The following is a 576,716-nucleotide window of genomic DNA, read 5'->3' as shown; positions in this document are numbered from 1 at the left end:
GAGCGGGACAAAGGTCAATAGGATGAACTCCCAGTATTGTTTTGGGCTTCTTCCTCAAGGGGAATAAGCCTGCCCTCATCTTCAGGGGCGTGCTCGGGCTTGAGTCTGGTTAAAGGTCTAGAAGCAAAGAGATGTAGTTGGGTGAATGCTATGGCAATTTGCCTCAAGGGAAGTCTTTACAGTTTCCTTAGACAATGCAGGTTAATCTCTTCAGACTGAGATGGAAAGACTGCTTTTACTTGCAAAGTAATGCTACTGAAAATTCATCCCACCAACCTCCATCCCACTCCCCAGAAAGAGACCCAGGGACGACCCCCCCCCACCCCCACCCCCAGGAAGACCGTTCATCAGGGAAAAGGAAACAATCAGGTCCTTCAGGAGCCACCGGACACCGGCCCCGAAGCGGCGCCGACCCCAGGAGACCAAACATGTGAACATTTTCGTTTTCTTGTTTTCTTTTTTATTAAGGTGATCTTTGATATACACTGCCCTGAAGGTTTACAAGAGAAACAGTGTGGGTACTACATTCACCCGTACTATCGAGTCCCACAACCCCCTACCCCATTGCCGCCGCTGTCCGTCAGCGTAGCACGATGCCACGGAGTCCCTACTTGACTTCCCTGAGCTACACTGTTTCCCCGTGACCGCACACACACCACGTGCACCAATCATAATACCCCCGAATCCTCTTCTCCCTGCCGTACGCCTCCCCTTTGGGAACCGCTGGTCGCTTCTTGGAGTCTGTGAGTCCGCTGCTGTTGTGTTCCTTCAGATTTGCTGTGATTTGATACTCCACAAATGAGGGAAATCATTGGCTACTTGTCTTTCTCCGCCCGGCTTATTTCGCTGAGCATAATCCCCTCTAGGTCCACCCATATGGTTGCAAATGGTAGGATCTGTGTTCTTCTTATGGCTGAAGAGTGTAACATTTTGTATATGTGCCACCTCTTCTCTATCCGTTCATCTACTGATGGACACTTAGGTCGCTTCCACATCTTGGCTGTTGTAAAGAGTGCTGCAATAAACACACAGATGGTATTCTCACCTGAAGCAGGGATATTTTAAGTGATTTACCAAGTTTCCTGCTAAACCCATTCTGTGCTGAAGTTCAGGGCTTTAAGAACTGAAAGAAGGATTCGCAACAACGTGGATGGGGCTACAGGGTATTATGCTCAGCGAAATATGCCAGGCAGAGAAATACAGGTATCCAGCGATCTCACTCATCTGTGGAGCGTGAGAACAAAGCCAAACCTGAAGGCACAAAAGAGCAGCAGCCTCACAGAACCCGAGAGGGGACTAACAGATCCCAAAGGGAAAAGGACTGGGAGGGGTGGGCCGGAAGGGAGGGAGAAGGGGAATAAGGGGCATTAGGATCGGCCTACATCATGATGATGTAGGGGGGTGGGCACGGGGAGGGCAGTAGAGAACACAGAAAAGACAAGTAGTGACTCTACAGCATCTCACTACGCTGATGGACAGTGACTGCAATGGGGCATGAGGGGGTGACTTGATAATGGGGGGAGTCTAGTAACCACAATGTTGCTCATGTAACTGTACACTAATGATCCCTCCCAAAAAAATAAAAGTAAAAATAGGAGGAATAGAAAAATGACCCCAAAAAACAGAACTGAAAGAAGGGAGCAGTTGTGGCAGCACATCTCATAGCGGAGGCTAAAGGGAGACAGGACACGGTGGACGCGCACCAAGGTGTTTGAAGAGGTGAAAACGGCACAGAACCCCCTGAGGACTGAAGAAAAAAAAAACCTTTCAAAGTCAAGTCCTCCGTCTGGGGAGGGTCAGCGTGTCTTACCGGCGGGAAGGCCTCCGAGGGGACCCGAGGAAACGAGTGGGGACCGTTGGCTGAATGGGATCACGGCGGGCCGAGGGGGCCGGTGGGGCGGGGCTTGTGGGGCGCGCGCGGCTTGCGAGGAAGGCCGGGCGCGCGGGTGGGCGCCGGCTCCTGGCCTCCGGATCGGGGGCGGGCTGCGGGGGGCGGGGCTTGCTCAAAACTCCTCCCGTTTGAAGCGACGAGCGGGCTCTGTCCCGCGGGCGAGAGGCTTCCGCGGGGCTCTCTCCGCCAGGCTGCCTGCCTTCGCTAGCGCGCCGGGGCTAGAGGCGGGCGTGCATTGTGCGCTGGCGGGCATTGTGCGCTGGCGGGCGTTGTGCGCCGGTGGGCATTGTGCGCTGGCGGCGCGCGCTCCCGTTGCCGGGAGACGGCGCGCGAATGGCAGGCAGCTCGGGGCTCGCGGCTCGGCCCCCCCACGCACACACGCTGCGGCGGCCCCCCAGCCAGCTCGACCAGCGCGGCCGCCGCGGCCACCAGGTAGCACGAGACCCGTTGGCGAGACGGCGAAAAAGAAACAGGAAAAGGAAAAGAAAAGCATTTAAGTCTTTCATAAAATGAGTCAATTGGTATAACGTGAACTTGTTTTTTTCTTTCTTTTTTTTTCTTTTTGTCAAGTAATGTCTTTTCATTTCATGTGCATGTTGACCATATATTTATTTCTCAAAAGACTGTAGAGGAAAAATAGGAAACAACAACAACAACAAAAGCCATACAACTTAAGAAGCAAAACAGTGAAACACAAGAATTATCAACCACAATCATCTGGTTATTCTTCCCATGACTGTATAATTTCAGATTAGGCTAAACTGTTCCTTTGGAGAAGAGGTAAAAATCAGACGTAGGGAGTTATTGTTCTCAAAAGGAAGGTCTGATCATCCCGGCCGCCCCAAGACTACCCCAGCGGACCACAGCGACACGTCGGGGCCTCCCGAAACCAGTGCCAGCCCAGAGCCAGTGTCCAGCAGCTCCCGGAAGACCCGACCACCTCCCCTTCCCCAATGAACAGTCCTCCCGGCGAAAGGCTCCAGGCCTCCCCGCGAAGAGCGAGACAAAGGTCAATAGGATGAACCCCCAGTATTGTTTTGGGCTCCTTCCTCAAGGGGAATCAGCCTGCCCTCATCTTCAGGGGCGTGCTCGGGCTTGAGTCTGCTTAAAGGTCTAGAAGCAAAGAGATGTAGTTGGGTGAATGCTATGGCAATTTGCCTCAAGGGAAGTCTTTACAGTTTCCTTAGACAATGCAGGTTAATCTCTTCAGACTGAGATGGAAAGACTGCTTTTACTTGCAAAGCAATGCTACTGAAAATTCATCCCACCAACCTCCATCCCACTCCCCAGAAAGAGACCCAGGGACGACCCCACCCCACCCCCCCCCAACCCCCAGGAAGACCGTTCATCAGGGAAAAGGAAACAATCAGGTCCTTCAGGAGCCACCGGACACCGGCCCCGAAGCGGCGCCGACCCCAGGAGACCAAACATGTGAACATTTTCGTTTTCTTGTTTTCTTTTTTATTAAGGTGATCTTTGATATACACTGCCCTGAAGGTTTACAAGAGAAACAGTGTGGGTACTACATTCACCCGTACTATCGAGTCCCACAACCCCCTACCCCATTGCCGCCGCTGTCCGTCAGCGTAGCACGATGCCACGGAGTCCCTACTTGACTTCTCTGAGCTACACTGTTTCCCCGTGACCGCACACACACCACGTGCACCAATCATAATACCCCCGAATCCTCTTCTCCCTGCCGTACGCCTCCCCTTTGGGAACCGCTGGTCGCTTCTTGGAGTCTGTGAGTCCGCTGCTGTTGTGTTCCTTCAGATTTGCTGTGATTTGATACTCCACAAATGAGGGAAATCATTGGCTACTTGTCTTTCTCCGCCCGGCTTATTTCGCTGAGCATAATCCCCTCTAGGTCCACCCATATGGTTGCAAATGGTAGGATCTGTGTTCTTCTTATGGCTGAAGAGTGTAACATTTTGTATATGTGCCACCTCCTCTCTATCCGTTCATCTACTGATGGACACTTAGGTCGCTTCCACATCTTGGCTGTTGTAAAGAGTGCTGCAATAAACACACAGATGGTATTCTCACCTGAAGCAGGGACATTTTAAGTGATTTACCAAGTTTCCTGCTAAACCCATTCTGTGCTGAAGTTCAGGGCTTTAAGAACTGAAAGAAGGATTCGCAACAACGTGGATGGGGCTACAGGGTATTATGCTCAGCGAAATATGCCAGGCAGAGAAATACAGGTATCCAGCGATCTCACTCATCTGTGGAGCGTGAGAACAAAGCCAAACCTGAAGGCACAAAAGAGCAGCAGCCTCACAGAACCCGAGAGGGGACTAACAGATCCCAAAGGGAAAAGGACTGGGAGGGGTGGGCCGGAAGGGAGGGAGAAGGGGAATAAGGGGCATTAGGATCGGCCTACATCATGATGATGTAGGGGGGTGGGCACGGGGAGGGCAGTAGAGAACACAGAAAAGACAAGTAGTGACTCTACAGCATCTCACTACGCTGATGGACAGTGACTGCAATGGGGCATGAGGGGGGGACTTGATAATGGGGGGAGTCTAGTAACCACAATGTTGCTCATGTAACTGTACACTAATGATCCCCCCCAAAAAAATAAAAGTAAAAATAGGAGGAATAGAAAAATGACCCCAAAAAACAGAACTGAAAGAAGGGAGCAGTTGTGGCAGCACATCTCATAGCGGAGGCTAAAGGGAGACAGGACACGGTGGACGCGCACCAAGGTGTTTGAAGAGGTGAAAACGGCACAGAACCCCCTGAGGACTGAAGAAAAAAAAAACCTTTCAAAGTCAAGTCCTCCGTCTGGGGAGGGTCAGCGTGTCTTACCGGCGGGAAGGCCTCCGAGGGGACCCGAGGAAACGAGTGGGGACCGTTGGCTGAATGGGATCACGGCGGGCCGAGGGGGCCGGTGGGGCGGGGCTTGTGGGGCGCGCGCGGCTTGCGAGGAAGGCCGGGCGCGCGGGTGGGCGCCGGCTCCTGGCCTCCGGATCGGGGGCGGGCTGCGGGGGGCGGGGCTTGCTCAAAACTCCTCCCGTTTGAAGCGACGAGCGGGCTCTGTCCCGCGGGCGAGAGGCTTCCGCGGGGCTCTCTCCGCCAGGCTGCCTGCCTTCGCTAGCGCGCCGGGGCTAGAGGCGGGCGTGCATTGTGCGCTGGCGGGCATTGTGCGCTGGCGGGCGTTGTGCGCCGGTGGGCATTGTGCGCTGGCGGCGCGCGCTCCCGTTGCCGGGAGACGGCGCGCGAATGGCAGGCAGCTCGGGGCTCGCGGCTCGGCCCCCCCACGCACACACGCTGCGGCGGCCCCCCAGGCAGCTCGACCAGCGCGGCCGCCGCGGCCACCAGGTAGCACGAGACCCGTTGGCGAGACGGCGAAAAAGAAACAGGAAAAGGAAAAGAAAAGCATTTAAGTCTTTCATAAAATGAGTCAATTGGTATAACGTGAACTTGTTTTTTTCTTTCTTTTTTTTTCTTTTTGTCAAGTAATGTCTTTTCATTTCATGTGCATGTTGACCATATATTTATTTCTCAAAAGACTGTAGAGGAAAAATAGGAAACAACAACAACAACAAAAGCCATACAACTTAAGAAGCAAAACAGTGAAACACAAGAATTATCAACCACAATCATCTGGTTATTCTTCCCATGACTGTATAATTTCAGATTAGGCTAAACTGTTCCTTTGGAGAAGAGGTAAAAATCAGACGTAGGGAGTTATTGTTCTCAAAAGGAAGGTCTGATCATCCCGGCCGCCCCAAGACTACCCCAGCGGACCACAGCGACACGTCGGGGCCTCCCGAAACCAGTGCCAGCCCAGAGCCAGTGTCCAGCAGCTCCCGGAAGACCCGACCACCTCCCCTTCCCCAATGAACAGTCCTCCCGGCGAAAGGCTCCAGGCCTCCCCGCGAAGAGCGGGACAAAGGTCAATAGGATGAACCCCCAGTATTGTTTTGGGCTCCTTCCTCAAGGGGAAAAAGCCTGCCCTCATCTTCAGGGGCGTGCTCGGGCTTGAGTCTGGTTAAAGGTCTAGAAGCAAAGAGATGTAGTTGGGTGAATGCTATGGCAATTTGCCTCAAGGGAAGTCTTTACAGTTTCCTTAGACAATGCAGGTTAATCTCTTCAGACTGAGATGGAAAGACTGCTTTTACTTGCAAAGCAATGCTACTGAAAATTCATCCCACCAACCTCCATCCCACTCCCCAGAAAGAGACCCAGGGACGACCCCACCCCCACCCCCACCCCCACCCCCAGGAAGACCGTTCATCAGGGAAAAGGAAACAATCAGGTCCTTCAGGAGCCACCGGACACCGGCCCCGAACCGGCGCCGACCCCAGGAGACCAAACATGTGAACATTTTCGTTTTCTTGTTTTCTTTTTTATTAAGGTGATCTTTGATATACACTGCCCTGAAGGTTTACAAGAGAAACAGTGTGGGTACTACATTCACCCGTACTATCGAGTCCCACAACCCCCTACCCCATTGCCGCCGCTGTCCGTCAGCGTAGCACGATGCCACGGAGTCCCTACTTGACTTCTCTGAGCTACACTGTTTCCCCGTGACCGCACACACACCACGTGCACCAATCATAATACCCCCGAATCCTCTTCTCCCTGCCGTACGCCTCCCCTTTGGGAACCGCTGGTCGCTTCTTGGAGTCTGTGAGTCCGCTGCTGTTGTGTTCCTTCAGATTTGCTGTGATTTGATACTCCACAAATGAGGGAAATCATTGGCTACTTGTCTTTCTCCGCCCGGCTTATTTCGCTGAGCATAATCCCCTCTAGGTCCACCCATATGGTTGCAAATGGTAGGATCTGTGTTCTTCTTATGGCTGAAGAGTGTAACATTTTGTATATGTGCCACCTCCTCTCTATCCGTTCATCTACTGATGGACACTTAGGTCGCTTCCACATCTTGGCTGTTGTAAAGAGTGCTGCAATAAACACACAGATGGTATTCTCACCTGAAGCAGGGACATTTTAAGTGATTTACCAAGTTTCCTGCTAAACCCATTCTGTGCTGAAGTTCAGGGCTTTAAGAACTGAAAGAAGGATTCGCAACAACGTGGATGGGGCTACAGGGTATTATGCTCAGCGAAATATGCCAGGCAGAGAAATACAGGTATCCAGCGATCTCACTCATCTGTGGAGCGTGAGAACAAAGCCAAACCTGAAGGCACAAAAGAGCAGCAGCCTCACAGAACCCGAGAGGGGACTAACAGATCCCAAAGGGAAAAGGACTGGGAGGGGTGGGCCGGAAGGGAGGGAGAAGGGGAATAAGGGGCATTAGGATCGGCCTACATCATGATGATGTAGGGGGGTGGGCACGGGGAGGGCAGTAGAGAACACAGAAAAGACAAGTAGTGACTCTACAGCATCTCACTACGCTGATGGACAGTGACTGCAATGGGGCATGAGGGGGGGACTTGATAATGGGGGGAGTCTAGTAACCACAATGTTGCTCATGTAACTGTACACTAATGATCCCCCCCAAAAAAATAAAAGTAAAAATAGGAGGAATAGAAAAATGACCCCAAAAAACAGAACTGAAAGAAGGGAGCAGTTGTGGCAGCACATCTCATAGCGGAGGCTAAAGGGAGACAGGACACGGTGGACGCGCACCAAGGTGTTTGAAGAGGTGAAAACGGCACAGAACCCCCTGAGGACTGAAGAAAAAAAAAACCTTTCAAAGTCAAGTCCTCCGTCTGGGGAGGGTCAGCGTGTCTTACCGGCGGGAAGGCCTCCGAGGGGACCCGAGGAAACGAGTGGGGACCGTTGGCTGAATGGGATCACGGCGGGCCGAGGGGGCCGGTGGGGCGGGGCTTGTGGGGCGCGCGCGGCTTGCGAGGAAGGCCGGGCGCGCGGGTGGGCGCCGGCTCCTGGCCTCCGGATCGGGGGCGGGCTGCGGGGGGCGGGGCTTGCTCAAAACTCCTCCCGTTTGAAGCGACGAGCGGGCTCTGTCCCGCGGGCGAGAGGCTTCCGCGGGGCTCTCTCCGCCAGGCTGCCTGCCTTCGCTAGCGCGCCGGGGCTAGAGGCGGGCGTGCATTGTGCGCTGGCGGGCATTGTGCGCTGGCGGGCGTTGTGCGCCGGTGGGCATTGTGCGCTGGCGGCGCGCGCTCCCGTTGCCGGGAGACGGCGCGCGAATGGCAGGCAGCTCGGGGCTCGCGGCTCGGCCCCCCCCACGCACACACGCTGCGGCGGCCCCCCAGGCAGCTCGACCAGCGCGGCCGCCGCGGCCACCAGGTAGCACGAGACCCGTTGGCGAGACGGCGAAAAAGAAACAGGAAAAGGAAAAGAAAAGCATTTAAGTCTTTCATAAAATGAGTCAATTGGTATAACGTGAACTTGTTTTTTTCTTTCTTTTTTTTTCTTTTTGTCAAGTAATGTCTTTTCATTTCATGTGCATGTTGACCATATATTTATTTCTCAAAAGACTGTAGAGGAAAAATAGGAAACAACAACAACAACAAAAGCCATACAACTTAAGAAGCAAAACAGTGAAACACAAGAATTATCAACCACAATCATCTGGTTATTCTTCCCATGACTGTATAATTTCAGATTAGGCTAAACTGTTCCTTTGGAGAAGAGGTAAAAATCAGACGTAGGGAGTTATTGTTCTCAAAAGGAAGGTCTGATCATCCCGGCCGCCCCAAGACTACCCCAGCGGACCACAGCGACACGTCGGGGCCTCCCGAAACCAGTGCCAGCCCAGAGCCAGTGTCCAGCAGCTCCCGGAAGACCCGACCACCTCCCCTTCCCCAATGAACAGTCCTCCCGGCGAAAGGCTCCAGGCCTCCCCGCGAAGAGCGGGACAAAGGTCAATAGGATGAACCCCCAGTATTGTTTTGGGCTCCTTCCTCAAGGGGAATAAGCCTGCCCTCATCTTCAGGGGCGTGCTCGGGCTTGAGTCTGGTTAAAGGTCTAGAAGCAAAGAGATGTAGTTGGGTGAATGCTATGGCAATTTGCCTCAAGGGAAGTCTTTACAGTTTCCTTAGACAATGCAGGTTAATCTCTTCAGACTGAGATGGAAAGACTGCTTTTACTTGCAAAGCAATGCTACTGAAAATTCATCCCACCAACCTCCATCCCACTCCCCAGAAAGAGACCCAGGGACGACCCCACCCCCACCCCCACCCCCACCCCCAGGAAGACCGTTCATCAGGGAAAAGGAAACAATCAGGTCCTTCAGGAGCCACCGGACACCGGCCCCGAACCGGCGCCGACCCCAGGAGACCAAACATGTGAACATTTTCGTTTTCTTGTTTTCTTTTTTATTAAGGTGATCTTTGATATACACTGCCCTGAAGGTTTACAAGAGAAACAGTGTGGGTACTACATTCACCCGTACTATCGAGTCCCACAACCCCCTACCCAATTGCCGCCGCTGTCCGTCAGCGTAGCACGATGCCACGGAGTCCCTACTTGACTTCTCTGAGCTACACTGTTTCCCCGTGACCGCACACACACCACGTGCACCAATCATAATACCCCCGAATCCTCTTCTCCCTGCCGTACGCCTCCCCTTTGGGAACCGCTGGTCGCTTCTTGGAGTCTGTGAGTCCGCTGCTGTTGTGTTCCTTCAGATTTGCTGTGATTTGATACTCCACAAATGAGGGAAATCATTGGCTACTTGTCTTTCTCCGCCCGGCTTATTTCGCTGAGCATAATCCCCTCTAGGTCCACCCATATGGTTGCAAATGGTAGGATCTGTGTTCTTCTTATGGCTGAATAGTGTAACATTTTGTATATGTGCCACCTCTTCTCTATCCGTTCATCTACTGATGGACACTTAGGTCGCTTCCACATCTTGGCTGTTGTAAAGAGTGCTGCAATAAACACACAGATGGTATTCTCACCTGAAGCAGGGATATTTTAAGTGATTTACCAAGTTTCCTGCTAAACCCATTCTGTGCTGAAGTTCAGGGCTTTAAGAACTGAAAGAAGGATTCGCAACAACGTGGATGGGGCTACAGGGTATTATGCTCAGCGAAATATGCCAGGCAGAGAAATACAGGTATCCAGCGATCTCACTCATCTGTGGAGCGTGAGAACAAAGCCAAACCTGAAGGCACAAAAGAGCAGCAGCCTCACAGAACCCGAGAGGGGACTAACAGATCCCAAAGGGAAAAGGACTGGGAGGGGTGGGCCGGAAGGGAGGGAGAAGGGGAATAAGGGGCATTAGGATCGGCCTACATCATGATGATGTAGGGGGGTGGGCACGGGGAGGGCAGTAGAGAACACAGAAAAGACAAGTAGTGACTCTACAGCATCTCACTACGCTGATGGACAGTGACTGCAATGGGGCATGAGGGGGTGACTTGATAATGGGGGGAGTCTAGTAACCACAATGTTGCTCATGTAACTGTACACTAATGATCCCCCCCAAAAAAATAAAAGTAAAAATAGGAGGAATAGAAAAATGACCCCAAAAAACAGAACTGAAAGAAGGGAGCAGTTGTGGCAGCACATCTCATAGCGGAGGCTAAAGGGAGACAGGACACGGTGGACGCGCACCAAGGTGTTTGAAGAGGTGAAAACGGCACAGAACCCCCTGAGGACTGAAGAAAAAAAAACCTTTCAAAGTCAAGTCCTCCGTCTGGGGAGGGTCAGCGTGTCTTACCGGCGGGAAGGCCTCCGAGGGGACCCGAGGAAACGAGTGGGGACCGTTGGCTGAATGGGATCACGGCGGGCCGAGGGGGCCGGTGGGGCGGGGCTTGTGGGGCGCGCGCGGCTTGCGAGGAAGGCCGGGCGCGCGGGTGGGCGCCGGCTCCTGGCCTCCGGATCGGGGGCGGGCTGCGGGGGGCGGGGCTTGCTCAAAACTCCTCCCGTTTGAAGCGACGAGCGGGCTCTGTCCCGCGGGCGAGAGGCTTCCGCGGGGCTCTCTCCGCCAGGCTGCCTGCCTTCGCTAGCGCGCCGGGGCTAGAGGCGGGCGTGCATTGTGCGCTGGCGGGCATTGTGCGCTGGCGGGCGTTGTGCGCCGGTGGGCATTGTGCGCTGGCGGCGCGCGCTCCCGTTGCCGGGAGACGGCGCGCGAATGGCAGGCAGCTCGGGGCTCGCGGCTCGGCCCCCCCACGCACACACGCTGCGGCGGCCCCCCAGGCAGCTCGACCAGCGCGGCCGCCGCGGCCACCAGGTAGCACGAGACCCGTTGGCGAGACGGCGAAAAAGAAACAGGAAAAGGAAAAGAAAAGCATTTAAGTCTTTCATAAAATGAGTCAATTGGTATAACGTGAACTTGTTTTTTTCTTTCTTTTTTTTTCTTTTTTTCAAGTAATGTCTTTTCATTTCATGTGCATGTTGACCATATATTTATTTCTCAAAAGACTGTAGAGGAAAAATAGGAAACAACAACAACAACAACAAAAGCCATACAACTTAAGAAGCAAAACAGTGAAACACAAGAATTATCAACCACAATCATCTGGTTATTCTTCCCATGACTGTATAATTTCAGATTAGGCTAAACTGTTCCTTTGGAGAAGAGGTAAAAATCAGACGTAGGGAGTTATTGTTCTCAAAAGGAAGGTCTGATCATCCCGGCCGCCCCAAGACTACCCCAGCGGACCACAGCGACACGTCGGGGCCTCCCGAAACCAGTGCCAGCCCAGAGCCAGTGTCCAGCAGCTCCCGGAAGACCCGACCACCTCCCCTTCCCCAATGAACAGTCCTCCCGGCGAAAGGCTCCAGGCCTCCCCGCGAAGAGCGGGACAAAGGTCAATAGGATGAACCCCCAGTATTGTTTTGGGCTCCTTCCTCAAGGGGAATAAGCCTGCCCTCATCTTCAGGGGCGTGCTCGGGCTTGAGTCTGGTTAAAGGTCTAGAAGCAAAGAGATGTAGTTGGGTGAATGCTATGGCAATTTGCCTCAAGGGAAGTCTTTACAGTTTCCTTAGACAATGCAGGTTAATCTCTTCAGACTGAGATGGAAAGACTGCTTTTACTTGCAAAGCAATGCTACTGAAAATTCATCCCACCAACCTCCATCCCACTCCCCAGAAAGAGACCCAGGGACGACCCCCCACCCCCACCCCCACCACCAGGAAGACCGTTCATCAGGGAAAAGGAAACAATCAGGTCCTTCAGGAGCCACCGGACACCGGCCCCGAACCGGCGCCGACCCCAGGAGACCAAACATGTGAACATTTCCGTTTTCTTGTTTTCTTTTTTATTAAGGTGATCTTTGATATACACTGCCCTGAAGGTTTCACAAGAGAAACAGTGTGGGTACTACATTCACCCGTACTATCGAGTCCCACAACCCCCTACCCCATTGCCGCCGCTGTCCGTCAGCGTAGCACGATGCCACGGAGTCCCTACTTGACTTCTCTGAGCTACACTGTTTCCCCGTGACCGCACACACACCACGTGCACCAATCATAATACCCCTGAATCCTCTTCTCCTTGCCGTACGCCTCCCCTTTGGGAACCGCTGGTCGCTTCTTGGAGTCTGTGAGTCCGCTGCTGTTGTGCTCCTTCAGATCTGCTGTGATTTGATACTCCACAAATGAGGGAAATCATTGGCTACTTGTCTTTCTCCGCCCGGCTTATTTCGCTGAGCATAATCCCCTCTAGGTCCACCCATATGGTTGCAAACGGTAGGATCTGTGTTCTTCTTATGGCTGAAGAGTGTAACATTTTGTATATGTGCCACCTCCTCTCTATCCGTTCATCTACTGATGGACACTTAGGTCGCTTCCACATCTTGGCTGTTGTAAAGAGTGCTGCAATAAACACACAGATGGTATTCTCACCTGAAGCAGGGACATTTTAAGTGATTTACCAAGTTTCCTGCTAAACCCATTCTGTGCTGAAGTTCAGGGCTTTAAGAACTGAAAGAAGGATTCGCAACAACGTGGATGGGGCTACAGGGTATTATGCTCAGCGAAATATGCCAGGCAGAGAAATACAGGTATCCAGCGATCTCACTCATCTGTGGAGCGTGAGAACAAAGCCAAACCTGAAGGCACAGAAGAGCAGCAGCCTCACAGAACCCGAGAGGGGACTAACAGATCCCAAAGGGAAAAGGACTGGGAGGGGTGGGCCGGAAGGGAGGGAGAAGGGGAATAAGGGGCATTAGGATCGGCCTACATCATGATGATGTAGGGGGGTGGGCACGGGGAGGGCAGTAGAGAACACAGAAAAGACAAGTAGTGACTCTACAGCATCTCACTACGCTGATGGACAGTGACTGCAATGGGGCATGAGGGGGGGACTTGATAATGGGGGGAGTCTAGTAACCACAATGTTGCTCATGTAACTGTACACTAATGATCCCCCCAAAAAATAAAAGTAAAAATAGGAGGAATAGAAAAATGACGCCAAAAAACAGAACTGAAAGAAGGGAGCAGTTGTGGCAGCACATCTCATAGCAGAGGCTAAAGGGAGACAGGACACGGTGGACGCGCACCAAGGTGTTTGAAGAGGTGAAAACGGCACAGAACCCCCTGAGGACTGAAGAAAAAAAAACCTTTCAAAGTCAAGTCCTCCGTCTGGGGAGGGTCAGCGTGTCTTACCGGCGGGAAGGCCTCCGAGGGGACCCGAGGAAACGAGTGGGGACCGTTGGCTGAATGGGATCACGGCGGGCCGAGGGGGCCGGTGGGGCGGGGCTTGTGGGGCGCGCGCGGCTTGCGAGGAAGGCCGGGCGCGCGGGTGGGCGCCGGCTCCTGGCCTCCGGATCGGGGGCGGGCTGCGGGGGGCGGGGCTTGCTCAAAACTCCTCCCGTTTGAAGCGACGAGCGGGCTCTGTCCCGCGGGCGAGAGGCTTCCGCGGGGCTCTCTCCGCCAGGCTGCCTGCCTTCGCTAGCGCGCCGGGGCTAGAGGCGGGCGTGCATTGTGCGCTGGCGGGCATTGTGCGCTGGCGGGCGTTGTGCGCCGGTGGGCATTGTGCGCTGGCGGCGCGCGCTCCCGTTGCCGGGAGACGGCGCGCGAATGGCAGGCAGCTCGGGGCTCGCGGCTCGGCCCCCCCACGCACACACGCTGCGGCGGCCCCCCAGGCAGCTCGACCAGCGCGGCCGCCGCGGCCACCAGGTAGCACGAGACCCGTTGGCGAGACGGCGAAAAAGAAACAGGAAAAGGAAAAGAAAAGCATTTAAGTCTTTCATAAAATGAGTCAATTGGTATAACGTGAACTTGTTTTTTTCTTTCTTTTTTTTTCTTTTTTTCAAGTAATGTCTTTTCATTTCATGTGCATGTTGACCATATATTTATTTCTCAAAAGACTGTAGAGGAAAAATAGGAAACAACAACAACAACAACAAAAGCCATACAACTTAAGAAGCAAAACAGTGAAACACAAGAATTATCAACCACAATCATCTGGTTATTCTTCCCATGACTGTATAATTTCAGATTAGGCTAAACTGTTCCTTTGGAGAAGAGGTAAAAATCAGACGTAGGGAGTTATTGTTCTCAAAAGGAAGGTCTGATCATCCCGGCCGCCCCAAGACTACCCCAGCGGACCACAGCGACACGTCGGGGCCTCCCGAAACCAGTGCCAGCCCAGAGCCAGTGTCCAGCAGCTCCCGGAAGACCCGACCACCTCCCCTTCCCCAATGAACAGTCCTCCCGGCGAAAGGCTCCAGGCCTCCCCGCGAAGAGCGGGACAAAGGTCAATAGGATGAACCCCCAGTATTGTTTTGGGCTCCTTCCTCAAGGGGAATCAGCCTGCCCTCATCTTCAGGGGCGTGCTCGGGCTTGAGTCTGGTTAAAGGTCTAGAAGCAAAGAGATGCAGTTGGGTGAATGCTATGGCAATTTGCCTCAAGGGAAGTCTTTACAGTTTCCTTAGACAATGCAGGTTAATCTCTTCAGACTGAGATGGAATGCTACTGAATGCTACTGAAAATTCATCCCACCAACCTCCATCCCACTCCCCAGAAAGAGACCCAGGGACGACCCCTCACCCCCCACCCCCACCCCCAGGAAGACCGTTCATCAGGGAAAAGGAAACAATCAGGTCCTTCAGGAGCCACCGGACACCGGCCCCGAACCGGCGCCGACCCCAGGAGACCAAACATGTGAACATTTTCGTTTTCTTGTTTTCTTTTTTATTAAGGTGATCTTTGATATACACTGCCCTGAAGGTTTCACAAGAGAAACAGTGTGGGTACTGCATTCACCCGTACTATCGAGTCCCACAACCCCCTACCCCATTGCCGCTGCTGTCCGTCAGCATAGCACGATGCCACGGAGTCCCTACTTGACTTCTCTGAGCTACACTGTTTCCCCGTGACCGGACACACACCACGTGCACCAATCATAATACCCCTGAATCCTCTTCTCCCTGCCGTACGCCTCCCCTTTGGGAACCGCTGGTCGCTTCTTGGAGTCTGTGAGTCCGCTGCTGTTGTGTTCCTTCAGATTTGCTGTGATTTGATACTCCACAAATGAGGGAAATCATTGGCTACTTGTCTTTCTCCGCCCGGCTTATTTCGCTGAGCATAATCCCCTCTAGGTCCACCCATATGGTTGCAAATGGTAGGATCTGTGTTCTTCTTATGGCTGAAGAGTGTAACATTTTGTATATGTGCCACCTCTTCTCTATCCGTTCATCTACTGATGGACACTTAGGTCGCTTCCACATCTTGGCTGTTGTAAAGAGTGCTGCAATAAACACACAGATGGTATTCTCACCTGAAGCAGGGATATTTTAAGTGATTTACCAAGTTTCCTGCTAAACCCATTCTGTGCTGAAGTTCAGGGCTTTAAGAACTGAAAGAAGGATTCGCAACAACGTGGATGGGGCTACAGGGTATTATGCTCAGCGAAATATGCCAGGCAGAGAAATACAGGTATCCAGCGATTTCACTCATCTGTGGAGCGTGAGAACAAAGCCAAACCTGAAGGCACAGAAGAGCAGCAGCCTCACAGAACCCGAGAGGGGACTAACAGATCCCAAAGGGAAAAGGACTGGGAGGGGTGGGCCGGAAGGGAGGGAGAAGGGGAATAAGGGGCATTAGGATCGGCCTACATCATGATGATGTAGGGGGGTGGGCACGGGGAGGGCAGTAGAGAACACAGAAAAGACAAGTAGTGACTCTACAGCATCTCACTACGCTGATGGACAGTGACTGCAATGGGGCATGAGGGGGGGACTTGATAATGGGGGGAGTCTAGTAACCACAATGTTGCTCATGTAACTGTACACTAATGATCCGCCCCCAAAAAAAAAAAGTAAAAATAGGAGGAATAGAAAAATGACGCCAAAAATCAGAACTGAAAGAAGGGAGCAGTTGTGGCAGCACATCTCATAGCAGAGGCTAAAGGGAGACAGGACACGGTGGACGCGCACCAAGGTGTTTGAAGAGGTGAAAACGGCACAGAACCCCCTGAGGACTGAAGAAAAAAAAACCTTTCAAAGTCAAGTCCTCCGTCTGGGGAGGGTCAGCGTGTCTTACCGGCGGGAAGGCCTCCGAGGGGACCCGAGGAAACGAGTGGGGACCGTTGGCTGAATGGGATCACGGCGGGCCGAGGGGGCCGGTGGGGCGGGGCTTGTGGGGCGCGCGCGGCTTGCGAGGAAGGCCGGGCGCGCGGGTGGGCGCCGGCTCCTGGCCTCCGGATCGGGGGCGGGCTGCGGGGGGCGGGGCTTGCTCAAAACTCCTCCCGTTTGAAGCGACGAGCGGGCTCTGTCCCGCGGGCGAGAGGCTTCCGCGGGGCTCTCTCCGCCAGGCTGCCTGCCTTCGCTAGCGCGCCGGGGCTAGAGGTGGGCGTGCATTGTGCGCTGGCGGGCATTGTGCGCTGGCGGGCGTTGTGCGCCGGTGGGCATTGTGCGCTGGCGGCGCGCGCTCCCGTTGCCGGGAGACGGCGCGCGAATGGCAGGCAGCTCGGGGCTCGCGGCTCGGCCCCCCCACGCACACACGCTGCGGCGGCCCCCCAGCCAGCTCGACCAGCGCGGCCGCCGCGGCCACCAGGTAGCACGAGACCCGTTGGCGAGACGGCGAAAAAGAAACAGGAAAAGGAAAAGAAAAGCATTTAAGTCTTTCATAAAATGAGTCAATTGGTATAACGTGAACTTGTTTTTTTCTTTCTTTTTTTTCTTTTTTTCAAGTAATATCTTTTCATTTCATGTGCATGTTGACCATATATTTATTTCTCAAAAGACTGTAGAGGAAAAATAGGAAACAACAACAACAACAAAAGCCATACAACTTAAGAAGCAAAACAGTGAAACACAAGAATTATCAACCACAATCATCTGGTTATTCTTCCCATGACTGTATAATTTCAGATTAAGCTAAACTGTTCCTTTGGAGAAGAGGTAAAAATCAGACGTAGGGAGTTATTGTTCTCAAAAGGAAGGTCTGATCATCCCGGCCGCCCCAAGACTACCCCAGCGGACCACAGCGACACGTCGGGGCCTCCCGAAACCAGTGCCAGACCAGAGCCAGTGTCCAGCAGCTCCCGGAAGACCCGACCACCTCCCCTTCCCCAATGAACAGTCCTCCCGGCGAAAGGCTCCAGGCCTCCCCGCGAAGAGCGGGACAAAGGTCAATAGGATGAACTCCCAGTATTGTTTTGGGCTTCTTCCTCAAGGGGAATAAGCCTGCCCTCATCTTCAGGGGCGTGCTCGGGCTTGAGTCTGGTTAAAGGTCTAGAAGCAAAGAGATGTAGTTGGGTGAATGCTATGGCAATTTGCCTCAAGGGAAGTCTTTACAGTTTCCTTAGACAATGCAGGTTAATCTCTTCAGACTGAGATGGAAAGACTGCTTTTACTTGCAAAGTAATGCTACTGAAAATTCATCCCACCAACCTCCATCCCACTCCCCAGAAAGAGACCCAGGGACGACCCCCCCCCACCCCCACCCCCAGGAAGACCGTTCATCAGGGAAAAGGAAACAATCAGGTCCTTCAGGAGCCACCGGACACCGGCCCCGAAGCGGCGCCGACCCCAGGAGACCAAACATGTGAACATTTTCGTTTTCTTGTTTTCTTTTTTATTAAGGTGATCTTTGATATACACTGCCCTGAAGGTTTACAAGAGAAACAGTGTGGGTACTACATTCACCCGTACTATCGAGTCCAACAACCCCCTACCCCATTGCCGCCGCTGTCCGTCAGCGTAGCACGATGCCACGGAGTCCCTACTTGACTTCCCTGAGCTACACTGTTTCCCCGTGACCGCACACACACCACGTGCACCAATCATAATACCCCCGAATCCTCTTCTCCCTGCCGTACGCCTCCCCTTTGGGAACCGCTGGTCGCTTCTTGGAGTCTGTGAGTCCGCTGCTGTTGTGTTCCTTCAGATTTGCTGTGATTTGATACTCCACAAATGAGGGAAATCATTGGCTACTTGTCTTTCTCCGCCCGGCTTATTTCGCTGAGCATAATCCCCTCTAGGTCCACCCATATGGTTGCAAATGGTAGGATCTGTGTTCTTCTTATGGCTGAAGAGTGTAACATTTTGTATATGTGCCACCTCTTCTCTATCCGTTCATCTACTGATGGACACTTAGGTCGCTTCCACATCTTGGCTGTTGTAAAGAGTGCTGCAATAAACACACAGATGGTATTCTCACCTGAAGCAGGGATATTTTAAGTGATTTACCAAGTTTCCTGCTAAACCCATTCTGTGCTGAAGTTCAGGGCTTTAAGAACTGAAAGAAGGATTCGCAACAACGTGGATGGGGCTACAGGGTATTATGCTCAGCGAAATATGCCAGGCAGAGAAATACAGGTATCCAGCGATCTCACTCATCTGTGGAGCGTGAGAACAAAGCCAAACCTGAAGGCACAAAAGAGCAGCAGCCTCACAGAACCCGAGAGGGGACTAACAGATCCCAAAGGGAAAAGGACTGGGAGGGGTGGGCCGGAAGGGAGGGAGAAGGGGAATAAGGGGCATTAGGATCGGCCTACATCATGATGATGTAGGGGGGTGGGCACGGGGAGGGCAGTAGAGAACACAGAAAAGACAAGTAGTGACTCTACAGCATCTCACTACGCTGATGGACAGTGACTGCAATGGGGCATGAGGGGGGGACTTGATAATGGGGGGAGTCTAGTAACCACAATGTTGCTCATGTAACTGTACACTAATGATCCCCCCCAAAAAAATAAAAGTAAAAATAGGAGGAATAGAAAAATGACCCCAAAAAACAGAACTGAAAGAAGGGAGCAGTTGTGGCAGCACATCTCATAGCGGAGGCTAAAGGGAGACAGGACACGGTGGACGCGCACCAAGGTGTTTGAAGAGGTGAAAACGGCACAGAACCCCCTGAGGACTGAAGAAAAAAAAAACCTTTCAAAGTCAAGTCCTCCGTCTGGGGAGGGTCAGCGTGTCTTACCGGCGGGAAGGCCTCCGAGGGGACCCGAGGAAACGAGTGGGGACCGTTGGCTGAATGGGATCACGGCGGGCCGAGGGGGCCGGTGGGGCGGGGCTTGTGGGGCGCGCGCGGCTTGCGAGGAAGGCCGGGCGCGCGGGTGGGCGCCGGCTCCTGGCCTCCGGATCGGGGGCGGGCTGCGGGGGGCGGGGCTTGCTCAAAACTCCTCCCGTTTGAAGCGACGAGCGGGCTCTGTCCCGCGGGCGAGAGGCTTCCGCGGGGCTCTCTCCGCCAGGCTGCCTGCCTTCGCTAGCGCGCCGGGGCTAGAGGCGGGCGTGCATTGTGCGCTGGCGGGCATTGTGCGCTGGCGGGCGTTGTGCGCCGGTGGGCATTGTGCGCTGGCGGCGCGCGCTCCCGTTGCCGGGAGACGGCGCGCGAATGGCAGGCAGCTCGGGGCTCGCGGCTCGGCCCCCCCACGCACACACGCTGCGGCGGCCCCCCAGCCAGCTCGACCAGCGCGGCCGCCGCGGCCACCAGGTAGCACGAGACCCGTTGGCGAGACGGCGAAAAAGAAACAGGAAAAGGAAAAGAAAAGCATTTAAGTCTTTCATAAAATGAGTCAATTGGTATAACGTGAACTTGTTTTTTTCTTTCTTTTTTTTTCTTTTTGTCAAGTAATGTCTTTTCATTTCATGTGCATGTTGACCATATATTTATTTCTCAAAAGACTGTAGAGGAAAAATAGGAAACAACAACAACAACAAAAGCCATACAACTTAAGAAGCAAAACAGTGAAACACAAGAATTATCAACCACAATCATCTGGTTATTCTTCCCATGACTGTATAATTTCAGATTAGGCTAAACTGTTCCTTTGGAGAAGAGGTAAAAATCAGACGTAGGGAGTTATTGTTCTCAAAAGGAAGGTCTGATCATCCCGGCCGCCCCAAGACTACCCCAGCGGACCACAGCGACACGTCGGGGCCTCCCGAAACCAGTGCCAGCCCAGAGCCAGTGTCCAGCAGCTCCCGGAAGACCCGACCACCTCCCCTTCCCCAATGAACAGTCCTCCCGGCGAAAGGCTCCAGGCCTCCCCGCGAAGAGCGGGACAAAGGTCAATAGGATGAACCCCCAGTATTGTTTTGGGCTCCTTCCTCAAGGGGAATCAGCCTGCCCTCATCTTCAGGGGCGTGCTCGGGCTTGAGTCTGCTTAAAGGTCTAGAAGCAAAGAGATGTAGTTGGGTGAATGCTATGGCAATTTGCCTCAAGGGAAGTCTTTACAGTTTCCTTAGACAATGCAGGTTAATCTCTTCAGACTGAGATGGAAAGACTGCTTTTACTTGCAAAGCAATGCTACTGAAAATTCATCCCACCAACCTCCATCCCACTCCCCAGAAAGAGACCCAGGGACGACCCCACCCCACCCCCCCCCCAACCCCCAGGAAGACCGTTCATCAGGGAAAAGGAAACAATCAGGTCCTTCAGGAGCCACCGGACACCGGCCCCGAACCGGCGCCGACCCCAGGAGACCAAACATGTGAACATTTTCGTTTTCTTGTTTTCTTTTTTATTAAGGTGATCTTTGATATACACTGCCCTGAAGGTTTACAAGAGAAACAGTGTGGGTACTACATTCACCCGTACTATCGAGTCCCACAACCCCCTACCCCATTGCCGCCGCTGTCCGTCAGCGTAGCACGATGCCACGGAGTCCCTACTTGACTTCTCTGAGCTACACTGTTTCCCCGTGACCGCACACACACCACGTGCACCAATCATAATACCCCCGAATCCTCTTCTCCCTGCCGTACGCCTCCCCTTTGGGAACCGCTGGTCGCTTCTTGGAGTCTGTGAGTCCGCTGCTGTTGTGTTCCTTCAGATTTGCTGTGATTTGATACTCCACAAATGAGGGAAATCATTGGCTACTTGTCTTTCTCCGCCCGGCTTATTTCGCTGAGCATAATCCCCTCTAGGTCCACCCATATGGTTGCAAATGGTAGGATCTGTGTTCTTCTTATGGCTGAAGAGTGTAACATTTTGTATATGTGCCACCTCTTCTCTATCCGTTCATCTACTGATGGACACTTAGGTCGCTTCCACATCTTGGCTGTTGTAAAGAGTGCTGCAATAAACACACAGATGGTATTCTCACCTGAAGCAGGGATATTTTAAGTGATTTACCAAGTTTCCTGCTAAACCCATTCTGTGCTGAAGTTCAGGGCTTTAAGAACTGAAAGAAGGATTCGCAACAACGTGGATGGGGCTACAGGGTATTATGCTCAGCGAAATATGCCAGGCAGAGAAATACAGGTATCCAGCGATCTCACTCATCTGTGGAGCGTGAGAACAAAGCCAAACCTGAAGGCACAAAAGAGCAGCAGCCTCACAGAACCCGAGAGGGGACTAACAGATCCCAAAGGGAAAAGGACTGGGAGGGGTGGGCCGGAAGGGAGGGAGAAGGGGAATAAGGGGCATTAGGATCGGCCTACATCATGATGATGTAGGGGGGTGGGCACGGGGAGGGCAGTAGAGAACACAGAAAAGACAAGTAGTGACTCTACAGCATCTCACTACGCTGATGGACAGTGACTGCAATGGGGCATGAGGGGGGGACTTGATAATGGGGGGAGTCTAGTAACCACAATGTTGCTCATGTAACTGTACACTAATGATCCCCCCCAAAAAAATAAAAGTAAAAATAGGAGGAATAGAAAAATGACCCCAAAAAACAGAACTGAAAGAAGGGAGCAGTTGTGGCAGCACATCTCATAGCGGAGGCTAAAGGGAGACAGGACACGGTGGACGCGCACCAAGGTGTTTGAAGAGGTGAAAACGGCACAGAACCCCCTGAGGACTGAAGAAAAAAAAACCTTTCAAAGTCAAGTCCTCCGTCTGGGGAGGGTCAGCGTGTCTTACCGGCGGGAAGGCCTCCGAGGGGACCCGAGGAAACGAGTGGGGACCGTTGGCTGAATGGGATCACGGCGGGCCGAGGGGGCCGGTGGGGCGGGGCTTGTGGGGCGCGCGCGGCTTGCGAGGAAGGCCGGGCGCGCGGGTGGGCGCCGGCTCCTGGCCTCCGGATCGGGGGCGGGCTGCGGGGGGCGGGGCTTGCTCAAAACTCCTCCCGTTTGAAGCGACGAGCGGGCTCTGTCCCGCGGGCGAGAGGCTTCCGCGGGGCTCTCTCCGCCAGGCTGCCTGCCTTCGCTAGCGCGCCGGGGCTAGAGGCGGGCGTGCATTGTGCGCTGGCGGGCATTGTGCGCTGGCGGGCGTTGTGCGCCGGTGGGCATTGTGCGCTGGCGGCGCGCGCTCCCGTTGCCGGGAGACGGCGCGCGAATGGCAGGCAGCTCGGGGCTCGCGGCTCGGCCCCCCCACGCACACACGCTGCGGCGGCCCCCCAGCCAGCTCGACCAGCGCGGCCGCCGCGGCCACCAGGTAGCACGAGACCCGTTGGCGAGACGGCGAAAAAGAAACAGGAAAAGGAAAAGAAAAGCATTTAAGTCTTTCATAAAATGAGTCAATTGGTATAACGTGAACTTGTTTTTTTCTTTCTTTTTTTTCTTTTTTTCAAGTAATGTCTTTTCATTTCATGTGCATGTTGACCATATATTTATTTCTCAAAAGACTGTAGAGGAAAAATAGGAAACAACAACAACAACAAAAGCCATACAACTTAAGAAGCAAAACAGTGAAACACAAGAATTATCAACCACAATCATCTGGTTATTCTTCCCATGACTGTATAATTTCAGATCAGGCTAAACTGTTCCTTTGGAGAAGAAGTAAAAATCAGACGTAGGGTGTTATTGTTCTCAAAAGGAAGGTCTGATCATCCCGGCCGCCCCAAGACTACCCCAGCGGACCACAGCGACACGTCGGGGCCTCCCGAAACCAGTGCCAGCCCAGAGCCAGTGTCCAGCAGCTCCCGGAAGACCCGACCACCTCCCCTTCCCCAATGAACAGTCCTCCCGGCGAAAGGCTCCAGGCCTCCCCGCGAAGAGCGGAACAAAGGTCAATAGGATGAACCCCCAGTATTGTTTTGGGATTCTTCCTCAAGGGGAATAAGCCTGCCCTCATCTACAGGGGCGTGCTCGGGCTTGAGTCTGGTTAAAGGTCTAGAAGCAAAGAGATGTAGTTGGGTGAATGCTATGGCAATTTGCCTCAAGGGAAGTCTTTACAGTTTCCTTAGACAATGCAGGTTAATCTCTTCAGACTGAGATGGAAAGACTGCTTTTACTTGCAAAGCAATGCTACTGAAAATTCATCCCACCAACCTCCATCCCACTCCCCAGAAAGAGACCCAGGGACGACCCCACCCCCACCCCCACCCCCACCCCCAGGAAGACCGTTCATCAGGGAAAAGGAAACAATCAGGTCCTTCAGGAGCCACCGGACACCGGCCCCGAAGCGGCGCCGACCCCAGGAGACCAAACATGTGAACATTTTCGTTTTCTTGTTTTCTTTTTTATTAAGGTGATCTTTGATATACACTGCCCTGAAGGTTTACAAGAGAAACAGTGTGGGTACTACATTCACCCGTACTATCGAGTCCCACAACCCCCTACCCCATTGCCGCCGCTGTCCGTCAGCGTAGCACGATGCCACGGAGTCCCTACTTGACTTCTCTGAGCTACACTGTTTCCCCGTGACCGCACACACACCACGTGCACCAATCATAATACCCCCGAATCCTCTTCTCCCTGCCGTACGCCTCCCCTTTGGGAACCGCTGGTCGCTTCTTGGAGTCTGTGAGTCCGCTGCTGTTGTGTTCCTTCAGATTTGCTGTGATTTGATACTCCACAAATGAGGGAAATCATTGGCTACTTGTCTTTCTCCGCCCGGCTTATTTCGCTGAGCATAATCCCCTCTAGGTCCACCCATATGGTTGCAAATGGTAGGATCTGTGTTCTTCTTATGGCTGAAGAGTGTAACATTTTGTATATGTGCCACCTCTTCTCTATCCGTTCATCTACTGATGGACACTTAGGTCGCTTCCACATCTTGGCTGCTGTAAAGAGTGCTGCAATAAACACACAGATGGTATTCTCACCTGAAGCAGGGATATTTTAAGTGATTTACCAAGTTTCCTGCTAAACCCATTCTGTGCTGAAGTTCAGGGCTTTAAGAACTGAAAGAAGGATTCGCAACAACGTGGATGGGGCTACAGGGTATTATGCTCAGCGAAATATGCCAGGCAGAGAAATACAGGTATCCAGCGATCTCACTCATCTGTGGAGCGTGAGAACAAAGCCAAACCTGAAGGCACAAAAGAGCAGCAGCCTCACAGAACCCGAGAGGGGACTAACAGATCCCAAAGGGAAAAGGACTGGGAGGGGTGGGCCGGAAGGGAGGGAGAAGGGGAATAAGGGGCATTAGGATCGGCCTACATCATGATGATGTAGGGGGGTGGGCACGGGGAGGGCAGTAGAGAACACAGAAAAGACAAGTAGTGACTCTACAGCATCTCACTACGCTGATGGACAGTGACTGCAATGGGGCATGAGGGGGGGACTTGATAATGGGGGGAGTCTAGTAACCACAATGTTGCTCATGTAACTGTACACTAATGATCCCCCCCCAAAAAATAAAAGTAAAAATAGGAGGAATAGAAAAATGACCCCAAAAAACAGAACTGAAAGAAGGGAGCAGTTGTGGCAGCACATCTCATAGCAGAGGCTAAAGGGAGACAGGACACGGTGGACGCGCACCAAGGTGTTTGAAGAGGTGAAAACGGCACAGAACCCCCTGAGGACTGAAGAAAAAAAAACCTTTCAAAGTCAAGTCCTCCGTCTGGGGAGGGTCAGCGTGTCTTACCGGCGGGAAGGCCTCCGAGGGGACCCGAGGAAACGAGTGGGGACCGTTGGCTGAATGGGATCACGGCGGGCCGAGGGGGCCGGTGGGGCGGGGCTTGTGGGGCGCGCGCGGCTTGCGAGGAAGGCCGGGCGCGCGGGTGGGCGCCGGCTCCTGGCCTCCGGATCGGGGGCGGGGGGCGGGGGGCGGGGCTTGCTCAAAACTCCTCCCGTTTGAAGCGACGAGCGGGCTCTGTCCCGCGGGCGAGAGGCTTCCGCGGGGCTCTCTCCGCCAGGCTGCCTGCCTTCGCTAGCGCGCCGGGGCTAGAGGCGGGCGTGCATTGTGCGCTGGCGGGCATTGTGCGCTGGCGGGCGTTGTGCGCCGGTGGGCATTGTGCGCTGGCGGCGCGCGCTCCCGTTGCCGGGAGACGGCGCGCGAATGGCAGGCAGCTCGGGGCTCGCGGCTCGGCCCCCCCACGCACACACGCTGCGGCGGCCCCCCAGCCAGCTCGACCAGCGCGGCCGCCGCGGCCACCAGGTAGCACGAGACCCGTTGGCGAGACGGCGAAAAAGAAACAGGAAAAGGAAAAGAAAAGCATTTAAGTCTTTCATAAAATGAGTCAATTGGTATAACGTGAACTTGTTTTTTTCTTTCTTTTTTTTCTTTTTTTCAAGTAATGTCTTTTCATTTCATGTGCATGTTGACCATATATTTATTTCTCAAAAGACTGTAGAGGAAAAATAGGAAACAACAACAACAACAAAAGCCATACAACTTAAGAAGCAAAACAGTGAAACACAAGAATTATCAACCACAATCATCTGGTTATTCTTCCCATGACTGTATAATTTCAGATTAAGCTAAACTGTTCCTTTGGAGAAGAGGTAAAAATCAGACGTAGGGAGTTATTGTTCTCAAAAGGAAGGTCTGATCATCCCGGCCGCCCCAAGACTACCCCAGCGGACCACAGCGACACGTCGGGGCCTCCCGAAACCAGTGCCAGCCCAGAGCCAGTGTCCAGCAGCTCCCGGAAGACCCGACCACCTCCCCTTCCCCAATGAACAGTCCTCCCGGCGAAAGGCTCCAGGCCTCCCCGCGAAGAGCGGGACAAAGGTCAATAGGTTGAACCCCCAGTATTGTTTTGGGCTTCTTCCTCAAGGGGAATAAGCCTGCCCTCATCTTCAGGGGCGTGCTCGGGCTTGAGTCTGGTTAAAGGTCTAGAAGCAAAGAGATGCAGTTGGGTGAATGCTATGGCAATTTGCCTCAAGGGAAGTCTTTACAGTTTCCTTAGACAATGCAGGTTAATCTCTTCAGACTGAGATGGAAAGACTGCTTTTACTTGCAAAGTAATGCTACTGAAAATTCATCCCACCAATCTCCATCCCACTCCCCAGAAAGAGACCCAGGGACGACCCCACCCCCACCCCCACCCCCACCCCCAGGAAGACCGTTCATCAGGGAAAAGGAAACAATCAGGTCCTTCAGGAGCCACCGGACACCGGCCCCGAAGCGGCGCCGACCTCAGGAGACCAAACATGTGAACATTTTCGTTTTCTTGTTTTCTTTTTTATTAAGGTGATCTTTGATATACACTGCCCTGAAGGTTTCACAAGAGAAACAGTGTGGGTACTACATTCACCCGTACTATCGAGTCCCACAACCCCTTACCCCATGGCCGCCGCTGTCCGTCAGCGTAGCACGATGCCACGGAGTGCCTACTTGACTTCTCTGAGCTACACTGTTTCCCCGTGACCGCACACACACCACGTGCACCAATCATAATACCCCTGAATCCTCTTCTCCCTGCCGTACGCCTCCCCTTTGGGAACCGCTGGTCGCTTCTTGGAGTCTGTGAGTCCGCTGCTGTTGTGTTCCTTCAGATTTGCTGTGATTTGATACTCCACAAATGAGGGAAATCATTGGCTACTTGTCTTTCTCCGCCCGGCTTATTTCGCTGAGCATAATCCCCTCTAGGTCCACCCATATGGTTGCAAATGGTAGGATCTGTGTTCTTCTTATGGCTGAAGAGTGTAACATTTTGTATATGTGCCACCTCTTCTCTATCCGTTCATCTACTGATGGACACTTAGGTCGCTTCCACATCTTGGCTGCTGTAAAGAGTGCTGCAATAAACACACAGATGGTATTCTCACCTGAAGCAGGGATATTTTAAGTGATTTACCAAGTTTCCTGCTAAACCCATTCTGTGCTGAAGTTCAGGGCTTTAAGAACTGAAAGAAGGATTCGCAACAACGTGGATGGGGCTACAGGGTATTATGCTCAGCGAAATATGCCAGGCAGAGAAATACAGGTATCCAGCGATCTCACTCATCTGTGGAGCGTGAGAACAAAGCCAAACCTGAAGGCACAAAAGAGCAGCAGCCTCACAGAACCCGAGAGGGGACTAACAGATCCCAAAGGGAAAAGGACTGGGAGGGGTGGGCCGGAAGGGAGGGAGAAGGGGAATAAGGGGCATTAGGATCGGCCTACATCATGATGATGTAGGGGGGTGGGCACGGGGAGGGCAGTAGAGAACACAGAAAAGACAAGTAGTGACTCTACAGCATCTCACTACGCTGATGGACAGTGACTGCAATGGGGCATGAGGGGGGGACTTGATAATGGGGGGAGTCTAGTAACCACAATGTTGCTCATGTAACTGTACACTAATGATCCCCCAACAAAAAATAAAAGTAAAAATAGGAGGAATAGAAAAATGACCCCAAAAAACAGAACTGAAAGAAGGGAGCAGTTGTGGCAGCACATCTCATAGCGGAGGCTAAAGGGAGACAGGACACGGTGGACGCGCACCAAGGTGTTTGAAGAGGTGAAAACGGCACAGAACCCCCTGAGGACTGAAGAAAAAAAAACCTTTCAAAGTCAAGTCCTCCGTCTGGGGAGGGTCAGCGTGTCTTACCGGCGGGAAGGCCTCCGAGGGGACCCGAGGAAACGAGTGGGGACCGTTGGCTGAATGGGATCACGGCGGGCCGAGGGGGCCGGTGGGGCGGGGCTTGTGGGGCGCGCGCGGCTTGCGAGGAAGGCCGGGCGCGCGGGTGGGCGCCGGCTCCTGGCCTCCGGATCGGGGGCGGGCTGCGGGGGGCGGGGCTTGCTCAAAACTCCTCCCGTTTGAAGCGACGAGCGGGCTCTGTCCCGCGGGCGAGAGGCTTCCGCGGGGCTCTCTCCGCCAGGCTGCCTGCCTTCGCTAGCGCGCCGGGGCTAGAGGCGGGCGTGCATTGTGCGCTGGCGGGCATTGTGCGCTGGCGGGCGTTGTGCGCCGGTGGGCATTGTGCGCTGGCGGCGCGCGCTCCCGTTGCCGGGAGACGGCGCGCGAATGGCAGGCAGCTCGGGGCTCGCGGCTCGGCCCCCCCACGCACACACGCTGCGGCGGCCCCCCAGCCAGCTCGACCAGCGCGGCCGCCGCGGCCACCAGGTAGCACGAGACCCGTTGGCGAGACGGCGAAAAAGAAACAGGAAAAGGAAAAGAAAAGCATTTAAGTCTTTCATAAAATGAGTCAATTGGTATAACGTGAACTTGTTTTTTTCTTTCTTTTTTTTTCTTTTTGTCAAGTAATGTCTTTTCATTTCATGTGCATGTTGACCATATATTTATTTCTCAAAAGACTGTAGAGGAAAAATAGGAAACAACAACAACAACAAAAGCCATACAACTTAAGAAGCAAAACAGTGAAACACAAGAATTATCAACCACAATCATCTGGTTATTCTTCCCATGACTGTATAATTTCAGATTAGGCTAAACTGTTCCTTTGGAGAAGAGGTAAAAATCAGACGTAGGGAGTTATTGTTCTCAAAAGGAAGGTCTGATCATCCCGGCCGCCCCAAGACTACCCCAGCGGACCACAGTGACACGTCGGGGCCTCCCGAAACCAGTGCCAGCCCAGAGCCAGTGTCCAGCAGCTCCCGGAAGACCCGACCACCTCCCCTTCCCCAATGAACAGTCCTCCCGGCGAAAGGCTCCAGGCCTCCCCGCGAAGAGCGGGACAAAGGTCAATAGGATGAACCCCCAGTATTGTTTTGGGCTCCTTCCTCAAGGGGAATAAGCCTGCCCTCATCTTCAGGGGCGTGCTCGGGCTTGAGTCTGGTTAAAGGTCTAGAAGCAAAGAGATGTAGTTGGGTGAATGCTATGGCAATTTGCCTCAAGGGAAGTCTTTACAGTTTCCTTAGACAATGCAGGTTAATCTCTTCAGACTGAGATGGAAAGACTGCTTTTACTTGCCAAGCAATGCTACTGAAAATTCATCCCACCAACCTCCATCCCACTCCCCAGAAAGAGACCCAGGGACGACCCCACCCCCACCCCCACCCCCACCCCCAGGAAGACCGTTCATCAGGGAAAAGGAAACAATCAGGTCCTTCAGGAGCCACCGGACACCGGCCCCGAACCGGCGCCGACCCCAGGAGACCAAACATGTGAACATTTTCGTTTTCTTGTTTTCTTTTTTATTAAGGTGATCTTTGATATACACTGCCCTGAAGGTTTCACAAGAGAAACAGTGTGGGTACTACATTCACCCGTACTATCGAGTCCCACAACCCCCTACCCCATTGCCGCCGCTGTCCGTCAGCGTAGCACGATGCCACGGAGTCCCTACTTGACTTCTCTGAGCTACACTGTTTCCCCGTGACCGCACACACACCACGTGCACCAATCATAATACCCCCGAATCCTCTTCTCCCTGCCGTACGCCTCCCCTTTGGGAACCGCTGGTCGCTTCTTGGAGTCTGTGAGTCCGCTGCTGTTGTGTTCCTTCAGATTTGCTGTGATTTGATACTCCACAAATGAGGGAAATCATTGGCTACTTGTCTTTCTCCGCCCGGCTTATTTCGCTGAGCATAATCCCCTCTAGGTCCACCCATATGGTTGCAAATGGTAGGATCTGTGTTCTTCTTATGGCTGAAGAGTGTAACATTTTGTATATGTGCCACCTCTTCTCTATCCGTTCATCTACTGATGGACACTTAGGTCGCTTCCACATCTTGGCTGTTGTAAAGAGTGCTGCAATAAACACACAGATGGTATTCTCACCTGAAGCAGGGATATTTTAAGTGATTTACCAAGTTTCCTGCTAAACCCATTCTGTGCTGAAGTTCAGGGCTTTAAGAACTGAAAGAAGGATTCGCAACAACGTGGATGGGGCTACAGGGTATTATGCTCAGCGAAATATGCCAGGCAGAGAAATACAGGTATCCAGCGATTTCACTCATCTGTGGAGCGTGAGATCAAAGCCAAACCTGAAGGCACAAAAGAGCAGCAGCCTCACAGAACCCGAGAGGGGACTAACAGATCCCAAAGGGAAAAGGACTGGGAGGGGTGGGCCGGAAGGGAGGGAGAAGGGGAATAAGGGGCATTAGGATCGGCCTACATCATGATGATGTAGGGGGGTGGGCACGGGGAGGGCAGTAGAGAACACAGAAAAGACAAGTAGTGACTCTACAGCATCTCACTACGCTGATGGACAGTGACTGCAATGGGGCATGAGGGGGGGACTTGATAATGGGGGGAGTCTAGTAACCACAATGTTGCTCATGTAACTGTACACTAATGATCCCCCCCAAAAAAATAAAAGTAAAAATAGGAGGAATAGAAAAATGACCCCAAAAAACAGAACTGAAAGAAGGGAGCAGTTGTGGCAGCACATCTCATAGCGGAGGCTAAAGGGAGACAGGACACGGTGGACGCGCACCAAGGTGTTTGAAGAGGTGAAAACGGCACAGAACCCCCTGAGGACTGAAGAAAAAAAAAACCTTTCAAAGTCAAGTCCTCCGTCTGGGGAGGGTCAGCGTGTCTTACCGGCGGGAAGGCCTCCGAGGGGACCCGAGGAAACGAGTGGGGACCGTTGGCTGAATGGGATCACGGCGGGCCGAGGGGGCCGGTGGGGCGGGGCTTGTGGGGCGCGCGCGGCTTGCGAGGAAGGCCGGGCGCGCGGGTGGGCGCCGGCTCCTGGCCTCCGGATCGGGGGCGGGCTGCGGGGGGCGGGGCTTGCTCAAAACTCCTCCCGTTTGAAGCGACGAGCGGGCTCTGTCCCGCGGGCGAGAGGCTTCCGCGGGGCTCTCTCCGCCAGGCTGCCTGCCTTCGCTAGCGCGCCGGGGCTAGAGGCGGGCGTGCATTGTGCGCTGGCGGGCATTGTGCGCTGGCGGGCGTTGTGCGCCGGTGGGCATTGTGCGCTGGCGGCGCGCGCTCCCGTTGCCGGGAGACGGCGCGCGAATGGCAGGCAGCTCGGGGCTCGCGGCTCGGCCCCCCCACGCACACACGCTGCGGCGGCCCCCCAGCCAGCTCGACCAGCGCGGCCGCCGCGGCCACCAGGTAGCACGAGACCCGTTGGCGAGACGGCGAAAAAGAAACAGGAAAAGGAAAAGAAAAGCATTTAAGTCTTTCATAAAATGAGTCAATTGGTATAACGTGAACTTGTTTTTTTCTTTCTTTTTTTTTCTTTTTGTCAAGTAATGTCTTTTCATTTCATGTGCATGTTGACCATATATTTATTTCTCAAAAGACTGTAGAGGAAAAATAGGAAACAACAACAACAACAAAAGCCATACAACTTAAGAAGCAAAACAGTGAAACACAAGAATTATCAACCACAATCATCTGGTTATTCTTCCCATGACTGTATAATTTCAGATTAGGCTAAACTGTTCCTTTGGAGAAGAGGTAAAAATCAGACGTAGGGAGTTATTGTTCTCAAAAGGAAGGTCTGATCATCCCGGCCGCCCCAAGACTACCCCAGCGGACCACAGCGACACGTCGGGGCCTCCCGAAACCAGTGCCAGCCCAGAGCCAGTGTCCAGCAGCTCCCGGAAGACCCGACCACCTCCCCTTCCCCAATGAACAGTCCTCCCGGCGAAAGGCTCCAGGCCTCCCCGCGAAGAGCGGGACAAAGGTCAATAGGATGAACCCCCAGTATTGTTTTGGGCTCCTTCCTCAAGGGGAATAAGCCTGCCCTCATCTTCAGGGGCGTGCTCGGGCTTGAGTCTGGTTAAAGGTCTAGAAGCAAAGAGATGTAGTTGGGTGAATGCTATGGCAATTTGCCTCAAGGGAAGTCTTTACAGTTTCCTTAGACAATGCAGGTTAATCTCTTCAGACTGAGATGGAAAGACTGCTTTTACTTGCCAAGCAATGCTACTGAAAATTCATCCCACCAACCTCCATCCCACTCCCCAGAAAGAGACCCAGGGACGACCCCACCCCCACCCCCACCCCCACCCCCAGGAAGACCGTTCATCAGGGAAAAGGAAACAATCAGGTCCTTCAGGAGCCACCGGACACCGGCCCCGAACCGGCGCCGACCCCAGGAGACCAAACATGTGAACATTTTCGTTTTCTTGTTTTCTTTTTTATTAAGGTGATCTTTGATATACACTGCCCTGAAGGTTTCACAAGAGAAACAGTGTGGGTACTACATTCACCCGTACTATCGAGTCCCACAACCCCCTACCCCATTGCCGCCGCTGTCCGTCAGCGTAGCACGATGCCACGGAGTCCCTACTTGACTTCTCTGAGCTACACTGTTTCCCCGTGACCGCACACACACCACGTGCACCAATCATAATACCCCCGAATCCTCTTCTCCCTGCCGTACGCCTCCCCTTTGGGAACCGCTGGTCGCTTCTTGGAGTCTGTGAGTCCGCTGCTGTTGTGTTCCTTCAGATTTGCTGTGATTTGATACTCCACAAATGAGGGAAATCATTGGCTACTTGTCTTTCTCCGCCCGGCTTATTTCGCTGAGCATAATCCCCTCTAGGTCCACCCATATGGTTGCAAATGGTAGGATCTGTGTTCTTCTTATGGCTGAAGAGTGTAACATTTTGTATATGTGCCACCTCTTCTCTATCCGTTCATCTACTGATGGACACTTAGGTCGCTTCCACATCTTGGCTGTTGTAAAGAGTGCTGCAATAAACACACAGATGGTATTCTCACCTGAAGCAGGGATATTTTAAGTGATTTACCAAGTTTCCTGCTAAACCCATTCTGTGTTGAAGTTCAGGGCTTTAAGAACTGAAAGAAGGATTCGCAACAACGTGGATGGGGCTACAGGGTATTATGCTCAGCGAAATATGCCAGGCAGAGAAATACAGGTATCCAGCGATCTCACTCATCTGTGGAGCGTGAGAACAAAGCCAAACCTGAAGGCACAAAAGAGCAGCAGCCTCACAGAACCCGAGAGGGGACTAACAGATCCCAAAGGGAAAAGGACTGGGAGGGGTGGGCCGGAAGGGAGGGAGAAGGGGAATAAGGGGCATTAGGATCGGCCTACATCATGATGATGTAGGGGGGTGGGCACGGGGAGGGCAGTAGAGAACACAGAAAAGACAAGTAGTGACTCTACAGCATCTCACTACGCTGATGGACAGTGACTGCAATGGGGCATGAGGGGGGGACTTGATAATGGGGGGAGTCTAGTAACCACAATGTTGCTCATGTAACTGTACACTAATGATCCCCCCCAAAAAAATAAAAGTAAAAATAGGAGGAATAGAAAAATGACCCCAAAAAACAGAACTGAAAGAAGGGAGCAGTTGTGGCAGCACATCTCATAGCAGAGGCTAAAGGGAGACAGGACACGGTGGACGCGCACCAAGGTGTTTGAAGAGGTGAAAACGGCACAGAACCCCCTGAGGACTGAAGAAAAAAAAACCTTTCAAAGTCAAGTCCTCCGTCTGGGGAGGGTCAGCGTGTCTTACTGGCGGGAAGGCCTCCGAGGGGACCCGAGGAAACGAGTGGGGACCGTTGGCTGAATGGGATCACGGCGGGCCGAGGGGGCCGGTGGGGCGGGGCTTGTGGGGCGCGCGCGGCTTGCGAGGAAGGCCGGGCGCGCGGGTGGGCGCCGGCTCCTGGCCTCCGGATCGGGGGCGGGCTGCGGGGGGCGGGGCTTGCTCAAAACTCCTCCCGTTTGAAGCGACGAGCGGGCTCTGTCCCGCGGGCGAGAGGCTTCCGCGGGGCTCTCTCCGCCAGGCTGCCTGCCTTCGCTAGCGCGCCGGGGCTAGAGGCGGGCGTGCATTGTGCGCTGGCGGGCATTGTGCGCTGGCGGGCGTTGTGCGCCGGTGGGCATTGTGCGCTGGCGGCGCGCGCTCCCGTTGCCGGGAGACGGCGCGCGAATGGCAGGCAGCTCGGGGCTCGCGGCTCGGCCCCCCCACGCACACACGCTGCGGCGGCCCCCCAGCCAGCTCGACCAGCGCGGCCGCCGCGGCCACCAGGTAGCACGAGACCCGTTGGCGAGACGGCGAAAAAGAAACAGGAAAAGGAAAAGAAAAGCATTTAAGTCTTTCATAAAATGAGTCAATTGGTATAACGTGAACTTGTTTTTTTCTTTCTTTTTTTTTCTTTTTGTCAAGTAATGTCTTTTCATTTCATGTGCATGTTGACCATATATTTATTTCTCAAAAGACTGTAGAGGAAAAATAGGAAACAACAACAACAACAAAAGCCATACAACTTAAGAAGCAAAACAGTGAAACACAAGAATTATCAACCACAATCATCTGGTTATTCTTCCCATGACTGTATAATTTCAGATTAGGCTAAACTGTTCCTTTGGAGAAGAGGTAAAAATCAGACGTAGGGAGTTATTGTTCTCAAAAGGAAGGTCTGATCATCCCGGCCGCCCCAAGACTACCCCAGCGGACCACAGCGACACGTCGGGGCCTCCCGAAACCAGTGCCAGCCCAGAGCCAGTGTCCAGCAGCTCCCGGAAGACCCGACCACCTCCCCTTCCCCAATGAACAGTCCTCCCGGCGAAAGGCTCCAGGCCTCCCCGCGAAGAGCGGGACAAAGGTCAATAGGATGAACCCCCAGTATTGTTTTGGGCTCCTTCCTCAAGGGGAATAAGCCTGCCCTCATCTTCAGGGGCGTGCTCGGGCTTGAGTCTGGTTAAAGGTCTAGAAGCAAAGAGATGTAGTTGGGTGAATGCTATGGCAATTTGCCTCAAGGGAAGTCTTTACAGTTTCCTTAGACAATGCAGGTTAATCTCTTCAGACTGAGATGGAATGCTACTGAATGCTACTGAAAATTCATCCCACCAACCTCCATCCCACTCCCCAGAAAGAGACCCAGGGACGACCCCTCACCCCCCACCCCCACCCCCAGGAAGACCGTTCATCAGGGAAAAGGAAACAATCAGGTCCTTCAGGAGCCACCGGACACCGGCCCCGAAGCGGCGCCGACCCCAGGAGACCAAACATGTGAACATTTTCGTTTTCTTGTTTTCTTTTTTATTAAGGTGATCTTTGATATACACTGCCCTGAAGGTTTCACAAGAGAAACAGTGTGGGTACTGCATTCACCCGTACTATCGAGTCCCACAACCCCCTACCCCATTGCCGCTGCTGTCCGTCAGCATAGCACGATGCCACGGAGTCCCTACTTGACTTCTCTGAGCTACACTGTTTCCCCGTGACCGGACACACACCACGTGCACCAATCATAATACCCCTGAATCCTCTTCTCCCTGCCGTACGCCTCCCCTTTGGGAACCGCTGGTCGCTTCTTGGAGTCTGTGAGTCCGCTGCTGTTGTGTTCCTTCAGATTTGCTGTGATTTGATACTCCACAAATGAGGGAAATCATTGGCTACTTGTCTTTCTCTGCCCGGCTTATTTCGCTGAGCATAATCCCCTCTAGGTCCACCCATATGGTTGCAAATGGTAGGATCTGTGTTCTTCTTATGGCTGAAGAGTGTAACATTTTGTATATGTGCCACCTCTTCTCTATCCGTTCATCTACTGATGGACACTTAGGTCGTTTCCACATCTTGGCTGTTGTAAAGAGTGCTGCAATAAACACACAGATGGTATTCTCACCTGAAGCAGGGATATTTTAAGTGATTTACCAAGTTTCCTGCTAAACCCATTCTGTGCTGAAGTTCAGGGCTTTAAGAACTGAAAGAAGGATTCGCAACAACGTGGATGGGGCTACAGGGTATTATGCTCAGCGAAATATGCCAGGCAGAGAAATACAGGTATCCAGCGATTTCACTCATCTGTGGAGCGTGAGAACAAAGCCAAACCTGAAGGCACAGAAGAGCAGCAGCCTCACAGAACCCGAGAGGGGACTAACAGATCCCAAAGGGAAAAGGACTGGGAGGGGTGGGCCGGAAGGGAGGGAGAAGGGGAATAAGGGGCATTAGGATCGGCCTACATCATGATGATGTAGGGGGGTGGGCACGGGGAGGGCAGTAGAGAACACAGAAAAGACAAGTAGTGACTCTACAGCATCTCACTACGCTGATGGACAGTGACTGCAATGGGGCATGAGGGGGGGACTTGATAATGGGGGGAGTCTAGTAACCACAATGTTGCTCATGTAACTGTACACTAATGATCCCCCCCCAAAAAAAAAAAGTAAAAATAGGAGGAATAGAAAAATGACGCCAAAAATCAGAACTGAAAGAAGGGAGCAGTTGTGGCAGCACATCTCATAGCAGAGGCTAAAGGGAGACAGGACACGGTGGACGCGCACCAAGGTGTTTGAAGAGGTGAAAACGGCACAGAACCCCCTGAGGACTGAAGAAAAAAAAACCTTTCAAAGTCAAGTCCTCCGTCTGGGGAGGGTCAGCGTGTCTTACTGGCGGGAAGGCCTCCGAGGGGACCCGAGGAAACGAGTGGGGACCGTTGGCTGAATGGGATCACGGCGGGCCGAGGGGGCCGGTGGGGCGGGGCTTGTGGGGCGCGCGCGGCTTGCGAGGAAGGCCGGGCGCGCGGGTGGGCGCCGGCTCCTGGCCTCCGGATCGGGGGCGGGCTGCGGGGGGCGGGGCTTGCTCAAAACTCCTCCCGTTTGAAGCGACGAGCGGGCTCTGTCCCGCGGGCGAGAGGCTTCCGCGGGGCTCTCTCCGCCAGGCTGCCTGCCTTCGCTAGCGCGCCGGGGCTAGAGGCGGGCGTGCATTGTGCGCTGGCGGGCATTGTGCGCTGGCGGGCGTTGTGCGCCGGTGGGCATTGTGCGCTGGCGGCGCGCGCTCCCGTTGCCGGGAGACGGCGCGCGAATGGCAGGCAGCTCGGGGCTCGCGGCTCGGCCCCCCCACGCACACACGCTGCGGCGGCCCCCCAGCCAGCTCGACCAGCGCGGCCGCCGCGGCCACCAGGTAGCACGAGACCCGTTGGCGAGACGGCGAAAAAGAAACAGGAAAAGGAAAAGAAAAGCATTTAAGTCTTTCATAAAATGAGTCAATTGGTATAACGTGAACTTGTTTTTTTCTTTCTTTTTTTTTCTTTTTGTCAAGTAATGTCTTTTCATTTCATGTGCATGTTGACCATATATTTATTTCTCAAAAGACTGTAGAGGAAAAATAGGAAACAACAACAACAACAAAAGCCATACAACTTAAGAAGCAAAACAGTGAAACACAAGAATTATCAACCACAATCATCTGGTTATTCTTCCCATGACTGTATAATTTCAGATTAGGCTAAACTGTTCCTTTGGAGAAGAGGTAAAAATCAGACGTAGGGAGTTATTGTTCTCAAAAGGAAGGTCTGATCATCCCGGCCGCCCCAAGACTACCCCAGCGGACCACAGCGACACGTCGGGGCCTCCCGAAACCAGTGCCAGCCCAGAGCCAGTGTCCAGCAGCTCCCGGAAGACCCGACCACCTCCCCTTCCCCAATGAACAGTCCTCCCGGCGAAAGGCTCCAGGCCTCCCCGCGAAGAGCGGGACAAAGGTCAATAGGATGAACCCCCAGTATTGTTTTGGGCTCCTTCCTCAAGGGGAATAAGCCTGCCCTCATCTTCAGGGGCGTGCTCGGGCTTGAGTCTGGTTAAAGGTCTAGAAGCAAAGAGATGTAGTTGGGTGAATGCTATGGCAATTTGCCTCAAGGGAAGTCTTTACAGTTTCCTTAGACAATGCAGGTTAATCTCTTCAGACTGAGATGGAATGCTACTGAATGCTACTGAAAATTCATCCCACCAACCTCCATCCCACTCCCCAGAAAGAGACCCAGGGACGACCCCTCACCCCCCACCCCCACCCCCAGGAAGACCGTTCATCAGGGAAAAGGAAACAATCAGGTCCTTCAGGAGCCACCGGACACCGGCCCCGAAGCGGCGCCGACCCCAGGAGACCAAACATGTGAACATTTTCGTTTTCTTGTTTTCTTTTTTATTAAGGTGATCTTTGATATACACTGCCCTGAAGGTTTCACAAGAGAAACAGTGTGGGTACTGCATTCACCCGTACTATCGAGTCCCACAACCCCCTACCCCATTGCCGCTGCTGTCCGTCAGCATAGCACGATGCCACGGAGTCCCTACTTGACTTCTCTGAGCTACACTGTTTCCCCGTGACCGGACACACACCACGTGCACCAATCATAATACCCCTGAATCCTCTTCTCCCTGCCGTACGCCTCCCCTTTGGGAACCGCTGGTCGCTTCTTGGAGTCTGTGAGTCCGCTGCTGTTGTGTTCCTTCAGATTTGCTGTGATTTGATACTCCACAAATGAGGGAAATCATTGGCTACTTGTCTTTCTCTGCCCGGCTTATTTCGCTGAGCATAATCCCCTCTAGGTCCACCCATATGGTTGCAAATGGTAGGATCTGTGTTCTTCTTATGGCTGAAGAGTGTAACATTTTGTATATGTGCCACCTCTTCTCTATCCGTTCATCTACTGATGGACACTTAGGTCGCTTCCACATCTTGGCTGTTGTAAAGAGTGCTGCAATAAACACACAGATGGTATTCTCACCTGAAGCAGGGATATTTTAAGTGATTTACCAAGTTTCCTGCTAAACCCATTCTGTGCTGAAGTTCAGGGCTTTAAGAACTGAAAGAAGGATTCGCAACAACGTGGATGGGGCTACAGGGTATTATGCTCAGCGAAATATGCCAGGCAGAGAAATACAGGTATCCAGCGATTTCACTCATCTGTGGAGCGTGAGAACAAAGCCAAACCTGAAGGCACAGAAGAGCAGCAGCCTCACAGAACCCGAGAGGGGACTAACAGATCCCAAAGGGAAAAGGACTGGGAGGGGTGGGCCGGAAGGGAGGGAGAAGGGGAATAAGGGGCATTAGGATCGGCCTACATCATGATGATGTAGGGGGGTGGGCACGGGGAGGGCAGTAGAGAACACAGAAAAGACAAGTAGTGACTCTACAGCATCTCACTACGCTGATGGACAGTGACTGCAATGGGGCATGAGGGGGGGACTTGATAATGGGGGGAGTCTAGTAACCACAATGTTGCTCATGTAACTGTACACTAATGATCCCCCCCCAAAAAAAAAAAGTAAAAATAGGAGGAATAGAAAAATGACGCCAAAAATCAGAACTGAAAGAAGGGAGCAGTTGTGGCAGCACATCTCATAGCAGAGGCTAAAGGGAGACAGGACACGGTGGACGCGCACCAAGGTGTTTGAAGAGGTGAAAACGGCACAGAACCCCCTGAGGACTGAAGAAAAAAAAACCTTTCAAAGTCAAGTCCTCCGTCTGGGGAGGGTCAGCGTGTCTTACCGGCGGGAAGGCCTCCGAGGGGACCCGAGGAAACGAGTGGGGACCGTTGGCTGAATGGGATCACGGCGGGCCGAGGGGGCCGGTGGGGCGGGGCTTGTGGGGCGCGCGCGGCTTGCGAGGAAGGCCGGGCGCGCGGGTGGGCGCCGGCTCCTGGCCTCCGGATCGGGGGCGGGCTGCGGGGGGCGGGGCTTGCTCAAAACTCCTCCCGTTTGAAGCGACGAGCGGGCTCTGTCCCGCGGGCGAGAGGCTTCCGCGGGGCTCTCTCCGCCAGGCTGCCTGCCTTCGCTAGCGCGCCGGGGCTAGAGGTGGGCGTGCATTGTGCGCTGGCGGGCATTGTGCGCTGGCGGGCGTTGTGCGCCGGTGGGCATTGTGCGCTGGCGGCGCGCGCTCCCGTTGCCGGGAGACGGCGCGCGAATGGCAGGCAGCTCGGGGCTCGCGGCTCGGCCCCCCCACGCACACACGCTGCGGCGGCCCCCCAGCCAGCTCGACCAGCGCGGCCGCCGCGGCCACCAGGTAGCACGAGACCCGTTGGCGAGACGGCGAAAAAGAAACAGGAAAAGGAAAAGAAAAGCATTTAAGTCTTTCATAAAATGAGTCAATTGGTATAACGTGAACTTGTTTTTTTCTTTCTTTTTTTTCTTTTTTTCAAGTAATATCTTTTCATTTCATGTGCATGTTGACCATATATTTATTTCTCAAAAGACTGTAGAGGAAAAATAGGAAACAACAACAACAACAAAAGCCATACAACTTAAGAAGCAAAACAGTGAAACACAAGAATTATCAACCACAATCATCTGGTTATTCTTCCCATGACTGTATAATTTCAGATTAAGCTAAACTGTTCCTTTGGAGAAGAGGTAAAAATCAGACGTAGGGAGTTATTGTTCTCAAAAGGAAGGTCTGATCATCCCGGCCGCACCAAGACTACCCCAGCGGACCACAGCGACACGTCGGGGCCTCCCGAAACCAGTGCCAGCCCAGAGCCAGTGTCCAGCAGCTCCCGGAAGACCCGACCACCTCCCCTTCCCCAATGAACAGTCCTCCCGGCGAAAGGCTCCAGGCCTCCCCGCGAAGAGCGGGACAAAGGTCAATAGGATGAACTCCCAGTATTGTTTTGGGCTTCTTCCTCAAGGGGAATAAGCCTGCCCTCATCTTCAGGGGCGTGCTCGGGCTTGAGTCTGGTTAAAGGTCTAGAAGCAAAGAGATGTAGTTGGGTGAATGCTATGGCAATTTGCCTCAAGGGAAGTCTTTACAGTTTCCTTAGACAATGCAGGTTAATCTCTTCAGACTGAGATGGAAAGACTGCTTTTACTTGCAAAGTAATGCTACTGAAAATTCATCCCACCAACCTCCATCCCACTCCCCAGAAAGAGACCCAGGGACGACCCCCCCCCACCCCCACCCCCAGGAAGACCGTTCATCAGGGAAAAGGAAACAATCAGGTCCTTCAGGAGCCACCGGACACCGGCCCCGAAGCGGCGCCGACCCCAGGAGACCAAACATGTGAACATTTTCGTTTTCTTGTTTTCTTTTTTATTAAGGTGATCTTTGATATACACTGCCCTGAAGGTTTACAAGAGAAACAGTGTGGGTACTACATTCACCCGTACTATCGAGTCCCACAACCCCCTACCCCATTGCCGCCGCTGTCCGTCAGCGTAGCACGATGCCACGGAGTCCCTACTTGACTTCCCTGAGCTACACTGTTTCCCCGTGACCGCACACACACCACGTGCACCAATCATAATACCCCCGAATCCTCTTCTCCCTGCCGTACGCCTCCCCTTTGGGAACCGCTGGTCGCTTCTTGGAGTCTGTGAGTCCGCTGCTGTTGTGTTCCTTCAGATTTGCTGTGATTTGATACTCCACAAATGAGGGAAATCATTGGCTACTTGTCTTTCTCCGCCCGGCTTATTTCGCTGAGCATAATCCCCTCTAGGTCCACCCATATGGTTGCAAATGGTAGGATCTGTGTTCTTCTTATGGCTGAAGAGTGTAACATTTTGTATATGTGCCACCTCTTCTCTATCCGTTCATCTACTGATGGACACTTAGGTCGCTTCCACATCTTGGCTGTTGTAAAGAGTGCTGCAATAAACACACAGATGGTATTCTCACCTGAAGCAGGGATATTTTAAGTGATTTACCAAGTTTCCTGCTAAACCCATTCTGTGCTGAAGTTCAGGGCTTTAAGAACTGAAAGAAGGATTCGCAACAACGTGGATGGGGCTACAGGGTATTATGCTCAGCGAAATATGCCAGGCAGAGAAATACAGGTATCCAGCGATCTCACTCATCTGTGGAGCGTGAGAACAAAGCCAAACCTGAAGGCACAAAAGAGCAGCAGCCTCACAGAACCCGAGAGGGGACTAACAGATCCCAAAGGGAAAAGGACTGGGAGGGGTGGGCCGGAAGGGAGGGAGAAGGGGAATAAGGGGCATTAGGATCGGCCTACATCATGATGATGTAGGGGGGTGGGCACGGGGAGGGCAGTAGAGAACACAGAAAAGACAAGTAGTGACTCTACAGCATCTCACTACGCTGATGGACAGTGACTGCAATGGGGCATGAGGGGGTGACTTGATAATGGGGGGAGTCTAGTAACCACAATGTTGCTCATGTAACTGTACACTAATGATCCCTCCCAAAAAAATAAAAGTAAAAATAGGAGGAATAGAAAAATGACCCCAAAAAACAGAACTGAAAGAAGGGAGCAGTTGTGGCAGCACATCTCATAGCGGAGGCTAAAGGGAGACAGGACACGGTGGACGCGCACCAAGGTGTTTGAAGAGGTGAAAACGGCACAGAACCCCCTGAGGACTGAAGAAAAAAAAAACCTTTCAAAGTCAAGTCCTCCGTCTGGGGAGGGTCAGCGTGTCTTACCGGCGGGAAGGCCTCCGAGGGGACCCGAGGAAACGAGTGGGGACCGTTGGCTGAATGGGATCACGGCGGGCCGAGGGGGCCGGTGGGGCGGGGCTTGTGGGGCGCGCGCGGCTTGCGAGGAAGGCCGGGCGCGCGGGTGGGCGCCGGCTCCTGGCCTCCGGATCGGGGGCGGGCTGCGGGGGGCGGGGCTTGCTCAAAACTCCTCCCGTTTGAAGCGACGAGCGGGCTCTGTCCCGCGGGCGAGAGGCTTCCGCGGGGCTCTCTCCGCCAGGCTGCCTGCCTTCGCTAGCGCGCCGGGGCTAGAGGCGGGCGTGCATTGTGCGCTGGCGGGCATTGTGCGCTGGCGGGCGTTGTGCGCCGGTGGGCATTGTGCGCTGGCGGCGCGCGCTCCCGTTGCCGGGAGACGGCGCGCGAATGGCAGGCAGCTCGGGGCTCGCGGCTCGGCCCCCCCACGCACACACGCTGCGGCGGCCCCCCAGCCAGCTCGACCAGCGCGGCCGCCGCGGCCACCAGGTAGCACGAGACCCGTTGGCGAGACGGCGAAAAAGAAACAGGAAAAGGAAAAGAAAAGCATTTAAGTCTTTCATAAAATGAGTCAATTGGTATAACGTGAACTTGTTTTTTTCTTTCTTTTTTTTTCTTTTTGTCAAGTAATGTCTTTTCATTTCATGTGCATGTTGACCATATATTTATTTCTCAAAAGACTGTAGAGGAAAAATAGGAAACAACAACAACAACAAAAGCCATACAACTTAAGAAGCAAAACAGTGAAACACAAGAATTATCAACCACAATCATCTGGTTATTCTTCCCATGACTGTATAATTTCAGATTAGGCTAAACTGTTCCTTTGGAGAAGAGGTAAAAATCAGACGTAGGGAGTTATTGTTCTCAAAAGGAAGGTCTGATCATCCCGGCCGCCCCAAGACTACCCCAGCGGACCACAGCGACACGTCGGGGCCTCCCGAAACCAGTGCCAGCCCAGAGCCAGTGTCCAGCAGCTCCCGGAAGACCCGACCACCTCCCCTTCCCCAATGAACAGTCCTCCCGGCGAAAGGCTCCAGGCCTCCCCGCGAAGAGCGAGACAAAGGTCAATAGGATGAACCCCCAGTATTGTTTTGGGCTCCTTCCTCAAGGGGAATCAGCCTGCCCTCATCTTCAGGGGCGTGCTCGGGCTTGAGTCTGCTTAAAGGTCTAGAAGCAAAGAGATGTAGTTGGGTGAATGCTATGGCAATTTGCCTCAAGGGAAGTCTTTACAGTTTCCTTAGACAATGCAGGTTAATCTCTTCAGACTGAGATGGAAAGACTGCTTTTACTTGCAAAGCAATGCTACTGAAAATTCATCCCACCAACCTCCATCCCACTCCCCAGAAAGAGACCCAGGGACGACCCCACCCCACCCCCCCCCCAACCCCCAGGAAGACCGTTCATCAGGGAAAAGGAAACAATCAGGTCCTTCAGGAGCCACCGGACACCGGCCCCGAACCGGCGCCGACCCCAGGAGACCAAACATGTGAACATTTTCGTTTTCTTGTTTTCTTTTTTATTAAGGTGATCTTTGATATACACTGCCCTGAAGGTTTACAAGAGAAACAGTGTGGGTACTACATTCACCCGTACTATCGAGTCCCACAACCCCCTACCCCATTGCCGCCGCTGTCCGTCAGCGTAGCACGATGCCACGGAGTCCCTACTTGACTTCTCTGAGCTACACTGTTTCCCCGTGACCGCACACACACCACGTGCACCAATCATAATACCCCCGAATCCTCTTCTCCCTGCCGTACGCCTCCCCTTTGGGAACCGCTGGTCGCTTCTTGGAGTCTGTGAGTCCGCTGCTGTTGTGTTCCTTCAGATTTGCTGTGATTTGATACTCCACAAATGAGGGAAATCATTGGCTACTTGTCTTTCTCCGCCCGGCTTATTTCGCTGAGCATAATCCCCTCTAGGTCCACCCATATGGTTGCAAATGGTAGGATCTGTGTTCTTCTTATGGCTGAAGAGTGTAACATTTTGTATATGTGCCACCTCTTCTCTATCCGTTCATCTACTGATGGACACTTAGGTCGCTTCCACATCTTGGCTGTTGTAAAGAGTGCTGCAATAAACACACAGATGGTATTCTCACCTGAAGCAGGGATATTTTAAGTGATTTACCAAGTTTCCTGCTAAACCCATTCTGTGCTGAAGTTCAGGGCTTTAAGAACTGAAAGAAGGATTCGCAACAACGTGGATGGGGCTACAGGGTATTATGCTCAGCGAAATATGCCAGGCAGAGAAATACAGGTATCCAGCGATCTCACTCATCTGTGGAGCGTGAGAACAAAGCCAAACCTGAAGGCACAAAAGAGCAGCAGCCTCACAGAACCCGAGAGGGGACTAACAGATCCCAAAGGGAAAAGGACTGGGAGGGGTGGGCCGGAAGGGAGGGAGAAGGGGAATAAGGGGCATTAGGATCGGCCTACATCATGATGATGTAGGGGGGTGGGCACGGGGAGGGCAGTAGAGAACACAGAAAAGACAAGTAGTGACTCTACAGCATCTCACTACGCTGATGGACAGTGACTGCAATGGGGCATGAGGGGGGGACTTGATAATGGGGGGAGTCTAGTAACCACAATGTTGCTCATGTAACTGTACACTAATGATCCCCCCCAAAAAAATAAAAGTAAAAATAGGAGGAATAGAAAAATGACCCCAAAAAACAGAACTGAAAGAAGGGAGCAGTTGTGGCAGCACATCTCATAGCGGAGGCTAAAGGGAGACAGGACACGGTGGACGCGCACCAAGGTGTTTGAAGAGGTGAAAACGGCACAGAACCCCCTGAGGACTGAAGAAAAAAAAAACCTTTCAAAGTCAAGTCCTCCGTCTGGGGAGGGTCAGCGTGTCTTACCGGCGGGAAGGCCTCCGAGGGGACCCGAGGAAACGAGTGGGGACCGTTGGCTGAATGGGATCACGGCGGGCCGAGGGGGCCGGTGGGGCGGGGCTTGTGGGGCGCGCGCGGCTTGCGAGGAAGGCCGGGCGCGCGGGTGGGCGCCGGCTCCTGGCCTCCGGATCGGGGGCGGGCTGCGGGGGGCGGGGCTTGCTCAAAACTCCTCCCGTTTGAAGCGACGAGCGGGCTCTGTCCCGCGGGCGAGAGGCTTCCGCGGGGCTCTCTCCGCCAGGCTGCCTGCCTTCGCTAGCGCGCCGGGGCTAGAGGCGGGCGTGCATTGTGCGCTGGCGGGCATTGTGCGCTGGCGGGCGTTGTGCGCCGGTGGGCATTGTGCGCTGGCGGCGCGCGCTCCCGTTGCCGGGAGACGGCGCGCGAATGGCAGGCAGCTCGGGGCTCGCGGCTCGGCCCCCCCACGCACACACGCTGCGGCGGCCCCCCAGCCAGCTCGACCAGCGCGGCCGCCGCGGCCACCAGGTAGCACGAGACCCGTTGGCGAGACGGCGAAAAAGAAACAGGAAAAGGAAAAGAAAAGCATTTAAGTCTTTCATAAAATGAGTCAATTGGTATAACGTGAACTTGTTTCTTTCTTTCTTTTTTTTCTTTTTTTCAAGTAATGTCTTTTCATTTCATGTGCATGTTGACCATATATTTATTTCTCAAAAGACTGTAGAGGAAAAATAGGAAACAACAACAACAACAAAAGCCATACAACTTAAGAAGCAAAACAGTGAAACACAAGAATTATCAACCACAATCATCTGGTTATTCTTCCCATGACTGTATAATTTCAGATCAGGCTAAACTGTTCCTTTGGAGAAGAAGTAAAAATCAGACGTAGGGTGTTATTGTTCTCAAAAGGAAGGTCTGATCATCCCGGCCGCCCCAAGACTACCCCAGCGGACCACAGCGACACGTCGGGGCCTCCCGAAACCAGTGCCAGCCCAGAGCCAGTGTCCAGCAGCTCCCGGAAGACCCGACCACCTCCCCTTCCCCAATGAACAGTCCTCCCGGCGAAAGGCTCCAGGCCTCCCCGCGAAGAGCGGAACAAAGGTCAATAGGATGAACCCCCAGTATTGTTTTGGGATTCTTCCTCAAGGGGAATAAGCCTGCCCTCATCTACAGGGGCGTGCTCGGGCTTGAGTCTGGTTAAAGGTCTAGAAGCAAAGAGATGTAGTTGGGTGAATGCTATGGCAATTTGCCTCAAGGGAAGTCTTTACAGTTTCCTTAGACAATGCAGGTTAATCTCTTCAGACTGAGATGGAAAGACTGCTTTTACTTGCAAAGCAATGCTACTGAAAATTCATCCCACCAACCTCCATCCCACTCCCCAGAAAGAGACCCAGGGACGACCCCACCCCCACCCCCACCCCCACCCCCAGGAAGACCGTTCATCAGGGAAAAGGAAACAATCAGGTCCTTCAGGAGCCACCGGACACCGGCCCCGAACCGGCGCCGACCCCAGGAGACCAAACATGTGAACATTTTCGTTTTCTTGTTTTCTTTTTTATTAAGGTGATCTTTGATATACACTGCCCTGAAGGTTTACAAGAGAAACAGTGTGGGTACTACATTCACCCGTACTATCGAGTCCCACAACCCCCTACCCCATTGCCGCCGCTGTCCGTCAGCGTAGCACGATGCCACGGAGTCCCTACTTGACTTCTCTGAGCTACACTGTTTCCCCGTGACCGCACACACACCACGTGCACCAATCATAATACCCCCGAATCCTCTTCTCCCTGCCGTACGCCTCCCCTTTGGGAACCGCTGGTCGCTTCTTGGAGTCTGTGAGTCCGCTGCTGTTGTGTTCCTTCAGATTTGCTGTGATTTGATACTCCACAAATGAGGGAAATCATTGGCTACTTGTCTTTCTCCGCCCGGCTTATTTCGCTGAGCATAATCCCCTCTAGGTCCACCCATATGGTTGCAAATGGTAGGATCTGTGTTCTTCTTATGGCTGAAGAGTGTAACATTTTGTATATGTGCCACCTCTTCTCTATCCGTTCATCTACTGATGGACACTTAGGTCGCTTCCACATCTTGGCTGCTGTAAAGAGTGCTGCAATAAACACACAGATGGTATTCTCACCTGAAGCAGGGATATTTTAAGTGATTTACCAAGTTTCCTGCTAAACCCATTCTGTGCTGAAGTTCAGGGCTTTAAGAACTGAAAGAAGGATTCGCAACAACGTGGATGGGGCTACAGGGTATTATGCTCAGCGAAATATGCCAGGCAGAGAAATACAGGTATCCAGCGATCTCACTCATCTGTGGAGCGTGAGAACAAAGCCAAACCTGAAGGCACAAAAGAGCAGCAGCCTCACAGAACCCGAGAGGGGACTAACAGATCCCAAAGGGAAAAGGACTGGGAGGGGTGGGCCGGAAGGGAGGGAGAAGGGGAATAAGGGGCATTAGGATCGGCCTACATCATGATGATGTAGGGGGGTGGGCACGGGGAGGGCAGTAGAGAACACAGAAAAGACAAGTAGTGACTCTACAGCATCTCACTACGCTGATGGACAGTGACTGCAATGGGGCATGAGGGGGGGACTTGATAATGGGGGGAGTCTAGTAACCACAATGTTGCTCATGTAACTGTACACTAATGATCCCCCCCCAAAAAATAAAAGTAAAAATAGGAGGAATAGAAAAATGACCCCAAAAAACAGAACTGAAAGAAGGGAGCAGTTGTGGCAGCACATCTCATAGCAGAGGCTAAAGGGAGACAGGACACGGTGGACGCGCACCAAGGTGTTTGAAGAGGTGAAAACGGCACAGAACCCCCTGAGGACTGAAGAAAAAAAAACCTTTCAAAGTCAAGTCCTCCGTCTGGGGAGGGTCAGCGTGTCTTACCGGCGGGAAGGCCTCCGAGGGGACCCGAGGAAACGAGTGGGGACCGTTGGCTGAATGGGATCACGGCGGGCCGAGGGGGCCGGTGGGGCGGGGCTTGTGGGGCGCGCGCGGCTTGCGAGGAAGGCCGGGCGCGCGGGTGGGCGCCGGCTCCTGGCCTCCGGATCCCGGGCGGGGGGCGGGGGGCGGGGCTTGCTCAAAACTCCTCCCGTTTGAAGCGACGAGCGGGCTCTGTCCCGCGGGCGAGAGGCTTCCGCGGGGCTCTCTCCGCCAGGCTGCCTGCCTTCGCTAGCGCGCCGGGGCTAGAGGCGGGCGTGCATTGTGCGCTGGCGGGCATTGTGCGCTGGCGGGCGTTGTGCGCCGGTGGGCATTGTGCGCTGGCGGCGCGCGCTCCCGTTGCCGGGAGACGGCGCGCGAATGGCAGGCAGCTCGGGGCTCGCGGCTCGGCCCCCCCACGCACACACGCTGCGGCGGCCCCCCAGCCAGCTCGACCAGCGCGGCCGCCGCGGCCACCAGGTAGCACGAGACCCGTTGGCGAGACGGCGAAAAAGAAACAGGAAAAGGAAAAGAAAAGCATTTAAGTCTTTCATAAAATGAGTCAATTGGTATAACGTGAACTTGTTTTTTTCTTTCTTTTTTTTCTTTTTTTCAAGTAATGTCTTTTCATTTCATGTGCATGTTGACCATATATTTATTTCTCAAAAGACTGTAGAGGAAAAATAGGAAACAACAACAACAACAAAAGCCATACAACTTAAGAAGCAAAACAGTGAAACACAAGAATTATCAACCACAATCATCTGGTTATTCTTCCCATGACTGTATAATTTCAGATTAAGCTAAACTGTTCCTTTGGAGAAGAGGTAAAAATCAGACGTAGGGAGTTATTGTTCTCAAAAGGAAGGTCTGATCATCCCGGCCGCCCCAAGACTACCCCAGCGGACCACAGCGACACGTCGGGGCCTCCCGAAACCAGTGCCAGCCCAGAGCCAGTGTCCAGCAGCTCCCGGAAGACCCGACCACCTCCCCTTCCCCAATGAACAGTCCTCCCGGCGAAAGGCTCCAGGCCTCCCCGCGAAGAGCGGGACAAAGGTCAATAGGTTGAACCCCCAGTATTGTTTTGGGCTTCTTCCTCAAGGGGAATAAGCCTGCCCTCATCTTCAGGGGCGTGCTCGGGCTTGAGTCTGGTTAAAGGTCTAGAAGCAAAGAGATGCAGTTGGGTGAATGCTATGGCAATTTGCCTCAAGGGAAGTCTTTACAGTTTCCTTAGACAATGCAGGTTAATCTCTTCAGACTGAGATGGAAAGACTGCTTTTACTTGCAAAGTAATGCTACTGAAAATTCATCCCACCAATCTCCATCCCACTCCCCAGAAAGAGACCCAGGGACGACCCCACCCCCACCCCCACCCCCACCCCCAGGAAGACCGTTCATCAGGGAAAAGGAAACAATCAGGTCCTTCAGGAGCCACCGGACACCGGCCCCGAAGCGGCGCCGACCTCAGGAGACCAAACATGTGAACATTTTCGTTTTCTTGTTTTCTTTTTTATTAAGGTGATCTTTGATATACACTGCCCTGAAGGTTTCACAAGAGAAACAGTGTGGGTACTACATTCACCCGTACTATCGAGTCCCACAACCCCTTACCCCATGGCCGCCGCTGTCCGTCAGCGTAGCACGATGCCACGGAGTGCCTACTTGACTTCTCTGAGCTACACTGTTTCCCCGTGACCGCACACACACCACGTGCACCAATCATAATACCCCTGAATCCTCTTCTCCCTGCCGTACGCCTCCCCTTTGGGAACCGCTGGTCGCTTCTTGGAGTCTGTGAGTCCGCTGCTGTTGTGTTCCTTCAGATTTGCTGTGATTTGATACTCCACAAATGAGGGAAATCATTGGCTACTTGTCTTTCTCCGCCCGGCTTATTTCGCTGAGCATAATCCCCTCTAGGTCCACCCATATGGTTGCAAATGGTAGGATCTGTGTTCTTCTTATGGCTGAAGAGTGTAACATTTTGTATATGTGCCACCTCTTCTCTATCCGTTCATCTACTGATGGACACTTAGGTCGCTTCCACATCTTGGCTGTTGTAAAGAGTGCTGCAATAAACACACAGATGGTATTCTCACCTGAAGCAGGGATAGTTTAAGTGATTTACCAAGTTTCCTGCTAAACCCATTCTGTGCTGAAGTTCAGGGCTTTAAGAACTGAAAGAAGGATTCGCAACAACGTGGATGGGGCTACAGGGTATTATGCTCAGCGAAATATGCCAGGCAGAGAAATACAGGTATCCAGCGATTTCACTCATCTGTGGAGCGTGAGAACAAAGCCAAACCTGAAGGCACAAAAGAGCAGCAGCCTCACAGAACCCGAGAGGGGACTAACAGATCCCAAAGGGAAAAGGACTGGGAGGGGTGGGCCGGAAGGGAGGGAGAAGGGGAATAAGGGGCATTAGGATCGGCCTACATCATGATGATGTAGGGGGGTGGGCACGGGGAGGGCAGTAGAGAACACAGAAAAGACAAGTAGTGACTCTACAGCATCTCACTACGCTGATGGACAGTGACTGCAATGGGGCATGAGGGGGGGACTTGATAATGGGGGGAGTCTAGTAACCACAATGTTGCTCATGTAACTGTACACTAATGATCCCCCCCAAAAAAATAAAAGTAAAAATAGGAGGAATAGAAAAATGACCCCAAAAAACAGAACTGAAAGAAGGGAGCAGTTGTGGCAGCACATCTCATAGCGGAGGCTAAAGGGAGACAGGACACGGTGGACGCGCACCAAGGTGTTTGAAGAGGTGAAAACGGCACAGAACCCCCTGAGGACTGAAGAAAAAAAAAACCTTTCAAAGTCAAGTCCTCCGTCTGGGGAGGGTCAGCGTGTCTTACCGGCGGGAAGGCCTCCGAGGGGACCCGAGGAAACGAGTGGGGACCGTTGGCTGAATGGGATCACGGCGGGCCGAGGGGGCCGGTGGGGCGGGGCTTGTGGGGCGCGCGCGGCTTGCGAGGAAGGCCGGGCGCGCGGGTGGGCGCCGGCTCCTGGCCTCCGGATCGGGGGCGGGCTGCGGGGGGCGGGGCTTGCTCAAAACTCCTCCCGTTTGAAGCGACGAGCGGGCTCTGTCCCGCGGGCGAGAGGCTTCCGCGGGGCTCTCTCCGCCAGGCTGCCTGCCTTCGCTAGCGCGCCGGGGCTAGAGGCGGGCGTGCATTGTGCGCTGGCGGGCATTGTGCGCTGGCGGGCGTTGTGCGCCGGTGGGCATTGTGCGCTGGCGGCGCGCGCTCCCGTTGCCGGGAGACGGCGCGCGAATGGCAGGCAGCTCGGGGCTCGCGGCTCGGCCCCCCCACGCACACACGCTGCGGCGGCCCCCCAGCCAGCTCGACCAGCGCGGCCGCCGCGGCCACCAGGTAGCACGAGACCCGTTGGCGAGACGGCGAAAAAGAAACAGGAAAAGGAAAAGAAAAGCATTTAAGTCTTTCATAAAATGAGTCAATTGGTATAACGTGAACTTGTTTTTTTCTTTCTTTTTTTTTCTTTTTGTCAAGTAATGTCTTTTCATTTCATGTGCATGTTGACCATATATTTATTTCTCAAAAGACTGTAGAGGAAAAATAGGAAACAACAACAACAACAAAAGCCATACAACTTAAGAAGCAAAACAGTGAAACACAAGAATTATCAACCACAATCATCTGGTTATTCTTCCCATGACTGTATAATTTCAGATTAGGCTAAACTGTTCCTTTGGAGAAGAGGTAAAAATCAGACGTAGGGAGTTATTGTTCTCAAAAGGAAGGTCTGATCATCCCGGCCGCCCCAAGACTACCCCAGCGGACCACAGCGACACGTCGGGGCCTCCCGAAACCAGTGCCAGCCCAGAGCCAGTGTCCAGCAGCTCCCGGAAGACCCGACCACCTCCCCTTCCCCAATGAACAGTCCTCCCGGCGAAAGGCTCCAGGCCTCCCCGCGAAGAGCGGGACAAAGGTCAATAGGATGAACCCCCAGTATTGTTTTGGGCTCCTTCCTCAAGGGGAATAAGCCTGCCCTCATCTTCAGGGGCGTGCTCGGGCTTGAGTCTGGTTAAAGGTCTAGAAGCAAAGAGATGTAGTTGGGTGAATGCTATGGCAATTTGCCTCAAGGGAAGTCTTTACAGTTTCCTTAGACAATGCAGGTTAATCTCTTCAGACTGAGATGGAAAGACTGCTTTTACTTGCCAAGCAATGCTACTGAAAATTCATCCCACCAACCTCCATCCCACTCCCCAGAAAGAGACCCAGGGACGACCCCACCCCCACCCCCACGCCCACCCCCAGGAAGACCGTTCATCAGGGAAAAGGAAACAATCAGGTCCTTCAGGAGCCACCGGACACCGGCCCCGAACCGGCGCCGACCCCAGGAGACCAAACATGTGAACATTTTCGTTTTCTTGTTTTCTTTTTTATTAAGGTGATCTTTGATATACACTGCCCTGAAGGTTTCACAAGAGAAACAGTGTGGGTACTACATTCACCCGTACTATCGAGTCCCACAACCCCCTACCCCATTGCCGCCGCTGTCCGTCAGCGTAGCACGATGCCACGGAGTCCCTACTTGACTTCTCTGAGCTACACTGTTTCCCCGTGACCGCACACACACCACGTGCACCAATCATAATACCCCCGAATCCTCTTCTCCCTGCCGTACGCCTCCCCTTTGGGAACCGCTGGTCGCTTCTTGGAGTCTGTGAGTCCGCTGCTGTTGTGTTCCTTCAGATTTGCTGTGATTTGATACTCCACAAATGAGGGAAATCATTGGCTACTTGTCTTTCTCCGCCCGGCTTATTTCGCTGAGCATAATCCCCTCTAGGTCCACCCATATGGTTGCAAATGGTAGGATCTGTGTTCTTCTTATGGCTGAAGAGTGTAACATTTTGTATATGTGCCACCTCTTCTCTATCCGTTCATCTACTGATGGACACTTAGGTCGCTTCCACATCTTGGCTGTTGTAAAGAGTGCTGCAATAAACACACAGATGGTATTCTCACCTGAAGCAGGGATATTTTAAGTGATTTACCAAGTTTCCTGCTAAACCCATTCTGTGCTGAAGTTCAGGGCTTTAAGAACTGAAAGAAGGATTCGCAACAACGTGGATGGGGCTACAGGGTATTATGCTCAGCGAAATATGCCAGGCAGAGAAATACAGGTATCCAGCGATCTCACTCATCTGTGGAGCGTGAGAACAAAGCCAAACCTGAAGGCACAAAAGAGCAGCAGCCTCACAGAACCCGAGAGGGGACTAACAGATCCCAAAGGGAAAAGGACTGGGAGGGGTGGGCCGGAAGGGAGGGAGAAGGGGAATAAGGGGCATTAGGATCGGCCTACATCATGATGATGTAGGGGGGTGGGCACGGGGAGGGCAGTAGAGAACACAGAAAAGACAAGTAGTGACTCTACAGCATCTCACTACGCTGATGGACAGTGACTGCAATGGGGCATGAGGGGGGGACTTGATAATGGGGGGAGTCTAGTAACCACAATGTTGCTCATGTAACTGTACACTAATGATCCCCCCCAAAAAAATAAAAGTAAAAATAGGAGGAATAGAAAAATGACCCCAAAAAACAGAACTGAAAGAAGGGAGCAGTTGTGGCAGCACATCTCATAGCGGAGGCTAAAGGGAGACAGGACACGGTGGACGCGCACCAAGGTGTTTGAAGAGGTGAAAACGGCACAGAACCCCCTGAGGACTGAAGAAAAAAAAAACCTTTCAAAGTCAAGTCCTCCGTCTGGGGAGGGTCAGCGTGTCTTACCGGCGGGAAGGCCTCCGAGGGGACCCGAGGAAACGAGTGGGGACCGTTGGCTGAATGGGATCACGGCGGGCCGAGGGGGCCGGTGGGGCGGGGCTTGTGGGGCGCGCGCGGCTTGCGAGGAAGGCCGGGCGCGCGGGTGGGCGCCGGCTCCTGGCCTCCGGATCGGGGGCGGGCTGCGGGGGGCGGGGCTTGCTCAAAACTCCTCCCGTTTGAAGCGACGAGCGGGCTCTGTCCCGCGGGCGAGAGGCTTCCGCGGGGCTCTCTCCGCCAGGCTGCCTGCCTTCGCTAGCGCGCCGGGGCTAGAGGCGGGCGTGCATTGTGCGCTGGCGGGCATTGTGCGCTGGCGGGCGTTGTGCGCCGGTGGGCATTGTGCGCTGGCGGCGCGCGCTCCCGTTGCCGGGAGACGGCGCGCGAATGGCAGGCAGCTCGGGGCTCGCGGCTCGGCCCCCCCACGCACACACGCTGCGGCGGCCCCCCAGCCAGCTCGACCAGCGCGGCCGCCGCGGCCACCAGGTAGCACGAGACCCGTTGGCGAGACGGCGAAAAAGAAACAGGAAAAGGAAAAGAAAAGCATTTAAGTCTTTCATAAAATGAGTCAATTGGTATAACGTGAACTTGTTTTTTTCTTTCTTTTTTTTTCTTTTTGTCAAGTAATGTCTTTTCATTTCATGTGCATGTTGACCATATATTTATTTCTCAAAAGACTGTAGAGGAAAAATAGGAAACAACAACAACAACAAAAGCCATACAACTTAAGAAGCAAAACAGTGAAACACAAGAATTATCAACCACAATCATCTGGTTATTCTTCCCATGACTGTATAATTTCAGATTAGGCTAAACTGTTCCTTTGGAGAAGAGGTAAAAATCAGACGTAGGGAGTTATTGTTCTCAAAAGGAAGGTCTGATCATCCCGGCCGCCCCAAGACTACCCCAGCGGACCACAGCGACACGTCGGGGCCTCCCGAAACCAGTGCCAGCCCAGAGCCAGTGTCCAGCAGCTCCCGGAAGACCCGACCACCTCCCCTTCCCCAATGAACAGTCCTCCCGGCGAAAGGCTCCAGGCCTCCCCGCGAAGAGCGGGACAAAGGTCAATAGGATGAACCCCCAGTATTGTTTTGGGCTCCTTCCTCAAGGGGAATAAGCCTGCCCTCATCTTCAGGGGCGTGCTCGGGCTTGAGTCTGGTTAAAGGTCTAGAAGCAAAGAGATGTAGTTGGGTGAATGCTATGGCAATTTGCCTCAAGGGAAGTCTTTACAGTTTCCTTAGACAATGCAGGTTAATCTCTTCAGACTGAGATGGAAAGACTGCTTTTACTTGCCAAGCAATGCTACTGAAAATTCATCCCACCAACCTCCATCCCACTCCCCAGAAAGAGACCCAGGGACGACCCCACCCCCACCCCCACCCCCACCCCCAGGAAGACCGTTCATCAGGGAAAAGGAAACAATCAGGTCCTTCAGGAGCCACCGGACACCGGCCCCGAACCGGCGCCGACCCCAGGAGACCAAACATGTGAACATTTTCGTTTTCTTGTTTTCTTTTTTATTAAGGTGATCTTTGATATACACTGCCCTGAAGGTTTCACAAGAGAAACAGTGTGGGTACTACATTCACCCGTACTATCGAGTCCCACAACCCCCTACCCCATTGCCGCCGCTGTCCGTCAGCGTAGCACGATGCCACGGAGTCCCTACTTGACTTCTCTGAGCTACACTGTTTCCCCGTGACCGCACACACACCACGTGCACCAATCATAATACCCCCGAATCCTCTTCTCCCTGCCGTACGCCTCCCCTTTGGGAACCGCTGGTCGCTTCTTGGAGTCTGTGAGTCCGCTGCTGTTGTGTTCCTTCAGATTTGCTGTGATTTGATACTCCACAAATGAGGGAAATCATTGGCTACTTGTCTTTCTCCGCCCGGCTTATTTCGCTGAGCATAATCCCCTCTAGGTCCACCCATATGGTTGCAAATGGTAGGATCTGTGTTCTTCTTATGGCTGAAGAGTGTAACATTTTGTATATGTGCCACCTCTTCTCTATCCGTTCATCTACTGATGGACACTTAGGTCGCTTCCACATCTTGGCTGTTGTAAAGAGTGCTGCAATAAACACACAGATGGTATTCTCACCTGAAGCAGGGATATTTTAAGTGATTTACCAAGTTTCCTGCTAAACCCATTCTGTGCTGAAGTTCAGGGCTTTAAGAACTGAAAGAAGGATTCGCAACAACGTGGATGGGGCTACAGGGTATTATGCTCAGCGAAATATGCCAGGCAGAGAAATACAGGTATCCAGCGATCTCACTCATCTGTGGAGCGTGAGAACAAAGCCAAACCTGAAGGCACAAAAGAGCAGCAGCCTCACAGAACCCGAGAGGGGACTAACAGATCCCAAAGGGAAAAGGACTGGGAGGGGTGGGCCGGAAGGGAGGGAGAAGGGGAATAAGGGGCATTAGGATCGGCCTACATCATGATGATGTAGGGGGGTGGGCACGGGGAGGGCAGTAGAGAACACAGAAAAGACAAGTAGTGACTCTACAGCATCTCACTACGCTGATGGACAGTGACTGCAATGGGGCATGAGGGGGGGACTTGATAATGGGGGGAGTCTAGTAACCACAATGTTGCTCATGTAACTGTACACTAATGATCCCCCCCAAAAAAATAAAAGTAAAAATAGGAGGAATAGAAAAATGACCCCAAAAAACAGAACTGAAAGAAGGGAGCAGTTGTGGCAGCACATCTCATAGCGGAGGCTAAAGGGAGACAGGACACGGTGGACGCGCACCAAGGTGTTTGAAGAGGTGAAAACGGCACAGAACCCCCTGAGGACTGAAGAAAAAAAAAACCTTTCAAAGTCAAGTCCTCCGTCTGGGGAGGGTCAGCGTGTCTTACCGGCGGGAAGGCCTCCGAGGGGACCCGAGGAAACGAGTGGGGACCGTTGGCTGAATGGGATCACGGCGGGCCGAGGGGGCCGGTGGGGCGGGGCTTGTGGGGCGCGCGCGGCTTGCGAGGAAGGCCGGGCGCGCGGGTGGGCGCCGGCTCCTGGCCTCCGGATCGGGGGCGGGCTGCGGGGGGCGGGGCTTGCTCAAAACTCCTCCCGTTTGAAGCGACGAGCGGGCTCTGTCCCGCGGGCGAGAGGCTTCCGCGGGGCTCTCTCCGCCAGGCTGCCTGCCTTCGCTAGCGCGCCGGGGCTAGAGGCGGGCGTGCATTGTGCGCTGGCGGGCATTGTGCGCTGGCGGGCGTTGTGCGCCGGTGGGCATTGTGCGCTGGCGGCGCGCGCTCCCGTTGCCGGGAGACGGCGCGCGAATGGCAGGCAGCTCGGGGCTCGCGGCTCGGCCCCCCCACGCACACACGCTGCGGCGGCCCCCCAGCCAGCTCGACCAGCGCGGCCGCCGCGGCCACCAGGTAGCACGAGACCCGTTGGCGAGACGGCGAAAAAGAAACAGGAAAAGGAAAAGAAAAGCATTTAAGTCTTTCATAAAATGAGTCAATTGGTATAACGTGAACTTGTTTTTTTCTTTCTTTTTTTTTCTTTTTGTCAAGTAATGTCTTTTCATTTCATGTGCATGTTGACCATATATTTATTTCTCAAAAGACTGTAGAGGAAAAATAGGAAACAACAACAACAACAAAAGCCATACAACTTAAGAAGCAAAACAGTGAAACACAAGAATTATCAACCACAATCATCTGGTTATTCTTCCCATGACTGTATAATTTCAGATTAGGCTAAACTGTTCCTTTGGAGAAGAGGTAAAAATCAGACGTAGGGAGTTATTGTTCTCAAAAGGAAGGTCTGATCATCCCGGCCGCCCCAAGACTACCCCAGCGGACCACAGCGACACGTCGGGGCCTCCCGAAACCAGTGCCAGCCCAGAGCCAGTGTCCAGCAGCTCCCGGAAGACCCGACCACCTCCCCTTCCCCAATGAACAGTCCTCCCGGCGAAAGGCTCCAGGCCTCCCCGCGAAGAGCGGGACAAAGGTCAATAGGATGAACCCCCAGTATTGTTTTGGGCTCCTTCCTCAAGGGGAATAAGCCTGCCCTCATCTTCAGGGGCGTGCTCGGGCTTGAGTCTGGTTAAAGGTCTAGAAGCAAAGAGATGTAGTTGGGTGAATGCTATGGCAATTTGCCTCAAGGGAAGTCTTTACAGTTTCCTTAGACAATGCAGGTTAATCTCTTCAGACTGAGATGGAAAGACTGCTTTTACTTGCCAAGCAATGCTACTGAAAATTCATCCCACCAACCTCCATCCCACTCCCCAGAAAGAGACCCAGGGACGACCCCACCCCCACCCCCACCCCCACCCCCAGGAAGACCGTTCATCAGGGAAAAGGAAACAATCAGGTCCTTCAGGAGCCACCGGACACCGGCCCCGAACCGGCGCCGACCCCAGGAGACCAAACATGTGAACATTTTCGTTTTCTTGTTTTCTTTTTTATTAAGGTGATCTTTGATATACACTGCCCTGAAGGTTTCACAAGAGAAACAGTGTGGGTACTACATTCACCCGTACTATCGAGTCCCACAACCCCCTACCCCATTGCCGCCGCTGTCCGTCAGCGTAGCACGATGCCACGGAGTCCCTACTTGACTTCTCTGAGCTACACTGTTTCCCCGTGACCGCACACACACCACGTGCACCAATCATAATACCCCCGAATCCTCTTCTCCCTGCCGTACGCCTCCCCTTTGGGAACCGCTGGTCGCTTCTTGGAGTCTGTGAGTCCGCTGCTGTTGTGTTCCTTCAGATTTGCTGTGATTTGATACTCCACAAATGAGGGAAATCATTGGCTACTTGTCTTTCTCCGCCCGGCTTATTTCGCTGAGCATAATCCCCTCTAGGTCCACCCATATGGTTGCAAATGGTAGGATCTGTGTTCTTCTTATGGCTGAAGAGTGTAACATTTTGTATATGTGCCACCTCTTCTCTATCCGTTCATCTACTGATGGACACTTAGGTCGCTTCCACATCTTGGCTGTTGTAAAGAGTGCTGCAATAAACACACAGATGGTATTCTCACCTGAAGCAGGGATATTTTAAGTGATTTACCAAGTTTCCTGCTAAACCCATTCTGTGCTGAAGTTCAGGGCTTTAAGAACTGAAAGAAGGATTCGCAACAACGTGGATGGGGCTACAGGGTATTATGCTCAGCGAAATATGCCAGGCAGAGAAATACAGGTATCCAGCGATCTCACTCATCTGTGGAGCGTGAGAACAAAGCCAAACCTGAAGGCACAAAAGAGCAGCAGCCTCACAGAACCCGAGAGGGGACTAACAGATCCCAAAGGGAAAAGGACTGGGAGGGGTGGGCCGGAAGGGAGGGAGAAGGGGAATAAGGGGCATTAGGATCGGCCTACATCATGATGATGTAGGGGGGTGGGCACGGGGAGGGCAGTAGAGAACACAGAAAAGACAAGTAGTGACTCTACAGCATCTCACTACGCTGATGGACAGTGACTGCAATGGGGCATGAGGGGGGGACTTGATAATGGGGGGAGTCTAGTAACCACAATGTTGCTCATGTAACTGTACACTAATGATCCCCCCCCAAAAAATAAAAGTAAAAATAGGAGGAATAGAAAAATGACCCCAAAAAACAGAACTGAAAGAAGGGAGCAGTTGTGGCAGCACATCTCATAGCGGAGGCTAAAGGGAGACAGGACACGGTGGACGCGCACCAAGGTGTTTGAAGAGGTGAAAACGGCACAGAACCCCCTGAGGACTGAAGAAAAAAAAACCTTTCAAAGTCAAGTCCTCCGTCTGGGGAGGGTCAGCGTGTCTTACCGGCGGGAAGGCCTCCGAGGGGACCCGAGGAAACGAGTGGGGACCGTTGGCTGAATGGGATCACGGCGGGCCGAGGGGGCCGGTGGGGCGGGGCTTGTGGGGCGCGCGCGGCTTGCGAGGAAGGCCGGGCGCGCGGGTGGGCGCCGGCTCCTGGCCTCCGGATCGGGGGCGGGCTGCGGGGGGCGGGGCTTGCTCAAAACTCCTCCCGTTTGAAGCGACGAGCGGGCTCTGTCCCGCGGGCGAGAGGCTTCCGCGGGGCTCTCTCCGCCAGGCTGCCTGCCTTCGCTAGCGCGCCGGGGCTAGAGGCGGGCGTGCATTGTGCGCTGGCGGGCATTGTGCGCTGGCGGGCGTTGTGCGCCGGTGGGCATTGTGCGCTGGCGGCGCGCGCTCCCGTTGCCGGGAGACGGCGCGCGAATGGCAGGCAGCTCGGGGCTCGCGGCTCGGCCCCCCCACGCACACACGCTGCGGCGGCCCCCCAGCCAGCTCGACCAGCGCGGCCGCCGCGGCCACCAGGTAGCACGAGACCCGTTGGCGAGACGGCGAAAAAGAAACAGGAAAAGGAAAAGAAAAGCATTTAAGTCTTTCATAAAATGAGTCAATTGGTATAACGTGAACTTGTTTTTTTCTTTCTTTTTTTTTCTTTTTGTCAAGTAATGTCTTTTCATTTCATGTGCATGTTGACCATATATTTATTTCTCAAAAGACTGTAGAGGAAAAATAGGAAACAACAACAACAACAAAAGCCATACAACTTAAGAAGCAAAACAGTGAAACACAAGAATTATCAACCACAATCATCTGGTTATTCTTCCCATGACTGTATAATTTCAGATTAGGCTAAACTGTTCCTTTGGAGAAGAGGTAAAAATCAGACGTAGGGAGTTATTGTTCTCAAAAGGAAGGTCTGATCATCCCGGCCGCCCCAAGACTACCCCAGCGGACCACAGCGACACGTCGGGGCCTCCCGAAACCAGTGCCAGCCCAGAGCCAGTGTCCAGCAGCTCCCGGAAGACCCGACCACCTCCCCTTCCCCAATGAACAGTCCTCCCGGCGAAAGGCTCCAGGCCTCCCCGCGAAGAGCGGGACAAAGGTCAATAGGATGAACCCCCAGTATTGTTTTGGGCTCCTTCCTCAAGGGGAATAAGCCTGCCCTCATCTTCAGGGGCGTGCTCGGGCTTGAGTCTGGTTAAAGGTCTAGAAGCAAAGAGATGTAGTTGGGTGAATGCTATGGCAATTTGCCTCAAGGGAAGTCTTTACAGTTTCCTTAGACAATGCAGGTTAATCTCTTCAGACTGAGATGGAAAGACTGCTTTTACTTGCCAAGCAATGCTACTGAAAATTCATCCCACCAACCTCCATCCCACTCCCCAGAAAGAGACCCAGGGACGACCCCACCCCCACCCCCACCCCCACCCCCAGGAAGACCGTTCATCAGGGAAAAGGAAACAATCAGGTCCTTCAGGAGCCACCGGACACCGGCCCCGAACCGGCGCCGACCCCAGGAGACCAAACATGTGAACATTTTCGTTTTCTTGTTTTCTTTTTTATTAAGGTGATCTTTGATATACACTGCCCTGAAGGTTTCACAAGAGAAACAGTGTGGGTACTACATTCACCCGTACTATCGAGTCCCACAACCCCCTACCCCATTGCCGCCGCTGTCCGTCAGCGTAGCACGATGCCACGGAGTCCCTACTTGACTTCTCTGAGCTACACTGTTTCCCCGTGACCGCACACACACCACGTGCACCAATCATAATACCCCCGAATCCTCTTCTCCCTGCCGTACGCCTCCCCTTTGGGAACCGCTGGTCGCTTCTTGGAGTCTGTGAGTCCGCTGCTGTTGTGTTCCTTCAGATTTGCTGTGATTTGATACTCCACAAATGAGGGAAATCATTGGCTACTTGTCTTTCTCCGCCCGGCTTATTTCGCTGAGCATAATCCCCTCTAGGTCCACCCATATGGTTGCAAATGGTAGGATCTGTGTTCTTCTTATGGCTGAAGAGTGTAACATTTTGTATATGTGCCACCTCTTCTCTATCCGTTCATCTACTGATGGACACTTAGGTCGCTTCCACATCTTGGCTGTTGTAAAGAGTGCTGCAATAAACACACAGATGGTATTCTCACCTGAAGCAGGGATATTTTAAGTGATTTACCAAGTTTCCTGCTAAACCCATTCTGTGCTGAAGTTCAGGGCTTTAAGAACTGAAAGAAGGATTCGCAACAACGTGGATGGGGCTACAGGGTATTATGCTCAGCGAAATATGCCAGGCAGAGAAATACAGGTATCCAGCGATCTCACTCATCTGTGGAGCGTGAGAACAAAGCCAAACCTGAAGGCACAAAAGAGCAGCAGCCTCACAGAACCCGAGAGGGGACTAACAGATCCCAAAGGGAAAAGGACTGGGAGGGGTGGGCCGGAAGGGAGGGAGAAGGGGAATAAGGGGCATTAGGATCGGCCTACATCATGATGATGTAGGGGGGTGGGCACGGGGAGGGCAGTAGAGAACACAGAAAAGACAAGTAGTGACTCTACAGCATCTCACTACGCTGATGGACAGTGACTGCAATGGGGCATGAGGGGGGGACTTGATAATGGGGGGAGTCTAGTAAACACAATGTTGCTCATGTAACTGTACACTAATGATACCCCCCAAAAAATAAAAGTAAAAATAGGAGGAATAGAAAAATGACCCCAAAAAACAGAACTGAAAGAAGGGAGCAGTTGTGGCAGCACATCTCATAGCAGAGGCTAAAGGGAGACAGGACACGGTGGACGCGCACCAAGGTGTTTGAAGAGGTGAAAACGGCACAGAACCCCCTGAGGACTGAAGAAAAAAAAACCTTTCAAAGTCAAGTCCTCCGTCTGGGGAGGGTCAGCGTGTCTTACTGGCGGGAAGGCCTCCGAGGGGACCCGAGGAAACGAGTGGGGACCGTTGGCTGAATGGGATCACGGCGGGCCGAGGGGGCCGGTGGGGCGGGGCTTGTGGGGCGCGCGCGGCTTGCGAGGAAGGCCGGGCGCGCGGGTGGGCGCCGGCTCCTGGCCTCCGGATCGGGGGCGGGCTGCGGGGGGCGGGGCTTGCTCAAAACTCCTCCCGTTTGAAGCGACGAGCGGGCTCTGTCCCGCGGGCGAGAGGCTTCCGCGGGGCTCTCTCCGCCAGGCTGCCTGCCTTCGCTAGCGCGCCGGGGCTAGAGGCGGGCGTGCATTGTGCGCTGGCGGGCATTGTGCGCTGGCGGGCGTTGTGCGCCGGTGGGCATTGTGCGCTGGCGGCGCGCGCTCCCGTTGCCGGGAGACGGCGCGCGAATGGCAGGCAGCTCGGGGCTCGCGGCTCGGCCCCCCCACGCACACACGCTGCGGCGGCCCCCCAGCCAGCTCGACCAGCGCGGCCGCCGCGGCCACCAGGTAGCACGAGACCCGTTGGCGAGACGGCGAAAAAGAAACAGGAAAAGGAAAAGAAAAGCATTTAAGTCTTTCATAAAATGAGTCAATTGGTATAACGTGAACTTGTTTTTTTCTTTCTTTTTTTTTCTTTTTGTCAAGTAATGTCTTTTCATTTCATGTGCATGTTGACCATATATTTATTTCTCAAAAGACTGTAGAGGAAAAATAGGAAACAACAACAACAACAAAGCCATACAACTTAAGAAGCAAAACAGTGAAACACAAGAATTATCAACCACAATCATCTGGTTATTCTTCCCATGACTGTATAATTTCAGATTAGGCTAAACTGTTCCTTTGGAGAAGAGGTAAAAATCAGACGTAGGGAGTTATTGTTCTCAAAAGGAAGGTCTGATCATCCCGGCCGCCCCAAGACTACCCCAGCGGACCACAGCGACACGTCGGGGCCTCCCGAAACCAGTGCCAGCCCAGAGCCAGTGTCCAGCAGCTCCCGGAAGACCCGACCACCTCCCCTTCCCCAATGAACAGTCCTCCCGGCGAAAGGCTCCAGGCCTCCCCGCGAAGAGCGGGACAAAGGTCAATAGGATGAACCCCCAGTATTGTTTTGGGCTCCTTCCTCAAGGGGAATAAGCCTGCCCTCATCTTCAGGGGCGTGCTCGGGCTTGAGTCTGGTTAAAGGTCTAGAAGCAAAGAGATGTAGTTGGGTGAATGCTATGGCAATTTGCCTCAAGGGAAGTCTTTACAGTTTCCTTAGACAATGCAGGTTAATCTCTTCAGACTGAGATGGAAAGACTGCTTTTACTTGCAAAGCAATGCTACTGAAAATTCATCCCACCAACCTCCATCCCACTCCCCAGAAAGAGACCCAGGGACGACCCCACCACACCCCCCCCCCAACCCCCAGGAAGACCGTTCATCAGGGAAAAGGAAACAATCAGGTCCTTCAGGAGCCACCGGACACCGGCCCCGAAGCGGCGCCGACCCCAGGAGACCAAACATGTGAACATTTTCGTTTTCTTGTTTTCTTTTTTATTAAGGTGATCTTTGATATACACTGCCCTGAAGGTTTCACAAGAGAAACAGTGTGGGTACTACATTCACCCGTACTATCGAGTCCCACAACCCCCTACCCCATTGCCGCCGCTGTCCGTCAGCGTAGCACGATGCCACGGAGTCCCTACTTGACTTCTCTGAGCTACACTGTTTCCCCGTGACCGCACACACACCACGTGCACCAATCATAATACCCCTGAATCCTCTTCTCCCTGCCGTACGCCTCCCCTTTGGGAACCGCTGGTCGCTTCTTGGAGTCTGTGAGTCCGCTGCTGTTGTGTTCCTTCAGATTTGCTGTGATTTGATACTCCACAAATGAGGGAAATCATTGGCTACTTGTCTTTCTCCGCCCGGCTTATTTCGCTGAGCATAATCCCCTCTAGGTCCACCCATATGGTTGCAAATGGTAGGATCTGTGTTCTTCTTATGGCTGAAGAGTGTAACATTTTGTATATGTGCCACCTCTTCTCTATCCGTTCATCTACTGATGGACACTTAGGTCGCTTCCACATCTTGGCTGTTGTAAAGAGTGCTGCAATAAACACACAGATGGTATTCTCACCTGAAGCAGGGATATTTTAAGTGATTTACCAAGTTTCCTGCTAAACCCATTCTGTGCTGAAGTTCAGGGCTTTAAGAACTGAAAGAAGGATTCGCAACAACGTGGATGGGGCTACAGGGTATTATGCTCAGCGAAATATGCCAGGCAGAGAAATACAGGTATCCAGCGATTTCACTCATCTGTGGAGCGTGAGAACAAAGCCAAACCTGAAGGCACAAAAGAGCAGCAGCCTCACAGAACCCGAGAGGGGACTAACAGATCCCAAAGGGAAAAGGACTGGGAGGGGTGGGCCGGAAGGGAGGGAGAAGGGGAATAAGGGGCATTAGGATCGGCCTACATCATGATGATGTAGGGGGGTGGGCACGGGGAGGGCAGTAGAGAACACAGAAAAGACAAGTAGTGACTCTACAGCATCTCACTACGCTGATGGACAGTGACTGCAATGGGGCATGAGGGGGAGACTTGATAATGGGGGGAGTCTAGTAACCACAATGTTGCTCATGTAACTGTACACTAATGATCCCCCCCAAAAAAATAAAAGTAAAAATAGGAGGAATAGAAAAATGACCCCAAAAAACAGAACTGAAAGAAGGGAGCAGTTGTGGCAGCACATCTCATAGCGGAGGCTAAAGGGAGACAGGACACGGTGGACGCGCACCAAGGTGTTTGAAGAGGTGAAAACGGCACAGAACCCCCTGAGGACTGAAGAAAAAAAAAACCTTTCAAAGTCAAGTCCTCCGTCTGGGGAGGGTCAGCGTGTCTTACCGGCGGGAAGGCCTCCGAGGGGACCCGAGGAAACGAGTGGGGACCGTTGGCTGAATGGGATCACGGCGGGCCGAGGGGGCCGGTGGGGCGGGGCTTGTGGGGCGCGCGCGGCTTGCGAGGAAGGCCGGGCGCGCGGGTGGGCGCCGGCTCCTGGCCTCCGGATCGGGGGCGGGCTGCGGGGGGCGGGGCTTGCTCAAAACTCCTCCCGTTTGAAGCGACGAGCGGGCTCTGTCCCGCGGGCGAGAGGCTTCCGCGGGGCTCTCTCCGCCAGGCTGCCTGCCTTCGCTAGCGCGCCGGGGCTAGAGGCGGGCGTGCATTGTGCGCTGGCGGGCATTGTGCGCTGGCGGGCGTTGTGCGCCGGTGGGCATTGTGCGCTGGCGGCGCGCGCTCCCGTTGCCGGGAGACGGCGCGCGAATGGCAGGCAGCTCGGGGCTCGCGGCTCGGCCCCCCCACGCACACACGCTGCGGCGGCCCCCCAGCCAGCTCGACCAGCGCGGCCGCCGCGGCCACCAGGTAGCACGAGACCCGTTGGCGAGACGGCGAAAAAGAAACAGGAAAAGGAAAAGAAAAGCATTTAAGTCTTTCATAAAATGAGTCAATTGGTATAACGTGAACTTGTTTTTTTCTTTCTTTTTTTTTCTTTTTGTCAAGTAATGTCTTTTCATTTCATGTGCATGTTGACCATATATTTATTTCTCAAAAGACTGTAGAGGAAAAATAGGAAACAACAACAACAACAAAGCCATACAACTTAAGAAGCAAAACAGTGAAACACAAGAATTATCAACCACAATCATCTGGTTATTCTTCCCATGACTGTATAATTTCAGATTAGGCTAAACTGTTCCTTTGGAGAAGAGGTAAAAATCAGACGTAGGGAGTTATTGTTCTCAAAAGGAAGGTCTGATCATCCCGGCCGCCCCAAGACTACCCCAGCGGACCACAGCGACACGTCGGGGCCTCCCGAAACCAGTGCCAGCCCAGAGCCAGTGTCCAGCAGCTCCCGGAAGACCCGACCACCTCCCCTTCCCCAATGAACAGTCCTCCCGGCGAAAGGCTCCAGGCCTCCCCGCGAAGAGCGGGACAAAGGTCAATAGGATGAACCCCCAGTATTGTTTTGGGCTCCTTCCTCAAGGGGAATAAGCCTGCCCTCATCTTCAGGGGCGTGCTCGGGCTTGAGTCTGGTTAAAGGTCTAGAAGCAAAGAGATGTAGTTGGGTGAATGCTATGGCAATTTGCCTCAAGGGAAGTCTTTACAGTTTCCTTAGACAATGCAGGTTAATCTCTTCAGACTGAGATGGAAAGACTGCTTTTACTTGCAAAGCAATGCTACTGAAAATTCATCCCACCAACCTCCATCCCACTCCCCAGAAAGAGACCCAGGGACGACCCCACCACACCCCCCCCCCAACCCCCAGGAAGACCGTTCATCAGGGAAAAGGAAACAATCAGGTCCTTCAGGAGCCACCGGACACCGGCCCCGAACCGGCGCCGACCCCAGGAGACCAAACATGTGAACATTTTCGTTTTCTTGTTTTCTTTTTTATTAAGGTGATCTTTGATATACACTGCCCTGAAGGTTTCACAAGAGAAACAGTGTGGGTACTACATTCACCCGTACTATCGAGTCCCACAACCCCCTACCCCATTGCCGCCGCTGTCCGTCAGCGTAGCACGATGCCACGGAGTCCCTACTTGACTTCTCTGAGCTACACTGTTTCCCCGTGACCGCACACACACCACGTGCACCAATCATAATACCCCTGAATCCTCTTCTCCCTGCCGTACGCCTCCCCTTTGGGAACCGCTGGTCGCTTCTTGGAGTCTGTGAGTCCGCTGCTGTTGTGTTCCTTCAGATTTGCTGTGATTTGATACTCCACAAATGAGGGAAATCATTGGCTACTTGTCTTTCTCCGCCCGGCTTATTTCGCTGAGCATAATCCCCTCTAGGTCCACCCATATGGTTGCAAATGGTAGGATCTGTGTTCTTCTTATGGCTGAAGAGTGTAACATTTTGTATATGTGCCACCTCTTCTCTATCCGTTCATCTACTGATGGACACTTAGGTCGCTTCCACATCTTGGCTGTTGTAAAGAGTGCTGCAATAAACACACAGATGGTATTCTCACCTGAAGCAGGGATATTTTAAGTGATTTACCAAGTTTCCTGCTAAACCCATTCTGTGCTGAAGTTCAGGGCTTTAAGAACTGAAAGAAGGATTCGCAACAACGTGGATGGGGCTACAGGGTATTATGCTCAGCGAAATATGCCAGGCAGAGAAATACAGGTATCCAGCGATTTCACTCATCTGTGGAGCGTGAGAACAAAGCCAAACCTGAAGGCACAAAAGAGCAGCAGCCTCACAGAACCCGAGAGGGGACTAACAGATCCCAAAGGGAAAAGGACTGGGAGGGGTGGGCCGGAAGGGAGGGAGAAGGGGAATAAGGGGCATTAGGATCGGCCTACATCATGATGATGTAGGGGGGTGGGCACGGGGAGGGCAGTAGAGAACACAGAAAAGACAAGTAGTGACTCTACAGCATCTCACTACGCTGATGGACAGTGACTGCAATGGGGCATGAGGGGGAGACTTGATAATGGGGGGAGTCTAGTAACCACAATGTTGCTCATGTAACTGTACACTAATGATCCCCCCCAAAAAAATAAAAGTAAAAATAGGAGGAATAGAAAAATGACCCCAAAAAACAGAACTGAAAGAAGGGAGCAGTTGTGGCAGCACATCTCATAGCGGAGGCTAAAGGGAGACAGGACACGGTGGACGCGCACCAAGGTGTTTGAAGAGGTGAAAACGGCACAGAACCCCCTGAGGACTGAAGAAAAAAAAAACCTTTCAAAGTCAAGTCCTCCGTCTGGGGAGGGTCAGCGTGTCTTACCGGCGGGAAGGCCTCCGAGGGGACCCGAAGAAACGAGTGGGGACCGTTGGCTGAATGGGATCACGGCGGGCCGAGGGGGCCGGTGGGGCGGGGCTTGTGGGGCGCGCGCGGCTTGCGAGGAAGGCCGGGCGCGCGGGTGGGCGCCGGCTCCTGGCCTCCGGATCGGGGGCGGGCTGCGGGGGGCGGGGCTTGCTCAAAACTCCTCCCGTTTGAAGCGACGAGCGGGCTCTGTCCCGCGGGCGAGAGGCTTCCGCGGGGCTCTCTCCGCCAGGCTGCCTGCCTTCGCTAGCGCGCCGGGGCTAGAGGCGGGCGTGCATTGTGCGCTGGCGGGCATTGTGCGCTGGCGGGCGTTGTGCGCCGGTGGGCATTGTGCGCTGGCGGCGCGCGCTCCCGTTGCCGGGAGACGGCGCGCGAATGGCAGGCAGCTCGGGGCTCGCGGCTCGGCCCCCCCACGCACACACGCTGCGGCGGTCCCCCAGCCAGCTCGACCAGCGCGGCCGCCGCGGCCACCAGGTAGCACGAGACCCGTTGGCGAGACGGCGAAAAAGAAACAGGAAAAGGAAAAGAAAAGCATTTAAGTCTTTCATAAAATGAGTCAATTGGTATAACGTGAACTTGTTTTTTACTTTCTTTTTTTTTCTTTTTGTCAAGTAATGTCTTTTCATTTCATGTGCATGTTGACCATATATTTATTTCTCAAAAGACTGTAGAGGAAAAATAGGAAACAACAACAACAACAAAAGCCATACAACTTAAGAAGCAAAACAGTGAAACACAAGAATTATCAACCACAATCATCTGGTTATTCTTCCCATGACTGTATAATTTCAGATTAGGCTAAACTGTTCCTTTGGAGAAGAGGTAAAAATCAGACGTAGGGAGTTATTGTTCTCAAAAGGAAGGTCTGATCATCCCGGCCGCCCCAAGACTACCCCAGCGGACCACAGCGACACGTCGGGGCCTCCCGAAACCAGTGCCAGCCCAGAGCCAGTGTCCAGCAGCTCCCGGAAGACCCGACCACCTCCCCTTCCCCAATGAACAGTCCTCCCGGCGAAAGGCTCCAGGCCTCCCCGCGAAGAGCGGGACAAAGGTCAATAGGATGAACCCCCAGTATTGTTTTGGGCTCCTTCCTCAAGGGGAATAAGCCTGCCCTCATCTTCAGGGGCGTGCTCGGGCTTGAGTCTGGTTAAAGGTCTAGAAGCAAAGAGATGTAGTTGGGTGAATGCTATGGCAATTTGCCTCAAGGGAAGTCTTTACAGTTTCCTTAGACAATGCAGGTTAATCTCTTCAGACTGAGATGGAAAGACTGCTTTTACTTGCAAAGCAATGCTACTGAAAATTCATCCCACCAACCTCCATCCCACTCCCCAGAAAGAGACCCAGGGACGACCCCACCACACCCCCCCCCCCAACCCCCAGGAAGACCGTTCATCAGGGAAAAGGAAACAATCAGGTCCTTCAGGAGCCACCGGACACCGGCCCCGAAGCGGCGCCGACCCCAGGAGACCAAACATGTGAACATTTTCGTTTTCTTGTTTTCTTTTTTATTAAGGTGATCTTTGATATACACTGCCCTGAAGGTTTACAAGAGAAACAGTGTGGGTACTACATTCACCCGTACTATCGAGTCCCACAACCCCCTACCCCATTGCCGCCGCTGTCCGTCAGCGTAGCACGATGCCACGGAGTCCCTACTTGACTTCTCTGAGCTACACTGTTTCCCCGTGACCGCACACACACCACGTGCACCAATCATAATACCCCTGAATCCTCTTCTCCCTGCCGTACGCCTCCCCTTTGGGAACCGCTCGTCGCTTCTTGGAGTCTGTGAGTCCGCTGCTGTTGTGCTCCTTCAGATCTGCTGTGATTTGATACTCCACAAATGAGGGAAATCATTGGCTACTTGTCTTTCTCCGCCCGGCTTATTTCGCTGAGCATAATCCCCTCTAGGTCCACCCATATGGTTGCAAATGGTAGGATCTGTGTTCTTCTTATGGCTGAAGAGTGTAACATTTTGTATATGTGCCACCTCTTCTCTATCCGTTCATCTACTGATGGACACTTAGGTCGCTTCCACATCTTGGCTGTTGTAAAGAGTGCTGCAATAAACACACAGATGGTATTCTCACCTGAAGCAGGGATATTTTAAGTGATTTACCAAGTTTCCTGCTAAACCCATTCTGTGCTGAAGTTCAGGGCTTTAAGAACTGAAAGAAGGATTCGCAACAACGTGGATGGGGCTACAGGGTATTATGCTCAGCGAAATATGCCAGGCAGAGAAATACAGGTATCCAGCGATTTCACTCATCTGTGGAGCGTGAGAACAAAGCCAAACCTGAAGGCACAAAAGAGCAGCAGCCTCACAGAACCCGAGAGGGGACTAACAGATCCCAAAGGGAAAAGGACTGGGAGGGGTGGGCCGGAAGGGAGGGAGAAGGGGAATAAGGGGCATTAGGATCGGCCTACATCATGATGATGTAGGGGGGTGGGCACGGGGAGGGCAGTAGAGAACACAGAAAAGACAAGTAGTGACTCTACAGCATCTCACTACGCTGATGGACAGTGACTGCAATGGGGCATGAGGGGGGGACTTGATAATGGGGGGAGTCTAGTAACCACAATGTTGCTCATGTAACTGTACACTAATGATCCCCCCCCAAAAAAATAAAAGTAAAAATAGGAGGAATAGAAAAATGACCCCAAAAAACAGAACTGAAAGAAGGGAGCAGTTGTGGCAGCACATCTCATAGCGGAGGCTAAACGGAGACAGGACACGGTGGACGCGCACCAAGGTGTTTGAAGAGGTGAAAACGGCACAGAACCCCCTGAGGACTGAAGAAAAAAAAACCTTTCAAAGTCAAGTCCTCCGTCTGGGGAGGGTCAGCGTGTCTTACCGGCGGGAAGGCCTCCGAGGGGACCCGAGGAAACGAGTGGGGACCGTTGGCTGAATGGGATCACGGCGGGCCGAGGGGGCCGGTGGGGCGGGGCTTGTGGGGCGCGCGCGGCTTGCGAGGAAGGCCGGGCGCGCGGGTGGGCGCCGGCTCCTGGCCTCCGGATCGGGGGCGGGCTGCGGGGGGCGGGGCTTGCTCAAAACTCCTCCCGTTTGAAGCGACGAGCGGGCTCTGTCCCGCGGGCGAGAGGCTTCCGCGGGGCTCTCTCCGCCAGGCTGCCTGCCTTCGCTAGCGCGCCGGGGCTAGAGGCGGGCGTGCATTGTGCGCTGGCGGGCATTGTGCGCTGGCGGGCGTTGTGCGCCGGTGGGCATTGTGCGCTGGCGGCGCGCGCTCCCGTTGCCGGGAGACGGCGCGCGAATGGCAGGCAGCTCGGGGCTCGCGGCTCGGCCCCCCCACGCACACACGCTGCGGCGGCCCCCCAGCCAGCTCGACCAGCGCGGCCGCCGCGGCCACCAGGTAGCACGAGACCCGTTGGCGAGACGGCGAAAAAGAAACAGGAAAAGGAAAAGAAAAGCATTTAAGTCTTTCATAAAATGAGTCAATTGGTATAACGTGAACTTGTTTTTTTCTTTCTTTTTTTTTCTTTTTGTCAAGTAATGTCTTTTCATTTCATGTGCATGTTGACCATATATTTATTTCTCAAAAGACTGTAGAGGAAAAATAGGAAACAACAACAACAACAAAGCCATACAACTTAAGAAGCAAAACAGTGAAACACAAGAATTATCAACCACAATCATCTGGTTATTCTTCCCATGACTGTATAATTTCAGATTAAGCTAAACTGTTCCTTTGGAGAAGAGGTAAAAATCAGACGTAGGGAGTTATTGTTCTCAAAAGGAAGGTCTGATCATCCCGGCCGCCCCAAGACTACCCCAGCGGACCACAGCGACACGTCGGGGCCTCCCGAAACCAGTGCCAGCCCAGAGCCAGTGTCCAGCAGCTCCCGGAAGACCCGACCACCTCCCCTTCCCCAATGAACAGTCCTCCCGGCGAAAGGCTCCAGGCCTCCCCGCGAAGAGCGGGACAAAGGTCAATAGGATGAACCCCCAGTATTGTTTTGGGCTCCTTCCTCAAGGGGAATAAGCCTGCCCTCATCTTCAGGGGCGTGCTCGGGCTTGAGTCTGGTTAAAGGTCTAGAAGCAAAGAGATGTAGTTGGGTGAATGCTATGGCAATTTGCCTCAAGGGAAGTCTTTACAGTTTCCTTAGACAATGCAGGTTAATCTCTTCAGACTGAGATGGAAAGACTGCTTTTACTTGCAAAGCAATGCTACTGAAAATTCATCCCACCAACCTCCATCCCACTCCCCAGAAAGAGACCCAGGGACGACCCCACACCCACCCCCACCCCCACCCCCAGGAAGACCGTTCATCAGGGAAAAGGAAACAATCAGGTCCTTCAGGAGCCACCGGACACCGGCCCCGAACCGGCGCCGACCCCAGGAGACCAAACATGTGAACATTTTCGTTTTCTTGTTTTCTTTTTTATTAAGGTGATCTTTGATATACACTGCCCTGAAGGTTTACAAGAGAAACAGTGTGGGTACTACATTCACCCGTACTATCGAGTCCCACAACCCCCTACCCCATTGCCGCCGCTGTCCGTCAGCGTAGCACGATGCCACGGAGTCCCTACTTGACTTCTCTGAGCTACACTGTTTCCCCGTGACCGCACACACACCACGTGCACCAATCATAATACCCCCGAATCCTCTTCTCCCTGCCGTACGCCTCCCCTTTGGGAACCGCTGGTCGCTTCTTGGAGTCTGTGAGTCCGCTGCTGTTGTGTTCCTTCAGATTTGCTGTGATTTGATACTCCACAAATGAGGGAAATCATTGGCTACTTGTCTTTCTCCGCCCGGCTTATTTCGCTGAGCATAATCCCCTCTAGGTCCACCCATATGGTTGCAAATGGTAGGATCTGTGTTCTTCTTATGGCTGAAGAGTGTAACATTTTGTATATGTGCCACCTCTTCTCTATCCGTTCATCTACTGATGGACACTTAGGTCGCTTCCACATCTTGGCTGCTGTAAAGAGTGCTGCAATAAACACACAGATGGTATTCTCACCTGAAGCAGGGATATTTTAAGTGATTTACCAAGTTTCCTGCTAAACCCATTCTGTGCTGAAGTTCAGGGCTTTAAGAACTGAAAGAAGGATTCGCAACAACGTGGATGGGGCTACAGGGTATTATGCTCAGCGAAATATGCCAGGCAGAGAAATACAGGTATCCAGCGATCTCACTCATCTGTGGAGCGTGAGAACAAAGCCAAACCTGAAGGCACAAAAGAGCAGCAGCCTCACAGAACCCGAGAGGGGACTAACAGATCCCAAAGGGAAAAGGACTGGGAGGGGTGGGCCGGAAGGGAGGGAGAAGGGGAATAAGGGGCATTAGGATCGGCCTACATCATGATGATGTAGGGGGGTGGGCACGGGGAGGGCAGTAGAGAACACAGAAAAGACAAGTAGTGACTCTACAGCATCTCACTACGCTGATGGACAGTGACTGCAATGGGGCATGAGGGGGGGACTTGATAATGGGGGGAGTCTAGTAACCACAATGTTGCTCATGTAACTGTACACTAATGATCCCCCCCCAAAAAATAAAAGTAAAAATAGGAGGAATAGAAAAATGACCCCAAAAAACAGAACTGAAAGAAGGGAGCAGTTGTGGCAGCACATCTCATAGCAGAGGCTAAAGGGAGACAGGACACGGTGGACGCGCACCAAGGTGTTTGAAGAGGTGAAAACGGCACAGAACCCCCTGAGGACTGAAGAAAAAAAAACCTTTCAAAGTCAAGTCCTCCGTCTGGGGAGGGTCAGCGTGTCTTACCGGCGGGAAGGCCTCCGAGGGGACCCGAGGAAACGAGTGGGGACCGTTGGCTGAATGGGATCACGGCGGGCCGAGGGGGCCGGTGGGGCGGGGCTTGTGGGGCGCGCGCGGCTTGCGAGGAAGGCCGGGCGCGCGGGTGGGCGCCGGCTCCTGGCCTCCGGATCGGGGGCGGGGGGCGGGGGGCGGGGCTTGCTCAAAACTCCTCCCGTTTGAAGCGACGAGCGGGCTCTGTCCCGCGGGCGAGAGGCTTCCGCGGGGCTCTCTCCGCCAGGCTGCCTGCCTTCGCTAGCGCGCCGGGGCTAGAGGCGGGCGTGCATTGTGCGCTGGCGGGCATTGTGCGCTGGCGGGCGTTGTGCGCCGGTGGGCATTGTGCGCTGGCGGCGCGCGCTCCCGTTGCCGGGAGACGGCGCGCGAATGGCAGGCAGCTCGGGGCTCGCGGCTCGGCCCCCCCACGCACACACGCTGCGGCGGCCCCCCAGCCAGCTCGACCAGCGCGGCCGCCGCGGCCACCAGGTAGCACGAGACCCGTTGGCGAGACGGCGAAAAAGAAACAGGAAAAGGAAAAGAAAAGCATTTAAGTCTTTCATAAAATGAGTCAATTGGTATAACGTGAACTTGTGTTTTTCTTTCTTTTTTTTCTTTTTTTCAAGTAATGTCTTTTCATTTCATGTGCATGTTGACCATATATTTATTTCTCAAAAGACTGTAGAGGAAAAATAGGAAACAACAACAACAACAAAAGCCATACAACTTAAGAAGCAAAACAGTGAAACACAAGAATTATCAACCACAATCATCTGGTTATTCTTCCCATGACTGTATAATTTCAGATTAGGCTAAACTGTTCCTTTGGAGAAGAGGTAAAAATCAGACGTAGGGAGTTATTGTTCTCAAAAGGAAGGTCTGATCATCCCGGCCGCCCCAAGACTACCCCAGCGGACCACAGCGACACGTCGGGGCCTCCCGAAACCAGTGCCAGCCCAGAGCCAGTGTCCAGCAGCTCCCGGAAGACCCGACCACCTCCCCTTCCCCAATGAACAGTCCTCCCGGCGAAAGGCTCCAGGCCTCCCCGCGAAGAGCGGGACAAAGGTCAATAGGATGAACCCCCAGTATTGTTTTGGGCTCCTTCCTCAAGGGGAATAAGCCTGCCCTCATCTTCAGGGGCGTGCTCGGGCTTGAGTCTGGTTAAAGGTCTAGAAGCAAAGAGATGTAGTTGGGTGAATGCTATGGCAATTTGCCTCAAGGGAAGTCTTTACAGTTTCCTTAGACAATGCAGGTTAATCTCTTCAGACTGAGATGGAAAGACTGCTTTTACTTGCCAAGCAATGCTACTGAAAATTCATCCCACCAACCTCCATCCCACTCCCCAGAAAGAGACCCAGGGACGACCCCACCCCCACCCCCACCCCCACCCCCAGGAAGACCGTTCATCAGGGAAAAGGAAACAATCAGGTCCTTCAGGAGCCACCGGACACCGGCCCCGAAGCGGCGCCGACCCCAGGAGACCAAACATGTGAACATTTTCGTTTTCTTGTTTTCTTTTTTATTAAGGTGATCTTTGATATACACTGCCCTGAAGGTTTCACAAGAGAAACAGTGTGGGTACTACATTCACCCGTACTATCGAGTCCCACAACCCCCTACCCCATTGCCGCCGCTGTCCGTCAGCGTAGCACGATGCCACGGAGTCCCTACTTGACTTCTCTGAGCTACACTGTTTCCCCGTGACCGCACACACACCACGTGCACCAATCATAATACCCCCGAATCCTCTTCTCCCTGCCGTACGCCTCCCCTTTGGGAACCGCTGGTCGCTTCTTGGAGTCTGTGAGTCCGCTGCTGTTGTGTTCCTTCAGATTTGCTGTGATTTGATACTCCACAAATGAGGGAAATCATTGGCTACTTGTCTTTCTCCGCCCGGCTTATTTCGCTGAGCATAATCCCCTCTAGGTCCACCCATATGGTTGCAAATGGTAGGATCTGTGTTCTTCTTATGGCTGAAGAGTGTAACATTTTGTATATGTGCCACCTCTTCTCTATCCGTTCATCTACTGATGGACACTTAGGTCGCTTCCACATCTTGGCTGTTGTAAAGAGTGCTGCAATAAACACACAGATGGTATTCTCACCTGAAGCAGGGATATTTTAAGTGATTTACCAAGTTTCCTGCTAAACCCATTCTGTGCTGAAGTTCAGGGCTTTAAGAACTGAAAGAAGGATTCGCAACAACGTGGATGGGGCTACAGGGTATTATGCTCAGCGAAATATGCCAGGCAGAGAAATACAGGTATCCAGCGATCTCACTCATCTGTGGAGCGTGAGAACAAAGCCAAACCTGAAGGCACAAAAGAGCAGCAGCCTCACAGAACCCGAGAGGGGACTAACAGATCCCAAAGGGAAAAGGACTGGGAGGGGTGGGCCGGAAGGGAGGGAGAAGGGGAATAAGGGGCATTAGGATCGGCCTACATCATGATGATGTAGGGGGGTGGGCACGGGGAGGGCAGTAGAGAACACAGAAAAGACAAGTAGTGACTCTACAGCATCTCACTACGCTGATGGACAGTGACTGCAATGGGGCATGAGGGGGGGACTTGATAATGGGGGGAGTCTAGTAAACACAATGTTGCTCATGTAACTGTACACTAATGATACCCCCCAAAAAATAAAAGTAAAAATAGGAGGAATAGAAAAATGACCCCAAAAAACAGAACTGAAAGAAGGGAGCAGTTGTGGCAGCACATCTCATAGCAGAGGCTAAAGGGAGACAGGACACGGTGGACGCGCACCAAGGTGTTTGAAGAGGTGAAAACGGCACAGAACCCCCTGAGGACTGAAGAAAAAAAAACCTTTCAAAGTCAAGTCCTCCGTCTGGGGAGGGTCAGCGTGTCTTACTGGCGGGAAGGCCTCCGAGGGGACCCGAGGAAACGAGTGGGGACCGTTGGCTGAATGGGATCACGGCGGGCCGAGGGGGCCGGTGGGGCGGGGCTTGTGGGGCGCGCGCGGCTTGCGAGGAAGGCCGGGCGCGCGGGTGGGCGCCGGCTCCTGGCCTCCGGATCGGGGGCGGGCTGCGGGGGGCGGGGCTTGCTCAAAACTCCTCCCGTTTGAAGCGACGAGCGGGCTCTGTCCCGCGGGCGAGAGGCTTCCGCGGGGCTCTCTCCGCCAGGCTGCCTGCCTTCGCTAGCGCGCCGGGGCTAGAGGCGGGCGTGCATTGTGCGCTGGCGGGCATTGTGCGCTGGCGGGCGTTGTGCGCCGGTGGGCATTGTGCGCTGGCGGCGCGCGCTCCCGTTGCCGGGAGACGGCGCGCGAATGGCAGGCAGCTCGGGGCTCGCGGCTCGGCCCCCCCACGCACACACGCTGCGGCGGCCCCCCAGCCAGCTCGACCAGCGCGGCCGCCGCGGCCACCAGGTAGCACGAGACCCGTTGGCGAGACGGCGAAAAAGAAACAGGAAAAGGAAAAGAAAAGCATTTAAGTCTTTCATAAAATGAGTCAATTGGTATAACGTGAACTTGTTTTTTTCTTTCTTTTTTTTTCTTTTTGTCAAGTAATGTCTTTTCATTTCATGTGCATGTTGACCATATATTTATTTCTCAAAAGACTGTAGAGGAAAAATAGGAAACAACAACAACAACAAAGCCATACAACTTAAGAAGCAAAACAGTGAAACACAAGAATTATCAACCACAATCATCTGGTTATTCTTCCCATGACTGTATAATTTCAGATTAGGCTAAACTGTTCCTTTGGAGAAGAGGTAAAAATCAGACGTAGGGAGTTATTGTTCTCAAAAGGAAGGTCTGATCATCCCGGCCGCCCCAAGACTACCCCAGCGGACCACAGCGACACGTCGGGGCCTCCCGAAACCAGTGCCAGCCCAGAGCCAGTGTCCAGCAGCTCCCGGAAGACCCGACCACCTCCCCTTCCCCAATGAACAGTCCTCCCGGCGAAAGGCTCCAGGCCTCCCCGCGAAGAGCGGGACAAAGGTCAATAGGATGAACCCCCAGTATTGTTTTGGGCTCCTTCCTCAAGGGGAATAAGCCTGCCCTCATCTTCAGGGGCGTGCTCGGGCTTGAGTCTGGTTAAAGGTCTAGAAGCAAAGAGATGTAGTTGGGTGAATGCTATGGCAATTTGCCTCAAGGGAAGTCTTTACAGTTTCCTTAGACAATGCAGGTTAATCTCTTCAGACTGAGATGGAAAGACTGCTTTTACTTGCAAAGCAATGCTACTGAAAATTCATCCCACCAACCTCCATCCCACTCCCCAGAAAGAGACCCAGGGACGACCCCACCACACCCCCCCCCAACCCCCAGGAAGACCGTTCATCAGGGAAAAGGAAACAATCAGGTCCTTCAGGAGCCACCGGACACCGGCCCCGAACCGGCGCCGACCCCAGGAGACCAAACATGTGAACATTTTCGTTTTCTTGTTTTCTTTTTTATTAAGGTGATCTTTGATATACACTGCCCTGAAGGTTTCACAAGAGAAACAGTGTGGGTACTACATTCACCCGTACTATCGAGTCCCACAACCCCCTACCCCATTGCCGCCGCTGTCCGTCAGCGTAGCACGATGCCACGGAGTCCCTACTTGACTTCTCTGAGCTACACTGTTTCCCCGTGACCGCACACACACCACGTGCACCAATCATAATACCCCTGAATCCTCTTCTCCCTGCCGTACGCCTCCCCTTTGGGAACCGCTGGTCGCTTCTTGGAGTCTGTGAGTCCGCTGCTGTTGTGTTCCTTCAGATTTGCTGTGATTTGATACTCCACAAATGAGGGAAATCATTGGCTACTTGTCTTTCTCCGCCCGGCTTATTTCGCTGAGCATAATCCCCTCTAGGTCCACCCATATGGTTGCAAATGGTAGGATCTGTGTTCTTCTTATGGCTGAAGAGTGTAACATTTTGTATATGTGCCACCTCTTCTCTATCCGTTCATCTACTGATGGACACTTAGGTCGCTTCCACATCTTGGCTGTTGTAAAGAGTGCTGCAATAAACACACAGATGGTATTCTCACCTGAAGCAGGGATATTTTAAGTGATTTACCAAGTTTCCTGCTAAACCCATTCTGTGCTGAAGTTCAGGGCTTTAAGAACTGAAAGAAGGATTCGCAACAACGTGGATGGGGCTACAGGGTATTATGCTCAGCGAAATATGCCAGGCAGAGAAATACAGGTATCCAGCGATTTCACTCATCTGTGGAGCGTGAGAACAAAGCCAAACCTGAAGGCACAAAAGAGCAGCAGCCTCACAGAACCCGAGAGGGGACTAACAGATCCCAAAGGGAAAAGGACTGGGAGGGGTGGGCCGGAAGGGAGGGAGAAGGGGAATAAGGGGCATTAGGATCGGCCTACATCATGATGATGTAGGGGGGTGGGCACGGGGAGGGCAGTAGAGAACACAGAAAAGACAAGTAGTGACTCTACAGCATCTCACTACGCTGATGGACAGTGACTGCAATGGGGCATGAGGGGGAGACTTGATAATGGGGGGAGTCTAGTAACCACAATGTTGCTCATGTAACTGTACACTAATGATCCCCCCCAAAAAAATAAAAGTAAAAATAGGAGGAATAGAAAAATGACCCCAAAAAACAGAACTGAAAGAAGGGAGCAGTTGTGGCAGCACATCTCATAGCGGAGGCTAAAGGGAGACAGGACACGGTGGACGCGCACCAAGGTGTTTGAAGAGGTGAAAACGGCACAGAACCCCCTGAGGACTGAAGAAAAAAAAAACCTTTCAAAGTCAAGTCCTCCGTCTGGGGAGGGTCAGCGTGTCTTACCGGCGGGAAGGCCTCCGAGGGGACCCGAGGAAACGAGTGGGGACCGTTGGCTGAATGGGATCACGGCGGGCCGAGGGGGCCGGTGGGGCGGGGCTTGTGGGGCGCGCGCGGCTTGCGAGGAAGGCCGGGCGCGCGGGTGGGCGCCGGCTCCTGGCCTCCGGATCGGGGGCGGGCTGCGGGGGGCGGGGCTTGCTCAAAACTCCTCCCGTTTGAAGCGACGAGCGGGCTCTGTCCCGCGGGCGAGAGGCTTCCGCGGGGCTCTCTCCGCCAGGCTGCCTGCCTTCGCTAGCGCGCCGGGGCTAGAGGCGGGCGTGCATTGTGCGCTGGCGGGCATTGTGCGCTGGCGGGCGTTGTGCGCCGGTGGGCATTGTGCGCTGGCGGCGCGCGCTCCCGTTGCCGGGAGACGGCGCGCGAATGGCAGGCAGCTCGGGGCTCGCGGCTCGGCCCCCCCACGCACACACGCTGCGGCGGCCCCCCAGCCAGCTCGACCAGCGCGGCCGCCGCGGCCACCAGGTAGCACGAGACCCGTTGGCGAGACGGCGAAAAAGAAACAGGAAAAGGAAAAGAAAAGCATTTAAGTCTTTCATAAAATGAGTCAATTGGTATAACGTGAACTTGTTTTTTTCTTTCTTTTTTTTTCTTTTTGTCAAGTAATGTCTTTTCATTTCATGTGCATGTTGACCATATATTTATTTCTCAAAAGACTGTAGAGGAAAAATAGGAAACAACAACAACAACAAAGCCATACAACTTAAGAAGCAAAACAGTGAAACACAAGAATTATCAACCACAATCATCTGGTTATTCTTCCCATGACTGTATAATTTCAGATTAGGCTAAACTGTTCCTTTGGAGAAGAGGTAAAAATCAGACGTAGGGAGTTATTGTTCTCAAAAGGAAGGTCTGATCATCCCGGCCGCCCCAAGACTACCCCAGCGGACCACAGCGACACGTCGGGGCCTCCCGAAACCAGTGCCAGCCCAGAGCCAGTGTCCAGCAGCTCCCGGAAGACCCGACCACCTCCCCTTCCCCAATGAACAGTCCTCCCGGCGAAAGGCTCCAGGCCTCCCCGCGAAGAGCGGGACAAAGGTCAATAGGATGAACCCCCAGTATTGTTTTGGGCTCCTTCCTCAAGGGGAATAAGCCTGCCCTCATCTTCAGGGGCGTGCTCGGGCTTGAGTCTGGTTAAAGGTCTAGAAGCAAAGAGATGTAGTTGGGTGAATGCTATGGCAATTTGCCTCAAGGGAAGTCTTTACAGTTTCCTTAGACAATGCAGGTTAATCTCTTCAGACTGAGATGGAAAGACTGCTTTTACTTGCAAAGCAATGCTACTGAAAATTCATCCCACCAACCTCCATCCCACTCCCCAGAAAGAGACCCAGGGACGACCCCACCACACCCCCCCCCCCAACCCCCAGGAAGACCGTTCATCAGGGAAAAGGAAACAATCAGGTCCTTCAGGAGCCACCGGACACCGGCCCCGAACCGGCGCCGACCCCAGGAGACCAAACATGTGAACATTTTCGTTTTCTTGTTTTCTTTTTTATTAAGGTGATCTTTGATATACACTGCCCTGAAGGTTTCACAAGAGAAACAGTGTGGGTACTACATTCACCCGTACTATCGAGTCCCACAACCCCCTACCCCATTGCCGCCGCTGTCCGTCAGCGTAGCACGATGCCACGGAGTCCCTACTTGACTTCTCTGAGCTACACTGTTTCCCCGTGACCGCACACACACCACGTGCACCAATCATAATACCCCTGAATCCTCTTCTCCCTGCCGTACGCCTCCCCTTTGGGAACCGCTGGTCGCTTCTTGGAGTCTGTGAGTCCGCTGCTGTTGTGTTCCTTCAGATTTGCTGTGATTTGATACTCCACAAATGAGGGAAATCATTGGCTACTTGTCTTTCTCCGCCCGGCTTATTTCGCTGAGCATAATCCCCTCTAGGTCCACCCATATGGTTGCAAATGGTAGGATCTGTGTTCTTCTTATGGCTGAAGAGTGTAACATTTTGTATATGTGCCACCTCTTCTCTATCCGTTCATCTACTGATGGACACTTAGGTCGCTTCCACATCTTGGCTGTTGTAAAGAGTGCTGCAATAAACACACAGATGGTATTCTCACCTGAAGCAGGGATATTTTAAGTGATTTACCAAGTTTCCTGCTAAACCCATTCTGTGCTGAAGTTCAGGGCTTTAAGAACTGAAAGAAGGATTCGCAACAACGTGGATGGGGCTACAGGGTATTATGCTCAGCGAAATATGCCAGGCAGAGAAATACAGGTATCCAGCGATTTCACTCATCTGTGGAGCGTGAGAACAAAGCCAAACCTGAAGGCACAAAAGAGCAGCAGCCTCACAGAACCCGAGAGGGGACTAACAGATCCCAAAGGGAAAAGGACTGGGAGGGGTGGGCCGGAAGGGAGGGAGAAGGGGAATAAGGGGCATTAGGATCGGCCTACATCATGATGATGTAGGGGGGTGGGCACGGGGAGGGCAGTAGAGAACACAGAAAAGACAAGTAGTGACTCTACAGCATCTCACTACGCTGATGGACAGTGACTGCAATGGGGCATGAGGGGGAGACTTGATAATGGGGGGAGTCTAGTAACCACAATGTTGCTCATGTAACTGTACACTAATGATCCCCCCCAAAAAAATAAAAGTAAAAATAGGAGGAATAGAAAAATGACCCCAAAAAACAGAACTGAAAGAAGGGAGCAGTTGTGGCAGCACATCTCATAGCGGAGGCTAAAGGGAGACAGGACACGGTGGACGCGCACCAAGGTGTTTGAAGAGGTGAAAACGGCACAGAACCCCCTGAGGACTGAAGAAAAAAAAAACCTTTCAAAGTCAAGTCCTCCGTCTGGGGAGGGTCAGCGTGTCTTACCGGCGGGAAGGCCTCCGAGGGGACCCGAGGAAACGAGTGGGGACCGTTGGCTGAATGGGATCACGGCGGGCCGAGGGGGCCGGTGGGGCGGGGCTTGTGGGGCGCGCGCGGCTTGCGAGGAAGGCCGGGCGCGCGGGTGGGCGCCGGCTCCTGGCCTCCGGATCGGGGGCGGGCTGCGGGGGGCGGGGCTTGCTCAAAACTCCTCCCGTTTGAAGCGACGAGCGGGCTCTGTCCCGCGGGCGAGAGGCTTCCGCGGGGCTCTCTCCGCCAGGCTGCCTGCCTTCGCTAGCGCGCCGGGGCTAGAGGCGGGCGTGCATTGTGCGCTGGCGGGCATTGTGCGCTGGCGGGCGTTGTGCGCCGGTGGGCATTGTGCGCTGGCGGCGCGCGCTCCCGTTGCCGGGAGACGGCGCGCGAATGGCAGGCAGCTCGGGGCTCGCGGCTCGGCCCCCCCACGCACACACGCTGCGGCGGCCCCCCAGCCAGCTCGACCAGCGCGGCCGCCGCGGCCACCAGGTAGCACGAGACCCGTTGGCGAGACGGCGAAAAAGAAACAGGAAAAGGAAAAGAAAAGCATTTAAGTCTTTCATAAAATGAGTCAATTGGTATAACGTGAACTTGTTTTTTACTTTCTTTTTTTTTCTTTTTGTCAAGTAATGTCTTTTCATTTCATGTGCATGTTGACCATATATTTATTTCTCAAAAGACTGTAGAGGAAAAATAGGAAACAACAACAACAACAAAAGCCATACAACTTAAGAAGCAAAACAGTGAAACACAAGAATTATCAACCACAATCATCTGGTTATTCTTCCCATGACTGTATAATTTCAGATTAGGCTAAACTGTTCCTTTGGAGAAGAGGTAAAAATCAGACGTAGGGAGTTATTGTTCTCAAAAGGAAGGTCTGATCATCCCGGCCGCCCCAAGACTACCCCAGCGGACCACAGCGACACGTCGGGGCCTCCCGAAACCAGTGCCAGCCCAGAGCCAGTGTCCAGCAGCTCCCGGAAGACCCGACCACCTCCCCTTCCCCAATGAACAGTCCTCCCGGCGAAAGGCTCCAGGCCTCCCCGCGAAGAGCGGGACAAAGGTCAATAGGATGAACCCCCAGTATTGTTTTGGGCTCCTTCCTCAAGGGGAATAAGCCTGCCCTCATCTTCAGGGGCATGCTCGGGCTTGAGTCTGGTTAAAGGTCTAGAAGCAAAGAGATGTAGTTGGGTGAATGCTATGGCAATTTGCCTCAAGGGAAGTCTTTACAGTTTCCTTAGACAATGCAGGTTAATCTCTTCAGACTGAGATGGAAAGACTGCTTTTACTTGCAAAGCAATGCTACTGAAAATTCATCCCACCAACCTCCATCCCACTCCCCAGAAAGAGACCCAGGGACGACCCCACCCCCACGCACACCCCCACCCCCAGGAAGACCGTTCATCAGGGAAAAGGAAACAATCAGGTCCTTCAGGAGCCACCGGACACCGGCCCCGAAGCGGCGCCGACCCCAGGAGACCAAACATGTGAACATTTTCGTTTTCTTGTTTTCTTTTTTATTAAGGTGATCTTTGATATACACTGCCCTGAAGGTTTACAAGAGAAACAGTGTGGGTACTACATTCACCCGTACTATCGAGTCCCACAACCCCCTACCCCATTGCCGCCGCTGTCCGTCAGCGTAGCACGATGCCACGGAGTCCCTACTTGACTTCTCTGAGCTACACTGTTTCCCCGTGACCGCACACACACCACGTGCACCAATCATAATACCCCTGAATCCTCTTCTCCCTGCCGTACGCCTCCCCTTTGGGAACCGCTCGTCGCTTCTTGGAGTCTGTGAGTCCGCTGCTGTTGTGCTCCTTCAGATCTGCTGTGATTTGATACTCCACAAATGAGGGAAATCATTGGCTACTTGTCTTTCTCCGCCCGGCTTATTTCGCTGAGCATAATCCCCTCTAGGTCCACCCATATGGTTGCAAATGGTAGGATCTGTGTTCTTCTTATGGCTGAAGAGTGTAACATTTTGTATATGTGCCACCTCTTCTCTATCCGTTCATCTACTGATGGACACTTAGGTCGCTTCCACATCTTGGCTGTTGTAAAGAGTGCTGCAATAAACACACAGATGGTATTCTCACCTGAAGCAGGGATATTTTAAGTGATTTACCAAGTTTCCTGCTAAACCCATTCTGTGCTGAAGTTCAGGGCTTTAAGAACTGAAAGAAGGATTCGCAACAACGTGGATGGGGCTACAGGGTATTATGCTCAGCGAAATATGCCAGGCAGAGAAATACAGGTATCCAGCGATTTCACTCATCTGTGGAGCGTGAGAACAAAGCCAAACCTGAAGGCACAAAAGAGCAGCAGCCTCACAGAACCCGAGAGGGGACTAACAGATCCCAAAGGGAAAAGGACTGGGAGGGGTGGGCCGGAAGGGAGGGAGAAGGGGAATAAGGGGCATTAGGATCGGCCTACATCATGATGATGTAGGGGGGTGGGCACGGGGAGGGCAGTAGAGAACACAGAAAAGACAAGTAGTGACTCTACAGCATCTCACTACGCTGATGGACAGTGACTGCAATGGGGCATGAGGGGGGGACTTGATAATGGGGGGAGTCTAGTAACCACAATGTTGCTCATGTAACTGTACACTAATGATCCCCCCCCAAAAAAATAAAAGTAAAAATAGGAGGAATAGAAAAATGACCCCAAAAAACAGAACTGAAAGAAGGGAGCAGTTGTGGCAGCACATCTCATAGCGGAGGCTAAACGGAGACAGGACACGGTGGACGCGCACCAAGGTGTTTGAAGAGGTGAAAACGGCACAGAACCCCCTGAGGACTGAAGAAAAAAAAACCTTTCAAAGTCAAGTCCTCCGTCTGGGGAGGGTCAGCGTGTCTTACCGGCGGGAAGGCCTCCGAGGGGACCCGAGGAAACGAGTGGGGACCGTTGGCTGAATGGGATCACGGCGGGCCGAGGGGGCCGGTGGGGCGGGGCTTGTGGGGCGCGCGCGGCTTGCGAGGAAGGCCGGGCGCGCGGGTGGGCGCCGGCTCCTGGCCTCCGGATCGGGGGCGGGCTGCGGGGGGCGGGGCTTGCTCAAAACTCCTCCCGTTTGAAGCGACGAGCGGGCTCTGTCCCGCGGGCGAGAGGCTTCCGCGGGGCTCTCTCCGCCAGGCTGCCTGCCTTCGCTAGCGCGCCGGGGCTAGAGGCGGGCGTGCATTGTGCGCTGGCGGGCATTGTGCGCTGGCGGGCGTTGTGCGCCGGTGGGCATTGTGCGCTGGCGGCGCGCGCTCCCGTTGCCGGGAGACGGCGCGCGAATGGCAGGCAGCTCGGGGCTCGCGGCTCGGCCCCCCCACGCACACACGCTGCGGCGGCCCCCCAGCCAGCTCGACCAGCGCGGCCGCCGCGGCCACCAGGTAGCACGAGACCCGTTGGCGAGACGGCGAAAAAGAAACAGGAAAAGGAAAAGAAAAGCATTTAAGTCTTTCATAAAATGAGTCAATTGGTATAACGTGAACTTGTTTTTTTCTTTCTTTTTTTTTCTTTTTGTCAAGTAATGTCTTTTCATTTCATGTGCATGTTGACCATATATTTATTTCTCAAAAGACTGTAGAGGAAAAATAGGAAACAACAACAACAACAAAGCCATACAACTTAAGAAGCAAAACAGTGAAACACAAGAATTATCAACCACAATCATCTGGTTATTCTTCCCATGACTGTATAATTTCAGATTAAGCTAAACTGTTCCTTTGGAGAAGAGGTAAAAATCAGACGTAGGGAGTTATTGTTCTCAAAAGGAAGGTCTGATCATCCCGGCCGCCCCAAGACTACCCCAGCGGACCACAGCGACACGTCGGGGCCTCCCGAAACCAGTGCCAGCCCAGAGCCAGTGTCCAGCAGCTCCCGGAAGACCCGACCACCTCCCCTTCCCCAATGAACAGTCCTCCCGGCGAAAGGCTCCAGGCCTCCCCGCGAAGAGCGGGACAAAGGTCAATAGGATGAACCCCCAGTATTGTTTTGGGCTCCTTCCTCAAGGGGAATAAGCCTGCCCTCATCTTCAGGGGCGTGCTCGGGCTTGAGTCTGGTTAAAGGTCTAGAAGCAAAGAGATGTAGTTGGGTGAATGCTATGGCAATTTGCCTCAAGGGAAGTCTTTACAGTTTCCTTAGACAATGCAGGTTAATCTCTTCAGACTGAGATGGAAAGACTGCTTTTACTTGCAAAGCAATGCTACTGAAAATTCATCCCACCAACCTCCATCCCACTCCCCAGAAAGAGACCCAGGGACGACCCCACACCCACCCCCACCCCCACCCCCAGGAAGACCGTTCATCAGGGAAAAGGAAACAATCAGGTCCTTCAGGAGCCACCGGACACCGGCCCCGAACCGGCGCCGACCCCAGGAGACCAAACATGTGAACATTTTCGTTTTCTTGTTTTCTTTTTTATTAAGGTGATCTTTGATATACACTGCCCTGAAGGTTTACAAGAGAAACAGTGTGGGTACTACATTCACCCGTACTATCGAGTCCCACAACCCCCTACCCCATTGCCGCCGCTGTCCGTCAGCGTAGCACGATGCCACGGAGTCCCTACTTGACTTCTCTGAGCTACACTGTTTCCCCGTGACCGCACACACACCACGTGCACCAATCATAATACCCCCGAATCCTCTTCTCCCTGCCGTACGCCTCCCCTTTGGGAACCGCTGGTCGCTTCTTGGAGTCTGTGAGTCCGCTGCTGTTGTGTTCCTTCAGATTTGCTGTGATTTGATACTCCACAAATGAGGGAAATCATTGGCTACTTGTCTTTCTCCGCCCGGCTTATTTCGCTGAGCATAATCCCCTCTAGGTCCACCCATATGGTTGCAAATGGTAGGATCTGTGTTCTTCTTATGGCTGAAGAGTGTAACATTTTGTATATGTGCCACCTCTTCTCTATCCGTTCATCTACTGATGGACACTTAGGTCGCTTCCACATCTTGGCTGCTGTAAAGAGTGCTGCAATAAACACACAGATGGTATTCTCACCTGAAGCAGGGATATTTTAAGTGATTTACCAAGTTTCCTGCTAAACCCATTCTGTGCTGAAGTTCAGGGCTTTAAGAACTGAAAGAAGGATTCGCAACAACGTGGATGGGGCTACAGGGTATTATGCTCAGCGAAATATGCCAGGCAGAGAAATACAGGTATCCAGCGATCTCACTCATCTGTGGAGCGTGAGAACAAAGCCAAACCTGAAGGCACAAAAGAGCAGCAGCTTCACAGAACCCGAGAGGGGACTAACAGATCCCAAAGGGAAAAGGACTGGGAGGGGTGGGCCGGAAGGGAGGGAGAAGGGGAATAAGGGGCATTAGGATCGGCCTACATCATGATGATGTAGGGGGGTGGGCACGGGGAGGGCAGTAGAGAACACAGAAAAGACAAGTAGTGACTCTACAGCATCTCACTACGCTGATGGACAGTGACTGCAATGGGGCATGAGGGGGGGACTTGATAATGGGGGGAGTCTAGTAACCACAATGTTGCTCATGTAACTGTACACTAATGATCCCCCCCCAAAAAATAAAAGTAAAAATAGGAGGAATAGAAAAATGACCCCAAAAAACAGAACTGAAAGAAGGGAGCAGTTGTGGCAGCACATCTCATAGCAGAGGCTAAAGGGAGACAGGACACGGTGGACGCGCACCAAGGTGTTTGAAGAGGTGAAAACGGCACAGAACCCCCTGAGGACTGAAGAAAAAAAAACCTTTCAAAGTCAAGTCCTCCGTCTGGGGAGGGTCAGCGTGTCTTACCGGCGGGAAGGCCTCCGAGGGGACCCGAGGAAACGAGTGGGGACCGTTGGCTGAATGGGATCACGGCGGGCCGAGGGGGCCGGTGGGGCGGGGCTTGTGGGGCGCGCGCGGCTTGCGAGGAAGGCCGGGCGCGCGGGTGGGCGCCGGCTCCTGGCCTCCGGATCGGGGGCGGGGGGCGGGGGGCGGGGCTTGCTCAAAACTCCTCCCGTTTGAAGCGACGAGCGGGCTCTGTCCCGCGGGCGAGAGGCTTCCGCGGGGCTCTCTCCGCCAGGCTGCCTGCCTTCGCTAGCGCGCCGGGGCTAGAGGCGGGCGTGCATTGTGCGCTGGCGGGCATTGTGCGCTGGCGGGCGTTGTGCGCCGGTGGGCATTGTGCGCTGGCGGCGCGCGCTCCCGTTGCCGGGAGACGGCGCGCGAATGGCAGGCAGCTCGGGGCTCGCGGCTCGGCCCCCCCACGCACACACGCTGCGGCGGCCCCCCAGCCAGCTCGACCAGCGCGGCCGCCGCGGCCACCAGGTAGCACGAGACCCGTTGGCGAGACGGCGAAAAAGAAACAGGAAAAGGAAAAGAAAAGCATTTAAGTCTTTCATAAAATGAGTCAATTGGTATAACGTGAACTTGTGTTTTTCTTTCTTTTTTTTCTTTTTTTCAAGTAATGTCTTTTCATTTCATGTGCATGTTGACCATATATTTATTTCTCAAAAGACTGTAGAGGAAAAATAGGAAACAACAACAACAACAAAAGCCATACAACTTAAGAAGCAAAACAGTGAAACACAAGAATTATCAACCACAATCATCTGGTTATTCTTCCCATGACTGTATAATTTCAGATTAAGCTAAACTGTTCCTTTGGAGAAGAGGTAAAAATCAGACGTAGGGAGTTATTGTTCTCAAAAGGAAGGTCTGATCATCCCGGCCGCCCCAAGACTACCCCAGCGGACCACAGCGACACGTCGGGGCCTCCCGAAACCAGTGCCAGCCCAGAGCCAGTGTCCAGCAGCTCCCGGAAGACCCGACCACCTCCCCTTCCCCAATGAACAGTCCTCCCGGCGAAAGGCTCCAGGCCTCCCCGCGAAGAGCGGGACAAAGGTCAATAGGATGAACCCCCAGTATTGTTTTGGGCTCCTTCCTCAAGGGGAATAAGCCTGCCCTCATCTTCAGGGGCGTGCTCGGGCTTGAGTCTGGTTAAAGGTCTAGAAGCAAAGAGATGTAGTTGGGTGAATGCTATGGCAATTTGCCTCAAGGGAAGTCTTTACAGTTTCCTTAGACAATGCAGGTTAATCTCTTCAGACTGAGATGGAAAGACTGCTTTTACTTGCAAAGCAATGCTACTGAAAATTCATCCCACCAACCTCCATCCCACTCCCCAGAAAGAGACCCAGGGACGACCCCACCACACCCCCCCCCCAACCCCCAGGAAGACCGTTCATCAGGGAAAAGGAAACAATCAGGTCCTTCAGGAGCCACCGGACACCGGCCCCGAACCGGCGCCGACCCCAGGAGACCAAACATGTGAACATTTTCGTTTTCTTGTTTTCTTTTTTATTAAGGTGATCTTTGATATACACTGCCCTGAAGGTTTCACAAGAGAAACAGTGTGGGTACTACATTCACCCGTACTATCGAGTCCCACAACCCCCTACCCCATTGCCGCCGCTGTCCGTCAGCGTAGCACGATGCCACGGAGTCCCTACTTGACTTCTCTGAGCTACACTGTTTCCCCGTGACCGCACACACACCACGTGCACCAATCATAATACCCCTGAATCCTCTTCTCCCTGCCGTACGCCTCCCCTTTGGGAACCGCTGGTCGCTTCTTGGAGTCTGTGAGTCCGCTGCTGTTGTGTTCCTTCAGATTTGCTGTGATTTGATACTCCACAAATGAGGGAAATCATTGGCTACTTGTCTTTCTCCGCCCGGCTTATTTCGCTGAGCATAATCCCCTCTAGGTCCACCCATATGGTTGCAAATGGTAGGATCTGTGTTCTTCTTATGGCTGAAGAGTGTAACATTTTGTATATGTGCCACCTCTTCTCTATCCGTTCATCTACTGATGGACACTTAGGTCGCTTCCACATCTTGGCTGTTGTAAAGAGTGCTGCAATAAACACACAGATGGTATTCTCACCTGAAGCAGGGATATTTTAAGTGATTTACCAAGTTTCCTGCTAAACCCATTCTGTGCTGAAGTTCAGGGCTTTAAGAACTGAAAGAAGGATTCGCAACAACGTGGATGGGGCTACAGGGTATTATGCTCAGCGAAATATGCCAGGCAGAGAAATACAGGTATCCAGCGATTTCACTCATCTGTGGAGCGTGAGAACAAAGCCAAACCTGAAGGCACAAAAGAGCAGCAGCCTCACAGAACCCGAGAGGGGACTAACAGATCCCAAAGGGAAAAGGACTGGGAGGGGTGGGCCGGAAGGGAGGGAGAAGGGGAATAAGGGGCATTAGGATCGGCCTACATCATGATGATGTAGGGGGGTGGGCACGGGGAGGGCAGTAGAGAACACAGAAAAGACAAGTAGTGACTCTACAGCATCTCACTACGCTGATGGACAGTGACTGCAATGGGGCATGAGGGGGAGACTTGATAATGGGGGGAGTCTAGTAACCACAATGTTGCTCATGTAACTGTACACTAATGATCCCCCCCAAAAAAATAAAAGTAAAAATAGGAGGAATAGAAAAATGACCCCAAAAAACAGAACTGAAAGAAGGGAGCAGTTGTGGCAGCACATCTCATAGCGGAGGCTAAAGGGAGACAGGACACGGTGGACGCGCACCAAGGTGTTTGAAGAGGTGAAAACGGCACAGAACCCCCTGAGGACTGAAGAAAAAAAAAACCTTTCAAAGTCAAGTCCTCCGTCTGGGGAGGGTCAGCGTGTCTTACCGGCGGGAAGGCCTCCGAGGGGACCCGAGGAAACGAGTGGGGACCGTTGGCTGAATGGGATCACGGCGGGCCGAGGGGGCCGGTGGGGCGGGGCTTGTGGGGCGCGCGCGGCTTGCGAGGAAGGCCGGGCGCGCGGGTGGGCGCCGGCTCCTGGCCTCCGGATCGGGGGCGGGCTGCGGGGGGCGGGGCTTGCTCAAAACTCCTCCCGTTTGAAGCGACGAGCGGGCTCTGTCCCGCGGGCGAGAGGCTTCCGCGGGGCTCTCTCCGCCAGGCTGCCTGCCTTCGCTAGCGCGCCGGGGCTAGAGGCGGGCGTGCATTGTGCGCTGGCGGGCATTGTGCGCTGGCGGGCGTTGTGCGCCGGTGGGCATTGTGCGCTGGCGGCGCGCGCTCCCGTTGCCGGGAGACGGCGCGCGAATGGCAGGCAGCTCGGGGCTCGCGGCTCGGCCCCCCCACGCACACACGCTGCGGCGGCCCCCCAGCCAGCTCGACCAGCGCGGCCGCCGCGGCCACCAGGTAGCACGAGACCCGTTGGCGAGACGGCGAAAAAGAAACAGGAAAAGGAAAAGAAAAGCATTTAAGTCTTTCATAAAATGAGTCAATTGGTATAACGTGAACTTGTTTTTTACTTTCTTTTTTTTTCTTTTTGTCAAGTAATGTCTTTTCATTTCATGTGCATGTTGACCATATATTTATTTCTCAAAAGACTGTAGAGGAAAAATAGGAAACAACAACAACAACAAAAGCCATACAACTTAAGAAGCAAAACAGTGAAACACAAGAATTATCAACCACAATCATCTGGTTATTCTTCCCATGACTGTATAATTTCAGATTAGGCTAAACTGTTCCTTTGGAGAAGAGGTAAAAATCAGACGTAGGGAGTTATTGTTCTCAAAAGGAAGGTCTGATCATCCCGGCCGCCCCAAGACTACCCCAGCGGACCACAGCGACACGTCGGGGCCTCCCGAAACCAGTGCCAGCCCAGAGCCAGTGTCCAGCAGCTCCCGGAAGACCCGACCACCTCCCCTTCCCCAATGAACAGTCCTCCCGGCGAAAGGCTCCAGGCCTCCCCGCGAAGAGCGGGACAAAGGTCAATAGGATGAACCCCCAGTATTGTTTTGGGCTCCTTCCTCAAGGGGAATAAGCCTGCCCTCATCTTCAGGGGCATGCTCGGGCTTGAGTCTGGTTAAAGGTCTAGAAGCAAAGAGATGTAGTTGGGTGAATGCTATGGCAATTTGCCTCAAGGGAAGTCTTTACAGTTTCCTTAGACAATGCAGGTTAATCTCTTCAGACTGAGATGGAAAGACTGCTTTTACTTGCAAAGCAATGCTACTGAAAATTCATCCCACCAACCTCCATCCCACTCCCCAGAAAGAGACCCAGGGACGACCCCACCCCCACGCACACCCCCACCCCCAGGAAGACCGTTCATCAGGGAAAAGGAAACAATCAGGTCCTTCAGGAGCCACCGGACACCGGCCCCGAAGCGGCGCCGACCCCAGGAGACCAAACATGTGAACATTTTCGTTTTCTTGTTTTCTTTTTTATTAAGGTGATCTTTGATATACACTGCCCTGAAGGTTTACAAGAGAAACAGTGTGGGTACTACATTCACCCGTACTATCGAGTCCCACAACCCCCTACCCCATTGCCGCCGCTGTCCGTCAGCGTAGCACGATGCCACGGAGTCCCTACTTGACTTCTCTGAGCTACACTGTTTCCCCGTGACCGCACACACACCACGTGCACCAATCATAATACCCCTGAATCCTCTTCTCCCTGCCGTACGCCTCCCCTTTGGGAACCGCTCGTCGCTTCTTGGAGTCTGTGAGTCCGCTGCTGTTGTGCTCCTTCAGATCTGCTGTGATTTGATACTCCACAAATGAGGGAAATCATTGGCTACTTGTCTTTCTCCGCCCGGCTTATTTCGCTGAGCATAATCCCCTCTAGGTCCACCCATATGGTTGCAAATGGTAGGATCTGTGTTCTTCTTATGGCTGAAGAGTGTAACATTTTGTATATGTGCCACCTCTTCTCTATCCGTTCATCTACTGATGGACACTTAGGTCGCTTCCACATCTTGGCTGTTGTAAAGAGTGCTGCAATAAACACACAGATGGTATTCTCACCTGAAGCAGGGATATTTTAAGTGATTTACCAAGTTTCCTGCTAAACCCATTCTGTGCTGAAGTTCAGGGCTTTAAGAACTGAAAGAAGGATTCGCAACAACGTGGATGGGGCTACAGGGTATTATGCTCAGCGAAATATGCCAGGCAGAGAAATACAGGTATCCAGCGATTTCACTCATCTGTGGAGCGTGAGAACAAAGCCAAACCTGAAGGCACAAAAGAGCAGCAGCCTCACAGAACCCGAGAGGGGACTAACAGATCCCAAAGGGAAAAGGACTGGGAGGGGTGGGCCGGAAGGGAGGGAGAAGGGGAATAAGGGGCATTAGGATCGGCCTACATCATGATGATGTAGGGGGGTGGGCACGGGGAGGGCAGTAGAGAACACAGAAAAGACAAGTAGTGACTCTACAGCATCTCACTACGCTGATGGACAGTGACTGCAATGGGGCATGAGGGGGGGACTTGATAATGGGGGGAGTCTAGTAACCACAATGTTGCTCATGTAACTGTACACTAATGATCCCCCCCCAAAAAAATAAAAGTAAAAATAGGAGGAATAGAAAAATGACCCCAAAAAACAGAACTGAAAGAAGGGAGCAGTTGTGGCAGCACATCTCATAGCGGAGGCTAAACGGAGACAGGACACGGTGGACGCGCACCAAGGTGTTTGAAGAGGTGAAAACGGCACAGAACCCCCTGAGGACTGAAGAAAAAAAAACCTTTCAAAGTCAAGTCCTCCGTCTGGGGAGGGTCAGCGTGTCTTACCGGCGGGAAGGCCTCCGAGGGGACCCGAGGAAACGAGTGGGGACCGTTGGCTGAATGGGATCACGGCGGGCCGAGGGGGCCGGTGGGGCGGGGCTTGTGGGGCGCGCGCGGCTTGCGAGGAAGGCCGGGCGCGCGGGTGGGCGCCGGCTCCTGGCCTCCGGATCGGGGGCGGGCTGCGGGGGGCGGGGCTTGCTCAAAACTCCTCCCGTTTGAAGCGACGAGCGGGCTCTGTCCCGCGGGCGAGAGGCTTCCGCGGGGCTCTCTCCGCCAGGCTGCCTGCCTTCGCTAGCGCGCCGGGGCTAGAGGCGGGCGTGCATTGTGCGCTGGCGGGCATTGTGCGCTGGCGGGCGTTGTGCGCCGGTGGGCATTGTGCGCTGGCGGCGCGCGCTCCCGTTGCCGGGAGACGGCGCGCGAATGGCAGGCAGCTCGGGGCTCGCGGCTCGGCCCCCCCACGCACACACGCTGCGGCGGCCCCCCAGCCAGCTCGACCAGCGCGGCCGCCGCGGCCACCAGGTAGCACGAGACCCGTTGGCGAGACGGCGAAAAAGAAACAGGAAAAGGAAAAGAAAAGCATTTAAGTCTTTCATAAAATGAGTCAATTGGTATAACGTGAACTTGTTTTTTTCTTTCTTTTTTTTTCTTTTTGTCAAGTAATGTCTTTTCATTTCATGTGCATGTTGACCATATATTTATTTCTCAAAAGACTGTAGAGGAAAAATAGGAAACAACAACAACAACAAAGCCATACAACTTAAGAAGCAAAACAGTGAAACACAAGAATTATCAACCACAATCATCTGGTTATTCTTCCCATGACTGTATAATTTCAGATTAAGCTAAACTGTTCCTTTGGAGAAGAGGTAAAAATCAGACGTAGGGAGTTATTGTTCTCAAAAGGAAGGTCTGATCATCCCGGCCGCCCCAAGACTACCCCAGCGGACCACAGCGACACGTCGGGGCCTCCCGAAACCAGTGCCAGCCCAGAGCCAGTGTCCAGCAGCTCCCGGAAGACCCGACCACCTCCCCTTCCCCAATGAACAGTCCTCCCGGCGAAAGGCTCCAGGCCTCCCCGCGAAGAGCGGGACAAAGGTCAATAGGATGAACCCCCAGTATTGTTTTGGGCTCCTTCCTCAAGGGGAATAAGCCTGCCCTCATCTTCAGGGGCGTGCTCGGGCTTGAGTCTGGTTAAAGGTCTAGAAGCAAAGAGATGTAGTTGGGTGAATGCTATGGCAATTTGCCTCAAGGGAAGTCTTTACAGTTTCCTTAGACAATGCAGGTTAATCTCTTCAGACTGAGATGGAAAGACTGCTTTTACTTGCAAAGCAATGCTACTGAAAATTCATCCCACCAACCTCCATCCCACTCCCCAGAAAGAGACCCAGGGACGACCCCACACCCACCCCCACCCCCACCCCCAGGAAGACCGTTCATCAGGGAAAAGGAAACAATCAGGTCCTTCAGGAGCCACCGGACACCGGCCCCGAACCGGCGCCGACCCCAGGAGACCAAACATGTGAACATTTTCGTTTTCTTGTTTTCTTTTTTATTAAGGTGATCTTTGATATACACTGCCCTGAAGGTTTACAAGAGAAACAGTGTGGGTACTACATTCACCCGTACTATCGAGTCCCACAACCCCCTACCCCATTGCCGCCGCTGTCCGTCAGCGTAGCACGATGCCACGGAGTCCCTACTTGACTTCTCTGAGCTACACTGTTTCCCCGTGACCGCACACACACCACGTGCACCAATCATAATACCCCCGAATCCTCTTCTCCCTGCCGTACGCCTCCCCTTTGGGAACCGCTGGTCGCTTCTTGGAGTCTGTGAGTCCGCTGCTGTTGTGTTCCTTCAGATTTGCTGTGATTTGATACTCCACAAATGAGGGAAATCATTGGCTACTTGTCTTTCTCCGCCCGGCTTATTTCGCTGAGCATAATCCCCTCTAGGTCCACCCATATGGTTGCAAATGGTAGGATCTGTGTTCTTCTTATGGCTGAAGAGTGTAACATTTTGTATATGTGCCACCTCTTCTCTATCCGTTCATCTACTGATGGACACTTAGGTCGCTTCCACATCTTGGCTGCTGTAAAGAGTGCTGCAATAAACACACAGATGGTATTCTCACCTGAAGCAGGGATATTTTAAGTGATTTACCAAGTTTCCTGCTAAACCCATTCTGTGCTGAAGTTCAGGGCTTTAAGAACTGAAAGAAGGATTCGCAACAACGTGGATGGGGCTACAGGGTATTATGCTCAGCGAAATATGCCAGGCAGAGAAATACAGGTATCCAGCGATCTCACTCATCTGTGGAGCGTGAGAACAAAGCCAAACCTGAAGGCACAAAAGAGCAGCAGCCTCACAGAACCCGAGAGGGGACTAACAGATCCCAAAGGGAAAAGGACTGGGAGGGGTGGGCCGGAAGGGAGGGAGAAGGGGAATAAGGGGCATTAGGATCGGCCTACATCATGATGATGTAGGGGGGTGGGCACGGGGAGGGCAGTAGAGAACACAGAAAAGACAAGTAGTGACTCTACAGCATCTCACTACGCTGATGGACAGTGACTGCAATGGGGCATGAGGGGGGGACTTGATAATGGGGGGAGTCTAGTAACCACAATGTTGCTCATGTAACTGTACACTAATGATCCCCCCCCAAAAAATAAAAGTAAAAATAGGAGGAATAGAAAAATGACCCCAAAAAACAGAACTGAAAGAAGGGAGCAGTTGTGGCAGCACATCTCATAGCAGAGGCTAAAGGGAGACAGGACACGGTGGACGCGCACCAAGGTGTTTGAAGAGGTGAAAACGGCACAGAACCCCCTGAGGACTGAAGAAAAAAAAACCTTTCAAAGTCAAGTCCTCCGTCTGGGGAGGGTCAGCGTGTCTTACCGGCGGGAAGGCCTCCGAGGGGACCCGAGGAAACGAGTGGGGACCGTTGGCTGAATGGGATCACGGCGGGCCGAGGGGGCCGGTGGGGCGGGGCTTGTGGGGCGCGCGCGGCTTGCGAGGAAGGCCGGGCGCGCGGGTGGGCGCCGGCTCCTGGCCTCCGGATCGGGGGCGGGGGGCGGGGGGCGGGGCTTGCTCAAAACTCCTCCCGTTTGAAGCGACGAGCGGGCTCTGTCCCGCGGGCGAGAGGCTTCCGCGGGGCTCTCTCCGCCAGGCTGCCTGCCTTCGCTAGCGCGCCGGGGCTAGAGGCGGGCGTGCATTGTGCGCTGGCGGGCATTGTGCGCTGGCGGGCGTTGTGCGCCGGTGGGCATTGTGCGCTGGCGGCGCGCGCTCCCGTTGCCGGGAGACGGCGCGCGAATGGCAGGCAGCTCGGGGCTCGCGGCTCGGCCCCCCCACGCACACACGCTGCGGCGGCCCCCCAGCCAGCTCGACCAGCGCGGCCGCCGCGGCCACCAGGTAGCACGAGACCCGTTGGCGAGACGGCGAAAAAGAAACAGGAAAAGGAAAAGAAAAGCATTTAAGTCTTTCATAAAATGAGTCAATTGGTATAACGTGAACTTGTTTTTTACTTTCTTTTTTTTTCTTTTTGTCAAGTAATGTCTTTTCATTTCATGTGCATGTTGACCATATATTTATTTCTCAAAAGACTGTAGAGGAAAAATAGGAAACAACAACAACAACAAAAGCCATACAACTTAAGAAGCAAAACAGTGAAACACAAGAATTATCAACCACAATCATCTGGTTATTCTTCCCATGACTGTATAATTTCAGATTAGGCTAAACTGTTCCTTTGGAGAAGAGGTAAAAATCAGACGTAGGGAGTTATTGTTCTCAAAAGGAAGGTCTGATCATCCCGGCCGCCCCAAGACTACCCCAGCGGACCACAGCGACACGTCGGGGCCTCCCGAAACCAGTGCCAGCCCAGAGCCAGTGTCCAGCAGCTCCCGGAAGACCCGACCACCTCCCCTTCCCCAATGAACAGTCCTCCCGGCGAAAGGCTCCAGGCCTCCCCGCGAAGAGCGGGACAAAGGTCAATAGGATGAACCCCCAGTATTGTTTTGGGCTCCTTCCTCAAGGGGAATAAGCCTGCCCTCATCTTCAGGGGCATGCTCGGGCTTGAGTCTGGTTAAAGGTCTAGAAGCAAAGAGATGTAGTTGGGTGAATGCTATGGCAATTTGCCTCAAGGGAAGTCTTTACAGTTTCCTTAGACAATGCAGGTTAATCTCTTCAGACTGAGATGGAAAGACTGCTTTTACTTGCAAAGCAATGCTACTGAAAATTCATCCCACCAACCTCCATCCCACTCCCCAGAAAGAGACCCAGGGACGACCCCACCCCCACGCACACCCCCACCCCCAGGAAGACCGTTCATCAGGGAAAAGGAAACAATCAGGTCCTTCAGGAGCCACCGGACACCGGCCCCGAAGCGGCGCCGACCCCAGGAGACCAAACATGTGAACATTTTCGTTTTCTTGTTTTCTTTTTTATTAAGGTGATCTTTGATATACACTGCCCTGAAGGTTTACAAGAGAAACAGTGTGGGTACTACATTCACCCGTACTATCGAGTCCCACAACCCCCTACCCCATTGCCGCCGCTGTCCGTCAGCGTAGCACGATGCCACGGAGTCCCTACTTGACTTCTCTGAGCTACACTGTTTCCCCGTGACCGCACACACACCACGTGCACCAATCATAATACCCCTGAATCCTCTTCTCCCTGCCGTACGCCTCCCCTTTGGGAACCGCTCGTCGCTTCTTGGAGTCTGTGAGTCCGCTGCTGTTGTGCTCCTTCAGATCTGCTGTGATTTGATACTCCACAAATGAGGGAAATCATTGGCTACTTGTCTTTCTCCGCCCGGCTTATTTCGCTGAGCATAATCCCCTCTAGGTCCACCCATATGGTTGCAAATGGTAGGATCTGTGTTCTTCTTATGGCTGAAGAGTGTAACATTTTGTATATGTGCCACCTCTTCTCTATCCGTTCATCTACTGATGGACACTTAGGTCGCTTCCACATCTTGGCTGTTGTAAAGAGTGCTGCAATAAACACACAGATGGTATTCTCACCTGAAGCAGGGATATTTTAAGTGATTTACCAAGTTTCCTGCTAAACCCATTCTGTGCTGAAGTTCAGGGCTTTAAGAACTGAAAGAAGGATTCGCAACAACGTGGATGGGGCTACAGGGTATTATGCTCAGCGAAATATGCCAGGCAGAGAAATACAGGTATCCAGCGATTTCACTCATCTGTGGAGCGTGAGAACAAAGCCAAACCTGAAGGCACAAAAGAGCAGCAGCCTCACAGAACCCGAGAGGGGACTAACAGATCCCAAAGGGAAAAGGACTGGGAGGGGTGGGCCGGAAGGGAGGGAGAAGGGGAATAAGGGGCATTAGGATCGGCCTACATCATGATGATGTAGGGGGGTGGGCACGGGGAGGGCAGTAGAGAACACAGAAAAGACAAGTAGTGACTCTACAGCATCTCACTACGCTGATGGACAGTGACTGCAATGGGGCATGAGGGGGGGACTTGATAATGGGGGGAGTCTAGTAACCACAATGTTGCTCATGTAACTGTACACTAATGATCCCCCCCCAAAAAAATAAAAGTAAAAATAGGAGGAATAGAAAAATGACCCCAAAAAACAGAACTGAAAGAAGGGAGCAGTTGTGGCAGCACATCTCATAGCGGAGGCTAAACGGAGACAGGACACGGTGGACGCGCACCAAGGTGTTTGAAGAGGTGAAAACGGCACAGAACCCCCTGAGGACTGAAGAAAAAAAAACCTTTCAAAGTCAAGTCCTCCGTCTGGGGAGGGTCAGCGTGTCTTACCGGCGGGAAGGCCTCCGAGGGGACCCGAGGAAACGAGTGGGGACCGTTGGCTGAATGGGATCACGGCGGGCCGAGGGGGCCGGTGGGGCGGGGCTTGTGGGGCGCGCGCGGCTTGCGAGGAAGGCCGGGCGCGCGGGTGGGCGCCGGCTCCTGGCCTCCGGATCGGGGGCGGGCTGCGGGGGGCGGGGCTTGCTCAAAACTCCTCCCGTTTGAAGCGACGAGCGGGCTCTGTCCCGCGGGCGAGAGGCTTCCGCGGGGCTCTCTCCGCCAGGCTGCCTGCCTTCGCTAGCGCGCCGGGGCTAGAGGCGGGCGTGCATTGTGCGCTGGCGGGCATTGTGCGCTGGCGGGCGTTGTGCGCCGGTGGGCATTGTGCGCTGGCGGCGCGCGCTCCCGTTGCCGGGAGACGGCGCGCGAATGGCAGGCAGCTCGGGGCTCGCGGCTCGGCCCCCCCACGCACACACGCTGCGGCGGCCCCCCAGCCAGCTCGACCAGCGCGGCCGCCGCGGCCACCAGGTAGCACGAGACCCGTTGGCGAGACGGCGAAAAAGAAACAGGAAAAGGAAAAGAAAAGCATTTAAGTCTTTCATAAAATGAGTCAATTGGTATAACGTGAACTTGTTTTTTTCTTTCTTTTTTTTTCTTTTTGTCAAGTAATGTCTTTTCATTTCATGTGCATGTTGACCATATATTTATTTCTCAAAAGACTGTAGAGGAAAAATAGGAAACAACAACAACAACAAAGCCATACAACTTAAGAAGCAAAACAGTGAAACACAAGAATTATCAACCACAATCATCTGGTTATTCTTCCCATGACTGTATAATTTCAGATTAAGCTAAACTGTTCCTTTGGAGAAGAGGTAAAAATCAGACGTAGGGAGTTATTGTTCTCAAAAGGAAGGTCTGATCATCCCGGCCGCCCCAAGACTACCCCAGCGGACCACAGCGACACGTCGGGGCCTCCCGAAACCAGTGCCAGCCCAGAGCCAGTGTCCAGCAGCTCCCGGAAGACCCGACCACCTCCCCTTCCCCAATGAACAGTCCTCCCGGCGAAAGGCTCCAGGCCTCCCCGCGAAGAGCGGGACAAAGGTCAATAGGATGAACCCCCAGTATTGTTTTGGGCTCCTTCCTCAAGGGGAATAAGCCTGCCCTCATCTTCAGGGGCGTGCTCGGGCTTGAGTCTGGTTAAAGGTCTAGAAGCAAAGAGATGTAGTTGGGTGAATGCTATGGCAATTTGCCTCAAGGGAAGTCTTTACAGTTTCCTTAGACAATGCAGGTTAATCTCTTCAGACTGAGATGGAAAGACTGCTTTTACTTGCAAAGCAATGCTACTGAAAATTCATCCCACCAACCTCCATCCCACTCCCCAGAAAGAGACCCAGGGACGACCCCACACCCACCCCCACCCCCACCCCCAGGAAGACCGTTCATCAGGGAAAAGGAAACAATCAGGTCCTTCAGGAGCCACCGGACACCGGCCCCGAACCGGCGCCGACCCCAGGAGACCAAACATGTGAACATTTTCGTTTTCTTGTTTTCTTTTTTATTAAGGTGATCTTTGATATACACTGCCCTGAAGGTTTACAAGAGAAACAGTGTGGGTACTACATTCACCCGTACTATCGAGTCCCACAACCCCCTACCCCATTGCCGCCGCTGTCCGTCAGCGTAGCACGATGCCACGGAGTCCCTACTTGACTTCTCTGAGCTACACTGTTTCCCCGTGACCGCACACACACCACGTGCACCAATCATAATACCCCCGAATCCTCTTCTCCCTGCCGTACGCCTCCCCTTTGGGAACCGCTGGTCGCTTCTTGGAGTCTGTGAGTCCGCTGCTGTTGTGTTCCTTCAGATTTGCTGTGATTTGATACTCCACAAATGAGGGAAATCATTGGCTACTTGTCTTTCTCCGCCCGGCTTATTTCGCTGAGCATAATCCCCTCTAGGTCCACCCATATGGTTGCAAATGGTAGGATCTGTGTTCTTCTTATGGCTGAAGAGTGTAACATTTTGTATATGTGCCACCTCTTCTCTATCCGTTCATCTACTGATGGACACTTAGGTCGCTTCCACATCTTGGCTGCTGTAAAGAGTGCTGCAATAAACACACAGATGGTATTCTCACCTGAAGCAGGGATATTTTAAGTGATTTACCAAGTTTCCTGCTAAACCCATTCTGTGCTGAAGTTCAGGGCTTTAAGAACTGAAAGAAGGATTCGCAACAACGTGGATGGGGCTACAGGGTATTATGCTCAGCGAAATATGCCAGGCAGAGAAATACAGGTATCCAGCGATCTCACTCATCTGTGGAGCGTGAGAACAAAGCCAAACCTGAAGGCACAAAAGAGCAGCAGCCTCACAGAACCCGAGAGGGGACTAACAGATCCCAAAGGGAAAAGGACTGGGAGGGGTGGGCCGGAAGGGAGGGAGAAGGGGAATAAGGGGCATTAGGATCGGCCTACATCATGATGATGTAGGGGGGTGGGCACGGGGAGGGCAGTAGAGAACACAGAAAAGACAAGTAGTGACTCTACAGCATCTCACTACGCTGATGGACAGTGACTGCAATGGGGCATGAGGGGGGGACTTGATAATGGGGGGAGTCTAGTAACCACAATGTTGCTCATGTAACTGTACACTAATGATCCCCCCCCAAAAAATAAAAGTAAAAATAGGAGGAATAGAAAAATGACCCCAAAAAACAGAACTGAAAGAAGGGAGCAGTTGTGGCAGCACATCTCATAGCAGAGGCTAAAGGGAGACAGGACACGGTGGACGCGCACCAAGGTGTTTGAAGAGGTGAAAACGGCACAGAACCCCCTGAGGACTGAAGAAAAAAAAACCTTTCAAAGTCAAGTCCTCCGTCTGGGGAGGGTCAGCGTGTCTTACCGGCGGGAAGGCCTCCGAGGGGACCCGAGGAAACGAGTGGGGACCGTTGGCTGAATGGGATCACGGCGGGCCGAGGGGGCCGGTGGGGCGGGGCTTGTGGGGCGCGCGCGGCTTGCGAGGAAGGCCGGGCGCGCGGGTGGGCGCCGGCTCCTGGCCTCCGGATCGGGGGCGGGGGGCGGGGGGCGGGGCTTGCTCAAAACTCCTCCCGTTTGAAGCGACGAGCGGGCTCTGTCCCGCGGGCGAGAGGCTTCCGCGGGGCTCTCTCCGCCAGGCTGCCTGCCTTCGCTAGCGCGCCGGGGCTAGAGGCGGGCGTGCATTGTGCGCTGGCGGGCATTGTGCGCTGGCGGGCGTTGTGCGCCGGTGGGCATTGTGCGCTGGCGGCGCGCGCTCCCGTTGCCGGGAGACGGCGCGCGAATGGCAGGCAGCTCGGGGCTCGCGGCTCGGCCCCCCCACGCACACACGCTGCGGCGGCCCCCCAGCCAGCTCGACCAGCGCGGCCGCCGCGGCCACCAGGTAGCACGAGACCCGTTGGCGAGACGGCGAAAAAGAAACAGGAAAAGGAAAAGAAAAGCATTTAAGTCTTTCATAAAATGAGTCAATTGGTATAACGTGAACTTGTGTTTTTCTTTCTTTTTTTTCTTTTTTTCAAGTAATGTCTTTTCATTTCATGTGCATGTTGACCATATATTTATTTCTCAAAAGACTGTAGAGGAAAAATAGGAAACAACAACAACAACAAAAGCCATACAACTTAAGAAGCAAAACAGTGAAACACAAGAATTATCAACCACAATCATCTGGTTATTCTTCCCATGACTGTATAATTTCAGATTAAGCTAAACTGTTCCTTTGGAGAAGAGGTAAAAATCAGACGTAGGGAGTTATTGTTCTCAAAAGGAAGGTCTGATCATCCCGGCCGCCCCAAGACTACCCCAGCGGACCACAGCGACACGTCGGGGCCTCCCGAAACCAGTGCCAGCCCAGAGCCAGTGTCCAGCAGCTCCCGGAAGACCCGACCACCTCCCCTTCCCCAATGAACAGTCCTCCCGGCGAAAGGCTCCAGGCCTCCCCGCGAAGAGCGGGACAAAGGTCAATAGGTTGAACCAACAGTATTGTTTTGGGCTTCTTCCTCAAGGGGAATAAGCCTGCCCTCATCTTCAGGGGCGTGCTCGGGCTTGAGTCTGGTTAAAGGTCTAGAAGCAAAGAGATGCAGTTGGGTGAATGCTATGGCAATTTGCCTCAAGGGAAGTCTTTACAGTTTCCTTAGACAATGCAGGTTAATCTCTTCAGACTGAGATGGAAAGACTGCTTTTACTTGCAAAGTAATGCTACTGAAAATTCATCCCACCAATCTCCATCCCACTCCCCAGAAATAGACCCAGGGACGACCCCACCCCCACCCCCACCCCCACCCCCAGGAAGACCGTTCATCAGGGAAAAGGAAACAATCAGGTCCTTCAGGAGCCACCGGACACCGGCCCCGAAGCGGCGCCGACCCCAGGAGACCAAACATGTGAACATTTTCGTTTTCTTGTTTTCTTTTTTATTAAGGTGATCTTTGATATACACTGCCCTGAAGGTTTCACAAGAGAAACAGTGTGGGTACTACATTCACCCGTACTATCGAGTCCCACAACCCCCTACCCCATTGCCGCCGCTGTCCGTCAGCGTAGCACGATGCCACGGAGTCCCTACTTGACTTCTCTGAGCTACACTGTTTCCCCGTGACCGCAAACACACCACGTGCACCAATCATAATACCCCCGAATCCTCTTCTCCCTGCCGTACGCCTCCCCTTTGGGAACCGCTGGTCGCTTCTTGGAGTCTGTGAGTCCGCTGCTGTTGTGTTCCTTCAGATTTGCTGTGATTTGATACTCCACAAATGAGGGAAATCATTGGCTACTTGTCTTTCTCCGCCCGGCTTATTTCGCTGAGCATAATCTCCTCTAGGTCCACCCATATGGTTTCAAATGGTAGGATCTGTGTTCTTCTTATGGCTGAAGAGTGTAACATTTTGTATATGTGCCACCTCTTCTCTATCCGTTCATCTACTGATGGACACTTAGGTCGCTTCCACATCTTGGCTGTTGTAAAGAGTGCTGCAATAAACACACAGATGGTATTCTCACCTGAAGCAGGGATATTTTAAGTGATTTACCAAGTTTCCTGCTAAACCCATTCTGTGCTGAAGTTCAGGGCTTTAAGAACTGAAAGAAGGATTCGCAACAACGTGGATGGGGCTACAGGGTATTATGCTCAGCGAAATATGCCAGGCAGAGAAATACAGGTATCCAGCGATTTCACTCATCTGTGGAGCGTGAGAACAAAGCCAAACCTGAAGGCACAAAAGAGCAGCAGCCTCACAGAACCCGAGAGGGGACTAACAGATCCCAAAGGGAAAAGGACTGGGAGGGGTGGGCCGGAAGGGAGGGAGAAGGGGAATAAGGGGCATTAGGATCGGCCTACATCATGATGATGTAGGGGGGTGGGCACGGGGAGGGCAGTAGAGAACACAGAAAAGACAAGTAGTGACTCTACAGCATCTCACTACGCTGATGGACAGTGACTGCAATGGGGCATGAGGGGGGGACTTGATAATGGGGGGAGTCTAGTAACCACAATGTTGCTCATGTAACTGTACACTAATGATCCCCCCCAAAAAAATAAAAGTAAAAATAGGAGGAATAGAAAAATGACCCCAAAAAACAGAACTGAAAGAAGGGAGCAGTTGTGGCAGCACATCTCATAGCAGAGGCTAAACGGAGACAGGACACGGTGGACGCGCACCAAGGTGTTTGAAGAGGTGAAAACGGCACAGAACCCCCTGAGGACTGAAGAAAAAAAAAACCTTTCAAAGTCAAGTCCTCCGTCTGGGGAGGGTCAGCGTGTCTTACCGGCGGGAAGGCCTCCGAGGGGACCCGAGGAAACGAGTGGGGACCGTTGGCTGAATGGGATCGCGGCGGGCCGAGGGGGCCGGTGGGGCGGGGCTTGTGGGGCGCGCGCGGCTTGCGAGGAAGGCCGGGCGCGCGGGTGGGCGCCGGCTCCTGGCCTCCGGATCGGGGGCGGGCTGCGGGGGGCGGGGCTTGCTCAAAACTCCTCCCGTTTGAAGCGACGAGCGGGCTCTGTCCCGCGGGCGAGAGGCTTCCGCGGGGCTCTCTCCGCCAGGCTGCCTGCCTTCGCTAGCGCGCCGGGGCTAGAGGCGGGCGTGCATTGTGCGCTGGCGGGCATTGTGCGCTGGCGGGCGTTGTGCGCCGGTGGGCATTGTGCGCTGGCGGCGCGCGCTCCCGTTGCCGGGAGACGGCGCGCGAATGGCAGGCAGCTCGGGGCTCGCGGCTCGGCCCCCCCACGCACACACGCTGCGGCGGCCCCCCAGCCAGCTCGACCAGCGCGGCCGCCGCGGCCACCAGGTAGCACGAGACCCGTTGGCGAGACGGCGAAAAAGAAACAGGAAAAGGAAAAGAAAAGCATTTAAGTCTTTCATAAAATGAGTCAATTGGTATAACGTCAACTTGTTTTTTTCTTTCTTTTTTTTTCTTTTTGTCAAGTAATGTCTTTTCATTTCATGTGCATGTTGACCATATATTTATTTCTCAAAAGACTGTAGAGGAAAAATAGGAAACAACAACAACAACAAAAGCCATACAACTTAAGAAGCAAAACAGTGAAACACAAGAATTATCAACCACAATCATCTGGTTATTCTTCCCATGACTGTATAATTTCAGATTAGGCTAAACTGTTCCTTTGGAGAAGAGGTAAAAATCAGACGTAGGGAGTTATTGTTCTCAAAAGGAAGGTCTGATCATCCCGGCCGCCCCAAGACTACCCCAGCGGACCACAGCGACACGTCGGGGCCTCCCGAAACCAGTGCCAGCCCAGAGCCAGTGTCCAGCAGCTCCCGGAAGACCCGACCACCTCCCCTTCCCCAATGAACAGTCCTCCCGGCGAAAGGCTCCAGGCCTCCCCGCGAAGAGCGGGACAAAGGTCAATAGGATGAACCCCCAGTATTGTTTTGGGCTCCTTCCTCAAGGGGAATAAGCCTGCCCTCATCTTCAGGGGCATGCTCGGGCTTGAGTCTGGTTAAAGGTCTAGAAGCAAAGAGATGTAGTTGGGTGAATGCTATGGCAATTTGCCTCAAGGGAAGTCTTTACAGTTTCCTTAGACAATGCAGGTTAATCTCTTCAGACTGAGATGGAAAGACTGCTTTTACTTGCAAAGCAATGCTACTGAAAATTCATCCCACGAACCTCCATCCCACTCCCCAGAAAGAGACCCAGGGACGACCCCCCCCCACCCCCACCCCCAGGAAGACCGTTCATCAGGGAAAAGGAAACAATCAGGTCCTTCAGGAGCCACCGGACACCGGCCCCGAAGCGGCGCCGACCCCAGGAGACCAAACATGTGAACATTTTCGTTTTCTTGTTTTCTTTTTTATTAAGGTGATCTTTGATATACACTGCCCTGAAGGTTTCACAAGAGAAACAGTGTGGGTACTACATTCACCCGTACTATCGAGTCCCACAACCCCCTACCCCATTGCCGCCGCTGTCCGTCAGCGTAGCACGATGCCACGGAGTCCCTACTTGACTTCTCTGAGCTACACTGTTTCCCCGTGACCGCAAACACACCACGTGCACCAATCATAATACCCCCGAATCCTCTTCTCCCTGCCGTACGCCTCCCCTTTGGGAACCGCTGGTCGCTTCTTGGAGTCTGTGAGTCCGCTGCTGTTGTGTTCCTTCAGATTTGCTGTGATTTGATACTCCACAAATGAGGGAAATCATTGGCTACTTGTCTTTCTCCGCCCGGCTTATTTCGCTGAGCATAATCTCCTCTAGGTCCACCCATATGGTTTCAAATGGTAGGATCTGTGTTCTTCTTATGGCTGAAGAGTGTAACATTTTGTATATGTGCCACCTCTTCTCTATCCGTTCATCTACTGATGGACACTTAGGTCGCTTCCACATCTTGGCTGTTGTAAAGAGTGCTGCAATAAACACACAGATGGTATTCTCACCTGAAGCAGGGATATTTTAAGTGATTTACCAAGTTTCCTGCTAAACCCATTCTGTGCTGAAGTTCAGGGCTTTAAGAACTGAAAGAAGGATTCGCAACAACGTGGATGGGGCTACAGGGTATTATGCTCAGCGAAATATGCCAGGCAGAGAAATACAGGTATCCAGCGATCTCACTCATCTGTGGAGCGTGAGAACAAAGCCAAACCTGAAGGCACAAAAGAGCAGCAGCCTCACAGAACCCGAGAGGGGACTAACAGATAACAAAGGGAAAAGGACTGGGAGGGGTGGGCCGGAAGGGAGGGAGAAGGGGAATAAGGGGCATTAGGATCGGCCTACATCATGATGATGTAGGGGGGTGGGCACGGGGAGGGCAGTAGAGAACACAGAAAAGACAAGTAGTGACTCTACAGCATCTCACTACGCTGATGGACAGTGACTGCAATGGGGCATGAGGGGGGGACTTGATAATGGGGGGAGTCTAGTAACCACAATGTTGCTCATGTAACTGTACACTAATGATCCCCCCCAAAAAAATAAAAGTAAAAATAGGAGGAATAGAAAAATGACCCCAAAAAACAGAACTGAAAGAAGGGAGCAGTTGTGGCAGCACATCTCATAGCGGAGGCTAAAGGGAGACAGGACACGGTGGACGCGCACCAAGGTGTTTGAAGAGGTGAAAACGGCACAGAACCCCCTGAGGACTGAAGAAAAAAAAAACCTTTCAAAGTCAAGTCCTCCGTCTGGGGAGGGTCAGCGTGTCTTACCGGCGGGAAGGCCTCCGAGGGGACCCGAGGAAACGAGTGGGGACCGTTGGCTGAATGGGATCACGGCGGGCCGAGGGGGCCGGTGGGGCGGGGCTTGTGGGGCGCGCGCGGCTTGCGAGGAAGGCCGGGCGCGCGGGTGGGCGCCGGCTCCTGGCCTCCGGATCGGGGGCGGGCTGCGGGGGGCGGGGCTTGCTCAAAACTCCTCCCGTTTGAAGCGACGAGCGGGCTCTGTCCCGCGGGCGAGAGGCTTCCGCGGGGCTCTCTCCGCCAGGCTGCCTGCCTTCGCTAGCGCGCCGGGGCTAGAGGCGGGCGTGCATTGTGCGCTGGCGGGCATTGTGCGCTGGCGGGCGTTGTGCGCCGGTGGGCATTGTGCGCTGGCGGCGCGCGCTCCCGTTGCCGGGAGACGGCGCGCGAATGGCAGGCAGCTCGGGGCTCGCGGCTCGGCCCCCCCACGCACACACGCTGCGGCGGCCCCCCAGCCAGCTCGACCAGCGCGGCCGCCGCGGCCACCAGGTAGCACGAGACCCGTTGGCGAGACGGCGAAAAAGAAACAGGAAAAGGAAAAGAAAAGCATTTAAGTCTTTCATAAAATGAGTCAATTGGTATAACGTGAACTTGTTTTTTTCTTTCTTTTTTTTTCTTTTTGTCAAGTAATGTCTTTTCATTTCATGTGCATGTTGACCATATATTTATTTCTCAAAAGACTGTAGAGGAAAAATAGGAAACAACAACAACAACAAAAGCCATACAACTTAAGAAGCAAAACAGTGAAACACAAGAATTATCAACCACAATCATCTGGTTATTCTTCCCATGACTGTATAATTTCAGATTAGGCTAAACTGTTCCTTTGGAGAAGAGGTAAAAATCAGACGTAGGGAGTTATTGTTCTCAAAAGGAAGGTCTGATCATCCCGGCCGCCCCAAGACTACCCCAGCGGACCACAGCGACACGTCGGGGCCTCCCGAAACCAGTGCCAGCCCAGAGCCAGTGTCCAGCAGCTCCCGGAAGACCCGACCACCTCCCCTTCCCCAATGAACAGTCCTCCCGGCGAAAGGCTCCAGGCCTCCCCGCGAAGAGCGGGACAAAGGTCAATAGGATGAACCCCCAGTATTGTTTTGGGCTTCTTCCTCAAGGGGAATAAGCCTGCCCTCATCTTCAGGGGCGTGCTCGGGCTTGAGTCTGGTTAAAGGTCTAGAAGCAAAGAGATGTAGTTGGGTGAATGCTATGGCAATTTGCCTCAAGGGAAGTCTTTACAGTTTCCTTAGACAATGCAGGTTAATCTCTTCAGACTGAGATGGAAAGACTGCTTTTACTTGCAAAGCAATGCTACTGAAAATTCATCCCACGAACCTCCATCCCACTCCCCAGAAAGAGACCCAGGGACGACCCCCCCCCCACCCCCACCCCCAGGAAGACCGTTCATCAGGGAAAAGGAAACAATCAGGTCCTTCAGGAGCCACCGGACACCGGCCCCGAAGCGGCGCCGACCCCAGGAGACCAAACATGTGAACATTTTCGTTTTCTTGTTTTCTTTTTTATTAAGGTGATCTTTGATATACACTGCCCTGAAGGTTTACAAGAGAAACAGTGTGGGTACTACATTCACCCGTACTATCGAGTCCCACAACCCCCTACCCCATTGCCGCCGCTGTCCGTCAGCGTAGCACGATGCCACGGAGTCCCTACTTGACTTCCCTGAGCTACACTGTTTCCCCGTGACCGCACACACACCACGTGCACCAATCATAATACCCCCGAATCCTCTTCTCCCTGCCGTACGCCTCCCCTTTGGGAACCGCTGGTCGCTTCTTGGAGTCTGTGAGTCCGCTGCTGTTGTGTTCCTTCAGATTTGCTGTGATTTGATACTCCACAAATGAGGGAAATCATTGGCTACTTGTCTTTCTCCGCCCGGCTTATTTCGCTGAGCATAATCCCCTCTAGGTCCACCCATATGGTTGCAAATGGTAGGATCTGTGTTCTTCTTATGGCTGAAGAGTGTAACATTTTGTATATGTGCCACCTCTTCTCTATCCGTTCATCTACTGATGGACACTTAGGTCGCTTCCACATCTTGGCTGTTGTAAAGAGTGCTGCAATAAACACACAGATGGTATTCTCACCTGAAGCAGGGATATTTTAAGTGATTTACCAAGTTTCCTGCTAAACCCATTCTGTGCTGAAGTTCAGGGCTTTAAGAACTGAAAGAAGGATTCGCAACAACGTGGATGGGGCTACAGGGTATTATGCTCAGCGAAATATGCCAGGCAGAGAAATACAGGTATCCAGCGATCTCACTCATCTGTGGAGCGTGAGAACAAAGCCAAACCTGAAGGCACAAAAGAGCAGCAGCCTCACAGAACCCGAGAGGGGACTAACAGATAACAAAGGGAAAAGGACTGGGAGGGGTGGGCCGGAAGGGAGGGAGAAGGGGAATAAGGGGCATTAGGATCGGCCTACATCATGATGATGTAGGGGGGTGGGCACGGGGAGGGCAGTAGAGAACACAGAAAAGACAAGTAGTGACTCTACAGCATCTCACTACGCTGATGGACAGTGACTGCAATGGGGCATGAGGGGGGGACTTGATAATGGGGGGAGTCTAGTAACCACAATGTTGCTCATGTAACTGTACACTAATGATCCCCCCCAAAAAAATAAAAGTAAAAATAGGAGGAATAGAAAAATGACCCCAAAAAACAGAACTGAAAGAAGGGAGCAGTTGTGGCAGCACATCTCATAGCGGAGGCTAAAGGGAGACAGGACACGGTGGACGCGCACCAAGGTGTTTGAAGAGGTGAAAACGGCACAGAACCCCCTGAGGACTGAAGAAAAAAAAAACCTTTCAAAGTCAAGTCCTCCGTCTGGGGAGGGTCAGCGTGTCTTACCGGCGGGAAGGCCTCCGAGGGGACCCGAGGAAACGAGTGGGGACCGTTGGCTGAATGGGATCACGGCGGGCCGAGGGGGCCGGTGGGGCGGGGCTTGTGGGGCGCGCGCGGCTTGCGAGGAAGGCCGGGCGCGCGGGTGGGCGCCGGCTCCTGGCCTCCGGATCGGGGGCGGGCTGCGGGGGGCGGGGCTTGCTCAAAACTCCTCCCGTTTGAAGCGACGAGCGGGCTCTGTCCCGCGGGCGAGAGGCTTCCGCGGGGCTCTCTCCGCCAGGCTGCCTGCCTTCGCTAGCGCGCCGGGGCTAGAGGCGGGCGTGCATTGTGCGCTGGCGGGCATTGTGCGCTGGCGGGCGTTGTGCGCCGGTGGGCATTGTGCGCTGGCGGCGCGCGCTCCCGTTGCCGGGAGACGGCGCGCGAATGGCAGGCAGCTCGGGGCTCGCGGCTCGGCCCCCCCACGCACACACGCTGCGGCGGCCCCCCAGCCAGCTCGACCAGCGCGGCCGCCGCGGCCACCAGGTAGCACGAGACCCGTTGGCGAGACGGCGAAAAAGAAACAGGAAAAGGAAAAGAAAAGCATTTAAGTCTTTCATAAAATGAGTCAATTGGTATAACGTGAACTTGTTTTTTTCTTTCTTTTTTTTTCTTTTTGTCAAGTAATGTCTTTTCATTTCATGTGCATGTTGACCATATATTTATTTCTCAAAAGACTGTAGAGGAAAAATAGGAAACAACAACAACAACAAAAGCCATACAACTTAAGAAGCAAAACAGTGAAACACAAGAATTATCAACCACAATCATCTGGTTATTCTTCCCATGACTGTATAATTTCAGATTAGGCTAAACTGTTCCTTTGGAGAAGAGGTAAAAATCAGACGTAGGGAGTTATTGTTCTCAAAAGGAAGGTCTGATCATCCCGGCCGCCCCAAGACTACCCCAGCGGACCACAGCGACACGTCGGGGCCTCCCGAAACCAGTGCCAGCCCAGAGCCAGTGTCCAGCAGCTCCCGGAAGACCCGACCACCTCCCCTTCCCCAATGAACAGTCCTCCCGGCGAAAGGCTCCAGGCCTCCCCGCGAAGAGCGGGACAAAGGTCAATAGGATGAACCCCCAGTATTGTTTTGGGCTTCTTCCTCAAGGGGAATAAGCCTGCCCTCATCTTCAGGGGCGTGCTCGGGCTTGAGTCTGGTTAAAGGTCTAGAAGCAAAGAGATGTAGTTGGGTGAATGCTATGGCAATTTGCCTCAAGGGAAGTCTTTACAGTTTCCTTAGACAATGCAGGTTAATCTCTTCAGACTGAGATGGAAAGACTGCTTTTACTTGCAAAGCAATGCTACTGAAAATTCATCCCACGAACCTCCATCCCACTCCCCAGAAAGAGACCCAGGGACGACCCCACCCCACCCCACCCCCCACCCCCAGGAAGACCGTTCATCAGGGAAAAGGAAACAATCAGGTCCTTCAGGAGCCACCGGACACCGGCCCCGAAGCGGCGCCGACCCCAGGAGACCAAACATGTGAACATTTTCGTTTTCTTGTTTTCTTTTTTATTAAGGTGATCTTTGATATACACTGCCCTGAAGGTTTCACAAGAGAAACAGTGTGGGTACTACATTCACCCGTACTATCGAGTCCCACAACCCCCTACCCCATTGCCGCCGCTGTCCGTCAGCGTAGCACGATGCCACGGAGTCCCTACTTGACTTCTCTGAGCTACACTGTTTCCCCGTGACCGCACACACACCACGTGCACCAATCATAATACCCCCGAATCCTCTTCTCCCTGCCGTACGCCTCCCCTTTGGGAACCGCTGGTCGCTTCTTGGAGTCTGTGAGTCCGCTGCTGTTGTGTTCCTTCAGATTTGCTGTGATTTGATACTCCACAAATGAGGGAAATCATTGGCTACTTGTCTTTCTCCGCCCGGCTTATTTCGCTGAGCATAATCCCCTCTAGGTCCACCCATATGGTTGCAAATGGTAGGATCTGTGTTCTTCTTATGGCTGAAGAGTGTAACATTTTGTATATGTGCCACCTCTTCTCTATCCGTTCATCTACTGATGGACACTTAGGTCGCTTCCACATCTTGGCTGTTGTAAAGAGTGCTGCAATAAACACACAGATGGTATTCTCACCTGAAGCAGGGATATTTTAAGTGATTTACCAAGTTTCCTGCTAAACCCATTCTGTGCTGAAGTTCAGGGCTTTAAGAACTGAAAGAAGGATTCGCAACAACGTGGATGGGGCTACAGGGTATTATGCTCAGCGAAATATGCCAGGCAGAGAAATACAGGTATCCAGCGATTTCACTCATCTGTGGAGCGTGAGAACAAAGCCAAACCTGAAGGCACAAAAGAGCAGCAGCCTCACAGAACCCGAGAGGGGACTAACAGATCCCAAAGGGAAAAGGACTGGGAGGGGTGGGCCGGAAGGGAGGGAGAAGGGGAATAAGGGGCATTAGGATCGGCCTACATCATGATGATGTAGGGGGGTGGGCACGGGGAGGGCAGTAGAGAACACAGAAAAGACAAGTAGTGACTCTACAGCATCTCACTACGCTGATGGACAGTGACTGCAATGGGGCATGAGGGGGGGACTTGATAATGGGGGGAGTCTAGTAACCACAATGTTGCTCATGTAACTGTACACTAATGATCCCCCCCAAAAAATAAAAGTAAAAATAGGAGGAATAGAAAAATGACCCCAAAAATCAGAACTGAAAGAAGGGAACAGTTCTGGCAGCACATCTCAAAGCAAAGGGTAAAGGGTCGCAGGTGGACGCGCACCATGGTGTTTGAAGAGGTGAAAAGGGCACAGAACCCGCTTAAGACTTAAAAAAATTTTTTTTTCAAAGTTAAGTGTTCACGGTCTGGGGAGGGTCAGCGTCTCTTACCGGCGATGAGGCCCTCCGAGGGGAGCCGAGGAAACGAGTGGAGACTGACGGGGAAATGCGATCGCCTTGGTCCGATGGAGCTGACGGGGCGAGTCTTGCCGGTCTTCCGTGGCTTCTGATCATGGCTGGGCGCCGGCTCCTGGCCACCGCAACGTGGGCGCGCTGCGGGGAACGGAGCTTGCTCAGATAATTTCCCATTTGGAAAGATTAGCGAGCTCTGTCCGGCGGGCGAGCGGCTTCCGCGTCTCTCTCTGCCAGACTGACTCCCTTCGCCAGCGCGCCTGGGCTAGAGGCGGGCGCGCATTGTGCGCTGGCGGCGCGCGCTCCCAAGTTGCCGGGAGAGGGTGCGCGAATGGCAGGCAGCTCGGGGCTGCCGGCTCAGGCCCCCCCCAGGCTGCGGCGGCCCCCCAGCCAGCTCGACCAGCGCTGTCGCCGCGGGCACCAGGTACTCAGCACGAGACCCGTCGGCGAGACAGCAAAAAAGAAACAGGAAAAGGGGAAGAAAAGCATGGAGGTCTTTCATAACTGTCAATTGGTATAATGAGAACTTTTTTTTCTTTTTTTCTTTTTCATTAAGGTATCATTGATATACACTGCTCTGAAGGTTTCACAAGAGAAACAATGCGGGTACTCTATTCACTCATATTATCGAGTCCCCCCATACTCCATTGCCCCCGGCTGTACATCAGCGAAGCACGATGCCACGGAGTCCCTACTTGACTTGTCTGAGCTGCATTGTCTTCCCCGTGTCCCCCCACACACCATGTGCACCAATCAGAATTCCCGTGAATCCTCTTCTCCCTTCCACGCCCCTCCCCTTTGGTAACCGCTAGTTGCTTCTTGGTGTCTGTGAGTCCGCGCTGTTTGGTGTCTTCAGATTTGCTTTGATTTGATATTCCACAAATGAGGGAAATCATTTGGTACTTGTCTTTCTCCGCCTGGCTTATTTCACTGAGCATAATACCCTCTAGCACCATCCATGTGGTTGCAAATGGTAGGATTTGTTTCCTTCTTATGGCCGAATAGTGTAACATTCTGTGTATGTGCCACCTCTTCTCTATCCATTCATCTACTGATGGACACTTAGGTTGCTTCCATATCTTGGCTGTTGTAAATAGTGCTGCAGTAAACATAGGTTTGCATATGTCTTTTTGAACCTGGGATCTTGTTTTCTTTTGGTAAATTCCTAGGAGACGAATTCCAAGGGTCAATGGTAGTTCTATTTTAAGTTCTTTGAGGAACCTCCATACTTCTTTCCACAATGGTTGAACTAGTTTACATTCCCACTACCAGTGTAGGAGGGTTCCCCTTTCTCCACATCCTTGCCAGCATGTGTTGTTGTTTGTCTTTTGGATGGTGGCAATCCTTACTGGTCTGAAGTGATATCTCATTGTGGTTTTAATTTGCATTTCTCTGATGGCTAGCGATGTGGAGCATCTTTTCCATGGGCCTGCTGGCCATCTGAGTTTCTTCTTTGGAAAAGTGTTCAGACCCTCTGCCCATTTTTTAATTGGATTATTTGCTTTTTGTTTATTGAGGTGCATGAGCTCTTAATGTATTGTGGATGTCAACCCCTTGTTGGATATGTCATTTATGAATATATCCTCCCATACTCTAGGATGCTTTTTTGTTCTATTGATGGTGTCCTTTGCTGTACTGTTGCTTTTCAGCTTGATACAGTTCCATTTGTTCATTTTTGCTTTTCTTTCCCCTGCCCAGAGTGATATGTTCATGAAGAAGTTGCTCATGTTTATGTCCAAGAGGTTTTGCCTGTGTTTTTTTCTAAAGTTTTATGGTTTCATGACTTACATTCAGGTCTTTGATCCATTTCAAGTTTTCTTTTGTGTGTGGGGTTATACGATGATTCAGTTTCATTCCCTTACATGTAGCTCTCCAGTTTTGCCAACACCATCTTGCTCTCTTCTTTTGTGGTTTGATGAGTTTCTTTAGTTGTACGCTTATATTCCTTTATCTTTCTGTTTTATGTCTTTACTATAGTTTTTTGCTTCGTGGTTACCATGAGGCTTACATGTAACAACTTACCTCTATAACTACCTATCTTAAGTTGATAACAACTCGAGTTTGGTCCCATTCTAAAATATTTTTACTCTCCTTCCCCCAACATTTTGTATTTTTCATGTCACAGTTTCCATCTTTGTATCTTGTGTATCCTTTAATTATTGTTATAATTATTTTTACTTTTGTCTTTTAACCTTCATAGTAGCTTTATAAGTAATTAATTCACTATCTCTATTATATATTTGCTTTTCCAGTGAAATGTATTTTTCATATGCATTCTTGTTAGTAATTATTGCCCGTTCTTTTCAGTTTAAAGAGAAATCCTTTAGTATTTCTTGTAAGGCAGTTTAGCATGATAAACTCCATTAGTTTTTGCTTGTCTGGAAAAAATCTTTCTCTCTCCTTCAATTCTGAATAACTTTATTGAGCAGAATATCCTTGCTTGAATTTTTTTTTCTTTCAGCACTTTGAATATATCATGTCACTTCCACCTGGCCAACAAAATTGCACTGAAAAATCTTGATAGTCTTTTGAGGGTTCCCTTGTATATAACCAGTTGCTCTTCTCCTGATGCTTTTAATATTCTCTTCTTGTCTTTAAATTTTGACATTTTAATTAATGTGTCCTGGTGTGGATCTCTTTAGGTTCACTTTTTTGTAACTCTTTTGGATTCCTGGATCTTGATGTCCGTTTCCTTCACCATGTTAGGGAAGCTTTCAACCATTATTTCATCAAATAAGATTTCTGCCCCTTTCTTCCTCTTTCTCCTTCTAGGAGCCCTATAATGCAAATATTAGTCTGTTTGATGTTATCCTATATGTCCCTGAAGCTATCTTACCCTTTTTTCATTCTTCTGCTCTGACTGAATTCCACTGTTGTGACTTGCTTTTGATCAAGGAAATGTTTGTTTACAGAAGGGACATGTGCCTCTTGAAGGCAGAGGCCAGTGCTTAGCTTAAAACATTCTCTTTCCCTCTGCTCTGCTGAATGGCAATGTCCCAGATGGTTATGGCTCTATGGGCCTGGGTTGCAATGGGAGAATGATTGGAGCATAGCCCCAAGTGACCAAGGAGGGGCACTGTTACAGGTTGAATGTCTGTGTCCCCTCAAAATGCATTGTGATGATATTTGGAGGTGAGGCCTTTGGGATGTGATTAAGTTTATGCTGGTTCATGAAGAATTTGTGTGCTTATAAGAAAAGACACCCAAGAACTTCTTCTCTTGAATGTTATCATGCCATGGGAAGGACGCATTAAAAAGTTGGCCACTGAAAGCTAGGAAGAGAGTTCTCAGCAGCCACCAAATCTGCTGGTCCCTTGATCTTGGACTTCCTAGCCTCCAAAACTGTCAGAAATAAGTTTCTGTTGTTTAAACCACTCAGCCTCTGATATTTTGTTCTAGCAGCATGAGCAGCCTACGACCACCAAATTGCATGAATGGAATTTGGGTGGTGTTTGTTACTGCACTATGACCTCATCTATCTTGACCAATATAGCATCCAAAACCATGGATTAATGACTGTGCATACTGCCTCTTCACTGCCACCAGAAACTTCTTTATGAGACTTAATATTACCGAGCAAGACCTTTATAGTGTATTGCAGTCCAAAATGAAAGAAACCTAAAAGAACACAAAATTAACAACACAAAGGAAGAGCAAACACCAAGCCAGTACATGGACCCTTTAGCTCACCCATAAGCTGCAGACAGTTTCATTTCTTCTTTCACTTAGACCAGAGCATGGGAAGTTGGCCTTGTGCTAAAGGTGTTGGAGGAGGTAAAACAGCTCAGAGCCAGGATCTAAAGAAGTACAGAGCTAGGAAACCCTGCTGAGTGAGTCCTGCAATGGTAGATTCCAAGGCAAAGATGTTCTTCCTCTCTTCTCTACCTCTAACTTAGATTTCTGAATGTCCCTCAGAAGCCTTGTTTGCTTGTAGGCATGAAAAGGCTAATTTGATTGGAGCCAGGTCTCAGGGTCCTCTGCTAGTTTCCCATGAAATTCCCTTTGAAGATCAGCTCCTCTGAACTCCTGCTTTCTCTCAGTGAAGCCGGGGTTGTTGTTTGCAAAGTCAAAGAATGAACTTAGCAAACACCCAAGGTAGGAGAGCCAGGGAGAGGTTTTATTGAGAAATAAAGTGAGAGGGAAGAGCTCCTGCATTACACCAGGATGGGACAAAAGAGCCCAGGGTGATGCATTGTCTAGGGGATTTATAGTTCATTGAGGATTTTCAGGAATGTGGGTAAAGGGCTAGGGGTGCAGACTTGTACCACGTGCCCTGCCCCCAAAGTGGGCTGGGTTATTGTCTGTTTGCTAGGGCTGTTTACAGTTGAGATACAGTGAAGTCACGAGTTATGCTGAGGTACCCTTGCAGAACACTCAGACATTCCAGGCCAAGTTGCTCCTGGCCTTTTGACCTTTAACTGATCTCACTGAAGATGTCTGTATTCCTAGTCTGCTATCCTTTATATTGTTACACTGCTTTGACTGTAAATATCCTGCCTTACTTTTTCCGGAGGCTCTCACCTTACTCTGACTACACCCAAGGCCTCTGTGTCATCAGCACTGTCCAAAGTGTCACATTCTGTCAGGTCTTAAGAATTTTTCAAAGTAGCTTCACTCTGATTTCCAGGGTGTCCTGATTATTTGCGATTTTAAGGCTCACCATGTCTTTTCAGGGAAGTTTGATTTCTTGCTTTCAAATCATTGGCTTTCACCAATAATCACAAGACACAAAGCATGCTGACAGTGGTATCTGCATCATTAGATGATTTGAGAGGCAGAAAAATATCCTCCCATTCAATAAATATTGGTCACATGCCCTCTCCATACTAGGCACTATGCCAGGCATCAAGGCATAACAGTGAATTCATTTTATACGTGGTTCTTACCCTAATGCAGTTTTCCATCAGGTAGGGGAAACAGAACAAAAAATGTAATAAATTAAGTACATACAAATGTGGTTTTGGGGGAAGAGAGTCTGATGCTAGTTTGGGGTCTTCCAAGAAGCAGTCACCAAGGAAGATGTGAGGTAATGCAAATAATGAGTATTGTGGGCTGAGTTGTTCCCCATCCCACCCGAGATTCATATATTCAAGCCCTAACCCCAGACCCCATACATCAGATTGTGACGGTATTTGGAGGTGGGGTCATTAAAAAGGTGGTTCAGTTAAAATGAGGGCATTAGGGTGGGCCTAATCCAACCTGAATGGTGTCCATATAAGAAGAGATGCCATGTAAGGGATGGGCATGCCCAAAGGAAAGGCCCTATGAGGAGGCAGTGAGAAGGCAGCCATCTGCAAGCCAAGGAGAGAGGCCTCAGGAGACCCAAACCTGGGACCCCTTAGGCTTGAGCTTGCAGCCTACAGAACTGTGAGAAACAAATGTCTGTTGTCTAGGCACCCCGGTCTATGGTCTTTGATTACGGCAGCCCTAGAACACTAATGCAGTGCGTTACCTCAACAGCTACTGATGCAGGATGAGCTGGGAAGGGACAAAGCAGGTGCTGCCTGTTCCCCATGCATGCAGCACTTGTCCAGGTGGGTTGTATAACTGATTGAACAGTGTCCCCTAGAATTCTTGTCCATCTGGAAATAGGGTCCTTGCAATGTATTAGTGGATGATCTCAAGCTAAAAATCATCCTGTATTTAGAGCAGGCCAAAAATTTAATGACTGGTGTCTTTCTAAGAGAAAGAAGAGGACAATTTGGACAGACACACAGAGAAGAGGCCACGTCAAGATAGAGGCAGAGATTGGAGGGATGCAGTCACAAGCTGAAGAATGTCTGGGACCACCAGAAGCTGGAAGAGGCAAGGAAGATTTCTCACCTAGAGCCTTCAGAGGGAGTACAGCCCTAGCAGCACCTTGATTTAAGACTGAAGACCCCCAGAAAAATGAGAGGGTAAGTTCCTCTTGTTTTACGCAACTCCATCCATGCTAATTTGTTACAGCAGCCACAGGAAACTAATACAGGGGAAGATGTGCCTCTGAACAGCCCATAGGACCATGAGGGAGGAAAGATAGGGACTTTGCCCAGCTTCCTCCTATGTCCTGTTTTCCCCTAGGAGATTGCTGCCCTGAATCCATTTGCCTCCTGTTGCCACTTTGGCAACTATATGTGAAACGTGTTGTGTGTTTGAGATGTGTGTGTATTTTTGCACAGAGAAGCAAAGATCACAGTCTGATAACACATGCTATGGGGAATGAAAGATGTGCAACCTCCATGGGGAGAATCTAGCAATATAGGTATCTTTACCTATAGCAACTATTGCTGAATTGACACACCACAACCACCTAGCAATTTATTCAATACACATAAAACAAAAGGTGAACTTAGCTTTTTCACTGCAGCACTGTCTGTGTGAGCAAAATACTGGAAACAACCTAAATGTCCCTCAGTAGGGGACCAGTTAAATAAACAGGGATGAGATAAATTCAGCAGAAATATGAACAGGACCAGAGGTAACCAGAAGAACATGAGCACCTTAGCTTATTCCCAACCCTAACCTGACCCTGAGAACCTACAGGGAATGGACCTGGGGCTCAAGTCAGTCTTTTCTACATTCTAATGGGCAGAGAGAGACCCCAAATAGTATTCTGGAACATGTGAACACTGAAGTCAATTTTTATGTTCTAACATGGAAAGATGGCCATAATATACTATTAAGTGGGGAAAAAAAGTCCCCGGATAGGCATGATCTCATTTCCAAGTAAAATTTAAATACCATGTATATGTGTTAGTATATGTATAGAAAAAAAAACTGGAAGAGAAGAATACACACCAAGCCATTAAAGCAGTTTGTCATTCCTACCACTTGCTTGGTGCTGAGAACTTCCAGATAAATAAGAAATTTGAATTTCAGTTCCATGGAGGAAGACAACTTTGCTGTTCTGCCAAGTGTCTGGCACATAGTACATATTCATTAAATATGTATGGAAAGGAAGGGAAAGAGGGAGGGAGGGATGCTCAGCCTAGCCTGGATACAGATGTGTGAGCAGATGATGTCTGAGAAGGGACAGTGCCGAGAACTCTGGGAGAAAAGACCGCAGAGCTGGAGGGGTTTTGCATAAACCATCTCTCCTCCTTAGGTCACCAGCCCACTTAGAAGAGAAGAGAAATCAGTTACAAAGCCATAGCTGTGCAGCCCATTTTCAAACTCAGGTGTACCGAGCTCCAGGGAGCTCTCTCCTTTCAGGACGCTGCTTGGCCCGGTAAATGAGAACCAGATGACCCAGGCCGAATCGGGGGACAGGAGTGCTGGTAATGAATACTTCCAAACTGGATCTTAGAGAGCCCAGCAACTCTTAGAAAACAACGCACTTTGTCAATTTCCAGGAAAGCTTGGCTTCAAACAACTCAAAGGTGACACCCAATGTCACTATGGGGAACTACACAGAAATCCTAAATAGTGGTTCTGGAAGCGGGAGCAATGAGGACTCTTGCCTTTCACTGTCTTCCATTTCCTCTGCTATTTCTCAGAAAGGCTGTGCTAAACAGGGAGAGCCTGCCAGGACTTCGTGAGAAGATCCTCTGGCTCAGCCAGGAGAGATTTGAGCACATTCTTGGGGTGACTATATCTTTCCTCGAATAAGCTGTTAGCGATTTCATTACTGGGTTCTTCTCTATTCCTTTCCAATAGCATTTGCTTAATTTCCATTGCATTTAAACAGCAGAAGCCACAGGAGCGGATGCTGATTCAGACTAAAAACTTTCCTGAGACCAACAGTTGTGGGGGCCCCAGACACGTGCCTTCATGTCCCTGAGCTTCAGTTTTCTCACTTTTGTGGAGATGATGATTACCTATTTTGCAATGCTACCGTGTAGATTAAACGAGTTCACCTTTTGAGATTAAATGTACCAATTACAAAATGGGCAATGGATCTGAACAGACATCTCTCAAAGGAAGATGTGTGAATGGTCAATGAGCACGTGAAAAGATGTCCCACAACACTTGCCATCAGAGAACTGCAAATCAAAACCACAAAGAGATACCACTTCAGATCTACTAGGATGGCCATAAAAAATAAAGAAACAAACAACAATAAAATAAAACAGCAAGCGACATGGCCAAGGCTAGGGAATAGGCATTGGGAGGAAATGGGGAGTGACTGCTCATGAGTAAGAGGTCTTTTGGAGATGAAGAAAATGTTCTAAAATTGATTGCAGTGATGGTTACCCAACTCTGAAAAATGGTTTACTTTAAATGGGTGAACTGTATGGAATGTGAATTATATCTCAAAAGAGCTGCTTTTAAACAGTGTACAAATAAATCTTATGATCTTTTTATCTTGTATTTGTCACATAGCTTACACACATTAAGTAATTCTTATGAAGACACACATCACAGTTTTCAGTCTGGGAAAGCAGAATGGCGTGGACCAGGTTCCAGGGCAGACACCAGTGGAAAAATTAAGGCCCCACCAATGAATGACCCAGCTCATTCCAGCTTCGTGCCACCCCACAGTGAGTTACTTGAGAGCTGGGGGGCATGGGCAGAGCCTATCTGGACACATAGTGGTAGGTCTCCTTCTAGATACTTCAGTTAAATTGCTCACAGCCTGACTTTATTGTTGTCGGCAGTGGTGTTTTCCTGTCATGATGAATGATCTGCACGGTTCCTGCTTTCAAGGAACAGCTGACACAGTGTGTGATGTAGTAGCTGATTTCTTGTTCTTTGGACCATCCAGCTGTTTTTCTAACAGATACAGTTTCTCCAGGGCTCTGGGAAATTGGAGGAGGGGGACCTGCCTTCACCCCCACCTCCATTCCTCTAAACCATCAATTTTCCTTCCAGACCCTAACCTAAGCTAAATATTCTGTACCTTCTCCAGAGTCCAAATGAAACTTAGCAACGCATCAGCATCTTTGTCTGCTCAGGTTACTGTAACAAAATACCACACACTGGGTGTCTTATAAACAACAGAAATTCATTGCTCACCATTCTGAAAGCTGGGAGTCCAAGATCAGGGTGCCAGCATGTTCAAGTGATGGCCCTCTTTGGGGTTGCAAACTTTGCTGTGTCCTCACATAGAAAGAGAAGGGATCCCTGTGGAGCCTCTTTTATCTTCATCTTCTCAATACATCCTCTCTGCCTCCCACAGCAGCACTGACCTCACTGCCTGGGTCCTTGTGTACTATGTAAATATTATATTATCTCCCCACCAAAATGACAAGCAATATGAAGGCAGAAGAGTGTTTATTTTTCTTGGACTCTTCTGCATCAATGTTACAAACCAAAAATCTGGGCACATGGAATGGTAGGCTCAATGATGGCCCTCCAAAGATGTCCACATTTTAATCCCTGGAAATCTGTGAATATCACCTTACATGGCAAACAGGACTTTGCCAGTGAGTTTGCACATTGAATTAAAGATCTGGAGATGAAGAGATTATCAAGGGCTATCCAGATGGGTCTGGTGCAATCACAAGGGTATGTATAAGAGGGAGGCAAGAGGAGAGGTGACAACCTGAGCAGAGGTTGGAGTGCTGTGGGGCCATAAGCCAAGGAATGTGGGCAGCCTTTAGAAGCTAGAAAAGGCAAATAAACAGATTCTCATTTAAAGCCTCCAGAAGGAATGCATCCCTGCTGACTCATTTTGGGATTCTGACCCCCAGAGCTGTAAGAGAATAAAGATGATTGTTTTAAACCACTTTGTGGTAATTCCTCACAGCTGCATTGGGAAGTGTATATGGTACCACTGTCCTCTTCCTCCTCCTCCTCCTCATGGTGAGGGGTGATTGAGTTTACTGATGTAAGTCATAAAACAATGGAAGGTACTGTTATTGCCCCCATTTTATAGATGAGGAAACTGAGGTTCAGAGAGGTGACAGAATGAAAGGGGTTTTTCTGGTTGCAAACAGCAAAAATTGACTCTGGCTAAGGCAAGTAAGGGAGATAATGAATCATTGACAAGTACCATCCAGGCAAATGAGAATTTTCCTCCTGTGACATTTTGATCTCCCAATACACTTCTCTTATGAAATTCCAGTCTTTCATTCATGAAATATTTGTTCACAGCCTACTATGTGCCAGGCCCTGGATTAAGTGCTGGGTATAGAAAGTTGAACCAAAAACCAGGCACAATTCCTGCTCGTGTGATGCTCACAGCCAAGAGAGGAAGCACATTAATGATACCATCACCGTGAAAGCTGATATGGTGCAATTTTGCTGAGCCCTCTGGATGCAAAATTCAGGCAGTGAGAAGGACAGGGGAGGGGCAGGGGAGCTGACGTGAGATCCACGTAGAGTTACTAAGTGTTGAGAGTTAGAGGGGCAGGGCCTGCCTTCCCCTACTGGTGTCTTAGATGACAACAGAATTTTCCTTTTAAATTCGGTGTCCTTTTCTCCATATTTAGTACCCCTACTAGAGGACAGAGGTGCAGCCATACCACCCAGAACTTCCTGCTGCTGAAACATATTTTTCAATTATTTCTTTTATCGTAGTTAAACGTGTAACATAAAATGTACCATTTTAGCCATTTTTAAGTGTACAGATCAACAGCTTGAATTTCATTCACAATGTTGTGCAGCCCTCATCACTATTTCCAAAAGTTTTAATCACCCCCAACAGAAACCATATGCTCATTAAATAATAACTCTCCATCCCCTCCTCCCAGCCCCTGGTTTACCTCTATTCTGCTTTCTGTCTCCATGAACTCGCCTCTTCTAGGTGCCTCACATAAGTCAGTCCATACAAAATGTGTCCTTTTTTGACTGGTTTCTTTCACTCGGCATAATGCTTTCAAGGTTCATTCACATGGTGGCAGGTATCACAACTTTATTCCTTTTTATGGTCGAATAATATTCCATTGTATAGAGATACTGCCCTAAGCCCACATCTACTCAGACACACAATGCTAGGCCTTCAGATGAGTCTCTTTTTTGGACATACCCCTATGCTTGTTTCTCCTGTGGTTTCCATACCTATAAAACAGGAACATTTCTTAAAGGCAAGACACCCCAGAGAAACAAGTTCTGCAGCCAAAGCCAGCCTGTGGAATCTTGGGGCTAAAGCATAGGTGCAGCAGAAAAAGCGGAGATACCCAGAGATCCAGGTGTGTGTAATGCACCATGTGTCTGTCCTTCACCCAGCAGCTGAAATGCCACTTAGGAAAGACATTCAGAGATGCACAGTTCTCCAGCTTAGGGCTAAAGCAGGGGTGCTACTCCTCATGCTTCCTCAGGGAAGGAGGCCATAGAAAAGACTAAAGCAACCTGAACATTAGAAAAACAACATAGGCCTGAGGATAAATGGGAGGGAGTGGGGAGTGGTGGGGACTGTGGAGAACAGAGAGAACATACCCCCTCAGTTCCCACCTCCACCATATGGGAATGTGGCCCTCATGCTGCCAAAGCTCTCTGTTTGTTAAACAGTGTTGGAAATCTGGATTTTTATGTGAAGTTGCCCAATTATAAATGCTGACAATTAATTTTAGAATAACCACAGTGCAACCTAACATTACGTGTCATGTCTGGTGGCTGCATGTGATCTGAGGATAGCCAGAACCAAGAGCCCATTCTGTGAAAAGAGACAAGGCCAACACCTCTCCCTCCTTAAGTCCAAAAGCTCATGGGAGGGTGAAATTGGACAGATGGAATCCAGCCCCACCTCTGCATAATTTGCTGTGTGACCCTGAGCACATCAGTTCCCCAGGATGGACCTCAGGACCCTCATCTGTGAAACGATGGGTGGACCAGATGTAATCTAAGATCTCTTTCATGCCTGATATGCTAATATTTGACCTCCTTGAAGACTCCTCCCCTGGGGATAGTGTATTTTGTTTAACTGTGGCAAAACAACATAGCACCTAATTCACCACTAGTGGCATTTGGAACATTCATAACATTGTGCAACCATCACCACTATCTAGTTCCCACACGTCTTTGTCACCCCAAGCGATCTTTCATATCCCTGAGTTTCAAGGGAAAGGGGGTTCATATATGATCCTGGAGTATGTGGCCCTGAGGGAAAAAAAAACACTTGGGAGGTGGGTTGCAGGATGAAGGGAGGGACAGAGGGGCAATTCATGCTGTATGAGAGAGATGTTAGCTTCGGGTCTCCAAGGCACACGGCCAGTTGATGCCAAAGCAAACTGGCTCAGCCCTCTGGTGGTCTCTGAGGGGCCCCCAGTATTAGCCAAGGACACACACAATGCTCCTGTGGCCTTGGGCCCAGCTGTTATTTTCCACTCAAGGTGAAAGCATTTCATTCTAATATCCCACCTGCAGAGCTTCCAGCAGGAAAGCCCTCCCAGAATTTGCAACTCCTTCCCTTGCAGACAAGAAGCTAGGATCGGAGGAAAGTACGTCCATGAGTGCCAGGGGACCAAGTTTGGAGACCCATCACCTGCACCCCTGAGCAGCTACAGTTTGAAGGCCCTGGATGGTGGAACAACAGTGGCATCTGAGTCCTTCTCTCCTTATCAGGAAGGAAAGTGAGAGTGTCCAGCCATCAATCTTTCTTCCTCTTCCCAGGGCTTTTGGGTCACCAGTTCCAGGCTGAACTGAGAAAATATGGACACCCGAACAAGTCTGTCCACAAGGTAAACTGTGCCCAGATGAAAGGCCGGCTCTTGTCTGAGATGATGTTATTGGTGTCTGTATGCTCTTCCTTCTGTGACATGATGCTGAGAGGAAGCTGGAGTTTTTTTGTTTGGTGTGCGGAAGTTGGGCCTCCTATGGCCAGGATCCTCACTGAACTTGCACCACCGGATGGTGTAACTGGCCTGTTGCTAGGCTGCCGCTTCCACAGCTTTAGGCAATAAGGTATTATTGCGCTATATAGAGAGCTCGGCCCCATGCTCTGGGCGGAGGCAGAGATGCTAGTGCTCGACCTACTGCCTGGAGAACAAGCCAAGTAATAAACCCTTTCATCCCAAAGAAACGTTCTATCGTTTTTCTCTTTGGTCACACTGAATCCATAGCGAACTTGCTGGGGGCTGAAACCCACTGGCAAGGCATTTGATTTCGTTGTAATTTGGCAAAATAAAAAGTTGACTTTGTCCTTCACCCAAAGGTTTGGAAAATTCACAGATCTGTGAAATTCTAAATTCTGCTGAGACACTGGCTTGCTTGTGATGAAGAGCCAGCACCCTGGGCAGGCAGGGAGGTTCTATAGGAAGGATGAGAAGCCCCTGCTGCTGTGTTTAATTGTTCTGATTAGGGATCACGTCAGCATTTCAGAAAGTAAAGAGGATAGTATGACAAGCCCTCATACACCTCACCAGCACCTGGGTTAAAACATTACCAAGTAAATGTCAAGTTTGCTTCCTCTTTGCCCCTACCTTCCTCCCCCGAAACAAAACCAAGATATCATGTCATTCCAACTGTAAATATTTCAGTATGCATCTCTGGAAGGTAAGGACTCTTACTGAAAAAACATAATTGTCATATATTATACCAATAATTTCTTAATATCATCAAATACCTGTTAGGGTTCAAATTCCCCCACCTCTCTCTTGGTTTGTTCACATCAGGATCCAAATGAGATCAGTACACTGTAACTGGTTGATATGTTTTTTAAGTGTCTTTTGATCTACAGATTCTCCCTTCATCCCTGGTGGGTTTTTTTCTTTCCCAGTTTATCTGTTGAAGAACTAGGTCATTTGTCATTTGTCCTAGACAGCATCCTGTGTAAAGTCATTTTACATACACCACAGTCCTCCATATTTCATATTCATTTGTACTTAGGTCTACAGGCTTCTTCTTTACATTAGGTTCAATTTTTCAGCCAAAAATATTTCAAAAGTGGTGCTGAGTGTGCTTTCATCAGAGGCACGCAATGACCAACTGTCTTTCTGTGGTGTCAGCAGCAGTTGATGCCAAGATTCACCAGTTCATGAGGAGTGCTTCTATATTTCTGTTTGGTGAGGTCATTGGGTGACCAGCTCCTCCCGGTTTTCCTGGGACTTGCCCACTGTTAGCACATTAAGTCCTGTGTCCCAAGAAACCACTCCAACCCAGGCAAATCAGGATGACTGGTAGCCCTAGTTGAGGTTCCATATTTTCAAGAAGTGATTCTTCCCATAACTTCTCCTTCCCTGGGCAGAAAACACAGAGACAAGATCAGAGAATGCAGGGGGGTGAGAGCTGCAGTATCAAGCAGCCAGTCTTGGGTGCAGCTGACACCTTAGTGGTCTGCTCAGCTTCCATTTCCACCTTCTTTGCATACCCTGATTTTTGATTAGGTAGTAAACCCTATTCACAGCCCATGTGCTACCTGGGAGCTGACCACAGCCCACCTCTAAGGATGAGCTTTCCATTCCCAGAACTGAGGTCCCAAGCAGTTAGTATACAGCTTGGGCCAATGAAATCACAAAGGGTAGTTTGCCAGTGGCGTTGGGAAAACATTTTCACATTCTTTTATTTATTTTTTCTTTAACATACTGTGAACCATTTAAAGCATACAATTCAATGGTTTTTAGTAAATTTACTTAGTTGTACAACCATCCCCATAATACAGTTTAGAACATTTCTGTCACCCAGATAAGATCACTCATGTCCATTTATAGTCCTGTCCATTCCCACCCCAAACCCCCAAGCAACTGCTCACCTGCTTTCTGTCTCTATGGAGTTGCCTTTTCTAAATATTTCATATAGATGGAATCATAAAATGCATGATTGTTGGTGACTGGCTTCCTTTTACTTAGCAGGTTTTCAAGGCTCATCCTTGTTCATGTGTCTGTACTTCATCCCTTTTATATGGTCATTAGTATTCCTTTGCATGGATAGATTACATTTTGTTCATTCCTTGGTTGGTGGACACTTGTGTTGTTTCTACTTTCTTGGCTATTATAAATAATGCTGCTGTGAACATTCCTATACAATCTTTGTGTGGACATATGTTTTCATCTCTTTCAGTTATAAACACCTAGGAAATTGATGCATCATATGGTACATTTCTGTTTACATTTTTAACAAACTAACCATCTGCTTTATAAAGCAGCTGTGCCATTTCACATTCCTATCATAAGTCTATGAGGTTACCATTCGTTATTCTGTCTTTTTGATTAGAGTCATCCTGATGGATATGAAGTGGTATCTCATTGTGGCTTTATTTGCATTTCTGTAATGATGACTGTTGTTTAGCATCTCTTCATGAAACATTGCCTCACTCTTAAGAGCAAAGCATGAAGCAACAGCAGTTTTGCTTTTAGTATACAGATGTGAGGTCCAGGACCCTTCCACTATCCTAGGATGAGGTGACTCACAGGAGAGCAGAGCTCAGACAGCTGCAAAGGATGAAGATATTATATATTATCCTAACTCCACTGATTAGAAGAATAAAGGAAGCCATAAAGTTGAAGAATATAAAATGAATATCCAAACTTGCTGAACTTCTGTATACTAATAATGAAGTATCAGAAAAAGAAATTAAGAAAGCAATCTCATTTATAATTAAATCAAAAAATAAAATTAAAACACCTGGGAATAAACTTAACCAAGGATGTGAAAGACCTGTACTCTGAAAACTGTAAAACACTGAAAGAAGATATTAAAGAAGACACAAATAAATGAAAAGATATTCCATGCTCATGTATTAGAAAAACTAAATGTCTATACTATCCAAAGGAATCTACATGCAATCCCTATCCAATGGCATTCTTCACAGAAATAGAACAAACAACCGTAAAATTTGTATGGAACCACACACACAAAAAACCAAATAGCCAAGACAATTTTGAGAAAGAACAAAGCTGGAAGCATCACACTTCCTAATTTCAAACTATATTACCAAGCTACAGTAATCCAAACAGCATTGTATTGCCATAAAAACAGACACAATAGCTCAATGGAACACACAGAGGGCCCAGAAATAAACTGCACATATATGGTGAATTAAATTCTGACAAAGGAGGCAAGACAATGGGGAAAGGACAGTCTCTTTAGTTCCTGGTGGGGGTGAAACTGGACAGCCACTTGCAAAAGAATGAAACTGGACTACTACCTTATACCATACAAAAAAATTAACTCAAAATGGATTAAAGACTTGAAAGTAAGACCTGAAAACATAGGACGCCTAGAAGAAAACATAAAGGTAAGCTCCTTGACAATGGTATTAGCGATGATTTTTTTGGATTCAACATCAAAGCAAAAGCAACAAAAGCAAAATTAAGTAAGTAGGACTATACCAAACTAAAAACCTTCTGCACAACAAAGAAAATTGGCAAAATGAAAAGGCAACCTACCACATGGAAGAAAATATTTGCAAATCATATATCTGATAAGGGGTTATTATCCAAATTATATAAAGAGCTCTGAAAACTCAATAGTGAAAAAAAAATCTAACTTAAAAATTGGCAGAGGATCTGAATAGGCATTTCTCCAAATAAGACATAAATATGGCCAAAAGGTCTATGAAACGGTGCTCCATATAATTAATCATCAGAGAAATACAAAACAAAACCACAATGAGATATAACCTCATACCTGTTAGAGTAACTATTATCAAAAAGACAATAACAAGTGTGTAGAGAAAAGGGAAGCCTTGTGCACTGTTGGTGGAAGTAAATTGGTGTAGCTACAATGGAAAACAGAATGGAGCTTCCTCAAAAAATTAAAAATAAACTATCATACGATGCAGCAATCCCACTTCTAGGTATTCATTCAAAGGAAACAAAAACACTAACTTGAAAAAATATATGCACTCTCATGTTCATTGCATTATGTACAATAGCCAAGATATGGAAGCAAACTATGTGTCCATCAGTGGTGACTGGGTAAAGAAAATACACATTCATACACACACACACACACACACACACAAATATTCAGTCATAAAAACAGAAATCTTGTCATTTTACAGCAATCGATCTTGAGGGCATTATTCTACATGAAATAAGTCAGAGAAAGGCAAATGATCTGACTTAAATATGGAACCAGAGGGGGGAAAAAAGTAGATACAGAAAAGACTGGTGGTGACGAGAGGCAGAGGTGGAGGGTGGGCAAAATGGCTGTTAAGAGAATGAAAAGATAAGCCATACACTAGGAAAAAATATTTGCAAATCACATATTTGATAAATGGCCTATATTCAGAATGTACAAAGAATTCTCAGTACTAAGAAACCAAAAAAATCCAATTTAAAAATATGCAAAAGATTTAAACAGACACTTTACCAAATAAGATACACAGATGGCAAATAAGTCCATTAAAAGATGTTCAGCATCATTAGAAGTCATGGAAATGCAAATTAAAACTACAATGAGAGACCACTACACACTTTCTAGAATGGCTAAAATTAAGAAGATAACCATACCAAGTGCTGGTAAAGATGTGGAGCAACTAAATCTCTGATACACTGCTGGTGGGAATATAAAATTGGAAAACAGTTTGGCAGTTTCTCAAAAAATTACATTTACCTACTATGTGATTCATATATTCTACTAGAGTTTATCCAGAAGAAATGGAAAGTCTGTGTCCATACAAAGACTTGTACATTAATGTTCCCAGGAGCTTAATTTGTAATACCCCAAACTGGAAACAACCTAATGTCCATCAACAGGTGAATGGATAAACAGTTATATATCCACACTGTGAAATAAGTCAAAACCAAATTATTCTGCCTCCCCCAAAATCCAGCTATGCTAGAAAATCAGATGGATTCCATCAGGCTAACTGAAGCCCAGAACTAAACATGGTCAGAAGACCATGTATTGAAAGGAGGCTGCACACATACTCTATGTCCTCAGAAGAACCACAATCTGACATTTGCTCCCAGAAGCAGAAGCAACCCAAAACAGGCAATGGCTGGGAAGTCAACCAGTCGGATGTGACTTACATCAGCCAATCAGAACTAAGCAGGCTTACATCCCTCACTTGCATAAGTGTACACATATGAGAAGATGGGCCAAAATTTATGCTATAAAAATAACCCTCTCCCTTTGTTTCCTTATAGTGCGCTTCTGGTTCATAGCTCAGGGCAATGCCTCCCTGCTTGTGCAAACTGTTTTTTAGCAATAAAAAGGTGCTCCTTCGTAGATGCAAAAATACTAAACAAAATATTAGCAAACCGAATTCAAAAATATATCAAAAGGATCATACACCATGACCAAGTGGGATTCATCCCAGGAATGCAAGGATGGTACATTTGAAAATCCATCAACATCATCCACCACATAAACAAAAAAAGGACAAAAACCACATGATCATCTCCATAGATGCTGAAAAAGCATTTGACAAAATTCAACATCCATTCATGATAAAAACTCTCAACAAAATGGGAATAGAGGGCAAGTACCTCAACATAATAAAGGCCATATATGATAAACCCACAGCTAACATCATACTGAACAGCAAGAAGCTGAAAGCTTTTCCTCTGAGATCGGGAACAAGACAGGGATGCCCACTCTCCCCACTGCTATTTAACATAGTACTGGAGGTCCTAGCCATGGCAATTAGACAAAACAAAGAAATACAAGGAATCCAGATTGGTAAAAAAAGAAGTTAAACTGTCACTATTTGCAGATGACATAATATTGTACATAAAAAACCCTAAAGACGGGGGTGGAGCCAACATGGCGGCGTGAGTAGAACAGTGGGAATCTCCTCCCCAAAACATATATATACATTTGAAAATACAACAAATACAACTAATCCTAAAAGAGAGACCAGAAAACACAGGACAACAGCCAAACTACATCCACACCTGCGAGAACCCAGCGCCTGGTGAAAGGGGTAATTTACAAGCCACAGCCCAGCGGGACCCAAGGCCCCTCACCCAAGCTCCCAGCAGGAGGAGAGGAGTCAGAGCGTGGAGGGACAGGGAGCCCAGGACTGCTAAACACCCAGTGATAGCCATCCGCAATAGAGCACAGACACAGTGCACGCTTGGGCTGCTGGATACTAGGGAAACAGGACACTAAGACCTTTGAGCGAGTCCCGAAGCCGGCGCCCCTGTGACAAAGAAAACCAAGTGCTTTCTGAAAGTCTTAAAGGGACAGGGACCCCACAACGGGACAGAAGCACCTCGGGTCACAGTCCAGCAGCTGGAAATTCCAGGGAACCCCAGGCACACTAACCCTCTGGGCAACAGCTCTGAGACCCCTCATGGAGGTAAACAGCCAAACAGCCCCACGTCCATTACCCTCCAGGACCCCGCCATAGCAGAGCAGCTGCCTGAGGCTGGGCACGCCCACAGCAAGGGAGCTTCCTCCATACTGGCTGGGGAGGATACAAAGACCCAGTCTACACGCAATTGCCCAACACAAGCCACTAGGGGTTGCAGTTGTCCCAGTAAAGAAAGGCCAGGAGCAAGTGGAAAGACTGGGCTCTCCCAGCTGACAGACGAGTCAATAGCTCACCTTTGCACCTATCAACATGAAAAGGCAAAAAAATTTAATCCAGACAAGACTCACCCAGACAGCTTCGACATCTTCTACATATTCCACTGAAAAGGAACCTGGAGAGATAGATTTAAGCAGTCTTCCTGAAAAAGAACTCAAAACAAAAGTCATAACCATGCTGATGGACTTGCAGAGAAATACGCAAGAACTAAGGAGGGACAATACAGAAATAAAACAAGCTCTGGAAGGACTTCAAAACAGAATGGACGAGATACAAGAGACCATTAATAGACTAGAAAACAGAGAACATGAATGGGAGAAGCTTTTGCAGAGAGAGATAAAAGGATCTCCAGGAATGAAAGAATTTTAAGACAACTGTGTGACCAATCGAAATGGAACAATAGCTGCATTATAGGGGTACCAGAAGAAGAAGAGAGGGAAAAAGGGATAGAAAATGTCTTTGAAGAAATAATTGCTGAAAACTTCCCCAATGTAGGGGAGGAAATGGCCTCTCAGACCACAGAGGTACACAGAACTCCCATGACAAGGGATCCAAGGAGGGCAACAACAAGAGACATAATTAAAATGGCAAAGATCAAAGACAAGGACAGAGTATTAAAGGCAGTGAGAGAGGGAAAAAGGTCACCTACAAAGGAAAACCCATCAGGCTATCATCAGACTTCTCAACAGAAACCCTACAGGCCAGAAGAGAATGGCATGATATACTTAATGCAATGAAACAGAAGGGCCTTGAACCAAGAACACTGTATCCAGCACGAATATCATTTAAATATGAAGGAAGGATTAAACAATTCCCAGACAAGAAAAAGTTGACAGAATTTCCCTCCCACAAACCACCTCTACAGGGCATCTTACAGGGACTGCTCTAGATGGGAGCACTCCTAAAAAGAGCACAGAACAAAACACCCAACATATGAAAAGGGAGGAGGAGGAATAAGAAGGGAGAGAAATAAAGAATCATCAGACCATGTTTATAATAGCTAAACAAGTGAGTTAAGTTAGACAGTAAGATAGTAAAGAAGCTAACCTTGAACCTTTGTTAACCACAAACTTAAAGCCTGCAATAGCAATGAGTACATACCTTTCAATAACCACCCTAAATGTAAATGGACTGAATGCACCAATCAAAAGACACTGAGTAACAGAATGGATAAAAAAGCAAGACCCATCCATTGCTGCTTACAAGAGACTCCCCTCAAACCCAAAGACATGCACAGACTTAACGTCAAGGAACGGAAAAAGATATTTCATGCAAACAACAGAAAAAAGCAGGTGTTGCAATACTAGGATCAGAAAAAATAGAATTCAAAATAAAGAAAGTAACAAAAGATAAAGAAGGACATTACATAATGATAAAGGGCTCACTCCAACAAGAGAATATAACCATTATAAATATATATGCACCCAATACAGAAGCACCAACATATGTGAAACAAATACTAACAGAATTAAAGGAGGAAATAGAATGCAATGCATTCATTCTAGGAGACTTCAACACACCACTCACTCCAAAGGACAGATCCACCAGACAGAAAATACATAAGGACACAGAGGCACTGAACAACACACTAGAACAGATGGGCCTAATAGACATCACAGAACTCTACATCCAAAAGCAACAGGATACACATTCTTCTCAAGTGCACATGGAACATTCTCCAGAATAGACCACATACTAGGTCACAAAAAGAGCCTCAATAAACTCCAAAAGATTGAAATTCTACCAACCAACTTTTCAGACCACAAAGGCATAAAACTAGAAATAAACTGTACAAAGAAAGCAAAGAGGCTCACAAACACATGGAGGCTTAACAACATGCTCCTAAATAATCAATGGATCAATGACCAAATCAAAATGGAGATCCAGCAATATATGGAAACAAATGACAACAACAACACTAAGCCCCAACTACTGTGGGATACAGCAAAAGCAGTCTTAAGAGGAAAGTATATAGCAATCCAGGCATAATTAAAGAAGGAAGAACAATCCCAAATGAATAGTCTAATGTCACAATTATTGAAATTGGAAAAAGAAGAACAAATGAGGCCTAAGGTCAGCAGAAGGAGGGACATAATAAAGATCAGAGAAGAAATAAATAAAATTGAGAAGAATAAAACAATAGCACAAATCAATGAAACCAAGAGCTGGTTCTTCGAGAAAATAAAGAAAATAGGTAAGTGTCTAGCCAGACTTATTAAGAGGAAAGAGAGTCAACACAAATCAACAGAATCAGAAATGAGAAAGGAAAAATCACAACGGATCCCACAGAAATACAAAGAATTATTAGAGAATACTATGGAAACCTATATGCTAACAAGCTGTGAAACCTAGGAGAAATGGACAACTTCCTAGAAAAATACAACCTTCCAAGACTGACCTAGAAAGAAACAGAAAATCTAAACAGACTAATTACCAGCAACGAATTTGAAGAGGTAATCAAAAAACTACCAAAGAACAAAACCTCCGGGCCAGATGGATTTACCTCAGAATTTTATCAGACATACAGGGAAGACATAATACCCATTCTCCTTACAGTTTTCCAAAAAATAGAGGAGGAGGGGATACTCCCAAACTCATTCTATGAAGCTAACATCACCCTAGAACCAAAGCCAGGCAAAGACCCCATCAAAAAAGAAAACTACAGACCAATATCCCTGATGAACGTAGATGCAAAAATACTCAACAAAATATTAGCAAACTGAATTCAAAAATACATCAAAAGGATCATACAGCATGACCAAGTGGGATTCATCCCAGGGATGCAAGGATGGTACAACATTCGAAAGTCCATCAACATCATCCACCACATCAACAAAAAGAAAGACAAAAACCACATGATCATCTCCATAGATGCTGAAAAAGCATTTGACAAAGTTCAACATCCATTCATGATAAAAACTCTCAGCAAAATGGGAATAGAGGGCAAGTACCTCAACATAATAAAGGTCATCTATGATAAACCCACAGCCAACATTATATTGAACAGCGAGAAGCTGAAAGCATTTCCTCTGAGATCGGGAACTAGACAGGGATGCCCACTCTCCCCACTGTTATTTAACATAGTACTGGAGGTCCTAGCCACGGCAATCAGACAAAACAAAGAAATACAAGGAATCCAGATTGGTAAAGAAGAAGGTAAACGGTCACTATTTGCAGATGACATGATATTGTACATAAAAAACCCTAAAGACTCCACTCTGAAACTACTAGAGCTAATATCGGAATTCAGCAAAGTTGCACGATACAAAATTAACACACAGAAATCTGTGGCTTTCCTATACACTAACAATAAACTAATAGAAATAGAAATCAGGAAGACAATTCCATTCACAATAGCATCAAAAAGAATAAAATACCTAGGAATAAACCGAACCAAGGAAGTGAAAGACCTGTACCCTGAAAACTACAAGACACTCTTAACAGAAATTAAAGAGGTCACTAACAAATGGAAACTCATCCTATGCTCCAGGCTAGGAAAAATTAATATCGTCAAAATGGCCATCCTGCCCAAAGCAATATACAGATTTGATGCAATCCCTATCAAACTACCAACAGCATTCTTCAATGAACTGGAACAAATAGTTCAAAAATTCATATGGAAACACCAAAGAACCCAAATAGCTAAAGGAATCCTGAGAAGGAAGAATAAAGTTGGGGGGATCTCACTCCCCAACTCCAAGCTCTACTACAAAGCCACAGTAATCAAGACAATTTGATACTGGCACAAGAACAGAGCCACAGACCAATGGAACAGAATAGAGACTCCAAACATTAACCCAAACATATATGGTCAACTAATATTCGATAAAGGGGCCATGGACATACAATGGGGAAATGACAGTCTCTTCAAGAGATAGTGCTGGCAAAACTGGAGAGCTACATGTAAGAGAATGAAACTGGATCACTGTCTAACCCCATACACAAAAGTAAATTCGAAATGGATCAAAGACTTGAATGTAAGTCATGAAACCATAAAACTCTTAGAAAAAAACATAGGCAAAAATCTCTTAGACATAAACATGAGTGACCTCTTCTTGAACATATCTCCCAGGGCAAGGGAAACAAAGGCAAAAATGAACAAATGGAACTATATAAAGCTGAAAAGCTTCTGTACAGCAAAGGACACCATCAATAGAACAAAAAGGTATCCTGCAGTATGGGAGAATATATTCGTAAATGACAGATCTGATAAAGGGTTGACATCCAAAATATATAAAGAGCTCATTCACCTCAACAAACAAAAAGCAAATAATCCAATTAAAAAATGTGCAGAGGAGCTGAATAGACAGTTCTCTAAAGAAGAAATTCAGATGGCCAACAGACACATGAAAAGATGCTCCACATCACTTGTCATCAGAGAAATGCAGATTAAAACCACAATGAGATATCATCTCACACCAGTAAGGATGGCTACCATCCAAAAGACAAACAACAATAAATGTTGTCGAAGTTGTGGAGAAAGGGGAACCTTCCTTCACTGCTGGTGGGAATGTAAATTAGTTCAACCATTGTGGAAAGCAGTATAGAGGTTCCTCAAAATGCTCAAAATAGAAATACCATTTGACCCAGGAATTCCACTTCTAGGAATTTACCCCAAGAATGCAGCACTCCAGTTTGAAAAAGACAGATGCATCCCTGTTTATCGCTGCACTATTTACAATAGCCAAGATATGGAAACAACCTAAATGTCTATCAGTAGATGAATGGATAAAGAAGATGTGGCACATATACACAATGGAATATTACTCAGTCATAAGAGAAAAACAAATCCTACCATTCGCAACAACATGGATGGAGCTAGAGCGTATTATGCTCAGTGAAATAAGCCAGGTGGAGAAAGACAAGTACCAAATGATTTCACTCATATGTGGAGTATAAGAACAAAAAAAACTGAAGGAACAAAACAGCAGCAGAATCACAGAACCCAAGAATGGACTAATAGTTACCAAAGGGAAAGGGACTGGGGAGGATGGATGGGAAGGGAGGGATAAGGGTGGGAAAAAAGAAAGGGGGCATTATGATTAGCATGTATAGTGTGTGGGGGCCACAGGGAGGGCTGTGCAACACAGAGAAGACTAGTAGTGATTTTATAGCATCTTACTATGTTGATGGACAGTGACTGTGAACAGGGATGTGGGGGGGACTTGGTGAAGGGGGGAGCCTAGTAAACATAATGTCCTTCATGTAACTGTAGATTTATGATACCAAAGTACAATTTTAAAAAAAACCCTAAACACTCCACTCCAAAACTACTAGAACTGATATTGGAATACAGCAAAGTTGCATGATACAAAATTAACACACAGAAATCTGTGGCTTTCCTATATACTAACAATGAACCAATAGAAAGGGAAATCAGGAAAACAATCCCATTCACAATTGCATCAAACAGAATAAAGTGCCTAGGAATAAACCTAACCAAGGAAGTGACAGAGCTATACCCTGAAAACTACAAGACACTCTTAAGAGAAATTAAAGAGGACACTAACAAATGGAAACTCATCCCATGCTTCTGGCTAGGAAGAATTAACATTGTCAAAATGGCCATCCTGCCCAAAGCAATATACAGATTTGATACAATTCCTATCAAATTACCAATAGTATTCTTCAACGAACTGGATTTCATATGGAAACACCAAAGACCCCGAATAGCCAAAGCAATCCTGAGAAGGAAGAATAAAGTGGGGGGAATCTCACTCCCCAACTTCAAGCTCTACTACAAAGCCATAGTTATCAAGATAATTTGGTACTGGCACAAGAACAGAGCCACAGACCAATGGAACAGAACAGAGATTCCAGACATTAACCCAAACATATATGGTCAATTAATATTTGATAAAGGAGCCATGGACATACAATGGGGAAATGACAGTCTCTTCAACAGATGGTGCTGGCAAAACTGGACAGCTACATGTAAGAGAATGAAACTGGATCATTGTCTAATCCCATACACAAAAGTAAATTCGAAATGGATCAAAGACCTGAATGTAAGTCATGAAACCATAAATATCTTAGAAAAACACATAGGCAAAAATCTCATGGACATAAACATGAGCAACTTCTTCATGAACATATCTCCCTCGGCAAGGGAAACAAAAGCAAAAATGAACAAGTGGGATTATATCAAGCTGAAATGCTTCTGTACAGCAAAGGACACCATCAATAGAACAAAAAGGGAGCCTACAGTATAGGGAAAATATATTCACAAATGACATTTCCGATAAGGGCTTGACATCCAAAATATATAAAGAGCTCAGGCACCTCAACAAACAAATAGCAAATAATCCAATTAAAAATTGGGCAGAGATGCTGAACAGACACTTCTCCAAAGAAGAAATTCAGATGGCCAACAGACACATGAAAAGATGCTCCACATCGCTTGTCATCAGAGAAATGCAAATTAAAACTACAATGACATATCATCTCACAACAGTTAGGGTGGCTATCATCCAAAAGACAAACAAAAACCAATGTTGGTGAGGTTGTGGAGAAAGGGGAACCCTCCTACACTGCTGGTGGGAATGTAAATTAGTTCAACCATTGTGGAAAGCAGTATGGAGGTTTCTCAAAATGCTCAAAATAGACATACCATTTGACCCAGGAATCCCACTTTTAGGAATTTACCCTAAGAATGCAGTAGTCCCGTTTGAAAAAGACAGATGCACCCCTATGTTTATCGCAGCGCTATTTACAATAGCCAAGAAATGGAAGCAACCTAAGTGTCCATCATTACATGAATGGATAAAGAAGATGTGGTACATATACACAATGGAATATTATTCAGCCATAAGAAGAAAACAAATCTTACCATTTGAAACAACATAGATGGAGCTAGAGGGTATTATGCTCAGTGAAATAAGCCAAGCAGAGAAAGACAAATACCAAGTGATTTCACTCATATGTGGAGTATAAGAAGAAAGAAAAACTGAAGGGAACAAAACAGCAGCAGACTCACATAACCCAAGAATGGACTAACAGTTACCAAAGGGAAAGGGACTAGGGAGGATGGGTGGGAAGGGAGGGATAAGGGAGGGGAAAAAGAAAGGAGGTATTACAATTAGCATGTATAATGTGGGGTGGGGCATGGGGAGGGCTGTGCAACACAGAGAAGACAAGTAGTGATTCTACAACATCTTACTACGCTGATGGACAGTGAGTAATAGGGTTTGTTGGGGGGACTTGGTGAAGGGGGGAGCCCAGTAAACATAATGTTCTTCATGTAATTGTACATTAATGATAACAAAAAAGAAAGAAAAAAAGGTTCTCCTTGATTAAATTTCTTGTTTTACACAGACTTGTTAACAATAAAATAGAATACTACTCAGAAATAAAATCAATAGATACATGCAACAATATGAATGACTCTCAATTATGTTAAAGTGAAAGAAGCTAGACAAAGTATATAATGCATCATTTATATAAAATTCTAGTAAAAGCAAACTGATCTCCAGTGACAGAAAACAGATCAGTGGCTGCCTTGGAATGCAGAAGGCAGGAGGGAGGGATCACAGGGGGGCATGAGGAAACTTGTGGGTGATGAATATGTTCATTATCTTGATTAAAGTGATGGCTTCACAGGTATGTACATATGTCAAAACTTATACTGTACACTTTAAATGTGTAGTTTATTGATGTCAATTCCACTTCAAAAAGCTATTAAAAATGGAATATAGTCTTTATAAAATATGTGTAGAGTATAACCAATAATGGAAGAGAACACTCCCTGTATCCACCACCCAGTTTGATAAAATGTTACCATTATTTATTTTAATAAAATATTTTTTAAAATAATTTCTGTGTTCCCCGACCACCCTAAAGTCCAGGCTTTCTTGCTAAAAGCAGGTGAATGTTTGAAATGATTTCCTGAATATTTTAGGTTCCTAAACAATAGTCTGGGGATTATTTTTATCTAAATCACCTGAGTAATGTAGTAATTGGGACAACTTGAAGTTGAAACGTGCCCTTTAAAAGATGGACAGCCCAAAAGAGTGACTGAAAAATAATCTTAGTGTTGAGTTAGGAAAATCTGAGAGCCTCAGCCCAGAATGCAAAAGGGGGAATTCTTGTTAACTGTGGCCAAACAGGCATGCCCTTTCACCTCCTTTTTTAAAAAAATGGGGCGAGAGGAGGGAGAGTGGGAGGAGAGCACCTTACAATAAAAGGAACTTGGCGGCAGCAGTCTCCTGGTATGGCTTAACCAGGCTCCACCCACAGATTCGATTTTCCTTTCAAAGGTCATTGGAGCATCCCAACAGGGTGTGAGTGCACCATGTGTATAAACCTCCAGCAGCCAACTGGCAACTGGTCTCTGAGCCTACAGAAGGGAAAGCAGGAATCGCCTTGGAATAAGGGATTGCAATTAAATTTCCTTCTAAGGAAATATCGGGACCTTCTCATTTTGCTTCATGAAAATTATGCTATGAGTTAGCTTTTGCCAAATGTCTATTAAATGGGTGAAATGAGCCTCTTCACCCATGATTTGACTTCAGCTGCATCTTTCCTGTACAGCCAGTTTTCCCCTGAGGCTGACTGACCTTGTAGTGTGGCCAGAAACCTACCGCCTGCAATTAGAGTCAGACCTCTAACCACTGTTTTTTTTTCTCTTCTGAATGATGACGTTTACCATCTTTATCCTCCGGCTGGCTGTCTGCATCCTGGCATCTCCCATGTACCTGCTGAACTTTCTGGGTTTGTGGAGCTGGATATGCCAACAATGGTTCCCCTACTTCTTGATGAGGTTCTCTGTGATATACAATGAACAGATGGCGAGCAAGAAGCGGGAGCTCTTCAGTAACCTGAAGGACTTTGTGGGCCCCTATGGGGAGCTCTCCCTGCTGGAGGTAGGCTGTGGCACCAGGACCAACTTCAAGGTCTATCCTCCTGGAAGCAGGGTGACCTGTATTGACCCAAATCCCAACTTTGAGAAGTTCTTGATCAAGAGCGTTGCTGAGAACCAACACCTGCAGTTTGAGCGCTTCGTTGTGGCTGATGGCTCCGTGGATGTGGCGGTCTGCACCCTGGTCCTGTGCTCCGTGAAGAACCAGGAGCAGATCCTCCAGGAGGTGTACAGAGTGCTGAGGCCGGTGAGTGAGGGGGTGTCAGGAGGACTGTTTAGGAGCAACCACAATCCCCAAGGGCAGTCCTGTCAATTTCAAGTGAATCAAACACTTTAACATAAAAAGTGAAACTACTAGAGAAGACACTGCTGAATTTTTTAAACTCTTAGAGTGGGAAAGAAGCTATAAAGGGAAAGATTGATAAATCTGAATACATAAAACTGTAAAACTTCTGCAGAAAAAAGAGGTGCTATAAGAAAGTTAAAATACAAAACAAACTTGGTAAAAGTATTTGTCAGGGATGATAGACAAAGGGTTAGCTTCCTTCATATTAAAAGACATTACAGATCAATAAGGTTTTTAAAATCAATAAGAAATAAGGATTGTTTAAGTCAGTAGGATTATTTAAATCAATGAGAAAAATGGGCAAAGAGCCGCAACATAAATATAAATAAATAGCTTATTATAAAAATGCTCAACCTTACTTGCAATTAAAGAACCAAGTAAAGCAATATAACATTTTTACCTATTACATTATTAGAGACTTTTAAGGAAAACATGGTATTAGGGTGGGCCTGGGAGAATGAAAACCTCCACATTCACTGGAGGAAGCGCCCTCTTGGGAGGGCAATTTGATAACATCAAAATTTTAAGTGCATATACTCTCTTATCCAGGTTAGGAATATATCCTATAACAAGTGTGCACAAATTCATCCATATACAAAGATATTCATTATAATATTTATAAGAGCACAAATTGGAAATAAGTAAACATCCATCAAAAGGAGGCTGTTCAAGTAAATTGTTACATTACATAAAGGAATTCTGTTAATAAGAATAAGGAAGTTATATACCTTGATATGAAAATATCTCCAAGAGATAAGGTTAAATTTAAAAAAGCAATTGAAGAATAGAATATTACGTAGAGTAACAGCCCATTTGTATGAGGGGGGCTTAAGAGGATACCTATGTATGTATATACGTTAATGGAAATGGCAGACAAGAAACTATTAACTGTGGTTACCTCCTGGGAATGGGATTGAATGTGAGGCAAGAATTATTTTTCATTTTATACCTTGTATAGTTCTGTGATTGTTTTTCTTCTTACAATTTTCTGTATTTTCTAAATTTTCTAAAGTAAATATATTGGTGGGGCAGTACTACCAGCCTCTGGAGCCAGACCACCCAAGTTCAAAACCTGATTCTGACATTTTTCAGGCTGTGTAACCTTGGACAAGTTGTTTATTTTCTATGTGATTTAGTTTCCTCATCTGTAAACACAGGAATGATAATAAAACTTACCAAATAAATTTAGTGTGAGTATTCAGTGAATTAGTGGATAGCAGCTTGCATGCAGTAACTACTTTAAGTATTCACTATTCCTTATATTACTTCTACCATCAGATAATACATTTACTTGCTTTAGAATGTCAGCTTTGTATAACATTTGACAGAAGATGAAACTATGGATTAAAATGGTGTCTCAGTAAAGTTTTAGTTTATGTCTTCTCATAAAGTTAGCCTCTGGGACCAATGATATCTGACACTAATCATCTTATAAATTTGTTTTTCCAAAGCTAAAATCCTTGAAATGTTTTTTTTTTCTTTCTCGGGGAGGGGCTTTTTATTTCATGGAGCATGTAGCAGCCGAGTGTTCAACCTGGAATTCCTTCTGGCAGCAGGTCCTGGATCCTGCCTGGAACCTTCTGTTTGATGGGTGCAGCCTGACCAGAGAGAGCCGGAAGGCCCTGGAGCGGGCGGGCTCCCCCAAGCTGCAGCTGCGGCACCTACAGGCCCCTCTGTCCTGGCAGCTGATAGGCCCTCACATCTGCAGATATGCTGTGAGATAGTGTGAGTGGGGAGCAGAGAGCTGAATGAGTTGAATATTTTAAGGCTTCAGTTTTACACTTAAAATAATAGTTGGAGAAGGGAGACTTTTTTTAGTTCATCCCTAAAAGTTTATGTTGTTCTATTTAGCCTTTTTTATTGTCTCCCAAAGAATCTCAAACAAAATGAAAAAACAGCTTTGAACTCCCCCTTAAAAGGAAACAGTGGGCTTTCATAATTGAAGTCTACCATTATCCCCAAACCTTAGTTTATTCAGTGACTTCAAAATTTTTCCAACTCTCTTATCTAAATTGTTATTCACAGATTTTAATCTCACCCCCTCTTTGAGAGCTTGGCATTAACAAGCAGTTAAATCACTTGAAAGAAAACTTTGAAAATGGAGATGTAAAAAGACCTTAATACTTCAGAACTGAGTAAGGGAATCTAATTAGTTGAAAATCCAAATCTAAATAGCACAGATTTTCTGAAAAAGAAATCTGAATCTATCTGCTGTCTTAGTATCACTGGGCTGGCTTTCAAAGTAACATAGGAGAATGCCACACCTGGACCTGCCCAGCTTTGCTGTGTCTTTTATTACATATTCCACCAAAGTTTGTTTTCCTGCATTCTGGTTTTCAGTTTTTAAGATGAAGATTGTACTTGGCACTTTAGCATATCCTAATATATCTGAGGCAGTTAAAGTTCTTGGGTTCATTCCCCTCATTATCTAGCATATACTTTGCTGACTAGTAAATTGCAGGCAAAGAAAGGTCCACTGTAATTAAGAAAGCCTTGCATATTAGGTATGCTAGGTAAGAGCCCCTAAACACCAGGCAGACTGTGAGTCTGTAAAGAAGTAGACAAATAATTTTTGGTTTATTCTGATCAAATTTCCATTCCTGTTCCAAGATGATTTCTTTGTTCCTTGCAATCATGGGAAACTCTGAAAATCACCACAAGTACTTTGAGAATGAGGTTTAGGTTGGTCAGTCAGAGGGTTCCAGAATATTTTCAGCAGCAGTTTGTAGTATTTTAATAAGTTTAGTATATTTTCTAAGATGAATTTTCAAAGAGACTATTTTAAACATGAAATCAATAGTCATATGCATTTTAGGAATGAAAAAAATGGTTTTTATATCTTTGCTATCTTGGTTTCATTTTTCTTATTGTCCCTGGGAGGGCTTTCCTTCATAGTGGAAAATTAAGCTTTTTGAACACAAAGATTTTTCTTTCTACAGTCAGGTAACTAAACACAGCTAGTAGATTTTGGAAAACACAATTTTGGAAGGATCAGAAAGGGTTTTGAAAAGTTCAAGTCCAAAGACCCCATTTGTGAAATCCATAGAGCAAAAAGGAAACTTACTATTCTCTCTTGAACATGAAAATAGTAACTGTTATGGTGAGTTAGGATCTTTATCTAAGGCCTTCTGAGCTATGGAACATGAATCCCCTCCCTATACAGCCTCCCCAAAGTAGGAACCTCTTCCATCTACCTCCTCCATCTATCCACCTTGCTACTGGGTAGGTCAGTCTAGCGATGGAGAAATATGAAAAGCCTCAGGTTAACCTGGTGAAATGTCTGGGCATGTTGGAAATAAATACCAAAGCACAAAGCACATTCCTGTCAATTCCGTCTCATCTAAGTGGTGTGGGAAATATCATCCTCACGTCCTATAGACAAAACTGAGGTGCAGAGAAGTAAATAAATGAACTTTCTTAACGTCACATAAGTTACTAAGAAAGTCTTAGGAGCGAGCCCTAATTCCCCAAACCACAAACTTGGCTTGACAATCATTGCTGCCGCATCACCTTCTCACTGCTTTCTCCCCCCCACCCAGAAAATACAGTTTTATGCTCATTCCAAGAGCCTGTGAAAGTGACCTAAGCCTATGCAAAATGGAAACTGAAAAAGGGCGAAATATGTCCAATGTGTTTAAGGTCCTGTGTTGGTTAGCATCCTTTGATTGCAAATGACAGAACTCCCAACCCAAAAAGGCTTAAGCAGGAAAAGGACTTAACTGACTCAAATTAGTGAGAAGCATAGGGGCAGAAATCCTTGGGCACACATCTTGGGCAGGACTCGGATAATGTTATCGGGAGCCAGAAAGTGTCTAGGGACACATCTGCCTTCCTCTCTGTTCTCGGCATCCAGTGGTGAGTCTCCGGAAATTGTGCCCATCTTCATGCTTCCAGGGCCCAAAGCCCGTTGGAAAGATCAAATCCTCTCTTGCACTGAAGTTCTGGATTGAATCTCAGTTGGCTCTTATTGGCAATACTGGGTCACAAGCCCATCCCTGAACCAATTACAATGTTCCGATGGAACTGATTATGCTGCTTGGCTCAAGTACAGGTCACAGTGCTTCATCCCTGGGGTCGAGCACACCCTGACCACAGGTACTGCGACAAGGAAAGCTGCATGACCTCCAAACAAAAACAGCCTGTGACTGGGGAACGCAGGGGTGGACGCTGGGAAGTCACACAACAAATGACAATTATAAGTACCCTGCCGCACTGTGATCACACCCTTTCTGCCTGCCTTTGGTAGATCGCATAGCACCGGGCTTTGAACTCTGGCTTCCCAGGGAATAGCTGCACACAGTGGGGAAACTCAGAGACAGAACCATGGTGGCTTGGGTGTCAATGTGACCTAGGTCAAGTCCTGGCTGTGTCATTCACCCACCGTGTGACCTTGGGCAAGTTACTTCTGAATGAATCAGTTTCCTCAGCTCTTAAGGGGGATAATATCTATCTAAAGGGTTACTGTGAGGAGTCAATAAATGAAGAACTTGGTAACTTAGTAAGTGTGGGACTTCATTCAACAGATATGTGTTGAGTGACTCCTGCATACTCTGCTCTTGGTGCTTGGCTGAGAGCCCTGAATAAGCCAGCCTTGGTCCCTGCCCTCACGTGAAAAATGCTATCTGTGAGGGGGAGGAGCAGGGAGCCAGGAGAAGGGAGTCTCACCTAGGGGAGGAGGGCCAGAGGCTTCCTTGAGGAAGTGACATCTGAGCTGAATTCCAGAGAATGAATGTATTATTTCAGCCTAATGAAACAGCTTGTGCCACAGACAAGTAAAAGCAAGAAATACAGTATGTGTACATAACTGCAGGCAAGCAAACAAAGCAGAGAGGGCTGGCCAAGAGCCTGAGGGGCCGATCTGGGGATGGCTATTACCATCAGCTTTATCCTAATTTTATTAAGACCCTGAGCCCATGAGCCCAACACTTATTTTAATGGCTAACAAAAAATCTCACTAAGATTTCTTATATCTATGTTATAAAAGATTCTGTTTCTAAATTCTAATATTCGAATTGTTTTTCCTGAATGCCTACATATTTCATGCTTGAATAGAAAGTGAAGCAAACATTGCATAATAGTACCTTTTGTACTCTTGACCCTCACATAAGTCTTTTCCTTTGGTATTGCTTTAGGAAACAGAATCAACATAACTAAAAATCCAGTTCCTGTTAATCTAAGGCAATTGAGAGTATAATGAATCAAGCAGACTAATGTCAACAAAAGCAAAAAATATAACTGCTCAGTAAATGTCACTTTACTTATTTCAATATTTAAAACTAAGAGCCTTCAGGCTACATTAAGAATAATTAGAATTCTCTAAGCCTGGGAATGGCCAGAGAATTGAGGCAGAGGTCATGTTATACTAAAGGCACATGAAATGAACACAGAATAGCCAATGTTCCCATTTTCTACCTTAGTTTTAAAAAGAAGGTAATATACTGACCAAGCAAGGTATTTTTTTTTTAAGAGACTATTTGGAACCTGTAGAGAACTACATGGGAACAGGAAAAATTACCCTTCAAAACTCACCATTCCAAAAGTAAACATCTGTCACGTGCACTCAGGCTCAGCCTCCTCAATCTTTAAAACTAACATCTGTCACGTGCACTCAGGCTCAGCCTCCTCAATCTTTAAAACGTGTCTGGCACTGATGACACCCTTCTCCTGCAGAGATCCTTACACTCCATGACTCTGAGCCAGTGACTGCTGGTTTAGACAGAGTAGGGTGAGGGCCTCCAGGAGAAGCAAAACAGGATAATTATGGTCAATGTAACAATGTGCAGAGAAGCTCCTACCGAAACTCTCTGTGTTAAACATTAAGCAAAGTCAGAATCCCACAAATTCTTTAGGAGAGAAATACCAAATTAGGAAAACAGGCAATTTTCAGTGGGATTGGTTAAAACAAAAAAGGCAGCATTCAGGCTGGGACCAATAATAACTAAACACTCAGTTAAACCTAAAGATATGAACCCCTAGACAACACCCAACCACGAACTCTCTTGTCCCCTCCTGGTGTGCACCAGGAGCTCTGTCCTCTCACTTTTTCTCTAAATAAAAGCCTCTCCCTTGCTTTCCTACCTTGAGTGCTTCCAAAGTTCATTCTTTGACTCCACGAACAAGAACCCCGGCATCAACTCGGTAGTTAATAATAAAGATTTATTACATGCCTTCCTTACACCAGCCACTACTTTACACAGTTCATATAGCATACAAACCTCTAGAAGGCAGGTAGAAGTGTCTGTAAATGACAATGAGAAAGCAGACCAATGGATATTCAGTCACGTGCCAAAAGCCACACAGTGAGTGGCCACACTGGTGTTCCCAGTGTTTATCTGACTCTGAAGCCCATGCCTCCCCACAACACTGTTACACTTCTCAAGGTCTTCTGGATCCAAGTCCCTGTAATTCTTTCTCCTCCTTCCTCAACTGCTTCACTGTGAATGGTCCCTTAAGACTCATTTGGCCCATGTTCAATCCCTTGAGCCTTTCTTAGACTCTAAGTTCGTGAACCATCGCTTGTGTGCAATAGATTCCTAAAACTCACACTCTTGCCATCTCTTTGATATTTAGAATTTAGCATATCAAAACCAGAATTCACTGTGTCCTTCCCTAAATAAACAACACTTTCCAACTTCCTCAATACCTATGAGTACTTCCCAAGGACCAGATAAAGTGATGCCCTTCTAGAAAGCATTCACTGGCTGTCTCAAGCTTCATCTCTGAGAAATCTTGTAGCACTCACTAATAGCCACTGGTGTAATTTTACATCACCAGTCTCTTCTTCCTTTCTTCAACATGGCAAACACAGTGCTTACTGCATAGCAGGTGCACAAAAAGTATTTACTGATTAATTCTTCAAGTCTCAACTGGTGCCTTCTACTGCACTTCCATGGCCAACATGTTAGTCTGAGAACTAATGCCTGGATGACATATATAGATGGAGTTAGGATGGCTGGAATGACACACCATTCATGTAGAAACTTGCATTACTGCACAATTCAAGGGTATGAAAGAAAAGTAGCTCTAAGGTGGGTACGGATATTACATCTGGATATAGTCAACTCTCCTTTTGCAACTGATTTAACCTTCTTTGCCCTCCTTCATCCAATTCACCCCACTAACAAAGCATGGAAAAATAAAAGCTGAACTTTTGGTACAACAATATCAACTTTTGATATTGGTACAAAGAAGTGGCTTTCTAGGCAGCACCAGTATCAGATCCAATCATAGGAGAAAATGCTTCAAACTGGTCTCCATGTTTTACCACCCCTGTTTCATGCTCATAATTTTCAGAACAGTCAAATCTGGCTATTCCCACAACTCAACCTTATGAAGGAACCAACTCAGCATAAGACTGAATTTATCCTCAGCTCGGCATTTAGGGCCATCTGTCAGCTGACACCTCATCACTTTTCCCAGCTTTGTGGTCCAGTAGAAAAATCATGAAGTTTGGAGTCAGAATGTTTGAATCCAGATCTCATCATTGCATCGTAATAATATTTTATCCACTTCATATAAAGGATAGTACCACCTTATCTCCCAGGAATCTTGTGAGGATGAAATGAGATCAATGCAAAGGGCACTCTGTAAATTATAAAATTCTCTTTAAAAAAGCTGCAACATTAAAATAAATCTATATTTATTTATAAATATAAATGATGCCATATACCAAATTATTTGCCAAATGCCTTGCCCATCTGTCCAAACTTAGTGGAAGGAAACAAAGGAGAAAGTGAACACTATTAATCAATAGTTAACCTGCCAGCCCAAAGCTTTACTATTGTGCTTTTATTTTCTTCCTTGCATACTTTGGGTAGGAGCGCTTCTGCCATCCTGAGTAAAATTTTGTAAGGAACATTTGCCTTCTGCTTACACAGCATTTGGATGACAGGTATTTATGAAAATGTGAGAATTAGATGAAAATGCTACTACCCAATCCGTTCCTACTTCTTAAGTTTTATGGGGGTCCTAAGTGACTCTTCAGAATCTGATGAAAGGAATAGATCTTCTCCCTAGAAAAAATGCTCCTACATATAAACACCATTTCTGGAGGAAAGCAGATATGCCATGCGCCTGTCTAAGCATACTGTCATACCTCCAAAGCACCACACATGAAATTTTAAACTATTAAGTCTCATTCTTGAAACACAGCCTGCTAGCCTTTTCCTCTTCCACAAAACCGGTTCTTCCACCTCCACAGCCTCCACCCCGCCTTGGTCTGTCTCTGGTTACCAAAGACACTGACTCCCTTCTCCAACCAGGCTCCCGCGACGGAGTGAATCAACCCACCATCACTCCCCTATCCATGCCTCCTTTTCCTATTTTTGAAGACAGTATTTTGTCTGTATTCTTTCTGACAAAAAAAATTATTAAAAAATATTTAATAGGCTTATTTTTCACAGAGGTATGGTTAGAAATTCTGAAACTACTTTTGTGTACTCTAGAATTAAGTAAATAAATAAATATCCTGAGGATAGTGGGAGCTAGGTCTCTCACAGAGAAAGGAATCACAACTATGAAAAGGTAAGACTAGAACTGAGTTGAAATTGGAGATGCTACTGTGAATTCACAGTCTTAACAGAGATAGGAATATAAATAGATATAGACTTAGAATAAAAATCTTAACTGTCTGCCCAGAGGGCCTAGAATTAAAAAATACTCCAGTAAGAATGAGCATCTCTAGTGCCCAGAACTTGGTTTCTAAATACTGCTCTCCACCGAAATGAATCAGAACTCCTTGGAGAAATGGCTGATTTCACAGCTGGAGGAGAAAAAGTACAAGTTCAACCTGAACAACTTGTTATGCCAGGACATGAAGTAGTGTTTGAAGCACGATGGGGTCAAGAGGACACTGGAACCAGCTCGAAGGGGGCTCCCACTAACTAAATCTGGGACAATCTGACCATCAAAATAAATAATTATAGTAATGGATTATAAGCCACTGAATAGAAATTCATGAGTGCAAAATAATATAAATAAGTGATTAAATAGGGAAGAAGGGAAAACAATTCCTTCTAGTACAGTGCCAACTGAAAAACATAAAAGGAATGGTGGATTTACAAAACTACCATCTGGCAAACATAATATTGATTCAGGCAAGGATCATCAATGGATGCTAAAATTGATGGATTAAAGTCTGATAAATAACAGCTTATTTGTATAATATTACAGTATCTCCTCATAAAATGCTCATTAATTATAAAAGGAAAAAACAGTAACTTTACAATGGAGAAATTAACAGACACCACCTAATCCAAGTGATCAAAGCAGCAGGGTGCAAAAGCCAACTCACACCAACTCAGACAAGTCACATCTCTTCCCAGTTTTATGTTCAGCTTGAAACCTACCAGGGTGGAAGTACTCACACCATGGAAATCAGCAAATTTTATAAATCAGGATTTTTTTTGCCCCAGGAGAACTAATTGTTAGATTGTTACTATTGGATCAAAGTTACTACCACCAAACCAGCTGACTTAACATGCCTACTGATATTACACACCAAGAAAAATACAACATCACTTTTATGGTATTCTGCCCAAAATGCATAACCTCAGTCTAATGTTGAGAATGCACCAGAAAAACACTAAATTGAGAGACATCCTACAAGTAATTGGCCTTGCATTAGCAAACATCAGAGTCATGAAAGACAGAAGATGATTGTGATAGTTTATTTTACATGTCAGTTGGGCTAAGGGATGCCCAGGTAGCTGGTGAAACATTATTTCTGGGTGTGTCTGTACAGGTGTTTCTGAAAGAGATTAGCATTTGAATTGGCAGACTAAATAAAGAGCGCCCTCACCAACACAGGTGTGCATCATCCAATCTATTTACGGCCTAAACAGCACAAAAACGTAGAGGAAAGGTAAATTTGCTCTCTGCCTGAGCTGGGATATTCATTTTCTCCTGCCCACAGACTTCAACTACCCTGATTGTCAGGACTTTGGGACAGAAATTTACACCATTGCCAGCTTGCAGATCACAGGACTTCTTGGCCCCAATAATAGCGTGAGCCAATTCCTATAATAAATCTCATACATATGTTATGGGTGTATGCATATGTCTGATTAGATATGCTTATATGTACATATATCTTTAGGCTCAGTTTCTCTTGATAACCTTAACTAATGCAACCCTTAAGGAAATGTTCCAAATTAAAGACGATTAAAGAGATTTGTGAACCAAATGTAATATGTAACCCTGATTGGATCCTAGACCAGAGAAAAAGGTGTTGTTTTCTTTGCTATTAAGAACATTATAGGGAAGACTGGTGAAAGATGAATAAAATATTTAGATTATGGTAATATAGGCATGTTAATTTCCTGATTTTAATCACTGTACTATGGTTATGTAAGAGAGTGCCCCAAATGAATACAAAAATATATAGGAGTAAAGTCCCATTAGTATGTAACTTTCTCTCAGATAGTTCACATGGAGGAAAAGAATCATATCTAGAGAGAAACAGTAAAACAAATGAGGCTAAACGTTAACAAAGGGGAATCCAGGTGTCAGACATACAGTTCTTTGTGTTATTTCGGGAACTTTTCTGTAAATCCTAAATTATTTAAAAATTAAAAGTTATAAAGAAAAAACCGCAAACGCTACCTGGTCCTCTGCCCTCATGCTCTGGCCTTTGTGGCTGCAGGTGGAAGGAGGCAGTGAGCCAAGACTTCTCAAGGGGCCCAAGGCTGCGTCTGCTTCCCACCCGCCCTGGGACCCACAGTAGCGTCAAGGTGCACGCAGGCATCTGTAAGCAGCTCGCTCAGCACGGGCCCTTCCTGTCCTCAGATTGGCCCAGGGCGCAGTTACTTCATGACTTCCTTGCAGAGCGCACGTGCAGTTCAAGGATCTGTATGAGCTGCCGGTGCCGAGGCCTCACGGCCCCGTGATCCCCAGCAGGCTCCTCACTTGACCAGGCTCGCAGTAGCTCAGCCCAAGATCCGTACTGCAGTTGGTGCCCCTTGGCAAGCACATATTCCTACAAGACAAGAATCTTGGCCTCAGATGGCCAACCATCACTCACAAATCCAGTGTGTAACTCTGAGCCCACTTCCTTCTCAATCTGGAGCCCTGGAGTCGGATAGCAGGATTCCCAGCCACAGAGGGGAGTTGGGAGCTCCCCTGTGAAGGCAGAATTAAGTAAAGGCTTCTTCAAGTGCTTTAATGTTGCCTTAATGTCTCCGAAAGCAAAATGTATGTGGTCCAGGTGCTACCAGTGAGTTTCCAGCAGGGCTGTGGAAACCTTGGCCAATACTAGCTGGTCACTCCCCCTAGGGTGTGTGTTTCTGGGCTTTCCCATTATCAATTAGTTGGTAATTGCATGTAGATGTGTCCTGACCTTACAGAGCCTGTTCTGATCTACAGCTTCCTGCTCAAGGGACACCAGGAGACAGACTAACAGGGGATGGGATACACCAAAGGTACTGTGCTTCTGCGACTTACTGGGTTACGTTTTCTGACCAAAGTTGATTCATAGGATGAAACCATCATATTTGAATTTTGAGGTGCAAATAGTGGGTTGCACAGATACAGACTGAGGTGCTGCTAAAATGCATTGATTGTGATTAAAGTTGCTCTTGCCAGTTTCTTCATTCATCCTGTGTAAACAAGGAGGATTATTTCCATTGTCTAATACAGCACCTGGTCCATGGTAGGTGCTTGGTAACTAACTGAATGCCTTTATAATGCCCTGCACATTCTGCAGAATTGGAGTGATTTTTCTCCCATCACCTGTAAATCTGAAAGTATTTTTGTCATTGTTGGCACTTCCATCACTCTTTAAAATTAAATTGTGTAGAAGAAACTGTGTTCTTAACTGCTTATGGATGGAGTTCTGAGGTTCACAAAGATCTCAAATGCTGAGCAGTGAAAGGAAACTGAATAATATAATTATGATCTGTGTTTTTACTCTGTATTCATGGATATCATTACCTCTATTTATATTTTTTTTCTTTTACATCTCTCCAAACAAATTGAAAGGGTTCCATAATGAAAAGGGTGAAGGAAAGATGACTGTTTATTTCAGCTGAGCAGACAGGTATGTCAAGGAAATGAAGACAGAAGACATAATCAAGAGTATATTGGGAGATGGTAAACAGATTATTTTTAATGATTTACAGCAACCACATTTATCTCCTACTCAGAGTAGAGAAAAAAATGTCTTCAGATAACCAGTGGTCAGCAAATGAGGATGAAGGCCAATTATCCTGACTCATCAGGAAGTCTAGGGACTCCCCCTTTGTCCCTGTAGGTAAGTACAAGCCTTGACTGGATACTGGAAAACTGTAGTAACATGATGCCCATATCCAGTGTGAATGGACTGAAATGTTTTATATAATTTCGTATTTTCAGATAATTGAAGTTAACCCCCTCTAAGCATGAGTTAAACTTTCAGAATAGTTTCTAGTATGTGGTAAATCGCCAATAAATGGTAGCTATTATTATTATGAAGCATCAAATTTTATTCTACTTAATCCACTTTCATTAAAGGCCTATCAAAAATTATTAGTTCCCAGTCAATCTAAATGCAACTGTCTGGACTTCAACTTCCCTGTGACTACTCAGCACCATCAGTTTATTGTACTGAAAGTCTGTTAGGGACTATTGAGATGTATATGTCTCTTTGTCCTTTAAGTAACTCCAACCTTTAACTTCTTGTGTCTGATGTTAGATTTTTCTGTTTCTTCAATTACTGTTGGGCACCATTAAAAACTTCTGCTTCTAGAGTTCTGTGTTAACAAAAGCTAGACAAACAAGCTTAAAAGCACTGTGAATCAACTCAGGGTAAAGAAGCTCTGAGTGAAGGCCTAGGCCTACCTACCTGCCATTGAGAGCATGAGCTTTGTGGTGCTCATACCCAGTGGCCCTGTTTGCAGGCTTCCTCATGTGTTCCAGATGTCAAGGTTGATGGTTAAGTAAACTAGATTAAGAAAGTGGTATTATAATTAGACTTAGAGTCTTAGCCTCATTATTCTTTCCTAACATGAATTTACTAAGTTTACATTCAAATAAATACCATATGTATGTGGATTTAAAAAAACCCATAAAATCCAAAAAGGAAAGGAAAAAACAACAAAATCCAATATTGTATTTCAAAAACTAAGCTTTCTTGTTCTCTTTTGCATGGTCAAGCTGCCCTAATCATTATTAATCATTATTACTGTGTACTGCAGCCAGGCCTCTTTCTTGTGTTTATTTTGTTTGGAAACTATTAAAATAACTTATTTAAATGAGACTTACATATGTTTGTGATTAATTCCATAAAACCTTCTAAACAGGTATAAGTCATATGTTTCCATTAAGTGTCATTGCAACTTCATAAGCATCATTATTGATATATCAAAAAGAATCAAAATTTAACTTAATAGTTACTAGTAACTAACTAGTTACTCCAATGGTTAGAAGTTTCACCTAATGTGATTAAAACTTATAAAGGCACCCACAGAAAATGAAAGCAAATAATTTTATAGTGATTTATTCATCTTCCTTAATATTTTTAACTAGGAAAACAATTCAAGAACTCAATGCCACCTGAACAGATCACTCTCAGAGATTAATCCTGTGCCTGTTGTAAGTTAAATTATTTTGCCAGAGACATTTAGGTTGATTAAAGGAGAAAGATAAAAAGTGTTTCCAGCTAATTGAATAAATTCAATTATATACAAACTGCAAAGACACTATATGGAAAACAGTAAAGGTTCAGACTTTAATCTCAAAAAGAAACAAAACCAATTTAAGTAATAAGAGAGCCTTGATTTGAAAGGGGAAGAGAGCCAAGTTTCTGTTAGAAAGATAAACAATAAAATTTGTATATATGTTATTGAATACTTTGTGTAGCTATTGTTATTTTAAGAATACTATATTTCCTGCTGCAGGATGCAGTATCCTATGCAGATAAATTACAAAACATTTTTGTCATCTTAAATGACTTACATCATTATAACCTATTTCTCTTGTTTAAAATTACCTTATGGTTACTGTTAAGGTCTGTTCTGTATTTTATACATACAGATGACCCCGGAACTACACAGCATCTAGGGAGTCAATCCCCCATGCAGTTGAAAATCCACATACAACTTGTGATCCCCAAATTTTGTTTTTAAATAACTATGGCAATTTTTCCTCTGTTTGGACCATTTAGATTGTTAAGTTTTTCCACATACGTAGTGTAGCCATAAACATTTTTGTGTGAACTCGACTTTTGTTTTGCTTGTTTCTGGAGTATAAATTTCCAGGGCAGGAAGCATGTTCAGTTTTATACCATTAATATATGGCCAGAGCTCTTTCCAGAACGATTTGGCTAAACTTTAAGAGAGTTCAGCATTATACCTATTTCTCAATGTGCCTATCATCACTTTATTGTTACTTGTTTTTTGCTGTTTTTATGTTTGTTGTTTTTATTTCAATTTCATTTATTGCTAATCAGTTCATAAGACATACATATAAATGTGATTATTTACTGATTCTTATTTCCATTTATTAAATGGATCCTGTGAGAATATATCATCACCCACCCAGAGACACACATGTGTCAAGTTAATCAAAACTTACTATCCTATATAAATATCAATTGCACTTCTATATGCTAACAAACATATAGACACTGAAATCAAAAACATAGTACCATTTACAATCACTCCAAAGAAAATGAAATGCTTAGGCGTATGCTTAACATGTACAGAATCTGTATGCCAAAAATTACAAAGTGCTAATTGAAGAACTCAAAGACCTAAGTAAATGTAGACACTACTGTGTTCATGGATTAGAAGATTCAGTATATAGTAAAGATGTCGGTTCTCCCCAAATTGGTCTATAGATTTAGTGTAATTCCTCCCAAAATCCCAGCAAGGTTTTTTGTAGACATAGACAAGCTTATTCTAAAATGTATAAGGAAAAGCACAAGTCTTAGCATGACTAAAACAATCTTTTTTTTTAAAGGATAAAGTGGGAAGAATCATCCACCTGATAGTAAATCATAATACATATACATAGCTACAGTAATTAAGACACTGCTGTACTGATGGAGGGTTAGAAGCACCGATCAATAGGCTAGAAGAGAGAACCCAAAAAATAGACCCACACTTTTATTATGCAAAAGTTTTCTTTATTCTTATGTCAAACATACCATTCTGTCCTTGTCATGTTCTCTTAAAGAATACCTTACCCTCTTGTTAGATATTATAAATATGCTATTCTATATTCTCATTTTTGTTATTTTTGCTCTGTTTTACATTTATTCTCACTTGTCTATAATTTTTTTTTATCAGTTCTGGTGTGAGATACAAATCCAAGTTAGTTCTGTATACCAGTAAATTATACTAATAGTATTTATTAAATAATTACTCCTTTATCTGTTATTTTGATTATTTTGATTTGTAATGGATTAAGTTCTCTGTGTTTTAAATCTCTTCCCAGAATCTTTCCTATTAAATTTGATCAGCTTTGTTTTAGAGACAATTACATAGGATCTTGATCATCACAGCAGTACATTCACCCCTTGACATTTGCAGGGAATACAGAAATATGTATGTGGCCTTCTGGAGTTTTCTAAAATCACAGTTCTCCCCAGTGTCACATACTTCTTGTGCAAAATATTCATACCTTTTCATCTCTCATTAAAGTTTAATGTCTCATTTTTACAGATGATTGAAGTTTTATCACTTTACCAGATTTGTTCCTTATTTCACAACAAGTAGAGAGGAGTAAAGCCAAACAAACACTCAAAAGCTATAGCTGCTGGGTTGTTTGGTTGGTTTGCTAACTGGTTAATGACTTACTCTAGATAAAAGCCCGGCAGCATGCCCAATTTGAAATCACGCCTCAAATAAATTAACATTTGCTAGACAAGTGACTACACTATAGGGTTCAGGTTTTCCTGGGAAGAGCCAAAACTGAAAATATTGAATCCATGAATGTGAAGGGTCCATTTTTAAATTTGGTGGATCAAAACCAGCACGGTTCTCTTTAAAGTATTCTTCAGTATCTTTCCTACTTATCTTCCAAGTACTGGTCCTTTGAACAGTCTTTTATTCAGTTCTCTCAGTTCTTGGAATTCTCACTTATTACTTATATAACCCCTGCTCTTTTAATTCACAGGGATAGCAGGCTTTATGACTGTGGTATCCTATGGGCTTTACAAGTTAAAGTACAAAAAAGATAAGAATTCATGTTATCCACATAAGAGTTGCTGCCCAAGGATTTGTTGTAGGAGCTGTGACTCTAGGTAACCTGCTTGATTTGTATCTTGTGTTCAGCTTTGAGAGTACTTTTATTTATTTTATTCATTCATATTAGAAGATGAATATTGTATCAAGATGATATAATGGAGGAGGAATGCTAAGAAAGACAGTGATCTTCACTTGGTTGAGTCTGCTGCTATATAGGCTTAATTTCTTGATATTTTAAACAGTAAACAAAAGGTACAAACTTCCAGTTAAAAAATAAATAAGTCTGAGGATATAATAACAGCATGGTGACTAGTTAATAATTCTGTATATAGTATTGCATATTTTAAAGTTGCTAAGAAAGTAGATTTTAAAAGTTCTCAACACAAGAAAAAAAAATTCTGTAATTATGTATGATGGTGAATGTAAACTAGACTTAGTGTGGTCATCATCCCACAATATGTACAAATACTAAATCATTATGTTGTATACCTGAAATGAATATAATGTTGTATCTCAATTATACCTCATTAAAAAAAAACCAACTAGGTTATGGGTTCTGTTATCCTCTATAGTGAGAGGAGTAGGGAATAGTTCATACCCCATGTAACTCAGCTGGCATACAGGAAGTTATATGGTAATTATCACATTACTATGGGTTGTGGTACATGAGTCTTGAACAAAATACAACACGAAACTTTACTACAAAGTTACTGTGCTCATTTTAAAATCATTCAGCAAACATTTATTGAGCACTTGCTATGTGCAAGGTACTGTGCTGATCTAGAGATAAGAGATAAGACTCAGTCCCTGCCCTCAAATACTTTAGTGTTCTTAGGGAGAGAGACCAAGAACAGAAGAAGACAATATAAAACCTCAGGTACTATGACAGAAGTAGCCCAGGTTGGTATGGAAGCACAGGCCCAAATAGAGGCTGTGAACGACAGGGCTGAGGGTCCAGATGAGGCTTCTCTAGGGATGAAACCATGTGGTGAGCCAAGAATGTGGAGGATTTCACTAGGCAGAGAAGCAGGACTCTAGACATAGGAAAAAACAGGCAGAGATAAATGGAGTGTTAGTGGAACTCTACATAGCTTGGTATGGGAAGTGCATCAATCAGTGTTTGATGAAAGAAGCAGAACTACTAGTACTAACAGAAAATAAAAGGTTTACTATAGGCATTTGGACTTATATAATTATGAGGCTTTTGTTTATATATCAGGAGATGGGGCCCAAAGAAGGCAGGGCATGCAATTAGAAAGAAGACAGATGTAAAGTGGTAGAAGCAAGAAAAATCTAGAACCTGCAAGGATGAACTAGAACACAGGATGGACTGGAACCCTTGTGGATTTCTTTCCATCTCTAAGACTCCAAATTCAATAATGGCAGTGACATAGAAAAAGCGGATACCCTTCATCCTGGAGCTAAACATGGACCTGGCCAAGAAGTCAGCGAAGGGGAAGGAGGAAATTCAGCAGGACCCACAGTAGTTGTACTCCTGAATGCTTCCCATGCTGACAAGGTGGGTGAGCAGATGAGTACAAAAATGCTCCAAGCATAAAGAGAATTTGGTTACTGCTTCACTTCTGCCTTCAATAATTTGGAATAGAAGGAAAAGTATTATGGAAAACATAATTACACTTTAGCTAAGTTGACACAAATCCATCACTGTCCACCCTTTGTCAACTTGGCATCCATATACACCTCTTTTAATATACTTAACTTTAAAGTAGAGACAATGGCAAAATCAACCACCCCTTGCATAACCAGAAACATGCTAATTCTCTTCTAACAGAGGATACAAAACCCCTTTATCCATCTTTGGGTGATGTTGATTTATCCTTGAGCTGAGTCACTTTCTCCTTTGGCATCCTGTGACTTAAATTTGGAGGAATAAGGTTAACTACTATTAACACTTCTTATTTTAGATCATAGGTAAATGAAAGTGGCAAATATAAAAGAAATTGGTTAATGTCTACACAAGTGTATTCATATCAAAATAAGGAAGAAATATTCAGAACTATCAGTCCATCTTTCTGCAACTGGTCAAATGGTCATGACTGGTATTATAACTATGCTCTTGTATATTCCTATTCCAGTTGCCTTTAGCAAGCACCTTGGTTACTTGCCTGGTGAGGTAACCCAAACCTTCAATCCGAGATGGTCTGGGTCATTAGTCAGCCTGCCTGTACTAAGTGTAGTTTTCCACTGTGTTTAATCACAGGACATGGGGGTACTAAGGAATCCCCCAAAAGGCATTATTTGTTGTGGGCTTTTCTGTGCATTAGAGGATGTTCAGCAGCATCCCTGGTGTCTACCCGTGAGATGCCAGTAGTACCCACCCACTCCCACCATAACTAAAAATGTCTCCAGATACTGTCAGATTTCCCTCGGAAACAAAACTGCCCCAGTAAAGAAGAATCACTGCTCTGTCACAGAATACACTGAGGAGGTTCTGCAACTTCAACTTCATTTAGTGGAGATTACCTTTGGTCCAAGTTTTAGTCATTCTCAGACAGTGATGGAAGGACTGTTTCTACTGGCAAAGGAGTCTCAGTAAAATATTGAGGGCCAAGGAGCCAGTTTCACTGAAATCTGCCCATATGTTCCCATCCCAGTTTTCAGGGTCCACTACTTCCAAAGCAATGCCCTAACTTTAAGATAAGGAACTTTGTGTGGTTGGGAATTCGGGGTTGTGATTAGCTACTCACAGGATTAGTTCCCATATATGTTTTTTAAAAATATCAGCCTCATGGCTAAGGAGTTAAGACTGTCTTTTGGAAAATTATAAAGCTTTCAGTTCCCTCACAGGACCTTGAGCCATAGACTGCGAGCATCATTTTGCCTGTGAAAAAAGTGGCCATTAATATCTTTAATCAGACCAGGGAATCAATTCCAGATAACCTAGGACCAATTCAGAGAACCACACGGTTATGCTCCTCCAGAAGCTTCCAATACCAAATTCTGTATCAGTCAGGGTTTAACTAGAGAAGAAAACTACTAGTAGTGATATGCAAAAAGGGATTTATTACAGAGATATGACCGTAAGCAATTTTGGGAGCTGTTTAACAGTCCACGTTGGGCTCTTGCTTATGTTTCCAATGCTGAGGCTTGAAATTAGCAAGGCAGCAGCTGCGGAGGAAAAATAACCTGGAACCTGCAAGGATGGGCAGGAAATCACAAAGACAAGTAGGTGGAGACTTGAGTCAGTCTCTTACTGATTCCAGCTTTGATCACAGCGTGACCTACAGGAGAAGCTGGCACCCTTTATCAGGAGCCACAGGAGCTAAAGGAGACGTTTCAGAAAGAGCTGAAGGATTTACAGGCTGGGCTACTGCCCCAAAAACAGTGAGGTGGGAGCAGATAAACACCACCATATGCAAGCTGTAACAGCCCCTGCTCCCCTGCCCCAAGCCTTCCAAATGCACGGAAAATATGGCAGCTGCTGCTTCAACTTGGACCTTCAAATCTCAAGCAAAATGTCTCTTAGGAGCCAAGAACAATGCAGACAATGGAATTCTGGAAAACATAGTTACAACTTAGTTAAAATGATATAAACAAATCCACAATATATGTATATGGCTGTAAACTGAGGAGTAACTAGATTAACTGAGCCAGTGAGGGTTTTAAACAGGGAAGTAACATAGAATGGCAGTTTAGAATTATGCCTGCTTTATAAAAGGATCAAAAACAGGCAATATGAAACTGTTTGCTGTGGTATACAGATGGTCACACTATAAAGACAAGAAAACTAATGTCTTAAAACTCAGTGCCAGAAAGGGAAACCTGAATGCCTGCAGGTATTCTATTTCTTGACCCATAATTACATGTGTTTGCTTTACAACTCTTTATTAATCTGGTCATTTATGTTTTATGTACTATTTTCCATGCATATCATATTTCCCCATGAAAAAAATGTTGAGAGGAAAAAGAAAATGATTAGAGATGATTTGCAAAGGAGGGGAGAAAATTAAGACCGAGAAGCCAATTAGATGAGGAATTGGATCTAAAGGCAGGGACAGTGGAAATAGGAGATATATTCTAGAAATATTAAAAACTCAGCAACTATGTGATTGGGAAAAGTAAAGAAGGAGGAATCAAGGATGATTCCTAGGTTGGCTTGGGCAAACAGGTGAGAGGTGTGTCTTTCACTAACATAAAGAACAAAGAAAAAAGAACAGGTATGTTGGAACAATGAGTGCAAAGGATAGAATAATAGCTGACAATTTAATGAGCGCTTATGATGTGGAACGGACTCTGCTTTATATATTGTTTCTTTAAATAAATACCTGTTTTGACACCACCTGGTATACTGCAATACAGTTCAACACTGATGCTGACCACCTGGAGCTCACATCAGATGTCACAAGTTTTAAGGACATGGTTCCTGAACAGACTGCCCTTACTTCAGACACTAGCTATTTGGGATTCCCAGGTCACCCACTTCTAACCAACTGGCTACAAATTCAGGGGTTCCCATTTGATATTTCACTAGAACCACTTACAGAACTCAGGAAAGTGCTATACTTACAAGTTTTGTTATTAAGTATACAAATCAGGATCAGCCAAGTAGACACATAGGGTAGGTCTGGGAGGGTCCCAAACTCAAAGCTTCTATGGCCTCTCACGGGAATCAGGGCATGTCACCCTCCCAGCACATCAGTGTGTTTACGAACCAAGAAACTTCACTGAGCTTCAGTGTCCCGAGTTTTTACTGGGGCTTCATAGGTAGGTATGATGAATGAATTGGATTATTGGCCATGTGACTGAACTGAATCTCTAGTACTACTCTCCTAGCTAAAGGTCTAGGAAGCCTCTAATCACATGGCTGGTCTTTCTGACATGACTAACCACATTCTGAAACTAGGTAGGAGCCCACCAAAGTCCACCTCTTAAGCTTACATTCAGGTATGAGCCAAGGGGCTCATGAGAAAAAAGACACTCCTCTTAGTTGGGAAATTTCAAGCATTTTAGAAGCTCTTAGCCAGGAACTTCAGATAAAAACCGAAGTCTTTATTAAACAACAATACCCTATGAGGATAGGTACTGTTATTATCTCATTTTACAAATAAGTAAACGGAGGCATAGAGAAGTTACTTGTTCACAGTCACATGGACAATCTACTCCAGAGCCTGAACTCTTAATTTTAAATTATACTAAGATGCCTATAGCAGTCATCTCTAAATTAAAGTATTCATACCCTAGGAGATATATAAGGAGATCTATGGGGAAAGAAAATATTTTTATCTTAAAAAACAGAAAAAGGTTTCTAATATGTACATAGACTGAACATCATACATTTACCTTGTTTATAAATAAATGTACATTTTGAGGGGCACAGTCAATGTATTTACTTACGCACAATTTAAAAGTTTGGAGACCACCTACCTATAGTCCCTACCAATAGGATGTGGAAATGTCACATTCTAATTCATAGTATAATGAATATATGGGTCTCATACTCAGAAGAGAGATCTAAATTGCTTACCAGTGAAGTAACAGGTGTGAATTAGGTGAGAAAGAATTGAGATCAGAACTCCAGGAAACACCAACATTTAAGAGGTAGGCAAGAGGTGAGAATTTTGTGTCTGTTAAGCACAGGAGGTGAGTCCTATGATTCTAAATCTGAGAATGTTATTTCCATAGATACCACAATGATTCAAATTAAAAATTTTTTGCCTTGAATGCATCTATTAGTTTAGTACTATTTCATTGGAAAATCATACAGACATCTGTTAAACTTTGCTGTCATTAGCTGAGATAACTTACTGATCCTTTATCCTCTGTGCACATTAACAAGAAAAGCAGAAGCAGAAAGTCAGAAAGCAGATGAAGTAAAGGATTTAGTTTAAAAGATCTACTAGATAGTTGACGCCTTGATAATTGATATGAATAGGTATATGAACACTTTGGGTTTGAACAGCTTTGGATATGAACATTTACTGACATCCCTGGAATTCACTGAAAGAGCTCCTCTACTCCCCAGACTACTTCCTCCTTTCTGCATGGCCCTAGGACCTCATACTTGAGGGGAGATATACATCTGTCTCCACTGCCTAAACTCATAGCTAATTCATCCACTAGACTGTAAATCCCAAAAAACAGGGATTAAATCCATTCACCTTTTCCTTGGATACTGAGCACAAGTAAGCATTGAATAGATATTTGCTAAATTGAGGTGCCTGTTATTTTTATCTTAATATTAGCCAAATCTTCCCACTTTCCTTTTTCACCAATTTTTTTTAATCCAAATTTTAGGGTGTCATGGTAATATCATAAATTCAGATTTATACTGATCTTAAATGGCTCTCACTGTTTTGTTTTTTTCTGGAGCCATTTGTATGATCCAAGCCCAAAATTGGTGAGATGGAAGGAGTTTGTTTGCTTGTTTTTACATTATGGGCTGTAGTTTTGGAAAAATGTAAGTGGAAGAAATTCAGTGTTTGTTTCCTATGGATACTCTATTGATATACATCTGTTTGTTCCTAGGTGTTCTCTGTTCTATGTATAAGGACTACGTTAGGCCTCGATTCTTCGATGTGTTCAGAAAATGAAGCTGCATACAAGAAAAACAAGAAGGCTTCTGAAAACATTTATTATAAAGAATGAATTTTCAGTATGTAGCAAATTATACTGCAGAAGTATCAGACAGAATTCCCATAGCCTTGTATAGTCTGTTGTTTAAGAAGTTGATTTCTAAATCAACAATCATAAATAGTCAAATCAAAAAATATCCTTATCAATATCTTTCATAATCTAGGACACGACTGTTTGACTTTTAAAATGTTTATTTTCTAGTTAGTGGTAGAAAATAATCCATATTATGCCAAACCACAACGAAAATTAGGAGTTATATAGTGGCTACGGAAAATTTTTCTATATCCATATTAAATATGATATTATAGGTCATTGCCTAATTCTGCCAAAATAAGACCTTCATAAACTTCTTTTTAGAAGGGGCAACAATTACATCAGAGAATGGTCATATTACTTAAGTTTGGTTCACCGTTGTGTACCTCACTCATACAGAAATTTGACTATTTTACCACAAACATAAATGTCTAAACATTTGAATATGTTTGTATTTATTTTTATACTTCTTGAAACCATTTCTAGAAGTACAAGGTAAATTGCTTTAAAAAAATCAATCCCTTTTTCCACAGATGACAGTGGGTGGAAGGATTTGGTCCAGACATGCTACTGCTAATCTGGAATGACACTGTAGAAAACAAAAGAAACCAAAATAACATTAAATGTTAAGTATGCCTGTGGCTTCCAACTCCTCTGTAGCTGCCCAAGGTTCAAAAAATTAGTTTTGTTGTAGTCCTAACTGTTGCGACTCAGATTTACCACCTAAAACTCTGAGCCTGGGAAAGAAAACAAAAACAAAGTATTCACTAAGATAAAATGAAGAATGCACTGCAAGATGATTTGTGATGGTTTTTCCCTTGATGTTTTCTGTAGTGAAGGGTTACTCTGACAAGGAGGTGAGGTCTAATACTTAGGGAAGGAAAGATGTAGAAATATCTGAAAATATGTCTGCAATCTAGATACTTACCCACTGTTCTGTGCATTGCATACACTTTTCTCCATTGGCCCATGTAATTATTTTGAAAGTTATCATTTGTACCTATTATGAGGCTCTTCCAGTGCCACCAACAAGTACACATATTTTGATCAACACTGTCATTTTTGGAAAATGGGCCAGAAGAGAATACAACTACTTTATTCCCGTAGACTAAATATTCCAGCAGCTGGATCTAACATGTTCCATATAGGTCAGGAAAACTGAGAACAGCTGGCCTAGGAATGGCATCCTAATGATGATTACACAATGAAAAGATATTTCTAATAAGGCCACCGGGAAGATTCCAGTCTCTCAATATGTGCTCATCATTAGAAGTAAATTAACTCAAGTGTTTAATTAGAAATGGGCTGTTCTCACAAAACCCAATAGGTTCCAGGTTTTTCTAATCTTACTCTAAGAGAACTAAAGTAATATATTCATTGTTTGAAAAAAACCACAAAGTATTTATTTACTAAGAGTAGCTATGCATGAGAACTCACAAACTGTGTTTAAATTAAAATGTAAAATCATATATAGAGAAAAGTTAGGTAAGCAGGACATTCATTCACCCAAAACCACCTTGGGTAAAGCAGAAGGGTCACTGCAGAAGGACCTATAGATAATATATGGTACCTGAATTTGCCCAATACAAAAGAAGTCAAACTGTCACTATTTGCAGATGACATGATATTGTGCATAAAAATCCCTAAAGAATCCACTCCAAAACTACTAGAACTGATATCGGAATTCGGCAAAGTTGCAGGATACAAAATTAATACACAGAAATCTGTGGCTATCCTATACACTAACAATGAACTAATAGAAAGAGAAATCAGGAAAACAAACCCATTCACAATTACAGCAAAAAGAATAAAATACCTAGGAATAAACCTAACCAAGGAAGTGAAAAACCTATACCCTGAAAACTACAAGAAACTCTTAAGGGAGATTAAAGAGGACACTAACAAATGGAAACTCATCCCATGTTCTTGGCTAGGAAGATTTAATGTTGTCAAAATGGCCATCCTGCCTAAAGCAAACTACAGATTTGATGCAATCCCTATCAAATTACCAACAGCATTCTTCAATGAACTGGAACAAATAGTTCAAAAATTCATATGGAAACACCAAAGACCCTGAATAGCCAAAGCAATCCTGAGAAGGAAAAATAAACTAGGGGGGGTTCTTGCTCCCCAACTTCAAGCTCTACTACAAAGCCACAGTAATCAAGACAATTTGGTACTGGCACAAGAACAGAGACACAGACCAGTGGAACAGAATAGAGACTCCAAACATTAACCCAAACATATACGGTCAATTAATATACGATAAAGGAGCCATGGACATACAATGGGGAAATGACAGCCTCTTCAACAGCTGATGTTGGCACAACTGGACAGCTATAAGCAACAGAATGAAACTAGATCACTGTCTAACCCCATACACAAAAGTAAATTCGAAATGGATCAATTACCTGAATGTAAGTCATGAAACCATAAAACTCTTAGAAAAAAACATAGGCAAAAATCTCTTGGACATAAACATGAGCAACTTCTTCATGAGCATATCTCCACAGGCAAGGGAAACAAAAGCAAAAATGAACAAGTGGGACTATATCAAGCTGAAAAGCTTCTGTACAGCAAAGGACACCATCAATAGAACAAAAAGGTATCCTGCAGTATGGGAGAATATATTCATAAATGACAGATATTATAAAGGGTTGACATCCAAAATATATAAAGAGCTCATGCAATTCAACAAAGCAAAAGCAAATAATCCAATTAAAAAATGAGCAGAGCAGCTGAACAGACAGTTCTTCAAAGAAGAAATTCAGATAGCCAACAGACACATGAAAAGATGCTCCACATCGCTTGTCATCAGAGAAATGCAAATCAAAAGCACAATGAAATATTTCCTCACACCAGTAAGGATGGCCACCATCCAAAAGACAAACAACAACAAATGTTGGCGAGGTTGTGGAGAAAGGGAAACTCTCCTGCACTGCTGGTGGGAATGTAAATTAGTTCAACCATTGTGGAAAGCAGTATGGAGGTTCCTCAAAATGCTCAAAATAGAAATACCATTTGACCCAGGAATTCCACTTCTAGGAATTTACCCTAAGAATGCAGCAGCCCAGTTTGAAAAAGACAGATGCACCCCTATGTTAATCACAGCACTATTTACAATAGGCAAGAAATGGAACCAACCTAAGTGTCCATCAGTAGATGAATGGATAAAGAGGATGTGGTACATATACACAATGGAATATTATTCAGCCATAAGAAGAATACAAATCCTACCATTTGGAACAACATGGATGGAGCTAGAGGGTATTATGCTCAGTGAAATAAGCCAGGTGGAGAAAGACAGGTACCAAATGATTTCACTCATATGTGGAGTATAAGAACGAAGAAAAAACTGAAGGAACAAAACAGCAGCAGAATCACAGAACCCGAGAATGGACTAACAGTTACAAAAGGAAAAGGGACTGGGGAGGATGGGTGAGAAGGGAGGGATAAGGAGGGGGGGAAAAGAAAGGGAGCATTATGATTAACATTTATAATGTGGGGGGAGGCATGGGGAGGGCTGTACAACACAGAGAAGACATGTAGTGATTCTACAGCATCTTACTACGCTGATGAACAGTGACTGTAATGGGGTGTGTGTGGGGGGGTGGAATTGATGAAGGGGGGAGCCTCATAAACATAATGTTCCTCATGTAATTGTAGATTCATGATACCAAAAGAAAAAAAAAAAGCACTGGTGAAAGAGGACATCTTTGCCTTCTTCCTGACCTTAATGGGAAAGCTTTGAGTTTGTCATCATTAAATATAATGTTAGCTGTAGGGTTTTTTGTAGGTAATTCTTTATCAAGTTGAGGAAGTTCCCCTCTATTCCTAGTTTACTGAATGTTTTTTTCATGAGTATTTTTATAGGATTTTGTCAAATGCCTTTTCTGTATCTATTGATATGATCATCTGATTTTCTTTTTTTCTTCTTTAGCCTGTTGCTGATGGATTACATTAACTAATTTTCAAATGTTGAACCAGATTTATATACCTGAGGGCCAACTTGTTAAGAACAAAATGCTCTGGCTTATTTTAAAATGGTTTCTTTTCCCCTCACCCCTCCAGAAGCATGAGGGGATTTTTCCTCTGATATTCCCTGTCAGAAACAGGTCAAACTTCTGGAAGTAAAACTCACAAAAATGTGGGATCTCCCTTATGACTGGGTCTCCTTTGAGCTGTTAATTCCCAGAGTTTTTATCACATGAAACTGCCTTAGGCAATTCATCAATTATAGTTCAGGATTTCCCACCCTGGCACTTATTCCCTCAGAGTTTTTTGTTTGTGGGTGTCTGCTCTGGTAAATCGTGATTCTCTGTATTTACATGTGTGTCCCTTCAATTTTGGAGTCAGTGGTTTGCCCTGTGACCTTACTTTTCTTATGGGGTCTAAGAAAAGTTGTTGCTTTTTCAGCTTGTTCAGGCTTTTACTTGTTAGGATGAAGTGGCAACATCTAAGCTTCTCACCTACTGGATCAGAAACCAGGAGTCCTAAACATTCATATACTATCTTTTTATTCCCACAACTAGATTGAATCATATGAAATATCCAGTATGTGCTGGGTTTTGACCTACCAAAATGGCAATTTCATATGATTCAACTGCATACATATTACTATTATTATACAGATATTACATCTTAGAGGATGATTAACTGCACATGTTACATAGAATATGGAAAAGCTAGGATGGAACTCACAACTGTGTGATTCCAAAGTCCTGATATTAATCACCACCAGTTTATGTTATTATATTAGAGTTGTTACATTTATATATATATATATATATTTTGTAGATAATTATTTTTTTATTGAAGGGTAGTTGACACACGGTATTACATTACATTAGTTTCAGGTGTACAACAGAGTGATTCAACATTTATATACATGACAATTCTAGGTACCAGCTATCACCATACCAAGCTGTTACAATATCTTGACTATATTAATTACGTCCTGGTTACTTATTATTTTACCATTGGAAGTGTATACTTTTTTTTTTTCTGAGGGCATTTCTCATATTTATTGATCAAATGGTTGTTAACAACAATAAAATTCTGTATAGGGGAGTCAAAGCTCAATGCACAATCATTAATCCACCCCAAGCCTAATTTTCGTCAGTCTCCAATCTTCCGCGGTATAACAAACAAGTTCTTACATGGAGAACAAATTCTTACATAGTGAATAAGTTCTTACATGGTGAACAGTACAAGGGCAGCCATCACAGAAACCTTTGGTTTTGCTCAAGCATTATGAACTATAAACAGTCAGTTCAAATATGAATACTCATTTGATTTTTATACTTGATTTATATGTGGATACCACATTTCTCTCTTTATTATTATTATTTTTAATAAAATGCTGAAGTGGTAGGTAGATACAAGATAAAGGTAGAAAACATAGTTTAGTGTTATAAGAGAGCAAATGTAGATGATCAGGTGTGTGCCTGTAGACTATGTGTTAAACCAAGCTAGACAAGGGCAATAAAACATCCACGTATGCAGAAGATTTCTCTCAGAACGGGGGGGGGTGAGGTTCTAAGCCTCACCTCTGTTGATCCCCAATTTCTCACCTGATGACCCCCCTGCGACTGTGCCTGTCTTAGGTTGTTCCTCCCTTGAGGAATCTTACCCGTCTCTGGCTAACCAGTCATCTTGTGGGGCCATACAGGGAAATGTAAAGTTGGTAAGTGAGAGAGAAGCCTTATTGTTTGAAATGGTTAGCTTTTTATTTCTTTGCATATTTATGCCCTGTAGCTTCTATGCCCAGCATTTGTCTTGAGGTATCTTTACCACTTGGAAGAATTATGATACTCGGAAAATTTGATGTGAGGCACAAATTCTATTTAAGGGTTGTAATTAGGAAGGAAGAAGAAAAGCTAAAGAAGTAGCAGGCGGCTAAAAACATGGGAAGATTGATTATTTCGTTGACATATCTTCTTGTAGAGTAACTTCAGCATGTATAGGTTTTAAGCTACTACTTAAATTGCGCACACACATTAACATAATAGGAATATAGTTACATAACCAAAGCATACCTGTAATTACCAGCCATCTCCAGTGAAACCAAGAAAACCAGTTAGGCACCTTAGGCATTTGTGAAAACTTATCTATGATATGGTGGATATTGTCCAACTGAACTTGAACAGTCTGAGAGAAGTCAGACAAATTAAAATAACCCATTCCTGGGGAATGTTCACATCCCTTATGTTCTTTTAACAGTAAATAGTCTGTAGTTGTAAGATTTTGGAACGCTACAATTTTCACTTCTAATTCTTGATTGAGTTCCAACAGTATAGATCCTGTAAAATTTGTTGTTTTACTGTATGCACAGGCCAGCTTAGATATCTCCTTCCTCATTCCCATGGCAAGTCCAGGAACTGGTGGGATGAGTGCATCTACAGCTGTAGCAGTGCGTGGATCTTTGTTGGGGTTTTCTGATGATCATCTTCTGGCATGAGTCTTCCAGAGAGTGCTGATGTTGGAAGTTCTTTTTCATATCGTATCTTAGTTCATTTTCGGGGTAGCCAAATTAGGCTTTGATCCTCTGTATAAACACAAATAGACCCTTTGCCTACACTTTTATATGTCCTTTATACCCTTGTGTAGAACACATTGGAAGTTACCACACAGGAACTGCCTTTTTTTTTCTTGGTATCACTAATCTACACTTACATGGCGAATATTATGTTTACTAGGCTCTCCCATATACCAGGTCCCCCCTATAAACTCCTTTACAGTCACTGTCCATCAGCATAGCAAAATGTTGTAGAATCCCTACTTGCCTTCTCTATGTTGTACAGCTCTCCCTTTTCTCCTACCCCCCCATGCATGCTAATCTTAATACCCCCCTACTTCTCCCCCGCCTTATCCCTCCCTACCCACCCATCCTCCCCAGTCCCTTTCCCTTTGGTACCTGTAAGTCCATTCTTGAGTTCTGTGATTCTGTTGCTGTTTTGTTCCTTCAGTTTTTCCTTTGTTCTTATATTCCACAGATAAGTGAAATCATTTGGTATTTCTCTTTCTCTGCTTGGCTTCTTTCACTGAGCATAATACCCTCCAGCTCCATCCATGTTGCTGCATGTGGTTGGATTTGCCCTTTTCTTATGGCTGAGTAGTATTCCATTGTGTATATGTACCACATCTTCTTTAGCCATTCATCTATCGATGGACATTTAGGTTGCTTCCAATTCTTGGCTATTCTAAATAGTGCTGCAATAAACATAGGGGTGCACTGATCTTTCTCATACTTGACTGCAGCATTCTTAGGGTAAATTCCTAGGAGTGCAATTCCTGGGTCAAACGGTAGGTCTGTTTTGAGCATTTACATATACCTCCATACTGCTTTCCACAATTGTTGAACTAACTTACATTCCCACCAGCAGTGTAGGAGGGTTCCCCTTTCTCCACAACCTCGCCAACATTTGTTGTTGTTTGTCTTTTGGATGACAGCCATCCTTACTGGTGTGAGGTGATACCTCATTGTAGTTTTAATTTGCATTTATCTGATAATTAGCGATGTGGAACATCTTCTCATGTGTCTGTTGGCCATCTGTATTTCTTTTTTGGAGAACTGTCTGTTCAGTTCCTCTGCCCATTTTTTAATTGGGTTATTTGTTTTTTGTTTGTTGAGGCGTGTGTGCTCTTTATATATTCTGGACGTCAAGCCTTTATCAAATGTGTCATTTTCAAATATATTCTCCCATACTGTAGGGTTCCTTTTTGTTCTATTAATGGTGTCTTTTGCTGCACAGAAGCTTTTCAGCTTAATATAGTCCCACTTATTCATTTTTGCTGTTGTTTTCCTTGCCCGGGGAGATATGTTCAAGAAGAGGTCACTCATGTTTATGTCTAAGAGGTTTTTGCCTATGTTTTCTTCCAAGAGTTTAACGGTTTCATGACTTACATTCATGTCTTTGATCCATTTTGAGTTTACTTTTGTATATGGGGTTAGACAATGGTCCAGTTTCATTCTCCTACATGTAGCTGTCCAGTTTTGCCAGCACCATCTCTTGAAGAGACTGTCATTTCACCATTGTATGTCCATGGCTCCTTTATCAAATATTAATTGACCACATATGTCTGGGTTAAAGTCTGGATTCTCTAGTCTGTTCCATTGGTCTGTGGCTCTGCTCTTGTGCCAGTACCAAATTCTCTTGATTACTATGGCTTTATAGTAGAGCTTGAAGTTGGGGAGTGAGATCCCCCCTGCTTTATTCTTCTTTCTCAGGCTTGCTTTGGCTATTCGGGGTCTTTGGTGTTTCCATATGAATTTTTGAATTATTTGTTCCAGTTCATTGAAAAATGTTGCTGGTAGTTTCATAGGGATTGCATCAAATCTGTATATTGCTTTGGGCTTGATGGCCATTTTGACAGTATTAATTCTTCCTAGCCAGGAGCATGGGATGAGTTTCCGTCTGTTAGTGTCCCCTTTAATTTCTCTTAAGAGTGACTTGTAGTTTTCAGTGTATAAGTCTTTCACTTCTTTGGTTAGGTTTATTCCTAGGTATTTAATTTTTTTTGATAAAATTGTGAATGGAGTTGCTTTCCTGATTTCTCTTTCTGTTGGTTCATTGTTGGTATATAGGAAAGCCACAGATTTCTGTGTGTTGATTTTGTATCCTGCAACTTTGCTGTATTCCGATATCAGTTCTAGTAGTTTTGGGGTGGAGTCTTTAGGGTTTTTATGTACAGTATCATGTCATCTGCAAATAGTGACAGTTTAACTTCTTCTTTAACAATCTGGGTTCATTGTATTTCTTTGTTTTGTCTGATTGCCATGGCTAGGACCTCCAGTACTATGTTAAGTATCAGTGGAGAGAGTGGGCATCCCTGTCTAGTTCCCGATCTCAGAGGAAATGCTTTCAGCTTCTCGCTGTTCAATATAATGTTGGCTGTGGGTTTATCATAGATGGCCTTTATTATGTTGAGGTACTTGCCCTCTATTCCCATTTTGCTGAGAGTTTTCATCATGAATGGATGTTGAACTTTGTCAAATGCTTTTTCAGCATCTATGGAGATGATCATGTGGTTTTTGTCTTTCTTTTTGTTGATGTGGTGGATGATGTTGATGAACTTTCGAATGTTCTACCATCCTTGCATCCCTGGGATGAATCCCACTTGGTCATGGTGTATGATCCTTTTGATGTATTTTTGAATTCGGTTTGCTAATATTTTGTTGAGTATTTTTGCATCTACGTTCATCAGGGATATTGGTCTGTAGTTTTCTTTTTTGGTGGTGTCTTTGCCTGGTTTTGGTATTAGGGTGATGTTAGCTTCATAGAATGAGTTTGGGAGTATCCCCTTCTCCTCTATTTTTTGGAAAACTCTAAGGAGAATTGGTATTATGTCTTCCCTGTATGTCTGATAAAATTCTGAGGTAAATCCATCTGGCCCGGGGGTTTTGTTCTTTGGTAGTTTTTTGATTACCGCTTCAATTTCGTTGCTGGTAATTGGTCTGTTTAGATTTTCTGTTTCTTTCTGGGTCAGTCTTGGAAGGTTGTATTTTTCTTGGAAGTTGTCCATTTCTCCTAGGTTTTCCAGCTTGTTAGCATGTAGGTTTTCACAGTAATCTCTAATAATTCTTTGTATTTCTGTGGGGTCCATCATGATTTTTCCTTTCTCGTTTCTGATACTGTTGTTTGTGTTGACTCTCTTTTCTTCTTAATAAGTCTGGCTAGAGGCTTATCTATTTTGTTTATTTTCTCGAAGAACCAGCTCTTGGTTTCATTGATTTTTGCTATTGTTTTATTCTTCTCAATTTTATTTATTTCTTCTCTGATCTTTATTATGTCCCTCCTTCTGCTCACCTTAGGCCTCATCTGTTCTTCTTTTTCCAATTTCGATAATTGTGACATTAGACCATTCATTTGGGATTGTTCTTCATTCTTTAAATATGCCTGGATTGCTATATACTTTCCTCTTAAGACTGCTTTTGCTGTGTCCCACAGAAGTTGGGGCTTAGTGTTTTTGTTGTCATTTGTTTCCATATATTGCTGGATCTCCATTTTGATTTGGTCATTGATCCATTGATTATTTAGGAGCGTGTTGTTAAGCCTCCATGTGTTTGTGAGCCTCTTTGCTTTCTTTGTACAGTTCATTTCTAGTTTTATGCCATTGTGGTCTGAAAAGTTGGTTGGTAGGATTTCAATCTTTTGGAATTTACTGAGGCTCTTTTTGTGGCCTAGTATGTGGTCTATTCTGGAGAATGTTCCATGTGCACTTGAGAAGAATGTGTATCCTGTTACTTTTGGATGTAGAGTTCTGTAGATGTCTATTAGGTCCATCTGCTCTACTGTGTTTTACAGTGCTTCCATGTCCTTACTTATTTTCTGCCCAGTGGATCTATCCTTTGGGGTGAGTGGTGTGTTGAAGTCTCCTAGAATGAATGCATTGCAGTCTATTTCCCCCTTTAGTTCTGTTAGTGTTTGTTTCACATATGCTGGTGCTCCTGTGTTGGGTGCATATATATTTAGAATGGTTATATCCTCTTATTGGACTGAGCCCTTTATCATTATGTAGTGTCCTTCTTTATCTCTTGTTACTTTCTTTGTTTTGAAGTCTATTTTGTCTGATATTAGTACTGCAACCCCTGCTTTCTTCTCGCTGTTATTTGCTTGAAATGTTTTTCCATCCCTTGACTTTTAGTCTGTACATGTCTTTGAGTTTGAGGTGAGTTTCTTGTAAGCAGCATATAGATGGATCTTGCATTTTTATCCATTCTATTACTCTATGTCTTTTGATTGGTGCATTCAGCCCATTAACATTTAGGGTGACTATTGAAAGATATGTATTTATTGCCATTGCATGCTTTAAATTTGTGGTTATCAAAGGTTCATGGTTACCCTCTTTAGTATTTCACTGTCTAACTTAGCTCGCTTATTGAGCTGTTATATACACTGTCTGGAGATTCTTTTCTTCTCTCCCTTCTTATTCCTCCTCCTCCATTCTTCATATGTTGGGTGTTTTGTGCTGTGCTCTTTCTAGGAGTGCTCCCATCTAGAGCAGTCCCTGTAAGATGTCCTGTAGAGGTGGTTTGTGTGAAGCAAATTCCCTCAGCTTTTGTTTGTCTGGGAATTGTTTAATCCCACCGTAATATTTGAATGATAGTCATGCTGGATACAGTATCCTTGGTTCAAGGCCCTTCTCTTTCATTGTATTAAATATATCATGCCATTCTCTTCTGGCCTGTAGGGTTTCTGTAGAGAAGTCTGATGTTAGCCTGATGGGTTTCCCTTTATAGATGACCTTTTTCTCTCTAGCTGCCTTTAAAACTCTTTCTTTGTCCTTGATCTTTGCCATTTTAATTATTATGTGTCTTGGTGTTTTCCTCCTTGGATCCTTTCTGTTGGGGGTTCTGTGTATTTCCGTGGTCTGTTCGATTATTTCCTCCCCCAGTTTGGGGAAGTTTTCAGCAATTATTTCTTCTAAGATACTTTCTAACTCTTTTCCTCTCTCTTCTTCTTCTGGAACCCCTATAATACGGATATTATTCCTTTTGGATTGGTCGCACAGTTCTCTTAACATTGTTTCATTCCTGGAGATCCTTTTATCTCTCTCTATGTCAGCTTCTATGCGTTCCTGTTCTCTGGTTTCAATTCCATCAATGGCCTCTTGCATGCTATCCATTCTGCTTATAAACCCTTCCAGAGTTTGTTTCATTTCTGGGATCTCCTTTCTGGCATCTGTGATGCCCCTCCGGACTTCATCCCATTTCTCTTGGGTGTTTCTCTGCATCTCTGTCAGCATGTTTATGATTCTTATTTTGAATTCTTTTTCAGGAAGACTGGTTAGGTCTGTCTCCTTCTCTTGTGTTGTCTCTGTGATCTTTGTCTTCCTGTAGCTTTGCCTTTTCATGGTGATAGGAATAGTTTGCAGAGCTGGGTTGAGTGACGGCTGGAAGAACTTCCCTTCTTATTGGTTTGTGGCCCTCCTCTCCTGGGAGAACAGCAACCTTTAGTGGCTTGTGTTGGGCAGCTGCGCGCAGACAGGGTTTCTGCTTTCTGCTGGGCTGCTATGGAGTTTTGTCTCCACTGTTGCTGTGGGTGTGGCCTGGTTTGGGCCTCTGCTCCAAAGTGGTGGAGTCGCATTGGAGGGGGAGCGGCCTGGAGGCTATTTATCTCCGTAAGGGGCCTCCCTGCTCCCTGCAGCCCAGGTGTTAGGGTGCCCAGAGATCCCCGGTTTCCCTACCTCTGGATTAAGTGTCCCACCCTGCCCCTTTAAGACTTCCAAAAAGCACCCGCCAAAACAAAACAATGACCATGAAAAAAAAAATTTAAATTAATAATAAATAAATAAATAATTTAAAAAAAAAATAAAAAAAAAAGTGGCCACTCGTTTTTCTTTATTCTCCGGCGCCAGCCTCAGGCATCTGCTCACAAGTCTTGCTGCCCTGTTTCCCTAGTATTGGGGGCCCTATCCCTTTAAGACTTCCAAAAAGCGCTTGCCAGAACAAAACAGCAAGAAAAAAAAAAAAATGGTCGCGCGCTTTTGTGGTGTCCTCCGGCGCCAGGCCACCAGTTCCCGCTCACTGTTCTTGCTGCCCTGTTTCCCTAGTATCGGGGCCCCTATCCCTTTAAGACTTCCAAAAAGCGCTCGCCAAAACAAAACAGCAAAATAAATAAATGAAAAAAAAAAAAAGGTCACGCGCTTTTCTTATGTCCTCCAGCACCCGGCCTCCGGTGCCCGCTCACTGTTCTTGGTGCCCTGTTTCCCTAGCATCCAGGGCCCCCTGGGCACGTACTGTGTCTGCGCTCTGGCCCGGATGGCTGGGGCTGGGTGTTCGGCAGTCCTGTGCTCTGTCTCCCTTCCGCTCTGCCAATTCTTCTCCTGCCGCGAGGTGGGGGGATGGGCGCTCGGCTCCCGCCGTGCCAGGGCTTGTATCTTACCCCCTTCGCGAGGCGCTGGGTTCTCTCAGGTGCAGATGTGGTCTGGATATTGTCCTGTGTCCTCTGGTCTTTATTCTAGGAAGGGTTGTCTTTGTTATATTTTCATAGCTATATGTTGTTTTGGGAGGGGATTTCCGCTGCTCTACTCACGCCGCCATCTTCCGCCCCTCCGACATTTATATTTTTAAACAAATCCTCTGCCTTCTATTTTTATTAACACTCCTCCTTCTAATTAAAATAATGTTGCTTTTACTTCTTTATATTGTATAATACCCTGAAGATTAGAAAGATTCATTATTTTCCTATTCATTTACGTAACCTCTTACTTTTATTGGAAATCTACCCTAGTTAAACAAATTAAACCGCTTCAAAGACTAGCCACAGAAACACTCACAGAACACTTCACTTACCCTGGGTTCGAGATATTTTCCCTTTATTCGTTTATTCTCTGACCTAACATTTCAGATTACCTTCTTTAGGTAAGTCATTTTTATTATAATAATGGTATAGAACTGGGTATATTTCCACACAATCTTCCTATGTAATGTAAGACCAGATGAAGAAAACTTATGAATCACATACAATGTGCCACTCATAATGGAAAAACTTCACACATTGTTATATTTCATTCTCATTGTAATCCTATGCAATAAACTTTGGAAAACAGTATTGAGGTTCCTCAAGAATTTAAGAGTAGAATTGACATACAATCCAGAAACCCTACTTCTGGGTATACATCCAAAGTAAATGAAAGTGTTTACTCAGGAAGAGAGCTATACTTGCATGTTCATAGCAGCATTAATCACAATCGCTAAGGAATGGAGACAACCTAAATATCTGTTGGTGGATGAGTAAAGAAGATGTGGTATATACACACAACCTAACATTATTCAGCCATAAAAAGAAACAAATCCCACCAGTTGCAACAAAATGGATAAATCTGCAGGAAAGTATACTAAGTGAAATAAGCCAGGCAGAAAAAGGGAAATACTGAATGGAATCATTTATATGTGAAATATAAAGAAAAAAATCATTGACCTCATAGAAACAGAGTAGAATGGTGGTTTCCAGGGGCTGAGGAATGGGAGAAAGGGGAGATGTTGATCAAAGGCTACAGACTTCCATTTTTAAAATGAATGAAATCAGAGGATCTAGTATATAATGTGGTGACTATAGTTAATAACACTGTATTGTGTAATTGCCATTTTCTAAGACAGTAGAACTTAAGCATCCCATCAGAAGAAAGGGGGGAAAAAGGTAACTGAGGTGATGAATGTGTTAATTAAATTTATTGTGGGAATCCTTTCATGATGTATACATATATCAATCATCACATTTTACATTTTAAATGTAATTTTATTCATGAATTATACCTCAAACTGAAAAATGTATGTATTTTTAAAAACCTGTAGTTCTCTTTTAATTAAACCACTTACTTATTTGATAATTAAGGAATAATACAATTTTATAGGCACAACATTACAAAGAAGTGCCTAATTTCTATCTCTCTCTAAAATAACAAAACACTGTGGATATACAAGAAAATAATCTTCCCATCACTAAAAAGGAAGGGAGGGGAGTAAGAGCCTCCTTTTGAAAGAGCGTACAGCTAACTCCAATATCAGCTGCTTTTTTTTTCTTTTCTTTTTATTAATTTTATTCTGGTATCATTAATCTATAATTACATGAAGGACATTATGTTTACTAGGCTCTCCCATTCACCAAGTCCCCCCACATCCCCGTTAACAGTCACTGTCCATCAACATAGTAAGATGCTGTAAAATCACTACTTGTCTTCTCTGTGTTGCACAGCCCTCCCCGTACCCCCCCGCACACTACACATGCTAATCGTAATGCCCCCTTTCTTTTTTTCCCCGCCCTTACCCTCCCTTCCCACCCATCCTCCCCAGTCCCTTTCCCTTTGGTAACTTTTAGTCCATTCTTGGGTTCTGCGCTGCTGCTGCTGTTTTGTTCCTTCAGTTTTCTTTTGTTCTTATACTCCACATATGAGTGAAATCATTTGGTAATTGTCTTTCTCCACCTGACTTATTTCACTGAGCATAATACCCCTTAGCTCCATCCATGTTGTTGCAAATGGTAGGATTTGTTTTTTTCTTATGGCTGAATAATATCCATTGTGTATATGTACCACATCCTCTTTATGCATTCATCTACTGATGGACATTTAGGTTGCTTCCATATCTTGGCTATTGTAAATAGTGCAGCGATAAACATAGAGGTGCATCTGTCTTTTTCAAACTGGAGTGCTGCATTCTTGGGGTAAATTCCTAAAAGTGGAATTCCTGGGTCAAATGGTATTTCTATTTTGAGCATTTTGAGGAACCTCCATACTGCTTTCCACAATGGTTGAACTAATTTACATTCCCACCAGCAGTGTAGGAGGGTTCCCCTTTCTCCACAACCTCGCCAACATTTGTTGTTGTTTGTCTTTTGGATGGTAGCCATCCTTACTGGTGTGAGATGATATCTCATTGTGCTTTTAATTTGCATTTCTCTGATGACAAGCGATGTGCAACATCTTTTCATGCGTCTGTTGGATATCTGAATTTCTTCTTTAGAGAACTGTCTATTCATCTCCTCTGCCCATTTTTTAATTGGGTTATTTGCTTTTTGTTTGTTGAGGTGAGTGAGCTCTTTATATATTTTGGATGTCAACCCTTTATCGGATCTGTCATTTACGAATATATTCTCCCACACTGTACGATACCTTTTTGTTCTATTGATGGTGTCCTTTGCTGTACAGAAGCTTTTCAGCTTGATATAGTCCCATTTGTTCATTTTTGCATTTGTTTTCCTTGCCGGGGGAGATATGTTCAAAAAGAGGTCACTCATGTTTATGTCTAAGAGGTTTTTGCCTATGTTTTTTTCTAAGAGTTTTATGGTTTCATGACTTACATTCAAGTCTTTGATCCATTTCGAATTTACTTTTGTGTATGGGGTTAGACAGTGATCCAGTTTCATTCTCTTACATGTAGCTGTCCAGTTTTGCCAGCACCATCTGTTGAAGAGACTGTCATTTCACCATTGTATGTCCATGGCCCCTTTATCAAATATTAGTTGACCATATATGTTTGGGTTAACGTTTGGAGTCTCTATTCTGTTCCATTGGTCTGTGGCTCTGTTCTTGTGCCAGTACCAAATTGTCTTGATTACTGTGGCTTTGTAGTAGAGCTTGAAGTTGGGGAGTGAGATCCCCCCCACTTTATTCTTCCTTCTCAGGATTGCTTTAGCTATTCGGTGTCTATGGTCTTTCCATATGAATTTTTGAACTATTTGTTCCAGTTCATTGAAGAATGCTGTTGGTAGTTTGATAGGGATTGCATCAGATCTGTATATTGCTTTGGGTAGGATAGCCATTTTGGCGATATTAATTCTTCCTAGCCAGGAGCATGGGATGAGTTTTGATTTGTTAGTGACCTCTTTAATTTCTCTTAAGAGTGTCTTATAGTTTTCAGGGTACAGGTCTTTCACTTCCTTGGTTCGGTTTATTCCTAGGTATTTTATTCTTTTTGATGCTATTGTGAATGGAATTGTCTTCCTGATTTCTCTTTCTATTAGTTAATTGTTAGTGTATAGGAAAGCCACAGATTTCTGAGTATCAATTTTGTATCCTGCAACTTTGCTGAATTCCGATATTAGTTCTAGCAGTTTTGCAGTGGAGTCGCTAGGGTTTTTTATGTACAGTATCATGTCATCTGCAAACAGTGACAGTTTGACTTCTTCTTTACCAATCTGGATTCCTTATATTTCTTTGTTTTGTCTAATTACCATGGCTAGGACCTCCAGTACCACATTGAATAACAGTGGGGAGAGCGGGCATCCCTGTCTTGTTACCAATTGCAGAGGAAAGGCTTTTAGCTTCTCGCTGTGCAGTATGATGTTGGCTGTGGGTTTGTCATATATGGCCTTTATTATGTTGAGGTGCTTGCCCTCTATACCCATTTTATTGAGAGTTTTTATCATAAATGGATATTGAATTTTATCGAATGCTTTTTCAGCATCTATGGAGATGATCATGTGGTTTTTGTCTTTCTTTTTGTTGATGTGCTGGATGATGTTGATGGATTTTCGAATGTTGTACCATCCTTGCATCCCTGGGATGAATCCCACTCGGTCATGGTGTATGATCCTTTTTATGTAGTTTGAATTTGGTTTGCTAATATTTTGTTGAGTATTTTTGCACCTACGTTCATCAGGGATATTGATCTGTAGTTTTCTTTTTTGGTGGGGTTTTTGCCTGGTTTTGGTATTAGGGTAATGTTGGCTTCATAGAATGTGTTTGGGAGTATTCCCTCCTCTTCTATTTTATGGAAAACTTTAAGGAGTATGGGTACTATGTCTTCTCTGTATGTCTGATGAAATTCTGAGGTAAATCCATCTGGCCCAGGGGTTTTGTTCTTGGGTAGTTTTTTGATTACCGCTTCAATTTCGTTGCTGGTAATTGGTCTGTTTAGATTTTCTGTTTCTTTCTGGGTCAGTCTTGGAAGGTTGTAATTTTCTAGGAAGTTGTCCATTTCTCCTAGGTTTCCCAGCTTGTTCGCATATATTTTTCCATAGTACTCTCTAATAATTCTTTGTATTTCTGTGGGATCCGTTGTTATTTTTCCTTTCTCATTTCTGATTCTGTTGATTTGTGTTGACTCTCTTTCCTCTTAATAAGTCTGGCTAGACACTTACCTATTTTGTTTATTTTCTCGAAGAACCAGCTCTTGGTTTCATTGATTTGTGCTATTGATTTATTCTTCTCAATTTTATTTATTGCTTCTCTGATCTTTATTATGTCCCTCCTTCTGCTGACCTTAGGCCTCATTTGTTCTTCTTTTTCCAATTTCGATAATTGTGACATTAGACTATTCATTTGGAATTGTTCTTCCTTCTTTAAATATGCCTGGATTGCTATATACTTTCCTCTTAAGACTGCTTTTGCTGTATCCCACAGTAGTTGGGGCTTTGTGTTGTTGTTGTCATTTGTTTCCATATATTGCTGGATCTCCATTTTGATTTGGTCATTGATCCATTGATTATTTAGGAGCGTGTTGTTAAGCCTCCATGTGTTTGTGAGCCTTTTTGCTTTCTTTGTACAATTCATTTCTAGTTTTATGCCTTTGTGGTCTGAAAAGTTGGTTGGTAGAATTTCAATCTTTTGGAGTTTATTGAGGCTCTTTTTGTGACCTAGTATGTGGTCTATTCTGGAGAATGTTCCATGTGCACTTGAGAAGAATGTGTATCCTGTTGCTTTTGGATGTAGAGTTCTGTGATGTCTATTAGGCCCATCTGTTCTAGTGTGTTGTTCAGTGCCTCTGTGTCCTTATGTATTTTCTGTCTGGTGGATCTGTCCTTTGGAGTGAGTGGTGTGTTGAAGTCTCCTAGAATGAATGCATTGCATTCTATTTCCTCCTTTAATTCTGTTAGTATTTGTTTCACATATGTTGGTGCTTCTGTATTGGGTACATATATATTTATAATGGTTATATTCTCTTGTTGGACTGAGCCCTTTATCATTATGTAATGTCCTTCTTTATCTTTTGTTACTTTCTTTATTTTGAAGTCTATTTTTTCTGATCCTAGTATTGCAACACCTGCTTTTTTCTCTCTGTTGTTTGCATGAAATATCTTTTTCCATCCCTTGATGTTAAGTCTGTGCATGCCTTTGGGTTTGAGTTGAGTCTCTTGTAAGCAGCATATGGATGGGTCTTGCTTTTTTATCCATTCTGTTACTCTATGTCTTTTGATTGGTGCATTCAGTTCATTCACATTTAGGGTGATTATTGAAAGGTATGTACTTATTGCCATTGCAGGCTTTAAGTGTGGTTACCAAAGGTTCGAGGTTAACTTTTTTACTATCTTACTGTCTAACTTAACTTGCTTATTGAGCTATTATAAACACGGTCTGATGATTCTTTATTTCTCTCCCTTCTGATTCCTCCTCCTCCCTTCTTCATATGTTGGGTGTTTTTTTCTGTGCTCTTTTCAGGAGTGCTCCCATCTAGAGCAGTCCCTTTAAGATGCCCTGTGGAGGTGGTTTGTGGGAGGCAAATTCCCTCAACTTTTGCTTGTCTGGGAATTGTTTAATCCCTCCTTCATATTTAAATGATAATCGTGCTGGATACAGTATTCTTGGTTAGAGGCCCTTCTGTTTCATTGCATTAAATATAGCATGCCATTCTCTTCTGGCCTGTAGGGTTTCTGTTGAGAAGTCTGATGATAGCCTGATGGGTTTTCCTTTGTAGGTGACCTTTTTTTTCTCTCTGGCTGCCGTTAATACTTTGTCCTTGTCTTTGACCTTTGCCATTTTAATTATTATGTGTCTTGGTGTTGCCCTCCTTGTATCCCTTGTCATGGGAGTTCTGTGTACCTCTGTGGTCTGAGAGGTCATTTCCTCCCCCAGTTTGGGGAAGTTTTCAGCAGTTATTTCTTCAAAGACACTTTCTATCCCTTTTTCTCTCCCTTCTTCTTCTGGTACCCCTATAATGCGGCTATTGTTCTGTTTCAATTGGTCACACAGTTGTCTTAAAATTCTTTCATTCCTGGAGATCCTTTTATCTCTCTCTGCAAAAGCTTCTCTGCGTTCCTGTTCTGTTTTCTAGTCCATTAACGGTCTCTTGCATCTCGTCCATTCTGTTTTGAAGTCCTTCCAGAGCTTGTTTTATTTCTGTATTGTCCCTCCTTTGTTCTTGCATATTTCTCTGCAGGTCGATCAGCATGGTTGACTTTTGTTTTGAATTCTTTTTCAGGAAGACTGGTTAATTCTATCTCCCCAGGTTCCTTCTCAGTGGAATATGTAGAAGATGTCAAAGCTGTCTTGGTTAATCTCGTCTGGAACAAATTTTTTTGCCTTTTCATGTTGATAGTTGCAGTGGAGTGCTGTTAACGTGTCTATCAGCTGGGAGAGTCAAGCCTCTTTCCACTTGGCTCCTGGCCTTTCTTTACTGGGACAACTGCGACCCCTAGTGGCTTGTGTTGGACAATTGCATGTAGACTGGGTCTTTGTATCTTGCCCGGCTGGTATGGAGGAAGCTCCCTTCCTGAGGGCGTGACCAGCCTCAGGCGGCTGCTCTGCTATGGCGGAGCCCTGGAGGGGTAATGGACAGGGGGCTGTTTGGCTGTTTACTTCCATGAGGGGTCTCAGAGCTATTGCCCAGGGGTTTAGGGTGCCCGGAGTTCCCTGGAATTTCCAGCTGCTTAACTGTGACCCGGGATTCTTCTGTCCTGTTGTGGTGTCCCTGTCCCTTTAAGACTTTCAAAAAGCACTCGCTTTACTTTGTTACAGGGGCGCCAGCTTCGGGACCCGCTCACGGGTCTTACTGTCCTGCTTCCCTAGTTTCCAGCATCCCACGCATGCACTGTGTCTGTGCTCTGGTGCGGATGGCTAGGGCTGGGTGTTTAGCAGTCCTGGGCTCCCTCTCCCTCCCGGCTCCGACTCCTCTCCTCCCGCCGGGATCTGGGGGAAGGGGCGCTCGGGTCCCGCCGTGCTGGGGCTTGTATCTTACCCCTTTCGTGAGGTGCTGGGTTCTCGCAGGTGTGGATGTAGTCTGGCTGTTGTCCTGTGTCTTCTGGTCTCTCTTTTAGGATTAGTTGTATTTGTTGTATTTTCAAAAATATGTATGTTTTTGGGAGGAGATTCCCACTGTCCTATTCATGCCGCCATTTTGGCCCCACCCCTCACAATTCAGCTCAGTTGCTTTTTAAACATGACAGAAGTGAAGCCACTCTAACCTAAAAATTAATGGGAAAGAGGATTGAAGAAAATGGAAAATACAGCCTGCTTTCATCTCCAGATTTCCAGAATATTGCCTCTTGAATAAGAGAGTACCTGTTACAAAAGATGTGTAGCTCTCAAGTGCCTGATCCCTTAACCTGCTGACATTTCATACTGGAAAAATAAAATTGATGCCACAAGTGTGAGGCTCAGCTATCTCAGAGTAGTAATGATGTAGAGCGAAATGAAAACTGTGGAGTATTTATCAGAGGAGAGTAACAGAATAAAAGAGAAGCCGAATATGGCAGTATTTCAAAGGAGCAGTTCTGAAAAGAATATGATGAAACAGCCCCATATCATGGTGGGATTATGTTAAATCTCCCCACACAGTCATTCCATCAAGCTGCGATAAAAAAACTGACTTTCTTTCTTGTTGAATGAGGGTATTCATGTTCAGTCTGTGTTTCATCAATGTAACCAGAAATATAACCAAGAAATACACATATGACTTTCAGAAAGAAATTTGTAGAGAAGGATCATTTGAAAACCACTGTGGCAGAGAAAGACATGTTAACATATTTCCAAATGGCACCTGGTGGTTTAAAAGGAAACAAATGACTTATGGTCTGTAATGGCTGCCCATCTACAATGCAGGGCAACCAGGAAATTACCATCTACCAATTGTTTAGTAAATGAAGTTACCTAATTCTAATATACAGGCCATTCTTGGGGAGAGTTAAGTACCTTCATTTATGATCTTAAGTCTATCCCATAAAAGGTAAGTAATAATGAAAAGTCTTATTAACTTCAGACATTTGCATTTGAGCCATTTGAGTTATATGACTAACAAAGCACCTAAAGGGCCCCAGGGGTCAAAATGGCAGCAAAACCAAAAAGCTTCTGAAAGTACTCAAAGCTGGCTTTCCAGGGACCCTTCACCTGAATTGCTCTCTTCTTGAGGAGCAGGATGGGAAAGGGCATTGTCAGAACCACGCAGACCTGGTTTCACATTCTGGTTCTGCCACCAATTACTGCTTACCTTTGAACTTTCATGTCCTCTTCTGTAAAATGGGGACAGTCTATCTCTTCTACAGGGTGATTATATTAACTGAGGTTGTAACCACGGATGAACTACCTAAGATATAGCCCATGCCCAATTAAGCTTAGTATTATTAGTAGAGGCAAGAAATTGACACGTGAAATGTTTGAATTGGAGGCATCCACAACAGTCACTGTGCAACATCATTCTTTTCTAGAGAAAGCTGAGATGCAGGTTTGGAGACTTGACCCAACTGCTGTCTGGAGCTTCAGCAGTGTTCAACCAGTTCCTCAAAGCCCCAGGTGTTCCACAAGGGCTGCTCAGGAATTGCCCAGAGGGGAGGAAGAGGAAATACTGTGGACTTCCTAACCCATTCCAACACAGCCACTCCACTTTTCTCCTGTTCATATTTTGGACTTTCATGGTCATTTAAAGAAAGAGTATTATGGCTGAAAAGATGTTAGAAGAACTGAACGGGGATGCCAGCCCATTTGAGGGACGTAAGTGAACTCTTGATATTAGAGAGGAGCAGGTGCTCTGTTGCAGAGCATTGGGGCCTGGCAAAGCTTGTGTCACCGTGTAGAGATTCAGCATATGTCCCAGCAGAGTTCATGAGGGGCCTTTCCATGCCGACCATGATGTGTGTGCGCGCACACACACACACACACACACACACACACACACATTTATATGCAAACACCCCTTTAAGTCTGTTTCAGCACCACAATCATTCAGGAACATGCCTGCCTCCACTGACACTGTTCAGGGACACAAGAGCCAAGGACTTATCTGCCAGAGCAGAGACAACACTAACTTTGCGGGAGGGCCTCAGATACCTGCAAGGGATAGAAGTAAAGAGCAGAGACTAAACCATGTCCTCACTGACTCTGGGCATCAGATCCTCTCCATGAAACAGCACAGTGGGGGAGATCTCAGGAAAAACTTGGTACTTGGATTCTACCAGCTAGTATGGCCCAAGTCAGGTTTTGAACAAAGCAAATGGCCTGAGAATTAAATAACATTCTCATTCTTATTATATTAGTCAGAGTTCTCCAGAGAAACAGGACCAATAGGATGCACAGAGAGAGAGATTTATTTTAAGGAACTGGTTCATGCAATTGTGGGTGCTGGCAAGTCCAAAATTTGCAGGGCTGCCCAGCAGGCTGGAATTTCCAAAAAGAGCTGATGCTGCATCTTGAGTCCAAAGGCAATCTGGAGACAGAATCTTCCCCTCATGGGGGACCTCAGCCTGTTCTATGGCCTTCAACTAACTGGATGACCCCACCCACCTTATAGTAGGTAATCTGCTTTGCTCCAAGTCTCCTGCTTAATGTTAATCACATTTTTTAGAAATACCTTAACAGCAGCATCTGTTTTTATTGACCAAAGAACAGGGCACTACAACCTAGCCACGTTGACAGGCAAAGTTAACCATCACATTTACCATGTGAGGAGAGGTGACATCCACTTTTTTGTAGGTTTTTGTGTTCTTTAATATTATTTACCTGTGCTTCTGGGTTTTTTGTTTGTTTGGAGGTGGTCCTTGCCCACACCTGTCAATGCAACATTTGAATTGTCCTATGAATTAGCTGTTGCCACATAAACAAATCACCCCAAAAGTTAGTGGATGAAAGCACCAACTATTTATTTAGTTCATGGTTCTGCATGTCAACAATTTAGGCTGGGCTCAATTGGGCAGCTCTTTACTCAGGTGGACTTACTACTGTGTCTGTGGTCCAATGCTGGGTCAGTTAAATGCTAGTTGATCTAGGATGGCCTCAGCTGGGATGTCCTATCTCTGCTCCAATCTCTCATCCTCCATCAGGCTAACTCAGGCTTCTTCACACCGTGCAAGCAGAGATCCCTAAAGGGAGCAAAAGCGTGCAATGGGCCTCTTGAGGCCTCCACTTGCAAGGGTGAGAGACAGGGTTTTCCCTTGATTGGATTCACCACAAAGTGCCACTGCAGAGGGCACAGCTGTAGGAATAACTGTAGTCATGTTTGCAAACAATCTTTCAGAGTTACCCTCTAGTGCAGACTATCAGCCAGCCTGTCGAATGCCTGACACATAATACAAGGGTGATGACTATGAGCTCCCTTCCCAAACCTTTTGGTCAGCATTTTGAAGCAATTCAAGTTTTGCAAGCAGTTTAAGTTTTCACAGATGTAAGCAGGCTATCATTTCTGATTTAGACCTGTATCCTGTGCTGTTCTCTGCACTGAGAATCCCAGAAAGGTGGGAGTAGAAAAGAAATTGAGAGAACCTTAGTCTGTAATCACCACCCCAAAGCACAATCTCTGGATCCTATAAAGGTGAGCATTTCTTTTTTAAGAGCAGGGGTTCTTACATTTCATCATTCCTAGGAGGCTGAGTGCCTTGTAAAGAACTACTGCTATTCCTGTAAGTCACTATTTCTCAACCTTTTTGCATTACTGTCCCTCCCCCTGAGGCTTTTGAGACATTTTTCTCCTAATCATCACCCACCTGAAATTTACTATATATCTGTGCTTTACACATAAAGTGAGTAAGGATTTTTTGGTCCCAGGTTTCACCATGCAGGTTCCACCCCATGGGAGACGGGAGCACTCTCATTGGGAATATATGTTCTGAGTTCCTTTCCAGGTCCCAACCACCATTGCCTTCCCTACCGTGACCCAGAATCAGGCCAGGATTGGCCTATATTCAGCTTTAATCATAAGTCAGGAGCTGCTGATGCCAGTGAATCTGCCTTCACGTGACAAACCATAAAAAGAGGAAGACAGGAGAAAAAGTCAAGTGGAATTTCATAAATAAGGTCTTACTGAGAGGGACTAGACAAAGGGGAAAAAATCACCACTTATGACTAAAGACTGAATCACTGTCCAGAACTATCAAACCCCAGAACAAATCCATTCCCATCCTTGCGGAAATACAACATACCGATTGCAAAGGAAATGACTTCCAAACCAATATTGTTCCACATTTTCCTGATCTTTCTTTGCACATGTGTGTGTGTGTTCATGCACACACACATGCCAGGATATGTGTATTATTAAGCGATTAAGCATGATTTAGGTATTAATTGGCATTTCTTCCTGATGCACGTTTAGAATCCTAGTATCTTTTGCTTTGTTAAGTTCACTCAATAATATGCTCCAGTCAATCAAATTTCCAGAAGCAATGTTTTGTTTGTTGATCTTCAAGCTTATTAATTTTTTTTACCTTGCTAAATCTCTAAACCTGATTCTTAAGGAAATGACATAATGAGCAAACCCTCCAAGGATGTACTAAATCTCTACTTGACATTTAATCAAGAAAATTTAGTACCTGTATGTACATATTTGAAACTATAATTATACCATTACTTAATAAAAAAATTTAAGCATAGGTAATTAATGTACCCACACTCTGATTTTCTTAATGAAGTGATGAAGCACCCACCCAGATCAAATTTTGAGGAGATTATTTGTATATTGGTTCTTTTTGACAGGTGTCTCCTGTGGAGATAGACATTGCTTCCTCTTATTCTGGTATTTTAACTCGAATCAAATTCTTTGCTGAGTTTTCCCAACAACAGGTGTTGTTCGGAATAAAACTTAAATCTGTACCTTCAAAGACTGAGAGAATCCTACACCAGGAGCCTGAGATTTCATAGTTAAGCAGAATTAGGTTAACTGCCTTGAACTTCTTGAAGCATAAAGCCCCCAGTTTGATTCCCTGGCTCTTTGGGCTAGAGAAGTGAGGTGTTTGGAATATCCACTGCAAAGTCTGTGCTCCACTGGGCTTTAAGCAACGATTGATGAAGTTTAAACTGTAGAAAAAAAGGAAAGTGAAAAAGACAAGGAAACCAGCACTCTCACCACTGATAGGGATAGAAATTGCGACCACATTTCTAGAGGGCAGATGGCAGTATTTATCAAAAACCCAATGGTGCATATCCTATGACCCAGCATATAGACTTAAAATTTTTATTCTAAAGAACTAACACTGAATGTGTCTAAATATTTACTATAAGGAAAATAATTGCAGTGTCAATTGTGCTTTATTTTATTATAAGCCCTTAACTATCCTACCACAGGGAAAGAACTAAATAAATGATGGTGGATCCAAACATTTCCACATAAAAATAGATAAATCTGTAGTAAAATACCAATTATAAGTGAAATAATCCAGTCACAAAAAGACAAATGATGTATGATTCCACTTACGTGAGGTGCCTAGAGTAGACAAATTCAGAGAAAGAACAAGTAGAACAGTGGGTGCCAGGGCCTGGGGGGAGGGAGGAATGGGGAGCTAGTATTTAATAATAGTAACTGGTACAGAGCTTCAGCCAGGAAAAATGAAGAGAGTTCTGGAGACTGTTTGCACAACAATGTGAACATACTTAACACAACTGAACCATGCACTTTAAAGATGCTGAAGATTCTATATATTTTACTATTTTACATTTTAATTTTATAAAATTAAAAATTGTATACCTGAAGATATAAGTAGTTTAATTTTCTTGTTTTATTTCTCTGCATTTTCTAAATATTTTCTATGAATGTCTTTTGCTTGTGATAAAGATGGGGCTTCATTATATGAGAAAAAAAATCCCATCACATCTTTAGTTAATATTTTTAGGGGCTAATAATTTTGTGTGACAATGAAGAGGGATTTTAGCCATTGTCCCTGCTGAACATATTTCTTTTTACCCAGAACGTGCTCCCTGCCTCACACCCCCATATTTGTCTACAGAAGATGTACACACTCGAGACCCAAAGTGAGTCCACCTTCCCTAGGAAATCTTATATGAGCTCGGTGAGAATTCATTCTTATTTGCACAGCATCTGTAATAATAGTGATAATACTTCATGTTATTAGGTGCTTACTACATAACTAGTGCTAAGATTAACATAAATGCCTCCTAATAATAGCATGAAAGTGTTAACATCTCTATTATACAGATGAGGAAACTGAGAAAGAGACACAAAATAATTTGAATTGTAATAAAAATCCAGGTGTAACTGCAGAACCACAGCCCTACCCTGTCTCTCACATCTTGCAAGGCTATGAAGGTTATGCTCTGCTGGCTTCACTTATTTTCTGAAACAGAATCTTCAACCAATATTTGGCAGGACAATATCTTTGAAATGTTATTTTCTTCCCTTCTCCCAGTATTTCTCATTCCATTTGCAGAAATACTAGGCTACTGGGGAGAGTCAAGAGACCCAAAAGTAGAACACTGGAGAAGAGACTCTTCTCAGTTGTGATTTTTGGGGGAAGCTGGGATAAACTGGATGTTTGCAACAGACTCACGAAAAGGAACAGATCTTCCCTCCCTCAGCACCTCCATCCTCCAGCTCGCCCACTCTTTAAAAAGGCGATCAGGAAGGGACCCAACAGGAGAGAAGCAGGGAGAGCTGTGACCTAGGGGCACATCTGCAAGAGGAGCCTTACATCACAGTTAAGGTTGAAGTGAGGGTAAGCGGATTTGGTTCCCAAGTAGATGTGGATCGCAGGGAATTTTGAAAAACCCTCCCAGGGGATTCTGCAAACTTCAAATACAGCACTGAGGGAGACAGAGACTCAGACCCTGAAGGGGGCGGGACTTCTCTGGTGACCAAGCTGTTCCAGGCCCGTCCCCTGGGTTCGACAATGAGGAGGGAGTCAGAGCACATTGTTCCTCACCCCTGTTTTCTGAACATCATTAAAATTCAGTGCTATTGTATATTGTTTTGGATTTCCTTCAAAATAATCTAGTGTAGTGAGGATATAGGTGGAGCAATATTTTATGACTGCTGTAGTTGGGTGACAAATAGGAGCTCATGGCTGTCTATTTTTGTATATGTTTAAAGTTTTTCACAATTTAAACTTCAACATGTCTGTCCTTAATAATATCCCAAAAGTCTTAGAAGATGCCAGCTATGTAGTTTATTTCCATCTGCAATTACAAATGGCCCACCATTTACGATGGTTTGACTTACAATGTTTCAATTTTACAACGGGGCAAAGGAAAGTGCATTCAGTAGAAACCATACCTTGAATATGGGTATTTTCCTGGGTTAGCAATGTAGGCAGCACAACACTCTTACATGGTGCCGGGTAGCTCCCTGTCAACCATGTGGTCACAAAGATAAACAGCTGATACATTTATAGCCGTCCTGCAGCCATGCAAGCCATTATATTTTTCACTTTCAGTATAGTAGTCAATAAATTGCACACAACAGTCAACACCTGATTATGTAATAGGCTTTGTGTTAGATGATTTCACCCAACTGCAGGCTAATGTCACTAATATGAACCCATTCAAGGTGGACTAGGCTCAGCTGCGGTGTTCAGTAGCTTAGGTGCATCAAATGAATTTTTGACTTCTGATATTTTCAACTTGCAATGGGTTGATTAGAACATAACCCCATCATAAGTCAAGGAAATTCTGCATCTTGGGCTTGTCTGCCCCACACTAGTTGAGTTGCCCCAGGCCTTATACACAGGAAGGCCCTGTCAGCACACATCAATTCAAGGACAGATGGGAGAGTGGATGACTCATTGATACCTGCATGATACTGAGAATCCATTTCTTCTGCCTTACCTCCTTCCACTGCCTCAGACCTTATTGCTTAAGCCCCCCTGGAACTTATTGGAAACAATTCCAGGAGGAAGGTCGGAACCACAAAATGACTGAGATTGTTGTTTTCACATAATAAAAGCAAAGTTAAAGAAGAACTTGAAGATGGCAGCATGAGTAGAGCAGTGGAAATCTCCTCCCAAAACCACGTATATTTTTGAAAATACAACAAATACAACTCTCCCTAAAAGAGAGACCAGAAGACACAGGACAACAGCCAGACTACATCCACACCTGCGAGAACCCAGCACCTCATGAAGGGGGTAAGATACAAGCCGCGGCCTGGCGGGACCCGAGCGCCTCTCACCCCAGCTCCTGGTGGGAGGAGAGGAGTCAGAGCGGGGAGGGAGAGGGAGCCCAGGACTGCTAAACACCCAGCCCTAGCCATCCACACCAGAGCGCAGACACACAGTGCGTGCATGGGGTTCTGGAAACTAGGGAAACAGGACAGTAAGACCTGTGAGCAGCTCGCTGCAGCCAGAGCCCCAGGGACAAAGAAAAGTGAGTGCTTTTTGAAAGTCTTAAAGGAACATGGACCACAGAGTTGGAAGGAAGTGTCCAGGGACACTTAGCCCAGCAGCTGGAAATCCTGGGGAACTCTGGGCACCCTAACCCCCTGTGCAGCAGGGCAGCTTGGAAGTCCCTCACAGAGATAAACAGCCTCCCAGCCATTTCCCCTCCTATGCAGCTCCGCCATATCGGACCAGGGGCCCGAGGCAGGCCATGCCCACAGCAACTGCGGAGCTAAACTATATAGCGGCTGGGCAGGAATCAGAGACCCCGTCTGCATGCAGCTGCCCAGCACAAGCCACTAAAGGTTGCTGTTCTCCCAGCCGTCACTCGCCCCAGCTCCGCAAACTATCTCTATCGCCATGAAAAGGCAGACTCTAAGACAGACAAAAATCACAGAGACAACATCTGAGAAGGAGATAGACCTAACCAGTCTTCCTGAAAAAGAATTAAAAATAAAAATCATAAACATGCTGATGGAGATGCAGAGAAATATACAAGAGCAAAGGGATGACGTCTGGAGGGAGATTACAGAAGTGAAACAATCTCTGTAAGCATTTATAAGCAGAATGGATAAGATGCAAGAGGCCATTGATGGAATAGAAACCAGAGAACAGGAACGCATAGAAGCTGATACAGAGAGAGATAAAAGGATCTCAAGGAATGAAACAATATTAAGAGAACTGTGTGACCAATCCAAAAGGAACAATATCCACATTATAGGGGTACCAGAAGAAGAAGAGAGAGAAAAAGGGATAGAAAGTGTCTTTGAAGAAATAATTGCTGAGAACTTCCCCAAACCAGGGGAGGAAAGAGTTGCTCAGACTACGGAAGCACACAGAACTTCCAACAGAAAGGACCCAAAGAGGATAACACCAAGACACATAATAATTAAAATGGCAAACATCAAGGACAAGGACAGAGTATTAAAGGCAGTGAGAGAGAAAAAAAGGTCACCTACAAAGGAAAACCCATCAGGCTATCATCAGACTTCTCAACAGAAACCCTACAGGCAAGAAGAGAATGGCATGATATATTTAATGCAATGAAACAGAAGGGCCTTGAACCAAGGATACTGTATCCAGCACGATTATCATTTAAATATGAAGGAGGAATTAAACAATTCCCAGACAAGGAAAAGTTGAGGGAATTTGCCTCCCACAAACCACCTCTACAGGATATTTTAGAGGGACTGCTCTAGATGGGAGCACTCCTGAAAAGAGCACAGAACAAAACACCCAACATATGAAGAATGGAAGAGAAGGAATAAAAAGGGAGAGAAATAATTACCAGGCTGCGTCTATAATAGCTCAATAAGTGAGTTAACTTAGACAATAAGGTAGTAAAGAAGCTAACCTTGAACCTTTGGTAACCAGGAATCTAAAGCCTGCAATGGCAATAAGTACATATATTTCAATAATCACCCTAAATGTAAATGGACTGAATGCACCAATCAAAAGACACAGAGAAATAGAATGGATAAGAAAGCAAGACCCGTCTATATGCGGCTTACAGGAGACTCACTACAAACCCAAAGACATGCACAGATTAAAAGTCAAGGGATAGAAAAAGATATTTCATGCAAACAATAGGGAGAAAAAAGAAGGTGTTGCAATACTAGTAGCAGACAAAACAGACGTCAAAACAAAGAAAGTAACAAGAGATAAAGGACACTACATAATGATAAAGGGCTCAGTCCAAGAAGAGGATATAACCATTATAAACATATATGCACCCAATACAGGAGCACCAATATATGTGAAACAAATACTTACAGAATTAAAGGAGGAAATAGAATGCAATGCATTTTGGGAAACTTTAACACACTACTCACTCCAAAGGACAGATCCACCAGAAAGAAAATAAGTAAGGACACAGAGGCACTGAACAACACAGTAGAACACATGGACCTCATAGACATCTATAGAACTCTACATCCAAAAGCAACAGGATACACATTCTTCTCAAGTGCACTTGGAACATTCTCCAGAATACATCACATACTAGGCCACAAAAAGAGCCTCAGTAAATTCAAAAAGATTGAAATCCTACCAACGAGCTTTTCAGACGACAAAGGAATAAAACTAGAAATAAATTGTACAAAGAAAGCAAAAAGGCCCACAAACACATGGAGGCTTAACAAAATGCTCCTAAATAATCAATGGATCAAGGACAAAATTAAAATGGGAGATCCAGCAATATATGGAAACAAATGACAACAACAACACTAAGCCCCAACTACTGTGGGATGCAGCAAAAGCAGTCTTAAGAGGAAAGTATATAGCAATCCAGTCATATATAAAGAAGGAAGAGCAATCCCAAATGAATAGCCTAATGTCACAATTATTGAAATTGGAAAAAGAAGAACAAATGAGGCCTAAGGTCAGCAGAAGAAGGGACATAATAAACATCAGAGAAGAAATAAATAAAATTGAGAAGAATAAATCAATGAAACCAAGAGCTGGTTCTTTGAGAAAATAAACAAAATTGATAAGCCTCTATCCAGACTTATTAAAAGAAAAAGAGAGTCAACACACATCAACAGAATCAGAAATGAGACAGGAAAAATCACGATGGACCCCACAGAAATACAAAGAATTATTAGAGAATACTATGAAAACCTATATGCTAACAAGCTGGGAAACCTAGGAGAGATGGACAACTTCCTAGAAAAATACAACCTTCCAAGACTGACCCAGAAAGAAACAGAAAATCTAAACAGACCAATTACCAGCAATGAAATTGAAGTGGTAATCAAAAAACTACCCAAGAACAAAACCCCCGGGCCAGATGGATTTACTTCGGAATTTTATCAGACATACAGAGAAGACATAATACCAATTCTCCTTAAAGTTTTCCAAAAAATAGAAGAGGAGGCAATACTCCCAAACTCATTCTATGAAGCTAACATCACCCTAATACCAAAACCAGGCAAAGATCCCACCAAAAAAGAAAACTACAGACCAATATCCCTGATGAATGTAGATGCAAAAATACTCAACAAAATATTAGCAAACCGAATTCAAAAATACATCAAAAGGATCATACACCATGACCAAGTGGGATTCATCCCAGGGATGCAAGGATGGTACAACATTCGAAAGTTCATCAACATCATCCACCACATCAACAAAAAGAAGGACAAAAACCATATGATCATTTCCATAGATGCTGAAAAAGCATTTGACAAAATTCAACATCCATTCATGATAAAAACTCTCAACAAAATGGGCATAGAGGGCAAGTGCCTCAACATAATAAAGGCCATATATGATAAACCCACAGCTAACATCATACTGAAAAGCTGAAAGCTTTTCCTCTGAGATCGGGAACAAGACAGGGATGCCCACTCTCTCCACTGCTATTCAACAAAGTACTAGAGGTGCTAGCCATGGCAATTAGACAAAACAAAGAAATACAAGGAATCCAGACTGGTAAAGAAGAAGTCAAACTGTCACTATTTGCAGATGACATGATGTTGTACATAAAAAACCCTAAAGACTCCACTCCAAAACTACTAGAACTAATATCAGAATTCAGCAACGTTGCAGGATACAAAATTAACACACAGAAATCTGTGGCTTTCCTATATACTAACAATGGACTAATAGAAAGAGAAATCAGGGAAATAATTCCATTCACAATAGCATCAGAAAGAATAAAATACCTAGGAATAAACCTAACCAAAGTAGTGAAAGACCTATACCCTGAAAACTACAAGTCACTCTTAAGAGAAATTAAAGAGGACACTAACAAATGGAAACTCATCCCATGCTCCTGGCTAGGAAGAATTAATATCGTCAAAATGGCCATTCTGCCCAAAGCAATATATAGATTTGATGCAATCCCTATCAAATTACCAACAGCATTCTTCAGTGAACTGGAACAAATAGTTCAAAAATTCATATGGAAACACTAAAGACCCTGACTAGCCAAAGCAATCCTGAGAAGGAAGAATAAAGTAGGGGAGGATCTCGCTCCCCAACTTCAAGCTCTACTACAAAGCCACAATAATCAAGAAAACCTGGTATTGGCACAAGAACAGAGCCACAGACCAGTGGAACAGAATAGAGCCTCCAAACATTAACCCAAACACATCTGGGCAATTAATATATGATAAAGGAGCCATGGACATACAATGGGGAAATGACAGTCTCTTCAAGAGATGGTGCTGGCAAAACTGGACAGCTACATGTAAGAGAATGAAACTGGATCACTGTCTAACCCCATACACAAAAGTAAATTCAAAATGGATCAAAGACCTGAATGTAAGTCATGAAACCATAAAACTGTTAGAAAAAAACATAGGCAAAAATCTCATGGACATAAACATGAGTGACTTCTTCATGAACATATCTCCCTGGGCAAGGGAAACAAAAGCAAAAATGAACAAGTGGGACTATATCAAGCTAAAAATCTTCTGTACAGAAAAGAACACCATCAACAGAACAAAAAGGTATCCTACAGTATGGGAGAATATATTCATAAATGACAGATCCAATAAAGGGTTGACATCCAAAATATATAAAGAGCTCACTCACCTCAACAAACAAAAAGCATATAATCCAATTAAAAAATGGGCAGAGGAGCTGAACAGACAGTTCTCCAAAGAAGAAATTCAGATGGCCAACAGACACATGAAAAGATGCTCCACATTGCTTGTCATCAGAGAAATGCAAATTAAAACCACAATGAGATATCATCTCACACCAGTAAGGACCGCCATCATTGAAAAGACAAACAACAACAAATGTTGGTGAAGTTGTGGAGAAAGGGGAACTCTCCTACACTGCTGGTGGGAATGTAAATTAGTTCAACCATTGTGGAAAGCAGTATGGAAGTTCCTCAAAATGCTCAAAATAGAAATACCATTTGACCCAGGAATTCCACTTCTAGAAATTTACCCTAAGAATGCAGCATTCCAGTTTGAAAAAGACAGATGCACCTCTATGTTTATCGCTGCACTATTTACAATAGCCAAGATATGGAAGCAACCTAAATGTCTATCAGTAGATGAATGGATAAAGAAGATGTGGTACATACACACAATGGAATATTACTCAGCCATAAGAAAAGAACAGATATTACTATTTGCAACAACATGAATGGAGCTACAGGGTATTGTGCTTAGTGAAATAAGCCAGGTGGATAAAGACAAGTACCAAATGATTTCACTAGTATGTGGAGTATAACAACAAAGGAAAACTGAAGGAACTAAACAGCAGCAGAATCACAGAACCCAAGAATGGACTAATGGTTACCAAAGGGAAAGGGACTGGGGAGGATGGGTGGGAAGGGAGGGACAAGGGTAGGGAAAAAGAAAGGGGGCATTACAATTAGCATGTATAGTGTGTGGGGGGCACAGGGAGGGCTGTATAACACAGAGAAGACAAGCAGTGATTTTACAGCATCTTATTATGCTGATGAACAGTGACTGTGAAGGGGTATGTTGGGGAGACTTGGAGAAGGGGGGAGCCTAGTTAATATAATGTTTTTCATGTAATTGTAGATTAATGATTCCAAAAAAAAAAAGCATGAAGGCAAATCACAAACATTTTCATGCAGGCCATGGTTGATGGAACCCACCTCCCGCCTATCTCATAAGAGCTAAAGGGAGTCACTGAGTCTGAAGGAACAAGAACCAGCCAGGAGTCAGGATGCATACAGAGGGGCCAGAGGGCAGGTCAGTGTAACAACAAGTATAAAATATTTGGATCTACATATTTATAAATTACATATTTGCTCATTTTTCATTTACTTAAAAGATAATTGTTTAAAGCAAAAACAAGAATGGAGTTGATACTCAGAAGTGAAAAGTGTGACAGTAACGGAAGAGGGGAGTACAAACGGAACTTAATGTGACACTGTCACCACCCGGTGTAGAGATGTAACAGGACTTGAAGGAAGACTGAAGTCTGCATATTGACAACAGTAGGAAACCACCAAACAAAACAAAAAAGGCTCACCTGAGGGGCCAGTAAAGAAGACAATTTAAATCCCTAGAAATACAAAAATAATACTAACAAAAAGAGGGCAGAAAAAATAGGAAAAAGAGGAGAGAACGGATGGGACAAAGAGAAAGCCAGGCTGATAGTCACCGTAGCTGTAAATGGGCAGCACCTGCACCAAACAGCAGAGGCGGCCCCAGAATAACAGGAAGAAGTGACTCCAAACTGACTAGAAGGAGCACATCTTAGGCAGAGACACAGAGTGGTTACAAGGAAAATAACAGAAAAGGATTTGCCAGGGAAACACTGTGAAAAGCTGGAGTAGTTATATTCCTAGGGGACACAGTAGACTTCACAACAAAGATGACCACCAAGGGTAATGGACAGCTCCTAAGCACCAAGGGGCAACTCAGCAAGAGGACCTGATAGTCCTGACTGGGTGCAGACATGATCATGGACGTGAAGGGAAGAATACAAAAAGCACTCATCATAACAAGGTGATCAGATTGGATATCATGATTTCACATTTTTGCTCTTTGAAAGCATCATTATTAAGATGTGAAAAGACAGCAATACATTGGGAGAAACAGTCACAACACACGCATGTAACAAAGTATTCATATCTAGAATATACAGTGGACTCTTTGAACCTAATGAGAGTGTGCAACCCAGTTTTTAAAAGGGGCAAAAGACTTGAGAGAAACTTCATGAAAGATTTGTGAAAGACTAAAAAGCACATTGAAATGCTCATCATCATCAGGAATCAGAAAAATGCAAATTGAAACTCAGTGGGTCATCGCAGTATACCTGCTTCAAGGAAAACATTTTAAAAGACCGGAAGTACCAAGTGTTGGTTTAAAGCCACTGGAACTCACAAAAGTTGCTGGCAGCAATGTAAAGTGATACAACCACATTGGAGAATTGTTTGGCAGTTTCTTAAGATGGTAAACACATACTGACTGTATGACCCAGAAACTTCATCACTAGGTATTTAGGCAAGAGAAATAAAAAGACATGCCCCCTAAAAAAAGAAAAAGCAGAGTTAAAGAGAAAAACATTACATATATATATTTTTAGGGCATCTCTCATGTTTATTGATCAAATGGTTGTTAACAACAATAAAATTCTGTATACGGGAGTCAATGGTCAATGCACAATCATTAATCCACCCCAAGCCTAATTTTCATCAGTCTCCAATCTTCTGAGGCATAACAAACAAGTTCTTACATGGAGAACAAATTCTTACATAGTGAATAAGTTACATGGTGAACAAACAGTACACGGGCTGTTCATCAGAGAAACTTTCGGTTTTGCTCATGCATTATGAACTATAAACAGTCAGTTCAAATATGAATACTCATTTGATTTTTTTTTTTTTTTAAATAATTATTTTTTATTGAAGGGTAGTTGACACACAGTATTACATTACATGAGTTTCAAGTGTACAACACAGTGGTAGAACATTTATATACATAATTCTAGGTTCCAGCTATCACCCTACCAGGCTGTTACAATATCTTGACTATATTCCTTTTGCTATACATTACATCCCGGTTACTAATTTATTTTACCATTGGAAGTCTGTCCTTTTTTTTTTTTTTTTTTTTTTTTTTTTTGTGAGGGCATCTCTCATATTTATTGATCAAATGGTTGTTAACGACAATAAAATTCTGTATAGGGTAGTCAGTGCTCAATGCACAATCATTAATCCACCCCAAGCCTAATTTTTGTCAGTCTCCAATCTTCTGAGGCATAACAAACAAGTTTTTACATGTAGAACAAATTCTTACATAATGAATAAGTTACATAGTGAACAGTACAAGGGCAGTCATCACAGAAACTTTCGGTTTTGCTCATGCATTATGAACTCTAAACAGTCAGTTCAAATATGAATATTCATTTGGTTTTTATACTTGATTTATATGTGGATACCACATTTCTCACTTTATTATTATTATTTTTAATAAAATGCTGAAGTGGTAGGTAGATACAAGATAAAGATAGAAAACATATTTAGTGTTGTAAGAGAGCAAATGTAGATGATCAGGTGTGTGCCTGTAGACTATGTGTTAATCCAAGCTAGACAAGGGCAATAAAACATCCACGTATGCAGAAGATTTCTCTCAGAACAGGGGGGGTTGAGTTTCTAAGCCTCACCTCTGTTGATCCCTAATTTCTCACCTGATGAGCCCCCTGTGACTGTGCCTGTCTTAGGTTGTTCCTCCCTTGAGGAATCTTACCCGTCTCTGGCTAACCAGTCATCTTGTGGGGCCATACAGGGAAATGTAAAGTTGGTAAGTGAGAGAGAAGCCTTATTGTTTGAAATGGTTAGCTTTTTATTTCTTTGCATATTTATGCCCTGTGGCTTCTATGCTCAGCATTTGTCTTGAGGTATCTTTACCACTTGGAAGAATTATGATACTTGGTAAATTTGATATGAGGTGCGAATTCTGTTCAAGGGTTGTAATTAGGAAGGAAGAAGAAAAGCTATAGAAGTAGCAGGCGGAAGAAAACATGGGAAGATTGATTATTTCTTTGACATATTTTCTTGTAGAGTAACTTCAGCATGTATAGGTTTTAAGCTACTACTTAAATTGCGCACACACATTAACATAATAGGAGTATAGTTACATAACCAAAGCATACCTGTAATTACCAGCCATCTCCAGTGAAACCAAGAAAACCAGTTAGGCACCTTAGGCATTTGTGAAAACTTATCTATGATATGGTGGATATTGTCCAACTGAACTTGAACAGTCTGAGAGAAATCAGACAAATTAAAACAACCCATTCCTGGGGAATGTTCACATCCCTTATGTTCTTTTAACAGTAAATAGTCTGTAGTTGTAAGATTTTGGAGCGCTACAATTTGCACTTCTCCTAATTCTTGTTTGAGTTCCAACAGTATAGATCCAGTCAAATTTGTTGTTTTACTGTATGCACAGGCCAGCTTAGATATCTCCTTCCTCATTCCCATGGCAAGTCCAGGAACTGGTGGGATAAGTGCATCTACAGCTGTAGCAGTGCGTGGATCTTTGTTGGGGTATTTTGATGATCATCTTCTGGCATGAATCTTCCAGAGAGTGCTGATGTTGGAAGTTCTTTTTCATATCGTATCTTAGTTCATTTTCGGGGTAGCCCAATTAGGCTTTGATCCTCTGTATAAACACAAATAGACCCTTTGCATACACTTTTATATGTCCTTTATACCCTTGTGTAGAACACATTGGAGGTTACCACACAGGAACTGCCTTTTTTTTTCTTGGTATCACTAATCTACACTTACATGGCGAATATTATGTTTACTAGGCTCTCCCATATACCAGGTCCCCCCTATAAACTCCTTTACAGTCACTGTCCATCAGCATAGCAAAATGTTGTAGAATCACTACTTGCCTACTCTGTGTTGTACAGCTCTCCCTTTTCTCCCACCCCCTCATGAATGCTAATCTTAATACCCTCATTCTTCTTCCCCACCCCTTATCCCTCCCTACCCACCCATCCTCCCCAGTCCCTTTCCCTTTGGTACCTGTTAGTCCATTCTTGAGTTCTGTGATTCTGCTGCTGTTTTGTTCCTTCAGTTTTTCCTTTGTTCTTATATTCCACAGATAAGTGAAATCATTTGGTATTTCTCTTTCTCCGCTTGGCTTGTTTCACTGAGCATAATACCCTCCAGCTCCATCCATGTTGCTGCATGTGGTTGGATTTGCCCTTTTCTTATGGCTGAGTAGTATTCCATTGTGTATATGTACCACATCTTCTTTAGCCATTCATCTATCGATGGACATTTAGGTTGCTTCCAATTCTTGGCTATTGTAAATAGTGCTGCAATAAACATAGGGGTGCACTGATCTTTCTCATACTTGATTGCTGCATTCTTAGGGTAAATTCCTAGGAGTGCAATTCCTGGGTCAAATGGTAAGTCTGTTTTGAGCATTTTGATGTACATCCATAATGCTTTCTACAATGTTGAACTAACTTACGTTCCCACCAGCAGTGTAGGAGGGTTCCCCTTTCTCTACAGCCTCGCCAACATTTGTTGTTGTTTGTCTTTTGGATGGCAGCCATCCTTACTGGTGTGAGGTGATACCTCATTGTAGTTTTAATTTGCATTTCTCTGATAATTACCGATGTGGAGCATCTTTTCATGTGTCTGTTGGCCATCTATATTTCTTTTTTGGAGAACTGTCTGTTCAGTTCCTCTGCCCATTTTTTAATTGGGTTATTTGTTTTTTGTTTGTTGAGGTGTGTGAGTTCTTTATATATTCTGGACGTCAAGCCTTTATCGGATGTGTCATTTTCAAATATATTCTCCCATAATGTAGGGCTCCTATTTGTTCTATTGATGGTGTCTTTTGCTGTACAGAAGATTTTCAGCTTAATATAGTCCCACCTATTCATTTTTGCTATTGTTTTCCTTGCCCAGGGAGATATGTTCAAGAAGATGTCACTCATGTTTATGTCTAAGAGGTTTTTGCCTATGTTTTCTTCCAAGAGTTTAATGGTTTCATGACTTACATTCAGGTCTTTGATCCATTTTGAATTTACTTTTGTATATGGGGTTAGACAATGGTCCAGTTTTATTCTCCTACATGTAGCTGTCCAGTTTTGCCAGCACCATCTGTTGAAGAGATTGTCATTTCACCATTGTATGTCCATGGCTCCTTTATCAAATATTAATTGACCATATATGTCTGGGTCAATGTCTGGATTGTCTAGTCTGTTCCATTGGTCTGCGGCTCTGTTCTTGCGCCAGTACCAAACTGTCTTGATTACTATGGCTTTATAGTAGAGCTTGAAGTTGGGGAGTGAGTTCCCCCCTACTTTATTCTTCTTTCTCAGGATTGCTTTGGCTATTCGGGGTCTTTGGTGTTTCCATATGAATTTTTGAATTATTTGTTCCAGTTCATTGAAGAATGTTGCTGGTAGTTTCATAGGGATTGCATCAAATCTGTATATTGCTTTGGGCTTGATGGCCATTTTGACAGTATTAATTCTTCCTAGCCACGAGCATGGGATGAGTTTCCATCTGTTAGTGTCCCCTTTAATTTCTCTTAAGAGTGACTTGTAGTTTTCAGAGTATAAGTCTTTCACTTCTTTGGTTAGGTTTATTCCTAGGTATTTTTTTTTTGATGCAATTGTGAATGAAGTTGTTTTCCTGATTTCTCTTTCTGTTGTTTCATTGTTAGTGTATAGGAAAGCCACAGATTTCTGTGTATTGATTTTGTATCCTGCAACTTTGCTGTATTCCAATATCAGTTCTAGTAGATTTGGAGTGGAGTCTTTAGGGTTTTTCATGTACAGTATCATGTCATCTGCAAATAGTGACAGTTTAACTTCTTCTTTACCAATCTGGATTCCTTGTATTTCTTTGTTTTGTCTGATTGCCATGGCTAGAACCTCCAGTACTATGTTAAATAACAGTGGGGAGAGTGGGCATCCCTGTCTAGTTCCCGATCTCAGAGGAAATGCTTTCAGCTTCTCACTGTTCAATATAATGTTGGCTAAGGGTTTATCATAGATTGCCTTTATTATGTTGAGGTACTTGCCCTCTATTCCCATTTTGCTGAGAGTTTTCATCATGCATGGATGTTGAATTTGTCAAATGTTTTTTCAGCATCTATGGAGATGATCATGTGATTTTTGTCTTTCTTTTTGTTGATGTGGTGGATGATGTTGATGGACTTTTGAATGTTGTACCATCCTTGCATCCCTGGGATGAATCACACTTGGTCATGGTGTATGTCCTTTTGATGTATTTTTGAATTCGGTTTGCAAATATTTTGTTGAGTATTTTTGCATCTACGTTCATCAGGGATATTGGTCTGTAGTTTTCTTTTTTGGTGGTGTCTTTGCCTGGTTTTGGTATTAGGGTGATTTTAGCTTCATAGAATGAGTTTGGGAGTATCCCCTCCTCCTTTATTTTTTGGAAAACTTTAAGGAGAATGGGTATTATGTCTTCCCTGTATGTCTGGTAAAATTTCGAGGTAAATCCATCTGGCCTGGGGGTTTTGTTCTTTGGTAGATTTTTGATTACTGCTTCAATTTCTTTGCTGGTAATTGGTCTGTTTAGATTTTCTGTTTCTTTCTGGGTCAGTCTTGGAAGGTTGTATTTTCCTAGGAAGTTGTCCATTTCTCCTAGGTTTTCCAGCTTGTTAGCATATAGGTTTTCACAGTAATCTCTAATAATTCTTTGTATTTCTGTGGGGTCCATCATTATTTTTCCTTTCTCGTTTCTGATACTGTTGATTTGTGTTGACTCTCTTTTCCTCTTAATAAGTCTGGCTAGAGGCTTATCTATTTTGTTTATTTTCTCGAAGAACCAGCTTTGGTTTAATTGATTTTTGCTATTGTTTTATTCTTCTCAATTTTATTTATTTCTTCTCTGATGTTTATTATGTCCCTTCTTCTGCTGACCTTAGGCCTCATGTGTTCTTCTTTTTCCAATTTTGATAATTGTGACATTAGACCATTCATTTGGGATTGTTCTTCCTTTTTTAAATATGCTTGGATTGCTATATACTTTTCTCTTAAGACTGCTTTTGCTGTGTCCCACAGAAGCTGGGGCTTAGTGTTGTTGTTGTCATTTGTTTCCATATATTGATGGATCTACATTTTGATTTGGTCATTGATCCATTGATTATTTTGGAGCATGTTGTTAAGCCTCCATGTGTTTGTGAGACTCTTTGCTTTCTTTGTACAGTTTATTTCTAGTTTTATGCCTTTGTGGTCTGAAAAGTTGGTTGGTAGGATTTCAATCTTTTGGAATTTTCTGAGGCTCTTTTTGTGAGCTAGAATGTATTCTATTCTGGAGAATGTTCCATGTGCACTTGAGAAGAATGTATATCCTGTTGCTTTTGGATGTAGAGTTCTATAGATGTCTATTAGGTCCATCTGCTCTACTGTGTTGTTCAGTGCCTCCGTGTCCTTACTTATTTTCTGCCCAGTGGATCTATCCTTTGGGGTGAGTGGTGTGTTGAAGTCTCCTAAAATGAATGTATTGCAGTCTATTTCCCCCTTTAGTTCTGTTAGTATTTATTTCACATATGCTGGTGCTCCTGTATTGGGTGCATATATATTTAGAATGGTTATATCCTCTTGTTGGACTGAGCCCTTTATCATTATGTAGTGTCCTTCTTTATCTCTTTTTACTTTCCTTGTTTTGAAGTCTATTTTATCTGATATTAGTACTGCAACCCCTGCTTTCTTCTCGCTGTTTTTTGCCTGAAATATGTTTTTCCATCCCTTGACTTTTAGTCTGTGCATGTCTTTGGGTTTGAGGTGAGTTTCTTGTAAGCAGCATATAGATGGGTCTTGCTTTTTTATCCATTCTATTACTCTGTGTCTTTTGATTGGTGCATTCAGTCCATTAACATTTAGGGTGACTATTGAAAGATATGTACTTATTGCCATTGCAGGCTTTAAATTCGTGGTTACCAAAGGTTCATGGTTACCCTCTTTAGCATCTTACTGCCTAACTTAGCTCGCTTATTGAGCTGTTATATACACTGTCTGGAGATTCTTTTCTTCTCTCCCTTCTTATTCCTCCTCCTCGATTCTTCATATGTTGGGTGTTTTGTGCTGTGCTCTTTCTAGGAGTGCTCCCATCTAGAGCAGTCCCTGTAAGATGTTCTGTAGAGCTGGTTTGTGGGAAGCAAATTCCCTCAGCTTTTGTTTGTCTGGGAATTGTTTAATCCCACCATCATATTTGAATGATAGTCGTGCTGGGTACAGTAACCTTGGTTCAAGGCCCTTCTGTTTCATTGCATTAAATATATCATGCCATTCTCTTCTTGCCTGTAGGGTTTCTGTCGAGAAGTCTGGTGTTAGCCTGATGGGTTTTCCTTTATAGGTGACCTTTTTCTCTCTAGCTGCCTTTAAAAGTCTTTCCTTGTCCTTGATCTTTGCCATTTTAATTATTATGTGTCTTGGTGTTATCCTCCTTGGATCCTTTCTGTTGGGGGTTCTGTGTATTTCCGTGGTCTGTTCAATTATTTCTTCCCCTAGTTTGGGGAAGTTTTCAGCAATTATTTCTTCTAAGATACTTTCCATCTCTTCCTCTCTCTTCTTCTTCTGGAACCCCTATAATACAGATATTGTTCCCTTTGGATTGGTCACACAGTACTCTTAATATTGTTTCATTCCTGGAGATCCTTTTATCTCTCTCTATGTCAGCTTCTATGCGTTCCTGTTCTCTGGTTTCAATTCCATCAATGGCCTCTTGCATCCTATCCATTCTGCTTATAAACCCTTCCAGAGTTTGTTTCATTTCTGTAATCTCCTTTCTGGCATCTGTGATGTCCCTCCGGACTTCATCCCATTTCTCTTGCGTATTTCTCTGCATCTCTGTCAGCATGTTTATGATTCTTATTTTGAATTCTTTGTCAGGAATACTGGTTAGGTCTGTCTCCTTCTCTGGTGTTGTCTCTTTGATCTTTGTCTGCCTGTAGCTTTGCCTTTTCATGGTGATAGGAATAGTTTGCAGAGCTGGGACGAGCGATGGCTGGAAGAACTTCCCTTCTTGTTGGTTTGTAGCCCTCCTCTCCTGGGAAAACAGCGACCTCTTGTGGCTTGTGCTGGGCAGCTGCGGGCATAAAGGGCTTCTGCTTCCTGCCTGGCTGCTATGGAGTTTATCTCCGCTGTTGCTGTGGGTGTGGTCTGGCTCAGGCCGCTGCTCCAAAGTGGTGGAGTCGCATTGGAGGGGGAGTGGCTGGGAGGCTTTTTATCTCTGTAAGTGGCCTCCCTGCTCCCTGCAGCCCAGGGGATTAGGGTGCCCAGAGATCCCTGGATTCCCTACCTCTGGATTAAGTGTCCCGCCCTGCCCCTTTAAGACTTCCGAAAAGCACCCACCAAAACAAAACGAGCACAAAAAAAAAAAAATTTTTTTTAATTAAAAAATAAATAATGGGTGGCCGCTAGTTTTTCTTTCTTCTCCAGCGCCAGCCTAAGGCATCTGCTCACTGGTCTTGCTGCCCTGTTTTCCTAGTATTGGGGTCCCTATACCTTTAAGACTTTCAAAAAACGCTCGCCAAAACAAAACAGAAAAAAAAATTGGTCGCTCGCTTTTCTGGTGTCCTCCGGTGCCAGGCCTCCGGTGCCCGCTCAATGTTCTTGCTGCCCTGTTTCCCTAGTATTGGGGTCCCTATCCCTTTAAGACTTCCAAAAAGCGCTCGCCCAAACAAAATAGCAAAAAAAAAAAAAATGGTCGCTCACTTTTCTTATGTCCTACGGCGCCCGGCCTCCGGTGCCTGCTCACTGTTCTTGCTGCTCTGTTTCCCTAGTATCCAGGGCACCCTGCACATGCACTATGTCTGCACTCTGGCCAGGATGGCCGGGGCTGGGTGTTCAGCAGTCCAGGGCTCCATCTCCCTCCCACTCTGCCTGTTCTTCTCCCGCCGGGAGTTGGGGGGATGGGCACTCGGCTCCCGCGGGCCGAGGCTTGTATCTTACCCCCTTTGCGAGGCGCTGGGTTCTCTCAGGTGCGGATGTGGTCTGGATATTGTCCTGTGTCCTCTGGTCTTTATTCTAGGAAGAGTTGTCTTTTTTATATTTTCATAGATATATGTGGTTTTGGGAGAGATTTCCGCTGCTCTACTCATGCCGCCATCTTCCGCCCCTCCTCTGGAAGCCAAAACATTATATTTCTTACACCTGAGCCTATGCTTTCAAATTCCTACTTGCTATAAATATTTTCAGGGTACACACTGTAGACTGCCATTCACAGCAAGCTAGCCAATGTTTGATTCTATTGGTTCCAATCAAATATATGTAAAAGCATGTATACCATACTTCATACACAAAGATTCCTGGCTCACAGTAATCAAGAAAATTTGGTACTGGCACAAGAACAGAGACACAGACCAATGGAACAGAATAGAGACTCCAAACGTTAACCCAAACATATATGGTCAACTAATATTCGATAAAGGGGCCATGGACATACAATGGGGAAATGACAGTCTCTTCAAGAGATGGTGCTGGCAAAACTGGACAGCTACATGTAAGAGAATGAAACTGAATCACTGTCTAACCCCATACACAAAAGTAAATTCGAAATGGATCAAAGACTTGAATGTAAGTCATGAAACCATAAAACTCTTAGAAAAAAACATAGGCAAAAACCTCTTAGACATAAACATGAGTGACCTCTTTTTGAACATATCTCTCCCGGCAAGGGAAACAAATGCAAAAGTGAACAAATGGGACTATATCAAGCTGAAAAGCTTCTGTACAGCAAAAGACACCATCAATAGAACAAAAAGGTATCGTACAGTGTGGGAGAATATATTCGTAAATGACAGATCCGATAAAGGGTTGACATCCAAAATATATAAAGAGCTCACTCACCTCAACAAAAAAAAAGCAAATAACCCAATTAAAAAATGGGCAGAGGAGATGAATAGACAGTTCTCTAAAGAAGAAATTCAGATGGCCAACAGACACATGAAAAGATGCTGCACATCGCTTGTCATCAGAGAAATGCAAATTAAAACCACAATGAGATATCTCCTCACACCAGTAAGGATCGCCATAATTGAAAAGACAATCAACATAAATGTTGGTGAAGTTGTGGAGAAAGGGGAACCCTCCTACACTGCTGGTGGGAATGTAAATTAGTTCACCCATTGTGGAAAGCAGTATGGAGGTTCCTCAGAATTCTCAAAATAGAAATACCATTTGACCCAGGAATTCCACTTCTAGAAATTTACCCTAAGAATGCAGCACTCCAGTTTGTAAAAGACAGATGCACCCCTATGTTTATTGCTGCACTATTTACAATAGCCAAGATATGGAAGCAACCTAATGTCCATCAGTAGATGAATTTATAAAGAAGATGTGGTACATATACACAATGGAATATTACGCAGCCATAAGAAAAAACAGATCCTACCATTGGCAACAACATGGATGGAGCTAGAGGGTATTATGCTCAATGAAATAAGCCAAGTTGAGAAGGACAAGCACCAAATGATTTCACTCATATGTGGAGTATAAGAACAAAGGAAACTGAAGGAACAAAACAGCAACAGAATCACAGAACCCAAGAATGGACTAATAGTTACCAAAGGGAAAGGGACTGGGGAGGATGGATGGGGAGGGATAAGGGGCAGGGAAAAAGAAAGGGGGCATTATGATTAGCATGTATAGTGTGGGGGGGCATGGAGAGGATTGTGCAACAGAGAAGACAAGTAGTGATTTTACAGCATCTTACCATGCTGATGGACAATGACTGTGAAGGGGTAAGTGGGGGGAACTTGGTGAAGGGGGCAGCGGAGTGAACATAATGTCCTTCATGCAATTGTAGATTAATGATACCAAAATAAAAATAATAATAAATAATTTTTAAAAAGATTCCTGGCTCTTGGGAAAGTTATTTTTAGGGCTTAGGTGCCACCAAACAAAAACCATTTTGTAATGATGTTTGTCTTACCTTTATTATCAGACTGTTTTATAAATCAGCTTAAATTTTGAAGCTTTATGTACAAAGCTGTCCAATACCATCTGATAATAACAAAACAATTTGAATTCAAGCACCGATTAAATTTCAAAATGCAAGAATAAGATTGGTGTTTAGCTCTGTACTTTGAAAGTCATTTTTACCGAGACTTCTCAGATTCAAAACACCTGGCTAGTCTTGATATTAGTCAGGTAACACCAGCTACCCCATAATAGAGGTCTTTCCTGAGAGGGAGGCCTGAGACACAGGGCACATATTCAGGGCCTCCGTGGCTGTTGTACTGGTTCAGACCTGCTGAAGAAGAGCTGCTCTTCCTGACAGTGAGGACAGTCTTCCCAGTTTTCTTGGATGCCCACCAGGAACCAAGACAAAATTTCCGTCTCTGCTGCACACAGGTGCTGGTATCCGGGCTTAAGAAAGCACAGCCCTTTACTCTCACTGCTAAATCTTTCCCCTTTCCTGACCAGTAAGCCTAGAGAGGCTGGGAGGCAGCACTACAGCTTGCCTTTGTTTCCCACATAACGTGCCAATGTGTGCTCTAAGGCATACTCCTTTACCAGGAGATGACCTCCTGGCCTCACTCCTGAGCTTGGACTAAAGAGAAGTGGGCTCTGGTCTGTGTCTCTAGTTGTGGTCATAGGCTACACCCATCCAGGAGCATGTTTGTTTATTTTGTTCTCCTTGTGTGCCATAGTTTGTATTTATAAGACTGCCAGCTTAGGCTGGGGCTTCCATCCTTTGCCCATGAACAAAACAAATCTGATTGGTAAGACAGTTCTGTGGCTAAGAGTATAGGGCTTGGAGTCATGGCAACCCAAATTCGAACTCCTGTTCTACCATTTTTCAGTTCTTCCTAGGTTTTTATTAAGTCTGGGCCATGGCTTCTCCTTAGGTAAAGTGGACATAATACTATTCACATTATTTTTTTTTATTAAGGTATCATTGATATACAATCTTATGAAGGTTTCACATGAGCAACATTGTGGTTACTGCATTCACCCATATTATCAAGACCCCCCCACCCCATTGCAATCACTGTCTATCAGTATAGTAAGATGCTACAGAGTCACTACTTGTCTTCTCTGTGCTACACTGTCTTCCCTGTGACTCCCCACACACACCAGGTGTGCCAATCATAATGTCACTCCATCCCCTTCTCCCTCCCTCCCTCCCCACACCCTCCCCTTTGGCAACCACTAGTCCCTTCTTGGAGTCTGAGTCTGCTGCTGTTTGGTTCCTTCAGTTTTGCTTTGTTGTTATACTCCACAATGAGGAAAATCACATGGTATTTGTCTTTCTCTGCCTGACTTATTTTACTGAGCATAATACCCTCTAGCTCCATCTATGTTATTGCAAATGGTAGGATTCGTTTTCTTCTTATGGCAGAATAGTATTCCATTGTGTATATGTACCACATCTTCTTTATCCATTCATCTACTGATGGACATTTAGGTTGCTTCCATATCTTGGCTATTGTAAATAGTGCTGTGAACAACATAGGGGTGCATACATCTTTTTGAATCTGGCAGCTTCTTTCTCTGGATAAATTCCTAGGAGTTTAATCCTTGGGTCAAATGGTATTTCTATTTTCAGTTTTTTGAGGAACCTCCATTGCTTTCCACAATGGCTGAACTGATTTACATTCCCACCAACAGTGTGCAAGGGTTCTCCTTTCTCCACATACTTGCCAGCATTTGTTGTTGTTTGTCTTTTGGATGTTGGCCATCCTGACTGGTGTGACATGATATCTCATTGTGCTTTTAATTTGCATTTCCTTGATAATTAACGATGTGGAACATCTTTTCATGTGTCTGTTGGCCATCTGAATTTCTTTTTTGGAGATTGTCTGTTCAGATCCTCTGCCCTTTTTATAATCAGGTTATTTGCTTTTTGGCTGTTGAGGTGTGTGAGGTCTTTATATATTTGGATGTTAACCCCTTATCAGATATGCTGTTTATGAATATATTCTCCCATACTGTGGGATGTCTTTTTGTTCTGCTGATGGTGTCCTTTGCTTTTTAGCTTGATATAGTCCCACTTGTTCATTTTTGTTTTTGTTTCCCTTGCCCAAGGAGATGTGTTTAGGAAAAAATTGCTCATGTTTATATTCAAGAGACTTTTGCCTATGTTATTCACATTACTAATAATGTCTGCAGAGCACTTAACACAGTATCAAACATATAGCAGGTATGAGCTGAATAAATTCTAGTTCTAATAAAACAAATGTACCTAGAAAGCTAAAGGCACCAAACCAAGATAAAAGTCCCACATCTAAGGACAGGGTAAAAAAAAAAAAAACTCTTAGGTGGAAAAATATATGTTCTTTGTATTGTTCCTAATGACACAGAATGGGGACAGAAGGCAGAGCCACGGCAGGCAGGAGAGTTGCAGGTCAGGGTGAGTTAAGCCCTTACAAAGGGCCTATCATAAAAGAAACACTTCTTTAGAGGCGGAGCCAAGATGATGGCATGAGTAGAGCAGCAGAAATCTCCTCCCAAAACCACATATATCTATGAAAATATAACAAAGACAACTCTTCCTAGAATAGAGACCAGAGGACACAGGACAACATCTAGACCACATCCACACCTGCAAGAACCCAGCGCCTTGCGAAGGGGGTAAGATACAAGCCCCAGCCTCGTGGGACCCATGCGCCCCTCCCCCCAGCTCCCAGCAGGAGGAGGGGAGTCAGAGTGGGGAAGGAGAGGGAGCCCAGGACTGCTGAACACCCAGACCTAGCCATCCGGACCAGAGCGCAGACACAGTGCATGCGTGGGGTCCTGGATACTAGGGAAACAGGCCAGCAAGACCGGTGAGCGGATGCCTGAGGCCGGCGCCAGAGAACAAACAAAAGCGAGCGGCCATTTTTTTTTTTTTGGGCGAGTGCTTTCTGGAAGTCTTAAAGGGACAGGGACCCCAATATAAGGGAAACAGGGCAGCAAGACTGGTGAGCAGGTGCCTTAGGCCGGCGCTGGAGAACAAAGAAACACGAGCGGCCATTTTTTTTTTTTTTTTTTTTGCGAGTGCTTTTTGGAAGTCTTAAAGGGACAAGGAACCCAATAAAAGGGAAAAAGGGCAACGAGACCAATGAGCGGGTGCCTGAGGCCGGCGCCTGAGGACAAAGAAAAGCGAGTGGTTTTTTGTATTTTTTGTGGGTTTTTTTTTTTTGTTGTTGTTGTTTTGTGTTGACGAGTGCTTTTTGGAAGTCTTAAAGGGGGAGGGCGGGACACTTAGTCCAGAGGTAGGGAATCTGGGGATCTCTGGGCACTCTAACACCCTGGGCAGCAGGGAGCACAGATAAATGGAGATAAATAGTGTCCCGGCGGCACCCCCTCCAACGGGGCTCCACCATTTTGGAGCAGCAGCCTGAGCCAGGCCAAGCCCACAGCAACAGCGGAGATAAACTCCATAGCAGCAGGGCAGGAAGCAGAAGCCCTATCTGCATGCAGCTTTCCAGCACAAGCCTCTAGAGGTCGCTGTTCTCGCAGGAGAGGAGGGCTACAAACAAACAAGAAGGGAAGTTCTTCCAGCCGTCACTCATTCGAGCTCTGCAAACTATTTCTATCACCATGAAAAGGCAAAATTACAGGTAAACCGAGATGACAGAGGCAACACCAGAGAAGGAGATAGACCTAACCAGTCTTCCTGAAAAAGAATTCAAAATAAGAATCATAAACATGCTGACAGAGATGCAGAGAAAAATGTAAGAGCAGTGGGATGAAGTCCAGAGGGAGATCACAGATGCCAGGAAGGAGATTACAGAAGTGAAACAAACCCTGGAAGGATTTGTAAGCAGAATGGATAACATGCAAGAGGCCATTGAAGGAATAGAAACCAGAGAACAGGAAAGCATAGAAGCTGACATAGAGAGAGATAAAAGGATCTCCAGGAATGAAACAATATTAAGAGAACTGTGTGACCAATCCAAAAGAAACAATATCCATGTTATAGGGGTACCAGAAGGAGAAGAGAGAGGAAAAGGGATAGAAAGTCTCTTTGAAGAAATAATTGCTGAAAACTTCCCCAAACTGGGAGAGGAAATAATCAAACAGACCATGGAAATACACAGAACCCACAACAGAAAGGATCCAAGGAGGACAACACCAAGACACATAATAATTAAAACTGCAAAGATCAAGGACAAGGAAAGAGTTTTAAAGGCAGCTAGAGAGTAAAATGTCACCTATAAAGGAAAACCCATGAGGCTTTCATCAGACTTCTCGACAGAAACCCTACAGGCCATAAGAAAATGGCATGATATATTTAATGCAATGAAACAGAAGGGCCTTGAACCAAGGATACTGTATCCAGCATGACTATCATTTAAATATGATGGCAGGATTAAACAATTCCCAGACAAGCAAAAGCTGAGGGAATTCGCTTCCCACAAACCACCTCTACAGGGCATCTTACAGGGACTGCTCTAGAAGGGAGCACTCCTAAAAAGAGCACAGAACAAAACACCCAACATATGAAGAATGGAGGAGGAGGAATAAGAAGGGAGAGAAGAAAAGAATCTCCAGGCAGTGTATATAACAGCTCAATAAGCGAGCTAAGTTAGACAGTAAGATACTAAAGAGTCTAATCTTGAACCTTTAAAGCCTGCAATGGCAATAAGTACATATCTTTCAATAGTCACCCTAAATGTTAATGGACTGAATGCACCAATCAAAAGACACAGAGTAATAGAATGGATAAAAAAGCAACACCCATCTATATGCTGCTTACAAGAAACTCACCTCAAACCCAAAGACATGCACAGACTAAAAGTCAAGGGATGGAAAAACATATTTCAGGCAAAAAACAGCGAGAAGAAAGCAGGGGTTGCAGTACTAATATCAGACAAAATAGACTTCAAAACAAGGAAAGTAACAAGAGATAAAGAAGGACACTACATAATGATAAAGGGCTCAGTCCAACAAGAGGATATAACCATTCTAAATATATATGCACCCAATACAGGAGCACCAGCATATGTGAAACAAATACTAACAGAACTAAAGGGGGAAATAGACTGCAATGCATTCATTTTAGGAGACTTCAACACACCACTCACCCCAAAGGATAGATCTACCGGGCAGAAAATAAGTAAGGACACAGAGGCACTGAACAACACAGTAGAACAGATGGACCTAATAGACATCTATAGAACTCTACATCCAAAAGCAACAGGATATACATTCTTCTCAAGTGCACATGGAACATTCTCCAGAATAGAATACATTCTAGCTCACAAAAAGAGCCTCAGTAAATTCCAAAATATTGAAATTCTACCAACCAATTTTTCAGACCACAAAGCTATAAAACTAGAAATAAATTCTACAAAGAAAACAAAAAGGCTCACAAACACATGGAGGCTTAACAACATGCTCCTAAATAATCAATGGCTCAATGAACAAATTAAAATAGACATCAAGGAATATATGGAAACAAATGACAACAGCAACACAAAGCCCCAACTTCTGTGGGATGCAGCGAAAGCAGTCTTAAGAGGAAAGTATATAGCAATCCAGGCACACTTGAAGGAAGAACAATCTCAAATGAATAGTCTAACATCACAATTATTGAAATTGGAAAAAGAAGAACAAATGAGACCTAAAGTCAGCAGAAGGAGGGACATAATAAAGATCAGAGAAGAAATTTAAAAATTGAGAAAAATAAAAAATCAATGAAACCAAGAGCTGGTTCTTTGAGAAAATAAACAAAATAGGTAAGCCTCTAGCCAAAATTATGAAGAGAAAAAGAGAATCAACACAAATCAATAGAATCAGAAATGAGAATGGAAAAATCATGACAGGCTCCAGAGAAATACAAAGAATTATTAAAGACTACTATGAAAACCTATATGCCAACAAGCTGGAAAACCTAGAAGAAATGGACAACTTCCTAGAAAAATACAACCTTCCAAGACTGACCAAGGAAGAAACACAAAAGTTAAACAAAGCAATTACGAGCAAAGAAATTGAAACAGTAATCAAAAAACTACCAAAGAACAAATCCCTGGGCCGGACGGATTTACCTCAGAATTTTATCAGGCACACAGAGAAGACATAATACCCATTCTCCTTAAAGTTTTCCAAAAAATAGAAGAGGAGGGAATACTCCCAAACTCATTCTATGAAGACAACATCACCCTAATACCAAAACCAGGCAAAGACCATACCAAAAAAGAAAATTACAGACCAATATCACTGATGAATGTAGATGCAAAAATACTCAATAAAATATTTGCAAACCGAATTCAAAAATACATCAAGAGGATCATACACCATGACCAAGTGGGATTCATCCTAGGGATGCAAGGATGGTACAACATTCGAAAATCCATCAACATCATCCACCACATCAACAAAAAGAAAGACAAAAACCACATGATCATCTCCAGAGATGCTGAAAAAGCATTTAACAAAATTCAGCATCCACTCATGGTAAAAACTCTCAGCAAAATGGGTATAGAGGGCAAGTACCTCAACATAATAAAGGCCATATATGATAAATCCACAGCCAACATATACTGAACAGCAAGAAGTTTCCTCTGAGATTGGGAACTAGACAGGGATGCCCACTCTCACCACTGTTATTTAACATAGTACTGGAGGTCCTAGCCACGGCAATCAGAGAAAACAAAGAAATACAAGGAATCCAGATTGGTAAAGAAGAAGTTAAACTGTCACTATTTGCAGATGACATGATATTGTACATAAAAAACCCTAAAGACTCCACTCCAAAACTACTAGGACTGATATCGGAATACAGGAAAGTTGCAGCATACAAAAATAACACACAGAAATCCATAGCTTTCCTATACAGTAACAATGAACTAATAGAAATAGAAATCAGGAAGACAATTCCATTCACAATAGCATCAAAAAGAATAAAATACCTAGGAACAAACCTAACCAAGGAAGTGAAAGACCTATACCCTGAAAACTAGAGGACACTCTTAAGAGAAATTAAAGAGGTCACTAACAAATTGAAACTCATCCCATGCTCCTGGCTAGGAAGAATTAATATCGTCAAAATGGCCATCCTGCCCAAAGCAAGATACAGATTTGATGCAATCCCTATCAAATTACCAACAGCATTCTTCAGTGAACTGGAACAAATAGTTCAAAAATTCATATGGAACCATCAAAGACCCCGAATAGCCAAAGCAATCCTGAGAAGGAAGAATAAAGTGGGGGATCTTGCTCCCCAACTTCAAGCTCTACTACAAAGCCACAATAATCAAGACAACCTGGCATTGGGACAAGAACAGAGCCACAGACCAGTGGAACAGAATAGAGCCTCCAAACATTAACCCAAATGCATCTGGGCAATTAATATACGATAGAGAAGCCATGGACATACAATGGGGAAATGACAGTCCCTTCAACAGATGGTGCTGGCAAAACTGGACAGCTACATGTAAGAGAATGAAACTGGATCACTGTCTAACCCCATACACAAAAGTAAATTCAAAATGGATCAAAGACCTTGTATGTAAGTCATGAAACCACAAAATTGTTAGAAAAAAACATAGGCAAAAATCTCATGGACATAAACATGAGTGACTTCTTCATGAACATATCTCCCTGGGCAAGGGAAACAAAAGCAAAAATGAACAAATGGGACTATATCAAGCTGAAAAGCTTCTGTACAGTAAAGGACACCATCAATAGAAGAAAAAGGTATCCTACAGTATGGGAGAATATATTTATAAATGACAGATCCGATAAAGGATTGACATCCAAAATATATAAAGAGCTCACACACCTCAACAAACAAAAAGCAAATAATCCAATTAAAAAATGGGCAGAGCAGCTGAACAGACAGTTCTCCAAAGAAGAAATTCAGATGGCCAACAGACACATGAAAAGATGCTCCACATCACTAGTCATCAGAGAAATGCAAATTCAAACCACAATGAGATATCACCTCACACAAGTAAGGATCGCCATCATCGAAAAGACAAACAACAACAAATGTTGGCGAGGTTGTGGAGAAAGGGGAACCCTCCTACACTGCTGGTGGGAATGTAAACTAGTTCAACCATTGTGGAAAGCAGTATGGAGGTTCCTCAGAATTCTCAAAATAGAAATACCATTTGACCCAGGAATTCCACTTCTAGAAATTTACCCTAAGAATGCAGCACTCCAGTTTGTAAAAGACAGATGCACCCCTATGTTTATTGCTGCACTATTTACAATAGCCAAGATATGGAAGCAACCTAATGACCATCAGTAGATGAATTTATAAAGAAGATGTGGTACATATACACAATGGAATATTACGCAGCCATAAGAAAAAACAGATCCTACCATTGGCAACAACATGGATGGAGCTAGAGGGTATTATGCTCAATGAAATAAGCCAAGTGGAGAAGGACAAGCACCAAATGATTTCACTCATATGTGGAGTATAAGAACAAAGGAAACTGAAGGAACAAAACAGCAGCAGAATCACAGAACCCAAGAATGGACTAATAGTTACCAAAGGGAAAGGGACTGGGGAGGATGGATGGGGAGGGATAAGGGGCAGGGAAAAAGAAAGGGGGCATTATGATTAGCATGTATAGTGTGGGGGGGCATGGAGAGGGTTGTGCAACAGAGAAGACAAGTAGTGATTTTACAGCATCTTACCATGCTGATGGACAATGACTGTGAAGGGGTAAGTGGGGGGAACTTGGTGAAGGGGGCAGCGGAGTGAACATAATGTCCTTCATGCAATTGTAGATTAATGATACCAAAATAAAAAATACACAAGTTGACTCTACAACCTTCTCTAACCTGATTTTCCTCCAGCTTTATCCATTCCAGCAAAAAGCACAACTATCTATCTAGGTTCTCCAACCAAAAGCCTAAAACTTAAATTTTATTCCTTTCTCTGCAATCTATCTGGTAGTCTGTCCTGTGGTTAAAATTGCAATACTTCCAGAATCTCTCGCCTGGCCTTAGGGCATCTCTGAATCAATTGCTGTTTCCAAGGGGTGCAGAGAAGTAGTCCATCTCCATATCAATAGGTTATTACAAAGGGGGTGGAAAGTGAGCTTGCACCTGGACCAGAGAGGTATTTTGGGGGTTCTTTTGCATCTGGGTACTGAGAGACCCAGGAGAGCAGAAGCAGATGACTGTTTGTAAGGAGTAAATGGACTTCTCCCACTATTTCTCCCTTTGGCTGATTTCAGCTTCAAAGGTTATTTGCCTGGGCTGGAAAAATATATTCCCCCCAGAGTTACACCTGGCAGTAGTTGGGAGAACCTCTGAACCTGAAATCTGTCTTCATGGGTGTGACACTTGGGCAAGCTGTCCCTAGAGATGGTGGGGAGATATGCAGAACCCCCTGTGGATGGTGGGGAGCCTCCAGTGGCTGCTGCAGTGGGGGGTGATGACTCACTCTTTCCTCCGGCAGTGATGGATGGTGCAGCTTCACCTGGGATCCCCCTATCTGTGGGACTTCCAACAGGGGAGCCCCTGGTAGGAAATTGATGTAGGGTAAAGCACCTCCTAGACAGGTGGGCCCTTCCCCAGAATTGGGGGAGGGTGGAGACACCAGAAGCTGAGGAATTAGGCTTCTGTGACATAGAAGACTTCTTAGAGGCCCTGAGTGGCCATAAAGCAGATGGGGTTGTGGGATGTTTCTTCTTTGAGATACTGGAAAGGTTTATCAAGGAGAGAGGAGAGAGACACACTTTGGCATCACTTGGAGAGCTGGGCAATGACCTATATCATGCCCTTAAGAAAGGGAGACAGTTACTGAGAAGATGGGTCATGCTCCTGGAAGGTACGTTAGCAGCAAGGGAGGAGGCAGCAGGAGAATCTGCATTTCAGGAGGCCACGAGGAAGGAGAAGGAAAGAGACGTGCCTTCAGTCCTGGAATTGGTAGAGGACATATCAGGGGAGGATAAGGGGGTGGGGCCAAGGGCCAAACTGTTGCGGAGGCCACTCACCAAGGCACCAGTCCCTCCCATGTTAAAGGCCTGCCTATTGTAATTAAGAAAAATAAAAACACAATAACTGCAGGCTCCTCTCCAGGTTGTGGAGCACTCCATGCTCCAACCCTATACCCAGGATGAGCTAGTGGACATGAGCATCTGGTTATGGCAGAAGCCTTTGGAACCTCTGTCTACCTGGGTTTGCATCTTTGGGATATGGGGGTGGAAAACATTGCTAAGTTGGGTTCTGAAATGGGTAGACTGGCTTCCCTGATGACTCACCCTTCTCTCCAGCAGCACTTGCAAAGTGCCTGTCACACCGCAGGGAATCAGGTGTTTCTGGATTGGCTGACAACTGTCATCAGGGCAGTTTGGCCTTATCAGGGTGATTTGCCATACTTACCCACTAGCTGGAAAACATATGCAGAGTTCTAGCAGGTGTTACAGGAGCTGGGCATGAAAAATATCATCTATAATATGGACCCTCAGGGCACCGATGAGGAGTTGTTCACCATAGGAATGAGAAATTTGGTGCTCCATACAGCTCCCCCATCTCTCTTTGGGTCCCTAGTGACTATTCTTGCCCCCTGCATAGGGCAACTCATAAGTGAGGCTACTCGTACTTTAGCAGATGTGGGGGAGGTTGAAACAGTAAGAGCATGGTTACAAGTACAGGCTATGACTGAAAGGAGAGGTGCAAAGGGCCCCATGAAGGTCTCGAGGATTCAGATGTGGGTTGAGTTGATAAAGGCCGGGGTAGTGAAAGAAAAATTTGACACACAGCACAATAGGATCTTGTTAGAACTGTGGCACAAATTAAAGCCAGAACAGCAGTTGTAGTCTCTGAGGTTCAGGACACAGAAGCCAGAGCAAAGCTCCATGTCCAGCCTTTGTCCCTGCAATACTTCCTGGGGACAGTACTCCTCCTGGGCCCTTGCCCCACAGGAAGAAGATTGGGTGTTGTGGTCTGACTGGACGCTTGGGATACAGATGGCTCCAGTCATGGTTAGTCCCAGAAGTGGAGGGCTGTGGCTTTCCAACCTAGGACAGAGGCAATATTGATGGAGGATGGAGAAGAGAAGAGCAGTCAATGGGCTGAGTTGCAGGCAGTATGACTTATGATCAGGCAGAAGCCTTCCCCCATAGTTGTCTGCACTGACAGCTGGGCCATCTATTGGGGCTTGACCTTTGGCTACTGACATGGTACCATGCCAACTGATGGTTGGTCACCAGCCCCTTTGGAGGCAAGAGTTGTGGCAAGACCTATGGGCCTCTGGTCAGACTAAGACAGTTACCATATACTATGTGACTGGCCATTTGCCTTTGGCATCCCCAAGGAATGGTGATGCAAACACATTGGCCCAGGTGTGTTGGCTAGAAGGAAAGCCTGCCTCTGATGTAGTCCAATGGTTACATCAGCATTTGTTGCATTCAGAGCAAAAGACAATGTGCACTGTAGCCCATCAATGGGGTTTGACCCTTGAAGAAGTCAGCAGAGCCCAGAAGGGGTGTCTGTGTGCTCTAAGAGGGACTTACATTGAGTCCTGCAGCAACATGGGACAATAGTAAAGGGGCTGATGGCCCTTGTCAGGTGGCAGACAGACTATACTGAGCCTCTGCCCATATCAAAATATCAGTAGGTAAGCCATGACTTGTGTGGACATGGCTACGGGACTCTTGGTTGCTTTTCCTGCATGTTGTGCAGATCATCAAACCACTAAGAGGGGCCTAGAGCATCTCTTTGCAGCCTATGGCAAACCACAGGTGATTGAGAGTGATCAAGGCACCCACTTTACTGGACATGCACCGCAAGAATGGGTGCAGCAATTAGGAATAAAGTGGAAGTTTCATGTACCATATAACTCTACTAGGGCAGGCATGACAGAGAGGTACAAATAGTTTGTTGAAATCTGGCCCAAAGTCAGACACCAATAGTCTATGGGGCTGGTCAGTTTGCTTATGCACAGTGCTATGGCATCTGAATGAGAAGCCTCAAAAAGGAGTCTTGAGTCCTGTTGATAAGCTAACACACATTGCTGCCTCTGCTATACAACTGTATGTGCAAACCAAAGAGGAGCTATTGAAGCCAGGACACAGCCAGCAGAGCAACATCCTGCTGCCAGCCCCAACTGCATTAAACCCTGGAGATTCTGTTGAGTGGACGTGGCCCTCGACATTCCGACACATGGACCAATGATGGCTGGCCCTTCTGACACCTTGGGGAAAAGGCCTGGAAGCTGGCTTCCTGTGTGTTCCTGGAGTAACAGCAGAGTGGCCCCCAAAGGTCATGGTACTGTACTCAAAATGACCAGGAGGTAAGAGTATCTTACAGAGAAGTTTTGTTTTCTTTTTATGGCCAGTACATGTACATGTACCTCCTGTAGCTCTATATATATACATATATTGACCTATCTGTAACTCCTGCAAGGAGAGGGAGTGAATGTCTGGTATACTAGACCAGTATAAGATCTCGTTCCTTCCACTGTCCTATCACAGGACCACTCTCTTGCATGTATCCCACCTGATGGACAAGATTTGCCTATGCTGGTATCATTAAAACATGTGTCTTATTGCCCTAAAGGTTATTTTCTTCTATAGTCCCTGTGGCCTGGACCAGCCCCCTGGCTACTGCCATGTGATGAGTGCACTGAACTCCTTACCTGTTCAGTTACTGGTGTCCTGTGGAATGGGTGAGCTATGGACTTGATCTGCATAGGACTTTGAACCTAGCTGAATCCTCCACCTTGAGGATTATCATGATTTTATTCCTGTTACTGTATGTTATTGGTCTGGTTACAGTGCTCGTTTTCTCACAAGGACCACTGTGGAAGATGGGGAATGAGTAGATTGTGAGATGAGATCTCTGGGGGGATGGGCTGTGGGTAAAGTTGCAATAGTTCCACAACCTCTCACCTGGCCTTAGTGCATCTCCATATCAATAGGTGTTTCTAAGGGGTGGAGAGAAGTAGACCAAATCCATATCAATAGGTGATCACAAGGGGGAGTGAGGGCATATCTGGTCCATAGAGGAGTGGGTGGGTCCTTCTGCAGCTGGGTCATGAGAGACACAGGCAAGCAGAAGTAGATGGCTGTTTGTAAGCAATAAATGGGTTTCTCCCACTTTATTTCTCCCTTTGAATGATTTCAGCTTCAAAGGTTATTTGCCCCAGGGTGGGAACATATTTTCCCTATGGAGTTACAGTCCTCTCTATCATTAAATCATATCTGGAATCATCCATTTCTCTGCTTCTCCCCTAATCACAATTTTGAGATGTTGGTATGAGTCCACCACCACCTGGACTCATACCAACAGCTTCCTGAATGGTCTTCCTGCCTGCATTCTTGTAGCTTGCTCTCCTGCAAAATATTCTCCATAATGTTTTTAAATGTGTGATTTCTTAAAAAATGTATGTCAGGGTGTGATCTTTTAAAAATGAATATAAGATCAAACCCTCTCCACCTTTATTCTAACTGAAAAGTCTTGGATGGCTTCCAGTCACATTTAGAATAGAACCTGAACTTCACCTAACAAAGCCCTCTCCACAGTTTAGCACCACTGACCTCTTACCACTCTCCTCTGACCCACTACAGTCCAGCTGTAGAAATATTCCTGGAACACACTGAGATTATTCCAACCCAAGAGACTTTGTATTAGCTTTTCTGTCTGTTTGGAATGTTCTTCCAATTGTTCTTTGCATAATTGCATATTTATGTCATTTGACTCTCAACTTGAGTTTTGCCTCCCTCCAGGCATCTTTCCTGACCACCCAATCTACAGTAGCCCCTGCCCACTAATAGCTTTCCACCCATCACCTTGGCACCTATCACATCCAATCTTTCTCTTCTTTGCCTTCCTTCCTCCCTTTCCTTCCCTCCCTCCCTTTCCTTCCTTTCTCCCTCCCCCTCCCTTCTTCCCCCCTTCCTTCCCTCCCTCTCTCCCTTCCTCCCTTCCTCTTCCTTTCTTCTTTCTCCTCCTCTCTATTCTTTTTTATACTTTCACCCAAATCTTGTCTCAGAAATTAAGCTCCATGTGAGTTAGGTCCTTGTCTCTCTTGATCACTACTACATATATGGCCCATAACTGTACCTGACACACAGCAGAAGTATACTATTTGTTTATTCCCCTTCACTCTCTCTCTCTCTCCCTCCCTCTCTCTCTCTCTCACATACACACACATACACACACCCTAGTGGACTAGTAGGGTACACATGATTCATGATTCACTGCTACGGAGCAGACAAGCAACAAAAACATTTCAGAATTCAGGCCAGTAGCTGCCAGCCTGACAGGCAACCACTCTGAGTCCAAGTCTAAGAAGAACCCAGCAAAGGAAAGGAATAAATGATCACAGTCTTCAGGAATGTAGTCAGATACTTCTTTCCTGAACAGCCTTCCAAGAAAAGCAGGAAATATCACAGAGCGGCACTCCACTCGCTGCTGGTAAGGAAGTGCCTGAATCTCTCTCCCACCCCACCTGGCACTGACCCAAGTCCTAGGCCATTTCATGTATTAAAGTCAATGGCCCCACCCTTTACCATCTGCTTTGCATTTTTTATCCTCCTCTAGACTTTATTTTCAACAGAACGTCAATAGAGTAGCTTAAAAGAAAAGAGATTTATGCAGTCCAGCAATGACTGGAAAGAATTCAGAAACACCGAGAGTCAAGCAGGTAGGCAATATCAGAAAACACAAAAGCAGGAAAAATGATGTATGAAAATATATTTACATCAGTATAGGATTTCTTTTTTTATACATTTCAAAAACATTAACTCTTATATCTTTAAAAATATTCTCTTAGACTTCACCAATATTTGAGGAGCATCAATCGATTCTCTTCTTTAACTTCTGAAGCAGAGCAACACAACACTCATATTGAAAGGATCATTCTGCATATGGATTAAAATCTTTTAGAGAATATGAGGGTAAATCCCAAATAAACTCTTCTTTTATTCCGATAACTTGGGGGAAATTTTCTGAAACGTTTAACTTATATAACCAGATGCTCCAGGAAAAAAAAAGACCACTTTTAAACAATATTAAATATTTGGAAACTAATAAAGTAAAGTTGCCACTTTCCTTCTTTTCTTTTTGCAAGAAAACTAATGCATCTTTAATGATGGACCACTAGGCTTCAAGGGGCTCTGAGGCATCTTAGAGTGAATGCCCAGTGGAGAAAACTCTGGATTATATATGACCTGAGGCCACTACTCCTCACCTGTGTTTATATTGTTATTTCTTAGTATTTTTAAAAAGTTGATAAATAGTAAATAAGGGCAACTACTGAGTGTGAAAATATGATTTCCTAAAATTTTGCTTGCTTTTTACAAAATTCATATGCTCTAACATTTTGCTTGTACTTTCCCCATAAATTCATTAACTTAAAATATACTTCAAGAAAAAGGCAGCATTCTAGTAAAATTAGCAATAATAAAACAGAATGTAGAATATTTATAGATACACATACATTTCCATCCTTTTCGTGTCATTAAAATTAGTTAAAATAAGCACCCTAAATGAAAGAAATGATGTTTGAGTGTTTAATCAAGAACACAAAGGAATTTCAATAAATGATATTGAACATCTAGTCTGACAAAAATGAGATTTTTTTCAGCATCTGTTTGCTATGTTATACTGTTCTCCTCTTCCACTTTTATCTGTATTTCCATCTTCTCTAATTAAATTAAAATACCTATTCTAGAAATTAAGGCCAACTGTTTATGTGGTACTATTAATACAAATCATTTTTCCCAGAATCCCCAATATTTAAAATATTAATTAGCATAGTTACATTCACCAAAGGGCAGGGATAAATATTTGTTCTGGATAGCCTTTTTTTTTTTACTTTTTTCATTTGTTTTTGCTTTTATGACAGATGGTTCTAACACATATGGAATAAAAACAGGGTTATTGTTTGTTAAGGGCTCATCTGTCCCTGGTGGTTATTCCTCACCTGTACAGAATAATCCTGCAGCATCATGCTTGTTAGTTTGAAAATAAGAGTTCTGAGGTGTCTTCCTGATATAGAAAACTATACTTTATGCTGTACTGGGTCGTATTTTTTTTAAAGGTGGGAGGCATTATAGTTTTGAAAGGAGCATTGTAGATGGAGAAATATAATACTTACAAGACAGGCTGTGTAAATCATATGGAAAAGATAGTAAATTGTCCTAGACAGGAACTATGGAATAATAGAACCAACATGTAAGAGGAGCATTAGGGTTAACCTGTGGAGAATTACACTAACTGCAGAGGATTTCAAACTTTAACTTCATTTTGAAAATAACTCCAGGGGTAGGTTTCTAAAAAGGAAGAGCTAAGGAATAAAGGATTCTTCAAGATGAGAATGTCTAGGGCTATGAAGTCATGGACTGCAGAACTGGAAGAAGACAGAGACTGTCCTGTTGGACACTGCCCAGCACGTGGTTATGGGTCCAGGCTCCGGACTAGTAAGAGAGCCCACATTTGAATCACGATTCCACAGTTTCAGCTCTGTGAACTTGCCCAAACTATCAATCTGTCCCTTATTACTCTTCAGTATAAAAGATTAAATTAGACATATGACATATGTATAGGGTGTCAAGAGGGTTAATTAAGCAATTATATGTAATGTTTTTAACAATGCTTTCCACAGAGTAATAGTCCATAAATGTTAACTATTATAATCTAGCCATAAACGAAGTATATGAGAAACAGAGAGTTCATGCGATTTACCCTAGCAATGAGTTAAAATCTGTGTCTCTGGACTTAAGGAGCTAGAGAATGAGTATGGTGAGCTGGAAAGAGTTAAAGACTTTTATTACAGGAACTAGGTTAAAATTCCAGGACTTCTCCTTATTGTTAAATGACCTGAGCCAGATATCTAGATTTTTTCATAGTTTCAGTTCCTTTATTTCTAAATGCTTTGAAATGGGTCACTGTATCTCTCATGTACATACAGTTCAGGCATGCAGCAGGTCTTCAATGGACAATTTCTATGGTCCAGAAGGAAAAATAAAATTGAGCTCACATCATGATGGTCTTCTTTCATTCTTCCCCATCCCCAAGTGGGGAGGGAACACTATAAACCCTAGGGCCTGCCTACCAAATAAGGTTAATTTAAATCTCATTTTGAGACCATCTTACAGGATCACGTAATCCCCTGAAGTAACAGGAAGTACTCTCAGGTATCACAGAACAGTGGCTGAGACACACCAACTGCATTTAAGGAAGCCCTTCTCAGGGAACTGCAGGACATCCCAGCGTGTGGACAAGCAATTCCTGGAATGAAGTCACAGTTTGACACCCTCATCTCCCGGGGCCTCTTGGCATGGCTCCACAGCAGTGCCAACAGCTCTCTTATAAGGAAGCATGCAGCAGGAAGATTCTAGACAAAGACACCCAAATATTAAACCTAAAAGGATTCCTTAATGGTGCTCCACTAGTTTGCAATTATTCATGGTAACTGGGAAATACACTGACAAACGATATTCAGATATAATTAGAAAATCTGTATTGTGGTTGTCATTATCGCCTACTCCCCTCAAACATTTACAAGTGTTGCTAATGGGGAAAAAACTACTGATGTTGACTTTCACCTTCACTGTCATGGACAAAAAGAAAACAAGAGACCAGGAGTAGAGAAGAGGAATAGCCAGAACAGATACGTAGACCTGGAACAATGTAACACTGGCAGTACTGTGGCATAATTGGCCAGCTCATTAACCAAGAAAAGAGACAATGACACTAGAAGGTCAATGATGCTCTCATTTTCGGGAGCAGCTGCTTTTACTCTACCCTTTACATTTTGGTCCAGGGAACACTATGGATCCTTTATGGTCATTCATATTTTAGTTCATTCATTCTCATTCCCTACCTCTCTCTCTCTTCTTCCCTCTTCCTACTTCCCTGTCCCTCTTCCTCTCTCTTTCTTTCTCTCTCTCTCTCTCCCTTGGCTTCTGGAGAGTTTCCTGGAAACCACACATCACATTAATGGTTCTTATTTTTCATAATAGTAACCCAGACGAGCTAGAAAAAAATCCAACCACAGCTGCTTTTCCAGAAATTCTAACGGGCTCAACCGTGCTCCCACAAACCAATGAATTAAACCAATACTTGTGGTACTTGATCCATTTCTCTTTCTGGTTTGAGGAAAGTTTGCAATCACTCCTTCGTTTCACTAACACAACCTTTATCTTTTTTTTTTTATTAAGGTATCATTGATATACAATCTTATGAAGGTTTCATATGAGGAACATTGTGGTTACTACATTCACCCATATTATCAAGTCCCCACACACACAACCCACCACAGTCACTGTCCATCAGCAGAGTAAGATGCTGTAGAGTCATTATTTGTCTTCTCTGTGCTGTACTGCCTTCCCCGTGACCCCTCTACATTATATGCACTAATCATAATTCCCCTTAATCCCCTTCTCCCTCCCTACCCACCCTCTTCCCTTTAGTAACCACTAGTTCCTTCTTGGAGTCTGTAAGTCTGCTTCTGTTTTGATCCTTCAGTTTTGCTTTCACAACCTGTATCTCTTGCATAGATAGTTTGCCTGGCCAGAGAGTGGTAAGCATTTGTTAGCCTGGATTTTAATCTGTACTATACTTATTCCCACAATTATTTTCAATTTGCAAAGAGAAATTTCAATTTCCAAATATCCAGTGAAAAGAGGAAGATCATCTATTAAAGGGAACTCACAAATCACGAGACAGGTCACAAGGGCATCCTGGGCCTTTTAGGGCCCCAGGTCATTTCTGTTTCTAAGGCTGATGAAGGAGATGCACAGAAAAAATAAGGGTGAACTTGTGGTCATCTAATGAAAGAAACTAAACTGCACAACTAGTGAACCATGTCATGTGGTACATACTTCCCAAATAAATGAACCTCAGAGACCCTTTTAGTCAGAAATATGTGATAGGACATTACTTCTAGGTGCTTTGGTGGATTTTAGAATTCTGAAATTGTGTGTGTGTGTGTGTGCTAGAGGCCTTAAACTTTATGTGTCTTCTTTGTGATGGATTATACTAAAAAAGCAGGGTCTTCATGTTTGACTGATAAGTAAGTACAGCCAGAGGCTTAAAAGGCAAAGGCCTTTAATTTACAGGACTTTTTTTTTTTAAAGAAGTGCATATGAAGTAGGTTATTTTGGGAATACAGCCTGAGCAATCTTAATGACTAAGTTGTGACAATGAAAAAACTATATAAGAAGTTTTTGAAGTTAGCATTTTCTATTAAATATACTTTTGCATTTAAACTTCAATATTACTAGTACTACATAAGTAATATTACTCTGCCTACTAAGAAAACCACTAAGTTTAAGAAGATAAATGATGTTTACAGTGCTCCAAGTTATGTCTAAGTGATCACACTGTTTTGTTTTTCAAACACAACAAAGTGTGTGTGTGTGTACTGATATGGTACCCTCAGCCCTCCCTACACTGAACAGGAATTTGTGTCTCTAAGTATCACATGAACATAGGATTCTGAAAGACACGCACGGCCCTCAGTTGTCTCTCTTTGATGATCCTCCTGTCAAGCATCAGTTATGTCTGTGGGATAAATGTTCGCTAAACAGTGAAACTGAAGCCCGCACTGCCTAGCAGTGGATGTCTGTGCCTTTGGAGATACTGACTTCACTTAAAGAGAGCAATTTTGCTTCTAGCTCATAAAAAGGGGACTTAGCTCGCCACAGCTCTTTTCCAGTTACAGTCAGGTAGGCTAAGTATCATGCATAATTGCATGCCTTGAATTTAAGGGCTGAAATAAATACACAATTTCAAAGGGAATATGGACAAAGAGGGAAGGTAAGGGGAAGTAAACAAGTGAATGAAGGGCATAGGGGAATACGGGTGGCCCATGGCTCCTAAGATGGAGCTAGCATGCTGAATCTAACCCCCAAAAAAGTTCACAAAACTCTTTTACATACAATATTTCACAGCAACTGAATGAAGTACAGACTGTTTTGATCTCGAGATAAGAAAAGGAGACCAGAGAGGTTGAATGATCTGTTCAAGATCACACAGTTAGTACACAAGTAGTAGAGCTGGTCTATGACCTCTGATACCAATAGCAGATGCACAATTTATATCTGAGTACACAGCCAAACTCTATACTATTCCTTTGCCCAAGTGTTTGTAGACACCACCATTGAATATACTCAAGTACTACTTAATAAAGGGTGAATATAATCATGGGAGAAGGAGCAATTTTCTAGGTAACAGGTAAATTATCATTACTTATTTTTCTCAACTATGAATTGCATGTATGTTCAATAAGCCCTGATCTGATAGGTAAAGAGAGCATTAATATTTTGAAATCTCTCACACTGCTTATGCAGATTATTTGAAATATAAAATAACAGTAAGAGCAGCCACAATAGTAATGTGTAGGTCACTGTGTGTGAGGTCTTTTCTAAGTGCTTTATGCTCTGTCAGAGCTATGACTATCTTTGTCTTACAGATGAGGACACTGAGGCACATGAACTTCACTGCCTTGTTAGTCATATAGCTGGTAAGCAGTCGTGTCCTGGAGCACTCCTTCTCTGAGGCCACCTTGGACCAGAATACTATATAATTTTATGTATCATTTTCAAAATAAAACAATTCTAGGTGATTTCATTACCAGCTCAATAATTTTAACTCTGTATATATTTTGTTATACACCCACCTTATTTTACATTGTGCTTCTGAACCTTCTTTAATTTGGCAAATTCTTGAAAATGACTTACAGGTATTATTTTCCTTATGACACTTCAAGATATGTGTTGCAGATCTTCCTTTTAAATACTGAAGTAAACATAACCCTAGTGTAAAAAAAGAAACTAAAGCATTACAGAAATATATAAAAAGGCTGTTATAATCCCGTGTAAATTCAGCCCCTCTTCCCATCGTCAATAATCACTATCAACACCACTAACTCACTTTAAACCATCTCAGTTATAATTAACTCACTTAAAACTTGAGTCCTAAACTCAGCAATACATGCTTGCAGTGTCCAACTAATTGCTCCTATTTCAGATTTTCACAGCAGTGACAGCAGGTCAGCCCAGATGAATTTTGTCAGTGCGGTAAGAGTTTCATCAAAGGCTTTCTTTTACCTCCATCCCTCCACCTGCCCCAGGGTCCCCTTAGCGGAGTCCAGGTCAGCTGTGCCACATAACTTCGGGCGCTGGCTCTAACTGCACTGAGAGGAGAAGGAGAGGAGGTCAACTGAGAGGAGCTAAGAGGAGGAAAGAAAAGAGGGAGAGAAAAGAGAACAGCAGGCAGAGCGAGATGCTCTGCTGCGCTTCAAAGGAACTCAAGAAAGCCATTCTCTTGTTGCTGATAAACCGGCTCTGAAGACCATTCCAGAGGAGAAACTTCCAAAATATTTGGGAAAAGTTAAATTCATTCAGCCCATAGTCATTATCACTAGGGGCCAGGCACTGTGTCAGGTGCTAGGAAATAAGGATGAACCATCTGCATATGCTTCCCAATACATGATGCTTGCAAAAGCAAAGAATGTTAATTAAATAATCACACAAATATAATGCAAAATTAAAACTGTGATGATTGTTAACAAGAAAAGTTGTATGGTGATATTTCAAAAAGGATCTCATTGAGATGACTAACTTGCCATATGCTCAGTGTAGGGGGGAAAAGTTGCTCATTATTATAAAGAGAAAGCTCACATGCAATCCTTTACATGACTCAGTAAATAGAGTGGAAAGCACGGCTCTTGTTCTGTGTGCAGCCTGGATAGAGAAAATAAGGCAGACCTGTGACTGATCTGATTTTATGGATCCTGGGCCAAAAGCAATGCTGGGCATCTTTGAATTTGCCAGCCCTTCAACTACAGCTTTTTGATTCTGATAAATAGTAATGCAGAACAGGATCAAAGAGTGGAAAATGCATATAGCAAGGAAGGTTTGAATCAGGCAAGATAAAAGGCAGATGCATTTTGCATAACATCAGAGAACAAGATGAAGCTGCTGGTACCAAAATGACAGTTTAGGAAAGCAGTCACTGCTATCAAAAACAGAAGACTAACAATTTGATTTCCAGGGCTTAGATCTGACACAGGGAAACTAATGGAAAGGGGGTTTGGCAAAACAACCAGTAATATATCAACTTCTCAAAATCGAGTGAGAGAAATCTTTCCCACAATAACTATAGAAGTCTGTCAATGACTGCTCACCCGATTTGCTACAGGAAAAAATGAGTTATATGTGCTGGTTTATAAAAGTTATGACATGATATTTAAATATTACCTGTGAATAATTAGTTCATTTGGCCGTTTACATTCATTTGACTTCATTACAGAGAACTTTAAACTGTGCAGGGTTAAGGTGTTCCATGTGTATTTTAATAGGGATTTGAGGGCATTTTAATTTTAAGAGCTGACATCAAGCTGTTAGGACAATACCTTGAAATTTCAAATTTTTCTATTGTATGGTCTGCTTTTGCCTAGGTCTGAGGCTTTCAACTTAGGATACAAAGATGGACTTCAAGGTGTCCAAAAATTCACATCTGGGAACTTTCTTAGGAGAGGTCCCATAGCTTTCATCAGATCTGCAAAGAGGGCATGAGCTAGAATATGTAGAATCATGAATAACATAATTTATACATTTCAGAACTTTTCTCAGCAATGTAACCTCTCATAAGTTTAAAGATTTTCTTTTTGTGTAGTATGTATAAATGTTTGTGAATATACACAAATTTTTTCACTATGCTTATATATATGTGCATGCATGTTTACACTTAGAATGTTATCAGTGTGTGAATATATGTCTGTGAGTGTGGGAATATACTTATGAAGAAATTAAAATAAATGTAGATATGTATGTTATGTACAGTGTTGTGGATAAAGTGAAGATTCCTATGGCCAGGATTCTCACCTTGCCCCGGTCGGCTAGCTCGCTACACAGGTGTGGGCAATATGTCATTACTCTCTATAAAGAACTTCTCCCAGTACTCTGGGTGACACGGTGGCACGGCTGCATGGCTGCAAGAGAGCAAAGACTGTACTGGTGGCAGCGCCGAGGACAGAGACTGTGACAGCTGTTGGGGCAGAGAGGCCAGACCAGAGGCAGAGACCAGCTTGCTGCCTGCAGACATGCTCTGAATGGACAGGATTCTAGTGATTGAACTGCCACCATGGGAATAAAGTTGGGTATAACCCTTTTACCCCAAGAACATTCTACTCTCATTTCTTTGGTCTCATTGAATCCTTAGTGAACTTGTCTGGGGCTGAAACCCATTGGTAAGACTAGTTATGCCCAGTGACTGTAAACACCTCGCAAATAGAAACTACATTTAATTTATCAGTTATATAAACATACTGTCTAGCATATAGTAGGTGCATGCTCTTTAGGAGAACTACACATAGACCAACCTAGAACAGAGTTTGATTAAAAGAGCAGGCAGACCTAAGTTGGAAAAATGTGTGCCTTTCCTCTGCATTTTAAGAGCATCCTTGGTTTACTTCTACAACTTTACCACACTGCGCTGTGAATGATGTTTTGCTTGCCTGTCTCTCCCTCTAAAAGGTGAACAATTTGCTTTGAGGACAAGGACCATAATCTCCATCAGTATGCTCAAAGTTTAACAGAGGGAATGGACCAGCAAGATGTCAACAAGCCTATACTGAGTAAGTGAAATAATGAATCAATTTATGTTATCTCATATAATGTTCACAATATCGGTGCACTTGATGTCAGACTAAGCAGTCAGGGTTTCATCTTGAGGACAACAGGTAATCAATTAATGTGTTTGGGTGGGAACACAGTATGACCTAAATGGCGAAGATTAAGAGGGTAATGTCATCACATTGGTAATAGCTGGTGGGCTGGGATGATGGCAGCAGATGTGGACAGGAATGGGCCTATGAATGCAAAAACATTACATCTAACCCCAAATATGCATTGAAATGAATACTGTGCTCCAAAAACCACTAACAGTCTTGTTCTGCTTTGTTTCCAGCTATTACCTATGTTATAAAAAATCCCTGTCCATTCGGAGTTCAGAATATTCTTGGCTCTTATCTTTTATTGTCTAGACCTTTTACTTTCCATAATATAATAACATAGGGCATATTTATACCATATTCCTTCATATCTTTGAAGTATGATAAGTACACTACGATTTTATTTACAGGAAACAAAAGGAAGCCCTACTATTTAACCTGATAATATCCATTGATGCTGTCAACAAAAGCTTCAACAGACAATGGGAAAACAGATTAAATCAGATCAACAGACATGATTTTAGGATGTTCCAGCCTTAACTCACCTTCCCATTTTGATAAGAAAATGAAAGAATGCTATTTTAAGAGAGTATATACCCACAGATCACAAATGTCTGAATTTTCTTTAAGAACCTTAATGGGAATGGGTTCTTAAGAGTTTACACAATCACTTTTTTGCCCTTGACAAGAAGTAGTTTCATGACACAACAATCATCTCGATGTAAAGCCAGCCAACCCGAAATATAATTACCAAGGCTTAGGGAACAGAAATTTCATAAAACCATCTATTTTGTTTTATGTACATTGTACTTCACAGAGTTAACATTTTCTTAGTAAATCCTGTCTTACCAAGCATTGAGAATAAAGAGCTTTTCTTGGGAATCCATCTATTAACAGTGTCAAAATTTATTAAGCATTTATCATATGTTTAATTATCTTGTATAATTGACTTTTTTTAATCCTCAGGACACCTTTGTGAAATAAGCATTATTATCCCCATTTTATAGGTGGAAAATGAGGCTCTATAAAATCAAAGGTCATTTATGTCCAAGGTTATACCTTGTAACTGATGAAGCTGGAATAGAGAAAAAGGATATGAACCTTAAACCAAAAAACCTGAGTTAGAATAGAGGTTCCACTCATAAACAACTGTGGGTCCCTGAGCAATTCACTTACTTCCTGAACCTTTAAAACTCACAGACTGTGTAATAGCGGTTAGAGCACAAACTGTGGAGCCAGACCACCTGGATTTGAGTCCAAGTGCTACTGTGTATTTGTTGGGTGACCTTGGATAATCTGACTCCATACTTAACTTTCCTTACCTGTAAAATGTGGGTAATGATATTAGTAAGAACTATCTCACAGGGGGGTTGTATGATAAATAAGTTAATAAAATGCATAGAATTGAGCCTGGCATATAGTATGAGCTTTTAAATATAATATATATATATTAACTATTAAAATAATTATCACCTGTACCTCCCAGGATTGTTACAAAATACATAAAAGAAACATGAGAAAGAACCACATCCATAGCAATAAAGAGTCATTGACTATGAATCACAAAAGTCAACATTAGTTTAAAATACAATGGGACAAGACCAAGAGGTAATAAAAGGCTTGAGGAAAAGCTGCTGCCAATTCTTTCTAGAAATTGTCAAATGTCTGCAAATGTTTCATGATGCCCAAATAAGCTAGCCTGAGTTTCTCCAGGCCAAGTTAAATATTTGATTTTTATTTGTGGTACTGGCTCTTTGATTCTGAAGCCAGAGGTCAGGTCACTCTGACATTGGGTGAGTTCGCACACGGTGCACAGATGATCAAGGTTCTATGAAGGTATGGTAGACTGCGACAGAGCACCTGGGTCCTTCTGAGTCTTCAGAATCTACATGTTGCCTTGATTGCAAAGACACTCCTCCCACATGGGAGAATTTGGCCCCAGAATGTTGCTACTGGAGAATTTAGAATCCCAGCAGTATGTAGCTTGTACGTGAGATTTGTGTGCAGTGGCTAGTAACATGGGTTCAGAAAACAGTGGCTTACCAATTCCTGGCAATAAGTCGAGGTAGCTCTTACAGTGTCATTAAGTTCTCAGGGACTCATCTGCTTAACCGTGCCAGATGTGGGAGAAATACTATAATCATGGTTGAGATACGTCCCAGATTTAAACACCTTCAATCCTTAGGCTTTGGTGTATTAGGTCAGGTGAGATCCTGAGAGTTCAGGTCAAAATGAATCCCTCCTGGATTTGTTCTACTAGGGCAGTTTATTCTAGTCCAAACCCTGAGCATTCAACAAAAACAAGCTTTCACAATCAAGAGACCTGCTGGAACTAATAGTTGACAGCATCCTCTTGCTGTGACTGTTTGAAGTATGCTTAAATTTAGCTAATGAAGTTTCAGTAGTTGCCAGGCTAGAGATGAGGTCCTAGAATTTAATAGTGCAATAAGGGCTTCAGTTGATTCATCACAAACTGTTGTGTGCCTGGCACCTGAGTTTCTAATACCTCATGTTTATAACGATACTGAAAGGTAGGAAACAGTCATTCCATTTTGTAGATGAAGATGCTGAGACTCAGAGAGGTTAAATGACATGTCCAAAATTACAACAGTCACAAAAGCCAGAATTGTGATTCAAATCTAGTCACTAGTCTAGTTTGAATAAAATGTGTGCAGGGAGGGTACAAATTACTTGGTAGGATAGCAAGGTGTTGCTCCTTGCCTTCCTAATTGAACCTCTGCTATTAGAAGGCTAACCACACCCCTGAATTCTCATGCCTAGCCTAATGTAGAGGGTGCGTCTAGGGCCAGACCCAGTATTGTTCCAAGCATTTTGTCTTTTTTTGTTTGCTTGTTTGTTTGTCCTTACCTAATTACCACAATACATATATGAAAGAAGACTTTTGGCATCGAATCCACATGCTTTCCTTGACTCCATACGTTCCTCATATCAACCTACATAGTTCATACTCAAGCATAGAAAATCCCTTCATTCAGTTAAAAAGAAGTCTGCTAATACAGAAAAAAATCACTAATAATGCCAGGGTTTCCATGTTAGAGAGGTTGGTGCTCATTAGGTAAGCTGAAAGGAAGACTGGCCTCCCCAGGAGTCGAGGAGACACACCAGGCATGGCTGTAGGAGGGGCTGGGGCTCAGCCAGGAACGTGGTCTGGTAAGACTCATGGGCATCCCAGGCCTGGGCGAGTCCTAGTGAAATAATTGGAACAACAGGAGTAAACTAGGGCTGGCGCAGATATCACTGCTGAAAAATTTGGTGGAAAGAAGAGCCAACCAGATGTCCAGTCTTAATGATCCAATGGCAAGAAAGAAACAGGATGACAGGTGGGGTCTGGAACACCTTTGTGGTGGATACAGCCTAAGTAGAGGTTCTACTTGAAGACCTAAATAGCAGAAGCTACAGAGAAAGAATTAACCTGATATAGCAGCCTGGATTGCTTCCCAAAAGGTGAGTCATGCCACCTATATCTTATACCCTGTTTCCAGGTCCTGCCTTTTAATGGATTCATGCCTTGCCTTGCTATCACTACCCAGAGATGGACCTTTTACTGAGTTGTCCTAAAGTCAATCTGGTAAAGCTAGAAACCACATTTTCTAGAATTTCTTACCCTGTATGGTTCCAGATTAGCATTAGCTGAAAGAACTTGGCATTTGGGAGATGAAGTGAAATAGCAGCTATTACTCTCCAAAGGTCTTTGTTTGCACTCAGATAGACTGACAGACCAATGCAGAGGTGCCCAGCAGGTTCCAGTTTCCCTCACTCTTTTCTGCTCCCCATCCCACTCTTCTTCCCAACTGCTGGTTCTGCTGCTTAACAGAGGCCCCACACCCACCACCAGGAGCCTACCTACAGACCCACTGAGGCTGTAGCTACATAAGGTCAACAGCTCCCCATGCACCTGCTACGAACTTCCCCTTTGTGTTTTCATTTCAGGGACTGGATGATCTTGATGCCTCTGATCTTCCCTGTATGTTCTGTCTCATCCATCTGTACCAGTGTTTGAGGAAGACTGATAAGCACTTCATCTTCTGATCTGCAACTTTTTTTCTTCCTTTGGTTCCCCAGCTCCTCCTGCAATGGTGGAATGTCTAGTTCCTATAATAATCTTTTATTCCATACACGCATGGTGGTTGTGCTTCCCTTACTAGCAAACTCCTTTCTAATCTAAATGGGCCTTTGCTCATCTAGGAAGTAGCCATGTCTCTGTTAGTCCAGGAACCCCCCTGGACTATCTCAGAATTCCTCCTATATCCACAGGGAAGAAGGAAAATGCTGAAGGCTGATAAGAAGCTGAATTCCCCCAAGTCAGTGAGGTAGGTATTCTCTGACTCCTCCTCTAGCACACACAGAGCACTCATGATAGAATATGCCAGCTTTATTCACCCTCCTACCTTACGCAGAGAGTAACTGGATCTGAATCTCCTATGACTTCTCAGATTTGCTCTGGAAGCAAGCACGGGCCTGGTCACAGTCCAATCTGAACACGAGGCATGGTTTAAAGGCAAGGGAGAGTGTTAGAACGAGAAGAAAACAAACATGATTGATTTGTCAGTAATCACTACAAGTATGCTAATCCAATTCAAGCTAAATTAAGCAAAAATGGAAACTTATTATCTCATGCCACCATTAGTAAGTCCAGTTAGAAGCACAGCTGGAGCTGGGGGTCTCTGTCTCTCATCACTTCTTAATATTATTTCTCAAGAACTGGCTTAATTCTGAAGAAGGCTTTTTCCTGATGGTGGAAAAGACAATTATGGATACACATCCCCCATACTAACTACTACTACAAAAAGAAAAGAATCTACTAGCTTTGACATAAACATTCAAAACATGACTTTGATCTGGGTTGGGTCTCATGCATATGGCTGAAATATTTAATATGGCCAACAAAAGTGCAGCTCTCTGGCTAAACCTGAGTCATGTGCTTTATTTGCCAGACTAATGCTATACTTCCATAGATGATATTCGAAAATATTTCCATGCCTTGAAGAACATAGAGGTATATGTCTCCTGCGTCAGGCTATGGTGATATTGCACATCAGTGGCAGCTCTGCTCTCGGTCAGGAATCCAGGTTTCTTCTATTTTGTTTCTCCACCTACCCCTAGCATCTGTATGGTCAGACCTGGGTGAAAAGCACATCTATGTTCCAGAATCTGGGAAGGGGAATGAGAACATGGAGGAAGCATGCTGCCATTCTAAGGCCTTGGCCCAGAACTAGTATACGCCATTTTTGCTCACAGTCCATTGGTACCACCTTAGTCACATAGCCACTCCAAAAGACATGAGAGGCAAGGAAATGTAACTTAGCTACACGCCCAAAAGAGAGTGAAAATGCACAACAGTCTCCATGACACAGGCCCAGCTCTGGCTAGGAAGGGGTGGAATATGTCATGCTAAGCCCATGTAGGAAGAATTCCCCGACCAAAGGAAGGAGGATTCTGATACCAGAAGAAAGGGAATAGCTGTTGAACAGGTGAAACACAACAAATGGAAAAACAGACATTGCCTACAAATAGGCATCAGAATGGTACATTCAAGGACAAGCAAAACCCAGCCAACCAGAAGAGCACTCCTGAAGGCAAGCGCCATAGAATGCAGGCAGAACAGTCATAAATAACTTTGTAGCATTCTTAGCAAGAGACTTGTGGTCAACTAAGTTTGGAAAACACTGGGTTAAGCAAAGTAAAGCAAATTCCTCAGCTGTTGTCATTGTAAGTCTTTGATATGCTGATCTCCAGGTTTGCAACATTTGTCAGTTCATTCAAGATCATGGGGAATGTCCCAGGACTATTACCCCAAGGAACAAACTTCAGGAAAGTCTGCCCTGGAATAGGAGAAATGGAAAGGCAGCCTAGGGCAGGACCACCCTGAGAGGGTTGTGGAAGGCTGTGCAGGATGACTGGGGCCAGTTGCAGCAGTGAAGGTGGTAAAGGTGAGATTAGCTGAACTGCTGTCCACTGCGAGGGGACAGTGGCAGAGTTCTGAGTCACTCCGGAGGAGTAGTGCCAGAGTGGGACTATTCACAGCAGAGATCCCTCAGATTAAGCTCCACTGGTAGAAGATAAACTCTGGTCTCATGAACCCTGCCCTCTAAAGCTGTGCTGTTATACAATGACCACTAGCTACACGTACCAGCTAAGCACTTGTAATGGGAACTGAGAAACTGATATTTTGCTTTACTTAATTTTAATTCATGTAAATTTAAATATAAAAACTGAAGCAGCATAAAATGTTTTTCCGGTAAACACAAATGTACTGTTTTGGGAGGACTATACTTCTCTTTGATCATTGAAAAATTAGCATATGAATTGAAATGTATGTTGTAAGTTTAAAGGACACTGGATTTCAAAGACAGTACAAAAATTACATAAACTGTCTCATTAATAATTTTTATATTGATTGCCTGTTGAAATAAACATATTTTAGATATATCAGCTTAAATAAAATTATTAAATTAATCTTATCAGTTTCTTTTTATTTTTTAAAATGTGACTACTAGAAAATATAAAATATCTGATGTGGCCCACATATTTCTACTGGATAGTGCTACTTTAATATCTTGGAAAATCAATCCCACAACCAGGTCCTACTTCCCCAGGCCAGTGATCACATCTTCAGATGCCCTCCAGAGTCTTGTAACCAAGCAATCATAACTAATCAGCAGACTTTGGGCAAAAGCTTTGAAAAAAGGAAAACCAATTAGAAAACACATTAATTAGCATGCTTCTGAACTTGTCATTTGTTTGAATGCATTTTTCCTTTGCCTTCCTCTTATAAATTAATACCTGTCAACAAAAGGTAAAATGTTTGAACTTTACAAACATGCATAAAATTTTCATGCTGTAACTTCTAATGCTAAGACAGGATCAAACAAATTTCCACTCAAAAACAGACAGCTAAATCAAGTTCTAAAATACTTTTTAGGTTAAAAAATGATTGACCTTCAGGCTCAATCTCCACATGGCGCTTTAGTTATTTTGTGTGTTTCTGTATTTAGACATCAGCCATGTCTTATGTTTAGCTTTAGCAATTACAATAGCAGTTCAAGGAAGAAATAAAGGAGGGTAGAGAGGCCTACTTTGTATAAACTTTACTTGGGAGCCTGACATATTAAATATAACAAGTATGTATTAAGGAACCATTCTGTGCCAACCTGTTTTTGTGACCTTCTCGGGGTAAATGCACCCCTAGGCCCATTCCCATATTTGTAGCGATGTTTGTAGGACATGACTCAGTTCCTCCCTCACCACTGCTGATTGGACAAGGAATTTGTATCTGATCAAAGCTGGGCCAGTCAGAATCTCTGGAATTCAGAATTGGAATACAGAAACTAAACTTCACTAGGTGTCTGATGAGTCTTAGAGCAGACGCTAGGACCAACAGGTGCAGGACATGGCATTATAAAATAATCTACAATAAGATCAAGAAGAAATAAATTAAATGTGCAAAAAAAAACCCCACAAAACAAAATAGAACCAAGACATCAACATTCTAGGAAAGACAGCAAATAACTTCAGATTTGAATGTTCTAGTCCCTGATTCCGAGGCCTTATGACATAACTCTATAATTATAACTCTACAGTTACTAGGGATACAGCTTCAGATATTCAATAAGCCCCTTTTTTGTCACCCAATGCATGGCTGACTAAAACAAGAGGAAGTTTTTTTGTCAGAACAGAAATTCATATATATTAGCTTATACATTACAAGTAGAAAGAGGAGAAAATAAAAACAGGAGGAAGAAAAAAGTCAGCTCTTGACTTCTAAGTTCTTTCTTTCATCAATATCTACTCTTCCCCCTTTTGGTTTTATAAAATCCTTGAACAAAAAGTAAGCTACGTGAGGATCTGAAAAACAGGAATGTATGAATTAAAAAACAGGAAACATCTAATACGAGTTCAACATTATATAATGTTAGAATCAGCAGAGGGAAACATGGACCCTGAATTGCAGGGAAGTACGATCTCATTATTAAGATAAATCAACACCAGTTTGTAAAAAGGCACAAACTTTCAGTTATGAAGATAAATAAGGCCCAAGGATCTAAGTTAAAACATAGTGACAATAGTTCGTAACACTGTATTATATCAATAAAATTTGCTATAAGAATAGATCTCAGATGTTCTCACCAAAATCAAAAGCATGCAGAACTTCCAGGAGTCCCCACCGCACCTCTCACTTACCATCCCTCCTCCTCCTGTGGAAGAGCGAGGAGGAGGCCGGGCCCAGAGTGTGCACTAGACCCTGCCGCCTTTCATTTGCTTCCTAACAACAGTCCTGCCTCTCTCTTCTGCAGCGTCCATTTTTCGCTCCTCTCTACTGAAACGTTCCCATTAGCATAGAAACATGTCATTAATCTCCCATCTAATAAAGTTAAATTTGAATCTGTAGGAAAAGCAGGCCAAGATGGCGGCGTGAGTAGAGCAGCGGAAATCTCCTCCCAAAACCACATATATTTATGAAAATATAACAAAGACAACTCTTCCTAGAATAGAGACCAGAGGACACAGGACAACATCCAGACCACATCCACACCTGCGAGAACCCAGCGCCTCACGAAGAGGGTAAGATACAAACCCCAGCCCAGCGGGACCCTAGTGCCCCTCCCCCCATCTTCCGGCGGGAGGAGAGGAGACAGAGAGGGGAGGGAGAGGGAGCCCAGGACTGCTAAACACCCAGCCCCAGCCATCCGGACCAGAGTGTAGATACAGTGCATGCGTGGGGTGCTGGATACTAGGGAAACAGGACAGAAAGACCTGTGAGCGGGACCCTGAGGCCGGCGCCCGGGGACAAAGAAAAGAAGCTGGCTTTCATTTTTTTGCGAGTGCTTTTTGGAAGTCTTAAAGGGACAGGGACCCAAAAACCAGACGGAAACGTCCCAGGACACTTAGTACAGGAGCAGGGAATCTGGGGATCTCTGGGCACTCTAACCCCCTGGGCAGCAGGGAGCATACAGGTCCCTCACGGAGATAAATAGCCTCCCGGCCGCTCTCCCTCCAACATGGCGCCACCATTTCGGAGCAGCGGCCCGAGACAGGCTACGCCCACAGCAACAGCGGAGATAAACTCCATAGCAGCCTGGCAAGGATCAGAAGCCCTTTCTGCACGTAGCTGCCCAGCACAAGCCACTAGAGGTCACTGTTCTCCCAGGAAAGGCAGGCCACAAACCAACAAGAAGGGAATATCTTCCAGCCATCACTCGTGCCAGCTCTGCAAACTATCTCTATCACCATGAAAAGGCAAAATTACAGGCAGACAAAGATCACAGAGACAACACCAGAGAAAGAGACAGACCTAACCAGTCTTCCTGAAAAAGAATTCAAAATAAAAATCATAAACATGCTGACAGAGATGCAGAGAAATATACAAGAGCTAAGGGATGAAGTCCGGAGGGAGATTACAGACGCCCGGAAAGAGATTACAGAAATGAAACAAAATCTTGAAGGATTTATGAGCAGAATGGATAAGATGAAAGAGGACATTGATGGAATAGAAACTAGAGAACAGGAACGCATAGAAGCTGAGAGAGAGATAAAAGGATCTCCAGGAATGAAACAATATTAAGAGAACTATGTGACCCATCGAAAAGGAACAATATCTGTATTATAGGGGTACCAGAAGAAGAAGAGAGAGAAAAACGGATAGAAAGTGTCTCTGAAGAAATAATTGCTGTAAACTTCCCCAAATTGGGGGAGGAAATAATCGAACAGACCACAGAAATACACAGAACTCCCAAAAGAAAGGACCCAAGGAGGACAACACCAAGACACATAATAATTAAAATGGCAAAGATCAAGGACAAGGAAAGAGTTTTAAAGGCAGCTAAAGAGAAAAAGGTCACCTATAAAGGAAAACCCATCAGGCTATCATCAGACTTCTCGACAGAAACCTTACAGGCCAGAAGAGAATGGTATGATATATTTAATGCAATGAAACAGAAGGGCCTTGATCCAAGGATACTGTATCCAGCACGACTATCATTTAAATATGATGGAGGGATTAAACAATTCCCAGACAAGCAAAAGTTGAGGGAATTTGCCTCCCACAAACCACCTCTACAGGGTATTTTAGAGGGAATGTTCTAGACGGGAGCACTCCTAAAACCAAACAGATGTCACCAGGGAAAATAAAATCAGAGCAAAGAAAGCAGACCAACCAAATAATAACTAAAGGCAAAAAAATAAAAACAACTACCCACTAAAAGCAGTTAAAGGAAACACGAAAGAGCACAGAATTAAACAAACAACATGTAAAGAATGGAGGAGGAGGAATAAGAAGGGAGAGAAGAAAAGAATCTGCAGACAGCGTATATAACAGCTCAATAAGCAAGCTAAGTTAGACAGTAAGATACTAAAGAGGCTAACCTTGAACCTTTGGTAAGCATGAATCTAAAGCCTGCAATGGCAATAAGTACATATCTTTCAATAGTCACCCTAAATGTAAATGGACTTAATGCACCAATCAAAAGACACAGAGCAATAGAATGGATAAAAAAGCAAGACCCATCTATATGCTGCTTACAAGGAACTCACCTAAAACCCAAAGACATGTACAGACTAAAAGGGATGGAAAAACATATTTCAGGCAAACAACAGTGAGAAGAAAGCAGGGGTTGCAGTACTAATATCAGACAAAATAGACATCAAAACAAAGAAAGTAACAAGAGATAAAGAAGGACATTACATAATGATAAAGGGCTCAGTCCAACAAGAGGATATAACCATTCTAAATATATATGCAACCAACACAGGAGCACCAGAATATGTGAAACAAATACTAACAGAACTAAAGGGGGAAATAGACTGCAATGCATTTATTTTAGGAGACTTCAACACGCCACTCACCCCAAAGGATAGATCTACCGGGCAGAAAATAAGAAAGAACATGGAGGCACTGAACAACACAGTAGAACAGATGGACCTAATAGACATCTATAGAACTCTACATCCAAAAGCAACAGGATATACATTCTTCTCAAGTGCACATGGAACATTCTCCAGAATAGACCACATACTAGGACACAAAAAGAGCCTCAGTAAATTCAAAAAGATTGAAATCCTACCAACCAATTTTTCAGACCACAAAGGTATAAAACTAGAAATAAATTCTGCAAAGAAAACAAAAAGGCTCACAAACACATGGAAGCTTAACAACATGCTCCTAAATAATCAATGGATTGACGAACAAATTAAAATAGAGATCAAGGAATATATGGAAACAAATGACAACAACAACACTAAGCCCCAACTTCTGTGGGATGCAGCAAAAGCAGTCTTTAGAGGAAAGTATATAGCGATCCAGGCACACTTGAAGGAAGAACAATCTCAAATGAATAGTCTAACATCACAATTATTGAAATTGGAAAAAGAAGAACAAATGAGGCCTAAAGTCAGCAGAAGGAGGGACATAATAAAGATCAGAGAAGAAATTTTAAAAATTGAGAAAAATAAAACTATAGCAAAAATCAATGAAACCAAGAGCTGGTTCTTTGAGAAAATAAACAAAATAGATAAACCTCTAACCAAACTTATTAAGAGAAAAAGAGAATCAACACAAATCAACAGAATCAGAAATGAGAATGGAAAAATCATGACAGACTCCACAGAAATACGAAGAATTATTAAAGACTACTATGAAAACCTGTATGCCAACAAGCAGGAAAACCTTGAAGAAATGGACAACTTCCTAGAAAAATACAACCTTCCAAGACTGACCAAGGAAGAAACACAAAAGTTAAACAAACCAATTACGAGCAAAGAAATTGAAACAGTAATAAAAAAACTACCCAAGAACAAAACCCCCAGGCCAGATGGATTTACCTCGGAAATTCATCAGACACACAGAGAAGACATAATACCCATTCTCCTTAAAGTTTTCCAAAAAATAGAAGAGGAGGGAATAATCCCAAACTCATTCTATGAAGCCAACATCACCCTAATACCAAAACCAGGCAAAGACCATACCAAAAAAGAAAATTACAGACCAATATCCCTGATGAATGTAGATGCAAAAATACTCAATAAAATATTAGCAAACCGAATTCAAAAATACATCAAGAGGATCATACACCATGACCAAGTGGGATTCATCCCAGGAATGCAAGGATGGTACAACATTGGAAAATCCATCAACATCATCCACATCAACAAAAAGAAAGACAAAAACCACATGATCATCTCCATAGATGCTGAAAAAGCATTCGACAAAGTTCAACATACATTCATGATAAAAACTCTCAGCAAAATGGGTATACAGGGGAAGTACCTCAACATAATAAAGGCCATAATGATAAACCCACAGCCAACAGTATACTGTACAGTGAGAAGATGAAAGCTTTTCCTCTGAGATTGGGAACCAGACAGGGATGCCCGCTCTCCCCACTGTTATGTAACATAGTACTGGAGGTCCTAGCCATGGCAATCAGACAAAACAAAGAAATACAAGGAATACAGATTGGTAAAGAAGAAGTTAAACTGTCACTATTTGCAGATGGCATGATATTGTACATAAAAAACCCCAAAGACTCCACCCCAAAACTACTAGAACTGATATCGGAATACAGCAAAGTTGCAGGTACCAAATTAACACACAGAAATCTGTGGCTTTCCTATGTACTAACTATGAACTAATAGAAAGACAAAGCAGGAAAACAACTCCATTCACAATTGCATCAAAAAGAATAAAATACCTAGGAATAAACCTAACCAAAGACGTGAAAGACCTATACCCTGAAAACTACAAGTCACTCTTAAGAGAAATTTAAGGGGACACTAACAAATGGAAACTCATCCCATGCTCGTGCCTAGGAAGAATTAATATAGTCAAAATGGCCCTCCTGCCCAAAGCAATATACAGATTTGATGCAATCCCTATCAAATTACCAGCAACATTCTTCAAAGAACTGGAACAAATGGTTCAAAAATTCATATGGAACCATCAAAGACCCCGAATAGCCAAAGCAATCCTGGGAAAGAATAATAAAGTAGGGGGAATCTCACTCCCCAACTTCAAACTCTACTACAAAGCCATAGTAATCAAGACAATTTGGTACTGGCACAACAGAGCCACAGACCAGTGGAACAGATTAGAGACTCCAGACATCAACCCAAACATATATGGTGAATTAATATTTGATAAAGGAGCCATGGACATTCAATGGTGAAATGACAGTCTCTTCAACAGATGGTGCTGGCAAAACTGGACAGCTACATGTAGGAGAATGAAACTGGACCATTGTCTAACACCATATACAAAAGTAAATTCGAAATGGATCAAAGGCCTGAATGTAAGTCATGAAACCATAAAACTCTTAGAAAAAAACATAGGCAAAATCCTCTTAGACATAAACACGAGTGACCTCTTCTTGAACATATCTCCCCAGGCAAGGAAAACAGCAGCAAAAATGAACAAGTGGGACTATATTAAGCTGAAAAGCTTCTGTACAGCAAAGGACACCATCAATAGAACAAAAAGGTACCCCACATTATGGGAGAATGTATTTGTAAATGACAGATCCGATAAAGGCTTGATGTTCAAAATATATAAAGAGCTCACCCACCACAACAAACAAAAAATAATCCAATTAAAAAATGGGCAGAGGAACTGAACAGACAGTTCTCCAAAAAAGAAATACAGATGGCCAACAGACACATGAAAAGATGCTCCACATCGTTAATTATCAGAGAAATGCAAATTAAAACTACAATGAGGTATCACCTCACACCAGTAAGGATGGCTGCCATCCAAAAGACAAACAACAACAAATGTTGGCGAGGTTGTGGAGAAAGGGGAACCCTCCTAAACTGCTGGTGGGAATGTAAATTAGTTCAGCCATTGTGGAAAGCAGTATGGAGGTTCCTCAAAATGCTCAAAATAGACTTACCATTTGACCCAGGAATTGCACTCCTAGGAATTTACTCTAAGAATGCAGCACTCAAGTTTGAAAAAGACATATATACCCCTATGTTTATCGCAGCACTATTTACAATAGGCAAGAATTGGAAGCAACATAAGTGTCCATCAGTAGATGAATGGATAAAGAAGATGTGGTACATATACACAATGGAATATTACTCAGCTATAAGAAGAAAACAAATCCTACCATTTGCAACAACATGGATGGAGCTAGAGGGTATTATGCTCAGTGAAATAAGCCAAGCGGAGAAAGAGAAATACCAAATGATTTCACTCATCTGTGGAGTATAAGAACAAAGGAAAAACTGAAGGAACAAAACAGCAGCAGAATCACAGAACCCAAGAATGGACTAATAGTTACCAAAGGGAAAGGGACTGGGGAGGATGGGTGGGTAGGGAGGGATAAGGGGGGGGAAAAAGAAAGGGAGTATTATTATTAGCATGCAAATTGGGGGGAGTGGGAGAAAGGGGAGGGCTGTACAACACAGAGAAGACAAGTAGTGATTATACAACATTTTGCTATGCTGATGGTCAGTGACTGTATGGGGTTTTGTGGTGGGGGGACCTGGTATAGGGGAGATCCTAGTAAACATAATGTTCTTCATGTAATTGTAGATTAATGAAAACAAAAAACAAAAAACAAAAAAAAAGAAAGAGAAGGGGATTACTCCCTGATTGGATAAAACTAACTGCAAATCACCGATTAATGCATGCTTTAAATATCCTTAATTTTGATCATTTAAAGGGTGTCAGATGATCAGCTATGGAAGTACATTCTTCTGATAATATTCCTTTCTCTTAAAAAAAAAAAGAACAAAGCTGTTCCTGTGTGGTGATCTCCAATAAGTTCTTCACAATGATATAAAGGGCATATCAAAGTGTGGGCAAAGGGTTTGCTTGTGTTTATACAGAGGATCATAGCCTAATTTGGCTACCCAGAAAACAAATTAAGATACGATATGAAGAAGAACTTCCAACATAGACATTCTCTGGAAGAGTCATTCCAGAAGATGATCATCAAAAATCTTCAACAAATATCCTGGTGCTGTTGCAGTTGTAGCTGCATTCATCACACCGGTTCCTGGACTTGCCATTAGAATGAAGAAGGAGATATGTAAGCTGGCCTGTGCATACAGTAAAATAACAAATTTGACTGGAGCTATACTGTCAGAACTCAACCAAGAATTAGGAGAAGTGCAAGTTGCAGTGCTCCAAAATCTTGCGACTACAGACTATCTACTGTTAAAAGAACATATGGGATGTGAACAGTTCCCAGGAATGTGTTGTTTTAATTTGCCTGATTTTTCTCAAACTATTCAAATTCAGTTAGACAATATCCATCATATCATTGATAAGTTTTCACAAATGCCTAGGGTGCCTAACTGGTTTTTTTGGTTTCACTGGAGATGGCTGGTAATTGTAGGTCTGCTTTGGTTATGTAGCTGTATTCCTATTATGTTAATGTGTGCATGCAATTTAATTAGTAATTTAAAACCTATACACGTTTATGTTACACTACAAGAAGATATGTCAAAGAAATAATCTTCCCATGTTTTCTACCGTTTGCTACTTCTATAGCTTCTCTTCTTCCTTCATAATTACAACCTCTAAGTAGAATTCGTGCCTCATATGGAAATTACCGAGTATCATAATTCTTCCAAGTGGTAAAGATACCTCAAGACAAATGCTGGGCATAGAAGCCACAGGGCATAAATATGCAAAGAAGTAAAAAGCTAACCTCTTCAAACAATATTGCTTCTCTCTCACTTACCAACTTTACATTTCCCTGTATGGCCCCGGAAGATGACTGGTTAGCCAGAGACGGGTAAGATTCCTCAAGGGAGGAACAACCTAAGACAGGCACAGTTGCAGGGGGGCCATCAGGTGAGAAATTGGGGATCAACAGAGGTGAGGCTTAGAACCTCACCCCCTCTGTTCTGAGAGAAATCTTCTGCATACGTGGATGTTTTGTTGCCCTTGTCTAGCTTGGATTAATACTTACTCTATAGGCACACACCTGATCATCTACATTTGCCCTCTTACAGCACTAAACTATGTTCTCTACCTTTATCTTGCATCTTCCTACCACTTCAGCATTTTATTTAAAATAATAATAATAATAATAATAATAAGGGAGAAATGTGGGATTCACATATAATTCAAGTATAAAAATCAAACGAATAATCATAATTGACCTGATTTTTTATAGTTCATGATGTGTGATCAAAACTGAAAGTTTCTGTGATGACTGCCCTTGTACTGTTCACCATGTAACTTATTCACTATGTAAGAACTTGTTCTCCATGTAAGAACTTGTTCGTTATGCTTCAGAAGACTGGAGACTGTTGAGAATTAGGCTTGGGGTTGATTAATGATTGTGCATTGAGTCCCCTATACAGAATTTTATTGTTGTTAACAACCATATGATCAATAAATATGAGAGATGCCCTCTCAAAAAAAAAAAAGTTAAATATGATCTTGATCTCTGCTGCTCCCTCCAGTTCCACTGCTCTTCTCTCTTTTCATCACACACACCCACAAAAACAACCTAAAACAGTTGCCAATATTCACTGTCTCCCATTTCTCCCACCTTTCTTGAAGCCAACTGCAGATAGCCTCTCCCCTCCATGTAAATTGCTCTTATCCCATTAATATTGACTCTCTGAGGCCAAACGCCTCTCCTAACTGGACCTGGCAACAGTGTTTAGCACAGTCAACCACTCTCCTTCCAGAAATAGTGCCTTCACTTGGCTTCCAGAACACCACACTCTCCTGGTTTTTCTCCTCCCTCTCGGTCCATTCTTTCTGAATCTTTTTTGCTACTTCCTCTGACCTTTAAATGTTGAAATTCCTTCAAGTTCAGTCCTTAGACCTCTCATTCTACCTGCACATTCCCTAGATGATCTCACCTGGTCTCTGGTCTTTAAATCTATCTATGCACTGACAACTGCCAAATTTGTGTCTCAAACCCCAAACTCTTCCCTTAAACTCATCTCGATCCACCTGTCTACTCCATGTCCTCACTCAGATGCTTAATAGGCATCGCAAATTCAATTCGCCCAAGCGCAAGCTCCTGGTTTTGCCCTCCACCCATTCTTCCAGCAGTCTGCTCCCCATCTCACTGCTGGCAACTGCATCCTGTGCTCAGATCACAAACCATACAGTCATCATTAAATTCTTTTTCACATTCCATATTGAATCCATCAATAACTCTTACTAGATTTACTCTCAGATTGTATCTAGAATTCAGCCATGCCTCAGCACCCTTACTCTTGCCTCCGTCATCTCTTGCCTGGATTAGTTCAGTATCCCCCTCCAGTAGTTTCCCCAGCCACAGTCTCCCACATTTCTGCCTCTGTTCACCTCTCAGCATAGTCTTAGCACAGGGAGGTCTTTTTAAAGTACCAACTAGATCACGTTCCTCTTGTGTTTGCAATCCCAACAGGGCTTCCTATCCAACACACAGTGCAAGCTGATGTCCTTACTGAAGACTTTAAAAGCCCTTTCCTCTGGCCCTGGCGCCTCTCTGCACTCACCCTCTCCTCCTGTCCTCATGCTGTTTAGCCCTCTTAGTCACTCTGACCTTCTCAGATTCCTTTCCAGGCATGATGCCACCGAAGCATTTTTGCATCTTTGCTTCCTTGGGCTTGCATGCTCACCCCTGCAGCTGCAAGGCTCTGGGAGCTTATTTCCTGGGAAACTGTCCCTGGCCAGGCCACCTAGAATTTCAAGAACTTCCTGACACATCTTACTACCTTTTCCTGCTTTATTTATTTATTTTTTTCCTAACCACCTATCACTATCTAACACAGTAAATATCTTACTCCATTGCCAGGTTTATTGCTGGTCTTTGTCATTAAGACGTAAGCTCCACCACATCAGGGGTTGTCTGTTTGGCATTTCTGCCATTTCTCAGGCACTCAGAACAGGGCCCATACAAAGGAACTCTATACTGGTTGAAGTCATATATTACATTTCTCAGTTTTGTAGACCGAGCAACTGGTGCACAATAAAACCCTGAAATTGCCCATGTTAAATGGTGAGGCCTGAACTAAAACATGATTCTTGACCCGCAAGCCTGAGCTCTTTCTGTTTTACTAGGATATTTTCCCACCATTAGATTGACACTTTTCCATACAAATGTCTTTCAACAATGGGAGAAATCAGTTGCAGCCTGAAAATGAACATTTTCCCCCAAATTGACTCTATTCATACATATAAATTATTTCATATTTCTACAGTTACATTAAAACACACAAGGATGATTGCTGCAGCATTATATATAAGAGCAGAAACTAAAAAATCCTAAATGTATACAAATGGAAGACAGGTTAAATAAATTATATTGCGTCCATACAATGGAATTCTTCTGTAGACATGAAAAAGAATGAGGTAGATTCTTAACACCGATTTAGAAATCATATCTCCACAGTAGATTACATGGACTATAGTTTCTTATTCACAGTTCCAAAATCCAAAACACTCTAGAAACTAAAAGGTGTTTTTGAAACTTAATTGGTGTCAAAGTCTGACTCGTCCTAACCTCATTTGACAGCAAATATTTACCTGTCCTGACATGAAAATATGTAAAATCCTAATTGATCTCACTTGGTGTGAATAGAATAGCCATACCTTCCAGTGCAAAAGCAATTTGATGTGTTTTAATTACAGGGTGCTGTCTCAGCCCACACCAGCTATGGTATGTGATATTTGGTATATCACAATATCACTACTCTAAAATCCAGAATATTCTGAACTCCAAACTCAACGGGCCCTGAAGGCTCTCTGGGAGCAATCACAGCACAATCTCAGGGAGCAAACACATGCAGAACAGTGTCTGTGGATGATCCAATTTGCATGGTTTAAGAAGACGCATACACTGCTTTGTGCCTGGAATTTCTGAAGAGAGTATATATTTTTTAATAAAGAAAGAGTTTACATTGATTACTCCTAAGGAGTGGGGCAGGAGGAAGTGCCAAACAAATCATCACAGGAACTGGCTCATCTCCTGGGCTTCTCATCACGTGGTGCTGCCATGAGATGATTCAGCCCCAAGCACCTCACTCCCCTGTGCCTCAGCTGAAGAGTGCATGCTCTGACGACAGAAGCTGGATGACCAGCTTAGGTCACATGCCCTGGTGGGGACTCGGGAGAAGGCAGGTGCGAGGAAGTTTCCTTTGACTGGCAGTGCAGGTGGTGCCTCCCCAAAGGAGGCAGTGCTGAGGCTCTTAAAGAGGGGGGAGGACAAGCTGCAGGACAGGCAACTAAAACAGGTGTCAGCACCACGGGACAGGACTTGACCTGACCAAATACCTGCCTCTGGCTATGTGCCTATTCATAATCGGGTAAATCTCTTAAGCCCTCTGGGCCTTGCTTCCTACTTAGGGAGGGAGGGTGACCTCCATGCTCTCACAGCGCTTACAGTTGGCTGATGGACTAGACCCAATGTCTCTCAGACTGGAAACTGCGTACGAATCATCTAGGGATCTTGTTAAAAATACAGGCTCTGATTCAGCAGGTCTGCGGTGGCCTCTACAAGCTCCCAGATGCTGCTAAAGTTGCTGGTCAGCCAGACTACACTTGCAGTAGCCAAGTCCCAAGGCACTGTGCTGTGGCTTACAGATGGTGAGACAATAAGCCAAAGCTGGCAAAATTTGAGCTTTGAATAGTTCACTTAATAACAGCAATCCACTGATCAAAACTTCCTTTGTGGCCCAGTTTACCACATACATTGAAAGTATAGATGTGGTCACTAATGGGCTTTGTCCTTTGTAAAGGAAAGTGACTTTTATTTAATCATTAATCTAATCATTGATCAATAAACCAAGACTTCATCCATATACTAATAGGCTGAAGTATAATCTAAGAACCTCACCATCAACTATATTAGGTACTTAAGAAACATATGATTCTGTTAGAGCTAATACAAAAGATAACCATTTTTCAAGGTTTTCATAAACTCCAGAGAACTTTTCTGAGCAGTAGACAAATCACTGTATAATGCCAGGATATTAACTAACAGAATTTAGCTTGGAAGGCCCCAGGGGAAAGTCTAGGTTTTCATTTATGGCTGTTCAGAGTCAAGTACACAGATGAGTTTCAATAAATAATTAATTATAATGGAACTGGGGACTCTAAAGTGAGTTGAGTACAGTACTGAAAGTATTGCAATGAGTTTGTTCATCTAAGGTTGTGCCTACATTAGGAAGTCAGATCCCCCTCTGGTAGGTATGATGGTGTTCAGTCTACATTAGGTATAATTTTAGAAGTCAAGTACTCTTGTGTCAGACATTTTCCAAATTACACTTTCAGACTAGAAACCACATCAGAAACCTGAGCTAATTGTGACATTAACTGACCCAATCAAACTCCCTCCGGCAGCTCTCTTCCATTCTCTGTCCTCTTACAGTGACATGCCTTGGGGACACAGGAGGCTGGGAGAGCCAAGTAAAATAATTACCTGCAAATTATTAAATAAGATGGTGTTCTGGACATTTCAAGTTATAATTCACCTCAAAGACATGATGCAGTTGAAATTTTTTTATTTTTATTTTTAAATGGCAGCATTGTATCCCAAGCAGACAGCTTAAAACTTCAGGTGCCATGGGGCCCTGGACAGTGAAAGCTGAAGAATAACTGTAAGGAAAAGACTTTTGAGTAATAAGACAAAAATAAATAAACAAATATTTAATGTGAAAAGTGGTAACAAGGGACATGTGGAAGCCCTCAGCACAAAAGCCACTCTTTCTTGCTGAAAGCTGGGAAGCAGGCAATCCCTCCATCACTGATCACAGGTGTTTCCAGAAGGTGATCAAGTAACTATGTACAATGGAGTCTGGCTAGAGAAGAGGTGCCTCCCCAGAAGGTTAAGAGTGGAGGGAAACTTAAGGTCTACTTACTGAACAACTTTTAATAAGTAGTAGTTATCTATAGTCACCATTCTGGGCATTAGATCCCCAGAACTTACATATCTTATAGCTCCAAGTTTGTACCCTTTGACCAATATCTCCCCATTCCAGCCCCTAGTGTTCACCATTCTACTCAGTTTCTGAGTTCAGATTTTCTTTTACATTCCACCTGTAAGTGAGATCATACAGTACTTGTCTTTCTCTGCCTGGCTTATTTCACTGAGCATAATGCCCTCAAGGTCCATCCCTGTAGTCACAAATGGCAGTATTTCCTTCTTTCTCCTGGCTGAAAAATATTCCATTGTATATGTATACCACATCTTTATCCACTCATCCAGAAGTTAAGAAGTAGCTCTTACATGTTCTAACCACAAAAAAAGAAATAGTAATTATGTGTCATGATGGAAGTGTTAGGGAACATGGTGTGTTGGTCAAAAGTTGGGGGGCTTTCTAGAAGGAGAAAGACAAGTACCAAATGATTTCACTCATCTGTGGAGTATAATAACAAAGCAATAATTGAAGGAACAAAACAGCAATAGATTCACAGAACCCAGGAATGGACCAACAGTTATCAAAGGGAAAGGGACTGGGGAGGATGGGTGGGAAGGGAGGGAGAAGGGGAATAAGGGGCATTATGATTAGTACACATAATATAGGGGGGCCACAGGGAAGGTAGTATAGCACAGAGAAGACAAGTAGTGACTCTATAGCATCTTACTATGCTGATGGACAGACAGTGACTATAATGGGGTATGTGGTGGGGACTTGATAATAGGTAGAATGTAGTAACCACAGTGTTGCACATGTGAAACCTGAGCATAAGATTGTATATCAATGATACCTTAATATAAACAAACAAACAAACAAATAAATAAAAGTAGGGGGCTTTCCAGGTGAAATCTGAACTGATCCCCTGCCATACGGCAAGAAGAGATGGATGAATGAGGGAGAGCACCCCAAATGGGTTGATGGCACGTTTATCAAGCAAGGGGACTTATTTACAAAGCTTGTCTTGAGTGCCTGAAAGTTGAGCAGCTCTTGGCACCCATCTTCCAGTATCTCAACTTTTACATGGAAGGCTTATCAGGGTTCATTCACATATACATTCCAGATGGCCTTAACAACACATGCTCTCCCAAGGCTGCATCCTTGAAAATGGCTCCCATTGTGGGAACAGTCATTAGAACTCACATCCCAAGGGCAGGAGAGGAGGTGGGACCCCCAAACCCCCTGGGCCAGCTTGCGGATCAACCAGTGTTCACATCCTCTCAATTACTTCCACTACCTTGGTGGTAATCATTTTGTAATATACAAATGTATCAAATCAACACGATGTAAACCTTAAACTTACATAACGTTATACATTCAATTATATCTTAATAAAGCTGGGAAAAATGGTTTAAATTAAATATAAATACACATATACACACTACAACTCATCATTGCCGTCTCTAGATAAGACTCTTCTTTATAAACTTGAGGAAATATAACACATATGCATACAGGACTATGTACAAGAAAGTTTCCTGAAGCTTTCTTCATAATGACAAAATATCGAACTTAACCTTACTCCCTATAAACAGAAGATGAATTAAATCTAAGGTGTATTCACATAATGGCAAGCTATTGAGTATGTAAAATTAATGAAATACAGCCACATGAATAGGTATAGATCAATCTTTAAAAAATATTGACTGGGGAAAAAAGCAAGTTACACAAGTATGCCTTAGGCTATGGTAAATGCTAAAAACATCCAAATCAATGCCGAATACTGATGGGAACACATAGGTGAGGTGAATGGGTAAAAACCTGCCTGGAAAAAGGAATTCTCAACTTCAATACAGTTGTAACCTCTGGACAGAGAAGTGCAGGATCTCATCAATAAGGATACAAATGCAGTTACAAACTATAATTAATGAGTTTTAAGTTAAAAGATCTGAAACAATTATGTCAAAATATTACCATTTTAAGGCTAGGGCTGCTAGGCTGCCATGTCATTTTTGTTATTCTCTTTCCTTCTGTCTTTTGAGATCTGCTGCAATAACAAGGGTAACTTATAAGCTCTGGGCAGCTGCTTGTAATGTTGATGCCTTAAGTAACTGGGGTTTTGTTTGTTTGTTTTTAATGTGGGTGTGAAAACTGAAAGTCACTTTAGGGAACATTTAAAGTAGAAGAGAAAGAGTGGACAAAAGAAAAAGGGAAGCAAATATCTGAGAAACCCCACCTAAGGGGAACTTATCATGTAATTAAGCCAGGTACCATAAAGCTGCCTCTAGAGAGATCTTCAGGTCATGCTGAGAATGTTTAAACCTATTGGAACCATAAATAGGGAAAAGTTTCAGCAAGGTAACATATTTTATTTAGTAACCTGGGCATAAAACATCCATTAAAGAGAGATAAGAATTAAAATGCTTTGAAAGAGGGAAGTGTCATTTAAATGCTAAAGGATTCAAATTTGGGGTGTATGTGTACTTTTAGTAGCTTCTAGATTTATTACGAATAAACAGAGTACTGTTTTTAATCTTCTTTGTTCCATATGCATTCAAAAACAGAGAATCTGCATTTTGATTTAACAATAATTAGCACTATAATTAAGTCTATGGTATTCCTGCAAGGACAATTCCAGAGACTGGGAACTACAGTGATAGGAAACTGCTCTGAAATCAGATTTGAATTCAAATGTCACTTCCACTGCTCAATGACTCTATGACCTTGATCAAATTATTCGTTTCTCTGATTCTTAGTTTCTCATCTATATAAGAGGAATACTTCATTGCTAATTATTTTCCACATCGTTATTGTAGGATTAAACAAGGTAATTCTATAAAGTGCCTGGTGTAAAAGGTATTATCTGTGCTTAATAAATGGTAAATTCTTTTTGCTGTTATCAAGAAATAGAGGTGAAAATTCTCCCTGAATATCAAACAATATTATAATTTCTGGGAAATCAAAGGTAGTTAAGTGCTTAATGTGATGCAAAACTTGTCTGACTGTATTTTTTACTGAATTGCCTAATTTTTATAGAATTCACTGAATTTTTGTTGTTAAATAGGAAGAAGAACCTATGTCCTTGGATGTTAAAATCAGTGTGATCATAAACTCATCAAAATCACATCTCATATTTTTTTTATTCAATAAGAGAAGCTTAATAAATATTAGTCAATCTTTATTGAACTATTCTTGACGTCAGGAAAATACCTATATTCATGATCCATGAGAAACTGCTAAATTAGTACTGGGTCCAAAAATTTAGCTGTAAATATTTACTTAGTTCTCAGAGAGCTATTATAGGAAAGTCATTGTTTCAGCCTCAAGAGGCTTAAAATTCTTTTAACCACCTGTTTTGGAGGCATAAGTGGCATACAATAAATTGCATGTATTTAAAGTACACAATTTGAAAAGTTTTGATATACACCTGTGAAATCATCTCCGATAGCAAGGCAATGAACATGTGCTTCACCACCAAGAGCTTTTCCTCCTGCCCATTCGTAATTCTTCTATATGTCCCCTGGTTCCCTGACAACCATTATTCCATTTTCTATCACCATGGGTTAGTTTGCTTTTCCTGAAATTTTATATAAATTCAATTATGCAAAATATATTCTTTTTCACCTGGCTTATTTCATCAGGTGAAATATAGTTATTTTCAGATTCATTCACACTGTTGCATGTATCAATAGTTCATTTTTTTATCACTGAGTAGTATTCCATTGTATGTATATACCATTTTGCTTATTCATTCACCTGCTGATGGTATTTGAGCTGAATCCACTTATGGGCTATTACGATGAGGCTGCTATGACATTTATACAAGTCTTTAGATGAACATGATCTTTCATTCAGCTTGAGAAAATTTCTAGGAGTGGAAAGGCTTGGTCATAAGACAGGTGTATGTTTAACCTTTAAAGAAATTGTGAATCTATTTCCTGAAATAGTTTCACTATTTTACATTCCTAGGAGAAGTATATGAGAGTTCCGTTTCCTCTATATCTTCAGTAATGCTTAATATGGTCAGTCTTTTTAATTCTGATAGAAATATAGTGATATCTCATTTCGATTTTAGTTTTCATTTCAAGGGGCTTGAATCTGATCAGATACAAACTTGTCATGAACATGAATATATGAAAATATGTAAACTAATTATGAGTGACCATTAAGGAGAGTGAGTCAAATATACTTTGGAGTACAGGAAGCCAAGGGAAGAGGACTTCCTATGCAAGACTAGTATAGGTTAGCTATTTCAAAAATGCAATAAATCTGCTTTCTGTAAGCTTACAATCCAACTTTATAAAATGGGTCATATAGGCAACAGAGGAAAACTCACTTTATGCTGGGATGAGTAAAGTTTCCAGAAGGATGGAGTTTGTGCTGACTGAGTTTTCAGTAGGTATAACTGTTGGAACTAGAATATTTTCAGGCAGAAAAAGTGAAATTAATATAAGAATATAAATGGAGGAAGATTAAATCCATTTGAGATGCTATAGAAATTAGGGAAATATCAGCTAGAAACCTCCCTGCCTGTGAGATGTAGATAAAATTGCTTCAACTCTGCTTTACGTCATGACGAGTGGTACGCAACGTTCTCTCCTGCCTCCTGTATTTCTTGGGTCTATCTTCTTCACACAGTGCCTCTGTCCTACACTATGAAGACCTTAACTTAAAACTGAGCCTCTTAGATCTACAGTAACCCTCATTTATATCAAGCCTTCTGAGGATGAGCATATTTTGGTGGTAAATTGTGAAAAGGATCATACTGTTCTGCAGAGCCTTTCTGCAATTTGATGGCTTATCTTCTCTCTCCTTTGCCCATCTCTGTACATCTCTGCTGCTCCCCTTCTCCTCCAGTATTGAACTAGGAGCTTCTCTTCGTTGTGCTTGGCAGCTTCATCCTCCTCTGAGACTGGGTGCCAGCTGACACTCCAGCCATTGGGGAACTCATCTTCTGCCCTAAGCACTCAGCAAACCATTTTCCTTAATGTTGAATTTCCTTTGTAGAAGGAATGAGACACTAAGTTGCTCAGGTTGAAGAAGGTAAAATGTAGGGGAAGATATCCTTGAGGCCAGGTGCCACTAGCCAACAACTAGTCACTGTCCTGCCTGGAGGCCTCCAAGCTGACTGCTATTGCCACACCTTTCTCTCCCATCATGCCTGGGAAGAACAGAGAATGTCACGGTCAGCATGTCTCTATCACACACTCCCCTCCTCCTCATGGAAAATCCTATGGTTGTAACTTTTTAAAGTGGTCAGGAGTCAATCTAAAGTGGACATAAAAGGACAAATATTAGACAATAGCTCTGGAGTGTGAAGGTTTGTCAATGGGGAAATGAAAATTTTTGTCCAAAGTCCAAACTAAGTCCAAGGTTTCAGGGAAAATCAAGCCAATCAGAGAAATTTTGGTAGTCAGAGAGATGAAGAAAGCTGGGCAACCAGCTCTAGGAGTGGGAGACTCTAAGAAAAAAAGGTGTGGGGGACAGGAATATAATCTCTAATGAACTAGGGATGAAGGCATGTATACATGTTAGCAAGATCTGGTATTCAAGGCTGGTATTGAGTAACCAAAAAACACAGCTGGAATCAGTTTCTTGGAGCACTAAGGTCAGAGTTCAGTAGCAGCTCAATGCCTTCGGATGTCAGACAGCATTATGGTGAAGAAGCTGAGCCCTTGGACTCAGGCAGCCTTGGGTTCAAATTCCACTTCTGCTACTTAGTAGCTAAGTAACTTATTCTCTCAGTTTCAGTTTTCTCATCTGTATAATAGGGATGATAATATAACCTACCTAGCTGTAAAGATTTATTGAGGTTAATTAAGACTTAGAGTCATTCTTAATTTCCCTCTTACTCACATGCACTTCCAGCTAATCTCATTGCTGTGTGCTCAGAAAAAATATCCAATATCTGATCACTACTCACTTAATCCATTGTTACTATTTGGTCTGAGTCTGAACTTTGCCTTCTTACATTATTATGCAGTAGCAATCACCTTCTGATGCATTTTAACCTGTTTCCACTCTCATCCTCTTGACCAGAGTGATTCTTTTTTTTTAAATTGAAGTTGATATACAATCTTATCTTGGTTTCAAGTATAGAATACAGTGGCTCAACAGTTACCCATATTATTAAATCCTTGTCCCCACTAGTGCAGTTACTCTCTGTCAGCATAGGAAGAACCACTGGCTATATTCTCCATGCTGTATTACTATCCCTGTGACCAACTTACATTATTATTTGTTTTGTTTTGTTTTTTGTTTTTGATTTATTTTATTTATTATTATTTTTTTATTAAGGTATGATTGACATAAACTCTTATGAAGGTTTCACATGAAAAAACAATGTGGTTACTACATGTATCCATATTATCAAGTCCCCACCCATATCACAATGGAGTCACTGTCCATCAGTGTAGTAAGATGCCACAGATCCACTGTGTTCCTTCTCTGTGCTACACTGTTCTCCCTGTGATCCCCCCACACCATGTGTACTAAACATAATACCCCTCAATCCCCTCCTCCCTCCCTCCCCACGCACCCTCCCACACCCCTCCCCTTTGGTAAACACTAGTTCATTCTTGGAGTCTCTGAGCCTGCTGCTATTTTGTTCCTTCAGTTTTGCTTCATTGTTATACTCCACAAATGAGGGAAATCATTTGGCATTTGTCTTTCTCCACCTGGCTTATTTCACTGAGCATAATGTCCTCTAGCTCCATCCATGTTGTTGCAAATGGTAGGGTTTGTTTCTTTCTTATGGCCAAATAGTATTCCATTGTGTATATGTACCACATCTTCTTTATCCATTCATCTACTGATGGACACTTAGGTTGCTTCCGTATCTTGGCTATTGTAGAAAGTGCCATGATAAACATAGGGGTGCATATTTCTTTTTGAATCTAATAAGTTGTATTCTTTGGGTAAATTCCAAGGAGTGAGATTCCTGGGTCAAATGGTATATCTATTTTTCGTTTTTTGAGGAACCTCCGTATTGCTTTCCACAATGGTTGAACTAGCTTACATTCCCACCAGCAGTGTAGGAGGGTTTCCCCTTTCTCCACATCCTTGCCAGCATTTGTTGTTCTTAGTCTTTTCAATGCTGGCCATCCTCCAACTTACATTATGATTGAAAATTTTTGAGCCCCTTTATCGCCCTCACTCTCCTGCATACTCACCCCAACTCCTCCCCCAGTAACCAGTCAGGCCAGAGTGATTCTTTTAAAGCATAAGTCAGACGTGACACACCTCTGTTCAAAATCCTCCACTGGCTCATTTCATTCCAAATGAAAGCCAAAGTCCTTGTCATGGACAAAAGGCTCTATAGGATCAACCCCCCAAGGCCCAGGGCCCAGCCGCACTGATTTCTTTACTGTTTCTTGAACTTGACAAACACGTTCTTGACTTAGAGCCTTTAAGCTGATTGTCCTCAGACCAACATGTTCTTCCTCCAGATATCCACATAGTTAACTTGCTCAAGGGCTTCAAATCTCTGCTCAAATATCACCTTCTCAGTTAGGTCTATCCCAACTAATATTTAAGATTACTGCCCACCTCCCCTTATACACAGACACTCTACCTTCCCTGCTCTGTATTTTTCATAACGTTTATCACCTTCCTACATACTATATAATTTACTTATAATGTTTGTCTCCATTCACTAGTATATAAGCTTCACATGGCAAGATTTTTGTCTGCTTTATTCATTGATGTATTCCAAATACCAAGGGCACCCCTCCCTGGCACATAGGAGGCACTTGAAAAACATTTATGGACTGAATGGCTAACGATGCATGAAATGCACTTGGCACATTGCCTAAAACATAAAATGCATTTATTGAACATTTGTCTTAAAAAGAGGGTGAGTATAGCTCAGACATTAATACACAGGCAAGGAATGACTCTGGCCTAAATTGTGGAATCAGAAGCTCACTGCACCTGAAGGAAGGCACTAGACAGGACCAGCCTCTGGGCTTTCGGGAACACAGTGAAGAAAACCCCAGGGCCTACACAGACCTACTTCATATAGCATGCTGCATTTATTTCATTGGGTCTGTCCCTCCTTAGTTTTTGTTTCTTTTAAATGAAACCACTTCAACTCATTTAGTCTTTCTTCAAAGACATAACCTCCAACCTTTTATCCTTATTATTATTACTTTGTGAGCTACGTGAAGTTAGTTCTCCCACAGCCTTTATAAATAAATGTGAAGTTCATAGATGAATACTGGAAACACAAATAAAATGGCCCTCCTCAACCAGGCAGGCTATTTTGAATAAAAGCCTTATACTGTCACACCCTGAGGAATGAGAGCACAGAGCAATCCCCTTCGCGTAGCTGACGAGGCTACCATAGGATAGTATGTGCCGGTTTCCATCTTTCAGAATTCACACTCCCTTTGTATGGACAAGGATCAAGAAGAGGGTATGATTTCTTGGATTCTACAGTGTAACAACATTATATGGCACCTGCTGCAGCCAGATTTCCCCCCCAAAATCAATTTTCTAAGTGTCTGCTCAAGAGTGGTTTCACAGAAGATTAACATGTTTCTCAGGGGAAAAGAGGGAGGGTGGCTCTTCAGTCAATTTAATTTAAGGAACTATGTAATCAACTTTAAGCAGATTTCTTTACTGCAAGATTCTTGGAGATATCATTTGCTGATGCGCAACTGTGAATTTCCAAGAGGAAGGCATAATATGCAACTTTTCCTAAGCTCATGAGGTCATGATTATTCACAAATTGTTTATCATTTACTTTGTAGGAAAGAATGTATTAAGTGATATTGGGAAATACAGATGCATAAGGCATTGCTTTATTGTTTTCATATAATAATTACCATTTTTACTGTGACCACTTTTTCAGTGTTTCATAGTTGTAGGAGCAGTGGTGGCAACTGGGAAGGAAGGAAGGTGGGCAGGTGGGAGGGAAGGAAGGAGCGAGGGAGGGAGGGAGGGAGGGGAAGGAAGGAGGATGGCATGAACCTTGCTTTAAAAGAATTCCTCTAATTGAAGTGAACATGAAAAAAATGAAATGAAATGAGCAATGTAAGTCAGAATAAAATTACACATAATTTTTTTTAGCTTTTCTTTTTGGTATCATTAATCTACAATTACATGAGGAACATTATGTTTACTAGATTCCCCCCATCACCAAGTCCCCCCCTCATGCCCCATTACAGTCACTGTCCATCAGCATAGTAAGATGCTGTAGAATCACTACTTGTCTTCTCTGAAATTACACATAAAATTTAAGGGTTCAGATACCCATTAAAAGGTTACCTATCTTTCCAAGACAAAATGTAATAGCTTTGGGAGGGCCTCTCCATGCCTTGAGCACCTGTAGCACCTTAGGTTCCAGTACCTTTCACATACTGCCTTGTAAGATAGAGATTTGTGTGTACTGCTGATCTACCAAATTTAATAGTCAACTCTGTGGCAGTGTCACCAGATTGTTTACATCCCTGCACATGTCATTTGTGGAAACAGTAAGGTATAAAGGTTAAGATCAAAAGCCCTGGAGCTGCACTGGCTGGGTGAATCCTGGTGCTGGTTCAGAGCCTCAGAAGCCTCCCCCATAGATCTGAAACTGGCCCCCATGCAGAGAGGGCAAGGAGAGACCAAAGAAAGAGGCAGAACACTCTGGATTGGTAGGTGGCAGGTTTAACAAGCAAGGGGTGGCGCCTAAATGTAGATGCTCACATCTACCTGCCAAATCTTAAGAGTTTATACAGAGGCCTTAGCTGGGCCCAGTCACAGATACCATCGAGAATGTCCCAATATAGCACATTGCTCTCTCAAGGCTCTGTCCTTGAAATGGTCTGGCTATGGATACAGTGGGCAGAACACATATTCCAAGGGCAGGGGAGGGAGGGAGAAACTTCCAATTGCCTGGAGCTGAGGGTCAACCAGTGGTCTTCCGTCACTAGCTGTATGACTGTGTGCAAATTTCCTAATTATTTGAGCCTTGATTTTGTTTGGAAAATGGAGATAATAATGCCCAATCTACCTAATTGTGATTTTGTTTCAACAGAGGTGATGCATATAAGATAACATAGTGCCTTAGTGAGTAGCAAGCAAGCACTTGGCAATGGGAGATGTTGTTAGTATGTCTATTGCTATGTGATAGAGCTTAGGCAACACAGGTGTTGAGAGAAAAGGGGAGGAGCTCAGGCAGTAGAGCACATTGCCCATCACCTCACCTGTCTCTCACAAAGTTCCAGCACAAATAAAGATAAAGAGGTTTGAAAAGATCCCCTGGGTCAAACTACCTACTACATATTGAGATCAAGGTACAGCAAAATGTGAATGAGGGCCTAGATAAATGTGGAGTTAGGGGAGAAATGACAATGTGTGCTCAAGGTTCGTTAGCTACCATGAGCTGAAATGCCTAGACCATAATTTGGAATGAAATAAATTCCAGGATGGTATGGAGTCTATCATGGACCACCAAGTACTTCCTCATGAAACTGTACTTTTACTTAAAAAGATTACAATTTTATCACATGGTTGATTTAGTCACCAAATATGGTGACATCATTCACATAGGGGATATGCATGGCTTTTTAAAAAATTAAGGTTTTTATTTATTTATTTTGGTATCATTAATCTACAATTACATGAGGAACATTATGTTTACTAGAGTCCCCCCAATCACCAAGTCCCCCCACATACCACATTATAGTCACTGTCCCTCAGCGTAGTAAGATGCTGTAGAATCACTACTTGTCTTCTCTGTGTTGTACAGCCCTCCCTGTGCCCCCCACCCACATTATACATGTTAATCATAATGCCCCCTTTCTTCTTCCCCACCCTTATCCCTCCCTTCCCACCTATCCTCCCCAGTCCCTTTCCCTTTGGTAACTGTTAGTCCATTCTTGAGTTCTGTGAGTCTGCTGCTGTTTTGCTCCTTCATGCATGGCTTTTTGACATGGAACTTGAATTAAATACACTGTGGGGGAAAGCAGATGAGAAGAGATATCTTTTCTAGGAGTCTCTTGGAAGATTACTCATATTTCTTAAAGAACGTTATATGAGTCATTTTCAGTCTTGCATTTAGTTTATAAAAGAAAAAGTAAATAGCGAAAAAAGCTAAATGAGAATTTTATAATTGGCTAAAGAGATCTGTTTTACCCTCTTGAAAATGATCACTTTGATTTTGTTATATGCTAATGACTTTCTGAATCAAGACATAAATTTGAAAGTGCAATGTTTGTTTGTTTTTAATTCTGTGTTTAACGACTTTGGAATATTCCATCCCTTTCCATATTCCCTCTCCATGCTCTAACCTGGGGAGATTTGTTTTTGAAGATCCTAGTTAGAATCACAAATACATTTTCCCATAGAAACTATGTTATAAATTAATATGTATAGTTTAAATAGTATTAGGTATTTGATTTCCATGCTAGACCACAAAAGGTAGTTCAACCATAATATGCCTAGTATATTACAAATTAAGTTTGACAGACAATCTGTTCATGATTTCAGTATTCTCAGAATAGTTAAAAATTGGGCCATCCTTTGTTTTGTTGCCCTTGTCTAGCTTGGATTAATACTTAGTCTATAGGCACACACCTGATCATCTACATTAGCCCTCTTACAGCACTAAACTATGTTTTCTACCTTTATCTTGCATCTACCTACCACTTCAGCATTTTATTAAAAAAAAATAATAATAATAATAATAAGGGAGAAATGTGGGATTCACATATAAATCAAGTATAAAAATCAAACAAAGAATCATAAATGACCTGATTGTTTATAGTTCATGATGCGTGATCAAAACTGAAAGTTTCTGTGATGACTGCCCTTGCACTGTTCACCATGTAAGAACTTATTCACTATGTAAGAACTTGTTCACCATGTAAAAACTTGTTCGTTATGCTTCAGAAGACTGGAGACTGTTGAGAATTAGGCTTGGGGTTGATTAATGATTGTGCATTGAGTCCCCTATACAGAATTTTATTGTTGTTAACAACCATATGATCAATAAATATGAGAGATGCCCTCTCAAAAAATAAATAAAATAAAATAAGTAAAAAAAAAATTGGGCCATCCAGGATGTTAAGGCAATTCCTATCAGAATGACAAGTGGATTCATAGTACCAAAATTTATACCTGATATCATATACAACTTTTAAATGGCAGATTTCTAAAGTAATAGATTCACAGGATGCTAGAGCTGGCGATATCATTATAATCAGTCAAGCCACCTCCTCATTTTAAATATGAGGAAGCTGAGGCCCAAAAGGAGAAACAGTTTGTGCAAGGTCACTTAGTGAGTTAGTAGGCAAGTCATGGCTTACCAAACTTCATAAACTCTATATTCAACTGAGAAAACCCTATTTATTAATTGATAGATTCATAGATTAACTCTTCATTCATATATTGAAGAACCATTTTCTGCATGCCTCCAATATGCAGAATGTTCTGCTAGTTGCTGAGAGAATTGAAGAAAAATATGAATTGGCTTTTGCTCTTAACTAACTACAGTCTAATTGGGTATAAAGAGCATTAGAAAGTCAAACTGCAGTGCAAGAGTTACAAAAACATAACTCATACATATATGATTCAATGTCATTCAAATAATGTGCTCTGAGTTTAGAGGATGGACAGATCAGTGTGAATTTGAGGTATCAGGAAAGCCTTTAAAAGAGACAGAATATAGATATGTCCATTCAGTAGACGTTATTGAATACCCATTATTTACTGTGTACTAAACCAAATCCCGAGAATGTAAGAATGAGATACATCATCCTTGATCTCCAAGATTCAGTGTAATGCAGAAGACAAAGAGAAGAGGGCAAGAAACAGTAAGAGGTAGAGGCGGCACTATTTACTATTTTAAATATATAGAGGTAAGATTTGGATTAGGGAGGCAAATTTACAAGAGAAGTGAACCTAAGAAATTGTTTCACAGCCCTTAAGATCCCTAGTCAATCCCAAACTATGTAAAGAGTTAGAGAGTGGGCAGGAGTTGGATGGGTGAAGAGATTACTGTGGAAATAACAGAGGTCCTGGCCCACCTGTTTCCCTTGGATGGGAGATGCAACTTCTTACCATGAGCTTAAAGATGGCCACAGAAAGAACTGTGCTACATTTGGAGAAAGAGTACCATGGGAAAGCTTAAAGTGATTCTAGGCAGCACTCTGATTCCCACCTAGGAAATCTATACAGTGAGAGAAAGGGCTAAGCAGTTACTGAGGGAAGCAGAAGAGGGCTGCTCTTATGGGATCACCCCACATTCCCAGTTTTCTGGGGCAAAGGATGTACATTATGAAGGGTGAATGGCTTGGGCTATATTGAGTCTCCAGATAGTCCAAAAGGGCTATCTAGACTGGACTGAGGTCTTTTGCACAAAGGAGCTGAGTGGACCTCCTGGTTGCTCAGATGCTGGTGAAGAAAACCAACAAACTTTCACCTGTCCAGGTCCAGTGACGTGTATGAGAGAAGTGGTTAGCCAAGATGGTGTTAGCATGTTGTCACGATGGCCTCAGAGTATAAAAAAGTGAGCCAACAAGCCCTGGCTGATGGATGCTTTACTCTCTCCATGTACGCCACTCACCTTTGACCCTGGTGGGGTCCAAAACTGCAACTCACCCAGTGAGTGTGAAGTGAAGGTAGCTGAGTAGAAGAACCACATACCCTCTTTCCCTGAAGACTTCCCTCCTGAGGCTAGCCCCGACTGGAGGGGAGCGGTCCAGAGTTTTGAAAATTAAACAGGACTGGACATTCTAGATACTGAATTGAAACTGGTTTGTTTTGTTTTGTTTTAAACAAAAGTGACTAGCGTAACCAAAAAAAAAAATGACTAGAGTATCTTTTATTTTCTGAGAATGATAAGAAAAGATACACCTGCCTACGTCTTCATTTAGAATGGCAAATTATAATTTTTTTTGTGTGAGGGCATCTCTCATATTTATTGATCAAATGGTTGTTAACAACAATAAAATTCTGTATAGGGGGGTCAATGCTCAATGCACAATCATTAATCCACCCCAAGCCTAATTTTCATCAGTCTCCAATCTTCTGAAGCATAACGAACAAGTTCTTACATTGAGAACAAATTCTTACATAGTGAATAAGTTACATGGTGAACAGTACAAGGGCAGTCATCACAGAAACTTTTGGTTTTGCTCATGCATTATGAACTATAAACAGTCAGTTCAAATATGAATACTCATTTGATTTTTATACTTGACTTATATGTGGATACCACATTTCTATCTTTATTATTATTATTTTTAATAAAATGCTGAAGTGGTAGGTAGATAAAAGATAAAGGTAGAAAACACAGTTTAGTGTTGTAAGAGAGCAAATGTAGATGATCTGGTATGTGCCTGTAGACTATGTGTTAATCCACTAGACAAGGGCAATAAAACATCCACATATGCAGAAGATTTCTCTCAGAACAGAGGGGGTGAGGTTCTAAGCCTCACGTCTGTTGATCCCCAATTTCTCACCTGATGGCCCCCCTGTGACTGTGCCTGTCTTAGGTTGTTCCTCCCTTGAGGAATCTTACCCGTCTCTGGCTAACCAGTCATCTTCCGGGGCCATACAGGGAAATGTAAAGTTGGTAAGTGAGAGAGAAGCCTTATTGTTTGAAAAGGTTAGCTTTTTACTTCTTTGCATATTTATGCCCTGTGGCTTCTATGCACAGCATTTGTCTTGAGGTATCTTTATCACTTGGAAGAATTATGATACTCGGTAAATTTGATATGATGCACGAATTCTATTTAAGGGTTGTAATTAGGAAGGAAGAAGAAAAGCTATAGAAGTAGCAGGCAGAAGAAAACATGGGAAGATTGATTATTTCTTTGACATATCTCCTTGTAGAGTAACTTCAGCATGTATAGGTTTTAAACTACTACTTAAATTGTGCACACACATTAACATAATAGGAGTATAGTTACATAACCTAAGCATACCTGTAATCACCGGCCATCTCCAGTGAAACCAAGAAAACCAGTTAGGCACCTTAGGCATTTGTGAAATGATATGGTGGATATTGTCCAACTGAACTTGAACAGTCTGAGAGAAATCAGACAAATTAAAACAACCCATTCCTGGGGACTGTTCACATCCCGTATGTTCTTTTAACAGTAAATAGTCTGTAGTTGTAAGATTTTGGAGCACTACAATTTGCACTTCTCCTAATTCTTGGTTGAGTTCCAACAGTATAGATCCAGTAAAATTTGTTGTTTTACTATTTGCACAGGCCAGCTTATATATCTCCTTCTTCATTCCCATGACAAGCCCAGGAACTGGTGGGATGAGTGCATCTACAGCTGTAGCAGTGCATGGATCTTTGTTGGGGTTTTTTTTTTTTTTTTTGTGAGGGCATCTCTCATATTTATTGATCAAATAGTTGTTAACCACAACAAATCTCTGTATAGGGGGGTCAATACTCAATGCACAATCATTAATCCACCCCAAGCCCAATTTTCGCCAGTCTCCAATCTTCTGATGCATAACGAACAAATTCTTACATGGAGTACAAATTCTTACATAGTGAATAAGTTACATGGTGAACAGTGCAAGGGCAGTCATCACAGAAGCTTTCGGTTTTGTTAATGCATTATGAACTATAAACAGTCAGTTCAAATATGAATACTCATTTGATTTTTAAACCTGATTTATATGTGGATACCACATTTCTCTATTATTACTATTTTTAATAAAATGCTGAAGTGGTAGGTAGATACGAGATAAAGGTAGGAAACAGAGTTTAGTGTTGTAAGAGAGCAAATGTAGATGATCAGGTGTGTGCCTGTAGACTATGTGTTAATCTGCGCTAGACGAGGGCAATAAACATCCATGTATGCAGAAGATTTCTCTCAGAACATGAGGGGGGAGGTTCTAAGCCTCACCTCTGCTGCTCCCCATTTTCTCACCAGATGGCCCCCTGAGACTGTGCCTGTCTTAGGTTGTTCCTCCCTTGAGGAATCTTACCCGTCTCTGGCTAACCAGTCATCTTCCGGGGTCATACAGGGAAATGTGAAGTTCGTAAGTGAGAGAGAAGCCTTATCGTTTGAAAAGGTTAGCTTTTTACTTCTTTGCATATTTATGCCCTGTGGCTTCTATGCCCAGCATTTGTCTTGAGGTGTCTTTACCACTTGGAAGAATTATGATACTCGGTAAATTCGACATGTGGCACGAGTTCTATTTAAAGGTTGTGATTAGGTAGGAAGAAGAAAAGCTACAGAAGTAGCAGGCAGAAGAAAACATGGGAAGATTGATTATTTCTTTGACATATCTTCTTGTAGAGTAACTTCAGCATGGATAGGTTTTAAACGACTAATTAAATTGTGCACACATATTAACATAATAGGAATATAGTTACCTAACCAAAGCATACCTGTAATTACCAGCCATCTCCAGTGAAACCAAGAAAATCAGTTAGGCACCTTAGGCATTTGTGAAAACTTATCTATGATATGGTGGATATTGTCTGACTGAGCTTAAGCAGCCTGAGAGAGTTCAGATAAACTAGAACACCCCATTCCTGGGGACTGTTCATATCCCATATGTTCTTTTAACGATAAATAGTCTGTGGTTGTAAGATTTTGGAGTGCTACAATTTGCACTTCTCCTAATTCTTGTTTGAGTTCCAACAGTATAGATCCAGTCCAATTTTTGTTTTACTGCATGCACAGGCCAGCTTAGATATCTCCTTAATCTTTCCAATGGCAAGTCCAGGAACTGGTGGGATGAGTGCATCTACAGCTGTAGCAGTGCGTGGATCTTTGTAGGGGTTTTTTGAAGATCATCTTCTAGCATGAGTCTTCCAGAGAGTGCTGATGTTGGAAGTTCTTTTTCATATCGTATCTTATTTGATTTTTGGGGTAGCCAAATTAGGCTTTGATCCTCTGTATAAACACATACAGGCCCTTTGCCTACACTTTTATATGCCCTTTATACCTTTGTGTAGAACTCATTGGAGGTCACCACACAGGAACTGCCTTTTTTTTTTTTTTGGTATCATTAATCTACACTTACATGAGAAATATTATGTTTACTAGGTTCTCCCCTATACCAGGTCCCCCCTATAAACCCCTTTACAGTCACTGTCCATCAGCATAGCAAAATGTTGTAGAATCACTACTTGCCTTCTCTGTGTTGTACAGCCCTCCCCTTTCTTCCACCCCCCCATGTATGCTAATCTTAATACCCTCATTCTTCTTCCCCACCCCTTATCCCTCCCTACCCACCCATCCTCCCCAGTCCCTTTCCCTTTGGTACCTGTTAGTCCATTCTTGAGTTCTGTGATTCTGCTGCTGTTTTTTTCCTTCAGTTTTTCCTTTGTTCTTATATTCCACAGATGAGTGAAATCATTTTGTATTTCTCTTTCTCCGCTTGGCTTGTTTCACTGAGCATAATACCCTCCAGCTCCATCCATGTTGCTGCAAATGGTGGGATTTGCCCTTTCCTTATGGCTGAGTAGTATTCCATTGTGTATATGTACCACATCTTCTTTATCCATTCATCTATCGATGAACATTTAGGTTGCTTCCAATTCTTGCCTATTGTAAATAGTGCTGCGATAAACATAGGGGTGCATCTGTCTTTCTCAAACTTGATTGCTGCATTCTTAGGGTAAATTCCTAGAGTGCAATTCCTGGGTCAAAATGGTAAGTCTGTTTTGAGCATTTTGATTTACCTCCATACTGCTTTCCACAATGGTTGAACTAATTTACATTCCCACCAGCAGTGTAGGAGGGTTCCCCTTTCTCCACAGCCTCGCCAACATTTGTTGTTGTTTGTCTTTTGGATGGCAGCCATCCTTACTGGTGTGAGGTGATACCTCATTGTAGTTTTAATTTGCATTTCTCTAATAAATTAGCGATGTGGAGCATCTTTTCATGTGTCTGTTGGCCATCTGTATTTCTTTTTTGGAGAACTGTCTGTTCAGTTCCTCTGCCCATTTTTTAATTGGGTTATTTGTTTTTTGTTTGTTGAGGCGTGTGAGCTCTTTATATATTCTGGACGTCAAGCCTTTATCGGATCTGTCATTTTCAAATATATTCTCCCATACTGTAGGGTTGCAAATTATAATTTTTGAAAGATAAAAATATGACTCTGATATAAGCATAGAATAAATGTGTCAAAATGTATTTAACTCATTGTGAGAGAGCCAGCAGGATGTTAATGCTGGGTCAGAGAGCATTTGAGTAACTGACTATTTATAGGAACTAAATGAGGATAGTATATTAGAAGATTGAGAGATTAGAAATGAAACTAACTGGCTAAACTCCTACAGGACAACAAAATCCTAACCTTTGGGTTATTTTATTTTTCCTGTCAGACAGAAATCATTTGCATCTCTACTGGGTAAAAATCTAAAAGTTAATGTGTAATATCACCAATGTTGGGCCTTGATCAACAGTAACGAACAATGGCATATTACCCTAGAAAGTTCAGTAACCGTTGGGTGGGCCTGTGAGACAATACTCCAGTATGACACTGAAAGACCATACAAACATGTTCTTGCATTAGTTCCAGGATTTTTATCACTTTTCTTAATAAGGATTGGGGGAAATTAGCACCCATCTCTCCCCAGTCAACTTTAAGGGGCTGTGGGAGACAAAAATAAGGTTGCATTTTGGTCGTGATCTGTGGGATATGGTTGTGCAACACAGTAATATTTACTTTCATGCCAGAAAAGGGAGTTTATCACTTTCTCTCTTGACCAAAATAGTAGAGATTGGATGATTCAGTTCCTGATCAGGGTGCAAGACTCAGATGGCTGGGCTTAAGGGAAGAGGAAGGAAGAGAAGAGACAAAGGTCTGAATGATCAAGGAACCATGAGAGGGCAAGAGCCTGGGAAAGGCTGGTCTCCAAACCATGTTTAGGGTGGTCTTGGGGGATAAAAGTGGACACAACTAGGGAGAAAGCATAGAAGGCAAACTTGGCTTATCACACAACATTTTTCTGGCATTCTTCAAAGAAAAGATAGGATTTGTTTGTTTTCCACTGTATCCTCCATTAAGGTTCTGTATTTTTCCATATAATTCAAAAATCTTTCCTTAAAAAGAGAAACACACACACTTTCCGCTTGGCCAGAAATACTATGTATTTAGTTTAATCCTATTGACAGGAACCTTGAATGAAACAAACCAGGGTGCTAGAGTCTTTGTTCTCTGTGATTTAAGGTAGCCAAATGTTCCACAATTCAAAACCGTATTTTGTTCCTGATCACCAACAGACTACCCAGGTGAGTCACTCAACAGAGTGTTCTGACATTATGCAAATGTTTGTGGTACACAATTCAAAGGAACCGAATGTTATTTAAGAGGCTGATACTATATTCCTTAGAGTGTTTTTTTTTCTTTTTTTCCTTCTAACAAGCAAAATGGCATACCAGCGCCAGAAATGGCTTTGTTTTGTTTCTGTGGAAAACTGGTCGATCATACAGTTTCTGCCAGGCTCTCATGGTTCATGCTATTTCTTTCAACATGGCCATGAAGAGTTAACTGCTGCCTATTATGGGCTGCCATCTTCTGTCATCTAGCTCTGTAATTGGGCAGCTGACTAAGCAGTGGAATCTTTTATGTGGACCCCCAAGCCTAAATGAACAAAGAAGCAGATATGTGTTTTCAAAGAAAAATGCTTCCACTAAGAAAGTGGTGGGAAAGCAATAGAATAATAGAAAATGGCAATGAAGAAAAACCCAACATTATCCTACAAGACAAAAAAGAATGGGCAAAAAATAGCCCCAGGAAGGATTGGAATAGGATATAAAATCTTGGAATGGTGAAGTTTTCTAACACAGAGGGTGATAAGAACATAATTTTTGAGGCATAAAACCTCATCCTTCTTCTCTAAAGTAATGGAAAAAGAACCAGTCTTGCTTGATAAATGGAATATTTAAAATGATCTGTAAAAGGAAGAGCACTGGACATAGTACTACATTAGACTTAATAGAGGAATTCTTTAAAATCACAGATAAAGGGGTCCCTTTAACATCCAGTACTTAGCTGTTGATTTTAAAGACCAGTAAATGTTAGCAAAAATTATTTGTTTTTCAAAATCCCTTCATCATTCCACACTGTGTATAATAAGGATGACTGAATTTTAAATATAGGAACTCAAGTCTTCAAGTTAATGTTTTCTCTGATTTTTCATTACTAGAGCATTATTCTGGTGAATAATACCCTTAGTTTTTTATATTTGCCAGGTACTGTATTACACTGATGATAAAAACATTTTTTAAAAAAGGGTTAAAAGCAAATGTTTTGATTCCCAATCACATATACTAAGAGATAAAAATCAGAGATCTAAGATACATATAACCCAAAATTACTAATTTATGTCTTTGGGGTGAATAAATATTTTTCTTTTCTTTTTAATCTAGTTCAAGTAGGGAATTACAATCTTCCAACTAAACAAGTGGAGCAGCAAGCCTCAAGAGGGTATTGTGGGCCACTTCCCCAGCTGCTTCATAGACAACTCAGACCACCAACCCTGCCTCCTCTAAGCTCCCTAGAAAACACCTTTCATGGAGATGAAGAGGAAAGATGGGCAGAATTAACTGCTTTGTTTAAAAGACTTCTCTGGTTAGTGGGGACAGGAGTAAAAAGAAAAGGTAATCCACACCTCTGAATTGAAGTATGGAATTGGGACATAGTAGAGGAAAAACTTTCCAGTGTTTAATGTCCAGCTCCTGTGGTGATGCAGAAAATATTCAGAATAAAAAACAAAAACATGAAGGATAATGAAACCACCAGCAGAATACTTAAAAGTTTTCTGTCATTTCCTCTGTGGAAAAAAAAAAGAGTGACATTTTTCTATTTTTGTGGAAATCTAATTGTAAACTCTTCTTTGTCAAGAGAATAAGGAATGAGTGTCTTTGCATGACTGATGTTTAAGTCTTATGCACTTTGTGGTGGGTAGAGGGTTGTTCTTGGAATATTCAGAAGCTATAAAAAACCTTTAATTGTTTTTCACACAGGAAGCTCTTGGTAAAAATGATAGCTACCATTTATTAAATGAATCCAGGCACATGGCAGGCACTTTAAATATGCTATTCTAGACTATCTCAATGATAAAAAAAAATCTGAATTATTCTACACAGTTCCAGTACCCCAATACTGATGGGCCTCATTGCTAAGAAAGCTCAGTAAAGTATGTGCTCTGACACATATAAACATTAGTTGCTGGGAAGGTTCTTCAGACTTCCCATCCAACTACATGTTAGAACAAATCAAGTTTAAAAAGCTAAGTTGATTTTTTTTTATTCCTTTTTTAAAATTTTTATTACACAGAAAATTTCAAACATGTGCTTAAGTGAACGATTATAATGGACCCCCATATATCCAACAATATCAAGTTTCAACAACAATCAAACAGCATCAGTCTATATTGTCCATAAACCACCACACAGGTCTAGTCTGTTTTAAGCTAGTTTCTTTGATCAGATTTTTTAATGAACATGGAGGCCGGAGACTACTATAGGTTATTTTCTTTTTTCTGTTTTCTATTTTTTTTTTTTTTAATTATTTTTTATTGAAGGGTAGTTGACACACAGTATTACATTACATTAGTTTCAGGTGTACAACACAGTGATTCAAAATTTATATACAAGATAATTCTAGGTACCAGCTATCACCATATCAAGTTGTTACAATATTTAGACTATATTCCTTATGCTATACATTACATCCTAGTTACTTATTTATTTTACAATTGGAAGTGTGTACTTTTTTTTTTTTTTTTTGTGAGGGCATCTCTCATATTTATTGATCAAATGGTTGTTAACAACAATAAAATTCTGTATAGGGAGGTCAATGCTCAATGCACAATCATTAATCCACCCCAAGCCTAATTTTCGTCAGTCTCCACAATCTTCTGAAGCATAACGAACAAGTTCTTACATGGAGAACAAATTCTTACATAGTGAATAAGTTACATGGTGAACAGTACAAGGGCAGTCATCACAGAAACTTTTGGTTTTGCTCATGCATTATGAACTATAAACAGTCAGTTCAAATATGAATACTCATTTGGTTTTTATACTTGACTTATATGTGGATACCACATTTCTATCTTTATTATTATTATTTTTAATAAAATGCTGAAGTGGTAGGTAGATAAAAGATAAAGGTAGAAAACATAGTTTAGTGTTGTAAGAGAGCAAATGTAGATGATCTGGTATGTGCCTGTAGACTATGTGTTAATTCACTAGACAAGGGCAATAAAACATCCACGTATGCAGAAGATTTCTCTCAGAACGGGGGGGTGAGGTTCTAAGCCTCACATCTGTTGATCCCCAATTTCTCACCTGATGGCCCCCCTGCAACTGTGCCTGTCTTAGGATGTTCCTCCCTTGAGGAATCTTACCCGTCTCTGGCTAACCAGTCATCTTCCGGGGCCATACAGGGAAATGTAAAGTTGGTAAGTGAGAGAGAAGCCTTATTGTTTGAAAAGGTTAGCTTTTTACTTCTTTGCATATTTATGCCCTGTGGCTTCTATGCCCAGCATTTGTCTTGAGGTATCTTTATCACTTGGAAGAATTATGATACTCGGTAAATTTGATATGATGCACGAATTCTATTTAAGGGTTGTAATTAGGAAGGAAGAAGAAAAGCTATAGAAGTAGCAGGCGGAAGAAAACATGGGAAGATTGATTATTTCTTTGACATATCTTCTTGTAGAGTAACTTCAGCATGTATAGGTTTTAAACTACTACTTAAATTGTGCACACACATTAACATAATAGGAGTATAGTTACATAACCTAAGCATACCTGTAATCACCGGTCATCTCCAGTGAAACCAAGAAAACCAGTTAGGCACCTTAGGCATTTGTGAAATGATATGGTGGATATTGTCCAACTGAACTTGAACAGTCTGAGAGAAATCAGACAAATTAAAACAACCCATTCCTGGGGACTGTTCACATCCCGTATGTTCTTTTAACAGTAAATAGTCTGTAGCTGTAAGATTTTGGAGCACTACAATTTGCACTTCTCCTAATTCTTGGTTGAGTTTCAACAGTATAGATCCAGTAAAATTTGTTGTTTTACTATTTGCACAGGCCAGTTTAGATATCTCCTTCTTCATTCCCATGGCAAGTCCAGGAACTGGTGGGATGTGTGCATCTACAGCTGTAGCAGTGCGTGGATCTTTGTAGGGGTTTTTTGAAGATCATCTTCTAGCATGAGTCTTCCAGAGAGTGCTGATGTTGGAAGTTCTTTTTCATATCATATCTTAGTTCATTTTCGGGGTAGCCCAATTAGGCTTTGATCCTCTGTATAAACACAAACAGACCCTTTGCCTACACTTTTATATGCCCTTTATACCCTTGTGTAGAACTCATTGGAGGTTACCACACAGGAACTGCCTTTTTTTTTTCTTGGTATCACTAATCTACACTTACATGGCGAATATTATGTTTACTAGGCTCTCCCCTATACCAGGTCCCCCCTATAAACCCCTTTACATTCACTGTCCGTCAGCATAGCAAAATGTTGTAGAATCACTACTTGCCTTCTCTGTGTTGTACAGCCCTCCCATTTCTCCTACCCCCCCATGCATGCTAATCTTAATACCCCCCTACTTCTCCCCCCCTTATCCCTCCCTACCCACCCATCCTCCCCAGTCCCTTTCCCTTTGGTACCTGTTAGTCCATTCTTGAGTTCTGTGATTCTGCTGCTGTTTTGTTCCTTCAGTTTTTCCTTTGTTCTTATATTCCACAGATAAGTGAAATCATTTGGTATTTCTCTTTCTCCGCTTGGCTTGTTTCACTGAGCATAATACCCTCCAGCTCCATCCATGTTGCTGCAAATGGTGGGATTTGCCCTTTCCTTATGGCTGAGTAGTATTCCATTGTGTATATGTACCACATCTTCTTTATCCATTCATCTATCGATGAACATTTAGGTTGCTTCCAATTCTTGCCTATTGTAAATAGTGCTGCGATAAACATAGGGGTGCATCTGTCTTTCTCAAACTTGATTGCTGCATTCTTAGGGTAAATTCCTAGAGTGCAATTCCTGGGTCAAAATGGTAAGTCTGTTTTGAGCATTTTGATTTACCTCCATACTGCTTTCCACAATGGTTGAACTAATTTACATTCCCACCAGCAGTGTAGGAGGGTTCCCCTTTCTCCACAGCCTCGCCAACATTTGTTGTTGTTTGTCTTTTGGATGGCAGCCATCCTTACTGGTGTGAGGTGATACCTCATTGTAGTTTTAATTTGCATTTCTCTGATAATTAGCGATGTGGAGCATCTTTTCATGTGTCTGTTGGCCATCTGTATTTCTGTTTTGGAGAACTGTCTGTTCAGTTCTTCTGCCCATTTTTTAATTGGGTTATTTGTTTTTTGTTTGTTGAGGCGTATGAGCTCTTTATATATTCTGGAAGTCAAGCCTTTATTGGATGTGTCATTTTCAAATATATTATCCCATACTGTAGGGTTCCTTTTTGTTCTATTGGTGGTGTCTTTTGCTGTACAGAAGCATTTTAGCTTATATAGTCCCACTTGTTCATTTTTGCTGTTGTTTTCCTTGCCCGGGGAGATATGTTCAAGAAGAGGTCACTCATGTTTATGTCTAAGAGGTTTTTGCCTATGTTTTCTTCCAAGAGTTTAATGGTTTCATGACTTATATTCAGGTCTTTGATCCATTTTGAGTTTACTTTTGTATATGGGGTTAAACAATGGTCCAGTTTCATTCTCCTACATGTAGCTGTCCAGTTTTGCCAGCACCATCTGTTGAAGAGACTGTCATTTCACCATTGTATGTCCATGGCTCCTTTATCAAATATTAATTGACCATATATGTTTGGGTTAATGTATGGATTATCTAGTCTGTTCCATTGGTCTGTGGCTCTGTTCTTGTGCCAGTAACAAATTGTCTTGATTACTATGGCTTTATAGTAGAGCTCAAAGTTGGGGAGTGAGATCCCCCCAACTTTACTCATTTTTCTCAGGATTGCTTTGGCTATTCAGGGTTTTTGGTGTTTCCATATGAATTTTTGAATTATTTGTTCCAGTTCATTGAAGAATGTTGCTGGTAGTTTCATAGGGATTGCATCAAATCTGTATATTGCTTTGGGCAGGATGGCCATTTTGACGATATGAATTCTTCCTAGCCACGAGCATTGGATGAGTTTCCATCTGTTAGTGTCCCCTTTAATTTCTCTTAAGAGTGACTTGTAGTTTTCAGAGTATAAGTCTTTCACTTCTTTGGTTAGGTTTATTCCTAGGTATTTTATTTTTTTTGATGCAATTGTGAATGGAGTTGTTTTCCTGATTTCTCTTTCTGTTGGTTCATTGTTGGTGTATAGGAAAGCCACAGAGATTTCTGGTGTTGATTTTGTATCCTGCAACTTTTCTGAATTCCGATATTAGTTCTAACAGTTTTGCAGTGGAGTCGCTAGGGTTTTTTATGTACAGTATCATGTCATCTGCAAATAGTGACAGCTTAACTTCTTCTTTACCAATCTGGATTCCTTGTATTTCTTTGTTTTGTCTGATTGCCGTGGCTAGGACCTCCAGTACTATGTTAAATAACAGTGGGGAGAGTGGGCATCCCTGTCTAGTTCCCGATCTCAGAGGAAATGCTTTCAGCTTCTCGCTGTTCAGTATAATGTTGGCTGTGGGTTTATCATAGATGACCTTTATTATGTTAAGGTACTTGCCCTCTATTCCCATTTTGCTCAGAGTTTTTATCATGAATGGATGTTGAACTTTGTCAAATGCTTTTTCAGCATCTATGGAGATGATCATGTGGTTTTTGTCTTTTTTTTTGTTGATGTGGTGGATGATGTTGATGGACTTTCGAATGTTGTACCATCCTTGCATCCCTGGGATGAATCCCACTTGGTCATGCTGTATGATCCTTTTGATGTATTTTTGAATTCAGTTTGCTAATATTTTGTTGAGTATTTTTGCATCTATGTTCATCAGGGATATTGGTCTGTAGTTTTCTTTTTTGGTGGGGTCTTTGCCTGGTTTTGGTTTTAGGATGATGTTAGCTTCATAGAATGAGTTTGGGAGTATTCCCTCCTCCTCTATTTTTTGGAAAACTGTAAGGAGAATGGGTATTATGTCTTCCCTGTATGTCTGATAAAATTCCGAGGTAAATCCATCTGGCCCAGGGGTTTTGTTCTTTGGTAGTTTTTTGATTACCTCTTCAATTTTGTTGCTGGTAATTGGTCTGTTTAGATTTTCTGTTTCTTTCTGGGTCAGTCTTGGAAGGTTGTAGTTTTCTAGGAATTTGTCCATTTCTCCTAGGTTTCCCAGTTTGTTAGCATATAGGTTTTCATAGTATTCTCTAATAATTCTTTGTATTTCTGTTGGGTTCGTCGTGATTTTTCCTTTCTCGTTTCTGATACTGCTGATTTGTGTTGACTCTCTTTTCCTCTTAATAAGTCTGGCTAGAGGCTTATCTATTTTGTTTATTTTCTCGAAGAACCAGCTTTGGTTTCATTGATTTTTGCTATTGTTTTATTCTTCTCAATTTTATTTATTTCTTCTCTGATCTTTATTATGTCCCTCCTTCTGCTGACCTTAGGCCTCATCTGTTCTTCTTTTTCAATTTTGATAATTGTGACATTAGACCATTCATTTGGGATTGTTCTTCCTTTTTAAAATATGCTTGGATTGCTATATACTTTTCTCTTAAGACTGCTTTTGCTGTGTCGTACTGAAGTTGGGGCTTTGTGTTGTTGTTGTCATTTGTTTCCATATATTGCTGGATCTACATTTTGATTTGGTCATTGATCCATTGATTATTTAGGAGCGTGTTGTTAAGCCCCCATGTGTTTGTGAGCCTTTTTGCTTTGTTTGTACAGTTTATTTCTAGTTTTATGCCTTTGTGGTCTGAAAAGTTGGTTGGTAGGATTTCAATCTTTTGGAATTTTCTGAGGCTCTTTTTGTGGCCTAGTATGTGGTCTATTCTGGAGAATGTTCCATGTGCACCTGAGAAGAATGTATATTCTGTTGCTTTTGGATGTAGAGTTCTATAGATGTCTATTAGGTCCATCTGCTCTACTGTGTTGTTCGGTGCTTCCGTGTCCTTACTTATTTTATGCCTGGTGGATCTATACTTTGGGGTGAGTGGTGTGTTGAAGTCTCCTAGAATGAATGCATTGCAGTCTATTTCCCCCTTTAGTTCTGTTAGTATGTGTTTCACATATGCTGGTGTTCCTGTGTTGGGTGCATATATATTTAGAATGGTTATATCCTCTTGTTTGACTGAGCCCTTTATCATTATGTAGTGTCCTTCTTTATCTCTTTTTACTTTCCTTGTTTTGAAGTCTATTTTGTCTGATATTAGTACTGCAACCCCTGCTTTCTTCTCGCTGTTTTTTGCCTGAAATATGTTTTTCCATCCCTTGACTTTTAGTCTGTACATGTCTTTGGGTTTGAGATGAGTTTCTTGTAAGCAGCATATAGATGGGTCTTGCTTTTTTATCCATTCTATTGCTCTGTGTCTTTTGATTGGTGCATTCAGTCCATTAACATTTAGGGTGACTATTGAAAGATATGTACTTATTGCCATTGCAGGCTTTAAATTCATGGTTACCAAAGGTTCAAGGTTAGCCTCTTTAGTATCTTACTGCCTAACTTAGCTCGCTTATTGAGCTGTTATATACACTGTCTGGAGATTCTTTTCTTTTCTCCCTTCTTATTCCTCCTCCTCGATTCTTCATATGTTGGGTGTTTTGTGCTGTGCTCTTTCTAGGAGTGCTCCCATCTAGAGCAGTCCATGTAAGATGTCCTGTAGAGGTGGTTTGTGGGAAGCAAATTCCCTCAGCTTTTGTTTGTCTGGGAATTGTTTAATCCCACCATCATATTTGAATGATAGTCGTGCTGGATACAGTATCCTTGGTTCAAGACCCTTCTGTTTCATTGCATTAAATATATCATGCCATTCTCTTCTGGCCTGTAGGGTTTCTGTCGAGAAGTCTGGTGTTAGCCTGATGGGTTTTCCTTTATAGGTGAACTTTTTCTCTCTAGCTGCCTTTAAAACTCTTTCCTTGTCCTTGATCCTTGCCATTTTAATTATTATGTGTCTTGGTGTTGTCCTTCTTGGATCCTTTCTGTTGGGGGTTCTGTGTATTTCCGTGGTCTGTTCGATTATTTCCTCCCCCAGTTTGGGGAAGTTTTCAGCAATTATTTCTTCCAAGATACTTTCCATCCCTTTTCCTCTCTCTTCTTCTTCTGGTACCCCTATAATACAGATATTGTTCCTTTTGGATTGGTCACACAGTTCTCTTAACATTGTTTCATTCCTGTAGATACTTTTATCTCTCTCTATGTCAGCTTCTATGCGTTCCTGTTCTCTGGTTTCAATTCCATCAATGGCCTCTTGCATCCTGTCCTTTCTGCTTATAAACCCTTCCAGAGTTTGTTTCATTTCTGTAACCTCCTTTCTGGCATCTGTGATCTCCCTCCAGACTTCATCCCATATCTCTTGCATATTTCTCTGCATCTCTGTGAGCATGTTTATGATTCTTATTTTGAATTCTTTGTCAGGAACACTGGTTAGGTCTGTCTCCTTCTCTGGTGTTGTCTCTGTGATCTTTGTCTGCCTGTAGTTTTGCCTTTTCATGGTATTTGGAATAGTTTGCAGAGCTGGGACGAGTGACTGCTGGAAGAACTTCCCTTCTTGTTGGTTTGTGGTCCTCCTCTCCTGGGAGAACACCGACCTCTAGTGGCTTGTGCTGGGTAGCTGCGCACAGACAGGGCTTCTGCTTCCTGCCTGGCTGCTATGGAGTTTATCTCCGCTGTTGCTGTGTGCGTGGCCTGGCTCGGGCCGCTCCTCCAAAATGGTGGAGTCGCATTGGAGGGGAAACGGCCTGGAAGCTATTTATCTTCGTAAGGGTCCTCCGAGCTCCCTGCAGCCCAGAGATCCACGGATTCTCTACCTCTGGATTAAGTGTCCCACCCTGCCCCTTTAAGACTTCCAAAAAGCACCTGTCAAAACAAAACAACCACAAAAAAAAGAAAAAAATTTAAAATTAAAAAAATAAAAAAATAAAATTAAAAATAAAAAATGGCTGCTCGTTTTTTTTTATTCTCCAGCGCCGGCCTCAGGCATCTGCTCACTGGTCTTGCTGCCCTGTTTCCCTAGTATTGGGGTCCCTATCCCTTTAAGGCTTCCAAAAAGCGTTCACCAAAACAAAACAGAAAAAAAAATGGCCGCTCGCTTTTCTTTTGTCCTCTGGCACCAGGCCTCTGGTACCCGCTCACTGTTCTTGCTGCCCTGTTTCCCTAGTATCCAGGGCCCCCTGGGCACACACTGTGTCTGCACTCTGGCCCAGATGGCTGGGGCTGGGTGTTCAGCAGTCCTGGGCTCCTTCTCCCTCCCGCTCTGCCTACTCTTCTCCCGGCAGGAGCTGGGGGGAGGGGCACTGTGTTCTCGCAGGTGTGGATGTGGTCTGGATGTTGTCCTGTCCTCTGGTCTTTATTCTAGGAAGAGTTGTCTTTGTTATATTTTCATAGATATATGTGGTTTTGGGAGGAGATTTCTGCTGCTCTACTCACGCCGCCATCTTGGCTCCGCCCCCTAAGTTGATTTTTAACTGTCATGCTTTACAACCTTTTGTAATTTTTGAAAACATTTTTCTCTTTTTTTTATGAACGATAGCAAAACAATGAACATTTACTAGGAAAAATCTATGGAGAAGGTAGTTATTTTCAGAGAGAAGCCACCCATGTATAGTATTCATAAGAAACCACAATATCTATGAAAATTGATTCTGAATTTCAAATTGAAAATTCAGTAACAGATGTTTCCCACATATTTATTTATGCTTTAATAGGAAGGCCAAAGACATTAAGCATAGGGGCATTCAAAATAGCTTCATATACAAATTTAGGATATAGTTTTTTTTCCAGATGAATTAAATAAAATGTTTTTCGATGTATGGAATCACCTGACTTGCATACTGAGGACATTTATATTAAATCTGGTAACTTCTGGACACCAAAATTAGGATGCTATGATTATCAGCCTAGGTTTATGAACCTTTTACCTCTATCTTCTTTTATCCTAGAAAGTATTCCTAAAATTCCGCTAATTTGGCCTTTAGGTGAGATACTTCTTGTTGCCATTGCCTCTTTGCAATAGTCATTTATTTATTCATTTACTTGTCCAACCTTTATTTAATACATACAATGTATGGTAAATACTGGAGATTCAAAGAGAAAAAAGAAATAGCTCCTTTTTCTTAATTATTTTATATTGTAGGAATCAGATGATTTTAACTCAATGTGAAGTGCTATCATTATGGACAGAGTTATGTGAAGGTGCTTTGTGAATATAGAGGAGGAAGCTCTTAACTGCTCAAACGAAGTGCGGGACATGAAAAAAATAGGAGTGGGCCACTAGGTATAAGGGGGAAGGGGAAGAGCTTGAAGCACTGCAGGCAAATGACAACCTGTTCAGACAAGAGGGTGGGGGACAAGGACATCAGATTCTAGAAATCACAAGTAATGAGTAATGCTCATGCACTGAAGTGTTAGGCTGATGCAAGGTTAGCCTGCAACTAGAAAGGTAATCAGGACCAGATCATGAAAGCTCATTAAGGATTTTAACCAGATAGCCAATTGAAGAGTTTAAAACTGGAAAGGAACTAGCATCACTGGGAGGTGTGTTTAGAAAGCTCCTTTCAGTTGTTGTGTGACAGCTTCACCTGAACACCAGCAAGAATCTGCTCTAAGAGTCTGAGTATGAAATAAGGAAGAGCTGAGCAATATTAGTATCACTGGAACAGTCAGGTGGAGACAAACTTGGGAGGTATTTGGAATGCAGAATCTACAAAACTAGTTGATATGGGAAAATAAGAAAGGGGAAAAAATAGAGGATACCTCCGAGATTTCTAGACCACTAGTTGGGTAGGTGGATACTGATGTCATTAGTAGAAACTCTAGTTTCAGGAGGAGGGGAAGCTGAGTCATGGGATGATAATGAATTCTATTTGTGATATGTTGAATTTGAGGTGCCTGGGAGATATTCAAGTGGAGAATTATGATCCAAATTAAAACCCTATGAGGCCTCAGGCATTGGAAGACTATAATCAAAGCCCTAATCCCAACAACTGAACTGAAAATGATACAAAACTACACAACAAATAGGAGGAAGGCCAAAATGTTTGGTTTTTTCCAATAATGAGCACTTTGGTATTTCAAAAAAACATTACCAAAAGAGTAGATTTTTTAAATGTGTACTTTTCTAGAATTTTATATTTATATAAATACATTTTATATGTCACTTTTTTTCCTGTTCCTGCTTGCCACATGACAGAAGTGTGCACAGATAGACCACCTATTGGATAATCCAGCCTGGGAGATGATCAGCAGGCAGTCAGTTAATCCTACTTCCTTCCCTCCACCTTCCATACGCTGAAGAATTCACCTAACTGCCCACAGTAAATGCATTTAGTGTTTTACACTAACATAAATCCACAGAACTCAAACAAAAAGGGACGGTTCATATGCATCTGAATAGATCAAGTCCCTGAGTCCCATTCATCATTGTTCTTATTCTGTATCCATTTAGGCCACTGCTCACTTTCTTCTTTGATATACTACTCCCCACACTTCCATGTCTACCAGCCCATTAAGTAAATAGAACGAGTTTCTCAAATGGTTTCTGTCAGAATTACCTGCAAGCCTTGTCATTCTAGATTGTTGGGTCCCACCCCTAAGGGTTCTGATTCAATAGGTCCAGGATGGAGCCAGAGAATTTACTTTTACTAACAAGTTTACAGGTGACCCTCCTGCTGTTGGTAGACAGCACAATCTGATAAGCCAATTTTCCACAGTCAAAGACAATTAGAATTGAGACAAGAAATTAGCTTTTAAAATTCACTGAAGTTGGCATAAGAAAAAACTTGCTAAAAATAGGATACATTCAATATGAAAGATAACCAGGGTAATCAGGGTGGGGTCTTGCTTTTGAATAAAATTTAAGAGTATTTGACCTGACTTTGTTTTGATTTCGGAAAGCTGACCTTAAAAATATTTGTGGCCGAGCATAAAAAGTCTCTCTACTTTGTTTCAAAACGCAGTTGATGACAAAAAGGACTATGTGACTAATTCTGCATTTCAAGACATTCTAGATAGCTGTCACATATGGTGGCATAGAGCAAGACTGATCCTTTGAGAAAATAATGTGAGTTTATAGTTCTTAGTTAAGAAACTGTCTTTAGTTGCTTGATTTCTGAATTTTTACCAACCACAGGCCCATCTCTGAGCAAATACTGGTTTTCCCATTCAGTAATAATCTTCATTGGCTACTTTACCCAGGTCACTCTTACCTTGGAAAAATAATGCTGATAACAGGAGTTTTTAAATGGCAGGAGAGTGGATTTAAATAAATCATATTTAAATGAGAGAAGTTAGGGCTTAGAAACAGGTTGATATATTAAAATTTTTTAAATAAAAAATATTTTCAGTTTAATAGAACTTTGAATTTTCATGGAACTTTAGTATGACCTGGGCAACTCCCAAGTTTGAAACAAGTTCTACCTAAAAACTTCACAGGAAAGCAATTTGTTTGGAATTTGGACCAATTTCCAAATGACATTATTGGGCTTATTCTATTTAACGTTGCCAAGGGACTGTTTATTTCCAAATCCATAGAAAATCTATGAAGTCCTCAAGATAAATGACAAGGGATTGTTTTATTTCCAAAGCCATAGAAAATCTATGAAGTCCTCAAGATAAATGATATTTGCTTGGAAAAAAATATTTTATAAAGTAAACTTTCTATTTGATGGAATGTTAAAGAAAGCACCCAATGGGATTGGGCATGGCTTCGTTAGGAGCTGTGTGGTCTTGGGAGAGGTATTTACCTTCTCCTAACTTCAGTCTGCCCTGCAGTAAGCTGACAATGTTTCTTAAGAACATTAGAGACAAATATTTAACTTGTACTATTGGTTAAGAGCATTAGAAACATTAGTAAACACCTCCTCCCTCACAGCCCAGAGTGCTGTCAATAGTAGTGCCCCCTCATCCACAGGGGATATGTTTCGAGACCCTCAGTGGATTCCTGAAACTGTGAATAGTACCAAATAGTACACATGCTATTTTTTGCTATGTATACATACTTATGATGAAGTTTAATTTATAAATTAGGCACCGTAAGAGTTAACAGCAGTCACTAATAATAAAACAGAACAATTATAACAACATACTGTAATAAAAGGTACATGAATGTGGTCTCTCTCAAAATATCTTACTGTATTGTACTCACCCTTCTTCTGTGATGGTGCGACCTGATAATGCCTACACGATGGGATGAAGTGAGGGGAATGACGTGGGCACTGCGACGTACGTAGAGTTAGGCTACTATTGACCTTTTGATGATTCGTCAGGAGGAGGATGGCCAGACTGAGGTTGACTGCAGGTAGCTGAAACTGCGGAAAGCGAAACCACAGATAAGGGGAGACTACTGTATCATAAAGCTCGTTATGCATTTATTCCCCACCCATTCTGTACCAGAAAGAATATGAGGAATTTTCATGTTATTCCATTTGTTCATCAGAATAATCCCGTGAGTGGTGTGGGGGTTCACGGGGAAAACAGTGTAGCACAGAGGCAAATAGTGAATCTGTGGCATCTTATTACACTGATGGACAGTGCCTGCATTGGGGTATGGGTGGGGACTTGATAATATGGGTGAATGTAGTAACCACATTGTTTTTTCATGTGAAACCTTCATAAGAGTGTATATCAAAAATACCTTAATAAAAAATTTAAAAAATAAAAAATAAAAAAATAATCCTGTGAGGTAGGTACTGCCATTTACATTGTTGTATGTGGAAAATAGAAAAAGGAAATGGTTTAAAATGTTAGCATTAAAAAAAAGTAAGGAAAAAAGTAGATTTAATAGACAAGGGTGAAAAGCCCAAGTCACCATTCGTTACATCATATTAATAACTATTATCTCACTGAACCTCACACCTACACTTGGGATTGGAATGATCCCTTTTTCCCATCTTATATGTAAGTATTCTGATAATCAGCACATTTCAGAGTCTAATTTAAAGTAGGTAATACAGGAAGTAGGAATTATGAGAAGAGATTCAGGTTCATACAATTCCCATATCAGTTACAAAGCAGTGGTTTCAATGTAGGACAATGTGGGAAAGGGATAGAATACCCTGTAGAAGGTGGTCAATGGGGAGTAATAGGAAACATCTGTTCTAATCCATTGGTTGAATGGACAAGATGTTTTGGAATCAGAGCATTGGATATTTGTACTCTGGGGAATGTTTGTACTTGATGGACATGAAGTTTGCTAATACTCTACAACTCTGTACTAGAAAATTAGTTATAACACTCTTGGTTCATACGAAAATTGTTATATCTAAATAAATGATTTTATTTAACATGGGAAAATAAATAAATCCCTCCCAATAACTCAGGGATTTTCAGCCAGTACATTCCTACATATGACACCAGAATCTAAACTATTTCTGTAGCAAAAACAAGATAATGTTAAATATTTTAATGTCATATCCTTGTTATAAGATGTAACAGCTTACCAGTACAGTGTAAAACAGATATCTATATGACTTGATACCCAAATTATTACCAATCTGGACATTGACTGAAGTTAGAAAGGCCGTATCTTTAGGTATCATTGGTTAAAGAAGTTCTGCTTAGCATAGATCTTAAGGGATAAAACAAAAAAAGAGCTTTAAGAAAACAGAGGGCATAAATATAATAGATTTGGTCATTCAAACAAGTTACATTCTTGTTCCCTGAGTGGAATTTTTTTTTTTTTTAATAATTATTTTTTATTGAAGGGTAGTTGATGCACAGTATTACATTACATTAGTTTCAAGTGTACAACACAGTGGTAGAACATTTATATACATAATTCGAGGTTCCAGCTATCACCTTACCAAGCTGTTACAATATCTTGACTATATTCCTTATGCTATGCATTACATCCCGGTTACTTATTTATTTTACCATTGGAAGTCTGTCCTTTTTTTTTTTTTTTTTTTGTGAGGGCATCTCTCATATTTATTGATCAAATGGTTGTTAACGACAATAAAATTCTGTATAGGGGAGTCAATGCTCAATGCACAATCATTAATCCACCCCAAGCCTAATTTTCGTCAGTCTCCAATCTTCTGAGGCATAACAAACAAGTTCTTACATGTAGAACAAATTCTTACATAATGAAAAAGTTACATGGTGAACAGTACAAGGGCAGTCATTACAGAAACTTTTGGTTTTGCTCATGCATTATGAACTCTAAACAGTCAGTTCAAATATGAATACTCATTTGGTTTTTATACTTGATTTATATGTGGATACCACATTTCTCTCTTTATTATTATTATTTTTAATAAAATGCTGAAGTGGTAGGTAGATACAAGATAAAGGTAGAAAACATAGTTTAGTGTTGTAAGAGAGCAAATGTAGATGATCAGGTGTGTGCCTGTAGACTATGTGTTAATCCAAGCTAGACCAGGGCAATAAAACATCCACGTATGCAGAAGATTTCTCTCAGAACAGGGGGGGTGAGGTTCTAAGCCTCACCTCTGTTGATCCCCAATTTCTCACCTGATGGCCCCCCTGCGACTGTGCCTGTCTTAGGTTGTTCCTCCCTTGAGGAATCTTACCCGTCTCTGGCTAACCAGTCATCTTCCGGGGCCATACAGGGAAATGTAGAGTTGGTAAGTGAGAGAGAAGCCTTATTGTTTGAAAAGGTTAGCTTTTTACTTCTTTGCATATTTATGCCCTGTGGCTTCTATGCCCAGCATTTGTCTTGAGGTATCTTTACCACTTGGAGGAGTTATGATACTCGGTAAATTTGATATGAGGCACGAATTCTATTTAAGAATTCGTTGTAATTAGCAAGGAAGAAGAAAAGCTATAGAAGTAGCAGGCGGAAGAAAACATGGGAAGATTGATTATTTCTTTGACATATCTTCTTGTAGAGTAACTTCAGCATGTATAGGTTTTAAGCTACTACTTAAATTGCGCACACACATTAACATAATAGGAGTATAGTTACATAACCAAAGCATATCTGTAATTACCAGCCATCTCCAGTGAAACCAAGAAAACCATTAAGGCACCTTAGGCATTTGTGAAAACTTATCTATGATATGGTGGATATTGTCCAACTGAACTTGAACAGTCTGAGAGAAATCAGACAAATTAAAACAACCCATTCCTGGGGACTGTTCACATGCCATATGTTCTTTTAACAGTAAATAGTCTGTAGTTGTAAGAGTTTGGAGCGCTACAATTTGCACTTCTCCAAATTCTTGGTTGAGTTCCAACAGTGTAGATCCAGTCAAATTTGTTGTTTTACTGTATGCACAGGCCAGCTTAGATATCTCCTTCCTCATTCCCATGGGAAGTCCAGGAACTGGTGGGATGAGTGCATCTACTGCTGTAGCAGTGCGTGGATCTTTATTCGGGTTTTTTGATGATCATCTTCTGGCATGAGTCTTCCAGAGAGTGCAGATGTTGGAAGTTCTTTTTCATATCGTATCTTAGTTCATTTTCAGGGTAGCCCAATTAGGCTTTGATCCTCTGTATAAACACAAACAGACCCTTTGCCTACACTTTTATATGCCCTTTATACCCTTGTGTAGAACTCGTTGGAGGTTACCACACAGGAACTGCCCTTTTTTTTTTTTTTTGCTTTGTTTTTGGTATCACTCATCTACACTTACATGACGAATATTATGTTTACTAGGCTCTCCCCTATACCAGGTCTCCCCTATAAACCCCTTTACAGTCACTGTCCATCAGCATAGCAAAATGTTGTAGAATCACTACTTGCCTTCTCTGTGTTGTACAGCCCTCCCTTTTCTCCTACCCCCCCATGTATGTTAATCTTAATACCCCCCTACTTCTCCCCCCCTTATCCCTCCCTACCCACCCATCCTCCCCAGTCCCTTTCCCTTTGGTACCTGTTAGTACATTCTTGAGTTCTGTGATTCTGCTGCTGTTTTGTTCCTTCAGTTTTTCCTTTGTTCTTATATTCCACAGATAAGTGAAATCATTTGGTATTTCTCTTTCTCCGCTTGGCTTGTTTCACTGAGCATAATACCCTCCAGCTCCATCCATGTTGCTGCAAATGATTGGATTTGCCCTTTTCTTATAGCTGAGTAGTATTCCATTGTGTATATGTACCACATCTTCTTTATCCATTCATCTATTGATGGACATTTAGGTTGCTTCCAATTCTTGGCTATTGTAAATAGTGCTGCAATAAACATAGGGGTGCATCTGTCTTTCTCAAACTTGATTGCTGCGTTCTTAGGGTAAATTCCTAGGAGTGGAATTCCTGGGTCAAATGGTAAGTCTGTTTTGAGCATTTTGATGTACCTCCATACTGCTTTCCACAATGGTTGAACTAACTTACATTCCCACCAGCAGTGTAGGAGGGTTCCCCTTTCTCCACAGCCTCGCCAACATTTGTTGTTGTTTGTCTTTTGGATGGCAGCCATCCTTACTGGTGTGAGGTGATACCTCATTGTAGTTTTAATTTGCATTTCTCTGATCATTAGCGATGTGGAGCATCTTTTCATGTGTCTGTTGGCCATCTGTATTTCTTTTTTGGAGAACTGTCTGTTCAGTTCCTCTGCCCATTTTTTAATTGGGTTATTTGTTTTTTGTTTGTTGAGGCGTGAGAGCTCCTTATATATTCTGGACGTCAAGCCTTTATCGGATGTGTCATTTTCAAATATATTCTCCCATACTGTAGGGATCCTTCTTGTTCTATTGATGGTGTCTTTTGCTGTACAGAAGCTTTTCAGCTTAATATAGTCCCACTTACTCATTTTTGCTGTTGTTTTCCTTGCCCGGGGAGATATGTTCAAGAAGAGGTCACTCATGTTTATGTCTAAGAGGTTTGTCCCTATGTTTTCTTCCAAGAGTTTAATGGTTTCATGGCTTACATTCAGGTCTTTGATCCATTTTGAGTTTACTTTTGTATATGGGGTTAGACAATGGTCCAGTTTCATTCTCCTACATGTAGCTGTCCAGTTTTGCCAGCACCACCTGTTGAAGAGACTGTCATTTCGCCATTGTATGTCCATGGCTCCTTTATCAAATATTAATTGACCATATATGTCCGGGTTAATGTCTGGATTCTCTAGTCTGTTCCATTGGTCTGTGGCTCTGCTCTTGTGCCAGTATCAAATTGTCTTGATTACTATGGCTTTATAGTAGAGCTTGAAGTTGGGGAGTGAGATCCCCCCTACTTTATTCTTCTTTCTCAGGATTGCTTTGGCTATTCGGGGTCTTTGGTGTTTCCATATGAATTTTTGAATTATTTGTTCCAGTTCATTGAAGAATGTTGCTGGTAGTTTCATAGGGATTGCATCAAATCTGTATATTGCTTTGGGCAGGATGGCCATTTTATCGATATTAATTCTTCCTAGCCACGAGCATGGGATGAGTTTCCATCTGTTAGTGTCCCCTTTAATTTCTCTTAAGAGTGACTTGTAGTTTTCAGAGTATAAGTCTTTCACTTCTTTGGTTAGGTTTATTCCTAGGTATTTTATTTTTTTGGATGCAATTGTGAATGGAGTTGTTTTCCTGATTTCTCTTTCTGTTGGTTCTTTGTTAGTATATAGGAAAGCCACAGATTTCTGTGTGTTGATTTTGTATCCTGCAACTTTGCTGTATTCCGATATCAGTTCTAGTAGTTTTCGGGTGGAGTCTTTAGGGTTTTTTATGTACAGTATCATGTCATCTGCAAATAGTGACAGTTTAACTTCTTCTTTACCAATCTGGATTCCTTGTATTTCTTTATTTTGTCTGATTGCCGTGGCTAGGACCTCCAGTACTATGTTAAATAACAGTGGGGAGAGTGGGCATCCCTGTCTAGTTCCCGATCTCAGCGGAAATGCTTTCAGCTTCTCGCTGTTCAATATAATGTTGGCTGTGGGTTTATCATAGATGGCCTTTATTATGTTGAGGTACTTGCCCTCTATTCCCATTTTGCTGAGAGTTTTTAACATGAATGGATGTTGAACTTTGTCAAATGCTTTTTCAGCATCTATGGAGATGATCATGTGGTTGTTGTCTTTCTTTTTGTTGATGTGGTGGATGATGTTGATGGACTTCCGAATGTTGTACCATCCTTGCATCCCTGGGATGAATCCCACTTGGTCATGGTGTACGATCCTTTTGATGTATTTTTGAATTCGGTTTGCTAATATTTTGTTGAGTATTTTTGCATCTACGTTCATCAGGGATATTGGTCTGTAGTTTTCTTTTTTGGTGGGGTCTTTGCCTGGTTTTGGTATTAGGGTGATGTTAGCTTCATAGAATGAGTTTGGGAGTATCCCCTCCTTCTCTATTTTTTGGAAAACTTTAAGGAGAATGGGTATTATGTCTTCCCTGTATGTCTGATAAAATTCCGACGTAAATCCATCTGGCCCGGGGGTTTTGTTCTTTGGTAGTTTTTTGATTACCGCTTCAATTTCGTTGCTGGTAATTGGTCTGTTTAGATTTTCTGTTTCTTAATGGGTCAATCTTGGAAGGTTGTATTTTTCTAGGAAGTTGTCCATTTCTCCTAGGTTTCCCAGCTTGTTAGCATATAGGTTTTCATAGTGTTCTCCAATAATTCTTTGCATTTCCGTGGGGTCCGTCGTGATTTTTCCTTTCTCGTTTCTGATACTGTTGATTTGTGTTGACTTTCTTTTCTTCTTAATAAGTCTGGCTAGAGGCTTATCGATTTTGTTTATTTTCTCGAAGAACCAGCTCTTGGTTTCATTGATTTTTGCTATTGTTTTATTCTTCTCAATTTTATTTATTTCTTCTCTGATCTTTATTATGTCCCTCCTTCTGCTGAACTTAGGCCTCATCTGTTCTTCTTTTTCCAATTTTGATAATTGTGACATTAGACCATTCATTTGGGATTGCTCTTCCTTTTTTAAATATGCTTGGATTGCTATATACTTTCCTCTTAAGACTGCTTTTGCTGTGTCCCACAGAAGTTGGGGCTTAGTGTTGTTGTTGTCATTTGTTTCCATATATTGCTGGATCTACATTTTGATTTGGTCATTGATCCATTGATTATTTAGGAGCGTGTTGTTAAGCCTCCATGTGTTTGTGAGCCTCTTTGCTTTCTTTGTACAGTTTATTTCTAGTTTTATGCCTTTGTGGTCTGAAAAGTTGGTTGGTAGGATTTCAATCTTTTGGAATTTTCTGAGGCTCTTTTTGTGGCCTAGTATGTGGTCTATTCTGGAGAATGTTCCATGTGCACTTGAGAAGAATGTGTATCCTGTTGCTTTTGGTTGTAGAGTTCTGTGATGTCTATTAGGTCCATCTGTTCTAGTGTGTTGTTCAGTGCCTCTGTGTCCTTACTTATTTTCTGTCTGGTGGATCTGTCCTTTGGAGTGAATGGTGTGTTGAAGTCTCCTAAAATGAATGCATTGCTGTCTATTTCCTCCTTTAGTTCTGTTAGTATTTGTTTCACATATGCTGGTGCTCCTGTGTTGGGTGCATATATATTTAGAATGGTTATATCCTCTTGTTTGACTGAGCCCTTTATCATTATGTAGTGTCCTTCTTTATCTCTTGTTACTTTCTTTGTTTTGAAGTCTATTTTGTCTGATATTAGTACTGCAACCCCTGCTTTCTTCTCACTGCTGTTTGCTTGAAATATGTTTTTCCATCCCTTGACTTTTAGTCTGTACATGTCTTTGGGTTTGAGATGAGTTTCTTGTAAGCAGCATATAGATGGGTCTTGCTTTTTTATCCATTCTGTTACTCTGTGTCTTTTGATTGGTGCATTCAACCCATTAACATTTAGGGTGACTATTGAAAGATATGTACTTATTGCCATTGCAGGCTTTAAATTCGTGGTTACCAAAGGTTCAAGGTTAGCCTCTTTAGTATCTTACTGCCTAACTTAGCTCGCTTATTGAGCTGTTATATACACTATCTGGAGATTCTTTTCTTCTCTCCCTTCTTGTTCCTCCTACTTGATTCTTCATATGTTGGGTATTTTGTGCTGTGCTCTTTCTAGGTGTGCTCCCATCTAGAGCAGTCCCTGTAAGATGTTCTGTAGAGGTGGTTTGTGGAAAGCAAATTCCCTCAGCTTTTGTTTGTCTGGGAATTGTTTAATCCCACCGTCATATTTGAATGATAGTCGTGCTGGATACAGTATCCTTGGTTCAAGGCCCTTCTGTTTCATTGTATTAAATATATCATGCCATTCTCTTCTGGCCTGTAGGGTTTCTGTCGAGAAATCTGATGTTAGCCTGATGGGTTTCCCTTTATAGGTGACCTTTTTCTCTCTAGCTGCCTTTAACACTCTTTCCTTGTCCTTGATCTTTGCCATTTTAATTATTATGTGTCTTGGTGTTGCCCTTCTTGGATCCTTTCTGTTGGGGGTTCTGTGTATTTCCGTGGTCTGTTCGATTACTTCCTCCCCCAGTGTGGGGAAGTTTTCAGCAATTATTTCTTCTAAGATACTTTCCATCTCTTTTCCTCTCTCTTCTTCTTCTGGGACCCCTATAATACGGATATTGTTCCTTTTGGATTGGTCACACAGTTCTCTTAATATTGTTTCATTCCTGGAGATCCTTTTGTCTCTCTCTATGTCAGCTTCTATGCGTTCCTGTTCTCTGATTTCAATTCCATCAATGGCCTCTTGCATGCTATCCATTCTGCTTATAAACCCTTCCAGAGTTTGTTTCATTTCTGCGATCTCCTTTCTGGCATCTGTGATCTCCTTCCGGACTTCATCCCATTTCTCTTGCGTATTTCTCTGCATCTCTGTCAGCATGTTTATGATTCTTATTTTGAATTCTTTTTCAGGGAGACTGGTTAGGTCTGTCTCCTTCTCTGGTGTTGTCTCTGTGATCTTTGTCTGCCTGTAGCTTTGCCTTTTCATGGTGATAGGAATAGTCTGCAGAACTGGGACGAGTGACTGCTGGAAGGACTTCCTTTCTTGTTGGTTTGTGGCCCTCCTCTCCTGGGAGAACAGCGGCCTCTAGTGGCTTGTGCTGCGCAGCTGCGCGCAGACAGGGTTCCTGCTTCCTGCCCGGCTGCTATGGAGTTAATCTCCGCTGTTGCTGTGGGCGTGGCCTGGCTCGGGCAGCTACTCCAAAATGGTGGTGTCGCGTTGGAGCAGGAGCGGCTGGGAGGCTATTTATCTCCGTAAGGGGCCTCCCTGCTCCCTGCAGCCCAGGGGTTAGGGTGCCCAGAGATCCCGGATTCCCTACCTCTGGATTAAGTGACCCGCCCTGCCCCTTTAAGACTTCCAAAAAGCACCCGTCAAAACAAAACAATGCCCACCAAAAAAAACAGAAAAAAAAAATTTTTTTTAATTAAAAAAAAAAAAAAAAAAAAAGAAGGTGGTCGTTCGTTTTTCTTTATTCTCCGGTGCCAGCCTCAGGCCTCTGCTCACCGGTCTTTCTGCCCTGTTTCCCTAGTATTGGGGTCCCTATCCCTTTAAAACTCCCAAAAAGCGCTCGCCAAAACAAAATAGCAAAAAAGCAAAAAAAATAATGGTCGCGCGCTTTTCTTATGCCCTCAGTCGCCCAGCCTCCAGTGCTTGCTCACTGTTCTTGCTGCCCTGTTTTCCTAGTATCGAGCGCCCTGCACTCTGGCCCGAATGGCGGGGGCTGGGTGTTCGGCAGTCCTGGGCTCCGTCTCCCTCCCGCTCTGCCTGCTCTTCTCCCGCCAGGAGCTGGGGGGAGGGGCGCTCGGCTCCCGCGGGGCCGGGGCTTGTATCTTACCCCCTTCGCAAGGCGCTGGGTTCTCTCAGGTGCGGATGTGGTCTGGATATTGTCCTGTGTCCTCTGGTCTTTATTCTGGGAAGGGTTGTCTTTGTTATATTTTCATAGATATATGTTGTTTTGGGAGGAGATTTCCGCTGCTCTACTCACGCCGCCATCTTCTGCCCCTGGTTGAGTGGAATTTTTAAAAAATAATTAATTTACCAACTGAATCCTCTTGTTAGGCATTAGGTTTGGTACTGGAAATACAAAGATGGGTAAAAATGTTCTTGCTCTGTAGGATTTCATATCTAATGGGAAAACACAAGTAAACTACTAGTTACAATACAAGGTTAGCTCCATGATGGAAACATGAATCTATAGCTGTGAGAGAGATAGGTCCTGGAATGGCATTTTTCATCCTTCTCCTAGCCTGACTTCCAAATGAGCGTTTGTGTCTGCTTGAACCAAAAATGTCTATGAATAAAAAAAAAAACTTTTTTTTTTTGTTCCTAAATATCCTTCACCCAGCTTCCCCTAATGTTGACATCAAAACTAAGAAGTTAACATTGGTACAGTACTATAGTAGTATGTCTCCATTGTCTAATCTGACAGTTTCTCAGTCTTCCCTTGCCTTCCAGGGCCTTGACATTTTCAAACACACCCAGTCAGATATTTTGCAGACTGTCCTCAGTCTGGGTTTTCTTATGATCAGATAGTAGGTGATGTTTGCTAGATTATTCCATGATTATTGTTTTCCTTTTGTAGTTCAGTATTTGAGGCCGATCCCCAATGTTTTGACTGAATAAATGATCCAGACCTTTTACTTGAAAAGTCATATTGATGGCACAAAGTCATTGAATAGTCGAAACCATATCACAGGCCTAGGAATGAAATGATATTTATATGAAGAACATCCAAGTATAAGGTCCACATATCTATCCTGTAAATAAAGTATTCAAACTCACTTTCCAGTGGGAGAGAGAACACAAGAGAGACAAATGAAGGATATCTATTGATGACTGGAGCATACATACAGTGTGTGACACACACACATTGAGGGTCTCTCAATGACTGATTACTAAACTATTTGAATTTAGAGATTCGTTGATCATAAAGCTAGGAGCACAGATACTCCCAAATTTGCATGTCCAATAGGTTGAAAGGCTCCTTTTTCAGGGGCTTAACTAAAAGAGATGACCACCCCATTTTAATCAGGATTTATTTCTCAGCTGGCCTTCATGAGTGGCATAATCGAGGAGTAAATTACATGGAAAATATTTCTCTGGAAAATCCTGGCATGTGATACTGATTTTAGAAGTGGGTATAAAGATAGATTGGTTAGCTATGAACATTTATACTACTGAAATATTCAAAGGAGAACAAGTATGGAATTGCTGTTTGCCTGCTGTTTGTAGAATAAAGTTTGTTGTGTAAAGCTGAAGGTATATCAATACTTTCTGGTGATGGATAATAATCAGGTTATGGAGAAACAATAGAATAACTTCTTGTAAAACTTTGATTCACAAATCTGCTAAATATTCTATTTGAGAAAAATTTTGGAAAAAATATGTTAACAGTGGTGATCCCCTGGGGAAATTTTCATTTACAGGTCTCTATTATTGGATTTTATTTATTTTATTGACCATGTTCAGGTACTATTTTTAAATTAAAAATACATCAGGAAATTAAAAAAAAAATTCCATTCCTAGTAAATACTAAAGCTTTGCCATGAAGTGCAATAAAGGGAAGAACATTAGTAAATTAGTTTTAATAGAAGTTAACAGAACTGAAGGGTTCAGGACACTGTTAAAAGATAGTTGTTTTCAACAATAGCTTGAGAAAGGGATTCTAAATTTATATGAGACTCAGTGGATGCCAGAGCATGTGATTGGTTAGATGTTAAGCTAGAACATAGATATTTTCCATTTCAAAGGAGTTTATAATTCAACAAAGCAAATGCTGAGAAGATCTCTTGTTCATTTAGATTTTCCATTATCTCGACTTCTGCTTCAGGTATTAAAATTAGAGAAAGGGGGCCAAGTTAAAATTACATTTCTGTTCTGAAAAACAATAGAAAAACTCATTTGCTAGAAATGATATTTCACTGTGTTGTTGATTTTTACATAACTATTTGGTATATAGTAAACTGGAGTACATATCATGAAAAAGCTAAAGGGGAAAATCACTTAAAAAAATATACTCAACAAAAACAATCAGTGAGGGTTGTCAGGCCTCACCTAAAAGCAAGTATTCCAAATCCTCTGGCAAGAACTGTCTTCCCCCCAACACCTGAGGTGTTCTCCCCAACCCTTCTCACTAAGAATGAGGGCCTGTATTTTCTCCTGAACTGCAGGTGAGTCCTTCAGTGCATTGTAACACAGAATCCTGGCAAGTTAAATGGTAGGTAAACACAGGAACAGGATACAGAATAAGTAAACATGAACAGGATATGGCTTTCTTGCCAAAAAAAAAACTCCTAAGCCAGTATTTAACAAATGCTACCCCGATGAAGCATATTCATCGGTTTTTCAGTTTTTTCTTAATGTAAGATCCCCCCAATTTTTATCGTTCCACGCATTTATTCATTTCTACTTCAGCAGTTGAGCTGCTGTGTTCTATTCATACTCCTTCGTTTTTAAAGTGACCTTAGACCGTTTTGCCGCAATGTTTGGAATTAAGAAAATAACAGCCTGCTAATTGTCTTAATAGTAAACAAGGTCATCTTTGAAAAGATACTTCTGTTTTGTTGCTATGTTGGAGGAAAATGCTGGTATATATTTACTAAACAGTGAAGTCCTGGGTAAAGCAGGAGTCGCTTCTGATTTCTTAAGAGTTCGTTTTCTTCACCATTAAGCTGATTCTGGGTCCGGAACAGTATTTGATCCGCAGATAGTGACGCGCGTGCTGGTAATGAAAGACAAAGCAAAGTAATTCTTGAAATGCCCAGGGAAAAACTTTTAATGATTCCTGTGCGACGCTTGAGTTGTTTTTAGTTAAACCTCCAAAACGTCTCTTGCACCAGGTGTTCGTTTCCACTGCAGGACTTGCAGTCATCCCGCCAGGACTCCACCTGCCTCCCCTGTCCCCTCTGGCTGCCTAAGTTGTCTTTCCCGAAAGCGTAGGCAGCATTCCTCCACGCATGGACGCAACTGGCTTTTCCCGGTGGCCCGGCTCCACGTGACCTCTCCTAACACCGGCGCGGCCGCCAGCTCACAGCGCCCCCATCCCCTCCGCCAGGTACCGGCCGCGGCTGGCTTCCCCTCCCCGTAAGGTCACGGTACGGGTGCGAGCCTCGTTCTGCGGGCTGGGGAGGGGCTGGGCTCCGGCCCAGGCAGCCTCTCCTGCCCTCGCAGACCAATCATCACATGACTCCGCGGCGGCGGTAGCCGTGGCAGCAGCCGCGCCGGCTACGCTGGCTCGCCGGGCGGGCTCAGTTCCGCTCGCGCAGGAGTCGAGCGCGGCGGGCGGGGCGGGACCTGCTGCGGCGCGGGCGCCCGGCCGCTCCCAGAGCGCGCGGCGTCTCCCGGCCCGGCCGGCCTGTCCATGCCGCTACGTTGCGGAAGTGTGGTGGGGGGCGGTGGCGCAGAGCGCGCGAGGCCGGGGCTCAGCCCCCTGCAGCACTAGGCTCCAGGAGCCGCACGGCGCGCCCCAGCGGCCCGGCTGCCCGTGCGCTCGCCGCAGCCTGCATGCCACGCGCCGCGCAGCGCCGCGTCCCCGCCGCCGCCTTCTGCTCGCACCGCTGCCGCCGGGCGCCGGAGTAATATGCTCACTCGAGTGAAATCTGCCGTGGCCAATTTCATGGGCGGCATCATGGCTGGCAACTCAGGCTCCGAGCACGGCGGCGGCGGCTGCGGAGGCTCGGACCTGCCCCTGCGCTTCCCCTATGGGCGTCCCGAGTTCCTGGGGCTGTCTCAGGACGAGGTGGAGTGCAGCGCCGACCACATCGCCCGTCCCATCCTCATCCTCAAGGAGAGTCGGCGGCTGCCCTGGGCCACTGGCTACGCAGAGTAAGTGTAGCGACGCCGGGGCGCCCGTACTCTCTCGCGGCCCTTCCCCGCACGGTTCAAGCCCTCCTAGCTCCTTGCTCGGTGGCCCCAGGGCCCTCCTCCGGCTGCCGTCGTCCAGGCCTCGGCGGGGACCTGTATACTTAAGCTGACCGTTTCCCTTTCCCCCATCTCCTCCCTCTCCCCCTTCCCCCAACGCCAAGGGCGCTGCGCCTGCTGCCCGGGTGCGGGTAGTAGGTGGGTGGGTGGCCGCGCTGGACCGTGGGAAACCTGCGGTCGGACGCGTCTGGGAATCCGGGCACTGTGACATTTGGAAGAAAGCGCATAGAGCAGCTCTGCTGAAGTTTGAAAGAGCAGGAAGTCTGGTACCTGCGCCCACCCTCCACCCTCTACCCTCTAAAAATCTTTGTGAACTTTGTGGGGTAGAGCCTGGAGCTCTCACTGCGCGGTGGCGATTGGGGTGGGGGCGGGGGACGGAGCCCGAGGGCATCCGCGTGCGTGGCTACACCTTTCCGGAGGGCTCCGTTTCTCTGACTTGGGCACGAGAGCTCCTGCGTTTCTCGTTTAGTAGGTAGTTAAACCCTGCGCGTCCGGTAAATGCCGAATACAGTTTCCCCCAGTCTTTGGGAAGGGGGCAAACTTTCTCCAGGTGGCTAGTGACAGCATTTTGGTAATAGCTTTGGCGATTAAACGGTCCTTTAACGGATTTACTATTTCAAGAACGGTTTAAGTTGACCACCTGGAGTGGAACTGGGAAGAGTGGGAGGATTTTAATGGCCTTCCCCCCACCAACCCCCGCACTCCTCCATTGACTGTGTTAATGACCATCTTATGACTAGTAGACTATGTGGGTATATCTCCGTAAGTCAGCGTTATAGAACTGGGAAACTTGGAGGGTGGATATTGGGAGACCAGAGTTCCAGGGTGAATAACTACCAGGTGGGTGCAAAACTGCAGTCAAAACTCTAGAGGCACACCTGCCCGTGTTCCTTTAACTCCATCGGCTCTGTAATCTTGGCCCTCCCCTACCCGAGCACAGCCGCGCCCCTGATTGGTTTATCCAGGAACCAATCAACTCTCCCGACGCCTTGGCGCTTTGATGCTGACCCTGTTCTGGTGGTGGCCCGGATACCCCGGAGCTGGCACGGTTCTCAAAGCTCCGGGTTCCGGTGTGAGAGATGGTTTGAAAGGCGCTCTGCCTGGGAGCTCAAATTCTCTTTCCCTTCCCATTCATCGTATAACCTTTTCTCCACGGGTTGAAAAACATGTAAATGGAGATAGAAGACTGGAGTGTGAGATGGTGAGGAAACACAAGAGTGCTGGGTGCTAAAACAATAAAAACATATAATAAAGGACAAGGTTGATAGAGAACGTTGGGGCTGGGGAAGTACAAAATAGCATTGTAACTTACAGGAGAAGGCCGAAGCAAAAATAACCCCTGTGGAAGGAAAGACCTGAAGGAGCAAAAGGTGCCTGCCAAAACGTACCAAGCACTGTATTTTGACTGCGGGGTGGGGTTAAAAGCCTATTTGGATCCTTTGCAAGACAAAAGGTAGCTTGGGGGCATACTTGCAGGGGGGCCCTTGTGCCTGCCCCAAACCGGATTTTGTACGGCCTGTTGTCACGCCAGTGCCCGGGCACTTTGTGTTAGGGGCAGAAAGGCAAGCAGGCAGATGGTGAGAACATAAAAGGAAGATGTCGAAACATACACGGAGCGTGGAAGCTACTTGGACCCAGTAAAAGGGATGTCTCAGATAAGCAGCAAGGAAGGAAAGGGGGGGATTAAAAACAACCAGCTTTGGGATGTTTGGATCCTGTGGTGGGCACATGTGCCAAGGGTTGTAAAAAATATCAGTGAATCTGAAATGAGACATGTAATAGGATGGATAGTACTTAGAGGCTCTAACTCCTCCTAGCTGGGCCTCAGTTTCCCTATTTCTAAAAAGCTTGTCCATGAGAGATACTCAATTGGAAGGTTAGAAAGGCCCCTGCAAAGTGTTTAATGTTAATACTTGTGAATTCAAGCAAAGCCCTATATACAAATGTTAGCCCCACCCTAGGGTAATGACAGCTCAAGGTCTGAGTGCTGTGTGTGCCTCTCTAGACTTCTTTGGATGCACCTATAAATTCATAATCATGCCTGCCTATTTTCTTCCCCAAATAGACTTATACTAAATATATTATTCTGTAGTAGTTACAGGAAACTGTGTCCTGGACTTCATTCCAAGTCAATACCTATAGAATTACCTCATTCTTTTACAATGTATACATAGTAGTAATAATAGCTAACATTGTGCTTAGGTTCAGTGCTTACACTATTTCCAAGTTTGTATCATATCATTGGATTCTCACAACAACCCTATAAGGTAGGCACTAACATTTCGGTTTTATAGAAGAGAATACAGGGGCACTGAATGGTTAAGCAACTTGCTCAGTCATACGACCGTAGCAGAGCATTTATTTGAGCCTTAGCAGTCTGGCATCCAGAGCCTACGGCACAGATTACCTCCTTACAGTGTATTAAATTATGATGCATCCATTTGTAATCAGGATTAACCACTAATATTGTCTTGCCACCTCCTTTGGTGTACTATATGACTTCCTCAAACCTTGAACTCCAGTTCCCTGCAAAAATACATCCTGAATGAACAAAATGGCTGAAATAGGAAAGGGGAGAGAAAGAGAAGCAGGAACTGTGACTGTGATCAGAGGCTGCCACCGGGATCTACTGGGGAGACAAATTCTCTTTGTTCTAGAAGGTAGAAAGAGAGAGAGATAGAAAGAGTAGGAAGATTTCTTAAAGGCTGGACATAAGAATGCTGGTGAATGAAGGCCTGAATTGGAAGTGGCTTGCTTACCCGTCTAGAAAGTGAGCTATTCTCTAAGCCTTCCTTTGGAGAAAGATTTGGTGTTTCTTGGTAATTGAGGTTTTGGGGAGGGTTGAGCTCTAGTATTGATGACCTTTGGATGGGAAAAAAATTAAGAAGAAATGTTGTATTTTTTTTGCCATTTATTTTTAGTCCCTTTCCAGAAGCGAAAATAATGAACTAGAACTCAATAGAACTAGAGATTTAGCTAAAGCAATCCCTTTAAAATTTGGTGGTCGAGAAACTGAAGACCCTCATTTATTAATTGTGTATTTATTGGCATTGTGCTGGCCCCTCAAAAGGCTTCTTTATGTGGCTGGAGAATTTAACCACTTGATTAAGGGCTATGTGCTAGGTTGCAAAGCTCTTGTAAAGCATTGCAGTTACAGAAACATCCATAGAGCTAAAATCTTCCCCAAAGCATGCCTTAGCAAGTTTTTACTTTTTAGTTTGGCTTTGAAATCGCTGATTTAGCCTGTTAGATCTGCTTAGAGAGAGTCCATGGGGAGCAGCAATCCGACCAGAGACCACACAGGGCAACTACTTCCTTTCTCTCTCCACAAATTTAACTACCACCCAAGTGGTTCCTGTGCTTCAGGGACCAGAAAGGCACTTCAGTTTTTAATAGGTTAGGAGCCCATTTTGACTCTGATGTTGCCCATCCTTTCTCCCATTGACGGTCTTTTGGATTTAGACATACAAGTGAATATGGAGTTTGTGCCTGGAATGATGGCGGCTAGAGAATGCAGGGAATGTGCAGTTCTGTGTATGCAAGCATAATGTCCAGGTTTTTATCAGTGAGAAATTTGCTTGTGCAGCAAAAAATAGTATAGCATAATTTTACTTAGGTTATAGCTATAACTATACCATTCTTTTTTTTCCCCTGTACCCTTCTTATAAAAGTGCCCCAGACATGAGTAGATAAAAAAAGCTGCTTTTGAGAGTTTCTGTTAAATATACATTGCCTAAGTTTTTTGTGTCTCACAAAGTTCAAAATTGTGAAATTTTTGATGAAATAACCTCATTTAAATCCAGTGAACAGTCCACAACGATTTGGATTTATTTTGGAATCTAGGCTGTCTCACCAGTCATTGGCACTAATTAGCAATTACCAATAAATTGCATTAGTTGGCTGTGCAGTGATGATGACAGAGAAGCCACTATTCCTCTTGCCTGATCGCTCAGAAATCTCCTGGCTGGGAACTTCCTGTTTGATTTAGGCAGCTTGAAGGGCCTTGAGGTTCTCCACTTCATGTATAAAGATAAAAGGAAATGGATTAGGGTTGGGTGGTTCTCAGTTAGCAGCGCTCTCCGTAGCTCTTTTTGCAGATGAGAGAGACAAAAGTCCAAAGTAGCCTGAAATATTTCACCTACCTTTCTGGTAACCGGCAGAAGGCATTAATTCCCTACTTTAAAGCAAATGGCTAAGCTCACCTCCATTTTTCAGATTTGACATTATAATGAAGTTATCCCCTCTGGAGTGGAGCTTCTTCGCTCTCCTTTTTGTTAGGAAAATGAATCAGCTTCCTTCAAAGACTGAGTGAAGCTTCAGATAGAGGATTTAATATTCCAATTGCTTGTGTTTATCCTGTTTCTGCCCCGCTTAGGTAGACATAATCTCTGATACTACCTTACTGCACAGTGCTTCCTAATTGTTATAACAGTACCACTTGTTAACTTACAATGCCTGCATATTAGAATTGTTTTCTAAAAATATATTACTGAAGTCAATTTTTTTATTGAGGTATAACTGCCATTATAACACGTTAGTTTCAGGTATACAACAATGATACATGTACGTATTGTGACGTGAGCACCACAGTTAGTCTAGTTAACATCCATCACCATACAGAGTTAAAAAATTATTTGAATTTGAGCAAACAATTGGGTCTTAATCCATGGGATGCTTGGGGGCAGGGACAGGGGTACTCCCGATTCAACTTTTACACCATTGGCACTCTGCAAATGCTCACTGAGTCCACATGCTTTCCACCACTTAGCATTCACATAATTGAGAACTTTACTTGGGTCAGACTGAAAAGTAGAAATAGATGCCCCATCTCTTTGCTGTGCTCCTGTTTAATTATATCAGTAGGAAATTTAATAGTTGAGTCACTTCTCTCTTCAGCTGGTAGCCAGTCAGATGATACTATTCTGAGGAGTATAGTAAATGCCAGAATATGTTGTCTAAAAACTGCTTAATGATGAATGAAGACAACTTTGCACTGTGTTTTCCTTACCTCAGAGGTAGATATTGTCCAGTTGGAGGCTTAGGGAGCCAAACTTCACAAACTTGGGAAATCTAAAATTATTCTTTTTCTGGTGTGGTCAGATCACTTGGGTGTTCTGGAATGTGAATCCATGGTGCTTTCTTTGTTATACTATTTCTGACTTAGTTTTGTCTAAATGGCTGTGAAATTTAAATGCTTTGTTTATGAGAGAGAATAATGATACCACCAACTTAACATCCGGATAGCTCTGGATGATTAGCAGGGCCCTGCCATGTACATTCAAATGTCAGCATCTGTTATCCATGTTAAAAATTGAGAATGAAGTCCAGAGAGAACCCGTTACTTTAGAATCTCATATGGTACCCGATCCTGGTGACCATCATGGAGTCATTGGACTTGACCTTTCATTGTGTGAACTTATTCATTAATAGAAAGATACCATATCCCTCCCTGTAAACAAAATGTCACAGAGGAGAATGTAATATGTTTTATTGCTCAGAGGAAACTAATAAGGTCTAACCCCTGGTGGCTTTAAATTGGAAAAGGACATTTCAGGACATCAAGTTTTATGCAAAAGGTTTTCAAAGCTTTTCTAAATAGTAGTATTGAGTATAATAGCGTTTCTTAATTGCTCTTAAGTCTCTTATTCTATGGGCATTTCCTAAGCACAACAGTCCAAATCTTGTAAAAATTACCATCTTCTCTTAACTGCAGAGTGCTTTCATTCATATTTTAATGTTTAGGGAAACCGTGTAAGTCTTAAAACCAAGCTGTACATTTTATGTAGTGGTGTTTATCTAGGTTAAATAAATAAATCATGTGTTTTACTATCAATAGTTAATCAGGAGTTAGGAAATATACTTTAGGAACTCTGAATGGTGGATCTCAAACCATGACAGGTTTTATGAGACAGTTCCTTTTAAAATTTAGTTAGGGAGTTCTGTACCCTTAGAACTTAACTATACCTAAGCAGTATGAAGTTTTAATGTGAATTTTTCAAGTGCATAAACTTTGGGGGCCAAGAGGGCTAGCACCAGCTTAGCATTCGTTTGCTGATCTTCCGCATCATGGGCTCTGGCAGACCGTCTTGTGGAGTGGATGCACTGATGACTGCGTGAGTCAAGCCTAATGGAGCCTTGCTGGACGGGGTGGTGTAATTAATCATCACAGGGCTGTGGAGCAGACAGATCAATTATTTGCCAAGCTGAGAGGACTCAAAGTGGTTTGCATTTTCTGCTGTCCTTTCTGAAAGTTGACAAATGGACATTTAAGCTATGAAAAGATGGTGCCTGTTTACCATATGACCTTTTTCATATAAGTAAAGGAAGAACAAGAATCTCAAGTGATTAATTTTTTTAACTAAAAATGTTATGGATTATTGAATTACTATATATAAGTGGCCCACTATGGCGTACTAATAGTCATTCTGTGTCTTTTGGAAAATGGTGAACGTTGACAAATTTTGTTTAGAACACAAAGCTGGCAAAAATAAGACAAAATAAATGTTTAGTAGGAACAAATTTTAAGGTTTGAATATGTATAGCCCATAAGAGGATGTGAAGGGAGGGAGGACATCAAACTGGTATTACTATACAAAGAACTATTAAGAGGGTTTTTTTTTAAACATAAAAGAAAATAGCTATGATATTTTGTTGCAAATAAACAGCCTATGAGGATGAACTCTAAAATATATGTGGAAATAGCTATGATATTTTGTTGCAAATAAATGGCCTATGAGGATAACTCTAAAATATATGTTTCGGAAAACCAAACAATTTTAGCAGCCTTTTAGGACAGCGTTTAGCCTGTAAAGTAGAGCTGAGTAGAGCCAAAGAGCCAGATTAGATGGCCTCTTGGCGCTCTTCCCTGTGATTATTAGTAATGGGGCCCTGCTGCCCTGTTGTTAGAACCAGGTGTCCAGAGCTGGGCTGGTGATTCAGTGCAGCAGCAAATGGGAAGAAGAGAATTGGCAACTCGGACTACAGCAGCTGGTGTTCGTTTTTGGAAATATCTAGGTGCACACGTGGGAACTGGGTGCATAGTTGAAGCCCTCCCTTTGCTCCTGTCCCGAGGCCCTAGGTCATCAGGCCAGTGCTGGCAGCGGCCACGTGACCACGCTGGCTCTTTCCCACCTTGCACACCAACTGAAAACCTGTCTGCTGCCTTGCCGTCCGTCCTCAGAGGCAATCTGGATTGTCATTCTTGGAATCCCTCCAGTCCTAGCTCCCAGCGTTATCACCATCATGGACTCTCATTTATTTTTGCTGATGTAGCTCTTGTGAAAATTTTGTCTGGTAAGCTGTATAAAACAAGTAGTATGTTGCCCCCTTAAAACAATTTTTAACCAGGTACATATAATAACTGGTTAGCAGGAAAGGTGGCTGTGGTGATAATTGCAGTGAGCTGGTAACATTTCAGTTCAAAGCAAAGGATTAACCTTTGCTTCAGTTAATATGTTCTATTACCCACAATCTGTTTTTCAGTAGCCTTTTTTTTTCTTTCTGTATTTGAAATACCTTCGGTTTCCTATTGCTACCTTTTCTAGGTCCTTAAGGAGCCTGGACCACAAATTGAAACTCTTGCCAATTGGCTTGACTTTTGCACCCGTGGGTTTTCAGCCAGGTGTGCTCAGATTCATGTCAGAGTCATCTTGTTTGGGATTCACATATGGAACACTTCCCTTGAGCACCTTATTTTAGAGTTCCCGATATCCTTTTCCTTGTTGAGAAACTGTTTTAATAGTTTTATTTTTGGGGTTCACAAAGTGCGTCATGTTACTGGAGAGTCTTGGCTGCAGATTTATTTAACTCGTGCTGAGAGTTTCTTTTTTTTAGCAGGGTTTTGACCCTTGGTCAAACATTTATCTTGTAAAAATTTCTATGATCTACTGACTATGGGTGAGAAGAACTTAACATTTTGAGATGTCTACTAACCTGTCAAAGTGGAGGAAGGCATTGATTAGTCAGGAACATAGAATTAACTTCTTTAATGGTACTATTTTTATTTCTTATTGCAGAATTGATATGTGTTCATTGTAGGCATGTTCACATTCTCATAAGTACTATGAACATAAAAATTACCAGTAAATTCTGTCATTCATAATTAGCTTCAATTGATAATTTGTGTGTATTGCTAAGTACATGTGCATTTGTTTTTGAAACGGGATAATTCTCCATACTGATTAGTAGTTCTTTCACAGCAAATGGAGTGACTGTCCCTTGTAAACAAATACTGTACTCTGTCATTTTTAATAGCTGCATTGTATGGCTTTGACCTTTTTTTTTTTGTTTCGTGGTAACCAATTTTTTACTAAAAACATTTCTGGGGTGAATATCCTTGTAGATGAATGTTAAGCCATAATTTGAAAAGTGACATTTTTCTGGGGAAAATGTTCAAAATGGACTTTGCCACTATTTCTAGTTACATTATTTAATAGTTTGAAAAGATTGATGTTTAGGCTGAAAATTGTTTTGAGGAATGTTAGTTATGTGCTTTATTTTAAAGTATTTTACCAAAGTAGTGTTTTGGTAAGCCAGGACTAGTGATTAAAAAACACATTATTGCTTCTTTTAATATTTACTACTAAATGAGTTTTAGAGAAATGACTTTTCAGGACTAGTTTAAGACCTTCCTCTGAAAAACTGCCTAACGATTCTGGCCTTCTTCAGAGCTAAGGGTATTCATTGGCTGTCATGCATTTGAGAGAGAATTGGTGACATCTCTTGTTTTTATTTAGTTGTTTTAACCTTTAGCGAGTACTCTTGAGGGGGTGGGCATTGTATACATTTTAATTCCACTATTACTTAATAAAGAGCCATATAGGTTAATGCTCAAATATATAGACCTGAAATAGTGGTGACGTAATCATACAATTCTTTTAATTTCAAATGAAGGAAATATCACCTTTGTTCTGTAGGCTGATTTCAAATTTTGTGCTCAACTTCTGGGAATACAACAGCTATCACAGTGCTTAGAAATGTTGGGGGAATGTTGTGTATTTTCCTCGGTCCTTGTCCCCACCACAACAAAGAATTGAAGGGCAAAGACATAGTAGGGAAGCAGAGTAAGTTTTATTTAAAGTTACTTAAAGAGAGAAGAAGTGCAGCAGGTAACCTCAGCAAGGAGAGGCGCCCTGAAAGTTTGGAGGAAGTTTAAGATTAAAAGGTTACACACTTAGAAAGTGTGGGCGACCTCAGAAAGAGGAGCGCCCCGAAAGGTTGGGGGTTCCCTCTTTTAAGGATTTTTTAGGAATGTAACTAAGGCCTAGGGGTGCAGACCTGTTAAGTGGTCTTTGGAATACTTAGAATTAACTTAACACAAGGAACTTCCTGCGCTGATTTCTCCAGGGTATTGGTCCTGGAGCATATCAAACAAAGCCACCTGCCCAGCCCCCCAAGGTGGGCTGAGTTATTGTCTGTTTGCTAAAGAGTAAGTTAAGAATCTTCTTAACTTTCTGAGTATTAAAATACAATCTTTAAGGTGGAATCCTTCGTTCCTTTTACTATATGTTGTTTATGGCTGGGCCTGCATGCTAAATTAGTTGTCTAGGTTACAAACTACTTTATTTGAGCCAGAAGGAGGGGAAAAAAATGCAAAAAACAGCATATAGGTAAAGGTAAAAAATCAGGTGGGCCTGCATGATTAACACAATAAAGACATGGGCTATACTGAAGTACCCTCCTTTATTTGGGAAATGTTCAAACATTCCAGGCCAAGTTGCTCCTGGAATGTTTTGAGCTTTAATTGATAAACTCTGGGTCTTTTTAATGGACTTTCATGGCCTTTTTCTCTTTCCACCCCGCTCATACCTATTTTCCTGCCTAACAGAAATATCAGACAATCATTTGCTCAAAAGTAGGAGGCCCTGCATGGTATTCTCCACATCTGGGCTGCCCTATGGGGAAATGGAAACAAATACATCTAACTTTCTGACTTAGCTGGAGGTAAGTGGTAAACATACCTGCTAGACAAAGTAGATTTCTTGATATATATGAATGAGTGGCTGGGGATAGGAAGTCTGTATAGATACCGAATTCAGAGCCCCACTGAAGTTTTTGAACATTAGTAATTCTGCCCTCTCACCTGCTAGCATTTTTTTCTCTACCTCATTTTCTTTCCCTGATAGGTTTTTATTGCTATATTCATAAGGCACCTACCTGTCAATACTTCCTTTGTGCACAGGTAAAGCATTATAGAATTAGGCACAATCTATGATTTAGTTCATTGATGGATTGGATTATTTGTGCTGAAGCTTGAAGTTTGCTTTTGCTACAAAAACTCAGTTACCTGAGGTAATTGGATCATTTCCCTCTCCAACCCCAAGCCAGTATCTTCTTATTTAAAATAATGTACATGGAGATATGACTCAGAATGAATAAATTCTATATTAAAATTTAATTTCTACTCTTATATTGGTATTGGTTCTCAAGCTGACCCAAGGAGCTTTTCTTTCTGTCAGCTATATATATAAATGGTATTTACTGTCATGGATGAAAAAGGACAGAAGAAAAAACTGAGACATTTAAAAAATATTTATAAATTCAGTTAAAAATAAATATGAAGGCATTTTTGTTGAAAAATAGCCATGTGTACCAAAACCAATTTAGTAAGAAGAGTGGCATCCTTCCATACTTGGGAATCTCTTCAGTGCCTGCCTTAATCGAAGACAGCTGGATTCTTACCTGGTTCTGCGTCTAATTTGTTGAACTGTCACACCCATTAGTCAACTCCACTCCTAGTCTTGAGAGAGTGAGAGTGAAAAGGGAGAGTAACACCATAGCATTTTGGTGAGAATAATTTTGACCTCAGTGTGTCCCTTGAAATGATCATGACGTTCCCCAGGCTTCGCAGGCCACTTTGAGAACTGCTGGTGCAGACTATAAAGAGCATAACTTTACATTATTTTCTGAGCTGCGTTTTACTGATAGAAAAACAGACCACTTTTTAAAAGTTACGGTGGAATGAAGTTCTGCTTCTCACATGAATGTTTGGCTGGTTCAGGAGCATATTTTTCCATGTTCCCCGTGTCTCTTCCTGATACAGATGACAGGTGGCCCTTGAACAATGCAGGTTTGAACTGCGTGCGTTCGTTCACTTACCCAGACTTTTTTCCAGTAAACACTATTCAGTACTGTAAATGTGTTTTCTCTTTGCTTAACGATTTTCTTAATATTTTTTTCCTCTAGCTTTATTGTAAGAATACAGTATATAATACATAGGAGTACAAAATATGTATTATCAACAGTAGGCTTGTTTGTAGTTAAGCTTTTGGGGAATGAAAAATGACAGATAGGTTTGTGATCGCCCTGGGGCTAAGTGCCCCTAACCCTTGTGGTGTTGATGGCTCACCTGTTGTCATCGTCCCCAGAGGGCCTTGTGTGTCATGGATGTTGGGGCGGCTATTAGACGGTGGAGGGATTAGTATTACTCATCTCTAACAGATAATAATCAAGTGACAGGAGCTGGAATTGGCTAGTGTAAGTAGAAATCTTTGAGCCCCTTAGGTTTATAGCAGTTCTGCACTTGTTTAGTAGTCGTAGGGTGCTGGTTTTCTTTGCGTCATCACCGTGCATGTACTGTATACTTCACAAGGGCCGAAAAAAAGACACAGAGGTTTTAACCTTAAGAGGCCTGCGCAATGGTTGGAAGATAAATTCATGAAGAGATTAAAACCTAAGCATAGAGTGACAGAGAAGCAGAGAAGTAGTGGTGCTGGGAGAAGATAAGTCCCTCAAAGAGGCAGTTTGAGGTCACCTAGGCGTTTGTCCCAACTAGCTTGTGGCTTCAGGGAAGTGGTTCCCCTTTTCAGTCCTCAGTTGGTGTGTTTATAAAAGTTAGGTCATTGACTCAATCCTTTCTGGCTGTGAGGTGCTGAGGGGGGTAAGTAGCAAAACAGAAGTTGTGCACTGATTAAATTCTGCTGCCTTTTAAGTAGGACACTTGTATGCGTGCATAAAAAATCCTTCATTTGCCTTATTTTTTTAATCTTAAAATGTCTGAAGGATGTGTTGGCTGAATATGCATTTTAGCAGAAGGTGGAAGTGAATTGAAAATAATTACATTTGATTTAGTGATACAAACGTCTAAATGTAACAGCATGGTAAACCAAGGATGATATAATGGAGCCTAAGCTTCTTGGATAGTGTCTCCTCTGTTCTGTGTGGCACTGAAGGAATGAACAGCAAGCATAGATAATAACATTAAGTTTCTAGAAAAAATAAAGATAAACAAATTCTTAAGTAAACATCCTGTCATGGATGAAAAAGGACAGAAATTTTAGCATCTTTTCCCCCGTTTTAGAGTTAATGATGCAGTTAGCATATCTGCAGATTTCAAGTATTTGTCTAGAAGAAGAAATCCTTTAAAGTTTTATCAGTGTAAGCAGGTAAAATTATGATGGTGGTGATTCCACCATAACTGGTTCTTGTTGGTCCCACTCTGGGATGGCCTCTTCAAAAGGCATGATTCAGTTAAAGCCAAGCTATAGTTTGTGAAGTATATAGATGTCTGAATACGGGCTGTGAAAAATGGAAAGAAAAGTGAAATTGGTTGAAACCTCCTCCTAATTTCTTCCAGGACAAAAAGGAATAAAGGTCACAACTAGTTTTGAATTTAGTCCCTCTAGTTGCCAGACAGAGGGTGGGCAATGCGAGGACTGCTGCATGCTCACAGGACTGTACGGTCACTTCTGGAAGAGCTAATGTGCTCTGCTTTGGCAGTTAAAATGCTGTAGAAAGCAGCCACGCTGATGTAATTTTTAAATCAGTACCTGTACTTACATGTGGCCCTGTGGCCACTGTATCACTCTGCTCTTCTCAGCCCGTCTGACCTGAGAGTAAAGGCCACAGTGTCTTGCTCGAGATTTGGTTTTGAAAATGTGTTAGTCAAGATATATTTTAAAAGCACTGGGAAGATTGCTACTTAACATACGTCACTGCAGGACATATTTTCAGAATGTTGAGGATAGTTCTCATCCGTTTTGGTTCTTTGTGAGTTGAACTTTACTGTGCTACCATTTTGCTAGTGGTGCATTCACTGCAGATGTTAAGTGACCAGCAGTAGGTCCTTGAAGGTCATGGGGTAAGTGACTAAGGATGAGTGGTTGGGACTCTGCTTACCTCAGCTTCCTCCCTAATGTGTTTTTTGATGCCCTTATAGGACTGATTTATTTTACTTTTCAGTATCTTTGGTCATGCTAGAACTGCTTTGAGCTTCCATTTCGATGGTAGAGGTTTTCCGATTTAAATAGGAACCATTCAAAACAATGTGCTCCACCAATTTTTTTCACAGAGAAAATGCATTCTGTTAGTGTTTGAACTTAAATTACATATCCTTTTCTGAGTTATATTTATTTTTATCATATTTTGAAGTCATCCATAAAACTAATTTTGCAGTTTTATGAGAAGCTAGGTAATTAATTTTATTCCATCAATGATTGGTTAGGTTCTTACAAATTAACGGGTGAGCCATCTCCACTTCATTCCATGTGGCAGTCAGGCTTTTTGGAGCATAAGAGAGACATCAAAGGCAAAACAGAAGATGTTTAGATTGTGTTACGTTAGTAAAATAAAGATTGATTGTTAATATTATGTTTATTAAAGAAAATAACCCATTGTCAAAAATGCCCATTTTTAATTAGCCATACTGTGTACAACAGGCTATTTCAGCAAGGTTGGCAAAATACATTAATTCAGTTTTCAGTCAGTGTTTATTAAACCCCCAGAGAATATAAGGTTCTCAAGATTAAAAAAGATGTCTTTCCTGTCTTGAAGAGGTTCACAGGTAAGCAGGGGAGATATACTGTGAGTCTAACTGTAATACAGTAAGCTCCTGTGATAAAGGGGTTTATGAAATGCAGTGGGAACCTGGCAGATGGGAGTGGAGGAGGGGCTTCATTCTGCTGGGATTGGGGAAAATGGGAAGAGGTTGGCAAAGCTGACCTTGGTCTAATCCTTGAGTGTTGGGTAGAGCCGGCATACTAGAGAGACAACAGCATGAATAAAAGCCTCGCGGTATGCAAGCAGCTGTTTCTGGGAATTAGAATAATCTTTTGTGACGGTTTGTAGAAGAACCTCAGAGACTCCCCACCTGGGGTCTGGACCACCTGGCACTAGACATTTAATACTTTGTAGGGTTTCTTAGAGCGTTTTATACACTGCGGTGGATTTTGGAACTGTAAGCTGAGGGAGAGTATCATTCATTGCATCCTAAACTTGCCTGACTACAAAATCATTCATTTCCCTCTCCTTTTTCTGGTAAGTGCAGTTATAAACATTTTGAAGAACACAGTTAAGGAAATAGTAAGTTAAGCAATTGTGTGGTCTCTCTTACTAAGGAAGAGCGGATGGGTGCCGACAAAATTTTGCTTGCTCTTTATTTAGGCCTGCCAGGTATGGCCGCTGGGCCTCCCTGTAAGATGTGTGCTTCGCTTCATTATGGTCCAAAGAAGCACATCTGAATGATGCCTCTGTGTTCAGAATCCTGCTGGGCTGCTCTTGGGATGTGCACCCTTACATTGTGTGTTGAGTAGTGGAGGGATGACAGTGAGAAGGGCTTTATGAGAGGGAGAGATAAGACCTGGGGGGATTTGTCATGGATCGGGGCCTAAGGTGAATTCCCTGGGGACTACAGCTTTTGCTCCAGGAAAGATAATGAGGAGCTCCATGTTCCTGGTTTGCCTCATATGCTTACAGATCACGTGGATATGTTTTGCAGAAACTGCTACAGTCTGTGCCAATGTCCCCATCTCTCTCCACCACCACCACACACACCTATTGAATTAAAGAGAAGTAGGGGTGGGTCTGGAGAGCAGGACCCTAGAACTCCTGAAGGCCTGGGCTTGAAAAGATAGATTGGGATGAAGATTGTGAAGGCCTTGTATAGCATGATAAGGAATTATATATATATATAGTAATCAGGTATTGGGAATGTCATGAGATTTAATTTTGGGGAAAAAAATTGACAGGCATGTGAGAGAAACAGAGGTGAGAGCAAGATGTGATAGTGAGATGGAAGAAGAGGGGTCCTTAATCGGGAATGAGGAAGAGATATGTGGTAGAGATTCTGAATTCATACTCTGCTCTAATTCTCTTGTCTAGGCACATGTGAGGCATATACTTTTCTGCTCCCTTTTCAGTTAAGTGAGCCTGTGGGACTAGTTCTGGCTGACATGTTGTGAGGAGAAGTGAATGTTACTTCCAGGCTGAAGTGGATTTGTCATTGGCAGACCTTCCAGCAATGTCTGCCTCTTGTACAGAAAATAACAAGGTAGCCATGTGCTTCAGATGCTTTGGCTACAGGTGTGTGGATCCTCAGTCAGCTGAGTGCCTGTAGGGAGGTCAGTTGCTCTGTAGAGTTGTTCAGGTCCACAGTGATCAGCATCTGTTGTATGAAGCCCCTAAGGGTTGGGGCATGTTTGTTACCATGGTATATCCAAGCCTATCCTGACCAGTACATGGTGGTAGTTTGTAGCACACACTTGGTGTGGAACCTGCAGTGGAGAAGCAGGTTTTCTTTACTGTGGTGGGCCCTTACTTTGACATTCCTAATGGATGTCATCTGAAGAAAAAACCTGCAACCATGCTGAATTAGTTAAATAGGTTGTTTAGAGCTTTTAATACCTATCTTTGGTAGTGAATTTTGGAACTCCAAGCTGAGGCAGAGTATCATTGCATCCTAAACTTGACCAACTACAAAATCATATATTTTCTGCTCCTTTTTTGGTAAGTGCACTTAACTAACATTTTGAAGAACACAGTTAAGGAAATAGCAAGTTATGCAATTGCAGTGGTTGAGGCATGAATTTAATTGCATAAACCAAGGAAGACCTCAGCTGGAAAGGAAGGATAGATTTGAGGGAAAATTTGAAAGAAGGATGGACAGGAGCAGGACTGACTGGACATTTAGAGGAGTAAAGAGGCCATTCTTGGACTGTGCCAGCTCATTTGCTTCAGTCCCTCACCGGTATCCCCTCTGTGCCTTTCCAGACCTTTGTTCACTGCTGTTGGGTCAAACAACAGATCCCCCCTCTTCTTGTCTGCATTACCCCTTCAAATTACTAGACATACTATTGCTCCATTTTTATAACCCCTTTATTTCCTTCCTTACAAAAACACATATGGAATGCCTACGTTGTGCCAAGAATTCTTGGGTGTCAGGGACATAAAGACAAGATAAGCTTCTTCCTACTGGATGACCCATCCAGCTGAACAAACCACTGCAGTGCAGTGAGGCGGGTGTCATGACAGGGCATTGTGGGTGCTGGGCAGGAGCACAGAGCGAGGCTGGGGACATCAGGGAAGGCTGCCCACAGGAGATGAAGCCAGTGGGTGGAGGAGCTGCGGAGGACTAGTGTGGGTGCCAGGAAAGGCCAGGGTGGGATGCCCTTCAGCACGCTTTGGTGGGACAGGATGCTCCTTAGAGGAATTTCCCAGAGGTCACCGGTGACTGTTTAGGTTCACATAGTACTGTAAACATTAGTTCACCCTCCACATCTTCATGGGAGCAGTAATAATTGCTGCTTACTCTCTCGCCCATGAACTCTTTTATCCCTTAACTTTGGGGACTGCTTCCTTATGTTCCTTTTCCTAATTTGCTAACCATGCTCTTACCTCTTCTCAGAAATATCCCTGAAATACAGGGCTTCTCAAGATCTCCAGACCTCTCCTCCTCCTGTCACCCTCCCATTAGCAGTTTTGTCCATGTCACTTTCTTGGCAGTTGGAATATATCTTCAGCCTTGCATTCTCTTGAACTCTTTGTATGGTCCCCTCTGCTGGCATCATCCCTGTAAGTCTGGGGAGGGGGGAGAAATGTGTTCCCAGCCCAGGGAAAATAAACCTTTGAAGCCAAAATCACTCAGAAATAAAGTGGAGAAACCCATTTATTGCTTACAAGCAGTTGTCTACTCCTGTTCACCCATGTCTCTCGCCACCCAGCCACAAAGACCCCACCAACCTCTCTGCTCCAGATGTGCCCTTGTTCCCCTCAAACCCCTTGTAGTCACCTATTGATATGGAGATGGACTACTTCTCTCCACCCCTTAGAAACACCTATTGATATGGAGATGCACTAAGGCCAGGTGAGAGGTTGTGGAACTATTGCAACTTTACCCACAGCCCACCCCTCCAGAGGTCTTGCCTCACAATCTACTCCACATCTTCTGCAGTGGCCCCTGTGTGAGAAAACTGGAGTACTGTAAACAGACTAATAAAATACAATAACAGGAATAAAATCATAATCCTCAAGGTGGAGGATTCAGCTAGGTTCAAAGTCCTATACAGATTAAGTCCATAGCTCACCCATTCTACAGGAGGCCAGTAACTGAACAGGTAAGGAGTTCAGTGCACTCATCACACGGCAGTACCCAGGGGTCTGGTCCAGGCCACAGGGACTATAGAAGAAAATAACCTTTAGGGCGATGAGACACATATTTTAATGACACCAGCAAAGGCAAATCTTGTCCATCAGGTGGGATGCATGCAAGAGAGTGGTCCTGTGGTAGGACAGTGGAAAGAACAAGATCTCATCCTGGTCTGGTACATCAGACCTTCCTCCCCTTCCCTGTGGTAGTAACAGATGGGTCAATATATAGGACTACAGGAGGTACATGCACTGGCCATAAAAATAAAACCTTCCCTATAAGATACTCTTACCTCCTGGATGTTTTGAGTACAGTACCATGACCTTTGGGGGCCACTCTGCTGTTACTCCAGGAACACACAGGAGGCCAGCTTCCAGGCCTTTTCCCCAAGGTGCCAGAAGGGCCAGCCATCATTGGTCCATGTGTCAGAATGTCGAGGGCCATGTCCACTCAACAGAATCTCCAGGGTTTAATGCAGTTGGGGCTGGCAGCAGGATGTTGCTCTGCTGGTCGTGTCCTGGCTTCAATAGCTCCTCTTTGGTTTGCACATACAGTTGTATAGGAGAGGCAGCAATATGGGTGTTAGTCTGTCAACAGGACTCAAGGGTCCTTTTTGAGGCTTCTCATTCAGATGCCATAGCACTGTGCATAAGCAAACTGACCAGCCCCATAGACTATTGGTGTCTGACTTCGGGCCACATCTCAACAAACTATTTGTACCTCTCTCATGCCTGCCCTAATAGAGTTATATGGTACATGGAACTTCCACTCAATTCCTAATTACTGCACCCGTTCTTGCAACACATGTCCAGTAAAGTGGGTGCCTTGATCACTCTCAATCACCTGCGGTCAGCCATAGGCTGCAAAGAGATGCTCTAGGCCCCCTTTTTTTTTTTTCTCTTTTTTTACATTTTTTTGAGAGGGCATCTCTCATATTTATTGATCAACTACAACAATAAAATTCTGTATAGGGGACTCAATGCACAATCATTAGTCAACCCCAAGCCTACTTCTCAACAGTCTCCAATCTTCTGAAGCATAATGAACAAGTTCTTACATGGTGAACAAATTCTTACATAGTGAATAAGTTCTTACATGGTGAACAGTGCAAGGGCAGTCATCACAGAAACTTTTGGTTTTGATCACGCATCATGAACTATAAAAAATCAGGTCAAATATGAATATTCGTTTGATTTTTATACTTGATTTATATGTGAATCCCACATTTCTCCCTTATTATTATTGTTATTTTTTTTAAATGCTGAAGTGGTAGGTAGATGCAAGATAAAGGTAGAAAACATAGTTTAGTGCTGTAAGAGGGCAAATGTAGATGATCAGGTGTGTGCCTATAGACTAAGTATTAATCCAAGCTACACAAGGGCAACAAAACATCCACAGATGCAGAAGATTTCTCTCAAAACAGGGGGGGTGGGGTTTTAAGCCTCACCTCTGTTGATCCCCAATTTCTCACTAGATGGCCCCCCTGCAACTGTGCCTGTCTTAGGTCGTTCCTCCCTTGAGGAATCTTACCTGTCTCTGGCTCACCAGTCATCTTCTGGGGCCATACAGGGAAATGTAAAGTTGGTAAGTGAGAGAGAAGCAATATTGTTTGAAATGGTTAGCTTTTTACTTCTTTACAGATTTATGCCCTGTGGGTTTTATGCTCAGCATTTGTCTTGAGGTATCTTTACCACTTGGAAGAATTATGATACTCGGTAGTTTCGTTATGAGGCACAAATTCCACTTAAGGGTTGTAATTAGGAAGGAAGAAGAAAAGCTATAGAAGTAGCAGGTGGAAGAAAACATGGGAAGATTGATTATTTCTTTGACATATTCTTCTTGTAGAGTAACATAAACATGTATAGGCTTTAAACTACTAATTAAATGGTGTACACACATTAACATAATAGGAATACAGCTACATAACCAAAGCAGACCTACAATTACCAGCCATCTCCAGTGAAACCAAAAATCCAGTTAGGCACCCTAGGCATTTGTGAAAACTTATCAATGATATGATGGATATTGTCTAACTGAATTTGAATAGTTTGAGAAAAATCAGACAAATTAAAACAACACATTCCTGGGAACTGTTCACATCCCATATGTTCTTTTAACAGTAGATAGTCTGTAGTCGCAAGATTTTGGAGCGCTGCAACTTGCACTTCTCCTAATTCTTGGTTGAGTTCCAACAGTATAGATCCAGTCAAATTTGTTGTTTTGCTGTATGCACAGGCCAGCTTACATATCTCCTTCTTCATTCCAATGGCAAGTCCAGGAACCGGTGGGATGAATGCAGCTACAACTGCAACAGCGCCAGGATCTTTGTTGAAGTTTTTTGATGTTCATCTTCTGGAATGACTCTTCCAGAGAATGTTGATGTTGGAAGTTCTTCTTCATATCATATCTTAATTCGTTTTCTGGGTAGCCAAATTAGGCTTTGATCCTCTGTATAAACACAAACCCTTTGCCCACACTTTGATATGCCCTTTATATCATTGTGAAGAACTTATTGGAGATCATCACACAGGAACTGCTTTTTTTTTTTTTTAAGAGAAAGGAATATTATCAGAAAAATGTACTTCCATAGCTGATCATCTGACACCCTTTAAATGATCAAAATTAAGGATATTTAAAGCATGCTTTAATCGTTGATTTACAGTTAGTTTTATCCTATCAGGGAGTAATCCCCCTTTTCTTTCCCTTTTTTTTTTGTTATCATTAATCTACAATTACATGAAGAATATTATGTTTACTACGCTCTCCCCTATACCAGGTCCCCCCCACAAACCCCTTTACAGTCACTGTCCGTCAGCATAGCAAAATGTTGTAGAATCACTACTTGTCTTCTCTGTGTTGTACAGCCCTCCCCTTTCTCCCACCCCCCCATTATGCATGCTAATCATAATACCCCCTTTCTTCTCCCCCCCTTATCCCTCCCTACCCACCCATCCTCCCCAGTCCCTTTCCCTTTGGAACCTGTTAGTCCATTCTTGGGTTCTGTGATTCTGCTGCTGTTTTGTTCCTTCCGTTTTTCCTTTGTTCTTATACTCCACAGATGAGTGAAATCATTTGGCGTTTCTCTTTCTCCACTTGGCTTATTTCACTGAGCATAATACCCTCTAGCTCCATCCATGTTGTTGCAAATGGTAGGATTTGTTTTCTTCTTATGGCTGAGTAATATTCCATTGTGTATATATACCACATCCTCTTTATCCATTCATCTACTGATGGACACTTAGGTTGCTTCCAATTCTTGGCTATTGTAAATAGTGCTGTGATAAACATAGGGGTGCATCTGTCTTTTTCAAACTTGAGTGCTGTGTTCTTAGGGTAAATTCCTAGGAGTGGTATTCCAGGGTCAAATGGTAAGTCTATTTTGAGCATTTTGAGGAACCTCCATACTGCTTTCCACAATGGTTGAACAAGTTTACATTCCCACCAGCAGTGTAGGAGGGTTCCCCTTTCTCCACAACCTCGCCAACATTTGTTGTTGTTTGTCTTTTGGATGGCAGCCATCCTTACTGGTGTGAGGTGATACCTCATTGTGGTTTTAATTTGCATTTCTCTGATAATTAGTGATGTGGAGCATCTTTTCATGTGTCTGTTGGCCATCTGTATTTCTTTTTTGGAGAACTGTTTTGTTCCTCTGCCCATTTTTTAATTGAATTATTTGTTTTTTGTTTGTTGAGGTGGGTGAGCTCTTTATATATTTTGGACATCAAGCCTTTATCAGATCTGTCATTTACAAATATATTCTCCCATACTGTAGGGTACCTTTTTGTTCTATTGATGGTGTCTTTTGCTGTACAGAAGCTTTTCAGCTTGATATAGTCCCACTTGTTCATTTTTGCTGTTGTTTTCCTTGCCCGGGGAGATAATGTTCAAGAAGAGGTCACTCATGTTTATGTCTAAGAGGTTTTTGCCAATGTTTTTTTCTAACAGTTTTATGGTTTCATGACTTACATTCAGGCCTTTGATCCATTTCGAATTTACTTTTGTGTATGCAGTTAGACAGTGGTCCAGTTTTGCCAGCACCATCTGTTGAACAGACTGTCATTTCCCCATTGTATGTCCATGGCTCCTTTATCAAATATTAATTGACCATATATGTTTGGGTTAATGTTTGGAGTCTCTAATCTGTTCCACTGGTCTGTGGCTCTGTTCTTGTGCCAGTACCAAATTGTCTTGATTACTATGGCTTTGTAGTAGAGCTTGGAGTTGGGGAGTGAGATCCCCCCTACTTTTTTCTTCTTTCTCAGGATTGCTTTGGCTATTCAGGATCTTTGGTGTTTCCATATGAATTTTTGAATTATTTGTCCAGTTCGTTGAAGAATGTTGCTGGTAATTTGATAGGGATTGCATGAAATCTGTATATTGCTTTGGGCAGGATGTCTAGGCCCCTTTTTGTCATTTGCTAATCTGCACAACATGAAGAAAAAACAACCAACAGGCCAGTGGCTGTATCCACACAAGTTCTGGCATACCAGTATCCTTCTGATATGGGCAAAGGCCCAATATAGTCTGTCTGCCACCTGACAAGGGCTACTGGTGGGGACTATATAAAACCCTTTACTACTGTCCCATGTTGCTGTGGGACTCAGTGTAAATCCCTCATAGAGCACACAAGGCACTCCTTCTGGGCTCTGCTGACTTCTTCAAAGGTCAACAGCAAGCCCCACCAGTGGGCTACAGCCTACAATGTCTTTTGCCCTGCATGCAATGAATGCTGATGTAACCGTTGGGCCACATGAGAGGCAGGCTTTCCTTCTAGCTAACACACCTGGGCCAGTGTGTCTGCTTGGTCATTTTCTGGGGTTACCAAAGGCAAATGGCCAGTTACATGATATATGGTTACTGTCTCAGTCTGACTAGAGGCCCATAGGTCTTACCTCAACTCTTGAACCCAAGGGGGCTGGTGACCAACTATCCAGTTGGTATGGTACTGTGTCGGTAGACACAGGGTCAAGATCCGATAGATGGCCCAGCTATCAGTGCAGACAACTATAGGGGAGGGCTCCTGGGTGATCACGAGCCATACTGCCTTCAACTCAGCCCATTGACTGCTCTTCCCGTCTCTGTCCTCCATTCATATTGTCTCAGTCTGAGGATGGAAAGCCACAGCCCTCCATTTTGGGGACTGTCCCTGACTGGAGCCGTCTGTGTACCAAGCATCTTCAGGTATAGGGGCTTTCCCCTTCTCATTAGGGCTCTTGGCTACCAATGGCTCAAAAGCAAGTTTTTCCTGCTTTCCACTGGTATATGTTACTGGCCTCAATAAATGTTGGAGTTATTCACTTAAGGGGCTATTGGAGAGGGCGCTATGCTGCTATAAGTATGCGCCCCATTTGGCCAGTGTAGGTGTCCATGCAATGCCACTCCATGGCCTTTAGGTCCAGTCTCACATCCACCATGTGATGGGATAGGTGGTTATACTGTTGCAGGAGCTGTTCTGGTGATAGGCTCCATAACCAGCAAGGCACGGTACTCAGCAGCCAGTTGCTTCTCTATCAAGGTGTACTGGACCTCTGCTCCTTTCCATAATTGTGACCAGAATCCAATAGGTTGGCAAGTCTCTTCAAGCCACTGCTAGAGGCCGCATTCATAACTGTCCTCAGTTACATGAACATCTAGCTCACAGGGCCTATATAAATCCATTACACTCAAGGCCTGTATAGCCTTGACTGCTTGCTTAGCAGCAGTAAAAGCAGGTGGACATGCTTTTTCCCAGTCCCACCTGGTGCCCTTTTGTACCAACTGATATAAGGGCTTCAGAATTTGTGCCAAGTGCGGAATAAACACTCTCCACTAAAGACCCCAAAACTCTTGTAATACTGCCACAGTGGTAGGGGTAGGAAAAGCCTGGACCTTGTCTGTGACTGCTTCTTGGATAACTTCAGTTTTACCAGACCAGACAACCCCCAAGAACTTTACTGACAAACCAGGTTCCAGAACCTTGGTGCTGTTCACAGCCCATCCTTTTTCTTGCAGATGTTGTGTAGCAGTCTAGGGACTGCCCCTTCTAAATCTGCAAGAGAATTAGACATGAGCATGATATCATCAATGTAGTGATACAGCTGCACCATCTGTGGTTTCTTTCATGTGGCCAAGTCCTGGGCTACAAGTCCAAGATGAATGGTGGGACTGTGGAAGGACAGTGAATGTCCACTACCGGCCTTCCCACATGAAGGCAAACTGTTCCTGACTTCCCTGTGTTATGTCAATAGAGGAGAAAGCATTACCAAGGTCCACAACATAATGATACATCTCTAGTTCCTGACTGTGGATATGCATAAGGGCTGCTGTAGAGGGGATGGCAGCCTGCAAAGGAGGTGTGATTTTATTCAGTTCCCTGTAATTCATGGTCATATACCAGGAGCTGTCTGGCTTCTTCACTTGCCACACCAGAGAATTAGAAGGACTATGAGTGGGCTTTATGATGCCCACCTTCTCCAACTCCTGCAGAGTTTCTACAGTTTCCTTGTGTTCCCCAGGCAATTTATATTGCTTAATATTTGTCACCCACCAAGGTACAGGCAGAACTATAGGTGGGTGCTTAACATGTCCCCTCTGAACTGTCCTTACCACATGCATCCTCAGTCTGAACTCACCTGTAGTGATCTATAACCACAGGCCCTGCAGGATATAGAACCCCAAAATATATTCAGGGATAGGAGAAATGTACACAGTATGCTTCTTTGGGTGTAAATGCTCTATCCCCAGTGGGATTTGGTCTCACTTCACTCTAATTGCCTTTCCCCCATAGCCATCTATCACAGCAGGGGGCCCCAGGAAAAATGCTCAGGGGTGCCATAAATCAGAGAACTCTCAGCTCTTCTGTCCACAGGTGCCAGGGCACGTTGTAAATTCACGGAGGACCAATGAATTGGTAGTTCTACATGTGGCCTCTGGTCCCCACCAAGTCTATCAATGTGGGGGCCTAGACCTCATCCTCAAACTGCGATGCCCAGTCATCCTCCTGTGGGGTCGAGGGCCCAGATGGAGCCTGAGTTCTGTCCCCCAGGAAGTCTTGCCGGGACAAAGGCTGGACATGGGGTTTTGTCTCCAGCTTATATGTCCTGCAGCTCAGGCAGCTGGAACTGTTGCTCTGGCTTTAATTTGTGCCACAGTTCTAACAAGATCCTATTGGGCTGCCCATCAAGGTTTTCTTTCACTACCCCTGCCTTTATCAAGTCAACCCACCTCTGGGTCCTCAAGACCTTCATGGGGTCATCTGCATCTCTCCTTTCTGTAGTAGTCTATACTTCCTTCCGTACTCTTATTGTTTCAGTACTACCAGCACCACCCCTCCCCCAGATCTGCTAAAGTATGAGTAGCCTCAGTTATGGCTTGCCCTATATGGGGGGGCAATAATAGTCTCTCAGGACCCAAGGAGAGATGGGGGAGCTCTATGGAATATGAGATTCTCATAGTGAACAACTGCTCATCGGGGCCCTGGGGATTCGTAGATGATATTTCTCATGCCCAACTCCTCTAACACCTTCTGGAGCTCTGCGTATGTTTTCCAGGTAGTGGGTAAGTGTGGTAAATCACCCTGATTAGACCACACTGCCCTGATGGCTGCTGTCAACTAATCCAGAAGCACTTGATTCCCTGAGGTGTGATGGGCACTTTGCAACCTCTGCTGGAGGGAAGGGTGAGTTGTCAGGGAAGCCAATCTACTCATTTCAGAACCTGATGTAATGTTTTCCACCCCCATATCCCAGAGCCACAAAAGCCATGAAGGCAGAGGTTCCTATGGTTTCTGGTGAAACAGGATGCTCATGTCCACCAGCTCATCCTGGGTATAGGGGCGGTGCATGGAGTGCTCCACAACCTGGGGCTGGGCTGGCTTCTCCCCCTGAGGAGCTGTTGTTTTTTGAATTTTTATTTTCTAAGTTACGGCCGACCTTTAATACAGGAGAGGGTGGTTCCCCAGGCAGTGGTCTCAGCAATAGTTTGGCCGTTGGCCCTACCACCTCATCCTCTCCTGACATCTCCTCTATGATCTCTGGGGCTGAAGACACCGCCCTTTCCTCCCCCTCCTCTATGGCCTCCTGCAATGCAGATTCTCCTGCTGCTTCCACCCTCATGGCTGCTAGCATATCTTCCAGGAGCTCAACCTGTCTTCTTAAAAACTGTCTCTCTTTCCTAAAGGCATCCCATAGGTCATCGCCGAGCTCCTCCAGGCAACACTGAAGTGTTTCTCTCTCCTCGGTAACTCTTTCCAGTATCTCAGGAAAGAAAAATCACACAGTCCCGGCTGCCACACAGCCACTCAGGGCCTATAAGTAGTCTTTATTGCATGGAGGACTAATTCCACAGCTTCCAGTGTTTCTACCCTTACCCAGTTCTGGGGAAGGGCCCACCCGTCTAGGAGGTGCTTTACCCTAGACCAGTTCCATACTTGGGGCTCTCCAAGTGGAAGTCCCATGGAAGGGGGTTTTCCAGGTGTAGTCACACCATCCACAGGGTGGTATCCCCCTCTATCCCTTGCAGCAGCCACTGGGGCCTCCCCACCATCCACAGGGAGGTTTCTGAATATCTCCCCACCATCTCTAGGGGCAGCCTGCCCAGGCATTGCACCTATGATGACAGATTTTGGGTTCAGAGATCCTGCCGACTACTGCCAGATAAAACTCTGAGGGAAAATGTTCCCAGCCTGGGTCAAATAAACCTTTGAAGCCAAAATCAGTTAAAGGGAGAAATAAAGTGGAGAAATCTGTTTATTGCCTCCAAGCATTTGTCTACTTCTGCTTGCTGTGTCTCTTGAGACCTGGCTGCAAAACCTCCAAACCTCTTGCTCCAGTTGTGTATTTGCTCCCCTCTCCCCTGTAATCACCTATTGATACAGAGATGGATTACTTCTCTCCACCCATTGGAAACACCTATTGATAGAGAGATGCACTAAAGCCAGGTGAGAATTTCTGGAAATACTGCAATTTTACCCACAGTCCCCTTCATGATGCCTGGCTGAATCATATGCTTTGCATGAATGTGAATTTATGCCCATGAATGTGTTATAGGAGTTGTAAAGGACGTGAGACGTACTCCATGCCCACATATCATTCACAAGCTAATGATTTTTGACAGTGGCAGGTGGAAGCAGTTGGATAAGCTGAGACCTCACTGTGCCAATACCTATGAACAGCTGGGGAACAAATCTGCTTTTAGTTCTGAGAGTGATGTTCTGTTTATTATAAGAGTCTGTTAGGTAGGTTTTCTGCAAACTTAGATGTGATCTCTTGTCCAGTTACAATATAGTGGATTCTATTTTTGGTGAGTTGCCATATAATGAGGACAAATCTGCATTTGTCTTGTTAAGCTTTGTTAAAGCAAAAAATCAAGACTCTGTGTTAATTCCTTTGGGGATTGTTACTATTTGGGATGCCATAGGTAGCAACTGAATTACCCTTGTAAAATGTTTACATATCTGCCAAATCTTCTGTGGGGGCCGCTAATGGTGTTGCATAATTATTTTCAATTCTCCTCCTCCTGGGAACATGGCAGTTCACCATCCTCCCCTCCTCGCCATGGGCGACCCTCCAGGTTGTGATGATTCTGTTCTCCCTGATGAAGAGACTTGGGGCCAACCGGAAATGGACCTGTGGAGTGTGTGAGAAATAAACCTTTGTCACTGTGGCATTATACAACCAGTCTTTAGTGATGAATTTTGCAAATTTTGTCAGTTTGGGAAATTACAGTTAATAGTGGCCTGGAGTATGGAAATTGACTCTGAATTTGCTTAATATTTCAGGCAGTAAATTGGGACCATGAAGAAATAATTCTCTGGTTGTCTAGTTTAAGTGGGTTTCTTGGTGTTACCTGAATTTCTAATTAGACTTCTTTACTATCAACATTTTGTGTTATATTTTAGTCCCACCACAGTCTTACAAAATAGGTATTATCTTTTCCTTTCTTATTGAAAAGAAAGTGATTTTACTCAAAGATTTGATAAGGATAGTCGACAGATGTTGCCAGGTCCCATGGAATACTTTGGGATTAAACAGTAACCAAGGTAAAAGCTGCGTCTTCAAGACCTTAATTACCAGAGAAGATAAACAGCAATTAAAGTTAAGTATCAGATGATAAGTGCAGTTATGGGGAAGGCTTAGGGTGTCAAGGATAGGAATGGAGGGCTGTAACCTTGAGTGTGGTGTTGGGCAGTTTCCTGGGAAGGTGACATTTCTTCATTGGTTCAGCTGAGATTTCTTGGACATCTGCTTTGTGCTAGGTGGTGTGATGGGTGCTGGGAATACAGTAGAGAAGAAAAGCATGGTCCTTGCCCTTGGGAAGCTTATATTCAAAGTCGAGACTGAAGGATGAGTGGTGAGTGATGGGAATTCTCTGAAAGTGGAAACCTATGTGCAAAGTTCAAAGTAAGTCAATTTGGGTCACAAGATGGAGCTGGAAAGAAGTCTCACCTACAGTAAGAACTCCACACATATTTAAGTAATGCTGAATAGAAACCTTTGGTAATTAATGTAAATAAATTAATTATATAAGATAACAAAACATGTTTCCTAGAAATACTGTATCTTGTGCCAAAAAAAAAAAAAAGGAAAAAGAGAAAACCCAAAATAGATTTTGAATGCTACATTTGATTAAGAAACTTGTCCTTTGGAGAATGAGACATTTTATAGAGTAAGCCTTAAAACTGTGGCAAACAAGTGTAGTTTTACAGCTTGTGATGTGTTGGGGGGGAGAAAGAGGAGTCAAGGATGATGGCATAGTTTTTGGCATGAAAAACTGTGGCTCCATTCTCCAACAGCAAGCCAGGGAGGCCAGACAGGGGAATTGGTGTAGTGTGGTCTTTCAACACCACAAGGCTCTGAAGTTAAAGGCCCAAGTTCTAATCTCAAATCAGCTCCTCCTTGCCAACTTTTAATGGCAGTTTCCCCATCTGTGAGCCAGGGATTAGTCGTGACTGTAAGGTGATGGTGGGGATTAAACAAATGTGGGAAAAAGAAAACACGATAAATAGTTATTTGCGATTGCTTGTTTAATATATCTTCCCTCTGTACTGGAGCTCCTCCCGGGCGGAGTCTGTGTCTGTCTTGTTTACTGCTATGTTCCCAGCCCTAGTACAAGCCTGATATCTAAGGACAGTGAAGCTCCCAAGATGGAAATAAGGGGATCTTACAGGGGAGGGAAAATAATTTTCCCTCTACCCATTAGATTCTTGGCTGAGACAACACCCTTCCCATGAAAGACAGATTAACAGGAGTAAAACAGAAATTTAATAACATGTATAGCTCCTGCATACACAGGAAAGACCCAGGAAAACTGAGTAACTCCACGGTGGCCCAAACCGTCCCCTTAATCACCTTCTTGAGCTAAGACAAAAGAAGATGTTGGGTGAGGAAACCACTTCCAGGAGGTTACCAGGGAAAGCACAGTGAACAGGGGTAAGGTTATGCAGATTTAATCACTGACTTGTCCATTGATAAGAGTTCTAGAGATGTAGTCATCCTTCTCTTCCTGGTACAGAGGGGTGGGGATTTGTACACTCTTACAAATGGGAATTTTCCTTATAAATGTAAACATGTCTTACAAAATGGTAACTTCTACTAGGTCTTCAGAGCTGCTTCTGTGTTTACTGTTTCTTAAAACTAACCAGCTCAAGATAATTCTTACACCAAAGAGTCATATTTCACGGTGGCACATTCTGCCTGCCTTCAGTTCCAAAGAAATTTAATTGCCGAAAATCAAGGGGGACACTGTTGTAAGGGTCAAGAAATAGCTGGGGCAGGACTGTGACGCCCACTGGCCGGAGTGCCTGCGTCGGAGTGCCTGCATCTGGCTGCAGATGCTAATTCCTGCTGGTCACTGCTCTGCCCTGGTGCTTGTCCACTCAAGTTTTGTTATCAGCTGGGTGGTGGGGTCCATCCTTTGCCTGGCTGACACTTTGGAGCCATAGCAGCAGTGTCTTGGAGCCTTATTACATGTGCTATTTGTTAGGTAATGCTTCATGTATTTGTTTGCTAGGGCTGATGTAAACAATTACCGCAACCTGGGTGGTTGAAAACAACAGAAGAAATTTACTTTGCCACAGTCCTGGAGGCCAGGTGCCTGAAATCCAGGTGTTGGCAGGGCCATGTTCCCTCTGCAGGCTCTGGGAGAGCGTCCATTCATTGCCTCTTTGAGCTTCTTCGGGTGGCTGCCCGCACTTGTCGGCATCTGGCTGCATGGCTCCCATCTCTGTCTCCGTGGTCACATGACCTCCTCTTCTGTCACATCTCCCTCTATCTCACCCTTATAAGGACACATGTCTTTGGGTTTAGAACTGTGTGTAAAATTAGTGGGCCATGATCTTGATCAATTTTTTGTAGCAGCAGAAAAAACAAGGCAAAATATTTTGTTTTTGGCTTTTTGTTTGGGCTGGGATGTTTGTAGTATTCTTTGAGTGAAGGAAGTTGAAAGGGTTTGGCATTATTTTTGCCTTGATTTCCACTAGCATTCTCCATTTTCAGTTTTTGGACTTTTAAACTATGAGACATTTTCTTATATGTACTTTCTGTTGATTTTGCTCTGTTGGTCCTTCTTTCTTTTTTTTTTTTAGATAATTATTTTTTATTGAAGGGTAGTTGACAACACAGTATTACATTAGTTTCAGGTGTACAACATAGTGATTCAACATTTATATACATGATAATTCTAGGTACCAGCTATCACCATACCAAGTTGTTACAATATTTTGACTATATTCCTTATGCTATACATTACAGCCCGGTTACTTATTTATTTTACAATTGGAAGTGTGTATTTTTTTTGTGTGTGTGTGTGAGGGCATCTCTCATATTTATTGATCAAATGGTTGTTAACAACAATAAAATTCTGTATAGGGGGGGTCAATGCTCAATGCACAATCATTAATCCACCCCAAGCCTAATTTTCGTCAGCCTCCAATCTTCTGAAGCATAACGAACAAGTTCTTACATGGAGAACAAATTCTTACATAGTGAATAAGTTACATGGTGAACAATACAAGGGCAGTCATCACAGAAACTTTTGGTTTTGCTCATGCATTATGAACTATAAACAGTCAGTTCAAATATGAATACTCATTTGATTTTTATTCTTGATTTATATGTGGATACCACATTTCTATCTTTATTATTATTATTTTTTATAAAATGCTGAAGTGGTAGGTAGATAAAAGATAAAGGTAGAAAACATAGTTTAGTGTTGTAAGAGCAAATGTAGATGATCAGGTGTGTGCCTGTAGACTATGTGTTAATCCACTAGACAAGGGCAATAAAACATCCACATATGCAGAAGATTTCTCTCAGAACGGGGCGGGGGGGGGAGGTTCTAAGCCTCACCTCTGTTGATCCCCAATTTCTCACCTGATGGCCCCCCTGCGACTGTGCCTGTCTTAGGTTGTTCCTCCCTTGAGGAATCTTACCCGTCTCTGGCTAACCAGTCATCTTCCGGGGCCATACAGGGAAATGTAAAGTTGGTAAGTGAGAGAGAAGCCTTATTGTTTGAAAAGGTTAGCTTTTTACTTCTTTGCATATTTATGCCCTGTGGCTTCTATGCCCAGCATTTGTCTTGAGGTATCTTTACCACTTGGAAGAATTATGATACTCAGTAAATTCGATATGGGTCCTTCTTTCTTATGTACGGTTAAAATACATTTATGCACCCTTGCAAATGTGATGATATTATAACAACTATATTGAGAAAGCCTGTATTCCAGAGGCAGATTGTCAGGATTCTCTTTCACTTGTATATGAGCCTTTATCTTTTTTTTGTTTCCTTAAAACTAATAGAATTTTTTGTGGTACTGTTGTTGGGCAATCCAATCCAAGGAGATCTCTCTGTGCACTCGGTGAGACCTCAACCCACGAGAGGGTTCTTGACTCTGATCAAGAAAGAATTCTTGGGCAGGATGAGCAGGTACAAGCAGAGAGTGGTTTAATAAGGCAACAGTACACACTCAAGGGGTGGAGCATGGGTGTGTTCCAGAGGTGAGCAGCCCTGTGGGTTTGGGTTGGGTGGTCTTATAAAGTGGAGTTCAATGAGCAGGTGATGGAATATTCATCGGGATAGGTGGGGTTGTCTCAGAATAGGGAGGGGAGTTGTGGGAAACAGGTAGCCTCTTTTTGTCCTTAGATGGTCTGCTCAGAACTGTCATGGTGCCGAGGGTTGTGATTTTTAGTATGTTAATGAGCGTGTAAGGTATTTTGAGGTAAAGTCAGGGTCAGTTTTTCCTCCATGTTAAACCAAGCCAGTTTTGGCAGGTCTGGTATATATGCTGTCCCTCCCCACATGTTTGATAAAAGGTTACATGGAATGTATGGAATATAAACAAGCATCCACCCGAATGTAAACACTGGCCAAAGTCCCCAATCCCCTACCTGCTCATGGGTGGCTGTCTACCTGCTATAACAGTATTTGCTTTTAATTTCTGAGAATGAAGGTTTAGATTTCAGCAATTGCATTTAATTTTTTTTCTTGTATCATAGAAGCAATACTTATTTTGCCTAAGAAGAGAATCAAAGTTCTTTTTTTTTTTTTTCAAATTGGCTTCTGTTTCATGAGGTTGACTTCTTTTGGGGTGTGGGGTTGAAAGAGGATCTTCCTCAAAGTTTTGCTTGTAACTGTCCTTGTTTAGCATGAATAAAAACAAAGTGAGTCCATTTGGTGACTCTTTTTCTATATTGTGTATAGTGATCAGGGCTATCACTGTTTGCTATCAGTATGCAAGCCTGGCTTCGTGAATGAGCCACTCATGCCCTTAGAAGGGTCCTGTGCTTGGTTAAATGCACTGCCATTCCCTTACTGAAATTCTTGTAATTTTTAAACAGGGGGCCCCACATTTTCATTTTGCAGTGGCCATCTTGGATGATGTAGCCATTCCTGGCTATATGGTACCTATTCATGAAATTTAAAGAGGAATCCATTTCTCCAGGTAGATGTAGCCCCTGCTGTGAGGTACCCCTTTTCCCTCAGCCAGAATGTTTGTGCAGTCAACATCTCACTTAGCCTTATATGGCATTCTTGGTTGCTCCTTTGTTTACATATATTCAGAATACAGAGAGTAAATAACTTTTGATTTGTAGATTTTCTTGCCTTTTTAGATAGACTTTTTACATGAAATAAAAATAAACAAGACTGAATTCCTGATGACCTGTTTTGTATGCATCATTGTGATTCTAGGCAAATCAATAAGCAGATTGTCCTCTACTTGTCCTAAACATTTATTTTTCTCCTGTGTGCTATATTTTAAAATAAATGGAATGTTAATCTCTCTTCTGCTTCAACCTTTCAAAAATGGTCTTAATTAATGTTGCCCTAATAGCTTCAGAGGCTGGTTTTAAAATTGTTACACTGTGTCCTGATTGAATGTAGAGAGCACATTTCAAGGACAGTTGTGAAGTCAGAGTACTTGTCAGCTGCTGGGAGTGTTAGGTTTGCTAAACACAATTTCCAGGCCCAAAACTGAAGGGCCAGGCTGGTATGGAGAGCTCATCACGCTGACTGGTAAAAAACTGCAAGGAGCATTCTTGCCCTTTTCTTCATACAGATGTACATTCAGATTTCCAGGTCACACAGGGAGCTATACTGGTCCAGGCTGGGGTGATACAGCCCTTTATGTGAGAAACATTCATCAGATAAACAAAAGCGAATTAGACCCAAGGCTTATGTATAATTTTCTTTTTTTGAGTTGCAGAGTCAAGGTTTTTGACTTAGCTTATTTGTCTAAGAATAAGAGTGGGACAGAGAACCGAAGGGCACGGGACTGGGAGAGCGTGCAGGCTTTGGCGGCAAACCTGGACACACGATCACTCTTCTGAAGATGTCAGACAATTTGCTTATTTCCTCGGAACCCCAGTTTCTCCATCTATAAAACCGGGATTATGCTGTGCAGCTGCCAAGATTCATGGTGATGAAATGGGATGATAATGGACATTCCCCACGTGGTGTCTGGCACATGTTCGCCCTCTACGAGTGTGATCTCTGTCTAGGCTTTCTCCCATTGGTGAGCATTCGGATTGCATGTCTTAGGTAGGGGCAGGAGCAGGAGAGGGAGTGTTGTAGAAAGAATAATATCCAGACTTTCAAAAGACAAACTATATTTGGAAGGAGAGCAGTTGCCAGGATGAACAGACCGAAAGATTTGGAGGGGATCTGCCTTGATTTAATCCCTTCAGGGAGAAATGGGTCAGTGGAATGTCAAGAGCCTTTCTCAGCTTCACTCACCTTCTTCCACATCTAAACCTTGAGCATTTTTAATTGCTCTAGACACATTTGCATTCCCAGTCATTTCAGATTCTTTTTATTTCAAAGCTGAAAGAGAAGGAATTTTGTCATTATGCTATACATGTCTCATAACATTTATGCAATAGACCGATGCTGGAGTCTGTTGTCGTTATTTTCCAATTATTCCCATGTCCTACTTTTAATAGACAAGCTATGGAAGAAGAACACTTATCAACTGGGTAGCATTTTCTTTCTCCCCATCTTCTTCTATTGTTGCTTTTATCTTTTGTTTCCCTTGGGGTCATCTGATGGAAGAAGCAGACTACTGTATTTCTGAATAGTCTTTCATGTGGAGAAAGAAATACAGTTTACACCCTCTGGACTTTCTGTTGGTGACCCACTTTTTACATTATTTTCAGCCCCAGATTTTTTGTTTATGGAGAGGCGCACCTTCTACTATATTTTCTTTAGTGCTCAGACTATCAAATGGATACCTAAAAGCAGACATTAGAAATCAATTTCTTGAACAGTTTTTCGATCTAGACATGATTATAGACTTAAATTTCTTTTAACAATTTATAATGATTGTTTTGAATACTCCTATCACTGTAAACACACAGAGATCTAGAGGAAGAAAGGCAACACACAAACCAGTCTAAAATGCCATTGCCATGCAGGTTCATTTATTGTTCTTTTGTTATTTACTTTTCAAGGTTTACAGCAACATAAATTTTGATAACTTCCAGTGTTAAAGTGATACCCATTTTGATTCTTCCCTAGGGATATAATAACACAGTAGTACATTTCCACAATTACAGAATCTTTATCAGAGCCAGAAAAACAGTCTGACCCGCTAAGATGACAGGATCTAGTTATCAGCTGATTGATTTTGGGTCATCTCTTTTTGGCATTTATCAAAGCCAAGCCCCTTGTTGTCTGACTAGGCCCCTTTTTATATTTGACCTCCATTGTTAATAAGGGCCACGCTGTTAATAAGAGGCATTGTTAATGGAGCCATGCTTTCCACACAGGTCCTAGTTTTTTGCACTATGGTGATACCCCCAGAATATTTTCTTCTCCATACTTTGCTTGGCCCATGTTGCATAGACCCTTCCCGGGTCACGCAGATATTTGCCTGGTCTCTTTGCATCACTGGAAGGTTACATGTACTTTATTACTATAGTAGGATAGTCAAAGGGTTATCATCACCTAGGATGTGAGAGTTTGAGTCCACAGTTAGTGCCCCTTTAGGATATTTAGCTAATTTGTAATCTCAACCCACCTTTCAGTTTTCTGTCCCCCAAAGACCTTAATGTTTTCGGTATACTCTACCTTTGCTAGAACTAGTATTACTAACTTCCCTGCATTCACCCTTCTCTAATTAAACAAGAAATATTTAATAGAAGAAACAAAACACATAGTGCTCTGCCATTCATTAAAGTTAACAAAAAAACCCAACTGATGTTCTTCTTGATGATAACACCTCCTAGTGTACTGTAGATTAACTCTTCTTGTTTGGGTGTTTTTAGAGTCATGCCTTTTGCATTTGCATTGCTTCACTTCTGTTGATGTCCATGTTGTCCCATCTTGGCCAGGGATTTGTCCTTTTACCCTTTTCTAACCTTGAATGCCTTCTACCCTTCTGGCAGTCCCAGGTTGGGCCTTCACTCAAGATATGTAATTGTTTACCCTCTAAGATTCTTTGGTTCCTTTCTTTGGAGAAGAGTTTAAATAACAATCTGGTGCTAGTTTTATTTAACAGGTACTTACATGATGTTCACTGTGTGCCAGAGATTGCTCTAAGCTCTTTACAAATATTGTCTCATGTACTTCCTTATAACAATCCTATGAGCATGGTACTATTATCCCTACTTCATAGATGAGGAAACTGAAGCCCATGAAAGATTAAGTAACTTGTCCAGGTTCACACTACTAGTTAAATCAGAGCCAGACTTTGAACCCAGGGGGTCTGGCTGTGAAGTCATTTCTGCTGCTTGGGGGTGCCCAGGAATGTTTGCTAGTGTAGCAAGTGTCTGCTGCAGCTCTTGGGTTATATCTAGGTCAGAGCTGGAAAAAAATTTTTCTTTTAAAGTTACAGGTTTCCATTGCTTTTTCTAGGAAATTAACATTCATATACTAAAACCATTCATTTTAACCACACTATTCTTCTTTCTTTAATGTATTTCTTTTTATTTGATCAAATATACTTCACAGTGGTCCAGCAGTCCTCCTGCCTCTCTCCTTCCCTCCCCTTTCCCTGCCCATTCCCCTCCCCCTTGATACCCACTAGTCACTTCTCAGTGTCTGTGAGTCTAGTGCTGTTTTGTTCCTTCTGTTTTGCTTTGTTTTTATATCCCACAAATAAGTGAAATCATATGGTATTTGCCCTTCTCCACCTGGCTTATTTCACTGAGCATAATACTCTCTAGATCCGCCCATGTTGTTGTAAATGGCAAGATTTCTTTTCTTTTCATGGCTGAATAATATTCCATTGTGTATATGTACCACCTCTTCTTTATCCATTTATCTACCGATAGACACTTAGGTTGCTTCCATATCTCGGCTATTGCAAATAGTGCAGTGATAAACATGGGGGTACTTATGTCTTTTCAAATCAGGGATTTTGTTTTTTTTTGGTAAATGCCTAGGAGTGGAATTCCTAGGTCAAATGGTATTTCTGTTTTGAGTTTTTTGAAGAATCTCCATTCTGCTTTCCACAGCAGTTGGACCAGTTTGCAGTCCCACCAGCAATGTAGGAGGGTTCCCCTGTCTCCATATCCTCTCCAGCATTTGTTGTTTCTTGTCTTCAGTGGCCATTCTGACTGATGTAAGGTGATATCTCATTGTAGTTTTAATTTGCATTTCCCTGATGATTAGCAATGTGGAGCATTCTTTTCATGTGCCTGTCGGCCATTAGTATTTCTTCTTTGGAGAAGTGTCTGTTCAGGTCCTCTGCTCTTTTTTTGATTGGGTTATTTGTTTTTGGGGTATTGAGGCATATGAGTTCTTTATATATTTTGGATGTTAACCTCTTTTCAGATGAGTCATTTATGAATATATTCTCCCATACTGTAGGATGTCTTTCTGTTCTGCTGGTGGTGTCCTTTGCTGTACAGAAGCTTTTTAGTTTGATGTAGTCCCACTTGTTTCCTTTTTTTATTTTGTTTCTCTTGCCCAGGGAGATGTGTTCAGGAAAAAATTGCTCATGTTTATATTTAAGAGATTTTTCCCTATGTTTTCTTCTAAGAGTTTTATGGTTTCATAACTTACATTCAGGTCTTTGATCCATTTTGAGTTTACTTTTGTCTATGGAATCAGACAGTAATCCAGTTTCATTCTCTTTCATGCAAACATACTATTCTTTAATAAAGTATTAAGGAAAAAACCCCACTGCAAACTTGGCTATGACACCATGCTCATACTGATGACCCCAGGTGACCCTGAGTAGATCACACCAACCTCTGTGGCTGTGAAATTTCTTTTCTGTTACAAGGGTGGGTAGTTTCTCCTGCCTTCACTCTTTTTGCTTGGCATCTGACAGCAATTCTTTCACCCATTTATCATGACAAAATGTGCACAGCTTTGTCTATTGGTGAACTTCTTCCTTTCTTAGGTCCCATGAAGCTCTGGGTAATAGCATTGCAAGAAAATATGGCTCAACAAATATTCGCCTTACTAATAATCAGCTTTATACCTTACAGCTGTTTGTGGGCCTTTGTGTGTACACAGCCACTTTTTGTTTCAATACTGAATGGAGGGTAGCTTTTCTGAAGGCTTTTTCAAAGGTATCTCTCAGTTCTACACAAGAAGTGCCAACATGTGCGTGTAATTCGGTAGAGGTGGTGGTAATATGAACGGTTTTAACCAACTTTTGTTTGTATTATGTTTCTGTGCTCTATTCTTATGCTAAGAGGTTTCATCACCCACCAAGACTTCCTATTACAGGATGACTCTGAAAGAAGCCTTTTTGGAAATGTGTTACCCAGTAATTAGGTTGAATATGAACATGTAAGTGTACACCAAATTTTAGAGTTGTCCTTACATTTCTCAGTTCTCATCTAGAAAGTGATGGCCCCTTACAAATCTAATTTGACTAAGTATTCATATATAACCCAGTTCCTAAGCACTATTCTTGGAAGTGTTCAGTTTTTTTAGACTGTGCACTTCTTCTGTCCCTCCACCATCCCTATGATGACTACTAGACACACGCTAGTTACTTGGTACTTACCAAGCTCACAAATCCTAAGTTGATTGGTAGTGTTGTGTTGTTTCTGCCATTAGAAGGGTTGGGATGGATGGGTTTTCCCCAGCGTTCCTACTGGACTTTTAAGTGTGGACAGAGTTCTTAATCTTCAGTGGTTAAATGACACCTGTCTTTCAGGCCTAGTTGTTACTTAACCAGAGCCCATTTTATTCACCATGATTTTCCTGTCCCTTCCTTGAAAAGTCACGAAAGCACTAAATATGAAGGATGATATTGCATCAAGGGTGGAAGTCTTAAAATAAATTTTCAGGGTGTTTCTGGACCAAATGTGTGCTTGACTTCCTGTTGCTTTGTCTTTAGCCCAGCTCTGTGTTCTCCTTTTACAGTAATTGCCAATGACATGCTTCCACCCCTTCACCAGCTGCTTTTGTCTTAAGGCATTGAAGGCTTTCACTTGAGGTTGATGAGGCATCTTTAAATAAATGCAGCATCCTAGTTATTTCCAGTGGGTTCACCTGGGAATCTGGTGCTGCCTGGAAGGCAGTGGCCATAAAGTTTGGCCCTCACCAGTGCATTTTCTACTCTGTCCATGTGTCATTTAGGATGGGGAGTCAGCAGTAGCCTTTAGAGTTGCTGCTTAAAGTGAAATATCCATAATGGGTGGTATGGTTGTATTCCCTAAAACCATCCAGGTTCAGTAGCTATTACCCCTTAAAAATTGGTGGTCAGATTTTTAGTTTAATAAGATTAATTCAGCCCCCTGGATGGGGAGATACTCCTTTGGCCATAGGAGATGGGCTTATGTGGTTGTCTCTCTACACTGGCTGGATGTGTGAAATCATGACCCGGTCCATCATTAGAGTAGATTTACCCAAAGGGTCTCTATTACCTGGTTGTATTTCCACTATTGTTCTGTCACTCTTAAGTGTAACAATAAGGTATTGCAGTCATGAGAGTCTCAACCAGTGTTGAGTCCTTCCGTGTGCCAGGCACTGGCTTAAGGGCTGTACATGTATTTATTCATCATCAAAGGAATTCTGTGATATCAAGAGTGTTATGTAGATGAAGAACTGATTCTTAGAGGATAAATGACTTGTCTAAGGCCTTAGACAACAGGAAGAATCAGGATTCTGACCTAGGTAGCCTGCCACCAGGGTTGTGGTGGGTGCACCCTGTTAGCTCTGGTCTGCACTAGGCTGTGCCAAGGAGTGTGGGAATGAATCCTGAGGTTGGAGCCTTTGTCTAGAAAGCATTCTGGGTTGGGCAGTCACGAACAGTGCCCAAGTGTATCTGCTTTGTCAGTTTTTTGAAAATCCTAATCCTTTGTAAAAAGCATTTTATATGTTGGTTATTCATCCCTCTGAATTGGGTGGAGAGGAACTCACTAAAGGAAACACACTGTTGTGCAGTTACATTATTTCTCGTTTGTTTTCTATTTTATTATCCCATTTTATTCTAATCTTAGAAGCTTGTGTTAGATTTAGTAGCTTACTGAACATCCTTTGCTGGCCTTAATTTGGAACCCAAACCTCCGTGCACTTGCCTCTTCAGCTTCAGAGTCGAGTGGCATTCGAGAGGCCCAGGGATGCCTGGAGCAGAGGCTCAGCTGCTCAAACCCACCTGTCTGGGACTTCCTGCCATGGCACATGGTATGTGAATAGGCACTAACTGCATAGCATGCTCAGGGAGGAATGTGAAGGCTGTGTCTCATTTGGGAAACAGCTCTCTCTTAATTCAGGTTGATGGCTTTAATGTTAAGTGTATGTATATGAATATGGCTGCTGTTCTGTTGAGGCAACTTCCATAAAGATGTATATGATTTTAGAGCAAATACCAGTGGCAGGTTTCATCAGCACAAAAACATAATTTTACCCAAAAGGCCTCTGATGCCTGAGGGCACAGGGCACCAACTGTCATAGTTTCCCTTGGGTTTGCTTCAGATTTATCTGTGAAATGGTAAGCTTTTTAGGAAACTAGACAGCAAGTTCCATTAATAATGGATCTCCAGTTTTTTCCTCTAATTCAAGTAACTTAAACATAGAAATCTGAAAACTGGATTTGGTTGCTGGTAATTGTCATTCCTTCATTATAAATGTAGACTCACCTAAGGGTTTTGAAAAAGTGGCTCCGGAGGCTCTGCCAGCGCCCCTGGGGACAGAAGGTGTCAGGCAGCATGAATGTTCATTGTGCAGCTGCGAACTCACCACTGTGGTTAGAGGGCCCTCGACTTGCTGGGCTGGAATCTCTGCTCTGCTCTGCTCTGCGACTTCTGAGCAGACTACCGGCCGCAGAAATATATCCGGTTATGTGGAAAGAGCGGCGGATGACCTTGACATTCCGGAGCCTCCAAGTTCAGTTTGCTCTGTGGCCAGGACATTTTCACCAGCCCAGAGAAAACCAAGGAGCGGTCGGGTCTCGGGGTGGTTGGCTAGGGTGGGAGTAGGCGTTGGAGGGAAGGATGATGATGAGGAGGGGAAAGGAAAGGCCAGAGTTTGCTGGGAAGGCTGAGAACTGAGATGTCACAGCAGATGGAGATAGAAACACGTGGGAGCACAGAGAAGGATGCTTGCGTTCCGTCCTCTGTCTCTCTTGAAACAGAATTTGTGAGGTCAGCACGGCAGTTGGACAGTAAAGCTTTGCAGCCCAAGAGGCCAGAGTTTAAGTCCCACCCGTACTACCTCCCCAGGCCTCGCTTTCCTCCTTGTAAAACCGAGAACTGGAGTGAGGATTAGATGAGCTGATGGGAGGACAGGCTGGCCCCTTGGAGGCTCAGAGGCCATCACTCCCTCCCCCAACCCCCAGGGGCTCCACACACTCCTTTCCTCTCAAATCCACACAAGGAAATCGGTGTTCAGAAAAATTAAATGACGTGCTTAAGTGGCAGAATTGTGGCTACACTTGGATCTTTCTAGTCCTATTACTCCTACTAAGCCTCTTCAAGGTCATTGTGCAAGCTTTGCAAGTGAGTGGCACCAGCCCCCCGGGGCGCAGGGCTGAGCTTTGGTGCATCTAGTTGTGTTGCTTTACATACAAATAAAGGCTGCGTGTCTCAGGGCAGGCCTGTCCCCATCGTTCTCTAAGCTTAGCGGTAGGTACCCCTAGGAAAGCTCTTTGAGTACCTGTGTACTTGGATATTTTAAAATGTAATCAGAATGTGGCCTTTTTGGAGGGGCGTGCCTGCAAGGCTTTCCTGACTTCTTGTAAAGTTAGCCATTTCCCCACTGATTTATATTCTCATATCCATTGCATTGGGGTCTTTTGATGTTCAGTTGTCAGGGGCACCTGTTACCTTTTAGTTTTTTCCCCAGGCTCTCTGCCAGGCAGTTACTAAACCATCAGCAAATACACAGTGTACCCAGGAGTTTTAAGGGAAAGAACAACGTCTTTCGATACTATGCTCCTGTAATTTGTATATTTAACAATATGATATACTGTGTGCTCGGATTTCTAAATTAAGGAACAAGAACATTGCTGTTATAACATGTGTTATTGTTAATATTTGTTTATCTTTCCCAGCTCCACATATGGATGCTTTCGTTATGGTTTATCCTTAATTGTGATCATGCCCTGAACACTGCGGAAATCCTGATGGACACAAAGCCTTTCAGTGGCCTCCTAATTGTGTTCAACAACTGAGGGCCGTTTCTCCTTCAGTTGAAGGCTGACTTTCCTGTCTGCCTTTCAGTAAGGAGTAAAGGGGTTTCACAAATGTTAATGTGTGTCAACTAGGACAACCACGTAATGGGAGACGATACATTTTTAAGTTTGCAGGAGTTATCCAAGCATTCAATCATATATTTCAGGAAATTGTTTGGAGAAATGTGAGTTGATCATTACCAAGTAAATTTTTACTTCTGACTGGCTGCCTTTTTGAAGCTTCTTTGCGAGTCGTCCTGTTTTCTAAATTTGGAAAAATCTGTGTATTTGAGCCTTGAAAAAGACAGTCTCTTAGCAACATGTAAGGACAAAAGGAACAAATTGTGTGCTGTGATTTGTGTATGTTTACATTGTTCTGGAAACCAACATAAAGGTGTAGGTATTTATTAAGCTGTTCATGACATTTGATAAAAGGGACAAAACCAGAAGTGATATGTTTTACCTCTTCTGTACCTTTTTTTCTTTGTTTCCCCACATTGTACATTTTTGTCCACTTAGAGAACATATGTGGGCATTCATAATTATGAATCAATTAAAAGTGCATGGAGGACTTTCTGCTCTATACATAATTAAGGTGGAAAACTGCTGTGATAAGCAAATGGGTCAGTTTTGAAGAGAAAACAGCTCACCCTTGTTTTAGACATCAGTATTTCATTTAATCCTGGAAACATGGTGCATCCATTATGAATTCACAGAAAATGAAACATGTAAGTGGCTCCTGCCCCCATTTAGGGATAATTATCTGCTATAGCTCAACTCCTTTACGTAGTAATAGTGGAATAGTGAGTGAGGGCAGAAGAGGAAGATTTACAGTGAGACTGGTCAGGGGCCCTACACTGCTCTGTCACGTTCTACTGGTGAAAGCTAACCACAGAGGCCAGCCAGAGTGAAAGGAGTGGTGGGGGGAGGCCTGGTGGGAGGAGTGGCCTGTGTACACAGGGGTGGGGTGAATTTCTGGTATCCATCTTTGGAAGTAGCTTTTTATCTAAATTACAGGAGTGTTCATTATATCTCAGATACCGTGTTCTGTCAGCTCTGAGATGTGTCTTACCATTGACAGGACAGCACTGACTCTGTCATTATCTGTGATGTGCAGATGTGGACATAGCAGTTGTGTTTATGTGAGTTGTTGTAATACACATGCTGAGGTTAATTGCATATGAAAGGTCTTCAAAAATATTAAATCTACTCAATAATGAAACAAAAGGTTTTGTATACATACAGTGTCATAGAAACAGAGCAACAGGATGTAAAGTTGGTATCAGTGAAGCAAATTTTGTTAGAAGAAAGACCACAATATTTCTTGCAAAGAAGTAATTAAGAGCTTTGGGAGACCTGTGACAGAAGATAAGTGCTACAGAGTTATGGAAAAAGTGTTGCCTTCCAGATGATAAAGTAAGCAACATGACAACAGGGGAAATTGGAAGATCCCTTCAAAGAGATGAAAGAGATTTCCAAGAAATAAGCGTCTGGTGTGTCCAGTTCCTGAGTTGCGCAGTATTGTTGTAGAGACACAGAACATCAATTTATCAAAGTTTCTGCCAACTCAGAACTGTAGCTCCTTCTTTTCTGGTGATTTGTGACCTAAGGAAAAATTGAGTTTAGACAGATAGGAAATGCTGATAAAACCCAGCATTCTTTAAAAGGCTATTAAATTTTTCTGTAATATTAAAAGTGCTAGAGATGAGATGGTAGCTACACTTATCATAATGCCTATAGTTGTCAGATCACTGTGTTATACACCTGAAACCAATGCAATATTGTGTATCAACTATTTTTCAGTAAAAGATGCAATAGGAAATAAGCATTTTTTAAACAGTGCTAAAGAGATCAGAGTCCTGAGCATGGGCTATAAAAAGCAGTTATTGCTGTGGTACTTGGCTTAACTGTTCATGGCTGAAAGTTGGAGCTATAATTTGATCCTTTTTCTCTGCACAACAACTCCCAAGAAAGAGGTCTTTTCCAAACACATTATTGTGCATGTGTGTGTGCATGTAGGTGGCACTTTTAGTCATTAAAGATTTGAATCCTGGTTATCTAAAAAGCCTTCTCTTGTGACAACTGGTAAGAAACTGCCAGCCTCCAAACTGGCATCATGAGTGTCTGGCAGCTGGAAGAGTCTCCCATAGAGAACAGCAGAGCATCACGTGGGAAAAAAAGGACATCAGAGGAAAAAAAAATGAACATCAATTGAGTTGGTGATTCAGAAGAGCCAAACTTGGCATGTGAAGATGTAGGAATATCTTAACCAGCATATTTTCTTTTTTTTAATGTAGTAAGTACATGAGATACGATAAATTGTCTAAAAGCTTTTTCAATAATTATATAGTTCTAAGTGACAAGAAAGCATTGTTATATTTTACTTGGCAGCATTTTTTCTTGGTGGTGTGCAAACGGATGGCTATTCTTAAGATCGGTTGCATCTTAAGACTGTGTTGTGCACTGAGCCTAAAGCTTCTGCTTTCATGGAGTTTATAGTCTGAGTATGATGGGAATGTTTCTACTCAAGTCCCAACATACATTTCAAAATGCGTTTTCACAGAGTGTATAAGAACAAGAAAGCACTTACCTCCCTTTTATGGAAAAGTAAGCTCCATATTCCCAACAGCCAAATCTTTTAATTTTTTTATTTTTTATTAAAGTATCACTGATACACAATCTTATGAAGGTTTCACATGAGCGATATTGTAGTTTCAGCATTCACCCATATTATCAAGTCCTCACCTCCCCCTCGCCATTGCAGTCACTGTCCATCAGCATAGTAAGATGCTATAGAGTCATTACTTGTCTTCTCATGCTGTGCTGCCTTCCCTGTGATCTACCTGTATTGTGAGTGCTAATCATAATGCCCCTTAATCCCCTTCTCCGGTCCTTTCCACCCACCCTTCCAATCCCTTCCCTTTGGTAACCACTAGTCCCTTGGAGTCTGTGAGTCTGCTGCTGTTTTTAGTTTTGCTTTGTTGTTATGCTCCACAAATGAGTGAAATTATTTGGTACTTGTCTTTCTCTGCCTGGCTTATTTCACTGAGCATAATACCCTCTAGTTCCATCCATGTTGTTGCAAATGGTAGGATTTGTTTTTTTCTTAAGTATTCCATTGTGTATATGTACCACATCTTCTTTATCCATTCATCTACTGATGGACACACTTACATTGCTTCCATATCTTAGCTATTGTAAATAGTGCAGTGATAAACATAGGGGAGCATATGTCTTTCTGAATCAGGGATCTTGTTTTCTTCAGGTAAATTCCTAGAAGTGGAATTCCTGGGTCAAATGGTATTTCTATTTTTAGTTTTTTTGAGGAACCTCCATATTTCTTTCCACAGTGGCTGAACTAATCTATATTTCGACCAACACTGTTAGGAGGGTTCCCCTTTTTCCGCATCCTCGCCAGCATTTGTTGTTTCTTGTCTGCCCAACAGCCAAATCTTAAAGGTATTAAGTGTTAGGCTTTTTTCTTGCTGTTTCATGGATGTGTGCTATATAGTCCCAGCTAAATCAGTAAGTGCTGAGTGTACTGTATAGGTTGCATGAATAACTGTTGAAAGATTTCAGGATAAGGTGAAGCCTTCAGTTGTTAATGGCTCTTTATCTTTCAGGGACTGCTTAGATTTCATCCTCATTGTTTTCACAATGTCACAGGTGGTAAATGTTCAAGAACTTTTTAATCTTTTTTAGAAAAGCAGAGTTTGTTTTTTACAGCAATTTTAGGTTTACAGCAAAACTGAGAAGAACGTACAAGATTTCTCTTACACATCCTGCCCCCACACATGCATAGCCTCTTCTGTTACCGACATCCCCCACCAGACTGGTTGTTACAATTGATGAATTTAAAATCAACATAACACTGTCACCCGAAGTCCATAGTTTATATTAGGGTTCACTGTTGGTGCTGTACATACTGTGGGTTTGGACAAATGTGTGACATGTATTCACCATTACAGTGTCATACAGGGTAGTTTGACTGCCATAAAAATCTTCTGTGCTCCCTGATTCATCCTCCCCCTAGCACCTGGCAACCAGTGATCTTTTCTGTCTCCATAGTTTTGCCTTTCCCAGAATGTCATGTAGTTGAAATTATATAGTATATAGCCTTTTCAGATTGGCTTCTTTCACATATAATATGCGTTTAAGTTTCTTCCGTATCTTTTCATGGCTTGATACCTCATTTCTTTTTTGCACTGAATAATACTCCATGTCTGGATGTAGCACAGCTTATCTATTCACCTACTGAAGGGCATCTTGATTGCTTCCAAGTCTGGGCAATTATGAGTTAAGCTGCTGTAATCATTCACTTGCAGGTTCTGTGTAGGCATAAGTTTTCAACTACATTGAGTACCAAGGATTATGATTGTGGGATCATATGGTAAGAATATGTTTGGTTTTCTAAGTTTTATAACTACCCAGCTGTCTTCCAAAGTGACAGTACCATTTTGCATTCCCAGTGGCAATGAATGAGAGTTCCTGTTGCTCCCCATTCTCACGAGCATCATTTGGTGTCAGTGTTCTGGATTTTGGCTATTCTAATAAGTGTATATTGGTATCACACTGTTTTAATTTGCATTTTCTTGGTGACAGATGATGGGGAACACCTTTTCATTTGCTTATTACTTGCCATCTTCTTTGGTGATGTGTCAGAATTTTTGGCCCATTTTTTAATCAGGTTGTCTTTTTATTACTGACTTTTAAGTATTCTTTTATATTTTGTGTAACAGTCCTGTGTCATATATGTCTTTTCTCATAAATAGTTTTTTTTCCTAGTCTGTGGCTTTTTGTTCCCATTCTCTTGACAGTATCTTTTACAGAGCAGAAAATTTTAATTTAAATGAAATCCAGGTTACCAATTTTTTCTTTCTTGAGTTGTACCTTTGCTGTTGTATCTAAAATATCATCACCAAACCCAGGGTCACCTAGATTTTTCTGTGTTACCTCTAGGAATTTTGAGTTGATTTTTGTGAAGGGCATTTAAGTTCTAAGTCTAGATTCATGTTTTTCATGTGGATGTATAGTTATACCAGCACCATTTGTTGAAAAAACTGTCTTTGCTCCATGTATTGCCTTCGTTCCTTTGATCGGTTGACTATATTTATATGGGTCTCCCTTTTGGTTCTCTCTTCTGTTGCATTGATCCATTTGTCAGTTCTTTTGCCAATACCACACTATCTTGATTACGATAGCTTTATAGTAAGTCAGGTGGCATCAGTCCTTCAGCTTTATTCTCCCGCTTCAATGTTGTGTTGGCTATTCTGGGTCTTTTGCCTTTCCGTATAAACATTAGAATCAGTTTGTTGATATACATCAAGTAGTTGGCTGCGATTTTTATCACAATTGCATTGAATTTACAGATCAAGTTGGGAAGAACTGACATCTTGACAATAATGAGTCTTCAATATTGAGAACCTTTAGATTTTGAAATTTTGAAGTTCTAGCCATTGAATGGATATAGGTTGAAGCTGCATGTGGCTAGGCATTCAGCTCATGCCAACAGTTTGAGCTGTGGTTTCTAAAGGGCTGTTGCTAGAGATTCTGGGTTGTTAGTTTGAGAACCAAGGGCATAGGTCACTACAAACCGTCTTTTCATGTCATATTCAACTTCCTCAGTTCTACATTAGTGTATAAGAATGTGGGCTCAGGAGTCTCTGTGTGTGTTTCCAGTCCTGGCTGTATCACCTCACATTACTTAAAAGATTTCAGACAAGTAACCTTAGCTGAGAAGTGGACTTTCATTGTGGGGATTAAATGAAGTTATAAAGTTAGTGCCTCAAAAGTTGTCTTTAAATGCCGATTTTACTTATATTCCATTCTCTCCTCCTTCCACCTTTCTCCAGACTTCCTTCTTAATGTGCCTTTGAAACTTTTTCAAAGCCTCAGCAGTAACTTCCATACTGCGAAATACTGTGGTCCGTCCGTTACTTCTTGTTCAGCAGTACGTGGCTCAGTCGGCTACTGCATCTTTGAAACACTCTGTTTTTCCATTGGCTTCTCCAGTAATAAATACTCTCCTGGTATTTTTCTCCCTTACTGGGATGATTTCCTTTGCTAGCTCCTCCTTTTTTGTTTAATCAACCAAAGTTTGGTTCTATATTCACTCTAGTGTCTCTAACTACCGTTCATATGTTGATTACTGCAAAATGTTTATCCCCAGGCCTGAGCCACAGACCCTTATAAAAACAACCACTTGACTCCCTCTTGGCTTTCTCACCACAGGCAGAAGTCTGTTTCCAGTGCCTCTGTTCTTTCTCCTTAAATCCTGCTTCTCCTTCCATTTTATGAACTTCAGTTAATGTCGCCCAGATGATCAGGTAAAATACTCAGGGACTGTGCTCTATCCTTCACCACCGGCAGTCCTTGGCACAGTCTTTTCTGTTTCTAAAATACATTGCCTAACCATTCCCTTCTCTTCCCCTTCACTATGCTTGACATTCCTTTCTGGACGTCCCAGTAGAGTGTCCTGCCGGGTTGCCCTGTGTCTCCTCATAACATTTTTCATACAGCTCACAGGATGATCTTTAAACATTTTAGTTGTGTCACTCTTGTTTGAAAGCCCATCAGTGGTTCCCAGGGGTCCTGTGTGGGCCTGACCTCTTCAGAGGGTCACAGGCTGCAGTCACACTGGCTTCCTTTCTGTTCTTTGACCACACCAAACGCCTCCACCTCAGGCCTCTGCAGTTGCTGTCCTCTTAGCCCAAAACACTGCCATCACCTTCATCTGTGTTAAAAAAAAAAAAAATTCAACTTAATAAATTTTAATGATCTTACTGGCTTTGATCAACAATTCATGAATTGGGCAGCATCCCCTCCAGCAGATAGAAAGGAGCTCTGAAGAGCTGTGCAAAATGGAAGACATGTATAGGCAGAAGGGGGCCTGACAAGGAAATTACTAGCAAATAGTAGACTGTTTCAGGCAAGCTCACCTTCCTTTAGGGGATGGCAGGGGTCTGTCAGGCTGAGTGACTCACTACTGCTGACCAAGTGATTCCGATTGACTGGTTGTGGATAAAGTGAAGGTTCCTGTGGCCAGGATTCTCACCTGGCCTTGTTGGGCAGCTCACTACACACGTGTGGGCAATACATTGTAATTGACTCTATATAAAGAGCCCTGCCCAGTGGTCTGGGTGACACGGTGGCATGGCTGCAAGGCTGCAGGAGAGCAGAGCAGAGGCAGGAGTGGTGGCAGCACCGAAGACAGAGACTGAGATGGCTGCTGGGGCAGAGAGGCCCAGAGGCAGAGACTGGCTTGCTTCATGCAGACTCGCTTTGAGTGAACAGGATTCGAGTGATTAACCTGCCACCATTGAAATTAATTCATTCTTGTAATAAATGTCTATTGATAGCCTGCTCTGGTCCATGTTCTGCACTCAATGTCAATGTCTAAAACTAAATTTTGCTTACCTCTTTCTTTAAAATGTTTTTGTCCCTTCCCCAGCCCCATCAAGGTGTCACATGCTGTTGAGATGGAAACCAGGGCTCTGCCGGAGGGGGATCCTTAGTAGGAAATAATAGATCATGGTTTGATTGCTCATTATGAAACAGCTAGTTTCAATTTGATGCTATTTTTGCCTCGTTCTGCTTCTGCTGATGACAGAAGTTACTTTAACACGTGATGCTTTGGTTTTTATTCTTGGCTGCACAAGGGTGTGCTAATGGTGTCTCCTGGTCTGTGCTTGGTAGCCAGGAAGGCCAGGGCATCTGCCAGCACAACATCCATCAGAATAGTCCATAATAGCAGGCTGCTCACACAGTTTATTAAATCCTGGGAGAAGACACTGCCAAGATCTAAGAAGATATGGCCAAGAATATGCCTCCAGAATGCTTATCTCAAACTGAGCATGGACTAGATTTCTAATCAGAGCAAAATATACATAGTCTAGGTCAGGAACCACCATGTGCCTGTTTCTGAGATAAGAGACTGCAAGAAATAAACTGGGCAACAGCATGTTTGTAAGGGCAGAAAGAACTTACACAATTGACTGAGCTTGTCCCATAGCATGTGAGTGTGTGCTTAAAAAGGTAGGTGGCAGCGAAATCACTAGACTTTGTGCCTGTAGACAACTGGGCATAGGTTAGGAACTAGTCATTGAACTTAAAAACGTGGGGTTTGCAAGGGACCACCAAGGGTGTCCAAATCTAACCAGTCTTCTACATCATCCAGCCCCCAATATGAACCCTCAGACAGGGGCAAACTCAGAAACTGGGGCTACCCCCATTTCATCCCGGGTAGCTGGCTTCTGCTCTTGGGGCGAGGTCTGCCTTTGGGAGACGGTGGGGTTCTGTCCACGCCCTGCCACCTGGCGGCTCATCATTCCATGACAGCTCTCCTGCCTGCTTGCGCTCCTTTTCCTCCGTTTCCTGAGCTGAACGTCCTCAGGGGATGTGGGTCTTCTCCCCATCTCAACCATTTGCCTCCGAATATTAGGATTTTTCTACCTCTTTTATAGGCGGCTGTTTTAGTCTGGACTGCCATAACAAAAATATCATAAACTGGATGTCTTAAAAAACACATAGATTTGTCACTGTTGGGAAGGCTGGGAAGTCCAAGATCAAGACTCCAGCAGATTTGGTGTCTGGTAAGATCCTGCTTCCTGCTTCATAGGTGACCGTCCTTTTTCTTGGTCCTTGCTTGGAAGAAGGCACAACAGGGCTTGCCACATCTTTTACCAGGGCACTCATTCCATACGTGAGGACTCCACCCTCATGACCTAACCACCTCCCAAAGGTCCGACCTCCAAAGTACATCCTACTGGGGATTAGGATTTCAACATGAATTTGGGGTGGGATGGTGAGGAGCACACAGATATTTAGTGTATAGCAGTGGCATAACACACTGAATGCACCAGCCAACAAATGGGCTGACTTGCTTTGAATAGAGCAAGACTGTGAACTGCCACATTCATTTTCCTAAACTGTTTCTGTCAGTGGAGCCCAATGTCACAGTAGAGGTTTTGTTGCTGCGATATTAAGCTTACTGTCTGATAAAACCTGTGGAGATGGTTCAGTTTTTATTTTTGGTTGTTTTAACGAGCAACTCTTAAGTTTCCACTCTTCTTCCTGTATTTGTATTCTTTGTTTTTAACAACCCAAATTCAGGCCCTTTGTTGATCCCTGTTTTATTTCTCCAGCTTGTAAAGATTATTGAGTCCTGAGTCAGGGGGACAGGAATTTCGCTCTCGCCCCTGCTTTCTTCCAATGACACATGTGATAACCTTGCCTTCTGTGTCACCATATTCAAGTTGCAGATCATGTCCATCAGACTGAGTGAGGAGGTCTGTGGCAGGGCGTGAGGCAGCTCCCATCCCTGCCCCAATTTACCATCTAGTTGGTAAGAATGTCATGAGAACTTTCTCAGAGGCCTTAGTAAAGTTCTCCCTGATTTCTTCCTTAAAAGTTCACCAAAAGTGGATCAGCAATAAAACATTTCCAAGTTGTTGGAATAAAGGATAAAACTATGCCATGTGACTTGAACCCTTGTGAACCAGCTCACTGCTTTTATGATCTTCTATTCACCTTGGACTTTCATTCTGTGTTCCCAGTGTTTATTTTCAGTCTGAAGAAAATTTTCTTTTAGGAAGCTAAATACAAGTTCCATTAACTCCAAGCACCAGAAATACTCCCCTCTTGATTTGCTATATAAAACTTCTTACTGGAGAGCCCACCCTTGAAAGTCCCATTTGTTGTCTATAAAATTTCTGTAATCACCAGTCATTCTGGTTTCGGATTCCTGACTGAGCATACCTGTCCCTTCCCAAATATTCATCCTCCATGCTTTTCCTTCAAGGTATCTGCCTTTGCTTCTGTGCCTTCCCAAGATAAGCATCCTTTTTGGTTTCCATGGCAATGCTCACTCTTCTTCTCATGAGGGCTTGTGGGATTGTCTTATCAGAGCTTCTAGACATCATTAACAGTCTCCCGTTTTAGAATCTTCATGCCCTAGAGTTATGTCTTGTGTTGTCTGAGAACCTCCAATCTAAGCTTTGCTGCTCATGGGGTATATGTCCCAAAGTGGTTGCCTCTAAGCAAGAAACAAGATGATGTCTTCCAAGATTGAATCTGTGAATAAATAAAAAAGAGGGTCCCCCCAGTGCCTGGCTACTGAATGGCCATCACCTGCCCTGAGGGCAGTACCCATGGGAACTTGGTGGTGGCTAGTAGGACTCGCCTTTTTGGAGAAGACAGATCTGAGAATAGTTGCGATGCAGCTGTGAGCTTCTGGGATTCTCCACTCCTCCCACATGTTCCTCCCGCGCCTTGGTTCTCATCATGTAGAAATCCAAGGGTGAGTGTCCAAGTGTTATACAATTCAGTATTGGGACTGAAAATGGCAAGGCCATTTATTTCTCATTCTTAAATTAACATAAAGCACAGAAGCTACACAAGTGTGTTCATGCTATTCTTAAGATAATGTCATCTCAATTTTCTCTGAAAGAAAAAGGCATCTGAAAGCATGCCTTGATGTGGATGAGAGTGTTTATCAGTTTGGGTCTTGACCTTTCCTAAGTCGGGAATGATCTCTGATCTTAGGAAATGGCCCTCAGCAGTCTCAGGCCAGCTATGTCCCAGTGTCTCAGTTCTTAGGTCTTGGCAGTAGTGTAGGAAGGTTGCTGCTGTGGTATTTGGGGAGTGTCTTCTGTATTCAGCTCAGAGTAATATGCAGACAGCTACCCGTATTAAAGGAAGCCAGCAGCCACAACCAGCTGGATAACTTGACCATCTCTTCACTTCAGATTCATGTCCAGTTCCCTGGCCCTTCGGATTTGCCCACCTGAGCTTCATTCTCCTTTCCTGGTGACTCCTCTCCTCCTGTGCTGCTGCCAGTCTGGACAGCTACCTTCTTGCCATGGTCTGAGTGGTCTCCCAGTGATCATTCGTGTCTCCTTCCAATTCATTTTTTTAGACAGGACAGGAGCCAAAATGATCTAGAAGTGCAAGTCAGATCACAGCTTTTCCTTGCATAAAACCCTTTAATGAGCGCCTCTTACATTTGGGATAAAAACCAATATTTACAATCTACAGTGATGCTCATGATCTGCCTCTGGAATATCTCTTCAGCTCTATCTCCTAGCACACGATGCCTCTTCCAAGGTGTTTTCTGCCTCAGGGTCTTTGCACATATTTCCCTCTGCCTGCTTCTCAATGCAAGAACCGCTCTTTCCTGGGTGACTTCATGCCCTAGCTTAAATATAATTTTCTGAAAAGGTTTTTCTAACATTCTCATTGAGGTTAGGGCTCCTTGGTATATTTTCTCAATATTTTTCTTCTCAGCAGTTACCACAATTTTTAAGTATTTCCTTACATCTGTGTCCTCACAAACTGTCAAGCTTACAGGGCTAGAGACCATGTTTGTTTTCTTTCTACTCTAGACCCTACAACCTTGTACACATACTGATGCATGCTCTGTACTTAAATATTTGTTGGGCGAATATATAGCTGAATGGATTTGTGCTCTCTCAGTTTACCAAGTGTGGCAAAATGGAAAGTGCCCAGGCAGTGTGAAAAAGGAGGTGGGTTGCAGACCCTGTTCTGCCATTCAGCAGCTTTGCCTAATTTCTTGACCTCCTTGTGTTCCATCTGCATTTTGTGTAAGTTGGGGTAATGATCTTGACCTGCCTACCTTGGGGAGATGGAAAGATCAAGTGAGTCAGTTTGTAAGTGAGCATTCTTGGGAACTGCTAGGTGGAGCGCCTTTTTGTCCTTACTGCCATAGCCTTGTGACTGACTAGCAGAGGATAATAGGAGCTAAAGGACCTGAACCTGGGCCCAGTGTAGATGCCAGGTGCAGGAGGTGTATGTGTAGTCGAAGAGGACGTGCAGAAAGCTGTGTGGGGTCATCCAGGCAGGAGCCTGTGCTAAGGTCTCATTGGCAGACTGCGTGTAGGATGTAGGAAGCAGACAAATTCTTGTACTTAGAGGCCATGTGCCATAGTGGAAAGACACTCCACTCAGACTCCATGCAGTCCTAACCCTGGCACTGACCAGGCCTGTAAGGCATATTTAACCTCTGTTTCCTTGTTTCCTTACTCTAAAATTGATGGACAAGAAAAATACTATTTTTTCTTTCTTAGAGGGTTGTTATCAGGACATGTTGAGTGAAATTATATAGAAATGTGCTTTGGAAATGTGTAAGGTAGTATGTGCAGAAAGAAGTGTTTAAATTCAAAATTGTGGAAGAATGCATTCAGTAGTTACCTGATGCACCATCTTTGCAAATATTGATACATAAATTTCTTGGGTAATACATTTTAGTTGAGTGATTTCAGTTGCATGGAGTAACTTTGTAGTCCTCTTTGGGAAAACAATGTCCATACATTGTGATTAGTCTAAGGGCAGTATATTTTGACCAACATTTGCTAACAAGAGAGCAACTCTTACTATTTTTGCATGGTCACTGATAAAACGTATGCAAATGTAATTTTTATTTCTTCTCGGCTCGGAAAGATGCATGTAGGGCATAAAACATCTGGTAGATTGAGCTGGGAAATTTGCCTCTGATAACACCATTTAAGTAGACTACCTTAAGACACCAATTGATTCTAAACTGTGCCAAAAATTTAATGGCAGTGTTTTAGGGGAAAAGATACAATCACATTCAATCCATGTCATTTATAAAATTCACCTTGATTTCAGAAGAATTAAAATACTGAAATCAGATCTTAGAATCAACAATGTGCCACATCTTGTTGCCTCTGTGCCCAGGGTTGTACCGTAGTGACTCAGTAGCTCAGGGCAGCCTCAGTGCAGCAGCTAGAACCAAGAGCACTTCCCACTAATCTCAGAACACCTCTGTTGATGGTACCATGCCATAATGTTTCTTTTGACATTGTAGAATTTTTGTCTCTTGCTATACATTAAAAGGGCTTCCTTAGGTAGGTGAATTTTTAGGCTAGTGCAGAAAATCATTGAAGTTGTGTTTTTCCAATTAACATGTTTATCCCTCATCTCAGAAATTCTGCTGAGATTGCAAAAGCTGCATATACGTTTATGGAGAAATATTTGTCAAGAAATTAATGCTGCATTTATTCCCATAGATCCAAGTTCCCAAAGCTTTGTAAGAGCTTGTAGCATGATTTTGCAAATCCTGCAAATGAATATTAAATTCTTTACCCCACAGTGAAAGTTACAGATGCCACAGGCCTGCCCTTGTCATGCATAATTTCTTTTGTTATCATTTTAAATTGAGATATAATTCATATACCATACAATTCATCCCTTTAAGATGTACAATTCTGTGGTTTTCAGCATATTCACAGAGTTGTGCAGCCATCACTATTATTTAATTCTAGTAACGTTCATCACCCCCAAAAGAAACCGTATGCCTTAGCAATGACTCCACATTTTCCCTTCCCCAGCCCCTGGCAACCACTACTCTACTTGCTTTTTCTATGGATTTGCCTATTCGGGACATTTCATGTAAATGTAATCATACAAACTGTGGTCTTTTGTGTCTGACTACTTTTACTCAGTGTAACGTTTTCAAGATTCATCCATGTTGTAGCATGTTTCAGTATTTCCTGCCTTTTTATGGATGAGTATTAATGTATGGATATACCACTGTTGTTTATTTGCTTGCCAATTGAGGGATATTTGCATTGTTTATGCTTGTTGACTATTACAGATAATGCTGTTGTGAACATCTGCATACAAGTTTTTGCATGAACATTTATTTTCAGTTCTCTTCGATATGTACTTAGGAGTCTTATGGTAACTGTTTAACTTTTTTAGGAACTGCCAACTGTTTTCCAAAGTGACTGTACCATTTTACACTCCCGCCATCAACATATGACAGTTCTCGTTTCTCCACATTCTTGTCAACACTTACTACTGTCTATCTTTTTGATTATAGTCATCTTAGTGGGTGTGAAGTGGTACCTCATCATGGGTTTGATTTGCATTTCCCTAATGATCAAATGTTGAGCACCTTTTCATGTGCTTATTGGCTATTTGTATACCTCTTTGGAGGACTGTTTATGCAAAGCCTTTGTCCATATGTTCTTTAAGAACCTAATACTGGCATTAAGTCCCCGAGTGCTCCCAGTCTAGGAAGCAACCTGTTATCCTCCCATAGCCCTGCCTATCACATTCACAGAACCATACTGCGTAGTTGTCAAAGCCAGAAACCTGGCAATCTTCTCTTCTCACCCATTCAGCATGGCTAATCTGTTAGCATGGTCTGTGGATTCTTCTCCCACAGGATCAAATCCATCCTTTCTTCCATGCCTGCCATCAGTACCTTGCTTCAGGCTCTGCTTCCATCTCCCTTGAAGAACTGGAATGACCCCCTCACTGGTCTCCTTACATACAGCCTGCTCTTCATCTCTCTACGGCATTGTCTGCAGCAAATCTAATTGTTAAAATCCTCCCAGGGTTCGTTCCCCAGATCCTGTAGGCTAATGGCCAGACTTCTGAAAGCAGCCTGTGAGGCCTTGGCCCCTTCCCATTTACTAGTCCAGAATTTCCTCAAAACAGAGTGCAAGATTGGCTTCATCTCTGAATGCCCTTCTGTACTCAGCTTGGTCTTGTTTCCTTTCCGTTTTCCTAGACAATACCTGCCCATATTTTTGCCATAGCATTTATCCCACAGCACTGTGTAACCATTGGGGGTTGTGGTTTTGTTTGTTTCTTTTCTCTCAGTGCTTTTATAGTTTCTGGGATGAAGTTAACACTCAACTATTTATTCAGCACATATGTACTGAGCACCCATAGTGTGCCAAGCTGGGTGTTCAGGGCCTCCAGACATGGTTCTTAGATGAAGGGTTGGGAGGGCCTCTCTCTCGGAGGTGGCATAAGGCAATTTGTGAAGGCGGAGCAGAAGTTAGCCTAGAGAAAAGTTGGGGCAAGAGTAGTTGGGACAAATGGTGCAGTGTGATTAAAGGCCTGAAGTAAAAGAAAAAGTATCTTGGTGTATTTGAAGAACTGAAAAATAGGTGAGAGGCTAGAATCAGAGGGAGACAGGTTTTAGGCCAGGTTAAGTGGCCAGATATTATCCCAAGTACACTGCGAAGCCTTTAAAAGGATTTTGAGCAGAAGGCAGGATCCTGTCATGTTTCTATTTTAAGTCAGAATATCCTCAGAGAGACCTCTCAAGTAGTGGTTGTCTTGGAAAGTGGCAGGGGTGGATGTGGGAAAGCAGCTAAAAATGCAGCAGAGAGGGGAGTGTGGTATAATGGCCAAGACATGGACTCCGGACTGACACTGCCTGCATTCAAATTCTGTCTGTTACTCTGTGACCTTGTACAAGTAACTTAGCTTCTCTGTGCCTCAGTCGGTACCTCTGTAAAATGGAACCACTGATATTACATGTCCCTTTGAGTTATGAGGATAAAATGAGTTAATATGTTTAGAGCATTTAGAACAGGTTTGGCAGGAACTGTCAGATATCTTATTACCATCATTGAAAATAGTAAAGTGTTTTAAAAGAGTAAGTTTAGTAACACTGCCAAGATAGTTGCAGTATACCAAAAACAGGACAATAAGATGTGAATATTCTGAAAACAAAGTTATGAAACACTAGGAAGATGGTTATTTTCATTTCACTCTACTTTATACCCTTATTCTTAATATCTAAAGCCAAATGCAGAGTGATAATAGTGAAAGCTTGCATAAAGTTGGTGCACTTCAAGTAGGACCCCAGTCACATTGTTCCATTTGACAACGTGGACTTCGCAGCCTTGGTAGGGACACACGGTGAGTGGTTAGGGCCGGGGCTGGGAGGCTTTACATTCAGCTGTGATGCAGCCTTGCTAATTTTACCGGTGGAATTCTGGGCTCAGGGAACGTGTGCTCCATGAGTGAGAAGTGGGGTGTCCTCAGGGACTCAGAGGACACTGAGGGCGTTATGGGATAACACCCAAAACCCTCCCTGCACAGCATTTGCCTTGGCATGGATACTCATGCATATGGAAGTGGCTGCTGCTGTTAATTTTTTATGTTTTGTAAAATGATTCTTTTCCCCATTTGCACTTGCCAGAGCTCCAGTTATGCATCTTCTCCTGGTCATACTTGTACCGTATATAGTCATGTCTTTAATGGAAGTGTAAATAGCGCTTAAAAGTAAAAGTTAAAATTCAGCTCATTGTCTACTGAGATTAGTTGCTACAGAAGCATTAAATGTTTGACAGTGGTCAATAAGTCGGGGTCATATGGACATCAACCTTGTTTTTAAAAATCAGCTGTGGATTTTTTATTTGAGGGAAGGTGGAGGTGGGGCTGGTACCCCTAAGGCTGGGCTCCACTTCACTGCCAGAGCAGAGAGGTCAGCCTGGCCGACGAGGCAGGACGGGCTCCACTGACAGTAGTGGCAGGAAGTAGGCACCAGCTGGGGACCCACACATTCTGCAAGTTAACATGCTACGTGGTCCTTAGGGGGAGTATATTATGAATGCCTGATTTCTAGAATCTGTTAAGGGAATATGTTTTTTATATTGAGGTACATACAGTAAAATGCACAAATCCTAGTGTACAGCTTGATGGATTTTGGCATGTGCAATGCACTCATGCAGCCAGCACCCAGCTCAAGATACCAAACATCCTCACTAATCTTTTCTCCTCCAACTGTTTCATCTGTCCCCCTACCCTTTTCCCAGGAGCACCCATCAGTCTGTTCTCTGTGTTTATCAGTCTATTTTGGTTTTGTTTATTTGTTCTTTTTCTTTTTTTAAGATTTCACGCAGAAGTGAAATCATATGATATTTGTCTTTCTGTCTTATTTCACTTAGCATAATTCCCTCTAGGGCCATCCATGTTATCACAGATGGCAAGCTTTCATTCTTTCATATGGCTGAATAATACTCCATAGTGTATATGTACCACATCTTTATCCGTTCATCTATCCATGGACACTTAGGTTCCTTTCATATTTTGGTGGTTGTAAATAATGCTGCAACAAACCGGGGTGCATATGTCTTTTCAGACTCGTGATTTTGCTTTCTTGGGGTAAATTCTTAGAAGTGGAATTACTGGGTCATATGGTATTTGTATTTTTAGTTCTTATAAGAAACCTCTGTACTGCTTTGTATAGGGGTTGTACCAATTTACAGGTCCCAGCAGGGTACGAGGGAGGGAACATACACTGAGCAGAGAGACCTATGGTCTCATGTTTTGGGCTTATAGGAAATTTGACCTTGGGATAGTCTTGGTATTAAGGTGAAAAACTACTGCCAGCCCTGGTGCCACACTGCAGGTTTAGGTCAAGCCAAGGTGTAAAGGGTCATCATGCATTTGGCAGACTTTTGTTAACCTACGGTACTCCTGACTTTGGCAGCCCCACAGTCCTATTATTCATTGTTAGAAATGGTGGGAAAATGAAACTATAATGGCAGAATGAAACCTGAGCCACCCCTCTGGAATGGACCCAGTGGGTTGGAGCCCAGGGAAGAGCAGTGCCTTTTGCTTCTAACACTGCCCTTTGGACATTACAAGCAAATTCCAAGAGAATGTTTGCTTTTGTTGCTGGATAAATGTACTCATAAGACCTTCCCGGAAGGGGAAGCTGGTATAAAGTAATTGTGTCAGCTGTGGTGATGTCACAGAATGTTTTGTTTCCCCGGACTTATATTTAGCACTACTGTGGGTTTGTGGAGGAGGCAGGAAGGTAAACTCAGGAGCAGGGTAGATCAGAGGGCAAAGCAATCAGAGGGGGAAGTTTAAGGAGAACAAGTTCTAAGGGTCCTTGATCTGGTGTAAAATAGCTTCTTCATCACTCCTAATGTGTATTAAATGACTGAGTCCATCATGCGAGCACCCTGGAAATAAAGGCATCAGAGTTAGGACTTAGCATTAAATTAACACAGACAGATTAAAAGTCTGAGCCAAATTTAATCCTCCAAATTCAGAGGCTTATATTAATAAACCCTTCCTAATCAGGAGGCAGGTTACAAATTACCATGCTCTGCCTTACATTGTGTTTGCATTTGAGGATCAACTCAGCTTTTTTGGTGCATTTTTCTGGGCTGTGAATGAGTGGCTGGCAGGACTGGAACAGGAGGTATCTCTTGAATAAACGTGTGGAATGCCCACTGTGTGCACAGCCCTGAGGCAAGCAGGGGGAAGCTGGGGGCAGCAGAACAGGGAAATACTGGTTAAGGCTGGCCCTGAAGGAGCTTGTCCCTTAGGGACGAGAGTCATGGGCTCCATGCAAAGGGGTGGAACAGGCTGGAGAAGAGCTCTGCACTGTTTGTTCCCATACAACATGTTGCACCCGTCTTGGCGGCTGAGAATGTTTGTGGTCTCACCTGGGTTCTGTGGGTCGGGAATCTGGGGCAGCTCATCTACGTGGTTCTGGACAAGTCTCATGAGATTGCCATGAAGATGCTGTCTGGGACTAAAGTTTCCTGGAGGCTTAACTGGGACCGGAGGATCCATTTCTAGCGTGGCTCTCAAACCTTCCTCGTTCACATGGCTGACAAATTAGTGCCAATTTTAGCAGGAAACCTCAGTTCTTTGCCTCATGTCTTCAACACATGGCAGCTGGCATCCCCGAGCAGATGATCCAAAAGAAAGAGCAAGGGAGGAAGCCTTTGTGTCTTCTGTTACTTATTCATATGCCACTGTTTCCATGATCTACACGTAAGGAGGGAGGGAATTAGGCTACATTTTTTGGAGGGAGGGGTGTTGAGGAATTTGTGGATAAATTGAAACAAAAATCAGAGGTATTGAGTGCACATGCCAGAAATTCCAAAGTCAGTATGGAATAGGTGCTGGAGGGATCAGGCAGGCTGTGTACATCCCAGTGGGATAGGAGGGCACTGGAGCCCTGCTGAGGTCAAGGGATGCAGGAGGGAGAAAGCAGAGAAAGAGCATCACCGTTTTCTCTGACCTTTCCTTTAAGCACTTCTGTCTCCTGTGATGCCCCCTCCTCCCATCTGATGGGAGAGCTATACTGCTTGGAAGGGGATCTTGGGAATTCACCATAGACTTCGGTTCATATAAATGAGGCGAAAAGAAGCTCTTGTGTCGAGTTGAAAGTTCAGGAGATTCATAAAATCAGCTGGAGCCCAGTTGTGACTGTGATCACTCTGTCCAACCCTCTTGCACTCCTCATATATGAAATAGTCTTGGGGGCTTTAATAGTCATGAAGAGAGGGAAGAAATGACAAAGGGTCAGAGTGAGTAAAATAGGGATGGAATAGGAATTCTAATGAGGGTGAGAACCAGGTAGGAAGGTTTGAGAGCAGGGAGGTTAAAACTAGGGGCTGAACCCTAAAAGGTAAGTGGCATTTGACTAGAGAAACACAGGGGCCGGGGTGGGGGGAGGTGTGGACATGATAGACAGGAGGGGTGGTGGAGAGGTGTCTCATGAATAAATGTGTTTTGGGATGGCAGTTTTGGGAATGACTGGAGGCCAGCTGGCTTGGCAGAGCAGTTATTTCTGGGTAGCAAATTAGACTGGATGACGTCCTTTTGAAGAGCTTGGACTAGACCTTTGTCAGACTCCAAAGTAAACAGAGAAGGTGAAACCTTCTTAGAAATGGGGCTTCTTTAGAGGCGCCCTTCCTGATGACAGATTGTCTGAATTAAACAAAAGGAACAAAAGGAAAAATAATCATACACAAGATTTGGCCGATCAGCTGGGAATTCTTGCTTTCTGAAAGATCGTTCATTTGATCCTATGAGGAGGGGACATTTTTCTGAAATAGGAGCTGCGCATTGCCAAATACTTGTATTAGTGGCAGTTTCTCATTTCCCATTAAGAGTTCTCATATGATTATTTTAAAGCTTCACCTTTAAAAAAGAATCCTAAAGTCTTCCATTGAGACTTTTTAGATTGAGAAATTATTTTCGAAGGTTATGTAGGGGAGACAGTTTACTCCAATTTGTGCCTCTTGTTTTTATGCTTAACTTCTATGAGTTGTACATGCAAACTGTTTTTCTCAGTACAATATGGAATTATTTTACCCATATTGCACCAGTGCACCTAAATCTGTGCCATTACAATGCAATCATTCTGGTTTTTAGAAAAGTTACTTTTTGTTTTTTTGAATTGAAGTATAGTTGATAGACAATATTATATTGGTTTCAGGTGTACAATGTAGTGCACTCAACAGTTATGTACATCATGAAACCTCACCATAGTGAATGCAGTTACTAGCTGTCACCATACATAAATATTATAATGTTATCGACTGTGCTCCCCATGCTGTAGTTTTCATCCCTGTGACTGACTTGGAAGTTTATGCCTCTTTATCCCCTTCACCTATTCTACCCATTCCTCCACTCCCTCCTGTGTGACAGCAAACCAGTTTGTTCTCTGTATTTGTGAGTCTATTTCTGTTTCATTTGTTTTATTTTTTAGATCCCACTTTTAAGTGAAATCATACAAGCATTTGTCTTTCTCTGTCTAAAGAAAGGTTACTTTAAGAGATTTTTTTTCTCAATAGGAAAAGAAGAGAGTTAACGGCTAAAGAGAGGTTTAAATTTGCAAAATAAGTTCTCCTATGTGATTTTCAATGAGAATGTTTTCATATGATTGTAAATACGTTTTGTCATTGCAAAAATAAAAATAGGTTAGTTGATGTAAAGTGACAAGAACAATGCTAAATATTGAGCAAGTTCCGAGCAGTACATACAACCAGGCAAACCCAGCAGATGTTTATAGCAAATCCCAGCTGTAAACATGAGGATGTTAGCTGAGGAGCCAGCAACTCCAGGTTTGCATTTTCTTAACTTCTTCAAGTATAATACCTGTTCCTGATTTTATAAAACAATATGGGCCTTTGTCTTACAGATCATGTGCCCTGTTTCAGCAGTAATATCCAGCTTTTTTTAAATTTAATTTAATTTTATTTAATTTTACTTTTTTATTATTAGTTTTATTTTGGTAACATTAATCTACAATTACATGAAGGACATTATGTTTACTAGGCTTTCCCCTTCACCAAGTCCCCCCCACATACCCGTTCACAGTCACTGTCCATCAACACAGTATGATGCTGTAAAATCACTACTTGTCTTCTCTGTGTTACCCAGTCCTCCCCGTGCACCCACACACACACTATACATGTTAATCGTAATGCCCCCTTTCTTTTTTCCCACCCTTATCCCTCCCTTACCACCCGTCCTCCCCAGTCCCTTTCCCTTTGGTAACTATTAGTCCATTCTTGGGTTCTGTGCTTCTGCTGCTATTTTGTTCCTTCAGTTTTCTTTTGTTCTTATACTCCACATATGAGTGAAATCATTTGGTACTTGTCTTTCTCCGCCTGGCTTATTTCACTGAGCATAATACCCTCTAGCTCCATCCATGTTGTTGCGAATGGTAGGGTCTGTTTTTTTCTTATAGCTGAGTAATATTCCATTGTGTATATGTACCACATCTTCTTTATCCATTCATCTACTGATGGACATTTAGGTTGCTTCCATATCTTGGCTATCGTAAATAGTGCTGCAATAAACATAGGGGTGCATCTGTCTTTTTCAAACTGGAGTGCTGCTTTCTTGGGGTAAATTCCTAGAAGTGGAATTCCTGGGTCAAATGGTATTTCTATTTTGAGCATTTTGAGGAACCTCCATACTGCTTTCCACAATGGTTGAACTAATTTACATTCCCACCAGCAGTGTAGGAGGGGTCCCCTTTCTCCGCAACCTCACCAACATTTGTTGTTGTTTGTCTTTTGGATGGTAACCATCCTTACTGGTGTGAGGTGATATCTCATTGTGGTTTTAATTTGCATTTCTCTGATGACAAGCGATGTGGAGCATCTTTTCATGTGTCTGTTGGCCATCTGAATTTCTTCTTTAGAAAACTGTCTATTCAGCTCCTCTGCCCATTTTTTTTTTTTTTTTTTTTTTTTTTTTTAGATAATTATTTTTTATTGAAGGGTAGTTGACACACAGTATTACATTACATTAGTTTCAGGTGTACAACACAGTGATTCAACATTTATATACATGATAATTCTAAGTACCAGCTATCACCATACCAAGTTGTTACAATATTTTGACTATATTCCTTATGCTATACATTACATCCCGGTTGCTTATTTATTTTACAATTGGAAGTGTGTACTTTTTCTTGGTTGTTGTTGTTAGGGCATCTCTCATTTTTATTGATCAAATGGTTGTTAACAACAATAAAATTCTGTATAGGGGAGTCAATGCTCAATGCACAATCATTAATCCACCCCAAGCCTAATTTTCGTCAGTCTCCAATCTTCTGAAGCATAACGAACAAGTTCTTACATGGAGAACAAATTCTTACATAGTGAATAAGTTACATGGTGAACAGTACAAGGGCAGTCATCACAGAAACTTTTGGTTTTGCTCATGCATTATGAACTATAAACAGTCAGTTCAAATATGAATACACATTTGATTTTTATACTTGATTTATATGTGGATACCACATTTCTCTCTTTATTATTTTTAATAAGATGCTGAAGTGGTAGGTAGATACAACATAAAGGTAGAAAACATAGTTTAGTGTTGTAAGAGAGCAAATGTAGATGATCAGGTGTGTGCCTGTAGACTATGTGTTAATCCAAGCTAGACAAGGGCAATAAAACATCCACATATGCAGAAGATTTCTCTCAGAACAGGGGGGGTGAGGTTCTAAGCCTCACCTCTGTTGATCCCCAATTTCTCACCTGATGACCCCCCAGCGACTGTGCCTGTCTTAGGTTGTTCCTCCCTTGAGGAATCTTACCCGTCTCTGGCTAACCAGTCATCTTCCGGGGCCACACAGGGAAATGTTAAGTTGGTAAGTGAGAGAGAAGCCTTATTGTTTGAAATGGTTAGCTTTTTATTTCTTTGCATATTTATGCCCTGTGGCTTCTATGCCCAGCATTTGTCTTGAGTTATCTTTACCACTTGGAGGAGTTATGATACTCGGTAAATTTGATATGAGGCACGAATTCTATTTAAGAATTCGTTGTAATTAGGAAGGAAGAAGAAAAGCTATAGAAGTAGCAGGCGGGAGAAAACATGGGAAGATTGATTATTTCTTTGACATATCTTCTTGTAGAGTAACTTCAGCATGTATATATTTTAAGCTACTACTTAAATTGCGCACACACATTAACATAATAGGAGTATAGTTACATAACCAAAGCATACCTGTAATTACCAGCCATCTCCAGTGAAACCAAGAAAACCAGTTAGGCACCCTAGGCATTTGTGAAAACTTATCAATGATATGATGGTTATTATCTAACTGAATTTGAATAGTTTGAGAAAAATCAGACAAATTAAAACAACCCATTCCTGGGCACTGTTCACATCCCATATGTTCTTTTAACAGTAAATAGTCTGTAGTTGTAAGATTTTGGAGCGCTACAATTTGCACTTCTCCTAATTCTTGGTTGAGTTCCAACAGTATAGATCCAGTCAAATTTGTTGTTTTACTGTATGCACAGGCCAGCTTAGATATCTCCTTCATTCCCATGGCAAGTCCAGGAGCTGGTGCTCTGCCCATTTTTTAATTGGATTATTTGCTTTTTGTTTGTTGAGGTGTGTGAGCTCTTTATATATTTTGGATGTCAACCCTTTATCGGATCTGTCATTTATGAATATATTCTCCCATACTGTAGAATACCTTTTTGTTCTATTGATGGTGTCCTTTGCTGTACAGAAGCTTTTCAGCTTGATATAGTCCCATTTGTTCATTTTTGCTTTTGTTTCCCTTGCCCGGGGAGTAATATCTAGCTTTAATGCAAACTTGCTCTGTAGAAAAAAATGCCCTCATTGCATTGCTTCTAGACCTTGTGTTTATCAACCTTGGCCCTATTGGCGCTTTGGATGGGTGAACTCTGTTGTGGGGAGCTGTCCTGCTAACAGCATCCCAGGCCTTTACCTCCTAGATGCCAGCAGCATCCCCCCATCTGTTGCTGCACCAAAGTGTCTCCAGGACTGGCCAGATGTCCGCTGCGACAGAACCACTGCTCTAAGTTAGCAGTCAGTGCCGGCAGGTGGGTGTGGAAAAGAGATGTGACATTGAGGTTTATGAATGGAGCAAAGAAAAATCCTTGTGTCCCAAGTTGGGTGTATTATTTTGTCAGCTTTTATAGGGAGCCTCAACCAGGGGGAGAAGCTTTGGGAATGAGATTTCGGATCCCTGAGTTCTGCTAGCTAATTTGGCAGTGACCTATGGCATCTTCTGTGACTTTGTCCTATCTCAAAGGAAGAAAATATCCCTAACCCTTTTCCTGCTTGAAAATTAAACCTGTTTCTTTCTCCAAATATCAGTTCTCAGCCTTTTCATTTACTTGGATTAGAGCCACGGCTTAAAACAGTAACAACAGGCACAGTAATCTTGTACCAGATTAATTTTACTATTAACACGCAAACCTAAAAATTTCCAAAGTTAGGTTTATAGAAAAAGACAGTATCATTTCCACATGTCTGCTTTCTTTTGGAGAATGTTAATGTAGTGGGTATATTTCCTTAAGTACAAAAGTGAATCATTTGAGACTTTGCCCTGAGAAGTGGAATGCATGTAATCAGCATTCTTAGACTCAGAAACCCCTTCACATTTTAAATGAGTATCTCTGCATAGGAGTATTTGGGTTATAAAGTCCATGTATGTGAATAACAGGGTGGTTGAAGTTATAATTGTTTTTATTTAAACAGCTTTGTAGGTGGAATCTATTTTGTATAATGGAATTTCAATGAATTTAAAGCGTTGAGTAATTCTTGGGGTTATATGATACTATTCTACCTTGGAGAACAAAATATCTTCATTAAGAAAACTATTGATTTTTCACTAGAACACTTTGAAAAGGCTGAAGTGGGTGTTAAACAGTAAGGATAAATTGGTGTTTCTTTATATTTCTTTTGTCTGGGAGAGAGTGATGGAAATATTTGACTAATGGATTTTCTCAGCATGCTTTTGAAAGTTGGCTATGCTGTGAGTCATATGTTTCTAAAGAAAATATGAAAGTTACTGACTTTCTTAACTAACACTAGATTTATTTCATCAGGGAAAGTAGCTACCTCTACGTAGTTTTAAAAGCCGTCCATCAGGCTTCCCAAGGTTTTTTTCTTTTACATTTCTTTTATTCCAAGTTCCTTTCAGTTTTGCCTGTACAGAAATGATATTTGAAAAGGTATGTGCTGTTTCATCAAAATCAAAGCCTTTGAAAGGGGTCTAAAGATCCTACATCATTCATGTATCTGAAAACCTTAAAGCCTTTGGTATAGAGTTCAGAGTTATTCACTTCAATTTGCCACTCTCACACATCCAAGTTTTTTTTCATCAGAGCATTACTATGTAGCCAGAAGCCCTTCTTTCTGTGCTTTTGTACAAAAACCTCTCAAAGGTGTCATCTTCCAGCTAATAACTCTTACTGTCTTCTTGTCACTTTCAACCTTTGACCACAAGAGTCCCTGCCTCTCTCTGGGGCAGTGTGCATGGCCAGAGCCATTTGCATCCTAACCCTGATTTCTTGATCTGCCTGATTTCCAGCGTATTCTAAATTTCATCCTTTTTATCTCAGCAGCTCACTCTCTAAGCCTTTCATGAGCTTTGCTCTCTGACCACCATTCTAGGTGGAAAATTCCAGAGCAGTTTCTATGCAGTTTGGGTATACCATATCTCAGAAGGCTTTAAAGCAACAATTAAGAATATTGGTGACCCACAGACCAAACTGTCTCATAAGTATATTTTATTTGGCCCACACATTGTTTTCAAAAATGTAGAATTTTTCCATAATATAGATTGTTGGCTTCTCTTAAAATGCCAGGGGACTTGGCAGTACTGAGCCATATACCCATAATCATCTGGGGCTGAATTCAGGCTACCTCAGTTCAGAGGGCACATGCTCTTGAGTTCCCCCCAAGCACCACTGTACCCTGGATGTGACATTCTGGCCCTGGAAGCATCTGGGTCTGTGCCCGACTCTGAGGAAAACGAGATCTTTTTTCCCAGGAAATCTGAGCAGTGAGGGCTCATTTTCCCATGTGCCTTTTTTCTCTATAACTGTTTGGTGTCTTTTCTAGAATTAAAATATCTACTACATATATACTACCCACAGTGAAATGGAGAGTAATAAGACATGTATTTGAATATACAAAATGTGTAATGTGCCAGGGGAGAAAACAGCTAGCAAAAAGTAGTCACAAGGTCAATACAGCAAATAACAATTTGACGAATAGAGAAGAGGAAGCAACAGATGCCAGCCTCTAGCTAATCAACTGCTATCAGCTCCCTGTCTAAAGGTTTTGTAGTTTAAAGGAAAGCTATATTATCTAGGTACAGTTTCCATTACTGGAAATTTATAATTTGTTAGAGTCTTTCATTTTTAGTGCTTCATAATGTTTCTGGGCAGCTGCATCTGGGGAGGTCTCTCCTGTGCACTTGACTCTGATGGGGAAAGAATTCTGGATCAGGTCAAACAAGTGCCAGCAAGAAAGGAATTCATTAAAGTGAGAGTGGAAGCAAATGGCAGCAGCTGGGCAGGCAGCAGAGTGCAAGGAAGAGCAGAAGGAGAAAAAGGAAGTCTGTTGAACTCAGTGTAGGGCAGATCCCTTGCCAGCTCCTAAAGCCAAGGGCACCTGGTGTCCAGTGCCCTATTGAACTGCAGGGCACATAAATTATCTCCCTACCACCCCAGGATCGAGGGGAGCCTTGGAGCCAGGCAGAATGAGTTTACATTCTGAGAACTTTGACTTTCCTACTGATCTGAAGTAAAATAAGGAGACAGAAAGGATTGCATTAAGACTAGAAAGCTGAACAAAATAGCAGAGTGACAAAGACATTTACCATCGGAGATGGAGGTCATCAAGTTCTTGTCTTCATCAAGGAAAAGTGCTCAGAGACAAGTGCAGTTGGCTTATGCAACAGGAAATTTTTTTTGATGCAAGGCAGAGTTTGGGTGACCTCAGAGAGGAGGCACACTTAGAATTTAGGGTTAGGGGTTTTATAGGGCCTTTGGGTAGGGGTTGGTATAAGCATGATATATACAGGTGATTCATAATTTCATTGATGTTTCAGCTTAAGAATAGGGTTATTCAAGGGACTCTTTATTCGGATCTCATCATTCTTTATCCGCATAGGTTTATATATATATATATATATATATATATGCTTCAGAGGTCTATCTCTTGTCCTGGTTACAAAGTTATTTAGTTGATCAAAGGGCTAGAAGAAGAGGAAGATTGGCATATAGAGGAAGTTAAAGAATTAGGTGAGCCTTTTTCCCAAGCTGAGTAGGTTTTACAGTGGCATGACCCTTGTCCCATTTCCCTGCTCTGTCCCTGGCATTGGATGAGAGGCTGCTACTGTCCCAAGCACTTTGTAGAAGTTCCGTTGAATTCTCATAAACACTTTTATGAGGAAGCAAGATGGTTCTAGTAGCCTCAGTTCACAAGAGAAAACAAATGAGCTTCATAGCTAATTTTGCTAGACAGGACAAGGTGGGATTTTAACCCAACCTGGTTGGTTTTTAATTTGATGCTGTTCCCCACAAACCTCACTAAGTTTCCAGTGTCACCTTGTTCATATTGTATTTTGTTGTGATCAGAGGCCAGAGACTCAGTTTTCTTATCTGGAAAAGTGGAGGTGGAGTGCCCACTTTTCCTGCCTTGCAGGATTGTGAGCGAGCTCATTGAGATGACGTATGTGAGGTGCTGGGTGACCAAGAAGGCACTCATTAACCAGGAGAGACAGTGCAGTTCCATTTCCCTCCTCCGTGTCCACCTCACTGGTGTCATGGCCGGGAAACTTGATAGCAACAGTTCAGCTGCTGTAGACCAGGAGACCATGGTCCTGGAACACAGTCCTTCAGAAGGCCGAGGTCATGGTTTTGTTGTACGTGTAACCTTTGCATTAAGGACGGGTGAGTGCAAGGCTGACCAGACCTTCCAGCAGTGAGTTGTAAGGAACAGCGTTAGACAGGGTTTCAGTATTTCATAACCAGGGTTATCGCCATGTGACCTTGAACAACTTGGACTATTTTTGGTAATTCAGCTTCCTCATCTGAAAGTGGAGAGCGTGCTTCCAAATCATTTCTGAAGTCCCTGCTTTGTTTTTCACAGTTGTCAATTAAAATGAAGTTGGCCTGTGTGCCTGCTGTGCTGGTTTCTTGGGGTTTTTTTTAGTCTTGTTCGGAATATTTTCAGAGGTTTCAGTTTGTTGGTTCCTTTCAACACCCTGAAACCCACCTCCTCAAAGGACCAGCACACACTTGGATGCTTGCGGCCTCTTGTCTTTAGGAAAATCTCCAAAGCACATGCTTTATTCCCTTAAGTCTGCGCTGCTGACTTCTGAATGTCATTTCAGAAGTGAAAGAGAAGCCTATTGAGAAATCCTAGCCTGGAGCTGCCCCGCAGCAAGGAGGGAGGTGTGGCTTTGTCTCTGGGGTATCTGAGGGCCTGGCGCCCGGCTTCTGTCAGGTGTAGCTTTGTTTCTCTTCATTCAGGTGATCTGCTTACTCACTGCAGATTTTGGACTGCAGAGCATTGAAGGCTTTTCATCTGTGATGGTTCCGTAAGACAATGAGCAGTATGGCAGAGGAGGAATGAGGGCATTCCTTGGCTAACATGCGAATGGGCAGCTATTCAGAGCTTGGATGACTAGCTGCAGTTGTGAAAGGATCATTTTCTGTCATTTGCTGAGACAGTTAACTTCCTCTAAAGTGTGGCCAGTGCTGTTATTAAAGATAATTCTTCATGCTGCTTAAAATGCGAGTCACTGCACGGTTCATTTTGAAAATAGAAGTTTGAGTGTTTTGGTTTACCTGCGGATCAGGAAGAGGGGCAGAAATTTGAATGAATGACTGATTCCATAGCTGGTTGTGAAACTGTGACCTGAATATATTTGGAGATCTTGCTTTATATACACTATTCCTCCTACGTTTTTTGGATGAATGTTAATAAGGAGCTGGAATGAAAATCACATGCTTCCTGGGGCTTGTTTCCTAATTAAATCATTTCCCTAAGAAACATCTCCAGTATCCCTTTCAGGGATATATTTCCCACAATTGTAATTGTTAGTTTGTTTCTATTAATTAGCTTTTGATGTATAGAAATTTAGCTAGTTTGTGTTTGTACATACTGTGAGGCAAATAATGAGAAATTAATGGTACCCTTTTATATATGACAATCAGAGGTAAAGAAAACATGTTCTTCAAGCTTTTAAATTATATTCTCCTTGAAACTGTATTAATGAAAAAAATTGTACCCCTTTACTGCTCATCTTCCCCGTCTGGCAGATGGCGAGGGGTATTAAAGCTCCTCTATTTTACCAAAGCAGTTTAATTATAAAGGTGTTATTGCTGGGCAGTAAAACTGTCAACCCGCATTGAAGTATAAGGTAATATTTACCCTTATCCCTTTATTTGGTTAAGACCTTAAGATTTAGATAAACGGCATTTCACTTTTCCTTTCAACAGAGACAGCAAAATAAGATGACAAAAATTAGGTGACAGGCTTCAGGGCATGGACAGTCCTGGCTGGAAACCCAGTGGGCCTTGGGGGCGGTGGGGCCGGAGATTGCCTATGTGCAGGTGGTTGCTGAAAAGCAAACTTTTATAAGGAATGCGGTGTCATCAGTTATGAAAAATGAGCAACAACAACAAAAAGCTTTATTTCTGCATCTCACTTAAACATGCCAGGGCTGATAAATGAGCACACGTTAGCCAGGTGTGCAAAAACCTGCAGGGAAATGGCCTGCGGATCTCATCTCCATAGGTGCCTCTGATAAGTAAAATGTACTTGCTTGTACCTGTATACTCATCCCTGGGCCACACCCTATGGGCAGCGCCAAGATGAACTGTACCAAATTCTTATTCTTTGGGCTCCTGTTAACGGAGTAGAAAGATACCTGAGTATGTGATTTTAATACCAGGTGGTTTCTGGTAGCCTCTGAAAGAGTCAGAAAATCCATGGAAAAAAACTGCCGGTGAGAGAGTCAGTCCCTGGGACTAACTGAGACGAGAACCAGGGGAATGTTTTTTGAAATGGTTTTAAGTAGGCCTTGGAGAAGGTGGGAGAGTATTGAAAATGGTCAGGGATTCCATCTAACATTTTCACTTAATAGGAGCATATTAAATGTAGTATTAAAACACACTGGTTAAGCTGTTATACCCGGCGGTCTCAGTGCAGGTGACAAGACCCCACAGATACAAAAACTGGTTCCTGGAGGTTAAGAAAGTTTTAGATTCTACAGTGTTTTGTGGCCCTCCAGACACATCTCCTCCTGAAAAATCTTTTTCCTCAGTATTAAATATCTCTTGGTAAGGGAAATTTAAGTTCTGTTTTTCTCCTTAGGGAAGCTGTAGGGAAAGATTGAGAAACACTGCATCAGACAGTCATTAACCCTATGCTTATACAATAAATGGCACTCTATTTAAAGTGTCACTAATTTTGTGATAAATATAACATGGTTTCACATATGAAACATGGTTTGTTTCTCCTCACTCTTTAACATCAATTTTATTACCATAAAACATTTGGTGTAATGCAAATTCTGTTGAGTAAAAATAGTGCCCTGCTGAAAGCTATATAAATGATTTTACAAAACTGCTGGTAAACAGTTAAATTTATCCATTAGGATACATTGTGTTAAATACTTGGAGAGGGAGGAAAAATCACAGAACTGTGTTTTTTGTTTCTTTGTTTATTTTAATTTTTTTTTTGGTGTCATTAATCTATAATTACATGAGGAACATTATCTTTATTAGACTCCCCCCATCAACAAGTCCCCCCCACACATACCCCATTACAGTCACTGACCATCAGCGTAGTAAGATGCTGTAGAATCACTACTTGTCTTCTCTGTGTTGTACAACCCTCCCCCATGCACCCCTGCCCCCCACATTATGTCTGCTAATAGTAATGCCCCCCCCTTTTTCCCCTTATCCCTCCCTTCCCACCCATCCTCCCCTTTCCCTTTGGTAACTGTAAGTCCATTCTTGGGTTCTGTGAGTCTGTTGCTGTTTTGTTCCTTCAGTCTTTTCTTTGTTCTTATACTCCACAGATGAGTGAAATCATTTGATACTTGTGTTTTTCTGCCTGTTTATTTCACTGAGCATAATACCCTCTAGCTCCATTCATGTTGTTGCAAATGGTAGGATCTGTTTTCTTTTTATGGATGAGTAATATTCCATTGTGTATATGTACCACCTCTTCTTTATCCATTTATCTACGGATGGACACTTTAGGTTGCCTCCATTTCTTGGCTATTGTAAACAGTGCTGCGATAAACATAGGGGTGCATATGTCTTTTTCAAACTGGACTGCTGCATTATTGGAGTAAATTCCTAGGAGTGGAATTTGTGGGTCAAATGGTGTTTCTATTTTGAGTTTTGTGAGGAACCTCCATACTACTTTCCACAATGGTTGAACTAATTTGCATTCCCACCAACAGTGTAGGAGGGTTCCCCTTTCTCCATAAACGTGCCAACATTTGTTATTGTTTGTCTTTTGGATGGTGGCGATCCTTACTGGTGTGAGGTGATATCTCATTGTGGTTTTGATTTGCATTTCTCTGATGATTAGTGATGTGGAGCATCTTTTCATGTGTCTGTTGGCCATTTGAATTTCTTCTTAGGAGAAGTATCTGTTCAGATCCTGTGCCCATTTTTTGATTGGATTGTTTGCTTTTTGTTTGTTGAGGTGTGTGAGCTCTTTATATATTTTGAATGTCAACCCTTTATCAGATCTGTCATTTGTGAATATATTCTCCCATACTGTAGGATACCTTTTTGTTCTATTGGTGGTGTCCTTTGCTATACAGAAGCGTTTCAGCTTGCTATAGTCCCACTTGTTCATTTTTGCCTTTGTTTCCCTCGCCCAGGGACATATGTTCATGAAGAAGTTCATGTTTATGTCCAAGAGATTTTTGCCTATGTTTTTTTCTAAGAGTTTTATGGTTTCATGACTTACATTCAGGTATTTGATCCATTTCAAATTTACTTTTGTGTATGGGGTTGGACAATGATCCAGTTTCATTCTCTTGCATGTAGCTGTCCAGGTTTGCCAACACCAGCTGTTAAAGAGGCTGTCATTTCCCCATTGTATGTCAATGGCTCCTCTATCTTATACTAATTGACCATGTATGCTTGGGTTAATATCTGGAGTCTCTATTCTGTTTCACTGATCTGTGGGTCTGTTCTTGTGCCAGTACCAAATTGTCTTGATTACTGTGGCTTTGTAGTAGAGCTTGAAGTTGGGGAGCGAGATCCCCCCCACTTTATTCTTCTTTCTCAGGATTGCTTTGGCTATTCGGGGTCTTTTGTGGTTCCATATGAATTTTAAAACTATTTGTTCCAGTTTGTTGAAGAATGCAGTTGGTAATTTGATAGGGATTGCATTGAATCTGTAGATTGCTTTCAGCAGGATGGCCATTTTGACAATATTAGTTCTTCGTAGCCAAGAGTATGGGATGAGTTTCCATTTGTTAGTGTCCTCCTTAATTTCTCTTAAGAGTGTCTTGTAGTTTTGAGGGTATAGGTCTTTCACTTCCTTGGTTAGGTTTATTCCTAGGTATTTTATTCTTTTTGATGCAATTGTAAATAGAATTGTTTTCCTGATTTCTCTTTCTGCTAATTCATCGTTGGTATATAGGAAAGCAACACATTTCTATGTATTAATTTTGTATCCTGCAACATTGCTGAATTCAGTTATTAGTTCTAGTAATTTTGAAGTGGAGTCTTTAGGGTTTTTTATGTACAATATCATATCATCTGCAAATAGTGACAGTTTGACTCCTTCTTTACCAATCTGGATGCCTTGTATTTCTTTGTTTTGTCTAATTACCGTGGCTAGGACCTCCAGTATTATGTTGAATAACAGTGGGGAGTGTGGGCATCCCTGTCTTGTTCCCTATTTTAAAGGAAAAGCTTTCAGCTGCTCATTGTTAAGTATGATATTGACTGGGGGTTTATCATATATGGCCTTTATTATGTTGAGTTACTTGCCCTCTATACCCATTTTGTTGAGAGTTTTATCATGAATGGATGTTGAATTTTGTTGAATGCTTTTTCAGCGTCTGTGGAGATGATCATGTGGTTTTTGTCCTTTTTGTTGATGTGGTGGATGATGATGATGGATTTTCGAATGTTGTACCATCCTTGCATCCCTGGGATGAATCCCACTTGATCATGGTGTATGATCCTCTTGATGTATTTTTGACGTCGGTTTGCCAATATTTTGTTGAGTATTTTTGCATCTATGTTCATCAGGGATATTGGTCTGTAATTTTCTTTTTTTGTGGTGTGTTTGCCTGGTTTTGGTATTAGAGTGATGCTGGCTTCATAGAATGAGTTTGAAAGTATTCCCTCCTCTTCTATTTTTTGGAAAACTTTGAAAAGAATCGGTATTATGTCTTTTCTATATGTCTGATAAAATTCAGTGGTGAATCCATCTGGCCTGGGAGTTTTATTCATAGGTAGTTTTTTGATTACCAACTCAGTTTTGTTGCTGGTAATTGGTCTGTTTGGATTTTCTGTTTCTTCCTTCGTCAGTCTTGGAAGGTTGTATTTTTCTAGGAAGTTGTCCACAGAAGTTTTTATCTGTGGTATCTGAATAAATGATATAATTTTGGAAGAGAAAAAACTTTTCCAAAATGTGAGAACTTACAAATTTTTTGTTTGTTCTACATTTTAAATTTTAATAATTAAATTTAGAAGATTGATAAAATTATTTTCCATGGGGGTAATAGTCCACCTGAGGGTCTAAAGCAAATGTGTACTGGGACTTATTTTTAAAGATAGGTCAATTGAGTGCCAAAAAAATAAGAGTCTGAAGAGTCAGGACAACTGGAGGAAAATGTAAACATTGTATAGTTGTAACATAAACACTGTATTTATCCCTAGTGTCTTAGTAGGTGCATGCCTGCCCTGGTGAAACCCTCACAAAGGAAGCTAAGCATGCATTCAAATAAGAACAATAAAATTTAATATGCATATTATAATAAATGTTTTGTGTAAAGTTCAGGGGGGTGAGGGGACAGGACAGTACAAAGAGCAAGTAGAGGCTGAGCAGGACCTTTAATAGCAGCAGCAAAATAAAATGAGTTTGAACATCAGATCAGCATTAAGGGCTTAAAAAAAGCTCCACATACAACAGGCACTGAACCCAGAACACAAGTGGCTGGATCTGTGTTCTGGCAGTAGCATCAGAAAGGCTTCAAGAGTTTTCAATTTGGAGTCAATATAAAAAGGTTCATGAGGCTCTTTGATGAACACTTTTTTTCTCCTTCAGGTGATTTATAGTCTTAACCAATTATGGGAATAAGTGTGGTAATAAAATTGCTTTAAACAACTAGGATTATTGGGTAGCAACTGTAAAAACCAGTCATCTTTGCTCCCACCATCATCCACCTCTTCTCTTCCTTTGGCTTTCAACCAAACCAAGAGAAGAAAGGAAGTTACCTATTTTATCCGAGATGCCTTGGGGCCATGAAAAGGGGTTTTTATCATATATATTCGGTGTCTGAAAGTAGTAGCATTCCTGACTTCCATCCTTCATGTCTTAAACATTTATGTGCTGTCTTTCTGCTTCTGTGCCACTTCTTTTGCTGGGTGCCAAGGATGCTGTGGCCAGTAGGACCCTTCCTCCCCGTCTTCCTTCAGCCTTCCACACACATGTGCACATGCACACACGCACATTAAGCTCCTACCTTCCTTGAAGCAGGAGACAATAGAGATCATGACTCCAGGAAGACTCTTGCACATCTTTGCGCCTGAGTTATAAATTGCTCTAATGGTCACATAGACATGTTCGGTTTATGTGTGGGCAATTTAAGAAGAGACGGAAGGTCATTCTTAGGTAATTAACATCATAGCATCACTGTGGGTTGGATTAGGTCATTGTGATGAAGTAACCGTGTGCCGAGTAACCTGCACAGCTGCAGGGCCCTTCCAGCTCCTGGGTCTCCCAGACCATTTCTTGCTACAGGTACTTCACTTTCCAAAGTATACTTTTTAGTGTGATGCCAGATACAATGTCATATCCTATTTGGCATCAGTTTATTTTTAAACTGTTGACAAAGACCACCTTGAAAATGATCCTGGGACATTTCTGCATCAAACCAAGTTGAGTAATAAGAATGGGATTTACCCTACTACCTGAAACGAACAAGATGAATATGTGAAGCAGTGGTTCTAGGGATAGGGCATCATGCAATTTAAGTTTCACGTTCTCTGAGAGACGGTAAACAAATGAATGGAGGCCTACAGTGGCCCATCTCTGAGAGAGGGGAAACCCTGGTGGAATGAGCAGGTTCACTGAGTTGAAGAAGAGCTGAGGTCTGTGGAGACCAAGGAGGCTAGGTTTCACCGATCAGCCTGCTGAAGAGGAGACAGCTACAAAGAGAGAGTGTTCCAGAGACCTGCAGGGAGCCGCCCTCAAGTATTCGGCTCATTGATGTGAGAAAACTAGCTGAGCCAGAAAAGAAGCCATGTGAAAGGATTGGATGAACAGTGTCCAGTGCTCACACAGAGCCAAGAATAGTGCTGTTCCCACCAGCCAGACTGGAAATGGAAAACCTCATCCTTCACAGAGCTTTGGGTAGAGTGCTCAGTAATAGTGGGGAATAATTAGCCTTAGATTTAAACACTCTCTGGTCCTGCTTAACACATCTTAAAAGGAAAATTTGAAAGGTTCAGACCCTTAAAAGGTAACTGTGTCCCAGAAAAGAGATAAATAATATTCATAGGCATACAGAAATATCCAGGGCCCAGCAAAGTAAAAGGAAGTGTCTGGAATGCAATAAAAACTTACCAGGCATGTAAGGAAGCTGGAAAATACAACTCAGTTGTTAAATTTGACTTGATGGAGCCTCCTAGGCCCAGAGGCCTGGAATATCTTGGGTGCTTTGCATGTTAAAAAATTTAAACTCTAACTTCCAGTTGGTCCCTAGAAGATTGTGTTCTTACAGCTTTGGAGTCTCAGAGGTCCAAGGAATTGGCCCCCATATGTAATAAATGGCCTTTTGAAAATGTTGGGTCCCAATAGGTCATCACTTTTCCTTGTGCTAATTAAAACCTTAGCACTTTTGACACCTTTCATGGGCTTTGTGTGGGACACCTGTTTGTGTTCATTACCTCCGAAACGATGCTGACAGGCTGTATTCTGAAGTAGCTTTCCCCATTTCTGCCTTCCCCAGCTTCAGGTCCAGTAATTTCTTGGGCATTTCTGTCTAGTCCCTTTGCAGTTACCAGCTTAAAAAATACCTGGTCTCTGTAATTGGGCCAATATTTTGCATGAAGGTCAAGTGGGCTTTAGGAAACGGGACCAACCATCCTGGTTTATAGGAATTGAGGAGGCAGTATTTTGAGTGCTAAGAAAATCAGAACAGCTGGCCACTCTAGCTTTAAGCCTATGTTATTGTACTATTGACATAAATCAGTATATTCTTTATCATATGGGGAAAGTTTTCAGGAACAGCCTAACAAAGTGGCTTTTGTTGACCCTTCTACGTTGGACTCTGGATTTTTTTACTGGTTTAGAGCAAGTATGTTAGTTCAGCAGGTGCCTGATCTCTGAAAGTTACGCAGACTCTAAACCATGATGAAGACGGGGATCCTAGGAATTGTCTCTTAATCAGTGTTAAGATTTTGGTCTGTCTTCCACCTTCCTTCCCAAAACACACACTTAAAAATTTTTTTTCTAACTTTCGGATACTGTTTTTGCATCATCTTGCCTTCCAGAAGAGAGAGAGGCAAACATTTACCTATTTCTGATGGGTACAAAAATAGGAGGCCCACTGTCCCAAGGTCTCCTAGATAAAAGTGAAGTTTCCACATGAAGCTTGGGATTTCATGGCTATTACTTAGGGTGAGTCTACCTTAAACATAAGTGGGTCGTCATCACGTTTCTAGTGACCTTACAGGGTGCCAGGCTTCTCACACATGGCTTCTCATTTGATCTTCATAACTGAGAAGAGGTTAAGCACCAAACTGTTTCTCAGGGAAAAAACTCAACTCTAAGTAACTTGGTAATGCCTCCACCTCCCACCCTACGTAATAAAGTGGAATGTGGATAATGCAAACATTGTGAAGAATGACCAAAGTTTGGGACGCATTGCTTTTCAGTGTTGAACTTCAGGATTTTCTAGAATTTAGATCATTCGTGAGTGGTAGCAGACCAGAGTAACTTTTGAGAAAAACTCCAGCCATTTGCAAGTAGGGTAGCCAGTCATTAGGGTAAGAGTTGGCTGAGCGTTCTTCTGTCCTCTACATGCATGCCACAATATAACAGTAAACTGTGCTGTTCAGATAGTTTAAAAATTGACCAATTTTTGTTCTTTTCAACATAAAAATTCAATTTTGCCTCTATATATGGGCAACAAACAGAAAAGGAGATTGTTGTGGTCTGCTTGTTCACTATTTTTGTTTTCTTCCCAGCTCTTTATCAAGACCAAATGGCATTTATGGAACTTAATTAGGATGTGCAGCCTGTCCATTTCTGTAAATATTCTGTGAACTTTGTCCTTATTCCTCATACCTCCCTTTGGCGCCCACCACCACCCTCACCACCCCAGGTAGGGCTTTCAGTGCACCTGACTTTAATGGACCCGCCCTTAGGTGAGAGAGGTGGAGGGAGGGAATCACCCCCATTCCTTTGCATTGGCTGTGGCAGCCATGATGAGGGTGTTTCTTTTATTACCAGTGAGCCTATGCCATGAAAGACACATGGGAAGAGCAATCTGAACCCGCTCGAGTTTCCCTACCCAACTAGTAGCCTTAACCTGTGGATCATGGACAAAGTGGCAGCCGCCACGTTTCACGTTCTGGCACAGCAACCCAGAAACAGCTATGGTTGAGGTGTCTGAACGGGTCGGCGCACAGGCGTGTGCCTCTTCCCATCCCTTTTCTTTCATTTTATTCTTTTTTTCCTTTATTTTGAGTTTTACAAATTTATTTTTTACTATTTCATGGTATGCATTTGTAAAAAGTTTCAATTTCCTCAAAGAGTTACAGGTAGTTTCTTTTCTCGACTTTATTCTTATAAGCCTTACAAACATACAGATATGTTGGAAGAATAATTCAGTGAATACCTGGATACATCTCACCTAGATTCCCAATTTATTAACATTTTGCTCCTTTGCTTTCTCTCTCTGTATATACATTTTTTTCTCTGAATCTTTTGAAAACACCTCATCCTTAAATAAGTTTGAATTGCCTGAGAACAAGCACATTCTCTTATAAGCACAAAACTGTTACCACCAAGAGCCTTACCATTAATTCAGAAGTATCTAGTATATGGCCCACATTTACATTTTTTTCCACTATCCCAGAAATGTCCTCTATAGCCTTATTAATTAGGTTGACTTTTTGAAGAAACCGAACAAGTTGTGTACAGAATATCCAATGTTTTTGCTGTTCCTTTGTGATGTTTAACCAGATCCTCTACCCCCTTTGTTTCTCATAAACTGGATTTTATACCAAAAGGCATGGTTAGATTGGGAACAATACTTTACAGGTTATGCTATCATGTACATTACACTGCATCATACCAGGAAGTATGATGTCAGGCTCTCCTGCTCCTAGGAAGGATATGGTTGATCATTGGTTAAGGTGGCAATCATTCCATCTTTCTCTTGTGAAGGTGTGTGTATCTCCCTGTAAACCAGCATATAGTCTGTGAGGTGATTCATTGGCACCATGTTAATATCCTTTGCCAGTAATTTTTCATGGAAGGTTTTTAACATACGTTAATGATCTTTGTTCAGACCAGTTACAGTTAACACTGAACAGCATGGGTTTCAACTATGCGGGTCCATTTATACATGGATTTTTTTCCAACAAACGTATTGGAAAATTGGGTGGGGATGTATGAAAATTTGAAAAAGCTTTTCTTTAGCTTACTTTACTATAAGAATACAGTATATGATACATACAATATACAAAATATGTGTTACTTGGCTGTTTGTGTTATCAGTAAGACTTTCCATTCAACAGTAGGCTATTAGTAGTTAAGTTTTTGGGGGAGTCAGAGTTACATGCAGGTTTTTGACTGGTTCCCCTAACCCCTGGTGTTGTTTAAGGGTCAGCTGCATATTACTGGGGACTGTCAAATGTTTTCTAGTTATCAGTTCTTCTGTGTACTTCATAGCATTTTTCTGTGAGAGGATTTTTCCTTATTAACTGGAGATAAATTACACTTCTCCCTAAAAGGCAGGATCATCATTTAATTTCTTCCTTTTAATTGTCAATGTTCAGAATAAGTAGCAACCTAATACTCCCAATGGTAATGATTTAGTTTTATTTCTTTTTTATCACTGTGGATTTTAGGGATTTTTTTTTCTTTATGTAAAAATCTGTTAATTTTCCATGCTCACATTATTTCAGATTTAGGCTGGTATAGCCCCTTCAAACATGCTCCTGTGTCATTCTGAAATGCTGTGTTATGTGTGAGTACTTCTTTTCTTTCTAGCCCAAAAAGTTGCCTGTGATTCACCTTGTATTTTCATTGTCTCATTTTCCCATGGAGGCCTGGTTTCTTTCAGTGGGTGTGGTGCTTAGAAACCAAGGTCTGGGTGCTCAGAGTGCTTCCGGCCCTGTGCTGGCAGCATTGCTTCCAGGTCCTTCCAGGTGGACAGTTAATGAAATACATGTGTGTTAACAAGTGAATTTGTATCAGTATTTCCACAAATTTAACATTGTAATGTTTTTCTGAACTTGGGTTTAACTTCTGTTGCCTTACATTAAAAATCTTGAGTCTTAATAAACTGATGTTTCTTGTAGCCTAATAATATACATAATTTTGTAATGTTAATACCAATATTTCTGCTCACAGTAAAACTGCTGAGCAAATTTTAAGATTTTTTTGCAGTATTTTTCTCTTTAGATTATATTCCACAGTTACAAAGTCATAACCTTGCAATAACCTGTCTGGTTAGATTACTAATTTAATGTACACTGTAAGTTTGTTTTCAACTGTAGGGTATGTGGGGGCTTTCTTTCCCCCTTCATTTTTTATTTGATTTTGAAAAGTCAAAAAAATGTTTAAAGATATACATACTTAGAATCTAAGTCTAGGTTCCATTCCTTTCTTCACTACCCATCCTTTGCACATATAACTTCTTTAGGTATCTGTTTTTATTAGTTTCTAGTTTATTTTTTCAATGTTTTTGTTTGTGTGTATATGTGTTCTTATTTTCTCTTTTCTTATAAAAAAGACAGTATGATACTGCTTTTTTCCATTAACTATGTCCTGGAGATCACAGTCATGATACAGATTTTTAAGAAAACAACAAATCTTCTTTTAATGAAATGTTCACAAAAATCTGTTTACCCAAAAATTTCTGAGTTTTAAACCATGTGAAAGTTTTAAAACTGTAAATTATCAATGATTCTTTAACTGCAAAACACATTAAATTTTTGAAATGTTTATATAGCTTTGGAGTTTGGAGCTAATTAAAAAGGTATCAGTTATCCAGTTACTTTATAAATTGCTATTGAAAATGTTAGGAATTTGTGAGTGCCTTTGAGCAAATGTTTAACAGTGTCACTTTTGGATTAGAGCTGAAGTCTGCTTGTGGAAAGGTATGGATGCTATTTTAAGTGTTTTTCCTTGCTTATTCATAAAAACAAGCAAACAAAAATACTTCTTTGGGAGCTAGTAAATTCAGTCTCAGACTGTGCATTTTATTTCCTTAAAACTTTTCTTCCTCTGGGAGGAGAGAGTATTTTAGTACTTTGGATTATATATTCCTAACCATTAACTACCAATAACCTCTTAATTGCCAGGTCTAGTTGACACTTGAGCTTTTCCTTGAACCTGACACTTGCCCTTAAATCCTCACCTCCTTGGCTTCCATGATACCAGCAGACCTAGGTTTTCCTTCTAAGTATGCAAATATCTCAGCTTCCGTTCTTTGCATTGTAGGGTGTAGTGGAGTGAGACTTTGGAATCAGATGGGGATCTGAGCCTGCCTGGCTTTACTACTGTAGTAGCTGTCTGTACCTGGGTTAGTCAACTTTCTGGATTCAACTTTTATAAAATGGGACAAATAATACCTCTCCTGTCTACCTTGTTGTGAGGCTCAAATTAGCATACAATTATAAGGTATTGACAAGTGTTAGTATTAAGTCATTTTTCTTGATAATAAAAAGTACCTTGTAGTTAACAATTTGGAATACAGATAGTGTATAATTATGAGAGATATGAGAATAGCTGCCCCATATGGTATTTACCTACCAAGTTTGATGTGCTAAACAATCGGAATGCCCTTCACCCCCTGTCATTGCAGACACTTCCACCATTGGAAACCAGCTTCCTGTATATTGCCTTTCCCTCTCCACACCTCCTTTTACCATTTCTCTTTTATTGTCAACCATTTCCTAATGTGAATCCCAATTGTGGTAGGGTCACAACCACCACTACTCAGACTCCCTTCTCCTGCAGCTTGTGACCTCATGAAGCCCTGCAAGGACTCTTAGTCCCCACTCCTTCATGGGGGAGTCCCTATGGCCCCCAGCCAGGCTCCTGCCACTCACAGTGACTGACCCCCTCAGATTCATGTTCCTGCTGCCTCAACTGCATGCTTCATTGGCATCTTTCTTTCGTCTTTTGAAGCCTCTTGAGCTTCTGACTTTAACATTACTAACCAGCACCCGTGCCTTATAAATGAGGGCACCACATAGTATCCTTTAGCTCAGTGCATGAAGCTGAGGGGGCCTCATTCCCTCACTGAAGGGCATTCCAGTCCCTGGCTATGTCAAAGGGACTGTATTTCATCTAGGCCAGTGCTGCTCAGTATCATCAGTAAACCAAAAATGTTGTCAGCACTTGGGAACTTTTCTCAGGTCCTATCTTAACATCTACTGGGTCAGAATCTCTGCGAGTAGGACCCAGAACTCCGTGTATTAAGAAGTTAGTGACTCATAGAAACACAAAAGCTTGAGAACGATTATAAACAACAGAGGTTAAAGTCCTAAATGTAAATACTTTTCCATAGAAACAGTGTCATAGATTGTATTTGTAGTCATTCAGTTTTGTGTTTTATTAGGTTAGTAAAATTTCCAAATAAGTCTATAGGTGGATTTAATGTTGTTTTGGTCAAATGTATATTAAGTTTATCAATTATCTTATTCACAAAGTTCTAGACTATAGGATTCTAAAACAATGAGATCTATTTTAATCTCTAGATTGAAATGAAGTAAAGAAGGTAAACAGTTACCTCATTGCAAGACTATGGAATTTCCAACAATTTCTGAGGCTTTAAGTCCCTCCATATGCCAGGGTCATGGATGGGAGTGCTCATTATTTCCTCTTCTCAACTGCTAAATTTCTAGTAACTGAACTCCTACTGCCCCCTGATAGTTGCTGGAATAGTTCTCCATATTAGTTCAACATTTATTCATAGAGCACAGCAAAAATAAAAATTAAGAAACCCTCCCCAAGAGCCGGGATTAAAGATGGCGGTGTGAGAGGAGAGACAGAGGCTTCCTCCTAAAACTGGATACAATTAGAAAATTTAATTGGCGCAACTAATCCTGAGAGAGCAACAGGAAGGAGGACGGCATCAGACTGCACACACCTGGAGAAAAGAGCAGACATCACCAAACGGGTAATGTAACAGAGCTGTGGCTCCGCGGGACCCGAGCCCTTCCCCCACCCCAGCTCACCGGCGGGAGGAAGAGAAACGGAGCAGGGAGGGAGTGGAAGGCTTGGGACTGCTGAATACCTAGCTCCGGAGATCTGCTCTGGGAGCACAAACCTACATTTCATGGTGCTTTCATGAGACTCGCATGACTACTGGGTTGGAAAGTTAATACAGGCAGAGTTCCTGAGGAGACTGGGATTCCAGCTGCTTGTGGAAAGCAGGGATCCATATCTGGCTGCTCTGGGACAAAAACTTATACCTGTGTGACCGGCCCACTGGCTCAGGCAGTGGAGACAGGCACAGCAGCCGGGAGGCAGGGAACAGCTCTTTCCTCCCCCCAGGCACCAGTACCACTCCCCTGCGACCCCCAACATTGCTTCAGGGGCTCAGCAGCTCCAGAATAGAGCTTCTGGAAACCAGAGGGCGCCATATACAAACATGAAACGCCAAAGGAACCTTGTCCAGAGTAAAATGGTTAATACAACTCCAGAGAAAGATTTAAATGATATGGACCTCGTGACTCTTCTTGAAAGGGAGTTCAAAATAAAAATAATCAACATCCTAATGGAGGTACGGAAAGACATCCAAGAACTCAGGAATGAATTCAGGTAAGAGATCCAGTCGTTAAAGAACACGATGGAGGGTATTAAAAGCAGGTTGGATACGGTGGAGGAGACAATAAATGAAATAGAAACTAGAGAAGAGGAATACAAAGAAGCTGAGGCACAGAGAGAAAAAAGGATCTCTAAAAATGAAAGAATATTGAGAGAACTGTGTGACCAATCCAAGCGGAACAATATTCGCATTATAGGGATACCAGAAGAAGAAGAGAAGGAGAAAGGGATAGAAAGTGTCTTTCAGGACGTAGTTGCTGAAAACTTCCCCAATCTGGGGAAGGACATAGTCTGTCAGGCCATGGAGATCCACAGATCCCCCTACACAAGGGACCCAAGGAAGACAACACCAAGACACATAGTAATTAAAATGGGAAAGATCAAGGATAAGGACAGACTGTTAAAAGCAGCCAGAGACAGAAATAAGATCACATACAAAGGAAAGCCCATCACACTAACATCAGACTTCTCAGCAGAAACTTTACAGGCCAGAAGGGAGTGGCATGATGTATTAAATGCCATGAAGCAGAAGGGCCTGGAACCTAGATTACTTTATCCAGGAAGATTATCATTTAAATTTGAAGGAGGAATTAAACAGTTTCCAGATAAGAAAAAGCTAAGAGAGTTTACCTCCCACAAACCATCTCTGCAGTCTATTTTGCAGGGACTGGTATAGATGGAAGTGTTCCTAGGGTTGGATAGCTGACACCAGAGGTAGTAAAATCACAGTAGGGAGGGTGGAGCAGCTGATTGCAAGGCAAATGCAAAATTAAATTGACTATCCCCAAAGTCAATCAAGGGATAGACAAAAAGTACAGAATTTGATACCTAATATATAAAGAAAGAAGGGGGAAGAAAAAGGAGTAGAAATAGGAAAGAACCTTTAGATTGTGTTTGTAAGAGCATACTAAGTGAGTTAAGTTAGACTCTTAGATAGTAAGGAAAGTAATCTGGAACCTTTGGTAACCACAAATCTAAAGCCTGAAATGGCAATAAGTACATACCTATTGATAATCACCCTAAATGTAAATGGACTGAATGCACCAATCAAAAGACATAGAGTCACTGAATGTATTAAAAAACAAGACCCATCTATATGCTGCTTACAAGAGACTCACCTCAAACCCAAAGACATGCACAGACTAAAAGTCAAGGGATGGAAAAAGATATTTCATGCAAACAATAGGGAGAAAAAAGCAGGTGTTGCAGTACCAGTATCAGACAAAATAGACTTCAAAACAAAGAAAGTACCAAGAGATAAAGAAGGACATTACATAATGACAAAGGGCTCAGTCCAAGAGGAGGATATAACCATTATAAATATATATGCACCCAACACAGGAGCACCAGCATATGTGAAACAAATACTAATAGAACTAAAGGAGGAAATAGACTGCAATGCATTCATTTTAGGAGACTTCAACACACCATTCACTCCAAAGGACAGATCCACCAGACAGAAAATAAGTAAGGACACAGAGGCACTGAACAACACACTAGAACAGATGGACCTAATAGACATCACAGAACTCTACAACCAAAAGCAACAGGATACACATTCTTCTCAAGTGCACATGGAACATTCTCCAGAATAGACCACATACTAGGCCACAAAAAGAGCCTCAGTAAATTCCAAAAGATTGAAATCCTACCAACCAGCTTTTCAGACCACAAAGGTATAAAACTAGAAATAAATTGTACCAAGAAAGCAAAGAGGCTCACAAACACATGGAGGCTTAACAACACACTTCTAAATAGTCAGTGGATCAACGACCAAATTAAAATGGAGATCCAGCAATATATGGAAATAATGACAACAACAACACAAAGCCCCAACTTCTGTGGGACGCAGCAAAAGCAGTCTTAAGAGGAAAGTATATAGCAATCCAGGCATATTTAAAGAAGGAAGAACAAACCCAAATGAATAGTCTAATGTCACAATTATCGAAATTGGAAAAAGAAGAACAAATGAGGCCTAAGGTCAGCAGAAGGAGGGACATAATGAAGATCAGAGAAGAAATAAACAAAATTGAGAAGAATAAAACAATAGAAAAAAATCAATGAAACGAAGAGCTGGTTCTTTGAGAAAATAAGCAAAATAGATAAGCCTCTAGCCAGACTTCTTAAGAGAAAAAGAGAATCAACACACATTAACAGAATCAGAAATGAGAAAGGAAACATCACGATGGACCCAACAGAAATACAAAGAATTATTAGAGACTACTATGAAAACCTATATGCTAAGAAGCTGGAAAACCTAGAAGAAATGGACAACTTCCTAGAAAAATACAACCTTCCAAGACTGACCAAGGAAGAAACACAAAATCTAAACAAACCAATTACCAGCAAAGAAATTGAAGCAGTAATCAAAAAACTACCCAAGAAAAAAAACACCCGGGCCAGATGGATTTACCTCGGAATTTTATCAGACATGCAGAGGAGATATAATACCCATTGTCCTTAAAGTTTTCCAAAAAACAGAAGAGGAGGGAATACTCCCAAACTCATTCTATGAAGCCAACATCACCCTAATACCAAAACCAGGCAAAGACCCCACCAAGAAAGGAAATTATAGACCAATATCCCTGATGAGCATAGATGCAAAAATACTCAATAAAATATTAGCAAACAGAATTCAAAAATATATCAAAAGGATCATACACCACGACCAAGTGGGATTCATCCCAGGGATGCAAGGGTGGTACAACATTCAAAAATCCATCAACATCATCCACCACATCAACAAAAGGAAAGACAAAAACCACATGATCATCTCCATAGATGCTGAAAAAGCATTTAACAAAATTCAACATCCACTCATGATAAAAACTCTCAGAAAAATGGGAATAGAGGGCAAATACCTCAACATAATAAAGGCCATATACAATAAACCCACAGCCAACATCATACTGAACAGCGAGAAGCTGAAAGCTTTTCCTCTGAGATCGGAAATAAGACAGGGATGCCCACTCTCCCCACTGTTATTTGACATAGTACTGGAGGTCCTAGCCACGACAATTAGACAAAACAAAGAAATACAAGGTATCCAGATTGGTAAAGAAAAAGTTAAACTGTCACTATTTGCAGATGACATGATATTGTACATAAAAAACCCTAAAGACTCCACTCCAAAACTACTAGAACTGATATTGGAATACAGTAAAGTTGCAGGATACAGGATTAATACACAGAAATCTGTGGCTTTCCTATACACTAACAATGAGCCAATAGAAAGAGAAATCAGGAAAACAGTTCCATTCACAATTGCATCAAAAAGAATAAAATACCTAGGAATAAACCTAACCAAAGAAGTGAAAGACCTATACCCTGAAAACTATAAGACACTCTTAAGAGAAATTAAAGAGGACACTAACAAATGGAAACTCATCCCATGCTCTTGGCTAGGAAGAATTAATATAGTCAAAGTGGCCATCCTGCCCAAAGCAATAATTTGATGCAATCCCTATCAAATACCAACAACATTCTTCAACAAATGGGAACAAATAGTTCAAAAATTCATATGGAAACACCAAAGATCCTGAATAGCCAAAGCAATCTTGAGAAAGAAGAATAAAGTGACGGGGATCTCACTCCCCAACTTCAAGCTCTACTACAAAGCCATAGTAATCAAAACAATTTGGTACTGGCACAAGAACAGAGCCACAGACCAGTGGAACAGAATAGAGCCTCCAAACATTAACCCAAATATACATGGTCAATTAATATTCGATAAAGGAGCCATAGACATACAATGGGGAAATGGCAGTCTCTTTAACAGATGGTGCTGGCAAAACTGGACAGCTACATGTAAGAGAATGAAACTGGATCACTGTCTAACCCCATACACAAAAGTAAATTCAAAATGGATTAAAAACCTGAATGTAAGTCATGAAACCATAAGACTCTTAGAAAAAAACGTAGGCAAAAATCTCTTGGACATAAACATGAGTGACTTCTTCATGAATATATCTCCCCGGGCAAGGAAAACAAAAGCAAAAATGAACAAGTGGGACTATATCAAGCTGAAAAGCTTCTGTACAGCAAAGGACACCATCAATAGAACAAAAAGGTATCGTACAGTGTGGGAGAATATATTCGTAAATGACAGATCCGATAAAGGCTTGACAACCAAAATATATAAAGAGCTCACGCACCTCAACAAACAAAAAGCAAATAATCCAATTAAAAAATGGGCAGAGGAGCTGAACAGACAGTTCTCCAAAGAAGAAATTCAGATGGCCAACAGACACAGGAAATGATGTTCCACATCGCTTGTCATCAGAGAAATGCAAATTAAAACCACAATGAGATATCACCTCACACCAGTAAGGATGTCTACCATCCAACAGACAAACAACAACAAATGTTGGCGAGGTTGTGGAGAAAGGGGAACCCTCCTACACTGCTGGTGGCAATGTAAATTAGTTCAACCATTGTGGAAAGCAGTACGGAGGTTCCTCAAAATGCTCAAAATAGACTTACCATTTTACCCAGGAATTCCACTTCTAGTAATTTACCCTAAGGATGCAGCACTCCAGTTTGAAAAAGACAGATGCACCCCTATGTTTATCTCAGCACTATTTATGATAGCCAAGAAATGGAAGCAACCTAAGTGTCCATCAGTAGATGAATGGATAAAGAAGAGTGGTACATATACACAATGGAATATTATTCAACCATAAGAAGAAAACAAATCCTACCATTTGCAACAGCATGGATGGAGCTAGAGGATATTATGCTCAGTGAAATAAGCCAAGTGGAGAAAGACAAATGTAGAATGATTTCACTCATATGTGGAGTATAAGAACAAAAGAAAAACTGAAGGAACAAAACAGCAGCAGAATCACAGAACCCAAGAATGGACCAACAGTTACCAACGGGAAAGAGACTGGGGAGAATGGGAGGGTAGGGAGGGATAAGCGCAGGGAAGAAGAAAGGTGGTATGATTAGCATGTATAATGTGGGGCGGGGTGGAAAGGGGAGGGCTTTGCAACACAGAGAGGACAAGTAGTGATTCTACAACATTTTACTATGCTGATGGACACTGACTCTAATAGGGTTTGTGGGGGAGACTTGGGGTAGGGGAGAGCCTAGTAAACATAATGTTCTTCATGTAATTGTAGATTAATGATAAAATTTTTTAAATTTAAAAAAAACCCTCCCAATAAGCTTTGATTAGCTATTCGATAATAAAATACTTAGGAAGTAAATATCCCTGGCCAGTAGCTCTCAGAAGTATATCTCTATGCTGCTTTTTAGTCATAATTGTAAAAATTTTTCTACTTTCAGTTTCTCTTTTACTGTTTAGCACTGGTATCTAGAGATTTTTGAGTTTGTGATGAGAATTTTAACCCCAAGTTGCTCTTTTCTCCCATGACCTCTACAAACCTTTCATTCAATAGATATTTTATGACCTCCTGTATATTAGGCACTACACTAGTCTCTGAGAATACAGAATCAGCTAAGATTCTACCTCTGGTACTTAATTAGTACCATAATATTAGTACAAATTAGTATATATGAGGTTGGAATGTTAAACTTCTTAACTTGCATTGACAGCCACACAAGGGGAATGTATCTATCATAGGTTATTGGGTTTGCCCAGATATTCTAAGGGTAAATTGGTCTTGGGAATGGTTGGAATCCAGGGACTCAAATTCCATTGAGATTCCCTATAATCTGTACTTTTGTCATATATTATCTTCTCATTTCAACATTGTCTCTTGTCTCCCTCTTCCCCTTCTCTCCCTGACCTTTTTCATTTTCCATGGAAGGGCCCTACTTGGGTCAAGTAGAGAAGGGTGGCCCTCTCCAGGCCAGTCATCTGTGGCCAGGGAGCAATTCTGTGAGTGGGGTAGAGGAAGGCAGCAGCAGCCCAATATCATAGCTAAGGGAACTGCATTTTAGTAAGGTCAGTTAACTTACCCAAGTCACATAACTAGTAAGTAGCAAAGCTAGGAAATCAGCTCAACTTTCTGGTAATTTCCATCAGCGTAACTACTGCACTGCTTAGTGCTTACGTTGCAGTGTTTAAGAACTACAAGAAGGAAGTGCATGTGAAGGAGCCTCAGCATGATGTGGTGCTTCACCTGATGCTAAAGGACAGGTGGGCATTTGCCAGACAGGAGGAGGTTAGAACACTCCAGGTGGAGGGAGAGGCATGTGTGAGGGGGAGCTGAGGTGTAGCAACACTGCTTTCTGTAAACTACAGGCTATTTTTATGGTTGAGAATACAGACATGTAGGAGGGCACTTGCAGTTTACATTTTACCCTGTAATCTTCAGAGTCCATTTGAAAGAACTGGAGCATGAGAGACGTGTTCATATTCATGGATGATCAAGGTCAGCCTGGTCTTACTGTACAGGGAAGGACACCAGCAGTGAGGAGGTTTTTGTGCTGGTGCTTGGAGGATGTGACGAGACTCTGCACAAGCCATGGCCACTGGGGGATCTGTGTCATGGCTGTGAGGTAGATTCGACTAGCTAAGGGAGTAAGTGTGGATGAGAATAAAGCTCGGAGGGCAGTTCCATGGACTTCTTGGTCCACTAAGACAGGAACACCAGGAAGAGGAGCATATTTGAGACAGGTGGACAGCTGGAGGAAGGAGAAAATGAGTACAATTTGGGCAGCTTGAATGGTACAATATGCAAATGCAGATACCCTGAAGGCATTTGGAAATGCAGGTCCCACATCCCTGAGATGGGTACTGTAGATATTAATATTGTAGTGCTTGGTGTTTAGATCATAAGTGAAGCCTTGGGAATAGTGAAGATCTGCCAGGTGATGTTTGGAAGGAAGAAAAGGAACCAGCTGGGAGCCCCAGGGGACAGCAGCATCAAGGGTCATTTGCACCCTTCCACATTAAAAGGGCAAGTTGGGCATAGAAAGTTTGAGTTACCCAGGTTTCTGTTTTATAAAGATTTGCCATTCAAACATGATTTACCAGGTATCAAAGGATTGTTTTAGTAAGTCAAGTGTTGCTCTAAAGTAATATTCCATAATAAATTAATTTTAGCCCTGAGAGCAGGTTACATTTCACATGAACTGGAGGTGGGGGTGGGGACAGATAGAGACACAGCAGTTGGAAAAGAAGCCTCAGAACCTTCCCATTCAGTGCAGAGATCCCCTGAAAGGTGATCAACCAGTGTTTGGACATTTCCAGTGAAGGGGATTCCTCCTTTCTCACGTAATTCATTGCCTTGTCGGAAAGCGTTACACTGATTGTGTCAGAATTGCTACTTCTGGGTAATCCTTTGGCCTCCGGAATTGCCCTCCTGCATTGCAGACATACACCATCCTGGCCCTCCAGGGCTCCCGGTGGGAGGCCGCCAGTATTAACAGAGCAGCTGTCATTGAGCAAGAATGTGGCTGGACAACAGAGACCAGCAGCGCCTTCCTGATAAGGGTTCCACCTGGACCTGGGTGGGGTTTTGCTTTCAGCCCCTTCTCTGCTGGAGGTGTTAGGGGTTCGCTGTACATGTGTTCATTAGTACTCATAATTCAGTAAATTTTTTCTTTGGGACATAGATTTATTTCCATTGAAGCCAATTAATGGGAAAACCTCAACAGCAATATTTCAAGCTTTAAGAAACAAATAGGCTTGGACCTCATTCATTGTTCTATCGTTCCCCCATGGGATCTTATGGAGACAATGAGTTCATTTGTTCATTCATTCAACTAACATGTACTTGGTGCCTACTCCCTGATCTGAGACTTGAGAGGGGGGAAAACATAACCCAGATCAACACAGAGCATTGCAGAGCTATGTATCTCTAATTGAAATGGGTTTGGTAGCCCAACTTGACCTTTTTATTTAAGGATGTTATTGGGTATCTAGTTTAAAATAGTTTGCATTCTTGTCAGTGCATCTGCCTCCTTTCAAGTTAAAGCCTTGGCTTTTCGAGGGTGGAGAAATCAGCTTGCCTAAATGGAGGCCAGACCAGCCTCCCTTGGCCTCAAGGCTTAAGCTGGCATGTTCTTTCCCTTGTAAATTTCCTTTGAGTTATTAACTGAGCTTGGCCCTGGATCTAGGCACAAAGGTAAAAATGTTTGACCAAGTAACAACCAGCTTTCAAAGGGATACTTTTTGTATTGCTCAGGCTTTTAATTTGGAAACAAAAGAGACTTTCTCTAACATTAGTTAACACAGTGGGGGAGATTTTCCAAAGCAGATTATTTTCAGTTAAAATAAAGTGTGTGTGTTGTTTGTTTTCTTAAAGTGAACAATGACTGAAGTAATGAGGGGGGAATTATTGCTATTAATGTACATTTGCAGAAACACTGTGCTTGCCTCAGAAAAAGAACGTCAGAGAGCTGAAACCATGTGACGTGTCCCAATCCCTCCTTGCGACACCTGTGTTCTGTTCATGGGTGGTTGTGCAACTAATTACCAGAACGTCATTTGTGTGAACACATATATCATTTATAACCTCAGTTGCTGTAAGAAAATGCCAGAATGACTTGTCTAGGACATTTAACCGAGTAATTTTGCATATAAAATGAGGATAATGACACCATCTTTCTTGAGTTTAGGGTTATAAGCATGAACTAAGTAGTTAGAAGTAAAGCACTTAAAACAGTCCTGTTTTCCAGCTGTCAGGCAATTACCCAATGGGGAAAGTACTGCTCATTGTCCCCATCTTACAGATGAGAAACTGAGGCAGAAGGAGATGACGTAACTTACTGAAAGTCACCCAGCTACTTCCTGGCTGATTTAGCTTGCACACCTGGGGAATATGGTCCCAGAGTCTCTCTGCTCTTAACTGTTATCCCCAGCTGCCTCCCAAATTACTCTCAGGGAGAAACCGGACCACACTCCTAAGTAGTATTTTCCTGTTTCTATCATGTATCTAGCGGCACAGCCAGGACATTTGAGGACAGGTGGATGAGTGGTCTTCACCTCTCATATGAAAGACAAGGGCCCACTTTTATTAAAGATCTTTTCTAAGGCTGGCACTGAGGACTCCCAGGTTAGAAGTCTACCCTTCTTACCACCAAACAGTCCTCTTCTGTTTAAAATTAGTCATCTGTGTTGCTTTAAGGTTAAAATGGCACATATGACAGCCCTAGATTGTCCAGAACTTTATCCCAGAGCAAGGGAGAAGCCAAGATTGTATCTAGGGTTTTTGAGAAAACTGCTGATCAAAAATTTCTGTGTTTTATTTGATGTCTGCTGATTAGAATACTTTTATCTTTTGGTTTCATTTTATTAGCTTTAGGCTGTTTAAAGTTCTTGTTTTTAAATTACACATTTGAAATTGACTTTCATTTTATTTGAAAGAACACATTTCTCTAATGTTGCTGATAGTGCTGATATATCTGAGGAATAAAAGAAAACTTACCTCTTAGAAATGAAGTAGCCTCAAGCATATTGTTTTTTTTTTCTTCTTAATTGCCATTCGAGGCAAATAGCTATCCACAAGCCATATTGTTCTAAACTTGCAAAAAGTATTTTTCTACCTTACTAAATGCAACACTTGCCAACTTGATATCGCTTCAGGTGGGCCTTTATTTTGATTTCACTTGACCCCAATAGAGCAGCACCACGGCGGGAATCGCTGCACCATCTGAAGGAACACAGACTTCCTTATTTAAATACGGAAGTTGGACTTTGGTGATATTAATGGTTTTGCCAAGAGGCCCCAGAGTATAATTGAAAGGAAATACCCAACGGCAGCTCTCTGATTTTTATCTTCACTATGTCAAAAGTTCATATCTAAACAGCCAATATGAAGAAGAAAACATTGGTAGTTATACAGGGACACACACCATCTAATACAGGATGACACTATATCTTCTTTTGATCTTTAGTGTCTTTTCTTCAGCTATGCAGTAATATTGGTGAGGGAAATAGAAGCTAATGATGGCCCCCAAATGCTAGGAACAAAGTATATCCAAAGCTAGTGTTACTAAGAATACCAAATACACATTGAATTCATCCAAACCTACATTTCTGTCCTTTGCCTCACTTATATGTTACTATAATAACATGAAATTGTCAGTATTCAACTGCTTTTAACCTACAAAAACAATTTCAGATCATTCAATCTAGTAGTTTAGTTCAGGAGGCAGCACACACGTTCTATGAAGGGATAGAGTAAATTATATAGGCTTTGTGGGCAGATGGTCTCTGTCAAAACTACAAACTCTGCCATTGCACCTTGAAAACCACAATAGACAATATGTAAATGAACATGGCTGTGTTCCAACAAAATTTTATTTATGGACACTGAAATTGGAATTTCATATGATTTTCACATTTCACAAAGTATTTCTTTGATTTTTTTCCCCCACAACTACTTAAAAATGTAAAACTACTCCTAGCTTACAGGCCATATGAAAACAGTAGCCCAGGTTTGGCCTACGAGCTATAGTTGGCCAGCCCCCGGTGAAGCTGAAGCTGGCTGACACTGCCTTTGTAGTTGCTGGTACCAAGAACTTTCTGTTCGCTGACCTGAAACCATTCCATTAACTCGTCTCCAGAACTCTCTGTGCCCTCAAGACTTGTTTCACCTCACCTCCCTTCTGAGGGGCAGTGTAGCCCATCTGCTCACGCAGCCCGTGGAAACCTGGGAGTCGTCCTCTTGGCCCCTCTCCCCTCTACTACTCATGTCCAGCGAGGAATTCTCAGTTCTCTCACCTCCTCTAAACCCGCCTTTTCCCTTCCACGCAGAGCCATCACTTGATTCATGACCTCTTGTCTCCTGGACTATTACAAGCATCCTGGCTGATCTTCTTGCTTTTGTCATTTATCCTCTGTAACCCATCCTCCATTGGGCCACTACTTTATATTTTCCAGAATAATTTTGATCATATCATTTCCTTGTTTAAACAATCTTAAATTCTTCCAGGGGGGTGAAGACTCCTGAGGATAAAGTGCCCATAGAATTTTCTGGTCTAGTATTGATGTAGCCTCTATTTAGGTCACACTCAACCTCTTTGAAAGTTCACATTTCTGTTTTCACAGACTGTTCCTCTGCCTGGAGAGCTTTTCCTTGTCTTTTTCTCTCTTTATTTCTTACCTCTCTCCATAAAGCTGAGCTCAGTGTCACCTCATCTGTGACACTTGCCCCAGCTCTTCTTTGGCAGAGTTGCCTCTCTGTGTTCTCAGATCCCTTATGACACACACTGTGAGGACATCAATCTGAACAAACTAGTTACTTGTAAGAAGGTCTCCTTGCCATAGATGACTGTGGGCTGCTTGAGAGTAGAAAGCATATCCTAGTCTTCTTGGTTCATCCCTGATTGGTTACACTACATATTTTTTTTTTTTAGATAATTATTTTTTATTGAAGGGTAGTTGACGCACAGTATTACATTACATGAGTTTCAAGTGTACGACACAGTGATAAAACATTTATATACATAATTCTAGGTTCCAGCTATCACCCTAACAAGCTGTTACAATATCTTGACTATATTCCTTATGCTATACATTACATCCCGGTTACTTATTTATTTTACCATTGGAAGTTTGTCCTTTTTTTTTTTTTATTGTGAGGGCATCTCTCATATTTATTGATCAAATGGTTGTTAACGACAATAAAATTCTGTATAGGGCAGTCAATGCTCAATGCACAATCACTAATCCACCCCAAGCCTAATTTTCGTCAGTCTCCAATCTTCTGAGGCATAACAAACAAGTTCTTACATGGAGAACAAATTCTTACATAGTGAATAAGTTACATGGTGAACAGTACAAGGGCAGTCATCACAGAAACTTTTGGTTTTGCTCATGCATTATGAACTATAAACAGTTCAAATATGAATACTCATTTGGTTTTTATACTTGATTTATATGTGGATACCACAATTCTCTCTTTATTATTATTATTTTTAATAAAATGCTGAAGTGGTAGGTAGATACAAGATAAAGGTAGAAAACATAGTTTAGTGTTGTAAGAGAGCAAATGTAGATGATCAGGTGTGTGCCTGTAGACTATGTGTTAATCCAAGCTAGACAAGGGCAATAAAACATCCACAGATGCAGAAGATTTCTCTCAGAACAGGGGGGGTGAGGTTCTAAGCCTCACCTCTGTTGATCCCCAATTTCTCACCTGATGACCCCCCTGCGACTGTGCCTGTCTTAGGTTGTTCCTCCCTTGAGGAATCTTACCCGTCTCTGGCTAACCAGTCATCTTGTGGGGCCATACAGGGAAATGTAAAGTTGGTAAGTGAGAGAGAAGCCTTATTGTTTGAAATGGTTAGCTTTTTATTTCTTTGCATATTTATGCCCTGTAGCTTCTATGCCCAGCATTTGTCTTGAGGTATCTTTACCACTTGGAAGAATTATGATACTCGGTAAATTTGATATGAGGCACAAATTCTATTTAAGGGTTGTAATTAGGAAGGAAGAAGAAAAGCTATAGAAGTAGCAGGCGGAAGAAAACATGGGAAGATTGATTATTTCTTTGACATATCTTCTTGTAGAGTAACTTCAGCATGTATAGGTTTTAAGCTACTACTTAAATTGCGCACACACATTAACATAATAGGAGTATAGTTACATAACCAAAGCATACCTGTAATTACCAGCCATCTCCAGTGAAACCAAGAAAACCAGTTAGGCACCTTAGGCATTTGTGAAAACTTATCTATGATATGGTGGATACTGTCCAACTGAACTTGAACAGTCTGAGAGAAATCAGACAAATTAAAACAACCCATTCCTGGGGAATGTTCACATCCCTTAAGTTCTTTTAACAGTAAATAGTCTGTAGTTGTAAGATTTTGGAGCGCTACAATTTGCACTTCTCCTAATTCTTGGTGGAGTTCCAACAGTATAGATCCAGTCAAATTTGTTGTTTTACTGTATGCACAGGCCAGCTTAGATATCTCCTTCATTCCCATGGCAAGTCCAGGAGCTGGTGGGATGAGTGCATCTACAGCTGTAGCAGTGCGTGGATCTTTGTTGGGGTTTTTTGCTGAGCATCTTCTGGCATGAGTCTTCCAGAGAGTGCTGATGTTGGAAGTTCTCTTTCATATCGTATCTTAGTTCATTTTCGGGGTAGCCCAATTAGGCTTTGATCTTCTGTATACATGCAAACAGACCCTTTGCCTACACTTTTATATGCCCTTTATACCCTTGTGTAGAACTCATTGGAGGTTACCACACAGGAACTGCCCCTTTTTTTTTTGTTTCTTTTGTTATGTTTTGTTTTTGGTATCACTAATCTACACTTACATGGCTCTACACTTACTAGGCTCTCCCCTATACCAGGTCCCCCCTATAAACCCCTTTACGTTCACTGTCCATCAGCATAGCAAAATGTTGTAGAATCACTACTTGCCTTCTCTGTGTTGTACAGCCCTCCCTTTTCTCCTACCCCCCCATGCATGCTAATCTTAATACCCCCCTACTTCCCCCCCTTATCCCTCCCTACCCACCCATCCTCCCCAGTCCCTTTCCCTTTGGTACCTGTTAGTCCATTCTTGAGTTCTGTGATTCTGGTGCTGTTTTGTTCCTTCAGTTTTTCCTTTGTTCTTATATTCCACAGATAAGTGAAATCATTTGGTATTTCTCTTTCTCCGCTTGGCTTGTTTCACTGAGCATAATACCCTCCAGCTCCATCCATGTTGCTGCAAATGGTTGGATTTGCCCTTTCCTTATGGCTGAGTAGTATTCCATTGTGTATATGTACCACATCTTCTTTATCTATTCATCTATCGATGGACATTTAGGTTGCTTCCAATTCTTGGCTATTGTAAATAGTGCTGCGGTAAACACCCTGATCTTTCTCATACTTGATTGCTGCATTCTTAGGGTAAATTCCTAGAGTGCAATTCCTGGGTCAAATGGTATGTCTGTTTTGAGCATTTTGATGTACCTCCATACTGCTTTCCACAATGGTTGAACTAACTTACATTCCCACCAGCAGTGTAGGAGGGTTCCCCTTTCTCCACAGCTTCGCCAACATTTGTTGTTGTTTGTCTTTTGGATGGCAGCCATCCTTACTGGTGTGAGGTGATACCTCATTGTAGTTTTAATTTGCGTTTCTCTGATAATTAGCGATGTGGAGCATCTTTTCATGTGTCTGTTGGCATCTGTATTTCTTTTTTGGAGAACTGTTCAGTTCCTCTGCCCATTTTTTAATTGGGTTATTTGTTTTTTGTTTGTTGAGGCGTGTGAGCTCTTTATATGTTCTGGACATCAAGCCTTTACGGATGTGTCATTTTCAAATATATTCTCCCATACTGTAGGGATCCTTTTTCTTCTATTGATGGTGTCTTTTACTGTACAGAAGCTTTTCAGCTTAATATAGTCCCACTTACTCATTTTTGCTGTTGTTTTCCTTGCCCGGGGAGATATGTTCAAGAAGAGGTCACTCATGTTTATGTCTAAGAGGTTTTTGCCTATGTTTTCTTCCATGAGTTTAATGGTTTCATGACTTACATTCAGGTCTTTGATCCATTTTGAGTTTACTTTTGTATATGGGGTTAGACAATGGTCCAGTTTCATTCTCCTACATGTAGCTGTCCTGTTTTGCCAGCACCATCTGTTGAAGAGACTGTCATTTCGCCATTGTATGTCCATGGCTCCTTTATCAAATATTAATTGACCATATATGTCTGGGTTAATGTCTGGATTCTCTAATCTGTTCCATTGGTCTTTGGCTCTGCTCTTGTGCCAGTACCAAATTGTCTTGATTACTATGGCTTTATAGTAAAGCTTGAAGTTGGGGAGTGAGATCCCCCCTACTTTATTCTTCTTTCTCAGGATTGCTTTGGCTATTCGGGGTCTTTGGTGTTTTCATATGAATTTTTGAATTATTTGTTCCAGTTCATTGAAGAATGTTGCTGGTAGTTTCATAGGGATTGCATCAAATCTGTATATTGCTTTGGGCAGGATGGCCATTTTGACGATATTAATTCTTCCTAGCCACGAGCATGGGATGAGTTTCCATCTGTTAGTGTCCCCATTAATTTCTCTTAAGAGTGACTTGTAGTTTTCAGAGTATAAGTCTTTCACTTCTTTGGTTAGGTTTATTCCTAGGTATTTTATTTTTTTTGATGCAATTGTGAATGGAGTTGTTTTCCTGATTTCTCTTTCTGTTGGTTCATTGTTAGTATATAGGAAAGCCACAGATTTCTGTGTGTTGATTTTGTATCCTGCAACTTTGCTGTATTCCGATATCAGTTCTAGTAGTTTTGGGGTGGAGTCTTTAGGGTTCTTTATGTACAGTATCATGTCATCTGCAAATAGTGACAGTTTAACTTCTTCTTTACCAATCTGGATTCCTTGTATTTCTTTGTTTTGTCTGATTGCCGTGGCTAGGACCTCCAGTACTATGTTAAATAACAGTGGAGAGAGTGGGCATCCCTGTCTAGTTCCCGATCTCAGAGGAAATGCTTTCAGCTTCTCGCTGTTCAATATAATGTTAGCTGTGGGTTTATCATAGATGGCCTTTATTATGTTGAGGTACTTGCCCTCTATTCCCATTTTGCTGAGAGTTTTCATCATGAATGGATGTTGAACTTTGTCAAATGCTTTTTCAGCATCTATGGAGATGATCATGTGGTTTTTGTCTTTCTTTTTGTTGATGTGGTGGATGATGTTGATGAACTTTCGAATGTTGTACCATCCTTGCATCCCTGGGATGAATCCCACTTGGTCATGGTGTATGATCCTTTGGATGTAGTTTTGAATTCGGTTTGCTAATATTTTGTTGAGTATTTTTGCATCTACGTTCATCAGGGATATTGGTCTGTAGTTTTCTTTTTTGTTGGGGTCTTTGCCTGGTTTTGGTATTAGGGTGATGTTAGCTTCATAGAATGAGTTTGGGAGTATCCCCTCCTCCTCTATTTTTTGGAAAACTTTAAGGAGAATAGGTATTATGTCTTCCCTGTATGTCTGATAAAATTCCGAGGTAAATCCATCTGGCCCAGGGGTTTTGTTCTTTGGTAGTTTTTTGATTACCTCTTCAATTTCGTTGCTGGTAATTGGTCTGTTTAGATTTTCTGTTTTTTCTGGGTCAATCTTGGAAGGTTGTATTTTTCTAGGAAGTTGTCCATTTCTCCTAGGTTTCCCAGCTTGTTAGCATATAGGTTTTCATAGTATTCTCTAATAATTCTTTGTATTTCTGTGGGGTCCGTCGTGATTTTTCCTTTCTCGTTTTTGATACTGTTGATTTGTGTTGACTCTCTTTTCTTCTTAATAAGTCTGGCTAGAGGCTTATTTATTTTATTTATTTTCTCGAAGAACCAGCTCTTGGTTTCATTGATTTTTGCTATTGTTTTATTCTTCTCAATTTTATTTATTTCTTCTCTGATCTTTATTATGTCCCTCCTTCTGCTGACCTTAGGCCTCATCTGTTCTTCTTTTTCCAATTTCGATAATTGTGACATTAGACCATTCATTTGGGATTGCTCTTCCTTTTTTAAATATGCTTGGATTGCTATATACTTTCCTCTTAAGACTGCTTTTGCTGCGTCCCACAGAAGTTTGGGCTTAGTGTTGTTGTTGTCATTTGTTTCCATATATTGCTGGATCTACATTTTGATTTGGTCATTGATCCATTGATTATTTAGGAGCGTGTTGTTAAGCCTCCATGTGTTTGTGAGCCTCTTTGCTTTGTTTGTACAGTTTATTTCTAGTTTTATGCCTTTGTGGTCTGAAAAGTTGGTTGGTAGGATTTCAATCTTTTGGAATTTTCTGAGGCTCTTTTTGTGGCCTAGTATGTGGTCTATTCTGGAGAATGTTCCATGTGCACTTGAGAAGAATGTATATCCTGTTGCTTTTGGATGTAGAGTTCTATAGATGTCTATTAGGTCCATCTGCTCTTCTGTGTTGTTCAGTGCTTCCGTGTCCTTACTTATTTTCTGCCCAGTGGATCTATCCTTTGGGGTGAGTGGTGTGTTGAAGTCTCCTTGAATGAATGCATTGCAGTCTATATCCCCCTTTAGTTCTGTTAGTATTTGTTTCACATATGCTGGTGCTCCTGTGTTGGGTGCATATATATTTAGAATGGTTATATCCTCTTGTTTGACTGAGCCCTTTATTATTATGTAGTGTCCTTCTTTATCTCTTGTTACTTTCTTTGTTTTGAAGTCTATTTTGTCTGATATTAGTACTGCAACCCTTGCTTTCTTCTCCCTGTTCTTTGCTTGAAATATGTTTTTCCATCCCTTGACTTTTAGTCTGTACATGACTTTGGGTTTGAGGTGAGTTTCTTGTAAGCAGCATATAGATGGGTCTTGCTTTTTTATCCATTCTGTTACTCTGTGTCTTTTGATTGGTGCATTCAACCCATTAACATTTAGGGTGACTATTGAAAGATATGTACTTATTGCCATTGCAGGCTTTAAATTCATGGTTACCAAAGGTTCAAGGTTAGCCTCTTTAGTATCTTACTGCCTAACTTAGCTCGCTTATTGAGCTGTTATATACACTGTCTGGAGATTCTTTTCTTCTCTCCCTTCTTGTTCCTCCTCCTCAATTCTTCATATGTTGTGTGTTTTGTGCTGTGCTCTTTCTAGGAGTGCTCCCATCTAGAGCAGTCCCTGTAAGATGTTCTGTAGAGGTGGTTTGTGGAAAGCAAATTCCCTCAGCTTTTGTTTGTTTGGGAATTGTTTAATCCCACCGTCATATTTGAATGATAGTCGTGTTGGATACAGTATCCTTGGTTCAAGTCCCTTCTGTTTCATTGTATTAAATATATCATGCCATTCTCTTCTGGCCTGTAGGGTTTCTGTCGAGAAATCTGATGTTAGCCTGATGGGTTTCCCTTTATAGGTGACCTTTTTCTCTCTAGGTACCTTTAACACTCTTTCCTTGTCCTTGATCTTTGCCATTTTAATTATTATGTGTCTTGGTGTTGTCCTTCTTGGATCCTTTCTTTTGGGGGTTCTGTGTATTTCCGTGGTCTGTTCGATTATTTCCTCCCCCAGTTTGGGGAAGTTTTCAGCAATTATTTCTTCTAAGATACTTTCCATCTCTTTTCCTCTTTCTTCTTCTTCTGGGACCCCTATAATACGGATATTGTTCCTTTTGAATTGGTCACACAGTTCTCTTAACATTGTTTCATTCCTGGAGATCCTTTTGTCTCTCTCTATGTCAGCTTCTATGCATTCCTGTTCTCTGATTTCAATTCCATCAATGGCCTCTTGCATTCTATCCATTCTGCTTATAAACCCTTCCAGAGTTTGTTTCATTTCTGCAATCTCCTTTCTGGCATCTGTGATCTTCCTCCGGACTTCATCCCATTTCTCTTGCGTATTTCTCTGCATCTCTGTGAGCATGTTTATGATTCTTATTTTGAATTCTTTTTCAGAAAGACTGGTTAGGTCTGTCTCCTTCTCTGGTGTTGTCTCTGTGATCTTTGTCTGCCTGTAGCTTTGCCTTTTCATGGTGATAGGAATAGTTTGCATAGCTGGGACGAGTGACGGCTGGAAGGACTTCCTTTCTTATTGGTTTGTGGCCCTCCTCTCCTGGGAGAACAGCGGCCTCTAGTGGCTTGTGCTGCGCAGCTGCGCGCAGACAGGGTTTCTGCTTCCTGCCCGGCTGCTATGGAGTTAATCTCCGCTGTTGCTGTGGGCGTGGCCTGGCTCGGGCAGCTACTCCAAAATGGTGGAGTCGCGTTGGAGCAGGAGCGGCTGGGAGGCTATTTATCTCCGTAAGGGGCCTCCCTGCTCCCTGCAGCCCAGGGGTTAGGGTGCCCAGAGATCCCCGGATTCCCTACCTCTTGATTAAGTGTCCCACCCTGCCCCTTTAAGACTTCCAAAAAGCACCCGCCAAAACAACTACCACCAAAAAAAAAAAAATTTTTTAATTAAAAAAGAAAAAATTTTTTTGAATTAAAATAAAAAGGTGGTCGCTCGTTTTTCTTTATTCTCCGGTGCCAGCCTCAGGCCTCTGCTCACCGTTCTTGCTGCCCTGTTTCCCTAGTATTGGGGTCCCTATCCCTTTAAGACTTCCAAAAAGCGCTCGCCAAAACAGAACAGCAAAAAAGAAAAAAAAAAAAAATGGTCGCGCGCTTTTCTTATGTCCTCCGGCACCCGGCCTCCAGTGCCCGCTCACTGTTCTTGCTGCCCTGTTTCCCTAGCATCCAGGGCCCCCTGGGCACGTACTGTGTCTGTGCTCTGGCCCGGATGGCTGGGGCTGGGTGTTCGGCAGCCCTGGGCTCCGTCTCCCTCCCGCTCTGCCTATTCTTCTCCCGCCGGGAGCTGGGGAGAGGGGTGCTCGGCTCCCGCCGGGCCGGGGCTTATATCTTACCCCCTTCGTGAGGCGCTGGGTTCTCTCAGGTGCGGATGTCGTCTGGATATTGTCATGTGTCCTCTGGTCTTTATTCTAGGAAGGGTTGTCTTTGTTATATTTTCATAGATATATGTTGTTTTGGGAGGAGATTTCCGCTGCTCTACTCACGCCGCCATCTTCCGCCCCTCCTCCTACACTACATATTTTTAAAGCAATTATTCCAATTAATATATACCATGTATCTACTAATTTTCTTGGTTTACCCATGAAGTCACAGAGATCCGCTTGTAGGGTTGCAGAATCCAGTGGCCCTGGAGCCAGGCTGGCTGCTTCAGTGGACTGAGTGAGGTCTGGGCTGCACTAGCAAGGATATAACCTATATTGTTGTCACACAAGAGTATGACAAGTGTGTAGCCTGATATATTATTTTTGAAGAGAAATGGGAAAATTAAGATTTTTAATGTAATTGTCCCAAGCTTTAAATATTGGCAACTAGCCTTTAAAAAAATATTTCGTAGGCAAAAAATTTTTTAATACCAGTCTGTCTGTGGGCTGAATGTGGCCCTTGAGACCCCTTTGGTAACCTTGATTTGCACATCCCTTCATTAACCACAGACCAGAGGTGTAAGATTGTATGATGGAAGATCAGCGTGTTTGTGCTCTTTCCCCAGCCTGTGTTTATACTGTTGTCCCAGACGCAATGCCTCCTCCACCTGTTGGTGCTCAGTCATCTGCCAAAGGCGAAAGCCAAACACCACAGAGAATTCCATTTCTACCGTCCTTTCTCCTCTCTGGTAACACCCACCTGACCGACCGACTGACTGACTGGGGGTCCACCTGCTCCTCCTCCACCCAGAGGGGCTGAAACCACCTGGGAGAGGTGATCATTCTCCATGATTATTCTGGCTGGTTTTGTAGGTGGCTGTTACCAAAAGCTTAGGTTCCTCCTTAGAGGAACGATTTTCCAGCACATCAAGAGCGAGAGCTTGTTAGCTCCCTGAAGCTAGGAGTTAAGTTGTCCTTAGGTTCCGGCCTATCTTGATGGTCAGTAACCACTTCAAAGAAACACACAAAATGTTGCCTAGGTGGGTACCTAGAAACAAGAAGTTTAATAATTGATAGCTGTATTTGGTCATCCATAAATGATTCATTTCCAGCCTGTCCCTACAGCCTTTTGCTGTCTTCTTCTCAATTATGTATGAATCAGCAGTTTCTTAGCTCACCTGATGGCCTTTATAAAATACTTCCTCCTTATCCACTGTAATGACTGCCGGCTTAGCAGTATTACCACTTAGTGTAAACTTTTGACCTCAGCTCTTCAGGCCCTTACTTCCTTTAAAAACAAAGCAGTATAATAATAACAACTGAAAAACCAAACTAAACCAAATTCTTTATTTGTTCTATTTCTGTGAACATGGGACCTAGGCTTCTGAATCTAGGAGTCTGGAGGCCCAGAGATGGCATCTGTGGGCAGGTCCAGATGGGACTCTAGAAACAGCACATTCCTAACCAGGTGAGCACTTCGCTGTGTACAAAATACTGTCACGTGTGGATTGAGTGTTGCAGTAACTTTAAGAAGAGAGCCCAGAGGTGGCTTTGCTCAAGGTCCCTTTTCTGGGAAGTGTCCTGCTGTGCTACTTGACCACCCTGGGTGCATGGCTATGTGTCCTGGAGGCAGTGGAAGGATATTGATGGGAAGGGTGGGGAGGTAGGGACTCTTGTCAAATTCCCACCAGCAACTGCATGAACTTTCCTGGACCCAAGAGAAGAGGCAGCTGGCTTTGCATTTGATATATTGTTATTAAATGATATATATTAGGTACTCACTGTATGCCAGGCACTGTGAAATGGTTTTCATGCTAGGACATTTAATTCTCACAACTTTTGTGATTGGATGTGGCTATTACCATCCCATTTTAGAGAGAAAATGACTTGGCCAAGAGCACACAGCCAGAGCCAGTGATTAGCAGAGACCAAGTTTGGAGTAGGTCTGTCTGACCACTGGCTCTGTTCGTGCCCTCTACACTCTGCTGAGCACCTCGTGGTGTGGAGGGGGAGGGGTTGGTAATGAATGACCTGATATCTATCAAGGGGTTAGCACAGTACAGGACACATGGAATCATTCCCCAGAGTCAACTGTGACTATTCTTTGTTGATTGACTGTCTTTGTAAAATCCTTTTGAAAATGGTTCCATTTGAGTGTTTGGGCCAGTGGCCTTTGTGAAAATCCTCACTCCTTGAGAATACTTGAGAGTGCTTATCTGAATTTAGTAATAGGGACCTTTTCTATGTGTCATATTATCAGATGAGTGTCCTTGTAGTGAAGGTTTTGAGCAGATAAGAGGGCCGATAACTTGGTAATTGAATAGTTGCAGTTAAAACCAGGACTTTGCTGCTGAAATTCAGGTGGAGGTGATTTTTTAAAAATTTGAACTAGAGTATTTCACAAACAGAAAGAAGGAAAACAGGTTTCCCATGTGTATGGCTTTAGCACAGAACGGCTTGCTCTTTTAAAATAGGTTCTGCTATTGTGATCCGGGCATGTTCACACCTGGTATTTAGGGCATAGCTTCAAGAAGTATCTAATACAGACATAGGATTTTTGACTTCCAAGTCCTTAAAAGTCTGTGTTTGCCTGTTTTTAGAAGGGGAAAAAAAGCTAGGTGTTTTAGTTCAGTTGATTCATAAAGGTAGGCAAGTAGGTCAATGCAGTCCTTAAATGAATTGAACTTTCTCATGCATCTGTCTCTCATGGCAAATATGTCGTGGTCTTCTAAGAAAGGAGAGAACTGGGTACAAACATTTGGTATTGAAGAGACAGCAGCTAGCCTTCCCCTCCTAGCAATTCTCCCACCTGAATTTTAATCCTAACTTCAAAGCTTCTCAGTTCTTTAATTTAGATGGCTAAAATCCCCTGTGCCCAACACACACACCTATTTCAGCAACTCCCAGAATTTAATCCATGAAGCATTGCTAAGAAGCTGACGGTTGGGGAAGTAATGTGACTGAACGCCTACCAGCCACTAGCTGTGACTTATCTTTAAAAGGGGAGAACAGTGGTGGCAAACTCACAGAGCCAACAAGAGATTAAACAAGTTAATTACTACATGTAAAATGCTAACAGCAATCCCTGGACCATAGTTCTCAAAAAATGTAAGATACTACTCCACATCTAGAAAGTAGCAAGGATTTGTCTGATTTCATTCATTCCTTCAACCAACAATTGAACACCTGCTGTGTGCTCCATCCTGGGGAGAGATCCCACATTCTTAACCGCTGTTCTTTATTATCTCCAGTTCAATTGCAAGGAAGATGTTCTCCCTCATTGTAGGGAATTAGAAAGTAACGTTGCCAAAGATAGGATGATTCATGGTCCACCAGCATTCTGTTTGTAAGTCTTCAAAATAAGCATCATGGGTAGGTAATGAATGTTTAGATAAAGAATGCACATGTTATATTCATTCCTGTTGATCTCAAGGTAGCACTGACTTGATGCTGGAGCACAAGACAGTAAGTGTAGCTACTGATACAGCCTCTTACAGTGAAAAAAATAATACTGAATCTGTTAATGGCATGATGCTTCTCAGCTTGCAAAACAAAGTTTTTAATCAGTTTAGAGGAATTAAAGATTTCATTTACATTTAGTAAACTGCAAGCTCTTGCCTTTGAAGAACAAAATTAAAAATTTAACTTGATAAAAGTCAAGCTTTTTAAAGCCAGTGTAAATCTAGAAGAATAAGGTCTTTGTACTAAAGTTGTATGGAGTGAGAAATTTGAAAAAATGTAAAGTATGGGATAACAGTTGCTTTTTTTTTAAGTGGCTTAAGTATGACTTTACCATCTGGGTGATAATCAGGTACTGACCAAACAGGCTCACGGGGCCGGGGCTGCTGTCTTCCCACTAGGCTGGCAACTGTAACTTTTGTATTTTCATCTGTGTCATTCACAAGCGGTATCCAGCATGAAATGGCAAAGGCAGGCCCCCCGTGATTGTCCTTTCCCAGCTCCCCAGCTGTGATGAGTCACTGCAGTACAGTCCTCTGAACCAAGTGCTGATAAGAATAGATACACAAAAGGAAAATAAAACAACGGAGAGCTGAAGCAAAAAAGCTGGGAACTCAGAAGTGTGTTCACAGCTCTGCTGTATTTAGCTGTGTGACCTTGTGCAAGTCACAGTCTTCTGGGGCCCCGTGCTTCTCTTGCATAAAATAAAGTCTCTAAGGTCTCTTGCTGAAGTTAGGTCAACTTTGGAGTTTAATATCCACAGAGAGAGAGGTGGCACAGCCCTTTCTGGGGACGGTGATTTCTGTAATTTGGTAGCTTTGTTACTAGTGGAAAGCTGCAGTGGCCGATGAGTCAGCCTGGTGTGGAGCTATTGGAGATCAGCAATGCATTATTTTTGGTACAAAAAGACCTGACTGCAGCACAAGTGTGGGCCCCAGTGGTCAGGGTGATGCCAAGTTCCAGAAATAGCAACTAGGAGCTTGTGCAGAGGACAGAGTGGAGGGGACGGTTGTCGTTGACTGGTTTTGCTTGGGGGCCCCCATTTCAGCTCTCCCTAGGGAGGATTCTCATGTAGGGGGCCATGAGTCACATCACCACCCAGCAACGATCCGCCCCAAACGTGCCACTCAGGAACCCACTACCAGCGACTGAGAGAAGCAGGTTGTGTTTCAAGCCTCCTTCCTCCACCTGGTTTGGTTCTCCAAGGGTAGATGCAAAGGCCTGTTCTTTATTAGGAGCTCCACCTCAAACTCCTGCACTCACATGGGCTCTTCTAGAGACAGGGAAGTAAGACCATCGCTCCTCTGGACCCTTTCTCCAGCAGCCAGCCAGGCAGGGAGAGCAATTTCCCTTCCTTTCAGGCCTGGACTCAAGCTATGTAATCTGCTTAGTCTGTGCTTCCCCCCACAGTCCAGCTTGGCCTGCCACAGACCTATGGGCGTCCCTGTCCCCGTGCGTAACTGAGAGAGGTTGGGTTGGGGGCCGAGGTGCGCCTCATTCTGAATACCGGCTATGCCCCTTGCTGGCTGTGGAGCCTGTCCTCATTGACTTAGCTCAGGCGGTCAGTGCAGTGGTGTTAATAATCTCCATGCAGGTGCCTCATCATGTCAGCAAGTTACATTTTATTCTTAAACCGCATGAAAATGTCTCCTTAGAGAGAGTAAAGGTGGGGGCAGAAAACTAGACCTTAAACTCTCCCTCTTCCCACCCCTGCATCCCAGAGAGGCAGATTTGACCTCACAGAGATCAACAAGGATCCCCACATCTTACACAGGCCCCAGAACAATGATTTTCAAAGCATTTTCTGTAAACAACAATCTACTTTCAAAAAAAATCATACACAAACCTGTCATATGTAAAATGAGTAAAAGAGTAGGCTCTTGTTTATCAAAATATGCTTAGGTTAAAATTTATAAGAAACCCGGTAAGAATGATGGACCAGTTTTGCTTAATACAGAACTTTGAAATAAGGAAGCTAACAGATGCTAGTATGGTTTTTTCCCTCTAACATATAGATAGGTAATTGCAAGTGTTACTTTTAAAAAAAACAGTACTTCTCGTCAAGTGATTATTAGTCAATTAAAAAAGATAGGCCTACTATGTCAAAGCTGCCCAAAATACATTGATTAGTATGTATTTGTTCACATGAACAGATGGGAATGAACTTTCAAGTTATGGCATTTTTTTTTTTTTCAAAATGCTCATATATCTGAAGAAATAGATTTAGAGCAAATGTTGAAATGTCTGAAACACCTCCCTAGCATCCCAAGGTTTGGCGGAAGGCTGCTCAAAGCACACTTCCCAAGGTCTTACAATACCCAAATAATTTCCTATTTGGTTGTGGTGTATATATGTACTAGCTTACAGCTATCTATGCAGGTTTCCTTTTACATTTTTTTTATTTTGGTATAATTAATATACAGTTACATGAGCAACATTGAGGTTGATTCCCCCATTATCAAGTCCCTGCCACATACCCCATTACAGTCACTGTCCATCAACGTAGTAAGATGCTATAGAGTCTCTACTTGTTTTCTCTGTGCTATACTGCCTTCCCCATGTCTATGCAGTTTTTAATACTGAAAGCCATTTGATGTAAAAAAAAAAAAAAGGTGAAATATGAATAAGGTCTCCTGTCCGGTTGACAGTATTGTATGGTATCAATTGCCTATTTTGATACTATCCTTTAATTATGTATGTGTCCATTGAGAGACTTATGACACTGTACTATTTCTGCAGTTTGCTCTGAGCCTGTCATTATTTTAGAATTAAAAGTAAAAAAAAAAAAATTCATTTGAAAATGATCGTCTTCTACTTAACTGTTTGGAAGGGAGTATAGCCAAATTTAATAGAGTGTTGTACACACCACATATAGCATGGATTTCCATCTATCTTACCTTAAAAAAAAAACTTCCCTCACCACTGAGTTCTATAACCTCCACTCTTACTCTGTCACCTCCTATGACACTGTGTCACCTACCGTGACAGCCAGTGGCAAGTCAAGGGGAGCTCTCTTCCAGGAAATCTATTTTAGCTGCTGCTTAATTACTTAACAATAAAATGGTACTGAAGCCCAGTAGTTCAGTCTGAAGTCATTTGGTACTGAAAAAGGTATGTGAATGATGTAGCATGTTTTTCTGAAACATTTCTATGCTTAAAGAATTTATTAGGTCAAAGTAGTATCAACATACCAAGATACCATATGGCCACGCATCCACATCAGAGTGCTTATAGCTCAGTGTAATGATGCAGTGTGATGAGTTTTGTTCTACAAAAGAGAAAGGATTAAAGATAATTTAAAAAGAATAAACCTTTGATCTATTAGCTTCTTTGTGTGTAAAAGTGGGCATGGCAGTATTGAAATATGGTTCTCTGTTCCCATGGATTTTATAATGTCCAGTAAATTACTACCTTGTTCTCTGATAAGATTGATGGTGGTTTTGCTCTTTATCACTTGGAGAAGTGCAACAGAATTTCCCTAGCCAGCTGATCTGTCTTTGTTGTAATTACCCATGTGTTTGTCTCATGTGTTTTGACTAGAATGGATTGGTGGGGTTGATACTGTCAGTCATCTGCAAAGGTGAACTGATCTCAGAACAAACTCTAGCAAATATTTTAATGTGTGCTAACATAATTCCATTTTTAAAAAATTCAGCGTATTTGGGAACGTAAAACACCAAGACCATAAGGTTCTGTGCGTGAAGTGGGGCTTTAGTTTTATGCTGGTTATGGAGACTGCCGGGGTTGACCCTTGAGACTGAGCTCTCAGCTTTCCAGAAATCACTCTCTCTGACCAGCTTTTCTTCTCCAGGGTCATCAATGCTGGGAAGAGCACGCACAACGAAGACCAAGCCAGCTGTGAGGTGCTCACTGTGAAGAGGAAAGCAGGGGCCATTACCTCAACTCCAAACAGGAATTCGTCTAAGAGAAGGTCCTCCCTTCCCAACGGGGAGGGGCTGCAGCTGAAGGAGAACTCGGTAAGACCCTCCTTCATCCCCACATCTCAGGGGAGAGGAACACGGCTGCTCTGGCTTCCCTGTGAGATGTTTGGGCTGAATCCAGGTCTGCAATGGAAGAGAGAACAGCAGCGCCCCTAGAGTGAGTGGAGTGGGGGGGGTCTGTGCAGGGTACCACATAGTCAACGCTGAAGGTGGCACGTGTGAAGAGCTGATGTTCAGGTTCTTAACCCTTTAAAGTAAGTAAAACATTACATCCTGTATAGGTTTTGCTGCAAGAATTAGTATATATCATGTTTTGGATTTAAAGAAGCCACTTCAAATTTTCTGTGAGGGAGATAGTTTCTGGGAAGCCTTTCATGAGGGGTGGAAATGTCTCTAGCCATTGGGTTATAGTCCTTCTCTGACTTTGTCCCTTTCTTCCCCTTGCCTGTCTGTTAGAGTTGTCCAGTTGGAACATGTGCCTGACACCTCTCCAAATTAATTGTTTGTTTGAATTGACCTAAAGCCCTTGCATGCCATGGGGCAGCCCTGCAGACTGAATGCTCCATTGACAACCCAGAAAGTGTTTTCTCCTTTCCCAGTTTCTGGAGCATAAAGCAGACATCCTCAAAAAGTTCTGAAGAAACACTCAGAAAAGTATAAAGAATAAAAATCATTCTATCAGCAGATATTTAGTCCTGCCGAAGAGAGACATTGCATGCGTGACCCAAATGTGACTATTTATTATAATAATCTTGAGGGTAGATTTGTTTGAAAGTTTTTTATAGGATTGAAAGGATCTGGAAATCTCTTCTTCGTCTAGTAATAGTATGTCATTGCACTTATGCTTAGGGAATAATAGTACTGACTTCTTAGTATTAGCTTTACCTAGAGTTAGAAAACATAGTGACCTCTCTGCAGACTCATCAGTTGAACTTATTTTCAAGGCTGGAGGAAACATTGATTAAGCTTCTCTCCAAGAGCCAGAGTCAGGGACCCAGGTGGGCAGTAATGAATAATAGAAGTTAAGTGCACAGGCTGTGGGGTGAGGTGTTTCAGAGCAGCCGTCACTTATTAAATTATTTCATCTCTTTATAATGCTTAATACTCTTTTATACACACACACATACACACACACACACACACACACACACACACACACACTTTATAATAGCTATTTATAGTGATTTCTTCTTTGAGCCTGAGTTTTCTCTTCTATGAAAAGGAATAATTGTAGTAGTGACTACCAGGTGTGGTAGGAAAAGGCTAGTTGGGAGTCTGAGGTTCACTAGTCCATGCAAAATGTTGAACCCATGTCTTAAATAATCCTTAATAAATGTTAGTGATTAGTACCCTGAAGGCAGTCCCATTTCTGTCGTCCTCTGTAGCTAATGCTCACTGAATTTTGTATGTTTGTACTTTTGTAAATTGGAGATTACACAGGCATTTTGAAAGACTTCCCAATAGCGAGAGGGGTGCTAAAGGAGCAACGTCTACACAGAGCTTGCTGCTAAGGAGAAAGAACAAGTGGACAAAATCGTCCCAGCACACTCAACCCAGCAGCTGGGAACTTTCAGGAGCTTCAGGCACTCCATCCCTCTGGCTAGCAATGCAGCGCTGAGGACCCCCCACTGCTATACGCAGCCTGCTGCTCCTTCCTACTGGCCAGCATCGGTTCACAAACCTGCTGCCCCCACCATCACACCAGGCCAGCGAGAGGGAGGCCCCACTTATGACAGCAACCCCAGCCATCGCTCCAGGTGTTGGGCAGCTCCAGAGAGTAGAGCTTCTGGCCACTAGAGGGCACCACCTACAAAAAGTTATTATTCCATAGTAATCATTAGAAATAAGAAATGGCAAAAGTATCTAATACAAACCAAAATCCCTCAAACACCAAAAAGGGCTAAGTGAAACTGAAGTCACCAATCTTCCTGATAAAGAATTAAAAATAAAGATCATAAATATGCTCACAGAGCTACAGAAAAATATTCAAGATCTCAAGGAGGACTTCAAGAAAGAGATAGAAACTTTGAAAAATACAGTATCTGAAATGAAACATACAATGGGGTAATTTAAAAGCAGAATAGATAAGGTAGAAGAGATGGTAAATGAAATAGAAATTAGAGAACAGGAATACAAAGAAGCAAGGCAGAGAGATAAAAGGATTTCTAGGAATGAAAGACTAATAAGAGAACTATGCGACAAACCAGATGGAACAATATTCACATTATAGGGATACAAGAAGAAGGAGAGAGAGAAAAAAGGATAGAAAGTGTCTTTGAGGAGATAATTACTGAAAACTTCCCCAATCTGGAGAAGGAAATAGTCTGTCAGGCCATGGAAGTGCACAGATCTCCCAACACAAGGGACCCAAGGAAGACATATAATAATTAAAATGACAAAGATCAAGGACAAGGACAGAGTATTAAAAGCAGCCAGAGAGAGACAAAAGGTCACCTACAAAGGAAAATCCATCAGGCTATCATCAGACTTCTCAACAGAAACCTTACAGGTCAGAAGGGAGTGGCATGATATAGTTAATGAAATGAAATAGAAGGGCTTCAAACCAAGAATACTCTACACAGCAAGATTATCATTTAAATTTGAAGCAGGTGTTAAGCAATTTCCAGATAAGCAAAAGTTGAGGGAATTTACCTCCCACAAAAACATCTCTAAAGTGTATTTTAAAGGGACTGCTCTAGATGGAAGTGTTCCTAAGGCTAAATAACTGTCACCAGAGAAAATAAAACCATAGTAAAGGAAGTAGACCAATTAATTACTAACCAAATGCAAAATTAAATCAGCTACCCACAAAGTCAGTCCTTGGATACACAAAGAGTACAGAATATGACATCTAATATATAAAGAGTGGATAAGGAAGAAAAAGGAAGTGATGAAAAAAGAAAGAACTTTTAAATTGTGTTTGAAATAGCATACTAAGCAAGTTAAGTTAGACTGTTAGGTAGTAAAGAAGCTTCCCATGAACCTTTGGTAACCATGAATCTAAAGCCTGCAATGGCAATAAGTACATATCTATCGATAATCACCCTAAATGTAAATGGACTGAATGCACCAATCAAAAGACATAGAGTCACAAAATGGATAAAAAAGCAACACCCATCTATATGCTACCTGAAAGAGACACACTTCAAACCCAAAGACACGCAAGACTAAAAGTGAAGGGATGGAAAAAAGATATTTTATTCAAATAATAGGAAGATAAAAGCAGGAGTTGCAGTACTTGTATAAAATAAAATAGACTTCAAAACAAAGAAAGTAACAAGACAAAAAAGAACATTACATAATGATAAAAGGGTCAGTCCAACAAGAAGATATAACCATTAAAATACCTGTGCACCCAACACAGGAGGACGTACATATGTGAAACAAATACTAACAGAATTAAAGGGGGAAATAGAAAGCGATGCATTCATTTTAGGAGAATTCAACACACCACTCACTCCAAAGGACAGATCAACAGACAGAAAAGTAAGGAGACAGAGGCACTGAACAACACATTAGAACAGAAGGACCTAACAGATACCTACAGAACACTCCACCCAAAAGCATCAGGATATGCATTCTTCTCAAGTGTACATGGAACATTTTCCAGAATAGATCACATACTAGGCCACAGAAAGAACCTCAGTAAATTCAGGATTGAAATTGTACCAACCAGCTTCTCAGTCCATAAAGGTATGAAACTAGAAATAAATTGTACAACGAAAATGAAAAAGCCCACAAACACATGGAGGCTTAATAACATGCTCCTAAATAAATAACCAATGGATCAATGACCAAATAAAACAGAGATCAAACAATATATGAAAACAATAACTCAACACTGCAAAAATCTGTGGGATGCAGCAAAGGTCATTCTAAGAGGGAAGTATATTGCAATACAGGTTCACCTCAAGAAAGAACAACAATCCCAAATAAACACTCTAAACACACAGTTAATGAAACTGTAAAAAGAACAGATGAGGCCCAAAGTCGGTACAAGGAGGGACATACTAAAGATCAAAGCAGAAATATTTTAAAAATAGAGAAGAATGAAAAAAACAGAAAGAATCAATTAAATCAGGAGCTGGTTCTTTGAGAAAATAAAGAAAATAGATAACCACCTCACCAGACTTATCAAGAAAAAGAGAGTCTACACACATAAACAGAATCAGAAAGGAGAAAGGAAAAATCACTATGGACACCATAGAAATACAAAGAATTATTAGAGAAAACTATAAAAAAGTATATGCTGACAAACTGGATAACCCAGAAGAAATGGACAACTTTCTAGAAAAATACAACCTTCCAAGACTGACCCAAGAAGAAACAGAAAATCTGAACAGACCAATTACCAGCAATGAAATTGAATCAGTAATCAAAAAACTACCCAAGAACAAAACCCCTAGACCAGATGGCTTCACAGCTGAATTTTATCAGATGTTTAGAGAGAACCTTATACCCATCCTCCTTAAAGTTTTCCAAAAAGTAGAAGAAGAGGGAATACTTCCAAACTCATTCTATGAGGCCAGTATCACCGTAATACCAAAACCAGGCAAAGACATGACAAAAAAAAGGAAATTACAGACCAGTATCCCAGATGAACATATATGCAAATATATTCAACAAAATGTTAGAAAACCGAATTCAAAAGATCATCCATCATTATCAAGTAGGATTTATTCCAGGGATGCAAGGATGGTATAATATTTAAAAATCCATCAACATCATACACCACATAAACAAAAAGGACAAAAACCACATCAATTTCCATAGATGCTAAAAAAGCATTTGACAAAATTCAACATCCATTCATGATAAAAACTCTCAACAAAATGGGTATAGAGGGCATATACCTCAACAGAATAAAGGCCATATATGACAAACCCACAGCCAACATCATACTTAACAGCGAAAAGCTGAAAGCTTTTCCTCTAAGATCAGGAACAAGGCAAGGAAACCTACTCTCACCACTTTTTTCAACATAGTACTGGAGATCCTAGCCATGGCAGTCAGACAACACAAAGAAATAAAAGGCATCCAGATTGGTAATGAAGAAGTTAAACTGTCACTATTTGCAGATGACACAATATTGTACATAAAAAACCCTAAAGATTTCACTCCGAAACTACCAGAACTAATAACTGAATTTGGCAAAGTTGCAGGATACAAAATTAATACACAGAAATCTGTTGCGTTCCTATATACTAACGATGAATTAGCAGAAAGAGAAATCAGGAAAACAATTCCATTTACAATTGCATCGAAAAGAATAAAATACCTAGGAATAAACCTAACCAAGGAAGTGAAATACCTATGACTTGAAAACTACAAGAAACTCATGAAAGAAATTAAAGAAGACACCAATAAATGGAAATACATCTCATGCTCATAGATAGGAGGAATTAATATTGTGAAAATGGCCATCCTGCCTAAAGCAAATTACAGATTCAATGCAATCCCTATCAAAATACCAAAAGCATTCTTCAACAAACTAGCACAAATAGTTCTAAATTCATATGGAACCACAAAGACCCTGAATAGCCAAAGCAATCTTGAGAAGGAAGAATAAAGCTGGGGAAATTACGCTTCCCAACTTCAAGCTCTACTATGAAGCCACAGTAATCAAGACAATTTGGTACTGGCACAAGAACAGACCCATATAGACCAATGTTACAGAATAGAGAGCCCAGATATAAACCCAAGTGTATATGGTAAATTAATATATGATAAACGAGCCATGGATATACAATGGGGAAATGACAGCCTCTTCAACAACTGGTGTTGGCAAAACTGGACAGCTACAAATAAGAGAATGAAACAATTATTGTCTAACTCCATACACAAAAGTAAAGTCAAAATGGATCAAAGACTTGAATGTAAGTCATGAAACCATAAAACTCTTCGAAGAAAACATAGGACAAAAATCTCTTGAATGTAGATATGAGCAACTTTTTCCTGAACACATCTCAGGCAAGGGAAACAAAAGCAAAAATGAACAAATGGGATGGACTGTATCAAACTAAAAAGCTTCTGTACGGCAAAGGACACGATCAGCAGAACAAAAAGGCATCCTGCAGTATTGGAGAATGTATTCATAACTGACATATCCAACAAGGGGTTAACATTCCAAAATATATAAAGAACTCACAAGGCTCAACACCCCAAAAGCAAATAACTTGATGAAAAAATGGGTGTAGGATCTGAACGGACACTTCTCCAAAGAAGAAGTTCAGATGGCCAACAGGGAATGAAAAGATGCTATACATTGCTAGTTATCAGGGAAATGCAAATTAAAAACACAATGAGATATCAACTCCCACCAGTTAGGATGACCAATATCCAAAAAACAAGCAAGAACAAATGCTGGCGAGGATGCGGATAAAGGGGAACCCTCCTACGCTGTTGATGGGAATGTGAATTATTTCAACCATTGTGGAAAGCAATATTTGGAGGTTCCTCAAAGAACCAAAAGTAGAAATACCATTTGTCCCAAGAATTACACTCCTAGGAATTTACCCAAAGAAAATAAGATCCCAGATTCAAAAAGACCCTATGCACCCCTATGTTTATTGGAGCACAATTCATAATAGCCAAGATATGGAAGTAACCTAAGTGTCCATCAGTAGATGAATGGATAAAGAAGATGTGGTACATATACACAATGGGATACCATTCAGCCATAAGGAAAAAACAAGGCCTACTATTTGCAACAACATGGATCGAGGTCGAGGGTATTATGCTTGCGAAATAAGCTGGGCAGAGAAAAACAAAAACCAAATGATTTCACTCATTTGTGAAGTATAACAACCAAGCAAAACTGAAGGAACAAAACAGCAGCAGACTCACAGACTCCAAGAAGGGACTAGCGGTTACTAAAGGGGAGGGGTGGGGGTTGAGGAGGGAAGGAGAAGGGGGTTCATGGGGAAGGTAGTATAGCACGGAGAAGAGAAGTAGTGACTCTATAGCGTCTTGATATGCTAATGGACTGTGACTGTGTTGGCGTGTTGGGGGGACTTGATAATATGGGTGAAGGTAGTAACCACAATGTTGCTTATGTGAAACCTTCTTAAGATTGTATATCAATATGTTAATAAAAAAATAAAAAATGAAGTAGCTTGGCAGGTAATACATGGGATGGAGGAATACACAGTATGGCAGCAGGATGTAGGAAGTATGAGGGACAAGTGTGGTTAAAGGAGGCACCACGAAGGTGGTGGCATGTGGCAAAGACCTGAAGGTGCAGCTGTTTGGAAGAAGAGTATGTAGGCAACTGCAGGGATCCTGAGGCAAGAACAGAACGGGTGTTCCCAAGAATCAGCAAGGAGGCCCGTGTGGCTGGGTAGAGATGGGGGAGCCTGCATGGCAGGAGATGCTGTCAGCAAGGTAATGACAGGGAGTGAGGCAGCCTGGCAGGACCTTGAAGACCATTAGCAGGACTTTTTCTTGTCCTCTGAGTGAAAATTTGCTAGCAGAGAACACTGGATATACTGCTTAAGAGGCCAGTGATTTTTATCATTTGGAAGACATCTCTTAACTCAGATATGGTGCATTTAGGAAAGGGTGGTGAGCACCGTGTCTGCACGCAGGGCCTTGGGGATAAGAAGATGAGCTCAACATGGTTCCCAACCTCCTAAAGCTGAGTCGGGGAGGAGGAAAGTCCATGAGCAGCAGTGCTGCAGGGAGGCGAGTTTTGGGAGAAAGGTGGAAAGTCCAGAGTGTGTGGCAGCTTGACTGCGATAGGCCTTGTATCTGGGGGACAGGGGAGGATGGAGTGGGCCAGATTCCTGGGGAAAGTGACATTTGGGCTGGTGTCTTGAAAAGTTGACTAGGATGCACCAGGCAAGCAGTAGAAAGGGGCGACTCTAACAGAGGGAACGTGCGCGTGCAGAGGCAGGTGGGCACGAGAGCCCCTGAGGCTTATCTTCCCGAGCTTCGGAGCACGTGCCATTGCCTGGAGGCTGTTGATACCAGAACTGCAAGCGGGTTTCACACACAAGAGCCATTTCATGTCCTAGTAAGCTTGGATGTTAACCAAATGACTTCAGACAGGGGTGTAATGGAATCAGGACAGTGATGGCAGTGCAGGCTGGCTTGGGGAGCAGTCCTAGAAGCTGGGACACCTTGGAGTCTGCTCATGCTTAAATCTATGAGAAACGATGAACACTAGAAAGATGTCAGTGATTAGAGAAGGGACAGGCCCGGGAGAGATGATGTAAGAGCTAGAGGTGACCAGATGACTGTATGGGAGCAATAAGAGTTGAAGACGCCAGGCTACAGCCATGTGGCCCTTGAAAGTGGACCACTAGAGCAGGCATAGGTTTAAAGGTGAGGTGATGGGCAGAAATGGTGACTTGAGCTCTCAGTGTTCTAACTTCACAGGTGGAAGTGTTTTGTGGGAAGTTACTGAAAAAAAGGTTTGCTGCTCAAAGCAAGTCTAGGGAGGCTTTGATTTCAGGAGTTGCAAGCCCAGAAAGTTCCAGGAAAGGGGACCTGCAAGGAGGGGAAGTACCTACATTATAGGCCATAGAGAAGTCAAGAAAAGGATGAAAAAATGAACAAATAGTATATTATAAGCAAGAAATGGGACAACAGGGGAAATAATGGCATCATTATTTCATTTGCAAACAGAGAGCTGACAGGCATGAGGGATGGCAAAAGGAAGATGCATGGGCTCCCTCCAGAATACATATGTGATTTATTTCTCTTTTCTTGACCTCTTCATCGCCACTCAACTTAGTAAAGGCAAAATAAATATTTCCATAAGACTTGATTCATGTATAATACCTTCATCTTACTTGGAGATTGAAGAAAACCTAAAATTTCCTGTAATATAAATTCAATTCACATTAAAAAGAAGAATTATCCTAGAAATTTTGTATATGTTAGAAACAGCAGTCATGTGCAGAGGAATTCAGTGGAAGTGGAACTTTATATTTGATGACATATATTGAAAGGCAGTAGGGTAATTGGGTAGCAATGAGATGACTTTTTCTTACTACATATAATTACTAATTGGTATAAAAACTTTAAGAGAACTTTACCCTCCCTCATGCCAGGGCCTAGAGAAGTGTTTTATCCTGGTAGTACAAGTAATCTTTTAGTCAGAGAAGTCAAAGTAGTCTTCCTGTTTTAAAACAAATTTTAAAAACAAATTCTGGTGGATAAAATAATAAGCACTGTATTCCACCTCAGCTGGCCTTCCCGAGGCATTTCCTGAAGGAGTGTTGTCTCTTGTAGTATTTGGCTGAGTTCTTGACAGCAGCCCTACTTACAAGAAAGAAAACAAACTAATTTTAGGTTCCCTCTACATATAAAGGAACACATCAGGAGCTACAGAAGCAATGTTGGAAAGAAGTCATTAAACTTAAAAGGAATACAAATAAAAGAGTTACACAGCATTGTTACTGTAGTGTTTTAGCCCGAAGAAACTCAAAAGAATGTCGTGGAGTTACTGCATTGTCCTTTATAAAATACTCAAGCATGGATCCAGTTTTGTTTTAATTTAGTGTTTGGTGATATAACTAGTGAAATACAACATTTCTCTTTTGAGAAGTGATGTTTGAAAAAAGTAAATGTTCCCCTTTTGAGGAATAGGGAGGAGAATTTTGAACTCTCTGATGAGTGGGTATGTAGTAGAGAAGGACATTTTCTGACATGTGGCGGGCAGAAGTTTTCCTGTGTCTGGGTCACACTGCATCTCTTGTGTCAAGAGCCCTAAGCCATAGTAGAGGCAGGCAGGAAGTAGTAGACCCCCTGGGGCAACGCGCAAGCCTTTTGAAATCCCTGTGCCTCATTGTTCAGAGACATCAGGCAGGCGGCTAGAAAAGGAGATGTACCAACCTAGCCTTCCCAAAAGACACTTTCCTAAGATTGGCCCTAAGGAAGGATGTCATCAGCTTACTGAGGGCAACGCTTTATCCCCAACCACCTCCTGCTTGCCTCCCACTTTTTAATTAATTAACCAGGTCAAGATTTATGGGGACTAATCATCATTCCAGGGCTTTTGCCTTTGTTTTGAGATATTTTGAGGAAGCTTTATTGATCATACTATTTGCCGCCAAAAGTGAAAACATGGCTTTTCCCAGAGCTTTGCTTTGTAGTTCTCAACTACTAGCCATCGTCCTAGGACTGTGATAAAAAGCAAAGCTCCCAGATGGCCTCTCTGAGGAGGGAGAAGGAGTTCACTCTTAGCGGCATCTTACAACCTCAGGGCTAAGATAATAGGCTCCTGTCCTTACGGTCCATCCTTACCATAAGGTGTGTGGCTGGGAGACAGGGCGCTGTGGGGATGAATAGGACATTTCGTTCCCTTCATTGGACTTCCTGTTTGGAACAGATTGTTTTGTCGTATGACTACACTGGTGGACACTGCATTCCAAGTGTCTTTCCTTAGGAGCACCCTTATGTTGTTCGATATAGTCAAAACACATCAAAGTCCATGGCTTCAGTGTCTGCTGCTTCGGTGTCTAATTACAGTAACAGGAGGTGGCTGTGTCCGTGCTGTGGCCAAGCTGAGCAGCAGGGGAGAGGAAAACTGATTATCTTTCTCAGCAGAGGATGGGGCCGCACTGTGGGGACACAAGGTAAATAGGATCAGATTAGGGTGGGAGAGGCCACAGTGAAGTGAGAAGGGGCTCTGTCAGCTGTGGTCGTCTGTTTCTGTGAGCAGGACTTGTGCATCCCCAGAGCACAGAGGGAAGGTTGCACTGTGGTAGCCCTTATGAAATACTTGTCCCCGTTTGGCAGTCTGCTTCCTGCAATGATGTCAGCTATACAAACAATAGGAGGGGCCTTTTATTTCTCTCTGTGTGCTTGTTACTCTAAATTTTCCCTCTTAATTGAGGTTTTTGGTCTGTACATGTCAAGAAAGCAAACTTTCTATTTATCTACTCAAGGCGGAGCCAACATGGCGGCGTGAGTAGGACAGTGGGAATCTCCTCCCAAAAACATATATACTTTTGAAAATACAACAAACACAACTAGCCCTAAAAGAGAGACCAGAAGACGCAGGACAGTGGCCAGACTGCAGCTACACCAGCGAGAACCCAGCGCCTCGCGAAGGGGGTAAGATACAAGCCCCGGCCCTGCGGGACCCGAGCGCCCCTCCCCCCAGCTCCCGGCGGGAGAACAATAGGCAGAGCGGGAGGGAGACGGAGCCCAGGACTGCCGAACACCCAGCCCCAGCCATCCGGGCCAGAGCGCAGACACAGTATATGCCCAGGGGGCCCTGGATACTGGGAGAACAGGGGGTAGACCTCAGAGCGGGTGCTGAAGCTGATGCCCCTGTGACAAAGAAAAGCGGGGGCTTTTTTGAAAGTCTTAAAGGGACAGGGACTTAACAGCTTGACGGAAACAACCCAGGTCACAGTACAGCAGCTGGAAATTACAGGGAAAACCGGGTGCACTAACCCCCTGGGCAACAGCTCTGAGACCCCTCACGGAGGCAAACAGTCAAGCAGCCCCCCCATCCATCACCCCACCGGGCGCTGCGAAAGCAGAGAAGCAGCCTGAGACAAATTCCGCCCACAGAAAGGGAAATTTCTCCCTTCCGGCCAGGCAAGACACAAAGACCCACTCTACACGCAATTACCCAACACAAGCCACTAGGGGTCGCAGTTGCCCCAGTAAAGAAAGGCCAGTAGTAAGTGAAAATTTTGGCCCTCCCAGCTGACAGTCAATAGCACCTGTCAACATGAAAAGGCAAAAAAATATGATTCAGACAAGACTAACCCAGACAGCTTCGGCATCTGCTACATCTTCCCCTGAGAAGGAATCTGGGGAGATAGATTTAGCCAGTCTACCTGAAAAAGAATTCAAAACAAAAGTCATAACCATGCTGATGGACTTGCAGAGAAATATGCAAGAACTAAGGAAGGAGAATTCAGAAATAAAACAAGCTCTGGAAGGACTTCAAAACAGAATGGACGAGATGCAAGAGACCATTAATGGACTAGAAAACAGAGAACAGGAACGCAGAGAAGCTGATGCAGAGAGAGATAAAAGGATCTCCAGGAATGAAAGAATTTTAAGAGAGCTGAGTGATCAATATAAAAGAAATAATTTAAGAATCATAGGCATTCCAGAAGAAGTAGAGAGAGAAAAGGGGATAGAAAATGTCTTTGAAGAAATAATTGCTGAAAATTTCCCCAAACTAGGGGAAGAAATGGCCTCTCAGACCACAGAGGTACACAGAACTCCCATGACAAGGGATCCAAGGAGGGCAACACCAAGACACATAATAATTAAAATGGCAAAGATCAAAGACAAGGACAAAGTATTACAAGCAGCCAGAGAGAAAAAAAAGGTTACCTACAAAGGAAAACCCATCAGGCTATCATCTATTTATCTACTCAAATTTTTTGAAGCAAGCATGCAGTGGTTTCTCTCAAAACCCTTATCTCTTGGTTCCAGGAACTAGAACTCTTGTCAGTGAGTAAGAAGGCTGACTTAATAACCAGGAATTGTCCAGACTGGTGGCAGAGTACCTGCAGTTCCCTCCTTGGTGGGTGTTAGTTTACTCTGAGGACCAGGTGTGGCTAAGACGTACGGGGTGGCCGGGAATGCAGTGCACACTGGATCCCACAGTAGGTTTTTCCCACTGAGGCAAATCTTAAGGTTAAAGGAAAATAAATGGAACTGAGGTGGGAATTTCTGCTCATTTCACTTGTAATCCAATTTTCCCACAGCTTTCAGTGGGAAGAACATTGGCAAAGGCAATATGCTCTTGAGATTCTCTTCCCTTTTTTTAAAAAAACACAGTACTCAGCGTGCATGTGCCAGACATGCACTGATCTGAGTGTTTTGCCAATATTCACAATGCATACATAAATATGTACTAATTATTATCTTTATTTCACTGATGAGGAAACGGAGGCACAGAGCTGGGAAACGTGGAGCTTGGATTCAATCCAGGTTGTGTGGCCTCAGCGTCTGTACTGGTAACATGCTGCCTTTGTGTCCATTAGCAGCTGGGAAATGTGGCAGGAAAATCTCTTGGATAAGTCTGTATTAAAGGAAAAATAACTGTTCATGTTGATAGGCATAATTTCAGTATAATTTGATGCTAAATATTTTCTTATTTCCATTACAATTTCCCTTGTGATTTAGGAGGTATTTAGCAAAGTCTCCTGTCGACTCAGAAACTGGTTAACAGTTCTTACTGATTCAGGTGAACAGAATGGAAATGAAATTGTTCATCACTTTATTGTCTTCACAGGCCATTTTTTCTTGCTAAACGATGGAAAGACAGTTGTTTGTAAAACCATGGCAAGAAGACAAAGCCTTCTGACTGAATAATAATGGGAATCTGAGTTTGAATCCCAGCTCTGCCATTCACCAGCCTGTACCTTGTGAAAATTAGCTGGCCTCTCAATGCCTCAGTTTCCTCATCTGTACATTAGGGGGCTAGTAGAGCCAACCTCATAGGGTTGTTAGAATGGAATGAGTTAAAAGTCTGAAAAGTGCTGAGAACAGTGCCTGCCGTGCAGCAAGGGCCCATGTTGCCTGTTTTTGTCATTCTCATAGTGGAGATTACAGCTGTCATTTCAGGATTATTCTACATTATTTATGTTTTTCCATAAACTAATTTAAAGAGAAGTTTTTGATGTATAAAGTAATAGTTTGAGGACATTCCTGAGCTTATTTTTGCATCTAGAGTAAACTACAGTAGAACTTAGCCAAAACCAGTACAAACTTTATACTTCTCTCTCTCAGAAATTAATATTTATTCAGTGTGTTTTAAAATATGGGATTAAATTCCTTTTCAAAAACAAGAATCAAACTTACTAAACATATCCTACATCTTCGTGCCTTGTAAAGCAGAGGAAATGAGCCAAGAAATCTGCATTTCATACTGTCAGATCCCGAGAGGAAAGGATTACTGATTTAAGTATGTGAAATTGAGAGTTCTTTTCCACGGGGGAGCAAAATATTTGAATAAATTTCAAAAAGAGAGAGATGGGGTTAAAAAAAATTAAAAACCCCAACAACCTATGCTATGCGTGCATGATTCTGAGGGGACAGTGATAGGATATGGCGCTAGGATGACCTTTCATGATGTTACTCACATTCCCTCTCATCTTTGCTTCATCATCAGCTTATTTTCCTTCCTCTCTCTGTCACTGTGAGGGTCAGATAAAGAACTGGAGATGGAAAGCACTGTGGATGAAGTGCCTAAAACAGATACTCTAGATTCTGAGTTATCATCCTTTCTGTGACACCATAAAAACTGAACAGAGACATGGAAATCAAGCCATATGGCAGTTTGCAGTTAACAATCAGATTGTCAACTTTGCATTTGCCCAGTGGGAAATAAGTAACCCCTTTTCTTTGGCGGTGAGAATGGAAGGAGGCAAGTGTTTCCCGTGCTCATTCTGAGCTTTTTGTAAAATCAGCCATGGGATTAAACTCAGAGTGTTATTTCCACCTTTGTGAGGTTCCTTTCATGCTGTTATATAGGTCTCCCCTCTGGTGATCTAATGGGGTAGGGAAGGGAAGATGAGCATCGAAGGAGCTGAGTACTTGTGTCCTCAGGGAAGAAGCACCACCACTTTTTCCCAAGGGACAATCATTTTCTAGAGTAGCAATCTCCAAACCATCAGTTAAAGATGATTTTGCTGAGTATGTATCCCCAGTGTATTTGTTCATTTATTGATACATCACCATATAGCATATATTTAATAATTACAAAAGTACATTAAATATTTAAAAAATAGTTCAAGGGCAATAAAGATTAAAAGGAAATACTTTAAAATAACAACAGCTAACAGTTACATGAATTTATCATATGCCGGGCATCGTGCTGTTTCACACAGTAACTCATTTACTGCCTTAAGAAGAGCAAACACTTCATGTCCCGTTAGCTAATCTATCTGGGCACAATTCATCATTAACAATAGGAAGTACAATTCCATATTTCAGCTGTCGCCTTGAGCGTTTCAGAATGATTTGTTACCACTGTCAGATATGACGAGCTTCTCATTCCTTGGAGCAAGAAGTGCCAGCTGCCATGTGTTCTTGTACCAGCAGTCTCTTGGCAGGAATGTTTTTAAAAACCTGTTGTTCACTTTGTGAGGGGTAATTTAATCAAAGACTTAGTAATATAATGCATAAGACCATCCAGTTGGGGGCACATGTACCCAGCAATGGGTCACAATATGCCAAAGCTAATGGATGCAGGGAGCATCCGTGTCCCTTGCATGGCCTGGAGACATCAGACTCACTACCACGAGGGGGCGCCAGTGTCAGTCTGTAGAGAAAGACTAGCTGAGCTTAAATCTCTTGTTCAGCTTTAGGTGGAGAAACACGGAACGATTTCTCATTTCCCTCTTCTGTGCTGACTGGTGATATTTGCCCCCCACCCCCAAGACATGGCTTCACGTGCTCTGTTGTGGAGAGCGCTTGTCTTGGAGGCAGGGGCGATGGAAGGAGGTTTGCAAACTGGGGAGTCAGGGATCCGTGAAGTGAGGGGAAGTGAGGCTAGTTTCTGTAGGCTGGTACAAGTGTGTCACATCTTGTTACTTGGTTTTCTTCGTGTTTCCTGCCTTATAGCTTACTGCGTCTGTTGGGCACCACAGGAAATGCCTGAGGTTTTATGGAGAAACTCCCTTTCTTTGTCAGCATAGCACAAAGAGGGGCTACTGCATTGCCTCCTGGATTTTTCATGGCGGCACTTTGGCCTGTGGGTTCCCCAGGCACATGTGCTGTGGCTCCTGCTTGGACAGGGCTAAAATTTAGCTTCCTGATTTTGGGCATCCTTGGTGAGCAGTGCCATGTTCTACTTGAAGCCAAATGGACACAGCTGCTTATATCAAAAATTATACCAGCTCCTTGTTCAGTGAAAGTCTGTGTTTGGAGAAGGCTTCAAGGCCTCAGGAACCCTACTTAGTTATAATTCCTTAAGTTCTGGCATTATAGATAGTTATACAAAAGAAAATAAGCAGCAATCCTGAGAAAGAAGAATAAAGTGGCAGGGATCTCACTTCCCAACTTCAAACTCTACTACAAAGCCATAGTAATCAAGACAATTTGGTACTGGCACAAGAGCAGAGCCACAGACCAGTGGAACAGATTAGAGACTCCAGACATTAACCCAAACATATATGGTCAATTAATATTCGATAAGGAGCCATAGACATACAATGGGGAAATGACAGTCTCTTCAACAGATGGTGCTGGCAAAACTGGACAGCTACATGTAAGAGAATGAAACTGGATCACTGTCTAACCCCACACACAAAAGTAAATTCAAAATGGATCAAAGACCTGAATGTAAGTCATGAAACCATAAAACTCTTAGAAAAAAACAGGCAAAAATCTCTTGGACATAAACATGAGTGACTTCTTCATGAATATATCTCCCCAGGCAAGGAAAACAAAAGCAAAAATGAACAAGTGGGACTATATCAAGCTGAAAAGCTTCTGTACAGCAAACGACACCATCAATAGAACAAAAAGGTACCCTACAGTATGGGAGAATATATTCATAAATGACAGATCCAATAAAGGATTGACATCCAAAATATATAAAGAGCTCACACACCTCAACAAACAAAAAGCAAATAATCCAATTAAAAAATGGGCAGAGGAGCTGAACAGACAGTTCTCCAAAGAAGAAATTCAGATGGCCAACAGACACATGAAAAGCTGCTCCACATCGCTAGTTATCAGATAAATGCAAATTAAAACCACAATGAGATATCACCTCACACCAGTAAGGATGGCTACCATCCAAAAGACAAACAACAACAAATGTTGGCGAGGATGCGGGGAAAGGGGAACCCTCCTACACTGCTGGTGGGAATGTAAATTAGTTCAACCATTGTGGAAAGCAATATGGAGGTTCCTGAAAATGCTCAAAATAGACTTACCATTTTACCCAGGAATTCCACTTCTAGGAATTTACCCTAAGGATGCAGCACTCCAGTTTGAAAAAGACAGATGCACCCCTATGTTTATCGCAGCACTATTTACAATAGCCAAGAAATGGAAGCAACCTAAGAGTCCATCAGTAGATGAATGGATAAAGAAGATGTGGTACATATACACAATGGATATTATTCAGCCATAAGAAGAAAACAAATCCTACCATTTGCAACAACATGGATGGAGCTAGAGGGTATTATGTTCAGTGAAATAAGCCAAGCAGAGAAAGACAAATACCAAATGATTTCAGTCATCTGTGGAGTATAAGAACAAAAGAAAAACTGAAGGAACAAAACAGCAGCAGAATCACAGAACCCAAGAATGGACCAACAGTTACCAAAGGGAAAGAGACTGGGGAGAATGGGAGGGTAGGGAGGGATAAGGGCGGGGAAGAAGAAAGGGGGTATTATGGATAGCATGTATAATGTGGGGGGTGGGGGACAGGGAGGGCTGTGCAACACAGAGAAGACAAGTAGTGATTCTGCAACATCTTACTATGCTGATGGACAGTGACTGTAATGGGGTTTGTGGGGGGGACTTGAGGTAGGTGAGAGCCTAGTAAACGTAATGTTTTTCATGTAATTGTAGATTAATGATAACAAAATTAAAAAAATTTTTAATAAAAAAAAGAAAATAAGCAATATTATTAAACTCATGTTTGTCTGGAGCAAAAACAAGGTAAATGTTTATTAAAATATAATTTTGAAATTCATCATATTAAGGGCATGTTACTCTTAAGTTTAATAGGTTTGATTTTTCAGGTGTAGAACTTTGCATCCTGGGCTGGTGCTGCTGTGACCTTTTCTGATAGTACGAGAGAGTAAGGCAGGGCTTCTGCTGGGACTAGCAGTCAGATGATGTTGAATATCATTACTTTTACTTTCTATCTTAGCCTTTCAGATGAAAATAGATCCATTCAAGACTGAAAAATAACACATACTTTTCTAAGAAGCTATATAACTGTCATCACCCTACATCACAGATTAATTGCCATAAAGGACAGCAACTTTGCTTCCATAAAATTATAAACTCTATCTCTACCCATAATCAGTTTCTTTCCAATTTATGAACTGAGTCGTAAGACAGGCCTAGGAGAGGTATGCAGTTATTAATAAGTAACAAACATAGTAAAATAGTGGTGATGTACTAAAGTAACAGAAACCAGGTAGGTTAATTAGACAAAGTTGTGTGTATTGGGAAGAAGATGTAGTGTGTGTGTGTGCGTGTGTATTTCAAAGTGGTCATGTAGCCGTAAGGCTTAGCAGATCAGGTATAACCAGAGAGAGTAGTATCCTTCCCTCTTGGATGCTTTGTAGCATGTCTGAGATCCCCAGGGCCCTACTATCAACACTGCTTGTAGGGACCGTGAGGCATGTGAACAACCAGTTGGCCAGACAGTATTTTAAGGGCAGCAGGGAATCACTGAAGATTCTATGCTGTGACAGAATACAGGTGTATTTGCAATGAAATCACAGATTTGAGATGCTTTAAAAGCATCGTGTGCATACAACTTGTGATTTTTTCAGGTCTCTCACAGATCCACAGTTTCCCACCCCTACGCCCACCCCCCAGTTGCCGTGTTCGTCGCTCTGACATTGATGTAGGCCCTCCAGGCTGGTAGCTTGGGTTGAACCATGCAGGTGAGCACATCTCTCTCCAGCTTCTCACACACATGCCTTAGTTACTGGTCCAAAGGATGTTGAGGAAGGAGGTGTTCATTCCTCAAGGTTTCTCAGATCTGACTTTATACATCAAACCATACATTCTTACCTGACAGCAGTTGATGGCATTGTTTTGAGTAGAAGGTGAGGGAGAAGGAGATCTTTGCATCCTTTTTAAAATAAATATATGGCACATTGTGTTTGATCATGCCACTTTCAAAAATATTTTTATGATCTGTTAAGATCTTGGTCCCATTTCAAGCTCCACTCGAGCCTCACGTTGTTCTTTGAAGTGACTGGGAAGTCATAAGTCTCCTCCCCAGCCCCTCAGATGCTACCTTGACCTAGGCACTCTGCTCAGGACAGTCCTTGTGAGCCTCTGAGAGTCTAGTGCTTCCCTCCCGCAGTGCACCTGAAGAGAGCCTTGGGACTGGTGCTCCTGGGTTAGAGGCATCTTGTCACTCCTTAGCCCCAGGTCGGTAAATTGAGGCTCCTCCATCTACCTTACCACACTCCAGAATCTCACCCCAACCGGACCTAGCCCTCAAGGTCGGCCTTCATCAGGCCACAGTCCACATGGGCCTCCATAGGTGGTCATCTTGTCACCTGCATTGCCTGTTAGTTGCTCCCATTTTCCAGAATATTCTTTTTCAGTCCATCATTTCCCAAGCAAATGAACAGACAGTCCTGAACCGTATGGTCAGTGTGCAGTGGGGGTGGGCTCAGGGCACAGTGGGGGCTCCCAGGAGATGACAGGATAAATACTAAAAGACAGGTGGGGGTGAGGCCTACAGCGGGGGGCCGGGTAGGTAGTAGTGGTTTGTGCTGAGTGGCAAGTACTGTAGTTTGGTGTTGTGAGTGGCATTTGGAGTAAGAGGCAGATGTGGAGAGTCGATCAGAGACTGTATATGGGATCGCAAACCGGGGGCTCATAGACTGGAGCTGGTCCACAGATCATGTTTTAGGAAAACTCACTCTGGTTACCACTGAGGTTGCGAGAGGAAAAATGTATTCGAGTGCCAAGTGTGCGTTAGGACAAGCTTTCCCTCCAGGGGCGGGCGGAGTGTGGTGTGGGGGTGTTCAGCTTAGCATAGATGGGGGTGATGGCTTAGAGTTGGGACTCTGCTCCCGGCGGCATCAGGTGGTAACCTTGAGCAGTTTCATCCTCTGCCCTTCATTCCCCTCTGTAACCTGAGTGGTTAGCATAGGAGCATAGTTAGAATATTGCCTGCTATGTGTGGTTTGTTAGATGATGGGAAGAGGGCTCTAGACCCGGAGCTTGATGTTCTTATGACTTTATGGTGCCTTAGACTTGAATCGCTGAACTGGCCCCCAGGCATGTGGTGAGAGCCCACTTCATGGTTGTATTTCCTCCAATATGTATCACTTACTGGAAGTTCCCTGCCATAGGAGGACATGGAGCATTTTGAATTCTCACTGGGCTTGTTTTCATCTAGTTTAAAGGTTGGCAAAACCCTGATGTTTATAACTGATGGAACCATGCAGCTGTGGTTGAAATAATAGTCAAGGGGACTCACGACTTAAACACCCACTTAGCATCCTGTTTCCTGAGGTACCACTTCAGAACCAGGGAACGCAATTTGGGCACCACTGCTCTAGACAGTAAAGGGAGGTGTGAGTGACTCAGCCAGTCACACAGTGAACTGACAGCAGATTTGGGACTAGAACACCAGTGTCCTGATTGTTTAGCAACGCCCTTTGCATTAAATCAGGGGTTCTCCACTTTGGCTGCCTGACAGAGTCCCCTCCACAGCTTTAAGAAAGGTCAGTGGGTGGTGGGTCGTCGTAGGGCACTTAAGAGATACTGACTTAATTGCTACAGGTTTGGCCCTTGCGTCAACTGGTGCTCAATTCATTCTGTCTTTATTAAGAAACAAACTTTGTGGAAAAATAATGTCTTACAAATTTTGGCTGTGAAAATTAATTGCCCTGTCAAAGTTAGCTGCCACAGAGTTTACAGCACCGTTGTGCAGAGGGTTCACAAGGGGGAACATGGAGTTCTTCTGGGCCCCCAGAGTCCCAACCCAGTTTCCCCTGGACCTGCTTAAAAATTCCCCTGATACTATAACAACTGGTAGTTGTTGAGGGAGCTGCAAAATACTTTGCCTTGTCGAAGGAAGCAGTTGGATTACTTGTCAGAAAAATTTCAGAGTTGCTTTTCAGAAATGTGGTAGCATTCCATTGTAGTGTGGCTGGTTATTTCATGGGATCTGATCCTTGCTTCAGATCAGGACTCTGGAAACATAAGTACAGAATCAGTGCCTGGACACTGACAACTCCTGTTGCATCCCTCATCGGCCCCTGCAGCAGCTTCCCTAAAGACACTGCCTGGGTTTTCACTGGATGCAGGACTGTGTGAACAGGTTTGGCTCAGGCGACTGTGGGTCCCTGGGAGAGTTAGATGCAGTGAGCAATAGGTCCTTTTCTTTGGCCACTTTTCCCTAGTTGTGAGGCTGTTACATGGCAATATATACTTTACTAATGCAGCAGATAACACAAACCTAGTGGTGGCTTTAACTAGTATCATGGCAAAGTAATGATGAGCATAAACAGTAATTCAGGATGTGTGGAGTGACGATACGTTATTTCTGTTGGCGACCAAGTTGCAGGTGATACCACTGTGCTTCATGGCCTTACGTTCGTAATAGGAGCAAATGTTAAATTTCAGAGGTTTGTGAAAATAAAGATAGATTAATAGACTCCCTGAATTCTATCCACGGATGACCTAAATTAAGAACCTATCCGGGGGGCTTAGTTTTGTGCCTGGATGATAACCGCTTGTACCTACAATTGATTCATTTCTGCTGGTGCCTCGCCTCACACTCCTCCCTCCATGCATGCCTCAGTCCCAGGGTGCTGTGTGAACATGCACGTCCTTCCCTCTCCGTGCCCCCAGCTCTTGTTATACAGATGCCAACAGTGGTGGCTTATGAAAAGGTCACGAAGCCCAGAGGCGGACGCTCGGGGCCTGTGCAACATCCCGTGAGGACATCTAGGGCCCAGGCTCTTTTGGGCTCTGTGTCCCACCACACTGAGCTGTAGCTATCAGCCTTTCTTGCAAGTGTCCACCTCCAGGTGTTGATTCTGTGGCCCAGGGAGAAAGAAAGGGGGAGGGATGAAGGGCAAAAGACCAAGCCGGTTGGGCCTTCCTTTTGTCCAGAAAACAATAGCTTTCCTGCAAGTCCCACCCAGGAGCTTCTGCTCGCAGCTCACTGAACAGCACAAGGTCATACAGCCACACACAGCTGCAGGGAAGGCTGCCGCGGCGAGCGTTTTCAGTGGGTACATTGCTGTCCCAAACAGAATCAGTGGCGAGGAGGAAGGGAGACTAGATACAAGGTGCACCTCTACCAGAGTTGGCCCGTCACCTGGGCCTCCGGGGCCTGTCCTCTGCTGGGCCTCCAAGTCGTCTCTCAATCCATACAGATTCTACTTGATCTGTCTTCAAGGCCCAATTTCTTCCCCTCCTGATCTGTACTTCTTCCCCAGCCCTTACTCATCTACACTTCTTAAATATTGAACTTTGAGTTAGCAGAGGCATGTGTGTGAGGGAGGTTTACTTCAAGTGTCCTTGGGTCCTTTGGAATGTCTTATAGGATAGCCCCTTATTTTGGTGCAGAACTAAAACCCAGAAAGTGATTTACCCAATTATATCATAATAGCAGAGAAAGCAGCTACACGTAAGTGCTTGCTTCAGGTAACCTCCCAAATACCCCTGTTCCCCTAAGGGAGCCATCACACACCTTCTACTTACTGGGAACCTGTGGACAGACAGGTTAGGCAGCAGGGATGCCCAGCTCTAGAGTGTCCCAGCCAGGGTCTGTTTGCTGTACTCCCTCCCTGAACTTGCACTGCCTCCCACTGAGCTTATTGGTGTTAAAGATGCTGTTAGAACTCAGATCTTCTCATCCGTAAGTCACTGTCCTTTCCACTTAACTCTCCTCTGAGTTACAGTGCTTTTTCCCCTGTTGTATGGTGTATTTAATCATTCACATACGTTTCTTACTGCCTGAATTTGATTGAATGTTTTTTTAAGGTACCTCCTAACTGCATCCTCACCTTCACTCTTAGTTCTGATCCTCTCATCATAGCATGAGTGATTTTTTAAGACAAGATTCAGTTTTGTCACTCCTGCCTCAGTCAATGACTTTTTGCTACTCATAGGCAAAGGCCAGGTCCTTTGTGTGTGCTGGGAGGACAGCGTGGTCTAGCCACTACCTCCCTCTTGAGACATAGCTCATCTTCCTCCTTTCCTGCCTCCTTCCCCTGCTCAGCCACGTGCCATGGTTCAGCCTCCTCTTAGTGGTCATATACCTTCCTACCACAGGACCTTTGCACCTGCTGGTGCTGGTGGGTGGCTCCTTTCCCCTCTCTATCTTGTGAATTTGTGAGCGGCCTTCAGCCTTGTCCTATGTCCCTTCCTCCAGTGTGCCCCTCTGCAGGCTGGCCTCACAGCACCAAGAAGCTCTCCTTGCAGCCCTGACCAGAATTGTAATCTTTCATTTATTTGTGTGATTATTTAATCCGTATCCAACTCCCCCTCTGGATTATTAAGATCAGGCCATGTCTGATACTTCTTTCATCTAGTCTTTTATCCCCACTGCCTGCTTTCATGCCTGTCACACAGAGAGTGCTCAGTAAATATTTGTTGCCTTAAAAAAAAAGACTTTTATTTCTCAGCATGTAGCCCAGAATTGAGTGAATACAAAGTTTTAAAGAGCACAAGTACAGGAATGACATTTGCTACCACAGTATCTTCTAGCATCATTCTAAGATGGACCAAAAATGGTGGTTACCAGGGACTGACAGTCAGGGGGATGGGAGAGACACAAACTTGCAGTAAGTAGTAAATAAGTCCCAGAGGTCTAATGCATGGCATAGTGTACATGGACAACAACGATGTATTATAATAAGCAAACTTGCTAAGAGATTAGATCTTAATTACTCTAACCACAGAAAAAGAAATTATGGATTGATTATTGCTGTAATGGCACTCACATTACAATATATAAATGTATCAAACCTCAAATATATGTAATGTTATATGGCAAATGTATTTCAGTATAAAAAATAAGGTGGACCAAAAGAACTTTAATGGCTTCAGCCAGAAAAAGAATTCAATGTTTATTATTTCAGGGGAGATAAGCGTGCTAGTCAGAAGTGGATGTCATATGCCCCTGACCTATTCAGTCTCAGTGTTTTAATATTTTACTCCTCTAGAAAAATCATAATTGAGCTCCCTTTTTTTAATAGTTAAAATTTTAGGCATGTATGATTCAAACATGGTTTTTTAACATGTTCATCTTGAAATAGTCTAGAGATCAGCTGGCCGGTACTAAATCCCTGATAGATGAGGGAACACAGGCAGCATGGAGCTTTAGGGCAGGAAGAGGAAACAAAGATGTTGGTGGCAGCTGGAAATTGAAGAGGTGGGAAATACAAAAAGGAGATTGGAACTGGCCACATCTTGGTAAGACTGGAAGAGACTGGGTGTTAAGGGAAAAACGCGTTCTTAAAACTCAGCATGTAGACCGAAGAAGATGGGCACTTCTCTGAGAGTGAGAGCGCAAGGCCCCTACGGCAGAAAAAGGGGTCTGCTTACTTCCCCTTGAAGAGCCTGCCACAGGGGCCTCCCTTTCTCCAAAGACTCCAGGCCAGCCCTGCCCTGGGGGTGCAGTGGGGAGGGGACTTCGGGGGTTAGATGTTAAAGCTGGACTCCTGAGGACTTGCCTGTTTTTGGAGTTTTATGTCACAGCTGCACCTCACATTACAGGGGCTCCAGCCCAGCAGGCAGGCAGGACTGCGTCCTCCCTCGGGTAGGGGTGACAGCAGGGGCATATCCGGGACCCTCCCCATCCCGAAGTATTCTTGCCCGGTTGTGCCCCCACTGTTTGCAAACCGAAGGGGCAGCCAAGGGGGCGTGCTGGGCCCCCCCACCCCGCCTGGCCTCGTGTCAGTGACCTGGTAGCGGCCCCCGCGGTTCTCACTCCTCCCTGTCGCCTTCTCCACCAGGAGTCTGACGGCGTTTCCTGTCACTACTGGTCGCTGTTCGACGGCCACGCGGGATCCGGGGCTGCCGTGGTGGCGTCGCGCCTGCTGCAGCGCCACATCGCGGAACAGCTGCAGGACATCGTGGAGGTCCTGAAGAACTCGGCCGTCCTGCCGCCCGCCTGCCTGGGCGAGGGGCCTGAGAACGCGCCCGCCGACGGCCGGCCCCTGACCCGGGCGGCCTCACTGCGCGCAGGGCCTGGGGCGCCCGGCTCCCCCAGCGCCCCTCCCGCGCGCTTCTTCACCGAGAAGAAGATCCCGCATGAGTGCCTGGTCGTCGGCGCCCTGGAGAGCGCGTTCAAGGAGATGGTAGGTGTGGCTGGAGGGGCCGAGGCGGTCACTTAGCCAGACCCTTGCTCCCTGGAAGGTTTCCAGAAGGCTCGGCTCAGCCGCCCGCTGGTTGCATGGGGTCTTCGCCATTGTGTGGCACGGCCTCCCTTCTCGCCAGAGGTTGGCACAAGATAGAGTTCTGGCACTGAGCGCTGGCAGGAGTGAAAGAGAGGATGGAAGAGAGGAATAGTGCGGAGGTAATCACTAGGTGTATGCATTATTGCTTTTCTTCCTGCAGACTCATTGATGCCGGCTGGTACAATGCCACTTAAGTGAAATGTGGGCAGGACGTGTGTATGAATTCCAGGTGTTTGGGGAAACAGAGCTTTTAGTAAAGTGCTCAAAAGGGCCGGTACTATGCAATCTGATCTGAGAACAATGTGGTACTTAACTGCCAGAAGAAAAAGGTTAACAGCTGGAGGAGAACTGAGGGGCCAATATCCAAGAGTCATTTTGTTTTACTTGGGAGCATGCATTAATTTGTACATTTAAATTTGAATGTGTCTCCTCAAGGAACTCAGCCTCCTTCCCTCTCAGCCTCCCTCCTGAGAACACACTGCTCTCAGCGCCCCTTGCTGCCCCTCTGCTGGGTGAGAACACATATGGGTGGTCGGCCCCTGCTCAGCTCTGTGCCACCCCTTCCCTCCCTGAGATCACTTTTCTATGGAGGCAATTATTTCGGCTCCAGAGATTTTCTTCCTGAGCAGCAGCCTAGATGCACATAAAGAGTAAGAAGAGTTTTAAAGATGTTATAAGGACTTGAGTGAAGTGGGTGGGTGGTAGTGTCCTTAAAACCTGGAGATTAAAAAAATGATGACAAGCTGCTTAGTGAGGCAAGAGCAGCTTAGGAGTGGCTCCCCAGAACTGAGTGTACACTCCTAATGTCAGTTCATGCGCTAAGGAGAGGAGAACAGTGAATGGTAATAGACGACAGCGTCGTCAGATTTGTTGTAAGACAAAAAAGGCCATGTATTCTCACCTCAAATCTGTACCCTCTCCTCATCCTTTCTTTGGCCCCAGCGTTTCTCTCCTGTCACATAGATATTTACCCTATGATGAGCAGGTGGCTAAAGTGCTTCTCTGTCACAGAAGTGCCTGTTAGCCTTTTTAATCCCAAGAAAAACACCAGGAGGCTGGAAAATATTGATGCCGGGGTTCTTGTTTGCGGAGTCGAAGAATGAACTTAGCAAACAGTCAAGGTAGGAGATCCAGGGAGACTTTTATTGAGAGATACAGTGAGAGGACAGACGGAGCCCCTGGCGTGAGCCAGGAGGGTACAAGAGAGCCCTTAGTGGTGTGTGGGATTTTATAGGCGGTTGAGAGACAAAGGGCTAGGGATGCAGACCCACCAGATGGTCTCTAAATGTTTATCTTTAAAGAGGCACTAAGTTTCTTGTCAGTTTTCCGGACTATTTTGTAGAGTTAATATAAGAAATTTACTACTTTTATTCTTTCTTGGAATAGCAGTTTCTTGGTTTGGGAGCATAACAATCAAGGCTGCTTGTCTTGCTTTCAAGGTGAGCTGAGTTATTGACTTGATTAGGGCTGGAGGAGGAAAAGCAGCATCTGGGTAAAGTTAAAGATAAACTGGGCTTTTTAGCAGGCTAAAGTAAATTTTACAATAGTTTCATTTAATTGACACAAACAAGACATGGGCCATGCTGAGGTATTTTCCTATCTGGGAGATGTTCAAACATACTAAGCTAAGTTATTCTTGGCTTTTTAGTTTTAACTAATCTTCATTGAAGAATGCCTATATTCCTAGTTTGATATTTTAGTTTAGAGAATTAATGTGACTCTGTCTTTGTTTAGTTGTTTAATATGGAGTTTTGGTAGGGGTCTTTTTCCAGAGGCCCTCACTCTACTCTGACTATACCCACGGTCCCTATGTCAATATTATTTAAGAAGAAAGGAGTCCAGGTAGTAAAATCAACTCCTACCCAACTTGGTATAAAATCTCACTCTCTGGCTATTATAGAAGCTCTGATGTGAGTGTTTCTAGACACCAGTGTTCAGAAAGCTAAATATTTAATTGTAAAAATTTGACAGTGGGCTATCCCCCAAATGGAAGAAAAAGTGAGATGATAGAAGTGAAAAGCAAAAGAAACTGGTTTTTTTCATTTCCTTCCTTAATTGCTAATGCCACAGGACATCTATTATTGGAACTGCTGTATTCTCGATTTTATCCACTAGAGGTCAGTTTCGCATTGAGTCAGGCCTTCACAGAGATGGTTTCTGCCCGTTAATGGCCCAGGGTTACTAGCAACTACACTTGAAATGAGAGACTCATTGAGAAAAATGCTTAGTAAAGAGCCTCATTCTTATCTTCTAAATGTTTTCAGCTTTTAACTAGCCAATTCACTACCTGAATTCTTCTTAGAAACAGTTGCCAGAAAGGAAAAAAGATCCTTTCACTTTCCTGTATAATTCATTAAATCAAAAACTATTTGTTGAGAACTACCTAGCTGCCTGGCCTACCTGGGAAAAAAAACAATGAACAAATTAGGCAAGTATGGGAATTAAAAAATCAGTGGGAAGGGCCTTGAGAGGAGAAATGGAGGGTGCAGGAGGGGTCTGGTAGAGATGCAACAAATGGTTCCCTGTGAATTGATGCTCAGCAGGGTGGGAGGAAAGCACAGGACACGGGAGGCTGGGAGGGAGTTCTGGGTGGGGGAAACTGCATGGAGAACCACATCGGGGAGAGAGCGCCAGACAGGCAAAGACAGCAAGCCGATGTCTCCCATGGTTAAAACAGATGTCTGGGACCGGAATGATGTGAGGAGACTTGCAGAGGTGGTCTGGAACCTGCCTGTGGAGGATCTGGTGAGCCAGTGTATGAATTTTGGCTTTAAGCCAAATATCTCTTCTCTAATCTATCCCACCCTGCAGCTTCCTCTTCACACTTAAGTTTTTCCCAGATTGTCTCTCTGGTCCCCAGCATGCCAGAGGCCTCCCTGGACTTTGCACCATGTCCTTGGCCTTATTAAGTGAGAATACTCACCATTCTTTGGTTCTGTGATGCGTGGTAGGGTGGCTCTCCCTCCTGCCTGCTCTGCTGGGACTGAGCCAGCTGATACCTGTCAGCCCAGAGTAATTACTAATATGTCCTCTTTTACCCTCAAAAGTGTCCCTGTTTGTGTGATGTCTTACCAAATTAGACAGTGGTCTTGTTTTTCCTTTGCTTCATTAGGGACTGCAGGAAAAATCTATGCCAGTGTCATGAAAACATGCTTGACTTCACCATTATATTGCTTGGGATAAGCTCCAGAACCCACAACACAGAAATTAAATAGCATACTCTCAATGTAATGGCCTGGAAGGCTAATGCCAATTCACATAAAATACTTTTTCTTTCCTTCCCCTCTCGGTAGTAAGTTTTTGAGAGCCAGTGTTTGAAAGTAAGCTTTGAAATGCCCAACATGCAGCTGACTTCCTTATCCTGTTGGTCTTGAAGAGGGGCTTGTATGGAGTTTCTGGCCATGCTTAAATTTTTCCCTCACCGTAGCCATCTACTTTCTAGCTTTCCCATTTCTGGGTCTTCTTTAGGTTTTTTCGGTCTTGTTGCCATCCTGCTCCTCTAGATAGGAAAACTCAATATTAAAAAGATTCCATCATTTTTCAGATCTGTGGCTCTCTTGCTTTTTCTCTTCTTTTAAATCCCTAAAAATTCCCCAAGCCTAGCACCCTAAGCCTCAAATTTGCCTCAGTAATGAATTCTTTGCAGCTGCGCCTTCTGAGATTCAGAATGTAACTTAAAATACCTTTAAAGGCAAAGGTTGCCCTTCACTGGGGTTTTGCTTTATCTATGGCAGCTCAGCAACAAAGAATCAGGTTTCGTGTGCGCGCATGCTCTCCACTGCCCTTTTCTGCCACTGGTATTTATTGAGCTTATATTTTATCACCAGCATTCTTCTAGACACCATGGGTGTCTAGAAATAAAGGATTAGATTTTATATCTGGAGGCATTTGTAGTCACACATATGAATATAGAGATACACGATGCCTTATTTATTTTGATCTAAATAACATGAAGTCGGGTGGTGAAATGCTGATTTCTGTCTGAAAGGGAGACTCAGTTAAAAAGATAAAGAACCACTAAGCCAGGATAAATAGTACTTATTTCTAGTTGCAAAATACAGACTACCAGAAGTGGACAAAAAATGCTTTGAACTTGGGGAGATGATAGTGGTTTCATCAAATACTGTTAGCTGCTTTGAGGGCACTGTGTTTTCTTTCCTCTTTGATCTGCAGGTTGCGTGGCACAGCATGTAGCTTGTGGGGAAGGTGGCCTCTGACCCCCAGCGTCTTATGCTTACTGTGCCTGCCGGCAGAGGCAGGTTTGCCTCGTGGCCTCGTTGTTGAATCTCACCTTGGATCTTCCTTCATGGTGAGAAGGCTGAGTCACCATTCCTCCTGTATCCTCTATGGCAAATGAGCCATGGCTTCCTAAAGGACCAGAAACGTAGGAACTTTTTGACTTGCTTCAATTCTGTTTCACAGCAACACTTTGTAGCAATGCTAATTGAGCAGCTGAGTTTTGTTACCTGTTATGTTTAAGTTACTGCTTGGCTCAGGATGTTAATAAGATAAATGTCTTCAAGAGTCCTGGTGTCAGTCCCTTCTTACTGCCCCATTCTCCAAAACCAGGATTGAGTAGTCAGCATTTCAGATTCGTGAAGGCAGTCACATCCATTGTTGGTATAGTTAGTTGCAGGAGACCTTTGCCCTCCTAGGAATCAAAACCAAGGCAGCAGCCATTAGCCTTTCACTCTGCCACCTGCAGGATTGGAGTTCTGGATACACGCAGGAAGACTCTAAAAATCCTGTCCTATTTCTTTCTCAGTGTAGGTCTAGATTCCTCACCACATTTAAGAATGTCCTAGAACTTTGGTTAAGAAAGAGAAAAACAGCAATATTTTAACTTCTAAAATAAAAATACATTTTCCTGTTACTGAGTAAATGGTTGGAAATATTACTCAGCTTGGCTTTGTTGGTAAAAACTGTATAGAGAAACTATGGTGAGAAAAAGGAGCAATGCAAAACTTACGGTTTTATAAGTCCTAGTGTTTTCAAAAATTAGCATATCCATCTTAAGTTGTGGACCTGCCTAAGCTGCCTGTATTTAAGCTAGAGTTTTATTTGTTTCTGGTTGAGCAGGAAGTCCTCCAAGAAGGAATGAGTGTTAGGGATGATATTCCACTGACACCCAGAAGGTGGCAATATTAGGCAGTACTTTTTCCTTCCCCACTGCCTGGCTGACAGATTGGCTTGTTCTCAGAATAAACCGAAATCAGACCCAGATTCTAAAACCATGCAGAATCTTATTATTTGTGACTGACACTATTAACCATGTGCTCAGAACCACGTTTTAACCCAGCTGGGAGAGAGCTGCCAAGTCCTACTGAAACGATCCAGTACTCGTTCCGTTCTGCTGTCTGTCACTGCTTTCCTTCTGCAACCCGAATTTGGTAGGAAACAAAGAATGATCTTGTAATTGCATCATCTCTGGGGCTTGCAAGCCAAATTACAACCATCCTGAGCAATGTATTTTCTTTCTTGCAATTCCTTCCTGCTGAATTAGCCACATTTCACTCACACACGTCTCTCGTTTCCCTTCATTGCTCTTATTCTTCCTTGCACCAAAAAGGAGCAAAATAAAGTTCCAAGTCTTAAAAATTAGGTCACTTTTTCTATTAAGAGATAGAGGCTTAAATGTAATATTTACACAGACACAACACAGGATAAATCAGGCCTGCTAAGTAGAAAGCAGCCTTTAGAGGTCTGTTGGGCTCTTGATCGAGCAGATAAACCAATTGTCTTGTTAATTGAATCTTATGAGTCATTGAAGCTGATCCTTTTAGACCATGCTGGGAAAGAAAGGATAGTAGTATGTACAGGTGTTTTGCTAGTAAGTTACTCTAGACTTACATCCTGGGGTTCCTTGACAGCTAAAATGGGGAAATAATCCAATTGGTGGTTGTTTAGCTAGCATAAAGTAGGGGGCAGATTTTCATGTGATTTCACCGATTTTTTTTTTTTTTTAATGCCCAAACATGAGACTTAAAAAAAAAATTACAATGTACATTTTGTGTATTTTTTTTACCTACAATGTGAGAAGCTTAAGCTAATAGGAAAATTTGAGTGTTTAAAGAAAATAGGTAGTTAATTTAACAGCAAGTATATCTTTTTTAGACTTCATTTATCTTGTTTGATCTGGTAGTAAAAGAACCAACCAGATGGTCCTTTAATGTTCCTTTCAGTACTAAGATTTTTGTGAAACATCTTTTAAAGAGGAGTAGGTGGTGTAGGAAAAAATAAATGTGCTATTTTGGCTTGTAGGGAGGGGAGGGGGAGGCAGTTATTTTTAGAATATGTTCTAGTTACACCCAGTTTTAGAAGAAATACAAAAGTGTATTTTCATGACAGTAAATCCTTCAGGGGGATAAAGTCTGTGAAGCACACCTTTCAGTCCTCGTGACTGTGATCCCAGAGAGCACACATGTGTGTGCATATGTATATTACACAAACGGTGGGGTGATGAGAGCATGAACATATTAGCAGAGTTTCTTGGATAAAAGGCAGCTAGACTTTAGTCCACTATTGAGGTGAAAATGCTGCCAAATTTAACATGCTTTATGCTGGGGGAACTAGAGAGGGAATGTAGTTGAAACGTAGGAAAAGATTAAAGAAATGATGAAATCAATTAGAAAAAAATACGGAATCACATTATTAATGTAATAGTGAGGGATTAACTGGGCAAGCTAACTGGAATGTTTCCCAGAAAATTAAAGGCAAATATAAACTCTGCTGTAGCAGGAAATCACAGTGCCGAACACTGTCTTGATGTTTTTTAGGGATTCAGTAATTTTATAATCAGATTTGCTGTGGTATAAACCATGATTTAAAACCTGTGTTGCAGAGTAAACTTGTCTGAGTCCCAGAGGAATTCTTTGCTGCGGACAGCTCTTGCGCGTGGACCTGTGCACCGTAGAGCATTTCACCCCTTTGGATGCACCAAATTGATTTAAGTGTGTCAGGCATCATTCACACTCCAGCCCATGTGCTGCATGCAAGCAGTTGGGTGCTCAAGGGATTTTTAATAAAAATTGTCTTTCATTCAGACTTTACGTATTGAAACAAATGCTTATTCTGGCTATGGAAGGATAGTTTCTGTAGCTAGAGCAGTTCCTTCCAAAGTACTGGAAACAGTAGCATTCGATGAGGACTTGATATACCAATTTATATGTTAATCTGATGAAATAGGTAACTTTCATAGTATCAACTTTATATTATTTAAATGCGAAAAATGCATAAATCTACCCACAAACTCCTTTGTGAATAGAGCTGTTGGTGTTTTTGTGTGTTAAACAACTCCTACCATTTTGATGTCTTCTTTCCCCTCTGTCCCTTCCTTGTGACAGTCCTTCCCAGCTGATGTCTGTGCCCCTCCTCTTCACCTGCCTGCTTCCTGCCATCCCTGTGTAGGCTCTGATAGCCATTCATTCATTCCTATTAACTGACTGTATTTTACCTGCAGTGTGGTTCCTGCCTGATTACTATCTCAGGGAGCATTTATTTGCACTGCAAGCATTTCATTTGTGAGTTGTGGACCATATCTGCCATATTAAGGCAGAGGTAAGGGGGTAGGGAGACAATCAAGAAGCTCAGGCATTTTTCAATGTATGTCTGCACTTGCCTGTTTAATAGACATTTTTTAAACTACCTCTTACCTGGCCCAGTATGGATGTTAAGGGGTCAGCAGTGAGCAAAAGAGGTCTCTGCTTTCAACCATGGAGCTTCCAGGCTGTGGGAAGAATATAGATTGCCTGCTAAGCCCCTCATACACACTATCTAACTTAATCCTCATGATGGTGCTTTAAGAAAACTAATTTATTAGAGTTGAAGCAAATTTTAAGAATCCAGTATAGTCCTTGAAGGTAATCCTCATGCTTGACCCTTTCACAGCCTCTGATGTTCTGTTCACTTCTTCCTTTATGGGGATTTTTTTACTTCTAACCCCCCTGACCCCGACGTTCTTACCCCTCCCTGTGGTTCCTCGACCTTCTTCTTCCATTTCCTCTTCCCAAGTTCACTCCCAGGGTGTTGTTTCCTCCCAGATCCTGTCTTTGTACTTAATTGCGTTCACTTTTTCACCAACATGCTGTTCTTCATCTGTGTCCTCCGCTCCAGCTCTGCTTTTGTTCCCAGTTTCTGGTTGGTGATGTATCTGACTGTGTATTGCACCTCTGGCCTCTGGATCCAAGCAGTTACTGATAAATTCTGTATTGTCAAATTACCTACCCCTTTTCCACAAGGAGGCTGGCAGAGGTATCTGAGTTCTAATTCTTTGTGTTTCTAGAATCACAAAAGGGCCTGGCGCTGGGTCAGCATGGCTCCCTCAGAACCAGCCAGGCCGCCGTCTCTTCCCGTTCTGTGCCTCATCTCCGTCCTCTGTCCCTCTGCCCCATCAGTAGATTACTGTGGGCATGTTGGGCATTATCTTCGCTAGCAATCAGTTTATTTTCCTAACTTAAGTCATAGAACCTATGCTTCTGTCACTGGCACCGAATTTCACAGACCTCTGTCTTGAGATGACGCCTATCTGTCAGCAGAAGTGGTGGTCTATTTTTAATTTTTATGGGAGGCCTCATTAGGTGGCAGGTAATAACAGGTGTTGGTAGAGGAGAACCAGACTGGAGTCCAGTCTCCGGTCCGGTAAGTACAGGCAAACGACCCCACTTCTCTGCCTCTGAACAGTAGATTAATAACATGGTTGTGAGGATGAGCTGAGGTTCTTTGTGTAAAGTGCTAAGCGCACTGCCTGACATAGTGAGTGCTGGTGCTGCTATGATGTGTGTCTGTTGTGAATTAGCAGCCTTGGGAAGGGGAAGTTAGGTCAGGATTAGAAAGCTTACATCTTTGATTGGTAAGACTGAGGGGGTGCTCCTGCCTGCATTGAATAGAGGCCACAGTCCTTCACATCCCCTCTATTCCCTGGCTGTAAGAGAAGCTATTTATTGGAGACTTTGGGGTTAAAAACATCAGTCATGTCCATGCACTTGGCACTATCAGCCTCTGCTGTTTCCACATGGCAGCTCAGGCAGTCGGTACAAAGGCTAAATCTCCCCTAAGCTGTAGTGTTTATTAAATACAGTTGGTTTTATTATTCTCACTCTTGTCTGATCGTATCTGTTTGCCATCCCTTGCTGCCTGTCTCTGGTCTGCAGACGGTCTAATAGGCAGCAATTTGAAACCAGTGTCCCCTCTAGAAATGCTCATCAGCCGGTCGAAAGTACTGGAGATTTTCTTGTCCCTTCTTTGAAGCACATTTAGACTCCCAGGGCTGTGTCGAGGGAGCCAGGCTAAGAACAGCTGTGATGGGAATTCCTGTACAAGCCACCACTAACTTTGCTTTTTTTCCTCCAGGACCTACAAATAGAACGTGAGAGAAGCTCATATAATATATCTGGTGGCTGCACAGCCCTCATTGTGGTTTGCCTTTTGGGGAAGCTGTATGTGGCGAATGCTGGGGATAGCAGGTAAGCAGATTTGCCATTTGGCTCTTGCTAATCTCTGATGCCTTCTGAGAGTTTTTCACTATTTAAAAAAGTTAAGTAATTAGAAATAAAGTAATTCTGCTTGGGACTGGATATTGAGAAAGATAAGCCTTCTACATCTGAATAAAAATGCATCTAAGAACAATCATCAGGCAGTTTTCCGCTTGCCCACAGTAGTGATTCATTCATACACCTGGGTTTAATCTAAACCAGGAGTAGCCAGCCTATTTTCACTTCAGAACCTGAATCTTCAATGAAAGCTTAGCATACTATGTGAGAATGATGAGGGAAGAAGGGATTTGAATGAAGTGGGTCTTCGGAGGGGACCCTGGAGGACTCCCCAGCTGGTTCCGTTCTGTTCAGTGACTCCTCAGTCCCCTCCCAGAAGCCCAGGAGTGTCTCCTTTTGTGCACAGGCCCTCACGGGCTCTGCTCGTCTCTCTTCTCGGTTCAAGTGAAGGGAATTTTGGCCAAGAGATTATGGTTAACTCTTGCTTTATCCAGCATTACCAGGACTAAGATAAAGTGTGTTTTAATTTTATTTTAAATAACTGATATATCCATACTTTCAGTGCAGGGAATTTTTTATAGACTTTGTGCAAAGAGTTCTAATACATATTACATGCTTTTTCTATATCTTTTCGTAGCAAAATATGTTAGCTTTATATTTGCTAAAGACTCTTTATTCTGAAAGCAGTCAGTGCTCTGGACTCTAACCCTGATGTCCCCAGGGAATGAGTGATTTCGCTGTGCAGTCTGCAGGCTTGTGATGCCCTCATTCATCTGGGCTGCGTGCCTCTTCCCGCAGCCGTGCTTGCCCTGGACCCTCCTGGGGTCTACTTGCTCCTTCCCCTCACCTGTCTGGTCAGGTTGCCCTGCACCTGGAGCACTGACTTGACTCCCTCAGGCCATCAAGGAAATTTGCTGTCATTTTACTTCTGTTTACAAGCAGGAGAGCCTGAGGGGATCTCACCTCCCCCTAGTGCAGCTGCTTTGCTCAGTGCCCCCACCAGAGATCCCAGAGACCAGAGGACAGTGAATAGCAAGGCAGCAGTATTTGGGATTTGAAAGTTGATGCTTTTTGAAGGTCTGTTTATTTTTAAAGTACATGTGGCTTTCTATTTTACTCTCTAAGATAACTCACTTTCAATATAAAATGGTGCCAGGTAAATAGGAGTGTGTGTAAGACTCCATGTTTATCCTGTGGCTTCATTCCCTAGTGTCACATCAGGGTCCCAGCAGAGGTAGACACCAACTCAGATGGGTCATGGAATAGAGGAGGGGAAAGAAGCCTGCTGGGAACATTGAGGCCCAGGTGGACATTCGCCGCTGGAGACCTGCAGGGACCCGGGAGAGTGGGCACCAAGGGCCCATGGGCAGGAGCTACCAGAGAGAATGGGAGGGACTCTGATGTCTCTCACCAGGGCTTCCCGTCTCAGCTGGAAGCCAGGTGACAAGGAGCCCAGGGAACACGGGTTGTAGAGGTCAGCCAGCCAGGGTGCCAACACAGCCCAGGAGCATGGCTCTGGGGATGGGTGGGCGGAGAGTAACCAGCTCACCTGCTGTTCCTTCTCTCTTTCATTGCCCAGTGTTTGAGCATCTTAAAAATAGGACTCCTGACTCTTTAGGGACTTCTTCCAGAGCTTGTTTTATCTCTGTATTCTCCTTCCTTAGTTCTTGCATATTTTTCTGCAGGTCCATCAGCATGGTTATGACTTTTGTTTTGAATTCTTTTTCAGGAAGACTGGTTAAATCTGTCTCCCCAGGTTCCCTCTCAGGGGAAGATGTAGCAGATGCCGAAGCTGTCTGGGTTAGTCTTGTCTGGATCATATTTTTTTGCCTTTTCATGTTGACAGGTGCTATTGACTGTCAGCTGGGAGCACCAAACTTTTCACTTGCTACTGGCCTTTCTTTACTGGGACAACTGCGACCCCTAGTGGCTTGTGTTGGGCAATTGCGTGTAGACTGGGTCTTTGTGTCTTGCCAGGCCGGTATGGAGGAAGCTCCCTTTGCTGTGGGCGTGGTCAGCCTCAGGCTGCTGCTCTGCTATGGTGGGGCCCTGGAGGGATAATGGACGGGGGGATGTTTGGCTGTTTACCTCCATGAGGGGTCTCAGAGCTGTTGCCCAGGGGGTTAGTGCGCCTGGAATTCCCTGGAGTTTCCAGCTGCTGTACTGTGACCTGGGTTGTTTCTGTCCAGCTGTTGTGTCCCTGTCCCTTTAAGACTTTCAAAAAGCCCCCGCTTTTCTTTGTCACAGGGGCATCAGCTTCGGGACCCACTCAGAGGTCTTGCTGCCCTGTTTTCCTAGTTTCCAGCCCGCCACGCATGCACTGTGTCTGTGCTCTGGTCCAGATGGCTGGGGCTGGGTGTTTAGCAGTCCTGGGCTCCCTCTCCCTCCCCGCTCCGACTCCTCTCCTCCCGCCAGGAGCTGGGGTGAGGGGCACTTGGGTCCCGCCGGGCCGGGGCTTGTATCTTACCCCTTTCACCAGGCGCTGGGCTCTCGCACGTGTGGATGTAGTCTGGCTATTGTCCTGTGTCGTCTGGTCTCTCTTTTAGGATTAGTTGTATTTGTTGTATTTTCAGAAATATATATGTTTTTGGGAGGAGATTCCCACTGTCCTACTCACACCGCCATCTTGGCTCCGCCCCCCACTCTTTAGGGACTTCTAAGACACACACCGAGGAGCCAGCCTCTGGGCCTCTTGCTATGCCCAGATCTCAATCTTGTTGGAAAACAGATGAGCAGATAGGAGGGGATGTCCTTCTGCTCGGAGGAACGCAGATGAGTGACACGGCTGGAGCTCACGTTCGCCTGTGTCTGTATGTCTGGTTCCGTGTTGTAAGTTTGCTTTCCTGCCCTTGCAGTGGCCAGGGAGGGGACTGTTCCCTGACCCCCTCGTCCAGGGACTCATCTCTCACTGGAGAGCCCCAGACTCAGAAGGTAACCCAGCCTCTGTGCCCAGAATGTCTTTGTTGCTTTATCCTTTTTACAGAAGCAGCCCCTCCCCAGTACCTCTTCCTCATTTTTGAACATAGTTTCCCTCAAGGTTCCAAACTCCTTAGCAGAGCCACCTGCCCGGCCAGAGCTTCTGATCCTCCTTCCCAGAAGCTCAAGGTCACCTTCTGGACTCTTGTAGCTCCCCACTACCCTTTTTTTACTGCCAGTTTTGAGACCATATCTCGATTTCCGTATCTATAAAAATGGTGTATGAGGCTAAATAATGTCCAAAGTTCCTGGCATTCTAAAGATTATCCTATGAGGAAGGGCATTTTTGGAAAATAAAGTGGTGCTATGAAGGTTGATGTTTTGGTTATTCTATCTTTTTGAGAGTCAGTTTTTAAAATTTTAGTAGGACCGAGGTTCCCGTGTTTCTAAGTGTCTATAGTTGTATGACGTTTCTCATGTTTATCCCCAGTGATTTGAGAAGCCTAACAGGTGCTTTTATTCTTATTGGAGTTGTAAAGCACCAAAAAAAGCAAAAAAGTTACCCTATGGTAAAATAGCATCTCTAAAACCTAATAAGCTTAATTACATGAATAGTATCCTGGTCCCTGTATCTAGATATAAATTTGGGTTCTTACACCTGGCTGGTTGGATTTGCTGTTCACATATGGGTCATAAGCCATATGGAAACCTAAGAGCAATGTGACTTGGTATTTGTATCCACTATCCACAAGATAACTTATAGGCATTTTTTCATTAGGGTGTCATTTTCAGCTCTTATAATAATAATAGGTACTTGATATCTTAAGATCATTATCTCCTTTATATATTAATAATACAGGTATTTGAGTTTGCAGAAACACTCAGTTATTTCCAAGAAACAGCGCTTAAGTGAGCTTTGCTCAGACCTAGTTAAATGTAGGTACGTTATCCCTTGCAGACAAATAGTCACGGGTCCCGCAGCTCAGTTTAAGCAAATAATTAGAGCTGACAGTGGATTCTGGCAACAGATCTCTGATTGATTAAGGGCCAGTTTTTCTTCTTTATTAGTGGGTATTGGCTGTCATATGTTTACTTTAAATCTTGAGGGTTTTGAGAGTGAAAGCAAATCTTTGTCAGGGTCCACTACCCCCTGATTATGCACACTAAGGAAGAGAGAAGCTTTGCACTGGTTTCATATGGAAGCTACTGATGGTCAGGAACTATTTTCTGAGCCACTTAGTGAGCTGTGAGCCTTGTGCATTACCATCAGGTGCGCGCATGTTCAGGAGCTGCTCCAGGAGCAGCTGCCTGATGCAGACTTAGCAGCTCTGAGTCAGTGATCACCCTCGGCAGGAATGGTCCACAGTGATGCCAGCCGACTGGTCCACATCCTGAGACAACCTCTCCCTTCACTCCGCACCGAGGTGACCAGCCGTGGAGGCACACGCAGTTACTACTAGATGCATGACAGTTGCTTTGTTTCTCCCAGGAAGGCAGACAGCTCAACACCTGAGGCATTGTAAGGGACTAGGAAAGAAGCACACGGGGATGGAGACAGATTTTCAGTTCAAGCAAAACTGCAAAGCAATATGCAGACATCACCCACTGTGTTTGAGTTGTCTGCTGCTCAGGGCTCTGAGTGATTCTTCACTAAGATGCTCTTCCTCCATTTTAGAAGATAATTTTATTCCATTTCTAGAGAGCGAAGGCACTGAGGAGGCAAAGTCATTACCACTTATTTCAAACAGTGTCTAAAGTTTTGGCAACTGAGATTAGGTGAACTCATTTAGATTAAAGAAACCCGCTTAAGATGCATTAAACCCACAGTTCCCCTAGTAACCAGATTTACAGTCACAGAAGCAGTAAGACAGCTAACAGGTGCCAGGCACATGTTAAATACTGTAACAAAGAATCATACTTAATTCTCTCATTAATTTAGTGATCAAGTCAATATACTGAAAGCACAATAGGTGAAGTGATTTGCCCAAAGTCCCACAGCTCCCAAGGAGCAGAGTTGCCATCCAGCCCCCCTACCGACTGGAAGTCAGAGCACTGTGTTCTCAAATAAAGGCACCATATCCTGGGATCTCCATCCTAAAACTCATGGGGTTTTCTTCTTCCTCCATCCATCCCTAGCTCTTCTTTCCTTCCTTCCCTTTTTAAACCTCTCTAAAATCAACCATTTCTAGTTAATATATTTTCTTTCCTACTTGTGTGTAAAATAATAACATGCCTTGTAATCAGTGGTGTTTTTGATTTCACCTAAAATGGTCGATGGGTGTAGTTGGAGTGGATGGCCACATTTGGAAGCTATTTTGAATGCACTGCAATAGTGTAGCACATAAGTTTTGGGTGGTCCAGTTTGTTTATTTATGATACAAGGCATACATATTCTCTCAAAATGAAAATCTCCTTCCAAAGGTCCCAAAGTTCTGTGAGACAATTTTAAATTTGGGGTTTTCATTTTGATGATAATCTATTTGTCTTAACAATGGGTTTCAGCCCTGGGCAAGATTGCTGTGGATTCAGTGTGACCAAAGAAATGACAGTAGAATGTTCTTTGGGTGAAAGGGTTTATTACCTGGCTTGTTCTCCCAGAGGTAAGTCAAGCACTAGTGTCTCTGCCTCCACACAGAGCACTAGGCCAAGCTCTCTACATAGTGCAATAATAGCTTATTGCCTATGTGTGTGGAAACAGTAGCCTAGCAACCGGCCCGTTACATCATCAGGTGGTTTAAGTTCAGTGAGGATCCTGGGGATAGGAACCCCAACTTCCCCACACTCCACCCCTCCAGAATTCTCACCTTACAATCTACATGCTCTCAGTCTTCTGCAATGGTCCCTATGTGAGAAAGCTGTAGCACTGTAACCAGATTCCACAACAGCAACAGAGGACACCATTTAGAGATAATAACAAAAATTAAGATACAATAAGATTTAGATACAGATAACAAAAGTTATAATAATCCTCAAGCCAGAGGAGGTTCCTAACCCACAAAGACCTTAGGGGGAATAATGAACAACAGCTTAGAGATAATAACAAAAATTAAGATACAACAAGATTTTGAACAAAAATTATAATAATCTCAAGCCAGAGCAGGTTCCCAATCCACAAAGACGTTAGGAATGGTAAAACATATTTTAATGACACCAACATAGGCAAATCTTGTTCATCAAGTAGGATGTGTGCAAGAGAGTAGTCCTGTGATAGGACTGTAGCAGGAAGGGGGTCCCTTCCAGGTCTAGTATACCATACTTTACTCCTCTCCCTGTGGGGTTTACTGAAGGATCTATGTATAGTGCTACTGGAGGTGCATGCACTGGCCATAATGATAAAACAAAACTCCCCGGTAAGATGCTCCTACCTTCTGGCCATTGAGGATATACTACTGTGACCTTTGGGGGCCACCCTGCTGTTATTCCTGGAATGAACAGGAGGCCAGCTTCCAGGCCTTGTCCCCAAGGTGCCAGGAGAGCCAGCCATCATTGTCATGTGTTGAAAAGTCCAAGGCCACGTCCACTCAATGGAGTCTCCGGGGTTTAGAGCAGTTTGTGCTGACAGTAAGATATTCTGGTGGCCAAACCTCGGCTTCAGTGATTCTTCCTTGGTTTGTACTTGCAGTTGTATAGGGGAGGCAGCCATATGTGTTAACATGCCTACGGGGCTCAGGGCTCCCTTTCAGGGTCTCTCATTTCAAATGCCATAGCACAGTCCATAGGCAGACTGACCATCCCCGCAGACTATTGGTATGTAACTTTAGTCCAGATTTTAACAAGCCATTGTGCCTCTCTATCATGCCCGCTGCAGTAGGATTGTATGGCACATGAAACTTCCATTTGATTCCCAGCTGTCGCACCCATTCTTGCAGTGCATGTCCAATAAAATGGGTGCCCTGATCACTCGCAATTACCTGTGGTTGCCATAGGCAGCAAAGAGATGCTCCAGGCCTCTTTTGGTCATCTGCTGGTCTGCACAATGGGTAGGAAAAGCAACCAGAAGTCCAGTAGTTGTGTCCACACAAGTCATGGCATACCGATATCCTTCTGACACAGGTAGAGGCCCAATATAGTATATCTGCCACCTGACAAGGGGTATAGGCCCCTTAGCTATTGTCCCATTTTGCTCTGGAACTTGGTGTAAGTCCCTTTTGGAGCATACAACACACTCCTGCTGGGCTCTACTAACTTCTTCAAAGGTCAGAGGTAAGCCCCACAGATGGGTTACAGCCCATATTGTCTTCTGCCCCGCATGCAACAAACGCTGATGTACCCATTGGACTACATCAGAGGCAGGCTTTCCTTCTAACCAACATATCTGGGCCAATTATCTGCTTCATCATTTCCTGGGGATGCCAGTGGCAAATGACCTGTCACATGGTATTCTGTAATTATTTTAGTCTGACCACAGGCCCATAAGTATTGCCACAATTCTTACTCCCAAAGGGGTCGGTGACCAACCAGCCAGTTGGCATGGTACCAGGTTGGTAGCCACGGGGTCAAGCCCCGATACACAGCCCAGCTGTCAGTGCAGACAACTATAGGGTAGGGCTCCTGGCTGATCACAAGCCACACAGCATGCAACTCTGCCCATTGTCTGCTCTTCCCCTCTCCATCTTCCATCCATATTGTCTCAGTCTTAGGATGGAAAGCTATGGCCCTCCATTTTGGGGGCTGCCCAAGGCTGGAGCCACCTGTATACCATGCATCTTTGGGTATAGGGGCTCTTCCCTCCTCATAGGGACTCTCTGCTACTAATGGTTCAAAAGCAAGTTCTTCCTGCTTTTCACTAGTATATGTCACCGGCCCCAATAAGCACTGGAGTTCTTCACTCAAGGAGCTAGTAGAGAGGGCACTACGCTGCTGTAGGTAAGCACCCCACTTGGCCAGTGTGGGTGTTTGTGCCACACCACTCCTTGGCTTATGCCAGTCTTGTATCTACCCCAAGATGGGATAGGTGGTTATTACCTTTATTGGGGCCATTCCATTGATGGGTTCTGTAGCCAGCAAGGCGTGGTACACGGCAGCCAATTGTTTTTCTATCAAAGTGTATCGTACCTCTGCCCCTTTCCAGAGTTGTGACCAGAATCTAATAGGTTGGTGAGTTCGTTCAAGCTGCTGCCAGAAACCCCAGCCATAACTGTCTTCTGTCACATGAACATCCAGCTCACAGGGCCTTGATGGGTCTGTCACACTCAGGGCCTGCATGGCCTTGACTGCCTGTTTTGCTGTACTAAAGGCAGATGCACATGTCTCATTCCAGTTCCACCTGACGCCCTTTCATATCAACCGGTATAAGGGCTTCAGAATTTGTGCCAAGTGTGGGATAAACACTCTCCAGTATCCTAGAAGACCCAGAAACTCCTGTAGCAATGCTACAGTTGTAGGGGTAGGAAAGGCCTGGACTTTATCTATAACTGCTTCTGGTATAACTTTGGTCTTACCCGACCAGATGACCCACAATAATTTGACAGACAAACGAGGTCCCTGAACCTTGGTACTGTTCACAGCCCATCTTTTCTCCTGTAGATGTTGCAGCAGTCTAGGTGCTGCACCTTGTAGATCTGAAAGAGTATCGGACATGAGCATGACATTGTCAATATAATGGTACAGCTGCACCATTGGCAGTTTCTCCCATGTAGCCAAGTCCTGGGCTACAAGTCCATGACAGATGGTGGGGCTGTGGAGGTATCCCTGTGGAAGGACAGTGAAAGTCCATTGCCATCCTTCCCATGTGAAGGCAAACTGTTACTGACTTCCCTGCAAAATGTCAATGGAAAAGAAGGCATTAGCAAGATCTACCACATAATGGTATGTTCCTAGTTCATGGCTGAGGGTATCCATCAGGTGTGCAATAGAGGGGACAGCAGCATGCATAGGGGGTATGACTTTATTCAATTCTCTGTAATCCACGGTCATACACCAGGAGCTCATCCGGCTTTTTTACTGGCCACAGTCGGGAATTAAAAGGGCTATGGATGGGCTTTATAATACCCACCTTCTCCAGTTTCTGGAGGATTTCTCTAATTTCTTTATGCCCTCCAGGCAGTTTGTAATGTTTGATATTAGTCACTTGCCGAGGCGCACACCAAAGATTTTGGGCTTAATCATCTAATTTGCTGATGATGTTCAACCAAGTAAGATGAACTAACAAGATTTGCAAAGACCTTTAGTGCCGGGAGAGGTGGGCTAAACCTAGCCAGGGAAGCTTGGCCATAATGAAGGTAGTGTACCCACTGAAAGGGTGGGGGGATCTAGTGGGATGGGGAAGGTAAAGCTTACCAATGACTCACATTTTGTAAATGTATTTAAGTGGACAGTAAATTCAATCTGGTCAGTAGTATGATGTAGACACCAGAACCTAATGTAATCATAGGCTGCAACATTTGAAGCATAAGGCAAATAAGAGCTAATGTTTTTTGTTGGCTGACTGTCTCAAGCACTGTTTCTACTTTCTAGGGCTTCACGGGAATAACCTAATAAACCCTTCCACCAACCCTTTTGGGGAAGTACTATTATTAGTCTCACTTTACACATGAAGGACCGTCTCTCAGTGACACAGTTCAACACATGCATGAATGAACGAGCACGAACTTTCCAAAAAGAGACCTGAGTGGCAAAGAGCTTTGGAACTGTGTTTAAAGGGATGAGGAACTCAAACGAACTAGTTTTTTAATCCACATGAAAACATAGCTTGTGTTGACAGAAAAGAGATTTTTAGGTGATTTTCAGATACGGGGAAGAGTTGTAAGGCTTGCTGCCGTGAATCTGCGACAGAAGTGAGGACCGGGAAGGAGCTGAGCGCCAGGCCTCGGACTGGCTGAGCTGAGTCTTGGCTCTGCCGCTTGTAGGTGCGTGTAGCCTTGGGACAGTCTCCTGTATTCAGTCCATCTGTTTTGTCCTCTGAAAATGGAGATGATAATAGTGCCCACTTCCCAGGTCAAGATTGGAGGAGCAGATGCACAGAAAGCTGTCAGCCCTGGCTAGGGCCTCGGGGACTCCTCCATGGTGGTCACCTGCTCCCATTGTCCTGGTGCCCAGTCCAGGCTCAGTGAGAGCTTCCAGAGATGCCATGAGCTGCAGTGGGAAACCGGATGCTCTTTTAAGGGAAATACTTGTGCACCAGGTGTATGGGCGTATAATCACCTAACAAGAGTGTTGTACTAAGTCATTTGGTTTTTCAAGGCCCCCATTAAACACTGTTTCTGTGACTTAAAGAAGAACTTAAAAGATATTGTGACTGTGTTCATTTTGCCTTCTTTTTTATAAGAGTTTAGTTATCTCACAGCTTGTATAAGGAAAGGTACAAGTGTTTCCTGCTGTACAGTGGTACATCAGCTAGGCTAAGTGTGGGAACGACAGACCCCAAAATTCACTGGCCTAGAGAAACTGGCTTTGGCTCTTCAGGCGGTCAGGGATGAGGGCAAAGTGGGCTCTGTCGTCTGTGATACTCTGAGGGACCTCCATCCACTCAGCTGGAAAAGGACAGGAGCTCGGAGGGATTACTCAAGGAAGGTTTTTTTTTTTTTTTAAATAATTATTTTTTATTGAAGGGTAGTTGATGCACAGTATTACATTACATTAGTTTCAAGTGTACAACACAGTGGTAAAACGTTTACATACATAATTCTAGGTTCCAGCTATCACCCTACCAAGCTGTTACAATATCTTGACTATATTCCTTATGCTATACATTACATCCCAGTTACTTATTTATTTTACCATTGGAAGTCTGTCCTTTTTTTTTTTTTTTTTGTGAGGGCATCTCTCATATTTATTGATCAAATGGTTGTTAACGACAATAAAATTCTGTATAGGGGAGTCAATGCTCAATGCACAATCATTAATCCACCCCAAGCCTAATTTTCGTCAGTCTCCAATCTTCTGAGGCATAACAAACAAGTTCTTACATGTAGAACAAATTCTTACATAATGAATAAGTTACATAGTGAACAGTACAAGGGCAGTCATCACAGAAACTTTTGGTTTTGCTCATGCATTATGAACTCTAAACAGTCAGTTCAAATATGAATACTCATTTGGTTTTTATACTTGCTTTATATGTGGATACCACATTTCTCTCTTTATTATTATTATTTTTAATAAAATGCTGAAGTGGTAGGTAGATACAAGATAAAGGTAGAAAACATAGTTTAGTGTTGTAAGAGAGCAAATGTAGATGATCAGGTGTGTGCCTGTAGACTATGTGTTAATCCAAGCTAGACCAGGGCAATAAAACATCCACGTATGCAGAAGATTTCTCTCAGAACAGGGGGGGTGAGGTTCTAAGCCTCACCTCTGTTGATCCCCAATTTCTCACCTGATGGCCCCCCTGCGACTGTGCCTGTCTTAGGTTGTTCCTCCCTTGAGGAATCTTACCCGTCTCTGGCTAACCAGTCATCTTCCGGGGCCATACAGGGAAATGTGAAGTTGGTAAGCGAGAGGGAAGCCTTATTGTTTGAAAAGGTTAGCTTTTTACTTCTTTGCATATTTATGCCCTGTGGCTTCTATGCACAGCATTTGTCTTGAGGTATCTTTACCACTTGGAGGAGTTATGATACTCGGTAAATTTGATATGAGGCACGAATTCTATTTAAGAATTCGTTGTAATTAGGAAGGAAGAAGAAAAGCTATAGAAGTAGCAGGCGGAAGAAAACATGGGAAGATTGATTATTTCTTTGACATATCTTCTTGTAGAGTAACTTCAGCCTATATAGGTTTTAAGCTACTACTTAAATTGCGCACACACATTAACATAATAGGAGTATAGTTACATAACCAAAGCATATCTGTAATTACCAGCCATCTCCAGTGAAACCAAGAAAACCATTAAGGCACCTTAGGCATTTGTGAAAACTTATCTATGATATGGTGGATATTGTCCAACTGAACTTGAACAGTCTGAGAGAAATCAGACAAATTAAAACAACCCATTCCTGGGGACTGTTCACATGCCATATGTTCTTTTAACAGTAAATAGTCTGTAGTTGTAAGAGTTTGGAGCGCTACAATTTGCACTTCTCCAAATTCTTGGTTGAGTTCCAACAGTATAGATCCAGTCAAATTTGTTGTTTTACTGTATGCACAGGCCAGCTTAGATATCTCCTTCCTCATTCCCATGGCAAGTCCAGGAACTGGTGGGATGGGTGCATCTACAGCTGTAGCAGTGCGTGGATCTTTGTTGGTGTTTTTTGATGATCATCTTCTGGCATGAGTCTTCCAGAGAGTGCAGATGTTGGAAGTTCTTTTTCATATCGTATCTTAGTTCATTTTCGGGGTAGCCCAATTAGGCTTTGATCCTTTGTATAAACACAAACAGACCCTTTGCCTACACTTTTATATGCCCTTTATACCCTTGTGTAGAACTCGTTGGAGGTTACCACACAGGAACTGCCCTTTTTTTTTTTTTGCTTTGTTTTTGGTATCACTAATCTACACTTACATGACGAATATTATGTTTACTAGGCTCTCCCCTATATCAGGTCTCCCCTACAAACCCCTTTACAGTCACTGTCCATCAGCATAGCAAAATGTTGTAGAATCACTACTTGCCTTCTCTGTGTTGTATAGCCCTCCCTTTTCTCCTACCCCCCCATGCATGTTAATCTTAATACCCCCCTACTTCTCCCCCCCTTATCCCTCCCTACCCACCCATCCTCCCCAGTCCCTTTCCCTTTGGTACCTGTTAGTCCATTCTTGAGTTCTGTGATTCTGCTGCTGTTTTGTTCCTTCAGTTTTTCCTTTGTTCTTATATTCCACAGATAAGTGAAATCATTTGGTATTTCTCTTTCTCCGCTTGGCTTGTTTCACTGAGCATAATACCCTCCAGCTCCATCCATGTTGCTGCAAATGATTGGATTTGCCCTTTTCTTATGGCTGAGTAGTATTCCATTGTGTATATGTACCATATCTTCTTTATCCATTCATCTATCGATGGACATTTAGGTTGCTTCCAATTCTTGCCTATTGTAAATAGTGCTGCAATAAACATAGGGGTGCATCTGTCTATCTCAAACTTGATTGCTGCGTTCTTAGGGTAAATTCCTAGGAGTGGAATTCCTGGGTCAAATGGTAAGTCTGTTTTGAGCATTTTGATGTACCTCCATACTGCTTTCCATAATGGTTGAACTAACTTACATTCCCACCAGCAGTGTAGGAGGGTTCCCCTTTCTCCACAGCCTCGCCAACATTTGTTGTTGTTTGTCTTTTGGATGGCAGCCATCCTTACTGGTGTGAGGTGATACCTCATTGTAGTTTTAATTTGCATTTCTCTGATAATTAGCGATGTGGAGCATCTTTTCATGTGTCTGTTGGCCATCTGTATTTCTTTTTTGGAGAACTGTCTGTTCAGTTCCTCTGCCCATTTTTTAATTGGGTTATTTGTTTTTTGTTTGTTGAGGCGTGTGAGCTCCTTATATATTCTGGACGTCAAGCCTTTATCAGATGTGTCATTTTCAAATATACTCTCCCATACTGTAGGGATCCTTCTTGTTCTATTGATGGTGTCTTTTGCTGTACAGAAGCTTTTCAGCTTAATATAGTCCCACTTACTCATTTTTGCTGTTGTTTTCCTTGCCTGGGGAGATATGTTCAAGAAGAGGTCACTCATGTTTATGTCTAAGAGGTTTTTGCCTATGTTTTCTTCCAAGAGTTTAATGGTTTCATGACTTACATTCAGGTCTTTGATCCATTTTGAGTTTACTTTTGTATATGGGGTTAGACAATGGTCCAGTTTTGTTCTCCTACATGTAGCTGTCCAGTTTTGCCAGCACCACCTGTTGAAGAGACTGTCATTTCGCCATTGTATGTCCATGGCTCCTTTATCAAATATTAATTGACCATATATGTCTGGGTTAATGTCTGGATTCTCTAGTCTGTTCCATTGGTCTGTGGCTCTGCTCTTGTGCCAGTACCAAATTGTCTTGATTACTATGGCTTTATAGTAGAGCTTGAAGTTGGGGAGTGAGATCCCCCCTACTTTATTCTTCTTTCTCAGGATTGCTTTGGCTATTCGGGGTCTTTGGTGTTTCCATATGAATTTTTGAATTATTTGTTCCAGTTCATTGAAGAATGTTGCTGGTAGTTTCATAGGGATTGCATCAAATCTGTATATTGCTTTGGGCAGGATGGCCATTTTGACGATATTAATTCTTCCTAGCCACGAGCATGGGATGAGTTTCCATCTGTTAGTGTCCCCTTTAATTTCTCTTAAGAGTGACTTGTAGTTTTCAGAGTATAAGTCTTTCACTTCTTTGGTTAGGTTTATTCCTAGGTATTTTATTTTTTTTGATGCAATTGTGAATGGAGTTGTTTTCCTGATTTCTCTTTCTGTTGGTTCATTGTTAGTATATAGGAAAGCCACAGATTTCTGTGTGTTGATTTTGTATCCTGCAACTTTGCTGTATTCCGATATCAGTTCTAGTAGTTTTGGGGTGGAGTCTTTAGGGTTCTTTATGTACAGTATCATGTCATCTTCAAATAGTGACAGTTTAACTTCTTCTTTACCAATCTGGATTCCTTGTATTTCTTTATTTTGTCTGATTGCCGTGGCTAGGACCTCCAGTACTATGTTAAATAACAGTGGAGAGAGTGGGCATCCCTGTCTAGTTCCCGATCTCAGAGGAAATGCTTTCAGCTTCTCGCTGTTCAATATAATGTTGGCTGTGGGTTTATCATAGATGGTCTTTATTATGTTGAGGTACTTGCCCTCTATTCCCATTTTGCTGAGAGTTTTTAACATGAATGGATGTTGAACTTTGTCAAATGCTTTTTCAGCATCTATGGAGATGATCATGTGGTTTTTGTCTTTCTTTTTGTTGATGTGGTGGATGATGTTGATGGACTTTCGAATGTTGTACCATCCTTGCATCCCTGGGATGAATCCCACTTGGTCATGGTGTATGATCCTTTGGATGTAGTTTTGAATTCGGTTTGCTAATATTTTGTTGAGTATTTTTGCATCTACGTTCATCAGCGATATTGGTCTGTAGTTTTCTTTTTTGGTGGGGTCTTTGCCTGGTTTTGGTATTAGGGTGATGTTAGCTTCATAGAATGAGTTTGGGAGTATCCCCTCCTCCTCTATTTTTTGGAAAACTTTAAGGAGAATGGGTATTATGTCTTCCCTGTATGTCTAATAAAATTCCAAGGTAAATCCATCTGGCCCGGGGGTTTTGTTCTTTGGTAGTTTTTTGATTACCTCTTCAATTTCGTTGCTGGTAATTGGTCTGTTTAGATTTTCTGTTTCTTCCTGGGTCAATCTTGGAAGGTTGTATTTTTCTAGGAAGTTGTCCATTTCTCCTAGGTTTCCCAGCTTGTTAGCATATAGGTTTTCATAGTATTCTCCAATAATTCTTTGCATTTCCGTGGGGTCCGTCGTGATTTTTCCTTTCTCGTTTCTGATACTGTTGATTTGTGTTGACTCTCTTTTCTTCTTAATAAGTCTGGCTAGAGGCTTATCTATTTTATTTATTTTCTCGAAGAACCAGCTCTTGGTTTCATTGATTTTTGCTATTGTTTTATTCTTCTCAATTTTATTTATTTCTTCTCTGATCTTTATTATGTCCCTCCTTCTGCTGACCTTAGGCCTCATCTGTTCTTCTTTTTGCAATTTCGATAATTGTGACATTAGACCATTCATTTGGGATTGCTCTTCCTTTTTTAAATATGCTTGGATTGCTATATACTTTCCTCTTAAGACTGCTTTTGCTGTGTCCCACAGAAGTTGAGGCTTAGTGTTGTTGTTGTCATTTGTTTCCATATATTGCTGGATCTCCATGTTGATTTGGTCATTGATCCATTGATTATTTAGGAGCGTGTTGTTAAGCCTCCATGTGTTTGTGAGCCTCTTTGCTTTATTTGTACAGTTTATTTCTAGTTTTATGCCTTTGTGTTCTGAAAAGTTGGTTGGTAGGATTTCAATCTTTTGGAATTTTCTGAGGCTCTTTTTGTGGCCTAGTATGTGGTCTATTCTGGAGAATGTTCCATGTGCACTTGAGAAGAATGTATATCCCGCTGCTTTTGGATGTAGAGTTCTATAGATGTCTATTAGGTCCATCTGCTCTACTGTGTTGTTCAGTGCTTCCGTGTCCTTACTTATTTTCTGCCCAGTGGATCTATCCTTTGGGGTGAGTGGTGTGTTGAAGTCTCCTAGAATGAATGCATTGCAGTCTATATCCCCCTTTAGTTCTGTTAGTATTTGTTTCACATATGCTGGTGCTCCTGTGTTGGGTGCATATATATTTAGAATGGTTATATCCTCTTGTTTGACTGAGCCCTTTATCATTATGTAGTGTCCTTCTTTATCTCTTGTTACTTTCTTTGTTTTGAAGTCTATTTTGTCTGATATTAGTACTGCAACCCCTGCTTTCTTCTCACTGTTGTTTGCTTGAAATATGTTTTTCCATCCCTTGACTTTTAGTCTGTACATGTCTTTGGGTTTGAGGTGAGTTTCTTGTAAGCAGCATATAGATGGGTGTTGCTTTTTTATCCATTCTGTTACTCTGTGTCTTTTGATTGGTGCATTCAACCCATTAACATTTAGGGTGACTATTGAAAGATATGTACTTATTGCCATTGCAGGCTTTAAATTCGTGGTTACCAAAGGTTCAAGGTTAGCCTCTTTAATATCTTACTGCCTAACTTAGCTCGCTTATTGAGCTGTTATATACACTGTCTGGAGATTCTTTTCTTCTCTCCCTTCTTGTTCCTCCTCCTCGATTCTTCATATGTTGGGTGTTTTGTTCTGTGCTCTTTCTAGGAGTGCTCCCATCTAGAGCAGTCCCTGTAAGATGTCCTGTAGAGGTGGTTTGTGGGAAGCAAATTCCCTCAGCTTTTGTTTGTCTGGGAATTGTTTAATCCCACCGTCATAGTTGAATGATAGTCGTGCTGGATACAGTATCCTTGGTTCAAGGCCCTTCTGTTTCATTGTATTAAATATATCATGCCATTCTCTTCTGGCCTGTAGGGTTTCTGTTGAGAAATCTGACGTTAGCCTGATGGGTTTCCCTTTATAGGTGACCTTTTTCTCTCTAGCTGCCTTTAACACTCTTTCCTTGTCCTTGATCTTTGCCATTTTAATTATTATGTGTCTTGGTGTTGCCCTTCTTGGATCCTTTCTGTTGGGGGTTCTGTGTATTTCCGTGGTCTGTTTGATTACTTCCTCCCCCAGTGTGGGGAAGTTTTCAGCAATTATTTCTTCTAAGATACTTTCCATCTCTTTTCCTCTCTCTTCTTCTTCTGGGACCCCTATAATGCGGATATTGTTCCTTTTGGATTGGTCACACAGTTCTCTTAATATTGTTTCATTCCTGGAGATCCTTTTGTCTCTCTCTATGTCAGCTTCTCTGCGTTCCTGTTCTCTGATTTCAATTCCATCAATTGCCTCTTGCATGCTATCCATTCTGCTTATAAACCCTTCCAGAGTTTGTTTCATTTCTGCGATCTCCTTTCTGGCATCTGTGATCTCCTTCCGGACTTCATCCCATTTCTCTTGCGTATTTCTCTGCATCTCTGTCAGCATGTTTATGATTCTTATTTTGAATTCTTTGTCAGGAAGACTGGTTAAGTCTGTCTCCTTCTCTGGTGTTGTCTCTGTGATCTTTGTCTGCCTGTAGCTTTGCCTTTTCATGGTGATAGGAATAGTCTGCAGAACTGGGACGAGTGACGGCTGGAAGGACTTCCTTTCTTGTTGGTTTGTGGCCCTCCTCTCCTGGGAGAACAGCGACCTCTAGTGGCTTGTGCTGCGCAGCTGCGCGCAGACAGGGTTTCTGCTTCCTGCCCGGCTGCTATGGAGTTAATCTCCGCTGTTGCTGTGGGCGTGGCCTGGCTCGGGCAGCTACTCCAAAATGGTGGAGTCGCGTTGGAGCAGGAGCTGCTCGGAGGCTATTTATCTCCGTAAGGGGCCTCCCTGCTCCCTGCAGCCCAGGGGTTAGGGTGCCCAGAGATCCCGGATTCCCTACCTCTGGATTAAGTGACCCGCCCTGCCCCTTTAAGACTTCCAAAAAGCACCCGCCAAAACAAAACGACCACCAAAAAAAAAAAAAAAAAGAAAAAAAAATTTTTTAATTAAAAAAAAAAAATTTTTTTTAATTAAAAAAAAAAAAAAAGGTGATTGTTCATTTTTCTTTATTCTCCGGTGCCAGCCTCAGGCCTTTGCTCACCGGTCTTTCTGCCCTGTTTCCCTAGTATTGGGGTCCCTATCCCTTTAAGACTTCCAAAAAGCGCTCGCCAAAACAAAACAGCAAAAAAGCAAAAAAAAAAAAAAAATGGTCGCGCGCTTTTCTTATGTCCTCTGGCGCCCAGCCTCCAGTGCCCGCTCACTGTTCTTGCTGCCCTGTTTCCCTAGTATCCAGGGCCCCCTGGGCACGTACTGTGTCTGCGCTCTGGCCCGGATGGCTGGGGCTGGGTGTTCGGCAGTCCTGGGCTCCGTCTCCCTCCCGCTCTGCCTGCTCTTCTCCCGCCGGGAGCTGGGGGGAGGGGTGCTCGGCTCCCGCGGGGCCGGGGCTTGTATCTTACCCCCTTCGCGAGGCCCTGGGTTCTCTCAGGTGCGGATGTGGTCTGGATGTTGTCCTGTGTCCTCTGGTCTTTATTCTAGGAAGGGTTGTCTTTGTTATGTTTTCATAGATATATGTGGTTTTGGGAGGAGATTTCCGCTGCTCTACTCACGCCGCCATCTTCCCACTCAGGGAAGGTTTTTATGGCCCAGGCCCAGAAGAGCAGGTTAGCCCTTCTGCGTGCTCTCCTTGGCTAGAATTCAGGTATATGGCCATCCTGAGTAACAATGCTGCTGGGAAATGTCATAGTCTTAAGTTGTATTATTAGGCCCAAGGGAATTGGTTCTGATGTACGTTTGGTAGTTTCATCCACCAGTGGGCATTCAGAAGGGAACTCATGTTAGGTTCAATGAGTGACTGTCTTTATCTTTTCAGTACATTTTTTCCCACTGAGCTGATGAAGCTTCAACCTGGGTGTCGTTACCTTTAAAACCCACACACCAGCAACCTCTGTTGTTACTTTAATTTTGTCACTGTTGGTTTTAGAAGAGATGCAGTAAGTTTGGTTTTAATTTGTCAGATAGCAAAGAAGTAGCCAACTCATTATAATCTGCTTTCATCTTGCAGAACACATTTGAATAATGAAAAAGCCTACAAGTAAACCACACGGCAAATATTTGTCTTTAGAAAGTTCATCATAGAAAGCAATACTTGTTTCATGCTAAAGAAGAAAGATAATATTAATGAGGTAGGGTATGATTATACTGATCTTTTAGCAGCTTCTGCTTTTTTGAGGTTATTTTCAAATTGTCATAGTTGTAAAGATTTTTAAGTGACACACCAGTTCACTTAATAGTTTTAGCCTTTGATTTACTGTCAAACTGCAGTAGATTTGGTATGTTTTTTATTGGAGTGCATTTCCTCTCCTTGATGTCAGCCTTAATAGAGTTGAAATAACAACTATAGAAAGATCATTTATAAATAAGTGTCTCAATTTATGTACAGCTCAAAACATGTACAGTTCATTGTGCTTTCCTATGTCAGAGCCCCAGAGTGAAGATTAGACCTAAGCTGGCTTAAGTGCCCCAGGAGGAGCAGGATTCAACACATACTTGGATCCTGCTTGAGGCAGGCATGTGACGGGGCAACATGGGGAAGGAGGCAGACAAGGTCTATTTTCATGGCACTTAGAGTCAGCTGGGGAAGGCAGTCTGTAGCTCCGGGCCAGAGGGGGTTCCCCGCTCCAGGCAAGTTCTCTCTGGATCCTGACAATGGAATGTTGTGGGATAAAGGTCTTATACCAAGCCATATTCTCATGATGGCAGGTCAAGTGCTAGAATCATGTCCGCCTCTGGTAAGTCTGCATGTAGCAGCCCATCTCCACCTTCACCTCCATACCTCCTTCTCCATGTAGACCACTGGGTGGATCTCTTTATACAGCAACACAGTCAGTAATAGTTCACTGCCAACATGTTTGCAAGCACACGCTTACAAGTACTGCACGTGTGCAGTGGACATGTATAATAGGGTTAGGTGAGGATCCTGGCCATGGTAAATTCCATTTACCCTACCCAGGCAAACACCCATGTACAGTGCCGTGCAGTGAGCAAGCACAGGGGCTTGGGGAGACAGGTAAGCACTGGGCTTTAAGTGAGTGGAGGCTCCCTTGAGGGCAGGGAGGCATCTCTAGCACATATGTAACTGTGTTCTTCGGCTGGGGGACAGCAGTGACAGAACACTGCATCAACAAGATTGCTTCATAGGCCCAAATCCACTGTTGGAGTTGTGTGGGCTGACTCCCTCACTTTATTATTATAGTGTCACTGTCATGGGTGGGAATAGCTCTTGAAAGCTTGGTTGGCTCTTGGGGTCATTTTAGGGCATGGATATTTTTGGTGGGACCCTCCTTGTTTTTGTGAACTATGAGTCTCATTGAACCACTGTCAGCAGAACATGGCATATGAAGGTCTTTATTGTTCATGACAGGCTGTTGATATTCATGGAGCTGTCCTCTTTGGTGTGTGGTATGTGGTCATCAGAGGTTAGTTTGCTCTGGAGAGTTAACTGGACAAGGTGGGCATATAGGCATCGACTTTGCCCTCGCTTTTGTGAGCAATTTGATGAAGTTTCCAGTAACGAAGGTGGTTTAACTGTTAATAGCAAGAAAGGAGGAAGGGAAGTGTCTGTCCCTACAAGAGAGCTGGTGTCATGGGCAATACACTGTGGTGAAACAGGATGAGGCTGGGGTGCTGGAGCTGGGAAAAGCCAGGCCTACTCCTATTGAAAAGACCCCAGCTTCCCATTTGTGGAAGGGTCTGGTTCCCATCTCTGAGGATGGCCATGCAGGTCAGATACAGTGTAAGAAACACATGGACAGAGTATGGCACATGGCCATTCTTTTCATTCACTGTATATAAATTAAGTTGCTCCCTCCTCATCATGCCTGCACCATCATAGGCACCAGAAACAGAGCTATGAACAAACCCCTGGCCGTCACGGGGCTTACAGACTAGTCAGCAAAGACAGATAATAAGCAAGAAGAAAAAGTGAAATTTCACATTTAGCATACACATCGAGTATGCTAAATGGTGATGACTGCTAAAGAGAAAAAAAGGCCAAGCAAGGGGCCCCATAGTCATGGGTGGGTTGCAGCTTCACATGGGGAGCCCTGGAAGGCATCACCAAGGAGGGGGCATCTGAGTAAAGGTCTGGAGTAGGTAAGGAACGTGCTGAGAAGATACCTGCTCTCAGTAGACAAAATTGTAGAGGCTGCAAGCCAGCAATGTGCCTTTTAGAGCTGAGGACCAGAGAGAAATGGTCACCATAAAGAGTGGTAGGGGGGAGGCCAGGGAGGTGTGCCGGCTGGGCCCAGAGACGCGGAGTAGCAGCTGGCGCTACTGATGTAATGGCTATGGCCACTACGAGATCTTTGCTTGGGCTCCTCTGTCTTGCTTGACTCTTCAAATCAGAGTGGGCTCCCATTTCTAGTCTTAAAGCCTTCATTTCATCTTGCATATAAAACCCTAAATAATTCTGTGGATTTATAAACAGTTGTATCTATATAAGGCCTTAAAGACTACCTTGTAGAGCAATGTATATACTTTTTTTTTAAAGCAGTGGAGCCATTGTCCATTTTCTGTAGATGCTTATACACATTCCCCAAATGTAAAAACAGGTAAAGGTGGGAATTGTTCTGACATCTGGAACCGGCTTGAGTGCTCACACCAGCTCCCTTTTCCCAAGGTGGTGCCCGGGGCTGCTCTGTGGGGACAGTAAAGCCACCTGAACTGGGTCTGAAGGCTGATGACCTGGCCCACGGATGCCAGACTTGCTCAGCCATCAGAATCACCTGGGACAGGCGGGGGGGTGCGTTTCCCCCTTTTTAATTTGCTTTCCTTTGAGCAATTTATCATGAAAAATTAAAAATATGCAGAAAAGTTGACTCAGAGTACACTTCTCTATACGTACTACTTAAATTCTGCAGTTACCAAAATAATATTTTAATCTTGTATCCATCTACCCATCTCTCTATCAGTCCAGTGCAGACATTTGTGTACCCACCTGGGGGATTTCTTCTTTTTTTTTTTAATGTAATTGTTGGGCCCCTATGCTCAGGCTTCCTTAATCAGAATCATTGAAGGTAGGACTGGAAGTCTTTATTCTAAAAGCACTTTGGGATTCTGGTGTAACCACTCTGCAGATCACTGGTCTAGTCCGGATCCTCTTTTTTGTCGATAAGGAAAATGAGGCCCAGAGAACTCCCCTTTCTCAAGTTCCCCCTGGTAACCAGTGGCAGGGCTGGAACTAGAACCCAGATTGTCACCTGCTTTTGCAGGTTCACCCTCCACCAAAGGTTTGCTTGGTATCTACCCAGCAACATGGGCTTTTCTAAGATCAAATAATACTCCTGCCCTGCTATTCATATCCGTTAATGGTTTTTGGAGCCACTACCTATCTTAGGGGGTTGTGAAAAATACTTCATTTTTCTCTGTGGTTGAAATTTTGAAACATTATTGAGATAAACAAGCATAAGTATGGGACCCAAAAGCACACAAATGCAGGTGTCTGATGTTGCTCTTAGCTGCCTCAGTGGGTCAGTTGTAGGAAATGCACTGGGGCTGGGAGCCCAGAGACTGGGCAGTAAACCCCACCCTTGTCCCAAACTGCCAAATGTCAAAAATTCACATCACTCTGAGTTTCAATTCCCTGCTTTGAAAACAAGTGGAGTTACCAAGATCCTGTTAACTGATCTCAGAGAGGTCATCTGGCTCTGAAACTCGGTGACTTCTAAATAACATCCTGCCAGAGGCTGACTCAGCCTGCTCAGCTCCCTGCACTCCTGAGGCCCTGATAAGTTTCCTTCCCTCGTCTTAGTGGCTTAGATGCTGAAAGACAGATGGGATGCCCAGACCTCAAGCTCAAAGCAGCCTTCCAGGACCACCTCTGCCAGCTGTGGTGAGGTCCTGCCCCCAGGAACCTGCCGTAGGGTTGTTCCAGAGCTGAGCCTCCCACGAAACACTGACCCGCTTCCTGGGGCTCCTCAGGATCACTTCTGGGCCTTCACTGCCTTCCAGCCTCAGAGGCCCTGGTCTGCAGCTCCAGCACTGTGTCTCTCAACTGGATTTTAAGGCTGAGCATTTTTCAAAGTTCAGCTCACCTTTCACCCTGGACCAGCAGCTCACAGGCTAGTGGCAGTGTGGCAGTGGGTACCCCCTTCCTGTCATATTGCGTCCTGCCCTTCAAATGAGACGCACTCTCTCTTTTATCCCTTTCCTTGAAATACTGCCCACACACGGTACTGCCTGCTACTATACAACTAGTAGTACTACGACGGGTTCATACTGCGAGCACTGCAGCCACTGCCCTTACCACCACTGTTGTCGCTATTCCGAGCGTTACCGCTACCATCGCCCCTGTGTGCCTGCTGCCTCCCTCGTCTCGGCGGGTGGGGCCAGTAACACTGACCAGGGTTGGCGTCACGTTTCACCTCCTGCACCCCCACCCCTCAGCCCTCTGGTACCCACCCACAGGGAAGAGGATTTCTGGAAGCCCTCAGTGAGGACCGCAGTGCATCACAGACCTGAAGTGGCAGCTGGCACGTCTTCCCCCTGAGGGAGGAGGAGGGTTTCTTCTTGGGTCATGGGCTTCCTGTGGTTTTGATTCAGGTCAGCTTCATACCTCGGACTGGTGGTACTGCTGATTGACTTGGTAATCTTTTATGTTAATAGCCCAAGATTTATGTACGTTATGAGAAAAAGAAGGTGATCTGAAATAAATTAGATATAAATCTGAAGTAAGATTTTCAGGCAAACCCATAGCTAAGGTACCCATGTAGCTGTCTGGATAGAAGACGATTCAGGACCCCTTATGGGAGAGTGGTTTAGTGCGTGCACTTGGGACTCACAGGAGCCGGAGTTTGAATTCTAGCTGCACAGTTTACAGCATGACTTTGGGTAAGGTATGGGATCTCTCTAAGATGCAGTTTGCTCATTTATGGGATTAAAATGACAACAGCCTGCTTTACAGGACTGTCATATTAAATGACTGTCATCTTAAATAATAGTGCATGTAAGACATTTATCTTTTGTGCCTGCCACATAGTAAGCACTTAATACATGTTAGCGGTTGTCTGTATTAGAATAGAGTCAGAAATGCTAGGTGTTGGTTAAAAGTATAGGGTGTGGAGCCAGGCAACCTGGGTTTGAATTGTATCACTTACTGTGTGACCTTGAGCAAATTACTTAATCATTCTGTGTGCTAGTTATCTCATCTGTAAAATAGGAATTATAACAGTCTCTATCTCATAGAGTCGTTGTGAGGATTAAATGAGTTAATTCAAAAATTATTTGTATGTCCACAGAGTGGCAGGTACTATTTTGGGAACTAGAGACTTAGTTAATAATGGAGACAAAACCCCATCCTCCTGGGGCATTCATTTTAGTGGGGATGAGGGGGACTTAATATTCAATAAAATAAGGAAGTAAAGCATATCCCTGTAAAAGCACTGAACATTTCATGCTTGCAGGATGCATTTGAAGTGGTCAAATGAGCACCTGTCTGCCATGTGGAAAGCACATAATCAATGTTGTTGATACTGATTATCAATGTTTATTAGTGCTGTTACTATTAATACTATAAAGTTTGCCACTTGAACATATCTTAATTTATAATAAAAAGACGATAAGGTAAAATAGATTTTGCATTACAGTGTGTGGATGCCTTGACTATGATAAGGTTACCTTAACTTTGGGGCTTATGTTAAAGTGTGTTACAAACTTTTCAGAGAGCTTTTCTGAGCTGTTTTAGGACTCCAGTGTGGAAGTACAACTCATCTTAGCAAATACTGTTGCCACGTATTAGCTCTGGACTCTAGACCAAAATTCTTACCACACTGGATCTGGGCATGTTGAATTCAAGTCAGCACACCCTATAAGACCGTGGGGGTGGGGAGGTGCATGCTCCATATAGTTTACTATTATACTTCAGGTCCTTTGGGGCATACTGGCAGCCTCTAATAATCTGCCCAGCTCTTAAGTTTTGTGATTGTTTTTTTTTAAGTGTTTTGGCAAGCAATGGCTGTCTCTAAGTAACACAGAAGTCCTTTTTCAGCAAAGCCCTTTTAAAAAGCCTCCGGGCTCTCAGGCATTCGACAAACAAACAGGTTTTTTTATTTTCCTTGCAAGACTTAGCTGTGAAGTCAAGGTCATGCTTCCCAGGGAGCTCAGCAGCACAGAAGCCCTCAGTCATGCTATTGGGCCTGGAGCCTGCCTGACCCTCTGCATCGGGCTGTGCTTGGCCCTCCAGCGCTTGGACCCTTGCTTTCTCTTCCAGAGGCGTCCCAGGCAATAAAGAGGCTTTTGAAGTTGCAGAGTGAGAACTCATTCCCTACCATGGGCCACCAGGCCTGCCTGCCAAAACTGGATCCATGCAGTTTTCACACTGACTAATTTCTCTATTTGCTCGCCCTCTCTCCCACCCACCGTTTTAGTCCTTTTCTTTGTCCATGTTTATGTATAGTTTTTTCCCCTTCTCTCAGTCATACTCTTGGTGAATGAGCTGGCAGGTCAGAACTTTAATTGCCACCAGTATTTCAAGGCCTATTGTCCCACTTCCAAGTGGGCTGCTCCAGTTGTCAGTGTGCATAGGCCATCTAAAAAAATGGCTAGACTGTATCATGCACTTTAAAGCCTTCATTTAAATGTCGTCTTATAGAAAAGGCCCAGTCTATAAAATAGGTAAGGACACTTGTGGTAGGGCAGGTGTTACAGAGTGGCTAATAGCACAGATTCTAGAGAGAGCCTAGCTGGGTTGTCTGGTCCCGGCTGTGCCACTTATAGTGCTGTGTGACCTTGAACAAAGTACCCAACCTCTCTGTGCCCCCTTTCACCTTATCAGTGAAATGGGGCTAATAAAAGGCCTTATCTATAATAAGGTTGGTAGAAGAATTCTAAGTATGTAAAGTGCTGAGACAGTTCCTGGCACATAGTAAATGCTCAATAAATGTTTTTATTACTATAGTGATAATAATATTAACATTATTATTATCCCCCATCGACAGTCCCTTAGAGTTTTCCATGGAGTTGTTGAAAACCACTGTTGGGGACAGTGTGCTTTCAACACCACCTTTTCACATAGTGCTTTGCCTGTAGAAGGCTTTGAATCAATGTCAAGTAAAAAGACCCAACAAACCAGTCTTCGTGCTGTGTTCTGCAAGGGATACTTAATTATTTGGCTTATGAGCAGTCTCTCAAACAGGCGAGGTCTATTTCGGTGCAGGGCCAGCTTTGATGGTGTCTGGCAGCTGTGCCCTCTCAACCCCTGCTGGGGAACAGCACGCTGTCTCACAGGATGCCGCTTCAGGCCTCCTCTCTATGGCCTGGCCAGGGTCCTTCCGCCTCTTCAGAGGCTGCACACACCAATTTTAGCCTTCCCTGAACTTGGGCTCTGCAGACGGCATCCTTATCCCCTCGACTACTGCTGGCCTGAAGGGCAGAGCCATTTGGGGGTAACCATGACACCAGGAAGAGCTAGACGCTGGCCTCCCCCCAGGCCGCTGTGCTTTCTGTGGTGGATCACTAATTACATTCTGCCATGGCATTAATCACTGTGTGACTGCATTGCCAGCAGGCGGCCTTCTGGTTGACCCAATATTCTGTACAAACTTCCAGGCTTACCACTGGGAATGTCCAGCAGGGCTTGGAAGAGAAATAGCACTCAGGTTTCCTGACATATCCATGCATAACATGTAGCATGGGCACGTGAAAATGAATGAGTTGTGTGAAATAAGTGTCCCTCGGTTAGGCCTCAAAGAAATCAGGTGATAGGCTTAAAGAGCCAGACAGACCCCAGCCACCTTTTCTTTTATCATTTGATAGTTCACAGGGGTTAAACACCTTGCTCTGTCTAGTTTCAGGGATACGCTGATTTCTTTTACCAGTGTTCTTGGTCCCATCCTTCCCACCCTCCAACCTTCATCTGCTCCCTCCCCCAGCTTCTTCTTCTCTGTCTGCAGACATCCTCACAGCTCCCTTGTCTTACACAAGCTTCCCCCACTGCTGTGTCCTCCTCTGGCCAGTTTTCACGACCAAGATCCTCTCTGACCGGCATTCCCTGGCTCTGCTTCCTGCCTTGCCGCAGCCTTGACTCTGTCCCCACCACTTCCATGGAATAGCTTCCTTCCCCACCTTCCTCACCCCACTGTGTGGAAGAGCTGGCTACCTGCTCAGTCCTGTTCCTCTTCCTCCTGGACACAGGAAGCTCCCTTCCCCTCCTCCTCTGCAGTTGTGGCTATGTGGTTAAGTTTCAGCCCCGGGATGTGAGCAGAAGCAATGGGTGTCGCTTCTTGGGCCTATACCATAAAAACCTCGTACACACTGGAATGCTCTCATTTGGTCCCCACAAAACATACGGCCAAGTTCTGGCCCTCATTTCTGTAAGTGTAACTTTATTTGGAAATAGGGTCTTTGCAGGCATAGTTAAGATAGAGGTTAAGATGAAGTTGGGTTCCCCCTATTCCCCACCTGGATTAGGGTGGGCCCCAATCCAGTGACTGGTGTTCTTACAAGAAGGCCATGTGAAGACACATAGGGAAGATGGCATGTGAAGAGGGAGGTGAGATTAGGGTTAAGTTGACATAAGTCAAGGAACACCAAGGATTGCCAGGGACCAGCAGCAGCTGGAAGAGGGAAAGAGGGACTCTGCCCAGAGTGTGCAGAGCCTCCAGAACTGTGAGAGTAGATTTCTATCATTTAGGCCACTAAGTTTGTGGTGATTTACGCCAGTTCAGGGCAGCTGTTTCTCGTACCGACTTATCTGTCTTCCCTGTTCTGCCCACTAGCGGTTGCTGGGCCAGGCGGCCTGGGAGGGGGCTGCTGAGGGAGGCAGGGCACCCAGCAGCTGAATGCCTGTGGCTCCTCCCAGGCCGCCGAGTGGGCTTCATGCTCATATGTGATGTGACTGTGACTATGCTAAGTCACTGCAGTTAGTAGGGTTTATCTGTTACAGCAGCAAGTATTACCTTACCTAAACACCTACTCACAGAAGGGACTGGAAGCAGGTGCCATAAATGCACACTGAACCTTCCCCTTTGAAAAACAATCTCCTCTATGACTGACTTCCAGGATTTCACTCCCTTGGTTCCTCCCTTTCGCCTCCGCTGATGGTTCCTTTTCACACCCGACCCTAACATGCGGCCCGCGCCACCCCCGGGTTTCTTATTCAGCCAGCTTCTCCGTGTCCTGTCTCCCATCTCATGCCCCTTCATCTGCCACTTAGATCCTGATGTTGCCCAGACATGCAAACCCAACCCAGGTGTCTGTCCCAAACCTCAGGCCCCCTCACCTCCTGCCTCTGGCCCTACTTCTGCAGAATGTCAGGGGTCTTCGATGGAGGCACGTGGTAGGGCCAGCCCTGACCGTCCTCAGATTTTGCTGTTGCTCGTCCTGCACACATCTGGGCCTCATCCCCCTGCCTGACCCGCAGCACAGAAAGTGACTGCTCTCCAGGTGTGGGTCAGACAGGCCAAACGTGGACTGGCTGCCTTTCAGTTTCTCAAAGGTTCTGCCGAGAGAATTCCTGAGTCTGTCCCTGGATTAAGGCTGAAGCTCATGTTTGTGGGCCCTGAAATGGTTTTCTGAGCTGCCTTCCTCCGCAACGAGCCTCTCTTGGAGGAAGGTAACGCGACACAGCTCTGGGGAATGTGTTGCTGCATTTATTGCAAGGGGTCTGCTGAAGAATGGGTTCATTTCATCACAGCGTCCTCTTTCCGACACACCCCAGAGAGTGTTTCTCCTGTGTGCACTGTAGGGAAAAGCCAGGGTTTGGGGGCAGGGGGAAGGTTGTGTCACTTCAGAGCCTGAGGCGATTGTGATGGCAGTTCAGGTGCTACCTGTTGGGGAGCACTTGTGACAGCTTCTAAGAAATTTGAGAGCCTTACAGAACATGTTTTTTCTATTAATGCCTAGCTTTCTCTGAACTTCCCCAGTTTTATTTTCCATGTATATTTCTTTTTTATTTTATTTGTGTAATCTCCCTTTAAATCCTTTCTGGAACAAGGTATGGTCTGAATAAATACTTGTCCTGCATACCTGTTGACACTTAAAAAGTCCAAAACTAAGCAACTTTTTTCCACATGGTACCTTTTCTGCTGTGTTCCCAGCTCTGCCTTAAGGTGCCATAAAGCACCCCATTACTTAATCTGGAAGCCTTAGTGTCATTTACAGCAACTGTCCTTTCTTCTTTCTCTTCTCCACTCCTGTATCTATTACCAATTTCTGTCCAGAGCCAACAGCATCTTTTGTAGACTCCATGTAGGAGCCTCCTGGGGGCTCCTGACCAGGGTCACCACTCCACTGGTGCCCATTCCGCCAGGCCCCATGAGTGCTAAAACGCTGGCGACCGCACCACTTCCTGCAGAAAGCCCTTCTCAGCTTCAGAATCAAGCCAACTCTTTGGCCTTCTTTATCAGCCTGCCTCTATCTTCCTCTCCTGTCCCTCCTCATCCTCACACCCCAAGCCTGGCAATAGTGGGCTACATACTTACACCTCCCAGGACTCAGTGGTCCTCCACCCCTTGTCCTTACAGCAGGGCACTGCTTCCCTCCTTGTCTGTCGGGCAGGCCCCAGGGATGTCTTCCAGAATCCTCGACTCAGTGTCAGTGTCTCGTGAGCTCTTTCTCATCCTCTGGCCCTTCCCAGGCAGAGGCCTGTTCCTGGTGCCTTCGTGTGCCAGGGACACCAGGGTCTCCCTTCTCTGTGCTTTGAGTTCCTTTGCTCTCACCACAGTGTAATGGAGCCTCTCTCCCCTAATAGGCTGAGCTCATTTGTGGCAGGAATCAAATCTTACCTTAGTATTCCCTCAAAGCTCTTCCAGGAGCAGGCTCAAAACTGCTTAGGCTCTTCAAAAAATTACCTGTAAGTAGTAGTGTTGTCTAAAAAGACCATGACAACATTGATACCACAGTGGGTTTCATAATATTCTTTTAAGAATTCTAGGCAAGTAGGTACACCTAGACTGGGGCTTGATGCCAAATGATGGGTGAGCAGGGGCTTAGAATCTGCAGGAGGGGAAACCCCCTCCTGGCCCTGGCACATGCAGGCCCCTCATACCCACGGCCTCCACCCCAGTTCCCAGTCCAGTCTAACCCATGTCCTTGGCTCGATGTCCAGATGACCCCGAGGGTATGTGGTCACCTCCTTCGCCCCACCTTCAGTCAGGACCGGCATGTCTCTGACTTAAGATTCAGTGACCGACTCTTACTTCCTGCTTTCAGCTCTGTCCTGTCCCAGTCCACTGTCCACACACAGCAAGAATAATCTCTGACTCTGCCCCACTGCTCCAAGCCCTTCAGAGTTTATCGTAGATTTCATCTGAGCTCTTTTCTCTGGCAGGCCACTGCCCACCGCCCCAGTACGCCCAAGCCCATCTCGTCTTCCTCACGGACCCTCCATCCAGCCCCTCAGCCCTGCCCCTCAGCTGGTCCTCCAGGCCTCATGGGCCCCTCCCAGCCCCCACGTGTGAGGCATCACTGCCACTTCTGAAGATCGTGCTCCTCCTGAGGCTGGGTGCTCTGGGCAGCAGAGACTCCTCTCTTGGGCTCCCTGGTCCCAGGTAGGCACTCGGGGAATACTTGCCAAAAGAAAGACAACAAGGGAGAGGAAGAAAGGTGTTGGAAGTTCTAATTTGATCAGTGAAAGTGTGGTGTTAGTGGAACTCCCATTATACCCAAGGTCACGTGGGTTTAATTTTAGTCAATTTTTTATGACTAAAAATGTCAGGCTCCTCTGAGAGGCTGAGCCCTGCATGTGTACAGAATGTTTTTGTTCTGTACAACTATTACCCAAAAGTCGAGACAGATTTGCTTCAGATTGGTGGTTTAGCTCTGTCTAGCGTTTGCAGCCAAGATCCCCTCGAATTTAGGGCATACCTAGATTTCCGGCACATGTTTCCCCTCTCAGCAATGTAGGACATAAGCCAGGGGACTCTGCTGTCCCCAGACAGTACTTCTCAACTACTGGCTCCAGAGTAAGTAATCTCTCTGGGTACATAGTGTCTTTACTTCTGGGTCACTCCCATTCGTTCTGATTTCACTATTTTTGTCCCTGGTAATTGTCTGGAGGGAAATTATTCACCAGACCCAACATTTTTAGTATTGCTGGATTTTACATAGGAGAGAAGAGAAGATGGTCACCACTGGCATGGGGCAGAAACCCAGTGCAGGCAAAAAAATGGTCACAGCTGTGCAAAGGCAGGAATCCAGGATGGGGAAGAAGCCTGACCTTCCTTAGAGGGTCAAGGACTGCATCAGTGGGTGTCCCTAAGGGTTCAAAAACTGAGTTTGGATGGGAGGTAATAGTCTCCCGTGTGCAGGAGGAAGCAGAGCATATTGAAGAAAGAACCCTGAGTGAAAATAAGACGTGGGTTTCAGTCTGGCCAACTTCTAACCACCCCCAAATCTCATTTTTTTTGTCCCTAAAATGAAATGATTTCACTTACAGGATTTCTAAGCTCAAAAATGTCTGTGAAGAAGAAATATCATGTACTACATCCCCACATTGTGCACCTCCTGTAGATATCTAATGATCTGCAGGAAGTTTTAGAGTCATTAGTGATGTCAGTTTTCTGTATTGGACAGAGAGCGTTCTCTCTAATTATCCCTTGAGAAAGAAGTTGCTGAGCCAGAAATGCTGAGGTCTGCCAGGACGTTGTAACATTTAGGTGGTACTTTGACTGGCTTTGACAAGCGAATGATTAGATTCACAGCTGAGAAGCAACCCACCACACGTGAAGCAGGTGGTCTAAAATCAGGTCCCACCCAGGAGCGTTCACCTGCATATTCTCCCATCTCCATAGCATGCCATGTGGTAATGCTTCAGGCTTTTTGTGTAGCAGAGTCTGACTGGTGTGCGGTTAGAACATAATCTTCGACCTGAGACTCAGTGTTTACCCTTCAGAACCACTCAGGGTCATTTGGCCATTTTATCACCTTTTATAGGAAATGCCATTTTCTTTAGTCATTCTAGGAGGTAGCCTTGCCACCAACACCTGTCGTAGAGAAGAGAAACCCCCTGAGCTGCCAGATAGTTGCTGACTGTACGAAACCTTCCTTAGGTTAGATACCGCTTTCTGTTCTCCACAGTGTAAAGGTACGAATGTAGCCAGTGTAGGCAGAAAGAAGTTGAAAGCTTTGGCAAAATCTTAAGTCCCACTACCAAGGCGAAACAAACACTAATTTGATCAAGAAGCTGAGTTTTTTCTGGTAACTGTCTCACTGATGTCTCCCACATTTATTTTCCCATGATGTGAATTATAGATCATCCTTAAATTCCTCAGTTCTCAGAAACTGGTGAAAAGCATTTTATCTATGAATAAGTACAGACACAGTATACAGAAACCCTGCACCCGCAGGCACCTCCCTTTGGTGAGAATGCTGTTGGCTTAGATGAATCCACTCAGATAGTTTTGGTCTGTAAGGGTCGTGTGAACTCTGACGCCACCAGACCTCAAGGCAAAAATAGCCACTCTTCAAAGACTTTGTAGCTTCCAAGAATTATCCATGTGGAAACCAAATGAAGATGTTGATTCTCGCCAAAGAGATCTCACAGCTACATCAAATGGCTCTAAATGCTCCCAGCCGAACACAGGAAAGTGTGAACTTTCTCATCTGTCACTGAAGCAATGTGATAGTAATTAGTATACATTGCTTTAGGATTCGGGGATAGTTTGAAACACTTAGCTTCAAGCACCATAGTTTAGCCTTTTGAGTGGAAAAGTCACGTTTCGAATCACAACAAATGTCCCTGTTGGTGTGTCCCTAATTGCTCCTGAGCCTCACTCCTGAATCACTGCGCCAGGTGGAGGCTGTGTAAAGGTTTGCATGTGGAAAGCCGCCGTGTGTGTTTCTCCTTTGAGAGGTGCTTGTGAATGGGACTAGCTCGTGGGAGTAGGACGATTGTGCTCTAAGAGCTTCTTGTTCTGTGGAGTGTGTGACTCGCTGACTGATGCTGAGCATTTGAAATGTGAATTTGAATAGGTCCATAGAAACTGGGACATGGAAACGTGGGATGTGATGGATTGTGCCCCCCGAGGGTTTTGCGGAGTGGTGTTATGGTAACAAGTGCCTTCCCAGTGGGATTATTGCATGAACAAGTGTACAACTTGAACCTTGCCCCCAGGAGAACATTTGAAATAGCGTGTCTATGACACATTTCTGATGGATTTACTAGACTGTGTTTTTCTTCCAGGGAATGTACATCTTCATTAATGTCTTTTCCTCTTTCCTTTGAGATATATGAGGGTGAACTGGTTTACTTTTGTTTTACAATTTGAGGAATAAGTTAAATTCTAAGTAACTAGTTTGTCTAGAGCTTGAGATATTTTTTTACTACCCAGAGGATTTTTATACTTCCAAACGTTCTCGGCCATCGTACAGACATTCGCCATCCATTCCTGTGTTGAAATGGGAATGGCCTTTCTCCTCTCTGTGGAAGCTAAGTGTCTGCTTTTGGCACTCCTCATTCCAAGGGAAATGGAAAGTTAATGTTCATCTGTCAGAACTCATGCTCTGGCTGCATTGGCGATGTGCTCCCACTGTCCCCATCCCCCACCATCTGTATTCAGGTAATTCAGACTCATAACAGAGCCTGGCCAGGGCGCGAGAGACAGTGGGGCCAACAGGCCACACAGCCGAGGCACCTCATGTGGGGTGACTCCATCGCCAACAGGCTTACAGAACCTGTGCCCGTTACACCCCGTGCCCAGTGGTTCTGTCTGCTGGGCTCGCCTTTGGCCTTCCTTTTCCTAATCACATCCACTCTCCTTGAGCTCCCTGTCCAGCTGGGCTGGTCACAGCATGGAGTGTGCCTCATGAACTCTGGGAGAAGGTGGGGGTTTTCTTCGTTGATCCCTTCAGGATATTCTTTGGTTAAATTTCTACTAATTGACGCAGCCGCTCCTCCAGTCAGCTTCCCGGGCTCTCTCGCTCTCCTCAGCACAGTTCCCAGCAGTTTCTTGCACAGGATTTTAGCCTTTCATGTGCCATCCTCTTTCCCCTAGTTCTGTCAGTCAGCTTCTCTGAGATTCAGCTGCCCATCCTCCTGCTTTTTCCTTATATTTCTCACTAAATATGCTTCAGCTTTCATAGCCACCTTCTCTATGTTTATCTCAGTACTCCCTGGTCTGGACCTCCTCTTTATTTATGACAACCCTCCCTTTCAGGAATTGATTTTGTCTATTTATGTGCATCCATTTATTTCATGAAACATTTGTTTTTAAAAGAACCTTTTTATTATTACATAAATAGTATGATATTGCTTGTGTACAGTTTTTTTAAAAAAAGAAGAACATGTTCCTACCATCCAGAGGTGATCACTCACTCTTACACTTGACAGGCATTCAGATAGTAAAAGACACCTATTGAATCCTCCACAAATTTCATCTTCTCCGGAATAAACATCCGTGATTTCCTTCGTGTGCTCTTCAGAGAGAGTGTGTGAGCTCCTCACGTGGCACCACTCGAAACCAAATGGCAAGTGCGGTGTAGCCAATAGTCACACCCCTCGTGAAGGAAACATCAGTGCAACTCGCATTCTCAGCAGCCATGCCACAGAGCTGAGTCACAGTGCCTGTCTGATGGACTGAAACTCTTTGTGGACATTTCAGTCATTTCTAATTGGCTCATTTTTACTTATACTAGCTCTTCATTTTCAACCACAAGATCATGAAAGATGTTGTTTTCTAAAATCCAAATGGATATTCTGCTAGTGGCATTTCTTTTACTCAGACCAAAAAAGGGATAGGGGTGGGGAGGAGGAGGGTTGGGAATGATGTGCCTTACTTTCTCAGAGGCCCCAGGCAGACCACCAGTGCCCACTGCTGGCCTGTATCAGCCCTCACAAGCCTTATTCTTCACTGACCTGCTCTAGAATCTGGTTTCAGATAGATATCAAGTCCCTCCTCAGTTTACAGGATGCACCATCTCCCTCCTTGAACACTGGGCCTGATTTGCGTGTCTCTCATCTGTGGGCCCATCTCTTCTTCATTGCCATTCCTCCCAGAACCCTGACAGAACTGTGACAGCGTCTTTTTCAAGGACTCTTAGGGCCCTAAGGTGGAATCTGTTGAAGCCAGAAGTCTTGACCACATGTATTGTGGCCGAGTTCTCATCTTAGTATTTCCCTCTATCTTGGTCCTTTCTTTGCTTGCTTGCTTGCTGCTTGTTTTTTGCCTTTAACTTGTTCTCATTTCCTCTTCTCATTCTGACAGGTAAAATAGAAATAAAACAGTATTTCTCTTTCTGCTTTGTCATCTGCCAACATTATACTTTGGCATCAAGCAGCCCATTGGTCTCTTCCTCAGCCACCTCTATTTTTCCCATATAACTAAAGAAGGTCATTTCTGTTGTCTTCATTATGCTCTCTAAGTGTAACTCTGTTCCTGACTTTAGCCTTGTGAACACTTTTGGTAGGTCGGTGGTATTGTCCATCCCATCAGAAGTAATAGGATCTTAAATTAACCACATACTGATGGTCTGAGTGTTTGCAAAATGGGAAAAATATAAAGTCCAAAGTACTTTCCTTTACCTGTATATGTCAGAGACATTCCTTTATGGATCCATTAGGAAAGCTATAAAGGGGCAACAACATTCTGCAGAGATGAGTTAAAAGTCAACCTGATTTCTGGAAAGTCCAGGAAAGAAGAATAAGCTGAATGGCTAAGACCTGGAAACTCTAATTCTCAAGTCCTGTTCTGGATCCTGCCTTCCAGTGCCAAAGTTTAACAGTGATATATGGACAGAGGATGAGGCAAAGGAATGCATTTTATAAGTAACAAATTTTGGCCTTAAATCACAGTGCAGTCCCTTCATGAGCCAGATCGGAACATGTCGAAGCCTTCCTTTGTTTAGGCTAAAGTCAGATCCAGCGCTTAGGATAGCCTCCATATCCCAGGGCTCCAGAATAGCCTGTCTGCCTCTTTCCCCCCTCATCCTGGTGATGAGGGAAAGTCACTCCAGAGAAGCAGCAAATACAGAAATAAAATGAGAACCAGAACAAGAAAGCCACCAAGCTTCCAGTCAGAACCAGCTGAAGTCAGAGTATTCCCTGAGCAGGCGCACCCTGTGAGCGCTCTTCCCTGGCCGACTCTTTAAGAGAAGAGCTGGGGGAGAGGAAGAAAATTAGAAGACACCATCCCCCCAGCTCAGCCCCTTTTACCTCTGCAACTGTATGAATGAAGCACATCTCAGGAAAGAACATGGAATTGGAAAGAGGGAGATGCATGGTGTGGCCTTTCCCTGAGGGAGGGCAGCCCTGATTTTTCATCTGACAAAGAATTCTGGGAGGAGGAGGTGAGGCTCCCAAGAGGGAAGCCCACTGGGTCCTAAGCCCAGCCAAGTGCCTCTGTCCCTGAATCTGACCCCCTTGGTAGAGAAGTGGAGATATGTTAAGATACCCTCCCTCCTTGGTCACATTGGGGGATTATTGTGCTGACATCTAGTCTCAGAGAATAGTGCATATTAGTATATTAAAGGCTCAAAAAAGTCCTGCAACAAAGAACAGTGTTCCCAAATTCTTTTGAGCGTAATTTTTTTTTTTGGTGGTGGTTTCCTATTACCACACAGAAAACAGTCTGTGGAAGGCATTGTAGAGACAAACTGCAGTTCATTAAGAGAGTTTACCAGGTAAAGACTCATCTTTCTATGTCTTTGCTTAACATTAGACCCACATTTTCTAGATACATTCCCAGGAACACTTGTTTCAGTTGCATAACTGACACGCAAACAGCTATTCCCAAATCCGTTTCTCTAGTGCTGACCTTGTTCCTGAGCACCACACCCACATTTCCAGCTGTGTATTCACTACCCCTTCTACCCTGGCACAGGGCACATGCCCTGAACTGATCATGCCCAAATCAAAATGCAGTATCATCGTCTCCAGGCTGGCTTTTCTTCCTGCCTGTCCTGTCCTTACAAGCATCATCCTCCTCCATTGACCAAGTTGGAAACCTCAGGAGAGTCCCAGGCCTTTTTGTCTCCTTTACTTAGGGAAATCTATTTTAAAATTATATACCTATAATAATTAAACAGAGAATTTCTTAAAAACTTACTGTATTTTGTCTCCAAGACTTTTCTATCTGTTCCCATACACATAGTCCAGACTCTCATATTTCATTTTGCACAATTGAATAGCCTAGGTAAATTATGAGTTAAGTAAAATTTTTGTAGGGAAAGGGGATTTGACGTGGGAACCTTTTTTATATGTTCACCAAAATAAAATCCTAAATTACAGATATTCTTGGGAAAATGTTAAGATTATCACCTTGATTTTAATGAACACAGTGTGGTTTAAAAACTAGTGATCAAGAGAAACTTAGCTTAGAGAATGCTCTAACTCTTCCCTGTAAGTTTCCCTTCTTTCTGTGATGTTGTGGGGGTACCTGAACACATACCTGGAAATGGAAGTTGGGGATCAGCATAGCATCTTACGAAAGCCTAAGTAAGGTCAGTAAATACAATTTATTTTTTCATTCCTATAGTTCCTTAGTATCACAATTGTGAACAGGTGTTGTACAAAAGAACAAAATTGCAAGTAATTGTTCTGGTTTGACTTTTGGCTATGTGATTAATGATTCAGTCAGTGTCAGCAGAAAGCTGTGCTTAAAGTCCTTTTGCACATAAACTCATCTGAAGCGAGTGGTACCATCGCATTTTTCAGATGGGGAACATTGAGTCTCAGAGTGGCTGATTTTCCCCAGGTTTGCTGGTTCATAGTTGGAACTAGACTTTAGACCCCAAGCTGTTATCACTTACCATGACACCCCAAACCAGCCCCTGGAACCCACCTGATGGTTATACTCATCCACTGAGAGATGGGCTTCTCAGGCTATTGTTGTGTAAGAAACTGACGTCAGGTAGCCATCAGCAGGTAGAGCCAGAGAGGCCTTACAGGCAAGTCATCCAGCTGGTAACCTAACTGGGCTGCACGTAGCCCACCTGCCCTGCCAGGTGAAGTTGTGCAGTTTATTTTGAACAGGGGCTGTGGCAGCGAGGATGCTATGTCTGCTTACACCATATAGGTGGCAAGACCTCATGACATTATATGAGGACAAATCGTTCATGGATCTGCCTTTGCCCTCACACAGCAGATGTAGTTCCTGATTTATAGCATCATGAAGAAACAACAGTGAAGAGTGCCTCCAATTCTTGGCAGGCAAATAGAGCCGAAGTCCCCTCATGTCCTTTTGAAGAATTCCAGGGATGGAGATCCATGCATGGGCTTTGGTCAGTGTTTGACGTGAAGATCAGGAAATTCTTTTCCTGTTTCCAACTGTAGAATCTTACTGACTTGATTTAAATAGAATTTCCTCTTGTTTGTTTTATTACTAGCATGAAGAACTGATCACCCACCATTCTTGAGTAAAACCATTTCAAGTGGTGCGAAGGAGAGTTTGAGTGAACCACTCCTCGCCCTTGCCTTCAGGCTAAAGTGCCTCGGTTGCTTTAACTTCCTTCAGAGCATCTACTTTCTACCCCTGGAATTGTTTTTATTTCTCTTCTTGTGTGTTGCCTTTTGAAAGTAAAGAGGTTGGAATTGGACACAACCCTCACCTGGGTGTGACTAATGCAGAGCATTAGGGAAGAGATTGCTTCCCAGACTGCATGTCCTACCTGCCTTGGCACAAAAACAGCAAGCTATTGTTATTGTAGCCATCAGTTATTTTAAAAAGGCACGGGAACATCCTACTGCAAAAAATGACTACAGTAGAGGAAAAAAAAAAGTCTTAGGTGGCCTCACTCAGACTGGCTGCTTGCTATGGGAAGAAAAATGGGTTTCCTTTGGAACTTGAGAAGAGTTTGTATATATGTGTGCCAGGGGACCGTGCATTGCTGTGGATATAGGTGTTGACTGTGCACTTGAGAAGAAAAGAATATATACCCTCTGATGCAAATGAAAAATGAACCACCAAGTGTTCAGTGCATGCATTGAAACTGAAGCATCCAGGCAAAACCTTTCCAGCGAGTGCTTTTAAAACTGCAAAATACGAAACCACTGTAGGATTTTCAAAAATAAATTTAATTTGAACCCTGTGGTCCTTTAAGAGAAAGTTTTAAAACCCACCAGTTGGAATGTAAAATGGTGCAGCCTGTTTGGCAAAGGATTGGCAGTTCCTCTAAAAGTTAAACGTAGAGTTCCCATGTGATGCAGCAGTTCTACTCCCTAGGCATATAGCCAAGGGAATGAAAAACGTATATTCAAACAAAAACTTGTATGTGAACGTTCAGAGCAGCATTATTCACAATAGCCTGAGTGGAAACAATCCATATGTCCTCCAACTGATGAACGGATAAACAGAAAGTGGCGTGTCTCTACAGTGGACTATTCATTCAGCCATAAAGGGAAGGCAGTAGTAATGCGTTTCAACAAGGGTGAGCTTTGCAGAGATGTTAAATGAAAGAAACCAGGCACAAAGAGCCATATATTATATGGTCTGATTTATGTGATACATCCAGAGTAGGCAAATCTATAGAGACAGAAAGTAGATCAGTGTGGTTGCCAGGGACTCGAGGGAAGGGGGAAACAGAGTGATTGCTAATGGGTGTGGGGGATTTCTTCTTAAGGTGATGAAAATATTCTGGAATTAGATAGTGGTGATGGCTGAACAACCTTGTGAATATACTAAAAACCATTGAACTGTACAGTTTTAAAGGACGAATTTCATGGGATGTGGATCATATTAAAAAAAGAAAACAACAACCGCAGTGTTAATTTATAGATGGGCCCCTGGTCATTTTTTCAGAAATAGTAAGCACCTCAAAATATTTTCTTTAATGACTCTGAGCCTTTCACCTGGTCTGGAAAACGATGTGTTGGTGCAGTGGGTTTCCTGAATGTTGCTGGTGTTGCGAGTTATTTGTAGAAAGTGGCTGAATTATGACACTGAGAAATTATTCTGGGTGGTATGAAAACAGTCATGAGTTAAACAGGGAACACCTGACTGTGTTCCTGCTCTATGAGTGGCCACTTATTTTTGCTGCTACGTGGAAGTCTGAATTTTTTTTTTTCCTGACCATTTTTTGGTGAATATATTTGCTGGGAAACTTAACTGCATATTTGAGGTCCTATAAATGAATCATTTGTATTTGCAAATTTTTTCTTCTTTAGTATCCAGTCTGGAAGTGGACTGACTAGAAACACACCCAAACTAATTCCAGTCTCATAAGGTGATTTTTCTCCCATCAGCTATTTTTTGACACCTCTAATTAGCATCGACAGCCTGGCTGTCCTCTGACAGTGGTGACCCTGGCTTGTGCCATCAGGCGCCCACTTTCTGTTCCATCAACAAATACCTAATGCTTTTGAAGGAGACAGATGCTTCTGCTGCGGCTGAAAAGACTTTGCAAGGTCTGGTGCTTTCTGACAAAATGGATGCCGCTTCCCTGTACTTTGGAATTGATACACACTGTCAAAAAGAGTTTTCCGAATGGTTTCTCTTTGTCACCTTGTATCAGATTTTCTCCTCCATTCTGGAAATGGGCAGTTTAATGTTGCGTTTCAAATCGCTTTCCTCTGAAAACGTGTGTAATGGAATCAGGGCAGCCCATGAATACTCTTACGGGTGTCAGAGATGCCTTTTGTTTGCAGCTCTGCCTTCCAAGGGGACTGGTGACAACAGTCGAATTACACTGGGGGCTTGCTCAATAATGGACTCCCTGTCCTGTATGATTTAAGAGATGCACTAAGGGTGACTTCTCCCATCCTGGCACTTCTGTATTGGTTTATATTTATGAGAGCCTAAATCACGGGAATTGCCACCTCCCAAGGAGAAAAGTAGTAGGTGTGGTATGTGTCCACATTTCTCCACCTCACTTATATCAGGCTTAGTTTCAGAGTCATTTAAATTTAGACTTGAAAGGTGCCTGAGAAATGACCTGGTCCTACCTTTCTTTGTACAGGCAGGCAGAGATAAAACACTGGTGTAAGGTAGGGGGTGGCACCTCCAAATCCTGGTTTGCGGTACTGACACTCAGCATCACTGACACTGACAGTGTACAAACATGCATATACCCCCCCACTCCCCCAGCGCCGAGGGCTTCTGAGCTGGGTGGGGGGCTTGCCAGTTAGCCTTGCCCCATGGCCTTGGTCATTCAGTGTTTTGGCTCTCACATCGTGACCCCCCAGGTAAAGTGTCAGAGCTTACAATGACCCTAAAAGGGTAAGGACGTGCACACAGGGGTGTGTGTATGACATTGCTCAGAGATGTTGTGGGTTCAGCTCCAGAACATTGCAGTAAAGCGAACGTCACAATAAAGCAAGTCAAAAGGAATTTTTTTGTTTTCCAGTGTACACACAGAGTTTTGTATACACTATACTGTAGTCTATTAAGTAGCAATAGTATTTTGTCTAAAAACAAAATTTCAGTTTAAAAATACCTTCTTGCTAAAAATGCTAACCACATCTGAGCTTTTAGTGAGTCTAGTCACTGTGCACAGATCACCATAACAAATAAAATCGTGAAAAAGTTTGAAATGTTGTGAGAATCACCTAAATGTGACACAGACAAAGTGAACAAATGCTGTTGGAAAATGGTGACAATAGACTTGCTCAGTGCAGGGTTGCCACAAACCTTAAGTTAAAAAAACAAAACAAAACAAAAACCAAAATCGCAGTATCTGTGAAGCACAATAAAGCGAATCACAATGAAACCCTGCATCGTGTGCTATACCTTAATATGTATTTAACTACACAAGCAGTGGTGTCCATACTGCAGCGCTGGCTGATCTCCCAGCAGTTAGAGCCTGGAAGGCAGCTCTGTGCTGCCAGGACTCTTGCAAACACAAGCCTCAAAGCCCTTTGCTGGTTGGCTCTCCCCACGCTGCAGAGTGAAGAAATCGGGATAGCAAAGGGCCACGGCTTAGCCTGGAGGCCAACGTGTCAGTGCTGAGCTTGATTCCTGACCTTTGTGTTGCTTGGAGGGCTTTTCACACCTTTTCCTCCAGGGAAGCTGGACTACTGGATACTGTTACGTGCTTTTCAAGTCCAGCAGCCTGGTGATTTTGGATTTCCTTTCCATTTATGCTCTGTAAGGAGAATCTACCTTTATCATTAAGCTTGGAGAAGCGTATGTGTGTGTATATATATTTATATATGGAGATAGATGTGGAGATTTATGTATATATATATAAATCTGTATGTTATAAATATACAGAATCTATATAAATATAGATCTATATATATGATTATGTAAGTATACATATATCTCCATTTTTTCCTCTTTGGGCCATTTGGCCACACCTTTCATTGATGCTGAAAAGCTTTATGCTTATTAACTGTCCTCATGCCATGTTTATGTTGCACCTATTTGCAAAATCATTTAACTGTGGATTTGGGGATTTTGTTTGGTTTTAAAGCCAAAGGTTTTTACCTTGAGCAAGCAGTAGGGTGAAAGGTGATTGGCTCTGGAGCACCCCCCAGAGAACACAGGCGTCTTGGCTTCTGAGAGTTACAGTAGGGGCTGCTGACAAGTTTTCCTGCATTTGCCCTACGTGATTCTACAAATTTCATCTTCTTAAAACTTAATGTGTTACTCCTTTGCTTGAATCTAAGCTTTCTTTATAGCCATAGCTGATGACAAAAGAACTCTGTGGTGTCATGAGGCAACATCTCATTTCAGGAAAAGGTAGAAATGAGGGGTGAGAATGAGCCTTTACTCTTCAAACCTAGTAGCATCCTGGGGCCCCAGGGAACTCTGGTAAAACACTGCAGGAGGAGAGGTCCTTGTTCCAGAGAGGGAGACCACTCGAGTGTGCAGCTGTGGGCATAGCTATGGCTGGTTGGCCACCACACATAGATACACATCCCAGGATATGTTGAGTTTTCCATGCCCTGGAAAGAGGGAGATACCTTCTCAGCAATAGGAGGTGTAACTGGCTGTTGCTACGTTGCAGCGAGGATACCCCTGCCCCACTGGCTCCCGGTAGTGGTCTGTGAGGCAGGCACCTCTCCGGTCCTGTGGTCACATCCAGAGCCCTGGGCGGCTGGCTGGGCCTTGAACTCTGCAAGTTGTGTGTGGTAGGTTGCCCACAGGCAGTGGACTCTGTAATTGAGTTGGGGCACATGGTGTGTCAGTTTTGCTTTATCAAAGTGTCACTGATTTAATAACGCTAAAAATTTCCCTGTGGCCACTGGATAAATCATCCGTGGACATATACTGTCAGTGCCTGAGGGACATAGTTTCAAGTTCTTAGGTCCCCAGAGAAACGTGTGTGTCAGACCAGTACAGAATGCCCAGGCTGTTGGAGGGAGGGGCAAGGAATACAAATTCTATAAGCTGTGCAGATTCTTCTAGGTGGCTAAAATTAATGATGTCTAACCATCAAGAGAAGGGGCTGGTGAATTGAGTTACCAAAGATGATTGGCAGTTCTGAACCTCCCTGTGTGGGTCTCCTCCTATAAAACAAATGAGGGAGAAAGACATAGACATTTTTGGGCTTGTGCTAGTTCTTATTTTTATAACAAAATTCAGCCGCTGGCTTCTCAGCTAGTGGCTCCTGACCCAGCTGCAAGATAACTTCTGAAGCCTGCCTGAGCTCTAATGACCTCTGAGATGTGATTGGGCCACTGGGTAGAATTTTGTGGACCAGTACTTAGGACACACAGGGCTCATGAAGATTGTTAGTGATACAGAGATGACTCAGCATTTAATAGGACCCCAGGTCTTCTGTGGACATGTGGCCAAACCTGGGCAAATACATTTCCTCTTCAAACTTTATGAATCCCTATAGCAACCAAATACCATAAAAGATGTACATAATGAAAAATTAATTCTCTCTCCCATTTTCATACTTTTTCTCTACTCATTCAAACGTAATATTATATTGTCCAGCAGCCAGATGTCAAAGTGGACAGTGAGGACCATGTACTGAGCTCAAAATGGCAGCCAAGGCTTTATTCACTTACTGGGATAGTGCACGCAAAAGGCTGAGCAGAAACAGTGCCAGCTCCCCAGTGCTCCTTTCCCTGCAGCAGGGTGTGGGGCCATGGTCAGGCGACGAGCAGCACGCACACAAGGGCATAGTCTCTGTGCAGAGGAGCTCGGAATAAAGGCTCCTCCCTTCCTTTTCCACCAGAGGATTGGCAGCATGGGGCATGGGTGGGGAATCAATGGACTACGAGTGGAAAAGTACTGAGTCAGAGTGGAGACAAGCATCTCAACCAAAACTCCCAGAGGAGCTGCCCAGGCTAGGAGTGCAGATAGTTATATAAATGTGACTGGGTGGAGAGTGAGTTCTTACCTGGAACTTTCTGTAGAGATTTCAACTCTCTGGCTCTGCACCAAACCTGTTGTGAGGAGGGCATTTTTCCCATGAGACCTGCAGGTAATGCCTTTGTAATTGCCTGTGGTCAAGCCTGAGCAAGCACAGGATTTTGGCCTGCAGTGAGTCTCCTTATTTTGTATATGGGGTATCTGGATATAGTTTTTGTTTTTAGAGAAATGAGATTATACCACAGATGACTCTGCCACTTGCTTTTCTCACTTAACATACATCATGATCACAAAACATACTTACCTATTTTCTAATGATTTTATAATATCTTACAGATTACAAATCAATTCATTCAGTATGCCCCCTTTTGATAGATGTTCAGACTATTTCCAGACTTTGCCATAGCAGTTAATATCAAGCATGAATTCTCGTCTATATATCCTATGTATGGCGTCTTTTTCTTCTTTAGGTTATATTCCCAAAAGTAGGATGGCTGATCCATTGACTATGTCATTATAATTTTAATAAAGTTAAAAGATATAACAATTCATATTCTCATTAATTAATGAGAATAGATTTTTCCTCTTGCCCTACAAGAAATACTGCACATTGTTAATTTTTTCAGGAAATGTTTTCCCATCTGCAGAGCAAGAGTGATGTTATTTTTTACTGTGATTTGCATTTTCTTGGACTTAGTGAGATTGACCATCTTTTCATGTGTGCATTGAACATTTGCATTTCCCTTCTGACAGTTGCCTATTCACATGTCTTACCCATTGTTTTCCCTTTGCTGTTTTCCCTTTGCTTGTTTGTCGGGTGCCTTTTGGAGAGGCCAGGCCCACTCTGAGATGGGATTTAACAGGAGCTAGTGTGATCTCCTTCAGAGAAATTGTAAAATTGAGCAAATATTTGAAAGGAAGCATACCATTTGGCCCTTTACTTTTCTCCTGACCAGTTAATGTTTTGACTAACTTATAGAACAAAAATAGGTCTTTTCTTTTCCAAATAGTGACATTGGAGGATGGAAGTAGCAGGTGTTCTAGAAACTCCTCTGAACCCAACATTCTCACCAGTTAGGAGTAAATTGCCGTTCCCTCTCAAGTGGCTAATATGTGGGAGGGTGTGGAGAGCATTTAAAAACTATCATGCCTTCGCTTTCCCTCCTCTTCTCCCGTCCGCCCAGTTGTCTCATACAAGAGCATAGTAGACCTTACATTCACCATTTTACAAACAATGCCCTGTCTGTTATGCTGGACAAGGACTCAAAACATGTAAGTTTCCGTTACAGTCTCTGAATGAAAGGCTTGCCTTAACTTGGGGAAGATGTGTGAGAACTACACCTTTTGTGTGGGAAGGGATACTAGGTGGAAGGTGGCTGCCGATTCATTAGGTCACACCAGCCCCATGAACTTCCTCACTTAATCTCTGGCCAAATTCTGAGTAGATAAGCAGAATGTCATCCAAATTCTGACCATAGTCCTATGCATAGACCCTGGAAGGAAAGGTCGGGGGTATGTGCCTCACTCCTCAGTCCTCACTGCTGCTGCAGCTTCTTTTTTTATCTTTCGGAAACATTTTTCATAAAATAATGAAGTAGAGGATGTGAAATATCCAAGGATTCTGTGATGACAGAACACAGCTCTAAAGGCATTTCTACAATATTGGTCGTTTAGTGAGAAGATCGGTCAGCCCTCACACGCACTCCGTTCCCTTTGAACCCCTCGCCTCCCACTCCTCGATCCAGACCAGAGACCAGCTCTCTGACAGATTGATCCCAAGATCAGAGGGATGAAAGAGAAAAAGATCAAAAGGAAGCCAGGAATCACATAGGAAGAGGCGTCCTGATTTAGGGACTGCAAAGCTTGACTGCCATACGTGCTGTCATCTTTAATCCATGGATGTCTACTAGGGGAAGAACTGTGTAGCTCTAACAGAAGGGAAAAATGTTCTATTCAGAGGTGGATTTGGATATAAAGATCTATTTAAGAAGGTGATTTAGCTAGGGTTACCCCAACAGTGAATTTGGAATTGAATTCTGATTCCTTATCGTGTGTGAATTTGAAACTGAAAAGCATAATAAACATAGCAGCCAAGGTAGCTGCTGCCTCTGCTGTGCGTACCCCACCGCCGGGCCCACCCCACCCCCCCGCCCACTAAGGGCAGGGGCCCTGCCCAGGTTACCTGAAGCTTTGAGTCACTTTTTCAGTGGTGACTCAGGCAGAATGACAGTGACTGATAATGTTGTTACTAAGAAAAGTTTTATATGGAGCCCTTGCTCTGGATACATTCGTTCACCTGCCCAAGTCTAGCTCCGTCTTCATCCATTTAGTCACTCACTCAGCAGCAGGCAGTTCTCCGTGTCTTGCATAGGCCAGGCACAGAGCACCGGAGACTGAGAGGCATTGGCTTAGGCTCTGCACAGAAAAACACCCTCGGGTAGAGAGGACATAAAAACCAGCCACCGCAGGACTGGTAAGGGCCGGTCTAGCTATGCATACGATGCCGTGGGGTCACAGAAAAGGGGCCTTGAAGGGGAATCAGGAAGGCAAAGGAAGGCATTCTGGGCTGACTCTCAGCAAGGAGTAGGTTGGCTGGAAGAAAGGAGAGCTAAATGGTTAAGGAGTAGCAAGAGTGAGGCTAAATCCAGAAGTATTGGCAAGAACCAGATAATGAGGGAGATTGGGAATGCTAGGAAGCCATCAAGGGGCTTTAAGGAAGGGATATGCCACAGTGAGAGTAATGCTTCAAATCACCTTAGACCACATGGGTCAGAGGAGAGCAGAGCTCCTGGGTCACACAGCAGACAGGCTCTGCTGGGCACCCGAGCCTAGGTGCTGAGGGGAGTCCAGGGGAGGGACAGATTCCCACACCACTGAGGTAAGGTCTGCAAGGCATGGTTCCTGTCTGAACATGCAGGAAGAGAAAAGAAGGAAGTCTGAAATGACTCCTAGGTCTGGGATGGGTCAAGAGGCTGAAAGTAAGGCTGTTCTCTGAGATCGGGAAAGCTGGGAGGACAGACTTGGAGGTAGAATCTGTAATTAAATTTGAAGCATACTAAATCTGAGATGCTGATGAATAACCAAGCGGAGATAGCTGTTGGCAGTTGCCTGTTACTGGCTGGAGTATAGCAGAGATCTGTGGGCTGGAAGGATATTTGAATCATCAGTGTATATAGTTGCTGAAGCCATATATTTGCTCAGTAACCATTAAGGTCATACGGTCAGGGCCAGCTTCCTGGGTGTGTGATCTGTGCAGTCACAGAGCCACACTCTCAGAAGGGCCCCACGGTTGGTTTAATGCTCTGCTAACACCATTTTAAAGCTCTCATTAAGTTTTAAAAAAGAGGCCCTGCATTTGTATTTATCCCTGGGCCCTGGAAATCACATAGCCAGTCCTATTTGTAGGAGCCCGGCCCCGTGTACATTAGTGGCTGTGGCGCTGAGTAAGACAGACATGGTTCTTGCCTTAGGAGCTTACAGGTTAGCATGGAAGGCAGACAATTAAGTCCTCTGTGAATATGGAGCTCCTTTATTGGAAGACATGTCAGGCTAAGGGAGCATGTAGGAAAGGCCTCTCTACCTGATCTTGGGCATTATAGAGTTGGGGAGTGAGATTGCCCAGGGAGAGGGGTGGGGAGGAAAAATGGCCACCCACAATACCTCAAGAGGCCTACAGAGGTCTGAGAGGGAGTGTTCTGGGACGCAGGAAGGAAACCAGGAGAAGGAACATTCCAGAGGCCAGGATGGGGAGAGAACTGTCCATTGCTGCCACAGAGATGGGAGTGAGGTCGGGGCCAGGGGTCAGAGTAGCGGAGAGGCCGTCAGCGACTCAGGAGAGCAGCTGGGAAGACAGAAGGGCAAGGATGGGTTTACCTCTGTGAGGGGCCCATGAGAGGAGAGGAGACGGAGGCCCTGAGTGCAGGTTATCGTGCGAACCTTGTCTCAGCAGGAGAGAAAAGAGAACAAAGCTGGAGGGTAGGTTTTGTGTTAGGAGAGTGTCATCTGTTTGGTTTGGGCTTCATTTTGTTTGATTTTAAACAGACAGTGTCCGAGCGTGGTTTTGGACCACGGCCAGAGAGAGGCAGTGCGGGGAGAGGCCTGGGGGTACAGAGAGGGAATAGGAACGTAGGGAAGACCCCGGGTGGGAGTGATGGGTGCACTCACCCCGGACAGGAAGAGAAGAGGGGGAGAGCTGTGGGAGCAGACGCGTTTCCAGGTGGGGGCCCCTTGTGGCCCTGTGAAGTCGACCCACTTTACTTGAGTAAGTGAGCGTCTGCTGCCTCTTGGTTCTAATCTTTTCCTGCCTCAGATTCAAGGAAAAGCTTCTCCTAAATGCTCTCCTATGTTCTGTTGTTTGGCCAGTATTCACTGGGCTCCTGCTATGTGATGGGCACCATGCTCAGCATTTGGAATTCAGGAGTGGACCAGCCAGATGAGGCCTCCGACCTCCTGCCCTATGGGTCCTGCAGGAGCCCCTTCCACAGCCTGATGGGCATTGCTGGCACCGCCCCACAGGCCCACGCTGAGACTCCCAGCCGCCACCCTCCTGACCTCTGACCCCATCCTCTCTCTTTCCTACCTGCCTCCTTTTACTCATTTTCTTCTACTTTCCTCCCAGATATGCAACTTCCTAGTTCAAACCTGGAAACTGGAATGCAGGGTCCCCCTGCATGTAGAAAAAGGGAAGACAAAGGGCTAAGATTAGTTTTAAGCAGAATTTGGAAATGCAAGGTTGCCTTAGAATTCAGTACATCGCGGGTTTGGCTCTAGTTCCCCATGTTCTCGGGGCCCTTTTGCTACTTTAAGATTAGGCCCTAACCTAGACCTTCCTTTCAGGTTCTCCATCCTCTATCAAAACCCATACTTCCTATTGTCATTCTCAGCCCATAATTAGGACACAGGCAATTCAGATTAACACACTGCTTTATGAATGGTGGGTATCGCCTTTCCTGATGGGAGGGAGGTAATTGCATTTTACAAGTGGCTCTGGGTTTATAGGAAGGAATTTTTAATCTGTCCTGTTTTGGGCAGCATAGTAAAAGGAAGAGTATGACTGTTACAGCAGAAAGCATCTTCTTTGCAGAGTCAGCTCCCCAGAAATTTTCCATTTTTCACAGCTTCCATTGTTTTTCTCCTAGACTCATAAATTCTCTGAAGCGCCCAAGATTTTTGTTGTTGTCTCGTCCCTTGCCCGCCCCCTCCACCAGTTTCTATGACAGCAGCAACTGGGCTCAGGTGGCAAGGGGGTGGGGTTGCAACAGCTGCAGCCATGTACAAAGCTTTTATCTAAGACAGGGACTGCCTCTACAGGGGCAGGAGAGGCGCCCACAGCTTCTGGATGCAAAGCACAAAGCCTTCCCTAGAGTCAGCGAGGCATCACCCAGAGCTGAGCTCACTGCAGGCATTTCCCGGGTTTGTGGGTCTTCACAGCGGAGTGTGTTGGGCCTTCAGGTCTCTGGCCCCCTGGCAGTAGGGAGCTGTGGGGTTCACACAGAACACAGTGCCGGGTCCACTTCACTTTGCTGTAGAAATGGCAGCTTCCACCATAACCATTCGATGGCTGGAAAGTGACTGTCAGCAACCCCTTTGGAGCAAGAAGCTCTCAGAATAGGCAGTTCTGCCCAGAACAGGCCTGGGAAAGGTGGCTCCATGGTCACTGATCCTGCAGCCCGTCCTTTGGACATCTGCTCTGGGGAGCACTGTTCTCTGAGAAGTCCTTGAGTCGGCAGTAGCTCTTGGGCACATTTTTGGGGGTATATGAATTTCTTGACCTTTAAGATGAGATGAAATTGTTTTTTTCTGGACCCAGGATATTACCCTAGAAACCAAGAGTCTAGGCAGGCATTCTCAGATTTTAATGCACCTGTGACTCTCCCGGGGATCTTCTTACAGTGCAGGCTCTGATGCTCTCATAGGTGAAACCCAACAGTCTGCATTTCTAAAAAACTCCCTGAAGAGGCCAATGCTACAGGCCTGCAGATGTTTGAGTAACAAGACCTGGAGCTGTACTGTACTGTCTGCTGCGTTATACACTAGCCACTTGGACTGCTTAAGCTTAAAGCTAAGCTAATTAAAAATAAATAAAAATCCAGCTTCTCGGCTGCAGTAACCATAATTCAAATGCTCACTACCCACATGTGGCTAGTGGCTGCCATATTGCACTGCACAGATTAAAATATTTCCATTATCACAACAAGCCCTATTGGAGAGAACTAGTCTAGTGTGAGCCTCTGTGGGGTCATTCAATTATTCATCCATTTATTCACTGAGCATCTATTATGCGCCAAGTAGTATGCTTGGTTCTGGGCATTAAGGCACAGTTCCAAACTAGCAGAAGAAGTAGACATAAGCTAACTATAATGGGATGCTCTTAGAGTAAGATGCCTACAATGTGGTGAGGGATCCAGATTTGGTAGCAGTAAACTTTGCCATACAGGTTGGAGGAAAGAGTATACCGTGGGCATTGAAGTACTTATGAGATTGGCTGCTAACAATGCATTTTCACCATTTCAGGGCCATAATCATCAGAAATGGAGAAATCATCCCCATGTCTTCGGAATTCACCCCCGAGACTGAGCGCCAAAGACTTCAGTACCTGGTAAGAGTCCTGTTGATTTGACGGAGCGCCACGGCGACAGGGAGGGTGTCGGAGCTGTTTTGGAAGAGTGCGTTGCTGTTGACATGGAGCGGGCCCACAGCAGTCAAACGACATATGGTATTAACTCCCCCTCACACACCTCCTGGATCACACATCCTGGCTCCGTGTGTGACGATATATCCACCTCCAGGCTGATTTTCTCCCATCTGTGACCAAAGACACGGCGTATCTGTTTGTTTTAATGGGTTGGTACGTGCAGAATGAAATGCAGCATTGAAGAACGCAGATACCATCCTCCTTGGCCCACTGCTCAACTCAAGCAGAGGAGCTCAGCCTGACTCACACGGGGAGGGCCGCTGCCCCAGCACCGCTGCGTACTCAGATATGGTCCAGGGCCCCCTGGGAGAGATGCAGGTGTCAGAAAATCTGCTTCTACCCTGAAAATAAATTCTCCATGTTGATCACCCTTCCATGTAATTTTGAGAGAGCTAAGGAGGGCTGTTTGGTTTTTCAGAAGGAGAATTTTAGCATCACCCAAGGATTATAGTTTTCTGGAAAACAGAGTAGATTCACTTCCCTGTCCTCGAACTCTCTGGGTGGAGTGTTAGGCCTAGAGTCTCACTTCAGTGACTGTGGTTGTCACCCTGGGTCAGGCTGGGGTAGACATTGCTGGGGACTCGCCATGTGAATAGCAGTTCTGTGGCTGAAATATTTTCTTGCCAACTGGCTTTCTTTGTAGACAACATAGCTGAAGTAGTGACCCTCTACTCTTAGGAAAGAATTGATCCAGGTCCCTCAAAAAGGACTTTGCTCATGTCTCTGAATTTTGGCCTGTGTGAACAGTCAGGGTTAGTTTGATCACTGTGGTTGACTTAGAAAGTAGCTGTGCACTTTGCTTCAGTTCCCTTCTCTGTGTTTTGCTTGTGTTGCTCAGCAGGCTATAAGGATTAAATGAAGTAATACATGTAGAATTCTTCTGTGGCACGTTTGGTTATTGTATGATGGATCAAAGTCTTGCCCCTTCAAATCCTCCTGGCCTGCAGGCCACAATAATATTTTTTTCCTTGTTTTTAATTTAAGAATCACTCCTAATATCCCTAAGTTTAATGTATACCTTAGTGTCACTCTTGAACAGTGTGGACACTATTAGCCCTCAGAATTGAGCCTAATACCTGAATTTCCAAAAGGTGAGCATACTGCTTCTGCTCTTTCAGCCCTTGTTCCTAAGTCGTAAAGGTTTCTCTAATAGATGGCTGGAACTTTTCTCTCCAGACAATAGGCATGTAAATGATCTGAACATAAAATACCCTGGTTGTCCAACTTCCTATTCTGTCAGGAGTCTAGTAATGTCTGTTTTGAAATGAACAAATTCAGTAAAAATATTCACATGCTCTACAATGTGAATCTTTGTGGTGAAGTATTAGAGAGAAACGGGAGGTTTATAGCATAAACTGTTGGTAATAATATCAAGTATGAGAGGCAGACAGAAGTGTGAGGTGGGCCTTTCGTAGGCATGAGCTGTGGGCCTCAAGCCCCTCACACAATGTCTGTCTCCTTTCCTCCTGAGTGAAATGTGTGGGAATGCTTCCTGCAAGATGTCCACTTCACGTTCCAAAATCAAAATGAAAAGTAATCCCATAGTAAAGTAAAATACAGTGTGTATCTTATAATTTTTATAACTTTACATGCATCTGATCCATCCATTTTTTTTGGCAACATCAGTTCCCTTGAACTAATTGTGAAACAGTTCAGTGTACTGATAGTTGTAGCACCATTTACACTGGAAGGTTAATGTGTATTCCTTTTTTGTGGGTCAGATCAAATTTTACTCTCAGGATGTGTGAAGAAACATTTATGATAGAATCATGAACACTTCTAGGTCCCTAGAGACTTGATTTGAGCAGGTGTCTGCCATGCCAGGCGGTTTGACTTGTAGAAATGGTTAATGATTTTCTTGGAGGCAGGGAGGGTTCAGAGCCCTTTGTGCATGAACCATGTTGATCCACATCGAAGAGGAATGTTCTTGGTATGCACAGTAGGGATGTTTGGGGATTAGAGACCTGGAAGCGGCTTAGAAGAGAATGGATGTGATAGGCATGCTAATTTTGTTTGTTCTTGCCTCCCGACCTCAGAAGACCCTTCATGCAGCAGTTGCGGGAATGTAACCTTTGTTTCATAAATTCTGGGCAGAGTGATGAAATCAGACGGGATTGAGAGTTTGCCGTGAGCACTTGGAATGTGGCAGGTGTGTGATGAAAGTCTCAGGGGCCATGCACTTCTGCCCCAGCAGCCAGATGGAGCTGGTGTTGCTTCAGCCATGAATGAGCTTGTTCTTCTGTTGCTGGGCTTTTTTTTTTTTTTTGAACCTTTCTAGGGTGATTAAAATAAAATATTTAAGGGGGTCCATCAGGCTAGACAGAATGCTTTGATGGGGTCGGAGCCCAGAGAGGAAGGAGAGTAGTCTGGTTTCCGGGCATTTCTCAGCAGCTCTTGCCCTGATGCTTTGGCCTCCTGCAGACCACCGACCGCCACCTTTGCAACAGTCAGAAGTGGATCTCCCTGAGGGGTGCCTCTACCGCCCTGAGGTGTGAAAGCCCCTCCGTTCTGCGTAGACGTATTTATAAACTCTCATTTGATTACTTTAAGAGGTGCTGGTCTCATCAAACCTTCAAGCGATGTACTTCTATCCTTGTAGGTAATGCAAGTCTGCAGCTGTTGTTCATCAAGGGCAATGTACGGAAGAGATGAAAGTGGGTTTCAAATACACATTTGATACACACAAATGCGGCATTCTCTGAGGTGATTTCTTGCGGTGTCCTTAGAACTACCCCCAGCCTTCTGCACTGAGTCTGGCTCTGTTTGCGTTTCCCTGGTGCTAGGCTGGAAAGGTTTCCTGTGGACAGCTATGCCTCCTGGCTCTCTGGAAGTTCTCATGCTCAAGAGTGATGTCCTAAAAAGCCTGTTCCTTAAGCCTGAACCGTTTAAGACAGGAGACTATAATCAAGGGATTCAAGTGTGCTAGTGAGTAAAAATGACTGTCCTGCTCACCTCAGTATCACACTTAACCTTGAGAGCAGGTTCTTAAGCCTGGGAGTCTGGTTTTAGTCACAAGGGGGCAACTTCACCACCACTCTGCTTTGCTTGATGACTGACTCATGGAAAATCCACTCCAGTCCCACCTCTTTCCTTATTTAATCCCCTTTCACAAAACCGTATATGAGTTCCAGAATTTCTCATTAAAAAACAGCGGGCTAAAGTGGTTTACATTTCTCGTATTTACTACAGGTTTTGTTGATCACTCGCGGGTAACACAAGCCAGGAGATGTTTAGAGCTCAAAACTGGCACCGCCCAGGGTTTTAGAGGCAGAGCTTATATGTATAGGACTGCCCTCGGAGCACTGCTGGGCTTCAGGGAAAGGTCTAAGACATTAGCCCTTATAGTTGAACCTCACCACTTCCAAGAGCCTTGATTTTAAAAATGAATATAAATGGATGTTTTGGTTTTTCTGGGTTCAGAGGAGTCAGAGACTCACTGAAGCACTCTGAGCCTACTCTGCAGATCTGTGAACATGGATTCTAACAGCTGAACAAAATAGCCATGAGAATGTAACCTTAAATTTTCTTCTTTTAAAAAAAAATCAGTCTTTCTGCACAGTTGCTACACATGTATTTACATGTATGAGTATAGATGGACTCCTAAAGCCCCTGTGCCCTGAAACCTCCTGCATAGAAGTTGGGCACAGAAAGTCAGAGCCATCTCTCCATAGGGTCTCTTAAGAACTGATGTTAAGCTACAGAATCAAGATAACATGCATCCTTTAAATATGTTAAAGTTAAATGTACTTTGGGAGAGGTAAATGGAATGCCCTGAGGTTTACTAGGGCAAAAACTGAACTGTCCACAAAATGTTTTCTGTGCTTCAGGTGCCTCATCTGTGAAACAGGGTAATTACAGGACACTCCCAGGATTGATGGGAGGATTAATGAGTTACTATTTATAATGTGCCCACAACAGTGCCCAGATCACAGATAAAATAAAATCTTAGTTTTCAAATCTAACTCTCTAAGAACTTTTTTATGGCCCTCCTGCCATAGGGACTACGGTAGCCTTTTATAATATTTATAAAATGCCATTTGCATATGCAAAGAGATTGAAGATAGGCATTTCCTTTTTGCTGACATGAGTTCTTCTTCAAATGAATGCCTTTCCCAGATATTTACTTGGGAAGAAAAAGCATTAGGCATATGAATATGGAAACCTTTATATGTTTTATGTAATGAATAGATTTACCCCTTACTCTATAAATTGTTGTAGAGCTTACAAATCTAGGCAATTTTGTTTAAGATACCCTTTTTTCATACCAATTTCCATGTGGCAACTTTATTTATCGTAAGATACAAGTTTTACAGATTTAGAGTTATTTTAGGGCCATGTTATTTTTCTTTGGTTGATTAATGCAGTCCCAGATAGAAATTTAATGTGAACCTTGCTTAATGTCCACATAAATGAGGAAGAATTTTATCAACATTCAATTCTATAATGGCTTTTATATATATATATATATATATATATATATATAAATCTCCATACAAACTTGCTTCTTGTTAGTTTGAGATTTTTAAGGACAAACCAAGGCTGAAAGGATTCTTTGTGAAAGACTCCAACCCATATATATCTATATCTCAGCTATTTCACATTTTTTTCTATCATTTTTTTTAAAAACCCAAACCAAAATATTCTGTCCCCGCACCATCAGTCAGGCAGCCAGGCTTGGCTGTGAAGAGCTGCTGCATTTGACCATGAGCATGACGTCAGCCATCACCAATGGCTGGGCTGACATTATTAATTTTGTTTTATTCGTGACCTTAGACTTACATCATGATAAATCATCTTGAAATGTCTTCCAACCCTTCTATCATATAATCTGACAAGGTTTTATCCCCACCAAGGGCAAGAAAGAGGAGCGATTACTCAATTTTTTTTAAGGTTTGTGTTAAACACCAAGAATGTAACTTCCCCTCAAATACCAAGAGGTCCAAACATTTGAAAAACATTAATTTTTCTAGTTAGAGGACATGATAAAATGTTTCCTCTTACGGAATCTGCTCCCTCATTTAACACAGGAGTATTTTTATTTTTCATGTTCTGGTGAGGGTGGAAATGGGAACACCTACTCTGAGAAAGGGTTTGCCAGGCAGTTCCCTCCTGGGTGTGTCCCAGCACAGCGCTCACCGGAAGAAAGGAGCTGGGCAGCCCTGTTTGTGATCGCGGAGGCCAGGCGCGATCCCAGTGCCTGAGGAGAGTGTAGAATGGGCAGAAAAACCGTGCCAGTCATGGTCGCAGGACAAAGTGCTGTGCGGGCCCGACAGTGAGCAAGTGACTGTCCATGGCAGCATGAGCGGTTCTCGCCGACTTACGTCCAGCCTAGACGATACCCTGGGAAGGGCAGCCATAGGCAAAAGCAGTGTGGACTTGGGGTACTGCTTCCCTGGGGGAGCAGCAGTACTGGGGGGGAGGCCCTGACCCCATGGTGGCGGAATGAGCATCCTGGTTCTCAATCTGAGTGCCAGTTACACGGGTGTGGTCAGTCTGCAAAAATTCATTGACCTGTACACGCGTGATACTAGCACTTTATGTACGTTACTCTTCATTGGAAAGGTTTTTTAATACTTTCCCTTTAACTGCACATTAACCTTTGAGAAGGGGCCCTCCTTGGTCCCCGCAGGAGCCCAAGGGGAGGCGGTGGGATAGGGTCCCCAGGGAGGCGCACGCCTGTGGGCTAACAGCCCCACACTGTTCCCTCAGAGCAGCTCTCAGAGCCCCCGCACACACACTGCCTTTGCACCCGCCGTGCCTGCCCACCACCTCCTCAGGTCCTTCTCAGAGTCTCTCTGGCCCCAGCCAGTGAGGGCTCTGCTCTGCCCCTTAGCCCCTGGGGTATCTTCATTTCCACATGCCTCCCTCAGTCCCTTCCGCTAGTTCATGAGCTCTGAACAAATAAGCCTCTTTTTCAGTTCTTTGACTCCCTTGCCCCTTGTGCGTGGCACACACAAGGTCTCATGTGTTAGTTGCACAAATTCCTTGGGGTGGATATCCTAGAACCTGGGATGGTCCATCCATTGGCTGGCACCGCTCACTGGCAAGCTGACCACATGGCAGCAGAGGAACACATTACTAAAAGGAGGAAGCATTTTGTGTTCCCCAGTGGGCAATTTTGAGTGGCCTCAGAGCTACTGTGTTAGTGTCTGGTGCTCAGTCTCCCTGCCTAGCCATCACACACATGTCACTTCCTGGGATCTGGGTTCCTGCTTCCACTCCCTGTTTGCTCCCTGCCTTGTCAGAGTACTCAAAGCTCCTCAAGAGGGTGGAGCCCAGCACCACGTGCTCTGCAGCAAGACACACATGGGTGCAGGTGGCACCCCCACTCTGCCCTAGTGAGGCTTTCTCGAAGGTTCCAGAAGGTGGCTTTTCTTCAGGCTTGCCCCTCCTGCTTTGGCCCCACCCCTCTGCAGATCAAGGGCAGCGTGGCTGTGCCTGCACAATGCTCACAGTGCTCTGGGTCACCTGCCTTGGGTGTGGCCAGGGCAGTGGTCGCCAGGCTTTTCCCAGGAGCCATTTGTGGCACACACATGAACTCCAGGTGTTCCTACACCCACTCCCCTCAACTGAGAGCATTCTGCTTTGTTTTCCTTGAGGGAAAGCCTCAACATTTAGGATAAAAACAGCGGTACAAAAAGAGGTCCATTTTTTATATGGAGCAGCCCAGCACACTTTAAATTGGATTGAATACAAAATGCATTTGTAGGTTTCTAGTCAGCACTCTTATGAAGTAGAGAAGAGACATAACATTATTAGTTCTTAGGATTGCAAATTATCATGGGGTTTTAAATGGTGTAACTGTACCCCACACACATGTGGTTTTACAGGAAGTTATCTATTGAATTACAGAAAGTTAAATCCAAAATGTGGTAACATGTGTTCCAGATTATTTTTATGTGCACGGAGCTTACTTTATTTTTCAGAAGATTGAAAACCATCTTGATTATTTTGTAAAGTTTAGTCACTAAACTGTAATTGTTTAAAGCAGTGCAGAATGTTCTCTGTTCATTCTTCCAGCAAATATTTATTAAGAGCCTCTACTGTGTTGGGGATTATGCTGGGCACTAGAGTGTTGCTAAGGTTATAAAAATAATGAACATATGTAAGTGTAGCTGTTATTACTTGCATTACTGTGCAGATGTTTCTAACATACACATATCCAAATAGCACCATCAAAGAGAAAAGGCTAAACCATATCCAGCATATTAGATAAATAAGAAATGTTTAGGGGAGTGTCCGGGATTTCTGTTTTATGGGTGGATATGGGATCTTAATGTGTACTTGTTCCCATCTTGGATTTTCATCCCATTAAATCCACATTTTTTTTTTAAAATTGAAATATAGCTGATATACAAGGGTATACATTTTTAATAGGCCAGGATCTCTATGAAATGTGCCTTGGGAAGGGTTAGTAGTCATGTAGACATTCCTATGAGCTGCCCAGGGATGAGCCAGGGAGTAAAAACATGCTAGAATTGTCCATGAATCTTGCAAGTTTGGGATAAGGGAATCATTGGGTTTTATTGCCAAAAGGAGCCTCACAAAATCCTGCACCCACATTTTACAGACTTTAAACTTCGGGTATGTTGCTTACATTGAATTTGAAGTGAAACCACTTTTGAGGCTCAAGATTCCAGAATGCTGACCTGAATGATGCTTCTGAATTAACACCCACCACCATGTCCTGAAAAGCTGGGCAGGCCCAAAAAGAAGTTCCTGGATTCCCAAGTCATTGGGAATGTCTCTGCACTGGCCTGTCAAGAGCAGCGGGTGTCAGCATCCCCCACACTGGAGCCAGGCACCTGCCTGTTGGCCTTTCCCAGTGACTTTCGCTCTCCCTCAAATTACTGGAATAAGAAGGGGCAGAGAACTCCTCTCAACAGTTTTCTAAAAGTTAGTTTAAAAACTGGGTTTGCAGAAAATAATTATTTTTTAGTTGTCTTTTTTTTTTTAATAATCCATATTCAGTGGTAGAAATGTTCATAAATAGGGGTAACTTAAAAAGGAAATCATCAGATAACATTTTATATTTTGATGTCCATATATAAACATATGTATACTTAAGACCATATGGACTTGAACATTTGTGCTGTGTGCCCAGCCAGATGTTCTGTATTTGGAGATAGGGCCTTTATAGGAGTAATTAAGGTTAAGGGAGGTCCTAAGAGTGGGGCCCAGACCCGCCCTATAGGATTAGGGTCCTGATAAACAGAGATACTAGAGAGCTTGCTTGATCTGTCTCTCCACGAGAGCAAAGAGGAAAGACCTGGTGAAACGCAGCAAGAAGGCAGCTGTCTACAAGCCAGAAATAGAGCCCTCACCAGGCAGCAAATTGGCTGGTGTCTTATTCTTGGGCAGCTCAGCCTCCAGAACTGTGAGCAATAAGTTTTTGTTGTTTAAACCCCCCAGTCTGTGGTATTTCGCTGTAATCACCCAAAAGGACTAAGACAGATCGTGTGAACAAACTTTCATGAGAATCGTGCAAAAAGATACACTAAAGAGCAGAAATGTGTTTTCCTCTGAAAGCTAATGGGTTTGTGTCCTGTTATATCTTAGCATCTTATTTTTCATTAATCGGCCATCTATTTGTTCTGCTTATACGTAGTTCTTGAGTTGTTTTTTCATCAACACCAGGAACTCCACCAGGTCGGACAAATACAGCAGTAGTGGTATTGAAAGTGCTGGTGAGGGGGAAGCCAACAATTAGGACATGGATGGCAATTTTTTAACAAAGTAAAAATATACTATATTTTGGATGGAGTATGGAATATTCCCTATGGAATACAAATAAACTTTGTGGTGGGCACAGTTGTGACAAAAAGTGTATCATGCAGCATGGGAAGTATGCTGTGGGAATGAGCTAGAGAAGAAAATAACCATAAAGAGCAAAATCTAAAGGTGAACCAGTCTCAGTAGAGAATGAATATCATATGAGAGCTGAGGCACTTTCCCCCCACCTTCTAACATACCTGAAGTTGGGATTATCTGACAAGTGATTTTTGCCGTCAGCCCCGTAGCAGGTGTGCCATGAGTCTTATCTCTTGGCCATGTGCAGACATCTCAAGAGTAGCACTGACTTACAGAGTGGGCGGCCAGCAGCTTGGAAAGAAAGCTTCTTAGACAGAAAAGCACTCTTTAAGCCTCCTTGGGTCCAACTAGTTGTGTGAGGGTTTGGGAAGGTGTGAGTCAGACGGGTTCAACACCACTTCTGAAGCAGTAGTCAGAAGCAAGCTGGCTCTACGTCACTGCAAAGCTGATTTAAGAGCTCCACACCCCTGGCTCTGGGCTTGTTCTTCTCTCACAGACGACTTCAGAAATGCTGCGTCATCGGTGCTCTCATGCAACACAGGCCTCTGTTGTGTGGAAAATATGAACATTAATGATTCAGAGTGAAAAGTCATGAGACCTGTTAGATTCTAAATGTGAAAACGGTTTGGAAAACTACATATTCCTTCTTAAATATACACCGTAGTGATAGATAACAATTTGTCTAAGTTTCAGGGAGCTCTCTCAAAAACAATGAAATAAAAATTTGGATTGGTAAGAAAGCACTGTACATAGTTTAGTAGTTTTGTTTTTTCCTTTCTTAGAGATAATAAAATAATGGTAAATTTAATAAAGTCATCTTGGAATGGATGAAGTATAGTAGCCTACTGTTAGAAAAGGAGAAAGCAAGTTGTTTGTTGAGACCCTGAAAGGCTCCATGTGGGAAGGGTCTACAAATATCACAGGTGACACAGAATTTAAAGCCCTTTGACCTGCTCATCCTCAGAGGGAGAGGGGAGGTGGCCCCTGCAGGTAGTGAGCTGCTGAGGAGTTCCCAGCTGGCCTGCAGACTTCCGCCTCTGCGGGTCCTCCTGTACAGCTGTGCAGGCAAACGTGTACCAGCAGAAAGGGCCTAGGGTGTCTGGTTAAAGCACCGTCACATGCCACTCATACTCCGATTAGGAGGCAAAGCATCTGGAACTCTGCACACTTATGCCTCTTGATCACTTGGGTTTGTGAAGAAATGTACTTAGGATCCTGTGTGTTAATAACATATATGTGTGCCCTGTACCTACATTTATACACACACTCATTTATATATACCTGAGTCTTATATATAGATCTGTGTATATATGACATTGCTCACATATGCTCGTATTTGTACATATTTGTACATATTTTATACATATTTGTACATATTTTACACATTTTCACATATTTTTACTTTTTAAAAATACATCAGCTCTTCCCATGTCATTACATAGTCTCTACAGAATCATTGTAAAAGGTAATACAGAACTCGCTTGTACAGCTTTATGCTGGTTTATTTAATTACTTATATTATTAAATGGTTTCTTCTGGCTACTTTAAGAACGTCCTTGTAGCCAAGCTGTGTGCAGATCTGTAATCTTTTGTTAACTGGATCCTCATGGGTACATGTTGTGCTTCAGACTTTGCTTGGTCCTGAAGCAAGATCACAGGCCTTTTGTTGCCCACCGTTTTTGGTACTGTGTGTGCAGATTAAAGGGCCAACGTATGGGTTAGGATGGCAGTTGTGGGCATGGTATTAGCCTCAGGCTCCAGGATCCGCACGGTTCTGGATGTCTTGAGCTGGGTATCTTAACCTCTCTGGGCCTTAATTCCCTCATTGGTAAACTGCATCTGTGACACACATTTTGTAGGACTGCTGAGGTAGTAATCAAAGGTGTATTAAGTGCCTGGTGTCTGGGGTGGGTGGGGGATACAGACAAAATCTCCACGCTGATGCAGTCCCAGTTCTGAGAGACGTTGAAGGAAACAGTAGATGCTGCTGTTCTTTGACTACTAAGCCTCTGTTTCCTAGTTTTTGTGGGTGGACCAAAATAGAGGAGAGGAATGAAATAGTACCTCACTGTGAGGACAACTGGTTTCCCAGGCGTGTGACTTGTGCAGTTGCACAGGGCTCTGCACGTGATTTAATGCTCTGATGTTGCCATCTTGAAACTCTTAACGTTTAACAAAGGCTCCATGTTTTCATTTTGCACTGGGCCCCACACATGTAGCCAGTCTGCCCATCAGGTCATTGGCAGTGTGAGATGAGAGCTTACAAAGCACTTTCCCTGGCACTCTGGCTGTAATAGAACTCGGTAATCGTTAGGCGGATGGAAATAATCTTTGACTGAGCAGAGACAACCATGGTAAGTGCGTTAAGGCATCATTTAATTATGAAAACAGTGTGAGTTAATCTCATCATACAGATAAACTGAGGCCCAGCAAGTTAAATCACACAGCTCATAAATACGGAGCTTGGATTCAAACCCAAGTCCACCTCACCCAAAGCCTGCGCCTTTGACCCATCCTATTAAGTATTAATTCCTTTTCTTCCTTGTCAGGGAGCCTCTCAATAAAAACCAGTTTTTCAGAGCCCTTGATACCCATCAGCAGCCAGTGCCTCATCCCCAGAAGAGGTTTCAGAGCCCCTCAAAGGTGACCCCAACTTCCACCAGACCTGGACCTGGAGCCTGCTGAGGCCACAGCAGACAGGACAGACAGGTGCCCTCTTGAGTCCTGTCCTGTCGTGTCCCCAGGCCTACTCAGATTCTCCAGCTCAGGGTTGCATTATCTGGCCAAATCTGACCAGCCTGGTAACAATACAGTATGCTTCCTTTGACCCTTGGTGCATTTAGCTTATGATGACTAACGTCCAGCTAATACCTCCAAACCTCCACGGGACTCAGTGGGAGACCTGCTGGTGTCAGGTCCTGGGGAGACTGGGAGATGCGTATTTCTGTAGAGCGAGGATGTTGCCATCTGTCTTGTGGCAAGAATCCCTTGTTTTCCTGCAGTGCCAGGCCTTGATTTGCTCTGCCCACTCATTTCTCTGCCAAAAAGAGAGGGTGAGAGAGATCATTCCACCATGCTGCTAGTAAGCAGGCATACGGCTTAGGAACCCCAGTGCCGGTTTGCATACTGTGTGTGGCCTCTGAGCAGAGAAGTTAATACTTGCGCTTTCCATCTCTTGGATAGCTGGGTTTGAATTTTAAGGTGACAATGAGACTGTTTGTTGTTCCAAAGCAGTTCCCTACGTGGCTGTTGGCTCAAGACTTTTGTAGTGTGAACAGAGATTTGGGGGAGGGGAAGAAGCCATCTGCTCTGGAATAGTCTTCCAATTACACGATCGAATTACTGCAGAGTGAAATGGAAGGAGTCCAACAGCAGGTTCCTGTCTGGTGTTTCCAGTACCCACCCTCACTCAGGCCATCGTGTTGGTATGGAGACTCACATGCAGGTTTCCAAGGCAAGACCCTGATCACTAGGATTATGAGCCAGAGTTGAGCAGAGAAAGCCAAGGAGGAGTCAGGGCAACTTTCTGGCTTCATCAACATGCCATTCAGGAAATGAAACCATCTTGAGTTTGAATTACACAGTGAACTTTTGGAGCAACTCGGTCTCTTTTCCTTATGACTTTAGTGATATGTATCTTCAATTACAGTTAACTAATATCAAATGAAAAAGGTACATGCCTTTATAAATTAAGTTGATGATTTTTATTTGCTAATACTCTGTTTGTATTTAGATTCTTAAATCTATTTATTTCCCTTAAAATACAAGAATGATTTTCTTGTTTGTGAAATGTGGACTGTTTTGATTTGTGAAACATCTTTGGGCCTTATTTTTTCTTCTAAATATATGTGTGTGGTTTTTTTCCCCCCTTGCTGTTAGGCATTCATGCAGCCTCACTTGCTGGGAAATGAGTTCACACATTTGGAGTTTCCAAGGAGAGTACAGAGAAAGGAACTTGGAAAGAAGATGCTCTACAGGGACTTTAATATGACAGGCTGGTAAGAACATGCCTCCCTCTGCCTCAGCACTGCCATCAAAAGCCACCTACTCAGTTTAGGTCAGGCAGTGTGGCTCGAGAGCCGGGTTTGTGGGGAGGAAAGGGGGCCATGCCCGCTTCTCCTGTTTTCACCTGGGTACCAAGTGTTCACGTCATGGTATTTGTTGGCTTGCCTCTCTGCTTCTCTAAGATCCTTCCTGAGGACACCAGACCCCCCTGAAGCTGACATAATTCTTCACTTCACATAGAGTGAGCATTTGGGGGCTTTTAAAACACATTAAACTTGTTGTTTTTTTAGGTCAGAGACTCAAAGGAATGGGCCGAATGGCTTGGATTTGAATCATGACTCTGACCTTTCTAAATAAGCAAAGTTGGACAAACCACTTAACCCCTGTGAGCCCAATTTTCTGTGGATAAATGAAAACATATACTCTTTGAAGGGTTGTTGTAAGGACTAGAGGTAATGAGTGATCTTCATTATTTTATAACATTTCAAATTGAAATTAGAAATCTTGCAAGGGGACATTATATCTTATTCTCCAGACTCACCTATATATAAGGTCCAGGACTGTTTCTCTGGTGGGTCAGTGGCTCACATTGGCTAAGACTGCATCTATTTCTTCCATCTGAAAAGTAAATGTGATAAAGTACTTACACATCATAGGATTGACATGAGGATTAAATGATGGAGCAGTACCTGGCACTTAGCAGTATGGGTAAAGGTTTGCCCTTAGGTTCTCCCATATGGACCAGTGAGTCTCCTGCTAGTCTAGAGGACAGCAGGAGAATGAGACAGTGGACTCTTACCTCACCTTATGTCCAACACAGACAAAGAAGTAGATTCTATTATCTCTTTTTTGTTGACTAAAATAGCTGTAGCAGATGGTCACAGCCCAAATTCCCATGGTGATGACTTCTCGGCTGGGAATCTGCTTCTGGGGTACATACCGTCTTAAAGGAAGATAAGGGGCTGGTCTAAGGCACTTCCAGTTGTCCTTTGCTATCTTAAAGAGGAGTATCCAATCTTCTTCTAAAACAGGGCCAGCAAACTGAGGCCCAAAAGCCCAATTCCACCCATGGCCCCTTTCTATGAATAATTTTTTTAATACAGCCATACTCATTTATCTACATTTGACCTTTGGTAACTTCACATTACAACAGGGCAGTTGAGGAGCTGCAGCAAGACCTATGACCCACAAAGCCTGACATATAAGCCTGACATATGTACCCCAGTCCTAAGACAGGAATGGATTTATTGAACAAGGTTCTCTGTATTTACGGCTCTGAGCTCTAGAGTTCTGGTGTCCCAGTCATTACCCTAGCCAAACTGGGTTTTCTCTGTAAATGCATTTTTTCTTCCATCATTGAAATCAGTCCTTACAGGAAAGTTTAAGGTGAGGGCTACTATAGTTTGGAAAGTGTGGTGGGGTTTGGTCTGGGTTTTGTAGAATTTGGAATGACAGCACAGGCGTCCCAGGTCAGGCACCCACATGACTGTAAACATGTGAAAATAGTAGATCTGAGAGGCAGGAAAATGGCCAGAAAGAAAGGGAGTGTCTGTGGGAAAGCAGACTGAGCTGGTATTGAGGGAACATCATCCAGGATTAGGAATGCCAGGCAGAGAGGTTTAGATTCACTGTGAGAGGCGGTAGGTTACTCTGTGTCCTTCTGAGAAGGACAGTGAATGGTGAAAACAATGATTTAGGGAGGTGGTTCTAAGAGGAGTTTGAAGGAGACTGAGTAGGACCTGCTTTCAAAAAAGTAAATCATGGAAATACATATATGAGGTCTCCTGCAGCAGGGATGGAAGCAGGACACAGAGGAGGAAATGGGATAAACGAGAAAGGATGATTTAGGCTAACAGGTTGGTGTAAGGGGTAAGTCATCAGTCACTCCAATCACCTATTTAAGTATGTGTCTTCAGTGAGTCTGTAAGCCCCCTAGTGGGGCACCCAGAACCTCGTCCCTTGTGACATGTAGTGAACAGGCAGCGGTTATCTATCAGGTGAAAGGAAGAAAAGGGGTGCACCGTCAGAGGTGGGGGGACGGCAGGTCGATGCTGTGGGTGCCTAGTGCTCAGGTAGGAATGAGGAGGTTGCATTTGCGACATGCTGAGCTTAGGACAAAGCTGTTTTTATGGGGTTTTTGTTTTTTATGCCAGAGAGGCAAATTGTATCTTAAGTAGTCAAAACAAACTTGGTAAGCAAATGGCTAAAAATTACATGATATATATATAATTTATGTTTAGGGGCTAGATGACAGCAACTTTGCACACACCCAGTTACTCTCTTTCTTACACACTCACACGTACATACTGCATTAACGTGGTCCTGTGCAGATAGATAAGCAGCCTATATGCAGGCTGCGCTTACCGTGTGGAACTCCGCAGAACGTGCTGGAGAACTGAGGAGCCACAGTACTGGAATGGCTTTGGTCAGCCGTGATTTGCTAATTCATTTCCGCATCTTTCCCCACATGGCTGTTGGCTCTAACTTTGACCATAAGCAGAGATTTATGAACATTTTTGTGTATTTCCTACCTGTCTTTGCTTCTGTTTTGAAAATGAACTTAAGGAAAAGGAGAGCTCTTTATATGTTAGCTGGAAAGGGTTGGAAAGTGTAAAGCCAGTGTAGACCACTGCCTGTGTAAACTCCCTTTCCCAACTTAAAAGAATTCATTTTTAAAATGTTTCTAACCTCTAATGGAAAAAACCTCAGACCTAGCAGTTATTTTTTAGGACTTAAAAAATGTGGGATCATAATTTGTTGCCTTTCTGAGTTGTCTATAGAAGGAGAAGGGCTGGAAAATTAACTCTATGGAAAGGGAGATGAGGGTCTGCAGCTTCTTTTCCCATGAAAGCTTTAAATTACTACCAAGCTGTTGAAATTGATTGAGGGTAGACTGGTGAAAATTTGGAATGTGTCATGCTCAAGGGTACAAATGAGTCCTTACCTACTTCCTCTGTGCTTCATAGCTTCAGAATTAGGCCTGGCCTGAGAACTTGTTTCTCTGAAACCTAACAAATAAAACGCTCACCTGTTGCAAAGCTGATTAATCCTTGTAGTATGTGCCTAATTTGTGGACATTTTTATCTCCCCTTTGCTCCCCACCGACCATGGTAGCACTGAGGCTGGCTGACAGCTACTGGGAGAGCTCAGGGCCAGGCACTGTGACGAGAGCTTTACATGTTCCCTTGTATTTAACAATCCTGTGAACTAGACACATTTTGTAGATGAAGAAACTGAGGTGCTGAGGCTAAGTTGCTCAAAGTCATACAGCTCGTAAGAGGAGAAGCAGGGCTGTGAACCCGACAGCATCAGTGTAGACAGTGTTTACTGCTGTGCTGACCTGCCACATGGGGAATGACTCCCTCCTTTTTCCATTTTGTAGTTGAGCGAATGGAGGTGCAGGGTGATTATTGGGGTGCTCAGCTTCTGCCAATTCAAAGGCATCAGAATACGGCCTGGGACCCAGGTTTCCAGCTCTCAGTCCTGATACAATGCACAGAGCCCACTGTTCTTCAGGGCAGATAAGACATAATTCTTCGGTTTTAAGCTGTGACATGAACTGAAGTCAGGGACCGTTCTCCACCAGGATTAGTGTCTCCTTGACAGTCCTTCAGGGCCCAGGAGGGCAGCATGAAGCATTTCAGGAGCTGCTGAGGCAGTAGCTTTGCTTGTTCCCACTGAGGCCCACCAGACCTTTGGCCACATTAAACCCTGGTGCTTCACACTCGTCACTAGGAGTCTGCATGTGATTTGGGGGCAGGTCCCCAGAAAACCAGATCGCCTCTGCATAGGGAAACTGCCTTCTCTCGTTAGAGGAGCCTCATGCCAGCGTTCCGTGGTATGTCTGCTGCGGGAAGGAAGTGTGGGAGGGTATGTCGGCACTGGGAAGCCTCGTCTCTTCATTAAGGATGCGTCTGCTGCCTCCTGATGGGGATGCTTTCTCTCCCACCCTCGTGCTTTCTGGAGACTGTGGAGCAGCTTGGCAGGCCCAGACTGTGTAGAGGACAAAAGGTTATTGTCATCAGGCCCTTCATAATGAGACCGGTCTCTTCCCTGGACCCCTGCTTCCCAGATAGTCTGCCCAGGAGTTTGATTTACAAAGGCATTTTCTTCACAGCACCCCCAGCACTGAGTCGGTCCCTGATGGGGCCCAGCTTTCACCTTCTGTGCCTGTGTCATTGGTCTTGGAGCCAGACTCCTGGCTTTGCCCTCAGTGAAGCCCGGGCGCCTCCCAGCCCTTTGTGTGGGGCTGCTATTGTGTGATGCACACTCACTGGCAGCGTGAGCTCTGTCCCCCGCCCCCGCTCCCCCCTCCCCCCGCAGCCCTCTGAGCCATCGTGAACCGTAATTTGCTGGCAAGCATCTACGTTACTGAGTTGAAACAATAGTTTCTCACAGCTGGCTTTGTGATGCCAGGTCCCTGCTCCTCTGACTGCTGGTGACTCTTTCTCATGTAAGGTCAATGTTTGTCTTGCTCTGTGTCCAGCCACATGGGGTGATGAGCAAGCTGGGGGCCCAGGAGGACGTTTGTGTGGCAGAGGACTGTAGCTGTACCCCTGGCATCAGGCCAGATTCTCTGGCAGCTGTTCAGGGCTGATGGGATTTGTAGAGAGAGGGAGGGCCAAAGAGGAAGAGAAATCCGTCGTGTGAATCTGAGATTGCTTCCAGATGGTTCTGGTTGTGAGTAAAGTACCAGAATTCTTTCTTTAAACAAAGCTTTGCTAACATTTACGATGGTCTTATTTCAGGGGACAGGCTGGACTGTAACTTGAGATGGCATGGCTTGCTGGGAGGTAGGCTTCTTGGGAACCAGTCCTTGCTCTGCCAAGATTCTGGGGCCTTGGGCAAATCGTGGGCTTAGGTCTCTCAGAATGCTTCCTCTGCCCCTTGCTGCCAGCCTCTGTGTCTCACAGGGGCTGGGCTTTGCTTTGCTTTTCCAGAGCTTCTGGAAAAGATAGATTCCATTAGAAAGATTGCAGAGACGGTAACCTTTCCTTTTTATCTCTTGCAGCCCCTTAACTCTTTATGATTCTAATTTGATGACACACCAGGGTAATTTTCCCTTCCTATATTTCCCTTATAACTATGAACAAATAAGAGGATTTCCCACTGGGAGCAGAGTGGGGGTCAGCCACCATTGTCTCCTTTCAACACTCACTACTCTATTAACATAAAGGAAGTGTTTTCTAGTCCCAGTGCCCCCCTGCACAGTAGCCCTTGGCCACATGTGGCCATTTAAATTTAAATTAACTAAAATTAAATAAAATTAAAAATTCTTTTCCAAGTCACTGTAGCCATAACTCAATTGCTCAGTAGCCACATGTCAGTAGTGGCGATTGAATTGGACAGTGCAGATGCAGAGCCTCTCCATCATTACAGAAAGTTCTTCCAGATGGCACTGTGATCTAGCTAATAGGAAGGTGAGAGTCTGGTTGGGGTGGAGGCTGGTGCAGGGAGTTGTCTGTAAGGGAATATGCCAACAGCAAAAAAAAAAACCAGGACAGCCCTGACAGGGCGAGCAAGTGGGATGGTGTGGCCGCATTCTCTGGCTTCTGGCACTACGACTGCTGGACTCAGAGTTGCTGGGGGATGGGATCCACCCCCTTTTCAGATCGTCAGGGGCATTGTCATTGCATTTAGGGGCCACTTGTTCCCATCGGTCACTCACTGACAAGCCTGCTGGACAGCATGAAGGCCGGCCCGGTTCATCTGCCCCGGTCAGGAGCACACCTCTCTTCCCCGACTGCATGCTGGATTGGTGCCAGCCATTGGCACTTCTGTCCCATTTACTTTTCCTTCAGCTTCCGGAGGAGTATTTCAGACCCTAAGGATCTGATTAGAGAACAACTTCACTTCCAACCTTTTCCATTCTGTTTGGGGTGACCTTTATTCTCAGTCTGCAGCTGGAGCCCAGCTCAGGGATGAGCACCCCAGCCCCACACCACTGGGTTTCTTCCCAACAGTGCCAACATTTTCTGGAGAGAAACTCCCTGGAGGCAGCCGCCCGCATGGTCTGGAGCTGCTCAGTCAGGGTTTACGGTTATTGTAGCTAAGGTTTCTCTCTTGTTCTTTATTGTTCTTCTCAATGCCCTCTGACAGCAGAGTCCAGCAGGCTCACAGCGAAGTGGATAAGCAGATTGAGAAATGCCACAGAATGCTTTATGAAGCCAACTCCTGAGCTGTACCAGCATATACTATAAATTGATTTATTGAATCCAGCCCAGAAGCCCTGTCACAGAAACCCCAGGCTCTGTCCTCCGCAGGACTGCCTAATAAAGCAACCCCAACTGACACTCCTCATTAGCTTTTCCACTGATCCCCAGGCAGTTTTTAAAGTGACAGTGGCCCTCTTTGGAGCCTGAATTTATACATTGACCATGCTTCTGGGTCTAATTAGCTTATCATTATTAATGTTACTTGGAAACCCTGCATTTTCTAACAGCTTGACTCTTGAGTTTTAAAGAGTAATTGGAAAATTCAAAACTGTCCTTCTCCTTCCTTTTGTTTTTAATCACTTTTAGCCCAATCCTTGGAAATTTACCTGCAGATATCTCTGACTAGCCAGCATCTTGGAACACCAGAGGATTTCTCAGTCCTGCCTGGGTGCAAATCCTGACATTCGGATATGTCATTGCCCTCTTGGGGAGGCTTTTTAAACCCACCAAAGAAACATCACATTATAATTTTATAATTACTGCACAAGAATTCAAGCCTTTCCCTAGGTAAACTGGTATTAATTTCATCCCAGCAACTTGTATTTCACAACAATGTTGTGGACCACCTTAGCAGCAATCTGATTGCTGAAAGCGATGTGGAAATCTGACCTTGTAAAGAAAGGAGGGGTTCGGATGTCATTTCAGATAATTTTCACCCCTTAGGTTGTCCAGGATAGAGATCGGCTGGGACGGGGATTAGACAACTGCAAAGTGCCTGTCTCGCAAGTTGCAGTGGGGCCTGGAGCTGAAGTCAGAGTGCGTCAGCCTCACGTGGGGAGAGGCTGCTCCCTGGGGCTCTCAGTGCCGAGATGATGAATGGTTACTTTGCGACATGCATGTTCTGCATCTTTTCAAGATTTGCAGCTCTAGCTGCAGGAGCAGCAGGGAGAGAGCCTGCTATGTACAGCACATCTGACAGTGATAAATGGCTCCTTGCTCCCCCACCCTTCTCTCCACCTCTGCTCATGAGGCCAGTGGATGCTATGAAGTATTTACAAATGGTTGGAAGTGAAGACAGACAGGCTTTGTCAGGCTACTGGGAGTAGAAGGAAAAGAGATGCCTAGCCAGCTTGCTCCCTGCAAACACACACAGGCCAATGCATGCACACATCTCTGTCTGCTTTTATTGATAAATATAGTTATTGTTCCCAAAGAGGCCAAACTACTTTCAAGCCTTTCTCCCTCAGCCCCTTGGAAAGTCACAGCATCATCTGCACCCATTCATACATCCCTAAGCAGAGGACACCTGCAACTTTCCCCAGTGACCATTATGGGGGATTGGACAGTACATGTGTGGTGGTGACTTAGCTCCAAGTCATCTGGGGAAGTTTTAGGATGTCAAGTGCATGCACAAATCAAACAGCCAGGTGCCTTTAGCCAGGGAACCCCAGGGGGCACTCGTTTTTATATTTGGCAAACCTTTCCCATATGTGTATTTGCTGCATATTAGACACCGAGTAGTGGTTAAGAACAGGGATGTGGAGCCAGACTGCAGGGCTGAGTCAGTCCCTAGGTGTGGCTTAGACAAATCAGATCATCTCTGCCTCAGTTGTCCTGTATGTAAATTGGGCTAATGACAGCACCTCATATTAGGATGGCGTGAGTGTGGTAGAATGAATTGAACAAAGCCTGCTGTCTGTGTCTGAGAATATAACGATAGTATGGAGAATGGAGGGTGAGGAGGGTTTCGGCCTGTTATGTGTTGAGATGCTGTTCCTCAAGGTAATGAGAGGCTAGAAACCAAAAAGAAGAAGGAAGGCAGTTTAGAAAAGCAAGAAAGTGAAGTAGGTCAAGGTGTGCTGGCCACTTCCCCGGTGGGTCTGTCTCACAGGTGCTTGCCGGCTGAGCTCAGGTAAGGGGTCCCTCAGCTGCAGAGAGAGAGCCCGCAGTACAGTTGGGAAACCCCTCTGTCCCTCAGTGCTGTAGGGTAGGGTGGGGGGAGGGTCTGCTGGGGGTGGGGAGGGTTGGTTCACATACTGACTTCATATCTGCCTCTAAGTCCTAGATGCTCGACCTCTCGAGGAGCCCCCACAGCCCTCCTGAGCCATAACCAAGGAGCTGGGGCACCAAGCCCCTCCATGGCGGAATCATGTCCCTGTAGAAGGGATCTCATTGACAGGAGTGCGCTCACTTCATAGAGATGACCAGCTGGCCCAGGGACTGGTGGTGTGGACATTATTGAACGATACCATTTTACCTATAAAATCTGTTCTTAAACTCTCAAGAGTAAGAGGAAGTAGATCCTGGAATTTGTGCATAAATAACTAAAAAAAAGATTATAGGGTTTATTTTTAACAGGGAGGCTTAAAGGAAAGGCCTTTTCACTGTGGTAGAAGGAGTGGTTGTTTTTTAAGGGGGAAGACTGGGATTGGGGAAGGTTGTATTTGAACCAAAGGTTTCAAATATGAAAGGAATTTCAAGAGACTGGAGGGCAGGAGGGCAGGACATTCCAAGCAGAGGGCATAGCACAAGTGGAAGCCCAGAGGCATGAAAATCAGATGGCCATTTGGGAATGTGGAAACCAGAGGGAATAATCAGAATATTTTACCAATCCACTTGGAGGAATAGGTTCCACTGGAGTCCTAGAAGCGCCGCTGCTGTCCAGGCATTCACTGTGTTTACTGCATTGTAAGGACTCCAGAAAAAGGCCCAGGGCAGCAGCAGGTGGGGGCAGTTGGCGACTTGGGATGGTCATTATTTGCCAGCCAGTGCAGAAATATTCCAGTGTTTGACATTTCCATATCCACTTACATTGGTATGTATTAGCTTGACAACATTCCTGGTGGTGGCCTAACATGAGTGGCATGTTCAGGAAGTGAGATGGTGTGGAGCAGTGGAGGGCAGTGAGCTCACTGTTGAACTAGGTAGGTCAATTGAAGTCAATTCATGGGGAACTTTGAATGCTGTGCTAAGGATGGCAATAACTAACATTTTATTACCCCACTCTTAAGAGCTCTATACCTGCATAAAACATGAAAATGACACACAGCAGGACAGAAATATAAAGCTGACTGCATATTTAGAAGGACATATGGTCCAACCCTCAGTCTGTTTTTCAGAACCTGTTTTTAAGGAAATTCCAGAGAAGTGAGAGTGCTATGACACTCCAACAAATTTCAGGTACTTAACAACCCTGCCAAAAAAACGTTTTCCTGTGTCCAACCTGCATTTCCCTAGTTAGAAACTTTCACTCCTACCAGAGCTTGATGAAGTTTTCTCTTTTCTCTGCCACCCCTTCTCTGCCTACCAGGCTTCCAAACAGGAAATAAGTGTTGCTGGCTTCAAGCTGACAGTCCCAGGAAGGTGCTCACCTGCCATGGCTTGGGGCAAATCCTTCAGGGTCAGCTGGGTGCTGGTTTAAAACCCCTGGGTTCTGGGCTTAGCCCAGGAATGCACATAGGAGAATTGGAAAACCACCACTGCAAACTCTGAAAGATCTCATCCCACCACCATGTGCCTGTTGCCTTCAGAGAAGTGAGTCAGGCTCACTCAGAGCAAGGGGAAGGTTTTACATCCATCCCTTACATTTGGTTAGAACCAAACACAGATATCCCTGTAAGAACTGAAGTGCTGGCAGTGTTGGTTTTTTGTTCTTCACCTTGTTGCTCTGGCAGAGGTGGTAAGACTCTGCCAATTCTGGGTTCCGATTCCACTGGGATTAAATCAGCCCTGTCTGTCTGCCAGGATTAATCAGATGCTGCCTGTGGTGCTTAGTACCCTGGAGACCAGAGCTCAGGGCTTCCTCTCTGCAGGAAGTGTAGGACAAACTGATGTCAAAACTGATGGAGGAACGTTTACCCACAGTGAAGGTTTTTCACCTGGGGTATTATTAAAAACATTCCAGAAGCCCTAAGGTTTTTTGTTTTTGTTATTAAAACCTCCCAAGTGATTCCTGTCCATCCTTAAACACTGACCTTGGGCAGCCCTAGACATGGTTACCATGGAGGTGAGCAACAGCTAGCATAGTGACTGACTGAAGAGCACTGGGCAGCCCGTGGTCTTGAGCAGGTTTGTGACTCTTGGCCCAGGTTATCCTGTTGTTCCGTGGGAACCTCTCTGTCCACCTGCTTGGGCCAAGGTCTGGACTCGCAGAGGAAGGTAAGGGGTGACAAAGCCCTCAGGTGCCAACAGTGGGTCAGAGGTGAGCCAAGCCTCTCCTTCCCCTCACTGATGCTTGTGCCCATAACCGGGGTAGTCCCAGCCTGGGCTTGGACCCACACAGGGTAGGTCAGGAGTCCCAGCTGCCAGGGCATCTGACAGACTGGGTTCTCCTTCCGAACCATCCTGGGGAAACAGTCCCTCTCCCCAAATCTGCCTAATCCTCTGGATGGCCTTGGATCACTGTGAAAAACTGGGCACCTGAGTGTGATAGAATCAACTTATTATCAACAGAACAGTTTGAAAGCTGAGCCCTGGGTTAAACCTAATTCTACAGTGATCTTGACCGTCTTCCATATTGTCAAGAAGAAAAAAGGTGTTACATTTAAACTTCTGTGCAACATGCCACTGTAAAAACTGAAGGGGGGCAGACTTAAAAAAATTTTTTTATTTACTTTAAGGATGAGGATTACTAATTAAGCATTCCTGTTGCATACTGTGACATTTTATGGTGTTCACGCATATTCATAGCCCTTCAAGGACAGGCAAGAGAACTGTAGCTAAGAGCATAACACACTCTGGGGCAGACCTGGAAGTGATCTTGACCTCTATGGTTTCCTAGTTTGTGCAGCCTCCATTTTCTCTTTAGTATAATGGGGTTAATATTAATAGCTGTCTTACAAGGTTGCTATTAACAATTATATAAGTTTCAAAACTAGGAGTGTACAGAACAGTTCCTAGAGTAAAGTGAGTATGCAGTAAATGTTGGTTATGTTAGAATTCTGTGTTAAGGGAGAGGTGACAGCAGAAAACTTAGAGCTGGCTGCCTTTGCAGCCCCTCACCTCAGTGCAGGAGCTGGCCGTGCCGTGTCCCTCCCATTGGGAAAGATTGGCAGCCGTCTCCCAGGCCTGTACTGCTTACCCTGGTGCTCAGATAATGTGGGGGTTAGCCGCAGATTCCAAAAAGAGTGTGGGAATCCACAGGATAAACATCTTTTTCACCTGAAGATTTGGTGGGGAGGAGGGGGAAGTAGTGGATGATATTTTGTGTGTTGAAAGGAATGTTTATTAAGTGTATGCTTAGGTAAAATTTTCATGGCTGTTGAAGATGAAGCAGAAGACTTAAAAAAGCTTGGTGGTTGCTTTGTGAGCCTTGAGTTCCACCCTCTGTGGTGGTCCCAGCTAAAGGGCACCGGAATGATGTAGCTCAGGGGAGCATCCCCAGGCACAAGTGCCTCCGCCAGGGGGTACTTCAGTTGCCCCAGAATACAGACGTCGGGCTGACCAGAGGAAGCTTTGTGAGGCGGGGCTGCAAGACCAGCATGAGAAACTGGCCTCTGCAGTAAACCTACTTTGCAGCGAGCAATCCATTTCCTATTTTCTCCTCACCATTTGTGGATATGGGGTCGACTTTGGTTACCTCCTGATTTTTATATATTGACTTAGTCTCAAACAATATAAAGGCCAATCTCAATAAAATTCATGTTTGTGTCAGAATGAATGGTCCCTGAGAGAGCAGAAATCATTCCATATTTGTGTGCTGATAAAATAAGGATCTCTGATTCATGCCTGTGGGAGATCTAAATGTTATTGACTAGAGTCTGCAGCTCTCCTAGCAAAGTGTTAACGCACACCAAGTGGGTATTGAATCAGAAATAATTTCCAAATCTGAAGTTTCCCTAAAACCCATCCAGAATGTTTTCTCCTGAAATATTATTGGTTCTTTTTGTGCATGCACACATGATTGATATTTTCAAAAGACTGATTCAAAGCATTTTCTATGCGATTGTTTTCACTGCTAACCTTGGGCCCATGGGTTAAGAGATGGCCTCAACTTTATTTAACTCCATAATCTCAGCATCTGTGCGAGTGCCTGGTGCCTAGTAGGTGCTCAGGAAATATTCGTGAACTAATCTGCTGGAACTCATTGCTTTCATCTGGTCAAAACCTGAGCTCCTGGTTTAGATCTACTAGGAGCAGGTTCTTTTCCTCTACCCAAACTTTCAACTGCGTGTAGAGACCCATTAACGGGTTGTAAAATCAGCTTATTCTAAATTGATGAGCATTTTAAACAAATCCAGTAGTGTAGGGAGAAAAGGAAATATCAGAGTGTATATCCCATGGTAAGGGCAAATGCTGTTTTGGGGGCTGTGATTGTGTGTACACTGGGTTAACAAGAGGGATACCCTCCTTGTAGTGGGTCACAAAGTGAAACCTCTGCTTAGACCAGTTGGCTTTCCCAGAAAATGTAGACCAGCGCGGTGAAAGCAAGGCCTCATGCTCTCGCTGTCACGTGTGGGCCTCGTGGTGGGAAAGGAGTCGCCACGCCAGAACAGAGGAGTGGTCCCCACTCCCGGATCTCCGTGCACGGTCGGTTCAGGCATGCTGATGGCAGAAGGGGAGAGGGGGCCATTTTCCCAGGGCTTGTGGGATTTCCTCAAGGGCAACCACAATGTCTGGGACAGATCTTTGGCCCCATTATGGGAGAAGTCTTTCTTGAGAGATGGCCAGAAGGTTCTTCCCTTGGTTTGTTTCTCTCATCCCCAACTGCCAGGCATACCCAAGCTAGGCTGCACTGCATCTCCCAGCTCTCTTCCGTTACATCACCGAGCATTGATCTCACTCTTACAGTTCAAGCATACCGTTTGTGCCTGAATCCAGCCTGTTGCACCCTATCAGCACAACGGCATTAACTCGTATATAGCTTAGGGCCTGCAGGCTTCAGCTGATTCAGATGACACTCCGAGAACCAGCAGGAGAAAACAAGGTAGTGTTTGTTTGTGGAGCCTCAGCCTGACAGGGGAACTTTCCCAGGAATCATGTAATCAAGATACCCGTTGATGGCACGTAGCACATAAATCCAGGGACTCAACGTGTCAAAATATGCCTCCGTCCCTTAGATTTACAAATAACCGGAGCCTGCTGTATGATGGCAAGCCTGTGGCAGAGATGTTGGCTCAGCCCTGAAACGTTATCAAGGATACTTCCAAGCCCTCAAGCGGCCGGCAGTGTGAGATGCTCCTCAGCCTCCTCCCACGCACCATGGGGCCTCTCCGGTATCCCACAGCTCTGGCCTGACCCTGACCTCAGTGAGTTTAGCTCCAGTTCACCCTCCCAAACAGTGCAGCGACCTTTTCCCGGCATATGAAGGTTTGATCCAAAGATGAATTTAAGAAATTGCTAGGGCGTTCTTCACTGAGAATCTTTGAAACAAGGAAAAAAAGGCTTCTTTAAATAAGACATTAAAGAAATAAGAGTAAGACCTCATCCAGTACCTTGCGTTGCCTTCACGGGAACGCGTGTACGCACAGACACCCAGGCAGCGAGAGGAAGAGTGGGCTCCCTGCCGCAGGGGCACCTCGAGCAGGAACAGCCTCCATTTACTGAGCTCTGTGGTTAGGTTTTGGGCTGGATTCCTTTGGAAATTCAGACGGCTGGCAGGAAAAAGGAAGCATGAGGCGATTGCAAAATCGTGCACTGCCTTTTCCAGGAAGGTCTGGAGACAGTGGGGGTGGAGAGTGGCTAGTCAGAGAGTACCTCTGTGGATTCTGTGAATTGCTGAATTGGGGTCCTGCCAAGCTCTTAAAAGCCACAAGTGGCGTTTGGGCCCCAGGCATGTGTCTGTTCCTGACCAGCCAGAAATGGGTGGTGTTTTATCCAAGGCCTCCAGGGGTTCAAGCTTCAGGAGACTTGGTTGTAGGAGGGCAGAAATGGGGACCAGAGACCTAGATGCTTCTGCCTGCCGTCCTCTGCCCAGACCTGTGTAGCCTCTGTGGCGTGCCTGTCTTCCTGGGACTTGGTTTCTGCTGCGAGTGAAATGAGACTTCTGTGGCTTTTACCTCTCTCCTGGAGGGGCACTGGGACTCCAGCCGAGGGGGGGCGGGGGATATCCTCCCTTTATGACTATTTCAGGACCGACCCAGGAGCACCCCCTTTAGACTTAGAGCTCTCAGATGCCCCTCTGAGTCTCTGAGTCTTCACTTTGGAGCAGAACAGGAGACTTGTGTGGGCAGCGTTGTACCGGTGCTGTCCTTCCTGCCTTGATAGCAGCCGCCATAGTAGACGAAGAGGGAATCGGGGCGAGTTGGAAGCTCGGCACGAAGCGGTGGCTCCTGTGATGAAGTGCTGCGTCCTGCCTGTGGCCGCCGCTTAGCTGTGCTTTTGCATTTGCAGTGAAGAAACAAGGCCCCTACAACCTCACAGCCCCAACTCAGATACATGGCAACCTCTACTTTGCAAAGGCCTCCCCAGCATGTTTGCGTTTTGATCCTTGCCGCCTTCCATGAAGAACCCAGCTGAAACAGCACATTCAGCGAGACTGAGGGCCTTCCCCAGGCCCACCCACCCGATTCACGGGAGGACTGAGCTCTGACTTCCAACCTCTAGCTCCAGGCCGGGTGTTTTTAAATATGCCACAGTGGGCGCCGCCAGGAGGGAGGAGAGCATCTAGGAGGAAAGACCTCGGGAGGGGAGGCGTAGGAGGCCACGTCAGGAGGTCAGCAAGTGGAAGAATGTGACTCACTGGGGCGTGTCATTGTCACACGAGTGAACTGTTGACATCCCCGAAGGAACAGCCTCTGTTCTCCCCATGGAAGGGGTCATGTTCTTAAATCACTCTGAAGTATTGCTAAGGAAATTAAGACTAAAGAAATCAAGTGGTGTTTCTGCCCCCCTTTTTAATTAAAGATCCTGACTTAGGCAAGATCCTAAGGTAGGTGATTGGTATGGATGATGCTAAAGTGTGAGCTTTGGGTTCCTGGCCTGTAGGTTAAGTAGTCAGAATGGGGAGCAGTAGAGAAATATGCATAATAAAGAAGCAAAATGCTTAAAATGTTAGGTTGTCAACAAGGACAAAAAGTAAAGCCAAGATGGGGAATAGGAAATTTGGGGGAGGGGAGTGATTTTAAAGACACTCATTTCATTACTTGGCTTTTATTTAGAGTATGATGGTAAAACCATTGGAGGGTTTGACTAGGGTAATGACACCATCTGACATTTCAACACAGTTACTCTGGCTGCCCTGAGAACACAGGTGTCTTGCCAATGGGTTTCAGCCCCAGACAAGTTCACTATGGATTCAGTGAGACCGAAAAATGGCAGTGGAATGTTCTTGGGGTAAAAGAGTTTGTACCCAACTTCATTCCCTCGGTGGCAGGTCAGTCACTAGAATCCCGTCCACTCAGAGCGAGTCTGCATGCAGCAAACTGGTCTCTGCCTCTGGGCCTCTCTTCCCCTGCAGCGGTTTCCATCTCTGTCCTTGGCACTGCCACCACTCCAGCCTCTGCTCTCCTGCAGCCGTGCAGCAGCCCAGAGCACTGGGCGGAGCTCTTTATATAGAGTCAATAATAACGTATTGCCCGTACGTGTGTAGTGAGCAAGCCGACCAGGGCCAGGTGAGAATCCTGGCCACAGGAACCTTCAGATTTTCCACAAGAGGTAAAGCACAAAACTGAACAGTCTTTAATTCCTTCACAGCATCTCTCCAATCCAGGCACCACCTGCTCTTGCCTAGATTATTGCAGGGAGACGTGGGGAGGCTATTACAATAATGTTGGCAAGAGAAGATGGTGCTGAGACTGGGGTGATAGCCATGAAGGTGTTAAAATCTGCTTCAGTTCTGGCTCTATTTGGAAGGTAGAGATGACAGTAGTGACATGCAAGAGAAGTTCCGCCATGTTGCATATTTCCCACAGATTGTCTCTGTGGCAGCCCGCATGCTCAAGGTACCGTCCTCCACACTCAGACCCAGAGGTCCAGGCCCGCAGCCCTCCTCCCTCAGGCTCAGGCCTCTGCCCGCTTTAGTACAATGACAACAGATGAAAAATACTCCATTCCTATTGTTTCCCTCTAACTAGAAGATTGAGGAATTCTAGGCTGCTAGCAAGAAAAATACTCAAAACATTTGTCACAGGTGGATGCTGGATCATGAACACATAGAGTGAAGAGGTAATGGTGTTGTAGGTCTAGGGATTGAGTGTGTCCTCAGTTCTTGTCCTCACCACAATGAATTGAAGGGCAGAGACACAGTATTGAAGCAGAATGAAAGTTTTATTTGAATACATTCTAAGGGAAGAATGGGCTAGAGTCAAGGTAGGTAGAGGCAAGTTTACTTGATTAAAGCCGAGAGGAAGGAAAAGCAGGGAGGAAAGAGAAGCTTATTGAACTGCTGCTTGGCATAGGGCATAATCCCTTGCCAACTCCTAAAGCCAGTGTCACCTGGCATCGATTGTCTGCTTGAATCTCCCCGGCATGGAAACTAAGTCCCTACCACCCCAGGAGTTGGGGAGCTGCAGAGCTCTGGATGGAGTGAGATTATGTTCTGAGAACATCCTAAAGGCAAAGAGAAGAGATTTTCAGGCAGGCTACTAAGGAGCATGATAGTATAGCTACAGTTCGTCTGGGTCACCTAGGTGACAGGAACTTGCAAGCCCAAATCAGAGTACTCAGTCCCTCTACTTATCTGGAGTAGGACAGAGAGAGTGACACACTCAAAGAAAGGTGAGTGCAGGCAACCTCAGAGACAAGGCACACCCAAAAGCTGGGATTCTGTCTTAAGGAGTTTCAAAAATGGAATAAAGGCAAAGGGTTGGGGAGCATAGGCTTGTCAGGAGGTCTCATGTCTGTCTCTGGTGAGAGACAGTATGTCATTGTCTATAGCCAGTCCTCTCGGTAATTCTGTAGGACAAGCTTTTTGTTTCTCTCTAAGATAGTGGCCACTTCCAAGCACTGGGAACACATCAGTTAAAACTGCTTGTCTTGCCTTAAAATAGGTTGTTGGCTGAATACCAAAGAATATGTTAGGAATGTAACCTCCCAACTCTGCTCTTAGACTCAAGTCCCTCTTGTTCCCATTCTGCTGTTCACATCTCAGCATTTTTAGGAAAATTAATCATGATGCTTGTCTCATATCTCTGCCCTATGTCACCTGCATCAGCTAGGGCAAGTCTGAAGGTGAGCCTGGATTCGGGGCATGTGGAATGAACTCATATTGCAAAGGGCGTTGACTCCGTGAGTCCTTCGTGGCTCTCCGGTTTTATCTGATTAACTCCCTGAGTTCTTGGTGGGCCCCATTGCACCCTCTTTTCATCCCACTCATACGTGTCTTTCTGCCTAACAGAATGGCAGGACCAAGCAGGGGGCCGGGCCTGAGTGTGGCCACAGCAAGGCAGGGAGCAAGGAGAGGTGGTTCTGGCGTGAACCTCAGAGGAGAGGGCGTCCCTGGGGCAGCCCCCATGATCAGAGTGTCGATGGGGAGTGGTGAGGAGGGTCATCAGGAACTAGGTTAGGGGTATGAAAGTCAGGACTCTAGACACACCAGCAAAACATACAAACTTGCTGAGAATAATAGCAGGTAAGAGTGGAAAAGCAATCTATGAACCTAGGCTGAAGTCATTGGGCAACATAGGAAAATGTCCTGACCAGCAAGGGTGGGGCATGTGAGCAGATGGAGGGGGTCTCAGGGTGGCGTGGGAGCCTCAGTCTGGAAGGACAGGGCTGAAGCAGTCAGTGCCCCTCTCTTGTGTAGGGGTAAGAGAGGTTTGAAGGATCTCCCTTTTTAATAGGGTTTCTAGGCTGGTTGATGAGAGTAATAGTGTACATAGATGTATTTTGACTTTGTAAGGAATTTGATAATGTTTTCACTTAGCCTTTTGGACAAAACAGAGAAACACTGCATGGACCCGTTGGGTTAAGTTGCTTGTAGGTGGCTTGAGAGCTATACCGAGTCTCAGTTCACGAGGACAGTGTCTAAATGGATCAGTGTTTTTCAGTCTTTGAAATATTATTCTCATTGTCTTCCCTCTACTATTGAGCCTATCTTTCTGTGCCTTTCCACCAGATGAGGTTCTGCTAAGCTTTATTTTACTGTCTGTTGTTTGTATTTAAAAAGTAACTGGTAGATTTTTCATTTTAACAACACAGAATTAGAATGTGATTCTTCACGCTGCACATGCTTTCATCCACATGTCTCCAGGAAATGTTGACGACCCCTTGTCTGCTTAACTTGGCCTGAAAGGGGGTCCCAGTGGCTTGGTTCTGCTCAGCACTTTTTTCAATGACCTGGGCAAAGACAGCAGAGCTCCTTGTGAAATTTAACATGACATGACATAGAGAGCTGATATTTTGGATGAAGGATGTACATACATGAGGCTCTCAGTGGGTTGGAACAATGGACTAGAACTAGCGAGATAAAATTCATAAGGGCAATGGAACCTTCAATTTAGAGTAACATATCCGTGCTGTAAGCATAAATGACAGAGGATGCATCAGTAGACCTTCTTGGGTCTTTTTTCTCATGGACTGATTGGGCTTTTGTTTGGGTTTTTTTCTTGTTTGCTCTCACCACATGTACGAAGACACCCAGGTGCCCACACATCATGCAGACGTGAACTGCCAGGGTTTTAAAAAGAGCAACTTATAAATCAAAGACATAATCATTTCATTCTTTTGTAGACCACATCTTTAGTGTTTTCAGTTCACAGTGCCATTCTTTGAGGATGCTGACAAACTAGAGAGCCCCTACACAATATTTGGTGCTCGACTGGTTTAATAGGTAGTACCTGAGTGGTTAGGGATGGTGTCCTGTTAAGAGCACTCGAGGGAACTAGGAAAGAGGAGATTTGGGATAGCTTGCTTCAAATATCTGCAGAGCTCTCAAACAAGAGACTAGATTTATTTCATGTTTTTCTGAAGGACAGATCAAACACACCAGGGTATGGCTGGCTGGGTCAGTTTAAGAAAGAATTTCCCAGGGTGCTTCTCCAGTGGAACGGGCTGACACCGAGTATGTCAGGCTCCTAGGACAGTGACTGTCTGCAGCAGTCCATTTGATGACAAGACCAGGGACCCATAGGAGGTGTGTGGGAGAGGGACTGATGCATTTGGAGACAGCCAGCCTAGTGGTCTTTCAGTCTCTTACAGTGCCAAGCTCTTCCTTCCCGTAGGTCCAGACCAACCATGCCTTGTCTTTTCAACTTTGCAGAACCAACATTGGAAGGAAAACTATTACTTAAAGTTGTATTATGGAAACTGCTGGGGATACTGCCTCAAAATAAGGAAAAACCCTTTAATCTAGACCTTTATAAGCCTTGCATTTTTTTTTCTCATCTCATTCTTTTGTCAATTGGCCTCATAAATATTCATAAAGGAATTGACCCAAAATAAGAGTTATCCTAAAAGTCTTTTCTCAGCCTTTCAGTTTTGCTTGCTTGTAGCAGGTACTTGAATATGTTCTCTAGTCTGTTACATCATTGTAAAACTAGTGAGTAATCTGGTTTTGGACTTTTTTTTTTAATCGGGATTTCAGAAATCACAGGCTCCAATGTGAAGAAATAGACATTTTCTGTTAACCTTAAGTCCCAAGTACCTCCATCTCTTGGAGCAGCCTGGCTTCAAACCCTTCTACTCACCCTCTTGCCTTCACCAGCTGACAAGGATAGAAGCAAAGGGTGAGTTTGGAAGTGTAGATTTGGCCTCTATGTGGACTGTCATGTAATATGAGCAGCAGACAGGCCTTCCAAGTGGGCAGAAACCGTGGTAGCCCCCTTATACTGTGGAAACAGAGTCGAGGGAGGCCTGGTGCCTGTGGAGAGGCTCCGGTCAGACCCGGGGGCACCGGTGAGGTGGGCTGGGAAGCTGTGGCAGGTCCAAGGACACACTTTGTCCTTCCCTGATGTCTCCGGTCCTCCCTGCGGACTGTGTCGGAGACCAGCAGTGGGTTTTGTCCTCACAGGATCACCTCTTCATCTTTCGCCTCACATAGGAAATCCCCTTCCGTTTTTGCCAAAAATCCCCTTTCTTCATCCACTGCCCGCTTTTCACCCACCGAGCAGCAGACAGTAATGGTCTCATTTCAGTTCTTCAACTAGAGTGAGATCCTCAGAGCTGAGCCCTGATGTTACGTTTCTTTGGTGTGTTTTCTGGGAAAGTCTGACTCCAGCTGTAGGCTACTGACATGATCTTGGGAAGTAACGTGACCTCTCTGAGCCTCAGTCCCCTCAGCTGCGGACAGGATATTTCAGAGCCCGTGAGACATCACGGACGCTCTCAGCGAGCCCCCTGCCGCATGTCTGGCATGTGGGAGGTGTTCAGTGAGTCATAACTGCTGTCAGTTAGCTTATACAGCCTTTGATGTAGTTACCAGGTTAATCTGGGGCCCAAACTGCTGACTCTCTACCCCCTGGGAAGGAAAGGTTATTGAAATGACTTGCTGGAAAGAAGGGTGTGCCTGCTTCAGCTTTGGGGCTGACCTCTCTACATTGGGTTGCATTCCTCTGTGTATCAGGAGCTTTCCTACATTTGAGTTTAGATTCACTCCCAAGTTGCCTGGATATAGCCAGGGCCGGGAGGCCTTTTCACAAATTAGTTCTTTTCATATACTCAGGAGACAGCATTTTAGGAAAGCATCTTGCATCCAGCACCAAACCTGGTCAAAGCTACCCCAGCTTCTAGTCTTTCTGATTCTTCCTTGAGAAGGCGAATAGGCAGTACTATCCCTGTTTTGTGGACAAGGGGGACTGATGTGCTGAGCATGGTCTAATGAACACTAGTCCCAGCTACCACAGTTGAGTCCCCACTAGATGCCAGGCTCTGGGCTAAGCACTTAATATCCTATGTGATCATCCTCATGTTACAGATGAGGAAACCAGGACTGAAGAAGATGGAGCTACTTGCCAAGGGGCCACAGCTAGTAACCGGGTGCCATGCTTGTTTCCTCGTTTCTTTTTTAACGTCCTTATGAACAAAATGGCAAGACGCACCTCATGGGCTCCCCTGGCTTATCTTGGCCAGCCACTGCTTGAGTGTGCAGTGGCGTCCAGATGACCATGTCTGGAATAACTCATTGAAGCCTAACTGGATTTTCTTTCTGTGTGTCAAATGACCTTTAATAACTGTTGTGAAACAAAGAATTTTCTGCCAGCCTTGAATATTGCACTGAGGTCAGGCAGGCTCTAAATACTCCTTTTCCAGCTGTCCCAGAACAAGGCACCTTTGGTGTAATCAGCCCCTAAAGGTGAGAACTGGCTCTTGGGGCAGTGTCACGCTCCAGCCGTCTCTGAGCTCTGCTGTTCTCATGGTTCGGGGTTAATGACAAGAACCCTGTTGCGGCTGCTGGGCACTTCCTTGTTGCACAGACAGTAAATGCCTAGGACAGAAACCCATCCCCCGTGCTTGCTCATCAGGAATATACCAACTGCTTTTCTGCCTCTTCAATCACATGAAGACTTCAACCATATTTGCTGGTTTGTTAAACTGTACACACACACACACACACTTCTGTAGGGAGCATGACCCAATGTGAGGGACAATGGGCAGCAGGGGGAGTGGACAGAGTCTCGGGAGATAAAGCACCTGGCGGCCGTGTCAGGGCAGTGGGCCACTGAATGCAAACCTGTTTTAAAATGTTGTTTATCCCCCTACAGGGCATACAAAACCATTGAGGAGGATGACTTGAAGTTTCCCCTTATATATGGAGAAGGCAAGAAGGTAGGCATGTGTACTTCATTGGGCCTGAGAGGGCACAGCTTTCTCTGTGTGGCTCAGGGCAGTCTGTGTGGCCCACGCAGCTGCTTGTGGTTTACAGCCTTGACAAACTCTCACTTCAGGCCTCCTTCTGGCCTCCTCTTACCTTAAAGGTCCAGGTGGTGGTAATGTTGGGGAGGGCACTGGGGAGTGCAGGGGCTCAAGTCATTGCTGCGAAAATCACATCCCCCTTCCTAATCTGTTAGAATAACTCTACGGTGTTTAATCATGACCACTTTCACACACGTCATCTTGTATATGACAACAAGCCACAAGGTGGGCCAAGTGGCTGTGTTATATATATTTCATAGGTGAGACAGCTGGGACTCCAGGTTAAAACTACTCAGTCACACAGCCAGCGAGAGATGGTACCAGATGTAGAGCCATGGCCTCCACCTCCAAGCTCTCACTCCAGCATGAAGTTCAGACCTTGCAAGCCTGCTTCTCTGCCTGCCCATGGAAGGGGACCCACAGCTTCACCATGGCTAGGCTGTAGGGCCACATGGTCCAGGCTGAGCTGACAAGGACCAGGCATCACCAGCTCCCAGGGCCCTGGCCAGAACCAAATGCCAAGCAGCGGGCACATTATCAACCCCAAGGAAGGCTGTTGATCTTAAAGTGGTCTCCAACCAAGAGACTGGAGGAGGTTACAGTCCTGGAGCAGGGATGAGGAAACTTAGAACAAGCTGTTTCCTAGGAAGAACACATACGTTCTGAATCACTGCGTTTTTCCTCTAAACATGAATACATTTCATCTAGGTGCTGAGAGCCCCCATCAGAAGTACAAAATGTGGTCACTTCAAGAATTTCAACTGACATTTTTTCAGCATTTGATAATTTTTGTTAGGAAGAAGTGACTCATAATAAAACCGAAGGGTGTCCTCATGAGCAGAACTTGAGTGTGTGTGTGTGTGTGTGTGTGTGTGTGTGTGCATGCTCGCATGTGTGCATGTGTATCTACTTGCATGAGAATGAGAGAGCGTGCACACAAAGGATTCGGTTTGGGGCTCAGTGTAGCCCACAGTGATTTCAACAGAAAGAGACATATCATGGACGGAAATGAAACATGAATATCTGATCCACAGAGGGATCACTTCAAACCACCTTGCCCCTTCCCTGGAATGGACACCTTCCACCTCACCGTCTCTTGTTTAGAGTCACAGCAGGGAAGGGCTCTGTTCCTGATGAGTGTCTTTCCATACAGTAGGCCCCATTAATGCACATCACTCACCCCAGTGACCTGCAGCCCCACAGTTCTCTGTGGCTCACCCTGCCGTACCTAGTGGGTTCCCCTAAGCTCAGGACCACATCCTGTTAACTCTGTGTGCCTAGTACCCGACACATGGCAGGCCTTTGATAAATGCATAAGTATTCAATAAGCAATTCAGTTGTGGTTGGGGTACTGTCCTGCATACAACTGGAAGTGGACTAATGTGTTCTTACAAGAATATCAGCAAAAAGACTTAAAGGAAAAAAAAAAAGACTTAAAGGAGCAAGGTCTTTCCCAGTTAGGAAAATGCTTGATTCACTGGGAATTCGTGTTCCTCAAGCATTTCAGTTTTACTCAGGCCTTCCCAGTTTTATGGTAGGCAGCTGGCAAGTTCCATCCTTGTACCTGTTGACCTATTTAAAAGCTGCTGTGGCCCCAGTGTGTTCCAGGCTTGCTCCATACCAAAGTAGCACAAGATCCCAGGCTGAGACTCCATGATTTCTTGATACATCTTTATAACTGTAATACATCAGTTCTGGCTGGCTCTTCACAGGGGTTTTCTGTCTCTTCTCTGCGTACACCTACCCAGAAGTTCCACAACACTTCCACAGCAGTGACTTTGCATTTATTTCTGCCAACCATCTTAAGGACTTACGTGCATGACACCGGTACAGTTTGTGAACAAGTGCAGTGAATAGCAGAAGCATCCAGTTTCTTTGGACTTAAACACCCACCAGTGCCTCTTCCAACCAGAGAAACTGCCTTTGCTGTTACAGAGAGGAGAGCAGAGGGGCTTCAGGGGACTGTGGACTTTTGCATGTAGTGTCAAATACTTCTCAGGTACAGCTGGTCCAGCCTCCCAGCAGAGCAGAGGATTTCTGTACCAGGACCCTGACCAGAGGTGCCCAGGTTTCACATCACATGACTACATTTTACCCCCTTGAGTCTTGCCTTTTAAAAATGGATCAAGGTTTCACTCCCACTTGGATGTAAACCTGTCTACCTTCAGATCTGAAGCCATCTCTCAAATCCATAGCTCTCTGGAGAAACTAGGATGGAGATGATAATAATCCATTAGATATTTTTTAGCACTTATTTACTTCATCCTCACTCCTGTGGGGTTAATTTCTCTTATTACCCAAGCAATAGAGTGAGGAGGATTCAGGCTCAGACCTTTGAACCATGACACTGCAGTGGATATATTATTGATGATCTAAGTGTTAGGCTGTAGGGCTTCATTCTACCCAAAATGACTTTCACTCCGTCTCTCTGCTTACCTCTCTCGATGTTGCCTATCCTCCTATGCAAGAATTCAGTGCCACCTCCTCCAGGGAAACGTCTCAGAATCTTTACCTCCTCTGAAGTCACATGACCCATTGTTTATATGTCCTTCAGCCCTTGGCCATATACTATATATTGTTGATTAGACACATACCTCTTACCTCCTTTACCAAGTTCCTTTACGGTAGACACAAGGCCGTAGACATTTGTCCACCATAGCATGGTGTCTGCACATATAGATGCTCAGTAAATGCTTGGGTGAATCAAATGTGTGGCATCCCAGGAGATATTCAGGCCAACTGTGTAGGCATTAGTATAATAGCATTTCTTCAATAAAGCATTTGGAAAACCATTTAGAGAAGGTGTGCAGTGGTGAGGTCTCAGCCCTGAAGTCCCTGCATAGTTACAGCAAAGTGACATCTTGTTCCTTTCCACCCAGAGAGAATTTGTGGGGATGTAAGCAGGATAGGTTACAGAGTTGCTAATCGTTTATTTTGTCCAGCCATGAAGTGTAATATATGAGCTTTGGGAGGGTGGGAGCTGCCTCTGACTTTTTTACATCTTTTACTAGTGTGCATCACAGAATTAGAGACCTAGCTGGTGTTCAGCAAGTACTTGTCTAGTGGGTGAGTAACAGATGGCTGGGTGGATCCTGTTGGTGTTGGTTTGAACTGATTTCTGCTGTAGACATCACACATGTATTGGATTTAGTTTACTGGACACCCTTCCCCCAGCTCTACAAAAGAAAACTGAAAACAGACAGCAGAAATGCATTAAACTAAAGATGACTGGTAGAAAAGTGACCTCAAGTATGTAGGTCTTGGTAAGCCTCTCCTTGGACACAGCCGCCCACATAAGCTGGCAGCCAGGGGCACAGAGAGGGGCCGGAGGAACTGGCAGCTCACTGCCCCGTGCTTGCAGCGCTGTACGGGGGTGCACCCTCTGCATGTGAGTGTCTCTGATGACCCTCTGCTTACACTCCTAGGCCCGAGTGATGGCGACTATTGGAGTGACCAGGGGGCTCGGGGACCATGACCTGAAGGTGCATGACTCCAGCATCTACATAAAACCATTCCTGTCTTCGGCTCCAGAGGTACCACATGGTGTTTTTGTTTCTATTCTGTACAGTGAAACGTTTTCTATGTGATTCCCCCCATGACTCACATCCCATATCCCAATAGCAGCCAGCTTGTGTCATGTGTACTCCTGCAGCCTCATGGCTGTGTCTTTTTCCCACTCCTCCTTACTTTGGCTGCCCTGGGGCACACCCCCCTCAGCCCCTGCATGACACCGCATGGCCCCCCAGCGGCATTCCTGCCTCCTCAGTCCATCCCACGCGCGCCCACCAGGCACGTTTTCCTAAGCAACTACTCTGACTCAGGTTTGCTCAAAATCTTTAACAGCACCCTGTGGCTTGGAGAACAAAGCTCAGACCTCTGCTCGGCATTCAAGGCTTTCTATAATTGGGTCTTTTAGTCTGATCTTTGTTCCCCAACATGAGTCAGAATGAACTTGCTATTTCCTGTGCATGACCTTCATTCAGTTCCCCATATTTGCTTAAACAGTTCCTTCTGTCTAGAATGCTCTTCCTCTCCATCTCCAAACATCCAAATTATTTTTTTCTCTAGGTTTTAACTCAAATGCACTTTCTGTGGCAACTTCTCTGATCTCCCCCTCCTGCAACCAGGAGTCACATCTCTCCCTGTTGCAGACACGCATAGAGCAGCTGCCTCTCTTGGCATGTTCACTTTCTGCCCTGTAGCGTAGTTCATGTACATACTTCATTCCCTTTTAATTATCTGAAGAGCTTGTATCATTCAGTTGACATCTGGAGAATTGAGAAACTAATTGTTGGTTAGTTGGTTACGAAAATCATTTTTCTTACCAAACAGTAAACAAGGTCTGGTTCTATTCCAGGGTATATCATTTAGAAAAGGTTTTGCTTCTAAGTTATGAAGAGTCTGCCTAGTAGTAGTTGAGGGCTGGTCTTCTCATGTAACAAGGAGGCTGGAATTTGGTGGCTGCTGGTGCTGGCGCAGGGCCTCCACCACGGTGGGGCTGGCATCTCTGCTTCCCTCACTTCTCTGTCATGGCTGGAAGATGGTGGTGGCAGCTCCAAGCATAATATTGTCACACAAGGCAGGAAGGAAGGGGCAGCCTGTCTGTCCCAACAGATGCCCGCTTGCATCTCCTTGTCCAGAATGGTGCCACATGCCCTCGCCTAGATGCAAGGGAGTTTGGAGGAGAGCGAGCTTTACTTCTCTAGTTTTTACAACAGCGGATAGCTGGAGAGGGGTATGCTGGGAACCAGTGGTGTTTGCATGGCATGTAATTAGCTGTTAAAGCAAAGCCTCACACTGGAAATGCCCTTATGTTCGGGCATCGCTCCGTCTGTGTGCTCTTCCCAAGGGTTTGCTGTCTTAATGAAGGCTTCATTTGTTGAGGGAAACAGAGAAACCTACTCAAGCTAACTCAGAAGAAAGGTGTTTATTTTCATAATATTGGAAATCTGTTTATGGTGTCTATAGGAAGAACCCTTGAGCAGCCAGGCTTTATAGGATGGTGGTTTGGAGTCAGGGCAGCCCTGGAGAGCATCAGCAGTGGGGATCTGGCACCTTCATGAGGGGGTTCTGCCATTAATGTGACCAGCATGTTCCATACATCTCTGCTACCAGTCACCCAGTTGCTCACTCTCCTGGTTCCAGATGACCAGAGAGGACTCTCATCAGTCCAACTCACCTTTTATCTGAGGCCCCAAGTGACTTTCCAGCCCACAGGTTGCCCCTTCAGATTGCATGTCCACTCCAGAGCCATCCATGGACACAAAAAAGCCACCCAGGCCCCTCTGGCAGGGCTGCAAGCAGGGGTCATTCCTTCAGCATCCTTTATTGCTGAGGCTGGTATCCAGAACACATCTAACCATAGGAGGTTAAGAGACCACTGAGTGGGATATCTTGGTCCATGAATTACTGCTGAAACTACTCCTGGCCGGAGAAAAACCATAAATACTAGACTCACAGACTTGCTGTATTTTCCCCCTTGGGAGAGATACGTTTATCAGACATATTAAGTGGTACTGTCCCCTGCTTCCCGAACGGGACAGATGAAGTGTGACTCATGTTCCTGGTGGTGCTGAAGCGTGAGTAGGGGTTCAGGAAGCAGAATTAACCATTTTCCTCCTTAAAGCAGAGTACAAACCTCCTCCTCACCCACCCGTGTACACACAAACACACACACACGTGCTTTCTGTATAAAGTGAGAAGACTGGTTTGGTTTGAAGAACAGTCTCTGTGCAGTTAGGCCACAGATCTCACAGTTACCCAGCTGTTGTGGACCCAAGGAAGGGATTGTAGGTCTAAAACTCGGACCTGCATGGGAGATGCCCTGAGGACTGATGAAAACTCCCATCTGGTTGATCGGAAACCTTATGCATCTATCTGGGGTGATGCTGGTTTGCAGGAAAGCAGATAGGTTGTTCAGCACTGGTGAGGGATGGGCAGAATTTAGAAGGAAACTGGGAAACCACTAAAAAATTTAAGTGCTCTTAGAAAAGTTGTAGAGTTGAATAAAGTGTAGAGCTATTATAGTAACAATAATGAGTAACATTTATTATCTACTTAGTCTGGGCCAGACAACATACTATGTTTTTTTTTGTATGCAGTATCTCATTTAATCCTCACCATGCTGAGATTATTATACCCATTTTACAGGCTGGTAAATTGAGACCCAGGGAAGTCAAATAACTTCCCCAAGGTACAATTATTAGGTGGCAAGTAGATACTTGTACCCAGGTCTGTCCAATTTGATCAGGACTTATAGGGCAGAGCAGCTGAGTTCAAGGAAGTTTCTCTGGCCAGTGTCCAGGGGCCACTGAGTACTGGTTTGAGGGGCTGTCAAGAGAGCAGCTTTACCTTGGGACCTCAGTACCAGGGTTTCTCAGAGAAATACTGCCAGCCTTAAACTGATGTTGAAGAAAATGATGGTGTAGTAAAAAAAAAAAAAGTAATAAGGAAAGACAGTAATGGCCTTTACTATGTGCCAGCCTAGGCCAGACAGAATTGTGCAAAGTAAGTTTTTGTATCTATAATTTAGTTTAATAGGTATGTAGTGTAGATCCCAGGATTCTGTTGCATGAGATTAAAACTGTTGTACATTTTAAATGCTTCCAGATGGAAAGGCCTTAGCCAGAGCCAGGGAAATGGGAGGAAGGTTAGAGAGAAGAGGAGGAGCAACCTGAATCAGCCACTACGGAGGGGTGCAGAGGAAACAAGATGGGAACGGGGGACCCCCCCCTCATCCCCAGCCTTGGAGCTGAAAGTCCTTCTCCTGGGTGGTGGTGATAAAGTCAGTCCCTAGAGAAATGGCTAGAAGGCTTCTCTTGGGAGCCCAGAAAGCCGGGGGAATTTATTTAAACTGTCTAATAAAGAACAACTGAATTCCTTCCTGTCTATTCCCCACCCTGACTCCTGGCTTTCTAACTCTGCCTTCCTAAGAACATTCCCGGGTTAGGTTTCATCTTTGCTAACTAAACATGGATCTTAATTTCACGTTTGGATTCTAAATTTCAAACCCAGCTTAGTCTGGTAGGTTAAACAGGTTTGTGGGTAGGGGCGGAGGTGGGATGGTGTGATTTAGTTCTAAGAAAAAGGCCCAAAAATCTTCTTGGAAATCAGCATTGTTCCCTTCATCATTGTAGTTCCTAACTTGATTTGATGAGTTAAAATAAAAAACATATGGATCAGATTTATGTCAAAAATGCACAGGGGTTTAAAAATTAGAGAAGGGTTTCTAGCCATACACATTTTCAGTTAAAGTGAACACAGGGCCCTGGAAGAACCTGGAGTTTGCCAGACCCGCAGAGTCAGCCGCCAGGTTTGCTGAGCCTCCCTCATATCTCCTGAGGCCCAAGGCAGGGATTTCTGGCCAAGGACTTAATTCCACAAGGCCCCTGCCAACCCAGCACAGTCTGATCGAGGGTGGGAGGCGGTTTGATTCGCCTTGTCTACCGCCCCTTGTTTTCTCCGTGTAGCAGCGGAAGATGCAGCCTCTCGCCATGTAAGAGCAGTGGCCCAAGCCAGCTCTCCCAGCCTTTGCTCAATGAATCTCATCACCATTCACTTCTTTTACTCTGTCTATCCTAAGAGAGAGCAAGTGGAGAAGGAAAGGACTTGTGGACTGGGCCCCGGAGCCCAGCCCGCCCACCTTCCCCCCCGCCCCCCGCCCCGGCCAAGTCCCGCACGCGCATCCGGTCATGGTGTTCAGGCGGCGTGGCCCAGGCCTGCAGCCCGAAACGCCGATGTTCTCCTCCAGCCTCAACAGGCCCGCCCTGGAGCTGCGATTCCTTGTAATGTCACCCCTGCTTTGTGGCCTCCACTCCCAGGCAGTGCTGTGGCCTTTAGCTCCCTCCAGTTTGGGCTCTCGGAGGAGCGTGGTCTTTCTCTGTGTGGGACCAGCTTCACAAAGCCGCCCCCTCCTCCCGCCTCTGCCAGGATGAGGCACCGGAGGCCTCCGGCTTCATTGTTCTTCTCTGTGGTGTTCAAGGTTCCTGTCGGCTGTTTTTTATGACTCCAGTTCACTCAGTTAGCTCATGCTCAGTTTTCTTCATCTAGATGTTATTTTTCCTTTCATCCAAAACAACCTTCCCTAAAAGAAGGAAGACCTTAAACGCTAGTCAGTATCTGAGTTCCTTCGTTCAGCCTACTCTTCCCTTTTCTTCGGGGGGTGGATGGGGATGTGGGGGGTGAAAATGCCTATACTGACAAAGTGCTAGGAAAAGCAAACAAGAACATCTGTGGGACTGCCGGGAACAGGGTCTGGCACGCCATCAGAGCGGATCGGTAAGCACTAGCCTGCCTTCCCCACCTTTCTGGAAGGCTTCGTGAGTGGGGAGTCCTGGCATTCACTTCCATGCTAAGAGACCCTCAGTGTTTTGGGGGGATCCCCTGTAGTCTCCCATACAAATTTGAACAATAGTTAAGATCTTACATTGACATCTTAACATTTAGAGTCTTTTGATCCTTGGGAGCTTTTCCCCCAAGCCGAAGTCTGATTTTGGGCAAGAGCATGTTTTATTGCATTCTGTACTTTCTGCAGTCTGGCCAGTTCATAAGAAACAACATGGGGAAATGGCTGTACTGTCTATCTTAAGTGAAACAAAATTGTATATACAAAGAGTGTGATCATAAGTGGGTAAAAGTATACACGTATGCACACGTGTGTACATAAAATTCTTGAAATTTTCTGAAATGGTAGCAGTAATTATCTTTGGGTTGTTGAGGAGAAAATATTGTTTGATGAAGTTTCCTAGATCCCCCAAAATATCTTAGAAGGTGGTGTGCCCTCAGACTGGTAATCAGTGTTGGCTTCCAGCTCTCTCTCTTCACTTGCTATGTGAAACTTACTTTACCTAAATCTCAGCTTCCTCTTCAATCAAAAGAGGGCAATGGGGTTGTTATACCTAGGAATCTAAGGAACAAATTAAATGTTATATCTAAAGTACTTAGCATAGACTCTTGCATAATAAATATTAGCTCATAGTCCCCTACCATCAAGACCACAAAATTTCACTGGCTCTTCACATAGAGATCATGAGTCCAATAGTGTTTACTGAGTAGAACAGTGGGAAACATGCCCTCAAGGAATTAGAATTTTGGGCTAGTTGAAGGTGAGACTAAGCCAAAGAATAGTAAGCCATAAACCCTGTAATTCTTGTTTCCTGAGAGACTAGGGAAATTCAGAGAAGGGAAAGAGAACTGTGCGATCAAAAGGAGGACAAAAGGAAGGAAGCGTGGGGGGTGTCCGGAGTGCAGTAAAACTTACCTGATGGGATCGCTGAGTTGGGAAGATGAGCTTGACGGGGCTATTTAGCCATCATAGAGCTGACTGTTACGGAGGGCTGGACCCAAGGCGGCAGAGAAGGTCTTCAGCAAGGGACACAGCATCAAAAATGTGGCAGCGGGAGCCTTGGCCTCTTACAGCATCTAGATGGAGAGAGGCCAGCAGGAAGGCCGCGGCAGCCCTGAGACTGTGGGGCAGCGGGGAGCTGAGCCGGGCAGGGACTCAGAAAATCAAAAGGGGGCAACCTTGAGAGACATTAAAAAAAAAAAAAAAACATGTGACAAAAACTAATGGCAGATGATTTAGTGGAAGAAGTAGCACAATTTTTTAAAAATTAAAGATAAACTTTGCTCTCTAGTCTATGAGAGAGGTTGTTGCCTGCTGGGGTTTGAAGCAGAAAAATAATTTTATGCCTTTTCCCTCCAAGTTCTCTGAACTAATTAAAAAAAAAAAACAGACACAGGAGTGTGGGATGAAAATAACTTATAGCCAATATAAAGTCAGACTGGAAACCAGAGTTTGGATTTAAGATGAAAATGGACTTCTTACTCCTCTCCTCCAGCTCCCAAATTAAATTTACCACCAGACCCCTGTGGGTTCTCTTCCTGCACCCCACAGAGGGAGACTTTCCTAGTGCTGCTTGCGGGTAGGTAGGGACCAAGGGGAAAGTTCCAGAGGGCTCAGTGTCCCGTGGCCCATCTTACCAGCCCTGCAGGGAGAGAGGGCACAGAAGTGTTAAGTCACAGTGCCTTTGTGCCCTTGTGACTGTTAGACAGCCTCAAGACTTACAGGCCCAACAGGACAACTTATTTTTATCCTTCGTAGTTCTCTGGACTGACTGGGCTCAGCAGGGGTTTCCCATGGAGTCTCTCACACACTCACAGTTGGCTCAGTTGGAGCGGGTCACCTTAAGATGAGATGGCTGGGAGTCCCAAATGGCTCGCTCACAGGGCTGGCGGTTGGTGGGGCTCTCAGATGAGAGTTCGGCCGAGGCAGCTACACACAGCGTGTCTTTGTGGTTTCAGCTTCTCAGCCCAGCAGCTGGATTCTGCACAAAAACATCTGAGACTCAGTGGTTCAAGAGTTTCACGAGCTACCAGGTTTTTTAAAGATCTAGACTTAGAAGGCCCAGAACTTCACCACTGCCACCTTCTACTGGCCACAGAAATAAGAAGGCCAGTCCACGTCTGAGGAGAGGGGAACTGAAGTCCACATCTTGATGGGAGCGGCAGCATGCATGCGTGTACAGGGAGGGAGGGAGGGTGGCCCATCTTGGAGCCACTGCCTCAGCCTTCCTGTAGAAGTGCCCTCCCTGCTGTGAAATCTTCAGGATTAGATAAACTGTCTAATCTGTCTTTCCAGTGCAAACTAATGTAAGTTGATGAGTTAGCTGTTTACTCAGTTAAGAAGTCTAGTTTGTAGTGTAGTGGCAGGTGCACAAAGAAACAAATTAAACACAAATATCAGGGCCCTTCACTTGGACCTGTGCTTATAGAGTTCTGGCTGTTGCTGAGAAACAAAGAATATTCTAGATGGGGAGAGGAAGCAAGGTTACAATAAGGAATCATTTCTCTTTTATTTATTTTTTATTGAATTATAGTTCACATTAGTATCTAAGTCATAATTATTTCTGTATTCTTTTTCATAAAGAGAGCCCCCCAAGTTGTATAAACTTCAGGCCTCACAAACCACACATCCCCCTGGTCAAAAGGAAAATGATGACTTCTAAGAGAAGTTTGACAGGTTTTTTCTCCCCGGTTTTATTGCGATTTAATTGACATATAATATTGTGCAAAATAAAGGTATGTAACATTGTCGATTTGACACACTTACATAATACAAAGTGATCACTGCCATAGCTAGCGTTCTGTCACATCACATAATCACCATTCCTTTTTTTTTGTCTGAGAACATTTAAGCTTTACTCTGTTAGCCACATTCAGGTACATTAGACAGTATTATACAGTTGACTCTTGCAGAACACTGGTTTGAAATGCACAGGTTCACTTATATGTAGATTTTTTTCAGTATGTTGGAAAATGTTTTAGAGATTTGCGACAATTTGGAAAATTTTTTCTCACTTTATTGTAAGAATATAGTTTATAATACAACATACAGTATGTGTTAATTGACTGTTACTCGTAAAGTTTCTGGTCAACAGTACGCTATTAATAGTTAAGTTTTTGGGGAGTCAAAAGTTATACACAGATTTTAGACCGGGTTGGAGGCTGGTGCCCCTCACACCCACGTTGTTCAAGGGCCAACTGCATACAGATTATGAATATGTTTTTTATATACAGTGTATATATATTATACACTATTACAGATTATATGTAACTGTGATCATCATGCTGTACTTTACATCCCCAGAACTTACTCTATTCTATGAGTTCACTTGATTGGCCGTTTTCTTAATCTCCCTTCCAGTCCACATGTGTGGAATGTCTCAAGTATCTGTCTCCTCAGTTGGGGTGAGCACCTTTAGGGGCTGTACTGGCCCCTCCCACCACCACCTGGCTCAGTGCCAGGCAGCAGGTTAAGGATGCTACTCGCCTGACTCTGCTGGAACACAGGTCTGCTGAGACCTGGGCTGCCTGCTACCAGAATAACTGCAAACACTGAAAATGGCCGAGGCGGGGGCAAAGCACATGTTAATACAGAAGCTGCTTCATTTGGTTCTGGTACCATCTGACCTTCATTGTAGGAGAAACTTCATAACTTAGCCTGTCCACCTATCTCTAATGCTCAAGTCAAACTTCAAAAATCACTTGTGTGCATCTGTGTGCCATTCATGTAGAGTGTTCTTTATGGGAAGTAACCCACTATTGGAATAAAACCAGAACTTGAAATTTACTTTGACATAAAAAATCAAGCTGGCAACTCAACACGCAAGGGAAGTCAGTCTGTATATTGTGTCAAATATTTCTTCTCATTGGAGATTATTTATCTCTCATTCCCTCCTGAAAAACTAGAGTGTTTCAGTGTGCAGTATATATTCTTTGCATTATTATCTTAATGCATATAGGCATAGTTAGAGAAGTCTGTTAAAAAATGCAAATCACTGGAATCTGCTTCTTGCAAATCTGAATCACTAGGTCTAGAGTGGATCCTAGGAATTTTCACATTTTTAGACAGTCCTGAAGCAGGTGACCCAAAGGCCACTCTTTAATAATACTGTCATAAGCTGTTCTTTATTGTGCTTCACAAATTTCAGTTTTATATTCTGAAATAGGTTTATGATACATCCATGCTCTGGTCCTGGATTGCATGATTCATTCTTACAATGCATGCGGCTCAGTGCCAGGCTGGTAGGGTCAGAACATACCCGATTCCCCATGTGAACACAGGTCTGCTGAAGTCTGGGCTGCTTGCTACCAGGGTAACTGCAAGCTGTAGGGCTGACTTTGCCACCCAGCAGGCACCCTACAGCTCACCAGGGGGACTGTGTCTCCTCTTCCAAGGCAAAATATGCAGTAACTGGCTCTCTTGCCCTGAAATCCTGCTATTGGGAGAAGAGTCCCATGAAGTAGTGACACACTGTGGTTACGTTCAGTCCCAGTGACCAGAAGTAGCAACTACATGAATCAAGAGTAGCGGTCATTTTCTCATTCACATATCTGGTGACCATGTGACCCATCCACTCGACCAGGGCATTTTTGAGAGTCAGTGGGGACACTATTAATAATTATGCTGGGAAAAAGGCACAAACCAAAACCACCTCAGGCAGACACCCCACCCTGCCTCCTAAATGGATCTGACATGATTCATCTACACTGCACACACATACCTTCACTCACAGGCTGGGATTTCTTCTGAACCCTACCTCTAAAAGGGACATTTTAATGAAAACAGTTTTTCCTCAGATGATTAATGAGCTAGATTCATGCCTAATTGTTCACTGATTCATTCAATGAGCCTTTGATTTAGTGGTGAACAAGCCATTGGAGGCCCGGAGGAGGAAGCAGATCATGGGAGTGGCCAGCAGGTAAAGGAAGTCCCTCCCTACAGCTCACCTCCCTGGGCTGTGAAGTACTGCCTCATGGAGAGAGAATGGAAGGCTGATGCCATAGCAGGCAGGCATCTGGGTACAACCTCAGGCTCTCTACATACTATTTTATCTGATTTAGAAACCTTTTCAGCTATTAGATTGGATCCACCCTCAAAAGTTAAATGCTTACATTGTCTGTAGACTGTAAACCCTCAAGAATATCTGTGGTATACTTCAGATATTAAATGATGCCCACAGCCGACCAACCAACTCCTTTGGGGTAGCATGAACAGCCAGCATACTTACCATGCCTAAATGTCATTTGATTCATTTGCAGTCAAGTGCTCTGAGGTCATGTGGTCAGCCACATCGAGGTTTAACTCATCCTGTGAAGCAAGAGTCAGAGCATGTTAGAGCCATAAGGAGCCCAGTGGCCACTCAGTCCTAACCTTTCATCTCACAAAGGGAGACACTGAAGGTCAGAGAAGGCATGGGCCATCCCTCATCACTGCCCAGCAGAAACCCAGTGCCAGAGCCAGATCAAACTGCGGAAGGCACCCAGCACGCCAGCCTCTCCCGCGTCCCCCAGCTGTAGCCCTTGCTGTTCTACATGGAAGGCAGAGGATGGCCAACTTGGCCCTGACACTGTCTGATTGTCTGATGAATCATCACTTCTTCATTCAGTCTTCCCAGCAAGTGGTCACCAGACTTTGTAAACATGAATGACCAAAGTGGTTTTGCGTAGCGACTGTGGGGCAGACGTGGGTCTCAGGGTCTCACACCCAAGTCTTCTGCCATCACATGCACTGGACGTCTCGTGACACTGCCTAGCGTAGACAGATGCACAGCAGAGAATTTGGACGTAATCTTGGTGGCCATGCCAATACTGAATTAATCTATGTGGTTTATAGGACTGCATGCTGGAGTTTTATTTTCTTCTGGTGCAAGTGCCATAGATAGAGCTTTCAGGTCAGCCACATGGGACAGAAAGGAGAAGACTGCGTTCTCCTTACTTTCTACCACCTACTGGCAGCTTTACCTTAAGAACTACCTGGCTTTTCTGCCAAGAACACTAGTGAGAGAACCAATCAGTGTATTTTAACTGACACTTGGAACTGAACCCCAGGCCCCTTGTGCCCACTCGTGCCCATTCCTTTCACCAGCTGGCATACTTTCAGGTCTAGCACCCTGACATCAGTATAAAAACATAACAATTGCATATAGTGTATTAGGATTTGTAGTTTTCTTCCACATTACCTCACTTGCTCCTTATAACAGCCTTGTGAGAGGCAGAGCAGAGCAGGTGTAACTTCTTTTTCTTTTTCTTTTTCTTTTTTTTTTAGTTTTTAACAGCGATTTCAGTAATGATAAAATTGAGAGCTAAAGAAAATAAATGGCCTGTCGCAGGTCCCAAAGCTGGCTGGAAGCAGAGGCCCTGAAGTGAGGGCTTCTAGACAAAGACAGGCTTTTTGTTCCTCCAGAATGCCAGGCCTGAGTGGTATGAGCTCATTGCTGTATGCTTGAATACTTAAAGGGAGAAAGGTTTGGAGAATTAGCTGAGCTGATGAAGATGTAAAAGCAGTGAGGACAACTTAGAAAATGAGGCGAGATTTGACAAATGGAAGAATTGATGGATTGTTTTTTAAATAGCTTTAAGAAGCAAGCATCAGCTTACCGTAGCATGAGCTCTCTTAACATGCCTCCAAAATTTCATCAGTAATAGAGCAAAGAGGTGAACACATTAGACCAGCGCTGAAGCAGCAGCCTGCGACTGAGGACTGAGCGGGGCGCCACAGTGAGCGGCTCGCCACAAGCCTCTGCACAGTCGGTGCCGGTGTTGGCATTCGAGGTGCCTGTAAGTGCTCCGAGGCCGAAGGCCCTGTGAGCAGTCAGCACGTCAGCACTTGGCTCACTCGGGCACATTAGCCAGGCTCTTGTGTGCCCCAGACTCCTGCCTGCTCCTTCCCTAACTGTGTGCTTTGTAGCAGCTCCAGAGCAAGGGAAGGGAAGGAAGGCACTGCTCCTCTGCATTTGGTAACTGGGAGTGGGAGAGTTAACAAGCTGAATCTTTTCAGTAACCATGAGATTAGGGGTCTTCTGAATGTATCTCCTGTTGAATTCCCCTCTCCCCCTCTCCCCCCTGCTTCCCATTTATTCTTTGTCTCAGCAAGTATGTCCTGAAGATCTGTTGTGATTTACACAATGAAAAATAGTGCTAGGCCCACAGAAGAAATGCAAAATAGCATCTCTGGCCTCCAGGAGTTGAATTTGGAGGGGGACGTAAGATGACCAGCTCACTGGGTGCTCCTTGTGAGCAGCGCAAGGGTAAATGTCCGGCAGGGAGCTCCTCCCCTTGGTTACTGAGTGGCGACCAGAGGCTCGGCTCTGGGCCCTGTTTGAGGACAGAAACAAATGGGATGACTCAGGCCTCACCACTAGAGCTGGGGGCCTGAGGCAGTGTTTCCCAGGTGAGGTGCCCGCAGCACTTGGCGTTGGAGTTACCTGGCCATTGTTTAAGAGGCTGAGGCATGGGCTCAGATCTACACAATCAGAATTTTATAGGTAGACCCTCAAATCTTAATATGTTAGCATCCCAGGTGGTTTGTAAACACATTAAAGTTTAAGAATAACTAACCTTGCAGAAGAGACAGGCAGGCGGACCCATTCTGTAGTGCCGTGTGTGCCGACATGAAAGGATTGTGGGACTGAAGAAAGGCGGCTGCACTGTGGGCTTCCGTGGGGTCACTCTGGCATAAGTGGGGGGCACACACCCCCAAACCCCTCTTCTTTGCTACCAGTCTAACGCTGTGTCCACACACTCGATCCTGAGGACTGGCAGGCCCTGAAGGGGCGGGGAGGCACAGGAAGGGGCCTGTGGGGAATTGCCTCACTGATGCAGACCTCTGTTGAAATGGCGCCCTCCGGGAGAGGCCCTCCGAACTCCGCCTGAAGGACTCTCTCGCCCCTCTCCTTCCCCTGCCTGAGTTCTCTTCAGAGCACCTCTCCTCTTCTGACACTGCAAGTCTTGTGTGTGTCTGTCTAGTCTTAGTTTAGAGGCTGGGAAGAACTTTGTCAGTGTTTGTTCACAGCTGCATGCTCAGGGCCTGGAAAAGTGCTTGGCTTATAGTAAATACTCAGTAAACAGGTAATGAAGGCCCTAAGGTGGCCAGTGGACCCACACAGGCCCAGGTTCTCAGCTGCTCAAATTTTATTGCTCTGAGAAACAGCAAGAATCTCAAGGATTCCTGTGGTCTTTCTCTCCCCTTCATGCAGACTGGAAATGCATGAAGGAGCCCCTAGAACCCGGGCCATGTTCTCCAGCTCCCCTCAGCCCCCCTTCAGAGGCGACTGTGCAGTATGCCCCTCCCTCCTGGCGCCTGCAGAAACTCTTCCTGATGGCTGCATCCTGGGGAGCCTCAGAGCCCATTAGTTTGATGTGAGGTTTCCCAGAGCATTAAGAAGCTATTTAAGGAATTGCACAGGGAAGTGTGGGGAGGTGAGTGTGGCCTCATTGAGGAGGGCCAACAGCAGCCCCAGGGAGGGCAGGCCAGGCCCCTGGAGCCCTTGCGCTGGGGAGGGTGGGCGTGCAGCGCCCTGTCTTGACAGCAGTCCAGTCTTCTGAAAGCATTTTCACAAAACGCTCTGCATCACAAGTTAATGTACAAGACGCAAGTTGTAAGTGGAAAGTTGGCAAAGTCCTTTGGAAATTGGCTAAAGGGCAGGAAACAGAGGGTTGCAGTAAAAACCTAGAAGGATGTTAATTGGGGAGAGCCAGAGGGAATAGGGTTGAGACCAGCTTTTTATTATTTACATAAAAATTATTTGGAGGATGGTATTGAAAAGGATTTTCATGTTAGCTAATGAAGTAGCATCAGAGACGTGAGTATGGAAATGTGAGCAGTAGAATTAGGGAATGATCAGCTCACCGACAGAGTTGAAGAAGAGCGCTTGCTAACATATTCCTATTTATCAGCCCACACCCGTTCTGTTGGCCAGATTTCCACTGGAGTAGTCAGAAGGACCATTTCAGCTTAAACAACTCACATCACTGCATTTTGGGGGCCAGCAGAAGGCATTGCAGAGGTTCTGGCACCCCACACACAGGGTGGGCCAGAAATGATGTTACCTTCAGACCTGGAAACCTCTCTTGTAGAAGGACCTGGAAGGCAGATGGAATCTCCTATTTAGCTACAAGCATAAGCCTGGGCTGCCTGACATCCACATCTCTCCACCTCCCTTATCATTTTTAATCCATTGAAGCTCAAATTATCACAGAAATATACTGCAGATAATGCCCCAAAGAGAAGCTAGCAGGCTGTCCTGAGCACAGGGTCTGTGCAGGGGCAGCCACAGTGCAGTGAGCCTGGGCTTGAGGTGAGGAGTCTAAGGGTGGCCGTTTGCTGTGTCTAAAGCCCACTGACGGGGTCATCTGTGTGGGCATCATGGAGGTGTCCTTGTTTGCAAACCCAGCCCAGTGGGAGGACTCCTGTCCCGCCGTGCTGTTCAGCATGTGGTCCCCGGGCCTGCAGCGTCAGCTCCACGTGGGAGCTGGTTAGAAATGCAGCCTCTCAGGCCCCACCCCACAACACAGATTCTGCGGCGTTTTATTCACAGGATTACCAGCTGATAACCATGCACATTAACATTTGAGACGTGCTGCTCTAAGCCACCCAGGAACCACAGGGAAAAAGGAACGGGGATTTGATTACTTCTGTAGAGTGAAAACCAGACTACTTGAGCTCAGTGGTGTGAGGATAGACTTCTGGCATTTGGGGTTTCCTGGATTGCTGTAAACATAAGATCCCCCTCTTGTTTTCTTTAATTTGGCCTCAGAAGACACAGTGCTTTCTCTAGAAGCACTTGACTTATGCCAAAGTGAACATGCTTTTTGAGAAAATGTTAAAAACCATCCAGTATACCCCCTGAGTGCCCTTCTCCTGAGTGTGAGCCATGTACTGGACCCTTAGCTAATTGCTATCTAGTTTGCGGGCCACACAGGCCTGGCACCTAGAGGCTGCTTTTCATTTGAGCTCATTTTCAAAAACTGCACAGGTATGTGTGGAATATATTGCCATATTATTCTGCTGTTCATAAGCTGTTAGTACACTGGCCTGGACAAAGTTATTAAAATATAGAGGGTTTGGCTTTCAAAGATGTGGATTTGAGCAGTCTGTAGGCCTCTTCAAATTGTATTGTCTCTGAGAGATGACACAACGATGATTGTGTGATGGGGCACAGGGACACTTACCCTGTGCCTTCCTCCCTGACCCCTTCCCCTGGCCTGCAGCTTCCTCTCAGACCGATTTTATTTATTTAATTTTTCATTAAGGTATCATTGATATACACTCTTACGAAAGTTTCACATGAATACATTTTGGTCACTACATTCACCGATGTTATCAAGTCCCCCTCACCCCCAGTGCAGTCACTGGCCATCAGTGTAGTGAGATGCCACAGAGTCACTACTTGTCTTCTCTGTGCTACACTGTCTTCCCCATGATCCCTCCCACACCATGTGTACCAATCATAATACCCCTCAATCCCCTTCTCCCTCCCTCCCTACCTACCCTTCCCCACCCCTCCCCTTTGGTAATCCCTAGTCCCTTCTTGAAGTCTGTGATCCTCTCAGACCAATTTTAGAGCTGCTCTCTAGAATAATGAGGGTGTTGAAGGAGCTGGAAGATTGATGCAATTGACATGCCTTAGTCCTCAGCCCATGAGGTGGTGTAGGCAGGGCTGATTCTGCCCAGTTAGTAGGGAGTAGCAGTGAAATCCCAAACTCTTCTTCAGCCCCGCCAAAGGTGGGTGAAATAGGGTTGTGCCTTAACCCAAATAAGGCCTAATCTTTTCATTCTTACCTAGTTTTGCCAGGGTTACCCTGTTCTTTTCAAAGAGTTTAGGTGGATGTTGAAATATCCAAGTCCTTACAGGTAATAGAGATGAGGAAAGACTTAAAGTCGGCTAAGATACATTTTGGAGAATCTGACTTAGCACGTGTCCTTGGTAATTTAGGCTGGATTAAGGCTCTTCACACCTGAGTGCAGTGTCAGAGCCCCATCCTTACATGAAGTGAGTCTTGCCCCTTGGGCTTCAAACAGGTAAGCCAAAAGGTAACTCCAGTGAGCACATTCAACAAAGTGTGTCTCCTTAATGCTAGACAAATACAGACAGAGCAACTTAAGGATCGTACACAGCCTTTACCTCCCATATAGACTGAGAGCTCAGAAGCGGGCAATCTATTGTTCATCTTTATACTTAGAGCACCTGTCAGAGAGGAGGCCTTTCATACATGTTTGCAGGACAGATGTGCAAAGGAAGGACAGAAGCAAGCCTCTGGCAGCTCTTCTGCCAAGCAGAGTATCTGTCGTAAGTCATCGTTCCAGATATATCTCAGGCATTACGGTTCTAATGACTTTCTTCTTTGTCAACTATTAAGCCCATCTGTTGGGCCCCATATGTCTGCACAGCAAGTCTCCAGAGGAGGCTGACCCTGCCACGAAGCTTGCTGCGTAATCTGCACTGCATGCCTGCAAACCACTAGGCTAGGCAGGAAAGGGGAAGGGAAATCAGAAGGCAGTTAGTTAGGAGGATAATGTGCTCCCAGCCTCTTAAGCAGGTGTATTCCATTCTTTGCAGGTAAGAGTCTACGATCTCTCCAAATATGAGCATGGAACAGATGACGTGTTGATCTTGGCTACTGATGGACTCTGGGATGTTTTATCAAATGAAGAAGTGGCTGAAGCCATCACTCAGTTTCTTCCTAACTGTGACCCAGATGACCCTCACAGGTTTGTGCATTTCTCTGATGGTAGATTGTTCCTCAAGCCTTCCATAGTGTGACTGAAATAAATAATAATCATGCAATTTTCATCATTCGTGATTCATGTAGAGCTGATAAGGATGGTTTAGGAACCAAGCTGCGGAAGGGACTACTTTTTTTTTCTTTTTTTTTTTTCTTTTGAGAGGGCATCTCTCATATTTATTGATCATATGGTTGTTAACAATAAAATTCTGTATAGGGGACTCAATGCACAATCATTAATCGACCCCAAGCCTAATTCTCAACAGTCTCCAATCTTCTGAAGCATATCGAACAAGTTTTTACATGGTGAACAAGTTCTTACATAGTGAATAAGTTCTTACATGGTGAACAGCGCAAGGGTAGTCATCACAGAAACTTTTGGTTTTGATCACACATCATGAACTATAAACAATCAGGTCAAATATGATTATTCGTTTGATTTTTATACTTGATTTATATGTGAATCCCACATTTCTCCCTTACTATTATTATTATTATTATTATTATTATTTTTAATAAAATGCTGAAGTGGTAGGTAGATGCAAGATAAAGGTAGAAAACATAGTTTAGTGCTGTAAGAGGGCTAATGTAGATGATCAGGTCTGTGCCTATAGACTAAGTATTAATCCAAGCTAGACAAGGGCAACAAAACATCCACAGATGCAGAAGATTTCTCTCAGGACAGAGGGGGTGAGGTTCTAATCCTCCCCTCTGTTGGTCCCCAATTTCTCACCTGATGGCCTCCCTGCTACTGTGCCTGTCTTAGGTTGGGACTACTTTTTTTATTACAGGTACTTTCATAGCCAAATAAAAGTCCTTATGTTGAACCTAGATGCATGTGGTAAAGAATTTGATTCGTAAGTTATTTCAGCAGCATATGTTTCTCACATTCTTTCTTCCTTTCTTCCAAAATGGGAATAATACAATTTGTGATCCTCCTGATGAGACTAATAGCAAATGCTCCCAACACTGAATTCTATCCATTGGGAAATTGTTTCCTTTGAGAAACGTTGCGAAAGGAGAGAAAGATTAAAGTAAGCATTCCTTAATAGCATAATGGCAGTGTAAATATCATAAACCCTGGTTGACTGTCAGAAATAAACAAATCTCCTCAGGAGAAAGGGGCTGCTTTGACTTGAAACACAAGGAAACAAGTCACCATGAGTAAAAGTCAGCAGAAACAACAGACAGCAGAGTCGGGACTCCAAATATTTCACTCTTGAATTTATCAGTAAAAAAATACAAATATTTTTAAATGCTTCAGAAATGTTTTTAAGAGCACCAAAAATGTGAACAAGGGCAAGAGACTATAAAAATGATTGCACAGATTTTTAAAATAAGGAAATTGAACTTCTGGGGATGAAAAATATAAAAATAGGAATTAAAAATTCAGTGGATTGGATAGATTAGAGACAGTTGAAGAGAACAGCAATGAACTGAAGAATGTATCTGAATGATCCAGAATGTGGCTCAGCAAGACAAAGAGAAGGGAAAATACAAACTGAGATTAAGAGGCTAGGAAGATGACCTGAGATGCTCTAAATAAATTCCCAAAGGGAATACTACAGAAGCTAAGAAGAAAATGTTCCAGAATTGTTGAGTGATACTAAACTTAAGACCCACAAAGCCCAGTAAATCTTGAGCAGAAGAAAAAGAATATTATAAGTAGGTATCTCATAATGAAACTAAAGAACTTCAAACAAACAAAATATATTAAAAGCAGCCATAAAGAAAGACAAAACAGATAAATACAAATAGCATTTAAAACTGAAAGCTGACCTTTAAAAAATAGTAAGAGCCAAAAGATAATGGAGTTATATATTCATTTGGCTAAGCAAATAATAACTTTCATTAACATTAGTTTTTTTAACATATATAAAATAATTTTTATATGTAGTCAAAATGTCAGTAAAGAGGATGAAGTGAAGATGTTTTAAGGCAAAACCAAACGAGAAATTTTACTGCCAGCCAACGTCCTCTGAAGGAAATTCTAAAGGATGGATTATTACACTAGCATATTAATAAATATATAGTCAATTTAAACATATATTGACTTTATACAAATGTCTTAAGTGTGGTATTGAAAATGATAGAATTAAAATACTGAATAAAAATCGCATAATAAATTGTCAAGGGGGATAGTGACAAGCTAAAGCATGCTATAGTACTATTTGAAAAAGGTTAAAAGTGTTCAGACTTAAAATGTGTTTAAATGCCTAAGAAAATCACTGAAAGAATAGAGATTATAAGTTTCAAATTAGGCAAGGGAGAGAAAATCCACATGGAGTAAAAAAACAAAGTTCTAAACAATTTATAAATTATAATAAAAATTAGAAATTACTTAGGCTTAAATAAGAATACTACGTATCAAAACTTTAAAGGCTGAATTTTGAGCCATTTGTTTTTTTTTATTTTAATGAGCTATCCATAGATGAGGGTTCCACTCATCCCTGACCTGCCAGAAGTGACTACATCCCCTCCCTGTCGTAAGGTAACTTTTTCCAAAGCTCTCCTACTGTGTCACTAGGAACCCCTGCCCATGAGCTCAGGACTCCTGACCACAGGAAAAAAGAGACCCTTAGCCAGAGAGAAAGATTTTCTTAGAGTAGACCTTGAGGACTGACTTATGCTACTGGGCTAGTTCTGCCTCTGTCACCCACAGAAACATGTAAAAAGGAGTTCTTGTAACTTCAGGGTCCTAAGGGGCCTAAGGAACGGAGCTGTCTCCTTGTAGGCTGCATGTTCTTTTCCTGGATGCAGGCTCTGTGTAAACAGCTGTCCTCATCTTAAAGTTTTTAGGTCTGTGGTCCTTAGTTCAACAACAGCATCTAATTTAGAAAGTGCAAACAGCAGAATAAACACTGGAGAAGTAATGGAAGGAAAAATTAAAGATAAATAAAATAGAGAATATATATACAGTGAAAATAAATGATAAAACCAAAATTTATTCTTTAAAACAATTCACACATTATGGAAATGAAAAAAAAAAAACACACGCAATGAGATACCATCTCACACCCGTTAGGATGATAATTTTAAAGGGAAAGCAAAACAGAAAATAAGAAAATAACAAGTGTTAGTGGGAATGTGGAGAAATGTGACCCCATATGTATTACTGGTGAGAATGTACAATTTGTGGTTCCTCAAAAAATCGAACATGTAATTATTATATGATCCAACAACTCCCCTTCTGGGAATATACCCAAAAGAAATGAAAGCAAGGACTCAAGCAGGTATTTGTACACCTGTGTTTATAGCAGCATTATTCACAATAGTAAAATGGTAGAAGCCATCCAGGTGTCCATTGATGAATGAATGTGGTATAAGGAAAATGTGAATGAGGAAAACTGGAATATTAATCAGCCTTAAAAAGGAATGAGATTCTCATACATGCTACCAATGTATGTATTTCCTTCCATTACTTCTCCGGTGTTTATTCTGCTGTTTGCACTTTTCTAAAAAAGCCAGTCACAGAGGTGTATATGATTCCATTTATAGGAAGTATTAGAATAGTCAAATGTATAGAGACAGAGAGCAAAATGGTGGTTGCCAGGGGCTAGAGGGTGGGACAGTTAGTGTTTAGTGGGTACAGTTTCAGTTGGGAAGCTGAAAACGTTCTGGAGATAGAGTGGTGATGGTTGTACAACAGTGCGAATGTACTTAATGCCACAGAACTGTACACTTTCAAATGCAAAATTTTGTGTATATTTTATCACAAAAAAATAATTTACAAATAAAGAATCTTAAAAAACTAACAGTGGATAAACTTCCTATAAGATGAATTAAAAACAAGAGGCAGGGGGCAAATAAACAATATTAAGAATAAAAAAAGTAACAACTCAGATGTGGCAGCAACTAAATATAAGAACATATTATGAACATAAACATATCTTTAATAGGAACATTATAAAGACACTAATTCTCCCTAGATTGATCTTTAGATTTAGTACAATTATCAAAATTCCAGTGGAACTTTCATGGAACTTACTATCAACAGTAAGCTGATTCTAAGATGCATACAGAAGAGCAAAATGCCAAAGATATTTGTGACATTCTGTATGGGTCTTACTCTCCTAGATATTAAGACAAAATCAGAACAATTAAGACAGTGTAGAAAACATTAAAATTGGGTCATTCCTCCACACCGTACATTAAAATCAAGTCCAGGCAAATCAAGACTTAAGTGTAAAGGCAAATGAATACAACTTTTAGAAACAGCATCAGAGACTACCTTTGTGATCTTAGAGAAGGGATTTCTTAAACAAGATACAGAAAGCACAAAGACTGATAACCTTGACTACATTAAGATGAACACCTTTGGTTCTTCAAAAAACAATATAAGGCAGGTAAAATGACAAGCCATGAACGGAGAGAAGGTTTTTACAACTTGAATTACTAAAGAGGGATTCATATCTATGAAATAAAATGAACTCTCATGTATCTCAATGAAGAAAACTGGGCAAGAACCAAACAGTCATCACGCAAGAGAATTAATGGCCATTAAATATATTCTAAAAAACACTCGGCTTCAATAGTTAGAAAAGAATGAGTTAAAATCATTAGGAACAACTGCAGATGGATTTGTGATTTTGTAGAAAGACAAAGACTGCTTGGTGTACTTGGTCCGGTTGAGCATACGCATATCCTATGGCACAGAAGTCCCACTCCAGGGTTCCGCCCTAGAGCAGTGGTCCTGAAAGTGTGATTTGGGGGTCACATGACATCAGCATCATCTGAGAACTTGTTAGAAATGCAAGTTCTCAGGCCCCACCCCAAATCTCCCAAATAAAGCCCCTGTGGTAGGGTCCAGCAGTTTGTTTTAACAAAGCAGATAATTCTGATGCTGCTAAAATCTGAGTCATGCAAAAAGAGAGACACAGAATTGTTTTTATTACAAACACTGGAAGCAGCATACATGTCCAAGCATAGGAGGGATAAACAAAAATTAGAATACAGCTCAAAAAAAGGAATGAACCAAAGTGTGCTTATTAATGGGGAAGGATCTCAAAAACATAGTGTTAAGTTTAATAAGTCATAGAAGAATATACATATTATTATACTATTTATATAACAACACTATATCATTTAGAAATGCAGATTCTAAAACTATAACAAAAAGCAGAATCATTAATCTGGAATTCATGATAATACCTTGGGAGAGGCGGGGAGGAGCATGTGCTTGAGGAGCGGCCCACAGTGAGTTTCTGAGACACTGGTAATGTTCTGATCCTTCAGCTAGATGGCAGGTACTTGATTTTTTGGTCATGTTATTTTTTAACTGAATATATGTTTATTTAATCATTTGTATGTAAACTATGAGGAGCAGCGCAGTCTAGTAGTTAATAGCATGGAATCTGGTCACACTGCCTGTGTTCAAGTCCTGATTCTGCCACTTCTAAACTTGTGACCTGGAGGAATTTTTTTAGCCTCTCAGTGCCTCAGATTCCTCATCTGTAAAATGGGGGATCCCATTGTACCGACCTTATACATACATGTAGGGAAGTTCCTGGTGTATAGCGAGCACTAATAGGTGTTTGTTGTCTTTATTCTAAGTTTGTTGCTATTTTTTGTATGCTTCACATATTTCACAACGAAAAAATTCCTTCAGGAAAAAAAGAGGAAGCTAGACTGTCTTTCTCTTCCCAGAATTGTTTGGTATGATTTTGCTCAGGCACAAAGTAATTGGTGGTACTGTAATGAAAGACTTTTATTTGGATTTAAATGTATTTTTCTCCTGTTGAGCTTTTATATCCCACTTGTGAGCAGCATTCTCATGTTGATTCTCTATACTGTGATTTTTTTTTAAAAGACTTGCAAAGCCAGCTGACAAGCGTGAGTGGAAAGACACCCAACCCTTTCTTTTTCTCTCTCCAAGCTGGCTTAGTCTTGCTTACCAGCCCATCTCTCTCCATGGCAACAAATCTGCCCTCCAGGGAGCGGCAGCCGGTGGGCAGTGCTGTGGCTGGGCAGGTGCGTCAGGTCAGAACGGGCCCCTGGGTTTGTGAGGACTGCCCCCTACAGAAGCAAGGATCTGTATGGACCAAACCAGGCAGGAAAGGAAAAGGTTTTGAGTTTGCCTTTCAGGGAAGATGGCACACAAAAGCCTAAGGAGGAATCCTGAGTCAGATAAATGAATGTGTGAAAGGAAAAGTTAGAAGATGAGCACAGTTTTATTGGTAAGAAAGAGACTATCAGGCTGGAGATCAGAAAAATTCTGGTTGGTTTTTGAGATCTTAAGACAGTGGGACCTTACAGGCAAAGGTTTCTTCTTTGCCAGATAACTTCCATCAGAATTATTCATTTGGGAAATATTATTAAGGACCAATTTTATGAGCCAAGGGCCTGCTGGACACTAGAGAAGAATCTGTGAAGAATGCAGATCTGGTCTCTGCCCCACTGTTGTTCAAGCTCTGGAGGACGTTACAGCAGTGTAAGGGAGTTACAACGTGAGGGATTCCAGAGAGGAACCTGACCTAGAGCAAGGGGTATCCAAGAAGGCCTCCCACAGGAAAGGGTGTCTGAACTTAAACCTGAAGAATGCACAAGCAAGAGCCAGGCAGTGTGCGGATGGGGTGGAATTGAGTAGAAGAACATGGCATATTCAAGGAAGCCAGCAGTAGGGCTGACGGGGTTAGTGTGGAGTGCGGTCAGCAGATGAGGTGTGACAAGAAAACAGACCAGACTGTGTCAGTCCTTATGAACTCACAAGATTAAATGAATGTGCTAATTAGTTCTAGGAAAGGAAGTCTGTGATGATGGTATGGAATTTTGCATAATTCATTCATGCTGATCCATAATCAGAAAACATAACGTAAAATCTGATGGTAAAAACATAAGATACGGTTTGTTTCTCTACCCCTATGTGCTCCTGAGCAATTTAAGCCATATTGAGAAATCAGAAAACCTTTTTCAAACTCATGACTTAGGAATTGTGTGAAATGATGTTCTCTTTCATGTGTGACGTATTTGCACATATCTGTGTATAATTTGACAGGAGGTCACCGCACTCATGTCCCAGCTCAGTGTGTCTCCTCAGGTGGCCCAGGGAAGGCTCGGTCCCAAAATCCATGGCAGGGGGTGCCTGACGGCACCCTCCCCACTAGGAAACATTCTGACCTTGGCATAAAAACAGGAATCTGAGTGGAAGTCATCCAATAAGTTTTAGCCTAAGTCATAATTTCTGTGATGAAGAAAGACTCACTATAATTTCAGAGGCTCTATGAGCTTTTCCTCAGCCAGAAGGATTTATTTCTCCCCAAACGTAGTCCTGGACCACAGGTTTGCCTATTTAATCATGTGCATGAAGGGAAAGGAAGGTTCCTGGGTCAAAAACCATGGGCTGAACTTGGTCAGCTTGTTGTCTGATAGAAAACCAAAAAAGAAAGATGCGCTCCCACTGGGCCAGCCTGAGAGAGAGAAGGCAAGAAAGCAAGAGAGAACCACAAAATGCTTCTTCATTTGAGGTTTTGAATGGACCTGTTTTACTTTGAATTTTGCTGAGTTTGCCCAGTTCTGCTAGATACTTCACAGGACAGAAAAGGGCAGGGCTTTCGTCCTGTGACAGGCAGGAGTTTGGGGGTTTGCTCTTTAATTCCTTGGCTTTTATGTTACATGTAGGTTTTTTGTTTTTCTATTCCTCTGAGTGATAGCAATTCCTAACAAATTGCCAACATTGTCATCCTCTGATGGCATCCTTCCTAACAAGGAAATGTAAAATAGTATCTCTCCCTCCACAATGCATTATGAGGGAGGAGAAGATTAGCGTAAAGATGTGTCTGTGAAGTTCAGATCCACACAGCATCCTCTGGGGCGGAGGCGGCATGAAGATGAGCTGTAATGGCCACCGTGACCCTGGCCCCGCGCACCTTACTGAGCCCTTCTCTGTTTGAACTGCCTCCGTGAGGACACCAGAGACCGAGGAGGCTCTGTGGACAAGCCAGAATGAGTGTGGTGGGTGGTTTTGTTCTGTTTCGTTTATTCTCCTTTTTACTGGTGAATGCCCTGAAGGGTAGCAGGGCTGGCAGTTCTGTAAATCCTTTGTGGGGCCATGAAGTGAGCATGCACGGGAAATACAGCGAGCCCACCCTGCCGAGCCAGGTGGCTGGAGGTCATGGAGCTGGGCTGCACAACCTGTCATTCCCCGTAATTCCAGTAAGATTGTCTTTTGAGGCCTAAACTTCCTGCACAATTTGGAGAAGGTGCTCAGAGAAAGGCCTGGGAGGAGTTTTCTGGGGCAGAATACATGGGATTGACTATCTCCTCTGTAAGGCTGGGGGTTTAGTGGTGAGTCTCCTGGTATGAATATTCAAGATGGGGACACGTATGTAAACACTCTAAGATGCGTAATATTTTATCGGAAGGAATGCATTATTAATATTACTGAAAAGGGAGGGCATGGGCAGAGCCGAGAGGAACTGGGGCCAAAGAACCGTGAACCAAACGTGGAAACGTGGCGTGGATACACTTTCCAGATGCCCAGGCAAAACTTGGCAACACTTTGCCCAGTCCTTCATTTCCTGGACACCATGTGTTTGTAACTTGGACCCAACACCACTCCATCCCCTGCTGTGACATTCGGGCCTTGTTGTGAGGCATTTAGTTTTGAGGTACTGATAATCTGTAAACTCACAGAGCATTTCCCTAACGAGAGAAGCCTTCTCGATGGTCACACTTCAAATGTCGTTCTGCACATCTGAGCTGTCTGCAGCTCAGAGAACAGTGTGCCTTGATAAGAAAGAGATTAATCAGGGGAAAGTTAATAGTAAAACACCCACACCCACCAACATGGACAGCAGGATACTAATGCAGGTCTTCAATGCAGGTTTGTATTACCTTGATAATATGAAATTTATTTTGGCAAAAGACAAAGGTTCTTTTTACGAAATATTTCCATTGAGTTAGCTGAACTAATTTCTACTAGTGCCATATGGTTTTGAGAAACTATGCCTTGAATACAGAAAGGAAGGGTGCCCCCCACCCTGTATCAATTACAGGTTTTAAGAACAAATTTTTTGTGTTTGGAAACTAGACAAAATCTGCATTTGTGTTTCTTTTGCAGCGTTTAGCATATTCTGGTCCCCAGGAATTAGGAAACGGGCCTGTGAGTGTCCGGTGGCCAGGCCCACCTTTCTTCCCCCAATGTTGTTTGTGTGGCCATTGGAACAGATCTTGTGGCCACTTGAGTTAGAACATCAGGGCATTTTAAATGACTTGCCAGAGAAGATGAAGAAGGAAGTGGTCTGTCGTGACCCTCATACTGAAATGTTGCTGTTGGAATATGAACTAAAATAAAAGATATGAACTCACCATCTAGGAAGCCAGGGAGCCAGTGCCAGGGGCAGAGAGGTGGACAAGGCCTGGCAGGCACTGCCACCCTCCCCTCATGGGGTGGGCAGCTGTCCCCAGGCTGGGGCTTTGTCCCTGCTGGTTGTAGAGAGCAGCTGTCATTCCAGTGTCTCAGGGAATTCCACCTGAGTGGAGTCCCCACACCCTGGATGGGACAGAAGCTGGCATCAGTGGCTCCAGAACAAGACAAGGGACACGTGTGGCTCAGCTCCCAGCAGTGAACCTAAGACATGCCTCCCCACCCCCCAACTCCCCAGGATGAGCTGCCCAGTTCTGAGCACAACAAAGAGCTCTTTCCAAGCCACCCCTCACCCCCACCCACCCAGTCACCACAGCCCCTTGCCAATGTCCCAAAGCTTGGGAGAGCTTTTCTCTTCTTAAATCTCAGAGACCTGCTCAGAATGCAAAGAGGATTCGCCCTCTGGTTCCCATCACACTCTGTTACTGCGGGGCATTGGCAGATGGAGGCAGCCTTTTATATGCAAATATTTGGAACCCATTAATTCCCCAGTTCCTGCCACCTACCTCCCTCTTGTAAGACCCTCGTTTGTACCATCCAAATGGCAAATAGAAGTTTGCACCCAAGTAGGACTATTAAAGACTTTAAGGCATGGTTATAGCCTGAAGCCTGAAATGAGCTTATTTTTGACACTCCAGTGCTGATACAGACGTGGTCTTGTGGGAAACACTCTACCAGAGGTGGTTGACTTAAAGCAGAACTCTTGGGGAAGAGAAAGGCATTTTATGTCTAATGAGGAAAATGCTAGCTTACATTTATTGACCTCTGGCCAAGTACTGGGCACTGTGCTGAATGCTTTATGGAAGAATCTAATTTATTCTTTGCAGAAGCCTTTCAGGTCTGCACTATCATTATTCCAGATTTACAGGAAAGAAAAGAGGGGCTCCAAGAGGGTCAGGAATCTTTCCAGAGCCACCCATCTGGGAGGTGGCAAAGCCAGGATTGGACCCTAGGCACTGCACACCCACACCCTGAGCCCTTTTACACTCCACTGAAGAGGTGAAAGAACTCAGAGCTGCCACAGAAATGACAAGGACAACAGAGACAATTAAGGATTTATCGGTCTCCTTCCAGCCTGGTGTAAAAAGAGCTTCTGGCCTTCCCTTAGTTCTTCAGCCCCTCTTCTTTTTTTATTTTCCTCCCCTCCCCTGCTGTGTTTTCTCTGCTCCCTCCCCCTCGGAGCTGGGGCAAGCCTCTGAGCCCAGCCCAGCCCTGTGAAGTGTGCCAAGTCAGATTCCTCCCCAGAAGCCATTTCTTTCAGCAGAGCTTTGCTGATCAATATTGAAAGCTTCAGCCAGAGAAGAAAAATGTTCTTAAAATACAAAACTTGTCTCCCAGGGAGACTCTTCATAGGAGAGGCTGAGTACTTCAGACCACTGCGGCAGCCGCCTAATGCGGCCTGGCCAAGCATCCTGAATTAGCCATTCAGTAATGGCCCCGTGGGTGCTCCACATCCACCTCCAGATTGCCCGGCTCATCAGCAGCCTGCTTGTCACAGAATCCACTTCCCCTTCCCTGTCTTCAGCTGCACCATGTTCTCTTTTGCTACCCCCTGTATATTTTAGGCTTATATTTCAAGTTTTGACTCAGATTTGCTCCTGCCACTCCCTGTACCCCTCAGTCTGTGGCTCATATGTCCTTGTGTTGAGCCTCAATACCAAGATGAGTAGAGCACCCTCTTTACTGCCTCATGAAACAGTTTCTCTCACTGTCATCAAACCAGACAGCCCTGTCAGGTAGAAACTGGAGGAGGACAAAATGGGAGAGAAGAAGAGCAGTTCCTTCCCTCCAGAGAAAGTTGGTTTCTTTCCATTCTAGTCTTGCAGTAAAGCAGTCTTACTGATGTTTTTCTGCCCAGACAGGTTCGCTCTTGAATACAGATGCTAATGAGCTCTGAAATGGACACCTAGCTGAACACCAGAGCTGGGACAAAGTACCTTCTCCCAGGTTCCTGGGGTTATATCGTGTTATCAGTTTATGAGGAAAGCTCCCTGCAAGTGGCCACATTTTACCTGACCACTGTTTCTGACTCCATTGCAATACTGGGTCTCCTGTAGCATGCAGGAAATGTCAGGAAACTGGTCCTGGTGTTCAACTGCCTTGTTACATGACTGAATGAAGCATCTAATCAGTCCCCTTCAGCTGTTCACACAGACTGCCTTTTTACAGGGGTTATCACATTCCCTAGAGAAGCCTGGCAAAGAAAAGTCAAGTGGAGGAATCTGAGCTCCTAGCAGAGTGGTGGAAAAAATGGTTCCAGGCATCCTCCCTAAGCCTCCTGCCCAGGTTACTGCCTGCCTGCCTTCCTAAAGCACATGGATGATGGCAAGAACCTGAAGACACTGAGGTTCTGTGAGGAGAGGAAATGGTTGGGCAGGCCCATCACGTGGGAGAACTATGAAGCTAAGTCGTACACTGCTCCTGTGGTATGGGAATCCTAAACCCCAAGAAATTAATGTAAAATATGATCTAGAATTGGAATCCCATAGTGTATCCTAGTAAAGACAAATTCTAAAACTCTCAGTAGATAACCCAGGCACACAGTAAGCAGCCCCACTGAAGAGAAGCCTACATCTTAACTTCAAACCTATCATGAAAAGAAAAACTAAACACAGTAGAGCATTCCCTCTGGTTCTCAGAAAAAAACCCAATTGAACAGGTTAAGAGAAAGTTAAAATATGTATAAATAGAACTGTAAGGTAAGAAGAGGTAGATCTAGAAAAGAGCCAAACAGGAACTCACAATGGTAAAAAAAAAAATATGTCACTGAATGGATCGCATAGCAAACTGCAAATGCAGAAACTAATGGATTTAAAGATATCACAGAGAGAGAAAAAAGAAAACAAGAAAGAAGTTGAAATCTCAAGGTGAAATGAGGAGGTCTAATAGGAGAAAATATAAAATTAAGGAGACAGTATAAGAATAAGATGAGAACCAGGATCAAAACTTCACAGTTGAGAAATAAGAATCAAATATCATCTCATTTTGAAAGAGTAAAACTAATTCCCAACCTTGGTAAATAAAAAGGTATCCTCATTGTTATGTCTCTGTGGAACTTTATACACAGCAGCAGAACAACACAAATTTTAAAAGCTACCAGTGAGAAAAGGCATTTCCTTATAAAGAGTTCTCAACAAGAGAAGTCAGAATGAATCGAATATTATCTCTAAACTGCTGAGGGAAAATAACAGTCAATCTAGAATTCTATACCCAAAAAAGCTATTATCCATAATCAGTGGCAAAAATAAAGATTTCTGTGGCCCAAAACCTGGGTGAGTCTATTCCTTGTGGGCCATTGTTAAAAGAACTACTAAAAAATGTACTTCAAAAGAAGGAAATCAGATGCAGATGGCAGGAATGGAGTTCCAAAAACCAAGAAGTTTGTATGTTGGTTTATTTGCATAAGCATAGATCACAAATGTTAATAATGACTAGGAGAGCCTTAAAAACAAATTAAGATACTAGGCAGTAACATGAAAGAGGAAGGAAGGTATTCTACCCTTTTTATTTCCCAGAGGAGGACAAAAATATTGTATAACTAAATATTTAAAACTTAAGCATAATTGCTAAAAGAACAACAATTACTGCATCTAAACCAGTTGACGGAGGAAAAGGCATTAAAAGGTATCAACCTGACAAAGAAAAAGAATAGAAGAAAGAAAAATAATAAACAGAAAATACAGAAAAAGTTATATATATGTATGTATGTATGTATGTATGTATTTGGATGGTGGTAAAAATAAGTTCAGATAAATCCATTTTTACCAAAGAAGAAAAAAAATTCAAGACACGTGTTAATAACTATGAGATTAGGTTTTAATTAGCCATGTGCTATTAATGAAATACACTTAAAATAATATGAAATTTTAAAGTCCTACTGTGCCTTGTGGATTTTATCATATTAGTGTATGAAGGTGGCATTTGAAATGACTATGATTTCTTGCCTAAGAGATCAGGAGGTGGATATATAGTATTACCTAAGGATGCTAGATGGGGAAGTCCCACCTTGGAAGCGAAAATAAGTTAACATTTACTGACTTCATCCTAAGTCTTAACTGGGCCTACCAAGGAAATGAAGAAGGTGCATCAGAGAGAACTTGTGCCATGTGTCATGGAAGCCAAAGGCATAAGAGGAGAAAGTGGAAATGTGTAGTGTGGAAGCTCCCAAAACAGGAGGATTCAAGAAGAAAAGACAGGAGATGTTAGAGAGAAAGAGGATGGTCAAGCAGTGTCTGTGTGGAGAAAGTTTGAGCAGATTGAATACTGAGATGAAGCTTTTTGGTCAAGATGTAAGGGGCCTGATCAGTAAGCCTACTGGGAAGAGATTAAGGAAGAAAAAGGGAAGATAACATAGAGGTTATCTAATGTATGTGAGGAAGGAAAAAGGGATTTCTCCCAGGAAGTTTAGCAACTAAAGGAAGACAGAATGGATGGTAAAGAGCAATGCAGGCTTATGGAAAGTTATCTTGGAATAGGTACTAACCATCTTTTAAGAATAAAACCTTAATTATCCAGAGCCCTTGAGGAAAATGAGTTTCTAGGTGACCTAATGCTGACCATTCTTAAATACTCAAAGTCAACAGCAATAGCATTTTCTGGGTGGTCTCTTGCCTTGAACAATGGATGATACTCTTTTGTGACTTGAAGAAAACCAGTTAGACGTTGTTTAACCTTGTCTTGCTGTCTCAAATCCTTGCCCCATGACTGTAGGACCTGTTGAGGGCTATGCCTCCAGACTAGCCAGAGAGCACTCATGAGTTCTTTCACTGTTTTTTGTCATCTTTGAGTATCTTTTTCTTTCTTTCTTTTTTTATTGTTAGCCATCTTTTCTCATAACTAGCCATAATTTTCTATGTCTGGTCTGCTCATGAGCTGGGTCAAGGTGTGTTCAGCCCTCACAGATTGATCTGCTCTGTGTATTGACTCAGCCAGGTTTCTGAACTTGACAGGCTAAGGTCCAGACCCTGGTCAAACCAGGGCAATAAACTTTACCCTGACCTTGCCAGGGGCCTTTCCCTGTGTGGCTGTGTCTCAGTACACAATTTGATGTAAAACCAAGAGTATCTTGGTGTGAGCATCTGAGAGGCTCTTTCTGAGTATAGTATCTGAGCCAGAGTATGTGAATCAGGGGACACTGATTTGGCTCTTTCACCAAAGGCCTCTGAGTCTTTTCTGTTTATTAACCCATTTCATCAGGAGACCCCTCAGAGAGGACTAACTGGCTGAATCTTCCCTCAAATGTAACTTAGAGATTTCTCTATCAAAACTGGTGATTTTCCCAATACAGATAGAAAAAGAGGGTGTCTCTCCCACCCACCTACCACCCATGCCCTAAAAGGAAAGGCATTTATTTTGTATTAACTGAAACGGCTGCTTCTCTGCTACCTATAGTGTATGCTACACTGCTCTCTGCTACCTGGGCTATACGAGTAGACCTGGGAGCTTAACAATCCTGAGATCATTTGCTACAGACCTTGGTCCAAATAATATAACAGTGGGGCTAGGTGCAGGTTTCTTTTACCATGAGAGACATTAAATTCATCAGGGTGTTCTGAATTTCATAACTCTTGAGCTCTGAAGGCAAGGTGGAGACATTCCAGGTAGGGCAAGGCCACTAGTAATATCAGAGTAGTTTGTTATTAAAAATCCACAGGCTGGCTTCCAAGAGGCCTTCCTGATAGGGTGACATTTATTATCTTGGTGATTTACCAGAGTCCAGCTTTTAGCTTTTCAGGTCAGAAACTGTTTTAATCAACATACAAAGAGCAGATTCATTATCAGAGCTGGGCTCACCTTAACCAAGCTTATAAGACTGATCTGCAAATCAAAATGCCACTTGACATTTATATGGAGAAATACAACTGGTATCTTAAAATACAAATGACTAGCTCATTCTTTCCTTGTAGGCAGACTTACATAGGGAGGCAGATCATAATCAGATCATTATTTGGCGAACATGAAATCAAAATAAAGGTGAATCATGTTTAATGGTATAGGCTAAGAGAGTAATAAATGCAGTCCTACCAGTGGAGCTCAATTTCTTTGGAGTCTGTCAGCTAAGATTCTCTCTGCCCTAATCTGAACTTGGATAGATGCCTGCCAATATACTGTCTCATTTTCTTATGCCTCAAGGCTAACCCAAATCACCCAAATCAAGTCACCCAAACACCTCCCCCATTAAGTCTTTCCCTAGATGTTCTTATGTCCCATCAGCTTGCAGTATAGCCATTCTTTTTCCTTATGTCTATAGTTTAAATCTCCATGAGCAATCTTTTTTCAAATTCTTGGGTAAGCTCTCACTGCATTTTTAATTGGGGAACAGGAGGAGGAGGTGGCACTGGAAAGGGTAGGTGGAGCTGCTCGTCCAAGGTTTATAGGTCATTTATCAAAACAACCTCCACATTTTTACTCTATTCCTAGGCTACATGTACTACTATTAGTATTTTTCTTTAAGTCAACTTTTTAAAAACAAATGTAAGTGAGGAATGCGGCCCTAAAAATAAACATAGTGTAAACAAAAGCTCTTAGTTTTCCCATGTACTTTTTTAGCTAGACACAGCCATGTAAAGCTCTGAGTCTGAGCAGGTTCCTGTTACAGATACAGTCAGACCAAACTGAGACTCTTTCCCTGACATCATTAAAAACATCAGAAGAGGAAGAGCAATGGAACAATGTAGGAGGTTATCTAATGTATGTGGGACCTTGTCCATCATCACCTAAAAAAAAATCTCATATTAGGCATCCCACATTTTGGGAAAAGATGATCTAGGCTTTTGAGACCTTAAGACTATTTGAAAGCTATTTACATGGCGGTAGTGATGCCTCCTGCCCCCGGTTCTGCCTGATGACGCGCTCACGGCCTCTCCTGCTTCTCCCCGCACAGGTACACACTGTCAGCTCAGGACCTGGTGATGCGAGCCCGCGGTGTCCTGAAAGACAGAGGATGGCGGATATCAAATGACCGGCTGGGCTCAGGAGACGACATTTCCGTATATGTCATTCCTTTAGTACATGGAAACAAACTGTCGTGAAAACGGCCCAGGGGGCTGGGAGGACGAGGGGGAGAGAGCCGGGCGCCTCTTGGCAGGGCGGGCCTGAGAGGTGCCCCTGCAGGGTTCCTCGTGACACCGCCTCCTCCCAGCCCGCGGGGAGCTGGCTGCCAGAGTCGGTGCACTTGGGGCAGACCGAGGGTTTCAGTTTCCTCTTTAGTAACAGGTCTGGGTACTCAACAAGAGCCAAACAGAAAGGCCACTGCTGAATGTTGTGTTCACTTTGGTTCCCTCAGTAGGCCTCCGAGGGGCTGTTGCCTGTTGGGGGCACATACATCGTATTTCTTTTCTCTGGAGTAGGCGTGGCAGCTGTTTCAGGGTGACTGGCAGAAGACTCTTCAGCCTATTGGGCTGCCGGGTTCTGCACAGGTGAGAAGGGCTGCGTCGGGGATCATGCCCTGAGGGTGAGCGCCCACCTTCTAGCAAGGCCTGAGATGTATTTTGGGAAGTGTTCTCTGTGTGTGTCTTACTCTCTTCAGGCACTGGTGGAGTGAGGCAGGCGTTGTTCTTTCTCTTGATATTCCTTGAATCTGAATTACTTCTCTTCCCTATAGTAAGCCTGGGACTTCCCGCTGCTCGCTGAGGAATCTGTATTGAAGTCCGGGTGTGGGGAGAGGGGGGCCTCTGAGAGCCGTTCCCTGGCTGACAGAGTGCTGTATCTGTTGTGTAACAATTTGTTCCTGAGTTGCATTTTCTCACCAGATCAGTGTGCTTTCATGAAAATGTGGATGTTTCTTTGGACCAAGAGGTCCTCTGTTGTTTTCAAGGGTCCCAGTGTTGTGGTTTGAGGTTTCTATGGGAGTCTGGGTTTTCATTTCTGGAATGGCTGGCCCTCTTCCACACGCTGTGCCATAGGGACACCAACGTAAAGCGGTATTTAATGGAGCAGAATAGCAAATTCCCAGTATCACTCAGTTCACCATACATCATTTCAAGACCATTCCTTCACTTTGGCTCTGACTGTCCCCAAGCCCACTTCAAATCACGTGTGTCAGAGTTCTGTCCAGGACAGCAGTCCTGTCCTGTTTTCTCCATCGGTGGGCAAAGCCCATTCAGAATGGCTGATTGACACAAGTAAACTTGAACTGGGTTGTCTGGTCATTCTCATGATCTGGCCCCATTCCTTCTTCACGGCATCAGCCCCAGCCACCCAGCAGCTGAGACCGCTGTACTCACTGTAGCACCACCTCTGAGTATTCGTCACAAGCAGCAGACGCCAGATGCACCTGCTGCTTCCTCTGCCAGGAGGAACTACAAATACACTTTTAGAAATCACTGTTATCTCTTAGGCAGATAACAGTTCTGCACTGGGGGACCTGATGGAGCAATGTCCAGTTACCAAGTCTTCTCAGACCTCCTGCAGGATCATCACCATTTTGACAACTTTGTGTAATTAAAACATTCTTCCCATTCAGCAATGAAAAGGTCACTGGTGTGATCCCCAAACATGCTGGAGAGCCAATCCCACTTCTCATGTTTGTTTGAATCCCTTCCCTAGAAGAGAAGAGAGGAACCTTTCCTCTGGGATAATCACCTGCATTTCTGGAGTTGTAGGTACTTTCTTAGGGAAGGCCTGGAGCCTTCCTACTCAGGAAGAATTCACTCCCCAGTGTGGAAACAATGCCCTGTCTGCCAGGTGAAGCACCATGGGAATTCACCCACTAGGTGTTTGCCAAAATGTTGTCTGGGAAAACTGGACAACTACGTTGTCATCCTCAGCTGACAGCAGCCCTTCTCCAGTAAATCTTAGCTGCCTCAGACATCTCTGTGGGGAGATGTTTGTGGTAAACCATTTGCTTCTCTGGTAGAGTATGATGCTATGGGAAAACACGCAGCCATCCTACAACAGTGTGGTCTACTTTCCGTTTCTGTCCTGACTCTCAAAGTCACATGCAAATTGGAAACTTGAGAAAGTTTGAGGACTTAGAGCCCCCCTCCTTGGGAAGCTGTCCTCATGTGCAGTCATGTCTTCCCTGTGTTCCTGTTGCCTTTCATTTCCTTTTGTTTGTGGGCTTCTGTCTGGGCCCTACCATGAGCTTCCCTAGTTTCATCTGAGCCACCTGAGTCACAGTTTGGGTGTAGATAGGTAGGTGTCGTGATAACCTTGTAATTAATTCACCAATTCATTTGTTGCCAAGGACTGTCTCAGGAAAAACTCTGGAACCCCCTTTATTCAGTGTATCCTAAAGTCTTGGGCATTTTGTCGTACTGGTTGTAGTTAGAAAGTTATCCAGGGATTCTTCTCATAAACCCCCTTGGGTGGAAAGATCTCAGCAGCACGCTGAAGCCATGTTCTGTTCGGGGATAGGAAGAAAGCTACAAATGAGGTAAATAAATCAAGTGTGGAGAAAATGACTTGTTCGTGCCCATAGCAGATCTCCCCAGCACTGACACTGCTCTGTGAATTGAGCTTATTGGCTTTGGCCTTATTTTTCACCCAGGCACCATGTCACCCCATCCCAGAGCAGTACCTGTCTGCATAACAGGTCAGCCTGCAGAGCACTCTTGGGAAGGTCAAAGGCAACACAAGATCCTGCAGAACATATTTATATGTGGTTCTGAAATCTTATGGATCTGACTTTAATAGCCAAATCTGCTGGTCCAAATAGCCTCTGAGGAAGTCTTGCTTAAGAAAAACCTTTTGACTCCCTAGTCGAGTCTTCATGGTTGCCTTGGGGCAGGGAGCAGGGGCACGGGGTGGCCACCTCCTCTAATGAAAGGCTCTTTCACTTCTGCATCTTTGTTGGGTTGGTGCCTGCTCTTCAAAATATGTGGTGACACCCTTTTCCTTAAAGAGAGCAAATGTATGCTCCATCCACACTGTGCAGCATTTTGCCGAGCAACAACCAAACCTTTGTTCTCCTAACGCCTGAAATCAGAGCAGTGCCACTGGTCAGAGGGGAGGGTGTGTTCTGGGGTGCGGGGCTTACCCAGCTGCTGTTTCTTGGGGGGGAAGGTAGAGTGACCATCAGACTAGGCTGGGTACTCAAGCCATCTAACAGAAAAAAGCTCTCCCCAAAAATGGGAATTTGAGCTGTTTTCCACAGTACAGCTTTGGGGAATTTGGAGTGTTTGATTTTTTTAATTCCTAGCAACTTACCTCCAAGGGGCTGTGTGAAGTGTGCTGTGCTCACACTCTTCTTACTCTTCTAAGTATTCGTTTACTTATTGGGAAGAATAGAGCTGTAGGTATATGCTGGTGGGCAGAGATGAGAGTCCTGTACCCAGACTGGGCCTCAGATCTCAGCCTTCGGCCAGGGTTTCCAGTTTACCAAGCACGCCAGCCTGAAACACTTGGGGAAAAAATCTACATCTTTAAAGTTGATTCTCCTCTTGATCTCACCTCTTCCTTCATCTGCCAATCACCTTTATTTACAAGGCTACAAGTGGTCAGTCATTTTCGTTGCACCAGTTTGAGGCTCTAACCATTCCTAAGTAACCCAGCAGCTCCACTGTTTGCAGAGTGAATGTTAAGCTTTTATGAGATTCTATTTTCAGGAAGTTAGTGCTGGGACACTTGGAGGAAGCAGTAAGAGTCATTGTGAAAAGAACAAGTCATTGTCTGACCCTAAAGGTCACTAGATCTAAGAAAACAGTAAAACAGAATCTGGCAACAGGACAGAATTTCATGTAGGGAACTTGGGTTTTTGAGGACTTAAAATTGCAGAGAAAGGTTGCAGCCTGCACACCACAGCCCACCTTACTCCGTGAGCCTTCGTCGTGTGGGTGGTGCGGCTAATGTGTGGACACTGGGATCTTCCGACACTACACAGGCAGCCCGCCTGCCTCCAGTGCGAGCACCACCACAGCTCTTGTCAGCTCAGAGTGCCGGTCTGGGCCGTGCTGCTCTTTCTGATGAATGAAGTGATCTGTGTAAAATAGCTTCAATTTTTCCTCTGTGTCGTAGATGAAGTATTCTTCATGTAGCAACCAGGCAGTGACCACTGAGGCCATAGATGTGCTGTTATTTTCTATGTGATGTACTTAAAGGAGAACCTTGCGTCTTCCACTCTTCCATTTCTCCATAGTACTTTGTTTGTCTGGGGAGTCCTGGGGTTACTCTTTTACTCCTGTTTTGCCTCCATTTTCTTTGTTCCCTCTGGAGACCTGGGGAGGCCCACAGTGGAGATCATTTGTAAGGAATATATTATGGTCTGGGTTTCCAAAAATATCCTACAAACAGTGAATGAGAGGAATCTGCCTGAAAATGGTCTTGGAACCATGTACCTTTATGCTTTGTGATTGTAAAATGTTGACTTTTGTAGCCCCAAAATGAAAACTCAGTAAAGGGGATCTATTTTGTGTGTTTTGAAACTTAGGTGCAATGTTCCCTGGGAAAAGCTAAAGAAATGTATATGCTCAATGACATTTTAAAATAAAATATTATATATATATATATGTATATATAGGACACCTTTCAAAACTTTTTTGTGTCATTTCTTTTTAATTCACTATGAAATTTCTTTCTGTCAGGTAATGGAATGCTATGAGAGCATCATGGCCTAATGTGGAGTTGTCAGCTGTGAACAGACCAAAAGAGAATCAAAAGGGAATGGAGGCTAAGGCTATAAATCTTCACAGGGGTAGCAATAAAGGCTATCTGCATTTCAGCAATGTCTCTAGAAGAATTACCCTGGCTGTCACCCCATGAGTATTTGTTGTTTTTTTTTAATTGAGGTAAAATTGGCATATAAGTTTCAGGGGTGTGACAATGATTCTGTATTTATATATATTGCAAAATGATCACAATAACTAATTAAAATCCATCACATACAGTTCATTTTTTTTCTTGTGAGAAGAAAAAGATTTACTCTTAGCAACTTTCGGATACGCAATACAATATTATTAACTATATTTATTCACCATGCTGTACATTATTTATTTTATAATTGGAAATTTATACCTTTTGACCTTCACCCTTCATCTCTTGCAACCACTATGTCTCTGTTTCTATGAATTCATTTAAAATGTTAATTTTTTTAGATTCCACATATAAGTGAGAAGATACAGTATTTGTATTCCTCTGACTTATTTTACTTAGCATAATGCCCTCAAGATCTATCCATGTTGCAGCAAATGGTAAGATTTCATTTGTTTTTATGCCTAAAGAATATTCCAGTGTGTGTGTGTGTGTGTGTGTGTGTGTGTGTGTGTGTGTGTGTTTCCTGCATTATCCATTCTTTTGTTAGTGGACACTTGGGTTGTTTCCATATCTTCGCTATTGTAAATAATGCTGCAATGACCACAAAGGCACATGTATCTTTTTGAGTTAGTATTTGTGTTTTCTTCAGATAAATACCCAGAAGTGGAATTGCTGGATCATATGGTAGTTCCTATTTTAATATTTAATATTTCTCATTAATATTCTCATCCATTGATCTATGTCTGTTTTTATGTCAATAATATTAACTGTTTTGATCACTGTAGTTTGTAATATAGTTTGAAATCAGGAAATGTGATGCCTCTCCAGCTTTGTTATTTTTTTTCAAAATTGCTTTGGCCATTTGGGGTTTTTTGTGATTCCATAAAAGTTTAGGATTGTTTGTTCAATTTCTGTGAAAAGTGCCATTGGAATTTTGATAGGGATTGTAATAAATCTGTACATTGCTTTATGTCATATGTACATTTTAACAATATTCTTCCAATTCTTGAGCACAGACTATCTTTCCATTTATTTGTATTTCTCCAATTTCTTTTATCAGCGTCTTACAGTATTCAGTGTACAGGTCTTTTACATCCTTGGTTA

At 44.2% G+C, this 576,716-nt stretch overlaps 3 protein-coding genes and 1 long non-coding RNA gene across 6 annotated transcripts; 3 read left to right on the top strand and 1 right to left on the bottom strand.

Annotated features, from left to right (window-relative positions):
- Positions 1-141,583: 141,583 nt before the first annotated feature.
- Positions 141,584-143,076, top strand: LOC130678860 (N6-adenosine-methyltransferase TMT1A-like). The gene has a single exon (XM_057486846.1). It carries the CDS (start codon positions 142,498-142,500, stop codon positions 143,059-143,061), a length of 564 nt encoding a protein of 187 aa, XP_057342829.1. The 5' UTR covers positions 141,584-142,497; the 3' UTR covers positions 143,062-143,076.
- A 12,147-nt stretch (positions 143,077-155,223) lies between these two features.
- HIGD1C (HIG1 hypoxia inducible domain family member 1C) lies at positions 155,224-166,283 on the top strand. Its single transcript, XM_036876967.2, is given in 4 exon segments — positions 155,224-155,317; positions 159,163-159,226; positions 159,228-159,289; positions 165,720-166,283. Coding segments are annotated over 4 exon segments (285 nt in total). The 3' UTR covers positions 165,785-166,283.
- Positions 166,284-300,850: 134,567 nt separating this feature from the next.
- On the top strand, positions 300,851-576,094 carry PPM1H (protein phosphatase, Mg2+/Mn2+ dependent 1H). 2 transcript variants are annotated; one of them, XR_008992059.1, is made up of 11 exons: positions 300,851-303,127; positions 414,255-414,420; positions 439,002-439,346; positions 448,794-448,906; positions 499,610-499,694; positions 512,481-512,599; positions 534,340-534,403; positions 537,916-538,023; positions 554,392-554,543; positions 570,805-571,374; positions 575,444-576,094. XR_008992059.1 is itself a non-coding variant. In XM_036894875.2 (10 exons), exons 1-10 carry the CDS (start codon positions 302,883-302,885, stop codon positions 570,950-570,952), a joined length of 1,545 nt encoding a protein of 514 aa, XP_036750770.2. In that variant the 5' UTR covers positions 300,851-302,882; the 3' UTR covers positions 570,953-575,368. The 2 variants fall into 2 exon arrangements, 1 of the variants encoding a protein (XP_036750770.2); XM_036894875.2 differs by lacking the exon at positions 575,444-576,094 and having other exon boundaries at positions 570,805-575,368.
- Positions 502,912-513,783, bottom strand: LOC130679093 (uncharacterized). Of its 2 annotated transcripts, XR_008992061.1 has the most exons (3): positions 513,148-513,783; positions 511,473-511,638; positions 502,912-509,146 (listed from the first exon to the last, which is right to left on the bottom strand). It is a non-coding gene; the product is annotated as an uncharacterized LOC130679093 (long non-coding RNA). The 2 variants fall into 2 exon arrangements; XR_008992060.1 differs by lacking the exon at positions 513,148-513,783 and having other exon boundaries at positions 511,473-512,268.
- Positions 576,095-576,716: the final 622 nt, after the last annotated feature.

This window comes from Manis pentadactyla, chromosome 10, assembly GCF_030020395.1.
Source record: "Manis pentadactyla isolate mManPen7 chromosome 10, mManPen7.hap1, whole genome shotgun sequence".
In the NCBI taxonomy this organism is placed as follows: domain Eukaryota; kingdom Metazoa; phylum Chordata; class Mammalia; order Pholidota; family Manidae; genus Manis; species Manis pentadactyla.
The sequence above is the reverse complement of the archived record's forward strand: the minus strand, read 5'-3'. Positions and strand labels throughout refer to the sequence as shown.

Excerpts from the sequence above, each read along its gene's own strand:
- PPM1H (XM_036894875.2), top strand. The coding sequence starts at position 302,883 with ATGCTCACTCGAGTGAAATCTGCCGTGGCCAATTTCATGGGCGGCATC. Across the intron at positions 448,907-499,609 it reads GCGAATGCTGGGGATAGCAG|GGCCATAATCATCAGAAATG; the intron begins GTAAGCAGATTT and ends TCACCATTTCAG. Across the intron at positions 499,695-512,480 it reads GCCAAAGACTTCAGTACCTG|GCATTCATGCAGCCTCACTT; the intron begins GTAAGAGTCCTG and ends CCTTGCTGTTAG.
- LOC130678860 (XM_057486846.1), top strand. The coding sequence starts at position 142,498 with ATGATGACGTTTACCATCTTTATCCTCCGGCTGGCTGTCTGCATCCTG.